At 45.9% G+C, this 491,473-nt stretch overlaps 9 protein-coding genes and 2 long non-coding RNA genes across 34 annotated transcripts in view; 7 read left to right on the top strand and 4 right to left on the bottom strand.

Annotated features, from left to right (window-relative positions):
- Positions 1-5,154: 5,154 nt before the first annotated feature.
- ADAMTSL2 (ADAMTS like 2) lies at positions 5,155-45,171 on the top strand. 5 transcript variants are annotated; one of them, XM_083596295.1, is made up of 19 exons: positions 5,155-5,536; positions 12,068-12,182; positions 13,698-13,840; positions 14,812-14,887; positions 15,632-15,734; positions 17,346-17,491; positions 19,780-19,903; positions 20,225-20,305; positions 20,897-21,072; positions 21,661-22,003; positions 23,643-24,024; positions 29,144-29,247; positions 31,538-31,664; positions 32,457-32,670; positions 35,628-35,783; positions 39,968-40,138; positions 40,955-41,131; positions 42,782-42,926; positions 43,346-45,171. In XM_083596295.1, the coding sequence occupies exons 2-19, from the start codon at positions 12,069-12,071 to the stop codon at positions 43,462-43,464; spliced, it is 2,901 nt and encodes a 966-aa protein (XP_083452421.1). In that variant the 5' UTR covers positions 5,155-5,536; position 12,068; the 3' UTR covers positions 43,465-45,171. The 5 variants fall into 5 exon arrangements, with proteins under 5 accessions (XP_083452421.1, XP_083452423.1, XP_083452422.1 ...); XM_083596297.1 differs by lacking the exons at positions 5,155-5,536; positions 12,068-12,182 and having other exon boundaries at positions 13,793-13,840; positions 17,346-17,444; XM_083596296.1 differs by lacking the exons at positions 5,155-5,536; positions 12,068-12,182 and having other exon boundaries at positions 13,793-13,840; positions 17,346-17,486.
- A 1,085-nt stretch (positions 45,172-46,256) lies between these two features.
- On the bottom strand, positions 46,257-92,295 carry FAM163B (family with sequence similarity 163 member B). Of its 3 annotated transcripts, none has more exons than XM_083596630.1 (4): positions 92,065-92,295; positions 55,164-55,261; positions 52,386-52,501; positions 46,257-51,396 (listed from the first exon to the last, which is right to left on the bottom strand). In XM_083596630.1, the coding sequence occupies exons 3-4, from the start codon at positions 52,476-52,478 to the stop codon at positions 50,983-50,985; spliced, it is 507 nt and encodes a 168-aa protein (XP_083452756.1). In that variant the 5' UTR covers positions 52,479-52,501; positions 55,164-55,261; positions 92,065-92,295; the 3' UTR covers positions 46,257-50,982. The 3 variants fall into 3 exon arrangements, with proteins under 3 accessions (XP_083452756.1, XP_083452755.1, XP_083452757.1); XM_083596629.1 differs by lacking the exon at positions 92,065-92,295 and adding an exon at positions 91,749-92,058; XM_083596631.1 differs by lacking the exons at positions 55,164-55,261; positions 92,065-92,295 and adding an exon at positions 91,749-92,058.
- Positions 92,296-94,253: 1,958 nt separating this feature from the next.
- DBH (dopamine beta-hydroxylase) lies at positions 94,254-135,990 on the top strand. 2 transcript variants are annotated; one of them, XM_083596407.1, is made up of 13 exons: positions 94,254-94,563; positions 113,165-113,516; positions 115,971-116,117; positions 117,177-117,437; positions 120,032-120,208; positions 120,811-120,913; positions 124,024-124,190; positions 125,389-125,532; positions 126,521-126,559; positions 128,696-128,755; positions 129,292-129,419; positions 130,038-130,197; positions 134,942-135,990. In XM_083596407.1, the coding sequence occupies exons 2-13, from the start codon at positions 113,166-113,168 to the stop codon at positions 135,074-135,076; spliced, it is 1,872 nt and encodes a 623-aa protein (XP_083452533.1). In that variant the 5' UTR covers positions 94,254-94,563; position 113,165; the 3' UTR covers positions 135,077-135,990. The 2 variants fall into 2 exon arrangements, with proteins under 2 accessions (XP_083452533.1, XP_083452532.1); XM_083596406.1 differs by lacking the exon at positions 94,254-94,563 and having other exon boundaries at positions 113,121-113,516.
- An 81-nt stretch (positions 135,991-136,071) lies between these two features.
- Positions 136,072-184,061, bottom strand: SARDH (sarcosine dehydrogenase). Its single transcript, XM_083596324.1, has 22 exons — positions 183,964-184,061; positions 182,352-182,425; positions 179,150-179,474; positions 176,967-177,145; positions 176,569-176,748; positions 176,256-176,379; positions 175,702-175,802; positions 173,360-173,464; positions 172,493-172,622; positions 165,393-165,479; positions 164,375-164,465; positions 158,269-158,410; positions 156,980-157,063; positions 156,304-156,417; positions 155,434-155,572; positions 154,008-154,121; positions 150,090-150,237; positions 145,937-146,030; positions 142,996-143,158; positions 141,350-141,518; positions 139,793-139,928; positions 136,072-137,927 (listed from the first exon to the last, which is right to left on the bottom strand). The coding sequence occupies exons 3-22, from the start codon at positions 179,466-179,468 to the stop codon at positions 137,802-137,804; spliced, it is 2,745 nt and encodes a 914-aa protein (XP_083452450.1). The 5' UTR covers positions 179,469-179,474; positions 182,352-182,425; positions 183,964-184,061; the 3' UTR covers positions 136,072-137,801.
- A 4,211-nt stretch (positions 184,062-188,272) lies between these two features.
- Positions 188,273-341,179, bottom strand: VAV2 (vav guanine nucleotide exchange factor 2). 10 transcript variants are annotated; one of them, XM_083596325.1, is made up of 30 exons: positions 340,412-341,177; positions 302,901-303,017; positions 239,483-239,541; positions 228,225-228,293; positions 224,340-224,442; positions 222,971-222,985; positions 221,810-221,908; positions 219,756-219,824; positions 219,023-219,123; positions 216,597-216,696; positions 215,587-215,682; positions 212,837-212,905; positions 208,828-208,914; positions 207,597-207,682; positions 207,153-207,285; positions 205,832-205,846; positions 205,497-205,606; positions 204,700-204,801; positions 203,421-203,509; positions 202,716-202,732; positions 202,031-202,046; positions 200,852-200,979; positions 199,827-199,901; positions 199,056-199,108; positions 197,880-197,996; positions 196,561-196,648; positions 194,738-194,861; positions 193,801-193,887; positions 191,547-191,701; positions 188,273-191,407 (listed from the first exon to the last, which is right to left on the bottom strand). In XM_083596325.1, exons 1-30 carry the CDS (start codon positions 340,613-340,615, stop codon positions 191,360-191,362), a joined length of 2,631 nt encoding a protein of 876 aa, XP_083452451.1. In that variant the 5' UTR covers positions 340,616-341,177; the 3' UTR covers positions 188,273-191,359. The 10 variants fall into 10 exon arrangements, with proteins under 10 accessions (XP_083452451.1, XP_083452457.1, XP_083452453.1 ...); XM_083596331.1 differs by lacking the exon at positions 208,828-208,914 and having other exon boundaries at positions 340,412-341,179; XM_083596327.1 differs by lacking the exon at positions 222,971-222,985 and having other exon boundaries at positions 340,412-341,176.
- Positions 341,180-353,064: 11,885 nt separating this feature from the next.
- Positions 353,065-368,340, top strand: BRD3OS (BRD3 opposite strand). Of its 2 annotated transcripts, none has more exons than XM_083596638.1 (3): positions 353,065-353,415; positions 356,445-356,783; positions 357,266-358,579. In XM_083596638.1, exon 3 carries the CDS (start codon positions 357,281-357,283, stop codon positions 357,533-357,535), a length of 255 nt encoding a protein of 84 aa, XP_083452764.1. In that variant the 5' UTR covers positions 353,065-353,415; positions 356,445-356,783; positions 357,266-357,280; the 3' UTR covers positions 357,536-358,579. The 2 variants fall into 2 exon arrangements, 1 of the variants encoding a protein (XP_083452764.1); XR_014543859.1 differs by lacking the exon at positions 357,266-358,579 and adding an exon at positions 368,147-368,340 and having other exon boundaries at positions 353,070-353,415.
- BRD3 (bromodomain containing 3) lies at positions 360,690-388,407 on the bottom strand (the record flags this gene model as incomplete). 3 transcript variants are annotated; one of them, XM_083596377.1, is made up of 12 exons in its annotated part: positions 360,690-365,267; positions 367,100-367,228; positions 368,177-368,469; positions 370,280-370,521; positions 373,682-373,747; positions 374,881-375,072; positions 377,416-377,544; positions 379,015-379,386; positions 381,034-381,260; positions 384,945-385,092; positions 386,160-386,297; positions 388,207-388,407. In XM_083596377.1, the coding sequence occupies 12 exons, from the start codon at positions 388,405-388,407 to the stop codon at positions 365,155-365,157; spliced, it is 2,250 nt and encodes a 749-aa protein (XP_083452503.1). In that variant the 3' UTR covers positions 360,690-365,154. The 3 variants fall into 3 exon arrangements, with proteins under 3 accessions (XP_083452503.1, XP_083452504.1, XP_083452505.1); XM_083596378.1 differs by having other exon boundaries at positions 373,715-373,747; XM_083596379.1 differs by lacking the exon at positions 373,682-373,747.
- Positions 369,174-393,297, top strand: LOC310754566. Its single transcript, XR_014543862.1, has 6 exons — positions 369,174-369,465; positions 373,698-373,808; positions 374,512-374,705; positions 376,589-376,623; positions 384,782-386,496; positions 386,752-393,297. It is a non-coding gene; the product is annotated as an uncharacterized lncRNA (long non-coding RNA).
- Positions 393,298-403,000: 9,703 nt separating this feature from the next.
- On the top strand, positions 403,001-420,365 carry WDR5 (WD repeat domain 5). 4 transcript variants are annotated; one of them, XM_083596530.1, is made up of 16 exons: positions 403,021-403,295; positions 405,145-405,318; positions 409,493-409,650; positions 410,344-410,452; positions 411,256-411,329; positions 411,838-411,927; positions 413,005-413,094; positions 414,229-414,312; positions 414,871-414,926; positions 416,081-416,127; positions 416,228-416,303; positions 417,230-417,263; positions 417,968-418,042; positions 418,264-418,378; positions 418,819-418,849; positions 419,279-420,365. In XM_083596530.1, exons 3-15 carry the CDS (start codon positions 409,570-409,572, stop codon positions 418,845-418,847), a joined length of 960 nt encoding a protein of 319 aa, XP_083452656.1. In that variant the 5' UTR covers positions 403,021-403,295; positions 405,145-405,318; positions 409,493-409,569; the 3' UTR covers positions 418,848-418,849; positions 419,279-420,365. The 4 variants fall into 4 exon arrangements, with proteins under 4 accessions (XP_083452653.1, XP_083452656.1, XP_083452654.1 ...); XM_083596527.1 differs by lacking the exon at positions 418,819-418,849 and having other exon boundaries at positions 403,001-403,295; positions 418,264-418,351; XM_083596528.1 differs by lacking the exon at positions 418,819-418,849 and having other exon boundaries at positions 403,033-403,295; positions 405,145-405,322; positions 418,264-418,351.
- Positions 420,366-428,647: 8,282 nt separating this feature from the next.
- LOC310754562 (uncharacterized protein) lies at positions 428,648-468,384 on the top strand. Of its 2 annotated transcripts, XR_014543858.1 has the most exons (4): positions 428,648-429,201; positions 431,749-431,889; positions 433,007-433,701; positions 468,364-468,384. XR_014543858.1 is itself a non-coding variant. In XM_083596637.1 (3 exons), exons 1-3 carry the CDS (start codon positions 429,126-429,128, stop codon positions 433,201-433,203), a joined length of 414 nt encoding a protein of 137 aa, XP_083452763.1. In that variant the 5' UTR covers positions 428,648-429,125; the 3' UTR covers positions 433,204-434,283. The 2 variants fall into 2 exon arrangements, 1 of the variants encoding a protein (XP_083452763.1); XM_083596637.1 differs by lacking the exon at positions 468,364-468,384 and having other exon boundaries at positions 433,007-434,283.
- Positions 468,385-488,686: 20,302 nt separating this feature from the next.
- Positions 488,687-491,473, top strand: part of LOC310754576 — a 20,063-nt gene continuing 17,276 nt past the window's right edge. The window contains exon 1 of the long non-coding RNA XR_014543881.1: positions 488,687-488,822. This is a non-coding gene — a long non-coding RNA (uncharacterized lncRNA). The remainder of the gene's footprint in view (positions 488,823-491,473) is intronic.

Below are 491,473 nucleotides of genomic sequence, written 5' to 3'. Positions count from 1 at the left end.
GAGTGGGCTGCTTTGGGCTGAAAGTGGAGGATTGCTTGCTCCATGTAAAATCTCTCTGTGGTTACAAAACCTAAACTCAGCTAGTTGGCTGTTGTTGGGCCAGACCAGGGAAGTGTGGAACTTCAGACCTGGGTGCTGAATACAGTCCTTTAGACTTGGGTCATAAACATAAGTGCTTTGCTGGATAAGGCCAAAGGCCCATCTAGTTCAAGATCCTATTCCCACAGTGGGAAAGCCCATAAGCAGGACCTGAGTACAAGAGCCCTTTCCCCTTCTGTGGTCTCTAGGAACTGGTATTCAGAAGCATTGCTGCCTCCCAACTGTGGAGGCAGAACAGAGCCATTGCAGTCCATAGCCATTGATAACCTCTTTCTCCTCCCCCTCCTCCAATCCTTTTTTTAAAGCTGTCCAAGTGGGGGGGGGGGCTGTCACTGCCTCCTAGGAGAGTGAGCTCTGCAGTTGAACTCTACACTGCATGAAGGACTTTCTTTTATCTTTCCTAAATCTTCTAATGTTCATCTTCATGGGATGTCCACGAGTTCTCATGTGATGAGAGAGGGAGAAAAACTATCCACTAGTCTCTCCTCATCCCTTGAGACTCTCTCCGACTCAGAGTAGACCTGTTGAAATCAATGGACCTGAGCAACTCATGCCCATTAATTTCAATGGATCTACTGAAATTCCAGCAGAAATAACACTGGATATAGGCAACCCAATCCCTGAGAATCCTGGGAAATGTAGTTAAGAGTGTTGAGAATTGTCGCTATGAGAGGGGCAAGCAACAGTTTCAAGGATCTTTGGGAGCCATTTGCTTTCAATGTGCTTTAAATGTATGGTGTGTTATGCAGCCATGATTTACAACAGCGGACCCAGCTGGGGTGCCATGGATCTTGTTATCTGGCTAACTTTGCTTGGCACTTCCTCCTACATTCTGAGTTGGTGAGAAGGGATATTCAGAGATAAACATAACCCCCAGGGATACAATTTCCTGTCCAGTTCCTTTTTAGCTTTTTTGAGTTAATTTCAAGGCTGTAATTACAATCTTGGTCTCTCGCTGGTGCTGAACTTGCAGATGATGTTTGCTGGTCAGTGTGAGGCTGATCCCGCCTTTTCATGGGCTATCTGAGGATAATCTTCTCTTCACAGCATCTCTGTTGTTTATCTGTTCCTGGAGGCCATGTGCCCCCTATATGCTCTCGACTCCAGTAAAGTATTGTTCTGAAAACTGCAAGGGGGGGGGGGAGAGACAGAAAAGTGAAAAGGAAAGATCTCCCTCTTCCGCATTCTGCTTCTTGGTTACTTGATTAGTCAGATCTGTCAAATATTAGGTATTTTACCTGCTCATTCTATAGTTTTGTCTTGGGCTTGCTATCAGGCATTTTATTGAATGAGGCCGCAATCCAGTTGTAACTAACCACTTACTAGAAACTGCAGAAGGGGAGAGGTGCTATTGTGCTTGGATCCTGCTTGCTGGTTTCCCTTTGGGACATCTGCTTGGCCATTGTGAGAACAGGATGCTGAACTAGATGAGCCATTGGCCTGATCCAGTACGGCTCATTTTATCTTCTTATATTCAAAGTGATCTGGCCCATCGGATTCACCCAACAAAGCACCAGCTTCTTGCAAACAAACATTTATAAATAAACAGTGAGCATCCAAAGGCCAGGTTTTCCATGTCCCACACAGGTGTACCTTATATGTATGGGAGGAAAATATGAATCCCTGTGGCCCACATGTGTGGGTTAAATAACAAAACAATTGGCTGGTTGCCTGAATTCAACACATGGGGCTTCGCGCAGTCTCCAGCAGGAGAAAGCCCCAATAGCAGATTTTGAACACACAAAATTCAAGTAGCAGTATAATGTGGGAATTTTGGTTGTTGAACCATTTTCATCTCTTGTTCAGTTGCATAGAGTCCCCCTCTATCTACGTCTCTTGGCATGAACAGACCATACACTGTTAAGTAAGTTTAAAATGATATACTTACAAAATGTTCCAAATGGCAGATTTATGCATTTATCCAAGCAGTAGCAAGGAGAACACAGGCAGAATACTCTTGGATAGAAAAGACAGAAATATAGCTTCAAACATGTGCTCTAAGCTAAACACTTGCTTAAGCACACCTTCCTTGATAAGTTACATGGCATAGAGAGAGCATGAAAGAGAGAGAGCAGAAAGAGAATGCTTCACTTCCTCTCTCATCCGAGAAAAGGGGCATGGCTAGCTGAGTCTAGAAATATAACTCTGTAGTCTTAACCCCTTCATGCACTAACTAGCACTCACACATAGTTATGTTTGATTACAATTTCCCACAATCTGTCTTTGTTTCACCTTCCTTTCTCTCAGTGTTACAAGCACCCGGGTAGTAAATAACATCTGCTTGCAATTTCTTGCTCCTTTGCAAGAAGGGAGAGGGAGATGCATAGAACCATCATGCTCTGATTGTCTGCCTGTGATTAATGACACACCTGTTCAACAGCCCAGCCAGCCCAGAGCATCCATCCAGGGCAGGTAGGTCATTAATCACATTGTGTGGAGGGAGCTGCATTGATTTACTGGAAGCAGAGAAGCTGGCAGCACCTTCATGTTCTTTTGCCTTGGCTCACAGAGTCTGCCTCTGTAACATTTTGGAATCTGGAACTGGTTACTTTAGGGACGCTCTGAATAACAGCCACAGATTTCTGCTCCTTACATCAAAACCACCTCTTTACTCTGTTGCTGAGGAGTGTCTCAAACAGGCTGTGAGTTTGAGAATGTTACTGCTTTGTATCATCATCATCAACAACATGATGCAACTAAGTGGGCAAATCTTGGTCCTGGTAGCTTATTGCAATAACATTGTGACATTCAGAACTGGGTACCCTGAGTTCAAGGGTGTATATAGGGGTTGGCAATGTTGGCCCCTGCCAAGAATGCAGGTCCAAGTCCAGTGGGGATGCAAAAATCACATCTCTCCACTCTTGCAAGGAGTGGCTAGGGGCCTGCCCACCCATACATGCACTCTCCTGACCACTTATCCACTGCTCTGCAGGGGATGGAGGGAGTGCCAATACAACTCCTTGCCAAGGATGCAAGGAAGCCTGGCTTTCCTTTTCCCTCCTCCTCCCTGTTTCCTTTTGTGCTGCACTTTTTAGATTGTAATTCCAAGGTCTGTGGAGAGAGGGGGGGCTCTGGGAGTCTTTTTAGCTGAAAAGTGGGGTGAAGAAATGCTTTAAATAAACCAAGCAACCTGCAATTGCCCATGGAAAGTAAGCCTCACCCCTAAGGTTTTTCTGTTAAGCCACAGACTTGTTTACATGTTACCCTGAGCACAGGGACAGGCTGTCTCTCCACATGTACAAGCATCTACGTGAAAAGTGTGTACACTTGCTGATGTGTACAACTGTTTGTTCCCAGAGGCAGCACTTGTTACACATTTTAACCATGTGTGTGCACACACAGATTTCACACTTGCTGAACATCATGTGTGAACACATCTCCTGAAATTCAGAAGCCAAGATCAAGGTGTTACTATTAGTATATGAAGCCCTGAACAACTTCAGGCCAGTTTACCTATTCAGTTGCCTTAACCCATATACACCCATTCGACTGCTTCAATCTGCAGAACTAGCTATTACAGGTGCCATATACAGTGGTACCTCGGTTTACGAACTTAATCTGTTCTGGAAGTCCGTTCTGAAACTGAAACCATTCTTAAACAGAGGCGCGCTTTCCCCAATGAAGCCTCCTGCCGCTAGTGCCCTTCCACCGGTCAGATTTCGTTCTTAGACCAAGGTAAAGTTCTCAAACCAGGACACTATTTCCGGTTTTGCAGAGTTCGTAAACCAAATCGTTCTTAAACTGGACTGTTCTTAAACCAAGGTACCACTGTATACCCATTCTTCATTTGAAGGAAAACAATCTTTTAGTGCGGCACACTTTGGAACTCCCTGGCTATTGACATCAGGCAGGTGCCTTTGCTGTACTCTTCTGGTACATGCTTATACATGTGCAGAGACACCTTATCCCTGCTGAGAGGCAGTGACTGGCTGTACTCTTTCTGGTTCCTGCTAAAAACATTCCTGCTTAGACAATCCTACCCAGATCTTTAGAAAGTTGGTGTGAGTTTTGATCTGTTTTTAGTCTATTGCTATTTTAACTTTTTGAATGTCTTGCAGGCACTGTAACCACTACACCAAACTGATCATTATATTTCATAAACTGGCATTGATGATTTTAGTTGTACTATGTTTCGGGGTTCTAATTATTCATTTGGTTTATTCAGTGTTATTTTTCTAGAAAATGATGTGCCGGAACTCAATGGTGCCCATCTGCATGGTGCCAGAAAGGAGTTCCGGCGAGTTCCGGCTGGAAAAAAGCCCAGGTTTTATTGTTTACTGCTGGTTTTATTCTTCATTGCCTCCGTCCAACACACACTTTGCACAGGAGTAAGTCCCACTGAGCTCAGTGGGGCTTACTTCTGAGTAGACACATACAGGATTGCACCCTCTGCTTTGTTGAATATTATTTTACCCTGCAATCTGCTTTGAGTGGGCTATGGCTCTTAAAGGTGGCCTGGAAATATTATAGTAAGAAGTTTCACAGCTTCCCCATGGGCTTGATGGTATATCAAATTATTTCTGACCAGTGTTTGCTCAGCAGATCAATGTGCAAAAGGCTGCATTTAGGTTCCAGAACATGGTTTTGCATCATAAGAACACAAGAACAGCTTGCTAGATGAGACCAGTGATCCATCGAGTCCAGCATGCTGTTCTTACAGTGGCCACCCCATATACCCCAATGTGGCTCCCCCCCTTCAATCTCTCCTCGAATTCCACTGCAACAGGCCTCCCACCCCCCATGATCAATTTACTGAGTCAACAGAGGCAAAGCTGGCAGCCTTTGTGGTCTCACTTGCCTGGAAACCTGATTGATTCCTGCCCGTGGTACGGAGGTGATATCGATTTGGCTGGACTCTGATGGCAGAATTAGCTTTTGCCTCGTAGACACATCTTCAGGCACAAACATTCTCTAATCCTTTAAACACACACACACACACACACTCATCCAGCAAGCCCGACTGCAGGAAACTGGCTAGCTGTGGTTGGCGGAACAATTGTGGGTTTGTGGGGGGGGGGGACCGGGAGGGAAAGCACCATGACTGTAATGCACAGTGGTGGTGCTGGAGGAGTGCTGAGCTGCTGAAGAGAGGCATCTCAGGGAGACTGCAGAGCTCCTAGCCCATCTGCCTGACAGCTATAAAACTGACTCAAGTTGACTTGGGATAACCGCTAAGCAGCCTCCTCCTTGCTGGAAGCTGAAGGCTCTTGGCTGCCCTTTTGAAGTCTGAGGAGAGGGGTGGGGGAGAAGACGGGAGGAGAGAGAAAGTGTGTGTCTGCAATTTCTGCACCTCCTCCTGCTCTGCTCCCTCTCAGTTTCGCCCCAGTCCTCCACCGACCAGAGCCTGTTGCACCTGGACCCTTGCAGCATCTTTTCCCCCCCCTGCACTTGAAAAAGCAAGCATCTGGCTGTCTGGCTGGCTCTCACATTCTCCAAGGTAGGTTTTTTCTTTTTTCTTTTAAAAAGAAACTCAAATTTCCTTTTTCTTTTGCTTGTTGGTGTGTGTGTGTGTGTTTCATGTTTAATTGCACCCACTTCACAGATTCCAAACACACACACACTTTCCTGCTAAATGGCTTTCAGGGGAAAACATCTTTGCATTTTTGGTTGAGACAGAGCTTTTTTCTAGGTGCTGTGTGAGGCAGGAGGCTGTTATATAATACGAGTGTAGCGATCCCAGAATGGGCAGCCACCTTGACTTTTTCCCTTCTGTGTCCTGCTAAGTGCATTTCCTTGGAAAGTCCTCCCTGCCCCCAAATAACCAAAGCCAGAGAGGCATTTTGGAATCAATGTTCTGCTGATGGGGGTTTTCTTATTTAATATATATAGAAGTAGGAACAATAGGCTTTTTTTTTCTCTTCCCCTCCTTCTCCAGTCTTTTGGACTGAATGAAGAATAATTATTTGGCTGGCTTTGGACCAGAGGTGGCTTGAAGCTCTAATGAAAACCAAGTGCTCTGGGTAGGTTTCAGCCACCTGTCCCAAGGATGTGCAGTCAATAATTTTGGGGATTTAAATTTAATTGGTATGGATTCTGAGCTTTGGGAAACCAAGTGCAATGAAGCCCACAAACTCTCCTTTCTTGGACATTTTGAAGCAGAGGTTGGGGGGCCACCTGCCAGGCAATATTTGGTTGTGATTCCTGCTTTGCAAGGGGGTTGACTAGATGGCCCTTGGGGGTCATAATAGAGAGTTAGCTCTATTATTCTATGGAAATTGACACCATGAAGGGGAGGATGAAAATATGATACTCTGTTGGGACTCCACTGGACAAAAACCTTGGCTGTCTCCATGGCCAAAAGCAAGGCTGGCCTGTGGGTCTAATTAATTAATTTATAATCTGCTTACCACATTTATATCCCACCTTCCCTCCAAAGAGTTCAAGGGGGCATGCTTAGTTCTTTTTCCCATTTTATCTTCACAACAATCTTGTGAGGTAGTTTATTGGCTGAGAGAGATGTAGACTGGCCTCCAAGGTCACTCAGTCAGTTTCATGGCTGAGCTAGTCCAACACTCTAGCCACTGCACCACCTATGTAGATGTCTGGCCTGGGTTTTTGTAGGGTTCTGAGCATTGCCAGTTTTTTCTTCTGTGAAATGGGCATTTTGTGAGGCACATGACAGCTTCTTAGATTTCCTGATGTATCCCCCCCCCCCGAGGCCCAAAAGGGTTAGAGACCCCTGCTGATGTGAAAGCAACGGGAGTGTGGTTTTTATGAAGGATAGAAAAAGGGGGATAAAATAGATGCTTAGAAAATTGGACGTTAAAATAACTAAGACATAGGGACCAGCACCAGGGTTGCATCAAAGTAAGTTCTGCCCAGAGTAGAGGCATTGAAATGAATGAAACGAATTCCTACAGGAGGATGGATCAGTTGACCCACTGGGCTCCCTTCCAAATCTACCATTGTACAATTCTAATATTCTACAACTCTCAGACAGCCATGTTCATTCATTTCATTGCATCTGCTCCGTAAATGACTAATCCATGGCAGCTTCCCTGGGAGGGCATGACATGGGCAGTCAATGGGCCCTGCTCAGAGGAGCTCTGTGCTTTGGGTGTAATAAGAGCCTGCTGGATCAGGCCAATGACCCACCTAGTCCAGGATCCTGCTTGCATAATAGCCCACAATATGCCCCAAATGGGAAGCCTGCAAGCAAGACCTATGTGCAACAGCACTCTCCAGTTGTGTTTCCCACTGTCTGGTATTCAGGGATAGACTGCCCCAAGGCATGGAGGTTTTGCCATCACAGTACACCTCTACATGGAGAGCCTGCTGGATTGGATCAATGGGCCATCTAGTCCATCATCTTTTTCTTACAGTGAATAACGGGGTACCCATTATGGGAAACCCACAAGCAGGACCTGAGTGCAAAAGTCCTCTCCCCTCCCATGGTCTCCAGAACTGGTGTTCCTGCTTCTGACAGTGGAAGTAGAACATAGCCATTGTGGTTAGCGGCCACTAATATCCTTATCCAATCATAAAATCATAGAATTGTCAGTTGGAAGGGATCTTGAAAGTCATCTAGTCCAGCCCCCTGCAGTGCAGGAATCCTGGGTGGGCTTGAACCACCTGCCTCCAACAAAGTTCTTTTAAAGCCACCCAGGTTGGTGTCCATTACTGTCTCTTGTGGCAGCAAATTTCATCATTTAACTAAGTGTTGTGTGGAGAAGTATCTTCTCTTGTCTGCAATGAATCTTCCAGAATTCATCTTCATTGGGTGGCCCCACAGGATTCTAAATGTTACGAGAGAGGGAGGCCAAATGTCTCTCTGTCCATTTTCTTTGCCTACTCTTGTACATTTCTAGCAGATCCCCATACAAAGTCATACATTCACACCATACTTTTAAAGCAGTGTGATATTGCTTTAAGCAGTCATGGATTCCTCCAAAGGATCCTGGGAACTGAAGTCTGTTCAGGGTGCTGAAAGTTGTTAGGAGACCCTTCTGTTTCCCTCTGAGAGAGAGAGCTACAGTTCCCTCAGTGGTTTGCTCAACCATTCCATCTTCCCAGGGATCTCTGGGAATTATAGCTTGGGGGCCAGGTGGGAATAGGGGTATACTAACTACCCTCAGCAAACAACCCCCTTAACAAACCAAGATTCTTTCAGGGAAGCCATGGCTGTTTAAAGCAGAATGCTACTGCTTCAAATGTAGGGTGACGATTTGGATGTTGGAAGATTCAGGGCAGATGAAATAAAGTCTGTCTTCACACAGCACATATTTAAACTGTGGAACTCCCTCCTACAGGAGGCAGTGATGGCCACCAATGTACAGTAATACCTCGAGTTACGAACACTGCGAGTTGCACGTTTTTGGGTTGCGGACTGTGCCGAACCCAGAAGTACCAGAATGGGTTACTTCTGGGTTTCGGCACTCGTGCATGCGCAGAAACGCAAAATGACATCACGCACATGTGCAGAAGTGCCAAATCGCATCACGCACGTGCGCAGACACGGTGCTTCAGGCTGTGAATGCTGGGGGTTGCAAACGTGCCTCCTGCACGGATCATGTTCGCAACCGGAGGTATGACTAGATGGCTTTAAAAGATGATTAGACAAATTCATAGAGGAGGAGGAGGCTACAGCTGGAGCCATTAATGCTTTCTTACCTTCAAGGTCGGGCACCTTTATGGGGCATCACCTTCTGTTCACCCCATGATCCGGTGAGGGACATGGAGTTGTGGGGTTTTCCCAGGCCAGCACAAACCCCAAAATCGGCTTCGCACCAGCCCAGGAAATGGATTACAACCTGCCTGCCAATTGGCCACTGGCAGGCAGGCTGACCAAAGGCTCTACCCCTGGAGCAGATTAGACTGGAGCCAGCAGGCTTCACTCTGGTCCACAGTTTGGGAATTTAAACCCATCCAGCCTCCACCTCCTTGTTCAGTTCCTAGTTGGATCTCCCACTGCCTCTCCTTTTTCCTTGGCTCTTGGGCTCTGCATGACCTTGCTATGGACTATTGTTGGTCACCATATTCGGGGCCAGGCAGGAATTTGTCAGACTGATTCAGGGCCAGGCAGACTAACTGGATCTGTCCTTTGGTTTTGCCTGCCTCATAGCAGTTGTCACAACTTTGGGGGTTAAGGCATTGAGTAAACCTGAGTCTTCATTGGAGGGGAGGTTGTAGCCTCTGCCTGCCTCTCCAATTTTCAGGGGTATCTTGTTAAATGAATCTGAGAGGAGTTGTTTTTGTCCTGAAGCCCAGGCAGGAGCTAGGGCCATAGCACTCCTCAAGGTGACCACCCTTGTGTCATAGGGGTTGACCTCTTCAACTAGGAGTGACCCCTACAGGTATACCCCAAGAGGCAGGTGGGCAGGCTGACAATTCAAATAGTTATACCCAATGCCTTGGCAAAGGTTGTAGCCTGATTTGTCCCAAATTAATGTGTGCTTTCTTGGGAGGCGGATATGGGTGCCAGGGGCGCCTGGTTCATACAATGTTCAAATCCTGTTTCTCACTGGGGCATCCGTTTGACCACTGTGACAACAGAATGGTGGACTAAATGGGTCATTGACCTGATCCACCAGTCTCTTCTTATGTTCCTTTTAAAAAAATATATCTTGGAGTCAAGGAGTTTGCCCATTTGCTACAGACAAGCTGGCTGTCCTCCCTTCTGCTCCCCAATGGGTGTAGGATGGTGGCAGTAGCCTCTGGCTGCCAAAATGGTATTATGGCCTTTCTTGCTTTGAGGGCTCTGAAGCTGCCTTCTTTGAGAGCTTCCAGAAGAGTTTGAACACCTATGGACAATCATCTCCCTATTGCTGAGCCTCACGGATGCCTCTTCTGAGCTAGTTCTTCCCCACAGTCTCTTGTTCCAGTCCTCCAAAATCTCTTTGCCTGGCTGGAACAGGACACCAAGCAACTCAGACACAGTCTGAACATCCGTGCAGCTTTAATATAATCATCCAGCTTGGGAAAATCCAGCACCTCCACTCCTGGCAGGCGGAGAGGCGGGGATGAGTAGGAAATTCGCGCTCTCCAGGCAGCCAAAGAAAGTGGGGCGTTGGGGGAAGAAGCCAGCACTACTCTGAAAGGCTGAGTTTTCTTAGAAAGGGGAATCCTCAGTGTCTCTTCTGTAAGACGGAGGAGGAGGAGCCCAAAGAGGGAAGGGTAAGTGGTGGGCAAATCTGTCAATTTCACTTTATTTAGTACCCTACATTTCTTCCAAGGTGCTCATGGAGGTGGTACATAGTCCTCCCTCTCCCCATTTTATCCTCACAACAACCCTGTGAAGTAAGTTAGGCTGAAAGGGAGTCACTGACCCCCCCCCCCAGGTCACACCCAGTGAGCTTCATGGCCCAGCGGGGACATTTGAATTCTGGTCTCCCAGGTCCTAGTTCGACACTCTGACCACTACAATCCACCTCACTGGCTCTTCCTCTCAATTTATCACTTTTCCAATCTTAAGTTCAGTCAATCTCCAGATTCATTTGCTTTTTTAAAAAAAGTTCTCATGAAAAGTTATCAGCACCTTAATACATATTTTCTCTAATAGACACATATTTGTATATAGTTTTCCCTCATCTACACATTTACACAATGCAGCTTCTCCCAATATTTTCTCCCAATGTTTTCACTAATACATGCATTTTTATGCACACTTTTGCTTTAATATATGCATTTTGGGACATATTATTCGGCTGGAGAACTACACTGCAAGACAATTTTGAAGGATGGCTGCATGTTTTGGAAAGCACTGATTTGGTAGGGTTGTCTTGAAATGCAAATTGAGTTGAATTTTTCCTCCATCCCTGGTCTGGAAGCACCCATTTTTCCACATTTCCATCCAGTGAGAGGGCAGTGATTCCTGACCTCATTCTGAATTGGCTCTGTGATGACACCCTGTCAGAGGAGTCAGATTTCCCCCCACACCCCTCAGAGCAGAACTACACTTTTTAATTACAGATAGGTAGCCGTGTTGGTCTGCCATAGTCAAAACAAAAAAAAAAAATTTCTTTCCAGTAGCACCTTAAAGACCAACTAAGTTAGTTCTTGGTATGAGCTTTCGTGTGCATGCACACTTCGTCAGATACACACTGTGTATCTGACGAAGTGTGCATGCACACGAAAGCTCATACCAAGAACTAACTTAGTTGGTCTTTAAGGTGCTACTGGAAAGAAAAAAATTTTTTTTTTGTTTTTACACTTTTTAATGAGGGGGTCCTTGGGTTTCCTATTCAAAGCTTTTCTCAGAGCAAGGGGAGAAATTCATTGCAAATTTCACACCACTGAAACTCCCTGCTTAGATGAAGCAGAGGTGTCTTAATAGACTGCCCCCCACACCTGGAATACAAGCAGAATGGCAGTTCCAAGCGGGCAGCTTGTGTCGGAGTCCCCCACACCACATTGTGATGGGGCAATTATTTATTTGCCAGCATTTATATGCCACTTGATTGTAAACCTCTAAGCAATTTACAAAAAAATATATATTAAGATTATCAGTAAAAACGGTTGAAAACTTTTTTAGATAATACAAATCAACAGGGGGGAAGAGAGAGACTAAAACATGTCAACATCTATCTGCCTAAACAAAAATGTTTAAAGCAGGCACCGAAAAGAATACAGTGAAGGTGCCTGCCTGACATCAATAGGCAAGGAGTTCTGAAGTGCATGTGTGCCACACTGAAAGCTCAATTTCTCACAACTGTGGGAATGAGTATCATGTGGCACCTCTAACAGTGTCAGTTCTGCAGAACGATGAGCACCTATGGAGCAAGATGGTCCTGCAGTGATGACCAAATTCCTCAGTGCTTGTTTCCTGCCAGATTTTTCATTTTTTCATTTCATACGATCTATATACTGCTTTTTTGTTATTAAAAAAAATATACACATGAAAGCAGCAAAACCTGCAGAGTTTTTAATACAGCCGTTCATAGAAACATAGAATTATAGAGTTAGAAGGGGACCCAACAGGCCATCTAATCCAATTCTGAAAAAATTCAACCTTTGCTTCTTGCTTTCTTAGGATGAAGAGAATCAAGGGGACCTGGGAGTGCAGCTTTATTGGCGACTGCACTCACCTGAAAGGGGCTCTTGCATTCGCACTCTTCATAGGGAACGTTGCCCTGGTGATATCACAAGTGAGAATTTTCTTCATTCACAAATGTATTAAAAAATATCCATATACCACCAGTTATGCTAGCACCTCCAGTTGCTGCCCAGTGACAATGTGTAAAATGCAATACAAGCAGTGGTCTAGTGGTTTGGGGGTCACTAGAGAGGGGTGGTGGTCAAAGACCTGTTACTATTTCTGCAACAGCATCCCAAAAGGCTCCCTGTCTCTGGGATCCTTGAGCCGACCAATCAGCATGAAAGGGGAGGTTTGTTTAGCCACTGGGAAGAAGCCTTCTTGCCCTTTGCACTAATTGGATCCAGTCAGAGTGAAAGGAGTTGAGTCAGCCCTGAGAATGGGTTCCTGGGGCCCCTCTGGATAAGGTACATGGGAGGAACACCAAAGAGTTTGCTCTGTAAGCTGAAAAGCTAAGCATTTAGGAACATTGAAAAGACAACGGAAGGAACGCTTCCGTGTCAAGAGAATGGGGTACAAGTTCTGTTACGTACAATAGCACTTCAATGAAAACACAGCTTAAGTCACTCTGAAAGAAGATTTTGGAGCACTCCAAATGATTTGTCCACATACATGCACAGAAAAATAGCAGATTTAGCTGAAAGGAAACACATAGAGATCTGCATTGATCATTGTAATGCATCCCTAATTATTATTGTTGTATAATTATAAAGTTGTTGTATAATCTTAGAAGGGGGCCTGGCTATGACTCTCATGAAGGAACCCTGCACTTCTGAATTTGCCACTACACTACTGAATGCAAGTACAGAATATGCAATACAATTTAAAATCGGACACAAATGAAGCAGTCAAGATGTACTGAAAAATGACAGTGGCAGGCATGAAGAATCAGTGTGTGTCAAAAGGGTGATAGCTTAGTGGTAGAGCCCCTGCTCTGCATGCAGAAGGTTCCAGGTTCGGTCCTCAATGGCACCCCTGCTACGCCGTGGTGAAACCCTATTCTGAAACCTTGGAAAGACACTGTCAGTGAGTGCAAGCAGTACTTTGACAGATAAACCAAGGGTTTTACTCATTAGGCAGATTCCTATGTCCCTACCTATATCTGCTGTCAGATGCAGAATTATGAGGACTAGAATCTTACTTTATGTTTAGCTGAAGGAGCAACTGCTGAGTGGCAGAGTCCCTGCTTTGCATGAAGGAGGTCCCAGCTTCAGCCTCCAGTGGCATCTCTAGGTAGGATGAATGTCTCCTATCTGAAATCCTAGAGAACCTCTGCCAGTCCATGTCAAAGATACTGAGCAGGATGTGCCAGTGGTCTGACATGGCTGCTCTGCACAAGTATGTGCTAAATATGAGCAACCCATAAACGGGGGCTCCTGTCTTCAGTGGGGGAAGGAAATGGAGATGCAGCTGACAGACGGGCATGAAACCTCGAATGAACTGAAGTAGGACAGAAATGGGGAAAGAATTGGTTTCACCAGCTGAACCATGTTTGTTGAAGTATCCCTTTAACCAATCAACCCATCTCGCCTCTAATTTATCTTCTTTGCCCCTAAATGGCAAACAGGAGAACCTTCAGGCATCCAACAGCCTTGAGGAAGGCAGCGACATCACTGCCCACTGGTGGGGCGAGTGGACCAAGTGGACGGCTTGCACCCGGACGTGTGGGGGAGGAGTCAAATCCCAAGAGAGGCACTGCTTGCGGCAGAGGTAAACCCCTTGCTCCAATGAACTCATCTCACACACACCCCATCCTCTGAACAATAAAACTTTCCCATTGGTTCCGAAGGGAGCATCTCAGGCAGCCTCCCTCGAATCAGGTGCCCTCAAGGTTGAACCGGGGCTGATGGGAGCTGTAATCCATAGCCATCTGGATAGGGCTTCCTGGTGATTTGTTGCAGGAAGGTTAACATTTTCAGCCAAAGGTTCACTGTCCCCTTGAAGGGAACCTTCAGAAAGGTGGGCATGGCCAGGACAAAAGCAGGCAGGTTAGTGGCTGTGATTCTTACCATTGTGTAGCCAGATAAATTCCAGCTGCACACAGCACAGAGGTTCCTTTTATATGCAGACGTATCTTTCCATCCTCCATCCAGCTAAGAAAGAGGCATTATCCCAGTTCAAAAACGCTATTCCAACCAGGCAAACGCACTGAAGGAGGCAGCGAAGCAGGGGTATCAAGAGAGGTTGTGTGTGTAGCCTTGGGAGAATTTTAAGGGCCACATAAGAGGTGACATGGGACATGGGTGGTGCTGTGGGTTAAACCACAGAGCCTAGGACTTGCCGATCAGAAGGTCGGCGGTTTGAATCCCCACAATGGGGTGAGCTCCTGTTGCTCGGTCCCTGCTCCTGCCCACCTAGCAGTTTGAAAGCACATCAAAGTGCAAGTAGATAAATAGGTACCGCTCTGGCGGGAAGGTAAACGGTGCTCTGGTTCGCCAGAAGCGGCTTGGTCATGCTGGCCACATGACCCGGAAGCTGTACACTGGCTCCCTCGGCCAATAAAGCGAAATGAGCGCCACAACCCCAGAGTCGGTCACGACTGGACCTGATGGTCAGGGGTCCCTTTACCTTTATTCTTGCTGATATTTGTAAGACATTCTGGGGCCCTTTCTTTTGGATGATAATGATGCGTTTCGTTTTTTGCTTGACTTGATCCTGTTTCCTTTTCTTTCTGGGTTTAGAAAGAAGTCCATGACGGGGCTCGCTAATAAAACATGCACTGGGACATCAAAAAGATACCAGCTATGCAAAGTGCAAGTAAGAGGAGCATTTTCATGCTTTAAAAAAATTATTATTGAGATGCAGCTTTCAGTCTTAACTAGCAAGGTACAGATTCCATGCAGCTGTAGAAAATACGAACCAGCTACCACCACTATTTCAAACTCAGGCCACCTTCACACCATACATTTAAAGTGCTATGATGCCGCTTTAAACAGCCATGGCTTCCCCCAAATAATCCTAGGAAGTGGAATTTATTAAGCGTGTTGAGAGTTGCTTGCAAACCCCCATTCCTCTCCCAGAGCTACAGTTTCCAGAGTTCCAGAGTGTGAAGAAGAACTGGTTGTTAAACCACTCTGGAAATTGTAGCTCTGTTCTCAGGATTCTTCAAAGCCTTAATAGTATGGTGTGGATATCATCATCATCATCCTCGATTAGTAGAAATAGGAACCTTCCTAATGCCAGTTGTTGGAAACCACAGGAGGGGAGAGGGCTCTTGTGCTCAGGTCCTGTTTGCTGGTTTCCCACAGGCATCTAGCTGGCCTCTGTGAAAAGAGGTTGCTCTGGACTAGAGGAGCCCTGGCCTGATCCAGCAGGCTGTTCTGGTGTTCTTTTAGTAGCCTGATCGTAACAGTCCCAGGATCTTCCTGATTCCCTTGCACATTTGGGTTTTGACAGCCCACCATCAGTTCACCCGCAAGGGCAGGAAAAGCCTCTGGAATGTAGCAGCAGACTCTCCTCCTCCTCCTCTTCCTCATCTGGACTCGTCTCTTCCTTTTCCAGCAGTGTCCCCCGAATGGCAGGAGCTTCCGGGAGCAGCAGTGCACATCCTTCAACTCCCACATGTACAACGGGCGGACGTATCAATGGAAGCCATTGTATCCTGGTAAACAAGGAGGCCTTTTGTCCAGGCGCTTTTGATAAGGCAAAGCTTACTCTCACCCCACCTCATCCAAAAAAGACAGAAAGACAGGGGTGCGCACGCGCACTCACTCACACACACACACACAGAGGATTTGAAATGAATGGAGTTCTCTTCTGTTCTAGGAAGGAGGCTCCAACCAGATTTTATCAGAGGAGCAAAACTCCCCACCCACTTCTTTCCCTGGGCTCAAAGGCCTCTGCAGTTGCAACAGCTGCTTTGAAAAAGACAAGAAGGGAGTAGGGGAGTGGAAGCATTGTGATGAACTAGGACTGGGTCAAATATCCACTACAGTGGTACCTCGGGTTACATATGCTTCAGGTTACATACGCTTCAGGTTACAGACTCCGCTAACCCAGAAATAGTGCTTCAGGTTAAGAACTTTGCTTCAGGTTGAGAACAGAAATCGTGCTCTGGCGGTGCGGCGGCAGCAGGAGGCCCCATTAGCTAAAGTGGTGCTTCAGGTTAAGAGCAGTTTCAGGTTAAGTACAGACCTCTGGAACGAATTAAGTACTTAACCCGAGGTACCACTGTAGTTTGTAATGCATATGCAGAAATGACCCTATGTGACAGCCAATCTTGAACTTGCTTGTGGGTTGCTGCTGTTGTTATTTAAATCGATTAGTTGCTTTTGCTCTTTCAGTGCCTTACAACAATCAAACAAACCCCGTAAATACATTAAAACATCCCACCCACTCTAAAAGGCCCTAGATAGTTAAGAGCTAAAGGCTTGGTTAAAAAGGAATGTTTTTGTCTGAAGATATATATAATGATGGCATTAGGCAAGCCTCCTGGAGAGAGCACTGCACAAGCAGGGAGCCACCACTGAAAAGGCCTTGTTCATGTGTTGCCACTGTCTGGGCCTCCTGTGGAGGCAGACACAATAAGAGCCTTAGAAGGTTAGAACGCCACTTCAAGGTAGATCAAATACTTTTCCATATTTTGAGACGCCACCTCAGTGTGTGACAAGTGCACTCAAAAATTTGTGTTATTTACAGTTGTGATGCATCCATAATGTGTACTTTATGGGGAAGCACACTGGAAAATACCTATTTGGAGGAAATTTGTTCCATAATGTGTATAACAATGTGCATAACAAGCACATTTAAATTTTAAAAGCAGACGTTTAATGGGTTCCCTCCCCCCCAAAAAAATCTACACAAAACAGGGCAGGGCAGGCTTTCAGCTGAGTAACAGTGAAAATGAAATGGGATGTCCTAGCCACCATGGAGGCTATGCTCTTCCTTCACAGTCAGAGGCAGTAATGTTTCTGAATGCCAGTTGCTGGAAACCGAAAGAGGGGAGAGTGTTCTTCTGCTCAGATCCTACTTGCTGGTTTCCCATTGAGGTATCTGGTCTGCCACTGTGAGAACGGGATGCTGGACTAGATGAGCCCCCTTTGGTGTGATCCAGCTGCAGAGCTCTTCCTATGTCCTGATGTTATGCTATACTTTCTACCCCACAATGATGGATATTTTGCTGGTGACATTTAATAAGCAACTGCGTGCATTTGTGTGTGTGCATGTGTGTGTGTTTGGTCAGTGTGTGCAATATCATTTGTCCTCCTATCTCCAGATGACTATGTCCACATCTCCAGCAAGCCCTGTGATCTCCACTGCACAACCATCGATGGTCAAAGGCAGCTCATGGTCCTGGCTCGGGACGGGACGTCCTGTAAATACTCCGATTTCCGTGGGGTTTGCGTTTCTGGAAAATGTGAGGTTGTTAAACATTATAGCAACCATATTGTCAGCCCAGGGGGTGAGGGAGATGGGACAAGAAGAGGGGGACACACAAATGACCCTGTTGTGGGGAGCCCAGAATCTGGGAGATGGGTGCTGACCAGTGGGGAACTGCATAGCCATCGTGGGGTGAAGTTGCACTAGAGGCTGCTGGAATTTGTAGTTCTGCAGAGTATTCCCAACTTCCACTCTCAGCATCTGTAAAGATCTCAGGGGAGAAAACTTCCAGGCTAGGCTTCTTCCAGCAACATCAGCAAGGAAGTGATGGGTGGGCAAGATCTCTATTGCACCACATGTCCAAGAAGTGAAATAGCTGCCAGCAACCCCTCCTTCTTACCTGTTGGCCAAGGTGACATTGAATATCATTTGATGTGGGGATTGGGGCACAGGAGGGTGTCTTGGACCAGGAGCAGAGAGCCACCAACTCTATTGCCATCCAGTTGGTGAAGATCTCTTTGATCCGTGTGTGTGTGGCAATGATGGCCCCCAACTTGGATGGCTTTGAAAGAGGGTTGGGGAAATTCATGGAGGAGGAGAAGGCTACCAGTAGCTACTAGCCATGATGGCCATGCTCTGGTCAGAGGCAGTATTGCTTCTGAATGCCAGTTGGGCTTCTTCATTCTACATTGGATCACTTGGCCTGATCCAACAGGCTTTCTTATGTCATGGAGGAGAAGGCTCCTACCTCCTTTGCTTCAAGGCAACAATGCTTCTGAATACCACTTGTTGGAAACTGCAATGGGGAGAGGGCTCTTGTGCTTACGTCCTGCTTGCAGGCATCCCATTGGGGCACTGGTTGGCCACTGTGAGAAGAGGATGCTGGACTAGATGGGCCACTGGCCTGATCCAGCAGGGATCTTCTTGTGTTCTTAAGTTATTATGCATGGAAAAAGTGTTTTTGTGTGTGGATGTGTGTGGGTGTGTGCGTTGAATGTGGGTGAGACTGTGCGGGGTGGTGGTGGTGAGCATATAAGTGTATGTGAATGAGTGTGAATAGGGAAGTGGGATGTTTTAAAAATCCAACTAGATTTTTTGGGGGGTGGGGTGGAGAAGCATTAAATAAAAATATTTTGCTCCCTGCCAGGGATGGGGCTGGTCTCACCTTTGGGAGTCAACTCTGGAACGGTGGGCAGGGTTTGGGGGGATGTCACAGTTAAGGCCCCGTCTCGCATTCCCACCAGCCAGAGTACTTTTCATGGTGGGAGATGCGGTGGGGCTTCTGAAGACAATTTCAGCCTGCAGGCTGCTTCATACAGGAGGAGGCTGATCTTTCAGATATCCTGGCCCTGAGCCATTTAGGGCTTTGTAGGTAAGCATCAGCACTCTGAACTGGACCCAGAAGCCAGAGCAGTTTGCTTGCGATTTATTGAACAATCTTCCATTCCTCCTTTTTAAAGAGAAGCTGAGAAGGCCCAAGCTCAGTGATAGAGCACCTGCTTTGCATGCAGAAGGTCCCAGGTTCAATCCCCAGTGGCATCTCTAGGATAGAACTCCTACATGAAACCCCGGAAAGCTGCTGCTGGTCAGTGTAGACAGTACTGAGCTAGATGGATCAATGCTCTAACTGAGTAGGAAGCAGCTTCCTTTGTTCCCAGGAAGGGCTGTAACTCAGGCAAAAAGCCCTCCCCTCGGTCACCACCAATTGTACTCAGGTCAGCATAATGTTGTGAAATAGGTTGCAGGGAATGCCATCAGCAACTGGTTGGCCAGTGTGAGAAGAGGATGTGGACCAGATGGGCCTTTGGTCTGATCCAGCAGGACTCTTCTTAACTGATACCTGAGAATGGAACCTCCAGGCCCAGAGGCAGCTGATTGGATTCACAGGTGGGGAGAGCTGTTGTTGTTCTCAGGTCCTGTTTACAGGATTCCCATTGGCTTGGCCGTTCTGAGAACCGGATGTTGGACTAGATGGGCCTCCTCTGGCCTGATCCAGCAGCCAGACTTTTCTTGACTTAGTGTTGCCTTGGCTGTTTGCATCCCACCACAGCCTTCTTCCACAGGACTGTTTAGAAGGCTCTAACACCCCAACATTTTTAGTTTGTTCAGCCTGATTCTGATGCGGATCTATGACTATGTGATATTTACAGGGGCTTCATAACATGAAGGGGTAGAACAGAGGGCTCTCCATCACACACAGTGTCGCTGGCCCTGAGATTACTGCTGCCAAACACACAGAGACACAGCCCAAAGTGTCAGCATGATATTTGAATTGCAGTGACTGTGCCCCTCTACCTGACCCTTGACACTCTATTTTACACTGTTTCCAGCCCATTGGATGTGACGGGATCCTGTTCTCAACTCACACGTTGGACAAATGTGGTGTTTGTCAAGGAAATGGGAGCAGCTGCACTCACGTCTCCGGGAGTTACAGAAAGGGAAATTCACATCTTGGTAAGGCTGGAGGGGTATTTTGTTCTTATGGGGTAAGGCTTGCCAATCCTTGAGCAAGATGCAATCGTGGGCAGGTGAATTTGTGCATGATCAGGGATGTGGGGAGTCTGGGCTTCCTTGCATCTGGGCTGCGGCAAATTTGCCGCCGCCTCCCTCCACAACTCCCCCGCCCCTTTTCAAAGGACCAACATTGAATCAATTAAAAAAAAGGATCCTTCAGTCATTTGAGAATTTGCTCCTTTATATGAAAAGTTATTCCCAGCCTAGGACTGTTAACTCTTGCAAAGTTTGCTTTTCATACATGGATGCAGTTTTCCACAGGCTATTCTCTGGTCACACACATCCCCGCCGGAGCAAGAGACATCCAGATCGTTGAACGGAAGAAATCTGCTGATGTTCTGGGTGTGTATGGTGCCAGGGGCAGGAATGAAGCTGAATGTTTATAATTTTATATTTCTGCGAAAACGAAACTGTTTGACAAGTAGCTTATTAGCCAAATCGGTAGGTGAAATTCAGTCTCTTCCTGGCCTCTTTGGATTCAACCTTCCTCCCCCCTCTTGATTGCCTGTCTCCCTAGCTTCCAAAACATATTTGCCTGTGTGGTCTTTATCTGCCAACAGTTAAATGCCCTTCTGATTGTGAGACCCCACGTTACATTTTGCTTCACCAACCCAACTTTCCCCTTCCCTCACAGAACTGGCACTGCATGTCAGCCCTTTGCCAACTACATTGAGAAGTTGGGATGTTTATGAAGACCCCGGGTTCAGGGGAAAAAAAAGTTTCCACCAGAGGCTTGCAAATGTTAGTGATAAGAAAGTTACTTCTTCAAGCTGACAATCTGAAACACATGACACAAAAGAAAAAGGCGTTGGGAGGGAGGAGGGTGTAAAGTAAAGTCATACTTGCTTAGCACGTAGCAGAGATTGAGGTGTCTTTAAGATGACTTGTTCTAAGGTGTGGGTGGGAATTCTTTGCCTCTGCTGACTTCTGCAGCTGTTGCGGATGAAGCCGGCTACTACTTCTTCAATGGGAACTACAGAGTGGACAGCCCCAAAAACTTCAACATCGCAGGGACTGTTTTCAAGTACAGGAGGCCAATGGACATTTATGAAACTGGCATTGAATACATTGTGGCCCAAGGGCCAACCAATCAAGATTTGAACATCATGGTAAGTGTGGGGGGCTTTTTCTTTGTACCTAGAGATAGGTGGTCAATTTAGGAACAAGCAAAAACAAGTCTGTTTGCAAGTAGGGCTGGAAGAATCTAGGGGTTAGAATCTGGGGAAGTGCCACAGCTCAGTGACAGAACACCTGCTTGGCATGCAGAAGGTAGCAAGTTCATTCCCCACGAGTATCTCCAGTTAGGGTTGGGAGTCAAGACATCACTTGACAATACCTAGCTATCTGGACCCAATGGTCTGACTCCAAGTCAGAGAACATACCCACTGAAATTAGTAGAGATTACTAACTTAGGTCCATTAATTTCAAAGGGTCTAGCCTGAGACTAAGAACCTGAGTGTGATAGCCTGAGAACTTAGATGGATGCAGGTATCAGTTTCTCATTTTCCAGTCATGCGTTCAGATCATCCCATTTCTATATCAGTTTGCATTTTCCCCAGTCAGTTCAAAAATCCCTATGCATTTTCATGCATGTTTCTCCTAAACTTATTTTTAATGTAATTTTGCTTGATATTTTTCAAGCCATTTCCTCTAATATAATGCATGTTCTTATGTTTGCTATTCCTCCCCACTTCCAGGTCTGGAACCAAAACGGTAAAAACCCATCTATAACCTATGAATATACCCTTCTGAGGAAGCCGCATTCAAAAAACGTCCAGCCCATTTATTACACCTTCTCTGAGTCAGACAGTGGAGAAAGCAGAGAGATTGATGCAGAAGAACCTCTGGGTTTTGTTCAGCACAATGCAAGTTTCTTTGGAACCCTCTCTAAAGAGAAGATCCATCTGGAGAATCAGGTGTTTGGAAGGAAGGACACCATTGAAGACCTAGACTTGAGCAAAATCCAAGAGACGAATGAAGTCTATGAAAGAACAGAGAGCAATGACTGTGATCCAACTCTGAAGGGCAAACAGGCCAAAGGTGAGGTGAACCCCAGGTCTTCACACCAGCTGTAGGGCAGTGATTGTTCATGATGCAAACTCTTGGCCTACAGATTAATACGCTTCCTTTACTATTTTAGCTAGAGTTCTAAAACAACAACATACAACTCACAAATTTGTACAAGCTGGATGGAATCGACTTCAGAAATTCTCCTGTAATGCTGAACATTCGCCACCTGGTAGACACTGAATATTTCAATATTCATTCGCTGTTCATGAAGTACCGTATTTTTCGCTCTATAACACGCACCCGACCATAACACGCACGTAGTTTTTAGAGGAGGAAAACAAGAAAAAAATATTCTAAATGAAACAGTGGATGTATGATTTTTGTGGTTCATGCTGTGGCCACAGACATGTAATCTGACAGTGAGTTTGGAGTAGCCCAATGCAAAAATCCTGAGGATCCATGTGGATCCACGCTTTGTAACCACGTTTTTGCACCACTGCAGTCCCAGGCAACAGTGGGTGCGTGATTTTTTTGGTGCAAGATGTAGCCATGGGCATGCTATGTGATCTGATGGTGAATTTGGGGTGACCGAGTGCAAAAATCCTGAGGATCCATGTGGATCCGTGCTTTGTAACCACGTTTTAAGTGGGGAGGGAAGGAAAAGCACTCAAGGGACAAGGAGCACGCATGGGGTGGGTGGAGAAGGATGCTGCTAATAATGCAGAAGAGGGGTATAAAGGGAGAAGGCTCCTCTCCTCTCCCACTTTGCTCCTTTAAAGTAAGCAGGCTCTGCTTTTCTTCCTCCTCCCCGCTCATCCCCAGCTTAGCGAGCTGAAAAACTTTGCTGCTATGTAGCGAGCTGAGTGGGGAGGAGAGAGGGACAGAGAGCCTGCTTGCTTTAAAGGAGCCAACTGGACAGGAGCCGCTTACACTTTGCTTTGCTCCTTTAAAGAAGCAGGCTCTCTGTCCCTCCCTCCTCCCCACTCAGCAGCTCTTCTCCCGCTTTGCTGTTTCAAAGCGAGCCACGGAGGAGGGAAGGAAGGGGAACCATGGATCCTCTGCTCACGACTGCAGCAGATCCCCCCGCCATCCGTAGGCATTCGCTCCATAACACGCACAGACATTTTCCCTTACTTTCTAGGAGGAAAAAAGTGAGTGTTATGGTGCAAAAAATACGGTACTTAATATAGCTATATTTGACATAAAAAGATGCTCAACTTCAATATTTGACTTCATCACTGACATGGATAGTATCTGGGGTCTGACAGGGAGGGCTTATAAGATTTCAAATTTGATATCTGGCAAGGACACAGTCAAATGAGAGCCATTGTGGAGTAGTGGTTAGAGGGCTGGAAGACTAGGGTTCGAATCCCTACTCAGCCATGAAGCTCACTGGGTAACCTTGGACCAGTCACTCAATCTCAGAGTATCCTATCTCATGGGGTTTTTGTGCAAATCAAATGAGGAGGGAGAGAACCATGGATGCCACCTTGAGCTTCTTGGAAGAAAAGGAGGGATGTAAGGTAAGTAAGTAAGTAAATAAATAAATAAATAAATAAATTCAAACCGCTCCAAATTTGAAATTTCCCATACCAAATCTGGCCAAAATTTGAAAAACAAATCTATAATTTTACAAATCTCTTGATTTCATTTTCCTTCTCTCTCCCAGATTCAAATGCAACCCAATCCAATTATATGGTGGACGGAAATGGGAGAGATTTTGACTCCAGGCTTGCATCCAAAGAATTCCTTTCTGAAAATGCTATCACCCATAAACTTTTGGAAAAGACATCAGACTCAAAAGAATCAGTCCAGAACAAGACGGCAAACAGCATCTTTTCCCCAAGGGACCCTGTTAACTCTGTTGGTTCGCACATGGACAGCCTTTATGTTGATTATGATGATGGTGATGATATGATCGCTTATGCCGTCAACAGCAGCTTCCTGGAGCTGAGCAGTGACAAGACCATCAACACATCTTCAGAGACTCAGTTTCCAAATGCCACCATCTTGGTCACTAGTCCTCAAGGGAACAGAACCCACAAAACAAGGTAAGAGGCCTTGAGGTGTTCCTTTGCAACTGAGATTTGATCTACTATATTTCAACTACTGGAGACATTGGGTTGTATCCAATGTTAATCCTACTCAGAGTAGAACCCATTGGAAATCGCTGCATGTGACCAAATTAGGCACATTAATGCCAATAGGTCTACTCTGAGTACAACTTTGCTGGATCAAAACACATTGCCCTTCCTTTAAAGGTTGGTTCTGTGTTGGTGTTCCGTGTTGGTTCTGATTGTGGCTACTTGGTGTCAAAGGAAGATCCTCTACACATGCTGAGGGGCACACTGCATTGATAGTTGGATCAGGATTCACCAAAATGGCTTTATTGTTAAGTTTAGACTTAAGCAAGGAGAAACAGTCTAGACTAGGTTTACATGGGCATGTTTTTCTGTGTTATTTTTGACATCCTCCCGGTTCTTACGTCAGTGGGGAGAGGAGAAATTCACATTTTGATGGGACTGCCCCAAATCCATAGTTTCCAAAACAATCCACCAGCTGAACCTCAGCTCCCCTTCAAAATTCTCCCATCTCCAAACTTTGCCACACAGTTTTTCAACCAACCAACCAACCAACACAAACTCAAAAATGCTACATTGAGGGAGGGAGTTTGCTTAAAAATGTGTATAGTCATGAAAATAGCATTTAATATGTGAGGGGAAATTCGGTACAAAGCAATAAAAGCACAAATTGATGGAGAAATTTGGCAAGCTAAACTTACAGTTGGAAAAACAGGAATCCAAAATGATGGACTCTGCTCATCCCCACTGATACGGTTAACTAGCCAAACCATTTAAAAATATCTCCCTCCCCCACACCCAGCTCCTAGGAATGTCATTGCAATATCTGTTCGGTTGGTGCTTAAAAAAAATAAAAACTTTAATAACAACAAAATATGCTCTTGGTTTAACTTTGGTCTGGTGCCTTGATTTCCACCCCGTGCCTAATAATTACCATACCACAATTCCCAGTCTGGTGAGTTAGCTGGGAGAAAGGCTGTTTTAGTGAATGCAGCTCAGATTACTAGGAAGTTTCGCTTGGTGTATGTGACAAGAACCACAGGACGGGCTGAGTTGCTTGCTTTGCTCACTTCTCTTTCTTCTGTCGGTGTCGGCTAAGCTTCTCCCACCTGGTACCCTCCAGATGGTTTAGACTGCAACTCCTATCAGTTCCCAGGGCTATTTCAAGACATATGGAGGGCACCAGGTGGGCAAAGAAAGGCTGGCATTCTCTCGGCACAGGCAGCCCAAGAAATGACAGTGAACTCAATTACAGAGCTGCAGGCATTTAAGTGTTAGATTAATCAGCTCACAGCAGTCAACTAATCAACCAACACAGCACAAACCTATACAAATACATACTTAGACACTTCAGTTGATTGCCTAGGGGTGTTTCATTCCCACGATTAAGAAGTAAGAGTACTAGCTTTTTCTCCTTTTTTTGGTGGAAATATTTGAGATCTGCTGGTAGTACTAGGGAATGAAAAAAGGAGGTCTCCTTCGGTTATTTCTTCTTTTTCTAAAAACGAAGGGTCATTTTTTGCTTATTAAAGACAAATACTCTGCCTCATTTCCTTTAGTGTCTCAGAGAGTCGCCCCCATGCAGGGTTTGAAAACGGTCCAACTGTGTTGCTACTCTTCAATTGTTAAATAGGTTAATCACAAACCTTTTAACAGATTGACTTTAAAAAAACAACTTTAATGGTTTAAGTAGCAAAATACAGTGGTACCTCGGGTTACATACGCTTCAGGTTACAGACTCCGCTAACCCCGAAATAGTACCTCGGGTTAAGAACTTTGCTTCAGGATGAGAACAGAAATCATGCTCTGGCGGCGTGACGGCAGCGGGAGGCCCCATTAGCTAAAGTGGTGCTTCAGGTTAAGAACAGTTTCAGGTTAAGAACGGACCTCCGTAACGAATTAAGTACGTAACCAGAGGCACCACTGTATATGTAGATTTACTTGGAAATAAGGCCCACAGAGTTAAGTGTGGCTTACCTCCAACTCAGTGAACCTCCAAAAGATTTTTTGTTGATGTCTAGAAACATAACAACCCATAATACCCCTTGGGAAACAACACCTCTGTCCTTTTCTCTTTATCATTTGTACATTCATAAAATAGACCAAAACGGGCCAGGTCAGAGCTTCTTCTATCCAGAAATGATGACAGGCAACATGATTTGGCAATTCAGACAGCTGAGTTTTCTCCATACTGTATTCTCAGTCCATTTTGCAAAAAGACAGCAATTCTGTTTGGTTTTTTTAAAAAATGAATTACAAATGTAGTTTTCAACGCATACTTATTGTACACAGGGACATAGGAAGCTGCCTTATACAGAATCAGATTGTGGGCTCATCTGTCACTATGGGAGGGAGGGATATAAATCAAATTATTACCATTCTATTATTCTTCTTCCTTCTACTGGATATTGTCCCCTTCAGTTTCAGTAGCATATTATTATTATTAATAGTAATAATTAATTAGCATATTAATAATAAAAATAAAAAATTTAATTTATACCCCGCTCTTCCCTGCCAAAACCGGGCTCAGAGTGGCTAACATCAAATATATGACACATTACCATAAAATCAAACAATCAATTAAAATACATCTTAAAATCAAGTCAGAATCAAAGTGAAATCCAATCATATGGCAACCTGCAAAGTAGGAATGAGGACCTTAAATGCTCACCAGGCCTAACTGTTTATATTGATCTTATATGAGCCTGTGAGAAAGGTTGGGGGGGCACTTTCATGCAAATTCTTATAAGGAGAGAGGGGAAGTCAGACTGGACCCTGACCAAAGGCCTGGTGGAACAGCTCTGTCTTGCAGGCCCTGTGGAAAGTTGTCAAATCCCACAGGGCCCTGGTCTCATGTGACAGAGCATTCCACTAGGCCAGGTCCACAGCTGAAAAGGTCTTGGCCCTGGTCAAGGTCAGTCTAATTTCCTGATAAGAAATACATTGGAAAACAAAAAGAAACAACTCCTAGCAGGGGTTGATTTATTACCTAGGACACAACTCCTTTATAATATGATTGTGGGACATTCAGAAAGTAGAAAACAATGCAGCAACGTAAGAACATGAATCATTCCCAAAATGTAATAATAAACAAGCCTCTTCCATATGTAGGTTAAGCATGTATACATGCATGTATATTGGAATTGGAAAGCTTTTCACCACAGATCAAACATGTAGGCTGAGGGACATTTTCATCTCTAGTCTGTGAAACCGAGATGCAGATAGCCAGCCACATATTGTCAACAAACTTTCTCCCCCCCCCCCTTTTTTTTGAGGTTTGCTTGGGCCTGCTACTGGTGTGGAATTAAATGAGTCTTCTGCAGCACCGTCTATCCATATTCTGCAATATATCTATCTCTATATCTAGTCTGAAATGTCTAAATGTTTCTTTGTCCTTGAATCATCCCGCCACATTTGCCATCCTCTTCTGACACCCCAGTGCGGTGTACCTCTGCTCTAACCACTACACCACGCTGACTCTGAACACAGGCTCATTCTAGCAATCATTCATTACACAAGCATCAAGGTAAACACAGAGAAAGGGTTGCATTCTGATTATAATTCTAGCACTTTCCTAACTTTTCTATTCCATTTTCTAACATTCCATTCATGCCACACTACCTGTGACTTTATGGAGCTGTGCCTTTTTTGACTGACATCTTGGCACTGTAGGATTGGCAGGAATCTCAGGGTTCATCTAGTTCAGCCCTGTGCAATGCATGTCACGCTGGATTTCATTCTCACCAATGGGTGTGGTGTGATGTAACAACAAACTTTAATAGGAAAACAGTGGCACTCTCCTGCCCTTTCTGCACACACATGCCTTTGTCCCCCCACGAATCTCCTATGACAACAACAGGAAAGCATTCTAATCTGGTATAACTACCCAAATTCCTTCACTTTACTCCTGCAATTTTCCAGGCTAAGGGTACTTACTGAAAACTGATTCTTTTTATTCCTTTTTTTAAACCTAGAATCAAATCATACAGAAACAAGTGCTAAACATGAGTGCTAGATTTCCAGAAGTGGCTTTTATGTCATATGAAAGCTTAAATATACAGTCATACCTCATGTTGCGTTTGCTTCAGGTTGCGTTTTTTTGGGTTGTGAACTGCCAAAACACGGAAGTTTCTGGAAGTAACCGGAATGGGTTACTTCCAGGTTTCGGCAGAAGCGCCAAATCGCAACTGTGCATGTGCAGACACAGATTGCGAACGCTGCAGGTTGCGAACGTGCATCCTGCACGGATCACATTCGCAACCCAAGTACCCACTGTAATGCGGAAATTAACAGGGAAATGGAATAACTTGCCATGCGGAGGCAACCATAGTTTAGGACCTTATTATGATATGACTGTTTTTCCTTGAAGATTCAGGACAGATAAAAGAAAGTAATTATTCATGTAGTGCAGAGTTTAACTAAGGAACTCCCTCCCACAGGAGGCAGTAATTGCAGCCAGAGAGAGAGAAATGTTTTTGAGGCATAGCCATGCATGGTCTCACCCAAAGAGGAGGGGAAGATGGATGTTACCTCCTGGGCCTTTCTGAAAGGTTTGACACTGGTGCCAAGACTTCCTGGCCACTTTATAGTACAGCATACCTGGTTCTGTTCCATGCCAAGGACTCAAACCGCACCTTTTTGGACCCTCTGTGTCTAGTGATCAGGGGTATTGGATTGAGTGCAAACTATCTGATATATTTATATACATATATTTGTCATTGAAAACTTGAACTGTTTCTCTTTGTGGGTGTTTTTATCCCATTCTCTCTATTTCTAGACAGTTGAAGCTCTGCCTCTAACCAGGCTGGGGAGTCTGCTTGGGGAATCAGGACAGGTATGTTGGATTATAGCCAAATGATCCCAAACCTTAAAATTTAAAAATTTTTGCACCCCTCACAAAAATTATTATTTCCCCCCCTCTTATTTTGATACAGCACAACAAGCAGCCTAAAGCACGCTCCCCAATCCCAATTAGATGAAAACTATTAATTATTATTATTTTTCCTCCCCGTCAATATTTTTAATGTGAGGAAGTATTGGGGGGTGGAAAATCAACCCGTCATTTGATTTGTCCTCTCTCATTGTGTAGAAACCGGTTGAAGCTGTTCCGAAAGGGCCAGAATATGAGCCCAGCTGATATGTACAGGTGGAAACTCTCCTCCCATGAACCCTGCAGTTCTACCTGCACCACAGGTAAGCCTGAGGGGATGAGCTCGGCAAGGGGCCCCCTCACCCCAAGAATGGGAAGAGAGGAAGCAAATTGCTAAATCCCATATGCACAAACTGAAGCACCTGTTCCCTATGAAATCTGCGCTGCTCCAAATTTTGCAATGCAGTTCTCTGATCAAAGAATGAATATATAAATGTGTATGTTAGGTTTTTTTATCACTTAAAATGCACCATCAGCAACATTCTTGTCCATATTAATTAATATATTAATAATATTATCAGTGGCGATCATAATGAGCCTGGGATCTTTTTCATGCAAAAAGCAGATGCTCTAAACACTGAGCATTCTGTAATTCTTGCATTGCAGGGGATTGGACTAGATTACTTGGGGGTATCTTTCAACTCTACCATTCTATGATTCTGATGGTTTATTTATTTCATTTATATCCCCTCTTTTCTTTCAAGATGGTTCTTCCCCTCCTCATTCAATCGCCACAACAACCCTGTAAAGAAGATTAGGCTGAAATGCAGTGACTGGCCCAATGAGCTTTGTGGCCAAGTCAGGATTTGAACCCTGGACTCCTAGGTCCTAGTCTGACAATCTAACCACTACACCACACTGACTATTATTACTATAAGGTCCCTGGGCAGGCACATCCATTAGCACAAGGACTGGATTCCCTCCTGGGGCTACATGCCAGTGTTATGGGAGGAACATAAACCAAAATGGACTGAGCAACAGATGCAACCCTTGCCATTGTACAGAAGGCAGCATCCCAATCTGTGCAGAATTCAGTTTCCGAACTCACATCTCCCAATCCAAGCAAACCATTTGCATTTCTATTAGGTCCATGGAAGGCACCTCTGGTACAGTTTGGGCCACGATTTGGCAAACTTGACAGGGTTCTGCTGGACTGAAATGGGGGAAGGCTTGCACCCACCTAATGTTTAACTGACCCTTTTCAACCTGAATTAAACATGGTCAACGGTAAGGCGAGAAGGATATATGCAGACTACTTAGTCTCCTTTTGCCCCATCTCCTTGCCGCCTGTCCATAAGCACCCTCTTTTCCAGTCCTGGGTCACTCCAGGTAGGTTCACCCAGGGCAATCCAGGGCTGTCAAGACCCAGTCCAGACACATTCCAGAATGCCCCAAAACTGTCTGATTTGGTTTGGGATCTGAGATTTCTCCAAGACAGATAGATGGCCTTAATGTCACAGTTCGAGGCTCCCTTCTGGGCAGGGAGAAACACTCAGAGGGAGGGTACAGCGCAGGTCTGGCAAAGGGTGTGGCCTGGAGAGAAGTATGGCTACGGGAACATCCTGAGGGCCTCATAGATAGCCCTGGAGGGCCACATTCCAACAGAATGTTCAAGATGCAGGAGAACAAAAGGTACACAGCGCATAGTTAAACTACGGAACTCCCTCCCTCAGGAGGAAATGATGGCCAATAACTTGGATGACTTTAAAAGACGATTAGACAAATTCATAGAGGAGGAGAGAGTTATCAATGGATACTAGCATGGGGGCTATGCTCTGTCTCTGTAGTTAGAGACAGCAATGCGTCTGAAAGCCAGTTGCTGGAAACTGCAGGAGGGGAGAAGGCTCTTGTGGTCAGATCCATAGCTGTCAACTTTTCCCTTTTCTTGCCGGGAATCCTATTCAGAATAAGAGAATTTCCCTTTAAAAAAGGGAAATGTTGACAGCTATGGTCAGGTCCTGTTTGCAGGTTCTCCACTGGCATCTGGCTTTCCACCGTAAGAACAGTTATGGGTCGTTGGCTTGATCCAGCAGAGCTCTTCTTATAAAGGTTTATTGTGATAGCAGAACCTCTGTGTCTAGGGAGAGTATACCTCTGAATGCAAGGTAATTGGAGAATATTCTTGCACTCTGATCCTACTTCCATTTGGAGCACCTGGTTGGCAACTGTGAGAACACGGTGCTGGAGTGGATGGGCTCACTTTGGCCTGATCCTGCAGGGCCCTTCTTATGTTCTTATTCCTGAGGCTTCCTATGCCTGAGGCAGGGCATGGGAACCAAGAGTGTTCTGGGAAAGTCTTCCTGTGAAAAGTGGTGCAGAGTAAGATAGAAGGTAGGGCAGAGACTCTTGATGGGGCAGAAGACCTTGAGGAGGTGGGGCTGGAGGAGCGAATGTCACAGATTCCGTATTGGGCAGTTTCCAATGTTCCCATATTGGAACATTGCTCCATATTGCCAACACTGATTCCAGTGGCTGGAAGCTAGAATCCAGTACATCTGTAGGGCTGCAGGTATGTCCCTCCTCCCTGATCCACACTGACCTGTCTAAATACAGGTGTGATGTCCACCTATGCCATGTGCATCCGCTATGATGGAATTGAAGTGGACGACATGTACTGTGATGCAATGACCCGCCCTGAGCCAGTCCATGAATTCTGTGCAGGAAGGGAATGCCAACCAAGGTAAGAGTATGATGTCAGGTGATTGACAGGTTGGTGGCATCTCACCTTGTTGTTAAAGGCACCTAACTCCCTTGCTGCCTTTATGCTTCGTCTGCTGGGTCTATCCACCTAGAGTTGTGAGTTCAGTATTATGGGTCTTATTCTATGGAACCCCCTTCCTGGTTTCTCCTAGCTTCTGTTCAGTCTATTAGATCAGGAGAGCCTTATTTTTTTATTTTAAAAAAATGCAATGGGTTTTGGCTCATTTACTTGACTGCAGCAAATTCCAGAAAGCAGAAATTTAAAAAGCGGAAAGTCAGATGATGATGATTGATTACACTGACTTTACCCTAAAGTAAAGGGTATTTGTACCCTATCCTTTAGCCAAAAGGGCTCCCTGGAACAGCTTACATATGGTCAATTAAGACAAGACAGTCCCTACCTGCAGGCTTACAATCACAACAACAACAACAGCAGCAGCAGCAACACACACAGAGAGAGCAAGGAAAAGAGACAAGGAGGGAAAAGGAAAACCAAAACCAATTTCTCAGGCACCAATTTCTAAACCAATTTCTGTGGGAAAGGAGTTCCACAGCTTGGAACTGCCACAGAGAATGCCCTCTCCATGGCTGCCAACCCCCAAAAGATTCTGAGGGCAGAGGGACTACCAAGGGGGCCCCCTCTGCCGATCTTGGCTCCTGAGGGGTCTGTAGGGACATTTAGGCAGCAGGCAGCTGTGAGCACATTTCCTTTCTTGAGGTTTGCCCCCATCACCTCCTTCTATCCTGAAATGCCCCATTCCCTCCAACACAGGTGGGAGACAAGTAGCTGGAGTGAGTGCTCCAGGACCTGCGGTGAAGGCTACCAGTTCCGCATTGTCCGATGCTGGAAGATGATCTCACCTGGGTTCGACAGTTCCGTCTACAGCGACCTGTGTGAATCTGCTGACATCACCCGTCCAGAAGAGAGGAAGATCTGCAAAAACCCAGCCTGTGGGCCGCAGTGGGAGATGTCTGAGTGGTCAGAGGTAAATCTGCAGAAGGGATATGTTTTTGACAGGGAAGGATTTAGGCTTGGAGTTAGCTGACCTTAGGAATGGCCGAATCTGTCCATTATCTTTCCAATCCTAATTTCATTTTGTCCTATTTCCACGCATCTTTTCAAGAGTATTTTATTTTTTAAAATAAAAGTCCTCTTGAAAATTCGTAAGCATTTTAGGGCCCGCTTCTCCTTATAGTAATTTTTTGAAGCATTTTTGTATGTTTGTTTCATTGATATACCGTATTTTTTGCACCATAACACTCACTTGTTTCCTCCTAAAAAGTAAGGGGAAATGTCTGTGCGTGTTATGGAGGGAATGCCTACGGGTGGCATGCCTATGGATTTTCCTCCTCTAAAAACTACATGCGTGTTATGGTCGGGTGCGTGTTATAGAGCGAAAAATACGGTATGTTTTTGGGGAACACACTTTACCCTGATATAAGCGCATCTTGTACACATTTTGGGATTTGTTTGCTTTGAGGAATTGTGCAGCAAAATTCAGAGAAGTCTGAACTCCAGAGGGTAACTTTGTAGCCTGTGCTCTGTGGCCCTTTTGGCAGGCACAAAAGGGGCATCTATGGAAGCAGAGCCCCTCCTGCTGGTGGAGAACCACCAGCTGCCCAGCACCCTAAATCTTCCCAGCAGCAGAAATCGGATGTCAGGATTGCTCTGTAAAACAAACAAGTGGATTAGACAGGCCATTGGCCTGATCCAGAAGGCTCTCCTTAGCTCTGCCTGAACACCACAGAATTATTGTGCCACCTGTGCAGTGGGGTGGGGGCAAGAAATGCCCCCCCCCAAGGCGAGACTTGTATTGCCATTTCTCCAGCATGCACACTCCTGAAGGCTGAATAAGAGCATCTTGGGGCAACCGGTCTGCTGGATAAAGAGCACTTGGCATGCCAAGATCGCCCTCCTTCGTCCCCGAGAGAAAGCTTGGATATGGTTCTGGTTCATACTTGAAATTCCCCTTCCATACTGAGTGCCAGTGGTAAATGCTTGGCTGCCAGCCCTTCCCACTGAAATCCTGCTGTGTTCTTTGCTTTTATAGGATGTTTTTTATTCCTCCCCCCCTCCCACCACCACCCCACAAAAGAAACACACATCCACCCACACTCTGGTATAAAAAAAATATGGATTGTTTCTCCCCATGCTGAACTGAGCGATTTAAAAAAAGAGAGTCTTGATTGTGTTAAGCTACCTATTTTATGCATTTTGGTAGGTGTCAAGCCGAGATCATTGGAGCGCAGGGGTCCTTCCTCCAGCCAAAAAAGCAACACTAATTTAATTTTGATCCAGCAGGCGAAGTTCAAGCCAAGCCAGCTTCAGACCTTGGCTTCCTTTTTCCTGTCCAAAAAAAATAATGAGCAGCATCCCTTACCACCCTGTACCACCCCCAAGTCCCAAAGAGATAAGTGGATTACTGTATCAGGAGTGCTGGGTGCTGATTGCCACGCTCTGCTGTTGTCATCACTTTTGTCACAGTATAAATATGCACCAAACAGACTTGCATAATGCAGCACCTGTGTGATTGCAACCCCACTCTGCATAATACTGGTGGGTTTGGCTCACCTGTGTCATTTGAGACAGGACTTGGGGCTCAGCGGCTGCGTTCATGTGCTGGATGGAGATGTTACATTGAAGATCAAACTCGGAATGTGGGGGCACTTAGGTCCAAATTCCAAATATGTCCCTAGGCCTCTCTGTCTAGCCCTTGTGACACTCATAGGCCACAGCTCCTCTTCCCAGGCCACACCTTCACAAACCCTTTACTTTACACACGCTGGTTTTTTGCCTGGCTGGAATATGTAATTGAACTCTGATAATTCCTCTTGCTTCTCTGGATGTTGCGTAGAGAGGTTTGTTTGTGAAGGCTAATTTACTGTACAGGTAAAACCACACCCCCTCTAGCCCCCATCCAGGGAAGCAAGAGGCATTATCAGAGTTAATACCTGCCCTGTTGGAGGCAGAATACTAGGTGCTTTTTTCTGGAGGTATGCAGGGGTACGCATACCCCTAAACATTTTGTGAATCTTTGTACTTTTGCCAATTTACTGTATTTATTTTCCCCGATTTGAACTATAAAATGGTGATTTTCTTGAGTCAAAATGAGAGTACCCATAAACATTTTTTTAAAAGAAAAAAAGCACTGAGTATACCTATGAGGGCCAGTTTCTGGGGATCACGGGGGGAAAGTTGTGCTGTTGTGCTCAGGTGTTACTTTGGGGCTTTCCACTGCAGTATCTAGTTGGCCACTGTGCGTAAGATGGGCCTCCTTTGGCCTGTTCCAGCAGACTCGTTCTTAACTTTTTATGTTCTTGCATGTCATACCCTCCAAATGTCTTGGAAAAACAGGGACATCCCATTTTTTTTCTCGCCAGAGAATGGCAGCCATTTTAGGCATAGTGATCTCGCGTGATTTAATGCCACAATTCTCCCCCTCTCAAAGGTGCTTTTTTCCAGGGCTGCGATCTTATGCAGCACACATTTTGGTGTGCCATGTCTGGAAAAAGTGCTTTTTGGGTGGGAAATTGTGGTGCAAAATCACACAAGATCATGGCTCCCAAAATGGCCACTATGCTCTCACAAGAAAAAAACAGGAAGATGTTTTCCAGGAATTTGCTGTTGTGGCACTGGAGACTATGACATGTTTAGTTCAAGGGTATATTCCAGATAGTGAAGGAGAGCTAGTGAAGGGTGTGGCCTGAAAAGAGAGGGTGTGACTTGGGGAGAGTTCTGGGGGGCAGAGAAAGAGGTCTGGAGGGCCATTTTGCTCCCACCCGGAACCTGAGCTTCCCCACTTCTTCCTTATGGAAATCTTCATGTCATTTCTTGGTCAGGCCTGACTCCTGGGGTGCTCCCTGTCTCTGTCAGAAACACAAGCTCTTCGGTCAGATTCTTGCCATCTCAATCACTTCCTGTTCCCTTTCTCCCTTCCCCCAGTGTACAGCCAAGTGCGGTGAGAGGAGTATTGTCAGCAGAGACATCCGGTGTTCAGAAGAAGAGAGGTTGTGTGATGCTAGCAGCAGGCCCCTGGCGGAGAAGAATTGCAGTGGTGCCCCCTGTGACAGACAATGGACCGTCTCTGACTGGGGACCGGTGAGTCCACAAGGGTATGTGGGGAGGGAACCATCTGCAAATGGAGGCAGGGGAGTTGGGGGAGAACCAGCTATAAATGAGAAATAAAGTAGGGCGTGTTGTGTGTGTTTACAGCTGGCTAGTCTATCTGGCTGAGGATTTTGCTCATGAAACTCATAAGCAAGGCAGGGAGGCAGCTGCACTCCCTGACTGATTGAACCCAACATCTGCTGTCTACAGATATACTGCATTTGTACATGGTGGTTCCACTCATTTAGCTTTGTTAATAGTCACTACAATCTTTGAGAATTCTTGGAGAACAGGTGAGGTCCCTGCAGACTGGAGGCAGGCAAATGTTGTCTCCATCTTCAAAAAGAGGAAAAAGAAGACCCAGGTAACTACCAACCAGTGAGCTTGACATCAATACCAGGAAAGGTCCTTGAGCAGATAATTAAACAGTTGGTCTGTGAGCACCTAGAAAAGGTTGCTGTGATTACAAAGACCCAGCATGGGTTTCTGAAAAGCAAGTCGTGCCAGGTCAATCTCATTTCTTTTTTCAATGCCTGGTGAAGGTTGTGGACAGAAGATGAAGAGGTAACAGGATTTAGTGAGCAGGGAGAGTCCCTGGCACAGAGATGTCCAGAATCAGAATCAGAGGCAGAAGCAGGAGGCAGAGATGAGTCAGGCTGGTGAAGATGCAAGGGTGTTTCCTCTTCTTGCTGCGACAAGCTCCCTTCCCCCTGGTCTCCCAGGACAAAACGAGGTATGAAGAGGGAGGAACAGAGACAGGCATGTCAGTGTAGTCTCAGGTTGCTTGGGAAGTACCCAGGGGAGGAGGAGACCTATTGAGAAGAGTTTCTGTGTTCATTAGGCCTGGCGCTCTTGAGCAGACCTTATTTCTTCTAATAAAGAGTTAACATCACTTACTCTGTGTGATTTATTCCCCCCGCCAACTCCTGACACCTTTCCAACTCTGCGGTTCTATTATTCTATAGGTTGGTGGCCATTACCGCCTCCTGTGGGAGCGAGTTCCATAGTTTAACTCTGCTCTGGGTGAAGAGGGAGTTACTTTTATCTGTCTTGAATATTCCAACATTGGACATCCACAAGTCCTAGTGTTATGAGAGAGGGAGAAAAGCATCTTTCGTTCCAATTATTTGCCTGGAGTCAGGTGGCTGTTTAAAGCCCCATGCAAAATCCTCACAGCTCTGGGTGGCTGCTCTGTGCAATTACGAGAGAAGACCGGCGTGAGCCAGAGGACCCTGAAGGCTCCTTTTTTGGGTTAGCGTCTGAATTACCCATGTCTGTGGTGTCTGTTTTTGCCATCTGAAAGCTATCGGTTAAGCCAAGCTGGCACAGTTTCCCACAGTGTGGGGATTAAATTGCATTTGTTAGCTGTATGCTTGGCAGACACTCCTTGGCTTCCAGTAAAAAAGCATGTCTCCAGCTGTAAGCACAAGTCCAGCTGCAGACAACTCCTCACCCCTGTCTCCTATAAGGCAGCCATCAGTCCCTGCCAGTTCGGCCGGTATGATGCTGAGGCTAATGAGAGAATGTCTGTGCTGCCCTGGGACTGCTGGGAGTTGTAGTCCGAAACATCTAGAGGGCACTGAATGGAGAAGGCTGCTTCAATGCAGGTTGAAGAACGTGAAACTTGTAATTTTCTCTGCTCCTGGACTCAGTTCAGGTGGCAGAGAGAAATCATAGATTCCATGCTCCTAAGCAATGCTGTATGATGCTGGGGCTGATAGGAGTTGTAGTTTTAAACATCTGGAAGGCACGAGGTTGGGAAAGGTTGTCCTACTTCCTTGAGGGGACAGAAGAACAGGTGGCTGTTCCTCCCCTGCTCTGGAAGCCTCTGAAGCAGAGATGGAAACAAATTCATAATTGTTTTTATGACACTGTGAGTGTGAAAGGGTATGTGTGCTGCAGTTTTTTAAGATGAGGCTGGCGGGTGGGTGCAGGAAACATTTTGTAAAAGTTTGGGCTAATGTACACCTTTTTTTTCCTTTCTCAGAATTTCTCCTGATAGGATGCATTGCCAAATCCTGTTTTCAGTATCATGCAATTTATGTACACGTTATCCTAATTTTTGCAAGTGATTTCCCCTCTTATAATACATTTTTTTTTGGCGATACTTTCACAAATAGATGCGTTTTTACACACACTTTCCCTGATTCACTTTTTTCTTCTTCCCAGGAGTATCCCCATCATATTTTGGCTGTGATGTTTTCACAAATAGATCCATATTTATGGACACTCTCACCTTATGCACACATTTTTGTACAATGTCTAGCTTAGAAATCTGCACTGCAAAATTCAGAGAATTGAAAATTTCAGAGGTTAGCTATGTTTGTGGTTTATGCTTTATTTTAGGAAGCTGTTAATGAGTTAGGCTTACATTATAATGAAAAAGGGACTAGATTGCTTCCCTGTCCATTGTCCAAAGTAATTCACAGGGTTGCATCCAGAGTAATGCTGAGCAACAGATCACATTGCTGTGAGGGTTTCTGCTTGTGCAATGGGACTTCCCCCTTCTCCTCCTGCTCACATACCCCCTTAATGGTTTGGGTGCATGCAGCAGGGAGAAGAGAGGCAGATGTCCTGAGGTGCAAGCTGAAGGGCCATAGCTCAGTGGTAGAGTATTTGCCTTGCATACAGAAGGTCCCAGGTTCATCTCCAAGTGGTATCTGCAGGTAGGGCTGGGAATGTCTGCCGTTTGCTGCAGAGCTGCTGCCAATCAGTGTGGACAATACTGGACTAGGTGCGTTTAGTGTAAGGCAGATTCCTATGTTCCAATAGTGCTCCTGCTGAGTAGATGTGTTTGTTGGAGACTACCCTGAACCTCCATTCCTGCTTAGGAACATCAGAGGTGGCTTTGCTGGGTCAGTTCACCAAGTGTTACATGCACACGCAGTCCAGCAGGCCCCAAGTGGTCTTCCAGAAAGAGGTCTGGGGTCTACTAGTAGAATAATCTACCTTCTTGAATCAAAGCTTGCAATGAACTGAATTCACGGCCCAAAACATCCTGTCCTATTATTCCACCTACATTTGGAAATGGGGCAGGATTATGATCTTGAGGAAGCATCCAAACTTTGTCTCAAAGATGACATGCATTTTTTAAAACCCAAGCTGGTCTAGAACGCAATTGTCTTAGGCTTTGTTTGTCTTTTAAGTGAAATAATCTATGTCACGTGGACTGCCTTCTTGGCTTATTCCCCACCCCGCCATTTTCAATTCAGTGGCAGTGCCTAAAAATAAGCCGTTTCCATGGTGATGGCTGGCAACTGTGAGGAGCTTGTCTCCCAAAAGGAGACCCACAAAGGAACTCTGGGGTTTGTAAATATCAGCCAAGGCAATGCCCCTCCATGCCTCCCTCTTTTTTTTTGTAAGCAAAGGGAACGTATTTGCAGACATTTGCATTTTAAATGGGGGCTGGGGAGATCTTTCTGTCGGAGGCCCTGAACTGGTTTGAATTAACAGGCTGGCTTGATGGTTGGGGAAAAGGTCAGGACCTACTGGGATTGTTCTCCTGTGTGATTGCTCCCTGAAAATGAGAATATGCCTAGGGAATGGCTGTAGCTCAGTGCTAGAGCACCTGTTTAGCATGCAGAAGGTCCTAGGTTCAATCCAGGTAGGGCTGGGAATGTGGAGCTTGATGGCCTGACTCAGCAGAGGGACGATTCTTGCATTCCTATTTAAGTCAGACCTTTCTTCATAATGACGAGGACTAGAATCTTGCTTTAGGTTAAGTGGCACAGCTCAGTGACATAGCGTCTGCTTTGTACGCAAGTAGCTTACAAGAAAGAAACGGTGGTGCATTTCAAACAAACACCACAAAAACTATTTCATAATAACACAGCAACATAATAGCATAGTAACAATTTCATAATAACATAGCAAAGCAAAATTATAATAACATACAAAAACATGTTTCAATACTATAAATATAACAAGATTGCTCAAACAGAATGCAGCATCCAGTGGCCAAAATAACAAGGGAGCTTCGCAGTTTCACCTCAGTCCTAGAAACAACCATCCCATGACCCTTTTAATGTGGAAGGAGAGATTGGTACATTATTTGGGGTGGGTGGGTGTTATCTGAGGTTAGTAGTCAATTCAGCCAAAGAGGCTGAAGTGCCATTGAGGAATGTTATGCAAATGCACATTTGTGTTTATTACCTTCTTGTCTGTTTATCTTCCAGTGCAGTGGAGGCTGTGGACAGGGGCGGATGATCCGGCACGTCTACTGCAAAACCAGTGATGGCCGTGTGGTGCCAGAATCGCAGTGCAACTTAGAAACCAAGCCACTGGCAATCCATCCCTGTGGGGACAAGAACTGCCCTGCTCACTGGCTCACCCAGGACTGGGAGAGGGTAAGGGAGCCTTTGAGTTTGCTCAAAGAGCAGCATGGTCCACTCTCTAGGCCTAGGGGGCAGGGGGAACCTTTTTTTTTCCTGCCCGAGGACTGCATTCCTTTCTGGTCAACCTTCTGGTGAGGAGTGGGGGCGGGTACCTGCCAATGGTGGGAGGAGTCAAAAGTCAAAAAGCAGGTGGAGCACTGAATGCATTTTTTTTGTCTTTGTATACTTGACTATAGAGTTTACCAGGTCAGGAGCATCACAGACCCTGAGAATTCAGGGCCCAAACCAGAGACCTAGGGATGGGCCCTAGAGATGGGAGTTAATTGGGAGAGAGAAGCGGGGAAGGGCAGACCTCTCCAGAATGTCTATGCTATAATTTGCAGCCGCTCCTGCCAGGCTGAAGCTTGCAAGCTGCACACACAGTTTTCTTAATATTTTTTTATATTATTATTATTATTATTATTATTATTATTATTATTATTATTATTATTAAAGGCCCTCCTACCCACCTGTAAATTCAAGCCCTCCACCTGTCTCCTGGAGGGGCAGACCAACCTGTGAGACCTAGGAGTCTGACAACCCTACTAGGCTAGTTTCTAGACCCATTCTTCTCTGTCCTCTATCAATGCAAGCAAGAGGCACTGTCAGGATTCGATGACACTTTTCAGCCTGGCATAAGCACTCAATAACAGCGTGAAGCAAGAGTTTGTTGCCTAGAGAGAGGCCAGAGGGAGGGGGCCGGAGGATTGGATTTGGCTCCTATGCCTAGATTTGGCTCCCCACCCTCCTCTTACAGTTTCACTTTGGCTCTCACTCTTACCTTGACAGTGCAATACCACATGCGGCCGGGGGGTCAAGAAGCGAATCGTCCTTTGCCTGGAGATTGTCAACGGGAAGCTCAAAACCCGCAACCCAACTGAATGTGACGTCACCAAGAAGCCAGCTGAGGACACAACCTGCTTTGAACGGCCTTGTTTCAAGTGGTACACGACCCCTTGGTCAGAGGTGAGAAACGGGTGGGTGGGGAGGCAGACAGCGGGTGAACCATGCTGGGAAGACGAAATGGTCCTGTAGAGGACTGTGGTGGGACTGAGCACCCTACGAATCAGAGCTCTGGACAGCTTCCATTCTTCCTCTGTTAAAATAAGAATCAGACCACACTACTTCAAGGGGTTGTTGCGCCTGCAAAATTAAAAATATTTTCCCCTTTTGGGAAATCGCAGGATGAACAAGGGTCTGTAGTACAGTGGTACCTCGGGTTACAAACGCTTCAGGTTACATACGCTTCAGGTTACAGACACCGCTAACCCAGAAATAGTGCCTCAAGTTAAGAACTTTGCTTCAGGATGAGAACAGAAATTGTGTGGTAGAGGCGCAGCGGCAGTGGGAGGCCCTATTAGCTAAAGTGGTACCTCAGGTTAAGAACAGTTTCAGGTTAAGAACAGACCTCCAAAACGAATTAAGTTCTTAACCGGAGGTACCACTGTATTAGGAGCACAATGTAACCAACAGGGAATCGTAGCAAGTAGATTTCATATTGGTTGAGTGGCCTGACAGTCATCCGATTCTAGGACTGTCCACAAACATAACCAAACATTAAGTTGTTTATCACCAATGGGTAAACTGCTTTCGCACTGGCAGGCCTAATTAATTGCTTCTCTGGCCTTCTGACGTCCAGACACCATGCACTCCATCACTGCCCTCCCCCTTCCTTGGCTCAGCGGTGAAAAGGAAAGTCTCCCTGTGCTCCACTTTCCTCCCTCCTTCTCCTCCAAAAAAAGCACAGCCAGTTCCGATTACATCTTGGCAGGCCGTGTCCTGCCCGGAGCCACTACAACGGCGGACGGCAGTTCGCCTTGGCTGCGGCAACGACAGCAACTGGGCTCTAATCAGTCCCTGGCAACCACCTTTGCTGAAGTCTCCACTGGCTGAGCGGCTGCAGGCCTCTGCCTGGTGAGAGCCAGGGGGAAAGAGTTCATTCTGCACTCTGCTCCTCTAAAGGGAATTTGTGCTTCTGCGATGGCTGCCGGGCGTTCTCGGATAACATCGGAGATCGGCCCAATAGCCGCTGGAATGCTGCAGAGCTTTCAGATTCTTGGAGGTGGAGTTAATTAGGCTCCCCAAACATTCTCCCCCCCAAAAAAACCTCTTCTGCAGTCCCCCCCACCCCAAATATGGGTTGCATCCAACTCAGTTTTAGGCCACAATCACACTACAGATTTTAAAGCAATATCACCTCACTCCTACCAACCCTTGCCCATCAGGGAGCAGAGTGAAGGACAGCCAGGTTGTCTGTAGCATTGCAGGGTGCTGGACTAGATTGACCCCCGGGGTTCCTTCAAATGCCACAATTCTGTGAAACAGGTATACTCCAAGGCACTATGCATTTAAAACACTGTGATACCACTTTAAACATCTATGAGTCTCCCACAAAGAATCCTCAGAGATTTAGTTTAAGTGGTATGATACTGCTTTAAATGTATGGTACGGATGTGGCCTTAGGTAGAGCCGACGACTTGCAATCAACATCCCTACGTCAATCATGTCCATTAATTTGTGGGCCTACTCTGAGCAGATACTTCTCAAAAGGTTGAATCTTAGTCCTGAAACTGCTTGTTGTACCAAACGGACCTCTCCTCTTTTCCTTGCCCACAGTGTACAAAAACTTGTGGCATTGGCGTGAGGATGCGAGATGTCAAGTGTTACCAGGGGAAGGATCTCGTCCGGGGCTGTGACCCTCTCGTGAAGCCTGTTGGGAAACAGACGTGTGATCTTCAGCCTTGTCCAACTGAACCACCAGGTCAGGGGGAGATGGGTGTAGGGTTGCCGGACTTCCAGATCTGACGTGAAGTCTCCAGGCTTGCCTTCCCCCTCCAGGTGGCAGGGGGTGGGGCTTGAATCTCTAGGTGGACAAGAGTGCCTTTTGACTGGCAGTGAATTGCTGGGTTTCTGTCAGGAGTCTTTTCCCAGCTTTAGCTGGAGATACCAAGGTTCAAACCTAGGACCTTCTGCAAGTAAAGCACTTACCCTACCCTGTTCCTCTTTGAAATTCCTCAGAGAATTCCTTGGAGCACCTCCAAAAATTAATGTCTGTGGCTGCCCTGGGAAAACTGGCTCACTGTATTGAAAGTGAAGTTGTTTGGAGTTCTCTAGACAGGTGATGATTCCCACTTGCTTTCCTCCATGCCACACCTGACCCCACTCACCTGTCTCTTGCAGATGACAGCTGCCAGGACCAAGCGGGGACCAACTGTGCTCTGGCCATCAAGGTGAACCTCTGCAGCCACTGGTATTACAGCAAAGCTTGTTGCAGGTCCTGTCGAGCTCCCCATTCCTAAGACAGGACCAAAGGGATCCAGTGGTTCTCCAGAGCATCCAGCGGAACACAGGAGCAGCCAGGTGTGAACTGGGACAGTTCCTGCCTGTCTGCCTACCCATTATGCCACAACATGGAGAGTAAGAGATGGAGGTCCTGTAATCCAAGACACCTCCTTCACCTCCCCCCTCCCTCCTGGGTTCCGGAAATGGAGGGACACATTGTTACATTTGCTACTACTGTAGATCAGAACCCCCCCACTCCATGAGGAAAGACGCATTTTGTTTTGTTTTTAAAAAAGACGTCATGAATATTTCCCCCTTTTTAGTTCTTGTTTTCCAATGGCTATGTTGTCTTTGAACTTTTGTGCCTCTCCTTTGCAATTTGAACAGAATTAGAATAGCCCTTTCATCCCTGGCCCTTGGGAGCACTCTTTCCACTTTCTAATTTTACACACAGGTTTGCATCGCGGGGCGCCCTGACCTGACCTGCTTAGCATCAGGTGAGGCACTCCATCTGGAGTTGCTGAGAAAGAGATTCTGACACACTGCTGTAATGACTGAAACACCGTGGTTTGTTCTCCAGCTTACCGTTTTGCAGGGCGGACATACGTTCCATCCAGTTAAAATGAAGGGATCAGCCATCCATCCATCTTGGCCCTCCCCTTAGGTAAAGGAACTTCCTTTCAGAAATGCATTGTTGCCAAGCACCACATGCCTGTTTTATCCCTGAGATAGAAATCCTTTCTCCTACCATCTCCTGCTAGGTGATGTCAGTGGCCCATCTAGTCCAACATCCTGTTCTCACAGTGGCCAACCAGATGCCTGCAGGTGCAACAGCAACTCCCCCCACTCAGCATTTCCAGAAGCTAGTATTCAGAGGCATACCACCTCAGACAGTGGAGGTAGAGCTAAGAAGAGCTTTGCTGGGTAAGGCCACCTAGTCCATTCTAACAGTGACTGCCCAGATGCCTCAATGGGAAGCCCACAAGCAGGAGCCAGGCGAATCAGCACTCTCCCTATTTGCAACTCTCAGCAACAGGTATCCACAGTGGAAGAAGAGCAGAGCCATCAGGGTTGGTGGCCACTGATCCTCTTCTCCACCATAAATTAATCTTCTTTTAAAGCCATCCTAGTTGCTGGCCCTCACTGATGCCAACAGGTTACATTCTAGACTTGTAAAAGGCAAAGTTTTCTAAACACACAAACAGCACCACCAGGACTGACCCCATTGTAATTAAAACACAATCTCTCTCTCTCTCTCTCTCTCTCTCTCTCTCTCTCTCTCTGCCTCTTCCTCTCTCTTTGACTTCATCCTCTTGTAAGCTGTCCCTTTCCCTTCTATTTTCAATACTATTCCCCAGCAGCTCAGCACTTAAGGAGCAGAACTTAATGCTCCCCAGGCGACTCTAAGCCAAAAAGCCCATTAGATATAATATGTAGGTGTCTACGTTTTCAGAGATTATTTTATTTTATTGTGTAATCAAATCCCAGACCGTGTAGTCCTTTAATTAAAAGAAAAGACATAAAGCCAACAATAGTTGTAGAGTAACGAAAACATAACAGCAGCACTTTATATCACAAAGAGAGTCACGCTCTCTCTCTCTTTTTAAAAGATAAATAAAGAAATAAGTATATTTGTTTACAAACAGTGAACTTTATCCCTGTAACCACAGAAACTGTACCCATTAAGTATATTTTAAAATAAAAGTTGTCATATTTATAGTGCCAGCTTGATGTCTTCATGGTGTTTGGCCCTTTTGCTTTGGACATTGTGGTTTAAAAGAACAATGAGGAGAATGAATGTTCCACCCTACCCCCCCCCCACAACAAATACTAGAATCTGGGATCTCTGGATTCTAGGGACATTAAGGTGGCATCATATTATGTGTCCGTTCAGCTGCAGTTCATCTTCTGCCAAAAATGACATCATTCATCTCACTGTCTGTTGTGGCGAAATCACGCAACTTCCGTAATTTATGTAACTGATCACATGAATAGAAGGACACGGACCTCTTCCTTCACCTTGCTTATGAATCATAATGGGAGAACTCTCACTGGTTTTAGACTGCATATGCATATGCCTTGTACCAAGTACACCCTGACTAGAAGCAACTCTCCAGGGTCTTGGATAGGACATCTGCCCCATTGACTGAACCTGGGGCCTGAACCCGGGGCCATCCACATTCCGGTTGGAATGACTGACTGCATCATTCAGTCACTTCCAATATAGTGTGGTAGCAATTGTGCCCTCTGATAAGATGATCCTTTGCATCTATGTGCATGTCCTGCTTATAGTGCCTCGTGGAGAAATTGAGCTCCGTTGAAAGAGAGTGATGTTTCTTCTTGCACTAAAAGGGTGTATTCCATGAGCCTTAGCTAGCAGACATTTTGCAAATGGTGGTCCAGAAAACTTCCTTCTCAGAAGGAAGGAAGGAAGGTGAAATTTTCAGGTTGCCATATTCTGCACCATATAGAATACCACTGAATACCTGTAGTCAATGATAATCCTACTCAAGGAGACCCACTGAAAATAATTCACATGACTAAGTTAGCAGGCTGACTTAAATCGGGACGGGCCATCCTTCAGTGGTAAAGCATCGGCTCTGCATGTTGAAGGACCCTGATTCAGTCCCTGGCAGCATCTGCAGAGAGGGCTGAGAATGCCCCCTGCCTGAAACCCTGGAGAGCGACTGCCAATCTGTGTAAACAATACTGAGCTACATGGACCAATAGTCTGATTCATTACTTTCAATGGACCCGCTCTTAAATAAAAACAGGTGTCATGAAAAAGAGCACACTTCTCCCTCGAGAACAAAGTCAAAGATAGGTTTATTTTTTTAAAAGTTTTTGTTCTTAAGAGTCCAGAAGGCCTGTACAAGATAACCACAAGGCAAAATGAATGAAAATCCATGAAATATTTCAATTAATTTCAAAGATATACAATGAAGGGCCATGGGGTTGGGGTGGGGAGATGAGCACGGAGTAAATAATAGGAAGATAATAAACACAACCACAATTTTAATGCAACAAATGGCTTTTTTTTCTTTTTGAAAATAAAAATGCCATCGAAAAAAGTGCAAGTTTTAAGAAGAGTTGTACAAAATTTACCCAGAGTTCTGTAGAAGTAGCTGCAATTACATCAGATCACTTCAAAGACTGAGCACAGCAAAATGGAAACTTGTCATACAGGACATGGCCTAGGATAGTGAGAGTCAGGCCCGTGCAGGGGGTGGGGTGGAGTGGGGTGGGTAGCCGGGTACGCTTGTCCTGAGTCTCAGGGGGCTAAGCTCGCTGGGGGCGCCACCAGGGAACAGCTGCTTTTTTGTCTGAGTTTATAACTTTATCCTAACAAGACTCTAGCCCCTGGGCCTCAGACAAACTCTACACCGGTCTGTTGAATGTTGTCACAAACTGGATGGCTGTGGGGGCAGGCAATGGGTGTGGGGGGAAGACACCAAGCAGTAACAGAATTGGCATGTCCATTGATATAATAATACCCATTGACATAAAATACCAATGTTTCTAGTCAATGTTGCAGAAAGATATTTTGCACTTTGGACAACCATCCACACCCGCCCCTTCAGGTTGTGTACATCCATCTCTATAAAGTTCCACAACCTTGAAGGCTTTGAACCCCAAACCACCAATTGGAATGTTAGTCCCTTGAACGTTGCAAAGTTATTCCTGGGTGGAGTTTTACAAGTCCAGGAAACGGATGACATTGCTAACGGTCTCCATCTTTGTGCTTTCAAACCGGAAGTGCTTGTGAAGCAAGATCCTTTGCTCATTTGGAAGGATTGAGTGACCTGCTTTAATTTTGACTGAAAGGCCACAAGTTGGTCCCAGTGTTCTAGGGCACACCCACACCATACAATTAAACCACTCTCAAGCCAATATAATAGTTGGCGGGGGGGGAGGGTCCTGTTTGTTCAGGATGCTGAGAGTTGCTAGGAGGCCCCTCACGGAGATACAAGGACTGCAGATCAGTGGCAGAGCATCCGCTTTGCATGCAGAAGGTCCCAGGTTCAATCTCCAGGTAGATCTGGGAGGGACTCATGCCTCAAATCCTGGAGCGCCGCAGCCAGACAATACTGAGTTAAGTGACTGGGTAGAAGGCAGCCTCCTATGTTCCAACAATTCCCAGCATCCCAGCTACCCTACAAGGATTCTTTGTGGGGGAGCCATAGCTGTTAAAAGAGCTATAGAAGTGCTTTAAGTATATGGTGTGGTTGTGATCTTAGGCTATGATGAGAGCATTCAGATGAGAGCAAAGTTTTTTTTTATGAGTGTTTTCGGATGAGAGCAACTACAGAGGACCATAGGAATTAAGACTCTTCAGGCTCACAGCATGAAATTTTGCCAAGCTGGGCATTATTTTCAAGGAAGTAGGCCGAGGCAAGATGGATGTCTTCTCACTTAATTATTTTAAATCTCATTATTTTAAATAAATATTTTAAAAATTTATTTGTTTTAAATCTCTTGGTTCAATCCCGAACCATTGGCAGGGTCTCTCTATAATATTTAATATAATATTGATTGCAGCTGTTTCAAGGGTGCACTTTTAGCTATAATGCAGTCCAAATGTTTGTTTGAATGAAACAGTTCTTTGCCATCTTCCACAAATTGCTGAGTGTCCAGAACACAAGGCCCAATCCACTAGCTACTTCTTTTGCCTGTGCTCCCCGTGAAATGAATGTTTCTTGAACTCATGTATGAGCAATCTGCTTTAATTCAAGATGCCCCACCCCATGGAATTAGAAAAGAAATCCAGATGGAGCTCATTATGTGAATGGCTGTTGACTGAACCTGGTTTCCTTGCCTTTTGCTGAACTTATCTCCAGTCTTGCTATTCTCCCCTTACAGATTCAATGTAACAAGGGGCTCCCTGCATTGAAGCATGCATCTCTGGGAGGGTTCCTGAAATTTTGGATAGGGGCAAGTCGATGTAATATCCTGCAGAGCAAGAACATGGTCACATAATGACAGATCTTCCCTAAAATAGTTTTGCTTTTATTAGAAACATGAACTTAACCCCGTATAAGGTTGTCTGTCCAAACAAGATTACATGATCAGCTACTCCTCTGTCAATTCCTTGCAGAGGGGTGCTAGCATCAGGTGTTTAGTACATTTTAAATCTGATCACATTTCCCATTCACAAGTGTTGAAACACGGTATTGAGTTGACAAGGGACGTGAGTGGGAAGAACCAATCTGGGCATAAGGAGTAGCCATGGTACTGGAGTAATGCCACCTCATTTTTCTCTATGGCTTGCATGACAGAGAGCCTGGCTTTAGCGATCCATGCTCTGATAAACCTCTGGGTTAGATTGCTGCAATGTGCAATATGTGGGCCTGACCTTGAAGACTGTTTGGGAACTGCAGCTAATGCAGAATAACGGGGGCAAATAGAAAACCTTAATAGACCTGTTCTGGCTGGCTGTGCAGACCTGTCAATCTTCATTTCCCATCATTTTTCCACTCTTAAATTCAGTTCTCCACATTTCCACGTCATCAGCACTCCAGTGCAAAATTCTTATACCATACACATATGTGTATGCTGTTTTTCCTAACATATACATTGTTGCAAAGGAATTTCTCCCAATATAATGCATTTTCACAGACAGATACATTTTTATATGCACACTTTACCCTAGTATATGCATTTTTGGACATAGGCTGGAGAACTGCATTGCAAAATTCAGAGAAGTGCAAATTTCAAAGGATAGCTGTGTTTTGGGCCGTGCATCATGTTGGAAATTGCAGATTGGCTAGGTTTGCCTTAAAATGCAAACTGAGTGCAACAGCTGCACACTCCTAGACTGAGGTGAATGGGGCAGTGCCCCATTGGTGCAAACAGGCCAGCCTCCACTACCTATAGGACTACATCTGACCCTCCCGCCCCACCTCTGATGTAGAACAATGGTGCTAAGCAAGACAATTATAATAGATCTCCCCGTTTTCTTTAAAGATGGGAGCACACCAAAGTCAAAAGTGCTAAAATGGTGTGTTTGAATCAGATGTGGAGAGCCTTTGGCCCTCCAGATGTTGCTGAACCACAACTCCCATCAGCTCCAGCAAGCATGCCCAGAGATCCCAAGGGATGATGGGAGTTGTAGTTCAGAAACTTCTGGAGGGCCAAAGATTCCCCTCACCAGGACTGGAAAACTCAATCCATTAACTGACAAAATACGGTTTCTTCTTCTTTTCATTCATGGCAATATCCAGAGGTCATTTCTTTAGAAGTCCCTGCTTACTCCCTGGGAGGTGGTGGGTCCTAATGAGGTGAGATTATGTGCCAGGTGGTTGGGTGGCATTTGTGGCTTGTTATTTAGTAAAAAATAAAATAAAGGCAACATTGAATTTGTCTCCAGCCAAGGTCCTAGAAGACATCTGAAATGTTGTCACAGGAAGGCAGGCAACAACCGCACACCACCCAGTCAGAAAATAAAGGAGGGCACAGCGGCAATTCAGCATGAAGCATGGGGTTGCCCTAGAGCTGCCCCCCTCCACCATAGCCTTGTACTTGCAGACTTTCATGACAGCAAATGAAAAGGAGGGAAATCTAACTCTTACAAAAGGATGCCCTGTATCAAAATCTTCTCATATACAGTGGTACCTCGGGTTACAGACGCTTCAGGTTACAGACTCTGCTAACCCAGAAATAGTGCTTCAGGTTAAGAACTTTGCTTCAGGATGAGAACAGGAATTGTGCTCCGGCGGCGTGGCAGCAGCAGGAGGCCCCATTAGCTAAAGTGGTGCTTCAGGTTAAGAACAGTTTCAGATTAAGTACGGACCTCCGGAACGAATTAAGTACTTAACCCGAGGTACCACTGTATCTATATATATCTATCTATATATATACAGTGACACCTCGTGTTATGTACCATCCCCCTTATGAATGCTGCAGGTTACGCACTCTGCTAACCTGGAAGTAGATGCCCCTTGTTGCGACCTTCGCCCCGGGATGCGAGCAGAAGTCGCGCTCCGGTGGCGCGGCCGCAGTGGGAGGCACCATTAGAGAAAGTGCGCCTCATGTTACGAGCAGTTTCCTGTTACAAACGGACTTCCAGAACGGATTAAGTACGTAACACGAGGTACCACTGTATGTATCTATCTATATCTATCTATAGCTATATATAGATATAAAAGAAACTATTGTCAACACTAAACTTTAGAAAACCTATATGCACCCATCAAATCTATTAATTCTCCCTCCACTTTATACAGTGCATTATTTAATAGGTATATAGATAATTATCCATCGTTAACATATAAATACATTCATCATTTTTAAAAGACTCTCTGTGGGTATTTTTTTTTGTCCTGTAAAAGAGTGATGCCATGTTATTATTTTTAAGCCACAAGGGTATTTAGGGAAGGGGGAGGGGAAACACCCTTTTACAGAACCAAAGAATTAGAGAGTTGGAAGAGACTCAAAGGATCATCTGGTCCAACCCCTTACAATGCAGGAATCAGCAGGATATGTATGCCACCAACGTTACCCACCGTCGAGCTGCGGGTGACGGCTGCTGGCACTCATTAGACGTCCGTGCTGATGCTGCGGCTGCGGGAGAAAGCCTCCCGCATGGCTGAGAGGCGGTTGGGGTTGAGGGCCTGGAGGCCACTCATGTTGACGGGCAGCTCCAGGTCTTCCTGGCTGATGGCCTTGTAGTTGATGAGGTCGCCCCCATTCTGGACCTCCTCCTCCTCTTCCTCCTCCTCCTCCTCTGGCTCCTGGAGGAAGAAGGTGGGCGGCTCATAGTGTGAGCAGTTGGGGCATACTGTCCGGCACTGGGAGTGCTTCTTGTAGGGGGAGGAGGAAGATCGGTACAAGGATGGGCCGTTCGTCAGAGCCACGTTGCGGTTGCAGTGGAGAGGCGGGATGTGGGAATCCATGCCAAAGTCTGGTTCATCTCCGTCCTCTTCGGACTCCTCCTTCTTGCAGCAGTAATACTGGGGGAGGCAAAGAGGGGAAGAGGCAGGGATTTGATGAGAAGGTGGCTGTACGTCTCACCATGTCTCCCTTTCAGGTTGACATTGATGCTTTCCCACGACATCCACAAAAACTCCAAGCAAGCACATCGCTCCTGCTGCCCATGCTCAAAGAATTCTGGGAACTGTAGTTTGTTAACGGTTGGTGGGAATTGTAACTACAGGTCCTAGAATTATTTGAAGGAAAGAATGAACTTTGAATGTGCTTTAAATGTATATTGTGTACACAGCAGTAATAATAATAATAATAATAATAATAATAATAATAATAATAATTATTTTTATCCCACTTTCCCCCACACTGGGGCTCAATGTGGCTTACACAAACTAAAACAACGGAGATAAAATGCAAAAAAGTTAAAAACATATAGAAGAAAATAATTTAAAAGTTATTAAATTCTAATAGAATCTAAACAATATAAAAACAACTCTATCAAAATACAGATAGCAAAAATAGCACAGCACTATTATTAGCCCTTAAAAAAGCAGTCAGTTCTTAAAGGCCTGTTGGAATAAAACAATCTTCACCTGCCAGTGGAAGGAGAGCAAAGAGTGAGCTCGTCTGGCTTCTCAAGGGAAGGAATTCCAAGAAGGCCCTTTCCTGCATCCCCACCAAGGTGGGTCTGAACAAAGGGCTACTCAGAGCTCAGGCGGGTTTGTATGGGAGAATACATTCCTGCAGAGAGCCTGGGCCTCAGCCTTGAAGCACTATTATACCACTTTAAACAGCCATGCCCCCCCCCCACTCCAAGAATCCTAAGAAATGTAGTTTGATAAGGTTATTGAGAGTTGTTAGGAGATTCCCCTCTTCCCCTCACAGCTACAGTTCCCTGGAAAGATCATTACACCATTCTGAAATTCATAGCTCTGTGGTCACCTGTTGCTTCACCCACCTTTGCCTCTTCTCCTTTAAAACCCCTTCTCCCCGCACACTTTTATAATTGAAATACCTGAAGCCTACAATAGCAGAGAACTGCTATGATACACAGTAATATGACAGTCGCTAATATTCCGCCTGTGATGACCACAGTCCCGGCTGTCATTCGACCTCTTCTCCATTAACACCCTGGAAGACACAAGAGGTGTAAAGAGTTAGGAGCCAGACCTTCAGGCAACAGAGTAGTTATTGCAGCTTGGGGTCAGAGTAGTGGCCTCAGTGATTGGGGCAGCGGTGAGATTTTCCGATGGCGTGTGCCTGGATCTCTGCACAGGGTACAACTCTCAGGCCATGTGCCCTCCACCCGTCATTTCCTCTGTGTTACGTTTTCCTCCCTCTGTCCTAGCACTAGAACTCCTGGACTTCCAATGAAGATGAATGCTGTAAATTTCAAGACAGATAAAAGAAATGGCTCTCCTTCATTGAAAGTTTTGAAGCAGAGGTTGGATGGCCATCTGTCACGGATGCTCTAGTTGAGTTTCCTGCATTGCATGGGGTTGCGCTAGATGACCCTTGGGGTCCCTTCCAACTCTACAGTTCTATGATTCTACGACTTCTTCATGCAGAACACAGTTAAACTGTGGAACTCCCTCCCACAGTAGGCAGTGATGGCCACCAACTTAGATGGCTTCCAAAGAGGGCAATGGCTGTGCTCTGCCTCCACGCTTGGAGGCAGAAATCCTTCAGTTGCTGGAAACTACAGGAGGGGACAGTGCTTTTGTGCTCAGGTCTTGCTTGGGGGCTTCCCATAATGAGTATCAGGTTGACTCCTGTGAAACCAGGATACTGGACTAGATGGGCCATTGGTCTGATCTAGCAGGGCTCTTCTCATGTCCTTATGACCAAAAAAACCTCATGGAGCAGGGAGTACAAGGGTGAGGGAGCTCTGGGTGCAGTGAGGTTTTTACATGTAAGTCTTCTCCAGCCTGCCGTGGTACAGTCCAAGCCAGGCTGTGCCATATGATAACAACTGCGCCCACGTTCCAGTGGTTGAAAGCTGGGCAGCCCCACCTATCTGTCAGAATTGGCCTGGCAACCAGATCCTGTTCCCCATCAATACAAATAATAAAAATCACAGCTAGTACAGTATAGTGGCTAAAGTGACCTGGGAGAGACCAGGGTTCAAATCCCTTCTTGGCCATTGGATGCCCTTGGTCACAGCTATTGCCTCTCATGCCAGGGTTGTTGTGGGCATTAAATGAGGAGGAGAACCATGTTTGCCCACTTGAGCTCCTTGGAGGGAAAAGTGGGCTATAAATGCAACCAACCGACCAACCAACTGACCAATCACTCACTCACTCACTCACTCACTCACTCACTCACTCACTCAAACCACTGACAGAGCAGAGGAAGCTTCTGTTGTTGCTTGGTGGCAGAGCCTCAAAATAAGAAGGGGTCTCTTTCATCCTTTTAATTTGCAAGCGGAGGATGCCAAGCTCTTTCCCCACAAACACAACCTTTCTAAATCTGTGCAGACGGTGGCGAAGCTCTGCAGAAACACCCGCCGGTGCCTCCAGCCCACCTTGCAGTGCCAGCTGGCTGGAATCTGCGACAGCTAACGAACCCGTTAGACAGGCACTCTGGAACTTGGAGGCCTCTGTAAGAGGCCGCCTTGCAAGCAGGTGTACGGGAAAGGAGGTGGCCCCATGGGGAGTGAGGGAGCCAGGCCCATGCTCTTCTCGGCTTTATTTTGGATTTTATTCAGGGCTCTGCACCTCCTCTCAGACTTGAATGCCACATCAGGCAGATGCTACATGCAGGAGAAAAGATGCCTCCCCTTTATCCAAGAACAATATCCGGCACTCTCAGACACAGATATACATTGCAAGCTGCCTATTCTCGAGTCAGATCATTGGCCCATCTAGCTCAGTATTGTCAACACTGACCGGCAGCAACTCTTCCGGGCTTCAGGTAGGGGGCCTTGCCCAGTCCTTCCTGAAGATTGAACCCGGGAGTTCCTGTGTGAAGAGCAAACATTCCATCGCTTGAGCATTCATAGTAAACGTATCTTAAGGCTTCTCCTCTGTTCAGCAGTTGGCATCTGCTTAATCTCTTCCCAGGTGGAGTTGTGCAGACCTTGCAATGTAGGACAGTCATGGAGCTGGGATACTTTTGCTGGGTCTCGATGAGTGTCTGCAGCCGCCTCAGCATCCTCATCGCCCTCCAGTGCAGGCACCTGTAGTATTGCTGCTACTTGGAATCTGCTCCTCTGCTTCTTTTTCCTGTTCATAATCAGTGCTAGCTGGTGTGACAGTAGACGGCAGACCTGGCCTATTGTATATCAGTTCAGGAAAGTACATGAGGTCTTGTGTCTCTTCCTCTCACTGCCCAGAAAAAGCATTTTACTGTTCACTGTGCTCATCAAAATGAACCACTCTTCTTGCACTGACCTTTCCTACTTCTAAGTCCATAACTCTGTAACCTTTGCCTCCAGAAGTATATCTTAGCATAGTTTCTCGTTCTACCCTGGAGTTCAGCTTGCTTATTCTCTTTGGGTATATAGGCAATGCTGCCAAATACATGCCTGTGTGATAGGTTAAGTACACTTCCATGTCAAAGCTCAAAAGGTGTGCATGCTGCCCCCGCAGTCTGTTCTGGAGATACCCTGCAGTGGCTACTGCAGCTCCCCACATGCATTTGAGGAGGCCAGCATCACTCAGCATGCATCAGGTCATCTCCATAAACTCTGTATCAGCTACTGAGCTCTGTTGTGGGGTGTGACTAACACTCCTCCCATGTGTAATGGCTTCCTCTTCCAGGAGGGTTCTCATGTGGTTTGAAGTAAACTCACCACTGTTGTCGTTCATGAGAGTTGTAGTTTCCCTCTGCAACTTGTTGCTCACCATGGCGAGGTACTTTCTGAATATATCCACTGTCTCACTTTTCTCCCTGAGGAGGTACAGAACACAGTATCCTGAAAAGTCATCTAGAAAAAATAAAACGTACTCATTTTTCCCTAGCAAGGGAACACTCAGTGGACCACATACATCACTATAGACTACATCAAGCACTCTGGTGCTTCTTTGTTGAGTATATAAGGGGTGAGGGGGAAACGGTTTAACACTTTTCTCAGTTAGGCAACTTACGCACTTCATTGCGGTTGATGCATTCTGGAATACCTTCTCCCCTCTTGCAAGCTCCTTGCATTTCAGTTCCCTAATGGCTTGTGGCCAAGCCTTCTGTGCCAGAGCTCTGGGTCTGCTTCAGCCTTCTGAGGTTCTGCAATATTAGTCACCATCTCCGGTCACCTGGCATCTTCAGTCTTCAAACTGCACACAGAAACCATTTTTTCTGTCCAAGGTGGATACATTGAACATGCTGCAATTCAAACAGGACCTGTTCCACAGGATTCTCTCTCAGTAGATTGCTTAGCTTGCAATTTGAGGTTCCTGCACCTGCACCACATATTGTTATGGTTTTGCCATCTGCAGCTTGGATATTGCCATCCACTGATGGGTCAATATTGTTAATGCCTCCAAAGATTTTTACACACACACACACACACACACACACACACACACACACACACACACATATGAGTCCATTAATCATCTACTTGATTTTGTTTACAGTTATATTCTTCTCTTGCAAAAGAAGGCCCTTTTCTTTTCTTTGCTCCCCTTACTTTGGCTTGCTTGCTTAAATGCAGGGGATCTTCCTGAATTTGGGCATCACACACACAAAAAAATCTGGAAATGTGACCTTATTTGCTGTATTTGAAGCAAACAATTTTTCTGAGTGTAGCCTTGGCTCTCCTTTGGGACTGAGACGCATAGTTTGTCTTGTATCCCTGGCTGGAAAGCTTGCTCTTTTCTCCACACTTTCCTCTCTCAGGTGCTCAATCACATCTGCTAGCCTTAGGTTTGGTTTGTCATCCACGAGAGTTTTGAAATTTAGGTCCTAGTGACCTCAAGAAATAGCAAACTTTCTGTTCCTCATCCATTTTGTATTGTTTAGATTCCAGCTTTTCAATAATGGTTAGGAACTCTGTCATGTGACTGTCACAGTCCTTCTTGGCTTCAAGTTTTAATTTAAATAGATTTCTCACCCAGGCATGGTGGGAACCCCTTGCTTGTGAATCCGAGTGCTTTTTGCAACTTTTCAAGCACCTGAGCAGCTGTATCATCTCTTTTTGTGTGAACCATTTGGGTCTCTGAAATACTATCCAGAATGATAGGCACCATCAATTTATTCTCTTGTTCCCACTCCTTTGAGGCTTTGTCCTCACTAGGTTTCGCTTTCTCAATACATTATAAAATAGCTTTCATATCATGTTTGGCTTCTAATTGTCTTTTCCATTGGATGAAATTGCTTCGTGTAAGCTTAGGTAATTTGAGACTTTCCTCAACAATGGAATTCCTGCTATCCAGTTTAGAAAAATCAAAAATGGAAAAATTCCCAAAAAGGGGGGGGGGAGAAAGGAAAAATATTCAAAAATTAAAATAGGGAAAATCACAAAAAATAAAACATTCTCAAAATCTTCAAAAGTAAAATAAAATTATTTAATCCTCTTTGCTAAAACCCCAAAGCAAAAAGCACCAAGCAGAATAAGAATCCTTTAGTATAACTGCTTTGCATTAGAAGAGTAGATAGACAAATGAGGGGTGAGTTTATCCACTCACAATAGAAACAAAGCAAACAAAAGATTGCCTGGGAAAGCTTCTCCTTCACCTTGAGGCTAAGAAATACAATCTCTCTGAGTGCACTTTAAAATCAAGCCTAAAAAATCACCCGAAAAGGTCAAAAGTCTCTGCAAAATGCTTTCACAACTCTGGGATTTATTCTCACTCTGGGCCACCATAACCTTATGCTGGGAAATAACTGGGGAAGACCAGGTTAACCCTGAAGTCCCACATGTGTAAAGGTAAAGGTAAAGGGACCCCTGACCATTAGGTCCAGTCGTGACGGACTCTGGGGTTGTGGTGCTCATCTCGCTTTACTGGCCGAGGGAGCTGGCGTACAGCTTCCGGGTCATGTGGCCAGCATGACTAAGCCGCTTCTGGCGAACCAGAGCAGCGCACGGAAACACCGTTTACCTTCCCGCCGGAGCGTAACCTATTTATCTTCCTTGAGGTGCTTTTGAACTGCTAGGTTGGCAGGAGCAGGGACCGAGCAACAGGAGCTCACCCTGTCACAGGGATTCGAACTGCTGACCTTCTGATCGGCAAGTCCTAAGCTCTGTGGTTTAACCCACAGCACCACCTGCGTCCCTTCCCACATGTGTAGGAAACTGCAAAAGAAAAAAATGGCTGACTGCCTTTATTAAAAAAAGTGCAGGGCTTGACTCACCCTTTAGCCAACAGCTGCTGCCCCCGGCCACAAAGTTTAAAACAGAAGTAGGTGCAGCATTTGCAAAGTGCAGGAAATATAGGTTTTTAGATCCTTAAATATCCCAGTATGAAGCACTGACAAAGTGCTCCCCCACTTCTACCCCTCTCGGAATGAATAGACAACAACCTTAAGTAAGTTGAAATGCTTTACTTACAGTAATCAGAGGTCTCACTCATGCATTGTTCAATGTTACAGCAGAAACAACAGAGGCAAAGTATTCTTGGTTACAAAATATAGAAGTTGGTCTCAAGCACGCAATCTGAGTCTGAAGCCCCAACCTCAGACGTCTGCTCAGTTACATGGTTAAAGAGAGAGAGAAAGAGACAGATAGTGAGAGAAAGGAACAGGAAACAACCATTACTTTCGAAGGTGAGGGGACATAACCTAACCAAGCATTTTCTAGCAAATTACAGCACTGTGGTCCGTAATCTCTTCATTTACTAACTAGCACAGATATTCATTGTTAGGTTTGACTTCAAAATCCACCACAATCTTAAATCCTGATTCTGTCTTCTGCAACATAAGTTACTCCTCCCAGTTTAGTTTCCTCTGCAAATTTGATGAGCATCCCCTCAATATCTTCAGCCAATATGTTTGTAAAGACATTGAACAAAAGGCCCAGGACAGAAATCTGCGGCACCCCACTTGTCAGTTTTCTCCTGGATGATGAAGAACAATTAGTGAGCACTCTTTGGGTTCGGCAAGCCAACCAGCTACAAATCCACCTAACAGTTACCACGTCCAGACCACATTCTACCAGCATCTCTGCAAGAATATCATGTGGGACTTTGTCAAAAGCATTAATGAAATCAAGATATCAGTGGACTAGGGGGACTAGGCTAGTCCCCTAAATGTTCCCCTAGTGCCTACTTCCCAAAGCCCAGTAAGCTTCTGCCCAGATTAGGATGCTCATATGCACAACATCATTCCCCCCCTCCAATCGCTCTGACATGCTGACACCTCTGGCTCCAACTGCTTCCCTACAAAAAATTTCACTGCACACTACTGCAAGATACACTACGTCCACAGCATTTCCCCAAGCTTGTAATTCTGTCAAAAAAGAAAGAAAGAAAGAAAGAAAGAAAGAAGATTAATCAGCAATGACCTGCTTTTGAGAAACTCATCTTATGTCTTAGTAATCACAACATTATTTTCTAAGTGCTCACAGACCAACTTTTTAATTATTTGTTATAGGACCTTTCCTGATAATGAGACATCAAGCTGACCGGTCAGAAGTTACCCGAGTCTTTCTTCTTCTTTTCTGAAGATGGGGACATTTGCCTGCCTCTGGTCTGCAGGGACCTCACCAGTTCTCCAAGAATTCTCAAAGATTACAGATTGAGGCTCTGAAAATACACCCAAACGCTCCTTTAGCACCCTTGGGTGCTGCTCATCAGGCCCTACTTCATTTAAAGTAGCTAGGTGTCTCCTTGCCTCCTCTTGGGCTGCAGCTCCCTCCTAGCATCTTTTATTCTGCTATCAGCAGGTTGAGCACTGCTTTTATTTTGGATGAAGACAGAGGCAAGGTAGGTGTTGAGCAGCTCCGTCTTTTCTGTCATCCAATAGCATTTCTCCATCTTCTCCATGCAGAGGACCTACCACTTGCTTGTTCTTCCTCTTGCTGAAAACATAAGCTAAGAAACCTTTTTAATATTTTCTTTCTTTACCTCTCTTGCAAGACTGAGCTCATTCTGAGCTATGGCCTGCCCAACATTCACCCTGCAACTCTTGGCTACTCATGTTATACACCTGCTTCTTGATTTCCCCTGCCTTCCATTTCATATACATGCCCTTAAATATCAGTTCATCTGTAAGCTCCTTATGCAGCCACACCAATTTTTTTAGATACCTCTCGCTTTCCTTTTTTTGCTGGAATTGCCTCTGTATCATGAAACCCAGGAGGACATGATCACTTAATCCCAACTTTCATTGACCTTTGTCAGTCAATTCCTCCCTGTTGGTGAAGACCAGGTCCAAGATAGATGATCCCCCTTGTTGCTTTTTCCACCTTCTGGGAAAAGAATTTGTCAGCAAGGCAATGGAGGAATGGGTTGGACTTTACAGTCTTAGCAGAGTTTGAGTCCCAGCAGATATCCAGGTATTTCAATTCTCCCTTGACTATTATATTCTCAATTTGCCTTTCATGTTCCAGGTCATGGAGTATATACAACTTCCTTTACATAGAATGCTGCTACTCTTCCCTTCCTGTTTGGTCTATTCCTTTTCTTTCAGGACAGTCCACTCGGCTCTATCAAGACATTCCTCATCTTGCCTTTTAGCTCGAAGTGTAGATGGGACTCATTATATTTTTGGTGAAGTTGTTGAACTTGCAGCTGATGTCTCTCCGTTTGCCAGTCCCACCCAAAAGGCAAACTCTTCATCAAGTCAATCCTTTGGGACAGAGGTGGCGAGCGAAGAAAAGGGGGCTCCCACTGGCACTGCCACAGTTGCAGAGGCAGCGATGCAAATAAATTGGGGAGGCATCGAACCACCCCTTTCCCCTGGTGCATCTTCCAGAACGGCACACAGAAGCAAGACTCCACATGCCACCGCCGTGGTTGGCCATGAGGAATTCTGAGGTGCCAGACAGAAGCCTCGCATCTCCTCAGGTCGGAGGGCAAAAACACAAATAGGTAACCCGAGTGTGTGTGTGACTGTCAAGGCCTCCTCCTCCTCCTCAGCTCAAGGAGACGGCCTCACTTTTTTCCTCCATTCACAGGTATAATGGCTGCAGAGGAGCGAGGAGGAGGGAAAGAAAGGGAAGTGGGAGGTAGGCTGGCACTACCCACATGTGACCAAGCCTCCTTCACTGCCCAGATCCTGAGGTGCTGCCGCTGAAAAGCTTCCAAGGAGGCAAAGGGCGCACGTCATGTCGGATGGGAGAGGGCAGCAGCCTGGCATTGTGTGGACCCAATGCACCGAGCGGGGGGGGGGGGGAGCAGGGAGGTAGAAGGAGCCTCCAGCTTTGCTTTGCCTCAGAGGCAAGAAGTGATCTCACCCTCCCTAGCGGAGAAGGAAGGAGGAAGAGGGAAAAGCCGTCACCACAAGCCATGTGTCAGCGCTCCTCGCTAACCACCGCTCTGCCCCTCTTCGCTCCCTCTCTTGTAAGCGCTCCCCCTTGTTGAGCTTTTTCTGGGAACACCCCCCCAAAAATTTAAGCCTTTGGGGATTTCAGAAGCATTTTAAAAAATTGCCCTACTTGCCATACGTCCTGGTTTGTGGACATTTTGTCAGTTTAGCAAGAATCAGCCCAGATGCCATTTTTCAGCCCGATTCCTGGATGTGTCCAGGAAAACCAGGATGTATGGCAGCCCTAAGATAGATAGGCCTCAAATTTCTGTACCTTCTCCTCCAGTAAGTAAGGCAACCAGCCTGCACTTGCTGCAGGTGTATTTTAGCACATTCTCAGGCAGGAAGACAAACATGGCACAGGTGTTGCAGGTTACTGCCTCAGCTCCTTCAGTGTCCTGAATGAGACAGCACTCTGGACCTCCCCCTCAAATCCCCCTCTGTTTCTGTTCATGAGCTCCCAGAGGCTGCTGTCAGTTAAACAGATGTGGCCCCCAGCAGGTTGGCCAAAGCTGAATGTGGCCTTTTGGCTGAAAAAAATCTTTGTCAGCTCTGAAATATACTCCATCCATCCTCTGTAAGAGGTCTGTCCTCTGTGAGGGGAGCAGAATGCATGGCTCCCTTTGATGCAAAGTGAACGGGGCAAGTATTTTTCAGCCACTGGGCCACATTCCCTCCCAGACAACCTTCTGAAAGTCACAAACCAGTGGGGGGGGGGCAGGGGCAGAAGTGGGCAGAGAGGCAAATGTTCATTGATTGACTCACATCTCCCCCTCTGCACACCATCCCTGGAAGCAAGAGGCACCATGAGATATTAAGGACACTCAAAAACACTCAAGGGTCATCCAAAGCAATACTGTGAGTGGTGTGGCCACACAGTACCACACACAGGGACCACACAGAGAGACCCCAAGGGCCACCACATTCATCCCCCGGGCCTCTTGTCTCCCAGCGCGGATGCAGAGTACATGGGCACACTCCATTTCCCATGGGAAGAAGGGCAGAGGCACTGGCTTTGTCCCACTTAGAGGGTGCAAATAGTCGCTGGAGTGGCGACCATCAAGCTCACTAAGCGGCAAGGAAAAGGAGAAACTTGGTAAGGCAAAGAGTTGCCCTGGAGGAGCAAGCAGCTCTAAGAAGACCAAGGCTAGCTGCACACACCTAGACCTGTGCCAGCCTGGCCAACCCCTACAGAGGCCCCTGATTCCCATTCACCCTGCCAGTCAATGGCTGAAAGATCCTGTTCCTGGCAAGCCCTGAAATTAGTAACTACGAGGGTATGTGATTACCTTTAAATGCTTGTAGATGTTCTAAATGGTTTTCAAATATTTTCAGCGTGTTTTCCCCCCCCCCCCTTTAGAATTGTATTGTTGCAACTTTTTAATGTTTGCTGCCCTGGACTCCTTTAAAAGGAAGAGAAGGATATGTATTTCTTCCTATACACATAAAAATGTAAGGCTGTCATCGTGTAAGCCACCATTGGAGGACTTGCAGTGTCTCATCAGAACCCTGGATTTGCATGAAGCAATGGCAGCAGAGTGGTGCAATAGAAGTGGCAGGTTTAAAACAGGCAGTTTTAAGCAAGAGCAGGGGGTTTAAACAAAGCAGAGATGAAGGCACACTGAGGAATTTTGAGAGGATGGGGGTTTGGGTGAGGTGCAAAGGGAGGGGTGGGGTTTGGCAAGAGGTGAGCAATGTGATCAGGTGTGGCAGCCCCCAATTCTTTCTTTCTTTCTTTCTTTCTTTCTTTCTTTCTTTCTTTCTTTCTTTCATTCTGAGATTCAACCATCAGTACTGGGGTGTGTGGGAGGGGAGAAGAGGCATCACTGTCCCATTTGCCCCAGGCAGCAAAGTGTATTGGGTTAGCCACAGCTCCAGAAACAAATAAAACAACCCAGTGATGCCGTTAAAATCCCAAGAACGCCCCTCACTCCAATGTAGTGTTTTTAAGGGGAAGACTGTGGCATCGCAGCAGAGCAGCTGCTTGGCATGCAGAAGGTCCAGTTTCAATCCCCAGCAAGCAGCTCTAGGTAAGTCTTCCAGAAACCCTGCCGGAAAGTCTGGAGAGCTGCTGCCAGTCAGTGTGGACAACACTGAAACAGATGGAACAAAGGTTTGGCTCAGCTTTCTGTATTTTGGGCATCTGTCTGGATGTTGTAGGGCAGGGTTGGCCAATGCCCAAGAGACTACTCACAGAGTTAAAAACTGGCAGTGATCTACCCTCTTTTTAGGGGTTCAGGACAAAGTTGTTGAACTTTTTTTAGGGAGGGGGAATGCCACTTTTTAGGGGTGCAGGGCAAAAACGATGAGCTTTTTTTAGGGGAGCCAAACTTGTTGAGCTTCTTTGGGGGGAGCCAGTAATCTACCACAGACGTCCAGTGATTTACCGGTAGATAACAATCTACCTGTTGGACGTGCCTGTTGTAGGGAACTGGATGCCAGCAGCCAGACTAGATGGGACTTGATCCAGCAAGGAAGTTCTTCTCTACAAGCTTCTGCATCACACAGATCTCTGTGTTAATGCAGGTTTGAGCTGGGGAGGAGGGGAAGTGTTTTCACAGCCCGAATGACAGAAAATATAATCAACTCCTTTTCTGTTTAACCTCCCTCTCAATATAAGGGAATAAAACAGTTAAGCATGTCTCAGGACTCTTGCAGAGTTATAAGTGTGGGGATTGAGAGAAAGAAAGGTGTGTGGAGGGAAGGATTTTAGCAACATATTTATTGCGCATGCATATATATATATATATATATATATATATATATATATATATGCCTAGCTTGAAACTCTCCAGGGCATGAGAGAGAGAGAAAAATTAAGAACACAAACCATTCAGCACATGGAAGCCCAAAAGCAGAACAGTTCCTGTCTAGACTTTTCCTTTTTCCTCCCCCCACCCCTCCTCCCACATTTGCTCCTAATTCCATGCTCTGCAGGCTTTGGGAATCGCCATCTATTTAGTAATAAATATACCTGGTCAGACTGCCAGGTCTCAGGGCGAGAGCCAATAAAGCAACTCCTCAGAGTAGACCTGTTGAAACTGACAGGCTCCAGTTACTTAAGTGTATCTCTTGCATTAAGAATTTATTCAATGCTATTCTAACGGGCTCCCTTATATTTTCACGGTCAGCATTTTAATGTGGTTGCTTTTCTACATGTTTAATTGCAGATAGCTGCATTTTCATTATTTGTTTTGTGCCTGTGATTTTGCTTTTGTTTAGGAGGTGTCAAAAGTGGTATATTATTATTATTAATAGCAATTTGAATGGGTCCATTCAGAGTATGACTACCCATAGAGTTCAACCCTGAAAAGTTCAGGAAACAGACTAAGGTCACATTTTTATTTATAAAAACCTAACACCTCAGAATAAAATCATTAAAGTGTTGAAAACATCCACACCACACATTTAAAAAATCCTGGGAACTGTATTATTATTATTATTATTATTATTATTATTATTATTATTATTACCACAGCCTGTTAAGTATAAACTACAGCTCCAAGTATTTCTTTCTGGGGGAAGGGGGGGGGGAGAAGGAGCCATGTGCTTTTGTACAGTGTAAATAGGTAAAAGTAAAGGGACCCCTGACCGTTAAGTACAGTCGCGGATGACTCTGGGGTTGCGGCGCTCATCTCGCTTTATTGGCTGAGGGAGCTGGCATACAGCTTCCGGGTCATGTGGCCAGCATGACTAAGCCGCTTCTGGCGAACCAGAGCAGCGCACGGAAACGCCGTTTACCTTCCCCCCAGAGCGGTACCTATTTATCTACTTGCACTTTGACGTGCATTCGAACTGCTAGGTTGGCAGGAACAGTGTAAATAGAAGCCCCTAAATTTTCTGGGTGGGGTCAGAAGGGTGTTTTCTGATTGGCTTGATAAAATTGTTAGTTATTCCCCAGAGGTTCTTGGAGGGCATTCCTGAGAGTGGGATGGCTCCTCCCATCTGATGGAACAGGCAGGGTTCTTGAAGATTCTCCTTGTGGGAGGGGCCACCCCACTCTCCCAGGAGAGGCCCTGGGTGTACTCTATGAGCTACACAGAGCTCAGCTTTAGATCCTTTTTCACTTTACTTTACCTTCATTTTGCCTTTATACTTCTCCAACTCAACTTCAACTGCTTCCCTCTTTTCTTCCCACCCTCAGCCTTTCTTAACCAGGAGTGGGGGAATTAGCACTGGCCACAGCAGGGGAGGGATTAGTAGGCACACAGAATGGGCCTTTTCATGCTCTACAGGTGAGGAGAAAAACAAAAGCATGGCAGGAGAGCAAAGTTGATCATGCCTACCTGTGATCGGTGTGCTTTCTTGCCAAAACAAGCAGACCAGCAGACCCCCATCCTTCTCTAGGCCCGGAGGGGGCTGCAGGAGCGCCCTTTTTGCCACAGAAGGACCATGACGCCTCAAGAAAACAGGAGGGGCAAGCCTGGAGTGCACCCACCTGTCAAGCCCTGCAGAAAGGAAACACCCAGGCAAGCATTTTCCACACCCACCTCTAGCACAGCTGCTGCTTCGCACTATGCCCACAAACAGGGCATCGTCACTTCCCAGAGGGGTGTTCTCAGAAAAGACAGAGAATCCCAGCGCATGGGGACACAGCAGCGCAAGGGACAACCATGGGGTAAGTGCTACTCACCCAAACCCTCTGTTTCTGGCTGCATAACTGGGATGTGGATATCGCCCCACAGGGCCACTTAGCTAACTCCTGCTTTGGAGGAGGGAAGCTGTTCGAAGAACCCCTTGAAATGGTCTTGATCAAGACCAGAGATAAACAGAAAGCTCTTCCTAACAAGCTGGAATAGGTGAAGAGCAGGCATCAAGTGCCTTTTTGTTGATTTCACTCATACAATACGCACTCAATCACGTGGGATGCAAGCCCTGATGGGACAGGACAGACAAGGCATCGGGATATAGCCGGAAGTGATCATCTGGGGGAATTCAACTCCAACCCCAAATTCCAGAAGGCCTCTAAGAAGGATGGTCTTGCAGCATGACACAATTCCACAGGGACCAATAGGGGGCAGATGTCTCCACCTTCCTCAAGAATGGCACAAAACATCACTGACCATGTGGGTGATCAGCACAGTTTCTTCTGGGTATTGTTTGGAGTTTCCAAGCAACCAAGAGCAAAATTTATTGCCACCACACCCACGTTCCTGGAAACCAGAGAAACACCAAGTGGACTGTGTAGCCTTGACCAACTTCTAGCAATTTGGGCTATAGAGCCAGTACCAAAACGGGAGGGTGGGGGAGCACAGAGTTTATTCAATAGTCTTCTTGGTCACGAAGAAGACTGATGACACACTGGTGATGCTAGATTTGAAGTGGCTGAATCAGAGACTATTTTACAAGCAATTCAAACTGAAAACCCTGAGGTCAACAGCAGAAGTGGTGGAGAAGAACGATTGGCTAGCCTCCATATGTCTGTCAGAGGCATATCTCCACATACCAATCAACAAGTGTCATAGATGGTACCTTCAGTTCTGCTATAGTCAACAAAACACCCCTTTTGGCTTCTCAGTGGCCCCATTAATTTTTATCAAGGTCCTGGTGACTCTGATAGTATATTTGCAAACCGTGGGGATCCACCTGCACCCTTACTTGGAAAGTATCCTGATCTGAGCACCATCAAGGAACCAGTGCAAGAAGGACACCTGGACAAATCTCAATTATTTCCAATGGCACAGATTTGTTATGAATTGGCGTAAAAGCTCTCTGATCCCATCACAAACAATAACTCACCTAAGATTACAGATAGACTCTCAGAACTTCAAGATGAGGGTTAAAGGGGAGTGCATAGTCAAAATTCACTCACTGACTCAGAAGATACACAGTGCCAAAGACGGAGACATCATGAAATTGGTGAGGCTACAAGGGCTCATAGTATCATGCACTGACTAGTGAACTGGTCCAAGTTTCACAAGTGCCCATTACTTCAGGTACTGCTCCCCTTCCAGGACCTGATCACGGCCTCAAGGCACCAGGGAACCTCCAGACCGAGTTGAAATGGCGGCTGCACCTGGACCAACTCTCCACTGGTGTGAGCCTAGAGGTGCCAAAGCACATGGGGATCACAACACATGCAAGCCTACTGTGGTGAAGGGCACACCTGGACTTCCATGTAGGGAGCATGGTCCCCCACCAAGGCCAGATTAGCATAAACTGGTTAGAACTACAGGCAGTCAGACTCGCCCTGATGGATTGTGCTCCAAGTATCCGAAGAGCACATTCCTGATCTGAATCAACTTTTCTGCCAAAGCCTATTTGAACCACCAGGGCTATTTATTCCAAAGGCCTCATGAGAGAGGCAAAAGTCCTTCTGATTTGGTCAGGATTCAATCTCTTCTCCCTGAGAGCAGAACACGTAGCTGGGTTGCAGAATGCGGCAGCAGATTGGCTCGGCCAAACCACAATCATAGAATCGTAGAACTGTAGAGTTGGAAGGGACCCCGAGAGTCATCTAGTCCAACCACCTGCAATGCAGGAATCTCAACTAAAGCATCCATGGCAAATGTCCGTCCTACCTTTGTTTAAAAACCTCCAGTCATGTTGGACCCCGAATGGAAAGTCCACCCAGAAGTGTTTCAACAAATCACCCACCACATCAGAAACCCTGTCATGGACCTCAAACATCAACATACAAGCGGAACGTTTCATGTTTCATGTCTCAGATGCCCTGATGATGGCATGGCCACCAAGCCTCCTCTATACCTCTCTGCCCCCCATTCAACCTCCTAATGCAAGTAGTGCACTGAGTGCAACACTTGCAAGAAGAGGTGATCCTAGTGGCACCATACTGGCTAAGACAACCATGGTGCCCATAAGGTCTCCACCTATCAAGGGATGAACAATGGCAGCTCCCGATGTGGGAGGACCTGCTGAGCCAGGGGCTTCTTTTACACCTGCATCCACAGGTAATCTGCTTAACAGCATGAAGACTGAGCATGCCAGTTTGGAAAACCCTAATTCTGTTCCTTCTCCTCGACCACCACCACCACTTTTTGGCAAATCTGTGAACTGTGATCATTTGTCTATTTACAAGGCAAAGAGGGAGCATGAACAAACAGCTGGTCTATTCCTAACAAATCAAAAAGTGTTGGCCATCAAAGTTTGCAAATGCTGAGGATGGGCTCATTTGGGTCTGGGCATCAAATGAGTAGCAAGAGGGTCTAGAGAGAGCTCCTAGTAGTGTAGAAGGCGTTTTGGATCTCCTGTCCAAAAAGAAAAAGAAAAAACCTCTTGGGGCAGCTATCCAATAAGTAACAGAAAACAGATTTGGGGGATTCTGTGGGTCCCCTCCTCCCTTTCTTCACAATTGGAAAAGTTAGGAAGAATTGTTGATTTAAACCCACAGCAACCCAAATAAACTACAATAGGTCCATCAACAAAATTTCCAAAAGGCTTCCTGCCATGGTCTGGGTTTCCTGGAAAAGTCTCCTTAGAGATTAAGAAGTAGACAGAATTTAAGAACTGTCTTGCATTTGGGTCAGACTGAAGCTGAAGTCTGTCTGCTTTCCCCAAATGGGCAAGGTAGATGCCCCTGGGAAGCAGAGCGTGGAGGCAAAGTCTGCCCACTGTTGTCCATCCTCTGTCAGTGCAAGATATACTGGCACTGCACAGGTGTTCATTCTGAGCACACAGCCACACAGAAGTAGTGGAAATCCTCCTTGACCGTATGTGCACGTGTGTGTAAAAATTATTTTATTTATTTATACACCCCACTTTTCCTCCCTTTAGCTCAAGTGGGCATAGAACCTTGCTGGATCAGACCAATGGCTCAGGCCAGCATCCTGTTCTCACAGTGGCTACCCAGATACCCCCAAGGGAAACCTGCAAGCAGGATCCAAGCTCAAGAGCAGCACTCTGCCCTTTCCAGCAAGCATTACTGCATCCAGCCATGGAAGCAAAGCACAGCTACATGGTTCTTCTACCCATTTTATCCTCACAACAGCCCTGTGAGGTAGGTTAGGCTGAGAGACCACAGCAGGCCCAAGGTCACCCCATGAGCTTTCACAAATGAGTTCAGCTCTGAACCCTGGTCCAAATGAACCCGCTCCAAATGAGCATGCAAATTAGGCACTTTGTCACAGTGCAAAGAAGCATGAGCAGTAACTGCTTTGCCACACCACATAGAGGAGCTTGCAAAGCAACCACTTTGCCACTCAGTGCAAGCCTGATAGCAATTGCCAGTCAACCCTGACACTGTCAGCAATCAACCACCCACCCAGATTATAACAGCCCAGTGCTTTGTGGCTTCCAAGTGGCATGCTCTTTGAGCAGTGGGGCTGCCAAGCGAACCCGCTTATGAATGTTTTATAAGTGCATTCAATGATTTTTCTGTCTCAGCCAACTTATGTTCTTTCGTGCCTTTGCATGTGGGTGAAGGTTGACCCATCTCCCCACCTAGATGCTGTGATAAGTAAACCCGGCAGCTTATCAGTTCAAGAGTCCTCTCCTTAACTGACCTGCCAATTAAATCCAAACACCACTTGTGTGAGATCCAGTAAAAACTGCATTTCTTATTTGCTGCAACATGGGAAGCTGCCTTATATTGAGTAGGACTGTTGGCCCATCTTGTGTGGTATTGTCTACAGGGACTGAGAGCAGCAGCTCTCCAGGGTTTCAGGCAGGGGACATTCCCAGCCCTACCTGGAGATGCCACTAGGGGCTGAAGCTAGGACCTCCTGCATCCAAAGCAGATGCTCTAACACTGAGCTGCAGCCTTTCCTCTAAAAGAATACGAAAGATTCCAGTCCTCATGGTTCTGAATAAATGGGCATGGGCAGAATTAAATAGGAACAGGGAAAGTTGTCTAATGCTGAGTCAGACCCTTGGTCTCTTTAGCTCAGTATGCGCTAAACTGACTGGCAGTGGTTTCAGGTGGGAGTCTCTCCCAGTCCTACCTGGAGATGACATTGAGGACTGAAGCCGGGATCTCCTGCATGCACAGAAGATGCTCTGCCAATGAGCTATGGCCCTTCTCCATTGCACAACAGTACAATGATGGCCACATTCACAACCAAGGCTGTTCTTTACCTGCTATATGATGCCCGATATCCAATTTGCATTCTCTGGGGCAGCACTGATTTTCTTTGGAAGACGAAATGCTCAGCTGCACCAGAGAGCATCCTGAAGGCTTCAGCAGAAGGCTCATGAAGCTTGGAAAGGGCACCCCCTGGAGGAGGCAGGGAGAAATGCAATCCACAGCCCTGACCTTTTCCCACATTAAATCGCAGAAGAAAAAACTCTTTTTTTGCGCTGAATTTGCAGCTGCTCTTGTGCAGGACATTTGTGAGGTGGTGAGGAATTTGATTCAGTTCACATTTAAAGGTGAAGCTACCTTATTTGCACTTTCTGAAGCCATCCGAGAACTGAAACACGGCCATCCTTCAAAACCTGTGCTTCTCCGAATTTTGCAATGGTGTTCTTTAGCCAAGATATGTGTAACAAAAAAATGTGTATACTGTGGCAAAGTGTGTGTTAGTTGGAACCTTGTGTGCATATATTATTTGGCTCAATTTTGGTATGGAAATTTGTTCCTATTTATTTGTTCCTATTTATTTTGCATCTGTTATTATACTTTGTAATGTTTTATTATAAATAAGTATATGCAAACAAACAAAAAAGAAATTCAAAGGAGCATTCATTGGAGAAAAAAATCATACAAAAATGCATTACAGTGGTACCTCGGGTTACATACGCTTCAGGATCCAAGCTCAAGAGCAGCTTTCAGTTGCTTTCAGTCCACAGCTGACACACAACTGATTAGGTTTCGCCCCTACCCAGCATTTGCACTTCATCTCCTTTGCACTGAAACAAATGGGGTGGAATAATGCAAAGGCAACGTAGCTTACATAACTTCTAATGTAATTATACAAATTCCATAAGTTGTGTAATTTTGCCACAGCGAACACCAAGCTGGATAACATTTCTGTTGGAAGACGAACTGCAGCAGAATGGAACCAGTGCTGCAGGTGGCAAATACTGAGTAGAATGGAAAGTGATACCATCTTAAGTCCCTAATTATTCTTCCATTTAAATTATACTACAGTGGTACCTCGGGTTACATATGCTTCAGGTTACAGACTCCACTAACCCAGAAATAGTACCTCAGGTTAAGAACTTTGCTTAGGATGAGAACAGAAATCGTGCTCCAGTGGCGCAGCAGCAGCAGGGGGCCCCATTAGCTAAAGTGGTGCTTCAGGTTAAGAACAGTTTCAGGTTAAGAACGGACCTCCGGAACGAATTAAGTACATAACCAGAGGTACCACTGTACATTATTGAAAACTGCATTGCCAAATATGTCTATATTAGGCAAAATTGCACACAACTAGGCATGCGGGGGGGGGGGAGATGCCCTAAATTAAATTTCATCAAGAAGAGTTTTTTTATAATAAAAATAAAAATATAATAGCAAACTTGATGTGAAAATTCAGAGTGTAAAATTTAATATTAGAATAATTAAGAACCAAAAGAAACTGAAATTGACAGATTTGTTCACCTCTAATCACAGTCTGAACTTGAAATCAATCTCATCTTTCTTTCTTTTTAAATACAAAAATAAGATAAGGAGAAAACACGTGTTTTCCACCACTCCAAGTCTATGCCCCACAGCTAAGGAGACACAGAAATAATCCTATCATTGCTTTCTGTGCCAAATATCAAGAAAGCAGCAAATCAGCCAAAATAACCCAGGAAAATAATTTGGAGCCAAAAAGGTTTGTCTCTTTCCACCCAGTTCCTTGTAATCCTACCCAGTCAATGGAGAAAGAAGCAAGGCTGCTTAGATCAATGCAGTAAGTCTTCTGGCTGGGGATCTTGCAATAAGGGAGCCAGCAGATGGGGCTGCTGCCAGATCCCAAAGCACTGAGCCCAGTTCTTCACAAGGATAAAGTGCTTTATGTACAGCTCTGATGCCCATCAACAAATCCTGCCCGCAGGGCAGAAAAGCACCACTGAGCTGCCAGCTCATGCAATCAGGATTTAGACAAAAGGTTCCACTTGTCCAGCAGCAGCAACTAACAGATGCTCCTGGAAGATGGTGAGCATGAGATATCTGAGATGGCCACTCTTAACATGTGCCCTTAGCATAATAGACTTAGAGGTAGACTGCTCCTGTACATGGGAGTTTCACTGAACAATCAGAACTGAAAGTCCTCTTCGCCCATTCGGATTAAACAAAAAGAAGAAGGTAGTGATGCTCTTGTGTTAAAATGCTCAGCAGCAGTACAAATAACTTTGGAGTGTATCTAGCTAAGCACTACTTAAGAGTACACGCATTGATAGTAACACACCTAAATATTGTCCTGCCCATTACTTTCAAAGGGTCTTCTCTGACTAACCTTGGATACAACCCTTGCTGCACCTTTCAAAGACTCACCCAAAACAAGGCAGCTAAGTGTTTGTCCATGCAGAGTGAGGGCGGCACTGAACGAGCTGAGCACTGCCCTTGCTCTGAATTGGCTGTAGGATTCCTATACACTGCCAAAATCCAGTTGGCAGTGTAGAATTGTGACACCACCTGTAATCCATTGTGGTAGGCTTGAAAATCCAATAGGAAAATAGAGACCCTCATCCCAGAAGACATTGAAGCAGCAGAAGAAGAACAAGGCTACAAATTATATAGGGTCCAGTGGCCACCACCAGAAGTAGCCACAGTTGGTGGCCAGTTATGGAGTCAGCAGCTCTGTCAGGAACAGATGGGTGAACACAGTCTGCTGCCTGGGCCACATGGCTCAATATGGCTCCTGGTATTGCTAGGCTCTCCACCAGACCCACTGTGTTGTGCGTGGCCCCCTTGTCCAGTGATTGGGCTCAACCCAAAATGACCTCGCCTGCAATTACCAGAGCGCAGCCCCAGGAACAATGGAGACCAGCATAAATTCACTTCTCCAGAAAGGTTGAAATAGAATGTGGACTTTAGTATATCGTGCAGCTCCCAAGAGCACCCCTGCTGGATCAGGATAGCGCCCTATCTACTCCAGCATCCTCTCTTTACAGTGGTCCACCAGATGGTCACAGGAAACTCACAAGCAGGATCTGAGTGCAACAGACTGCCATTATAAGAGAACAAGGTGAATTCATGGTGAGCTCTGGCGCCTCTTTTTCTAGAAAAATAATTTCCAGCCGGTAAGAGTTGTCTGACAGAGGAAAAACTACCTCAGAAGGTGGTGGACTCTCCTTCACTGGAGGTTTCTAAGCAGAGGTTGGATGGCCATCTGTCATGGATTCTTTTGCTGTGATTCCTGCATTACAGGGGGGGTAGACTACATGACCCTTGCAGCCCCCCTTCCAACTCTACAATCCTCCAGCCAGCCACACAATTTATAACCTATCAGGTTGAGCTCAGAGCCACACAGCCAAGCACTGTGGCTTACCTGGGACCTAATCATCATCATCATCATCAAACACCCTTTTGGGTGGTTATTGAACCCACAGATGGCCTTCTCTTTAGAGCTGGTGGTGTCAGAAATTAGCACGCCTGGCTTAGGAGCAGGAGCTGAGGCTTGCAAATACAAACTTTCCCTCAAAATCACACAGAGAGAAAGAGAGAGAGTGCAGCAGAGGACCCCAGTAAGCTAACTTTTGATTTTCAAAGAATGGCACCTGGACAGGACTGGCAATTTGGTGCAGACCTAAGACAGATCCTGGTGCATTATGGGAGGAGCCTGGGATATCCGCTGGACTCTTGAATTCACCAGCCTCCTTTTGGGAACTCACAGGTTCCAAACTGGCATCATCAAGCTTCTGCCCATACTGCTGCAATATAAACGCTGAATTTTTTAGCACCGAGGTGGGGTATTAAAACTCTAGCTGAGGAATTTAATTCCTTTCTCTCCTCCCCCACCCCTGGCAATCCAAACAATCATCCATTGCATAAGTATCAGGGAATTATTTCCATATTTCAGGCGTTAATCCACACTGCATGCATAATCTGCCTACGCTCTTTAAAATAAAGATAGGCCTGGTTGTATTTGGATGGTGGAGAGGGGGTGGAATATATTCTCCTCCCCCCCCCCCGCAAAAAAAAACAGAGGGGGAAAGAAAGCACCGTTTAATCACTCCTGGAATTAACATTAAAATCGCTATAGACATTAGCATCCAAAGATGCTGCATTTCCGGCAACAGATAAGCTACAGCGATTGTAGCTAAAAATGTGAAAGAAAATATGGAGGTGAAAAGGATTCACATTCCTCAGATTAATCCTATTCGGCCCTGCTAATAGGTACCTGGTCCTGCTAGCCCTGCAGAATATCACAAAAGAAATGTATGGAACACCCAAAGCCCCGCCCCCTCCAAGGAGGCAGAAAATGCAGAACTAATGAGATTTAATGGCAACTTGCATTATTTTTTATTTTGCAGTTCTCCATTTTCGCATCTAGGCAACATGGGGATAGAGCAATTCAGCTGTCTGCTGGGGCTCCCTCACAATGTAATCTGCAGGAGAGCAGGCAGAGAGCGCATAAAACCTTAATTATTCAAAGTACACTGGGAGAGAGGAACAAAGGGGAGAGGGAGAGGGGAGGGGGTGGAACGGCATGAAGAGTCAAGCAGGAACGGGGGGGGGGAGAGAGAGACACCTACGTTTTGAGAGTCTGCAGGAAAAATATAACGTGGGTGCAGTACACTCGTTTATGTCCTTAAAATACGTATATGCCGTCCAACAAGAAAAGCTTAAAGTTAAGAATAGTGTCCAGTGCTATGGAGAGCAAGACCTGTTGAAAATTATGGGCATGGCTCTAGCTGCAACATTCCTCAGATGAAAACAGGGATATTTCTTACTCCCCACCCTCAATTCACTGTCCTGGACACCCAGTTTTTGCACACCCATGCACACACCCCTACCCCCTACAGAGCGCCACCAACACAACAGCAACACAGCACACATGCACTCCACAGTCCTGCAAAAACCCCTTAATCCTGATTTTATTTTATTCTTTGGAAGATTTACAAAAAGAAAAACACACCAATAAATAGATTTTAGAAAGGGGAAAAATTAGACATGGACACACAAATGTCTGTCTATCTATCTATCATCTATCTATCTATCATCTATCTATCTATCATCTATCTATCATCTATCTATCTATATCTATCTTCCTTGTCCTCCGCTCCACATCCTGTTTCCTCCCACCCAGGGTGGCTCTGCCCTTTCCCTGCACCTCAGAGCTGGTGTGTCACTCAGGGCTGGGTCTTGGTGGCAGCAGCCTCTCCTTCTCCTTGCCCGCAGTGGCAGCCATGGAGAGGCCATGGAGTGGCAACAAGATGCTCCCTTGCAGCTGCTACCGCTGCTGCCACCACCGTTGCTTGGGACAAGTGCCAGCTCAATCTCCCTGAGCTCAGTGGCACAGGCAGGGGAAATAGGGACAGAAGTCTGGATGGCTTTCGTAATTCTGGGCTGTCCCTGGAAAATCGGAATACTTGGGGGTATGCTTTTCTATGGGTATACTTGGAGTAGAACATAGTTGGATACAGTCCTAAAGGCATAACATGGTCAGGTGATGTTTTCACCCTAAGGGCTGCATTCTCTTCCAGACAAGCTTCCATAGGCAGTGAGTGAGGCCAAAGGGGAAAGTGGGTTGGAGCAAGAACCTAGTAGTACGAAAGCATACCAACACAAGTAGATAAATAAGTACCACTGCGGCAGGAAGGTAACTGATATTTCCTTGCACTCTGGCTTCCTTTATGGTGTCCCGTTGTACCAAAAGTGGTTTAGTCATGCCAGCCACATGACCTGGAAAGCTGTCTGTGGACAAACGCCGGCTCCCTCAGCCTGAAAGCGAGATGAGCACCACAACTCCATAGTCGCCTTTGACTGGATTTAACTGTGTGTGTGTGTGTGTGTGTGTGTGTGTGTGTGTGTATATCTCCAGAAACAGCATTCATGCCTCTTTTCAAGAGCATTGTGGACTTTGAACTCTGACAAATATGAAAGATCAGTAAAGAGAAAAGCTTATTTGTGTTGATGAGGAAATGAGAGTTTGTTTGTTTCAAATTAGACCCAATATAAATGAGATTACCCGGCAAAAGCAAGCTCACACCTCTCACTGAATCTGTATACATACTTAAGGGTTGTTTATAATTGTATTTTAGGAATGATTCATGTTCTTATGTAGCTGCATTGTTTTATATTTTCTCTATTCCCATGATCATACTACAAAGTACTTGTGTTCTATGTTATAAATCAAGCACTGCTAGGAGATGTTTCTTTTTGTTTTCCAGTGTATGTCTTATCAGTGTGGCACGAGCAAGTTTTTATTCTGAAAACGTGCCCCAGAGGAAAAAAGCTTGAGAACCACTGGCCCAGTGTAGGTTTATTCATTTTTCTCCTGACTTTTGTGTGTGTCCCCCAAAAAAGAATACAAAAGAGGGAGCCTGGTTGCTGGATCAGGCCAAAGGCGCCCATCTAGTCCAGCATCCTGTCCTCACAGTGGCCAAGCAGAGGGAAGCACACAAGCAGGACCTGAGTGCAATAATACTCTCAGTTGTTGTTCCTCATTATCTGAGATTCAGAGGTAGACTGTTCCTGGCCACGGAGCTTCTGATATCAAAATAGACTGCATAAGAAGAGCCCTGCTGGATCAGATGCCCGCAAGCAGAACTTAAGCAAAAGAGACTCTCCCTTCCTGTGATTCCCAGGAACTGGTATCTAGAGGCATATCACCTCTGGCAGCGGAGGTAGAACATGAGAAGAACCTTGTTGGATCAGGCAAAATGGGGTCCATCTAGTCCAGCCTCCTGTCCTCATAATGGCCAGCCAGATGCCCTGACAGGAGGTCTGCAAGCAGGACCCAAGTGCAACAGCAACTCCCCCCCCCCCCCCCGCTTTTTCTAGTGCAGTTATTTCATGAGAAGCGATTCCCACACCCAAAAAACTGCAGGTGGTTTCCATAGATACAGCTTGAAGCTGTTTTGAGAGAGAGAGAGGTCCCTACTCAACCTGTGTAATGGCAAGTGAGATGGGTTTTCGGGAAGATGATAACAGTAATGATTCCCTCTTCCCCAACTGAGCTAATTTGACTGAAGTATTCTGAACAAAACAGAAGGGAGGCAGGGAGACGTTTGTTTGGAAACCTGCAGGCATATCCAGAAGCTCTCACAATTATCCCACTTCTCTCTCTCTCTCTCTCTCTCTCCCCACCCCACAAGGTGAGAAGAGAAAGAAGAGGCAAGACTTTGCCAAGAGATCTTTGGTTTAATTGGCCGTTGCTGCCTGTTTGCTGTGGCTTAAACCACTGAACCTAGGACTTGCCGATCAGAAGGTCAGCGGTTCGAATCCCCACGATGGGGTGAGCTCCCATTGCTCGGTCCCTGCTCCTGCCAACCTAGCAGTTCAAAAACGTGTCAAAGTGCAAGTAGATAAATAGGTACCGCTCTGGCCGGAAGGTAAACGGTGTTTCCGTGCGCTGCTCTGGTTCGCCAGAAGTGGCTTAGTCATGCTGGCCACATGACCCGGAAGCTGTACGCTGGCTCCCTTGGCCAATAAAGCGAGATGAGAGCTGCAACCCCAGAGTCAGTCACGACTGGACCTAATGGTCAGGGTCCCTTTACCTTTACCTTCACTAGCTCCCTTGAACCACAGGCAATGGAACGAAATGTAGCAGATAGATTCAGAACCCTATTTTACATTTCAGGTTCAAATCCTGGCTCAGCTGCTCCACCATCATTCAAAGGAACGGTCTCATGGGAGGAAGCGCAAAGGAGTGCTGCGTCGCAACATCAAGCATAGTTAAGTATTGGGGTAAGAGCTGGCGCACCTTTTCCAGGACCATATTCTGCATTTCAAGTTCAAAGCTCCATCTTGTGTCACCCCCCCCCCAGCCATTTCTGGGTGATGGGAGGGTTAGAGAAGTATGGTGCAACGTTATATATCATATACCTCGTTTCAAAAAAAAAAAAAAAAAAAAAAGCTGCGCTGGTTGCCAGTTCATATCTGGGCCTGATTCAAGGTACTCATGGGTGACTCTCTTGGGTGTTGGCAGAAAAGACTCCATCCCATGGAGGAAGCCCATGTGCTGCGTTCTGTAGCATGGAATTTTCCTTTTTCACAGCTGTTGCTCACAACTGGAAATAGCTAAAGCCAACAGAAGCTCTGCGCAGCACACAATGCACGGCACACGATTTGACTTCATTGTTACCCAGAGCACTCAGACCTGGCATCGGCCTGGTTGTGTCATGGACAAGCTGTGGGGAGCAGATGGAGATGACTCAGGAGTAGGAAACCTGAAACAGGCTAGTTGCCAGGGCTGATCAGAAAGGCAGGGCCAGAGGTCAGGCTAGGTCACCACACGAACAAGCACCTCAAGAGCTAGAACTGTGGCACAGGGATAAGTAAAGGTAAAGGGACTCCTGACCATTAGGTCCAGTCGTGGCCGACTCTGGGGTTGCGGCGCTCATCTCACTCTATAGGCCGAGGGAGCCGGCGTACAGCTTCCGGGTCATGTGGCCAGCATGACTAAGCCGCTTCTGGTGAACCAGAGCAGCGCACGGAAACGCCGTTTACCTTCCCGCTGGAGCGGTACCTATTTATCTACTTGCACTTTGACGTGCTTCCGAACTGCTAGGTTGGCAGAAGCAGGAACCGAGCAACAGGAGCTCACCCCGTCACGGGGATTTGAACCGCCAACCTTCTGATTGGCAAGCCCTAGGCTCAGTGGTTTAACCCACAGCGCCACCCGTGTCCCGTGGCACAGGGATGGAGAATCTCTAATGTGTAACATTTGTTGCATCTATAGTCCACCCTTTCCTCCAAAGAGCTCAATGTAACATGCATAGATCTCCTCCCCATCATCTTCCCATTAACTTCACAACAAATTTGGGTGGTAGATTAGGCTGAGATGCAGTGACCAGCCCAGTCACCTTGTGAGCTTCATGGCTGAGTTGGGGGGATTTGAACCCCAGTCTCTCAGCTCTTAGTCTAAACCACACCGGCTCTCAAATCTTGAGGGAGAACCTGGATGTGAACCAGAGATCTCTGCCTGGCCCTCAGAACTCTCCTTAAGCCACACCCAACACAGGCTCCATTTCACACCCTCAGAGGTGCCAACTTGAATAAAATATTGGGGTGGGGGAGTAAGACCAGCCACGCATAATTGATCAAATAACATGGTGCACGGATACCATTTGAATGGCAATGCCTATCAACTGAGGGGACTAGCCCCCTCAAATATTTTATTGTGAAAGGGGGGAGGAAGGGACCTTGGCCCCTAGAAGTTGGCTTCTATGCACACCCTCCTTCAGTGTTTTTGCTAGGCCCAAATGTGTCACTGAACTCTGATCATGCCATTCTTCAACCTGGAATGGTTGAATCTGCTACTTTCAGCTTTCCATTTTCCCAATCTCTGCATCAGTTTGTGAAGGAGTTTTTTGTGTGTTTTTTAAGTCCACATGAAAACTCTGAGATATTTCAATGCATATTATTATTATTACTATTATTACCTTCCTTCCACTTACTACAATTTTAAAATTCAGTATTCAGTTGAAATGAACTTACAGTCATAGCAATATGCATTACCATACACAATTTTGCCTAACAACACAGCTCTGAAAGCAGTTTTCTCCAACAAAATGCATTTCCATATGTTATTTCTCCACAATAAACACATGGGCTGCATACTCACAACATTATCTTTAAATAACATTTAATGCACACTGAACTCAGGGCTTTTCCCACTTAGTCCACACACAATCTGGACCTGTTGCAGATTTTATGCCACTGAAAAACACCTTTTCATCAACTACTTTCATTCCCAAAATATAAAAAGGTCAGTGCAGATTGATTCAGCAGTACTTTACAGTGTGTTCATTTGAAAATGGATGGAGGTGGTCCCAGCAGTAGGGGGGGGCATGTCCAAACCTGCCCCATGACATTGTGGGTGAGTGTTCCCCCAGAGTGGCACTCAACACTTCCTACTGCATTCACCTGGAACATATATGCAGGGAGTGAAAGACACGGCTAACCTAACAAAGGGGAGGGTTTTCAAATGTATACAAAGGAACCACACCAACCCTTGTGGATGGCACGATCTAGACTCTATCTAGACTGAAAGCTGCATGCTAAGGATGGGCATGAATGATTCTGGATTGAGAAAAATTACTTCTTCACACTACGAACGGGTACCTTTGCACACAGCCACCTTTGTCTGCATTTTCTGGCTGGTAACCTGCATCACGAGTGAGAGAAGTGAAGATTTTGAAGGACAGCTTGCATGTTCAGTTTGCATGCTGGTTTGAGAAGTGCAGATGTGACGGGTTGGCATTGAAATAGATGCGGAAACATTGGATGGGGGACCCTAGCAGTGGCGGACTTTGGGCTCTCAAATTTCCGTGGTGCCCTGTGCAGTGCTAAAATTTGGTGCTCTCCACCTCTCGTGCTCCATTCTACAACATTGTTTTGGCTCTCCCTGCAGTGCAGCACCCAGTGCAACCGCACCAGTCATGCCACTAAAATGACCTCTGCCCCAAGCAGCAGCAGGAAGAAGAAGAAGAAGAAGAAGAAGAAGAAGAAGAAGAAGAAGAAGAAGAAGAAGAAGCAGCAGCAGCAGCAGCTAATGAATTTCTAGGCTGCACCAGCAGAAGTGTAGTGTCCGCATCAACAGAAAAAAATATTGTCAACCTATTCTACCTTGGTCAGGCTCTACCTGGAGTTCTGTGTTCCATTCTGGGCACTGGAATTTAAGAAGGATATCAATAAGCTGGATGGTGTGCAGAGGAGGGTGACAAAGATGATTAAGGGACTGGTAACCAAGCCTTATGAGGAACAACTGAAGGAGCTGGGCAGTGCTATTTCTCTAGAAAAAGAGGTGCTGAAAGTCACCATGAACACCTCCCATGTTCTCTTATAATGGCAATGGCGCCCACCTGAATTTTGATGAGTTCCAGCAGAAAAAAAAGCCATGGAGTTCAGTATGTTTAGCCTGGACAAGAGAAGACTGATAGCCATCTTCATTTATCTAAAGGACTGTCACATGGGAGATGCAGCAAGCTTGTGTCCTGCTGTTCCAGAGGGTAGGATCCCAACCAATGGATCGGAATTGCAAGAAAAGAAATTCAAATTAATCATTAGGAAAAAACTTCCTAACTGTAAGAGCTGTTTGACAGTGCAATGGACTCCCTCGCAAGGTTGCGGACTCTCCTTCATTGGAGGTTTTGAAACAGAGCTTGGTTGGCCATCTGTGAGAGATTATTTATCTGTGATTCCTGAAGAGTGTGTGTGTGTGTGTGTGTGTGTGTGTGTGTGACCCTTGATGTCCCTTCCAACTCTATGATTCTATGATGATGTGAACCAAATTTATTCCCCACCCCTGTTCTTTGCTTAATGCAAAAGACAAACAAATGGTCACTGATTTTGAAGAAATATACCCTTAATGTACTTGTTAAAAGAAAAGAAGATCATGTGCTTAAAAAACCAAAACACCTCACACCTTTTGGGAATGAGAACTTGAGAGAACCTTGAAATCAAAACACCTAAATTTAACAACTGTTCAAAGAAAAACAAGGACTCCCAGCAGGCAAGAGGTTTTGATTCCATCTGGAGAGAGAAAGAGAAAGAGAGAGATTGTTGCCAGCTTGGATTCAAGTAGCCAAAAATAGATCACAGCAGCCCCAGAATTAAAAGAAGCAGGTGGTAGAACGGGGGGAAAATTAACACATTTGAGGAAATTGCCAGCAATTTTTTTTTTTTTGGGGGGGGGAAGAAATTCTAAACACAACCAACTCCCAGCAGCTTATGAAATGTGATCAGAACATTGCTGTCTATCCCAATTTAATCTGAATGTGAAAGACCCCCACCCCATAGCTGAAAAATGTCCCATGGCCATGTATCATAGGAACAACTCGCACCTGGAGTTACACCTGGAACTAGTAACCAATTGTATTGACAGCAAAGGTGCTTCCACAGGTGAGATTTCAAGGGGGTTCGAGAATATTTGCAAACTTCCCATGGGTGGAAAAAGAAGTGGAGTTGCCAGACTGAAGAATTGGATGGTGCCTTTCTACAGCAGATTGCCAAACTTTCTAGAAGGAGAGATATAGCAGTCATGGGAGATTTCAACTACTCTGATATTACTCCATTGCCACAATTTCATTGAATTCAATGAATTCAAATCTCCAGGGCTTGATCAGCTGCAAGGTTACCAAAGGAAACTGTGGATGTAATCTCAGAGCCTTTGTCTATAATCTTTGATAATTCTTGGAGAACAGGTGAGGTCCCTACAAACTGGAGGCAGGCAAATGTTGTCCTCATCCTCAAAAATGGGGGGGGGGGGAGAAGACTCAGGTAACTACCAACCTGTGAGCTTCACATCGATACCAGGAGAGATTCTGGTATCATAATTAAACAGTCAATCTGTGAGCCCTTAGAAAAGGATGCTGTGATTACAAGGACCCAGCATGGCTTTCTCAAAAACAAATTCTGCCATCTCATTTCTTTTCTTTTTTTAATAGAGTTACACGTTTGGTGGATCAGGGGAATACTGTGGACGTAGTGTATCTTGATTTCAATAAGGCTTTTGACAAAGTATTCTATGATATACAGTGGTACCTCGGGTTAAGAACTTAATTCGTTCTGGAGGTCTGTTCTTAACCTGAAACTGTTCTTAACTTGAGGTACGACTTTAGCTAATGGGGCCGCTCGCTGCTGCAGCGCCGCTGCCGCTCGATTTCTGTTCTCATCCTGAAGCAAAGTTCTTAACCCGAGGTACTATTTCTGGGTTAGCGGAGTCTGTAACCTGAAGCATATGTAACCCGAGGTACCACTGTACTTGTGGAGAAATGGTAAAATGTGGGCTGGACAAGGTAAGTTTCTGATAGTAAGAGCTGTTTGACAAAGGCAGGCTCTCCTTCACTGGAGGTTTCTAAGCAGAAGTTGAATGGCCATCATGGATGCTTTAGTTAAGATTCTTTATTGCAGGGGCTTGAACTAAATGGCCCTCTGGATCCCTTCCAACTTTACAGCTCTATGATTCTATGCTCTCACTATTTGATCATTCTTTTCTGGGGCTACAGAGGAGGAAGTCATTCCAAGGACTTACAGTAATATGAAAATAAGACAAAAACTCCCCACATGCTCACACATAGCCCTTCTGAGCATGGCTTTTAATTTATTCACAAAATAACCCTGTGAGGTAATTTAGTCTGAGAGGCAGTGACTGCCCCAAGGTCACCCAGTGAGCTTTGTGACTGAATGGGGAGTTGAACCCTGATCTCCTGGTTCCTAATCCAACACTTTAAACTACTACAACACACTGGTTCTAGATTTTCACACTTTTGGAAAAGGCTGCTCTTAGGTTCAGTTTTCCAGCTGCCTTAGAATCAAATAGTCAAGGAGTAGTCCAAGGAATACATCCCTAGAAATAAATGGAGGAATGCTAGTCCAGACAACCATCATATGGAGATTCTCTATTTTGTATCTATTTGCAGTTACCGTATGCCATGTTTTCTCATGCATGCTTTGTGTATTTTTCTATAACTTTCATAAAATTCATACAAGATAAAGTTATGACCAGCAATAAAACAATGGCAATCAATATAAAAACAACATGAAGAGACAAGATAGCCACTCCAATCTGTGAGCAGTAGGACTCCAGGGGTTCCAGGTACTCAGGGTTTGATTCTCTTGGAATGAAGGTCAAAAGAGGCTGTGGGGCCATTAGGATATATGGCTTTATTTACACATATATACAACCTGGGCATACAATGGAAGGCCTCGCAGCATTAACACTCTGACAGATCTTGCTTCTCCATTAGTCGCAGCTTTGGATCCAGCACAGATCCAGCACAGGTCTCTGTGTCTCCAGCTTCCAACCTGCTTCCAGCTCAGCTCTCACACATCATTCTGGCTATTGTTCTCTTGGAGGGCATTATCACTTAGTTGCATCCTAACTCAGTCTTTTGGGATGCTGATGAGAACTCTTAAGTGGCCAGCTAAAGTCACTGTCTTGCAAAGAAACATTTCTGACCAGTTCAGGAAGCTGCTCTCTTTAATTCTAACCCTACTTGGTACAGGACCCCAAGAATTGGAGGGAATTCAGAGCATCACCTAGACTGACTGCCCTAACCACAACAAACTGAAACAGCCTCTGACAGTGGCGTAGCGTGGGGGGTGCAGGGGGGGGCCGGCCGCACCGGGCGCAACATCTGGTGGTTAGGGTTAGGGGGCGCAAATCCACGGGTTAGGGGGCGCAAATTACTTGCCTTGCCCCGGGTGCTGACAACCCACGCTACACCACTGGCCTCTGAGACTTCACCATGTGCCAGTAGCTCATTAGCACTGTAGCCATCGGTACTACCATTTCTCTGTTCTGTTCCAGCCTTGCATTTTCCTAATCAGTCTCCCTACCATGAGAGTGTAACTTACCAGCTCCTGATTTGGAAGGAGGAGTTGCCCACTGTATCTCTGCCTGAGTAACTGGCCCAGTTGTCACCCCTTCCAACCAGGCTCTGCTTGGGACAGGTTAATAATTGTGCTCGGTCTCTGCATTAGGTATGCTGGATCCTTCAGTTACTCCCAGCACAGAGACTTAAGAGTGCAATCTGCCTGCAAAGGAGACTTCCTGCATCCCTAATGAGCCCCTGGCCTGACTCACCTCTGTCCAGTCAAGAAGCAGACTTATGCAAAAATACCCAAAGGGTATTCCTCTGTCTCTGAAGGTAGACAAAGCTCACCCTTCTACATTATAAATGTGCTTAAAACGGGGGCTGCCCTCTCTAACACAGTGGAGTAAACTATTCACAAGCTTCAGTTCAGGAGCAGAAGACCTCCAAATCAAGCCCTGTTTAACAAGTTGCAAGAATTTCGAAATCTATTTCATCCTAGCATTTATTCAAACAAACCAATTGCATAAACAGTATTTACTGCAATATGTACTGAGCCATGATAAACTAAGGTGAGTGTGTTGGAAACACAGACAAATGCAGTATTGCTCTTTCACCTCTTTGCTTCTGCATCAAATTAATTATATTTCTGGAGTCTGAAACAACCAGCCATGAAATAATGAATCAGTGTCAGAAATCCCGTAATTGCTCCCCTCACTTAAAGGATCACACCGACCTGTTTCCAGTTCCTCACTCCCATTAACGAATCTACTTCAGAGGCCCAGCATGTGGGAATGCTAAAGCTTTAATTACAGCTGCATGGCCTTAATTTATTTCAGCAATTAACATCCCGGGTCAAACTCACTCTCAGCTCGGTTCGAGAGAGATAACTAAAAACACCAAAGTGGTTCCTTTTTGAGCGATTGTGGTTAACTCTGGAGCCACTTAAGCACCATCTGAAAGCACCTGTCTTTACAAAGCGTATGCAGTCACCCCATTGCTAGAGACCGAGGGGAAATGCAATTATCTACTGGACTACTCCAGCAAGCATAAGGGCGTGTCATGCATTCATGCTAATCCCACACACTCTGAGGACTCTGAATTGTTGCAAATTATCATTTCCACCCAACCAACAGGTGTAATTCATAGCACCTCTGGGGACAGGGTGGGTTGGAGGGAGAAAATTGCATTCAGTTTGCATTTTGAAGGCAAACATACTTGATTTGTACTTTCCAAAACAACATGCAAATTGAAACTCAGCCCTCCTTAAAAATCCACTCTCCTCCCCATCTTGCAGTGGTATTTTTCTACAAAAGAAGAGGTGGTGGAACTCACCATGAACATTTCCCTTGTTCTCTTAGAATGGCAATGGAGCCCAACTGAGAGGTTCCAGAACTGAGTTCCTGTGAGTTCTGGCTGCAGAAAAGCCCTGAGCCAAGTAATGTGTCCCAAAATGCATATGCTAAAGCAAACTGTGTGTATAAGTGCATATTTTTGATTGGTTAAATTTATTGCATTTATATCCCACCTTATTCTCCAAGAAGCTCAATGTGGCATACACAGTTCCCCCCCCCGCCCCTCCAGAATTAATCCCCAGAACTCTGTGAGGTAGTTAGCATTTGACTGACCCAAGGTCACCTAGCAAGCTTCATAGCTGAGCAGATGATTTGAACCTGGGGGACAATCACCTTCAGCACCTTGGAGAAAAATACAGAAATAGAATAAATAAAAATGCTAACAATAAACTGCAGCCAAGCCACTAGTTGCCGTCTATCCATGGGTTGGCAACATGGTGCCCACAACTGCCAGGGCCAGGCCAGGACATTTTGTTTAGGTGGGACAGTGGCCTCCTCCCTCATTCCGTACAAAGAACACAGCTGGACCAACAACTAAATCATACTTCAGTGCTTACAATGGGGCCACATCTAGGGGAGGGGAGGGAAGGGGCAGCAGGCTGGCTTAGATGTCTTGGGAAAATAGCGTGGGGAGGGGGTAGGTTGCCAGCATCTCTCACTTGAGGCAGCTGACTTGCTTTGCCCTAACAGTGGAGCCATCCACTCTTGTTCCTCCCCTTAACAGCTATAGGCCAGAGCAGGTCATGCATTCTTGACTGTCACTTGTAAAAGCTCTCAGGTCAAGTCATGTCTACCAAGGAGACTCAGTAGAGACCATGTCGGATAAACTTTCCCCAATACCATCTGTTTGAAATACCATTCTGCCTCCCTCCTGTTCTCAGAAGCATCACAAGGACTGTGCATATTCTGCAGTCCCATTGATCAAAGATCAGAACAGGTGTTGTGCAAATTATTCAGTAACTCAAAACCTCCACTCAGTGCTATTTTTCTAGAAAAAGTGGTGCTGGAACTTACTGTGAACACCTGCCTGGTTCCCTTCGAATGGTAATGGCACACCCCTGAGAGGTGCCGGAATTGAGTTCTGGTGAGTTTCAGCTGGGAAAAAATGCATTTCCTCTGGTATTCCCCTCCCCAAAAGTGTGAACTCACAGAAGACAAGGAGAAGACCTGTGTGTGTTACTCTATAACTGGGGTTTTTTTGGGGGGGGGGAGAGGCTTTTAATACCTTCCCCCATAATGCAAAACAATACATATGTGTATGGAAACTTGACACAATATGCTTACGTGATGAAAACCTTTTAATTCAGTTTGGGACAGAACTGTGATAGTTTGATTTCTCAGTCATTGTTTTAAAATTTATATACCACTTAATGCCAAAACAGACTTCTACACAGTTTGCAAAGTATAAATACCAGTTTTGCAAGCCCTGAAATATAAATTTCTCTAATTAAATTGTACACAATAAAAAATCCTATTAAAATGACACAGCAATTAACAAAATGGGAGTCAGGTCAGGAGATCAAAGGAATGTCTGTGTAAACAGGTGAATCTTCAAAAGCTGGTGGAATGCCAATAAAGAATTATGATTTGGGTATCACACAGAGCATAAAGACCTGCAACTAGCTTCTGTGTGTGTCTACCACAAATCTTTATCAGCTTTATGTCCCTTTAACCCTTGAGGCTGCCCTCCCCAAAGAATCCTGGGAATTGTAGTTTGTGGATGCTAAGAATTCTCTGCTTCAGATTCCTTGCTTCAACCTCTACCCCCACAAGAACTACATTTCTCCCTAAAAAGAAACCACAGATAAAAACCAGTTTAAGGCTACAGAGCAGTTTCCCACCACCATTTGCAATCAGACACCTCCCAACAAACTTTCTGGACCTCTTGATGGCTTGCTCCTAGTTTTGAGAGCTCTGTCCCAAACTTGCAAGCCTGTGCGTGTGGCATAGGTTAAACTATACACACAAGTGCCAAGCAAGATGGTTGTATATTTTCTAGAAAATTCTCATTCTGAAATTATCACCCGAGTATGAAAAATGGACACCCCAATGGAGACTCTGTCACAGTTCCCAGAATCCCCTCCCTACCAATATACCAGGGGCCCTTCTGCACTTTATTAGTCAGGATGTGCTCTTCAACTGACTAATCAGGGTTACCTCATGAACTGCTGGCCAGTCAGGGATGCCAACCAATCAGGGTGGTACTGGCCAAGTTGATTTCCATCAGGTTACCAGGATCAAAGGTACTGGCTCCAAATTCTTCTGGGCTCCACCCATCACTCTCCACAGGAATGGCCAAACCCCAGCTCAGGGACTGGATCAGGTAAATCAAGTATTTATTTATTTTTATGACCCCACTGATTTTGATAGCATCAAAAACAACAATTAAAGTAGACAGCAGGCTGGATCTCCACCCAGCTCAACACTCTAATGGTGTTGTGAAAATTCCCCTTCTTTGCCAGTTGTCAGATAGGTCATCTGATGCGTAGGGAAGGGTTGATATCCTGCTTTTCAGCTGATCTGCACAATGTCCCATGTGTTTGGATGCATCATCTGAATGTTTGTGTGCATGTGCATGATTGCGGAGTCTCCATACCCACCCCTGGTATGCAACTCTGGGGGTGGGCCAAAGGTGTACATAGACCTCAGACCAAATGAAGGTTAGCCCCCACGCCCAGATCTGCAAGGTACCATCTTGACCGCACCTCCCAAGACTCCAAGCAGGAGAGCAGCACTTTTTATGTCAGAGTTTGGCAGCCATGGGTGCCCATCGTAATTTTTTTTAAAAAATAAACTTCTATACTGCCCTTCATCCAAAGATCACAAGGCAGTTAACAATATCAAAATGCAAAAAATACATAGCATAGTCACAAACTAAAACATTACCCACTCCCCCGCCCGGTACTCTTTTAAGATGCCATAGCGAAGAGGAAAGTTTTGGTCTGGCACCTAAAGATATATAGTGAAAGCACCAAATGAGCCTTCCTGGGGTGAGCATTGCACAAATGGGGAGCCACCACAGAAAAGGCCCGTTTCCATGTTGGGGCACACCAAAAGGGCCTCAGGTGATGATTGAAGGGCCTGGGATGATTCATATGGGGAGAGGCAGTCCTTGAGATACTGTGGTCTTGAGCCATTTAAGGCTTTATAGGGCAAAATCAGCACTTTGGATTAAGCCCTTTGACTGGCCACCAGTCCAGTTGAGCTAGGATTGGTGTTATGTTCTCAAACCAACTCACTCCAGGGAGCGACCTGGCTGCTGAATTCTGCACCAGCTGAGGTTTCCAAACTGTTTTCAGAGGCATCCCCATGCACAGCTCCTTACATTAATCTAACCTAGGGATCCTGGACTTCACGCTCCAAAGAGACATCATTGCCAGACTGGGGATAAAAGCGGCAACTATAGGAGAGCCAGCCAGATCAGGACGAATGTTTCTTCACAGCAGCAGAGGAGCCCAAACACTCAGAGATGTACACTGGTTGCTGATCTGCCAGGTCAAGTGCAAGGTGTTACCACAGGTATATAAAGCCCGTAGCAACTTGGGACCAATTTACCTTACCCCACATGCTCCAACTTGACCACTTCGATCTGTGGAACTGGCAGTGTTACAGGTGTCACATAATACTTATTCCACACTTGTAAGAAATTCTTCTTTCAGTTCGGTGGCACTGACTACTGATGTCTGCCAGGCATGTTTGCTGTATTATTTTTGGTGTTCATTTAAAACATTTTTGTTTACGCATGCCTATCCAGAAACATTTCTGTCGACATGTTTTAATCTATTTTTAGTTTACTGCTGTTTTTACTTTTTAAAAAAATGTTTACATGTTTTTAAATATTTGTTTTAACTGGGGTTTGTTTTTTTTTTGGATAATTCTAATATTTCTTGTAAACCACTTGGGTGTTTTGTTACAATCAAGCAGTAATTAAACAGTCTAGAAGAAGTCACATAGCATCGCCCAGCCCCTGCAAAAGCTTCCACTAGAAGACTCGCTCAATGATTAGCCTGACTCTCAGTGGAGAGACTCTCAACAAGAACAGAGCTTAATGCAAACTGAATTTGACAGTTCTGTAACAATTGCACAGGTAGAAAAGTTCAGCCTGGTGATCTCCTCTGAAAGTATTCACTGTAAACTTGCTTTACTGCAACTTACCTTTTAAGAAATATCTATGTGTATTAGAAGCTAGTGTAACTGAAGCCCTGCTGGATCAGACCATGGTTTGCAGGCGTGGTTGGCTCAATGCCTCTGGAAAGCTCACAAGCACCACACAGTGGCAAGATTCCAGCCCCTACTCCCTAAATACTTCCTTGTAACATGGCAATTCCATGGAGTTCCTGTAGCTAGCAGCTATCAAGAGACTTCACCCTTGATGGATTTGTCAAATCCGCTTTTAAAACAATCAAGCCAGCAGTCTAGTGGCAGTAAGTTCCAGAAGCTAGTTGTGCATTGTGGGAGAAGGTAAGGCTTCCTTTTCGTCTTTACTGCTGATACATTTCAGTGGACAGAAATGTAGGAAGTTGCCTTATGCCCAATCGAATGACTGGTGCATGCAACTCAAGATTGTTTGTCTATGCGCTGACTGGCAGTGCTTCCTCAGGGTTTCAGACAGGGAGTCTTTCCCAGCCCTATGCGAAGATCCCTGGCGTTGAAACTGGGGCCTTCTGCACGCGAGACATGTGCTCTGCCACTGAGCTATGAGCCTTCTGCTAGAAATCAAGTAATATTCCAGTCCTTGTGGATCTTATGAACTGGTATAATTAAACAGAAACATAGGTTCAGCTACTCCAGTATTGCTGACACTGACCGGCAGCAGCTCTCCAAGGTTTAAGTCCAGAGTCCTTCCCAGCCCTACCTGGATATGCCATTAGGGACTCAACCTGCAAGCAAAGCAGATGCTGCTCTACCCACTGGCATACACAGCTCCTCCCCAAGAATTCTGGAGACAGTCTCTCCAGCTGCTTTAGTTGCCGTCTTAGTCATAATGTTACCAAAAACATTTCACTTCCTTTCCTGTAAAGATCTAGCATTTGAAACATGCAATGACCCTCCTGCTATATGGAACAGCGCAGACAGGATGGCATGGAAATCACCACACAGGGGAAGTTATCTGTTGGAGAGTGGTCCTAGAAAGCGGCAGAGTTTGTTGCTGCAAGGTTCAAGATCACCTTTTGGAGGGCATGTGGGCCTCACATTTCTTTTTTAAAAAATGTTCGGGAGGGTCTTTAGTGGGTGCTTCACATCTCTCCTGTTGCTCTGGGAAGAGGGGGAGATTCTGCACTCTACAAGATTGTGTGGAGCTACTGGAAGTTCTAGCAGGCATCCTCAATATGATCCTGGGTGACCATTTTAAATTTTTGATGGGATAGCTCAGCTAGTTACAGCATGGTGCTGATAACACCAAGGTTGCAGGTTCAATCCCTGTATGGGCCAGCTGATTATTCCTGCATTGCAGGGGGTGGACTAGATGATCCTCAAGGTTCCTTCCAACTCTGTGATTCTTAGCTCTAAATCAGGGCTAGGGAAACCTTTTCCTCTCTAGGTGTCACTGGACTCCCAGCTCCCTTCAGTCCCAGTCAGCCTGACCAATGGCCAGGGATGATAAGGGCTGGGATGTTGGTAACACCTGAAGAGCCACAGATGCTTCCCCCCCAACACACACACTCTAAATAAAGAGAAGGCACACTAGAGAGAAACATGGCTTTGTGTCATGGCCACAACAGCCAATAGGACCTCCAAAATCAGGGATAGTGTACCTTGCAGTACTGGGTGCTGGGAACAAACTCTAAAAGGCTGTCACTTTCATGCCTTGCTTGTGAGCTTCCTCCTGGTCCTTTGCTGAATCTTGGTCAGATCCATGAATTTTCTCTGGACTGGTTTTCAAATAAATAAATAAAATGAACACAAGATTCCTTTCCAATGATAATAGGCAGCATTTCGCCAACTGTTAGGGTCAAAACTAGCTCTCCAACTTCTCAAACCGCCACCACCCATCCAATACCTTTCCCTTTTTAAACCGTGTGGGTTTGGGTATATATTGAGCATGTATTGTGGCAACAACACCTGAGCAGAGACCACCCCCACTTCTAGAGAGCATCCATTTTCTCACTCATCTTTCAGTCCCTTCAAAAGCAAGACCAGAATAAGCAAGGGATGGGGAAAGTCCCCTCCTCCAGATCCCCAAAATTACATTCAGCAGAAATGGGAAGGGGCAAAAGAGGGGGATCTTAAACAGAGAAATGACCATAGGAAATAAAAAAATGAAAACCGTTTTCCCAGCCACCTTCTGCAAATAAATAAACAAATCTTACCTTTAAACACTGGAATTGTATTTAGAGCCCCTTATATACATATATCTCTTCCCCCCACTTTTCGTTCCTTCAGGTGAGCACCATCTCTTCCAAAGCCTTCTACCTGCGGGGCATCAGCGCTAAGATAATTGGGGTGGGGGGTGGGAAGAGAATGTAGAGATATACGATCCTTCCAAGACAAGGCGGTTGCGAGCTTCCTTTTTAAAATAATAGTATTAAGTCTGCTTCGGACGCAGCTGAGCTCGGTTGCCCAGCCAGGAGCTCCACTAGTCCATCACACCTGAGCCATGATGGATGACGGGCCCCTCTCTCTTACCCTCTGCAGCGGGCTTTCCAAAGTTCAGGGCGGCGGGAGGGAAAGGCACAGTTCCGAGGCGCCCGGGCTCCGCTGGGGCGCCTGGGCTCCGCAGGGGCGCACAGGAGGAGGAGGAGGAGGAGGAGGAGACGGCGGCGAGAAGGCAGCAGCAGCAGCCGGCTGCGCGCTTGCCCGACGCGGCTGGTGCAGGGACGCGCTGCAGCGGCTGGGCAGGCGCTGGCAGGCGAGCGAGAGCGCGCGCGCTGGTCCCGAAGAGTGAGCGAGCCCCCGCGCGCCACTCAGCTCAGAGCAGCAGCTATAGGACACGCGCTGAGAATCGCTCTGGAAATGCTCTGCTGCTGGAGAGGGGACAAGATCCGCGCACCAGCAGGAGGGCGCCTTTCTAGGGTTGTTTGGATAGCTGTCCTAAAAGCAGCTGGCGCAGCTGTTGTTGTTGTTGTTGTTGTTGTTGTTGTTGTTGTTGTTGTTCCTGCCTTTCCCCCAAACTGAGATTCAAGGAAGCTTACACAAATTAAAACAACGCAGATATAATGAAAAATCTAAAAACAAAGAAAATATAACTGTTAAAAAACAACTGAACTATGATTTTTAAGTGTGAAAAACAATTAGATGCCCTTTCTTTTAAAAGCATTCTATTCCCAAAAGCATGTCCAAATAAAAAGGTCTCCACCTGCTTGCAGAATTCCAGCCACCCAAAGGAGAAAGGGGACAAATTCTTTCTCTTCTCCCCCACCCCACCATAATTCCCAGTTCTTCCTACATAACAACATAAGAAGAGCCTGCTGGATCAGGCCCATGGCCTATCTAGCCCACCATTCTGTGGCCAGCCAGAGGCCCACAAGCAGATTCAGGCGCAAGAGCAGCCCTCTCCCCTCCTGTGGCTTCCAGCAACTGGTATTCAGAAGTATTGCTCTTTCCAACTATGAAGGCAGAGCACAGCCATCATGGCTAGTATTCATTGATAACCTTCTCCTCCTCCATGAATTTGTCCAATCCTCTTTTAAAGCCACCTGAGTTGGGGGTCACCACTGCCTCCTGTGGGAGTGAATGCCATAAGTTAGCTATGGATTGCACGAAGAAGTCATTTCTTTTGTCTGTCCTGAATCATCCAACATTCAGCTTCACTGAATGGCCATGAGTTCTACTTTTAGGAGAGAGGGAGAACAAAAAAAAAAAAATCTCTACCTACTTTCTCCATGCTATGCATAATATTCTGAACTTGTGGGGAAGAGACCAGTGGGCATTCCTGCTTCCTGAGAACCTTAGCTTTCATTTAAGAATGAACCACCCCCCTAGGTTTCTAGTCTTTATGGGGTGAAGCTCTGCTTGAAAGGGAGTAGACAGTGTCTGAGAGAATGAGGTGTCCTCTTGCATCGCTCCCCCTCCTGTATGTACAGCTTATGTGTGTATGAGTGTGTGCAGGGGTGGCCCTATGATGAGGGAGAGTGAGGCAGCTGCCTCGGGGTGCAGATGCTGAGGTGGGGGCAGGGAGTGAACAGAGCTGTGAGTACCATGTGCCCTGCCCTGTACACCTTATGCTGGCTTGCTGCCCTTCAGTACAGTGGAAGATGCAGTCATTTCATCAGTATTGGAGCAAGATTCAGCTACAGGTCCTGTATGGGTTTTGGGGGAGAGTGCCATATTGTCCTTCGCCTCAGGCAGCAAAATGTCTTCTGTGTGTGTGTGTGTGTGTGTGTGTGTGTGTGTGAGAGAGAGAGAGAGAGAGAGAGAGAGAGAGGGAGAATCAGCATTGATCCCCATTTCAGTGTTTGCAAAAAACAAAAGCGTCTCTTTTCTCAGGGCTTTGCCAGTAACACCAGTTAGTTTTATTTATTGATATAATAAAAGTCCTAGGCTGTTGGCTGTGGTTTTAATACGTGTGTGTATGTGTGTCGGAGGGAGAGAGAGAGAGAGAGAGAGAGAGAGAGAAGGTTGTAGCATAACAATGGCGGGTTGGCCTTGTATCCTGAAGGTCCCTTGCCTGAAACAACCAGTCAGTATAGACAATACTGAGCTAATGGTCTGGTTCAATATGAGGCAGCTTCCCATGTTATAACCCTCCAACCACCTAATAAGTCTTAAGGGCTCCTTGGTTTCCTATGCTCCACCTTGATTGCTGAGATCCTCTGAGTGTGGAATATTTATTTGGGTGTGTCAAACCAACAATTCATGTTTTGCTAGATAGGCACACGATAGGAGCTGAAGCACACAGAGTTTTCCTGTAAACTTGCTAGAGAGAACTCTGTGAGAGATTCTCCCACTGTATCCTGACAGGGGGGAGGGCGTAGCTATATATTATCCTGCCTGTCTGGGTATGTTCTCTCTCTCTTCATCTTCCTCTCTCCACCATGCAAGCAATATGAGAACATCTGCAGTCTGAGCTCCAAGCTCAGACTCCATTTTTAAGCTAGACTTAAGTATGTCTTTGTAACAAGGATCATTTTAAGCCTGCCTGAATAAAGCTGCTATAGATCTGTTACTCTTCAACAAGTATTCTAAGTGAGTAAATGTTATTTTTATCTTTTACAAAGCTGTTTGTGTGATTGTTATTTTAAGTGGGAGAAAAGAAGGAAACACTAGGAAAGTCTAGTCTGCCTTAAAGCATCCTGGATTACTTAAACTAAAGGGCTAAAACTAGCCCATCTAAGCTTCCCTTTAAACCGCAAAGGGATGGCACTCTGTTAAGCTCACAAATGTGAGGAAGGAAGGGTAATATCTAATAAATATATCCTCTCCTAGCATTTATTCACATTCTCACAATGACAAGGCAATTCTGGTGGTTCTCTGCACCACTAAGGTTCAGTCTGCTTCTGTTGGGTAGCAAACCTTCAGTACAGCAGGCCCCGTCCTGAGGAACTCTCTGCCAGTTCAGCAGCATTCCTTCCAGTCTTCTTTGAGATTCCTAAAAAAACAGGCCTTTGCCATGTGTATTTCTTTATCCCAACCAGTTTTTATTGATGTTTTTATTTATCTTATTGTAACTTTATATGCTCTATACCATCTTGCAGTATTTTATTTTATTTTAAAATGAATTTGCAGCCAACCTCTGAAGACTCTGGATGAATCACTTTTACTAATTCCAGCTTCTCTCTTTCCCATTTTTCCAGTCTTACATAAGGACTTAAGAAGAGCCTTGCAGACTTGTGGAAAACCCACAAGCAGGACCTGAGCACAACAGCACTTTCTAGCTGTTGTTCCCCATCAACTGGTATTGAGAGGTACCCTTAGAAAGTACCCTCTAAGTCCCTGGGCTTAGAGATTCTGCTATCACAACAGATGTCTATAAGAAAAGCCCTGGAGCTGGATCAGGCCAGTAGCCCATTTTCTCCAGCATCCTGTTCTCACTGTGGCCAACTAGATGCCCAGAAGCACCAGTTTGCAATTAACTACAAACATTCACATGAAAATGCACCTGCATTTTCCCCCCTGTGCAATTCTGCCCAATATATACATTATGGTATGCAGAATTTCCCTAATACCATTTATTCCATACTGCTTAATCAAAACTATCATCACCATTATCTCAAAGCAGTTTGCAGAAAACGAGGTAAAATATTCATCAAAAACAGACTTAAAAAAATAGTAGGCACCACATGTTACCAAAATATAGCTAAAATCACAAATATATTGGATTGGATTGAATGCTAGTCCTACTCAGAGTAGACCCTTTGAAAATCATGGACGTGACTTACTTCCATGCAGTACATAAGAGTTACTGCCTCCAAGCATGGTAGTAGCTATCAATGCCCTCCATGGATTTGTCCAATCATCTTTTAAAGCTATCCAAGTCTTCTGTGAGAATGAGTTCCACAGTATAACTCTGCACAGCATAGAAAAACGATTTCGTTTATTTTCCCTGAACCAGCATTCAGCTTCACTGGATGCCCATACATTAAATACATTCATTTGATTGGGTCTACTCAGATTAAACTCACCTGGACACAACCCACAGATAATATAGTGCATGTTTCCTATTTTCACCAATACATGCATTTTATGTGCAGTTTCTCCTAATACATGCTGCTTCTTTCTTTAGGGCAAAATTCAGAGAAGTGGGTGCATAATTTTTTACATACATACTTTTTCATATACAGTGGTACCTCAGGTTACATACGCTTCAGGTTACATACACTTCAGGTTACATACGCTTCAGGTTACAGACTCCGCTAACCCAGAAATAGTGCTTCAGGTTAAGAACTTTGCTTCAGGATGGGAACAGAAATTGGGCTCTGGAGGTGCAGCAGCAGCAGGAGGCCCCATTAGCTAAAGTGGTGCTTCAGGTTAAGAACAGTTTCAGGTTAAGTACGGACCTCCGGAATGAATTAAGTACTTAACCTGAGGTACCACTGTATTTTTTTATTAAAGAGTTTTCTTGGGTAACAATAGAACATATAGAGTCTCTGTTTTCAAGTCATAGAATCGTTCAAACAAATCAGTGATATTCAGAGTGAGATATTACTGTTATAGGCAATATAGGATTGAGGGAAAACAGGAGTGAGAACAGAGAGGGGAGGGAAAGGGAAGAGAGTAAAGTTTCATTCTTTCAGATAGTATATAAGCAAAAGTTTTGTGTCAACATCCTGTAAACAGATACTTTCTTTTTGCTGGTGGATTGAGAGTCCAGGGGGCCCAGGGTGTGGTTGGTTGCAGTGGGGTTTTGTGTTTGTGTGTGTGCACGCGCACTGTTGGGTCAAGTTAACCATGCTGATTTCTATGCTGTTGTGGGGGATTGGTTATTGTCTTGTTGGTTTGCATATGTAATAAAGGGGAGCCATACTGGGGTGAAGGTGCTCTCCTGTGTTTGTCCCCATGCTAACTTCAATTTGTTAGTTAGTGTCAGGGGTTCAGGAGCAGAGGGAACGGATGGCGAGGAATCGGAAGGAGAGGTTAGCGATGATAGCCGTCCGAGATCTCTAAGTCTGTCCAGCGAATCGGAGGATTCACAGAAAGGGGCTCCCGTGGGCAGAGCTGGGGGGTTACCAAGAGGGGCACCCCAGGAAGAAGGGACCAGAGGGGATTCAGAGAGCAGCAGCTGGAAATCCGGACCAGCTACTCCACCAGAGAGCAGCAGGGGGGAGGAGTTCCAGGCACCAGCGACAGGCAGCTCTCCGGCAGCAGCCACGCCTGCGTCAGAGAGCGAGGAAACGGTAGAGAGGAGGGTCGGAGACAGCGCGCGCGCGCCAAGTTCAAATGTACCAGAGGGAGGCGCAATGAGCAGCCCGGAAAGGGAGCCAGGTCCTAAAGCCCGCCGAAGGGAGGGGGAGGAATCCGAAGGGTCCGCATCCGAGGCATCCAGGAAGGAAGGAACCCCGGGGGGTGGTAGGACCCAGAGGCGAAAGGAGAGACGTAAAAGGTGGAGCAAGGCTAGGGTCTTGAACTGGTGTACAGGAGGCGGAGATTCAGATGGGACTTCGCCGATCTAGGGAATAGACGTAGAGACGCACGCTAAGATGTGGAAATGGAAACTATACTTCAATAAAGACTTTATTCCGTTCTACCGGCTAGCGTTGGTCCTTTGTGAGCCGGGACCTAGAGGCAGTCTCTGACAGTAAGTCCCATCACTCTGAAGTTTTCATCAGTTCTCTTTGACTCAAGCGGCGTGTGGGGAGCGAAGCAGGGAGGAAAGAGGACTGGTGCCTTTGGAGCTCACAAAAGTCAAGCGACATGTCTACTGAAGAGCAAATTGCTTCCCTGCGAGAAGCGGTAACGCAGCTCAGCGCAGAGATAATCGCCTCCAGGAAAAGAGAGGATGAAGCGGCTGCTGCATGCCGAGATCTCCAAGCCAGGTTGGAAGTGCTTACTAAGCAGGCACAAACGGGTTCCAGATCCGAGGGAATCGGGTTGGGAAGGACTGGAGGCAGCATTGTATCTCACTTTGATGGGAATTTGCAGCAGTACCCCAATTTCCGAGCAGACGTGCAGTTTGCGCTGAAACTGCTGGAGAAAGAGTTTAGAGATGAGCAAGAAAAAGTGGGGTTTATCTTGTCTCATTTGCATGGAGAGGCGAAAGCATGTCTGCGCAATCTGTGGAGAGATATGGACCCAGCGCTCCAGAGTTCAGCTGCATTCATTAAAGCGATGGATTCTTGCTTTCTATCGAAAATAGACATTGACATTGCCCGTAAGGACATATTTGAGCTGAGACAAGGGAAAGCCAGCGTGAGGCAGTATCACTCCCGCTTTTTTGCATTGGTCAATGCCTTGGGGTGGGACAAGGATTCCCCCCCCGTTAGAGATCTTTATTGGGAAGGATTGAACCCCCAAATCAAGGATGAGATAGCGCGGGGGGAGAGACCCAAAAGCACCCAGGAAGTGGTGGACAGATCGCTTGCAGTGGGGGTGAGGCTGGAGGACCGCCCTTGGGACAGAGGAGAAGGGCGTTGGGGACGCACACCAGCCAGAGTGCCCTCCCTCTTGCCCAGGGATGTCGCGCGTGCGCAATCAACGCCTCCGCAAGCAGGGGGGGAGGAGCCAATGGAGATCGGCGGTGCTAGAGCTCATTCAGCCACCAGAGCCTTAACACCGGGAGCAGTCAAAACAAAGCAGCCTAGAGGGAACAGGAAGTGTTACATCTGTGACAGTTCGAAGCACATGGCGAAAGAGTGTCCCCAGAGGCTCCACAAGCACACTGCAGCTTCAATGACAGTAATGGGAGCAACTCAGCAAAGTGAACCACGGCAGGGAAACGGAAGCACTGGGGGCCAGCCAGGCGAGTCAGTGAAGAAGTCCCCAGAGATTTTGAAGCCCACGGATCCCCTCCCGCCCAAACCAGTGGTGCAGCTCACCGCATCGCTCCAGCTGCCCAGTGGTCTCACTTTAGAAGTGCCGATTACGATTGACTCTGGCAGTAATGCGGACTTTATCGCACTGGAATTCCTTCAACAACACAACATAGCGCTACTGCCAGCCACACTGCCCCTGAACGTGGTCACAGTGGATGGCAGGGAACTGCTAGGGGGGCAGGTGGTGCAGCAGACACCACCTATGGTGATGCAAATTGGGAATCACCGAGAAGTCATCAGCTTCAACGTCACCCAATTGTCGGACACGCCCATAGTGTTGGGCATGAGTTGGCTGGATAGGCACAGCCCGGCATTAGCGTGGTACCAGCGGCAATTGACCTTCTGCTCTTCCTACTGCGCAGCGCACTGCATCCAGACCTGCCAGGAAGGAGAGGGGCGAGAGGATGCACCGCAGCTACACCTAGGCATGGTGCAAGCGGTGCCCAACAAGTACAAGGAGTTTTTGGAGGTCTTCTGCGAGAAGGAGGCGGACAAACTGCCCCCCCACAGACCCTATGACTGCAAGATTGATCTCCTGCCGGGGGCAACGCTGCCAACAGGGAAACTGTATTCCATGTCTGAGGACGAACTGCAGGAACTTAGGGAGTTCATAGACCACAATTTGAAGCGCGGGTTCATTCGGGAGTCGAAAGCTGTAGGGGGCAGTCCAGTATTCTTTGTGAAGAAGCGAGACACGCCCCAGAAGAGGCTTGTAGTTGACTTTCGAATTTTGAACTCGAAAACCAAGCCCTCGTCCTTCCCCATGCCCAAAATAGACGACCTGCTCGCGACGGTAAGGAAAGGACGCGTTTTCACCAAGTTGGATCTGCGAGGCGCGTACAACCTGATTCGTGTGCGGGAGGGCGACGAGTGGAAGACGGCCATGTTCACACCACTGGGCACCTACGAATACAGAGTTATGCCCTTCGGATTACAAAATGGCTCTCACTGTTTTCAAGCCTTTATGCATCACGTGTTGGCGGGACTCCTTTACAAGAAATGCGTATGCTTCCTGGACGACATCCTGATATTTTCTGAGTCGCGAGAAGCGCACGAGAGGGATGTCAGGGAAGTTCTGCGGAGACTAAAGGAGCACAGGCTGTACGCCAAGCTGGAGAAGTGCCAGTTCGACGTGACGGAGGTGGATTTCCTGGGCTATAAACTGTCGGACAAGGGGCTCGCCATGGACAGCGCCAAGGTTCGCTCAGTATTGGACTGGAAAAGCCCGCGCAATAGGAAGGAAGTCCAGCGGTTTGTCGGCTTTGCCAACTTTTATCGCAAGTTCATCAAGGGGTTCGCTATGCAAACGGCGGCCATCACTGACACGCTCAGCTCCAAGAAGAAGAAGTTTATCTGGACGGAGGAAGCGGAGCAGTCCTTTCAGAAACTCAAGCGTCTCTTCGCTTCCGAGGAGCAGCTGCTGCATGTGAATCCCAGCAGACCGATGAGGGTGGAGACGGACGCCTCAGACAGAGCCGTGGGAGCTGTACTGTTGCAACAAGACCAGCAGGGGGACTGGAGGCCGTGCGCCTTCTACTCAAGGAAGCTCAGCAAGTCGGAGCAGAATTACACCATCTGGGACAGGGAGTTGCTAGCCATCCATGCAGCGTTCAAAGCGTGGCGGCACTTCCTTATCGGAGCCAGACACACAGTGCAGGTCCGCACGGACCACAAGAATCTAGAGTACTGGCGCACGGCGAGGTTCCTGAATCAGAGGCACATTAGATGGGCAGAGTTCTTCGCGGACTTCGACTTCAAGATAGAGTACATCCCGGGTGACAACAACATCATGGCGGATGCCTTGTCCAGAAAGCCGCAATACCTCGAGGAGGAGGCACCGTCGGCAGCCAAGCACATTTTCGCACCGGAAGCGTGGGCTTGCGCCTCGGCGACCGTGGATCTGGACGCCGTACGTCGAGCGTTGCAGGAGGACCCCTTCGCGCTAGCCAAGATGGAGGAGGTGCACAAGGGCACGGTGAAGGACGACGAGTTCCAGATCAGAGACGGTTTGCTCATCCGCAAGGGAGCACTCTACGTGCCGGGGAATGACCTCCGCGCAAGGGTGCTGCAGCAGCTACACGACGCCCCCACTGCCGGGCACTTTGGCAGAGAAAAGACTGTAGAACTAGTGACCAGAGACTTTTGGTGGCCCAAGATGCGGGGGGAAGTAGCGGATTACGTCTCGAGATGCGACACCTGCCAAAGAGCCAAGTCAGTGCACAAACCGCCGGCGGGATTGCTGGAACCGTTGCAGACGCCGTCTGAGCCGTGGGAACGGGTGGCCCTGGACTTTGTCACGGATCTGCCCAGTTCGAGGGGAAAGACGGCAGTGCTTGTGGTGGTGGACATGTTTACCAAGATGGCACACTTCATTCCGTGTGCGAAGGTGGCCACGGCAGAACAGACCGCCAAACTGTTCATAGACCACGTGTTTAAGGTCCACGGTCTGCCACGATCTATTCTATCCGACCGGGGGCGGCAGTTCATCTCGAACTTCTGGCAAAAGTTGATGGGCATCCTGAACGTCAAGATCAATCTAGCGTCGGCGAGACACCCGCAGACCAACGGACAAGCGGAGAGGGTCAACGCCATCATGCAGCAGTACCTGAGATGCTACGCCAATCAGCAGCCTAACACGTGGGTGGACTACCTGCCCCTCGCAGAGTTCGCTTACAACAATACGAAGCACGTGTCGACGGGGGTGACGCCGTTCTTCGCCAACAACGGGAGGCATCCCAGAACCTTCCCAGGTTTAGAGAGAGTGGGGGAGGGGGAGCCGCAGGCAGCGGAAGAATTAGCGTCAGAGTTGCAGGAAGTCCACGAACAGCTTAGGAGGCAGTTGGAACTGGCAAAGCACGCATACAAACTGCAGGCTGACAGACACAGGAGAGTAGGGGAAGACATACAGGTGGGAGACTGGGTTTGGTTAGCAGCGCAAGCAGTGCCGACCAGATCGTTGGCCAAGAAGAAGCTAGGGCATAAGCAGCTAGGGCCTTACCAAGTCCAGGCACAGGTCAATCCAGTGGCCTTCCGGTTAGCGCTTCCGGAGGGTTCCAGAATGCATCCGGTCTTCCATAGATCGGTGCTCACGCCCTACAAAGCACCGCATAGATTTCACGAGCCAGGCACAGCACCAGATCCGCCCAGAGAAGGACCCAGGGAAAGGGGGTCGCCAAGAGGGGAGCGCATCAACGAAGCCACAGAGATTTTAGACTCGAGATGGGGGGAAGAGGGAGTAGAATACCTTCTTGCCAGAGAGGATACCCCGGCCAGCGCCAACAGTTGGGTGCCGGGCTATGCCTTGGACGAGCCTCTTCTCAAGGAAGAGTTCCATGCCATTTTCCCACACAGGCCCATGCCAGCCGAGTATTTCGATGACTGGCTCTTCACACCCACACTTTCAGGCAGCACGTTCCAGGGGTTCGACTCGGACGAGGAGACGGCACCACACATACGCTCTCCGGAAGGTTCACCCTCGGGTTCTGCCTCAGACCGCTCCTATTGGTGGGATAATCAACCAGAGGAGCAGTGGCGCAGGAAGTGGCTGGGGGGTCCCTGGCAGGCATCACCCTCAGAGGGGAACGGGGGAGAGATGGACATGGACGTGTTGGGGGAGGACGTGGGATTTGAACACGAAGGCAGGGAGATGGAAGCAGAGGAGATCGACGTCGACGAGCGCACGGAGGACGAGCCAGACCTGCCCGATGTAATGTACGACACGAGGGAAGAACTGTATCCGGCACTCACCCCTGCCACGACGGAGCACCCAGAACCCACACCGGAAGGAGGGGAGGGGGGAAGGGGGGGCTTCGAGGGGGGGATGGATGTCAGGGGTTCAGGAGCAGAGGGAACGGATGGCGAGGAATCGGAAGGAGAGGTTAGCGATGATAGCCGTCCGAGATCTCTAAGTCTGTCCAGCGAATCGGAGGATTCACAGAAAGGGGCTCCCGTGGGCAGAGCTGGGGGGTTACCAAGAGGGGCACCCCAGGAAGAAGGGACCAGAGGGGATTCAGAGAGCAGCAGCTGGAAATCCGGACCAGCTACTCCACCAGAGAGCAGCAGGGGGGAGGAGTTCCAGGCACCAGCGACAGGCAGCTCTCCGGCAGCAGCCACGCCTGCGTCAGAGAGCGAGGAAACGGTAGAGAGGAGGGTCGGAGACAGCGCGCGCGCGCCAAGTTCAAATGTACCAGAGGGAGGCGCAATGAGCAGCCCGGAAAGGGAGCCAGGTCCTAAAGCCCGCCGAAGGGAGGGGGAGGAATCCGAAGGGTCCGCATCCGAGGCATCCAGGAAGGAAGGAACCCCGGGGGGTGGTAGGACCCAGAGGCGAAAGGAGAGACGTAAAAGGTGGAGCAAGGCTAGGGTCTTGAACTGGTGTACAGGAGGCGGAGATTCAGATGGGACTTCGCCGATCTAGGGAATAGACGTAGAGACGCACGCTAAGATGTGGAAATGGAAACTATACTTCAATAAAGACTTTATTCCGTTCTACCGGCTAGCGTTGGTCCTTTGTGAGCCGGGACCTAGAGGCAGTCTCTGACAGTTAGCTTTTATAGTAGGGCAGTTTCCCATAAGAGTTTGGTACCAGTGATCAGTGTTCACTACCGAGAGATCCCTCCAGTGTCTAGTTATGGCACTTCTAGCAGTTGAAAGTAAGTGGTTTATGGCATGGCTTGGCTATCATTAATCACCACATAACTATCTCTGTCGAAGTGGTTCCAAGTCCACCATGTTTCCTCACCATGGTTATCCAATTATATCTGTGGCATAAGAGATAACAGGGTTTAACTTCCAGTGCTCTGAAAAGTCTGCTTTCCACACCAAGAGAGTGAGAAATTTTTGAAGGATTCATATGGGGGTTAGTAACCAAGAGCGGAACAACTGCAATCTTGCCCAAATACCACATAATAATCCTAGGGGTCAGTCCTTAGGACAAAGGCCAGCTAAACCCCCACCCCCTTTCTTCAATTATTTGTGAGACTGCTATAAATTATGACTGAAGCTATCTGTCTGCCAGTTGAAACATACATCTGGAACACAACCCAATTGCTGGCTTAAGAAGAGATGGCAATTCAAAAGCTTAAGCGAAATGAAAAGGATGCTTTAATCGTTTGTACCTGAGAAAGATTCTAAACAGCCAAGAGGTGTTCCAACTGTATTTTGTTTTATTTTTAATCCTCCATCTCGCTGATGAAAGTGCTGGTTGTAAGGTGAAATTACATAATTACACCACTGTGAGAAAGGAATTCAAGATGAAAAAACCATCTCATTTGATGGCAACCTAGTTGTTTAATTCCCCTCCGTATTTATTTAGGACTACAGCTCCCATCAGGGACGTGCTGTGGGTAAAACCTCAGTGCCTAGGGCTTGCCGATCGCATGGTCGGCGGTTCGAATCCCCGCAACGGGGTGAGCTCCTGTTGCTCGGTCCCTGCTCCTGCCAACCTAGCAGTTCGAAAGCACGTCAAAGTGCAAGTAGATAAATAGGTACCGCTCTGGCGGGAAGGTAAACGGCGTTTCCGTGTGCTGCTCTGGTTCGCCAGAAGCGGCTTAGTCATGCTGGCCACATGACTTGGAAGCTGTACGCCGGCTCCCGGCCAGTAAAGTGAGATGAGCTCCGCAACCCCAGAGTTGGTCACGACTGGACCTAATGGTCAGGGGTCCCTTTACCTTTACCTTTACAGCTCCCATCAGTCTTAACCATTGGCTGTGCTGGCCTCCTCTTGTACTATGCCATGAGGCAGGCATGGGCCACTGCAGGCCTGGGGGCCAAATGTGCCCCTCCAGGCCCCTCTAGCTGACTCCTATAATCTGTATTGGGAGTGAAACAGCAACACATGCAACAGGTTACCTGAACCAGCAGGGAGCAATAGAGAGCAAAGCAACCTTTTCCAGGCTTACAAGAGAAGGAAAAAAAAACCCTTACTATTTCAGTTCTCTTCACCAAACACCATTTTATAAACCTTTATGATATATCCTCTGCCTCTTCCATCCCACAAAAAACCCCTCAAATACTTCCACCTATTTTACACCCTGATCCTTTAAATTGCCCTTTCCTCTGTTTGTTCTTCCTCCATGATATATTTATTGCATTTTTAGCCCACATTTTCCTCCAAGAGGCTCACAACCATGTGAGGTAGGTTAGGTTGAGAGTCAGTGACTGGTCCAGGGTCACATCCAGTAAGCTTCATGACTGAGTGGGGATTTGAACCCTGATCTCTCAGTCCAGCAATCTAATTACTATGCCACACTGCCCCTCCTCTCTTTGAGATAACCAGAGACAACGAGGCTGGGCCATAAATGGGAGTAAATGGGTATACTACAGAAAAGTACCAATGTTTCCTAAGCGCTCAGCCTGTGCTTGGATGTCATGCTCCTTCAGATGGCAGACAGGGAGTCAGACGACAGAGGGCTAATTTATGCCAAAAAAAAGTATTTATTTTATTTATTTCACAAGATTTGTGTGCCACTTGGTTGCAATAAAACCTCAAAATGGCCTACAAAAAAAAGTGCAAGAAGCATTCATTCCTGCAAGCTCGTCACTAAATGGAAGGTATGATGTAGCCCAGAATGAAGTGGTATAGTCCAAACCAGGGTCAGGCTACCTCAGCCGCTGTCTGTGAGCAGTAAAGAGGCTTCCGTTTACTCGTTATCTGCTTTCACAAGGGAGGGCTTGGACATATTTGGAAGGGATGATTATCATTATTTTGTCAAGGTCTGTGATGCCAAGGAATCTGGAGTGAAATCTGGATAATGGAAAGGCATTTGAGATCAAGGCCCTCTGAGAGATGCGGATTTGTGGTGTATTAAAGGATTATTCAAATTTTCTTTATGCAAATGTGACTTTGCAAAAATTTGACAGCTGATGATAAAAAGCCCTGTTTAAGGAGGCTCCACTTGAGAGCTTTAGCACTCCATTATATGGTTTGATTGGCATGTCTGCCCAAATCCAGTCAGATGGGGCAGAAAAGGAGGAAGAGGAAGTAAGGAGGAAAGCCCACCCTGTTCTGCACACTAGCCAAGTTTTTCAGATCTGGCAGAGACACCCTCGTAACAGTGTCCTTAGAGGGGTGGCCATAGCTCAGTGGTTGGAGCATCTGTCTTGCATGCAGTATATCTCAGGTGCATTCTCTGACATCTCCAGGTAAGACTGGAAGAGACTCCTGCCTGAAACTCTGGAGAGCTTCTACCAGTCAGAGTATACAATACTGAGCTAGCTGGACCAAGGTTCTGACCAAGGCAGCTTCTTCCTATGTTCCCGGGAAGGGCTGTAGCTCAGTAGCAAAGCATCTGCCTTGCATGCAGAAGGTCCTAGGTTTAATCCCCAGTGGTGTCTCCGGGTATAGACTCACAGAATCATAAAATTGTGGAGTTGGAAAGGACCCTGAGGGTCATCTAGTCCAACCCTCTCCAATGCAGGAATCTCAACCAAAGCATTCATGACAGGTGTTCATCCAACCTCTGCTTAAAAACCTCCAATGAAGGAGAGTCTACCACTTTCCAAGGGAGTCTGTTCCACTGTGAAACAACTCTTACCATCAGAAAGTTCTTCCTGATGTATAGTTGGAATCTGTAGCTTGAATCCATTGGTTGGGTCCTACTCTCTGGAGCAGGAGAAAACAAGCTTGCTCCATCTTCCACATGACAGTCCTTTAGATATTTGAAGGTAGGACTGGTGAAGACTCCTGCTGAAACCCTGGAGAGCCACTGCTGGTCAGTGTAGACAATACTGAGATAGTGGAGACAATGGTATTACTCCAGGAAAACTGGTGGGAATTATTGTTAAAGATAAAATAACCAAGCATGTGGAAGAACAAGCCTTGCTGAAGCTGAGCCAGCATGGCTTCTGCAGGGGTTGAGTTCGGTCTCAACAACCTATTGTTTGAGAATGTCAAGAAGTATATAGCTAAAAATGTTTCAGTTGACATTGTGTACTTGTCAGCAAAGATTCTCAAGTAAGCTTAGCAGTCATGAAATAAGAAGAGAGATCCTGTCATTTGTTTTGTGACTAATGCATTTTCCAAACTTTTCTGGAGCACTGCTGTTGTTTTTTAGTCGTTTAGTCATGTCCGACTCTTCGTGCCCCATGGATCAGAGCACGCCAGGCACTCCTGTCTTCCACTGCCTCCCGCAGTTTGGTCAAACTCATGCTGGTAGCTTCAAGAACACTGTCCAACCATCTCGTCCTCTGTCGTCCTCTTCCCCTTGTGCCCTCAATCTTTCCCAACATCACGGTCTTTTCCAGGGAGTCTTCTCTGGAGCACTACCCTGCCTGTTTTTTGCCTGATTAGAAATAAAGGCACTACTGTGCTTTGCCCTTACAAGCAAGCTGTTGTGTCTCCAACCCATGCCAATGTGCAGCCATCTTCCCTGCCTCTGGTCCGTGACCAGCCACCCATCCTCTTTCTCTCCCAACTCTTAAGAGTGTGGTCTCCCTTCTCTGACAATGTGTGGTGTGACTCAGGCTCTCCCTAACTTCATCAGGATCCCCAGTAAATCGGATTAGGAGCATTCAGGTGCAGGACACAGATATCTGGTGGTGAATGTCAGAGGCCCTGGGGCATTGAATGTCCCAATAGCTGCACGCGGTCCGTCTTTAGAAGAGCAGATGGAAGCCTGTCTTCTTCTCCTGCTCGCTTTGTCTGCTCCACCAATTTAATTTAAAACTGCAATGCCATACATCTATTTGATTGTAGCTCCGAGGGATGTTGCCTGCTCTAATCCCTAATTTAATGCATCAACAACGGGTTTTAAAATACAACTTGTAAGTCACATTCCCTCCCCCTTTTGCTGATTTTTAGTTTCCCAAAGGGTGTTTTCATTTCTTACTGGTGCAACACACTGAAAGATTTGGCTTTCTCGAGGTTTCTGGAATGAATATCTTGGATAATTTATCACAAGCCATTTATAGATCACTATATCTAAGGGGGTGCAGGGCAAAACACACTTACACCTCAGCACACACTAGGAAATGTCTCAAGATAGACATTGAACTAGAAGAGCATGGGAGGGTAAATATCCATATCCATTGAACTGATCTTTCCTGCTGGCTTGGAGTTGACCATACAGCCCAAGCAGGGTTGCAATGCTGAGTGTTTAAGCTTAATTACATAGGCATAGATTGGATTGCCCTGTTTGAGTCATGCATGTCAAGAGTCAGGGGCAGGGGAGGGTCCTGAAAGCAAACAAACCCACTGCTCTATTCTGCCTCAGTCAGATCACACCTGGAGTACTGTGCCCTGTTCTAGGCACCACGATTAATGAAGGATATTGACAAGCTGGAATATGTGCAGAAGAGGGTGACCAAGATGATAAAGGGTCTGAAAACTAAGCCTTATGAGGAATGATTGAGGGAATTAGATATGTTTAACCTGGAAAAGAGAGGAGATATTATAGCCATCTTCAAAAATCTAAAAGGCTGTCACAAGCTTGTTTTATCCTGCTCTGGAGGGAAGGACCTGAAACAATGGATTCAAGTTACAAGAAAGGAGATTATGACTCAACATCAGGAAGTACTTTCTGACAGCAACCAACAGGTAGAGCAAAACCTCATATGAATTGTCATGTCTACGGAAATATTCACTACTGAGGAGAGCAGATGGCTTAAGAAAGGGGAAACCATGGGTTCTTAAGGCAAGGTAAAAGTCGGCACCATGGAGAGATACCAATATATGAGTTCAGCACCGTGGATAGCCCTTTTGCAGCTCAGGTCAAGCATCCCCATTCAGCACCATGGAGAGATACCAAGATATGACCTCAGGACCATGGACAGCACTTCTGCAGCTAAGTTCAAATATCCAGTGAGGATCTGGACAACTGGCTGAGTTTAATAGCAGGGTTTAGTAGAGATTGACTAGAAGTCCTGCCTCCTGGCCAGTTAAAGGGTTGGTGCCACCTTCTCCAGTTGTTGGCTCCTTTGAGGTCATATATGGTTTTCCAGTTGTGAAGATCTCTCCTCAGGCCTTCCTTGAGCCTCCAGGAAGCCTGTGGACTAACCATCAAAGCCTGACAACAGAAGGATCTCCTTAGAGCTCAAGGGAGGAAAACTGGGCCTGGATCCATCACCTCCCTGGACCTAAAGTTGCTGCGTGAATTCACCTCCTGGGAGCCCTGAACCACTGCCCAACCAAAAATTAATTTTGCCTCGACCCTTCAAGCAGGAAATGTTATTACTAAGAGAGAGAGGCCGTGCTGGTTACATTTAAACAGGGCAGAGAAAGGAAGAAAGAATATCCAGCTGCCTATCCCAGAACTACCTCCAAGATTAAACAGTTGCTCCCGATGCTTTTAAAGTATTGAATGACACAAAGAGACCTTGTGGGAGTCACTGACATGAGGCTGAGGGTCATTAAGAGAAACCTTAATATGGAAAGACAGCCTGTTCCATGCTGCCTCTTACGACAAAAGCCAGTTCGAGGGGCAGAGAGCCCCCATAGTTCTTGCTCCATTGGCAACCTCTTGTGTGCACACTTGGAACCCTGTTGAGAGACCCTTCATTGTGCTTACCTCTTCTCTGGGGCTAGCAATTAACACTCACAGAACCACTGACATGAAAATCCCTGCATGGCTGTAAGTAACGCTCCTGCTTTGATCCTAATCGTTCCTCTGGTTCCTTTGAATGCCATTATGTTGCAAAAGAGACTTTGTTTTTCTGTTTTGTTTTCTTTGAATTGTAACAGGTGTCGCCCACAGCACTAGGCGCTTTGGGACATCTTGTGATGCCAGGCTTGCTTTGGAGACAAAAGGGGGAGTAATCATGGGGACTGGGAGAAGGATCAGAGGAAAACAGACCCCCAGAAGTCAGGCCCACTCTTTCCCCATGTTTCCAGGATCACCATATCAGAAGAGTTTAGACGGGGATGATGTCTGTGTAAAAAAAATACATGAGCCAAACTCTAGAGCAGGGCTGGGCAAGCGGCTGTTTGCTCAGCCTGGGGGTCCAATTCCCTTCTGGGTGATATTCCAGGAGCTACTTGCAAGTGAGGGGCGGGGCCAGAAGCAAAAGTGGGTGGAGCAAGAGAGGTTTAACCCTTGTACAGTAGGCTGGTTTGTAACATTCTCACACCCACCCCTGGGCCTGAGGTTCCCTTCTCCTGATCTAGAGAAATAATCAGGGGGTTGCCAGAAAAGGCCAAACCCATCAGAAGAATCCCTTAATGCATCTTGAAAGAAGCCCCATTGAACACAATAGGACATATCTACAAGGCATGCTGACTGTGCTTCCACTGATGGAGGTAGAAATGCTTCTGGAAACCAAATGCTGGAGGCCACAAGAGGAGAGAGAGCTCTTGGGCTTGGTCCTGCTTGTAAGCTTCCCATGGAGGCATCTGGGTAGCCACTGTGAGAAGAGGATGCTGGACTAGATGGGCTATTGGCCTGATCTAGCAGGACTCGTAGTATGTTCTCCCTCTACTGCTGAAGGCAGCAATGCATCTGAATGCCAGTTGCTGGGGATTGCAGGGGAAGATGATGCTCTTGTGTTAAGGTCTTCCTTGCAGGATTCCCTCAGACATCTGAACAGTCACTGAGAGAACAGGATGCTGGACCAGATGGGCCAATGGTCTGATTCAGCAGGCTCTTCTTATGTGACATCCTTCTGATTAAATCTGCATTGTCTTGCTTTGTACAACCATCTCCCCTTGGCCCAAGCAAGCAATATTTGTGGAGAATGTCTGCCTTTCAAGTACATGTCAGAAGCAGCTATGGAAAACAGCTTGCAAAAAGTTGTCTATTAGGAGGAAAGCACACTAAAATGCAGAGAAATCTCCATAAGGATTTCTTTTGTTTGTTTGTTTTTAAAGCAAACTGATATGGATACTGTATGTGACAAACTGGACTTAAGACTGGGGGCAGGGTGAGAAACAGAGGAAAACTGAACAGACAGATTTATCCAACCTTACTCTCAGGGAAGTGTGTGCAAGACAGCAAACTTTAGGGAACGCCAGGTGCAGGCAGCCAGGGGGATCGTGGCCTGATTAGAACACTTCTTATTTAGGACAGAAGTGTGACAACATGGAGCAATGGAGAGCAGGAGAACAGGAAAGGAAATGCCATCACCCACCTAATGAAAGTGCTGCATCATAAACATCCATCCAAGCTGAAAGGCCAGTCTCCCCACTCGGTGACCTCTTCTCAGATGCTAAGGTCACTGCTGGCTTCTGGGAAAATCCAATTGCTCACTTGTCACACACAGATAGGAAGCAGCAGCTCCTGCAAAGGAGAGAATGTTTTCTTGAAATGCAACTGGGAGGAAGAGGAAGTTAGAAAGGAAGCTTTTGATGTTGTCATTTAATGCAGCTATCCAGAATGATGAAAACTGAGTGGCATCTCCAGATCAGGCTGGGAGAGACACCCTGTCTATGAAACCATGGAGAGATGCTGCAAGTCGGTGTATGCAGTACTGAGCTAGATAGACTTCAGTGGACTGGCTCCATATGAGGCAGCTTGCCATGTTCTTATTTAATTCAGTTCTTTATTTAGAACCATGAGGACTAGAATCTTACTTTATTTTGAGGGGAAAGAATACAGTTCATTGGTGGAGCATACATTTTGCATTCAGAAGGTCTCAGGTTCGGTCCTTGGCAGCATTTCCAGGTAGGACTGAAGAAAAACTCTCCATCTGAAATCCTGAGAGCTATTGTCAGGGAGGACAATAGGCAGCTTCCTATGTGAAGAAATGAAGAGTGCATTTTAAGCCTAGGCTAAATCTTGGAGCTCAAAGTGAGTTTGACACACACACACACACACACACACACACTGAGATGCTTTTCACTGATTTTCCTAGACAACACCCTCCAATGTTTGCTGGTGGAGGGGAGGAGAGAAAGAGATCAGATCCATGAGCCTCATGCACCTACATTGTTTCTCATACTTCCAGCAACTCTGTATTGACACACACACACACACACACGCGCGCGCGCGCACACACACACACACACACACACACACCATAGACCAGACCAGACCACAAAGAATGCACTTGTCTTTGGGTATCAGATCTCCAGGAGTTGACGGAAGGGCTTCCTTTTGCTGCCATTGCATTTCTGATGCATCTGGCTGAATGAGCCTGTAAGGGAATCTGGCCCAGAGAACCAAGTAAGAGCCAAAGTCAGCATCAGGTCAGAAAAGGAAAGAAACCCTATTCACACTTAAAAGGAGGGGGGCATACCATAATTCACTTTTCAAAACAATGGGTTGTGTGCACTAATGCTACTCAGAGTAGACCCACTGAAAATAATGGACAGAGCTAACTTGGGTCTGTACATTTCATTGGGGCTACTCTCCATGGAACTTCACTGGATACATCCCAGTTTGGAAAATGAAACACAGCCATCCTTTGAAATGTGCACTTCTCTGAATTTTGCAATGCAATTCTGTGGCCCCAAATGTATATACTAGAGTAAAGTGTGCATAAAAATGCAGACATTGGTGAAAACAGCATGCAAGGATCAATGCTGGTCTTTGATTGTAACAGTAAAGAGTTGATTTGAGCACACAGAAATGCATCATTATAGGAAATGGCCTTGCAAAAATGTGTTTCTTAGGCAACATTGCCTACATAACATTTATATTAGGATAAATTCACACCCGAATGCTAATGATTATTTTAAAAAATGAAAATTGCAAATGACATGGAAATGTGAAGATATGAATGTAAGATTGGAAAAATCAGAAACTGGGAGAAAGCCCCAAACTCACAGATTCACCCACCTCAAGTACTGGAAATCATGGATTACATCTGTCCAGTGGCAGAGAGAAGGAGATTTTGACAGGTACGCTTTTTGTAACTGCTATGAGGTGACAAGATACTGTAATCCTCTCTTTTCTGAAACCCCAAGTCACCTTGAGAATATTTTTAGACCTGTAACAAATGAAACAACAACCCTGGTATGTCATCTTTTAGGGAACGAGGGTTGCTTTGGAGGAATATTTGCTCCAGTTTGGAAGGAGAAAAAGTGAAGCTTAGACCATGGATGCAGAGTTTGCCGGTTAAGCTTCTCTTTCCAGGCAGCGTTAGCAGGGCTTTTTTTTTTTCCTTAAAAAAAGAGAGAGAGAGAGAGAGATAAAATCCATCCAGTCTACTTCAATTGCCTCTGATAATGTCCATGGAGAATTAAAGCCAATTAAGGCAAGGGGGAAATGGAGAGCGACAAAGCCTTTGGCCCAGGAAAGGAGGAGGGGTGGTGGACACAAGGAGGGGGTCAATGCCACAATCCAATTTCCCAACCACTAAATGCAATTAAGTGGGAATTACTTACCCTATTTGCCTAGGAGGGCCAGCCTATAAATTGAAATGACCCAATCACTTCTTTTCTATTTGAGGATGCAAACCGCAAGGATGAAGCAGAAGCCGAGACCCTCCTGCCTGACTCTCAAGCTCCGGGAAGTGGCCTCCATGTATTTCACAGGGGTGGCCATCTTCCTGGTCATCTTGGTGGTTGCTCTGCAAGGCACAGATCCGAGGGAGAGTGGCTTCCTCTACAGGGTGTCCCTGGACCCTCAAGGCCTCCTGGAGCTCTCATGGAACATCAGCTACCCACTGCAGGAGGTGTATTTCCAGATCCTGGTCAAGGAGCTCAAATATGGGATCCTTTTCGGCATGTCCGACCGAGGAGGCTTTCAGAACGCTGATCTGGCTGTCCTCTGGAGTGATGGACGCCAGTCCTACTTCGCAGTAAGTCTGTTGCTAGGCTTCGTCCTGCATTTGGGCTTGGGACCACGAAGACTTTTCCCTTCTGCTTTAGGGAATGAGGTTTAACATGAGTCTGGGTTAGGGGATTGAGGGAAGCACTTTCTCTGCATGCAGAAGGTTCAGTCCCAAAAATACCCCTGCTGAAAACCCTGGAGAGCCACTGCCGATCAAGTGTAGACAATACTGAGTTAGATGGAACAGTGGTTTGACTTGGTATAATACGTCTTCCCATGTTCTCATTTAACTCAACCTATACAGATACATGAGGGCTCAGATCCTACTTTCATTTTTAGATGAAAAAGCTCAGTGGTCAACCATCTGCTCTGCATGCAGAATGTCCCCGGTTCAATCCCCAATGGCATCTCCAGATACGGCTAGGAGAGAAAGACCCCGGAGCCTGAAATCTCTGAGAGCTGCTGCTGGTCCGTCTGAGCAATATTGAGCTAGATGGACCAGCAGTCTGACTTGATAAAAGATGTTTTCTCATGTTCATATTTCTTTGAGCACAGTATCTTGTGTTCATTGACCTTTCCCCACTATCAGTTAATGAGCAGATCATTTGTATTCAAAAAATTGCACTGTGGGAGAGAAAATTTCATTGAAATTGCAAGGTGGGGAGTTCTGGGTTTTTACCATGCTTACTTTATTCCAGCTGAATCCCCAAGGAAGATGTTTCAGAAAAGAGCATTCATCGCTTGGTTTTCCATGCCTGCTAAGCACTTTTTGTTTAAGCAATCCTCCTCAAACATGTACTTTTATTATGCACATCTGTTTTGAAAAACTGTTTTCACTATATTCTGCGAATTTTGTTACTCTTCCTTGCTTTAAAAACCTGTCCTAATGGCTACTGGAAGGTGATAGACTCCCTTCATTGGAGGATTTTAAGCAGAGGTCAGATGGCCATCCATCAGGGATTCTTTAGCTGTGATTCCTGTGTTGCAGCATGACCCTTGAGGTGCCTTCCAGCTGTACAATTCTATGATTCCATTGTTCTTTTTTCAGTGAATACTTTATACCCTTTTATGTTGACTGCTTAGATATTATTTATTTTTTAAGGCTTTTTATAAATCTTGCCAAATACATAGAGGCAACTCCTCCCTCGTAGGCTTTTTTCAGATCAAGAAGCACAGAAAGCCAGGGAGGTGGTAGAAAGCTGGAGAAAGATTTACAGGAAAGAATAGGCACACACTCCATTCTTACAGTGATGCCAAAAGCTCAAAACCCCTGTGGTGAAGGTGCTTGCAAAGATGAACCCTGCAGCCTGCAGGATTGAATCCACTCACCAACTGGGAGGCAGAGGGTCTGTTTTTGCTGTGATCTCCTTCCTGACCAATGTCAGCACCTGAAAGCCTCAGATCACTCTGGACAGCCTGACCAAGCATGATCCAGGGTGGTCTTCTTGACGTGTGCCAGGATCCTATTGAATTGGCCTGATTCAGTTCAGGAGTTGGCTGGATCCATTGGGGGCTGGAGCCCATTTGGGCAGAGCCAAAGACAGGCAGAGTCACATGATGCCTCCCCTGGTAGCACAGAAGGTAGTAGGTGGTCCCAGACAGGGAGAACCACACCGTGATTGGTTGTAAGTCAGACAACAGGCATGTGGGGGCTAGGTGTGGGCAGGTTGCTGGGGCAGGTTGCAGCACCCTACCAGCCCCAGAGTATGTCACAGAGTAAGCCTGTTAGTAAATCACACAGTTCAAAGTTGGCATTAACGCTTTACTAGCAAAAACATGTTCTTTATGGACTTGGCTGTCAGGTCTAATGAGCACAGCAGCTCATTCCCTGTACGTCTTATTCCAGGTCCCTGCCTCCCCACAGCCGTCTATGGTTCCTCTTCTCCAGAGCTTATTCCAAGCAATCAGAGACTGTGCCTATGTGCTCCACCCATTTTATGTCTCTTCTGGTTCTGGGAGTCAGGTGGGGTAGCTTGTTGCAGCAGGAGGGGGACACACCCATGACTTTTCACCAGCCTGACTCCTCTCTGCCTCTTGGCTTCCCTACTTCCACTCACCTGCTTCCGCTTCTGCCTCTGATTCTGGACTTCTCTCTGCTACAGACTCCGCCAGCTCACTACGTCCTGTTACCTCTTCAGCTTCTGACACCTCCTCTTCTCTATCTTTTCCCTCTTCTCCCTCTGACCACTCATCATTTTCCACCTCCACTCCCAGGGCTCTGAGCCTTCTTTCCTTGGTGGCTTCCCAGCTCTTCCTCCCACCATTCCTCTGCGTCCAGTCAGTCCGTGACAGGGTACCAGCCTCCACTAGAGCACAGCCCTGTTCTAAAGAAATCTTAAGAATGACTGGAGGACAAGGGGGGAAAACTGAAGCCTCTTTCAAAGCAGGAGAAAACTCTTAAGAATCTGGAAGACAGATTTTGGCAAAACTGTCTGTCATATATGATCTGTTGTGGGATGTTCCCCCCCCCCCTTACCTGCAGGATGCCTGGAGCGATCAGGATGAGCGACTCCACATGGATCCTCAGCAGAACTACAGACTTATCAGTGCTCATCAAACGGTTGAGGGCCTCTCCCTGCTCTTTAAAAGGGCTTTCAGCACATGTGACCCCAAGGACTATCTCATTGAGGTAAAAAACTCTTCGCCTCCTGGGGTGGGCTTAAGATTTATTGAGCACCATTAGAATAGTTGCTGAGCACTGTTGAGAAGAAAACAGTCCTCCCACAATATTAAGCAGCAAGGGAAAGCTGCACATCAGTTCGAAAAGTTGTAATTTTTCCCAATTGCATGTCATTTTTTCAATCTAGGCTGATGCCAAACATACAAATATACCACTTGAGGCAGCTATAATCTGCTCTGTAAGCATCTTCTGGAAATTTATTTATTCTTCCTTTATTTTCTAAAAAGTTATATACAACTGTGTCATAAAAATATGTCAAAGAAGCTGCAGCAGCAGAACCATAAAGCCCTACAAAAACAACAACAAAAAAGTTAAAACGGGCATCAATGAACTATTGTGGAAGGATGTGTTCTTAACTGCATGGATAGGTCTTGCGGAACAGAAATGTTTTCAGCAACTGTTTAAAGGTTTAGCACAGAAGATGCCTACTGAATTGTTATTAGTAGAGACTGGGCTGATGACACTAAATGCTCAGTTTCTCATTGTTGTCAGATGCGTCATGCCAATCTAGGGAACAACCAACAATGTTCCTGCAGATGATCTCAGAGATTAAAGTGTTCAGGACAGGGTGCCAACTTGAATAGAATATTGTGGGGGCCCAGATAAGCCCCACCCCACATAACTGATCACATGATGCAGTGCACACACATCATTTGAATGGGAATGCCCATCAATTTTGTGGGGGCTGGCACCCTCAAATATTTTATAGTGGAGGCAGAAGCCCCCATGGCCACTAGGAGCTAGCTCCTTGTTCAGGAGGTCCCTGAGGTACCCCAGATCTAAGCTGCTCAGGGCTTTATAAATTCATACAAGAATCTTGAACCTGTCTCTGTCGTAAATGGGCAGCCATCACTGCTGTTTTGGCGTCACATGTTGTTGACCAAATGCCTCCATCAGCAGTCTAGCTGCAGCATTCTGCACCAGCTGGAGCTTCTGACCCAAGGGCAGTTGCTCTGCTGCTCAGTTCTGGTCCTTCCTGATGGATGTGCCTTCTGTCTTCCCTTCTAGGATGGCACTGTACATCTTATCTATGGGATCCTGGAGAAACCGGTCCCCACCCTCCAAGCCATCAATGTCTCAGCCCTCCTCTGGAAAGGCCTGCAACGTGTCCAGCTACTGAAACCCATCATCAGGATCCCACCCCTGCCTGGTGACCTGAAGACCATGGAAATAAGAGCTGTTGACGTGGAGATCCCCAGCCAGGAGACAACTTACTGGTGCTTCATCCAGGAGCTCCCAGAGGACTTCCCAAAGCATCACATTGTCATGGTGGGTGGAAGAAAGTACAGCATCTTTCTCCCAACTTCATAGACTTTGACTCCTTTTCTTTCATTTCCCTCCAATCCTTTTACCTTTTTAATATCTATAACAGGGGTTATGAAAAAGGTATGTCATTTTTTCTCTGTGGCAACCTCCAGGAGCCAATGGTAGGTGGAGTCACAGGTTAATAGAGGTGTAAGAGGCCAGGGTGCGCTGTGTGTGTGTGTGTGTGTGTGTGTGAGAGAGAGAGAGAGAGAGAGAGAGAGAGAGAGAGAGAGAGAGACCCATTACTATTTCTGCAGTAGGGTCCCTGTCTCTAGGATCATAGCACCACCCAAAGGGGAGCCTTTTAGCCACTGAGAAGGAATTTTTCTCACCCTTTGCATCAATTGGAGACCATCAGAATGAAGGAAGGTTGAGTCAGCCACAAACTATGGTCTCCTAGGCGCCCTCTGAAGAAAGTGCATGGGAAGAACTTTGAGGAGTTGTTCTGTACACTCCAAAGCTAAACACTTAGGAGTACTTGAAAGATGATTTGAGGAGTTCTGTTAGGTGTCATGGAACTTTAAGGAAAACCCCACTTAAGAATGCTGTACAGTGATACCTCGGGTTACAGACACTTCAGGTTACAGACACTTCAGGTTACAGACTCTGCTAACCCAGAAATAGTACCTTGGGTTAAGAACTTTGCTTCAGGATGAGAACAGAAATCGCACGGCGGCAGCGGGAGGCCGCATTAGCTAAAGTGGTACCTCAGGTTAAGAACAGTTTCAGGTTACGAACGGACCTCCGGAACGAATTAAGTTCTTAACCCGAGGTACCACTATATATTGGAGTACTCCAAATTATTTGCCTGTGTTGTGCCTGCACAGAAAATAGTAGATCCAGTCAAAAGGCAACACACACAGATCTGCACTGATTGTTGGAATGCATTTCTAATTATTATTAGTGTATGGATTATTCTGAAATCTTAGAAGGTTGCATAATCTTATGATGGGTGGTGGTGTCTGTGACTATCTTGAATGAATTTGTCACTATGCTGCTGGAGGCAATGGGGGGGTAATGGTTGGGGCTCATTTCTTTGTAGAGGCAAGCTCTCAGTGATTCCATCTGTGCAAGCCAGAGGTTTCTGCATATGCCTCTATACCTTTCTCCATGCAGAAAAGCAAGAGACATCTTCACAGCTCAATTGCATATTCTACACTGACAAAAGCACTTGTGGAAGAGACCAGAGAGGGCTGGTAAGAGTATGCCCTGGGTAGCAGCTCTGAGGGTCAGATCCAGGGCTGACTCGGTGTAAGCTCAGTTCCCCAGCTCAGTCCAGATCTCCACCCCAAAGTGGCCTGGCTTTGTCCGAATCCAGTGCACAGCTCCAATTAAGAGGAGGGTAGGCCTCAAGAAAAGGGATGCAGGTGGCGCTGTGGGTTAAACCACAGAGCCTAGGACTTGCCGATCAGAAGGTCGGCGGTTCGAATCCCTGCAACGGGGTGAGCTCCCATTGCTTGGTCCCTGCTCCTGCCAACCTAGCAGTTCCAAAGCACATCAAAGTGCAAGTAGATAAATAGTACCGTTCCGGTGGGAAGGTAAACGGCGTTTCCGTGCGCAGCTCTGGTTTGCCAGAAGTGGCTTAGTCATGCTGGCCACATGACCCGGAAGCTGTATGCCGGCTCCCTCGGCCAATAAAGCGAGATGAGCACCACAACCCCAGAGTCGGTCACGACTGGACCTGATGGTCAGGGGTCCCTTTACCTTCAGGCCCGAAGAATTCCATCTCCACCTTTTTTTATATTTCAAGTCTCTCCTTCCTTTCAGCACTGTTACACTTTCTGCTATGGGAGGGTTTGTAGGAGCTGCAGAACTGCCCACCCCCACCCCCACCCTCCCAACAGGATGAGAGCGAAATCTGAGAATCGAGCTAATGAGGGGGAAAGTCAATCAGCCTAGAGGGCAATTCCTGCAGAATTCCTTAGTCATCAGCTATGGAGAGCTGTTAGTCAGACCCTGTCACCTTGCAGGTTACAAGAGAGGTAGGAGGGGGAGGGGGGAAGGAAAGCCATGACTCAGCAGATCTCAAAGTCACAGCTGTCCATATAGCAACCCACACCCCCACAAGGTGGTTAGGGAAAGAAGAGGAAAAAGGGAAGTGTGAGTTTTAAACAGCAATCCCTCTTCACAGGGAGCTCTTGAAATTGTAGCTCTGAGGGGGACATAGGGGGTCTCTTAATAACTCTCAGCCCCTTAAGAAGCTACATCTCCCATAATCCTTTGTGGTAAGCCATGGCTGTTTATCATAGCACTTTAAATGTATGGTGTATGTGTGGCCTTTCACTGTTTTGTTTCATTTTGTTCTTTTCAAATGCTACATCCATTGTCTCCCAAAGCCTAGATCTAAAGACAGCGCTGAGGATGATCAGTGGCAGACACGGCTTTCTCCCCCTCCTCATTTAATCTCTACAACTCTGTGAGGGAGGATAGGCTGAAAGGAAGAGACTGGCTTCCAAGGTCACCAAGTGAACTTCATGGCCAATGGAGGGATTTGAACCCTGGTCTCTCCCAAATCCTAGACCACTCTAACCACCACACCACACTGATTCTCTTTGCAGTATGAACCGGTCATCACAGAGGGGAACGAAGCTATTGTCCACCACATGGAGGTCTTCCAGTGCGCGGCCAATTTCAACACCTTCCCACACTACAATGGGCCCTGCGACTCCAAGATGAAGCCAGAACGCCTGAACTACTGCCGGCACGTGCTTGCCGCCTGGGCAATGGGTGCACAGGTGTGTCAGATCGGGATAGCTGCCCAATACAGGGCTGGGGCAGAAGTTTCTTCCCATTCCATTCTCTTTGAACTGTTTCCCATCAGTTAATGGAAATGAATTCATGCAACTTTCCAGTGACCCCCACAAAACGGGCATCTTCCACTATTGCCCATGTATTGTGGGATGACCTTTCACTCTGCCTGATAGGCAGCAGCAACAAACACCTTCAGACATCCTGGAAAGAGATCATTGGGGGCTACTAGCTTTCCAAAATGAGTATCGCGACACATTAGTGTGTCGGCTACAATGTGTAGGTATGCCACGTGAATGCTCCCTGTGCTCCTCCTGGGGCTGGAAAGTTTAACCTCCTGTTTGCTAGGAAAACTGAATTACTGTGTCGCGAAATGATGCATGTCTAAAAACAGTGTCGCCAGCTTGAAACATTTGGAAAGCTCTGGGCTAGGGCTTTCCCTTTCTGCATTGCAGGTTTCCAAAAGTCATGCGCTCTGCCTGATACTCCCTCCTTGGGGGTCAGCATCAGAATTGCAATATTGGGGTGGGGGGCATGATGATGATGACCATCCATCTGGTTAACTCTCCCTCCCCTGTCCTTCTTATAGGCTTTTTACTACCCAGAGGATGCAGGGCTTGCATTTGGGGGCCCTGGTTCTTCCAAGTTTATGCGGCTGGAAATCCATTACCACAATCCCCTGGAACTCAAAGGTAAACAAAACTTTGGTGGTAGTGGTGTTAAGACTTATTAGTCACTTGTTATCTAAAAGGTCTACATGTGACTTACATTTGAAACATGAACACCGCCCTGTGATTGTCCGATGAAGGGTTGTATTATTTATTTAATTTATTAAATAAATAATAAGCAATATTATCAAGGGTCTGGAATGAGGATAGGGGACCCCTGGCATCACAGAATTACATGTGAAAAGCATCTAGTGGTCTCAATAGACCACAAGCTTCACATGAGTCAGTAGCATGATGCAGCAGCAAAAAAGTGAATGCTATCCTAGGCTGCATCAACAGTAGTGTCTGGATCAAGTGAAGTAACGGTGCCACTCTATTCTGCCTTGGTCAGACCCCAGTTGGAGTACTATGTCCAGTTCTAGGTGCCACAATGTAAGAAAGATGCTGGAACACTTGCAGAGGAGGGCGATCAAAATGATAAAGGGTCTGGAAACCAAGCCCTATGGAGAACAGTTGAGGGAGTTGGGCATGTTTAGCCTGGAGAGGAGGAGACTGAGAGGAGATATGATAGCCATCTTCAAATATCTAAAGGATTGTCACATGGAAGGTGAAGCAAGCTTGTTTTTTCCTCCTCTGGAGGCTACAACCTGAAACAATGAATTCAAATGACAGGAACTTTCTGGTGGTAATATCTGTTCAACAGTGGGATGGACTCCCACAGACTCAGAGGGTGGTGGGCTCTCCTTCTTTGGATGTTCTTAAACAGAGGTTGGATTGGCATCTGTTAGGTGTTATTTCACTGTGATTCTTGCATTGGAGGGAGTTGGATTAGATCATTCCTTGACAGGGGGGCGGGATGGGGTAGGCTGCTTATGCATCCCTCAAACCTCAGAGAAGAGACTTTGTGGCTGCTGTTTCCTCCCCACCCTCCCCCAAATGCCACTAGCTGCTTGGCTGAGCTTACAAGGCTGAGAATGAAAAGGTGCCTCTTAAAATAATGAGCGAAGGGGCAGCCTCTCCTGCTTCTACCACATTTTGTGACAGCAAGCTGGCTTCAGGGAGGTGTGGGGAGAGGGATAAGAAAATGCAAAGTGGCTGCATTTCCATAAACACAAAGTTGCCTGCTCCTTGACTTCCTCTGAGTATTTTTAGAAAGCCCCAGCATCTGTGCTGCTCAACAGTCACAGGGTGTTGGGAAGCAACTCATCTATAAATAATGGGGTTTGGTTCTTTCTGTTGAACCAACACCTCCTTCATTTATTCTTAACCATCTGTTGTGCCCAGTTTGGAGACAGGGACATAAAAGGAGATGGATGTCCTGGCCAAAATCAGATTATCTTCCTTTATGGCTTTAACATGGGGATTAGGAAACTAGCCAGTTTGGGTCTGATCTCGAGAGTCAAAAACCTCTGAAAATGAGTTACCGAGAACTGCAAGTGGTGAGAGTGTTGCTCTTGCACTCAGGTCCTGCTTGGACTCCAATTGGAGCATCTTGTTGGCTGACTACTGCTGGATAGCCCAGTTGGTTGGAGTGTGGTTTTGATAACACCAAGGTCACAGGTTCAATACCCATAAGGGACAGCTGCCTATTCCTGCATTGCCAGGGTTGGATTAGATGATCCTCAGGATCCCTTCCAGCTCTATGCTTCTGTGAGAACAGGATGCTAAACTAGATGCTTCCCCCTTTGACCTGGTGCAGCAGCCAGGCTCTTCTCATTTTCTTCTTCAACTGTGGGGGAGGTAAACATCTTTTTAGAGTGCTCTTCTCAACTGGCTTAGCAGTGAGGATGGCAGAGATTATGTTGGCAAGTATGAAGTGGGCTCATTTTGATGGGGGCACCTACTGGGCATGAGAACAGCCCAGCCCCAAGATTGGCCAGCAACATGTTCTTCTGATGCTTCTTCCATCATCAGTCCTGCTATGAGAAAAGAATAAGATGCAGTTATGGATTTCCTGCTGGTTCAGAAGGAGCACACACACAATGAGCAGAACATCTGGAGTCAAGATGAGGTCAGAGGGGGCTGATGAGGGGGCATGTATCACAGGACTGCAAGTTCTGAAAGCCTTTCCCCCACCATCCTTCTCCATCTAGTATGCAGTTTGCAGGATGTCAGGTGCCCAGAGGGGCCATTAAACAGCAGTGACATTTCAAGCAAACTCAGAGGGGCCCAAGACAGCAGATTCTACTTGGATTGGCTGCTAATTACGGCCCCAGGCAGAGAAAGATATTACATCACCCACTATGGTGTGTGTACAGCTCATAATCCCTGAGTTATGAAAGAAGCAGGTTTGTTTATAAGGTGTTCTTAAAGTTAGTAGGTATGGAGTTTGGATTAGTAGTAGTAGTATTTCACAACATATTAGTGACTTCTTTTTTACAAAACAATAAAAAATACCTGCAATAAATAGATACCCCATAACATTAAAAACAAAGGAGAGAAAAATCTAAAACTCATCTATATTTTTGAAAGGCAGGACTGCAACATCCCACTCACTGATGGAAGCCACAGATTAAATAATAACATTTTTAAAGCAACCACAACTAAAACATTCAGGGTATTCCCACACACACATCAAACCTAATCCCAGATCCATATGTATTTTAAAATATATCCATAAGAACATAACATAAAAGCATGAGAATAGTTCTGCTGGATCAGGCCAAAGGGGGTGCATCTAAGCCCTGTTAGCTCAGAGGCCACACAAAAACCCCCAATGGGAAGCCTATAAGCAAGAGCTGAGCTCAACATTACCCTCCCTTCCTGCAGTTTCTGGCAACTGGTATTCAGCAGCACTCTGCCTTCAGCGGTAGAGGCAGAGCACAGCCTTTGTGGCTAGCAAGCATTGGTAGTCTTCCATGCGTTTGTCAATTCCTCTTTTAAAGCCATCCAAGCTTATGGCCCTCACTGCCTCTTATGGGAGTGAGTTCCACAGTTTAACAATGTGATGTGTGAGCTCCATAGCAAGGGTAGAATCATCAGACCATGCCATGTAAGGCTTAATTCATTTCCAATATATGCTGCCTATACCTATGAAGATGATCATGGAGACAGCCTTGTTCTACACCCAACACTGAAGGCTGTTCTGCAACTCTCGTTAAGATGAGCTTCTTCTTCTTTTCAAACTTTGACAGGTCGCCGTGATTCCTCAGGGATCCGCTTGTATTACACAGCCTCTCTCCGGCCTTACAATGCAGGGATCATGGAGCTGGGCTTGGTCTACACACCGGTGATGGCCATTCCACCAGGCGAAACACACTTCCACCTGACCGGCTACTGCACTGATAAATGCACTCAGCTGGTGAGCAGGGGCATAGCGGTGTGTGTGTGTGTGTGAGCTGTCACCCGGGCACAGTTTTGTGGGGGGGTTGAATCAAGGCGCCCTCCTCCGCCGTGAGCTCTTGCCTCCTTCTCAGCACCCTCCAGCTGGAGGGTGACTGAGCAGGATACAACAGGCACGCGCCCTGATCCCTGCTAGCCCAGTGCTGCTTTTGCTATGGCGCTGCTCACAGGGGCCAGGGCACATGCCTGTTGCATCCTTCTCAGCCACCATCCCATCCCAAAAGCTGGAGGGCGTAGGGAGAAAGACACAACAAATTACGGGCACTCTCCCTATAAGCAGCGCTGCTCTCAAAAGCAGCACTAGGCTTGCAGGGGCCAGGGAACAGGCCTGCTCACCGCACCCCATGAGCCCAGTGTCATTTTTTTGAGAGTCTTGCAAAGTGACATTGGACTTGCAGGGCGCTGGGAGTGTGCCCCGCTTTGAAGCAGTGGGTCGGGGTCGCTCTGGCAGCTGGCCCCGCCCACAGCCTTGCCCCCATGGTGCAGGCAGGGAACATCCACCGCTGCTGGTGAGTATGTTTACCTTAAGGCAAGCATAGCCAACGAGGCACACAGAGAGCTAGCTGCCTTCTACTGAGTCAGACCAATGGTCCGCTGAGCTCAGTAGTGTCTAAGCACACTGGCAGCAGCTCTGTGGGGTTTCAGGCAGGGGGCAATCCCAGACCTGGGGTCTTCTTCTTGCAAAGCACCTGCTCTAGGACTGAGCTGTGGCCCTGCACCAACAAATAAAGTATGATTCTAGTCCTCATGGTTCTGAATAAAGGGCTTGTATAAAGTCAGAGCAACAAAGTCAGTAATATCTACACTGGCCAACAGCAGCTCTCCAGGGTTTCTGGCAGAGGCCTCCCTTGGCCCTACTTGGCAATGCCATTAGGGGTTGAACTTGGGACCTTCTGCATGCAAAGCAGATGCTCCACCCCTGAGCTATTTCCCTTCCCCAGAATCATGACCTGTGTCCAAACCAGGGGAAAAACAATGCCAGTTCTAGATATTGTGTAGTGAAACCACTACATGAGACAAATTGCAGTTAGCCCTTTTTTGGTGTTCCACGTTGATTTCTAATAACTGAGTAGCCACCTTCCCTTCCACTTCAAAGCATTTGCCATTCGCGATTCAATTCTCTGGGCCACAAATATTTGTGCGACCTGTCTTGCCAGGCACTGCCACCTTCTGGGATCCACATCTTTGCTTCCCAACTTCACACCCACCTGACAGGGAGGAGCGTGGAGACGGTGTTGTCGAGAGAAGGGAGAGAAGAGGAAATTGTCAACATCGACAAGCACTACAGCCCTCACTTCCAGGTACAGCTTTGATAGTCATTATATACAGACTATGTACCTCTCTCGCCCTGAGCTAGCCACTGTGATCCACACGACCGTCTCCTCCAAACTTGATTATTGTAACTCACTCTATGTGGGGCTACCCTTGAGACGGACCCAGAAACTCCAGCAGGTGCAGAATGCCATGGCGAGACTCCTTATGGGGTCCTCGCCACGGGATCACATTCACCTGGTGCTATACCAGCTGCACTGGCTCCTGGTGGTGTACAGGATCAGGTTTAAGGTGTTGGTTTTAACCTTTAAAGCCCTATAAGGCCTAGGACCCTCATACCTACAGGACCACCTCTCCTGGTATGTCACACGGAGGACCCTTAAGGTCTTCAAACAAAAACACCTTCAAGGTCCCGGGCCACAGGGAAGTTAGGCTGGCCTCAACCAGAGCCAGGGCATTTTCAGCTGTCACAAGAGACTAGGGCCCTACGGAACTTGACCTCTTTCCGCAGGGCCTGCAAGACAGAGCTGTTCCACCAGGCCTTTGTCCAAGGCACAATCTGATCCCCTCCTTTGGTAATCCTCACAGAACTCTAGCCCAATGGTTGCCATTAATTTGATTCTGAATTGATTTTAGAATGAATTGATTTTATAATGTATTTCAATTAATTGATTGTGATTTTATGTAAACTGTGTTAGCTGCTCTGAGCCCGACTTTGGCTGGGGAGGGCGGGATTTAAATAAATTATTATTATTATTATTAAATATTCAGCTGTGATTCGTACCTTGCAAGGGTTGGACTAGATGGCGCATTGGGTCCCCTCCCAACTCTACAATTCTAAGATTCCAATGCATTTTAAAATAAGCCTAGAGTGCCCTGCAGTTAAGGGACAGAGGTTCTCTACCCTGCCAAGCAATATCTCTCACCCTCAAAGCCTTCCATCACATTTCCCTTCCACCTCAGTTACCCTCTGCTTACCTGTACATCTCTCTACTCCTGTCTCCTGCTTTATTTTAGGAGATCCGTATGTTAAAGAAAATTGTGACTGTTTTCCCGGTAAGCACATGTCTAAATGATGTTTTGTTTAATCCTTCATAGGAGTTTTTTTGGGGGGGCACTCTGCAACCTTATTATTCATTAATAATGCCCATCAGTCCTAGGGATATGGATGAGGATAACCCTCTGAGTGATGGGGTAAACTCCAAAGGTTATACACACACCAAAAGAGTTTCCCTTTGGGTCAGTCCTTTGGGATGTGACAACAGCTGCTCCAACTGAGTGCTTGGTTGTAGATGGCCTTGCCTCTAGGCAAGGGATTTGAGCAGGTGCATGTGGGGGGAAGAGATTTGACCAGGCTTCCAAGCAAGAGATGGAATTTTAGGGACCTCTGTTGTTGCAAGAGCATGAGTTGTTGCTGGCATCAACCTGTCTCAGGAGACAATGGAGTGCACCTCTGGGGTGAAGTCAAACCACTGTGTTAGCAGCACAGAAGTTACTCCCCTGGGGTTCAAAGCCTGGGCAGTGTGAATGGAGGTCCTGGGCTGCTGACACAACAAGACCACCCTCTCAGCCTCGCTGATGTCGTCCAAAGGAAAGCAGAGCAATACGTTTGGCACCAGCTTGGCTACAGGAGTTGCCAGAAGGAGACGTACAAGACGCCATCCTTCAAGACTCCACTCTGTATTTGTATAGAGTTTACTCCTTGGCCTTTTCTTCTCCTGAAGATATCCCACAAGGCAGTGGAGGTTTAAGATCAGAGTTTTCCTTCTCTCCTACATGGGCTCCCTTCCCAGGTTGGAAAGCCCCACCTGCCCATCACTTCCCTCTACAGTGCATTCAGAAACTGCCTTCTTGACCACTGGGCCTACTGTTGGTCTCATCTGCTTAATCTGCTGGAGCCTGTCTTCACAGGCAGGGAGAGTCCCTCACACACCAGGAGCTTGTGACCCATCGGCTCCCCTCACCTGGTTTAGCAGGCCAGTTGAAGCTGTTCCTGGGGTGTGGCCGCTGTCATATGCTGACAGCTTCTAGGAGCCGCAGGTGAGAGCTAAGTGCAGGGTGGGGACCAAAGGTGGACAAATTACCCCTGAAAGATCATGACATGTCTCTAATCAGAGGAACTGCCCCTTCCCTAACACTCCATGTGCTGCTCATAAGTACATACCCAGTGTGATTGGTGAGTTTGCTGCAATTTTGCTATTTTATATTCCTTGTTGCTTGTCTTGTATTTAAATACTTTTACTGAGTCTCTTTCATATTGACTGGCCCATCTATCTCAGTGTCCTCTGCACTGACTGGCAGCAGCTCTCCAGGGTTTCAGGCAGGGATTCTTGAACGTTACATGAGTGGAGGCACCAGATGGCATGGCGTGGATCCCTGCCACTTTTTCTCTTGCTGCAGAGCCCTGGTGTCACAGATGTACAGGCCCAGCTGGTCATTCTCCCCAGAAGGAACTCTGTTGAAAAGCATTAGCGTCCCAAGAGGAAGTGAGGGCAGGTGATGCAGACACCAGCTCTCTGGCGCTTTTCTGTTTATTTCCAGGGTTTTCTCTTCACACAGACTGCCTTTTTGGCTGGGGCACTCAGCTATCCAAACATGACAAATTGAACAGATATAAGACAAAAAGGGATGGAGAGGAAAATATGCACAGAAACCCTGTATGGGTGAGAATAGGAGACAGGGAAGTGTGATTTAGCTGGAAGAGATAAGGACATAAGAGGAGCCCAGCTGGATCAGGCAAAAAGGCCCTTCCAGCCCAGCATCCTGCTCTCACTTATGTCCATTTACTATAGGACTGCAGAACCCCAAGCCTGGGGCCCAAATGCAACTCTTCAGTCCTTTCTGTCTGACCCTTGCAACTCTCACCAGCCACACCCCTCAACAGCTTGGCTTCACACCCTCCCTGAGTGTTTTTGCATGACTGTAAATATGTCCTTGAACTCTGATAATGCCACTTGCTTGCCTGGAAGGAGGATTGAGAAAGGAGTGTGTGTGTGTGTGTGTGTGTATGTGTAAACTAACCTACTGCACATGGGTAAAATTCAAATCCATTCACCTGCCCACTTTCACCTTTGTCACCACTCACCACAGCCATATGACCTCCAAAAAGTTGCCCATTAGAGAATGCAGCCCTCAGGCTGAAAAGCTCCCTGCTCCCAATCCAGTTTCAAATATGTGTTTTTCTACCAACAGGGTGATGTTCTCAGAACCACCTGCATGTACAACACTGAAGACAGGACTAAGGCAACTGTGGTGAGCATCTCTGGATAGGTTCTGGGATACAGTATGGATTTGTGCCACTTGTGAAGATATGTAAAAACCCAAAAGCCAAAGGGGTGCTGCCTTCGTTTTCTGTCTAACACTGCATATGACATACAAAACCAGAACGAAGTACTCGAAATAAACAGTAGTACAAATTCCCACTCTTAATCTGCATAGTTTATAGACACCCTTTTGCAGAATGTGGATTGCTTGATCGTGTAACTTTTTAATATTGCATTTTGTAACATGGAACACTATGATTTTTGGCCTCCTTCTGAAACTGGGTGAGGGTGTAATCCAAGTGAGACCATGTCTACTTAGAAAGAAGTCCTGTTGGATTGAATGGGGTTTACTCCCAAATGATATAGGATCTGAGCCTTGGCCACCAAGGGCATGGAATGAAGGAAAGACTATGGAATGTGGGAGTTTGGGTTTGGTGTGCAATGGGACAGGCCTCCCTCATGGGAGGAATCAACAGAGCTGGGTCCCTCCATTCACATCATCTTCTCAATTTCTGCAACCTACAGGGCGGTTTTGGCATTATGGAAGAGATGTGCGTGAACTACATCCACTACTACCCCCAGACAGAGTTGGAGCTGTGTAAGAGCGCCATAGATTTGGGCTACCTCCATCGCTATTTTAATCTAGTAAACAGGTAATGCATTGTAATTGCCCTAATGTGAGATCATTAACTGAGGGACAAACTGGCTTGCTGGAGGCTCCACCAAAATGGTCTCTGGTAGGGCTACCTTGACCCAAACTGGGCTGATGCAGAGAAAACCCAACCCAGCTTGAATCCAGACCCAGAATCAATTTGTGGGACAGGGCTAAAGTTTAATTAGGGTTATTTAAAGCCTAATTTGACATACGACCAACAGGGGTTGGTCCTACCTGTAGATACCATTGGGGACGGAACCTCTTGTATGCAAAGCAGCTGCTCTGCTCTACTGAACTATCACTCTGCCCCTTAAAATAAAGCAAGATTCTGGTCCCCAGAATTCTGAAGGAAGGACTGAGTTTAATAGGAACATAGAAAGCTGCCTTATATTGAATCAGATCCTTGGTCCATCTAGCTCAGTTTTGTCCACTCTGACTGGCAGTGGCTTTTGGGGATTTTAGGCAGGGAGTCTTTTCCCAGCTCCACCTGCAGATTCTAGGTATTGAACCTGGAACCTTCTGCAGGTGCTGTACTACTAAGCTGTTTTTGATGTTATGAGGCTTTGCCTTTTTCTCTTCTTCCCTCCCTGAGACAAGAGTTTTCTCCTTCTGGCAGATTTAACGATGAGGATGTCTGCACATGCCCAGAGACCTCTGTCACAGAGCAATTTGCTTCTGTCCCTTGGAATTCTTTCAACAGAGATGTCCTGAAGTCCCTGTATGACTTTGCCCCGATTTCTATGCATTGTAATAAATCCTCAGCAGTGCTTTTCCCGGTATGTATAGCAATGAGGAACTTTGGGGGAAGCTGGGGGAAGTGGACAGAGAAATCAAAGGTGTTTTACCAATTCCTTGGTCTGTGCTGGGTTTCTTTGTCAACGAACACAAGGGCTAATATCTAAGTGAACTATTGGAATTAATGGGTCTACTCCACAGGTTTATTCAGATCCTGGGCACGTTGCATCGGTTTTCTCGATTGTAAAACCAGCGTTTCTGTCCTGTTCTAATGTTCCTTTCATGTGGCAGTACTTGTGGCATTATGAAGCTGTGGCTTTTTTTACCACAGTGGCTTTTTTGATCTAGCCCAAACCCCTACAATACATGTCATGCTGAATGTCATTCACACCACTGGGTGTGGCATGACATAAAGATGAACATCATTGGACAACGCCAATACTCCCCACCCCTTCTGCACATGCAAGCTTCTGTTCCCCCACATCTTCCCCTTACAAACAGCAGGATGGAATTGTAATATGGTATAACTGCTTAAAATTTCATCACTTTACTCCCACAATTTTCTGGGTTAAGGGGGTTGCAAATAGATTTTTTTTCCTGGAATCAAATAACATGGAAATGAGTGCTAATCTTCTGCTATATTCTGCCAGATTTCAGGAAGTGGTTTTTACTTAATTTGAAAGCGCAAATATAATGTGCAAAATAATAGTTTGGGGGAATGGAATAAAGCGTTGTTTGAATGTAGCCCACAACTAATGTTGGGCAAGTTGGTCTTGTCCATTAATTTCAATAGGTCTACTCTGAGTAGGGCTAGCATTGGATACAACCCATTACATTCTTTTTTCATGATGAAGACAAGTGGAACAATTTCCCCTCCTCCCTGCCAAGTATTATTTTGCCCTGTTTTGCATTGCATGCATATTATTATTCACAACTGCCTAATTTTCTCCCCATTGCATTGCCCATCCAAAGGCACAGGAACGTGTTTCTAAGTAGTAATGCAGACCTGAATGGCCACAGCGCATTGCCTATGCCTGAAGGTCTACAGCTAGCACAACTGGAGACTCCTCTGGAGCAACAGATTTATGCTTTTCATATCAGAAGTGCAAAATTCCATGGGTATTTCTCGGTGACATTGAATATAAAGCACCAAACACACATACATACACGCACCCCAGCTCTCAGGGCATCCCAGGAGAAAAAAATGTGCCTTTTTGACTGTCTATTTTAGACGCTTTCAGCCCAAAGATAGGTCTCATAGAAAGTGACAATGAATAATCTTGGCCAGGAGGGACATGTGATGAGCAGCCTTCATCACTGAAGACCTTTGCTTCTGTAGTTGGACTTTAAAAGTAATCACCCAAACTGTTTAAGTCATAAATAGAAGGATTGAATCCATTTTATGAAGGGGAAGTTCTTGGATTTGGAGGACAGTGCAAGGCTAGGGAAACTTTTGTATGATCTACCAAGGCAAGGCCTACTAGGGATGACTCAGAACTCCACATCTGCTGATGCCTGGAATCCATGTGGTCTCTAGGGGCAAGAGGGGGCCTCCACCCAATTCCACATGCAGAATCTTAACTTCAGTCCTGGTGACTCCATTGCATCTGAGGACAGCAGGCTGGTTTAGAGGGTGTAGGTCAAACCATCGGCTTGCCACTGCTTCCTGCACATTCCTCCTGAGGCTACTGCCTCACTCTGCTGAATGATAAGACCAGATTTGCATTCTGGAATGGAATCAGGAATCTGTCGCACTGTGAGAAGACCATACCTAAAGAAAATTGGGCTGCTCCAAGCCTCTTTCCCTGAGTTTGGCATTGGATGGTTGAACTCACTCCAGAGTTTTGGACCTGTTCTGCTATTCATCCCTCTTTTTTTGGCATCTAGTTCCCAAAGAAGTGGGATAATGAACAAAAGGCTTAGAGTTGAGAGGTCAAGCACATGGCCCTGATTGTGCAGAAAGTTCAGTCCTCACCATAAAACACTTAAAGGACTGGAAGTTAAGAAATGCCTTTGAAAGCAACTATCTTATCAGGACAGAGTTGGGGGAATAACTTCTTCACACAGCACATAGTTAAACTATGGAACTCACTCCCACAGGGAGACAGTGATGGCCACCAACCTAGATGGTTTTTATAAGAAGTTTAGACAAATTAATAGTGAAGGCTATTGATGGCTACAAGCCAGGATGACTAAGCTCTGACTCCTGAGGCAACAATGGAAGCAGCAATGCTTCTGAGTACCAGTTGCAGGAAACACGGGGAGATGGCTCTTGTGCTCACAGCCTGTGTATGGGTTTCCCACAGGCATCTGGGTGGCTGCTGTAAGAACAGGATGCTAGCTTGAGGCAGTAGGGCTTGCCATATGGAGGTCTACTGTGATAGCAGAACTTCCATGACCAGGGATAGTCTACTTCTGAATGCCAGTTTTAGGGAACCATAAAAAGGGAGGGTTGCTGTTGTGCTCAGGTCCTGCTTGTGGGCTTCCCATAATGGACATCTAGTTGGTCACTGAAAGAACAGGATGCTGAACTAGATGAGCCACTGGCCTGATCCAGGAAGCACTTCTTATGTTCTAAACTGTATTGGGTGGGGGCAACATTGGCTGTAATTAGAGTTGACACTAAACAGCAGCTAAAGGCAACTGACATGGCTAAATCCTTTGAAGATGGATGGCGGCTAACAGATTATAATAATAATAATAATAATAATTTATTATTTATACCCCGCCCATCTGGCTGGGCCTCCCCAGCCACTCTGGGCGGCTTCCATAAAAACCAAAAACACAGTAAAATATCACACGTTAAAAACTTCCCTGAACAGGGCTGCCTTAAGATGTCTTCTGAATGTCAGGTAGTTGTTTATCGCTTTGACATCTGCTGGAAGGGCGTTCCACAGGGCAGGCGCCACTACCAAGAAGGCCCTCTGCCTGGTTCCCTGTAGCTTTGCTTCTCGCAATGAGGGAACCGCCAGAAGGCCCTCGGCGCTGGACCTCAGCGTCCGGGCAGAATGATGGGGGTGGAGATGCTCCTTCAGGTATACTGGACCGAGGCCGTTTAGGGCTTTAAAGGTCAGCACCAACACTTTGAATTGTGCTCGGAAACGTACTGGGAGCCAATGTAGGTCTTTCAAGACCGGTGTTATATGGTCTCGGCGGCCGCCCCCAGTCACCAGTCTAGCTGCCACATTCTGGAATCCTGACAAGACAAGATTGAGGTGGAATCCTGACAAGACAGAAGTGCTGTTTCTGGGGTACAGGAGGCGGGCGGGTGTGGAGGACTCTTTGGTCCTGAATGGGGTAACTGTGCCCCTGAAGGACCAGGTGCGCAGCCTGGGAGTCATTCTGGACTCACAGCTGTCCATGGAGGCGCAGGTCAATTCTGTGTCCAGGGCAGCTGTTTATCAGCTCCACCTGGTATGCAGGCTGAGACCCTACCTGCCCGCAGACTGTCTCGCCAGAGTGGTGCATGCTCTAGTTATCTCTCGCTTGGACTGCTGCAATGCGCTCTATCTGCGGCTACCTTTGAAGGTTACCTGGAAACTACAACTAATCCAGAATGCAGCAGCTAGACTGGTGACTGGGAGCGGCTGCCGAGACCATATAACACCGGTCTTGAAAGGCCTACACTGGCTCCCAGTACGTTTCCAAGCACAATTCAAAGTGTTGGTGCTGACCTTTAAAACCCTAAACAGCCTTGGTCCAGTATACCTGAAGGAGCGTCTCCACCTCCATCGTTCTGCCCGGACATTGAGGTCCAGCACTGAGGGCCTTCTGGCGGTTCCCTTGCTGCAAGAAGCCAAGTTGCAGGGAACCAGGCAGAGGGCCTTCTCAGTAGTGGTACCTGCCCTGTGGAATGCCCTCCCACCAGATGTCAAAGAGAAAAATAACTACCAAACTTTTAGAAGACATCTGAAGGCAGCCCTGTTTAGGGAAGCTTCTAATGTTTAATAGGTTATTGTATTTTAGTGTTTTGTTGGAAGCTGCCCAGAGTGGCTGGGGAAACCCAGCCAGATGGGCGGGGTATAAATAATAAATTATTATTATTATAAAATATACACTTTTAGATACCCAGGAAGGTCACTTATTTCCCCAGGTGAGTTTCTCCTCAAAGATCCTAAAATATCAGAACTACTGCTTTTTAGCAACTCGGGGCAGGTCTTTCAGTATGGCTGCTCCTGTTCTGTAGAACAGCATGAATCTTGTGATGCCACAGGTACATCCTGCTGGCACTTTCCAGAAATGAATGAAGATGTTTTTGTCTGGACAAGCTTTTCCAGCAGGATGAAGTCTCTCTCTTAGGCATTCACAGAATAATAATCATAGAATTGGAAGGGATCCCAAGGGTCATCTAGTCCAACCCCCTGCGATGCAGAAATCTCAACTAAAGCATCCATCCAACCTCTGCTTAAAAACATCCAACGAGGTCAGAAAGTTCTTCCCAATGTTTAGTCCAAATCTCTTTTGTTGTAACTTGAATCCATTGGTTTGGGTCCTACCCTCCAGACCAGGAGAAAACAACCTTGGTCCATCCTCCACGTGATAGCCCTTCAAATATTTGAAGATGGGTATTATAAGTCCTTTCAGTTTCCTCTTTTTCAGGCTAAACATTTAGTCTGTTATCATTTATAAACCTCTTGTTCATTGTTGCGGATCTGCACTGTTATTCAAAATATTTCTTAGCAGTTTTTATAGTGTATTTGTAAGTTACTGTGACTTACCGTGAGATGTATGTAAAATGATGATGATGATGATGATGAATAATTAATAAACTGCTTCTCTCTCCAGGGTGAATGGGAGAGGCAACCTGTACCGAAGATCACAGAGATACTACAGGAACCAGAGTCAAGCTGCGAGCCCAACCTAGTCCGTCCCCCAGTGTCCCCCACTCTAGTTAAACTCAACAAGGTGCCTTTAAAGTGAGAGCTGGACCTAACTTAGGCCTCATCCACACCTTACATTTAAAGCACGATGATACCACTTTAAACTTCCCCCAAATATTATTTCCCTCCAATAATTCATTAAGGGTACAGAGAACTGTTAGGAGAATGGGGATGGGGTCTGTGTCTCCTAACAGGGCTACAATTCTCAGAGTGGTTTAACAATCAATCCCTCTTCACAGCGAACTCTGGGAACTGTAACTCTAACAGCTTTCAACACCCTGAACAAGCTATAGTTCCCATGATTCTTTTTTTTGGGGGGGGGGAGAAATGTTAAGCTGTGATAATACTGCTTGGAATGTATAGTGCAGGTTGGGCTTTTAAGCAGACAGCTGCAATCCTCATAAAGGGATAATGGGAAAAGGAGAATCTCTTTACCACCCCAGGAGGCAGACCTAGAGCCAGGGTTTTTTGAGGTGTGTGGGGGTGTTGAGTGAAGCTCTGTTCAGAAGTTAGAACAAGCCTACAGAGAGCAGTATGCTTGGATTTCAATCATAGCAGCTCTGTGGGTGAGCGACGGGACTTTTCCTCAAACAAAAATGAGCCTCACAGATGTATCTTCATAGATGGCCCCATTCTGAGGCACATAACAAGGCCTGACTCCCCTTTGGCTCTGCCTATAAACCAGATCCCACCAGGTGTTCCTCTGACCCACCCCAAGTTCTGCTCCAAAGCTCAAAAGAGGAAGTCTTTTAAAATAATAATCAAATTGAGTGGGAGTGTCAAAACACAGAAAATGAGCCAAATGCCCCCTGTGTTGAGGAATGATTGGTCTGTGGACCTGAGCTGATGTGATGGAGGAACACGGACCATCTGTGTGTGTTTTTCACCCACAAACCCGTTAATAGTTACAACTCAACCTGCAACATTTATAAATAAACGTAATTGCAAATATCACACCAAGCCTGCTGCAATGTGTATGTGCACTCTTTTCTCCTTGATGGACAAACCTCACAGTCTATGGAAGGAACACAAAGATATTAATCATCATTGTTTATTTGTGTATTTGAAGACCAGGAGACTGCATCTGCAAAAGTGGTGTTATAGTCGGCTTGTCACTTCTAACTCTATGGTTTGCTTGAGAGCCCTGCTTGCCTTATTCCTTCTGAATATCGGTTTCTGGAAACCACAGGAGAGAATGTTCTTGTGCTCATTCCCACTGGGGCATCCGGTTGGCCACTCTCTGAGAACAGGAAGTTGGAGTAGATGGACTGTTGGCCTCATCCAGGAGGGCTTTTCTTATATTTTTAGTTCAGTGGCCCTGCTTGTGGGCTTCCCATAATGGGCATCTGGTTGGACACCGCAAGAACAAAATGCTGGACTAGATGGGCCTTTGGCCTGATCCTGCAAGGTTCTTCTTCTTTTTGCCAATTATTTTTATCGATTTTCCATTAATTTCAACGAATTGTCACCAAATTAATAGAAATTTAAAAGCTGACTTCCCCCATGTTCCTTCTTTTTCCCTCCCTCCATTGCTGCTCCAAATACATTAGCTTTCCAAACTTTCATTTCAATATTCAATAAAATTAAACATAATTATATGCGGGGTTCTTCTTCTTCTCTCCACTTTCTCACCATAATTACCCTGTGAGTTGGATTTGCCAAGAGAGAACACTTGACCCAAGCTCCCCCACCAGCTTTCACCCTTAAGTAGGGATTTGAACCCTGGCCTCCTGGGTTCTAGTCCAAGACTCTTTAACCACTTCACCACACTGGCTCCTAAAGCGTATTTATCTCTAGCTTCTAGACAGGGCATTCCACCTGCCTCTTCTAAGATGCCACCTGACAGTGAGAAGCCTTCAGATCATTAAGAAAGTCTGCTACTTTCATCCCAAGAACTGCTTTTATTTGTAAGCAAATTTAATCAGTTTGGCTGCATCCCCAAGCTGCCGCTGAATTCAGCGGGCCTTCTGAGCAGGCAAGGTTAGGATCACACTGTTAAAAGCCATTAAGTGACCCAACTCTGATTTCTTGGACAGGACAGGGGCTGGATGGTTGTGTTGAAATCAAGACAGTAGCGCACCGATTTGTGTCCAGTTGTCAATAGAAATAGCAGTATGTCCCAGAAGGCGTTCAGCATCTCAACCGAAAAGGAAGTTCATGGTAAGATTGACAGTAGTAGTGGATGCTGAAGAGAAATCACAGGGGCAGTAGAGGCTGATCCTCATTGAAACTGGTAGTGGGGAACGCAGGGCGCCCGAGCTGTAGGTGGAGCCAGAGCCAGTGACAGGCAGGGCCAACTAATTCCAGTGTTGTCCCCATCCTCCTACCAGCTGACTTCTACAAAGGGCAACGCTGAGACTGAGGAGGAGGAGGAGGAAGCTGACAGGCAATGCCATTCCCTAGGCTTCTCGTAAGTAGGAAAGAAGGCATATAGGAGCTAGCTGAAGGCAGAGTGGGGTTGGTGGTGCAGAGCCCCATTTGCCCTAATGGACCAGTTTCCACTGCATGGGGTAGAGTGGGGTGGGGGGAAGGAACATGATTGCCATGATCTGCTACAGAGCTTCTTCTTGAGGCATTTCACTGGCCACTACCAATTAATTGGTGGAGGTCACTTCCACATTGATCTGGTCCAGCAGGGCTCTTCGAGTTTTCCTTGGGTCCTAAGCTCTGTGGAATTTTGCTGAGTCATCAGGACCCTGAAGATTTTGTCCCCTGCCCCAGCCAGCTTATAGTCTAGTCATAGTCCAGTCCTTTGTCCATCCATCTCAGTAGATCCCTTTCACTCTCTTGTTCTCTGGATCAAAGGGTGTCCTAGTGTGTGCTTTGGCTGCGTAAGGGACCCCCATCCTTTCCAAGGTGTATTCACCACTTTTCACAAAGTCCAGGGAGACCTGAAGATGAGACAAAGCCATGTAGATATAAGTATTAGATATGTTCCCACCAAAAGGGTTTCGTTGAATTTTCCTCCTTGTTCTTCTTACGGCTGCTATTAACATGCAAATGAGACTGGGATTATCATGCCAAGTGGGAAAGAGCAACCCCACATGTCAAACATCTGCTTAATGAGCAATGCATTCTGCAGGGCACATTTGGTGATCAGTCCACTCAGCAGAACATCACCTGCCTGCCACAACATCAGCAGCAGCAGCACTGTTTCCCAGCATGGGGGCCCCTTCCACTGCTTTAATTGGGGGTTCACAGTGCCTGAACTAAAGGTTTTTGGGAGGTGAGGTGCCCTTCTGAACACATCAATTCAAGGATACTGCTATGTGGATAGCAAGCAATGTGAAGAAAACACTGGAGGTGGTTGAAAGGAAAGTTCAGTAAACAAACAGCAAAACACTGCATCAAAATTGCTGTTCTGGAATATAGAAAGCTGCCTTCTATAGTCAGTCCATCTCACTTAGTACTGCCTGCACTGACCGGCAATGGCTCTCCAGGGGTTTCAGATGGGAGTTGCTGGAGATTGAACCTGCACTCTGCTGCTGCAATTCATTGTTCTTTAGAAAAGCAAAATTCCAGTCCCATGATTCTGAAAGCAGAGGCTGAATTAAACAGACACATTGAAAGCTGCCTTTCACTGAGTCAGATATTTGGTCCATCTAGCTCAGTACTGTCTACACTGACTGGCAGTGACTCTCTAGGGTTTTGGAAAGGGAGTCTCTTCCAGCCCTACCTGGAGATGCTGGGGACTGAATCTTTTGCATTCGAAGCAGATGTTCTCCCAGTGAGATACAGCCCCTGTTCTAAGGCACACAGCCCAACACAGCTTCATCAATAAAAAGTCAACGTATCAAGTAAAAACTCCATAATTGGTCAATGACCCTAAATCCACAGCAGGGAACAGCTGAATGTCACAGTGCACCCAAGGAAACCTTATCATCATCTCATTTCGTGACAGCACAGTGTTCCCATCTCAACCTCTTGCACGTGCACACAAAAGCCCTCATCCCTTGTGGCTTGTCCATCTGGTCCAAAACAAACTGTCAAGAGATTTCAGCTTCACCAACAATTCCTCCCCTCCCCAACACACACACACCACCCCTCCCTCCCTTCCTTTGATGTCAAGCTCCCCCCCCCCCCACACACACTTTTCGCTTAAGGCTCCTCTGCTGCATTACTAGATGCCAGCAAAAGGGAGAAGGGAAGAGGCTAAAGGCATAGGGAAGGCAAAGTCATTAAATTGCTGGAAATCATGTCCACAGTGACAGGTGTATCTCCTTCTTGGATTGGGGAAAAGGTAGGCAGGCAAGCAGGGGCTGCTAAAGAACTTTGGGGCTGTGGGCTACTGCCCCTCCATAATTATTCATTTTAAAAGTATTTCAACTAGTTACCCTACAGCTCTCTCAACAGCTCAGGGTCAGCTCATGATGAGATTTAAAATAGGAAAGAAACAAGATATGAATAATACACAAGAACAGCCACAAACCAATTCATCAGAGAGGGCTGCACACCACCCAGTTCTCACCCTGACTTGACCCATGGTCCCGCTCTGGGGTTTCATTGTTGTGTCAACCCAGGTAATAATTCTAATTAATTAACCAATTAATCAAACAACTGCCCCCCCCCCAAAGAAACCTGATGCAGTTTTATTGATGCTAACTCATGGAACCTCCCTGTACTGTTTTGTGTAGGTTTTTTAAAGGCAGGAACAGAAAGCCTGCATTTTCAAGTATAATTTGCACTCCTAGCACCAAATACAGAATTGCCCACTCATCCCAATGCAACTTGGAGATGTTCTGCTTCCAAGACTCACCGGTCCACCATCAGGATCCCGGATGTAGCCATAAGCTATTGTCTTGTTGATAGCATGTCCAAAGTCTGCCCTACGAATGTGCCCAACAGCTTTGCCATTCCTGAAGATGGCCTCCAAACCAAACATTGGCACTTTTCTGGAGAGAGCATAGAAAGCCATTAGGTAGAAAGGCATCAGGTATGATGCAAGCTTATGGCAGAGGGCAAATCATGTCAGAAACTTGCTGCAAATTCAGGAACTGAGGAGAGAGACTAGAGCATCAAATAAACAAACATTTGCAAGTATCCAACACAAGATCCTCTCCCAGCTTTATCATTTCCCAATTTCACAAAGTAATGTGTCAAAAGGTTGGATGCAATTCAGGGGCACGTTTCGAAATCTTTGCTTCGGTATTTCAAGTGCTGCTGGCATCTCCTGTTCCTTTTAGAAGGCTTCGGATATGAGATCTGTCAGCTGTCAGAAACAGTCAGTGCTAAAAAGTGCTGCACACTAGCCATCAAACTTGTTCAGAAATTAAAATACCCATGGTGCACCCACTTCTAAAGGAAGGTAATTGCTAAACTACATGAAACGTGAACCATCAAAAACGTCCAGTCCTTCAACACCAGCAGAGTCACACACAGTATGTTGCCCAGGAATTCTAAGAAATGCAAAAGTCAGTGCATTTTTTAAATCAGTGATTAAAATTAGGGCAGTTTTGAAAGGTTTGGTCTGCCATCTTGATTCAAAATGGCATCCAACTGGATCCAAATATAGATAAAAACTGGTTCAGGAACCATTGTGCAAAATTTGGTTAAAATCAGGGTAGTTTTGAAAGGTTCCGTCCATCATCTTGATTCAAAATAATGTCCAATTGTACCCAATCACACATGAAAACCTGGTTCTCAATATTATGAACTATCAAGCAAAATTGGGGGGGGGGGGTTCTGCGAATAGGTTTTGCTTAAAGTAGACCCATTACAAATCAATGGAGCTAAGTTAAAATTGTGCATCAGCTTCAATGGGTTTACTCTGAGTAGGACTAACATGGACTAGCCTGTTGCAGATTTGATTCCAATTATAGGATACCTAATAGAAGTAGCAGTTCTAGATTCAGGTAAGTAGCCATGTTTGTCTGACACAGACGAAATGAATAAATAAAAATTTAAAAAATTCTCCAGTAGCACCTTAGAGACCAACTAAGTTTTTTCTGGGTATAAGCTTTCGTGTGCATGCACACTTCTTCAAGATAGGAAGTAGCGGTTTTTTTGGAAAGATCTGGAGAGGTTTTGACATTGACATCTGCAGAGGGCAATGGAGGAGGCTGACTTAGATTGATCCATCTCAGTATTGTCAACACTGACTCTTCAAGGTTGCAGGAAGGGACATTCCCAGCCCTGCCTGGAGATGGTGTGGAGTCCACACTTCTGCCTGGAGAGCCATGTGCTCTACTAGCTGAGTGACAGTCCTTGTCCTTTTGCAAATTAGAGAGGCCTGAAGGCCAACTTGAGAGTCTGATCAGAAATGTTGAGCTAGATGCCATCAGATACATGCAACTGCCTACCAGTGGCTACTCACTCATCAGTGGTGAAGCAGACAAGGCGGCGGAATATTCCAGCTGCTTTCTGAGCCTCAATGGCTTCCCGCCCAAGGAAAGGGGTGCGAGTTTTGAGCTTGCATGTGAAAGCCAGGCCAGCTTCTAGGGGAGTATCATCAGGACGGAGGTCTGCATGCCAGTGCCTATAGCCTGAGAAGAAACACAACAGCCACAGTCAGACCACATAGAGATGACTCCCTGGCAATGGAAGGTAAACTCCCTCCACCCAGATCAACTCAGAAAGTGCCCAGTTTTTTGACATGCTCCCTCGGACCATCCTTATAGGACAATCAGGTTTCATCCAAACCCATTTTGAGAGACATTGGGCTTCATCCAAGCCTATTCTGAGAGAGACAACTTCCTACCAGCCCACCAAATCCATGTTTCCGGCACCTAACCTACTCAGAGCAAAAGCATGTCACAAATGTTACATAACAATTACAACTACTAATATTAAATAGCAACAATAATAAAATATTGGGGGGGGCAGGTAATCAATCACATGATGTGGTGCATGTACATCATTTGAATGGCAATGCCCAGCAACTCTAAGGGCCCAGCCCCCTCAAATATTTTATTGGGGAAGCTGAATACAATTTCAGTGATCTAGAACCACCAGAAGCTGCTATTTATCAAGTCAGACCAACAGTCTATCTAGCTCAGGAAGGAGCTTTTCCCAGGCAAATGGGGACTGAACTTGGGACATTTTGCATGCACAGCATGTGCTCTACCACTGAGCTATGACCCTTCCCCTAAGAGCTATGGCATCTCTGTGATCATAAGTAGCCTGAGAAATGAGGAAATAATCAATCAAGTCTGGAAAACAGGAATGGAACGAGGGCAAAGAAGTCTGTAGCCTCCATTATGGCTGTGGGCTCTTGGCATACACACAGAGAGAGATTCAGACACAGCTGCCAGTAGAGTTTGAATCAAAGCGGCTGTTGAGAAGGCTTAGCCTAATCCAAAATGGCAACACTCAAATAATGTTCAGAGGGGAAATCTGATTATCCAGCTATTATCCAGGTCTGGGTTTCAGTGGCATCTTCACTCCATGACCACAACTAGTCAGGAATTCCAGCAGGATTTCAAGACAAACTGAAAACATGAAAGCAGGGGTGGAGAAACCTGTGGCCCTTCAGATGTTCGAGGACTCCAACCCTCATCAGATCCAGCATGGCCAACTGTCAGAGATGATGATGGGAGCTGAAGTCTAACAATGTCTAAAAGGCATCATGTTGTCTACTTTTGCTTCAGAGGGAACCTCTGCGCCTTCAGATGCAGATGGACTGAGCATGGCCAATGGTCATGGATTATAAGGGCTGCCTAAAATCTAGAGGGTCACAGGTTCCCCCTCCTTGGGACCAATAAGTCCCAGGTTCATCAGTCCTTAGGATCTCCTGGAAGGGCTTGGAAAGCATGGATAGTCAGTATAAGCTGGCCTTTCCCATTCTGCTGCCATCTAGATCTTAATGATTTTCCAAATCCCATCAGTCCCAACCAGCAAAGCTAATAGGCAGGGATGATAAGAGGGCATTGAGAGGGCAGTGCAGGAGCCCCAATATCTGAACTAGATAGAAGTCTGTCTCCAGGCCATCACTGCAGATAGAAGCAAGGACTGTCCAAACACCTTTTTCAATGCTGAGAGAGTCGATGGCCCTGTAGCCAGCATTGATGATGCCATGCCTGGCGCCAGCCTTCATAACTGACCGGTAGACCCTCACACAGTGCTCCTTGGGGACATGAAGCTCCCAGCCCATCTCTCCCACAAACGACAGCCTCATGGCACGGACCTGAGAAGGAAGAAAATAGGAACTTAAAGAGGAACTTGGATGCTGGATAAGGTCACTGGCCCATCTAGCTCAACACCCTGTTCTCACAATGGTATTGTTGTTTTCCCATCCTTGCCTTAGTTTTGAAGTGGCCGGGGACACTTGGGAATGGCTTTTCATTTATTCCAAATATCACCTCACCAGTAGCCCGACCTCTCTGCAGCCTCACTGGGTGCCAGCACATCATTTCAAGCCTGGGGAAGATGTCAGGAAGTTAATTCATCCCACAGGGCAGCCAGGGAGGCTGTGGAGTGCTGGAGATATGTTTACAAGAGAGAGAGAGGGGGGGGGAGGAAGGGAGGGAGGGAGGGAGGAAGGACGGACGGACCCTTGGCCAGCACCCCTAATGGGAGAATCTGTCCCGTGTCTCAACTTGGGTTTTTATTCAGTGTGTTATGCTCTTCACCCCTTTCGCCCATCTACAGTCATATTTTTTTGTTCTAACTTTGCGACAGTTGGCCTACTGGTGCTATAGACGGGAGATGGTGTGTCACCAGAGCAACTGAGTTAATAGAACGGGACACCTCACAGTTGTTTTTCTCCTTCGCTCCTTGCTCTTCTGGTCCTCTGAATTTCCCCACGGGATGTATTCTAAAATAGCAGATTTATTTCCTATCCTTGAGTCCCATCAAACCCCTGGAAGGGAATGAGGCACTGACAATTATACCAGCACAATGGGGGCCTGTCAGCAGCATGACGAGCCCCCCACTCCCCGACCACCCGGAGGAATGGAGCCGTCAGCCCTGCTGATTTCCAAGCCTTCCTCCAGAGATGATCATTTAACACGACACGTTGCATTAATCTAGATTAGCCAGATGAAATATTCATGGGCTCCTAAGCGGAGGATAGCTGTTCAAATCCGTTTATTAAGGACAGGGAACAAAGCGAGACATGGAAGGAAGTGTCAAGTTATCAGCTTTGATTGGCCATGTGGAGAGTCCCTCAGCTGTCAGAGAATATAAGAAGGGCCTGGCTGCTGGATCAGGCCAATGGCCCATTCGTCCAGAATCCAGTTCTTACAGTGGCCAACCAGATGCTTCTTCTGAAAAGCCCTCAACCAGGACCCCACCACCTGGCATCCAAAGGTAGACTTTCTCTGGGCATAGAGGTCCTACTATCACAATAGATCAATCAGGACAGAGGGTCAGCTGTTCTGCTACAGTGGACAACCAGATATCCCAGTTGGAAACCTGTAAGCAGGACCAGAGCACAAAAGCAACTCTCCACACTTATGTTTCCCAGCAATTGGCATTCAGAGCCAAACAGGTAGAAACATTTATGAGGGACCATGCTCAGTTATCACCAGCTTCAGCCAAAAGGATCTTGGGTCATAAGGGTCTCTAGGAGAGCTCCTGCCAGTCAGATCCAGCAACACTAGTCTATGCAAGCTCAAGAACCTGGTGGCAGCTTCCTGCATCTATCCTGACGGCAGCCCCCAAAGCCACATGCTTTCCAATCACTCTTCAGCTCTGTGGCATGTGGCAAAATAACTGCAGTTTCTCCTCTCCTAGCCCTGCTTTCTGAGCTTAACCTCTGAAAATTTAAAGAAAGGGTTAATTCTTTTCCAGCTTCCCACCCACCTACAAAAAGCTCTGAACATTCACACCCCTCCTGATTAGATTGTCAACCTTCAGAAATGCTTTGCTGCGCCACTGAGAGTGTGACAGCTCCCAGCCAAGGCTCTATTGTCAGGGGAGCTCAAAATAAACCCACAATCCGCTTTCAGTTTCCCACCCCATGGCTGCTGAGGGAGTTGCTCTTTTGAGCAGAGAATTCTACTCTAGTAGCTTTTCATTTTAGACATGTCTTTTGAGAATTAACCCCCACTCCTCGTTTGTCTTTTTTAAGCCCACCAACTTCAGCGTCTCTCCTCGCTAGGCTTTAACCTATTCCCGGTCCAATTCCTGGCCATGTCTTAACAACTACAAGGCAGGAAGAAATTCAACAGGGGTAGCTCTGCTTATGGCTCTATTTCCACCCTGATAAAAGAACAAACAAACAAATCACACCACTTAATTCTGTTCAAGGCAAATCCTCTGCCAGAGGAAAATTATTTTGCCAGCTATAAGGCAATGGAACAGAGAGAAGTGCCTTATACCAAGTTAGATCTGTGGTCCAGCCAGCTCTATATTGTCTGCACTAATTAGCAGTGGCTCTCCAGGGTTTCAGGCAAGAGTACTCCCCAGTCCCACCTGGAGATGCTGGGGTTTGAACCTGCAGTCTTCTACATGCAAGGCAGATCATCTACCAATGAGCTATGATCCTTCCCACTGCATACAGAGAATGAGGACAAGGAAAAGGGAGTCTCCCTCTCTATTGCATTTGTAAATGACTGCAATCCACCTTATGGTGCAGGTCGGGTTATGAAATAATAATAATAATAATAATAATAATAATAATAATAATAATAACAACAACAACAGGAATAAGAGAATGGGGACTTCTCAGTGGTGGCTCCCTACTTATAGAATGCTTGGAGAGGTTCTTCTCTCATCCAAATAGATGCAATGATGGTGCCAGGTAAAAACATTCCAATTTCATCAGGCCTTTGCCTTTTTGCACAGATGGGATGTTTTAATGTAGTTGTTGTTTTTTTAAAAAAGAATTATCTTTTAATTTGTTGATTTTTTTATGCTGATGTAAACGTATGCATGTTTTTTGTTCTTTGTTTTGCATAAAATATCGTAAGTTGTTTTGAGTTGCCGTGGCAAAAAAGCAAATCCACACCAAGATCCCTACCGTGCAGCCTGCAGCTTTCACCAGTTTGTGAGTGGAGAAAGGGAAGGCTTCATTGCTGAGGTCCGTCTCCAGGACTTCCTGCAAGACAGCGCGGCTGTGAGGAAGGAGAGGAACCCTGGTGAGGAGAATATGGCGACCAACTGCCAGGAATGACACACACACACACACCCTTACAACACTCCCTACAACCCCTGCCATGAGGACCAGCCCATGATATGTTGCTGCCTGAGGCAAAGGGCAAGCTGACACCTCCTCACATTCCATACCCCAAATGCAAAGCAACTACCAAGGGCCTTCAAATTTCATCCACTTTGGCCAATGATCCATCTCACTGTCTGCTGGGAAGGTGCCTTCCATGTACTCTTTTTGGTGCCTGCTGAAAACATTCTTGCTTAGACAAGCCTACCTAGATGTTCAGAATGTGGACGTGTGTTTTAATATATTTTTTAGTTTGTCGCTGATTTTCATTTTTTAATGTTGTTTTAAATGGTTTTACTAATAATTTGATTGTTTCGTTCTCTTTTTAAACTTTTGGGGGGGGTATCTCTTTTACAGTCAGGTGCTGTGCAAATGTCATTAAATAAAATGAGTAAGCAAATGTTAAAATGACATGGGCCAACTCCAGCAAAATCCATAGAATGTTACATACATATATCAGTCATGTATAAGAAGGAAAACTGAGCGGGGGCAACGTCAAATAACTGGATCATTGAATGCCTTGCCAAGGCTTCAGTTCTCTATGACGTAGCCTATCCATAAGTAAGCATGAGAAGCTGGAGGTCTGACACTGACATCACTTCTATTTGCATAGCTGGTACAGGGGGTCATCCCTTGCCAGTATAATTATGTTTAGTTTGGCCTCTGACACTTCTGCTTTATGTTAGATGTTAGGAAACAGCCAGAGCCCATAAGAGCATAAGAGCCCACTGGATCAAGCTGATGTCCCATCTAGTCTGTTCCCACACTGACCAAAGAGATGCTCCAATGAGAAACTAGCAAGCAAGACCTGAACGCACCAACATCCCTCCTGCAGTTTCCAGTAACTGGTAGGCAGAAGAATCACTGCTCTGACCATGGAGGTGGAGCATAGCCATTGTGGCTAGTAGCCATTGATAGCCCTCTCCTCTTCCATGAATTTGCCCAATCCTCTTTTTAAAGTCATCTAGGTTGGTGGCCATCTCTTCCTCCTGTGGAAGTGAGCTCCATAGTTCAACAACATGCTGTGTGAAGAAGGACTTTCTTTCTCCCAAACTTCCCCTTGCCATCCCATCAGACATTAGGCTTTAAGGTCTTCCCAATAGAGGGCAATCTCCAAGCTGGCAGCAGTAAAGAGCATAGCTAACTAGCCCCAACTCATTCCTGTTTTAAATGGAATTCTCCAACACCGCTTCTCAGAATGTGGCTTCAGAGCATGGGAAGGGATTCTTAGAATCATAGAATCGTAGAGTTGGAAGGGACCCCAAGGTAGGAATGTACCCCAAGGCAGGAATCTCAACTAAAGCATCCATGACAGATGGCCATGCAACCTCTGCTTGAAACCTCCAAGATAGAGTCCACCTCTTGTGGGAGAACTTTCCACTGTTGAGCAGCAATTACTGTCAGAACGTTCTTCCTGATGTTTAGCTGATGTTTCTTGTAACTTGAAGCCATTGGTTCAGGTCCTCCCCTCCAGAGCAGGAGAAAACAAGCTAGCTCCATCTTCCATGTGACAGCCCTTGAAATATTTGAAGGTGGCTATCATAACTCCTCTCAGTTTCCTCTTTTCCAGGCTAAACATACCCAGCTCCCTCAACTGTTCCTCATAAAGCATGGTTTCCAGACTTTCCTGCTAACATTGAAAATCTTAGTTCCTCCATAATCTGTGGTAATGAGTGCTCACTTTCTTTAAACATGCCAGGAAAGCTTTTGAGGATCTTCCCGTCCCACCCTGAATAAGCTGACACAGAAAAGTGACAGGAGCCAGAGATTATCTTTAGTGGACCAGGATATTTTGGGGCCCACTGAGCATAGGGTCCCTTGGCACATCACAGACGCCAGCGCACCAAGGCTGACAAGCAATTGCTGTCCCCTGAGGATCTGCTCTGGGCTGAGGAAACAGGATGCCATTAACACAGCCATGGGCAGCATTACGAAAATGAAGGGTGTGAATGCAAGGATAATGAGTGGGAATCCTCTTAGACTCCAGTTGCAAAGCTTTGCCTGCCCTCAGAAATGTGCCATCAAAGAGACAGCTGGCAAGAAAGGGCCCTCAGAAAGCTAATCAGGAGGAAAAGGAAAGCTCCAGAGAGACATGATACGTGCTCCACAGGGAATCTCTTGGCCGATTTTGGGGGGTGTCAGCCTTGCATGGAGAAGGTCCCAAGGTTCGATCCCCAGTGGAATCTCCAGGTAGGGCTGTGACAGGCCTATGTCTGGAATCCTGGAGGGCTGCTGCCAGTCAGCATAGATAATACTGAGCTGGATAGATGATTGGTCTGACTTGAGATAAGGCAGCTTCCAAGAGTTCTCTTGAAAGAGGGATCAGCTGTTAAACCACTCTGGGAACAGTAGCTCTCTGAGAGGAACAGAGGTCTCCTTGCAACTCTCAGCACCCTAAAAAAAAACACAGTTCCCAGGTGGTGGGAGAGCCAGTGTGGTGTAGTGGTTAAGAGCGGTAGTCTCATAATCTGGGGAACCGGGTTCACTTCCCTGCTCCTCCACATGCGGTGGGTGACCTTGGGCTAATCACACTTCTCTGAAGTCTCTCAGCCCCACTCACCTCACAGAGTGTTTGTTGTGGGGGAGGAAGGGAAAGGAGAATGTTAGCCGCTTTGAGACTCCTTAGGGTAGTGATAAAGCGGGATATCAAAGCCAAACTCCTCCTCCTCCTCCTCCTCCTCCTCCTCTTCTTCTTCTTCTTGAAAAGTCATGCTTGCTTAAAGTAGTACGATACTGCTTTGAACATATAGTGCAGACAGGATCTCAGGATGTAAAATTAAGCAGCTGACAAGATAATCAATATGCTCCTGAGGAATACTGAGGACCAAAGGAAGGCGTGTGGGTGTGTGAGTGTGGGTGGGTGTGGGTGTAAATGCATGTGCAAGAGAAGGGAGCAAAGGAAAGGGAGGAGGCCACCACCCCACTTTTCCTAAATAGCATTTGTGAAGCCACCATAATTCTGTAGTTTTAAGAGCATAAAATATGCCCTGCTGGATCAGACCAAAAGCCCATCTATTCTAGCATCCTGTTTTCTCAACGTCTAACCAGATGTCCATTATGGGAAACTCTTGCAAGCAGGATTTGAGCACAACAGAAACTCTCCCCACTTGAAAATCCCAGTGGAAGAAGAACATAAGAAGAGCCTGGGTGCTGGATCCAGCCAAAGGATGCCCATCTCATCCCATCTTCTCAATAGGAAGTCCACAAGCAGGAGCTGATATGGGTACTTTCCGTCTAAGACCATCCCCAAACTAGAAATTTACAAAGCCCTCTTGATCAATTTCTCAAACTCATTGAAATCCATTTAACTGCTGCCAAAAAAAATCAGTGGGTATTTCACCTGGGCAGGTACATTAAAATTGAGGATGAGGGGGTGTTGGCTCTTGAGATTTTTTTTAGAGCCTCCAAATCCAGAGCCCCATGGAACAGAGGAAACAGTCTTATACCTAATTTACAGGTAGGTGTTGGTCTTCTGTAGTTGAAACAAAATTTAAAAATTCCTTCCAGTAGCACCTTAGAGTCCAACTAAGATAGTTATTGATATGAGCATTCGTGTGCATGCATACTTCTTCAGATACCAATTTATAACATTAAAAATGCATTATAAAAATGTGACACCAGATGGTGCTGTAGAGCAGAATCCAAAGTCAATGGCAGATTGCCTTGGGAGCGTTTTCTCCCCTATAGTATTTTTTCCCCATAGGTTTTTTATATCTGTATAGATCCAGCCCTAGTCAGGCTACTGAGTTACATCTAGCTCAATATCATCTACTCAATATAGACTGACGGCAGGTTCTCCAGGGATTCAGAGAGAAGTATCTCCCAGACCCACCTGGAGATGCCACTAGGGAATGAACCACCAAGTGTATACAATAAATATCCTAATTTATTCAGTCCTGGGTTAAAAAGAACAACCAGTCTACCCCCGGGTCCATTTCCCACCTGTGACTCTCACCTGTACGGTCCCTGGATGCTGATCATTCCAAGCTGTTCTGACTGGTCAATCAACTGGCACTGGAACTTCTTGTCCTGCAGGACTGTCATGATATGGGACCAGTTGTGCTGTGCTACTGCTCCCCCAATTGCAAGGTAGTAGCCATCCCCTAGGAAGAAGGACAGGTAATATTAAATAGGCATCTTGCTGCTTATCTACTACAGAGTCTGGTTCAAGGTCCTTGTATTAATTAACAAAGCCCTGAACAGCTTAGGTCCAAGGAACCTCAGGGATCCCCTGAGTCCTTCTATTCCAGCTCCATCACTGAAATCATCTGCAAGAGTGCCATTTGTCGTACCTCTGAGTTGGCGAAGCTTGTTTGACAAGAACAAGAAAATGAACCTTGACTGTCATTCCTGTGAAATGCTCTGCCAGTAAAGATTGAGCAGGTGCCTTCTGTGCCAACATTTAAATGCCTGTTGAAAACTTTACTATTCCACCAGAACCATGCAAGCAATTAAGAGTGCATCCTTCCACAACAGTCAACTGATGCTTGCTTTTAACCGTTTATGGTTTTATTTTATGGTTTTATTGCTGTAAACCACTTTCATATTTTTTAAATGATATACAAATACTTTTATAAATAAATGTGTTCAGCAGCATCTGGATTCCGATTTGTGGGGCGAGGTCTCCATCTGTCAGAAAGAGAATATGGACTTACCTGAATCCAGAGAGGAGTTTCCACCTTGGCTGTGAGTCCTGGAAGACCTGCTCCCTGCCTTGCAGGCTTTTCCCCACCTAGCCTGAGAAGGTGGGTCTCCAAATAACTCCAGCTACAAAAGCTGAGACTCCTGAAGAGATTTTTTGGGTTGGAGCAGTGTTTAGGGTTGGGGGGGCAGGGGGCTGTTCTTATTTATATTATATTTTTTTTGTAACTATATATTTAGATCTCACTATGATTTAGGTGGAAATTGTTCAACCTGGTGTACTTTTAGATGTGTTTTATTGCTTGCGACTATTTTGTGTCACATTCATTGCTCCACCCACTCTTGCCTCTCATCCCACCCACCACAGGTATGTGGCCCCAGAAGTATGGAGGGTGGGCATGTTGTCATCTTGGATGCTTTATCAGTGGGCTTCCTGAAAGCAGCCATCTCTCTGGCACTGGGACCAGGATGCTGAATTTGCCAAGCCTCAAGAGCAGGCAGCTGGTGCCCAGTGGAGCTGGTGGGGTGGAATGCAAGGAGCCCAGCAGGGAGACTTAACCAATGGCAAGGAAAGCCAGCTTAATTCTAGAAGACACTGATGAATCTAGTCCAGCATCCTATTGTCTCCATGGCCAACCAGGTGGCCTTAAAGTAGGACCCAAGCACAAGAGCACTCTCCCCTACCCACTGGTATTCAGAAGCATTGCTGCCTCCAACAATGGAAGCAGAACCTAAGAGCCAAAGGTCAACCAAAAGCCTATCTTGCCCAGCATCCTGTTTTTACAGTGGCCAACCAGATGTGTCATTGCAAAGCCCATAAGCAGGATTCCCAGCAATTCAGAGGCATTCTGCCTCAGACAGCATAGGGAGGACATAGACATAGTGGCTAGTGTCCATCAATAGCCCTCCATGTAAGTTGGTGGCCATCATTATCTCCTGCAGGAGGGAGTTCCACCGTTTAACTACGCACTACATAACAAAGTCATTTTTATTTGTCCTGAACCTTCCAACATTTAGTTTCATTGGATGTCCACAATTTCTGGTGTTCCGATAGAGAGAGAAACATTTATCTACCTGATTTCTCAATGCCATGTATTATTTTATTTCCACCAGGTAGCATTTTCTTTCTTTTGTCCCTATCCTTCTCCCAGGGCAACACAGGGGGATGTGCACACACCAGACAGGTAAAGCACATTTTCCCCAAAAGAATAATGGGAACTGTAGCTTAAGCGTGCTGTGAGTTATAGCTCGGTTGAGTAAACTACTGTTGCCATGTGGGGAGGACTGGGGCTCTGAATGTTCTGTAAATGTATGGTGTGTGTGCAGTCTGAGACTAAGAGGGAGAAAGAAGATGAATACCAGGTCCACCCTCAAGATGGAGGCCAGGGAGGTGGGAGTGGCTGAGAGCAGGCTGAGCCCTTTTAGCCCCAGCGAGTCAGCCTCCACCAGGCTTCATCTAGCTGAGCTCCTTTTTACATCTGGACTCTCCTTCCTTGAATGATTTCCAGCAGCAATTGGATGGCCATCTGTCAGGGATTCTTTAGCTGTGATTCCTGCATTGCAGCAGGGGGTTGGTCTAGATGACTCTTCGAGCCCCTTCCAACTCTCCAATTCTGTGATGTAAGGTCAAGTAACGCACGCTCCCTCCAGCTACCCATTTTAGCTTGCCAGTAATTGTGCAAATCCACTCACCGGCTGATTTATTTTTAATTTGCCCTTAATTATTCCAAATAAGGGCTGTAGGAGCGGTCACGGGTGCACCTACCCGCCAGCCCAGAGACAGTAGATGCAGCAAGGGTTGACAGAAACTCAATAAGCACCTTTCAGTTTGCAAAAAGGCCTCCAAGGAGGAGTGTTTAATTAGGTTATGCTGGCTGCTGGATGGAGACTGGGGGTGGGGTGGGGGGAGACATGGCCAGCCTGGTGTCTAGTCATAGGTAATGAAATCACCATTCACACCAGCCACCTGCCATCCAAAAAAATTAAGGAGGCTGTCAAGGTCCAGGACAGAAAAAGACGTGACTTGCATTCTCATTCCTGCTGTGCTGAGAATGACTTCATTTGGGTCTGGTGTGAGGGAGAGTAAGGGAGGAGGGTGACTCCATCAAGCCCCCTCCTGTGAGGATTTCCAAGTGTCATCAAGACTCAACTGGGGCTGGAGCTGCCCGTTCCCTCCTGGCCTAGCTGTTGGCACCAGTTCTATGCTCCTGGGTCTGATTTTGTGGATGGGGGGAGGGTAGTGTGCTTCAGTGGGTGGAAGACTGCTCTTTATCAATGGCAAGACAGCCAGAACCACCACTGACATCAGCTGCAACTTTTAAGAATGGTAACCTTAAAAACCTGGCCTGGTGCTTGCTTTCCCCTCTTCCCTCCTGCTCCTTTTTCCTCATGTGCCATGTCTCTTTATAGTTTGTGAGCCCAAGAGATCAGGGAACCATCTTAAAACTGATTTCTAAAAGTCTTCCTGAAAACCCATTTTTGGCAAGACGGCTCTTGCACTAAGCAGTAGAATTCTCACCCACAAGAAGCAGTGATGGCAATCAACTTGGATGGCTTTGGAAAAAAGAGGACTAGACCAATTCATGGAGGAAAGGGCTTTCAATGGCTTCTAGCCATGAAGACTGTGTTTCCCCTCAGCTGTCAGAAGAGAGATTCAACAGACAGGCTCTTATGTCCCCTGGATTGCTGGGACCTGCCCACCTCCAGACCCCACCAAATGTTTCAAGAGCTGCCCACCCAGCTCCTGTCCACACCAAGACTTCTGAAATATACTCGGAGTTGTGCTCTTTATTCAGCTCGTAGTAGCAATGAATGAAACCTTCCCCAAAACGTCTAGCTATATATACATTATTTACACAATGGGGCCCCCGTGATTGGCTAATTCCAGGCTGCTCCTGTAGGCCAATCAGGTTGTAGATTCACTTTCTCCATGAGCCTGATTGGCTGCTCCTGCAGGCCAATCAGGTTGCTAATTCACTTCATCCAGGAGCCTGATTGGTTGCTCCTGCAGGCCAATCAGGTCGCTGATTCACTTCCACCTGGAGCTGGATTGGGTGGCTCCTGTGGACCAATCAGACTGCTGCATCCTGGATCCTATTGTTCTAGGATTCAGCTCAGTGCATAACAACTTCCAATCTAACTGCAGCTCTACTCAAACAGAGTGCTAAGAAAAACCAGCATCTAATTGGTTTAAAATGATCAAGGATCAGTGTTGTTGCCATTGCCGTTTTACCTTCAAAGGCAGGTGCCAGTGCAGAGTCCTGTGTGCCGGGATCTATTGCACTAACGGTCAGATCGCTTTCGACTCCCCCACGCATATTCAGCATGCAGGTATAAACTGTTGCTCCTGAAACAGAAGCCCAAGATCTTTTTTTATCCCCAGATCATTCCATAAAAGCAGCATTTGGAAGCAGGAATGTATGCATATGCAAAGTCATTTAAAACTCAGAAGGAATCCAGAGAGAGAAGCCCTGATAACACTTTACTGGGAAAAGCAAATGAAAACAGGGTATTAATGTGAGAAGAAAGGAATGGAGAGGTTGGCCTTGTACACAGCATATATTTAGACATTCAATCAAACGCACAGAGGGGAAAAAACTCCCTCAGAACTACAAAGCCAGTCAGAGCATGTGCTAACTCAGTAATGTCATGCCACCCTTCCTGGTTGCTAAGCAACACTTCCACTTGTACCCATCTTGGCTAGCTAACTAACAAAATTAACCCTTAGGCTACAAAGTGAAGGATCCTTGCCTTTGCTCTTCCATTAGGGGAGAGGGGGTGTAGGGGAAACAATTCCATTAGGATTTATCTGAATTGTTCAATAACTAAACAGTTTCCTTTTAGCTGAGGTAACAATTAGATGAAACAAGACAGAAATGGATTTGAAAGATGAGAAAGGAAATTCCAACCAAACATTAGGAAATGCTTTGTGACAGTAACAGCTGTTCAATAATAGAATGAACTCCCTCAGAAGGTGGTGGACTCACCTTCATTGGAGGTGTTTAAAGAGAAGCTGTTGGGGATTCTTTAACTGTGATTTATGTGATGCAGGGAGTTGCGCTAGATGCCCAACAGTACAATTCTATGATTCTGGGACTTTTAAAATGGGGTGAAAGGCAGATGTAATATGAGGAAAAAATTAGTAAAAGTTTGTATGCATCTCCCTTAAAAGCACACACACACACATTTCTTTCCTGGTGGCCTTGATTTCCAATAGGACTGTGTGCTAAATTCAGTCAAAGCCTGAATCCCGAACTGAATAGATTGTGATCTCCTGTAGTTAGTTGCTAAGAGGCATACTTCCTCTGAGAGAGGAAGCCATCCCAGCCACTGCAATTGCCACTGGTAGGCTTGTGCTCCCATGAATTCGTATAATCCCCTCTTAAAGCCATCACAAGCAGAGCCAAATCAACACAGGCTGCAGCTCTCAAAGAGATGCCTGCGTCCTTTGGGGTATTCAAACCTCCTCCCGGGCACAGAGCCCTTTGTTTGAAAGCAACCTCCCCTGCTTGATTGGCAGAAGCCTTGGCTGAACGTTATCATTAACTGGGAGGGGATTATGTGCCTGATGCAAGAGAAGGCATTGATGACATTGGCAGCGCCAGCAGAACACCGCTGGAAATAAGCGGGTGGGATGGTGGGGACGGGGGGGGGGGTACCTGGAGGCTTGGAAACGTCAGCCGTAAACAGCCAGTCAGCTGCCCTCTTGGCCTCTGGGCCGACGAGGTAGAATTTCCCAAAGTAAGACATGTCGAACACCGCCAGGGCATTTCGGCAGGTTAAGCATTCGTTCCTGATCTAAAACCGGGGAGGGAAAGAAAACAGAGCCATGGGGTGATGGGGGCACATGGCAGGCAGGCTTGGTCACGTTGAAAGGGAGAATCAAGGGGCATGTAAGAAGTCCCTCAAGGTGACAAGAGAAAAAAAGGGACCTGTGATTCATGCTTTTTATATCTTAAAAAGAAAAACAACAGATATTCCTTGGATTATTTTTTTTCTTCAAAAGTTACACCCACCACGACAATGGCTCTTTTCCAGTGCTTGGCATCCCGTAACTCATTTCTGTGTGCAGTGACATCTCATCAGACTACCTATTAGACATCTTTCTTCCCAAAGAACTCAGACCTGAATCACTTTTGATTTTATGTTTCAACAGCTAAAGGTTCCCTTCCACCCCCACCCCCCAAGATGCTGTGCTGGAGGCTGTTATACAAAGAGCCAGCTGTGAAACCCCCTCCCATAAAGGATGCTGCTGTAGCAACGAAGTTTTAAAAAGCCTCAATTGGCACCAATAGAGGATTTTAAAAAGCTCCAGTTGGCTCCAATGGAGGCTTTTTAAAAGCCTGATTGTGGTGCAGTCCTGAGGGATGCCAGCAAGCCTGAGTTCGTCTGCCAGAATATCCCAGATTCAAATCACTGCATCTCCAGGTGGAGATGGGAATGCCCCTTACCTAAAGACTCCCCCTCCCATTAGAAGCCCCTCTTGGCAACAGGACCACTGCATCCTCCCCCAAGGGCATTCTACTCACAACATTGTGGTGAGGTGGGAAATCAAATGTGTATTCATCCGACAGCAAGCGGTTGTATTCATAGTCTGCATGTGGGGTTTGGTCATAAGCGCCATAATAATCATATTCCAAAACCTGCAATAAATAATAATAATAATAATAATAATAATAATAATAATAATAATAATAATTTATTTGTACCCCGCCCAGCTGGCTGGGTTTCCCCAGCCACTCTGGGCGGCTTCCAACAGAGATTAAAAATACATTTAAACATCAGTCATCAAAAACTTCCCTAAACAGGGCTGCCTTCAGAAGCCAAAATTAGCCAAACCCATCTCTCTGGGAATTCTGCCCCTGGTGGGTTGGATGCCAAGGATTGGGGTTTTCCAATCCTTGGAAACCCCAAAAGGGCCAAGATTGGGGAAAAACACACACCCATACATTTAAAGTCAGAGGGAGGTCTAGGACAAGACTGGGGTGAGGAGGACATTATGCAGATCATCCTTCTCACATTAATGGGGAGACAGGCTGGTGCAAATCTGCAAGCTCCTGGGGCAAAGAGCAGCACAGGAAAACAGGCAAAAGAGACTTTAGGGTACCTCATAATGGTAGTGCTAGAGGAACAAAGGTCACATGTGGAGACATGATGTTCCACGATGCTCCTCCTTGGTATTACATCCCTAAATCTTGTACTTACTGGTGCCTCACTCTTTGGATGGAACCAGCCTGGCCTCTCCCAACCATGTCTCTCTTGAAATACACAACCTTGCTGCAGAAGTTCCTGCGAGGGTCACCAAAATTTGAGTGCAGAGGGAGGAGATGGAGGGAAGAAGAGTGTTAAAAAAACCCTGAACCCCAACATTCCATTGACCTAGGAGCCATGAAATTAGCCTGTGATCACTCTCATGCTATTGCCTCCTCTTTGCTGTTCCTGGAGCTAATGTTGTTCTAGGCTGAATGCCCCCATAGCGTTAGGGTCTACCTGGGGCCTCTCGCCACAAATATTTTCCCCATACAAAGCCTGCTTGAGGCTTTGACCCCTGCCAAACTGACAACACCCACTTCCCTCACAGTTGTTGGATGGCTTTTCTCCCCCCCCCCCCCCCGAACATCACACAAGCTCAGCTAAGTTGTGTCCAGCAGCTTCACTGCTACCACACCTGTAATGCAACATAGAGGATTCTTCTCTAAAAACAACTTGTGCCACATCCCTTCTGGCCATGAGGGTATACAATGGTGGGTGGCTTGCTCAAATAAAGTATCAGCTTTGTGGCGGAAATGACTGGCAGAATCCGAGACCTGGGAGAAGAGGCGGTGGAGGAAGACTGGAAGAAATTTAAAGTATATCTTCAGAAATATTGTAAAATTAATGAATGTTAAATTTATGTTTGGATTGGCAATAAGTGGTAATTAGCAACAAAAGTTAACAAGAATATGTAAAAAATGAACTGATAAATGGACGAAAATACTGAGTTATAATATGCTATGATATAGAGTTAAGATAAATGAAAAAGGGTAAGAATTTGCTGAACTGATTATGTAAATGGGAGTACAAAGGGGGGAGGTGTGAGGAGGTCAAGGAAACAAGCATATGAATTTAAAGATATCAAAAAAATGGATTTGTTTTTTAATTTTTTTCTTAACTATTTGTTTTTTGTATTTTGTATTTTTTTTCTTGTTTGTTTTTCTGTGAATTTTTGTATTTTTCTTTCTTTCCTTTTTTCACTTTTTACCTTTCTCTGTGGTTTTTTCATTCTGTAAATCTCTATTTTTTTGTAAAATCCCAATAAATATTAAAAAATAAAATAAAAATAAAGTATCAGCTTTGGACCATCCATGAGGTTTCTAGATCAAACCCTAGAGTCGTGCAAACACAATCCATTTCAGGACATGTCTTCCAGCAAAAGCTACCCACATCCCTGGATGCCTCTGTGCCTAACGCCCCCATGTCCACCCAGAATTTCTTCCATGAGCTTTGGGTCTGACCTCATGGAGGGGGTCCTTCCTCATATTGCGCCCAGCCAGAGGTTCGTCATATGGGAAGACGACAGAGTAGTTTTTTGCATATGATTCATGGCTCCTTTCCCGGATCCAGCGGTTGTTGTTTGTAAGGGAGTGGTGAAACCTCCTATAGAGAGGTGAACATTTCAGAGACAGACCCAAGTGTTATCTTCAGATGAGGACCAAATGGTGAAATAAAGAGATGAGTGTGCTGTCACCACCTTCATTTCCCCCCAATACCAATTATATTCAGTGGATTGGTTTCCAATCTGGACATGGGATGGATAAGCAAACACCAGCAATTTCTGCTCCCAGAAACCCTACTGCGAATGCTCCCAGCACATTTTTAAATGCTAAATTTGGGGGGTTTCAAACTGGGGTTTTTTCATGGAAAATGGAGACAGAGGGGGCAAATATAGCACACCCATCTTGTTTCTGTCTAACCTGTTTACTTCTCCATTTGGCTAATACCTGAAGAAGATTATTAGTGGTGTGTACATTCAAAATGGAGGGATTATTTTTTGTTGTTGCTTTTATGGCCCACCTTCTTTGCTCCAAGGAGCTCAAGGTAGCATGCATAGTTCTCTCCCCCCCCCCCATTTTATCCTCACAACAACCCTGTGAAGTAGGTTAGGCTGACAGTGAGTGACTGGCCCATGGTCATGCCCAATGATCTTCATGGCTGAGTGGGGATTTGAATCTTGGTCTTTCCCAAATCATAGTCTGGCACTCTGAACGCTACATCATGTGTTGCAGCATCCATGACAAATTAGAGGCATGAGTTGGCGGTCTTCCTGATTTCTTTCAGAACCCAGAAAGATCTCCATCCACAATGGTGTTGGACTTCCAGGAAGGCAGATGGAGGTGGTGGTGGTGCGGAGGGGATTGGTTTTAGTGTTCTGGTTGAAAGGTTCCAAGCATAAGGGGCAGCACAGAAGTGGGAGGCAAATCTAGATATCAGCAAACCATTAGTTGCACAATCAGGGCCATCCCTACCATTAGGCAGGATGAGGGAAAGTGCCTCTGGTGGCAAATGGAGGCAGCCAATAAGATTCAGCTAGTAATAATAGCATAGGAAGCTGCCTTACATGGAGTCAGACCACTGGGTGCATCTAGTTCAATACTGTCTAGGCTGACTGACAGTGACTCTCCAGAGTTTCAGGCATGGAGTTTTCCCCCAGACCAACTCAGAAATGCCATTCATTAGGGATTGAAGCTGGGGCCTTCTGCATGCAGAGCAGGCTCACTAATCACTGAGCTACAGCCCTTCCCCAGCCTTGCCTTGCATCTGGGTCCCCAAGGAGTGCTATCCATTCTTTTGCCTCAGCCACCAATACATACTTTTAATTTATAACCCCTGCAGAATTTGCAGGGTTCCGCAGATTAACAAGGCCATAAATTCAGGAACAGGATTCTGAGCTTCCCTTGAGGAGGCTAATGATGACAGGCATGCTTATCCTCACACCACTTTTGGTGCTAAGATGCTCTTCCATTGCAGAATCCAAGAGTACATTGCAACAAAGGAGGCTGTTGGCAGGTTTTGACACAGAGGTGCTTCTGTGTCTGCTGTTTGAGAACATGCCATTTCCTCTGCTTCGGAACAGCACACCATTAAAATAAATTATGTTTTGAGTGACGCTGACACCACTCTCTTCATCTGGAGGTAGGAGGGTACGAGACACTTGCTTGCTTGAAGGCAGAGACAGACATTACAGGCTGCAGCATCATGGTAGAGTCAGGTCTTCCAGTTTCCAGCTCTTGAACTCACTGTCTGCCTGGCTACCAGCTTCACTTATATACATTGTTCCAATGCTGGCCTCTGTACCACTTAGTCATAGTTCAGTGGAAGAGCAGCTGCTTTGCATGCAGAAGGTCCCAGGTTCAATCCTTGATAGCATCTCCAGGTAGGGCTAAGAAAGACTTCTTGTCCAGAACCCTGAAGAGTGTCTTCAAGTCAGTGCAGACAACAATGAGATGCAGGGACAATAAGAACCTAAGAAGACCCTGTTGAATGAGGCCAGTGGTCTATCTAACCCAGCCTCTTGTTCTCACAGTGGCCAACCAGATGCCCATTGTGGAAAACTAGCAAGCAGGACCCAAGCCCAAGAGCTCTCTCCCCTCCTGTGGTTTCCAGCAACTGGGATTCAGAAGCAATGTGAGGCAGAGCATAGCCATCATGGCTAGTAGCCATCAGTAGTACTCCCCTCCAACTGTCTGACTCAGTATAAAGCAGCTTTCATTAAGACCACAAGCTTAGCACGAGTCAGCAGTGTGATGCATCAGCAAAAGAAGCTAATGTAATTCTAGGCTGCATCAGCAGAAGTATAGTGTCCAGGTCAAGGGGCACGTTACTTAGTTTCATTCTATTCTAATAGTTCCACTCTATTCTGGAGTCCTGTGTCCAGTTCTGGGCACCACAATTTAAGAAGGATGTTGACAAGCTGGAAGCAAGATGATAAAGGGTGTGGAAACCAAGCCTTATGAGGAACAGTTGAGGGAGTTGGCTATGTTTAGCATGGAGAAGAAGAGAGTGAGTAGAGATATAGATCCAGGTAGGTAGCTATGTTGGTTTGACGTAGTCGAAATAAATTAAAAAATTCTCCAGTAGCACCTTAGAGACTAACTAAGTTTGTTCGGGTATAAGCTTTCTTGTGCAAAAGTATCTGAAGAAGAGTGCATGGGGTCACGAAGAATCGGACACGACTAAACAACTAAACAACAACAAGGTGCTACTGGACAATTTTTTAAATTTATTTTGAGTAGAGATATGATAGCCATCTTCAAATATTTGTGAAGGACTGTCCCATGGAAGATGGAGCAACCTTGTTTTCTGCTGTTCCAGAGAGCAGAATCAAAACCAATGGATTCAAATGGCACGAAAAGAGATTCCAATAAAACCTCAGGAAGAACTTTGTAATGGTAAGAGCTGTTTGGCCGTGGAACCATTCAGAACTCTGAAAAATAGGCTGTTTGGGATGTGTTTTTTTAAAGGGTAAGAGCATGCAGAAAGTCAGATGTTCAATCCTGGAATCCCCCAGGTATATGTCCCCAGGTTATACCCCTGACTGAAATTTTATTTTAGATCTATTTTACCATGGATTTATTAATGGCCTCCTAAGCAAACATAAGATAATTAGAAATTGTTAAAAACACCAAGAATCATAAAATACATTTGAAACAGGACCAAAACCCTAGCAAGTGGCCACTCAAAGTAAAGACCCATCTATCCAGCTGGCAAAGCCTGTCAGAACAAAAATATATTCAGTTGTTTCCAGAAAGTGTGGTTGCCCCTGCTTCCATAGGGGCATCCACACTAAACGCCCAAATTACTGGAGAGCTGCTGCCAGTCAGTGCCGACAGTACCAAGCTAGATTTGATGCGAGTGGGTGAGAAGTGGACTATGTATTCCACTCTGGGCTCTGTAGAGCTAGCTTCTCCAACCTGATGCGCTCCAGAACTACAGTTCCCTGAGATTTTTTGATGAAGGGTGATATATAAATCTATTAAATAATAATAATAATAATAATCAGGATCAGCCTGTCAGCCTGCTGTAGTCCAAAACCTCTGGAGGGCAATGGGGTATGGAAGGCTGCCCAAATAGATATAATTACTGCATAGCTATAATTTCAACTTGCATCCGACTCCCGGTGATCACACAGAAGCAGAATAAGGCAATGAGATCAAACTGACAAAGAAATTAATGACGACTATTAAGAGCCATCAATTCCCAGCCATTCGAAAGACAGAAACATCTGTGGAACAGGCCTGCGTTTGTGACGGAACCCACCGGCTGCTGGCAATCCACACTGCTTTGCAATGCAGGGTGAGAAAATCCTACACAGCAACCCCGCTTTCAGGCTCCTACAATGTGGTGTAAAGGTTAGAGCACTGAACTATGGCCTGGGAGACCAGGGTTCGAATCTCTACTCAGCCATGAAGCCATGACCTTGGACCAGTCACTGTCTCTTAGCTTAACCTACCTCACAGGGTTGTTGTGAGGATTAAATGTGAAGGAGGAGAACCATGCACATCACCTTAAGCTCCTTGGAAGAAAAAGGTGGTTTATAAGTGTAACAAGTAAAAATAAATAAAATATTGCCCTAAAATGTGTAACTCTTGGTAAAACTTAACAGTGAGTAAAGTACAAAAAAAATAAAATTGAAAGACAAATGTAAAGCATTGTATTCAACCAAGTTCTACCAACAGGAGACTCCATCAGAGCTACTTTGGTCATGTCCACCCACTTCAGTGGGTCTACTCTAACTAACAAGCATTAAGTTACCTAAATGCAACACAACAGACCTCAACACACACCCCAGCATTAAAGATAGATTTTTACAAAATGGAGGCCAAGGTTTTATAAAACATCTGTCGCTCCAGATGTTGCTGAACCACAACTCTCACCAGCCCCTAGCAAGCATAGCCAATGGACAATGGGAGTTGTAGTTCAGCAGCAGCTAGAGGGCCAAAGTTTTCCCCCTGCTGGCCTACGTGAACAGAAAAGGTTCCACATTGCACTGGAAAGACTACAAAGCTGGCAGGAAAAGAGTCTCATTGGGAAGACTGTCATAACCTAGGAAAAAACCACTGGACCATCTAGCTCAGGGCAGTCTTAAGCACATCTGGCACTGTGGCACAAAGATCCCTCCAGCACCCCCTCCCTTTCCCAGAATTTAGAACTCGGGGCCCAACTTGCAGACCACCTCATAGCCCCAGGAGCCACCGCCCACAGAAGACGCTGCCAATGTGGTGGCCGCAGCACGGCTGGCCAGACCGCTGGAACCCTGAGCTCGCTTGTGAGGTTCTGGGGCGCCTCCTCCACTGCCTGACAACGACAGCCCCTGCTGCGGGCGCTCTCGCTGCTGCCCAGCAGCCCGAGCAGTAGGAGGTGGTTGCCACGCCGCCACCTGTGCCCTGGGGAGTGGTGGTGGTGCGGTGGGCACCGGTGACGTGGAGAAGGCCCCTTGGGAGCCACACCTGCCACCACCGCTCCCACCACTCCCTCAGACGACAGCAGCTCAGCAGGCAGCGGCTGAGGGGATTCCTGCAGCTGAGGGAGAGGAGGCGGCAGCCCATCCTCAGCCGCCGCTTCAGAGTCGAGAAGCAGCTCCTCATCCGCCCCAGCCCACGCTGTCACCGCAGAGTGCTTGTGGGAGCAGCACAAGCAGCAGTAGCAGCACCAATGCGCTCGTCCGCAGAGGGGGGCAGGCCGAGGAGGGTAAGAAGGAAAGATGGTTGGCAGGGCGCAGCTGGGGAGGCCACCGGCAAAGCCGTGCAGCTCCCCCACTCGCTGGAGCGCCCCTGAGAGGCTGGCACCCTGGCGCAATGAGCCACTAAGCCCTATGGGAAAGACGCCTCTGATCTAGCTCAGTTTTGTCCACACTGACTGGCAGTGTAGAGTTGTAGAGTTGGAAGGGACCCCAAGGGTCACCTAGTCTCATGCAACCCCCCTGCAATGCAGACGGAGAATATTCCCACCCCTACCAGGGCAGAAACCAGAACTTTCTATATGCAGTTAGGACACTATGCCTGGCTGTTGGCCCATCTTCATACATTAGTCTATGAAAACTGCCTTATTCTGAAAAAGACCATTAGTCTACCTAGCTCAATATTGCCTGCACTGACTTGAAGTGGCTCTCTAGCATTTCAAGACAGGAGCCATTCCTGGAGACTGAACCTTTTCACGCAAAGCAGATACTCTGCCACTGAGCTATGGTCCTTAGTCCTTACCCTAGAAAAAAAGGTTCCAGTCTTCATAGTCCTGGGTAAAGGGCTCAGAAGAACAAGGATGCAAGAAGCTTCTGAATCATACCATTGCTTCCCCAAGCTCAGGACTCTATATGCTGGCTGGGGGTTTCTCTGCCATGTGCTGCCTCCTCACTGGAACCCCCCTGCCAGGACACAGGCAGCATTTATCATCAACTCCATCCAGCACTTTGTGCTCCCTTCACACTGAAGCTGGCAGCCTCAGCAACCTTTTTAAACAGGGTTTCAGACAAGGATACACCCTCAGCCTCACTGGGGAATTGAACCTGGAACCTTCTGTATTCAAGGCAGATTCTCTACGGGGCCAGAGCAGGAAGGTGCTCACCTAATGTCATAACCGTACATGTCCTTTTCAGGATACCCATGGATGATCCAGTGGGCCAGCTCCTTCCCACAGCCACCTCCGAGCATCATTCCTGGAGGGAGCAAAGAGCAAAATTGTGGAAAGACTACGAGCTCAGTTCTGGTACAGAAAACTAATTCCTGAGCTGAGATGCGACTCAGGAGGGCAGGATCTGATGGCTTTACTCTCCTCAAATTACTCCTGGATTCCTGAGGGCAACAAAAAGGGTCAAATATTATGGGTTGTATCCAAAGCAAGCACTATATTCAGAGGGAACCCCCTGCAGTTAATAGTCATGAATCATTTAGGTTCATTCATTTCAAAAGGTGTGCTCTAAGTAGAACTAAGTTGGGCAAGCCAGGCCACACCAGCCTACCAATTATAGGTAGATAGCTCTGTGCTTATGTGTTGGAGGCCCAAGCTGTGATGAATCTGGGGTCAGAGTCCTCAAGAGATGCAGCCAAGGATTCAGAACTGAAGGGAGAACTGCCCTCAGTGCCTACCAGAGAAGTACATGGCGAATCAGAGGCATTCGTGCAAGATGAGCACACAGTGCTAATGCCTCTCCAGATGGAGCAGAATGTCTGGGGATGACTGCTGCTGAAACACCATTGGCAGTTTGATGGCCTCTCCAGCCTAAGCTCTGCAAGCAGCTGTCCAGAGTGCTGCTGAAGACAGCGCTGCAGCTCCTATTGAAGGCTCAGTCTGAAGATGACGGCTGCTGAAGCAACATCCTGTGGAACTCTCCAGCCTAAGCCACGGCTGGAACTGTCCAGGGGGCTAGCCTCTGCACTGCTCAGGCTCTGGGAAGGGTCACCTTGTGAGCCACAGACTTTCCATCTCTCCCCTGCCACTTCCAGGTTCCCAGCACCGTGTGTGCGCATAGTGGTGCAAAAGTTCAGGTGCAAGTGAGGAGATGTCTGTATATAAATTTAATAAATAGCGGTAGTAATAATAATTGTAGATCATACTTATGTAGAAGAGAAAGTTTGTCTCTTACCAGCGCTGTTGAAGCCACAGCCCAGAAAGAAGCCTCGGACTTCTGGCGCTTCCCCCATGAGAGGCTTGTGGTCAGCAGTGAATGACTCTAAATCACAGGGGGAAATAATGAAACACAGACTGCTGAACTACCAGTTTCTGGGAACCACAGGAGCAACAAGAGCTGTTGTGCTTAGGCCCTGCTTTATGGCTTCTCACAGGCCTCTTGGCTTCTGCGAGAACAGGATGCTGGACTAGATGGGCCACTGCTGTGATTTAGCAGCCTGTTCTTCATTTTTAACAAAATAATTGCAATCCCCACAGAAGACAGGTTAAAAACATTAAAGCATAGACAAAAAGCAGGGAGGGGGCAGTTACATCAATAACACATTCAAAGCTCTTGGTGTAACCAAAATTTTAACACGCCTGCTATACCAAAAGCAGGCTACTATGAAACTGCTTGATGTTTCTGAAGCAAGATGTGCTGTTCCCACCCATCAGCTGGTAGACAGGGCAGCGCACCTCAGTCAAGGAACTTCAGGAGCTCACTTGACATCTGGTATGGAGCAACTGGGTGTGACTTAGGAGAAACGGGCTGTCAGGCCAAATGGTGAAGCATTAGAAAGAACATCCTGATGGTAACAGTGGAACGGACTCCTTTGAAAGGTGCTTGACTATCTCCTTCATTGGAGGCTTGTAAGCAAAGGGTGAGAGGCGGGTGGCGCTGTGGGTTAAACCACAGAGCCTAGGACTTGCCGATCAGAAGGTCGGCAGTTCGAATCCCCACGACAGGGTGAGCTCCCATTGCTCGGTCCCTGCTCCTGCCAACCTAGCAGTTCGAAAGCACGTCAAAGTGCAAGTAGACAAATAGGCACCGCTCCGGCGGGAAGGTAAACGGCATTTCCGTGCGCTGCTCTGGTTCGCCAGAAGCGGCTTAGTCATGCTGGCCACATGACCTGGAAGCTGTACGCCGGCTCCCTCGGCCAATAAAGCGAGATGAGCGCCGCAACCCCAGAGTTGGTCTCGACTGGACCTAACGGTCAGGGGTCCCTTTACCTTTACCTTTAAGCAAAGGGTGGGTGGCCACCTGTCAGCGATTCTTGAACTTTGGTTCTTGTGGTGCAGGGAGCTGGACTGCATGATCCTTGGGGTCCCTCCCAACCCTACAATTCCAAGATTCTATGAAAGGCTTTGGGGCCAAATATTCCCACTGACCTGAGGTTCACCAGTGTCCTAGGCTGGCCCTGAAATAATATGATTGGCAACTGGGTCAGCACTCATTTCAACAAGGTTTAAGAAGAACCCAGGGAAGAGAAGTCATTGGCTTTTTGCCCTCTGCCAGCAAAATTGCCATTGGCCTTCCCTGTTCTTAGTCATCCTTTCATGCACTCCAATTATTTCCAAAATTGTGGAAGGTGAATCAGAGCACTGAAGAAGCAGCATCCTCCTTAAGAACAGTTCTCTCAAAACTACCCTAATTGAGCTGAAAATACTTAAGGGGCTATTCCTGGCTTCAAAATGATTACTTTATATATATAAATATATAACAGTCATCTTTCTCTCACTTCCAGCCCACACATTCCAATAAATTACCATCGTGTATTCTCCCTGTAGCTGATATTTATTTTTTTATTATTATCATCAGGGGAAAGAGAGGTATTTTATATATTAGTAAAAAGCTGAACCGATTTCTGCTGTCAAAGTTTCATCAGTGTCAACAAGATATGGGGTGGTTGGTGGAGAGAGAGATAGAAAGGGATAAATATTTCAAATTAAATAAAGGCCCCTGATGTGTCGTTCCCCTGTTTTGGTGTTCAGTTTGTGGGGGTAGGGGTAGAAGAGTCAGTAAAGAGGGAATTTCTACACATTCTTTTGCACATGTTTCTTTTTTGGGGGGAGGGTGTTATGTGAAAGCAACCACACCATGGAACTCCCTGCTTGTTGACCTTCAATGCACTCTTTTCGGCACCTGCTAAAAACATATTTTGCTTAGGCAAGCCTACTCAGATATGTAAAATGTTTGCATGTGGTTTAATCTGGTTTTAGCTCATTGCTGATTTTAATTTTTTTCAATGTTTCATAGGGATGTTTTTAACTGCTTTCATCAATTTACTCCTTGTGTAAACTGCTTTGATGTTTGATTTTTAACAAACAAGTCATACATAATTTTTATGAAATTAAATATGTATCATAGCAGTGCCCTGAAATGCTGCAGTTCAATCCCCGAAGAGTTCAGCCAAGCTCCCTTTCTCTTCCCACAATCTGTTTAATGTACCTAAATATAATCATCATCATTGTCATCATCAGTCATAATTATATACCACCCTTCATCAAAAGAGTCAGTGTGGTGCAGTGGTTAGAGTGTTGGACTAGGACCAGTCAGAGACCACGGATTCAAATCCCCCACTTGGCCATGAGGCTCACTGGCTATGACCTTGGGAGCCAGTTGCTGCCTCTCAGCCTGACCTACCTCAAAGGGTCATTGTGGGGATTAAATGAGGACGAGAAACATGTGCACCTCTTTGAGCTCCTTGGGGAGCAAATGGTGGGATATGATAATAATAATAATAATAATAATAATAATAATAATAATAATAATAATAAATAAATAAAATTATTCCCACTGACCTGGAAGCCACCCAGCGTGGCTGAGGGGCAGGGTATAAATAATAAGTTGTTGTTGTTGTTGTTGTTGTTGTTGTTGTTGTTACAAGATGCAATAGAGGCGGTGAAGAAAGTCTTCTTCGCCGTCGCTACCACCACTTGGTAGGCTTGACATTGAGCTCTAACCCGTGTCCGGTCAGCTTCGGAATGAGTTATCCGCCACTGGTGCTCTAACCATCTCAGCGATTGTTTCATTGCCCTCAGATCCATGGAAAACCATGAGGCTGTCCGGGCTCCATGCAATCGGAGAGGGCACTTTGGAGCCAAACAGTCAATAGTCCTGGTTAACTCCACATTACAGTGGGCCACCAGGGAATCAGCTGAAAGGCCATCAATATGGGATAAAGCAAAACTAGTTCAAATATATGTTGGAAGTGTAAGGAAAAGGAGGGGACATTTTATCATATGTGGTGGGATTGTAAGGTAATTAAAAAAATTTGGGAAATGATATACAACGAATTGAAGAAAATGTTCCATTTAACATTTGTTAAAAAACCCGAGGCATTTTTGTTGGGGATTGTAGGGAAAGACCTGCCAAAAAAGTTGAAAAACATCTTCATGTATGCGACAACGGCCGCGAGAGTTCTGGTAGCACAAGGATGGAAGACTGAAGAAACCCCAACTAAAGAATCATGGCAAGAAAAATTGCTGGACTATGCAGAACTGGCAAAACTGACATATAAGCTACGGGACAAGGATAACTGTGACTTTAAGGATGAATGAGAACCCTTTACAAAGTATCTGAAGACGCAACAAAGTGAACTGGACTCCTTGGCAGGTTTTGAATAAACATTCACAAACCTTTTATTGATAATAATCAGCTAAATAGTTTGAGGATCTATACAAGTTTGTAACATGCAGAAAACAGCATTCTTAGAGAAACCAAAGACTGGAACTGAGGGAAGTCGGGGGGGTGGGGGGGTTGTGTGGGAGGGGGGGAGGGAGGAAAAATGGGGGGGGACAAGGATGATATGTTTTTGGATAATATGTCTTGTTATAATTTTGAATAAAAAAATTTTAAAAATGGGATAAAGCATCCCCTACCACTCTCTGGAAACCATTTGGATCCATTAAGTGGCAGGGGCGGACCATCCAAATTGGTCCCACCTCCCTGCAGAGGGGAAGGGTCGTGGAGAAGTCCAGTTGCACCAGAAAGTGATCTGACCATGGCACTTCTTTAGTTTCGCTTTTACTTAGTATCAGATCACCAACATCCATATGTTACGAAGGTAGCGATTGCTGTTCTGATCAGTCACCTGTCACCATCAGCACTGTTTCCATTCCCCTGCAGCTCAGCAACTGCCAAATGCTCCATTATCTGTCTCTCTGTCTGCAATTTAACGTGAGTTATGCAGCTTAAAGGTAAAGGTAAAGGGACCCCTGACCATTAGGTCCAGTTGTGGCCGACTCTGGGGTTGTGGTGCTCATCTCGCTTTATTGGCCGAGGGAGCCGGCGTACAGCTTCCGGGTCATGTGACTAAGCCGCCGGAACGGTACCTATTTATCTACTTGCACTTTGATGTGCTTTCGAACTGCTAGGTTGGCAGGAGCAGGGACTGAGCAACAGGAGCTCACCCCATCGTGGGGATTCGAACCACTGACCTTCTGATTGGCAAGTCCTTGGCAAGTCCACAGTGCCACTTGTATCCTTATGCAGCTTACACTGGTATTTACATACCCTACACAACCATTTATGTAAATTTCAGTGGAAATCAAATGTCAAAACAATTTTTTAAAATTGAAATTTATACATTGTTTGCAGACTAAAGAAAGAACAGCAGCAGCAGCAACAGCAACAACATTTTTCATGCACCACATAGTTAAACTATGGAATTCAGTCCCACCAGAGCAATGGTGGCCACCAGCTTGGATGGTTGTAAGATCCAAGAGCAGGCTTCTGAAATTTGCTAGGAATCTTACACCCTACCACTACTGAACAATTATGGCCATATTCACAGCATACATGTAAAGCACTACAGTACTACATTAAATGGCCGTGGCTTCCCCAGAAGAATTCTAGGAACTGCCATTCATTAAGGGTGCTTGGGCAGCCCCAACTCCCCTCACAGAGCAATAGTTCCCAGAGTTTCCTGTGAAGAGGGGTTGTTAAGTCATTCTGAGAATTTTAGCTCTCTGAAGATAATAGGAGTCTCCTAGCAACTCTAAGCACAGTTCAAAGTGTTGGTGCTGACCTTTAAAGCCCTAAATGGCCTCGGTCCAGTATACCTGAAGGAGTGTCTCCACCCCCATTGTTCTGCCCGGACACTGAGGTCCATTGCTGAGGGCCTTCTGGTGGTTCCCTCACTGCGAGAAGCAAAGCTACAGGGAACCAGGCAGAGGGCCTTCTTAGTAGTGGCGCCCGCCCTGAGGAACACCCTCCCATCAGATGTCAAAGAGATAAACAACTACCTGACATTTAGAAGACATCTGAAGGCAGCCCTATTCAGGGAAGTTTTTAATGTGTGACATTTGATATATTTTTAATCCTTGTTGGAAGCTTCCCAGAGTGGCTGGGGAAACCAAGCCAGATGGGCGGGGTACAAGTAATACATTTTATTATTATTATTATTATTAACAAACTACAGAACTCTTGATTGCTTAATGATATATCACAGTGCATTAGATGGATAGTGTTGGTGTGATAGAAGTCTTCCTTCTCCCCATTAGACTGCAAACTCTTTGGTTCAAGATCCTGTTTGGTTTGGTTTATGAAAATGGATAGCAAACTGTATATAAATAAGAGTTCCAGGCAAATGCCGCCTGACTAATGTAGCCTGGCAACTATCTCCACTTTCTCTAGCTAATTTGGCTGCCAAGAAAACAGAACTCTGGTGCCACCTTTAGGACTAGCAATCGTGACATTCTTCTACTCTGAGAACCTCTCTCCCCCTTTTGTCACCACTCTCTGAGTTTTGAAATCAGCTTTTTCTTTTACCTAACTCCTAGCCAAGGGCAACAGTCATTTAAACCCTTCCAGTCCTATTCCCTAGTTAAAGCTAGGAAGCTTTAACTTCTTTTCTCACTCCCTGGCCCAGCCTCTCCAGGAGACCGAGGGAGGAAGATGCCCCAGGTGGAAAGGTGGCAGAGAGGGATGTCATAAAATTCCAACAAAAATGGAAACTGGAGCATAAATTGCTTATTCATCCCATGTTTGGAACAGAAATCATTCCAGCAAATGGGGTTGGTATTAGGTGCTGCTGCTGCTGCTGCTGCTTTCAGCCAGCCAACGATATGGTGCAATGGTTAGAGTGTTGGATTATAACCTGGGAGACCTGGGTTTGAATCCCCACTTAGTCATGAAGCTCACTCTCTCAGCCTAACCTACCTCACAGGGTTGTTGTGAGGATAAAATGGGGCGGGGGGGGGGGACGCACCATGTAAACTACCCTGAGCTCCTTGAAGGAAAAGGAGGCATAGAAATGTAATAAATAAAACTTATTTATTTATTTATATCAAATAAAATGCACTTTCCCCCTTCCTCTTATTTGTATAGTGTTTCCTTTTTCGCTGAAATGGAGGTGTTGGAATAAAATAATGACACCAGAGTAGACATAAGTTATTATGAAAGTTACATCATTTTGCCCGCAGTAGACAGCAGCATAAATAATGCTGGTTTTGGTGGAAGGTAATACTGCAGTGAAGTGGAAATGGGTCTGCAGGCAATGAATACCATGCAGAATGGAATGAAGTGTCCCATCTTAAGTCCCTGTTGGCGAGATGGCAGAGCTGGGCACATGTGCTTCATGCAGCCTGTCCTGTACCTCCTAAATTAGTCTCAGCTGCAGCAGAGGATGCTAAGATAAGATTCACCTGCCAGGGTGGGCAGCTTTTGTATATGGGATTTCAATGAATGTCAGCTTGCCTTTTGCCTCTCAAAGGTCGTGGCTCACTGGTAGAGCATCTGCTTTGCATGTGGAAGGTCCTAGGTTCAAGCCTCTGCAGTATTTCCTGGTGGGGCTGGGATAGCTTGGGCAGGTACCACAGAGAGACCGGCTGCCAGTCAGTGTTGACAACACTGAGCAAGGCAGACTAATGGTTTGACTCAGTACAAGGCACCTCTCTGCATTCCTATTTAATCCAGCCCTTTATCCAGAAACCACAAGGGCTAGAATCCTGCTTGCAAGAAGGCCCCAGGTTCATTCCCTGCCATCTCCTGGTAAGGCTAGGAGAAATTCCCTTCCTGAAACCCTGGAAAGACACTGCCAGTCAGTGTCCACAATATTGAGCTAGGTGGACCAAATGGGTCTGACCTGGATATACCATTGATTAAAATGAGATGAGGGTTGAGCAATGAAGGTCTTTTGCTTCTATCCAAAACTAGCAGTCAACTCCTGACTACAACTAATGAGAATAAAGTGCTGTTAGATTCAAGGGTCTTTTTCTCAGGTAAATGGGGTTAGGGTTGCAGACTGCCTCTAAAACCTGTGCCATGCTTTTATGGGCCTGGAATATCCTTACCTGGGCCACAGACTGTGGATTTGATTCCGGTTTTCTCCAGCACTGGAACTCGGTTGATGGCGCCTTCAATGTGCTGTGTAAACACATCCCAATCCAGATCGAAGAGGCCAAAAGCAAACTTGTCCAGCACCTGAAAGAGCCAGCATACTCATTTCCAAATATTCTTCCTCCTCAAGAAGTTTTCAAAGATGGGGATTCATTATTGGACAGCTGTGATTGCCAGTCCAATGCTGTCCTGCTTTGGTCAAGACAGAAGCCCATGTCCTTCATTTCAGGAAGGAGAGAGCTATTGAGGGCTACTAGCCATGATTGCTATGCTCTGCCTCCATGAACAGAGGCAGTTGCTGGAAACCACTGGAGGGGAAGAGGGCTCTTGTGCTCAGAACCTGCTTGTGGGTTTCCCACTTGGTCATTCGAACAGGATGCTGGACTAGGTGGGCCACTGGCCTGATACAGAAGGCTCTTCTTATGTTCTTATTCATACCAGGTCCACTGCCTGCCCATCACAGATGACAGTGCTGCAATCCCTTTCTCCACCTCAAGGAGGGGCTCCAATATCTGTGCAAGATTTCACACACAGCTTTCTTAAGCAGGGACTGGTTCACACGCCAGCAGGTACGGTACTTTGTGCAAGCCCTGGAATTTTAACGACACCTCTTCAAGGTAGACCAAGGTGGTGCCTTTAAAATCCTCCAGAAACATCTCTGATTTCAAAGTCGTCTGGGCTTGTAAAATGTAGTGTTTTAAGCACCTTGTTCAACACACACACACACACACACACACACACACACACACACACACACACTTCTCTCTTCCCAGCCTCATGCAGTGCTGTGCTTTTTAAAATTCCTTATGAACACCACTCACCTCCTCCCAGAAGATGGGATTTGACTCATATCCGCCCACAGAAAGGGCATCGCCTTGGAGACGCAGATACACGGAGGTGTCATGATCTCGAACATTTGGCATGTTCTAAAAATACCCAAAGAGGAAAAACTAACAAATCTGGGGGAAGACACAGCATGTTCACATATACACACACACAGTGTTTGTTTGTTTGTTTGCTTGCTTGTTTGTTTGTTTTTAACTGTGTACCTTAGTCACCTGGTGCCCAACCTTTTTTATTTTTATTTTCCTGGGTGCTTTACAATCATTTCAAGGCCTACTGTGATTTTAAGAGCTCTGTTAGCAGAATGTATTTTTTTCCCCTGCTCCTGGATTGATTGATTTATAGATTGTTTATAAATGACAATACACATTATGGCAATGTACAGCAAAATCGCAACTTTGTAAAATTATAAAATCATAAAATGCAGACCAAACAGCCATCAATGAATTAAATTAATTACCTTAAATCAGTTGGGGGGGAATGCTTTCAACGGGTGATGAAATATCAGAATCATAGGTGCTGTCTGATTTCAACAGAAGCACTGTATGTATATTGTTAGTTTTGTAGTGAGGATGCTTGGCTATGGCAAGAACAGGATGCTAGATTCAGTGGGCTTGCATTGTCATCCTGCCAGGCTTTCCATGTGCTCTGTCCCCTGACCGATCTCTCCCCTTTGACACCCCAGAGTCTCACTCCAGAAGCTCTTGATTCATGGGGATGTTTTAGGGTAGATGTAGACCCCATGGTAAAGTTGGAGCAAAGCCACTTCTGCCCTGCAAAAGGAGGTGGTGTTGCGGGCTTCACACCCCCACCACGCGCGTGGCGGCTGGCGCTCAGCCTCCGCACGATAGAGGGAATCACCAGCCGTGTCACCCCCTGGACAGCCAATCAGCTTGCTAGAGGGGCGTGGCCTGCCCTATTTAACGCAGGCGTGACCTGGGATCTCCCTCTTTTGCTGCCTCCAGCTGGGACCAATGTCTAAGCCAATACCGCTCATCACCTGTAACCAATAAAGTTGTGGCCTTAATTAGCCCATTAACCTTAATAATTGTGTCATGTGTCTTAGGCCTTGCCTGGTGCTCTGGTGACCTCCCATCCATACTACCAGAGTGCACTGTATGTGTATGTGGGGCTGCCCTTGAAGGCAATCTGGGGTGTACAGCTAATGCAGAACGGGGCTGCCGGGCAGATATGTGGGGCAGCCTGATGAGGCCATGCACCCCCTGCAAATGCTGAAATCACTAGTTTAGATAGTGTTATTGCTTTGAACTGTTTTTGCAAAAGCATTTTTAATGATATAGGTACTAATGCGTTTGCTGCCCTGGACTCCTTTGGGAGGAAAGGGCAAGATACAAAATTAGTGGTCGTGATTGTGGTAGCAACCAAAGTAATAGACATCTGATTAAGCTCACCAAGTGGCCCCTAGAGGAGCTAGAGTAAAGTGAGGAACATAGGATCCTACATCGGCTACACTGCAAAGCGATTTGGTGAAGAAGAAAAGGACACACACACCCCAACCCGCCACTAAAGGATCTGAGACGTCTTCCACAGCAATCACTGAAGCAAAGCACTAGCCTCTCCTGGGCTGCATTAGAGGGTCTTAGAAGGACATCTAGTGGCAATTTGAGGAATAAACCTTCTCGAGACTGCCTAAAAATTACAGGCAGGCACCCATCACAAAATTCAGTGCAGACCCTGATTTGGGGCTTTGTAAAAAAGCCCAACTTCATAGAAGGTGCTTCATTGGCTGCTCAGTTCAGTTTAGGGTCTGTCTGAGCCTTTCATTTCCCCACTATTCATTATTGGAGGGAGGTGGATTGTGGGGGGTGGGAAACTGCAGCTATTCTTCTTATCACACGACAAAATTTGCAAGCTTGGTGTAACCTCATCAAATTGCAGATTATGCACACACACACCACCACACCCATGAACATAAATTTTTTTTCAGCAGAATTGGATGAAATTTGCAGGCAAGATTGTCCCTTCCAGAGGCACAGATCCCACCAAATTTCAGAAAAATAGATGCAGTGGTTTTCTTGCAGGGGTAGCTGTTACAGTTTTAGGATAGGTTAAAACAAAAATCACCTAATCTCCCCTAGCATTTTGCTAGGCAGTAATCCACAATAATGTCTAATAATTTCAGTGGTTCTACTCTGCATATGACTGGTTGGATAAAACACAATATTTATATCACACTCTTCAATCAGTAAAAACCATGAGCAATTTTCAACAAAGGGTAATGCTGTGGTACACACAAGACAGAAAAACTAAGAAAGTTAGAAAGCACTGGATTAAAAACTAGTATCTGCAATCCACTAACCTGGATCCCTTCTATCCTCTCTGTGACGACATATGCATGGTGCATTGCCACAAGTGGCACATTAACACCGGCCATCTTCCCCAAGGATTGGGCCCACACACCTGTTGGGAGAAGGGAGATCTACCATTGGATGACCACAGCAATCAGGGATGCCTTCTGGGTGGGAAAGACTCGTTGATGCACTGAGCTCACATCAGCTTCTGGTTTGCTTGACAAAGGCCATAGCTCTTTGCATGAAGAAGACTCAGTTAGTACTGGGAAAGTCTCCATCTGAAACCCTGGAGAGCAGCTACCAGGCAGTGTAGAGCTAGAAGGACTAATGGTCTGACTCAGGATAAGGCAGCACACTGGCAGAGCATCTGCTTTGCATGCAGAAGGTCTCAGATTCAGTCCCTAGTGGCATCTCCAGGTAGGGCTGGGAGAGATCCGCTGTCTGAAACTCTGGAAAGCTTCTGCTAGTCAATGTAGACAATGCTAATTGAAATGGACCAAGATAGAAGGAACCCCAATTGATCATGGTCCTAGAATCTGGAAGGAGGAGACATTTTTCTTACCCATGCAGTTCACCACGCAGGGAGTCTGAATGGTTCCATGGTCTGTCACTACAGCTGCTACCCGTCGGGCTCCCATATCATCCTCCCTTAATTCAATGCCTATCACAGGGCAATTCTCAATCACCTAGACAAAGCAAAGTGACAAAGAAGCTGCATGTTTTTCTCTCCTGCACTTAAACCCCACCCTTCTTCAAGGAGGCATACACAATTCTCTCCCTCTCCATTTTATCCTCACAACAACCCTGTGAGGTAGGTTAAGAGACAATTACTGGCCCAAGGTCACCCAGTGAGCTTCATGGCCCTTGTGACTCACCAGAGCTCCTCGGGCGGTGGCTGCCCGGGCGAGGGTCATACAGGTCCCAGCAGGATCCATCGTGCCATCCTTGGGGACGTAGAGTGTGCCATAGAGGTCATCCACGTTCATCAAGGGATACAAGTCTTTTGTTTCCCCAGGCGATAGGACATACGATTCAATACCATAAACTTTACCTAGCTAGAAAGCATATCAAGAGGACAAGTGTCTCACAAAACAACATCCAAGAGACTGACTAGTGGATCAAGCAGAGATCTATCTAGTTCTGTCCTCACAGCAGCCAACTAAATGCCCCAATGGGAAACCTGCAAGCAGGACCTGAAATGGAACAGAATTAGCTCCTCAGGCCCTCCCTCCTCAACAAAGGAGAGGAACCAGCTAGGACATTTTCTACTTACAGACATGAGCCTTTTGTATTCGTCCAATCTTTGCTTGTTAGAGGCAATGAAGAGGCCACCATTTTGAATCCATCCCGTGTGGAGGCCTGTCTCCTGCTCTAGGTCCTGGCTAACGACGGTACGAGTATGAGCCAACAGTTCAACCTCCACATCACTGGGGCGCAATTGCCACAGCAGGCCTAAGCGAGACAGGAAGGGAAGGAGGTAAACTATTATTCAATATGGATGCAAGACAGCGTCAGTTTCCATTGTGACCCAGGTTCGGCACACGAAGCACTGTTTCCATTCCACAATGGTTCGGTTTGCAAACCGAAGTCAACAATAGCGAATACCGATTTATATTTGCTGGATCTGTTTTTGCTCCAGACATGGGGCAAGTAAGGCAACATTGACCATTTTCCCATTCCTGTTTCCATCAGAATTTTCTGGCATCCCTGTTCTTCAATGAGCAGGGGAAATTGGACACTGTGCCACATTTAAGGCATGCATAAACTATCAGCGATCAGGATCTCTTGTCTCTGCCTGGAGAAGGGAGCATCCTCTATGAGCACAGGGATTAAATTCGTCAGAAAAGAACAACTGCTGCTGCCATCCCTCCTGCAGGAGGCAGAAATGGCCATCAACTTGGATGGCTTGAAAACAGGATTTGACAAATTAATGGAGGAGGAGGCAGCTACCAATGGCTACCAGTGGCGTAGTGTGGGGGGTGCAGGGGGGGCCGGCCGCACCGGGCGCAACATCTGGGGCTTAGGGTTAGGGGGCGCAAATCCACGGGTTAGGGGGTGCAAATTACTTGCCTTGCCCCGGGTGCTGACAACCCGTGCTATGCCACTGATGGCTACTAGCCATGACGTCTATGTTCTGCCTCCACTGACAGAGGTGGTACGCCTCCAAATACCAGTTGCTAAGAACTGCAGGTGGGCAGAGTGCTGTTGCTTCCAGGACCTGCACAAGCATCTGGTTGGCAACTGTGAAAACAGGATGCTGGACTACTTGGGCCATTGGCCTGATCCAGCAAAGTTCTACTTATGCTCTTAAATTCAGGCATTCTCTGCAGCAGACCCTAAGCTGCAGCGCTGCCTCCCCCATAGAGATGCACCTCGCATCAGGGTCGCTGTGAGTGGTGCAGAGACATGTGAACACCAACCTAAGCTCTTTGGAGAAAAAGCGGGGCTGAAATTTGGTAAAACAAATAAATAAATATTGGAAGGTTTCATTTTTTTTGCATTGTAGTTTTTGCCTTCTTACTTTATGGCTGAATCATTGAGCTTTTGTTGGATGTTTTTTTTACACTGTAGTTTTGTTTTGTTTGTTTTTACTTTATGATAGATTCATTAAGTTGTTTATTGGACCAGTGGGGGCTTTTTTTTGATAATTTTTGAATATTGTTGTTTTTCTGTTAATTTTTATTACTTCATTCCCCTCTCTAAGATTGAAGAGCAGGCTACAAATACTGTAAATGAATGAATGAATGAATGAATGAATGAATGAATGAATGTACACCACCCATCTGACTGGGTTGCCCCAGCCACTGTGAGCAGCTTCCAGTGGATATGAAAACATAATAAAACATGGGTAGGCAAACTGGCCAGATCCAGCCCTATCACCTTCTAAATCTGGCCCATGAACAATCCGGGAATCAGCGTGCTTTTACATGAGTAGAATGTGTGCTTTTATTAGAAATGCATCTCTGGGTTATTTGTGGGGCATAGGAAATCATTCATTATTTTCTTCCAAAACATAGTCCGGGCCCTGATATAGTCCGGTCTGAGGGACAGTGGACCAGCCCCCTGCTGAAAAAGTTTGCTGACCCCCGTAATAAAACATCAAACATTAAAAACTTCCCTTTCCAGGGAGGTTTTTGCCTTCAGGTGTCTTCTAAAAGTCAGATAGTTGTTTACTTCCTTGACATCTGATGAGAAGGTGTTCCACAAGGTGGGCACCACTACTGAGAAGGCCCTCTACCTGGTTTCCTGTAACCTCACTTCTCACAGTGAGGGAACTGCCAGAAGGCCCTCAGTGCTGGACTTCAATGTCCAGGCTGAATGACCGAGATGGAGACGCTCCTTCAGGTCATATCAGAAATATAACAAATCATCATCATACTCTGGCACAGCCAGCAGACAGAGCCTCCACAGGCCTCTCCAGAAATCTAATTACATTTCTTTCCCCTTTCCCTTTACCTGCTGTGTGCCAGGTGGTCCCTGAGGTCAAGCGGTCCCTTTCCAGTAAGACAACGTTAGTCACCCCCATCTTAGCAAGATGATATGTGGTCTGGCACCCTAAGCTGCCTCCACCCACCACCACCACGTCAGCAGATGCTGGGACTGGCTTGGTGGGCCCTTGGCCCTGAGGGGCCTCTTCCTTCAAGGTCTTCTGGTAAGGGACACTCTTTTCAGTCTGCTGGCCTGTCGTCCTGCTGCTAAAGAGTCGTATGTGTCGCCAGGGACATGGCAGTTGGAAGGAAGAGGTAATTCGAAATGCCAGCTTCAAGGTGGCCATGGCGATCTGGAGAAGAAAGAAAAGGCATTGATGCAACTCGCCAATCTATGGAGTCGAAATCCTTCTCTTTAATAAATGGGTGCTTATCATTCCCAAGTCAATGTGTTTAGCCTGAGGGTAGCAGAAGCGAACACTGCTTTATTCCTGTAGTGATGAGGGTATTAGAAGCAGTTGTAAAGGAAAGGTGATGGAGAGGAGGAAGAAGAGAAACTTCAACTTGGGTGCTTTTCCACTTACATCATTCTCATGGTCATTTAAAGGGTTGGGGTGCTGTAAAATCATACAGCCTAAAATTACCCAGCTGCACCTCTGTTTCTCTCTGAGGAATCCCAGCAAGCTTAAGAAAAAACCCCGAATCCCCCAGAACACATTCTCAAAAACACTGCTCCATATTAAATGAACTATAAATAAGGCAACAAAACTCATATTCATGTTTTAACTTGTATTGTACTAGACACTTCTTAATTAAGTGTCTTCATTTGGCCAAGCCCTGGGGCAATCCAATTTTGGATAGCAGGGTTGCGGGGAGGGGTGTGTGAAAGGGTGGTTCTAGTTGCTGGAGGGTCAGGACAGGGTGTGTCTTTCCTTCATCTGAACTTCAAGCCAGAGAGTCTGCAGGAAGCAGAGGAGGTTCTGTCTCTGCACAGAACCAGGGAGAGGGAAGAGATGCCTAGACTGCTCGACATGCAGAAGCAGAATTCAAAGTCTCCCTGCTTGAAACCCTGGAGAACTGCTGCCAGACATTGTTGACAACACAGTGGTACCTCGGGTTACAGATGCTTCTGGTTACAAACACTTCAGGTTACAGACTCCGCTAACCCAGAAATAGTACCCCGGGTTAAGAACTTTGCTTCAGGATGAGAACAGAAATCATGCAGTGGTGGCGCAGCGACAGCAGGAGGCCCCATTAGCTAAAGTGGAGCTTCAGGTTAAGAACAGACCTCCAGAACGAATTAAGTTCTTAACCCGAGGTACCACTGTACTGAGCAATGTGAACCCCAATGGTTTGGACTCTGCAAAAAGCAGCTTCCAGTGTTTTGATAAGAGTTCTGCTATGCTTTTCATTAATCATCCATTTGCTTTTATCCTGCTTCTCATTTTGAAATTCTGTTATTACTGGGTTATATCCAATGTTTGTACTACCTTTAATTGAAATTAATGGCATGACTCACTTAGGCCCATGAATTTTAATGGGTCTGCTTCATGCGAGACAATCCATTATTATTTCATTTATATCCCACCTTTGTTGCCAAGAGCCAGCGGTTAGGAGCTTTGGACTTGCATATGAGAGCTGGCCTGGTTTTATTTCACTGCTCCTAATTCCAAGCTCCAGTGTGCATACCCCCACCCCCTCCAGGCTCCTCCACTATTCCATCAGAGTGAGTTTCTTGGAATCCTGCACAGTCAACAAATTCCTCTGTTAAGCAGGCTTGAATCTCTGCTTTTGCAGTAGGGACCTGAGACTCTCATTTGCAACACACACAAACCCTTTCCAATAGATGAAACCTTGCTTGAAAAATAGTAATTTTCCAACACAGCTCTCTGGTATGAATATAAACACCACAACTTGAAAGAGACAGGATAGAACAGGGCAAATGCTTAAAATACACATTCCCATGCAATGCAGGAATTTCAGCTATAATATCCATGACAAAAGGCCACCCAACCTCTAAAAACCTCCAAGGAAGGAGATTCCACCACCTCCTGCGGGAGTTCATTCCACTGCCTAACAGCTCTTACTGTCAGAAAGTTCTTTCTGAAATTGTTGGTACAGGTTCTACCATCCAGAGCAGTAGAAAACAAACTTGTTCCATCTTCCATATAGCAGCCCATTGGATATTGGAAGATGGCTATCATATCTCCTCCTCTATTCCAGGCTAAACATCCCCAACTCCCTCAACCATTCTTCATAAGGCTTGGTTACCAGACCCTCAATCATCTTGGTCGCCCTCCTCTGCACACCTTCCAGCTACTCAATACCCTTCTTAAATTGTGATGCCCAAAAGTGGACACAGTACTCCATGTGTGGTCTGACCAAGGCAGAATAGAGCAGTACTATGACTTCCCTGTTGATGCAGCCTAGAATGTATTAGCTTTCCTTGCTGCTGCATCTCACTGTTGACTCATGTTCAGTTTGTGGTCTACTAAGATTCCAAGATCTTTTTCGTATGTACTACTCACAAGCCAGTGTCCCCCGTCTTATATTGGTGCATTATATATGCTTGCTTACTGAGACATATATAAAAAGCTGACTTAGGTAAAGGTAAAGGGACCCCGGACCATTAGGTCCAGTCGTGACTGACTCTGGGGTTGCGGTGCTCATCTCGCTTTATTGGCCGAGGGAGCCGGCGTACAGCTTCTGGGTCATGTGGCCAGCATGACTAAGCCACTTCTGGCAAACCAGAGCAGCGCACGGAAATGCCGTTTACCTTCCCGCTAGAGCGGTACCTATTTATCTACTTGCACTTTGATGTGCTTTCAAACTGCTAGGTTGGCAGGAGCAGGGACCGAACAACGGGAGCTCACCCCGCCGCGGGGATTCGAACCGCCAACCTTCCGATCGGCAAGTCCTAGGCTCTGGGGTTTAGACCACAGAGCCACCCACGTCCCTTCATAAAAAAAAATGCTGACTTACAACAGGTCAAAAATAAAGGACTTCTTCATGCAACAAAGAGTTATGGAACTTGCCTGCAGGAGGCAGTGATGGCCACCAACTTGGACGGCTTTAAAAGAGGATTAGCCCCATTAATGCAGAATAAGGCTATCATGCTTTACACAGTTGATGCATGGAACACATAACATCCACTTCATGCACAGCTCATATGCATGCCAAACACCACCCTCAAATGCAACAGAAAAGACAGTCAGCTCCATCCTGTTTACCTCTGAAGTCAGGTTGCTGCCGGACTCTTCTCTCTGGCTGCTAGAAGTGCCGGGCTGGGCTGTCAACCACGCTGCTATTACACAAAAAAATTAAGCAAGAGTTGAAAGAGGACACCAGATCAGAAGTGAAGGCAGCAGCTGCTGCTGCTATTGGCCAGGGGCTGCTAGTCCCAGAGTCCAGTCAGTGCATTTCTGGGAATGTGGAGTGACGTGTACACAGCTCATGTGCATGGGCATAGCCAAGGGGGAGCAGGCAGGGGCAGCTACCCACCCCAACCAATAAAAATCTATAAAAGTGCATAGCTAACTGAGGTTCTCCCCTGCCAAAAAAAGGCCTGCCCCCCTAACAAAAGTCCTGGCTGTGCCCATGCTCATGTGGACATATCCTGCCTCAGAAGAAGAAGCTCCATCTGTGCATCTGTGCTCATTTGGGCAGCAAGCTTTGGCAGAGTCTGGCTTGAAATAGAATCACATAATTCTATGCTCCAATGGGCAAGCACAGATGTTTTTGGCACAATTAACAAAACGAGGGCATGCCTTGCATTGAACTTTGCACAGTACTAACTAGTGGGATTTGTTGATAGAAAATCTGTTGTCAGTGGCAGCACCGGAGGGCGGGGTAGAATTCATGTGGGCACAGCAGGGCAAAGTATATTTGTAAACTAACAGCATGTGTTAATAACCAGCAATGTAGGTAGCAATTGTGGGGGGAAGCGAATTCCTTGTTTAGGGGGGGTATTGGCCCCCCCATGCCACACATGTTTGTTTTATGTTTGCCATACATCTGGGATTTCTGGACATAGACAGAATACTGCAGTCAGCAGCAGTGTCTGGGCTGAAATCAGTTTTTTTAAAATAATAATAATAATAATAAATTAATAACTAATGTTCAGGAAAATCCGGACATACGGCAAAAAAGCTCAACAATTTTTTTGTTTGGTGGTTGTTTAAAGAAACATCAGACAATATCACCCTGGAGGAGAGGGGGCAACTGAATGGATCCCCCCCCAAAAGAAAATACATTGGGGAGATATTTGGGGCAGAAGTAGATTTCACAGGAACAGAGACTCATAAATGGCAGTTAATCAAAGTCTGCAAAGTGAATATTTATGTGTTTCCAAAGCTTTATACATAGCACTGGTCAGGTTTTCTAGATATTCTTTTTTATATCACACCTTTTCCTCCACGGAGCATAAAGTGGCGAACATGGTTCTTCCCCTCTCCATGCTACTTTCACAACAACCCTGCGATGAAGGGCTATGCTGAGAGAGACAGCGACTGGCCCAATGCCACCCAGTGAGAGTCATGCTGCTGAGTTCGGGATTTGACCCCCTGGTCTCTCCCAACGGTCTACTCTAACCACAGCTACATCAGCCTTCCAATGTACATAGCCACTTTTACAGAGCTCTCTGCCCCACCGAGCTTACAATCCATTTGTTTCAGAACTGGAAGGAGACAACCGAAGGAGGAGGAGGAGAAGGAAAGGCAACCAGCAGCAGAAGAAAGAGGAAGAGGAAGAGGAAGAGAGAGAGAGAGAGAGAGAGAGAGAGAGAGAGAGAGTACAAGTGGCAGTGCATGCGTAAGTGTTCGTGTGTGAGATAAAGGATTATACCTTTCCTTCTTTCTGAGCTCTTTCAACAGCATCACACTTCTCTCCCGCGCCAGCAAACGAGGCAACTTTACAGCCAGAACCGTTCCTTGTAAGAACAATCAAATGTGGGCAGTGTCGGCTAGCTGGGCTCTTATTGGACAAGAGACTGGAGAGGGAGGGGTTTGCCACAGTGCAGCTGAGGAAGGAGGGGCTGGCTGTGTTGAAACTGGGTTAAAGAGCCAGACCTACCATAGGGGAAAGAGGGGCGGCTCAGGGATCACCTTCCGAGCTCTACTTTTGCACATTGCGATATTCTGTCGGTTGTAGGCTGTGCATTTGCTGAGCTCTGCAAAAAATCCTGTGCACCAATTAAGGAGGAGACTTTTCCTTTCAATAACGTTTCCTTTATTGTATTTGTAAAAAAGTATTTCTATTCCACCCCCTTACAAAATATTAGGGAGCTGTCCAGCAAGGTAAAAAATCTTTAAAAGCAGTGTGAAGCAAGTGTTGAAAACGGCTGGCTAGACGAAAAATCGTTTTAAACAACTGCCTATGTCTGTCAATGTAAGCGAAAAGGAAAAGTTAGAGGCCGCTAGCCGCGTCTCTGCAGGAAGAGTGTTCCATGCAGCATGGGAACAGCAGCACCAAACACAGGGATCCCACGGAAGGCGGGATTGGGCCCTCTTAACAGGGCGGATGACTAACTTGTAAACCGCTTAGAGGTTTTACTACAATCAAGTGATAAACGTTCTTGAATAAACACATAAATGAAATAATTGCCTCCAAGCAGAGCTTTGTGGCACAATAAAGGGCTATCAGTCTTGCAAGCAAAGGGAAAGTTCAAAGTTTCAGAATTTATTTATTTATAAGAATAATTATATTCTGCCATTCATAAAAGAAATCAAAGCTGATTAAAATAGCAGCACCATCCCCGATACAATAAAAATGAATGTAAAATATATCCTCTCAGTTGTGTGCATTAGCTTTCTGGAATAGAAAGGTTTTCAGCAGAAGGCGCCTGCTGGATTGGGCATGTGAGCCTGCCAATGTTTTCCAAAAGGAGCTGAATTCAGGGCCTTCTCACGGCTTGCCCCCAGACTTTGGAACTCCCTCTCGAAGCCAGACCAGCCTTTTCCTTGTTGTCCTTTGACTGGCAGGAGAGGATTTTCTTGTTCCAACAAGAGCAATAATTGACTACTATAATGAAAGAGCTGGTGCTGTGCTGTTTTTATTGTAATTTTCTATATGTTTATAACAGTCTGTGTAAAAATTAGTGTGGATATGCGGGCCAGTGGAGAGGCAAAATCAAAATTAAGAACAGAAGCAGAAATATTTTGTTATTGGGGTACCGGAAAGCAAGAAACACACAGCACACACAGGACATACATACAGACGTGGTCCTTTCCTGCCACATTCTCCCTGCCCCCCCTAAAGCTAGGTGACTCTTAAGGATGAAGGGGGCTGCCTGAGGGGGGGAGAGGTAAAAAAACGAGAGGGAGAAGGGATGTTGGAGTTGAAGGAGAGAGAAACACAGATGACACTCCCCATTTTCAGGGTTATTTTTACATCTTTCCATATAGGACTGGGGGGCTCTAAAAATGGAGGAAGATGCTGGTGGGATTTTTTGGTGAGAGGGGGGCGTTACAAAAAGGCAGAAAAAAGCTACAGGAGGGGACACACATGCACTTCCAAGCGTGCACATCATCCAGCTGCTTTGCTGTTTTCTTGCATTTCTCAATCCCTCTGTGTAAAACCACGGAGATGTTAGTTTGTTTGTTTGGTTTGTTTGTGCGTGGGAGAGATTTTATTAAGATAAACAGTAGCAGCTAGCAGGCACCATTCAAAATCCTCAGATGCTGCTCGGAAGAGGACCCGGGAGATGCGAGGAATAGAGAGAAAAGCAGCTGCTTCTGCATATATGTTTTCATTTTATCTTTAAAGCGGGGCAGCGGGTTTTTTGTTTTTGTTTTTAAGAGAGAGAGAGAGAGATGCAGGAAGACATGGACTGCAAGTAAATTAAGGGAAGGGAAGGGAAGCTGCAGGTCCCCTAAACATTCCTCGTTTCCCCAAGGAGCTGCAGCTCACCGGTTGAAAACCAATGGTTTATTATGCTATGGTCTTAAAGCCTTCAGGCATTAACTAGAGCTAAGTGTCCTGGACTGACTGGATGAAGAGGAGTGGTGGAGGCACCAGTTGGGGAAGCCCCAAAGGAAATCCCAGAGAAGGAAGGGTCAGAGCCCGGGGACATTCTTGAATGTTTCATAACTCTGTGGCTACTATATGATCTGCCCAATCACCAGCATGAGCAAGCAGTTACCAAAGGGTGATTGGTTGAAGGGTGATTGGATAGCAGAGCTATCCACCCTCCCTGCTTTAACTCATGCAGGGTTCTTGGCAGTAGCTGACAAAGAGAGAGAGAGAGAGTGAGTTCTGAGAACCAGATGGAGATATCTGGAGGGCCACTTTTGCCCCTGTACCTGAGGTTTAGTTTGGGGTGCTTTTCATTAGGGAAAACCACCAAAAGGGCCAAACACTGTGGTGAAAACCAGCATTCATATCAGAAGAGAAATTGTTTCATAAATTACATATCTGTTTGGAGTGTCAGACTGGGGAAATCAATAGTTCAGACACCTGACACACGAGTTGGTTGAGGGTCTCTCTTTGCTGAAGTTGCAGCACTGAAGTGAACCTTCCAGGACACAAGCCTGGGCAGTGTGTATGGAGCTCATGGGCTGCCCAGATGACCAGATCCCCCTCTTGGGCTCGCTGATGGGGTCCAAAGGAGAGCAGAGCAATACGTTTGGCACAGGAGTTGCTCAAAGGAGACGTACAAGGTGCCAACCAACTGCTTTAGGGACTCCACTCCAGATTTGTGGTGGAAAAGTGGGATACAAATGTAAAATAAAATAAGTGAGGAGCATATGATGTTTTTACTCAGGTGCTACTGGGAAGTTTTGTCTGATGCAAATCAACAGTTCAGCTTTTCTTCAGGAGAACATGAAAGTTTATTTATATAGCTACCTCCATTGGAAATTTGATTTTAAGTGTTTGCCATTAAACTTCAGTGTGAAGGTGGCAAAAATATCTCTCTTTGGCCTTACTAAAAATGCATTTCTCTCTCTCAAATCTTTTGCGAAGGGTCTGAGAGGGAGAGAATTTGACACATAACCCTGTCTTCTGTATCCAAACCCTGCCAGCTATGGGAAGACAGGGACCTTCAGTGTCCACAACTGCCTCATAGAGGCATGACCTACTGAGAAGAGTTGCTGTGTTCATTAGGCCTGGCACTCCAGAGCAGACCTTGTTTCTTCTAAGGAAGAGTAAACTTCACTTGCTCTATGTGATTTATTGCTGGCTCGCTCCTGACACCATCGAAAGGGTTAGGGGACATTCCATGGTCTATGGTCACCCAGCTGTACCCCTGTTGTCTGAGGAAACCCCCAGCAAGCTTAAGAGAAACACCAGGATCTCCTTTTCAAAAAACAACTCTCTGTATTAAAGTGTGAGGCCACTAAATCCACCACGTTTTAAATTGTATGCACCAAACGTCTCCTAAATCAGTTTCTCCTTTTGGCCGAGTCTAGAGGTGACACAATTTTGCAGAGGAGGGTTTGAAGAAAAAATAATAATCTGTGGCTCTAGTTGCTGAAGCCTCGTAGGGGAATGCCTCTTTTAAATAGATGCATTCTTCCATCTATTGTATGCAAGAGAATCATGGAATTGTAGAGTTGGAAGGGACCCCAAGGGTCATCTAATTCAACCCCCTGTAGAGAATGCTACTTCTTAAAGTAGGATTATTGGCCATGATGGCTGCAGCTGATATTAGGTGAAGTCCAATAAATATGGTTCCTCACCCCTGATGTAAGAGGTGACACTCCACTCTCACAAGAGAGTGCTTCTTTTAAAATAGGGACTTTTTCCCATTTCCTGCATGCAAAAGGAGAAATGCTGCCTCTTAGATCAGGACTAGGACAGGTGTGGCCCTCCAGATGTTGCTGAACTAGAACTCCTATCATCTGTGACTATTAGCCATACTGGCTGCTGGAAGTCTGGCTATATATGGAGGGCACCATGTTGCCTCCCTCTGCTTTAGATCATATCCCACAACTGTCCCAAGATTCTGAGAAAGACACGCAGGTGATGGGAGCATCTGTGTGTCTCAAGCAGCAGCTCTACCATTCCTGTTTGCCTGACAATCACAATCGCAAATGGATTGTCAGTTCTTCTTCCATCTATAAACCAGACTTCACATGATCTTACATAATCTCCCATCTTCCATCCGGCCCCAATTCAGGGGTAGTGCAAAAAGAACCAAACAAGAACAAACAAATCAGGGAATTTACATATTCTTTTTTTGTCCATTGGTACAATTATTTTAAAAATGTTTTTTCTTCTTCAAAACCAACTAAAATATATGTACAATATTCTCACCACATCATCATCATTAAAGAAAACTTCCTTTCTTATTCACAAATATATATTGTGGTGACAAAGTGGGTCCATAATTAATTACAAACGAAATAATCCCTTAGATTGGGGGAGGGGGAATATTACATCAGTAAACAAACATACAAAAGAAGAAGAAAACCCAGCCCCCTCCAACCCAACCCACCATCCCTTTCCTCCCCCACCCCAAGAAATGCTTTTTTTCCCCCTCAGAATTCAGCACAGAAGGCAGCAAAGGCATTTCAAGAGAGAGGTGAGCGCTGCTCCAGTTTCATTTTTGAAGGAAGTATGATTTGCCTTCACCGAGAGGTAAGCAACCAACAACCCTTAGTTATTTCTTTTTCTGGCAGAATACCCTCCCCACTTTCCCCTCCGTTTTCCAAAAACTGACCAACAGAACTGCAAGGCTGTAGACTCCATGCACATCTTATTGGAAGCAAATCCTACAAGGAACCCTGACAGCTGAAGGTGCACAAAAGTAGGAGTTCAAAGGTGCTTCAGTTTATGCTTTGCTGGCTTCTCTGGGCTGCTCCCTGCAGCAAGTTCCAAGATCAGCTCTTTGCATTTGGTAACAGTTATGGATCAAAGAGGCACCCAGAGGCAGGAGAGGTTGGTTCATTGGGGCACAGCCCCACCAACCCCTGGTCAGTCCTCAAGCCTGTCATCTTCTTACTTTCAAGCCAGACTGGGAGGGGGGTGGGGTGCTGGCTATCAGCTTCCTCCTCTTCCTCCAAGCAGATCCTCACTATACAGTTAAAGCACATTGAATAGGCATTTAAGAACATGGCTACCCCCCAAAGATTCATGGGAACTGTAGTTTCACCCTCACAGAACTGTACAGCGGTACCTTGGGTTACAGATGCTTCCAGGTTACAGACTCCGCTAACCCAGAAATAGTACCTCGGGTTAAGAACTTTGCTTCAGGATGAGAACAGAAATCGCACGGCGGCAGCGGGAGGCCCCATTAGGTAAAGTGGTAGCTCAGGTTAAGAACAGTTTCAGGTTAAGAACGGACCTCTGGAACGAATTAAATTCTTAACTCGAGGTACCACTGTACTTCCCAACAACTATAACAAACTACAGTCCTCGCGATTCTTTGTGGGGGAAGCCATGCATGTTGAAGTGTGCTTTGCATGAATGCAATGGGTCGATCCTGTGTTGTCCTTGCAGAGCTCAGCAGGGACAGTAGGGATGACACTAGAATCAGCTGCCTCTGCCTGTCAATGCAATTCCTAAATATATTATTTCTTAAGTGCACCAAGCACCTCTGGATGGGAAATGAACTTGGTTGTTGGGGGGGGGGGCAGGATTTAACTGCCGGTGATGGTGCAATCTGGGTAAACGGGGTGGGATATTAATTTAGAGAAATAAATTATTTTAAGGTGACAACTGAGCGAGACATGTTGAGTTTTAAGAAAACGAGTTGCATATTTTATTCAGAACTGACAGCCCTTATCAAATCCTAACCCTTAGGGTGACCAATGTTTGGACGTCAATGGGTGTTTTCCCAAAAGAGTGAAAACTGTGAAATTTGCTGATTTCTCGATTGGGTGTGCCCTGAGGATGTTCTTGGACTCCAACTCCCAGCAGCCTCCAGTAACCAGCATGGGATGATGGGAATTGTAGTCCAAGAACACATGGAGGACCCTACGTCGGGTGGGGAAGGCTGCTGTGGAGCACAAGCCCCAGAGAACCAGCCTGACATCCCCCAATCACAAGGGAGAAAATCCACTCAGAGATGTGCAAGGGAGCATTTTTCAGACTGAGAGCCACATTCCCTCATAGAGAACCTTCTAGGGAACACATCACAGTGGTTGGCAGGGCCAGTAGTGGAAGTTGGCGGAGGGGCAGGTGCAAGTCTTACATTTCTATGGCAAGCTATATCCCAGCCATGAAAAAGGCAAGTGTTTGTATGTCCACCTTTCTCCATCCATTCACCCAAGAAAGAGGCATTACCCCACTGCAAGGTGAGATATCCAGTCAGCCAAACCCACTTAAGGTGTGGAGCAAGCATTGTTTAATGGGGACAGGGGTGTGTGGATGTGGAGTGGCCTCTGGGACAAATTAAGAGGCTCAGATGGCCACTTTCAGCCCCCTGGGGTCTGAAATCCCCCACCAATGCACTAAGAAATGAGGATCAATGTCACACTCCTTAAAAGTGAAGGAGAACCTGATGAACAAGGTCAGACGCAGGTGATGCCTCACCTTTCTGGGCAACCTTCCAGGAGTGACATTCTCAGCGTTCCTCCTCACCCAAATTGAGTAGACGGTCCTTTTATGCCAACTGGGGAGGGTGTGATGCCTGAATGAGAACAACACAACCATGGCCCTGCCCCCAGACACCGATTCATGCCTGTTGAGTGTGTGAGATCAGTCCCACATACCATTCAAACTACGTCTGTAGTCTGTGAGAGGACTCCCTCCATTGTCCTAATGCTAGAGTCCCCAGAAGCCTTGTAGAAATCAGGACTCCCCTTCTCCATTGCTCCCCACCCAGGAACAAGAGACTCTCTCCAATTCCAGAGTTCCACCATGCCATCCCTGTGGTGGTTTTGGTCCAACCTTCACTAAACAGGCTTTGTAAATCACCCCTAAGCCATGTGTCACAGAAGGCTTCCCTCAGACACCCCACAACTTTCCAGAAACACCACCCAACTTTGGATTTCAAAATCTTATGTACAAGTCAAGCCATCAATGAAAGATAAAGCTAAACTGTCTCTCCCAACCCCTCACCCACAGAAAGCACAAATGCGCAAAGAATCCCGTTCTGTTGCATGTCCATGTGCGTTTGTTTGCTTGCTTGCTTGCTTGCTTGCTTGCACCCCATTTGTTACAATGGGCCCAACAAGAGGCTTTTGTCTTAGTTGTTAGTGCCGGAAGAGGGACAGTCGCTTTTTCAGAGCCCCAGAAAAAGGGCTTGTTTCGGCTTTCCACTGGGCCAACTGCTGACAGCGCCTGGGAGCTCCAGACGTCACTGAACACCCTCTTCTTCAACGTAGGTCGAAGGGAACCAACCAATCTGCAGTGGGGGATGGAAAGCAGCAATTAAAAACACAACACCCAGAGTCAGACCCAGGTATCTATCCACTCTTAAGAAGGACCCAGGTACCCATGTTAAAATGTAGAAGGACCCAGTTATCCCAACAACCAGCACGTACTCTTCCATTGGTTTCTCCTTTCCACCAGCCCTGGTCCCCGCCTATCCGGCTGTAGATCTTCACAACGTCCCCTTCTCTCAATGAGAGCTCCCGCATGTCTCGCGCAGCGAAATTGTACCTCGCCACCGCCGTCCCTACGACCCGAGGTGTGAATACTGCAGGCAGACAAAAAAAGGAAGGATGGTTAGGAAGCATTGTGGTGCTTCACATCTGCCAGACTCTTTCCTGAGCACAGCTGGACCGAGTTCAACCTGACCTCTTGCATCTGCTGTAAGAGCAAGGCAGCAGAATTTCACCTTGTGCAGAGAAGCACATAGACCTCATTTGAAATTTGTCACAGGACATTGTTAAATTGGTTTGTGCCTACTGCTCTGTGGGAATGGAATAAGATTCTTGGATTTTTGGGGGGGGAAACTGGCATGTGAATTAAGCCACTGATGAAGTGCTGTGCAGATCATACAGCACTGGGGTGAGGAACCTTCTTCAGCCAGAGAGCTGCATTCCCTTGCAGACAAGCTTTCAGGGGCCACATTCCAGTGGCTGGTGGTTTGCCAAGGCCCAACACCAACACATGCATCTCACCAACTCTGAGGACCCACAAAATTAAAATGCACGGTCACAGTTCAAGGGAGCATTCCTACCAGGCAAAAGCAGTCAAGGAAGGTGTGAAGCAAGGATGAGGTGAGGGGGGTGGCTCAGTGAGAGGGGTGGGTCTGGTAAGAGTCCCAAGGGCCAGACAGAGAGGTTTGGAAGGCTGCATTCAGTTTCTGGGCCTGAGGTTCCCCACCCCAATATTAGGTAATTCTCTTCTTTGCAATGTGGTCCTCATTCAAAATAGTTAAAACGTAATTACTGCAGAAAGGACAACTCCACCAATTTTTTTAAAAAATTGCTCAAATGTGCTGGAAGAGGAGTGATTTTTTACAAACATGCTTTAAAAAAATAACTCCCTGGTGAAGTCGCCCTGTGCTTTAATGCATCCATTCAGCAGGCAGAGGTTGAATTGCGTTCCATGCAGGCTGAAAAGTGTAGTCTGTCTAGACAGGCTTCTAAATGTGGGATCAGGAAAGGATGCAATGGATATGCCTCTGAAATGTGGCAATGAATGGGACACAGGGACAGCTTGTGTTTGGAATCCAAGATGACACAGGATGAGTGCAAAGGCAGCAAAGGGAAACAATCCCACCAGGACATTCAATGCCCCACTGAAACAAATGGAAGGCGCATCAGGGCAGGACAGAGAATGCTGGTCAGGTATTTTTTTGCAAAGAGAAACATGGAGGAGGTTTCCACAGCTATCCAGTAGGAAATTCAGCTCAGAGAGAGAGACTTGAGTTTTGATCCCCCACAGTCCAATATTGACACCAAGTTCTGGCTAAATGGAAGTTGGAGGTGAGCTTTGGGGGAATTACTGGGCAGGGGGGAGGTGGAAATAGCTCTCCCCCCCCCAATAATTTATTGTGCATTTTCAGGGTCAGCCAATGATATTTTGCTGCCAGAAGCAAAGGACAAGAAGGTTGCCCCTCCCATGAAATGTACAGAACCCCCCCAAGGGCCAGATGTTTAGGAGGTACAAGCCAGATCTTGTAGCGCACAGAGATTTGTTCTGCAACTCCTTGCTGCTGTCTGACTACCCACAACCTGCCTAATGGTCAGGGATGACATGGGGGGGGGCACAGATCCACACCATAAATTAAAACCACAACCAATGTATGTTTAAAGCGCATGGCTTCCCCTGGCAACTGCAGTTTGTTAAGGGTGCATATTTTATTCATTTGTTGCATTTATTTATTGCATTATATCCCACCTGTTCCTCCATGGCTCTCTCCTCTCCTCATTTAATTCCCACAACACCTTGCGAGGTAGTTTAAGCTGAGAGGCGGTGGCTAGCTCCAAAGTCACCTGCAGTGAATGCCACAGCCGAGTGGGAGATTTGAACCCAGGACTCTGTGAGAGGAAACTACAGTTCCCAGGATTCTTGAGTGGGGGGAGCCATGTGTTTTAAATGTGCTTTGAATGCACATTAAAAGTTTGCTGTGGATCTGGCCAAGGACTGTTGTGAAAGCCCTTTTCTCCTCCAGGTGACCAATGGATGAATGTCTTCTGGTGGTGATGATGGAGATGGCAACATGCTGCAATTTCTCAGGCTACCACCAGAGGCCAAGTTCCTCTCTCTTTTCATGCACATATGTATACATACAGATATCTAGATATATATATACACACTAACAAACACATATGTATATATATATACCTGACCAGAAAGGAGTGGAGGCATTCTGAGAAGTGAAGTTGTGGCCCTGAGGACTGAGAAAGGAAAAATTGTAGGAAGCACAGGCAGCTGCAGAAAGGTCAGAGAGAGAGAAACAAAGCAACGGGAGAAAGGAAGGAAGGAAGAAAAGGGTCGGAAAACACAATTAACGAGGGAAATTAACAAAGGCGGGGAGAGAAAAACACGGCACACACCCAGTAAAAGCAAACTCAGAGCATGCAGAATTTTTTTTTCATTCCCGCCCCCCAATAATGATAATAACTATGTTTTAGTTTTTGGAATATCAAAACATTATTATTGGATCAGACCAAGGCTCATACAAAGAGTCTGGCTGCTGGATCAGGCCAATGGCCCATCCAGCCCAACATCCTGTTCTCACAGTGGCCATCCAGATATAGATGGGAAGACCTGAGCCCAACAGCATCCCTCCCCTCCTGCAGTTTGCAGCAACTGGTGTTCAGAAGCATTGCTGCCTCTGGCTGTGGAGGCAGAGCATAGTTCATCTGCCCATTTTGGCCTGGAGCAAGGAAGAGGGGAGCCCGACTGCCTTTAACTGCTCTTAGGGGGCAGAGTGAGATACACACATCCCATAGGACCCACTCCCCACAAAGTATATAGCATGTTGGTAGCGACTAAGCCCCTGTAGGTTTTGGGGTTGCATGCAATGTTTGTCACACTCCAAGCAAACCCTCTGAAACTGATAGGCATGATTAACTTAGGTAGGTACGGCAATTTCAATGGGTCTACTTTGAGTGGAACTTGCTTGGATGCAATCCTTGGCCTGTGCCTTGCAAGCAGAGTGTTTGCTCTACTGTTGAACTAAGGACAGAACCCATAACTTCCCTGTCCTGGGTGTTTTTACTCTCAAGTGATTAAGAGAAACTGATTGAAAGAAGGGATTTCAACTTCCTTTTATTACCTGGTGACCGAGTCAAGGTTCTGGAGGTAGAGCGTTCCCGGGACTTGTAAGGGTATTTCAATGTTGTGTCCAGTTGTTTAAAACTCTCCTTGAGTGAGTGAGCTTGATAGTATTCAACAAGTTCCTACAAGGGGATGGAAGAAATTAAAACAAAAAGCAAAACTGTAAACTTCTTGGAAGAGGGTTCTCAAAATAAACTTTAGCCACCAAGGCAGGCATACCTGGCCAAGTTCAAGGTGTTATTTTCAGTACACAGTCGTACCTTGGCTCCCAAACGCCACAAACCCGGAAGTGAGTGTTCCGGTTTGCAAACACTCTATGGAACCTGAATGTCCGACGGGGCTTCTGTGGCTTCCGATTGGCTGCAGGAGCTTACTGCAGCCAATCAGAAGCCGTGTTTTGGTTTCTGAACGTTTTGGAAGTCGAACTGATTCCGTTCGACTTCCAAGCTATGACTTTACATTATTATACAGTCAAACCTTAGTTTTCAAACGTCTTGGCTATCGAACGTTTCGGAAGCCGAATGCCGAAAACCTGGAAGTGAATGCTTCCATTTTCAAACATGCCTCGGAAGTTGAATGGCTTCCGAGGTGTGTTTCTCCATTTTTTCAATGGATTTTGCTGCCAGCCCTTTGATCCTCAGTTTTCGAATGTTTTGGAAGTTGAATGGACTTCTGGAATGGATTACATTCAAAAACTGAGGTTCCACTGTATTATTATATATTCATTTATACCCTGCCTTTTCCCCTGATGGGGACTGAAGGGAGGTCTACAGATGAAAACAAGAATTGCTAAAAACATAGAAAAACAATAATTTAAAAATAATTAAACGTTGATAAAAATTAAAACTATATACATCAGAGCTTTCCAAACTGTGTGTTGTGATGCAGTAGTGTGTCGGCTGCAATGTGTAGGTGTATCGTGTGAATGCTCCCCGCACTCCTCCCAGGGCTGGAAAGGGGTTAGTTAAACCTCTGGTTTGCTAGGAAAACTGAATTACCGTTTCACGAAATGATATATGTCTAAAAAGTGTGTCTCCAACATGAAAAGTTTGGAAACCTCTAATATACATAAATAAAATTTGTTTAAAACATAACCAGTTACTACCATAAAAATAGCATGGCACCAGCTCTTTAATCAAAAGCACTCAGTTCCCCAAAGCTTGTTGGAACAAGGTTTTCACCTGCTGGCAGAAGGACGACAAGGAGGGAGCCAGTCTGGCTTCTCCAAGGAGGGGTTCCAGAATCTGGGAGCAGCCACCAAGATGACCTTCTCCCGCAGCCCTACCAAGTGGGCTTGTGAAAGTGGTGGTACCAACAGAAGGGCCTTCACCAAGGATCTCAAAACTCTGGCAGGTTTGTATGAGGAAATGTTCTTTCAGATAGCTTGGACCCAAGCCAGGTAGGGCTTTATAGGTCATAACCAGCACTTTGAATTGTGCCTAGAAACGGACTGGCAGCCCCTTCACTTGAAACTCACCACTTATTGACACCAATAAGTACTCTTTGTACTCTTTTCAAAGCCTGCTGAAAACATTTTTGTTTGGACATGTCTCCCCAGATGTTTAGAAAGTTGATACGAGCATTAATGCTTTTAGTCTACTGTTATTTTGACTTTTCAAAAGTATTAAATTATTGTATTGTTGTCAATTCTTCTTTTTCGTTTATCTTTTTTTGTGAATGGCTTTGAGGGATTTTTTTTTTTTACAATCAACCAAGCTGTGTTTAAATTTTATGAAATATGTAAATAATAATAATAATAATAATAATAATAATAATAATAATAATAATAATAATAATTTACTATCTCCAAACAAACCATACCAATAAGCTTTCAAATTTTTTTGCTTCGGTGATGTGAATCCAGTTGTCTTTCTCGACCACCTTAATGTGCTTCACCTCCTCATTAAACCTGCAGGGGGAGACATGGAGTTGGTGAACCGGAAAGATCACAGTCAGATTGGGATGGTTTGGAATGCCACCATGCCCCTACAGCAGGGGTCGGCAGCCTAAGGCCCATGGGCCACAAGCAGCCCATGCGGGTCATTTAACTGGCCCATGGGCCCCCGCATCCCGCTCAGTCGGCTCCCGTGCACTACGCTAAACCAGCGTGGAGCAGAGTGAGGACCGCCTTCCGCTATGCCGGCCAGCTTCCCATTGGCTGCAGGAAGGTCCTGCAGCCAATGGGAAGCTGCGTACGGCTCCTCCGCGCTGGAAGGAGCACTGGAAATAGCATTTGCTCATGCATGCACTCCGGCCCACCGCGGCTTCTGCGGGACAGTGAACCGGCCCAAGTCACAAAAACTTTGACAACCCCTGACCTACATGAATGGTGGTGTCCTAAGAAAGGCCTATTGACCACAAGGGATGGGCAAATCTGACTCTCTCTTTTTTCAGTTTCCCAGAAATATTTAAGAAAGAAGAGATGTGTTGTTATGTGGGGTTAGTGTACGATGTAGTTTTGAAATTGGTGGTTGTGGAAGCTTCAGTCCACGACAGTCATACCTTGGTTTTCGAACATGCCTAGTTCTCAAAACATTTTGGCTCCTGAATGATCAAAACCCAGAAGTGACTGTTCCGGTTTTCGAATGCTGTTTTGGAAGCCGAACGTCCGACAGGGTTTCCTGCAGCCAATCAGAAGCTGTGCTTTGGTTTTTTAACGTTTTGGGAGTCGAATGGACTTCCGGAACAGATTCCGTTCGACTTCAAAGGTATGACTGTATTTTGATTCAGAATTTGCATCCTCAAATTGTATCCAAGGTCAGACAAAAACCTGCCCCTTGATCTTGGGAACTATCATGCAAATTTTGGTTGCGTTATCAAGGTGTTCAAATGCAGAGTGAGCAAAAACAGCTTACAAAATGATATAGTTTATGGGGCAGTAAAATTGGGGTTGCCAGCAAAATTATACCCATGGCTCATCCCCTGCCCAGGGCCCATACCCTAACCATGAGCCCATATGTCAGGACAGAAGCATGAGGTTCTTCTCCTTGCCCTACAGATACAGGGGCCTTTTTCTGTTGTGGCCCTGCCCAGGCAGAATCCCCTCTCCTAACAAGGCTGGTGATACAACTGCAACCATTCCTGCACCCGCTGCAAGGAACTACACCCCATCTCAGAACAAACCTAATTAGATCACTTACTTAATGCTGATTGCAAAGCGCTCAGCCTCTGCCGGCCTCTCCCGGATCAGGTACGTCCCAGTAACATGCAGCTTCAGGAGATTGTCTGTCTGCTGCCTTTCCATGTTTCCTGCAAACCTGAAAAACAAAAAAAATGAAATGCTCATTTACTCATTTGTTTTTGAGAGCTGAATTTTCTAGTTTGGAACCCCTACTTTCGTTTCTCCAAGTTTCTAGCCCCTGTGGCCAAGTAGTAACTTGTATGGATTTATTAGTAATTTGTATTCATGCTACATTTGCATTATTTCAGCATTTGTTTTTGTTTAGGTGGTCTGCTATTGTTGCTTTAGTTTTCTGTACAGTGGAACCTCGGGTTGCGGAAGTAATCCATGACGGAGGCATGTCCGCAACCCGCAGCATCACATCTGGGCAGGCAGAGCCGCAATTTGGCGCTTCTGTGCATGCGGCAAAATCCAAAAGTAACACGTTCCAGTACTTCCGGGTTTCCGACGGTCCACAACCCGAAAACACGTAACCTGAAGCGTCCGTAACATGAGGTATGACTGTACACTGCTCCGAGATACGTTTTACATATTAAGTCCTACAGAACTCATCTGAATCAAGTTATCAATAAGGTAACTTGAATAAATAAGTTTTTTTTTAAAAAAAAAATATTTATAAAATTTTCAAATTTAACAATAATAAAAAAAACATTCCATTTGAATTATACATCCAATTCTAATCTTTCCACTTTCAGACTTCCTTCAGTCTATCTGGAAATTTTCATGTTTTCACAGTTATTCACATTTCTTGCATCTTTATTGTTTTGTTTTTTTTAACCAAATTAATCTTAACAATTATTATAAAACAATATTTCTTTCCATTATTATCACAGAGCTTCTTGAAAACCTACAAACGTTAATTGACCTTCACATATATTCTTAATATACTCTGTAAATTTATTCCAGTCCTTGGTAAATCTCTGGTCTCGCCGGTTCCGAATTCTCCCCGTTAGCTTGTCTAATTCTGAATAAATAAGTTTTAATCAGTCCCAGCTGGCATGGCAATTGTCAGGCAACAATGGAATTTGGATTCCAGAAACACTTTGGCTACTGCAAGGTATACCAGACAAAAGCCATGAGCATCCACCTTTAGGTCTCCTGGTAATGCATGCCTAATTTGAACACTAGAACTCACCAAGGATAGGCAGAATAATCCATCTCTCGTGATGGGGGCCGGCTGTTAGGAGGCTGCAGAAAGCAGAGCAGAAAAGAGTTACGCAAGCAGTGGCATCCTAAGAAGGCAAACAGTGGGTGGTTGTTTTTTTATGAATCACAGCATTGTATAGTTGGAAGGGACCCCAAGAGTCATCTAGTCCAACCCCCTGGAATGCAGGAATCACAGTTAAAGAATAACTGAGAGATAGCCGTCCGGCTTCTGCTTAAAAACCTCAAATAAAGGAGAGCCCAGCACCTTCCAAGGGAGTTCATGGACCATGTATAAGTGTGTAAGTTAATGAGTTATTAGCTGTGAGGAAGATGAAATTGGCCACATTGGACAATATATTAGCAACATAACTGTGCCCTTAAGTGAACATAAGAGGCCTGCAGCTGGATCAGGCCACAGGGAGCTCATCCTGTTTTCATAGTCACCATCCAGGTGCCCACAAGCAGGACCTGAACACAACACAATCTCTCACCATTTGAAAATTCCGAGCAACTGGTATTATTCAGAAGTATAATCATCATGGCTAGTAGCATGCATGCTGATTGGCTTATTTCCATGCCTCCCCCCGCCACCCCCGTATGTTTGGCTTAATGTCTCCAGACCAAGAAACACAAAACCTCTTGATTTGTTTTTTCTCAAATTATACACTGGTTTTGTCCAGTTTTCTAAATAAAGATCTATCCAGACTTTTCTCCCATCTGCAGAAGTTAAGTGATTCTGCTAACATTCCTGTCTCCTTACTCTGGCATCCACTGGGCAGGGTTTGACTGACGAGCTGGGGAAATAACCAGACTTCTTCGACAATATTAGCCTTCCCTGCAAACGAAGATGAGAAAAAGGGTCATAGGGCAGAGTCATAGCAAGAGTAATAAAAAGAAATTGTTATTTAGGGGAATTGAATTTAATTCTAAATTATATACCGCAAATGTAGGAGATTACAAAGGGTAAAAAAAAAAATGGATGCACTGTGCCATATTAGAAGCAAAAAAACTTGTTTTGATGAATTGGAAGAGCTGCAAAAAGATTCCATTGAGCACATGGATTGATCATATGGACAGACTAGCTACATAAGAACGAATTGCATGCCGACGCAAATTAAGAATGGATAAATATGAAGGAATCTGGAAGGAATATTTAAGCGATAAGGCGGACAGTGGTGGGAAGTAGGGGGAGGAGAGGTGGGGAAATATTGTTAAAAAGGTGTAGTCATAGGTATATCACTACTCAAATCTGAAATGTTAAATTGTGTTATTAGTGTTATTGTGGTTTTTGTTGTATGTAATTTTTGTGGTTGTTGTTTGTATTGAAAAAAATGATTAAATGATTTTTTTTTAAAAAGAGTCATAGGGCAGAGTCATAGGGGGTGCTTTTGGCCTCAGAGAGTCATAGCTTCAGTTAACATGGACCAGGAGAAGCAGGACCAGGAGAAGGCCGCAGTGCAAGCAGGCTGCTGGGGTAAGGGCTGGGGAATTATGCTAGCCATCCTAGTTGCCCAAGAGGCCACTGTTCTGAAGCCTCCAACATAACACCCATGGGTGCACTGGTACCCTTGAGGTCCCCCCTCAAGGAAGAGTAATGTCAGAAATCAAGAATGCTTTCCAGCCAAGCAAAAATGCTCAAGGATGGTGTGGCCTGGGGAGACTTATGGGGGCCATGCAGAGAGGTCTGGAGTTGCAAATCAGTTCCATTGGATGCAATGGCTGAACTTGTGCCCCATCTTCACCTAAGATCTCCTGGATGTTTCCAGAGGGCCTCCCAGCACTCACCTCCCACCACTGTGACTCTGGGTCCCCTCGGAGGAGCTCAATAACTTCTCCCGTTTGAAATGTCAAGACGGGCTTCCCTGGGGGAGCTGGGTTGCCATGGTAGTTCTGGACTGCCACCATTTTGGGACCTGCATGTAGACAGAAGGAAGGAGAGGCCATGCTGAAGTTGGAAGCAATTAAGTCAGTGAATGAACTTCTATCAAAATGTAATCATCATCATCATCATCATCATCATCCACTCATCTGACTGGGTTGCCCCAGCCACTCTGGGGGGCTTCCAGCAAAATAAAACATCAAACATTAAAAATTTGCTATGCAAGGCTGCCTTTAGATGTCTTCTAAAAGCCAAAGTTGCTTATCTGTTTACTTTGCTGTTATATGGGGGAATCGAAGGCTGATATTGCTTTGGGGCAGCCTCATTTATTTAAAGGATTTCCGCTTTTCACTATTTGGCCAATGAATAAGTAAATAAAGATTCCCAGAGCAGCCTACAGATCAACTGGAAATAAATAAATCAGTCTCTGCCCTTGAGCTTATATTCTTTTTAAAAAAACAACCCAGCCTATCCTGTTTAATCCTGCCTTTTACTCAGAAACAATGAGGACTAGACTATCACTTTAAGGGGAGAATAGAGCAGCTGCTTTGCATACAGAAAGTCCCAGGTTCAATCCCTAGCAGCATCTTCCCTAGCAGCATCTCCAGGTAAGGCTGGGAATATCTCCTGTCTGAAACCCTGGAGAGATGCTGCCAGTCAGTGTTGACAATACTGAATTAGATAGACCAACTCGGGGTATAATGCCTAGTATTTAATTCTACCCTTATTCAGAACAATGAGGACACGAACCTCATTTATTTTTAGTGGAAAGTCCCTAGCTCAGTGGCAGAATACCTGCTTGGCATGCAGAAGGTCCCTGGTTCAAGCTCCACTGGCAGCTCCAGACAAGGCTGGGAAAGAGTCCCTTGCCTGAAACCCAGTGTAGGCAATACTGAGCTTGATGGGCAATTGGTGTGACTCAGGATAATGCAGACCATTCATCCCTGCTCTGAGACACACACCAGGGATGCAGCTGATCTGTTCTGCAATCTACTGTTCCTCATCTCACTAAGCAGCAGGACTATTTTGAGAAAAAAGAAAAAGCACCAGCAATAATAATAATAAAGAGAAAATAGCAACCTTACCCATATTCAATGAATCCTGGAGAGACAGACAGACGGAAAGAGAAAGAAAGAGATTTTAAAATTGTATATGATTCTTTCTGGGCCACAAAACATCCTGCTTGCTGTAACAACAGTTCACACTCTTCCTCTGTCTTCCCTCCGAGAGTTAAAAAAAAGTATCGCAAAACAGGTACAAACCTTGTCAAGAAACAAAAAGTTAACTCTTGCTTAATACGGGGGTGGGGGGCCCTTTTTCAATCTGGGAGCTCTTCCTAGGGGCTGCATGCTAGTGGTGCTAAAATAAAAAGTGGGCACAACAGGCAAAAAAAAAGGGGGGGACAAAGTACAGGTGGACGAAATTCAGCTATGCAAAAGCCAGAGGTTTTCCCACATTTTGCCTTGCTTTCTCTGTCCTCCATCAGAGCAAAGAGAAAAGGCGTCAGGTAGGCTGCCACTGGGTATGCCTGTCAGCTGAGCCAATCTGCTGCTTCTGCTGCCACACTTGGAAAGAACAGCCCTCCCTGTTGTCATCTAAATTTTCCCAGTATGTGGCAGTGACTTTGCAGGAGTGAGCGACTGCTCCCGTCCCCATCTCCATTGCCCAGTGATGCCAGTGCACAAAGGAAATGAAATCACAGGCAGTTGCAACCAACAGATAGGAACATCCTTTCCTGGAGAGAAGGCAAAAAGAAGTGATGGATCTTACCTGGTCTGCAGGTGAACCTGAAGATTTGGGTGGGTTGGGGAGAAATGAAATGAAAATTCTGATTAGCTTGAGCAGGAAGCTCCACATTTCAGTTTACACCATGGGATGAAAGGATCCCCAAACCCCAAGAGAATATTTACTTACTTACTTACTTACTTACTTACTTACTTACACCCCTCCCTTTTCCCAGACTAGGACTCAAGATGACATACACAAATTAAAAGAACACAAACAGAATACGAAAACTAAAAGCATATAAAAGATAATTGTTAAAAAGGAATGAAACTCATTTAATAGAATTAATACAATATAAATATCAAATATATTTAAATACAAACAATAAAAACAGCACAGCACTATTTCAAAGCCCTTTCCTTAAATAACAACAATAATAATAATAATTTTTTAAAAGTCCAGAAAAGCCTGAGAGAATAAAACAATCTTCACCTGCTGGCAGGAGAACAACAAAAAGGGAGCCAGTCTAACTTCTCTAGAGAGGGAGTTCCAAAGTCTGGGAGCAGTCACCAAAGCCCTTCATAACCAAGGGGGCAGTGTATTGCCTGGGGTGGCTGCTCTGAGGCTTTGTGGGCACCAAGAGAGGACATCAAGGGTGCCATTGCACTCACAAGTGCCATGTTAGGGACCGACAGATCATTGAGGCAAACCACAATTGTGAAAAGCGGCTTCCGCATAGGAGAAACTTACTGATTTTGCAGGGGGGAATAACTTCCAAGCATTCCTTGTGAGCGCCAACTTTGCATTTCACACACTGATAACCCTGGTAGAAGGTCCCTCTGTGAAAAGAGGAATTGGGGAGGGTTAGGAATCACAGCTGAATAATCCATGACAGATGACCCACTGTAAAGGTAAAGGTAAAGGGACCCCTGACCATTAGGTCCAGTTGTGGCTGACTCTGGAGTTGCGGCGCTCATCTCGCTTTATTGGCCGAGGGAGCCGGCGTACAGCTTCTGGGTCATGTGGCCAGCATGACTAAGCCGCTTCTGGTGAACCAGAGCAGCACACGGAAACACCGTTTCCCTGCCTGCCGGAGCAGTACCTATTTATCTACTTGCACTTCGATGTGCTTTCGAACTGCTAGGTTGGCAGGAGCAGGGACTGAGCAACAGGAGCTCACCCTGTCGCGGGGATTCGAATCGCCAACCTTCTGATCGGCAAGTCCTAGGCTCTGTGGTTTAACCCACAGCGCCACCCGCTTCCCAGGCCCTCTGTTAACCTCTGTTAAAAACCTCCAGTTAAGAAGAGTTCACCACTTTCCAAGGGAGTCCTGTCCACTGTTGAATGGCTCTTATCATCAGAAGGTCCTTCTTTAGGTCTAGATAGAATCCCCCTTCTTGTAATTTCCCCCACCATCAGCAGAGACACAGGAGCAGATACTTCTCATGAACAAGCTTCCCCACACCACACCAATTTCCCTGCATCCGTTTTAGGTGTTTTCCCTTCTCCAAGCATAAAACAGAGAAAGATGCCAGACTATTGGTATATCTTGCTCAGAACTGCCCACTCTGACTGGCAGAGGCTCTCCAGGATTTCAGGCAGGGCTATTTCTCAGCCTTACCTGGAGATGCCATTGGAGAATGAACCTGGGTTCTACTGGATGCAAAACTGATGATCTACCACCATGCATCTTTTCCCTCAGTATAAAATACGATTCCAGTCTTAAATGGAGTCAAGCCATATTAAGTCTATTTAGCTCAGTACTGCGGGATTTTAGGCAGGGGACAATCCTAGCCCTACCTGGAGATGTTTCTGGGAATTGAACCCGGGAACTTCTGCATGCAAAGCAGCTGCTCTGCCACTCAGCTGTGGCCCGTCCCCAAGTCACTGCCATTGTTGAACCACTGGGAGTCTGCAAGCCTAGCTGCTCTGTTGCAAATCATCCAGAGATCTGCCAGCAGATGCCAAACCACCTCCCACCCAAAATTGGTCTGGATAGTCACTTTCCAGCAGAAGAGTCCCCTTTCACCTAAGAAACATCTTGCATGCTTTACAGTTTGTTGTCTTGTCAAAGGTGTACATCTGGAAGTTGTGGTTGTTTGCCATGGCTTTTTCCGGCTTGATGTTCGACCTGATTCAAAGGGAAAACAAAAACAGCTGATTTTTATTTTTAGTTCTCAGGACTACCCTGATCAGCTTCAATAACACTGCACGCTTTTCCAACTTATTCAGGAAGCTTCTGTGGGCACCCTGAGGATCACAAACCCAAAGTTCCCCGATAAACTCACCATTTCAATTATTTTGTTTTAATTTCTAAATTAAAAATTTATTTATTTTAGTTGCATTTATTCCTCTCCTTTTCTTCAATAAGCTCAAGGAAGTGCACACAGTGGTGTACAAGGTTCTTTCCCTCCTCATTTAATCCTCACAAGAACAACTCTGTGAGGTAGGTTAGGCTGAGAGGCAGTGATTGGCCCAAGATGAGCTTTATGGCCAAGTGGGGATTTGAACCCTAGTCTCTCCCAGGTCCTAGTCTGACATTCTAACAACAATTCAAATGACAAATCCCATAGAAACATTGGACAGGGAGATCCTGGGACATCCGCTCTGGGGTTGCAGGACCGAAAGACTGGTGGCACCCGCTTTTAAAACCCTTCCCTTAAAAATATATAGAACAGGAAATAAAACTATGTAATGTCAAACTGCCTCAATGTTGCCTATTGTCGGGTCTTTTACTGGCTCTGGAGTTTTGCCGGTGTTTCCTTTGATATGTGCCAACATGGTGGCTGTCAAGCCTCTTCTTCTTTTAAGTGCCCCAATACTCACATGGCCATTTCGAACTGCTCCATCCACTTCCTTTTCATGTCTTCTGTCTTGCAGAAGAACTGGAAGCCCTGCTTGCCTTGGAGGTGAGTGAGGTAGAAACCGTACGACCACTACCAAGGGAAACAAGAGAGAGCAGTGGATGCTAAAGCAATCAAAATGGTTCCTCCCAATGAAGTCTGGTCCAATCAGGGCAAATGGGGGGTGCTGTCCCGCCAACCTCAGCCTGCCCTCAGCCAGCCCCCATCTGCCCTCCTTCCTTCCTTACAAATTGTCCCTTATTGACGTGTTACAGCGATAAGATAAAAATTGAATCTGAATGTGTGGACGCAGCTTACCATTTTTCCATGCAACTGAGAAGCATGAGAGGGGAAAGCAGAGACACAGTTTGTTAAAAAGAGGCTCCAGGGTCCAGCTCACCCATGTTTTAAAAAGAGAGATTGGCTTCCAGGAGCAGGGAAGACTCAACCTCCTGCCAACCAAGCCCTGCACCCCAAAATATAGATGATCAAGAGGCAAGGAGCTAGGATGGGCACATACCCACATCAGAAGTCCTCCATTGGCCACATTTTGAATTTGAGGTCAGGGAATTTTTACATTCTTAGATCTGATCAAAAATATGGAGGAGCGTTCTGCCCCAAATGGTTACTAAACCCAGCCCACCTGTTAAAACTAACCATTTCAGGACCCTACTAGGCAAGGGAAGCTCTTTCCATGATACCATCACCAGGGGATTCCAGTCATGGGGTCTTTTCGATGCTGCCCCCTCCCTGTTTATAGAATGGCCTCACTGGCAAAATGTGCTTGATTCCCTTGCTATTGGCTTTCAGAGGGATTTTAAAATATTCGTTTTCACCCAGGTCTTTGGTAGTTGAAAAGACTGTTCCTGGCAACCCTAAAATAATCAGGGTAATATGATTGCTTTTAGAGGTTTGTAAACATTTCATAAATGTTTTAATTTTATTTTTTAATTGTATTGTTTTAACATTTTGGTGTTTGTCTCCCTGGGCTCTTCTGGAAGGACAGAATAGGAATGCAAATGCTTATAATGTGGGTTTGGGGGGTCAGTCTGGAGGATGCCCTGACTCCCTTCCAATTCCTGTACCCAGTGAGGATTAGAATCCAGTAGAGGAGTTGCAAAGTAGTGAGAGAAGTTTCTTTGTAAGACAATGACCTTAGCTGGCTACTTAAGGGTCCTCATCAGCACCCCAAAGGAGGAGCTTGTTGGTTGCAAAAGCCCCAACTAAGTGATGGTGCCCCTCTGGCTAAGGCGTGGGTCTTTCCTTCACCATCCACTCCTTGTTGTTAGGTAAGTGAACAAGAGCCAGGGTGGGCTGTGAGAGCTGAGCTGAAAGCAGGCTGGAGGCTGGATACACAGAGACCTGCTTGCTCTGTGCTGGAGCCAAAGCTGTGACTAATGGAAAAGCAGTTTCCATTAGTCCCCTCCATCCTATGCTCATCCTATGTGAGCCCCTCCATCCTATGCTCAGGTTGTACAGATGTGTAAATGAAACCATATATCCCAAGGGCAACCGCAGTCTCAGCTAACCCTCATTGCAAGGAAACATAACCTGGGTAAGTGCCTGGAACCCCTGGGGTCTCTCACCACTTAAGAGATTGGGATGGTGAGTAATCATCATCATCAATAATAACAACAACCTTCTTTATATCTTTATTGTTCATTGGGTCATCCGTCATCTTGTAGCAGAACAGCTCGATGATATCCTTCTGCTCATAGTTGTAGCCTTTTCGTTTGCAGACGATCACCACTTTGTCAAATAAAAACAAGTACCTGCCCCCACACCAAAGAAAAGATACAAAGCCAAGGCTTGAAAAACACATTTTTCAACAGCATTAAAGTAATTTTGAGTGTCACTCTCTTCCCATCCCTTCCAAGGTAGCCCGGGAACGTTACATCCACATCATCCATTTAAAGCATATTTATGCCACTTTTCATAGTTGTGGCTTCCTCAAAGAACTCAGGGAAGTGTAGTTTACACTTATTGCAGTACAATTCCCAGCATCCTTAGCAAACCAGAGTTCCCAGCCTTATTTGGTGAGCAGAAGCCACCTGCTTGTTCTGCCCTTCTCTCGCTTGCTCACCTATCCTGCTTCGTATGGTTCACTATTGAGCGGACCTTCAGTTCACCGTCTATTTTGGGCCTCCCATATTCTTCCAGTTTCACTGGCTGTGGGGTAACACAGGAAAGTGTTGAGAGAGGGGGAAAACAAAAACATAATAATAATAATAATAATAATAATAATAATAATAATAATAATAATTTACTTATACCTCACCCATCTGGCCGGGCCTCCCCAGCCACTCTGGGCGGCTCCCAACAGAATATTAAAAACACAATAAAGCATCAAACATTAAAAACTTCCCTAAACAGGGCTGCCTTCAGATGTCTTCTAAAAGTCAGATAGTTGATTATCTCCTTGACATCTGATGGGAGGGCGTTCGATAGGGCGGGCACCACCACCCAGAAGGCCCTCTGCCTGGTTCCCTGTAACCTCACTTCTCGCAGTGAGGGAACCACCAGAAGACCCTCGGAGCTGGACCTCAGTGTACGGGCTGGATGATGGGGGTGGAGACGCTCCTTCAGGTATACTGGGCTGAGGCCGTTTAGGGCTCTAAAGGTCAGCACCAACACTTTGAATTGTGCTCAGAGATCTTGACTTCAAATCTTGCTTAAGAGGGGATCCTGGTTAAGGCTAGCAGGAGAAAGAAAACGGGGTCAGAGAAGCTCCTGATCGGCTGTTTATAAATCCCATGGCTCCCAACCTTCTGTGGTGTGTGATCTGTTATTAAAGCTGCTGCTCTTTGCTTTTAGCTGCTGTTGGTTCTGCTTGTTTTTGTTCTGTTTATAGGTTGTGTTTTTATGTTGGAAAGGGCTGCAGCTTTGTGGCAAGCCTGCCTTGCAAGGAGAAGGTTTCCAGAGAGGCCTGGGAATGTCAAGGCACTGGGCAGTCAATATAGACAATATTTTGCTAGGTGGGTCTGACTAATAGAAGGCAGCTTCCTATGTTTCTGGGAAGGGTCACAGCTCAGTGGAAGAGCAACTACTTTACATGCAGAAGGTCCAAAGTCCAATCCCCAGGTGCACCTCCAGGTAGGGTTAGGAATGCCCCTTCCTGAAACCCTGGAGAGCCATTGCTGCCAGTCAGTGTGCGCAACACTGAGCTAGAGGGACCAAGAGTCTGACTCAGCATAAGGCAGCTGCTTCCTTCGTCCCTATTTAATCCATCCCTCTATTCAGAACTATGAGGACTAGACCCTCAATTTATTTTTTAGGGGAACAGCATTCAGAAGGTCGCCAGAATTTTATCTCACCAAGTTTTCTATGGAACTCTGAAATTCACTTATTTTCTTTAACGTCTCCTTGTCCCGCTTGACTTCGTTTATATACATGGCCAGGTCCTGAAAAAATGAAACACACACACACACACCACACACACACACACACACACACACACACACACACACACACACAGAGCTGGCTGTAACATTGTGATCTGGCAGAATCAGCTGAGAGCCGTCAACACAATAAGAAACAGTGGTGGACAGGCACGCATACACTGGCTTTGGGACTGCCCCATTCATATATTTTTCAAAAGATCAGTTCAGAGAAGGTCTATTCCAAGACACAGTGCCTAGAAGATGCCACCCCCCAGAATCCATTGCAATGCTGCAGGGATGGCCACAGGTGGGGGCAAAGGCTGCATTGTTTTCTATTTTGTATGCAACACTGATTCCAATCAGTTGCAGAGCATCTTCCTATTCACCTCACTGCCTGCTGTAGCAAAATTATGTAACTTATACCATTTGCACAATTGATTGATTGATTGATTGATTGATTATTTAGTTATTTAACACACCATAGAACTGTTTTTTTTAAAAAAGCATCGTCCGGTTTACAAAAAGATGAAACAAATTATCAAGAAAAAAATAATAATTTAAAACTTTCAAAAAGTTAAAATAGCAACAGACTAAAAACAGATCAAAACTCAAACTTCCTAAACATCTGGGTATGTTTGTCTATGAGCAAAAATGTTTTCAGCGGGTACCCGAAAGAGTACAGGCAAAAGCACCTGCCTGGTGTCACTAGGCAGGGAGTTCCAAAGTATAGGTGCTGCTGCACTAAAAGCTCAATTTCTTACAAATTTGGGATGGGTATTACATGGTCCCTATAACAGGGCCAGTTCTGATCAAAGCAGCCAAGTGGGTACACAGAAGGTAAGGTGCTCTTAGAGGTGAACTGGACCCAGGTTGTCATGGGCTTCATATACTAATTACTTAAGTTATGTCATCATTATGTTACTGCACCCCACGGATTTCAGTGACAAAGGAAGTGCAATGAATGGTGTCCAGTGCTAATCCTGCTCAGAGTAGACTCATTGACATTTATAGGCATGGTGAACTTCATTTAATGCAACCCAATTGGGGGGGGGGAGACACATAATCAATTATGTATCATTTGCGAACTGAAAGTAGCAAGAACAGCAAATGCTGATTATATTTGATGGATTGATCTCTGTTCTAGACATGGGATGAATAAGCAAACATCAGCAATTGCTGCTCCCATTTCCATGGGAATTCTTAGTCACAGGGTCCTCTTGAATGGAGCTGTGGTGCTTTCACTGTGGCGCAGTTCAAAATTGATGAAATTTGTGCGGTGGTTAAAGGGCTGGGACTAGGAGTCAGGACATACCAGGGTTCAAGCCCTGCACTCAGCCTGACAGGTGCTCACAGGGTGATCTTGCACCAATCACTGTTTCACTTTCTCTCTTTCAGCCCAGTCTACCTTACAGGGTTGTTTGTGAGGGAAGAACAGGGGGGATGGGACATAATGCTGGCTTGAGCAACTTGGATAAAAAGTGAGACACAATAAATGTAAAATAATAATAATTTTAAAAAAAATCCAGTCCCCAAAATGTGCACACTGCAACAGGGGCTGCTTTGCATTTTACATGGCACCGCCGAAATTTCATGCAGAAAACACCTGCAGCAGGGTGGTGTCTCTCACCACACTTGCATGTGAGCTTGCCCACTGGCAGCTTGTGATGACCTGCGTAGAATGTTAAGGGGTGTTTTAAGGTTTGCCATTGTGAGAAATACAATCGCTGAGCAGAAGGGAGCCCTTGGTCACGGTGCTGCAAATCCCCTGGTGGCCAGGAGAGGGCGGCAGATGGTGTAAGGCTGAGGAAGGAGAGCAGCACGTTTGTTTTCTGTACTGTTGTGTGTATGTGTACCACCAGAAATAAATTAAACAGGCACACTTGTGAGCCCGAGCACTCATGCAGAGAACATGCAGAGTCCCTCTGCAAACTTTGACAGGCTCTAATCCAGGCCTCCTCAGCCTCGGCCCTCCAGATGTTTTTGGCCTACAACTCCCATGATCCCTAGCTAGCAGGACCTGTGGTCAGGGATAATTGTAGTCTCAAAACATCTGGAGGGCCGAGGTTGAGGAAGCCTGATCTAATCTTTGCCTCTCCCCTGCAGTGCATACATATTTGAGAGCGGAGTCCTTGGTGATTATTTTTGTCCCAAGAAAAAGAGGAAGAACCTGCCTTCACAGGACGCTGCCGCATATTGTCAGTGCTCTGGGATAACCTTCCCTCAAAATCAGCATCTCATGCAGAGACACTGGGAAGAAATGTTGGCAGCTCTTGCTCTAAGACTGTAATGCAGCCTTCAACAACTTGTCCTTCTCCACATGTTTTGGACTACAACTCCCATCAGGGATGATGGGAATTGCTGTCTGCACAATCTGGAGGGCACCATGTTGGCAGCCTTTGCCCTACTGTATCTTTAGAATGTGTGCATGGGGGGGGTGCGCGCGCACATACCACTTCTTTTCATAGTCTCCCACCTCCTCCATCTCCCCCCCGCCCAAACACACTTTCTGCCCTGTCAGTTCAGATTAAGTCAGAGGGATGGAGACTTTTCCAAGACAAGCCCTGGGGGTGCTGACCTTCCACAGCTTCCCCAACATAAGGAAGATTAATCCCTGGCTGAAGTGACAGTGCTTGTTAAGGGTCACACAGTCCCAGGGTTTCAAACACTGAGTGGCAGCAACAGTTAGCAAGGCAAACAACACCCAAAGCGTAATGGAGTGAGCCAAGAGTTGCCTGTGGCCACCATCTCCTTGCATTCCAGGAAGTGGCCTATTTCAGGAGGGTTCAGGAATCCAGGGAGAGCTTTCAAACCATGTTTCAAGGGACCTCAGGGGCTCTTCAGGGGTCAATCAAAGGTTCAGAATGTCAGGGAGATACGTCCCCAAAGGTAGTTTGTCCAGGGCCTGATGACTTCACAATGTGCAGCCTTAGGAGCCTCCCTTCATATCAGGGGATGCCAACTTCAAGGAGAGCCAGCAATATCCTGCCCTCCTTACCCATTAGACACCTATGGAAGACCTTTATTTCAAGAGGCTTTTAAATGTTTCATAGAATCACAGAATCCTAGAGTTGGAAGGCCCCCGAAGAATCCTCTAGTCCAACCCCATTCCAAAGAAGAATCACAAAAAAATTGATTGCTTTTAGGGATTTCATGGACCACTGCATTTAAAGTGACATATTTTGCTGTGGCTTTTTTTAGAATTTTGAGTACTCATTGGAATCCATTGGCAGACGCTCAGCAGTCTCAGTGTCTTTGTTGGAAATGCTTAATATTATCTTACTGTGGTTTAGATATTTGAACTAGCTGGGATCATTGGACAGGCTTTAACGATTGATGTCTTAATTGACCACGAAGAGAAAAATGTTGCAATATCATCTGTATTATCAAAAGGAGTTATTCCTTTCGACTGGAGCATGGTGCTTTGAAAGGAATTACTGTAGCATTTAGACTGTTGCTGTGATGGTTTTTCAACTTGCATTGTTTCCTGTTTTGCTTTGAGCTGCTTCAGTGTGGAAACTCAGCAGAGAAAACCATAAGTTGATGCAGAGGTGAACAGAACTTCAGCTTGGAAAAGAGAAACATATATGATTGACAGATTAAGTTGATAGATCAGACTTTGGGACCGTGAACTTTGGAGCATGAAAGCCTTGCAGCTGGGTCCATCTGGTCCAACCTCCTGTCCTCACAGTGGCCAACCAGATGCCCCAGTGGGGAAAAGCCCACAAGCAGGACCTGAGCACAAGAGCCCCTCCTGTGATTCCAGCACCTGGCATTCAGAGTCCCACTGCCTCCAAGAGCGGAGGTCAAACACAGCCATTGTGACCCTCCATGGATTTTGCCTATAAGAATATCTGGAACTTTGGAAGGTTAGGAACAAGTGTGGCCTTGAAACAACACAAGGACCCCCAGCCCAATACCTGGTTTAAAAAAATGGGGCTCCTACCTGCATTGCTTCCAAGGCTTCCTTGAGCTGCTGCTTTTCTGGCCGATCCGATGAATGGCTGAGAAGCTCCTGAAAGGAAAGTGCAGCATGTCAGAGGCATGTTGATGCCTTGCTCCATCCCACAGCGTGAGCCTCACATTGGAAGCCAGCATCAGTGGCAAACTTTCTGCAGCCACACAATCACCGGCAGCAGGGAAGTGAGGGTGTGTGTGTGATGACTCCACCTCCACTATGTATTGCTGCGAACCAGAAGCCTGTTACAATCATCCAGCAAGTAACCCATGAGGGGTGTGTTGTGGCAGCTCAGCGAACCCAGAGCTAACAGAAGGAATTTCATGCATCAGCAAATTATTTGCAGGGTTCTTCCCCCATCAGCTAATTGACCCTCCTTGCAAAACAATGAGGATCAACAAGCCCATGCTTCACAAAGGCTCCATTGCATGGAGACGCTGGTGCAATTATTAACATTTAAAAAGACGAGCGAAAGAGGGTGGAGGGAAATAAATGTGGGGAGGGGAGCTATGCATCCTTTCCTGGAAAAGGTGTGTAGCAGCAGCGTAGCTCTTAATTGTGTCAGACTAGGACCTGGGAGATCAGGGTTCAGTTCCCACTTTGCCACGTGAAGCTCACTGGGTGACCTTAGCCTAGTTGCTGCCTCTTGGCCTAACCTACCTCACAGGGTTGTTGTGGGGAATTAATTGAGAAGTGGGAGGAACCATGTAAGCTACCTTGAGCTCCTTGGAGAAATAGGTGGAAGAGAAATGCAATAAATAAGAATGTATTATAGAGATTGATGAGAGAAAGGGGACTGGGGTTTCAGTGGAGTCCCAGGCTAAGCCCCAGAATCTATCTTCAACAGCCCCCCGTGGATTTGCAGGGGGGGTTCCCTCCTGCCGACAATCTTGCAAGTCCACATACCGTATTTTTCGCTCTATAAGACGCACCCGACCATAAGACGCACCTAGTTTTTAGAGGAGGAAAACAAGAAAGCAAAGCAAAGCCTTTTGAGCGAAGAGGCAGGAGTGCTCCGGCTGCACTCAAGAGGCTCTGCATGGCTATTCCTGAAGCCAGGAGAACAAGAGGGATCAGTGCGCACCCTGAGCCTCCTGAGCGCAGCCTGCATTCAATCCATAACACACACACACATTTCCCCTTACTTTTTAGGAGGGAAAAAGTGTGTTTTATAGAGCAAAAAATACGGTAGCTTGTATTCCTCCTTATTGCGGAACAGAATCTGCTTGAACATGAAATACCCAGGCCCTGACTGAACAGGCTCCACGTTTGCACGAGAGGTATTGCTCTTGATCAAACAAGTGCCAACACAAGCCTCCACAGGCCTACCCTGCAGGGACAACTGGGGGCTGAGCATGCTGTGCAAGGGGATGCTGGGGGGCGGGGCTTACTTGCCCACCTTGCCTACCCATAGACACAGCTTCTGCATATTCAGGTAAGTGCCTCAACTCACCTTATGGGAGTTGTTGAGCTTCGCACAAGGGAGCTAGTATAACGGACTGCAGCTTGTGTGCACTGGGGACATCTTTCTCCAGGCTAACTCTGCACACACTGCTGCTCTCCTTCTGCCAACTTCAAACTCCTGTCTAACTTTCAGACTTCATCAAACCTGCCCCTCAGGCTGGATATTGAACCAAGAGTGAGGTGGCAGCAGGGAGAGGAGAGGAGAGGAGAGGAGGGGAGAGGAGAGGAGAGGAGCGTTGCAGCTAAAGGCCACTCCGGAGAGGGCATCTGATGTGACCTATGCTGTCAGGCTGATCACATCACATCTGCCAACATGGCACAGATCAAAACTGGGAGATGCTTGCATCACTCCTTTCCACAAGCTGAGGGCCACAACCTTATTTCATCCAAAAGACTACCTGCCACAGGACGAAGAAAACTCCATTTGCTTAGCCAGGACTGTTTCAGAAGACAGAAAATTTTGCTGCCCATTGACCTGACAACTGATGAAAACAAGTTAGTGACCTTTTCGATCTAAATGTTATTTCTTGTAGTTCTGCTTAATTGCTTTGACATCGATGAGTTTTAATTTTCTATTTGAATTTGATAACGGGTTGTAAGCTGCCCTGAAGGGAACTGTAGATGTGGTAGAAGTTGCAACATCCATCAACTTGAGCCCTGTAATTAAAGGTGTGGAATAACACCTGGAGTCCTGGGTTCAGATAAGGGATATCTGGCTCTGAATCCCTGGGAAAAAGCAAGACCTGCAACAAGGTGTTTCAAGCATGGGTGTGTTTCCCTTCTCTTAAGAGATTTTAGCCAACTATACTCTTTTCTGCGATACTCCTTTCCATTCCTCAATCAAATATCAATGCACACATCAATCAAATATGCTCTTCTATAGTTTCTACTGAAAGCCAGTGTGGTGCAGTGGTTAGTGTCAGAGTAGGACCTGGGAGACGCGGGTTCAAATCCCCCACTCTCCCATAAAGCACACTGAATGTAATGTTGGGCTCAGTTATTGTCTCTAAGCCTAACTTATCTCACGGGGCTATTGTAGGCGCAAAATGAAGAGGGGGAGAATTGTTTACACTACCCTGATCTTGTTGGAAGAAATGGGGGGTGGGTAGAAATGTAATAATAATTGTGACAATAATGATAATAATATTCATAAGAAACGTTTAGCATTTTTTTCTTGATTTGCTTTATATACTTTAATTTCCCTCCCCCTTCCCAAAACACACTGTAGCTGGAGGAATTTCTGCCCCTATCAGAATAGAGGTGAACCCACTTACTTTTAATAAGAGGTGATACTTCAAAACTCTTTGCATTGGAACCACCAACAAGTCTTGCAGTTTAAACTTCCCATCCTGAACTTTCAGCGTACATTCCTGAAAGAGGGGGGAGAAAAGTGAGAATGCTTTAAAAAAGAAAAAAAGAAAATCTTTGTTTACAAAAGACTATCACTTCATGCTACCGTTAAGAAATTAACCAGTTTCAATTGCTCTGACTGTGGAAATCCAATTTGCATCTAAAAAACAGTGCCTTGACTATCAGGGATCAAAGCTCTTTCATTGATGGCCATTAACATGGAAGGCTTCAGAAAAAGAATAAGGCTGTCAGTGGTGACTAGCTATGATGGCTATGCTATACCTCTACTTTCTGAGGCCCAGTATACCTGAAGGAGCATCTCCACCAGCATTGTTCAGCCTGGACACTGAGGTCCAGCTCCGAGGGCCTTCTGGTGGTTCCCTCACTGTGAGAAGTGAGGTTATAGGGAACCAGGCAAGAGGGCCTTCTTGGTAGTAGCACCTGCCGTGTGGAATGCCCTCCCATCAGATGTCAAGGAAATAAACAACTATCTGACTTTTAGAAGACATCTGAAGGCAGCCCTGATTAGGGAAGTTTTTGATGTTTGATGTTTTATCGCTTTATTATTATTGTTATTATTAATATTCTGTTGGGAGCTACCCAGAGTGGCTGGGGAAACCCAGCAACATGGGTGGGGTATAAATACTGCTTGCAGGTTTCCCATAATGGGTATCTGGTTGGTCACTGTGAGAATTAGACTAGTTGGGCCCCCTTTGGCCTGATCCTCTTCTTACGCTTTTTCTAGCTTTCTACTTGGAGAGATCTCCAACAACTGGTATTCAGAAGCACGTTGTCTGCAACAATGGAGGGAGAACACAGCTGTTGTGGCTAGTAAGCCAATGATGGCAATGAATTCATCTAATCCCCTTTCAAAGGCTGGCCACCCACTTGCTGACCTCTCCTCGCACCCACCAAAAGCGTTCAGCACAGTCACCTCGATTTTCTGCTGAACATCTTCCCGGTTGGCCATGAGGTGATTCAGCGTGGTCTGTGCATATTCCATGCGGCTGCAGTACTCGCCGTATATCAAGAGCCTACAAGGAAGAAGAAGGGGAAAGGATTTGACAACTGCTTTGACTCTCTGCTTGGCCTACTTTGGCATGGCACACAGTCCAACCCTAGTTAACGTTGGTGATGTGACAATCCCACTCCTGACACAAGTTTTAATATATTTTTACCTCTCCCTTGTCTCCAAAAGAGCCCCAGTAAGAGTACATATAATCCATGCACTGGATTTTGGGGTGCATTCTAGGTTCCAAGATTCAGTCTGGGATTGCTCCAGCATCCACCTAATACAGTGGTCCCCAAACTTTATGGAACCAAGTGGTTCCATAAACCAATCACCAGTGCCCACTACCCTAGAACATTCATTATACACCCTTAGGCACCAGGCAAAAACTTTCCTCTTCAACCGGGCCTTTGGCTGATTAACATCTTATACCCCTTTTAAATGGGCTCATAGGAAGGGGCTGGGAGAGCAGGGAATACGGTTTTTTTGGTTTTGTTTTTATTATGCATTTTGTGTTTTTATATTGTACTTTTATGCTGTCAACCTGAGATCTACAGAAGAAGGGACTTATACAAATTTAATAAGCAATAATAAAAATAATATCCTACCCTACCCTATAAAAAGCAATATTCAGAATAGTGGGCTGAAAAAAGAAAAGTTCTCCGCCCTTGTGTGACCTAAACGATCCAAAGGAGAAACCAGAAATCTTAGCCAGTATGAAACTGTTCCAGAATCTGGATTGTGTAAAGGGTGGAACGAACGAACACACACACACACACACACACACAAACTTGGGTGGACCTTTACATAATATCTTGCTCTCTTCTTGCATCACCTTCTTCTTGTTCCAGCCAATTTGGCCACATGCTTTTATGTTGAAACAGTTTTCCTTGGGCAGCTCGTTGAGGAAGATAATTGGAGCCTTTGCAATTTTTGTGCTGCCAAGCTTGACATGAATGCATTTTGGGGCCGGAACTTCGAAGGGAGGCCAGGATTTCAGTGCCAAACGATTCGGACAGGGACAGCTGGCATCAGAGTTGCACCGAAGTCCCTCCGATAAGTTTCCAGCAGTCTTGCTGAAAACCTTCTTCGCTTTTCTAGAAATTCCTCCCCAGCCAGAGCCTCTGGATTCCCACCAGGACACAAGTCCCAGCTCTTGACATCTTTCACCAGATGTGGATCAGATTATGCATGAGGTCATGAGAATCACCCATAGCACACTTCGGATGCCCCAGTGGGGGGGCGGGGGGGCGGAACACGCCTGGGATATATTTGCTAGTCTCATCCAAAGTTGTCCCCCCCTTTTTTTTGTTCTTGCAGGGGGTCAGGTTATTAGCTGTGAGTAGAGGACCCTCGTGGGTCCCTTCCAACTCTACAATTGGAAGTGATCCAGTGATCGCCACAGTGATCCAGGCGACGGTCATCTCCAGGCTTGACTACTGTAATTCGCTCTACGCGGGGCTGCCCTTGAAGCTATCCCAGAAACTCCAGCGGGTACAGAATGCTGCAGCGAGGCTCCTCACGGGGTCTCTGCCATGGGAGCATATTCACCCAGTGCTTTTCAAGCTGCACTGGCTCCCGGTGGAGTACAGGGTCAGATTTGACCTTTTGACCTTTAAAGCCCCTCACGGCCTAGGACCCTCGTACCTACGGGACCGCCTCTCCTGGTATGCCACACGGAGAGCCTCAAGGTCCATAAATAACAACACCCTAGTGGTCCCAGGCCCTAAGGAAGTTAGATTGGCTTCAACCAGAGCCAGGGCCTTTTCAACTCTGGCTCCGGCCTGGTGGAACGCTCTGCCTCATGAGACCAGGGCCCTGCAGGATCTGATTTCTTTCCACAGGGCCTGTAAGACAGAGTTGTTCCGCCTGGCCTTTGGCTTGGAGCCAATTTGATTCCCTCCCTCCCTCTCTTTCTTTTTTCTTTTCCTTCTCCTCCTGCGATGAGGCTACATTTTAATATTTTAATGTTCCATTATTTTAATGTTGTATTTTATTTTTGTTTTTAAGTTGTAATCATTCATCTTGTTTTTATTATTGCTTGTAAGCCGCTCTGAGCCCGGCCTTGGCTGGGGAGGGCGGGGTATAAATAAAAATTATTATTATTATTATTATTATTATTATTATTATTATTATTATTATTACAATTCTGTGATTGGGACTCCCACATCCTGCTTCCTTCGGGGTGGCAGGAGACCTGGGTTGAAATACAGCGATGTGCCATCAGTATGCCCCATGCAACTAATCATCTGGGGCTCTGAGAACACCTGGAGGAGGTTCCCACAAATCCCTGCCATGTTCTCTCTCTCCCTCCACCAATTGCCAGTTTCCTTTCCTCCTTTTTCTTTTACCTTTCCTTGAATTCTAGAAACACTTTGGCTAAGCTGCTCCCTCCAGACATCATGGAAACATCGATGGCTCTCAGGAAATTGAAGTGGACTTTGATGAGGTCCTGGAAAAGAAAGGAAGGAAAGGGGAAGAGACATGGTACCCAAAGGTTATGCCCACTTCCAGTGATGGAGCTTCATGCTCTGGCACCGGGGGGGGGGGCATGGAGACACTGGCGGAGGAAGAGGACTGTGGGGGGAGCGGTGGGGTGGCATTACGGCTGCTCCCCCACCAGCACTGGGTGCCACACCCCAGGACGCACGCCAGCCCCACCCCGCCTGCTCTCCACCCCCAGTGCCAGAGCATGAAGCTCCACCACTGGGGGCGTGTTCTGGGGGCGTGGCACACCACCTGTGGGGGCATGGTGCCCAGCGTGGGTGGGTGGGGGCAGCCGTGATGGCACCCCACCAGGATTGTGCTGCCGGGGGCAGTGCGCTCCCCCCACACTCCTCTTTCTCCACTTATGCGAAAGAGAATACAATTTACTTATTATTTAGAAACGAAAAAGCTCCACTCAGGCCACCATAATTAACCACTCAAGAACTCTTAAAAGGGAGTCCTTGTGTGTAAAGTGAATTGTAAACTGCAGCAGGGTCAGAATTGAAAGCCAGGTTCCTTAAATCAAGGAACTAAATCTGCAGCTTGTGTGAAGGAGGGGAGAAGAGATTTAAAGGTCCGGATCTTAGACAACATTACCTCCAAGTTAATAAATATTGCTTCCATTTCTTGTAGAGTCAAAACCAGCCTCAATGGATTCATGTAGTTCTGCAAAAGCGAAACAGAAAAAGGTGGGAAGCATGGGCCACAACACCCAAATTCTACAGCAGGGGTGAGGGAGTCTAACATGGTCCTCTAAGCCTCTCTTCCCAACAGGCCACGCTCCGTCTCCCCTATTCGTGCTGCTCATCAGTCTTGCTCTGCAGTTTCCTCAGGTGATTTTGCCTGGCTGGAAGGTGCCCTTGAATTGTGATCATGTCTCTTGCTTACCTGAATGGAGGATGTGTGTGTTTGTGTGTATCTTTAGAAACCTATGACTTGGAATATAGCTTACTGTACAAGGGTGAGAGCCATATCGTTTATTCTGCCACTTTTGTCTCTGACCCCACTTGCCACTGTTGCAGAACACTGCCCACAAGGGAGTAAGAACTTAAGAACCCTGCTGGATCAGGTCAAAGACCACCTAGTCCAGCATCTTGCCCCAATGGTCAGATGCCCCAATGGGAAACCCGAAAGCAGGACCTTAGCACAACAGCAACACTCTCCCCGCTTGAGATTCCCAGAAACTCAGAGGCAATGCTGCCTCCGAGAGTAGACATATAGCTTCAAAAGAGCCTGGCTGCTGGATCAAACCATAGGCCCATTTAGTCCAGCATCCTGGTCTCACACTGGCTAACCAGAAGCCACAAACAGGACCAAAGTTGTAACAGCAACTCTCCCCTCCTGTGTTTTCCAGCAACTGGTATTCAGAGGCGCCCTGCCTTCAGTAGTGAAGAAGCAGCAGGAGACCCTAAGCAAGGCTCTGTTGGATCAGGCCTGTGGCCCATCCAATAAAAGCAACCTGTTCCCACAGTGGCTGACCAGATCCTGTTATGGGAAGCCCACATGCAGGACCTGAACACAAGAGCAACTATTGCCCTAACTAAATATTCAGTGTACAGTCATACCTCAGGTTACAGACACTTCAGGTTGCGTTTTTTTGGGTTACGGACGCGCCGAAACCCAGAAGTACCAGAACGGGTTACTTCCGGGTTTCAGTGGTCACACATGCGTAAAGCACTAAATCACGCTTTGTGTATGCGCAGAAGCACCTGCAGCATGCGCCGCTGCAGGTTGCGAATGCTGAGGGTTGTGAATGTGCATCCCGCATGGATCATGTTCGCAACCCAAGCATCCACTGTACAAAACCTCTCTTTGTCCATCCATTTGATATATTTTTTCTTTAGCCAAGGAATAAAAAGCAAATTGTAAGTTGAGCTAATTTCATGTTTTAAAAACATTAATGTGTTTACACTGTTGCTTAATCACCAAAGGGGAAAGTAATTACTTGGCTCCTGGCTCCATATTATGCTCCTGAAGTCATCATCTTTATGTGTGTGTGTGTGTGTGTGTGTGTGTGTGTGTGTGTGTGGTTTTAAACAATTCTGAAATGCAAAACCAAACCATAATTCATCAAAATGAATTAAAAGGCAGGGCTGGCGAGACGCGCCCACCCCCAAGATAAATGGCCCTGCTCCCTTATCATTTGAAGGCCATCAAACGGAGGTAAGGGAAAGGGTCCTTATCAGAACAGTTGTGGAGCTCCTGCCCATCAGGAAGAGTAATGAGTCTGTTAAAAGCTGTCACTGGACTGGGCACGAGAGAGGGTTGCAAGAGGGAGAGAAAAAAACTTTTTGGCAGCAAGGACAGAAAAACAAAACTCTCCGCCTCCTTTCACGATGCCTTCAGCTCCAGGGGGCGTTTTCCACGAAGGGAGGGTGGTCTGGCTGTTTTAAAGTCTCTCTTCCTTCCTTTCCTTGTTTGTTTGCAGCATTTATCTCCCACCTTTGCCTCCAATGAGCTTAGGTGGTGCATAGGTAGGTTAGGCCGAAAGAAGGAGGGGGGGGGGAGAGAGAGAAAGAGAGACTGGCCCACAAGGTCATACCTAGACCTATTCCCTATTGTCAAAATTTTGATTGTAAGATCCCCATTGTAGAGCCCAAGCGCCAAATGCACTGACATATGTAATGTAGCAATTTGCACTTGACATTCACCTTTTCTATGTCTTCGAGAGTCTTGTAGTATTTGGCCTCAGTTTCCTGGATCTCTAGCAAACAGCAATTCCTTTTGTCATCTTCTGTCATGCCCATTTTCTAGAGGGGAAAACATAAACACTGGCATGTTAGCATGTCTAAGCTGCTCGTTTTGATCTGAACTCAACAGAATGGAACTTAGGGATACCTTCAGGTGGACAAGGGAAGCTGTCTCATGCAGAGCCAGACCACTGGACTGTCTATGCTATCAGGCAGCAGCAATCCAGGGTTTTAGGTGGGGGGGGGGCAATTCCAGCCCTGCCTGGAGATGCCATTGGGGATTGCACTGGGGCCACCTGCATGCAAAGCAGATGCTGTACCACTGAGCTATGGTCCTTTCACTGAAAATACAGTAAGGAATGAAAGAATCTGCCTTATCAGACCACAGTATACTGCCATCATCAGTAGCTTGGTCTAGCTAGACACACATGGGGCAGGACGTTCCCAGAAGCAGCGCCTGGATTAGGACTCGCCAACCTTCTTAGGCCCATGGGAACATCTGGATTTTGGAGGGACTGCTCTGGGCGCTATTTCCTCTGGTCACTTCTACCCCACCCCACCCTCCAAAATCAGTCCTTCTCTTGCACACACACCACTTTCCCAAGGGATCTGGGTAAAAGTTGGACCCAGTAGAATTAATCTCAGCCCTGAGCATATAGGGTTACATGAGGAAATGGGAAAGAAGGTCACTCTGCCAACTTCCTCCTTCAACTTTATGTGCTCTTTAAGGGAGAAAATGATAGCTACCCTCACCACTTCGTGGCTAAGAGAGCAGTTGCCAGGTGCGCTGGAGCTTCTACTGCAGCCCCTTCTTGTCCTACCACATTCTAAGTGTATGTATGAATGTATGTTTTCTTTTCTTTTCTTTTCTTTTAATACTGTCTTATACTAACCAACGAATTGTTTTACTTATTGAGGTGGAAATTGCATTGTAACCTATTGGTGGCAAAAACCAAAAAAAATACCGGTAAGTTCATAAATAAATAGCCAGATCTATGCATGTTCCAAATGAGGCATAAAAGGCACCTGAGACGTCCATTTCCAAGCATGCAAACCTGGGCTTGGGACCATGGCACATGCAATGGATAAAAACTCTTTTCACTTATAGCCGGGAACACTTACCTGCATATATCTGATCTGAAGCATGGAAGGGGTATACAGGGAAAATCAAGAAGGGTTAGGACATTTTGCATCACAAATCACCCGTTTCATTTGGAATTCTAAAAATGTTTTTGCTGCACATTGTGGGGATAAGTTACAAAGGCTTGCAAAGGCCGCTAATATGTCTTTGGTATACTCATAAGAACGAAAGAAGAACTTGCTGGATCATACCATAGGGGGTGCATCTAGCCCAGCTTCCTGTCCTCACAGTGGCTAACCAGATGCCCATTATGGGAAGCCCACAAGCAGGACCTGAGCACAAGAGCACTCTTCCCTTCATGCAGTTTCTAGCAACTGGTATTCAGAAGCTTTGCTACGTCCAGCTGGAGGCAGACCAGAGCCATCCTGGCTAGTAGCCATACAAAAGCCCACTTCTCCTCCTCCATGAATTTGTCTGATCCACGGTTTAACTATGCTCTGTGTGAATAAGGACTTTATCTGTCTTGAATCTTCCAACATGCAGCTTCGTTGGATGTCCACCAGTTCTATTGTTATGAGAGGAGAGGAAAACTTTTCTCTGTCTACTCTCTCCATCCACAATCTATAAACTTAAAAGCCCCAAACTCCTCACTTTTGAAAGCAGCAGACTTTGCATGACTTTTAACACACCGCTCAAAAAAAGGGGAAAGGTGCCCCCCAGGGAGCGGAATATCAGGGCAATGTCTGTCAACACTTGCCAGAATCTAAAAATACTCTCAGGAGAAGATATGCAGCTGGCTAATTGAGCCACCCATCCATCCCAACTTTCTCAGCCTCAAGAGAGAAGATCTGACAGCTAGCCAGGGCAGGTTGTCATCTGCTTGCTATTTTTATGCCTCCCTTACACATTTATCTCACTCTCTCCCCCCCCCCCAGAAGGCACTCCCCATACTCCAGATGACCTCCCAAAATGCTTTGTTTCCCCATCTAAAAAGCAGCAGAAGTGAAGGTTTAGTGTGCAGGATGACCCCAAAGAGAGGGAGGAAGAAGGTGCATTTCAAACAAGAACAAAAAAACTATTGGGTGTGGGTATGTCATTAGTGATGGGAATAAGAGACACACACCCCATTACAAGTGGCACATAAGAATCATTCTGCATCGGTAAGAAAACAGTATTTTAGTGCGGAAGCATCCACACTATCGCTGATCTGTTATCCATCACTGATCCACACTATCACTATCACTGAGCTATGGCCCTTCCCCCAAATCATTCAAGTGGCAACCCACTGCCATCACAATTCTATTCAGATTGCCCCCCTCCTGATATTCAGTTCTAAAAACAGTAGCTAAGGGGACCACCCCAAAAAGTTATGAGGCTGAGGCATGCTCAGGCCTTCAATGATGCCCTCACCATGGGCTGCTGGACTTCCACTTTGATAATATCTTCGTAGATGTCATCCCCTTCATCTTCACATGGGACGCAGTCATAGATGTCTTCCCCCAGATCGTGCTCGCTGGAACAAAACCAACAAGGGTCGTTTAGTGCATCAAAAGAAACAGAGCAGGCCACGCTCATGGTTAAGTGTAAAAAGCCGCACAGAAAATGTTAAATAAATAAAAAAAGGTGGTTACGTGAACTGCAGCGTGACGGCAGCCATACATTTTTATGTATATAGGTGGGAAATCAAATGGTTAAACATATACCGTATTTGCCCGAATATAAGCTGTACCCGAATATAAGCCGCACCTTTAAAATTGGGGAGGCGGGGGGAGGGGGGAAAAGGACAATACTCAAATATAAGCTGCTCCCTTAAAATTCCGCAGGCACTCACACCCATTCCATTTTACCATATGTCTGTTTCAGCAGCGATATTGTAAAAAAGCCCATTTTTGTAAGGTCGTGAATTTAAGCTGCACTTTAACTTTTCAGGGTTGGAATATGGGGGGGAAAGGGTGCGGTTTATATCCAAGCCAATACGGTAAATGAATCTTGTAGATGGGCAACCTTCTGCATGCAGCATGCCACGGATGGGCAGGGCCAGAGGCAAATATGGAGAGAGAGCAACAAATGTGCCTCTTGGCTTTGTATGGTAGGCTACATTCTAGCCGTGTTCAAGCCAGAGCTTTCTACACATGCACACACAACACAGCAACATCTCTCAGATGCTGAGATGGGCACAGGGGGCCCTCTTCGTAGGTCCTCCACCCTCAGAGGCTGGGGGCAGGGAGGACCAGGGGGAGAGGGCCTTCTCTGTGGTGGCCCCTAAGTTGAAGACCTCCCTTCCCGCAGAGGTGTCTATGTATGGCCAACGCATGCCTCTTTACCTTGGTCTTTGGCACCTGAGGTGTGTGTGTTTTAGGATGCACCTTATTTTGTTATTTTAAGCAGTTTTAAGCTGTTTTTAATGTTGAGTTTCGATTTTTAACCAGCCCTGGGATCTTAGGGTGAAGGACAAATAATAAATTGTAACAACAACAACATGCTGCCTCTTTATTCTCCGTACAGGCAAGCAAGAGGCATCATCATAGTTCAAGGCTGAACATCTGCACATGGTTTTGTACTGGAAGACAACACTTTATGCTTGCTAATTATTATTATTTTAAAATCAATAAAGTTTGTAATCAATCATTCATTCAATAAAGGTGGCAGAAGTCCTTGAGGAGGGAACAGAGTAGGACTCATGGGGGATGTGGCCTGGGAAGGGGAACAGCCTAGGAACACTCCCAAGGGCCAGACAGAGAATTCTAGAGAGATGCATTCTCATTCTCTTGGCTTATGTTTTTCCCAATTCTGCTATATATTCAGAATTCATAGAAGGGGGCTTTTGAAGAGCATTTTTAGGGAAATCAAATTTGCTTAGTCTCCAGATTCTGTCTCCTAGCCGTCATTCCTGCACTGCAGGGAGTTGAAGTACGGTCCCTTTGGGTCCCTTCCAACTCTGCACTTCTATGATTCTGTCCAGCAGTTGCCAAACCCCAATGTGGGGACCCACACCTTCCGGCAACTTCCACAGCAGGCACTCAGCGACTTCTGATAGCAAAGGTTGGCTTTGAAAGCAAAGGTTGGCTTTGAACTCGGGATGTGAGCTTTGGCCTCCTGCTGAGTTTAAAGAGGGCACTGGCAGAAATTGCCTTTCTCTCCCTCCTCCTCTATCGCCACCAGCTCTCTTTGCAGTGAAAAATGGCACTTTGCCTTGTAAGCTGAGGCTCTGCGAGAGATGTTTAAAAACAAAAACAGCTAGAAAGTGTTGGCTGGAGAGAAGACTCTCTGTCACACCCATTCCCTAGCTGCTTGTTAGGGGAATGATGGTTTCCTAATTGCCCAAATTATCTAGGGAGTATGAGGGTCACATCACTGGCCAGCCATGATGAAGCTTATATTTACTCCTACCATTGGGGTCACCTGGATGTACCCTTATCTCAATCCCATCGCTGGCTCAGAGGAATGCAGAAATAAAGGAAGCTGCTTTATATTGCATCAGATCATTGGTCCATATAGCTCAGTACTGCCTGCACTGACTGGCAGTGGCTCCCTAGGATTCCAGACAAGGAATCTCCACATGAATATGCTGTTGGGGATTTAAGCTGGATTCTTTTGCATGCAAAGCAGATGCTCTGCTCCTGAGCTTTGTGGCCTTAAAAATGATTCTAGTACTCGTGGTTCTAAATAAAGGACTGAATTGAATAGAACATAGGAAGTTGCCTTATACTGAGTCAGACCATTGGTTCACCTAGCTGCATTGACTGGCAGCAGATTTCAGACAGGGAATCCTTTCCTAGCCCCACCCGGAGATGCCATCTGGGCATTGAACTTGGGACCTTCTGCATGCAAAGCAGGTGCATTACCACTAAGCTATCACCCTTCCCCATTCTTGGAAGACACAAGTGGGGAGGGGTGGAGAGAGAGATCACCCAGGCAGTCATTCTCCATGACTGTCCAGGACAGAGGGCATGGCTTTTCCCAAATCGTGAGGGCCAGACAGAGAGGTATGGAGGGCTACGCTTGCAGAAAACCAGGAGCAGGGAACCTTCTGCATTCCTGATCTTGTGCAGCTACAACTCCCATCAGCCTCAGCAAGCATGATAATGGTAGGAGTTGTGGTTCAGCAACATTTGGAGGGATGCAGGTTCTTCACACCTGCAGCAAACCAATCCACTCCAGTGAGTTCAACACGTCTGCCGTGAAATAATTTCAGTTGCTGGTTTGGTAGTGGCAGATCTGAGCAGCATGTGAAGCCAGCCTTTGCTAATAGCTTAAGAACCTCCTGTGTATGTGTTTACGGAGTTCCTGGATGCTGCTGCCTCTGTTTGGTCACTTGCAGCATCCCCCTTTCCGTGCGTCGCAACCCGCTCTTTTTGCAAAGGACAGCAACCGGGATGGGCTGTCAACTCTGCTTACATAGCAACCCAGCAATGATCGTTTTAGCATTTTGCCGCACCACACAGCAGAGCCCGTGGGTGAAGCAGCGCATCTCAGCTTGTCACTTGGGTTATTGTAGGGGACACAGCATTGGCAGGGTTGGGGTGGGGGGATACCACACGCGCACGCGCGCACACACACACGACCTAACCTAACACAGTTTGGCTTGGAATGCTGGGAACTTCATATAAGTTACGGCAGTCAGCCCTGGAAAACTATTTCATACCCTCAGCTCTGGAACTGATCTGCAGGAGAGCAAATCAGCTAGCACTGCTGAGAAACATCTTCATCAAGTTCCTCCTTCAGCCATCATCCACAGCAGCTATTCCATCAGGCTGCATAGCAGGGAGAAAGAGGGGACCGGGGTGGGTGGGGACAGGGCTTCTCTCTTGCCGAAACACCAGTAACTTTCGGCTTCTCCTCTCCTTGAAATCTGCAATTCCAGCTATCTATTACAAGAACTCAGGAACGAAGGAAGAACCAGAGTCATTGTGATCTGGGATCCTGGAGGAGGGGGCAGGTTAGAGACCTGCTACTATTTTTGAAACTGGGTCCCAGTCTCCAGCATCTTAGAGCTGCCCAAGCAGAGTGAAAGGAGTTGAATCAGCCACTGAGGATCGGGTCCTTGGGTCACTCTGGAGAAGGTGTATGGGAAGAAGACAAATGCTCATGGGGGTGTGAAGCAGGGCTAGGAAGAGATGTGGTGTGGGGAGAAGAGTGTGTGGCTTGGGGGAATCCAAGGAAAAGAGAGGGGGGAGTAGAGGGCCATATTTAGACCCATGGGCCCGAGGTTCCCCACTCCTATGCCCAAATAAAAAATGAAATCAGGAACAAATAAAATCTCATGGCAGAATCCGTTATTTGGTAGATACTTACTCAGCCAGCTCTTCCAGGCTCCTATAGACATCATCATCATTTTCTGTGGTCTCCTCTGAAGGGAATGGCCTGGAAAGTAAAGGGTAGGTGGAGAGATACAGAGAAAGTGTTAAGTCTACTAAGAATAAGAGTTGGGAAGACCTGGAAATATGAGAACATCTGCTTTACGTTCTTTTTAAAAACAGGATAAAGGCAAGTAAGGAATGCAAATATGATCAATGCTGCTTCTGTGATATGCAGGTTTAGAGTGGTCTGGAGAATGAACTTTTGGTTCCTACTCAGAGCCTCTGTATTCATGGAGACTAAAGCCATCAATGATAAGGGGCCTTGTGGAGAGCCAGTGTGGTGTGGTAGTTAGAGTGCTAGAATAGAACATGGGTAATCAGGGTTCAAATCCGTAATTAACCATGAAGCTCACTGGGTTGCCTTGGGGCTAGACACTGCCTCTCAGCCTAACCTAGCTCACATGGTTGTTATGGGGGTTACAGTAAATGAAGATGGGGAGAGCCATGTGCACCACCTTGAGCTAATTGGAGAAAAAGGTGAGACAGCAATGCAATTAATAAAATAAGTAATAAATAATAATAATACCAGCTGCTGGGAATCATAAATGGGGAGAGCTGCTGTTGCACTTAGGTCCTCATTGTGGGCTTCTCAATGGGGCATCTGGTTGGCCACTGTGAGGGACAGGATACTAAACTAGATGGGCCTTTTGGCACATCTTATGTTCTGAATGACACCAAATTCATGTCATTACATGGAAGAATAAAATGTCAACTGTGCTAGATATACAGGAAGAGATCACAATTTTAAGAACCTCCATGACTCAATTTCCTGAACAAATAATGCAGTTCCTCATTGCCTGACGTTTCTGATGAATGCTGAACCACTTTCAAGGATTATTGGGATTAATAGTGTAAGAGAAGACCTGCTGGATCAGGGCAATGGTTCATACAGTCCAGCATCCTGTTCTTACTGTGGCCAACCAGATGCCTATATCCAGTGAAGAACTCGGACTGCCCCTCGTGGGTGAAGCCCAGGACCCAAGAGTTTGTGAAACCACCTCCCCCATCAAAACAAATGACCCAGGCAGTTGCAAACTGCTTTGGCATCATCAGCATTCTTTTCTTCTTATTTTTTAAAAGCACTTTGTTATCAGGGGATAGAGCTCTCTCTCTCACACACAATGTGTTTAGCTTCAGAGGAGTACATGTCCACCACCATAGAGAGGTGATGCCCCACACAAGGGGAGTTCATTTGTTCTTGGTTCCCAAGGCAAGGCAAGAATCAGCACCATTGAGAGATACCAAGGTATGAGTTCAGGACCATGGATAATGCTCCTGCAGAGGAGGCCAAACATCAATGTTGTTTTAGCAAAGCCCTGCAACAACGGACTGGTTCTCAAAGCAGGGCTAAGTCATTGACTGAAGGATCCATCCACCAAAGCTCCTCTTCCTCCTCAGTTAAAGGATTGGTGCTGCCTTCTTCATCCATTGGCTCATCTGAAATAATGGGATTTCCAGTAGTGGGATCTCTACTCCGGACTCCCGAGGAGTCTGTGGATGAGCCATCAGAGATAGGTGGTAGAGCTGTCTCCTTGGGGCACAGGGAATAGCAGCAAGCTCTAGTGCCTTCTGGGCATGGATCCATCTCTTCCTCAGAGCTGTAGGTGCTTGAGGACTTACTGCTGAGGATTAATTTTCCAGGGGCCATGACAGAGGTAGATGAGTGCTTCTGGGGAAAACAAGGGGCCAACCCTTAAGTCAACTTGATTTCCTAAGCTTGCCTGTTCAGTTGGCTATTCAGGTGGAGCAGAGGGTTAATCAGATTCATTCCCTAGAACGCCAAAGGGCACTCCTTCAAAGGCAGAGCCAGGCTGGAGATAGAGAGGCAGTGATGAGGAATTACTTACTGCAAGGTGGAATAGAAATCTCAGGGCCCGTCAGTCACCCTCTCGGCCTGAAGAACTTGACAACTTCCTTTTAATTATTGAAGAGCTGGTTCTTGATGCCATGTCCCAGTTGGTCAAGTCAGTGCACATCTGCATGGCAGAGCTGTACACTAAATCCCGCCTCATGCATAAATATTCGGTTGTCAAAGCAACCAGGCATGTGGCAGCTGCCCCCAAAGGCCCTACAGGTCTTTAAAGACTCCCCAGCAAACCATTTCAGAGTTTTTCTTCAGTTGATGTGCCCCAGAGATACGTCTGCCATCCATGTAGGATATCCTTCTTGGAGAAGGGGAACGCCACTACTCAGTCATTATTGTTACTATTGTTACACAAAAGTTGTATACTGCTTGATACTCTGCCTAAAATATTGATTTCTTACAAATGAAGAATGAGTGTTATGTGGCACTTGTAAGAGGCCAGTTACGTTGATCAAAGTGGTTGAGTGGGGGCATATGGGGTAAGACTGCCTTATCGATCTGTGACTCTTACTTCCAAAATGCTTTCCATTGTGGAATCTGTTTTATTAGGATGTCTGCAAAATTGTACTACACCTTCTGTTTATTTTATCCCAGCTGCAATAACATGCCCCACACAACTGTCATTCTTTGTTTCTTTATGGTTTGTAAGTTGTTGTTTTTTAAAACTCAGCAAACACATCTTTTTATTACTATAGTAGTTATTATTATTATTATTATTATTATTATTATTATTATTATTATTATATTTATACCCGCCCTTCCCAGTTTAAAAACCAGGCTCAGGGCGGCTAACAGCAAATATAAAACATTGATTAAAATGCGACTTAAAGACAGCATAAAACAGCATAAAATACAACATAAAATACAGCATCATTATTAATAAAACTCAGGGGTTGTTTGGGGGGGCAGTCAGTAGACATCAAATGATAACCAGGGCTAACTGGCCAAGTTGGTCCTGTTAGGACCAGCAAGGAGATCAGGGAAAAATTTAAATGTGGGGTCCCAGAAAGGGTTTCTTCATAGAAGAGGAAAGGGAAAGGGGAATAGAGGATCAGGCTAATTCAAACTGAAGGCCAGGCAGAATAGGTCTGTCTTACAGGCCCTGCGGAAGGAGATCAAGTCCTGCAGGGCCCTAGTCTCATGGGACAGAGCATTCCACCAGGTCAAAGCCATCACTGAAAAAGCCCTGGCCATGGTGGAAAATAGTCTGGCTTTCTTAGAGTCCAGGACCTTCAAGCTATTATTATTCATGGACCTTAGGGTCCTCTGCAGGACATACCAAGAGAGGCAGTCCTGTAAGTATGAGGGTCCTAGGCCTCTTTAAAAAGATGAAAAGGCCTGGAGGCTTTGCAGGTAGCCAAAGGAGCCCATCTAGCCCAACATCCTATTCTCACCATGGACAAGCAGATGCCTCAATGGAAGTTCCAGTAGCAGGACATGAGCACAACACCATATGCAGAAACAGAAAGACTCTCCTCACTTGTGATTTCCGGCAACTGGTATTCACAGTGGAGGTAGACCCTGCCTACCGAATCAGGCCCTCTGTTCTCACATTGGCCAACCAGGTGCCTCAATGGCGAGCCCACAAGCAGAAAGTGATAGCAACAGCGGTCTCCTCACTTGTGACTCCCAGCAAGTGGTTTTTCAGAAGCATTACTGCCTTCAACACTGGAGTTAGCATACAGAACCTAAGGAGAACCTATCTGGATCAGGCTAGAGGCCAGCATCCTGTTCTCATGATGACCAGCCATATGCTCATTAAGGGAACCCCAAAAGAAGGAACGGAAGAAATAGCACTCTCCCCTCCTGTTCTTTCTGATGACAGGCACCCAGAAGCACCCTGCCTCCATTGTTGCTAATTAAAGGGTCAAATGACCTAGGGATGGCCTTCTGCATACTCTGCAAATGGGAACTACAGTAAATTCCAGCTCCCACAAATGGTGTGATGTGCCCTGAATCTATTGTATCCATTTCGTTGTGGAGTGGAACAGACCATATTTCATAGAACTGTGTTGACATTCTGGAGAAGACTAATCCCGCCATGGCGCAAGTAATAGAGTCCCCATACCATTTGTTTCTTCCTCCTCCTCCTCCTCCTCCTTGGACCTTGCTTGCACTGCAGGGATTTTTTGTTAATTAGAGAATGAGAGAAGAGAGATTGGCGGCTCAAAAGGTATTACACACCAGTACTTGTTCCCAATTAGCCGAGCAAGCACCTCCGTGTAATTACAAGTGCTGGGTCATCATCCATAATTTTTCTGTCCCCTTTTCTTTGCCTGCAATGAGCATTAATCATGCCACATAAAAAGCAGGCTTACTTGTAAGTGGTATTCTGACCCCACTTCACCCAGGTGATCTCCAGTTCATAATTCTTCCTTTCCTGTAGCCTAAGTTTCATCATATATGATTAAAAATCTCCAAGAGGTGCTATTCTGGATTCAGAAGCATGAAGTTTAAACCCGTGCTCCCCACCTCCACCCCCAAGTAGGAACATAGGAAGCTGCCCCATCCTGAGCTAGACCATTGGTCTATCTAGCCCAGCACTGTCTACACAGACTGGCAGCAGCTCTCCAGACAGGGGTCTTTCCCCAAACCTGCCAGAAGATGCTGGGGATTGAACCTGGAAGGGTTTTGCTGATTATGCTACCACCAAATATGGTCCGTTGGCAAGGCTCTTTGGCAGCAGAAGTCCTAGGCTGGGGAATATTCTCTTCTCCAAGCTGTGACTTACTTCTTTGCCCAGCATTCTGGAGAATTTACCCCCACCCCTTGACTGTGTTTTATTCTGCTGATAGGCTGCTGTTTGTTCTATATGTCATTATTTTTACATTTATATCCCACCTTTCCTCTATACAGTTCTCTCCAACTTCTCCGCCTGTTATCCTAACAGCAGCTCTGTGAGGTAGCTTAGCTAAGAGACAGTGATCGGCCCAAGGTCACACCCAGTGAGTTTCACGGCTGAGCAGAGATTTGAATCCTGGCCTCTCCCAGACCGTAGTCAGACACTCTAACCTAGTGGTTCCCAAACTTTTCAGGACACCACCCCCTTGGTCCCATAAATTCACCACCAGTGCCCCCTACCTTACCCTTTGAAAAGCCTTATTCAGAATAGTGGTTTGCATGACCTACCAAGAAAGATAATAGCACAATAAAATTCAAAACAGTGACAATTAATTGCACTTCTATTCTAAATCCCATTTAGTTTAACTAACTCAACAAAATGAATGAACTTGATTCAGTGATACCACCTTTTCAAAGTCTAATAGTCATTATCTCTAGCATCTCCTTGCCTCGTAGTGCACCTTCAAGTAATCCCACCACCCTCCGGTGGATGGCATCACCCACTTAGGGAAGCAATGCTCTAACCACTACACCACACTGCCCCCACTATGTTGACATTTTAGAGCACATATTTCCCTGACACACTTTACTGAAAGGCTACTAAATATTCCAAGCTGAATTTTGCAGAGCTGGAGAGGAAGACACGTGTGACATTGTGCATGACTACAGCTGCAGCGTATTATGTCTAATCATAGCAGCACAAGAACAGTGGTTCATTAGAAACGGGTCTTTGTCGCATTGTGTCGTTCACAGCTTGAGCTCTGGAGAATAAAACCCCCTCTTCCCCACTGAGATATGTAGGCAGCCGCTACCTGCACAACTCTGAACAGCAATTCTATCCTCTGAGGTTTAAGTAATTGCATTTACAAAATATTAAATTTTAAAACAGAGCAATACAGAAAATTGAGGATGTTGTGCATCCTAACCCAAATCTCGCCGTTATCGTCTAGTTCTGTGCTGAAATCTCCCTTCTGGTTTTGTGAAAGTGTTCTTCCACTGAGAAAGAAGCTTCCAGGTTTTTTCCTGCCTTGTTCTCAGGTGCACATAAGGAGTTTTTAAGAATATCAGAAGAGCCCTGCTGGACCAAGTCCCACGATTGGAATGTAATAATGGAGGGATACAATCTATTTCAGAGAAACAGACCAGACAAGAAAGGAGGAGGAGTGGCGTTATATGTCAGGGATGTGTATACCTGTGAAGAGATCCAAGATTTAGAACCTCAAAGCCAAAGTGAGAGCATTTGGGTCAAAATTAAGGGAGAGAAGAATAACAGTGACCTCATTGTGGGAGTTTACTATAGATCCCCAAGCCAAATGGAGGACATAGATGATGCCTTCCTGGAACAGATGGCCAAGCATGCAAAAGGAAGGGAGATAGTAGTAATGGGGGACTTCAATTACCCGGATATTTGTTGGATGTCAAACTCAGCCAAGAGCATAAGGTCAAACAGATTCCTCACTGGCCTTGCAGACAACTTCATTGTCCAGAAAGTGGGAGAAGCAACAAGAGGAACAGCCATTTTAGATCTGGTCCTAACCAATGTTGATGACCTGGTTAGTGGGGTAGAAGTGGAAGGATCATTAGGCGCAAGTGATCATGCTCTTCTGAAGTTTACTATACAGCGGAAAGGAGCAGCCAAGCATACTAGGACTCAATTTCTCGACTTTAAGAAAGCCGACTTCATAAAACTTAGGGAAGTGCTTGGTGAGATCCCATGGACAGTAATACTAAAAGGAAAGGGAGTTAATGATGGCTGGGAGTTTGTTAAGAGGGAGATAGTAAAAGCACAACTTAAGGCAATACCAATGAGACGGAAACATGGAAGGTGCCTAAAGAAGCCAGGGTGGCTATCTAAAGAACTTTTAACTGAGTTAAGATTAAAAAAGGATGTGTACAAAAAATGGAAAAGGGGGGAAACCACCAAAGAGGAATTCAAACAAATAGCCAGCACGTGTAGACACAAAGTCAGAAAAGCTAAAGCACAGAATGAACTCAGGCTTGCTAGAGAGGTTAAAAGCAACAAAAAAGGCTTTTATGGGTATGTTCGTAGCAAAAGGAAGAACAAAGAAACAGTGGGGTCACTCAGAGGAGAAGATGGTGAAATGCAAACAGGGGACACAGAAAGGGCTGAACTCCTCAATGCCTTCTTTGCCTCAGTCTTCTCCGATAAAGAAAACAATGCCCGACCTGAAGAATTTGGAGCAAATGATTCAGCAGAGGAAACACAGCCCAGAATAACTAAGGAGATAGTACAAGAATACTTGGCTAGTCTAGATGTATTCAAGTCTCCAGGGCCAGATGAACTGCATCCAAGAGTATTAAAAGAACTGGCAGATGTGATCTCAGAACCACTGGCAGTCATCTTTGAGAATTCCTGGAGAACAGGCGAAGTCCCGGCAGACTGGAGGAGGGCAAATGTTGTCCCTATTTTCAAAAAGGGGAAAAGAGAGGACCCAAATAATTACCGCCCAGTCAGTCTGACATCAATACCAGGGAAGATTCTGGAGCAGATCATTAAGCAAACAGTCTGTGAGCACCTAGAAAGGAATGCTGTGATCACCAATAGTCAGCATGGATTTCTGAAAAATAAGTCATGTCAGACGAACCTGATCTCGTTTTTTGACAGAATTACAAGCCTGGTAGATGAAGGGAACGCAGTGGATGTAGCCTACCTTGATTTCAGCAAGGCATTTGACAAGGTGCCCCATGATATTCTTGTAAAGAAGCTGGTAAAATGCGGTCTTGACTATGCTACCACTCAGTGGATTTGTAACTGGCTGACTGACCGAACCCAAAGAGTGCTCATCAATGGTTCCTCTTCATCCTGGAGAAGAGTGACTAGTGGGGTGCCACAGGGTTCTGTCTTGGGCCCGGTCTTATTCAACATCTTTATCAATGACTTGGATGATGGACTCAAGGGCATCCTGATCAAATTTGCAGATGACACCAAACTGGGAGGGGTGGCTAACACCCCAGAGGACAGGATCACACTTCAAAACGACCTTGACAGATTAGAGAACTGGGCCAAAACAAACAAGATGAATTTTAACAGGGAGAAATGTAAAGTATTGCACTTGGGCAAAAAAAATGAGAGGCACAAATACAAGATGGGTGACACCTGGCTTGAGAGCAGTACATGTGAAAAAGATCTAGGAGTCTTGGTTGACCACAAACTTGACATGAGCCAACAGTGTGACGCGGCAGCTAAAAAAGCCAATGCAATTCTGGGCTGCATCAATAGGAGTATAGCATCTAGATCAAGGGAAGTAATAGTGCCACTGTATTCTGCTCTGGTCAGACCTCACCTGGAGTACTGTGTCCAGTTCTGGGCACCACAGTTCAAGAAGGACATTGACAAACTGGAACGTGTCCAGAGGAGGGCAACCAAAATGGTCAAAGGCCTGGAAACGATGCCTTATGAGGAACGGCTAAGGGAGCTGGGCATGTTTAGCCTGGAGAAGAGGAGGTTAAGGGGTGATATGATAGCCATGTTCAAATATATAAAAGGATGTCACATAGAGGAGGGAGAAAGGTTGTTTTCTGCTGCTCCAGAGAAGCGGACACGGAGCAATGGATCCAAACTACAAGAAAGAAGATTCCACCTAAACATTAGGAAGAACTTCCTGACAGTAAGAGCTGTTCGACAGTGGAATTTGCTGCCAAGGAGTGTGGTGGAGTCTCCTTCTTTGGAGGTCTTTAAGCAGAGGCTTGACAACCATATGTCAGGAGTGCTCTGATGGTGTTTCCTGCTTGGCAGGGGGTTGGACTCGATGGCCCTTGTGGTCTCTTCCAACTCTATGATTCTATGATTCTATGATTCTATAGCCCATCCATTCCAGCATCCTGTGCTCACAGGATGCCCATGGGATCTAGCTGGTTTTAAAAGAGGATTAGACAAATTCATGAAGGGCAAGGCAGAAATGCTTATGAATACCAGTTGCTGGAAACCGAAGGGGAGAGGACTCTTGTGCTGAAATCCTGCTTGCAGGTTTCCTAAAGGCATCGGGTTGGTGCCTTTCGAATTTGAGCTCTTAATACAGGATAGCAAATATGACCTAGTAGGCATTACTGAGACCTGGTGGGATGAGACACATGACTAGAATGTAGAAATGGGGGGGGGGGAGGTTAACCTGTTCAAAAGCAATAGCCCAAACAGGAAGGGAGGAAGAGGAGCATTATATGTAAAGGATGTGTACACTTGTAAAGAGATCCATGACCTGGACCTGAGAGTATTTGGGTAAAAATTGTAGGAAGGGGGAAGAAACCCCCCCCCCAATGATCTTACTGTGGGTGTTTGCTATACAGTGGTACCTCAGGTTACATACGCTTCAGGTTACAGACTCCGTGAACCCAGAAATAGTGCTTCAGGTTAAGAACTTTGCTTCAGGATGAGAACAGAAATCGTGCTCCAGCGGCACGGCAGCAGCAGGAGGCCCCATTAGCTAAAGTGGTGCTTCAGGTTAAGAACAGTTTCAGGTTAAGTACTTAACCTGAGGTACCACTGTATATACCTAAGCCAGTCTAAGGACTTGGGTAATGCCATCCTACAGCAGATTCCGAAACTTCCAAAAAGGAGAAGTCAACTACCCAGATATCCGTTGGAACTCAAACCAATTCCTCCAAAGCTTTGCTGACAATTTCAGAAGGTGGAAGAAGCAATAAGGCCATAATCTATATTGGACCTGGTTCTCAATAACAGGGAGGAACTGACTGACGAAGTGTAAGTACTGAGAACCTTGGGAGGAAGTGATCAGTTCCTCCTGGGTTTCATGGTACAGAGGCCAGCTAAGTGTAGTCGAACATGTACACTGGACTTTAAGAAGGCTGGTTTCAAAAAGTTGAATGAACCAATGAACTATTGGGTGAGATCCCATGATCAGAAATACTGAGAGAGAAGGGAGTCCAAAATGGATGGGGGTTTCTTAAAGGTGACTTGTGCCCTGTGCCGCTTCCTTGAGCTGACTCCAAGCATTGCTTATTTATTTCAGCAATGATAGCCAGCCTTTGAAGATCCAAGTTTAGAATAAGTGGAGGCCACACTTGGGTTTGTGCAGGGCAGGCAGGCAATGCAGGGGAGGGTGAGGAGAGGGGGAGGAGGGTGGGTGGGTTTTCGTCCAACCCTTCTGGCAGCTGATCCAACAAGGCAGCGGGAGTGTTTGTTCCTGGGATGAAAGGGAATGTTTGCAAAGACCAGATCTTTGTTGCATGGGACTGCAAAAGAAACTTTCCACTCCCCAAAATTGGCTGTCCAGGGATCAAGTGTGAAAAGAGTTTTTAAATGTCTGGAAGTTGCATTTGTTGGCCAAGGAAAGAGGAACTGGGATTACTCATCCATGAGAATGATGTGAGGGGGTGCAAAAATCTGGGGGTTCCAGTACCTGCTGGAGGAAGAATATAATATAAGCCCTGCTGGATCAAGCCCATCTGGTCCAGCATCCTGTTCTCACAGTGGCCAAGCAGATGCCCCAATGTGAAGAAGCCCAAAAGCAAGACTTGAGTGTAATAGCAACTCTCCCCGCCAACTGGTATTCCAAGAGCATGGGAAATTCTGGGACTTTGGGTGGAGGGATTATATTACTTAACACCCCCCCAAAAAAAGGTAAAAGGTAAAGGACCCTGGATGGTTAAGTCCAGTCAAATGTGACTATGGGATTGGGACGCTCATCTCGCTTTCAGGCCAAGGGAGCTGGTGTTTGTGCACGGACAGCTTTCTGGGTCATGTGGCCAGCGTGACTAAACCGCTTCTGGTGCAACAGAACACATGATGGAAGCCAGAGCACACAGAAACTCTGTTTACCTTCCCGCCACAGTGGTACCTATTTATCTACTTGCACCGGTGTGCTTTTGAACCGCTAGGTTGGCAACAGCTGGAACTGAGCAATGGGAGCTCACCCACTTGTGGGGATTCAAACCACCGACCTTCTGATCGGCAAGCCCAAGAGGCTCAGTGGTTTAGACCACAGCACCATCCACGTCCCACCTACACCAAAATCGCCAATCTGCTTCACAACACCAAAGCAACCTCTCCCCCATCTTCACAGGTAAAGGGACCCCTGACCATTAGCTCCAGTCGTGACTGACTCTGGGGTTGCAGCACTCATCTCGCTTTATTGGCTGAGGGAGCCGGCGTACAGCTTCCGGGTCATGTGGCCAGCATGACTAAGCTGCTTCTGGCGAACCAGAGCAGTGCATGGAAACGCTGTTTACCTTCCCACCGGAGCGGTACCTATTTATCTACTTGCACTTTTACGTTCTTTTGAACTGCTAGGTTAGCAGGAGCAGGGACCGAGCAATGGGAGCTCACCCCGTTGCAGGGATTCGAACCGCCAACCTTCCCATCGGCAAGCCCAAGGCTCAGTGGTTTAGACCAAAGCGCCACCCGCATCTTCACAGAGCAGCCAGCAATTAAACTTAAGAAAACCTGTTCTGCAGATTTAAGGAAACAATTTTGAAAATGCAGCAACTTCAAGCAAAATGGAACCCCTTACCTAATTCCTTTGTTTTGAGCGATGCTGTGATGAGATAGTCTGGAGACTGCCGATATCACCTAATGAAAGAGAGACAAGGATGGGTATTAGAGACAGATGCAGTTCTAGAGTCAGGTAACAAGGCTGTTATCGTCATGCAAGAAAATCTCAGGTGGGAGTCGCTTTTAAGGATCTGTTTTCCCACTTGTTAGAAAAGAATGTATTTAATTTTGGTATAATTGCAAAGCCGTTGCTCACCTACAAAAACAATAATTATGTCAAGGAACTACATCTAAGTTTTACTCAGAATAGGCCATTGAAGTTAATGAAGCTAAGTTCATTAACTTAGGAGGGGAGGGCAGTTGCTCAGTGGTAGAGCTTTGCAGACAGAATGTACCAGGTTCATTTCCCAACGGCATCTCCCTGCCTGAAACCCTGCAGAACTGCTGCCAGCCAGTGTCAGCAAAACTAAGCTAAGTGGACCTAGGGGCAATTCAAACTGTCTTTCTGATCATCTCTTTCAAAGCAGCCGCCATAGTGAACCATCAATTAACTTTTCTTTTTGCCTTATGAGAAAGACCACATATTTTTTACAAAAATTAAAATAAATCAGTACGTATAACGGTAACAGCGTTTTACAAACTCACAATCAATAAATAAACATAGCTGCATTGTCCTTTTCATTAGTAATTCATACATGGTATGCAACTGCATAACCGCCCGCCCTCCCGCCCCACCGCTTGAAGTCCACAGTGATTATTCACAAGTAGATCATTTATTTTCCTCTGCCCTCCCGCTTCTTCTTTTTCCTTTTGTGTCTTGTTAAGGCTGCAAGCCTGAGGGCAAGCAGCCCTGTTGCTGTTTTTATTGATTCGCAAGCCACTCTGGGAGCTCTTTCCTGCAAAAGAGCAGGGCGTTTTTAAAATAGGCTTTGAATAAATGAAATGAAATAAATAAATAAATGTCCCAAAGCGAAACTAAAAATCTGAATGTAGCGAAAGGAGCTATTTTGCTAGGCAAGGATGGCATGATTCTCACACATGCTGAGAGGAGCTGTGGACAGGGATGGAGTTTTCCACAACTAAGCCTTATGAGGAATGGTTGAAGGAAATGGGTATCTTTAGCATGGAGAGGAGAGGAGAAGACATCTTCAAATATCTGACGGGCTGTCACATGGAAGATGAAGCAGGCTTGTTTTCTGCTGCTCCAGAGGGGAGAACCCAAACCAATAGATCCAAAGGAAGAAAGGAGACTCTGACTAAACACTGGGAAGAACTTTCTGACTGCAAGTTGTTCAACAGTGGAACGGACTCCCTCGGAAGGTGGTGGGCTCTCCTTCATTGGAGTTCTTTTGATGGCCATCTACCAGGAATTCATTGCAGCAGGGTTAACATAGGAACATAAGAAGTGTCTGCTGGATCAGGCCAAAGGGGGCCCATCTAGTCCAGCATCTCATTCTCATAGTGACCAACTGGTTCGCCTCTGCAGAACCCACAAGCTGGATTCAAGCACAAGAGCAGCACTCTCCCCTTATGTGGTTTCTAACAACAAGCATTCAGAAACATTGCTCCAGCTGTGGAAGCAGAGCCTAGCCATTAGCCTCCTCCTTTTTCTTGAATTTGTCCAATCCTCTTTTAAAGTCATCCAAGTCGGTGGTCATCACTGACTTCTCTGGGAGCGAGTTCCATAATTTAACTATGCGCTGCTGGGTTAGACTAGATTACCCTTGGTGTGCCTTCCAACTCAACAATTCTATGACTCTTTGGGATGACGTGGAAACAAAAGAGTTCTCCTTATTGACCCCTTCCTGGCCAATAGGGGAAGGGGAATGTAGGAGGGGCTCTGTGTCTTTGTGACTGGGAAATTGTTCAGTGATCACCTGTGACTGCCATCCCCATTAGACCCATCATTACCACTCCCGTGCCTAACTGGAGTTAATGGACTGCATCCAATATTAGTCCTGCTCAAGAGCAGCCACCATCAAAATGACTAACGTAGGTTCATTCATTTCGATGGGTCTTTTCTAAGTAGAACCGATGGACCTGCATTAGTCTCACATGTTAAAGCAAAAACTGAAGACATCTGAAGGCAGCACTGTATGGGGAAGTTTTTAATGTGCGATGTCTTACTGTGTTTTAATTTGTTGCAAGCCTCCCAGAATGACTGGGGTAAGCCAGTCAGATGGGCAGCATATTATTATTATTATTATTATTATTATTATTATTATTATCTATACTCTGAATAAAGGTGTATGAAGTGTCAGGGGAGAGCAGTTCCTCTGATGGGGACGGGACACATCATGTTCCTTCTGGGGTAGTTTGTCCACCTTTGGTTTCCACCCTGCACGCAGTTCTCACCTGTGGCTCCTAAAAGTTGTCAGCATATGACAGCAGCCACACCCTGGGAAATGACTTCGACAGGCCAGCTAAACCAGGTGGGTCTCAAACCCTTAGTAAATTAAAGACTTCCCCTGCATGTGAAGACAGGCTCCAGCGGACAAAGCAGACCAGACCAATAGTGGGTCCAATGGTCAAGAAGGCAGCTTCTGCATGTCTTGTAGAGGGAAATGAGGGGCAGATGGGGCTCATCAGCCTGCAAAGGGAGCCCATCTCAGAGAAGGAAAATTCTAATCCTAAACCTCCGCTGCCTTGTGGAATATCTTCAGGAAAAGGCTAAGGATTAAACCCACACAAATCTGGATTAGAATCCCTAAGACGGTTGGATGGCGCCTTGTATTTCTGCAGCCAAGCTGGTGCCAAATGTATTGCTCTGTTTTCCATTGAACTACATCAGTGTGGCTGGGGGGGATTGTTGTCTGGGCAGCCCGGGACCTCCACACACACTGCCCAGGCTTGTGCCCCCACCCTGTGAAATCACTTCAGTGCTGCTAATGCAGGAGTTTGACCTCACCCCTGGAGGCACACTCCATTGTCTCTCAAGACAGACAGATGCTAACAACAATTACTCTGAATAGAGCTAATACAGTGGACGCTCAGGTTGCGAACATGATCCGTGTAGGAAGCACGTTCTCAACCCACAGTGTCCGCAACCCTCAGCACCGTGTCTGTGCACACGCGGATCGCGATTTGGCACTTCTGAGCATGCGCAAGCACCGACACCTGGAAGTAACCCGTTCCAGTATATCCAGGTTTGGCGCGGTACGCAACCCGAAATCAGGCAACCCGAAGCGTCTGTAACCCGAGGTATGACTGTACTGGATGTTTTATTTACTTTTATTTCATAAAATTTATACAGTGTATGATAGTTTTTAACAAAACTTCAAAGCAGTTTACAAAGAGAATAAAACAAAATTATCAGCAAAAGCAGTAAAAACTCTTCAAAATGTTTTTAAAAAATAAAATCTGCACAAAACTAAAAAAAAGATTAAAACATGCATCAGCATTCTACATATCTAGGTAGTCTTGCCTAAACCAAAATGCTTTTAGCAGATGCTGGAAAGAGTACAGTAAAGAGGCCTGCCCGATAGGCAAGGAGTTCCCATGTGTAGATACTGCCACGCTAAATCACAGAATTGTAGAGTTGGAAGGGACTGAGTTATGGGTGTAGGAATGGGTATTATGTTGCACCTGTATAAGTGCCAGTTCAGTTGAAAGCGATTAAAAAGAGCTGCACAGGCCTGTCCATTCAGATAGATTATCTATAGATCTATTTATGTATGTATATATTTGAAGATAACATCCAAGGGATAGCCTGAGATGTAAATCTTCCTCTCTCTCTTTCTTTCAGGGAGCTGTGGGTTCTTTTCCACAACTCCCTGTAAATAACAAGGGAAAAGCCATCCCTTCTGTTACATCCCAAGAGTGCCATCACCACATGGACATAGCTGTCACTCAGCATTTGTTAAAGGGTCAGACCTTCTGACAGGCTTATTAAAGAGAGGAGATCGATTCTTGGACAGAGTTAAATTTACCAAGCAAGCAGAAAGGAGAGAAGGAAAACAATGATCTGACCTACAAAAACAAAACAAAAAAAGATGAAGGAGAGAGGTAACAGGCCAGAGGCAAGCCCATCTGCTTCTAGCTCAGTCTTCCCCTGGTGTCTCTCTCTTAGGGAGACGCAGCCACAAAGTACAGCCACAGCCCACATCATCTCAACCAAACTGCTCAAAATTTAGGCATGATGACAGTAGTCCTGTCTTTTAAATGAGGGGCCTGTGTGGGATCACAGAGGAGGGGAGGAGGGGGGTCTGGTTTTATGCAAGAGAGAAGGAGGGAAAGATGCGAAGGGAGAGATTGGGAAGAGAATTTTGGAGCGGTTCTCATTTTCATGCAGACCTCTAGCCAATTTATACTAGCTTGAACCAATAAAGTGAAGCCAAACTTAAATCAATTTTGTTGCTCTTGTGCCTGGGTCCTGCTTGCAGGTTTCCCGTCAAGCATCTAGTTGGCCACTGTGAGGGCAGGATGCTGGATCATGAGACGCCTTCAGCCTAATCCAGCAGGGCTCTAATTATATTCTACCTCCACCACTGGAGGCAGCAAGCCTCTAAATGGCAGTTGTAGGTGATCCCAAGTGGGGAGCATGATGCTGTTGCACTCAGTTCCTGCTTTTGGGCTTCCCATTGGGGTATCTTGTTGGCCACTGTGAGTACTGGATGCTGGGCTACATGGGCCACTGGCCTGATCCAGGCCCCCCCCTGCTTGATTTTAATACTTTTCATAACATCTTCAGTCTGAATCAACCAAGACAGGTGGGGTGGGTGGGTGTGCATACCACTTTTTGCACCGGTCTCCTGCCTTTAACCATGAGCCCCCGCTTCCAACTCAAGCAAAAGTGTTTTAAGCAATTCAGTTTTGCAGCCCTGTCAACCACATCTTCTGCTTGCACAACCAGTTCTCAGCAGAGGCAAAAGATGCAAGGCAGAAATTTGTCATGAAGAAACATACAGGGCCCTATGGAAGGGGAACCTCGGTTTGCCCTTCCATGAGCTTGCCCTCCTGTGACTCTGAGCATGCTTGACACTTGGCGTGGCTGTTCCAAATGATGACAGACAGTCACACGCACACACTGACCCCGTGCTGCAGGCAGGCACGGAGAAGGAAGAAGGTGACGACCCTCCAGTGGCTGTGTGAGGGTCACAAGGGAGGCATCCTGGCTCATAAAGCAGAATTCTGATGCTGCATAAATTAATTCAAATTAAGACAAATCTGAATAATCGCTTCTGCTACTGTTACCTGAGACAAGAGGTTCTGGAATTCACTGAAACCTTTTTTTTATTGTCTATATTTTAATAGATTTGATTTTTATATTGTTTTAATTCTATTAGAGTTTGGTTACTTTTTAGCAATTATCTTTCAGCTTTCTGTATTTTATCTGTGTTGTTTTAGCTTATGTAAACCACCTTGAGTCCTGGTCTAGAAAAATGGTGGATATAAATAAAACAACATCATCATCAACAGCAGCAACAACAACAACCTCACTTCATCATCCCCTAAACGTTGAACATCCTATCCAACCATTGACCAAGCTTTAGAGATTCTGGCAGGCACACTCACATACTACCAAATCTACCATCGCAGTCTTGAGAGCTAGAAATCTGTTTTTGAAGATAAACATATGAACAAACAAAGTGTTCCCAGAAACCCAGATTCTGCACTCTCCCCCCCCAAGGTTATGACCTTTTCCTGCATCCCTTGGGAAGACAAGTCAGTGCTCAAAGGGTATTTGGGTACATTACCTTAGCAGTTCTCACAACAGCCTGTAAGGCAGTCCAATACCGGTACTGTCCTTTACTGTTGTACCTTAGCAGCTTTTAAAAAACAGAGGAGAGTCTGTCTATAGGACCATTTTACTGCCTATCTCATCACAGAACTGCATTTGACGTGGGGGGGGGCAGGAGTGCTCCTTATAGCTTGGTTTGATGCTACAGAGCATCATCCTACCCTGGGGTGAGGAGCAGAGAATGAGAATAATGGAGTAATAACTGGCGACCAGAAAAAGAGCCTGCCTTAGTATTGTTCTCTAAGATCATCTATTGCCTGGGGAAATGCAAAACTATGAGGACTAGAATCTTACCTTGTTTTTAGGGGCAGTATGGTATTTATTAAGGGGCGCAGGTGGTGCTGTGGTCTAAACCACAGAGCCTAGGACTTGCTGATCGGAAGGTCGGCAGTTCGAATCCCTGCGACGGGGTGAGCTCCCGCTGCTCAGTCCCTGCTCCTGCCAACCTAACAGTTTGAAAGCACGTCAAAGTGCAAGTAGATAAATAGGTACCGCTCCAGCAGGAAGGTAAGCGGCGTTCCTGTGCGCTGCTCTGGTTCACCAGAAGCGGCTTAGTCATGCTGGCCACATGACCCGAAAGCTGTACGCCGGCTCCCTCTGCCAGTAAAGCGAGATGAGCGTCGCAACCCCAGAATCGTCCGTGACTGGAGCTAATGGTCAGGGGTCCCTTTACCTTTACTATGGTATTTATTATTGCTGTTTAAAAGTATTAAACTATCACACTGTTATTGTCAAGGACATAACATTTTCAATGCCATGAATTAGTGCAGAAGGAAGCAGGTTCAACCCCTAATGGGTTTGGGAAAGACTCCCTGCATGAGACCATGGAGAGGCACTGTCAGTCAGTGTGTGCAGTACCAATGACCTGACTCAGTCAGCATCCTGTGTGCCTGTTTAAATTAACCCGAACCGTGAGGACTAGAATCTTGCCAAAGGAAGGGTTGCACCTCAGTGGTGAAGCATCTGCTTTGCATGCAGAAGGTCCTGAGTTCAACCCCCAAGAGCAAATCCAGCCACGGCTGGGAAAGAGTCTCCTGCCTGAAACCCTGGAGAGCAGCTGCCAGTCAGGGTAGACAATACTGAGCTACCCAACAATCTGGCACAGTGTAAAGGAGCTTTCCATGTTCCTATGCAATAAAGGCAAATTTCATCCTCGGTTGAAAAAATTCCCTGGGAATTTTTTTTTCTCCCCTCCACTAGCTCCAACAAGACTGAAAATGTGGAATAGCGTGGCAGAGATCACACCCAATTAATATTTCAGGCCACCAGCAGGGGATCAGGAGGGCATCTAAGACCTCTTAGCTGGCGGTGGTTCAATCCAGCTGGAGGAAGCAACGGGTCAGCTGACAGCTCAGCGCACAGCAGTCCTCAGGAAAGGATAAAAGTTGGAAGGTAAAGGAACCATGACTTATTCATACGCCTCAATTCAGCCCTGCGCTCAGAGGCCCCATGACACTGAAATAACAGTTCAGCAGCCGTTTGGTGTAACTGAAAGGTTATTAGGAAACCAAAACAAAAAACAAAAAAGCAAAATATAACCCACCACTCTCCCCCCCCCCAAGCACTAAAAACAAATGAATAACTAAGAAACTGATCCCTTTTCCACAGATATGGGAAAACTTGTTTCTGCTGCTCCAGAGAGCAGATACAAAACCAATTGATTCAATAGACAAGAAAGGAGATTATGACGAAGCATCAGGAATAACTTTCTGACGGCAAGAGCTGTTTAACAGTGGAACCAACTCCCACGGAAGGTGGTGGACTCTCCTTCCTTGGAGGTTTCTAAGCAAAGGTTTTGTGGTCATCTGTAGGTGGTTCTCTAGTAGAGATTCCTGCACTGCAGGTGATTGGACTGGATGGCCCTTGGGGACACCTTCCAACACTACAATTCTATGATTCTATGACTCTAACAGCTCTTTGAAGAGGAGGGCATGTGTGTTAACCTGATTGTGGGTATGGGGGCAGGCAGCAGGTCTCAGCTGCTTGATTCTACACCATGAACAATAAGTATAGTACAAGAGGACACCATCCTTGTATTAAACGATAAGGCAGCTCTGGTTTGGGACATAAGAGCAAAATCTGGGTTCTGCTTAGGCTGGGCCAGACAGAGCTGTGCTGGCTGGGACTGGTGGGAGTCGTTGTAGCTCAATGCACCAAGAACGCACTGGGTTGCAGGAGGCTGGTCTAGTTGCATATCTAGTTGTACCTGCACTGGGTCAACCCAGTTTCCCCATTCTCCCAGCAGTCAATAATATGGGTCAGGGCAGAAATATAATAGTACCCCACAAGGCTATCCTCACAGCCGCAGCATTTTTAATTGAGAAAGGGTCTTAGCTCAGTGGCAAAGCATCTGCTTGGCAAGTCCCAGGTTCAATACCCAGCATTGCCAGGTAGGGTTTGGAAATACTCCAATCTGAAACCATGGAGCACTGCTGCCTGTCAGTGTAGGCAATACTGAGCCAAGTGGACCAGCGGTCTGACTCAGCAGAAGGCAGCATCCTATGCTCCAAAGGCAGTTTCTATATTCCTAATTAAAGAATTTCAACTTTCTCTAACATGATTATGGTTGTTTTTTTCTAAACAACCCTAACAGGCCCTTCCAAAGGAAAGATGGATTCGGGAGAATAAACATCAGCAGAAACAGCAGACTCGAGGCACCCTCCTTGCAGAGTGGAGATAGCATTAGATTTAATCCCAGAACCATCTGCACATGCAAAGCCAGGAGGGTGAGGATGGCGTGTGGGGCCTGAGGAAAGCTGCTTGGGAAAGCAGGCAAGGCGGCCAAGAGCCCCTGACATCTAAATGGCTTTGGGCAGGAGACATTACTGCTGTCAGTAATGACTGACAACACACTGTGGAAGGTTTCCTATCACATCACAGACCCCTGCAAAATCTGGTCGAAGGACAGCAGGAGAAAAGAGCATTTAGCTAAGGGCACAGCAGCTTCAGAAGCAGCGCTGGCAAAAACGGGTGCTCTTTATTGCTCATTTTTAATTTTACAATTTGTTAGATTTCTTACTCCCACCCGTTCACTGTAAAATCCCAGGGAGGCACCGCTTCACTCTTGACACTTGAAAAGTAGATTTTTAGTATGTGAAGTGTAGATTTTTAGGACCCACGATACGATACGATACGATACGATACGATACGATATCTTTATTGTCATTGTCCCTTGCGGAACAATGAAATTGAAAACTACATTAAACTACATTAAAACTACAGAAAACTACCAGAAAACTACATAAAACTACATAAAAGCTACATAAAACTGCTACAAAACTACATAAAACATTCAAAAACCCCTAAAAACTCTAAAACCCCATTTTAAAAAACACTATACTACAGAGACCCCTTATGCTGCGTTTAGAACCAGAATTGCATTAGCGTAGAAACTGTTTTTCAGGCGGCTAGTCCTGGCCTTTATAACCCTATACCTTCTTCCAGAAGGCAGAAGCTGAAAGAGATCATTTCCGGGGTGTGTACTATCATGTGCTATCTCTGCCACTTTCTTATGGCACCTGGCAGCATAGATTTGATCTAAGGTGGGAAGAGTGCACCCAATAATTCTCTCTGCAGTCTTTACAACCCTGGATAGCATTGTTTTTTCCCTGGCCGTGCAGCTCCCAAACCACACGCACAGACCATAAGTTAGTACGCTCTCCACAGTGCAATGGTAGAATGCCATCAACAGGTCCTTTGAGAGATTGTTTTTCCGGAGGATTCTCAGAAAATATAACCTCTGCTGTGCTCTCTCACCTTATTTTTGTGATTATAAGTTGTTTCAAACTGATTTTAATATTATGTTTTAATGGTGCGACCAGCCCATGGACCTTAGGGTGATGGGCGAGTGAGAGGAGGAGGAGGAGGAGGAGGAGGAGGAGGAGGAGGAGGAGGAGGAGGAGGAGGAGGAGGAGAAGAAGCAGTGGCGGCAGCAGCAGCGGCAGCAGCAGTAGCTCTGGAACATAAGCAGAGTATGCTTGCTGGATCAGACTAGCGGCCCATCTAGTCCAGCATCTTATTCTCACAGTGGCTAACCAGATGTCTCTTCTGGGAAACCCGCAAGCAGGATTCGAGCACAAGTGCACTTTCACCCCACGTGGATTCCAGCAGCTGGTATCTAGAAATCTTACTGGCTCTGACCACTGAGTCAGAGCGTAGCCATCATGGCTGGTAGCCATTGATGAATGTCTCTTCCATGAATTTGTCTAATCCTCTTTTAGAATTATCTAGGTTCGTGGCCATTGCTGCCTTCTACTTCTGAGTAGATACAGTTAGGACTGGGTCCCTCTCCACCCTGGCTTTTGACACCTTGAAACGTAGATTATTTTTTTTAAGGACTCAATTTGTTTTTATGTTTGCAAATTGTTTTTAAACTGTTTTTAATTAAAAGTTAGCACAGTGGCAGGACCCAGGGGTGAGTTTTTTTCCTGCCCGTACCTAGCCTATCAGGTCTTAGGATGTGGCAATAGGGGGAGGCTGTGTAGGAGAAGCATCGCATGCGCTAATGCACACTCAGCCCTGTGAGATTGGATGTGACACCCTGACGCAGGCGTGTGCTTCCCAGCATGAAATCCCAGAAGGACGCCAAGTCACCACCTACAGAGTTTTCCACCTAACCATCAGGTCCCCTTAGCGCTGGGCTCAGTGGAGACGTCAGGCAGATGATCCCAGTGTCAGCCTAAGAGAAGCATCCGAACTTTACCAGCCTGTCTTCACTCCTGGCAGAACACCATCACCACCTTTCGTGGAGTTAGAACTGCAGATTTGTAAAGCTGGAAGGGACCCCAAGGGGGTCATAGAGTCCAACCCCCTGCAATGTAGGAATCTCAGCTAAAGCATCCATGACAGATGACCACACAACCTGTGCTTGTAAGTCTCCAATTAAGTCCACCACCTTCCAAAGGAGACAGTTCCACTGGCAAACAGCGATTAACGTCAGATAATTCTAGCATTACGGGGGGGGGGGGGGAGAGATTCCTCTATCCCACTTTCTCCATACCATGCATAATTTTATAAACTTCTATCACGCCGCATTTTGATGAGTTGTTATTTGAACTGTTTTTTAATTATTATTTATATTGTTCTACTGTTAAATAAATTAACAATAATCATAAGCCCCCAAAGCTGCAGCCTTTTCCACACAGGGGATCTGCTCCAAGCACAGAAAAAGCAGGGTGTCACTAGATCGCTGCCCACCTCCCGCCCACAATTACAGCCTGCTTCGAAAAAGATGAATTATTTAGCTGAGCAGCACCTACCCACTCTCACTGCACCCTGCCCCACAAATACCATGTCAGCCCGCATATGGCGCCTGAAACACGACAACCCACTTACAGCAGATCAATTATTCATGGCCACTTCGTGTCATCGCCGAACACATAATCCTAACCGCTCCTGTTACCCCGTAACACGTGTTTGGGAAACCATGGGGGACCGCAAGGCTAACGCAGCACCATCTATCTCTTATCTCTTTCCTTTTTTCCCCTCTTTCTTTTTTGGTTCCAGACAGACAGAAGACAACAACAGGATTTTATCAGGATTGCAATGGATCCCCCCAGTAATGGGCCATTCCCCAATCCGTGTGCCGTGAGGGAGAAAAGAACACAAGACTGACTCTGCCAGGTCAGGCCTGTAGCCCATCTAGTACAGCATCTTGTTCTTACGGCGGCAAACCACATGCCGCAGGGGCAAGCCTGTAAGCAGGACACGAGTGCAACAGCAAGTCTGTCTTGCCAGAGTGGTGCATGCTCTAGTTATCTCTCGCTTGGACTACTGCAATGCACTCTATGTGGGGCTACCTTTGAAGGTGACCCAGAAACTACAACTAATCCAGAATGCGGCAGCTAGACTGGTGACTGGGAGCGGCCGCCAAGACCATATAACACCGGTCTTGAAAGACCTACACTGGCTCCCAGTACGTTTCCGAGCTCAATTCAAACTGTAAACGGCCTCAGCCCAGTATACCTGAAGGAGCGTCTCCACCCTCATCGTTCTGCCCAGATACTGAGGTCCTGCGACGACCCTCGCTGTGAGAAGCCAAATTACAGGGAACCAGGCAGAGGGCCTTCTCAGTAGTGGCACCCGCCCTGTGGAACGCCCTCCCACTAGATGTCAAAGAGAAAAATAACTATCAAACTTTTAGAAGACATCTGTTTAGGGAAGCTTTTAATGTTTAATAGGTTATTGTATTTTAGTGTTTTGTTGGAAGCCGCCTAGAGTGGCTGGGGAAACCCAGCCAGATGGGCGGTGTATAAATAATAAATTTATTATTATTATTATTATTATTATTATTTAAATCTCCAGCTGCTGTCCTCACCATTGTCTGGTTCTCAGATGCAGACTGCTCCTGGGCATGGAAGTTGTGCTATCACAATAGACACTCATAGGAAGAGGCCTAGGCTGCTGGATCAGGCCAGTAGCCTGCCTAGTCCAGCCTCCTGTCCTAACAGTGACCAATCAAATGCCCCAAATCAGAAGCCCAGAAGCATGGGATCTCTGACTGTGGAGGCAGAACATAAGAAGAGCGTTGCTGGATCAGGAAGAACGCTCAGTGGCGTAGCGTGGGGGGTGCAGGGGGGCCAGCCGCACCGGGCGCAACATCTGGGGGTTAGGGTTAGGGGGCGCAAATCCACGGGTTAGGGGGCGCAAATTACTTGCCTTGCCCTGGGTGCTGACAACCCACGCTACGCTACTGAGAACGCTCTACCTGTCTTTGAGGTAGCTGGAGAGACACAGGAGGTGCATTTGAACCTCACTCTAGAGGTTCCCCATCCCTGTCCTGCAGGCTACTCACAGCCCCCAAAGTGTTGGGAACACACATTCACACAGGACTTCCTTTGACCTCTGCACATCGAAGGGCAAAGCGGATGTCCAGCAGGGAAAATCCAGTCTTGGCTGCCAGTCACACACTGTACAATAGCGGAAGCTGTTAAGGTATTTTTATGCTAGGGACCACATCTATCGTACCTGTAACCACACCTCCCGGGTGTCCCTTATGTGCTTGTTGAAAGCACATGCAGAGGCCTGCAGGGGTAATAGCCAACTAAATGGAAAACTCATTAACCTTGGTCATTTATAACTCCCAAAGGAGTAACAGCTGAATTTCCTGAAACTTTGCATGGTATCAAAACAACAATGTTTAATATATCTTTGGTGCATTTTTTTGTTTTGTTTTTTTTTTTTTTGTTTCTAAAAATGGAGTGGCTGCCACTGTTGAGGACTCTCCAGAATCATAGAATTGTAGAGTTGAAAGGGACTCCAAGGTTGTCTAGTTCAGCCTCCTGCAATGCAGGAATCACAGCTGGAGCATCTCTGACAGATGACTCTATGTAGCCTCTATTTACAAACCTCCAATGAATCATAGAACTGCAGAGCTGGAAGGGACCCAAGGGTCATCTAGTCCAACCCCTTGCGATGCAGGACTCACAGCTCAAGAATTCCCGGCAGATAGCTATTCAAACTCTGCTTAAAAGCTTCCAAAGAAGAAGAGCCCACCGCCTTCTAAGGTAGAGCATTCCACTGCTGAACAACATAAAAAATGGTCAGGGATGATGGGAGTTGGAGTTTTGCAACATCTGGAGCAGCACAGGTTCCTCAACCTGGCTTTAGATGACTCTGGCTCTTTGTTGAGACAACATTTCCTGGGGCTCATCCATCAAGGCCCAATGGGAACTGTCTGTGGTCCTGAGCTTGCCTTTGCTTCATGAGACTATTGTAGTTGCTATCATTTGCCCAGCATGTGTGTGTCAGAGACTTGAAGTTATGATCAACATCAGTCCTTCACAGAGTAGACCCACTGAAATTCATGGGTAAGGCCACATTGACACCATACATTTAAAGAACTATGTGCCACTTTATACAGCCATGTCTTCTCTCAAAGAATTCTGGGTGAGAGTTGTTAGGAGACCCCCTATCCCATTCCCACAGCTACAGTTCTCTAGGTGGTTCAATAATCATTCCCTCTTCCCAGGGAACTTTGGGAATGGTAGTTCTGGGGAGGGAACAATGGATCTCCTAACAACTCTCAGCACCCTTAACAAAACTATAGCTCCCAGAATTCTTTAGGGAAAGCCACAACTGTTTAAAAGGGGCATCATAATGTTTTAAATGTAGAGTGAATCTGGCTTAAATTAGGTTCATTAATTTAAATGAGCGTCTATGGGGTGTTATGGGAGGGGTAGTACCTCTGGTGGGGGACATGGGCCTTCTGGGGTAGTTTGTCCACCTTTGGTTCCCACCCTGCAGTCAGCTCTCACCTGTGGCTCCTAGAAGCTGTCAGCATGCCACAGCAGCCACACCTTGGGAGCAGCTTTGACTGGATGGCTAAACCAGGTGAGGGTAGCCAATGGGTCTCAAACCCAATGGGGCTTGTCAACCTGGGAAGGGAGCCCATCTAGGAGAAGGAAAACTCTGATCCTAAATGTTTGAAGGATATCTTCAGGAGAAGAAAGGGGTTAGGAGTAAATCCTACACAAATCCAGAGTGGAGTCCTTAAGACAGATGCTGTCTTGTATGCCACCTTCCAACAACTTCTGCAAACCAAGCTAATGCCAAATGCTTTCCTTTGGACCAAATCAGTGAGGCCAAGAGGGGGGTCTTGTTGTCTGGGCAGCCCAGGACCTCCATACACATTGCCCAGGCTTGCTCTTGAACCCCGAGGGGGTTACTTTGGTGTTGCTAACATAGCGCTTTGGCTTCACCCTTGGAGGCGCACTCCATTGTCTCTCGAGACAGATTGGATGCCAACAAAATTTAAATGAGTCTACAGCTTAGTTGAAAACAACCTCCTAAAACATTCCACTATCGGAGTTATTCTGTTTCTCCAATTTGGCAACAAATATTCACACACCCACACACCCAGAAGAAGAAGCAATCCGAAGTCAGTCCGTTCCCAACTTTGACTAATGCATATCCACGCAGAAAGTCCTCGGGGTAAACGCTTAAGACAGACGGCCCACTGACCTTTTAGCCACAGTTCAGAGAGTCCACGTCAGGCCATGTTAGACTTGCTGAGCTGCTACAGGGACAAGCGATTACACCTCTCAAGATAATAAGGTTAGAGCCCCTTAACAGGCTCTGATTGCCGCAAATGCATTTTCCAGATGAAAGCATTACTTCCTATGGGGGGGGGGAGGGATAAAATCCCTCTTATCCAAAAGAAAAAGAAAAAAACACTACAGAAAAAGCTTTATGATTTCTATCACATCACTGCTGAAAGATTCAGGAAAGATTTTAAACAGTCCTTCTTCACACAGCGCGTAGTTTGACAATGGAACTCCCTCCTCCAGGAAGCAGTGAATGCCACAAATCTAAACGACTTTAAAAGGAAATTAGACAAATTTAAGGAGGAGAGGGCTTATTGATGGCTACCAGTCATTATGGCTTTGCTCTACTTCCACAGCTGGAGGCAGAAGTGCTTCTGAATGCCAGTTGCTGGAAACTGCAAGATGTGAAGGTTGCTGCCGTGCTCAGATTTTGATTGTGGGTTTCCCACAGGCATCTTGTTGGCGTCTGTGAGAACAGGATGCCAGACTAGATGAGCCACTGGCCTTGATCCAGCAGGGCTCTTCTTATGTTCTTAAATATGACAATTTGCAGCTTGGCTCACTTCCTTGATTTATCTGCTCTATCCTGAAGTCATTTACCACTTTCTTTCTTTTCTTTTTCCACCTTCGCCACATCAAGCAGTTGGTCCCTTACCTTTCCTGCCCCAACCTGGCCACAGTGATCCATGCGACCGTCACCTCCAGGCTTGACTACTGTAATTTGCTCTACGCGGGGCTGCCCTTGAAGCTGTCCCAGAAACTCCAGCGGGTGCAGAATGCTGCAGCGAGGCTCCTCACAGGGTCTCTGCCATGGGAGCATATTCACTCAGTGCTTTTCCAGCTGCACTGGCTCCCAGTGGAGTAAAGGGTCAGATTTAAGGTGCTGCTTTTGACCTAAAAAGCCCTTCATGACCTAGGACCCTCGTACCTACGGGACCACCTCTCCTGGTATGCCCCACGGAGGACCTTAAGGTCCATATATAGCAACACCCTAGAGGTCCTGGGCCCTAAGGAAGTTAGATTAGCCTCAACCAGAGCCAGGGCCTTCTCAACACTGGCTCCGGCCTGGTGGAACGCTCTGTCTCATGAGACCAGGGTACTACTTCTGGGTTAGCGGAATCTGTAAACCAAAGTGTTTGTAACCCAAGGTGTTTGTAACTCAAGGTACAACTGTACCCCTAATTAAATCAACCAATCTGATTCCTGAAGACTAGAAGCTTACTTCATTTTTTAAGGGAAGGGCCGTAGTTCAGTGGTAGAGCATGTTCCCTGCAAGCAAAAAGTTCTGGGTTCAATCGCCAAGTAGACAGCACTGAGCTAGGTTGACCCGTGGTCTGATTCTGTGCAGGGCAGCTTCCTACATCCCTGCTTTTGACTGGATTTACTAAAGCAGATGGGAAACACACACACATGCCCCCTCCTTCCATCAGTAGGAAATACACAGCTATTCAAGGCCTTCTTCCCAGAAAGCAGCTTAAATCCACATGACTCTTAATCTCTCTTGATCAAGGGTCTCATGTGTAAGCAGGAAATATTATAGATCTATTTTCCCCCTTAGGCCTGGGAGCAGTTTCCTCAACATTCGCATAGTATTCTAAGTGCAGGAGGATATAATTCAAGGTAGTTAAAAGACGGAATAAGAAGAAAGCTTGAGATGGGGAAAGGTTGTGGAAATTGTGTGTTTGTGTATGTTACTTTGGTCATGAGGGAGAAAAGAAAATGAGTACATATGCTGCAAAGATAACAATCAGAAGTTAACCTTGGCATGTTCCTATTTATTATCCAGCTTTCAGCAGCTTGGAAAACAGCAGGTTTAAAATACACACAAACACATGTCCTTTGTGATCAGAACTAGGGGAAACATTTGATTCAGTTTGCATTTAAAGGCGTACCTACCAAATTCACACTTTCCAAAATAATATGCAAGCTGAAATGCAACCAGCTTTCAGAACCTGCCCTCCTCCAAATTTTGCAATGCAGCCCCCTGTGGGTTCAACCTGAATGGCCAATAAAACCCAGACTCTAGAGGCCAGCAAAACAGGACATTTATTTAGGCGTTTCAACACAACCTCAACCAGAAAACGATATATGAAGAAGAAAAAACCCCACAAGCATTTATACACTTACAAGCAAATGGAAGTAAAGGGGCAGTTGTGTCTATATATGGCAGCACTTCCTTCTACTAGCTTTTACTGGTTTAATCAAGAGGAATAATAACTTTCTTATCTTTGCCTCCTTCCTTTGTCCTCAACAGGTAAAGCAATAGTTCCTGTGTACATGTTGTTCTGTCCTTCTCCCATGGTTCTTTTGGAAACAGTCTTCACATTCCAACCTTCACCTGCTCATCCTTTCTCTCACACATTTCAATTTTCTTTCATTCTTTAATTTCCTTATAATTTTATTATCCTTCCACATAGTAAGTGCAAAAATGCATATGCTAGTGTAAAGCGTGCACAAAAGTGCATATCATAGTGGAAAAGGACATACAAAAAAACCAACCATTCAGCACTAGCTGTTACAACCTTTTCTCATAGTTTCTCATCCAAGAGCTTGGATCAGCCAAAAGGAGGCCCACCTAGTCTAGCATCCTGCCCTCACAGTGGCCAACCAGGTGTACCAGATAGAAGCCTGCAAGCAAGGACCCAAACACAAAGCAACTCTCCAGTTGCTGTTCCCGTCATCTAACATTTAGAGGTAGAAGTCCCCTGGATATGGAAGTTCTACTATCACAATAAACCACCTTAAAATGAGAGCCTGGCTGCTGGACCAGGCCAAAGGGGGCTCACCTAGTCCAGCATCCTGTTCTCACATGCACCTGAGCACCTCTCACAGTAAAGGGAGAACATGATCATTGCAGCTAGCGATTCCAAACTTTTTCATAGCTCAGCCTTCTAATGCTGTCTCTGAGGTTGGTGGTATCAAGCTGGAGAAGGGCTATAGCTCAGTAGTAAAGAGTCTATATTACAAGCAGAAGGTCCCAGGTTCAATCCCCGCTGGTATCTCCAGGTAAGGATGGAATAGATTCCTGACTAAAATCCCAGTCAATGTAGACAGTGTAGACAGTACTGAATTAGATGGTTTGACTCAGTATAAGACCGCCTCCTGAGTTCCTCATCCAGTATATCCCTGTGACCCAAATATTTTGTCATTTCAGTGGAGCAGGGTAAGGCAAACCCCTCCTTCCTTGCACATCCAGGTTCGCTCTCTTAAAGCCCTTCCTGCCTTTTTGAGCAGGGAGGCAGCTCAGAAGGCAGAGAGTGTTTGTCCCTCTGGGGAGAATGTCAACTTTGCTAAAAGGGTGTTGACTGCAACGGGGAAACCAGGTTAAAACTCCCGAAGAGGCACAGGCAGCCTTGGGGAAAGGACGCTTTAAAGGCTCAGAGTTGCTAGCGGCTGAGAGCTCTGCATGATTCAGAGTGTGAACTGCCAGGGGATGCCAAGGAGAGGTTTCCAGAAAAATCTTTTTCTCACTATAAATTTGGGTGGGGAGATATTAGGGTCCATCACTCTCACCTCCTTCACAGTTCAGAAGCTGCCTTATACAGAGTCAGACCAGTGATCCATCTCGCTTAGTACTGTCTGCAGTGGCTGGGAGGAGGAGAGTTATCTTGTATTGAAATCCTGCTTGCAGGTTTTCTACAGGAGGCATCTATTTGGCCATTGTCAGATCAGGATACAGGACTGGATGGGCCACTGGCCTGATCCTGTGACACAGCTCCCCTTAGTGTCTGCCTTTGCTGTCCCAAGTTGCTTTGAGCCCACAAAATGGGAAGACTGGTCTTCCACAGGAGCTGGTGTTTATTCTGGCAAATTGTCAACGTGTTCAAAAACAAAAAGCTTTGAACCTTGGTTTTCCAGTCACAGTCCTCATTAAATCCCCACAACAACCCTCTAAGGTAGAATGGACTGAGACACAGTGACTGGTTCCCAAGGTCACATTGAGTGAGCTTCATGGCAGAATAGGGAATTTGAACCCTGGTCTCTCTCCCATTTCAACCACTGCACTACACTGTCTTTTTTTTTTCCCCACCGCTCCATGTGGGCCAGTAGGGCTGAAGAAATAAAGGTCCATTTCACCATCTGGAGCAGGTGGAAAGTACCTCTATTTTACAAGGAAAACACCAAGAGGCAACTTTTGTTACTTTGATTGACAGCGCTGCAATTTGCCAAGATCCAGCGAGCAATGTGTTCACACAAGCCAAATAACGAATGAAAATATCAGAGGAAGCACCTTAAATGAATTGCGGCACATGCAACCTTTTAAAAATGCTCGCTGCTTCAGAGAGTTTGCCCCTCAAAGCCTTCCACAATAAAGAAATGAAAGAAGACACACACGGAATAGGGATTCCAGCTTCAACTCATGCAGTGTCAGTGGCGTAGCGTGGGGGGTGCAGGGGGGCCAGCCGCACCGGGCGCAACATCTGGGGGTTAGGGGGCGCAAATCCACCGGTTAGGGGGCACAAATCCACCGGTTAGGGGCGCAAATTACTTGCCTTGCCCCGGGTGTTGACAACCCACGCTACGCCACTGTGCAGTGTGCCCCTTCCTGAAATCCATTGTTGGGATGTTAACAGGCCATTGGAAAATTGCAGGTTCTTGTTTTGGCGACACTGTGGCACAAGGCATGATATCGGGATCACAGAAAGTTGCAGAGTCAGAAGGGATCCCCAAGGGTCATCAGGTCCAAACCCCTGCAAAGCAGGAACCACAACTAATGAGAATCCCTAATTATGTTAATGGTGAAAAGAGAGCGGGTAGCTCTGTCAAACCTAGATGGCTCCAAGCAGGGCTCTGCTGAAACAGCTCCAGTTCCAAACTGCCGGATTGAAGATAGTAGATTTGGTCATCTCGGAAAACATTTCATGAAGAAGATCAGAGGTACTCAAGCTGGTACCCTCCAGATGTTGTTAGATGCAAACTCCCATCATCCCTAAGCATTGGGCGTGCTGGCAGGGGCTGATGGGAATCCAAAAGCATCTGGAGAACACCAGGTTGCATTTTGGACAGGGACTCCTATCATCCTCCCCTTCTTTTTTGTAACACTATAACTCCAGGTTATCCAATGAATATGGGAAGATTCAGGACAGACAGAACATGCAGCACAGAGTTAAACCATGAAACTCGCTCCTCCAGGTGGCAGTGATGACCACTAACTTGGATGTCTTTACATAAGGACTGGAGAATAAGAATAAACCCTGATTTGAACCCCCCCAATTTGGCAGCCATCACTGCATCCTGTGGCAGAGAGTTCTACAGTTCAACTGTGTGGAAGAGTCAAGCCACTTGGACCAACCAGGCAGCCAGCTTTGATATCAGAGCTTTTATTGGGTCTGATGGGCTTGGATTTCCCAGGCAAGCCTTTAACATATATGGATAGTGAAGGGCAAAACATCATTCAACCAAAAGAAACACACAATTCCTTATTTCTGTAGCTGTTAAAAGCACCCTGTGCATGTCGCAAATAAGTCAGACACGACACTCCAGGTACCCAACATTGTGCATGTCAAGGGGAAAAAATAACAATAAGAGCAGAACAGAAAGTAAGGATTGCAGTGTAAACGATTTTTGTTTTTCTACAGAGTTCCCAAGGGGAATGTCATGTTGTCTTTCCAGCTTCAGAACATTATTCCAAAACCCTCCGCAACCCAGTTTGTACTGTTTGCATGGAAAGCTGTGGTGCTGCTCAGTTATGATATGTTATTATCCTAGCCTGTCAGATCCATCCCCACAGACCAGCTTCTTCCACAATTTGCCGGGGGCGGGGGGAGAGGATACGACACAGGACTGTGGAGTACAACTCCTGAAGTCAACTGATAACAAAGCCTTTACTTATACATATCTGATCATCACAGTGCTTTGCAGGGGATTTCCTAGGCATTTTCTGCCATCAGTTGTAGTGACTATCGTAAGTGGTTGTGGGTTTTTTTGTTTTTGTTTTGGATTTTTGTATTAATGGAACATCAAAAGCACAAACAATCATAGTTACAAAACATAGCAGCAGTACAAAGGTTGTGTTTTTCAAATAGCAGATAACATAGAAAAATAAAAGCAGCAAAACATATCATGAAATCATCACTGTTTGGTGTGGGAAGAGAGTCTTGTATATTTCAATCTGATAAGTAAGAAATTAAATCCCACCGGTGTGGATATGTTCCAAGTGTTCCTTATCCTTAGAAAAACATGGTTTGCAAATTGTTTTCTCTGCAGTAGCTGGAGTCCACATATTATTGCACTACAATGACACTAGCCAGTACTACAGAGTAGGACCTGGGAGACCAGGGTTCAGATCCCCACACCCCCATGAACACCAGGACCAGGTATAGGAGGTGCTAGGGGCTCCAGCCCCCTCAATATTTTGCATTGAGAGGGCTGACATCCCATCACCACCAAGTGCCCCCAGCCGGGAGCCAGGAGGGGGCTAGGACGGGCGAGGGCAAGGATCACCCAACCTCCTCCTCACGCGGCACCTGGCAAGAAGAAGGACAAACATGGTACTGGCTCCACACTTCCCTTCCTTCTCCCCATCATATGTCCCACTGGGGTGGACTTGTCACATGACCTCATGAGACACGTCGTGTGATATGTCATGTGATGCCTCCCATGTGCGCCTTTGCCCATGAAGTTTACTACATGACCTTTGGAGCCAGTTCTCCCCCTCTTCACTTAATCCTCATAACAACCCTGTGAGGTAGGTTAGGCTGAGAGGCAGTGACTGGCCCAGGGGGCTTCATGCAGAGTAGGGATTTGAACGCTAGTCTCCTGGGTCCTAATCCAATACCCTGACCACTACACTAGCACTGGCCATCCAAAATTTTATTTTATCACTTATTTATATCCCACCTTTACTCCGTAAAAGCTCAGGTTGGCGTCCATGCTTCCTCCCCCACCCCGTCCCCCATTCATGAGCACAACCAGCCAATGAGGTAGACGAATGAGGTCATGCTGTGAGTCATGAATTCATGGCTGAGTGGGGATTTGAACCTGGGTCCCCTGAGCCCTGATCCAGGGCTCTTAACCAGGGTAACAGCCCCACCAGCTCAGGACATGCCGTTTCGTAACTGGTTACAACTTAACCCCATAGGAACAGTGCCCTGGGAAAGGCCTGCTATGTGCTGTTTAGCAGAGCTTGGACTGGTATTTGGGCACAATCCTGCTTTTATTCACCATTTTTACCCCATGGGGCATGGGGAATGCTGGGCATGAACAGACGTCCAGGGAGCATGTTTAGGTAACTTAACTTAGCTGCAGGCTCAAGGAAGAAGCAGAGAGGGCTGAGAGCATATCCTACCCAATTATGATTTAGTAATCTTGGAATGTAGAGGATTGAATGCAAAAGAACCTCCCCTCCAGCTCACAAGAATGTGAAAGGAGGAACAAATCCCCATAGCAGAACAGCTGATAAAAGTTCTTCCTACTCAATAGGTCTCCTGCATACGTTTCGCTTCCTAACTCAGGCTGGGTACACACAAGACATTTAAAAAACACGTAGCTTCCCTTCCAATGAATCCTGGGAACTGTAGTATTCCTCTAACTGAAGGGTGACAAACTGAATTTAAGATTAGAAAAAGAAAAAGAAAAAAGACTTTCTTCATGAAGCACATAGTTATTATGGAACTTGCTCCTGCAGGAGGCAGTGACCAGTCCCCAATCTAGGTAAAGGTAAAGGGACCCCTGACCATTAGGTCCAGTCATGGCTGACTCTGGGGTTGTGGTGCTCATCTCGCTTTATTAGCCGAGGGAGCCGGCGTACAGTTTCTGGGTCATGTGGCCAGCATGACTAAGCTGCTTCTGGCAAACCAGAGCAGCGCACAGAAACGCTGTTTACCTTCCCGCCGGAGCGGTACCTATTCATCTACTTGCACTTTGACGTGCTTTCGAACTGCTAGTTTGGCAGGAGCAGGGACCAAGCAACAGGAGCTCACCCCATTCGCGGGGATTCGAACCGCCGACCTTCTGATCGGCAAGTCCTAGGCTCTGTGGTTTAACCCACAGCACCACCCGCGTCCCATTCACCAATCTAGATGGCTTTAAAAGAGGGTTAGACAAATTCATGGAGAAGAGGGCTTTTGATGGCTGCTAGCCAGGATGGCTAGGATGGGACCTCAGCGCCTAGGACTTGCCGATCGTATGGTCGGCAGTTCGAATCCCCACGGCGGGGTGCGCTCCCGTCGTTCGGTCCCAGCGCCTGCCAACCTAGCAGTTCGAAAGCACCCCCGGGTGCAAGTAGATAAATAGGGACCGCTTAGCAGCGGGAAGGTAAACGGCGTTCCGTGTGCTGCACTGGCTCGCCAGATGCAGCTTGTCACGCTGGCCGTGTGACCCGGAAGTGTCTGCGGACAGCGCTGGCTCCCGGCCTCTAGAGTGAGATGAGCGCACAACCCTAGAGTCTGTCAAGACTGGCCCGTACGGGCAGGGGTACCTTTACCTTTTTTACCTTTAGCCAGGATGGCTATGTTCTGACTCCACAGCCAAAGGTAGTGATGCTTCTGAATCCCAGTTTCTGGAAACCACGGGGGGGGGGGGAAGGCTCTTATTCCTTGATTCCAGCTTGCTGATTTCCCATAATGGACATCTGGTTGGCCACTGTAAGAACAGGAGACTGTACTAGATGGGCCACTAGTCTGATCCAGAAGTCTTATGTTTTTTTTAAATGTGGGCTTTGTCTATTGGTAAAGTGGTTCCCATACGTGAACAGCTAACTCTATATCTTCTGGTAGTCAGCTTGATTAGTAATCGCTCAGGACCGGGAATAGAGTTGGGAGAAGTGTGGGGTGGGAAATGGGGAATAGGCAAGGAGGGGTGAGGTGTAAAGAGAGAGGGGCTTGGAGAAAAGTAAAAGGGGCAGGGTTGGTGAGCTCAGTGAACAGGGGTAGCAGCCCCTAGAGAGAATATATTTCCTGGAGAGGGAAGGGCGGGGAGAGGCATAAACAGGGAGATGAAATGAAAAGAACAAAGCTCTTCACAAAACCCCTTAGGGTGTGGCACGGTTTGGGGAGCATGCCAGCCTGACAAAAGAAATTGTTTCAGTTTGTGTCATGCTGCAACCTGCCTTCTTGAACTGACAGGATTTGAAAAGGCACATTTTAAAGTCTGGTGTCTGGCCAGAGAGGTTCTGGAGCCAAGCCCACTTTTCAAGCCCTTAAAACAGACCACTCCCATATCTCTAGCTTGCTTCCCTGTAGGGACAGCTGCTTGACAGGGGAAGAATCAAGCTCTCTCCCTCCCACAAGTAGTGCATTTGGAATTTCTGTGTGCCAGGTGGGGTGCAGGGGGTGGCTGCTACTATTCAGAAATGTGGCAACGGACCTCTTGTGTGGCACAGCCGCCTCCTTGTTCAATCCCCCCCCCATGATTTAAAAAAAATGATGCTCCCCTGGAAGTTTCTCTTGCAAAAAGAACTTTGTCCCTTGATTATGTCCGTGCTCAAGGCAAATCGACTGTATATTGACAAGCTGGAAAGAGTGAAGAGGAGGGTTGACCAAAAAGAATCTGGAAATCAAGCATTATATGAGGAACAGTTAAGGGAATGGGTATGTGGATAAGAGGAGACTGAGAGGAACCACCTTCAGGTACCTAAAGGGTTGTCACATGGAAGGTGGAGCAAGCTTGTTTTCTCCTGTTCCAGAGGGTAGGACCTGAACCAATGGCTTCAAGGTACAAAAGAGATTCCAACTAAACATCAGGAAGAACTTTCGGATGGTAAGAGCCATTCAACAGTGGAATGGACTCCCTGGGAAGGTGGTGGACTCTCCTTCCCTGGAGATTTTTAAGCACAGGTTAGATGGTCATCTGCAAGGGATGTTTTAGTGGAGATTCCTGTATTGCAGGGGGGTGGATAAGATGATCCTCAGGTGTCCCTTCCAACTCTACAATTCTATGATCAAACACAGTGGTAGGGAACCTATGGTGAGCAGCCCTAACAAGCCCCACCAGGCCTCCCCCTTTTATCCCATAAGGCTATTTCAGCCAAGAACACCTGTCCTACACTTGACATAGAATCATAGACTTGTAGAGCTAGGAGGGACCTTCAAGGGTCAAGTAGTCCAGCCCCCTGCAATTCAAGAATCACAGCCCAATAAACCCTAACCCTGATAAAAGAATGGCATAAAACTTGCCCGCAGATTTTAACGAACATTATTTTGCTAGGCCTCTGGGATTAGCTTGATCCACTGTTGCATATTTTGAACCTGAACACACACAGAGAGAGAAAGAGAGAGAGAGAGAGAGAGAGAGAGAGAGAGAGAGAGAGAGAGAGCTGCCTACTTGAAAATAAATGTGCTTAATTTTTTAATAAAAGCTCATTCAAGTTCCTGGAGGCACCAGAGAAGCTTTCAAAGAAAGTCCCCAGCCAGGACTTATTTGCAAGAGTATACCGCGAGTAGTTCAGAGAATATTTTCAAAAATTATGCATCAGCCCCTGGTACTCTACTTCAAATCTTCTGGATGACAATCGATGGCTTCTGCCATCAGCTGCCACTGCCAGTGTAATGCTGTAGAGCTGATTTGTGGAGCTGTCGCTAAAGGCTGCAAACTTCTTCTCTCACACACTCTCACTCACACACTAAGAGAGATAGAATACAGAAAAAACATCCCATTAATCAAGCTCACAAACCAAAACCAGCAGATTCCTGTGTCCTGTACGAGCAACACGTAATAAAGCATTATAGAAACACATTTTTGCATAATTTATTATGCATTTTTACACTATTCTGCATAATTTATTATATCTTATATTATGGCTGGCAATTGCTGCACACTTTCAAACCTATTTCTGCAATCATGAGGGCTAGGTACTTGTTACTGCATATTCACAAATGGAAGCAAAGATCCTCAGTGTGCTCAGTTCAGTATCCAGCACCACACTATCCTCTTGCAAAACCACTAAATACCCAGCTGGGGCTGACCTCTAGCATGATGTCAAAGGCTGCTAAACTGCTCATCATTTACAGCTGGACCATACATGGCACTCGCCAGAGTAATAACAGACAGGTCTCAAAAGGTCTCTACTATTTGTTTTGATTCTCCTGTCTCTATTCTGCTCTTTGTGGGATCTAACAAGTTTTCTCTGAAACCACATTCACACCATACATTTAAAACACTCTCATACATTTTAATAGTCATGGCTTCTCCTCCCAAAGAATCCTGGAAATGATAGTTTGCGAAGTGTGACAAGACGTGCTAGGACAGGGGTAGGCAAACTAAGGCACAGGGGCTGGATGCGGCCCAATCGCCTTCTCAATCCAGCCGGCGGACGGTCCGGGAATCAGCGTGTTTTTACATGAGTAGAAGGTGTCCTTTTATTTAAAATGCATCTCTGGTTTATTTGTGGGGCATAGGAATTCGTTCATTATTTTTTTTCAAAATATAGTCCGGCCCATCAAATGGTCTGAGGGACGGTGGACTGGCCCCCTGCTGAAAAAGGTTGCTGACCCCTGTGCTAGGAGATCCCCAGTTCCCCTCACAGAGCTACAGTTTCCAGAGCTTTCTGCAGAAGAGGAATTGCCTGTTAAACCACTTTGGGAGTTATAGCTGTGTGTGGGGACTATGAGGTCTCCTAACAACTCTCAGCACTCATAAGAAAACTATAGTTCCCAGGATTCTCTGGGGGGTGTCATGGCTGTTCCAAGTGTCATCATAGTGTTTAAAATGTTTAGCGCCAGTGGGACACTAATCTTATCTTACCTGATCTAGAGGCCCAAATCAGATGTGATGTGTAAAACAGGTACACTCCAAGATTCCATCTGCATTTAAAACACTACCATACCATTTTAATAGTCAGGGCTGCTTTCCCCAAAGAATTCTGGGAACTGTGGTTTGCAGTGCTAAGTGTTTGGAGATCCCCAATTCCCCTCACTGAACTACAATTCCCAGAATTCCTTGGGGAATAAGCATTGTAGGACACTAGACTAGATGACAAGTCTTTGATTCTGATTTGAACATTAAACCGTTATGGGCATTGCAGAAGAACTGAGGCAGTGGAGAGTTTTTAAGGAAAGGAAAGGTCATCTTGCTAAATCCTATACATGCCTATAGTAACAGAGCAATTTCAGTTCCGTAGATCAGATCTTAAATGCAGGAAGGTGTTGAAAGTCAAGAGATTTTGTCCCTGAGGATGATCCTAATTGGCTCACAGCCCTTCCAGCTCCTTTGTATCTCTAAACAGCCTCCAAGCTGTACGGATAATATTTCTGCTTTTCACACACAAGGGCCGTAATGTTTCTGTGCTTGGAGAAATCCATCTTCCAAGCTGTCCTATTTGGTATTAAAAACTGGTTTCCATAGAAACAGCTAGGTAGAGAGCACAGCAGCTAAATCTTATTTAGCCGCTTTAAAAAATGAAAAAAGAATGAGCCTTGATTTTCTATCCCTTGCTATATTTTAGGGGTTAGGCCTAGTAAGCTGGAAAGTCAGGACCATGTCAACGACTCATGGAAGACAGCTATCATTGACTGTGAGCTGAAAATGCTCAACATTGACATTGCCACTCTACCGAAAACCAGGCTTGCTTCAAATGGCTGCCTCTGAGATGGTGTGTAATTTCATTCGAGGAGTGATGGGGGTCTGTTGAACCTGGCATGTCTCCACTACTTTATGGAAGCGAGTTGTGGGCAACTTACAACCTCCAGGAACAATGCCTCAACACATACACTGTGTCAGGAAAATTTTGGGCATCACATGTCAGGACAGAGTCTCAAACAAATATGTATTCTCTCAAGCCTACATTCCAGACATTGTCACACCCATGTCTCAGGGATGTCTACACTGGCTTGGTCATGTCCACAGAAGGAAGGTGGCAGGATCCCCAAGGACACCCTCTGTGGGGAGTCTTCAGGCAACAGACCCATTGGCAGACCAAATGTGTGTTACAAAGATGTCTGCAAACGTGACATGAAGGCTGGCAGCATCAACCCTGCCATGTGGTAATCCCTTGCAGACAACCACAGTGCCTGGAGGCAGTCCATCAGGTCATGCATCAGTAGCAGTGACCAGAGGAAGAATGACCACTGGGAGGAGTGTAGAGAGAAGAAACGCCCTGATGCATCTGCAGCAGCACCATACACATTCATCTGCCCCAGCTGCAACAAAACATGTCTCTTCCCTATCAGTCTCTACAGCCACCGAAGGCACTGCAACCTTCCAACAGTTTGACTTCGCCCCCAAAGGCACACTCCTCCATTGCCTCCTGAGACAGGTGGATGCCAACAAAAACAGGCTAAGTATCTACACTGCAAGTCCAAAAGTAGTAAATTGAAAGCACAACAAGGAATGGCTTTACTATTATTATTTTTAAAAAAGTGTGTCAATTAGAAGAATAAGGGTCCTTAAATTCACTCATGGATCTCACTCATTTTTAAGGGTCTAAATCGTGAAGCCTCTCTTGGAAATCGCTTGACATTTCATTTCAAGATCAAAGGTGAATGCCATTAGAAAAATTAGACTGGCAAAGTCCCAGCACGAAGGAAGAAGCACATTTCTCCTGCCAATTAAAAGAATTTGGAGGCATGGGAGAGCATGCTAATTATTAACTCGAGGCTGCTGAAATAAACAGCATCTCAAATCAAATAGTTGGACCATATGCCCACAGAGGAATCTGAAAAAAGCAGGCTCTTGGGGTCTTAAGAAAGACCCTCCACTCTGCCTCAAGGCTGATACGCCTTACCAATAAATACGTTCTGCAGATATTTGGCCACATGTCAGCAAATTCAACAATGACATAGATGCAAAAAGCATTCGAGTCCCTCGTTAGGTAGCGGGAGAGATGTTGTAGCTCTGATAAATCTTTTCTGCCTCTTCCTCCGCTTCTGACACGTCCTGTGCCCCCTCCCCCATGCCCCCTCCTCTATCTCTGACTGCTCCAACTCTTCCCCTTTCTCTAGCCCTGACTCCTGCCTCACGGGTCTCGCCCTCTCTCAGCTCAGCCTCCGTCCCCCTGCCTCCGGACCACATTTGTCAGAGTCCTGCCAGTCCTTGACACCCGGGCACAGAAGATAGCAGATCTAGCTGAAATGCAACCCAGGGAAATCTGTACTGACTGTTGCAAGGCATCCATAATTATTATTATTATTATTATTATGGTATGACTGTAAAATTATTATATAATCTTAAAAGGGGGCATGGCTGTGAGGGGATGTGACTATCATGAAGGAACCCTGCACTTGTGAATTTGCCACTATGCTATGGGGATGGGGGGGTTGCACACTCAGGCCCCTCCCCCATCTCCCAAGCAAATTTTCAAGACAGTGTAATCGCATTTAGGCTTATTTAGACAAGAGAAGTGGCTCAGCACTTTATAGTGTTTATCCAGCACTTCTGATGCATTTGCCATGTAAATGTTTTTGGGAAAGGTGGGGGGGGGAGCAAATAAGAAAATATCACACGGAAGGAAGGAGAGCAGAGAGCAACTCATCATGCATTATGTAGCTCTTCCTTTCAGAACACGCGGAGGGTAAAAAGAGATGGTGCTAAATTGAATTGCTAAAAAACAACAACAACAACCTGGATGTAAAATGCACATCAGAAGATCTGCATTTCAAAATCTATTTCTTCTTGTAAGCAGAAGATCCATCTTGGTCACATCATAATGGCAGAAAAAAAATGCCTTCTTCACATGTGATGAGTCTGCGTGTTAGGGGCAGGAAACCTTTTTCCAATTGAATTTCTGCCCAAAGGCTGCAGCTCTTTTGAGGAAAACCTTCCATGAGCCATGGAATAAAAAAAGATAAAAAATAACTAATTATTGTGCAAATATGTTTTTTTTTTGGGGGGGGTGCATTTCTGCCCCTCCAGCATCTCCCATCAGCCCAAGTCAGTGTGGCCAATGGCCAGGGATGGTGGAAACTAACTGGAGTCAACATCCGCAGGACTACAGGTTCCCCATTGGGGAGGAGATATTAGTGCCCCCTGTTTCCAGACTGTGACAGAAATCCACATGTTTTGGCTAGCATACACAAAATGGATCTAATTTGAGCAAGAGGCACACTGTTTCTAGGCTCCGGCACACAAGTCAAAGGCATCTGTGGCTCGTGGACCCAGCAAAAGCTCTTCCTCAGTTATTCAGCCGTCCCTGCTGAATGCAAACGAGGTCATGTCCCCGATGTTCATCAATTAAGGCAAATCCAAAACATTGCCTTAGTTGGCCAAAGCCTCATTTATTCAAACTTCATCAACGTCTCCTGCAGCGTTTTGATAATCAGTTACTAATACTGCTGCTCTTTTAAACCTGGCACGGAGAGGAGGGTCAGATGGAAAAGATGTTCATTGAAACACTTCCTCCGTCTCAGCCAAGGGCTATGGGCTGGTTTCAGGGCAATGAGAATCATTATTACTGTTACAACCAACGTTTGCCCATTTGCTTTTGCTCTGAAGGCGTCTATGACAGCTGCTCTAGTTCAATGGCTACTAATCAGGATGGCTCTGCCTTTGTGGTACCAGAATACCAGAAACTGCAGTAGGGGAGAGGGCTCTTGTGCCCGGGTGCTGCGTGAGGGTTTCCCACTGACAGCATCTGGGTGGCTGCTGCAAGAACAGGATGCTGGACTAGATGGGCCAATGGCCTGATCCAGCAGGCTTTTCTGACGTTCTTAGCTGAAAGCAGCAAGTCCCTGGACTCCTAAGAATGTAAGAAGAGAGTCGCCTCTGTTGCCTAATCCCACTTTTGCCTATTGCCAACCCACCAGTGGCATGCAGCCCCCATAAGGTTGCCCACAAAGGAAAGTGGCCCTACAGCTGGAAGAGGTCACCCCACCCATTAAGGGGCCCAGAGCTGCACTCTACACTGAAAACACACTTGGTGAGGCAGAGAAATGCTGTTTGGTCACACACTGGTTTGGTAAAATGCTGTTTAGGCAATGCTAGACAGAAGCCACTCCTCCACGCCTGCTATCTGAGGGATCTTAGCAAGACAGAGGTGTGCAGGGAGCCTTTAAATTTCCTGCCCCATGGATGATGCAGGCTGTGGTTCACCCACCCCACCACACTCCTTATGGGGAAGGTGAAAATTCAGCATCTGTTCTTAAAGGGTTTGAGATATAATTCAGGCTCATCAGGAATGGAAATGAACAATGTGGGGATCTTGGGGTGGGGTAGAAGGAGGTGGCCACAAATTACTAACCTTGAGACATGTGGATATGCAATAAAGCACATTTGTGGACGAGTAATTTTGCCAGTTTGTGTGTAAAGAGTGGTTCTGACATCTTTTACGCAAAGAAATCTCTCTCACTCACTCACTGTGTTTGTGTGTGTTCAGGTTCAAAAGATGCAACAGTGGATCAAGCTAATAGCTCCAGACATGAGCCACTGCCAGGGGTCATAGAGTCAAGTCCCCTTCCCCCCACCACAGCTTTCCTAACAATACTAATTAAAAGAGAGGAGGGAGGACCCCCACAGGGCTGTTAGCTCAGCCAAGTCCACCCCACCCCCCATAAACAACAAACCCTTGCAGGAAATCACAGTCTCATGTAGGTATTTGTGCTTTAAATGAAAACAACACTCTGTGAAAACGGCACATTTTTATAAAAAATGATAGTTTTTTAAGAGTTCCACACTTTTACAATGGCACGGTTGGGTCAGTTCCCCCTTCCCCTCCCTAACTTATTTTTCTGGGATCTTTTCATTCTGCTGTTCGGTCTCTTGTAAGGACATATCAATTTCGTGCACTGAATTTTTTTATTTCATTGAAAAGATTTTTGATTACTTTTTTTACTTACTATTATTTAATTGTGACTGTTTTGAATTATTTTGTGTTGTTATCTTCCCTGGTGGATTGTGGAAACCACTATTCTGAAAGAGGCTTTTTAAAAAAAATACGGTGGGGTACAGATCCCTGGGGGTGAGCTTACGGGAACCGAGAGGAAAGGGGCCCCAAATAAGTTTCAGAACCACTGACCTTCTGGGTGCTTTAATGAGGGGGAAACCCCAGAGGGAGAACCCCAGAGAAAGAAGATCTAACTTGAACAGCCCAAACTGGGTCTGCAGGGGGGAAGCCAGCAGAGCAAAAAGCTTGGTCCTGTGGGCGTGCCCTGCTGTTCCTGTCAATGCTGCAATGTGATGATTTCCTTCCAGGAAACGAACATGGGCTGGAGGAAAGAGGGTTGTTTCACTTCACTTTGAGGTTTCACATTTCTAAATAAAGGTCCGTGGAGGTAATCTCAGCATGACCCAAAGGGAGAGAGAGGTTGGCTGTGGGCCATCTAGCAAGTTGGTGACTGCCCCAGTAACAGCTCTAATTCATGGCCAATACAATACCTGTCCGTCTCTCCCTTTGTCGCTCTTTGTCTCAGCAGAGCACCTGCAGAAAGTCCCAGGTTCTATGTTGGACAGGTGCTGCCAGTCAGTGCAGGCAATATCAAGCTAGATGGGTAATGGTTCCATTCATGTGAGACAGCTTCCTACATTCCATTCCTTTCTTCAGACCATGGGCACTTATTCTTTTATTCTTAGGGGGGGAAAGGTCCCAGTTTCCATCCCCAGTGGCATCTCCAGTTAGGGCTGGGGAAACCCTAGAGAGATGCTGCCAGTCAGTGTCAACAACACTGAACTTGATAGACCAATAGTCTGACTGTTTAAGGCAGGTTATTGTGTTATCTAGAATCACAGAATTGTAGGGCTGAAAGGAGCTCCCAAGGGTCATCCACTCCAATCCCCCACAATGCTGGAGTCTCAACTAGATCATACATTGAAGAATGGCCATCCCATAACCTCCAGGAAAGGAGAATCCCCACCTTTCAAGACAGTCCATTCCACAGACTAACAGCTCTCATTGTCATAAAGTCAGAATCTCCTTTCTTGTAACTTGAATCCATTGGTCTGAGCCCTACCCTCCAGAGCAGGAGAAAACAATCTTGCTCCATCTTCCATGGTACAGCACTTTAGATATTAGAAGATGGCTATCATATCTCCTCTTCAGTCTCCTCTTTTCCAGGCTAAACATACCCAACTCCCAGAACACAACCACAAGAAGGACACTCACGGGGTAGAAGATTGTCAAAAGTGTGCAAATCTAATTTATGTCAAACGGAGGTGGGGGAGTGGGGAGGCTGTTTTGAAAAGTCTGTGCCATCTTCACAACGGGGAATCCAGAAAAGATATTGTTCTTGGAGAAGACGGGCAGAAATCTTCAAGGAGATGACTACAAAAGCAGGACAAACCCCCTGCTGTCTTCCCCCTCTCGCTTCCAAAGCTTTGATTTTCAACAAAATAAACTTGAGTCACCCAGGAATAACTCAACCCAACCCAATCCCCACACCCTTGATCCCACACCCAGACCCTTCTTTCCGCCGAAGCTAAGATGAGGGTAAACATGTCCTATGGCCAAAGTGTTTCAAGTTCTGCCAGGAAGCACACATGTGCACTCTTGGTTGGCTTCATAAGAGGATTGGACAAATTCATTCAGGAGAAGGCTATCAATGGCTGCTGGCCACAGTGGCTATGGCTCTGTCTCCACAGTCACAGGCTTCTGAATACTAGTTGCTGGAAACAGGAGGAGGGAAGAGGGCTCATGGTAGATGGTTCAGGGCAGATAGGGTTAGGGTGGAGTTGGAAATGGTTCAGGAAAGGACAATCAAAATGATCAAGGGGATTGGGCAACTCCCCTACGAAGGAAAAGAAGAAGCATTTGGGACTTTTGATAGAAGTGTATGTAATTAGGCATTCTATGGAGAATGTGGATAGAGAAATTTTTTCTCCCTCTCTCCTAACGTTAGAACTCATGGACGTCCAAAAAAGCTGAATGACCCAACATTCAGGACAGAATAAAAGGAAGGAATCTTCATGCAGCGCCTAGTTAAACTATGGAACTCCCTCCCATGACGAGCAATAGTGGTAACCAAATTAGATAGCTTGAAAGGAGGATTGGTCAATACAATACAATTAATATTGAATACAATGGCCCGTCTGAATACTAGCTGCTGCAAGCCACAGGGGTGTGTGTGTGTGCGTGTGTGTGTGCGCGCTTGTACACACTATTCCACACACTAATTCCACACACTAATTGGAATAATGCTAAAGGTCACATCACTTGCCCCATCTGGTCTCTCAGTTGTTCCAGAGCAGGGATGCAACTAATTAAAAAATAAATTGAGCAGGCTTTGTTCAGCCAGCTGAAAGAATCGCTTCACACACACGCGCACATGCACACACAAAGTGTCTGCTTCCTTATCTAAAGTCCGTAATTAATCAAAGCACACACACTTCCTATTGGCTAGAAATACAAAACTCCATTGGTGACATTATTTCCTGGAGGGCAACAAGCATGAGGCAACAGGAAAGAAGAGGCTTGTTTTTGGACGATTGTGGGACATGACAAGGGAGGGGTGATGGGCAGGAGAGGTGACCATCCTGAGCAGCAGAGGCTACTGGGTTCCAAACCTTTTGCAGCACCCCACATAAGAACATCAGAAGAGCCCTGCTGGATCAGGGCAATGGCCCATCTATTCCAGCATCCTGTTCTCACAGTGACCAACCAGATGCCCCATTGGGAAACCCACAAGCAGGACCTGAGGACGACCTCTCTCTCCTCCAGTGGTTTCCAGCAACTGGTATTCAGATGCATTGCTAACTCCAACAATGGAGGCAGAATATAAGAAGAGTCCTCCTGGATTAAGCCAATGACCAGAAACCTGTTCTCATGATGGCCAAATGTCTGTGAGACGCCTGCAAGCAAGATTCGAACACAAGAGCAGCATTCTCTCCTCCTGCAATATTCAGCAACTGGAATTCAGAGGCAGAGCATTAACCATCACCTCTGCTCTGTACAGGTGTGGTACTTTTGATCCAAAAGCTTGCATATGACTGAGCTCACAAAGAATGAAAGACAGGTATGCTAAGACTCCAGGCTGGCAAATAATTTATTAGACCAGGATGGAGATCACAGCTTTAGATCCCTCCTTTGTTAGCTAGAGCTCAAGCTGGCTTGCCTTGTCTCCAAGTGACAAAGGGAACGAAGATAAGATCTTACACTCACATTATCTAATGCCCCATGAATTCAATGCATATAACTCCTTCAGAATTCAATGGGAGCAAGACCGAGTAAGAGCTCTCGAGGAGGAGGGGAAAGGCAATGGCTCTTGTCCCTCCTTACAAACCAAAGAAGACCATCTCTGAATGCAGAGTGGTGTCATTTAAGTCATTCTTCCCCCAATCTGGTGAACCACTCCAGATGTTTTGGTCTGCAATACCAATCAACCCCAGCCAGCATGGCCATGCTCCTACAGAATCATGGAGTTGGAAGGGTGTCACAAGGGTAAACTAATCCAACCCCCTGCTATGCAGGAGTCTTTTGCCCAACGTGGGACTCAAACCCACGACACTTGAGATTGAGAGTCTCACGCTCTACTGACTGAGCTATCCATCAGCCCCAGCATCATATGGCCATGCTTAGGAGCACAGGTTGTGTAATTTTCCTGCAACACACAGCTACACTGGCTGAAGCTGCTGGAAGTTGCACTTCCAAACATCTGGAGGGCGCACATTTTTGGGAGGCTGATGTAAGCCATCATGCCTAATAACCAACCACATTCAAGGACTGAAGACTGGTGGTTTGCTTAACTTTTCTTAACCAAACGGAACTATCTACCGCAATAAGCTGCTGGGATGGCCTTTAAAAAATTTAATGGGGCATGTCTGCCATAAGACCCTAAGAAGAGCCTGCTAGATCAGGCAGATGTCCCATCTTGTTTGTTGGTTTGTATGTCAGTTTAATAAAATTTATACGCTGCTTGATTGTAAACACACACACAGCAGTTTTAGCTTTGATAAAGCAAAAACGTCAAGAAAAACTCATAATGTTACTTAAAACATATAAAAGTCCAGCATCCTGTTCTCACAGTGAATGAATAGGTGCCTGTGGGAAATTGGTAAGCAGGACTGGAACACAATAACCCTTTCCTCACACCACCTGGTAGTTTCCAGCATTCAAAGGCATAATCTCTCTGACAGTGCTGATAGCCTCCTCCATGAATTTGCTCAGTCCTCTTTTAAAGCCCTCCAAGTTGGTGGCCTTTAATGAATTCTATGGTTTAACTCTGCACTGCATAAAGAAGTGTGCATGCACGCGAAAGCTCATACTAATAACAAACTTAGTTGGTCTCTAAGGTGCTACTAGAAGGAATTTTATTATTATTATTATTATTTTATTTTATTTTTTTGCATAAAGAAGGACTTCCTTTTATCTGTTCTGGAGCTTCCAACATTCAGCTTCAGTGGACATCCACAAGTTCTAGAGTTATGAGAGAAGGGGGGAAACTTCTCGTTCTCCACTTTCTCCATGTCACGCATAATTTTATAAACTCCTATCATTTCAGCTTCTACTTACCTTTTCTAAAAAAAAATAAAAGCCCCAAATGGTGCAACCTTTCTTTAGAGAGGACTTCCTCCACCCCCTTGGTCATTTTGGTTGCCCTTTTCTGAACCTTTTCCATTTCTGCAATATCCTTCTGTAAGTGAGGCAAATCTGTATAACAGCATTATGATATTCATCCAAGCAGTGGTGGGGGGGGGGATCTCCCCGCAAATATTTAAATTAGCAAGACTCCCATGCAAGTAATCATTAAAGGCACTTTCCTATGAACTCAGTAATTGAAACCAAGGCTGCTTATTGACAACAGTATTTAAGAGCTAAAATAAATGTTAAGCTAAACGCCTGTTTACTGCCAAGTAGACAGCCATGCATCCTAAACCATCCTCCGTCTCTCCCTGCTGGGTCCCCAGTAATAATTGTAGAATTCTGTGATGTTGCTATTTATTCAAACCATATGATAACTAGGCAGGAAATAAGACAGCTAAAAATTAAAGCTTATACAGTTGTACCTTGGATCCCAAATCCCTTAGTACTCAAGACGTTTTGGCTCCCAAACGCCGCAAACCCAGAAGTGAGTGTTCCGGTTTGCGAACGTTCTTTGGAACCCAAACATCCGACGGGGCTTCCACGGCTTGGCTGCAGGAGCTTCCAGCAGCCAATCAGAAGCCGTGCTTTGGTTTCTGAACGTTTTGGAAGTTGAACAAACTTCTGGAACGGATTCCATTTGACTTCCAAGGTACGGCTATACTCTACAGCAGAGGTCACCAACCATGGGAGGAAATGTGCCCTTGAAGCTTCCCCCTGGGTCCCAAAACACCTTGGAGCCCTGTACCACATGCAGAGATGCTTGCAGGAGTGGTTACTTTTTCCGTCAGCACTCTTTCAAGGCAGGAAGTTGGAAGAGTGATGCATTCCCCCCTCTTACTCTCCTCAGCTCTACAGTCATACCTCGGGTTGAAGTAGCTTCAGCTTAAGTATTTTCGGGTTGCGCTCCGCGGCGACCTGGAAGTAACGGAGCATGTTACTTCCGGGTTTCGCCGCTCGCGCATGCGCAGACACTCAAAATGACGTCACGTGCATGCGCAGAAGCGGTTAATCGCGACCCACGCACGTACAGACGCACGGTCGTGGGTTACGCTCTACTCAGGATGCGAACGGGGCTCCAGAACAGATCCCATTCGCATCCAGAGGTACCGCTGTATATGCTTTCTAGGGCTCAGATTAACTCTGTGCCTTTTAACTAGATTAAGGTTACCAGACTTCCCAGTTTCCCGGGGACAGTCCCCGGATTTACAGATCAGTCCCCATACAAAATCAATTGAAGTTGAAAAGTGTCTCCAGATTCATTGAAAAAAAATCTGGTAACCTTAAACTAGATCCCTTGGGGACAGGGAAATCTGAAGTGTACCTACTCCTCCTCTCTTGTGCAAGAGGGTGGGTCCAGGGGAAACAGGAAAGAACTGACCGAAGGGGCAGTGCCGACCATGGGCTTAAAATGGTTGGTGGCTCCTGGCTTAGAATATAAAAAGAGACAAAAAATGAATTACTACTACTACTACTACTACTATTTTCATTAATTACAATTATATACCACCTTTCCCTCCAAGGAGCTCATGGTGGTGCACTTGGTTCTGCTCCTCCTCCATTTTATCCTCACAACCACCTGTAAGGTTGGCCAGACTGAGAGGCAGTGACTGGCCCCTAAGGCCACACCCAGTGAGCTTGATGGCTGAGTGGGGATTTGAACCCTGGTCTCCAGATCCTAGTCCTCATTTAATTCCCACAACAACCCTGTGAGGTAGGTGCCACGCAAAAAAACTTTCCTCTTCTCCCTAGCCTTCGGCTCATTAAACAATCTATGCCTTTTAAATGGGGTTTCACATTTTTATGTATTATTGTGTTTTTATACTGTTAAAAACTCTGTGATCTTTGGGTGGAGGGCAGCATAGAGACCCATCAATCTTTCCTTTGCCCAAAGCCAGCTGAGATTTCTGCCTCTCCCAACTCTTGTTCTGCATCACTGGGATTCTGCAGCATCACCTATTGGGGTGAGCTCTCTTTATAAAGGCTGAAAAGTTGATATGAGAGGTGCTCTTCCTCCAAGGTAGGTGCATTTTGCATTGGCCTAAAACAGATATCATCGCTTTGCAAAACGGGGTGGGGGTGGGGGTGGGGGTGCGGGAGGTTCTTCTGCCATCTCTGTGTTGAATCTGGGTCAGAATAACAAGCTGACCAGTTGGTTAAAAGCTAAAATTAGGCACTTTACAGACCCATCCAGGAAAGGGAAAATCCATAGTATTGGATTGGCTGGTCGCCTCAGGGCAAATTGTGCATCACGTTGCTTTCCTCGTCACCTGCTTGACAAAATGGGGAGGTAGTATCCAACGTGAAAGAGGTGCACCTTTCAGCTGAGAGGCCTCAGTGCAACACCTGTGATTCCTGACGATTGGTGGCCATAGGTACCCATGCTGCCTTCAACAGTGGAGGTAGAACATAAGAGCATGAGTGCTGGATCAGGCCAATGGCTCATCTAGTCCAGCATCCTGTTCGCACAATGGCCAAGCCCCAAAAGGCAGCCCATAAGCAGGACATGAGTGCAGTAGGTCTCCCAGGTCCTAGACTGACACTCTAACCACCATGCCACACTGCCTCTCCCTCCTCCTCCTCCAATTAGCTTAGTACTCTCCAGGGGAGCACCAGAGATTTGACACCATTAAATAAAAGCATTTCAGCTCCATGAGCCTCCCAGTTTGTTCTCTGCAGGACTTTTATCTCCTGCAGATCTCTCCGTTCTGACTCTCTCTTTTTTTCTTCTTAAAGGTTTGTAAAAATAATAACTTGGTTGGTGGAATCAAAACTAGTTAATAGACTCTGGAAGGGAAAATTGACATTTCCCCTCCCCCTGCCCGGATTGCCCTCCTTCCCTCAACATCCACAATCCCCATAGATCAATTTTCATTTTTCCGCATAGAGCTCAAGGTGCTTCCAGCCCTTGTAAATAAATGCCAGGCATAATGAGTTTTGAAACAAGTCGCCTGAAAGTAACAAAGAAAATGACAGCCTTGCTGAAAAATGATGGTACTTTGCAGGCAATCCCGGGCGTCACTTAAAATGATTACTGAGAGCCATGTGACGCTGCCGGGAAAGGCTGACAGCATGGGATGATGACGACGCTCCAAGCCTCCCTCCTGGAGCCTCCTCTGCCCTCGCTTCATCTCTCTCTCTCTCAAAGAACATATGGATTGCAACTCGTTCCAGTTCACGGAGCTGGTGGCTTCCCTACGCAGCTGGCAAAAACGATGTGCCTTCTTCCTGGCACTCCCAGGGAACCCCTTGGAAGTGCCTCAGAGAAAACGGATGAGAGGCAGAAAAGCTTTCCATGAAGGGCTGAAAAGCATCTCCCAAAGAAAGGATTCCCCCACAGCCAAGCTGCCCTCCACCCTAGTTACAGAATTTCCAGTGTAAAAAACTAAAGAAATATAAGCTAGGTGCTAAATGGCTCCTTTAACCAGCATTACGGTTGCCAAAACGAAATGCCTAGTTGCCATTCCCGGGGCAGACAGCTCAAAATTTTTAAATATGACTTTTTGGTTCTTGAAATTCATTCTGATTTTGTGCAGGTAAAATATAACGGATATAATTCTACAGGATGTGTGTGAAAACAGTCAAGGTCAAAGGATTCCCAGGCATGCACCTCCAGATGGTGGAGACGTCAGTCGCCATCCTGGTGCCCAGGTCGCAAGCGGTTGATAGCCAGATGAAAAATGTGCCTGGTGCCTGGCAAATTTTGAACGCTGAGCATTACAACACAATATTAAAAACAGTTTAAAATCACTGACCTTCACATAAATAGGTGGGCCTTAAAACTGTACACCATACAAGTGTCAAAAGCCTGGTCAAAGAGGGGCATCTTCATTCCAGCATTTGCCGGAAGCTGTGTAATGAAGGTGCCAGGTGCACCTCTGATGGGAGGGAGTTCCACAGCTTAGGGGCTGCCACAGGGAAGGCCCTTTCCCAGGACATTCCACCCACCAGCCTCTGAAGCTGGAGGAACTACCAAGAGAGCTCCCACTGCCAATCACAATGCCCAAGAGGGTCTGTATGGAAAGAGGAGGCTTTCGGGTAGTTTGGGGCCCTTTCAATATGAATGTCTTAAATTGGGCCTGGAAACTTAACAATGTCCAGCTCTTGGGGGTGGGGGCAGATACTGTTCAAAGCGAAGCTCACATTTCACACACCAGCCTAAGGTACAGTGGTACCTCAGGTTACATACGCTTCAGGTTACAGACGCTTCAGGTTACAGACTCCGCTAACCCAGATATAGTACCTAAGGTTAAGAACCTTTGCTTCAGGGTGTGAACAGAAATCACGCTCCTGCGACGCGGCGGCAGCGGGAGGCCCCATTAGCTAAAGTGGTGCTTCAGGTTAAGAACAGTTTCAGATTAAGAACGGACCTCCGGAACAAATTAAGTTCTTAACCTGAGGTACCACTGTAGTCACATTTGTTTATTTCAGTGGCTCTAACACTGAACAGGACTAGCTTTGGGTACAATCCAGGGGGGTTGGGGCATTTAAGAAAACCTGTTATCCCTTTTATTCTCTTTTAATCTACAGTAGTACCTCAGGTTAAGATCTTAGTTCATTCTGGAGGTCCATTCTTAACCTGAAACTGTTCTTAACCTGAGGTACCACTTTAGCTAATGGGGCCTCCAGCTGCCGGCATGCAATTTCTGTTCTCATCCTGAAGCAAAGTTCTTAACACGAGGTACTATTTCTGGGTTAGTGGAGTCTGTAACCTGAAGCCTCTGTAACCTGAAGTGTCTGTAACCCGAGGTACCACTGTAGTTTTAATTGACTAGTGGGGGGTAGTTACACCTTCATTTTATTTCAGAGTGACTATTTTTCTCCAGCCTTTGGACCAGAGTGCATTAAAAGCGTGTGTTTAAATAGATAGCGCCGCAGGAACAAGAGTGAGTATATTACTGCCCTGTTCTGGCATACATCAAACAGCAACATGATACAAAGGCTGCATGAGCCATTTCAAATCAGCTTGTAGAACAGTCACATAAAAATGTGTTATGAACAAGAGATGAAAGGAGGGAGGGGTGGATAAAAAGGAAAGGAGATTTTACTAGTTGCCCTGTCAGTTTTAACCACGTGCCCAAGTTAGATTTTTGCATTCCAATCTTCACAGGCATAATAATTTAAGAAGAGCCTGCAGGATCAGGCCAAAGGGGGCTTATCTCATGCAGCAACCCGTTCTCACAGTAGCCAGCCAAATGCCCCCATGAGAAGCCCACAAGCAGGACCTGAGCACAAGAGCCCTCTTCCCCTCCAGCAGTTTCCAGGAACTGGCATTCCTTACTTCCTCTGACCACAGAGTCAGAGAACACAGCCACTGTGTCTAGTAACCATCAATAGTGCTCTCTCCTCCTCCATGAATGTGTCTAATCCTCTTTTAAAGCCATCCTGGTTGGTGACTGCTTCCTGGGGGAGCAAGTTCCACAGTCCAACTATTCGCTGGAGGAAGAAGAGTTTTCTTTTGTCTGTACTGAATTTTTCAATATCCAGCTTCATTGAATCTCCGTCAGCTCTAATGTTATGAGAGAGGAAGAGAAACTGATGAGAAGCACTCAAATAATAAAATCAATAATGAATAATAAGTGCTGTGCAGGGTGAAATCTACCAATGCTAGCAATTTCTTCAGCCACACTTTTATTCTGAAATTCTCAAGCAGGGAGCCTGAATTTCTAATAGACTAGTCCTGGGTCAGGAGAACTTTCCCAGAGTGGTTTAACCATCAATCCCTTTCTCTAGGAAACCCTGGAAATTGCACCTCTGGGAGGTGAACAGGGAGTCTCCTAACAAGTCTCAGCAACCTTAACCAAATGCAGTTCCTACATTTTATTTTTTTTATTTTTTGCTGGAAGCCATGACTGTTTAAAGTAGCACAATACTGCTTTCAATGTAAGGTGCAGAAGGGACCTCTCATTCAGGTTCTCAGCCTTCAGGCACACAGTGGATCCTAACCAGTTTAGCATGGTGTGGATGTGCTTTCAGCAACTGAGCTGACATCCACATGGCACCAGAAATAAAGTGTGCACCCCAGGATCATTCTGACAACCTCCCAGCTCTCCGCACAAACCGCTTTCAAGCTGTGATTCCTGCACTACAGGAAGGTGACTAGATGGCTATTTGGGTCCCTTCCAATTCTACAATTATTATTATTAAGCTTCACACCTTCTCTGCCAGGCACCACAAAATACAATTAAGCTCCGGCCAAATCTAAACTCGACAGCAGATAAGCTGCACGAGGGTCATGACCATGGGAAAATGTGCGGTTTTAAAGCTGGCACATCTCAAAACCTCCTGTTTCTGATCCTTCCATCTTTGCTCAACACACGACAGGTAATTTGTTTTATTATAGTTTGGGATTTGTTTTTTGCACTACCACAAACTCAATCTGGAGGCAGAGTGGGGACTGTTATCGGGTTTCTTGTCAAACCGTAGGCCTCCAAAAACAAGATTAGTCTCAGGGAGAAAGAGGGAAAGCTGATGGATGGGGCTTGCATATGCCACGGCAGTGGGATTGTGTGTTTGTGTGTGTGTGTACCCATTATAAAAAAATTTCTGATTTCAGTTTAAGTTAATCTCAACAGAACAGCCATTTCTCACAATAGTACATAACAGAAAATGGAGCAGTTTGCTGAAGTAACTGCCCACTAGGGTTGCCATGCGTCTGGAATTTCCTGGACATAGCCACTTTGTTCACCTAGAGAAGATGTTTACTCACCACAGGTGACTAGGTTGAGTTGAGATCTACAGGCCTATCTATATTTAGAGACCACCATCTCCTACCTATTCGGCCTTGTTTAATCCCTTTTCTGTCCACTCTAAATCCAATGACCACACAATAAACACAATTTGATATATAAGTGGCTTCCTGATTATACTTTTCTCAGTTTCTTTCTGAACAGGGAGTGCTGCATATGTATTTCCAAACAAGTTAATTAGGCTGGGCCTGCCAAAATAGAACAGTTCTGACAGAAAATGGCAGCTGAATCTCATTTGTCCTTATCGCCAAGCGGGCAGACAACCTGGCCCCAGTTCCAGGCAAGTCTGGTGGGTCTAGGATTGATGGCTGCTCACGTCTGATGATGGAAATCAAGATACAGACAGGCTTGCAAAGAACAGGAAGACAGCAGGCTGATCCATTGTGATCTGATGGACAGACCCCTAGGCAATAAACACTGTTCACATAATGGGGGTGCCCTGCCTGGCGATGAACAGGCTCTGTTCATCCCCAGCCCCCCAAAGAATGCAGATAGCACAGATTACAACTGCCTCTATTTATTTGCTATTACAGTGGAACCTCGGGTTGCGAATGTGATCCGTGCGAGAGGCACGTTTGCAACCCACAGCACTGCGTCTGCGCACGCGCAGGTCGCAATTTGGTGCTTCTGCACATGCGCGAGTGCCAAAACCCGGAAGCAACCCATTCCGGTACTTCCGGGTTTGGTGCGGTGCGCAACCCGAAAACGCGTAACCTGAAGCGTCTGTAACCCGAGGTACCACTGTTTAGACTTCACTTTTTTGTCTGAGTTGCATCCAACCACTTTTAAAGGGGCCAGTGGTCTCCTACATCTCCCACTGCAAAGAGACATGCAACACATCACCATGATATCCAAGTAGCAAGTTCCTGCATTGCCTGGGGCTGAACCAGATTAATCTTTGGGGCTCCTCCAACTACAATTCTATGATTCTATGAAGTGCTGGAGGGGAGGGGAGGGGATTGCATAGTGAACATGCCACACAGTATAGGAAGCTTCTTGCAGAAACCAGCACTGGCCTGCAGTCAACAATATTTGCAGCATCAACTGGGAAGGTGGTGATTTATTTTTATTTATTTTTAAAGGCTGGAATCTGGCACGTGGGCGTCCAGGACACACGTATTGAGGTCGGATGTACCCCGATGCAAGCCCGATTGTGGTGTTGTGTAAACAGAGGGGTCAGAGTGAGAATGTTTACTCAGGAACAATGGGGAGGCTGATTAACTGAGATGGGATAATAGCTGGACTGGGTACGTGGGTGTTTTGGCAATAATGACCTTTCGTACAATCCTACCTCAGATGCATTATTAACCCAGTCCCTCTGAGGCCACCTTGCCCAATCTAGAGGGGTGTTTGCATGGAGATGCACAGAAAGAGAGAAAGCCATGTCCTCTGGTTTTCAGTTTCCGTGCTCCACAGCCATTCCCCCTGGCTTCAGTCCCCACCTTGTCCCCTTTCTTGGCAAATCACAGCATCTGAAAGAACAGAGGGAAGTCTAAGAAAAATCCTTATTCACCCCAACCCCACCATGCAAATGCCAGCGATCTGGAGCACCAGAAGGAACAGCATGTCCAATGCCACAGCTGTGAAAACTGTCATACATCTGCTGTCTTTCTTAGCTGCTTTGCGTTTTGCTTCCTTTTCTCGGAGACCCTCATGCATATTTTACCATCGCCTGTAGCTCCATCATCATCAGATCTCATAACAACTGAGAGATTAAAATTGAATCTGAAAGGGAGATGTTAACAATGGTGAGGAAAAAAAGCGTTATTTCAGCTGTGGCCTGTGTCAGGGTCTGTCCTTCCTCCAGGGCCAGTTCAACAATTCGGCCAGGGGTAGGAAACCTAAGGCCCGGGGCCGGATGAGGCCCAATCGCCTTCTCAATCTGGCCAGCGGACGGTCTGGGAATCAGCGTGTTTTTACATGAGTAGAATGTGTGCTTTTTTAAAAAATGCATCTCTGGGTTATTTGTGGGGCATAGGAATTTGTTCATTCCCCCCCCCCCCAAAAAATATAGTCCGGCCCACCACATGGTCTGAAGGACAGTGGACCGCAGATGAAAAAAGTTGCTGGCCCCTGAATTAGGCCAAGCAGACATCTGTCCTGGATGCCACCAATGGGAAAGGTTGCTGGTCTCTGCAAGGTAAGCTGCTTTGCTGAGAACTGGAGATCCCAGCGGATCTTTTTGCATGCCAGAGCAGAGAAGTCTGCCACTGAGCCATGACCCACTTGCTAAAAATGAATAAGATTCTAGTCCTCATCGTTCTGATTAAAGGAATGAGAGCAGAACAGGAAGCTACCCCATCTAGCTAAGTGTTGTCCACACTGACAGCCAGCAATTCTCCAAGGTTTCAGTCAAGGTTTTCCCTCCCAAGCGCTACCAGAAGATGCTGGGGACTGAACTTGCATGCAAAGCAGATGTTGTGCAACTGAGCTGCAGCCCTTTCCAGGATGAAGATTGCTCCTGCCTCCATGAAAAGTCAAGCCATCTAGTTTGCCCCTGCCCACAGCAAAGGCTTGGGGGGGGACCCTTTTCCAGCACACTTGCTAGATAAATGGGCTAGATAAAAGTCTGCCAGTGAAACAGTCCAGGAACTCCATAGCCGCTGCCGCCCTTGGCATACAGAAGGAAAAGCTATGTGTAAACATTTCAGTTGCACGCATTCATTTTCCCCTTCTTGCATTTCCAATATTAATTGGATTATTATATCTGCAATGCTCCAGGAAAGAGGTTTCTTCCCTCCTTTCCTCGCCTGCCCCTTCCTCCATGAAACCTTGTTGATAAAGCTCTTTGCCGTAAGAATGAAAAGCATCACCCTAATCTGTAGGAGCTGAGAAGTTTAAACTGAAACAATTAAACTGAAGACCCATTTTCCTGCTTAATTCAGCCTTTTATTCAGAAACATGAGATCTATTTATATATATATATATATATATATATATATATATATATATATATATATGAAGAACCTTAGTTCAGTGGTAGAGCACCTGCTCTGCATGCAACTGCATCTTCAGGTAGGGCTGGGAGAGACGCCTTGACTGAAACCCTGGAAAGCTGCTGCTGCTGCCAGCCAGCGTAGACAACACTGGGCTAAGATGGAGCAACAGTCTGACACTGTAGAAGGCAGTTTCTTGTCCTCCATTTCTTTTCTCAGGATGCAACCAGAAACTTTGCTCCATTTGCATTCATTTCCCTCAAAAGAAAATGAGGTCATGCAAGACTTCAAAGCACCAGTTTGTTTCCCAAATTCTTCCCAAAGGAGCCAACCTTTCAACATCCCGCCCTGTTTTGCTCAAGCGGTGACCCTATTCTGTCTTGCCTAAAAATCGAGTATATGATTATTATTTTTTAAGCTTCACATGCTACCATGTGGAAGATGAGTAAAATCATTTTAGCAAGTGGAGAAAAGCAAAAGTAGATGGTGCCTCCTAATTTTAAAATCAATTGAGAGTCCTCTAAGATTAGATCGATGGATCAATGGAGTCTACCAGTACTGACCACTTTATAAAAAACATGCACCAAAGAAAAGTTGAATTCTACAGCCTGGTTATTTGATGATCATCCATATTCTGAGCCTCAGTTTCAATTAGGTGATTACTGTAAACTGAGGGGTGGGTAGGTAGTGTGGTGCAGTGGTTAGAGTTTTGTACTAGGATTTGGGAGTGCCTGGTCCAGCACCCAGCCACTTCTGAAGTTCTTATGTGGTATTGGGGGTGGGGGGAGGCACCTAGAATGTCCTATGAACTGGCAGTTTTAGTAGAGTTGCTCTTCTTCTTTTTTTGCTATTTTTTAAGGGAATTTGCAAAAAAACAACAACAACCCAACACTTCCAATATGGGCTGCCATACACCCGGGTTTCCTGGACATTTTAAGCAATTATTGAAAATTCTGGATGTACGGCATCCCTAAGCTTTATACAGTGACTATTGCTGATTTTCTAGTGCATACATGCACCTATATGATAGTTCAATTTATCATCTTTTCACGCAGGCTCTGCCTCCTTACAGTTTTACAAATCGTCCCATTCTAGCCTGCGTCATTTTATTTGCGTTTCGCTCTATCAAGTTTTATTACAACCTAGCGCTGGGACTTAATCATACGTATCTCACATTCCAGTGCCGGGTAGGGGGGGGAATGCTACAAAACAGTATCTGAAGGTTTGGCTTTGAAAATTGTGTTCATTTGCAGTACCCTTTTCATTTAAGGTGGTGGTGGTGATGGTATTGAAGGATTAAAATCCTGCAGAAGGAAGAAGCAGGAGAGAGGGGGTAGCTTCATTCTGCATCTCTGCACCCAGTTATAGAGCTGGGTAGAGAAGCTTTTTCAGCCTGAGGGCCACACACCCCTAAGTGAAAGCCTTTAAAGGGCCACATTCCAGCAGTGGGAGTGGTGCCAGGGAAGAATGGTTGGGGAATGGATGGGACCCATACCCTTTGAATGGCAGGCTACATTTCAACCACACAAAAGTCAGAGGGTATGTGTGTGCCCCACCTTTTTTTCTCCATGGGGCTCAGAGTGGCTTACATGGTTCTGCCCCTTCTTATTTAATCCCCACAACAATCCTGCGAGGTAGGTAAGGCTGAGAGTGAGTGACTGGCTCTAGGTCCCCCAGTGAAGCGAAGAAGAAGAGGAAGAAGAAGAAGAGGAGGAGTAGTAGTTTGGATTTGATATCCCGCTTTATCACTGCCCTAAGGAGTCTCAAAGCGGCTAACATTCTCCTTTCCCTTCCTCCCCCCACAGCAAACACTCTGTGAAGTGAGTGGGGTGAGAGACTTCAGAGAAGTGTGACTGGCCCAAGGTCACCCAGCAGCTGCATGTGGAGGAGCGGAGACGCGAACCCAGTTCCCCAGATTACGAGTCTACCACTCTTAACCACTACACCACACTGGTGTCATGTGAGCATCATGGTTGGTTAGGGATTCGAACCCTGATCTCCCAAGTCATAGACCAACACTCTAACCATTGCACCACACACTAGGGGCTTCCTCCCTGCTCACTCTGCTCACCGACTCCTTTGCCAAATATCTTTCCTCCACACCTCACCAAGCCCCTCCCTTTACACCTCATCCCCCTTCCTTGCCTATCTTCCCACAAGTTGCCCCAAGGTCCTCCCCCTCCCTGCCCAGCTCGCTCCAAGCCCCACCCCCATTTAAAGGCAAGGGCAGGTGCTTCACACAGCAGCTTGCTAAACCACTGTGTGAAGAGCTTCTCCCCCGCCTCTGTTAAACCTCTCTGCAGAGCATGAGGACACCTTGCTTTTTATGTACATAAGAAGATATGCACACAGGCACACACTGGATGGAGATCTGGGCAAGCGTGAGGCATTTTCTCATTTTGAAGACACATTCCAGCCAGGCAAAAGAAGTTGACGGAAGTTGGTGCGGGGAGAGTGGCCTATGGAAACTCCCAAGTCTTGTCTAGATGATGCATTTGTATCCCATGCATCCTTCAAGGAGCCCCAGGTACCCCCCCTTTCATCTTCACAACAACCCTGTGCGGTAGGCTAGACAGAGTGAGGGCAGCTGTTTTGGGAGCTACACCAGACGTTGATTTCAGGACTGACCCTACAGTTACAAGCCTGGATCTTATTCAGAGATGGGAACCTGGCCTTACTTTGAACCTTTCTCGCTGCATCTTAGAGGACAGTGGTCAACAGAACTTTCTGGTTAGTGCACACGGTCAGCAGCACAGTCTATTCACAGCTGTTCTCAACCTGTGGGTCTCCAGATGTTTTTGGACTACAACTCCCATCATCCCTGAGCTCTGGCCTTGCTAGCTAGGGGTGATGGGAGTTGTAGTCCAACAACATCTGGGGACCCACAGGTTGAGAAAGGCTGGTCTACTGGGACTTACCTCAAAGTACACTGGGGTTCGGGGCAAAAAGTCAGCTAACCACTGGCATGGATCCTTGATACAAGTCCTGCACTATCTCTTCTCTGTCGCATCATCTCTTTTTAATGTTAGGAAAGAGGGACTATTCCATTGCAGACACATCTTTCTGCTGTAGGTAACCTCCTTAACATGCACAGAGCCTTGCCTTAACTCCCCAGTGTTGCAGACGGAGCGGATTTTACCTCCTTGCATAAGAAATAAATTCCCACCATATGACATAAAAACGTTCTAGATCCTCCATCTGTCTGTAGACCCACGGTTTATGTCTTATGGTTTCTGCAATAGCCAAACTCCGTAAATCCTCATACCACACAGCCAAATGCATTGCTGGGCTGTTGAAATCCTGGCTGCAGCTAACATCCATGTCAAAATGTCTTTGGAGTGACAAGCTTTCAGGTCGTCCACCCACATATTCAGTAATGACAGTTGCAAGGAAGCCTGAACAGGGGATTTACGGTAATTATGTTAGATATTTCTTGATATGCTTGAGAAACCAGAGGGCATTCCCACCAAACATAGAAGAATCGAATGCTGCTACATGCAGATTCACAGTTAATAACCCATTTGGGGATTTTCCTGACTTTTAAAAAATGTTGCTTCCTCCTCCTTCTCTGATACAGAAGCCAATTGCTCAATTAATTTCATCTCTTTAAAATACAATCTTCTGCAGTCAGGAGCTGCGCTAAGACTTTGGGTTTGTAACGATTGCAGTCTCCCTCTAATTCCATTGCTATTGACCGGCTGAAGTATGCCTTGTGAGCAAGTGAAGGGAAAGATGACCTAATGTGGGTGGATTTGAAGAGTGAAAACCTCAGGGAGCCAGAAATTAAATAAGGTTTGATGATTTTGAGATCCTAGTCACCTGTGAGCTGATGAAGCAGTGGGCCAGATGAGTGATTATGGGTAGAGAGTATTTTATTTTATTTTATTATTTTATTTTATTTTTTATTTTACTGAGAGGTTGCTCAAATGGCAACAGTTTAGAATAACTGTGGAGGGTTCAATCACAGAAGAAGACAGAAAGCAGGACTTGAGTGTAACAGCTGTGTTCTTACCACTTGTGATTCCCAGAAGCTGGTGTTCTGAGCTAGACTGCCCCTGGGTATGGAGGTTCTGACAGTAGACCTCCATATGGAGAGCCCTTCTGAACTGAACCAAAGACCTAGCTAGTCCAGCATCCTGTTCTCACAGCAGCCAACCATATGCCCCTTATGGAAAGCCCACAAGCAAGACTCAAGCACAAGAGCTTCCTCCCCTCCAGTTGTTTTCAGCGACTGATATTCAGAGGCATTCTTGCCTCTAGTCGTGGAGGCAGAGTACAGCCACAATGCTTAGTGGCCATCTGTAGCTTTCTCGGCCATGAATTTGCCCAATCATTCTTTAAAGCCAATCCAAGTTGGTGGCCATCACTGCCTTCTGCAGGAGGGAGTTCCATCATTTATGTGCTACATGAAGAAGCAGAATAGGGCACTATTAAGTAGAGATCGTTCGGTACCAGAATTGCATTGACATGTTTTATTGCTTTAATCATCATCATCATCATCGAGTGTTAATACAACATTAAATATTAAAAACTTCCCTAAACAGGGCTGCCTTCACATGTCTTTTAAAGATAGGATAGCTGCTTAGTTCCTTCACATCTGTTTCCGGGCTGAACGATGGGGGTGGAGACGCTCCTTCAGGTTTACTGGGCCGAGGCCATTTAGGGTTTTAAAGGGTAGCACCAACACTTTGAATTGTGCTCGGAAACGTACTGGGAGCCAATGCAGATCTCTCAGGACCGGTGTTATGTGGTCCTGGCGGCCACTCCCAGTCACCAGTCTAGCTGCCGCATTCTGGATTAATTGCAGTTTCTGGGTCACCTTCAAAGGTAGCCCCACGTAGAGCGCATTGCAGTGTCCAAGCGGGAAATAGCTAGAGCATGCACCACTCTGACGAGACAGTTACGGGCTGCGTACCAGGTGGAGCTGGTAGACAGCCACCCTGGACACAGAATTAACCTGTGCCTCCATGGACGGCTGTGAGTCCAAAATGACTCCCAGGCTGTGCACCTGGTCCTTCAGGGGCACAGATACCCCATTCAGGACCAGGGAGTCCCCCACACCCGCCCATGCCCTGTCCCCCAAAAACAGTCCTTCTGTCTTGTCAGGATTCAACCTCAATCTGTTAGCTGTCCAATGGTGAGGCCTGAATCCCGACTGGAAGGGGATTTAATTTATTTATTGCTTGCACTTTGCTGCCCTGGGCTCCGCTGGGAGCACATTATAATTTTAAATAAATAAATAATTTAGGAAAGTAATAGTTCCACTCTATTCTGCCTTGATCAGAACTCACCTGGAGCCCTGTGCCCAGTTCTTGGCACCACAATTTAAGAAGTATATTGACAAGATGGAACGTGTACAGAGGGTGATGTCATTCTGTGCGTCTGCATATGCGCATGCGCGAGCGGCAAAACCCGGAAGTAATCCTTTCCTGCACTTCCGGGTTGCTGCGGGACGCAACCTGAAAATGCTCAACCTGAAGCAAACGTAACATGAGGTATGACTGTACCAGACTTTTAGAAAACATCTGAAGGGAGCCCTGTTTAGGGAAGCTTTTAATGTTTAATAGGCTATTATATTTTAATATTTTGTTGGAAGCCACCCAGAGTGGCTGGGGAAACCCAGCCAGATGGGCAGGGTATAAATAATAAATTGCTATTATTATTATTATTATTATTATTATTATTATTATTATTATGAGATTCCTGCATTGCAGGGGGTTGGATGACCCTTGGGTTTTCTTCCAACTCTACGATTCTATGAATCTATAAAATTAATATTAACACTACTCTGTTGCAAGGTGAATGATGCCTTTCTAGATCACATCAAAGCGGCCATCACAACTCAGGAACTTGTACTGATGGCATTTGGGGGTTAAAAAAAAATAAACAATCTATCTCAGCCTATATGAGCTGCCAGAACCTTGACTCAGGGCATCAATCAAGCAGAAGAGCCTGCCAGGAGTCCCACTTCTAGGGAGAACCGATCATATGTGCACACTATCCCAAGCTCTGAAGGAAAAGGGTCATATCTTTGGATTCTTGACAAACGACAGCAGCAAATCTGGCAAGGGAGTAGGGCAATGTCATGTTTTATATGTGCAAATGGCCAAGCAGAGTGGGATTCACCCAAAGTTATTTCTTAGGGCTGATTACATAAAGGGGCTTGTATGGAACTGCCAGGGAAGGTTCAATTCAATTCACATTTATATCCCACTTTTTCCTCCAAGGAACAACGATATATTGGGAGGTGGCCAAACCCGTGCCAAAAACCAGGTGAAGTCATGCCAAGGCCAAGTTTCAGTCCGCTGTCTTAATTCAAAATGGTGTCTCGCACCAAAACGTCTATGCAGACCCCCACTTCAGGAACCTTCATGCTGAGTTTGGCAACTACATTCCCACAGGTGGCTGAACCAAAAGGACAAAATCACACCAAAATGATGTTTTGGTCTGCCAAAACTCGCCATGTGTGTGTGTGTGTGTGTGTGTGTGTGTGCGAGAGAGAGAGAGAGAGAGAGAGAGAGAGAGAACCCCCTTGTGTAAATTAAGAACTGGTGATAAAGAGACAGAATCTCCACAATTCATTCTGCAGATTCCTTGCAAGAACCCTTTCCCCTCCCCAATCATTCTTCTTTCTTTTCTCCAGCTCTTCTTGCCAGAGCAGAGCTAGAATTCAGCTAGGATGGGGGGGGGGAGAGAGGAATAAAAAACAATTGACTGCAAGGCTTGAAATTTGTAGCAGATAAACTGCTACTGATCTAATTGCTGCCACCAACTACAGAGTTCTTTTCTGTCCTTCATGATTTGCCTTTGCTGGAAAGTTGTTGTAATGACTGTATGTACAATGACTGTTGTAACGAATGGCGTGGGGGGGGGGGAATAGGAGACTGGTATGCTGATCTGAAGACAGGCTTTGCTTTGATCAGCCCTTACATATCTGGGGCCCTAATTGTCCTCCAAAGGATTTTTATTTTTTAACAAACCCTGTCCTTTAATCTTATGCCACTTCATAATCTATTATTTTATGTTGCAGTCCTAACAATGTTTACTCAGAGGTTCCACTGACTTCAATGGAGCTTTCTTTCAGGTAAGTGGTTTTTGTGATTGGAGCCTTGGGGATGTATATCCAGCTAAGGCTACAACTATTCATAGAACTAATCATAGAACGGTAAAGTTGGAAGGGCCAAATCAAGCAACGTATAAATTTCATGAAGTAAAAAAAAAAAATTAAAACTGAGTAATTCACTCTGAGTATCTCATAAGCCTCCTCTTTACTGAGGTTTAGGCAACGTGCAAATTAAATCTATCCAGCAGTTCAAAGGCAGAGGATTAATCAATATAAAATAAAATGATATGAACCTGCAAAAAAACCCCACAAAAACCCCACAATCCTGTCCAGCAAGTATCCCCTTTGAAAATGGGAGAAATCCTTATATGGTGCCATGTGCACACACCTCTTTGTGTGTGTCTTCCTCTAGAGTGCAATTGGTCTTCTTTTTGTTTTGGCCAAATGATCTCATGCTCTAGCAAAAATGACACCACTGCTAAGTTCATTCACTCTCTCAGTCTTAATGGTGTGACACATAAGTAAAGCATCCCCTCCCCCCTCTCCTCAGAACCACTCACTTCCTGCTAATTGTAGATTAAAATGCACCCCCAGTAGCAGGAGAGAGTCATTAAGACAGCACAGGAAAAAATTTAATGATTCAGGGACAAGTTGCTAAGAGTTTCTCTCCCTTCATCCTTGGGGGGTTGGTGGGAGGAGGGAAGCTTCCACCCCCAGTAACTGCAAGAATTTCAGAGTCAAGCCATAATCTGGTTGTAGGTCTTTCTACATTTTTTTTATTTCTTTATTCTTTTTATTCATGGTATTTATATCCTACCTCTTTCTCTAGGGAGCTCAAGGTGGCACACACAGTCCCCCCCCCCCCGAGTCTCCTCATGTGACCCTCACAACAACCCTGTGAGGAAGTCTGAGAGGCAGTGACTGGCCCAAGGTCAGCTGGTGAGCTTCATGGTCCAGTGGGGATTTGAACCCTGGTCTCCCAGGTCCTAGTCCAGCATTCTAACCACTACACCACACTGGCTCTCCTTGTATGAACGAGGCGAGCAAGTTGAAGACATAGCCAAAGACTAACCTCTGGCGAAGCCAACAAGAGGGATCCTAGAGTTTTGTTTGGTGGCTTCAACATCATCGCCATAATCATCATTACTAGATGATTCCACCCATAATCCCCTGTGAATACTCATCATATGGTCGTGTTGGAACAGGTTCAGAGAATGAGATGGAACAACTCCCCTACAAAGAAAGGATGCAGTGTTTGGGAGTCCCACAGGAGGCAATGATGGCCACCAACTTGGATGGCTTTAAACAAGGACTGGACCAATTCATGGACAAGGGGGCTATCGGTGGCCACTAGTTTGCCTCTACATAGTTCCACCCTTATTTCAGACATTGTGATATACTGATATATTGTGATACTTTGCTGGTGATATATTGTGATGTTGAAAACCAGATGTCGCCAGGCCCAGACAGAGGGGGGGCATATGGGCCATAAGCGAGCCCATCTAATCTAACATCCTGTCCTCACAGTGGTCAACCAAATGCCCCAAAGTGAGGCCCATGAACAAGACTGAAGTGCAACAGCTTCTCCCCCACACCTATGATGAGGATCCCTAAAGTTCTCCCACAACTCCCTGCCTTTCACCACATTAAATACATGCAATTGCTCAAGCACAAAACTGCAGAATAAACTGCAAAATAAGAAATCTTGGAAATCAGTGTGTTATGTGGAATTCAGAGGTTTGAGCTGGGGTGCTCTAGTGAAGTGCACAAATGATCCACAGAACATCAACAATGCCCCGGGTCTCTCATCTGAGGATGCAAGGCCAATCATGCCCCCCACCCACCCAAAACACTTGACATAGATTCTTTGTTTCCCCTATACCCAGATAACTATAGGAGACCACCTGTCCCTGAATGAAAACATTTTCCAGAAAACTGTATCCATTAGGAACAAGAAGAGAGCCTTTAGGTTGCTGCTTTCCCCCGGTCTCCAGGGATCTCTGCAGGCATGTTCTCTCTAATGCAGAAAGATTCCGGCACTTTTGTCATGACTAATTTGAGCATTGTATACCAACAAAAGAGCTTTTGCAGCCTCACCAGCAGAGACTTCTCCTCCCCTCGCTGTCAGGAGGCCTTCCGCAGAACTCCCGTCTTTAAAAAATTCACATGTCATTACATTATGGTGCTTCCTGGGTGCCCCATTCTAAACCATCACTCAGGACATGATTATAATGATGCAAAACCTGCCCCTTAGTTTGCCTCTTTCCCTCCCCCCCAAGCATGAGAAAGTCATACAAATAGAATCAGATCTAAGGTTGTTGACTAGATTAGTGGGGTGGGGGGGGGCGAGATAACAGAATCCGAGAATTGTAGAATTGGATGGGTCCCAATGAGTCATCTAGTCGACCCTTCTACAATGCAGGAATCACAGCTGGATGTCCATGTTGGGAATGGATCTGGCCAGGCAGCCATGACATTTTGTCATAACCAACTCCGTATCCCATTACCTGCTTTACATTCCTCTGCTGGGTTGCCTTGCTTCATCCTCAGCTTTACAAGCTAAGTGCAGCTTAGAGCAAATGACTGGATCGGGGTCACCAAGAGTCCCTTTTAGCTGGGATTTGAACCCGGGTTCTCTTAAGGCCACATTTGCACCATGCATTTAAAGCATTGTAATACCACTTTTAAAAGCCACGGCTTTCTCCAAAGAATTCTTAAGGAGACCCCTAGTAGTAGCATTCCCAGAGCAGTTTAAGAACCAATCCCTTTTCACAGATACCATGAATAGTGCTCCCCCAGATTATCTCAGTGATCGAAGGGATGTAGATGATAAGGCAATTCTTAAGGTCTCCCGGGTCCAAGCTATTCAAGGCTTTGTTCACTAGTGACAAGAACTTTGAACCTGGCCCGGTAGCAGGCAAGAAGACATGGCAGATCTTTTAACCTTGTTGTTAAAGAGGTGACATGATAGAAATTTTATAAAATAATGCCTGGCATGGAGAAAGTGGATGGAGAAAACTTTTCCTCCCTCTCTCCTAACTCTAGAACTCAAGGACACCCAATGAAACTGAATGTTAGATGATTCAGGACAGATAAAAAGAATCTAGATGGCTTTAAAAGAGGATTGGACAGATTCATGGAGGAGAGGGCTATCCATGGCTACTAGCCTGGATAGCCTCCACAGCTGGAGGCAGCAATGCTTCTGAATACAAGTTGCTGGAAGCCACGGGAGGGTAAAATACAGCTATGTTTGGGTCCTCCTTGAGGGTAACAGGTAATGGGCATCCGGTTGGCCACCGTAAGCACAGGATGCCAGAGTAGATAGGGCATTGGTCTGATTCAGCAGGCTCTTCTTTGCACACTAGTATAAACACACACCTTTTAAAGAATAGAAAGGTCTATGCTGTAAAAGACTAAGTGGGCAAGTGGTATATAAACGTTAAGAAAACAAACAAATAAATGAAGTTGCGCAAGCGCTGATAGATCCAGCATGCGCTCCAACTGCCCGAAGCAGTTTTCCTCAGTTTGGCTTTCCATATTTTCCTCAGTTTGGCTTTCCATGTTCTCGATTTGTGTTTTGCCATTGGGATGACTGGAGGCAAAAGGATGCAGCATCATGCCCAGAGGCATGATTCACAAGACAGGTGTCTCCCCAAGGCAATTCAGCGTACGTCTGCATGGGACAGCACTATTAGATGGCTCTGCTCTGCTTCCACAGTTGGAGGCAGTAAAGCTTCTGAGTGCCAGTTGCTGGAAGCCACAGGAGGGGACAGTTTGCTCTTGTGCTCAAATCCTGCTTGCAGATTTCCCACAGGCATCTTCTGGCCAGCCACTGTGAGGACAGGATGCTGGACTAAATGAGCCACTGGCCTGATCCAGGGTCTCAGGCTCTTTTGCCATTTTAAAGCTGTGGTTGTCTTTCCCAAAAATGTGCAATCTCTCTCTTTCTCTATCTCTCTCTCACACACTGAAGCCTATTGTCCCAAGGAAAGAAGGAATGAAAGAAAGATTAGGGACAGAGAAGATTTTTGTTGGAAATGCACAAACTCAAATCAAGAGGCTCTGAGTTTACAGCCTGTCTAGCAAGCATATGAATTAAGTCAAGAGATTTTATGGGTAATCCTGCGATCACGGAACTTAATCTATTTAGGATGCTGAACAGTGGCTGCTTTAATAAGGAAGCCAAGAAGGCCAACCCCTGATGGACATTAAGGGCTTCTCAGTTCCTTGGCTTGCCTGCTTTCGCCACCCTCCTATTTTCAAGAAAGACTCACTCAGTCAAAACAGCCAGGCTGCTGTTGGCAGGTGCAGCCTGTGGAACAGATGTTTCCAGCTTAAAATACTCAGAAAGTCTGCACAGGAAGGACTCCCCCATTTTTTAAAAAAGAAAATGAATCAATTACAGATTCCTGTGTTTGTTCAACTGTGCAACAGCATGAGCTCTCAGTTTCATTGCACTGCAAAATGGCCCAGCATTATTGCAAGGCCCTGTGTTTTTCATTTTAAAGGTATCTGTTATTCTGCCTTCCCACTGGCAGCTGTGGACAGCCTCACACCAGCTAATTTAGGGAAGCTCACAAAATCAAGGCTGTTTACATTTGCCATCAAGGTAACCCAAATTGCATACTGTAGCATATCGTGTTTTGCAAACTGGGGAGCTTATGTTCATGCGCGGATCAGCCACTTCCAAATAAATTAAGTCGTTAAGAGGCTCAGGGAGCCCAAAGCACCCACCTGCTGTCAAGGAGGCTGCCTACTGTCTCTGTGTGATGACTGTGCCTCCTTTCACTCAGCCTTTGCTGCAGGTGCATCACTGTGCCACATTTCCACATGAATCATACTCTCAGAACAGTTACAGATAGGTAGCCGTGTTGGTCTGCCATAGTCAAAACAGTGGCATCATTTGCCTTGCCAGGGAGCTGTCTGTCATGCCTCTGCATGAGTTGTTGCTCTGGGTCAGCCTTACAGAAACACAGAAATCTGCCTTATGCCATGTCAGATGTGGTCCATCTAGTTGTCTACACTGACTGGCAGCAGCTCTCCAGGGTTCTAGACAAGGAGTCTCACAAAACCCCACCTGGAGATCCTATTGATGATTGAACTTTGGCTCTTCTGAATGCAAAGCAGACATTCTACCACTGAGCTGTGGCCCTGCCCAGGGCAGATGCAATAGGTTGGAGTCAGAATTATAGAGTTGGAAGTGACCCCTAGAGGCATCTAGTCCAACGCCATGCAATGCAGAAACCAGGAAAATAATCCATAACAGATGGCCATGCAACCTCTGCTTGAAAACCTCTATGGAAGGAAAGTCCACTACCTCTCAAGGGAGTCTATTCTATTGTCAAGCGGCTCTTACTATCAGAAAGTTCTTCCTGGTGTTTAGTTGAAATCTCCTTTCTTGTAACCTGAAGCCATTGATTCAGGTCCTACCCTCTGTAGAAGGAGAAAGCAAGCTTGTTCCATCTTCCATGTGACAACCCTTTAGATATCTGAAGGTGGCTCTTCTCAAGTCTCCTCTAATCCAGGCTAAACACACCGAATTCTCTTAACTGTTCCTCTTTTAAGTCTTGATTTCTAGACCCGTCTTGGTCACCCTCCTCTGCACACCTTCCAGCTTGTCATATAGTCGATCTACCTACATAATCAAGGAACAAAGTTCTCTTTTTTTTATAAGATATTTATTGAGATTTTACAAAAACATAAGTTTACAAAATAGAAAAAAGTAATATAGAAAGAAAAAGATAAAAAAAGAGAACATACAAAAATACATAAAAGAGAAAAAAGAAGAATAAAAATACAAAATACAAAAAACAAATAGATGAAAAAGAATTAAAAACAAATCCGTTTTTTGTAACTTTAAACTCATTAGCTTGTTTCCTTGGCCTCCTCACACCTCCCCTTTTTGTTTTCCCATTTAAATAATCAAATCAGCAAATCCTTACCCTCTTTCGTTTATCTTAACTCTGTATCTTAACATATTATAACTCTATATTTTCATCCATTATCAATTCATTTTTGCATATTCTTATTAACTTTGTTGCTAATGCCACTTATTTTCAATCCAACATCATTTTAACATTCATTAATTTTACAGTGTTTCTGCAGATAGTCTTTAAATTTCTTCCAGTCTTCTTCCACCAACTCTTCTCCCAGGTCTCGGATTCTGCCAGTCATTTCCGCCAATTCCATATAGTCCATCACCTTCATCTGCCACTCTTCCAGGGTGGGTAACTCTTGTGTCTTCCAATACTTTGCAATAAGTACTCTTGCTGCTGTTGTTGCATACATGAAGAAAGTTCTATCCTTCTTTGGCACCAATTGGCCGACTATGCCCAGGAGAAAGGCCTCTGGTTTCTTCAGGAAGGTATATTTAAATACCTTTTTCATTTCATTATAGATCATCTCCCAGAAAGCCTTAATCTTTGGGCACGTCCACCAAAGGTGAAAGAATGTACCTTCATTTTCTTTACATTTCCAACATTTATTATCGGGCAAATGATATATTTTTGCAAGCTTGACTGGTGTCATGTACCACCTGTATATCATTTTCATAATATTCTCTCTTAAGGCATTACATGCCGTAAATTTCATACAAAGTTCTTTTTGCAAGAGAAAACTTCCAGGGGAGCATCACCTTTTTAAGCATGGAGGAAAATGAAGGGAAAGCACCCAATATATTTGCAACTTGCTCAGGCTTTGCTGTGACCGATTAACCTTCATCTGCACACATTATAACCTGCCAAAGCTAGGAACCCCTAGTTTGCTTGTGTGTATTTGTTTGTTTGGGTAAATGCAGGTGGAGTAAAGTGGCAATGTGTTGCTAATTGGAAATGGCAGAGAGCCGGATGGAGGATGGAGCTAGGGCAAACAAAGCCAGCTGCCCACCCACCATCCAGGCCACAGTCTGACTGCTGCCGTGCCAAACAGATCTGTGGGGGTTCCCTTTGAGACATTGCTTTCATCAGCAGCTAAGGACCCTGAAATCCAGCGAGTTCTCTTTCCCCCTCCCCTTCCATTGCCAGAAACACGACCATGGCAAGCATGTTCTCCACAAGGCAGGGTTTTTTGGGGGGGAGGGCCTTTCCCAGTGCTGAATGTAGTCAATTGTTAGGCAATGGTCAAGGGATGCCAGGTGGAAACTTTCCAATCAGTCCAGCCCAGTTGCCTGTTTTGTGGGCTTTGGTGGAAATCAAAAGCACCTCCTGGTTGGCCCCCTGCCTTGGTCAACCCCAAACATGCTGGGATCATGTTATCTTTTCTCTCTGATGCTGCAGGGTGGTTTGTGCCATGGAGCAGAAGCACCTGCACTTTGGAACTCCCTGCCTGTTGACATCAGGCAGGGGCCTTCACTATACCCTTTTCAGTGCCTGCTGAAAACATTTTTGTTTAAGCAAGCCCGTCCAGATATATAGAAAGAAGACATGAGTTTTAATCTGTTTTTAGTTTATTGTTATTTTAACTTTTTTGAAAGTCTTGAATTGTTGTTAATTCTTCTTATTTGTGTGTGTGTGTGTGTGTGTGTGTGTGTGTGTGTGTACACTACAGAAAACCTAAAAGAAAACCTAAAAAGAAAGAAAGGAATTGCTGGCAGAAGCAACAAACACACCCATCAAAAGACATGGCTCAGTCACTCAGTTGCTAACCCAAACAAGCGCCTTCATTTTTCTTAAGTTGACTTGTGACTCAATATCCCCCTGCCAGGATTTTTTTCATAGCAAGATCCCACACACATGACCCATTAATTCAGAACTGCAGAGTCATTAAATACTCCCTCTTTTAAAACCATGCCTGGCAAGCTGAAAAGAAGAGTCAAAGGGAAGAGAGAGGGGTGTCTGCTAAGTTAATGAGTGCTTTGAATTATAGTCCCCTGAAAGAGAGGAAGCGAGACAGAGAGAGTATATAACTGGAAGATTTGCTCAGAAAACATGGTTGGCTCCCTTTCCAGATCATCCTGGCCACCAAGCGCCCTGGAGAGCTCAATCTATATTTATCTAGGCACATCTCATTACACCATGCTCCGGAAAATTAAAGAGCCGGCGAGGAACTGGCTTTTATGTTGCCACTGCTGTTAGCCAAAGGCTTTGGCCTACATTGTAATTTTGCATAATTCACTGAGAGGTTAATATGCCAAACCCTGGAGGCTGGGAGTCACTCTTTGGCCACAGCTAATGCTAGATGGGCAGCGGGTGGTGGTATTTGTCTTGCACTACAAGGAATGAATGGGCAGGAGGTCCAAGGTTTACTTGAAATAGGGGGTATCCCTCTTTGTTCCAGTTGAGAGCTGCTGCCAGTCAGTGTATGCAATACGAAGCCAGATGAACCAAAGTTCTTGTTCATTATATAAGGCCACATTCACACCATACATTTAAAGTACTGTGATGCTATTTTAAACGACCATGGTTTCTTCCCTCCCAAAATCCTGGAAGCTGTAGTTTGTTAAGGGCACAGAGAGTTGTTCAGAGACCTCTATTCCTCTCATAGGGCTGCAACTGCAGGAGATTGGCCTAGATGACACTTTTGGCTCCATCCCGCTCTACAGTTCTATGATTCTCTGAATTTCCAGGGTGGTTTAACAATCAGTACCTTTTCCCCCGGAACTCTGGGAACTGTAGCTCTGTGACAGAGGAACAGAGGTCTTCTAACAACTCTTAGCACCTTTAACAAACCACAGATCCCACAATTCTTGGGGAGAAAGCCCTCACTCTCTGTTTTATCCCTACAGCAACCCTGTGAGATGGAGTTAGGCTAAGTGAGACATTGACCAGCCCAAGGCAAGCTTTGTGGCAAAGTGGCAGGACTGGAACCCAGATCTCTCCAGTCCAAGCCCAGTACTCTAACTACTATACAACATTGCCCCCCCCCCCCATTTTCTCCTGCGAAGTGTTAGCTGCAATGCTGCTTGTTTCCCTTCGCATCCAGCAGATGGAAGTAAGTTGTTCTGATTCTGTTCTGGCAAGATTAGAAAGTTTATTTCTCATTCCAAAATTATAAATCCTCTTTTTCCCTGTCTATGGGAAAGCAGAGAGATCAGAATACAAAAATAGACCTCTTTAAAGTGATACCTAAACCCATCAACCCTGCCCCTCATGGAGCACTTACTGTATCATTAAACAACAATGCAGATCCAAGCTTTGCATATCAAACACCCCAGTACCACAAAAGAGTCCATATTTTTAAAAACACATTCAAGTCTGTGCAGAGCAAAGCTACAAAGCAAGGCTGGTTGTGTGACATACACAGACATACAGTCATACCTCAGGTTGAAGTAGCTTCGGGTTAAGCATTTTCGAGTTGCGCTCCGCAGCGACCCGGAAGTAACGGTGCGTGTTACTTCCGGGTTTAACTGTTCGTGCATGCGCAGATGTTCAAAATGATGTCACGTCCATGCGTGGAAGCGGCAAATTGCGACGCGCGCAGACGTGCGGACACAGGTTGCGTTCGCTTCAGGATGCGAACAGGGCTCCGTAACGGATCCCGTTCACCTCCAGAGGTACCACTGTACATCTCCTTGCTTTTGGCCTTCCAGCATCAGAATGAAAGGTTTTGTAGACAATAGTGGCTTAAAATGCAATGAGGTTGTTTTTGCCCATTGGGCTGCAAGTTCATTGCTGTGCACACAGAGAGGAGGCAGGGATGCACATTACCAGTTTGGTTTCCCTGCACCTGCAGTCACACCCAAATTCCTATTCATGAAACTGTCATCTGAGCATGTACAATAACTGTCTCAAATGGACACACCTCAGATGAACTGCAAAACCAATGAGGCTTATGTTTTCATATCGAACAGAAGCTGGTTTGAGGGAAAACACATCAAATTTCTCAAGAAACTACAGGATCAATATGGATTGTGGCTAATGTTGTACATGCTCAGAGAAAGTGAACCAGAAAAAGCTCTGTTCTCATATGTATCTCATCTCCACCACCAACCCAACTGATGGCAACTGACTCCTGCTATCAACTATGTAAGATGACATGGCCAAGAATCTTCTTTTATTTTCCTCACAGGCAAAGAAAATGGCTGAAAAAGTTTCCACTCAGGAAGAAAACACAGAGGTACTACACTCCTGACAGACACAGGCCAAGGATTTCAAATGCTGGGAGTGCCGTCTCCGTACATTTTTGGCTCAGAAGCCATTTAGAAATGGTATCTCTAGATTCTCATTTGACACACAATGCAGCATGGACCTCTGATTCTGGACAGAAAGACACCAAAAGCAATGAGGGGGAAATCGGCCATTCTTTTGCATGGGTTCCCTTGGATTGCATAAAGTATGTTTATTATATATTTGTTTTCTTAAAGAGGAAAAAAATCAGCCACAGGGCAGAGACAGTGTGCAGGGGTGGTTACAAGGAGGTCTTCCATCCAAGCAGGGACCAAGCCCTGCCTGGCTCAGCTTCAGCAAAGGAGCCTTGTGTGCCTCCAGACCATATCCCTGGGACCCATTATTTTATATTTATTAGTCACTTCATAATATTGTTTCTTGCAATTGACTTGCATATACAAAAAGGCAAACACATGCTCTTACCTTGCCAAAATCCCGCACATCGAAGAGATCAAAAGGGTCAAACAGCTCGCTGTTCCGCAGGCCAAATTTGTCATGGCACACTTTGAGGAAAGTCCGGATGTTCTTCAAGCAGAGGAACTTTAGCCAAGAGAAGGGAAGAAAGAATTCAAGGGTCATTGCGGTTGATATTTACCTGGTTCACAAAGGAAAATGTACTGAAACAGATTTACACTAGTCATGTTAGTACAGTTCACGTACATCTTCACAGCTATCCCATGATTGCCACCTCCCCACTGAGGATTGTGAGCAACAGAGATTCCCTGGCTTCTTAATGCATCTACGGAAGAGGAAACAGCTAACTTTAGCTCACAGTACATACTCTTAGCTGCAACAGACATTTTCCCACTCGTGGGTGTGCTTGTTAAGAAGCTACAGATCTGAATTATGGCACTTCTTTTTATTTTGGCTTGCAGCAAAAACAAAAAACATTGCTGTTTAAGGATTTGATCATTGCTCTTTTTTTACACCAAAACATTCTCCAGCATGAATCAAAATACAGACGTCCCCCCCGACTTATGCAGGGGTTACGTTCAGGGCCCCTGTGCACATCAGTGACATTACGTAAAGTGGGGAGCACCCTCTAAAAAGTCTCTAAATGACTATTTTCCCCTGCTCCTCAACTCTCTCTCCTGCTCTCTCTTCACACAGCTCTCTCTTCAAGTAAAGTTGAAGCTCTGGGGTTGGCTGGAGGACACAGAGGAAAGTGTCTGCTCCTGCTGCTGCTGCGTTACTGCCTGCATCAGATGCTAGGCAGGGAGGCTAAGCAACATAAACAAAGAGGGTCTCTTCGCTAGCCATGAGGACTCTCCAGCTCTCTCTTGCCATTTCCCGGTATGATTCTGTTTATGTGTGTAAGTAGAACACGTGTGAGTGTGGGGGTGCCTGTACAGCAAAAGAAATCTATACAGTCAAACCTCGGTTGTCAAACGTAATCTGTTCTGGAAGCCCGTTAGGCTTCCTAAACGTTCAGCAACCAAGGCACGGCTTCCGATTGGTTGCAAGAGCTTCCTGCACTCAAGCAGAAGCCAAGCCACATCGGATGTTTGGCTTCCGAAAAACGTTCGACAACTGGAGCATTTACTTTCAGGTTTTCAGCGTTCAGGAGCTGAAGCGTTCCAAAATAGAGCCTTTTGGGAACCGAGGTTTGACTGTACAACTAAATCAATCAATGCAATAAAGCACACAAAAAGCATTCCTATGCACACAAACCACCTTGCCCCCACAACACCTAAACCAAGAGTAAGAAACATTTCTTCATCCTGAGGAAGCAAGAGCCACTACCACAATTTAAAGACGCATTCCTGCCAGGCAGCAGGTTTTGTGGGCTATTCATAGTGTTAATGCCTGGGTAGGCAAACTAAGGCCCAGGGGCCGGATCTGGCCCAATCGCCTTCTAAATCTGGCCCGCAGATGGTCCAGGAATCAGCGTGTTTTTACATGAGTAGAATGTATCCTTTTATTTAAAATGTATCTCTGGCTTATCTGTGGGGCCTGCCTGCTGTTTTTACATGAGTAAAATGTGTGCTTTTATTTAAAATGCATCTCTGTGTTATTTGTGGGGCATAGGAATTCGTTCATTCCCCCCTCCCCAAAATATAGTCTGGCCCCCCACAAGGTCTGAGGGGCAGTGGACCGGCCCCCTGCTGAAAAAGTTTGCTGACTCCTGTGTTAACGTCAGCTAGAAATAAAGGGGTTTGTTTTATTTTTTATTCTTATTATTGATTTTATCTTTCTCCCTATTATATGTGCCAATTTAAAAAATAATAATTGTGGAGGGATTCAAAAACCAAACATTAGCATGTCCTTGTTGGTGAGGCATTTTCCTTTTCAATCAGCTTTTTCCAGCTCTGCAATATTCCTAAGTGAGATGAGGATGGCCAGAAGTGTTGTATTATTTTATTTTTAGGTCAGCTAAATGTATCATCTTCTTCTTTTTCATATATAAGAAAAGGAACCGGCAGAGCGGGGATGGACTGTGGGGCAGCTCCCCAAAGGCTTGGCACACGGTCAAAGCTCAGCCAAGCATCCAGATCACTTCTGAGAGCTAATGCAATCCCTCTTTTTTCCTAGAAAGTGGGAGGCTGCCTCTCTGACAAGGGCAGTAATGGACTGATAGAGTGTGACCATTTTGCAAGACAGCATCCCTCTTGCTCGCTCCTGGGGCCCTGCAAGAAGCACCCAAAAACGTTTTAATGTGCTGAAATCAAGCAAAAGAAAGGATCTCACTTACAATAAATGGATGACCAACTTGCACAAGGTGACGGGGGAGATCAGGGTGCTGGGTGGGGAGTCTGCAAAGACCCCTCATAGAAGAGCCCCTAAGTGACCACAGGGAAAAAGAGATTGCCATTGCCAGGTTGGGGGGGTGAGAGTTATTTAGAGCATTTGTACCCCATTTGTACCCCATTCCTCAGCCAAAAAGGCTCACAAAGCAGCTTACATACAATCGGTGAAACCAAGACAACCCCTACCGACAGGCTAACAATCTAAAAGAATATGATACACAATGTTAAAGGAACAGGGAAGGAAGAGGAAAACCAAAACTCAGGCAGCAATTTCTAAACAGTTGCTCCTATAATGACCAGCTGGCACGGTTGAGGGGCAGGTAGGGCCTGACGGAGCTTTGTCTCCAGCAAAGCTGATGGACTGAGTCATTCTGCTCCTATTTCTCCTGCTGAGGCAGTCTGGTGGGATGGCTGCCCTCATGCTGACAGGTGAGGAAGAGGAAGCCTGATGGAGCTGGCCTGCTGCAGCAGGGCCAATGGAAGGCGCTCTGCTTTGCAGGATGGATGTGTGCAGGATACATTGTTGATTTGTTCAGGTGTACACCTCAACATAAAGAGGGAGTTTCTGCATGGGGCTCCAGTTTCAGACCACTGAGGCTCCTCCACTCACAACAGCTGCACACATCCAGCAAGGTAAATCAAGTTTTCCAAATTTCATGAATGGACAAGTAGGGATATAACTCGTTTTTAGCTTGTTATGATTTTCTTGTTTGGTTTTACATTTTTATATTGTTGTAGACCTCTGTGATATATCCTTACGATGCAGCAGTATGTAAGTATTTTTACAAATTACCAGTAATAATAAATAAGGAGGCAGTCATTTCTGTCCCATCCAGCATCAGCCGCAATGAGTGCTGTTTCTATTCTGCTACAGTTCGGCTTCTGCTAAATTTGTTATTTGTCTTGCTAGCTGCTGTGGCCAAAGCTTACGTAATTAATTTCATACGTAATTAATTTCAGTGTATTTGAATGGAAGGGAAGCGCCAAAAACAACATAAACAAATACAGTAATGATTTACATGCAAATGCTGAATGGATTCGCTTGCATGCTTTCCATTCCCGACCCCAGACGGACTGCAGGAATCTCTGCTCCCACTTGCTGTGAAATTGCCCTACTAAGAATCCTCTCCCACACACAGCTAGTTTCTGCCTAGGATTAAAATATCACCTTGGCCAACTTTCAGGTACAGGGTGAAACTCTGTTCTGTGCTTCCACACTGTTTTGTGATCAGATGGTCCTGATTGCTGACTGGGGACCAGGGGAAGAGCACACCCTTCCCCCGCCTCAACTGAAAATGGCCACACTGCTGTTCCATTCTAATTCCTCCATGCAAATCTATGATGCAACTGAACTGGGAGTACCATGTACAGTTCTGGCCATCTTATCTCAAACAGGACATTTGTAGAGCTGGAAGAGGTTCATAAAACGGCAACCAAATTGTTCAATGGGCTGGAGAAACTCCCTTGTAAAGAAAGGCTGCAATGTTCAGAATTGTTTAGTTTGGAGAAAGGGCAAGTAAGATAGAACATTATGCATAGCATGGAGAAAGTGGATGGAGACAAGTTTTCCTCCCTCCATCTCTCAGAATGCTGGAACTCAATAGGGGACATTGAACAAATCTGAACTGAAGATTCAGGACACACAAAGTACTTATTCACACAACACACAGTCTAGCTTTGAAATTCGCTCCCACAAGAGGCAGTTGTAACCACCAACCCGGGTGGATCCTTCAAGGAAGTCAAGGCGGCATGCCCTGATCTTCTTATCCTCCTCATTTTATCCCCACAACAACCCTGTGAGGTAGGTATGCTTTATCACCCTGCGAAGTGATAGAGCAACTGGCCCAATGACTCCCAGCAAGTCTCATGGCAGAGCAGGGATTTGAACTTCGACCTCCCTGTTCCAAGCACAGCACTCTATCTGCTACACCACACTCCCTCTCCAAATGAGTTAACTTGTTTTCTGTGGTCGGGCCTTTCATAGGCAGCAGACTGTTCCTTCTACACAAGTGCAATTCTGCAGAGAATAGAGAGTTACAGCTGGTTTTCTTGACCAGGTAGAATTTCCTTCCTGGCGCTTGGCATTTCAGCATCACAGCCAGTCTCAAATTCCCAACACATACGTAGCTGGCTTCCCTTTAAACCTCCCATTTTCAAAAATGAATGGTTTAGCTTGTGACCATAATAACACAGAGCCTTGAGACTTAGGCTGGCTCTTGGTTCATAGACCTGGATGTGAGCTGCTCCTGTGCCTCCTACTCTCTGCAAACCACATGTCTATGCAGCAAGCCTCCCCAAACTTTGGCCAAAGGAGCAGCAAGCAAGCAAATGCCATTGACGCGTAGGAGTCTGCTTCAACATAGCTCTGGGACATGAGCCAGCAATGGTCGCAAAATGAGCCCAGGACCATTCCTATGGATGCTGCCAATGGTTAGAGGGTTGGACTCCATGGTGCGGTGGTCCAGGGTTGCTAGGGGATCAAAACCCATTACTAATTCTGCAGCAGGGTCCTTGCCTCCAGCATCCTGCCCAGTCAGCATGAATGGGGAGATATTTAACCACTGACTCTTCTCAACCTTTGTGGTGACGGGAGCCAATCAGAGTGAAAGGAGTTGAGTCGGCCACTGCAGACGGGCTCCCAGGGTCCCTCTGGAGAAGGTGAATGGGAAGAACCGCGAGGAGGAGTTCTGTCTGCTCCAAATCTCAGCACTTAAGAGCACAGGAGAGACAATGAGCTTCGGTTCCAAGGCAATGGGGAGCAAGTTCTGTTATGCACAATGGATAACAGGGAACCACAACTTCCAGGGTGAGAGGAACACCTTAAGTATGTATTAAGTATACATGTATTAATACATTAAGTATTAATACATGGTGGCAAATACAATATAATAGGCATTGATGACCCAGTGGGATGAGACTCATGACTGGAATGTAGAAATTGATGGGTATAACACATTCCAAAGGAATAGGCCAAACAGGAAAGGAGGAGGAGAATTATATGTAAAGGATATGTACACTTGTGAAGAGATCCATGACCTGGAGCATGGAATGTAGATTGAGTACTTGGGTAAAATTTGTAGGAGAGGGAAACAGCAGTGACCTTACTGTGGGTGTCTGCTATAGACCTCCAAACCAGACTACAGACTTGGATGATGCCTTCTTAGAGCAGATTACCAAACACTGAAAAAGGATAGATACAGTAGTCATGGGAGACTTCAATTATCCCAGTATGTATTGGAGCACGAACTCTGCCAAAAATGTAAGGTCCAACCAATTCTTCCATTGCCTCGCTAGCCAATTTCAGTTCCCAGAAGGTGGAAGAAGCAACAAGGGGTCATCCATCTTGGACCTGGTCTTCACCAACAGGAAGAAATTAACTGACAAAGTGGAAGTACTGAGAAACTTAGGAGGAAGTGATCATGTCCTGCTGGGTTTCATGATACCAAGGAAAGGGAAAGCTGAGTGTAGTCAAACATGCTCTCTGGCCTTTAAGAAGGCCAATTTCAACAATACTTCTCTATTCTGCCTTGGTCAGACCACACCTGGAATACAGTGTCCAATTCTGGGTACCACAATTTAAGGATAATTGACAAGCTGGAATGTGTACAGAGAAGGGCGAGGAAGATTATAAAAGGTCTGGAAACCAAGCCTTATGAATAACTGTTTAAGGAGTTGTGTACGTTTAGCCTCAAAAAGAGGATGGCCATCTGCCATGGATGCTTTAGTTGAAATCCCTTTATTGCAGAGGGTTGTGCTAGATGATCCTTTCCAACTCTACAATTCTATGATTCTAAGAAAAAGTGTATAGCTGAACAAAGGCTGCAACTGAACCTCAGCAGTACAGGAGGGAGGGGGGTGATGAAAGAGTTAAGGAACTCCACAGGCAGCAAAACACAACTGAGATATTTAAGGGAAGCCAGTTCACCTCAAGCAAAAAAAAAAAAAATCCTTAGTCTATCTAGTTCAGTGCATTACACTGTGTTTTAATGTGCTCTGTTTTTTTCCTACCTTCTCTGCTGGTTATTGATTGATGTACAGTATATAACAGTACTGTCTACACTTGCGGCAGCAGTGGCTCTCCAAGGTTTAGGGCAAGGGACTTCCACAGCCCAACCTGGAGATGCCATTGGGGGGCTGAACCTGGAACCTCTGAATGCAAAGCAGATGCTCTACCTACTGAGCTGCAGCCCTTCTCCAAACCAACTGAAGTAGGGAAAAGGCAACATATGAATCTTTTGAAATTATAGTCATTTTCTTGTCACTTTTCACCGTCCAGTATCCCTCAGTCTGCGTTTTTAAAATAGGTTCTCCTGCGGTTGGAGATGAAGTAGAGAGAGCTGGTTTCCATCACCATTTTTCCTGGGGAGCTAGTCAAGAGGAAGACATTGTCTGATAAATCTGCTCAAGCTGGTGAAGGCATGATAAATGAACGGCCTCTGAGCCATGTGTAGAGAACGCCCAGGTTCCAATGGCTCCATTATCCTAATTGCTTTTAACGGGGGTGTCAGAGGCTTTCCAAGGGAAAAAAAAATGTAATGAAAGAGCACAGGAAACCAGAGGAAAATGGCACATCAGGGGACTGCCCTAATGGACGGGTTGGGATTTCACAGAGGTGCTGGCTGTGGATCAAGAGCCTCGGGTGTCGAGGCTTTCGGAACAGGCAGGTCCTTGTGGAATAGCACCAAGGGCGGGTGCTGCATACGAAGGAAGTATACCAGCCCGATCAAACTGTGCTGTGAAGGGGCATCGATGCAGACGCCAAACGGCCCGGCTCCAGCACTCAGACATGGGGACTGGAGATGCAGCAGCTTTTGCCTCTCCGAGATAAAAGCCGGTGACGGATGCGGAGCGTAACTCTGCTCGGCGCTTTCTGACGGTGATGTACAGCCGGCTGCTTATCTCGCTGCAGGCACAAGCCGCGGACTCGCTGAGCCAAAGAAAATCTCTCTGGTGGGAGCCCATCCATGTATGCCTTGCTACAAAAAGAAGAAAGGGAAAAGGGAGCAGCTGGCACAATTGGGGTGGGGGTGGGGGAAGGAGCCGGAAAGGACTGGGATGGAAGTTGCCATCAAGCACACATGACAAGAGAGGGCAGGACACAGAGGGCCTCCAGTGTGACGGGGGGTCCCTGCCATGCACATGATAATAGAATCAAGCTAAAAGATACCCCCAAGGATCATCTAGTCCAACCCCCTGCAAAGGAGGAATCACAGATAAATTATTATTATTATTATTATTAAAAAATTGTATACTGCCCTTCACCTGAAGATCACAGGCCAGTTCACAACCTAAAAACACAAAACGAGGACATAAAATACATTTTTTTTAAAAAGAAAAACAAACCAATAGCTCCTCTCCCAGAAACATGCAGATAGAATGTTAATTCGCAAAAGGCCTGGTTAAAGAGAAACATTTTCACCTGGTGCCTAAAGATATGTGATGAAGGTGCCAGAGGAATATCCCTGGGGAGAGCATTCCACAAGCAGGGAGCGACTTCAGAAAATGCCCGCACTCGTGTTGTCACCCTCCGGACCTCTCATGGAGGAAGCACACAAAGAATTGCCTCAGGTGATTATCAGAAGGCCGAGGTTGGTTCATATGGGGAGAGGCAGTCCTTGAGCCTCATATAGGGAGTATTGCAGCTCTGAGCCTTTTAAAGCTTTATGGGTCAAACCCAGCAGTTAGAATTGGGCCTGGAAACTAATTGGCAGCCAGTGCATCCGGGCCAGGATCAGTCTTATATGTTCAAACAGTCTTCCCCAAGCGAGGAACCCGGCCATCGAATTCTGCACCAGCTAGTTTCTGCACCATCTTCAGAGGCAGCCCTATGTATAACACTTTGCAGTAATCTAATCTAGAGGTTACCAGAGCATAGATGAAGGACGTTAGGCTATCCCTTTCCAAATAGGGGTGCAGTTGGGCCACCAGCCAAAGCTGATGGAAGGCACTCTGTGCCACTGAGGCCACCTGAGCCTCAAGTGACAGCAATTGATCCAGAAGGGCCCACAAGCTACATACCCGCTCCTTCAGTGGATGGGCAACCTCCCATCCATTGAGTCTATGGATCCAGCAACTAAAAGTGCCTCAGTCTTATCTGGATTGGGCTTCGGTTTACTGGCTCTCATCCAATCCATCACTGAAGCATGACAATGGTCCAGCACATCCACTGCCACACCTAGGGAGATGCAAAGGAGAAGTGGAGCTGGGTGTCATCAGCATGTTGCTGACAGCGTATCCAAAACTCCAGAAAACAGGATGCTGGAATACGTGGGCCATTGGTCTGATGCAGCAGGGCCTGTCGTACGCTATTAATTGTTTTGGCTCTATTTTCTATACACAGCCTGGATTGAATGCACCCAATTTTGCCTTCTTCCACAGACCCCCCCCCCCCAGTGCCCATAATTCAGGATAGCCATCCCCTCAACCTGGTGGGGCCTCTGCTGGAAGCCGAAGAAGGTGGGAGCTGTGCTGCAGAATATTTGGAGGGCACTAGGTTTTTCATGTCAGCCCAAGGCCCATATACTTGTAGCTGACTCCACTTTCTTCCTGCAGAAGAGCCTCAAAAACAAAATCTCCTCCTTTGGCCTGAAGAAGCTGAGAACAAAGAAGGTTTTTGTCGTGTCAGAATTTCCACCAACCCAACCCAGATCTTAATCACCATCATCATTGCCCCTGGCATGTTTAAGCCATCTCATGCTTCACTGACAGCAACAGTCAAGGCTGTGTGGGTTAGGAATGAGAGGTGAAACAAAGTTCAGGCCACAGTCGCGAGTGGCGCAGGAGGGTTATTGTGGTGGAATTGGGCAGCCAACAGGTGTGACTCTGGACTGAAACTGTTTAACAGCAACCTGCCGGGGGCACTTCAGTTCCATCAGGATCAAGCACAATCTCTCCACTTTCAGCCAACCTAGCTTGCAGAATCCAGTTCTACAGGCCCAGTTTTTGAACAGGAGCATCACGAACAATGCTTTTCTCGTCAGACCCAATAAGGAAAGGATCGTGTTGTTGGCATATAGTTTCAGGATAGCCTTCAAAGGCAGTCCCACACACGCCACATTGCAGTAGTCAAACCTGAAGGTGACCATGTGGGCTTAACTGCAACCAGGCTACTTTTGTTCAGGGGTGGTCATGGCTGGAACACCAGACTATGATGTCGCCCTCCTCCATCTTTCCGTTCCAGCCAACCTAATTCAGAGAACCCAACTATACTTAAATGCACGTATGCCTAGATCTTGACCATCAGCATCACAGGAAATGCTTTGTTCATTGGACCCAGTGAGGGCCAAGCTGTTTCCCAATCCTGAGCTAGGTAACCTGGACACAAGTCCATGCTGGTTTCTTTCTAATTCCATATTTAAGAATTAAAATAATTGCCATCAGACATCCTTCTTTGACCACACTTGTCAAGGTCTCCTCCCTACATCCCTGTAACACTGGAACTGGTGGACATGCAATGAAGCTGAATGTTTGAAGATTCCAAACAGATAAAAGAAAGGACTTCTTCATGCAACACCAGGTTGAACTATGGAACTCACTCCTGCAGCAGGCAGTAATGGCCACCAACCTAGATGGCTTTAAAAGAGAATGAGACAAATCCACTGAGGAGGGGGCTATTGATGGCTGCTAGCCCCTGACAGCTGTGCTCTGCCTCCACAGAACTCTCCCCTCCTACGGTTTCCAGAAACCGGTATTGAGAAGTATTGCTGCCTCCATCTGTGGACCAATGGGCTGACTCAGTATAAGATAGGGGTTTATTACTATTATTTAGAACAATGAGGGCTGGGATCTTAGTTTAGAAGAAGGGTCATAACTCAATGGCAGGGCACCTGCTTGGTATGCAGAAGGTCCCAAGTTTAACCCCCAATGGCCCTTGCCTAAAATGCTAAAGAGTCACTGCCTGTCACTGTAGATAATACAGAGCTAGCAGGAGGAAAGGTTTGACTTAGCATCAGACCCTTTCTCTGTTTCCAGTGCAGGCGAGGAAGCACAGACTCTGCCTCGGGCACTGGGACTATCACAGCACTGGGATGGAGATTGATCCAGAAGCAGAAGAGCGGGCGACACACCCCACCTCCCAGATACATCCTGCTTCACTATGCAGAGCGAGATTCGATTTCCAGATGACACAGAAAAAGGCACTGAGCTGGGTTGTAAAGCAGCAACAGAAGGCTACCAAGATGGAAGGCAGAGCTCCCACCCTCCGCCCCGCAATGTGCCTTTTTGCATCCTGCTCCAGCGAGTCCCCTGGGTTCCCCTAGGCTATTATCTCATCTTGAAGAAGCTGAACCTGTGCTTCTCTTCCCCCCCCCACCCCGCCCACACCCTTCCAGAGGCCTTCCTGGTGAAAGAGCCAACTTAAAAGTGTGCATGGAGGAAAAAGGGAAGAAGTGGGGGGTTGGAAATAAGACAATGCTCAGAAAACACTTCCCCGTGCATGAGAGGTGCTAGGTCTCGTTCTTACTAGCTATTGCACCTTCTACATTGCTTTCAGTGGTATAATAGAATTTAGACACAGAAGAGATTATTTGGTCTTGCAGCCTCACTGCCCCCCCCCCGGCCCCCCTGCTCGTTTGGCACTACTCCTCCTTCCTTCTTCTATGCATTCCCCTTTTATAAACACACACAGAGACAGATAGATACCTAAGGCAAGTGCATCTGAGTATGTACAGAAGGCTGACCCTTTTCCCAACCAGCAGCCTGTTCCCAAATGGTTTGGCCCATAGGTAAAGGTAAAGGGACCCCTGACCATTAGGTCCAGTTGTGACTGACTCTGGGGTTGCGGCGCTCATCTCGCTTTATTGGCCAAGGGAGCCGGCGTACAGCTTCCGGGTCATGTGGCCAGCATGACTAAGCCGCTTCTGGCGAACCAGAGCAGCGCACAGAAAAGCCGTTTACCTTCTCGCTGGAGCGGTACCTATTTATCTACTTGCACTTTGATGTGCTTTCGAACTGCTAGGTTGGCAGGAGCAGGGACCGAGCAAGGGGAGCTCATCCCGTCGCGGGGATTCGAACCGCCAACCTTCTGATCCGCAAGTCCTAGGCTCTGTGGTTTAACCCAAAGCGCCACCCGCATCCCATGGTTTAGCACATAGGCATCACTTAAGGCTGGGGCTGATGGGAGCTGCAAGTTCTAAACATTTGGAGGGCAACACGTTGGCTGTGCCTGACTTGTACAGCTTCATAAAGGCATTAAATAAATTCATGGCAGAGAGGTGATCAGTGGTTACCATCTACAATGTTGGTGCTGTCCCTCCACCACTGGAAGCAGTGAATGCCTCCAAATACTAGTTTCTGGCACTCGCACATGGGGAGAGCTGCTGTTGAGATCAGGTCTTGCTTGTAGGCATCTCGTTTGGGAATATGGTTGCTCACTGTGAGAACTGGAGGCTGGACTAGATGGGCCTTTGGCTAATCTAATCTAGAACAGTTCCCTCTCACATGCTCTCTCTTGCAAAAAAATCCTTTTTAAAAGCCCAAGACAATTTCCATTTCAAAAACCAACACAAATTAGAAAGGGAGATCAAAGAGCAACTCCCAGAAGTCCTGCCTGGACACAGTTCAGCACCGTGCTAATAAACGCTTCAGGAAAGAGCAATGCCTTTAATGGCTGGGAAAGCTAAATAGGGAAATGGCCAAGCTGAGCACCTTTATAAAAGTGCCTCAAAGGGACAGCACTGAAAGTTAGGGGGGGGGCAACCCTCACCCTCCTGTAGAACTTTAAGGTATTCAAAGATGGGAGTTGTTGGAGGGTTACAGATGGAAGGGAGTCAAAGCAAGAGCCCAGAAGAAATTAAAATGAACATAAGGACAGCCATCTTGAATTCAGAGGTAGACTACTCCTGGGTGTGGAGGTTCAGTTCTCACAGTAGACCTCCAGAAGAAGAGTCTGCTGGACCAGGCCAAAGGGGGCCCTATCTAGTCCTGTATCCTGTTCTCACAGTGGCCACCCATATATTGCCTGTCCCGATACACACAGCTGTCAACCCAGCCCTCACAGTGTGCTGAAAAGCAGATCAGCAGAGCCAAGTGGTACCTCAGGAAACATCCATCACCAGAGCTCCGCAAGGCCAAGCAGTTCTTGGGGAAACAAAAACATCTCAGCAAGAACACCTGGACTTCTCCCGTTTCATAACATTTGGAAAAGCATCAGATGACCCCCTCACCTGAACTGCACACGGTTTATATTATGCCCGCTGGCATGAGACGAGAAAAGGAACGGTCCAAGAATCAAATGGCAACTTCTTCTAGGCAATGACGTTAAAACACCTCTGAGATTGGAGGTGGGGGTGAGCACTTCCCAAAAGTTATTCAATCATTTGGCTTGGGATGACTGGGCTTTACACTAGAGCAGGGATAACTGAAAACAGACCCCCGCTCCTCCTCCCAACCCGAAATTGGCATTATCCAACCCACCAACCGAATACTGGGTGTTTTTTTAAATGATGTCCAAACTAGAGATGTTTTTGTGATGTCCAAATCGTTATTCCCAATCCAGGTCAATTCCCCATGTGGAATTTATTTATATTGAATATTTATATTGACTATTCAATTTATTTATATTGACGCTTTTCAGTTAGATATAAAATATATAACAAGACGCACACAACAAAGGTTTGACTACGAACTTAGGTGCCACTTGTAAATGCATAGAAAGAAAGGGGGGACCCAAACAATCACAAAAAAGGTGTAGATACAGCAATCTGGTTCGCCAAGAAATATATTTTTTAGATTTTAATCCAAAGGCCAAAAATGTATAGGTGTAACATGATTCCACAATAGACAATGGAGATCTGAAGGGGGTCGGGTGCTCCCTGTTGTCACAAAACCAATATGACAAATGCAGAGCAAATAACTGAGAATTGTGTTTTGGATTTAAGCCCTCTAAGCTGCCTGTTATGTTCTGTAACTTTTCCCGCAACCGCCAGCAGCCATACCTTGTTCTACCATCCCTTTAGAGTACAAGGGAATAATATCTCCAGTGCTGGACAAGTTCCAGCCTAGCCACTACTGCTAAATGGATGATTAGATCCTTGTGAGCATTTGCAAATCCATTGCATTTCCACCTTCATCTGCTGTATATATATATCTGCTGTATGTGTGTGTGTGTGTGTGTGTGTGTGTGTATATATATATATATATATATATATATATATATACACACACACACACACACACACACACACACACAAATTAATTGCTAGATTTGCATTCATCATAGACACCACTGATCACAAAATGTGCATTTAAGGATTTAGAATCCAATATTAGTGGATGAATGAATGAAAATTGACGGGCATGACTAACTTAGGTTCATTAAGTTCAATGGGTCTACAATGAGTTTAAATTTGTTGGATAAAACCCTATATCTCAATATATGCATCTCTGAGAGGATGCTAGTTTTGAAATACGCATTTTGGGAACTTTCTTTTTTTAAAATAAAAGGCAAAAAGGATATCATGCAGTTAGGAGAAGTGTGGAATCCAAGGATAAATCATGTTCCAGTTACCGGTATTCTCACATTGGCCAAGGAGATGCTGATCTAGATCAGTATATGTCAGAATTAACTGGAATCCAGTTCCTCAATTCGAAATGGAGAGGTAAGATTTCACTATCCATTGAAGAGAAAATTGTTGCCCATGGGATTTTTTTGGGGGGGGGTGGGAGGGAGAGAAATGTTTATCTCGCCATCCAGGACTACAAATTAGTATACTGTATTAAACTTAAGCAGGGCTTAGATCGCCCCCGATATTATCAGACTGACAACAGCAGCTGGTTTCCGTCGTTGGAGCAGCCTTGGCTGAGAGGAAATTAGCCAAAGCAGTTTTGGAAATGAGGACTTTGTTTGAGGGGGTGGGAGTGAGGTTTCCATGCTGCTAAATTTTTATTACCCTTCATTTTTACACTTTATTAAATTATTTGTGATAGAAGCACAGGGGCCCACAGCAGGGCAGATACTTCAGTTATATCCCCTAGATAGCTCTTAAGATTTACAGACCTGCATCTGGTCATTCCTGTAAAGGGGAATTTAAGCAAATTTAATCTCTTATCGGTGGGGGGGGGGGGAGTACAGGAAAACATGCTTATTATTTTTTTCATTATTATCGTTTTTCCTACAGTGGATTAAGCATTTAGGGCAACAGTGAAACAATTCACAATTGGTTTATTGCAGGAACTGGGATCCGGGGCAACTAACCCAAGCCCGTGTGGTGCATCACACAACATTTAAAAACTCACACCTCCCACTGCAGCAGTTCTGGGTTCCAATCCCTTCTAAGCCATGAAGTTCAGTGGGTGGTCTTGAGTAGGCTGATCGCTCTCCCCCTAAAGGACTTCCATGGATTGTGGGGGAGACCACCCCAACTGCAGAGCACTAGGCATTTTGGCAGAACACAAACACAATTAATGAATATGTTCCAAAGTTTCATAATGCTCCCCAACTATATCTGGCCAGCCAGATGCCCCAATTTGAAGCCTGCAAGCAGAGTCTGAGTGCAATCGCTGTTGCTCCCCAACAACTAGTATGCAGAGATAGACTGCATTTCAACAAGGATGCTCCATTCCATGGCTAAGAAAGGCCCCGCAGAATATAAGCAAAGGCCCATCCAGTCTAAGATCCTGTTCTCACGATGGCTAACCAGATGCCCCAATGAGAAACCTTCAAGCAGGACCTGAGAACAAGAGCAGCACTCTGCCCTCCTCAAGGCCAAGATGGCTCCATTGAAATGGGAAAGCTGCTGATCCAGCAACAGGGAGGCAGAAGGTACCCTGCTTCTGTCTCTCACCATTCCAGGAAGGTTATTGTTTTATGCACCCCAAAAGGACTCATTCACCCATAGCTGTCAAGCGTCCCTTATTTGGCGGGACAGTCCCTTATCCCAGCGCCATGTCCCGCTGCTGTTCCTTATTGATGAGGCTTCGTTTGGCTGCTGGCTGGGCTTTCTGCCTTTGGCTCAGAGGGGCTCCGAAGCTGAACATACCTGTGCCCGGAAAATCCCTTATTTTGGCTGCTGATCCCTTATTTTCGAGGCTGCTGGTCCCTTATTTTCAAATCTGTAAGTTGACTGCTATCTAAAACAGCACTGTCGATGACATGCCGGGTTTTTTCCTAAACACCCTGAAGCAAGACCAGAGTGCAAAACAGATCATGGCAAACAAACTAGATCAAGTAATTCGCAGAATGTGTGCAGTGAGAGAACAGCTGGTGTGTTGTAGCTGGGCAGGGTGTGGGGTGAGAGAAACAAATAAAGCGATTAAAGGCTGCAGCCTGCCCAGAACATTCAATCCACAGAAGAGGCTTCTTGCTGGGCAATTCCGCAGGGAGGTATTTCTGAAACACTGGGTCACTTTGTCACTTTGCAGAGACTCGGGAGACTTCACCGCCTGCCCTGCAGCAGAAGATTCTCCCTGTCTCTGTTTGAGTCACTGTTCTGGGCTTGCCCGTGTTAGTGATGCTCAGAACAGGGATTCAGACAGAAGGTTTGTCTCAGGGATGGGCTAAGCTACTAATTCCATCCCATTTCAGTCTCGTTGGAGGTCAGTTATGGACCCCTTTGATCACATTTTTTGCAGGTATGTTTTGTTTGTTTGATTGATTTTTAACCAAGGCTGGGTTCACTGCCAAAGACTGTAAATATTACCACTGTGGAGAAACATGTAAGAACTTCGTCTTGCTGGATCTACTCTAGCATCCTGTCTCCACAGTCTAGCACTGGATCTAGTCTAGCATCCTCTGGGAAGCTTGCAAAAAGGACCTGAGTGAAATAGCACTCTCCACAAGGGATTCCCAGTAACTTGTATCCAAATCTAAGAACAGCCTGGCTCTTCCAGAGGGATTCCATCTAGTCCAGAATGGTGTTCTCCCAGTGGCCAACCAGATGACCCAATGCAAAGCTCACAAGTAAGACCACTTGCAATTCCCAGCAGCTGGCATTCAGTGGTATCCTGCCACCGACAGCTGAAGTAGAATGCAGCCATCGTGCCTAGAAGCCACTGATAGCGTTATGAACTTGTGGAATCCTCCTTTGAAGCCGCTCAAGTTGGTGGCCATCACTTTCTCTAGTTGGAGGCCAATTCCACAGTAGCATAATGGGGAAGGTTTCACCTAGCAGTGAATTAAATCTGTTGGGGGAACCACTGTATGCATAGCAAGTGCCTACTTCTTTTTAACAAGCTGCAAGCATCAAGAAAACGGAAAACAAATGGGAAAGAAGCAGCGGTACAGGATGAAGAACACGTTCTGCTTCCGACCCCCTAAATCATGAGGTTAATGAGGCCATCTCTGTATGAGCCAACCTGCCTGCTTTCTTAAGAAAACATAAACCAGGTTATAAGACAGCAGAGAAGCACCCTGGAAAAACAGATTCTTCCACCTTCCAGTAAATTGCACTTGCCGCATAGCACACTCTGACAAAAACCTTTTTTGTGTTTTTGTTTTTCAGGTCGTGCTGTATTTTAGATGAGGCTATAAAACATCAGAGAGAAAATACAGCAGCCAGATCCACAGTGCGGCTTCCAAAACAGGGAGGTGCCACAACTCAAACGGAAGAGTCATCTTGAGTTGGAGAAAAAACAAAACTGGTTTTGTGTACCTGGTACATTTTAACCCGGGTAGCAGTGAGATAAAGTTGTAGGGTGAAATGTTAACGTTACCAATCACACAAGGGAGGGACATAGAACCTCAGGCCTATGGACTGAATCCGGCCCTCCCGGCCACTCTCCTCAGCCCTTGGAACTCTCCCCAGGACACACCCCTCACTGGTCCTACTTCATAGCCTCCTTAACTGTTTTTGACTAGCTGGGATGTGTCCTTGAACTCTGATAATGCTTCTTGCTTGCCTGGACTGGGGATAGAGAAGTGCGTGTGTCACTTCTGCCTCTGGCCCTGCACACCCTTGGCTTGTGGCCCCCAGAAAGTCACCCAGAAGGGAATGCAGCCCCTGGACTGAAAAAGAATGTCCCCCACCCCTGCCCTTAAATAATCTTTATATTTGAGCTTTCACAAAACATAAAAGCCCGTTCTAGAAATACTGCAGAACACAGAGCACGTTTATTGTACATTTCTGTGTTAGTCCAAATGGATTTTTCTTCCCCAGATGCAAATAACATGAAAAAATGAGCTATACTCTCTACTAGGTTCGGAAGTGGTTTTTGCACCACGTGAAAGCTCAAATATAGTGCAGGTTTGGAGCTCGTTTCCATATTATTTGCTTCTATTAAAAAAAAGATAAGTCAGTGCTAAACTTCGCACTATACTGAGTATTATCCCAGAAGTGGCTTTACATCCCACGGGAGCTCAGATATAATGCAGAAATTAACAGTTAGGGAAACAGAATAAACTGTCATGTGGATGCAGCAGAAGCTTGTCAGTCAAAGCCACTGTCCAATCGGAATCTCCCCTGCATCGATCTTTGTCCTCCCAACAGCTCTCCTCAGTATGCAAGTTTGCTACTCACCCTTCCAGAACCGATTACAACCCCCAGCCCTTCCTGTTCTGCTACGCTGGTTGGACTTTGCCACGAGAAATCTTTTTTTCTCCTTTACAGCAAAGAGCGGCATAAATATTTTAATGGAAAGTTTTAGAGAGCTTTTCTTTCAGAGATGTGGCTTCAGAAATCTTTGAAAGTGGAGGGGGGGCATGTTTTGCAGAGAAGTACAGTAAGTCTTCCTTGCCAACCTAGTGGGGTCTTTATTCCCCCCCTTTTTTTGGCAGGGGGAATTTCAGCTTCAGCTGAACTAGAATTAAACTGTCCCACCATTTCTTTGGAGAATAATCTTCTTAAATACTCCTCTTCCTGGCAGAAGGAGGAGAGCAGGAGAAGGGCTATGTGTCTCAGTGACTGAGAGCTTTGTTCGATAATTACCTGCCTGCTATCGCCATTAGAACCATAATTATCACTCTTGCACTTTCCATGCCAGGGAATTCTCCAACCATTCCCTAGTGCAATAGAAATAAGCAATTATGCAAGGTTTAAGGTAATTTGTGGGGGTTTTTATTATTTAAAAAAGGAAGGAAGGAAACAATGAGGAATTTGACCTGTCTTTCGGAAGAACAAACAGAACACCTGAAGCGATCAGCTTTTGTATGTATGAACATAAGAGCAGCCCTGCTGGATGAGGGCAACCAGATTCGAGCACAAGAGCGCTCTCCCCTCCTGCAGTTTCCAGCAATTGGTATTTGGAAGCCTTGCTGCCTCCAACTCTGGAGGTAGAGCAGAGCCATTGTGCCTAATATGCATTGATAGCTCTCTCTTCTATTAATGTGTCCAAGGTTCTTTTAAAGACATCCAAGTGGGCGGCCATTGTTGCCTCCTGTGGAAGGGAGTTCCACAGTCTAACGATGCACTGTGTGCAGAAGTCCTTTCTTTAATCCATGCTGAATCTTCCAATACAGTGGTACCTCGGGATGCGAACGGGATCCGTTCCAGAGCCCCGTTCGCATCCCGAACGGAACGCAAGACGCAACGGCATGTCTGCGCATGCGCAGGTCGCATTTTGCCGCTTCCGTGCATGCGCGTGACGTCATTTTGGGCGTCTGCGCATGCGCGAGTGGCAAAACCCGGAAGTAACGCGCTCCGTTACTTCCGGGTTGCCGCGGAGCGCAACTTGAACGCGCTCAACCCGAAGCGCATTCAACTTGAGGTATGACTGTATTCAGGTTCATTGGATGTCCATGAGTTCTAGTGTTATGAAAGAGGGAGGAAAAACTATGCTCCATCCTCACCAGAACTGGTTTGCAGTTTCCATGGAACTAGAATTAACATCTGGCTTTTTTTGTGGCTGGATTGGGCAGGAGATTACTAAATGTCAGAGAAAGTACGGTACTTTAGGTTATTAAAATACTGAGGGTGGGGGAGTGTCTTCATTTTATTTCAATACACCAGAGTAGGGGGTAAAAACAACATTCAAATTCATTATTAGAGGATCTCTGGAATTTTACTGAATTTAACAGAGTGGCATTGTTTAATTCCCGGTCCATGGGCTCCAGGGGATAGATTTCTCATTACTTCCAAACTGCCCAATAACAGATTATATTCAGCAGGACGTGACAAATTTGCTACAAATCCCCAAGGAACTTTTCTGGAAGGTTGTTATTGGAAAAGGGATAATGCAGCTATACGTGGGGGGGGGGAGTGGCAAGGGAGGGGTTCAAAGCCCAGGTCACACAGTTATCAACCTTTCTTTGGTCGATGCTAATATGATGGCCAGCTGGCAGGATTCAGCCACCATGCAAAAGATTATGAAGGCACCCTATGTTCCTCTGGTAGGTGAGTTTATGCATTTCCAGGCCCTGCAACCACCCCTATTCAGAGTATGCACCAACATGGCAAAGGCCTATAAGATCAGTCCTTGTTTTTTTTATCTGTATCCAGTTCCTAGATTTCTGCTTTATACAACCAGATGGCTGTAGGAAAGCCTTCATCTTCAGAGGCACTCTATGTCCGATGACCCATTGGTGCCAGGGGCAAACAATTAGGGAGCAAACAATCAGGGATCATAGTCAGGCTTGTGATCTTGCTGGAGGCGTTTGGCTGGCCTCTGTTAAGGGAAAAGATGGTGCTCCTCAGCTTTATTTCTGCATGCTCCATTGGATTATTTGATTTGGTGCAAAATTCTAAGCAGTCTAGCGTCAATTCTGTGGTCTCTCCAGTGCTGCTGTGCTCAGGGCCTGCTTGTGAAAGCTCCCCCTTTAAGCAACTGGCTGGTCACTGTGAGAACAGCAGCAAACCTTTTCTTTTAAAAGCTTTCGTAGCAGAACCTCCATCTCCGGAGGCAGTCTACCCCCTGAATACCAAATTATGTGGAACAACAACTGGAGAGTGCTGTCGCTCTCAACGCTTCCCATCTGTGAGGGCAGGAAGCTAGGCAAGGAGGGGCCACTTGTCTGATCCAACAGCCAGGCTCTTTGTATGTGGAGGCAAGAGATATATTTCTCAAATGCAGCCTTGCACCAACCTGGCACCCTTCAGATGTTTTGCACTATGACTCCCACCAGCCTCAACCAAACCTGGGCCATTCTGGTTAGGGCTGGTTAGGGTTGTAGAATCATAGAATAAAAGGGTTGCAAGGGGACCTAACGGGTCATGTAGTCCAACCCCCTACAATGCAGAAAACATGGCCTGAAACATCTGCAAATGGGAGCCTCTTAGGAACAATCACTTTAAGACAAGTAAAGTCTCTTTAGCTTGACAGATAATCTGGCAACCCAGCTGCATAATACTTGGTTTCATGAATTTGTTTTTTGCTTTTTTCAGAAGGCTATAAATGGCCCAATGACAGGGCTGGGTGCTTTCTCTGAATGATTCAGCTGTGTTTTGGGGTTGACCTCCTGAACAATCTCCCCCACCCTCCCCGCCCCCGGTTTGCAGCCGCCTCTGGAGAGAAAACGTCGGGCAGGAATCTGTTGCCGGGAACTCCGCCCAAGCGTCTCTTTCTCTCTGAGGAGCACTGTGCGGGTTTGTCAAGGGCTGGCTGCAGAACACTTTCTCTCTCCCTTTCTGATGTCCTCAGCCCATCCTGGGATTTCAGGATGGGCAAAGGTGCCGGGCTGGAGGATATAGCTCCAAGTAAGAAGCTAAGAGAGGGGCGCGGGTGGCACTGTGGGTTAAACCACAGAGCCTAGGACTTGCCGATCAGAAGGTCGGCGGTTCAAATCCCCACGACGGGGTGATCTCCCATTCCTCAATCCCAGCTTCTGCCAACCTAGCAGTTCGAAAGCACATCAAAGTGCAAGTAAATAAATAGGTACCACTCCGGCGGGAAGGGAAACGGTGTTTCTGTGCGTTGCTCTGGTTCGCCAGAAGCGGCTTAGTCATGCTGGCCACATGACCCGGAAAGCTGTATGTCAGCTCCCTTGGCCAATAAAGAGAGATGAGCGCCGCAACCCCAGAGTCATCCGCAACTGGACCTAATGGTCAGGGGTCCCTTAACCTTTAAGAAGCTAAGAAGAGCCTCCTGAATCAGGCCCATGGCCCACCTAGTCCAGCATCCTATTCTCACAGTGGCCAACCAGATGCCCCAGTGCAAAGCCTGCAAGCAGGACCCATCCTCTAGTAGCCTCCAGCAACTGCTACTGAGAACCATCATTACCTCCAGCCATGGCGCTGGAGTGTAGATATTGTGGCTAGAAGCCACTGATAGCCTGAGCAAACTAAAACTTAATCCAGAGGAGATAAGGAGTGCCTCTGGCTAGTAAGGAACCTGATATTCTGGTCGGTATTCCCCTCTTAGGAGTCACTCTGAAATGTCAGGTCCACAGTTCTAATGTGACTTTGTTCCTGGATGCTCTGATGGTGTTGGCTGTGGCCAGAAGCGCATTTGATGATGATTATGATGAAGAAAGTTATTTTGATATTTGTGGGTGACTACTATATTTTTTATTATTGCTTTTTAAATCTCACCTTGGAAGATTCCAAACAAATGAAATGAGGTCCTTCTTCACGTAGTGCAAAGTTAAGCTATGGAACTCTCTCCCACTGGAGGCAGTAGTGGCCACCAACGCAGATGGATTTAAGAGAGGAGGAGACACATGGAGGAGGAGGAGGAGGAGGAGGAGGAGGAGGAGGAGGAGGAGGAGGAAGAGGAGAGGGCTATTGCTGGCTGCTAGCCGCAATGGCTATGCTCTGCCTCTACAGTCTGAGGCAGCGATGCTTCTGAGGACCAGCTGCTGGGATCCACAGGATGAGAGAGGGGGCTCTTGCACTTGGGTCCAACTTGGGGTTTTTTCCAGAGGCATCTGTGAGAACAGGAAGCTGGACTAGATGGGCCACTGGCCTGGTCCAGCCGGCTTATCTTCTTAAAACATCTAGACATGTCCTCCCTGAATCTGATTCTTTTCTTTCTCTCTTTTTAAAGCCTATTTAAACTGGCAGACACCATCCCTACCCTGAGGCAATGAATTCCACAAGTCACTTTCATGTTGCTCTATCACCTTCTTCCTGTTCTTTTATCTTGAACCATTCATCACCCCCTGCTGGTAACAGCAGCTGGGGCTCTAGAAAGGAAAAGCAAGTTGTGAGTCGAGGACCCGCCACCCGCATAGGATTATAATAAGACACAAACACACATTATTTTTGGTTAATGGGCAAACTAAGGCCACAAGTTTATTGGTTACAGCATGTGAGTAGTATTGGCTTAGGCGTTGTATAAAACAGCAATACATGACTCCACCCCGCTCAGCAGGGAGTCATTTCAGGGTTAACAACCAGTGGGAGGAGCTTGTTGATGCAAATACAACTGGAAGCTTCCCCATGACGTCACCAGGGGTCGTGCCATGGCCCTGGCCACCAGCAGGGCATCGGACAGGATCCACAATTCCCGGATTCCTTTAACGGAATACCCAAAAGAGGAGGGGCATACCCAATCCTCCAACACAGTACACATATTTCAATGCCAGAAAGTTGTGACAAGTTGCTACGAGGTAGGCGAAAAAACTAAGAAGCTGGTGCCAATTTGCCAAATGGATAAAAAAGTCCTACCAGGTCCCTTGGGCAACCAAGGCAACCAACCGAAGTCCATAGCAAGGTCAATACGCAGAGGAAACTGACCTAAAGGGAGGGAGGGAGGGAGATCCGATGCAAGCAGGAACAGACTGGGGACAGAGCACTGCCGCGGCTGCTTAAATGCAGCTTAACCCCACCTGCCAGCCACCCCTATTGGCCAGCTGAAGGGCTTGGTCGCGGGGCCAAATACGCCTCCCTACCGATGCGGGAAGCTGCTCCCACTCACAACCCCTCCTCTCCGGGAAGAGGAGAGGCCTTGCTGAATTGAGTTGCGGCATCTCACTCATGATAGAATCACCAGAGGGGGGGCAGGGTGGAGAAGGGGCTTTGTAAGGTTGCCTAGTCCAGCCTAGGACCAGGGAGGGTTGTGGGCAAAATAGAGAGGACCGGAGGGCTGCATTTGGCCCTGGGGCTGGAGACTCCTGTGTGAAGAGTTATCAACCCAATGAAGTCAATACTTCCACTAGCATAACAAGAACAATTATACCCCACAATTCCATAATATTCAAAACAGCTTATATCAATTGCTAGTCCTACACATCACAGAACCATAGAATTGTAGAGTTGGAAGGGACCCCGACGGTCGTCTAGTCCAACCCCCTGCAACGCAGGAATCACAGCTAAATAAACCCTGGCAGGCAGCCATCCAACCTCTGGTTAAAAACCTGCAATGAAGGAGAGTCCACCACCTCCTGATGGAGACTATCAAAAAAAGAAATGTGATTCATCTGACATAACTTGTTTTTGAAAAACTCATGCTGGGTCTCTTCTAAGTGCTCATAGACCAACTGCTTAATTATTTGTTCTAGGACCTTTCCGGTTATCAACATCAGACTGAACTTGGTTTTCTTTTTTTCCCTTTCTGAAGATGGGGATATTTGCCCAGCTCTAGTCTGCTGGGATCTCATCTCCAAGAATTCTCAAAGATTATGTACAGGGGCTCCAAGATTAGATCTACCAGCTCCTTTAAAACCCTTGGGTGCAGCTCATATGGCTTGGAGATCTGAATTCATTTAAAAGTGGGTGTTCCCTTACCACCTCTTTTCCTATCTTGGGCTTCAGTGCTTCACTGATTATGTTATCACCAGGTTGGGCATTGCAAAGTAGGTGTTGAGCAATTCTGCCTTTTCTCTGTCACGCAAGACCATTTCTCTGTCTTCTCCATGCAGAGGACCCACCACTTGCTTGTTCTTCCTCTTGCTTCAAACATAGCCGAAGAAACCTTTTTTATTCATTTTAACCTCTCTTGCAAGGCTGAACTCATTCTGAGCCTTAGCCTGCCTGACATTCGCCCTGCAACTGTTGGGTATTCGTCGTGCATGCTCCTCATTTCTGATGTCCCCTTTCTTTCATTTCTTATACAGGGTTAGTCTTTTAAAAGAGGCCCTGTGGAACATGTGTACTCTGTATCCACAGGGCCTCTTTTAAAGGACTCACTCTGTACATGTCCTTCTTAAATCTCAGTTCATTTTTAAGCTCCTTATGCAGCCATACCTGTTTCTTTCTTGTTGGAATTGTCTGCATTTGGGCCTTCAATTTTTCACCTTCAAGAAACTCCCATCCATCTTGAACTCCCTTCTCTCAAGAGTAAAGCAAGTGAACGTAATGGGCATGGCTAACATCTCCATTCATTTCACTGGATCTATTCTGACTAGAACTTAGCTGAACACAAACGCTTGTTTCGTTTTACACAATGATCATGATAATTGATTGTCTCCAACTAAGTCCAACTCAGAGTAGACCCACTGAGTGGTACCAATCCATTTCAACAGTTCTATTCTCAGTAAGATCCACTTTGGATGCTACCCAATAATGATTATTTTATTTAACAGCATTTATATACCACTTGGCTAATCAAGCTTCAAAGAGGCTTACAAAAAAAACCTAAAATACTCAACAAAAGGCTGCTTATAAACATGTATATAAAAACATTCAAAGGATAATTAAAACTGACAACAGACTGAAAGGAAATGTGTTTTAATATCATTTTCTACACTGGGATAAGCTTGTTTAAGCAAAACTGGTGATCAAAATATGATTATGATCATCCACCTCACCATTCACAGATCCTGCAAACCGAGGTCCAGCGCAAAGAGGGACAATATCTCGTGGCTTCTGCCTCAAGAATATCACCTCATTTTATTGTCCAGTGTGTCAGGCGCGCACACACACACACACACACACACACAGAGCAACTTTATACTTCCTGTTGTGCATTTTGGCCAGGGATGACAATTCAGATCCCAGCAAAATGTTCACAAGGGGACCGAGAGAGAAAGTCATTGTCTGCAGTGAGCAAAAGTATGCACCGGCCACCATTCTAGAGTAACTCTCCCTCAACAAAGCACATTGAACAGTTTTTGCTGATTTGCTTTTCATTATTATTACTGTATTATTAAGAAGATGGCTTCCTTTGAAAAAATAAAACATACACACAATACAGCTTTCTGGTCTTATTTAAAATAAAAAGTAAGTTTCTAGACCCTAAGAATATGAAGATGGGCAGTGCTTGTGGCAACATCAGATGGGTAACATTGCCCAGACCCTTTCAGGTTCATCTTTGCAATACAGTGGTACCTCGGGTTACATACGCTTCAGGTTACATACGCTACAGGTTACATACGCTTCAGGTTACATACGCTTCAGGTTACAGACTCCGCTAACCCAGAAATAGTGCTTCAGGTTAAGAACTTTGCTTCAGGATAAGAACAGAAATCGTGCTCCGGCGGCGTGGCGGCAGCAGCAGGCCCCATTAGCTAAAGTGGTGCTTCAGGTTAAGAACAGTTTCAGGTTAAGAACAGACCTCCGGAACCAATTAAGTACTTAACCCGAGGTACCTCTGTAATCATAAGGGCTAGAATTTCTCTTTCTCTCTTACTAGGAGGCTGCCACACCTGCTCACTCTGCTCACTAACCTTGCCTACCCCTTCCCCACACCTGACCAACTACCCCCTCCCTTTACACCTCCATCCACCTTGCCTATTACCCCAAGACCATCCCTCTTTTAAAGGAGTGGGGAGGCACTCCACTAGCGGCTTGCTTCACAGCACCTCCCCTCTCCATTAAACCACGCATCTGCCCTGCTGTTTGCCAGGCTGCAGTTCACGCGTCTGCCTATAGGTGGTCATGTAAACTACAGCGTGTAAAAACACCTTTCGTTTCTATGTATATAGGAAGAAAGCAGTATCTCTATATCGCAAACTCCCTGCACAATGCCAAGATTCTGCACTGGTGAGAAATTGCAGGATTTGGAAAATCTGCACTCTTATTTTTGTCTGCAGAGGATGTAATTTTAAACAAAACCTCTAGAACAATTTAAGAATGGCTAGCTCAGGGAACAAACTGGTTTCCCAAGTCAATTGTAGTAAGCAAAGCAGAGGGGAGAGGGGGAAGGATAATGAACAGACGGGTGCCTTGCGGACTAGCAATTAAGCTAAGAGATCCAAGAATCCATGAACCAGAGAGATGATGAAGCGGACGGTGCCAGCCATAAGGCTTTGCTAATTACTGTAGTCTAACATCCTCTATTTCTCCCAACCCAACACTCCTCATAATCTTACTGATTATAGCTTCGCTTAACATAGTCACAATAAAAATTTCATCCACTATTTAATTTCTATATTTCCAGAATGTTTAGCCCACTCATCATTAAAATGACCCTAAGACAGGGTGCACTATTTTAAAAATAGATGAATACAACATAACCAATTTAGTATTATATAGTAACAAAAGAAGCTGCCTTATACTGAGTCAGACTCAATAGTCCTTCTATCTCAATAATGCCTATACAAGCCTTTCTCAACCTTGGGTCCCCAAATGTTGGACTACAACTCCCATAATCCTTGACTGCTGGTCTTGCTAGCTAGGGATGATGGGAGCTGTAGTCCAACAACATATGGAGGACCAAAGGTTGAGAAAGGATGGTCTACACTGACTGGCAGCAGCTCTGAGATGCCATTAGAGACTGAATGTGGGATCATCCACATGCAAAGCAGTTACCCTACCCCTGAGCTATTACTCTCTCTTTAAAAATAAAGTAAGATTCTAGTGCTCATGGTTGTGAATAAAGGACTAAATTAAACTGGAACAAAGGAAGGAGTCTTACACTTTCTCAGATTCTAGTCCTTTTGGTTCTGAATTAAATAGGCAGTAGGTGACTGTCTTATAGTGAAGCAGTCTCATATTGAGTCAGACCACCAGTAATTCTAGCTCAGTATCATCTACACTGACTGGTAGTGGATCTCCAGGGATTCAGGCAGGGAGTCTCTCCCAGCCCAGCCTGGAGATGCAACCAGGGGCTGAATACAGGACTTTCTGCAAGCAAGGCAGATGCTTTACTACTGAGCTACGGTCCTTCCTCTACAAATTCTAATTCTCATAATTCAGAATTGAATATGAATTATGAGGCTCTTTAGTACCAGGCCAGACCATTGCTTCATCTAGCTCAGTACTGTTTACATGAACCGGTATTGTTGCAGAGGGGGCTCTCCCAGGCACTATCTGTAAATGCTGGAGATTGAATCTGGGACCCAAACCTCTGCCCAACATTCTTCACATCTCTAAAAACATAGCTTTGTTTAACTGTTCAGAATAATACTTTCATCCCCTGTAAGACTACCAAGGACAGATTTCAGCTATCATTCCCCCCCTAAATTCACAGAATGCTTAGCCTGTTCCAAACAGGAGTGAAAAACGTGAATGGCACTTGACTTATGGAGCTTCCATTCACAGCTTTCCATGACTTGCAAGCTTATTTGCTTGAAGATATTTTGAAGTGGTCGGTTCTTCCAGAATTGTGGGGGACACACCCACACACCCAAACCCTGTGCAAAAATGAAGAACTGTCAGCTTCAGAGATTGCTCACTTTCACATATCAAAGCTGAGAGCCTTGGCCTAATTCAGTACCCCTGTACATGCATCCTGGGTATACTTCCATGTTTCTGTGGCCTGATGCGTCTGTGTTCCCCCCTCTCTCTCTCTCTCTCTCTCACACACACACACACACACACACACACACACACACTGGTTTGTCTCTGCAGTTCATTAAGATAAGGAAGTTTCTGTAATAGGTGGCAAATTTGGGCTGCTACTGTCACTAAAAGATCATGGGTTTGAGGAAGTGATGGAGAACTTCATACCACTATGAACGCCCATACTATTTGGCCTGCCAGAACTCCCCATTTTGCAAGCCTGTTTTCCAAATATGTTAGGATGCAGCCTTATGCTAATTCAGGCCATTTGGTCCATGTAGCTTGATACATGGTAGTGGTTCTCAACCAAGTTTCAGGTAGGAGAAATTTCGCATCCCTGCCAGGAGATGTCAGGGATTGAACCTGGGATGTTCTGCATGCAAAGTAGATGATCTACCCACTGAGCTAATGGTCACATGACATCAGAGGAAGGACAGGAAAAGCCATTGCTTCAAACCCTCCTGAATTCAAGGCACAGCTGCAAAACAGCGTCCTTTGAATTCAGTGCTGCTTGAGTTTGGCAGCTCACCCTGTCGTGCTCCTTTCAGTAGGAATCAGATGCACATGGGCGCTCCCAACCGCTCCAGCGTACATCAGGCCATTTCCAAAATCAGCCCAGGAGGAAAAGGTACATAATTTAAGATGAAGAAAACAGAAAGGCACTAAGGATGCTTTCAATTCTTCATCTGGTCTGGTAAATTCTAGATTGGATTACTGCAATGTGGGGCTGCCCTTGAAGACAACTCAGAAACTTCAGTTGGTCCAAACTGCAGCACCCAGGTTACTGGCTGGGTTTCCATTTAGATCTCATATAACCCCTATTTTAAAACAGCTGCACTAGTTGAACTAGGCCCAGTTCAAAGTGCTCACACTGGTGGTTAAAATCTTAAATGAATCTGGGTCCAAACATCTTCTCAGGTGCTGAGATCAGCAGAGGGGCCCATTTCATGATTCCTCTGCCCTTGGAGGCTTGTGGGGTGGGGGTGGCCCAGGAGAGGGTCTTTTCTGTGGTGGCTTCTAAGCAGTGGAATTCCCTCCCCACATAATGTGCCTGGCACCTTCATTGCACAGCTTCCGGTTAATGCTGAAGATGCAACTCATTATTCTGGACTTTTGATACATGAGGTGTATGTTTCTAGGACCTGCCTTATTTTTTATGATTTTAAGCTGTTTAAAACTGTTTTTAATAACGTGGAGCTTGAACCCTCAACCTTAATGGTGGAGATGTCAGCAAAGAGCACAATGCCATTTCTCAACTGAAAGCTCCTGTCAATCAACGGCAGCAAAAGAAGGGGGGGTTCAAAATTACACTCGGGAAACTGTTGGGGTCTTTCAGACGTGCTCAACAATGCTACTAGCTTTGCTATTTGCCTATCGGCGGGGAGCGATTTAAGTTTCCCAACAGAATCGGCTTCAACAAGGCAACACAAATCTGCCCATGCGGTAATTAACGCCACAATCTGTTTATGACCTTTTGAATAAGCCATTCTTTTTGACAGCCAAAGCTGCTAAACGCATTAGCAAATATAATTTAAAAGTGGAGGGGGAGGGAGGGACGGGGAGGGCAGAAGAGAAGCTGGGATTAACTCTCTCATTGTTAAAAATTATTCAGGCAAGGAAGAATACATATCAAAAGGATTAAGGGGTGGGGCAGTGGAATAGCTGTGTTTGCTCACATTAATGGGAGGGGGTCGTTCTTTCACCTGCAGATTCATGCTGGACCACAGTTCAGTGGTAAGAGAGCATTGCTTGGCATGCAGAAGGTCCCAGGTCCAAATCACTGGGATCTCCAGGTAGGGCTGGGAAAGACTCTTTGCCTGAAGCACTGGAGAACCCCTGCCAGTCAGTGTAAAAGTAAAGGTAAAGGGGCCCCTGACCATTAGGTCGAGTCGCGGACAACTCTGGGGTTGCGGCACTCATCTCGCTTTATTGGCCGAGGGAGCCGGCGTACAGCTTCCGGGTCATGTGGCCAGCATGACTAAGCTGGCAAACCGGAGCAGCGCACGGAAATGCCGTTTACCTTCCTGCCAGAGTGGTACCTATTTATCTACTTGCACTTTGATGTGCATTCGAACTGCTAGGTTGGCAGGAGCAGGGACCGAGCAATGGGAGCTCACCCCATCACAGGGATTTGAACAGCCGACCTTCCGATCGGCAAGTCCTAGGCTCTGTGGTTTAACCCACAGCACCACCCGCATCCCGCCAGTCAATGTAGAGAGTTACAATTGCACTTGGGTCCTGCTTATGGGCCTCCCATAATGGGCACCTTGTTTGCCACTGTGAGAACAGGATGCTGGACTTGATGGGCCATGGCCCTGCTACAGTAGGGTCCTCTTATGAATCAAATAAATAAATAACTGGCAATTGGGGGGGGCAAGGTTGGGGTGCGGTGCTGAATTCTAGGCAGCCCCTGCTTCTCCGTAAGTGGGAGGCTGAGAGCATTGTTGCTTAGCTAATAAATCTCAGCTGTTTAGGCTGCTTGTCTTGGGAAACTTTTACAGCAGGGCTTAATTTTTATTGCTGGTGTTGCAAGTGGAACAACTCCCAGGATCGCAAAAATCAAACAAAAAACCACCTAACTCTCCCTTCCTTCCAGTGCACCTTTTCCCTGCATCAGCAACAAACCTAATCAAAGGCATGCTGAAGACAGATTGTCACTTTTCCAAAGAGAGAGAGAGAGTGTGTCAAAGAAGGTTTGGATGAAAGGTTGATACCCATAGTGCCCGCGCTCATTCCCTTTGGACAAGGTAGGCAGAGTCTGAATGAGCACCAAGGCAGAGCTTCTCATCATATTTCTCAAAAGTTTGCATCTGCTGCAAACGAGACATCTGTTTTACTGCTTCATTCTTGAGGTACTCTTCGAATTTATGGGGCTTGCAGTTTATCTTGTCAATGAACTAGCTCCAGTGTCAGAGGAGATGTACCTCTGAATAGAAGTTGCTGGGAATCACAGAGCTGTAGAGTTGGAAGGGTCCTGGGGTCATCTAGTCCAACCCCCAATGCAAGGAAGAAGTGGGGAGGGTTATTGCAAAACTTAGGGTGCTGGATTAGAAGGGCCACTCCTGTAACCCAGCTAGGTTCTTTTGATGCTCTCATATTATATTTTGCAATAGACCCTTCCCCCAATTGTCCTGAATCATTCAACCACAGACTTGGCTCTTTTAAGAGCGGAAGCTGTCAGCCTTTCCAAAACACTGCTGCTGATTTGCATGAAATCAGGCCTGTGGTTTCCCACTCAGCCTTGGCTTCTCCATCTGTAAAATGAATATAATAGGTGGTACTGATTTAGTCTCAGCCATAGGGTCACATAAAAACATCAGAAGAGCCCCACTGGATCATGTCATTGGCCCATCTAGTCCAGCATCCTGTTCCCACAGTGGACAACCAGATGCCCCAATGGGAAGCATCCACAAGCAAGACTTGAGCACAACAGCAACACTCCACTTCAGTTCTCCACTGCCAGGTATTGAGTAGTTGATTGCCCCTGGACATAAAGGCTCTGCTATCACAGTGAACCTCCATATGACCCATCTAGCCCAGCCTCCTGTTCTCACGGTGGCCAACCAGATACTCATTGTGGCAGCCTTTCTCAACCTGTGGGTCCCTGGATGTTGTTGAACTACAACTCCCATCACCCCTAGCTAGCAAGGCCAGAACTCAGGGATGATGGGAGTTGTAGTCCAACAACATCTGGGGACCCACAGGTTGAGAACAGCTGTGTTATGGGAAGCCTGCAAGCAGTAAGTGCATAAACAACTATACCCCTCCTGCGGTTTTCAGCAACTGCCAGAAGGCAATTAGAACTGGAAGAGGCCCAGCAAGGTGCAAAAAGGAGTAGGATCAGTGGGGCAAGGGGTGCAAATCCCATACAGAATACATGAAGCAGGATTAGATCTGAAACAGGAGGAGAAGGGAGAAAAATGGAAGGCAAGAAGCTGAACCAAGTCAGGGCAGGTTGGGCTTTCAAGCCCTTCAGTGGATTCTATACTGAACCAGCGGCTAAGATGAAGCAGGGAATGACCTTCCTTTTAGCAGCCAACTTTGGGACTTCAAAGCACAGCCAAACTGAGCAGGTTCCGTTTTGTGCATGAAAGAGAATTCCTGGCAGAAAGATAGCCTTGTGGGCCAAATGGGGGAAAGCCTGGCAGGCCAGGTTTGACCTGCAGACCAGAGGGCCCCCACAGGAGATCCCTCGGGTCTACACAGGAACAAGCAATTATTCAACCCAAATGTGCAGAGATCAGGGGGTGCAGCTGGTGGCCAGCGGGAGTTGTCATCCAATGGCATCTGGGCAGGTCAAGTCTGGGGATAGCCAATATAGATGACAGAACAGGTAATAAATACAATTTTCTCCCTGAAAATGTTGTGCAGTAATCCTAAAAAGCAAACTGACCCTTTGATTCTCTGCATGTGTATATTTTTAAAAAACAGCAGCAAGAGAGAGAGCCATCTGTTATGGGGAAGAGACACAGAGAGGGAGGGACCCACACTTCTGGTTAAACAAAATTTAAACAAGATGGAGGGATAATGTGTGTCTACTGCTAACATGCCATTATTTGCCAATTCCCATAAACACCCGCACACATAAAAAATGGAACGCATGTACACACACACCAATTTTCCCAGCTCTGGAAGTTCAAAAACAAGCCACCCACACTGAAACACAGTAAGCTCCATGGAGCACATACCTGGGTCTTGCACTTACTTTACTCTGGGAAAGCATCGTGGAGAGTGGAAGTGAAGTAGTAATAATGAAGAAGACTGACCTTGATGTGCTGGTGTGGGCTAAACAGGCTTGGAAAGGATGTGCCTACTAATGCTTCCAGGCATGCATATATATATATATATATATATATATATATATATATATATATATGCGTATATGTGTGTGTGTGTGTGTGTGTATGGATCCTTGTAAAGAACAGAGCAGTCATACCATGGGCCGTCACCAGAAATGACCACAAGAAGTCCTAAGGAGAGACATCTTTCATCAGAATGAAATATATGCAGTCTATGACAGAATCAGAAGACCTAACAAGAGCTGGAAGGTCTATCAGAGTCCTACATCCTCTGGCCAACCAGATGCCCCAATGAGAAACCCACAAGCAAGACCTGAGAAGAACAGCAGCAACTCTCCCCATTTGTGATTCCCAGCAAATGGCCTTCAGAGTCATTGACTGCCTCTCACAGTGGAAGGAGAACATAAGAGCTCTGCAGCTGGATCAGGCCAAAGGGGACCCATCTGGTCCAGCATCCTGTGACCAACAAGGCGTCCCAGTAGGAAATCCACAAGCAGGACCCCAAAACAACCGCTCTCTCCCTTTCTCCCATTTCCAACATGCTGTGTTCAGAAGCGTTGAGTACCTTCAGTTGTGGACACTGAGCATAGCCACTGTGGCTAGTAGCCATTGTGGTTAGTGGCCATTGTGGCTAGTAGCCATTGACAGGCATATTCTATTTATTTATTTATTCATTCATTCATTCATTCCCTACCTTTTTCCCTGCTGGGACTCAAGGCTGCTTGCATATAAAAATGAGAACTACTAAAGACATAGAAATATATATAAATTAAACGTTGTGAAAAGTAAAACTATACACACATATTACAGTAAAAACAGCACAGCACCTGCCCTTTCATTAAAAGCAGTCAGTTCCCAAAAGCCTGTTGGCACAAAGAGGTCTTCCCTGCTGGCCCTCTCCTCCTCCATGACTTTGTCCAATCCTCTTTTAAAGCCATCCAAAGTTGGTGGTCATCACTGCCTCCTGAGTTCCATAGTTTTGAAGTGCTTTCCTTTATCTATTCTGAATCATCCAGCATTCAGCTTCATATCTTCCAGGGCTGGGCACAATTTTAGACCATGAGTAGGCCAACTAAGGCCCGGGGGCCGGATCTGGCCCAATCGCCTTCTCAATCCAGTCCGTGGACAGTCCGGGAATCAGCGTGTTTTTACATGAGTAGAACGGGCGCTTTTATTTAAAATGCGTCTCTGGGTTATTTGTGGGGCATAGGAATTCGTTCATTATTTTTTTCCCCAAAATATAGTCCAGCCCCCCACAAGGTCTGAGGGACAGTGGACCGGCCCCCTGCTGAAAAAGTTTGCTGACCCCTGATTTAGACCTCAGAGACAGGAAAACATAGAACTGAATAGTTGGAAGGGACCCAAAGCAGTGCAGGAATCACTGCTAAAGAATCCCTCACAGATGCTTCTCTGACAGAAGGTGCAATCCTTGCAATGCACAAGAGAGGAAGCAGCCAGACACCTTTTTTAAAATAAACAGATAAACTGCTCTCCCCACTTCTGTCTCTGGTCCTGCCCATCACTGGCAAGCAGTCCCTTGTTGTCCACGAGAGAAATGAGGACCTTGGCTCAAAAAAGCTCCCACCCCCTGCTTTGATTAATTTTAAGTTTGCAGCACCAATCAGGACGACAGAAGAGCTTCCCTCCAGCTGAGCAAAGGTCCAGTGTTCATTTGCTTAATGGATTTTATCCAAGGCAGTGACCCGTTTTGTAAACTATCATAGATTGAATCATAGAACTGTGGAGTTGGAAGGGTCCCAAAGGGTCATCTAGTCCAGCCCCCTGCAATGCAGGAATCACAGCTAAATAATCTAAACAGCTAAACAATGACGGCTGCAGTCCACTTCCTGGTTCTTTGATTCGCTAGGAACTGGTACTCAGGGGAAGGCTCTAGGCTGCTTTCGCAGCTGGAGATAAAAGTAACAATAAAAGGAAGTAACACAGTTCTCTTTGGCCACTTTGCAATACAGTGGTACCTCGGGTTAAGTACTTAATTCGTTCCAGAGGTCCGTTCTTAACCTGAAACTGTTCTTAACCTGAAGCACCACTTTAGCTAATGGGGCCTCCGGCTGCCGCCGTGCCGCAGGAGCACAATTTCTGTTCTCATCCTGAAGCAAAGTTCTTAACCCGAGGTACTATTTCTGGGTTAGCAGAGTCTGTACCCTGAAGTGTATGTAACCTGAAGTGTATGTAACCCGAGGTACCACTGTAGATCCCTTGCCTAATCACCTGTGGGCTCCAACTCACCAGAGGTGACTGGCTTAATCGCAAGAATGCAAGGAGATTCTGAAAGCATGCCAAGCATCTGAAACAAACAAAGAAGCTAATCATAAACCCCGTTCTGTGGATTTTAAGTCATGGATGCAACCTTCTGCAGTGGTTTGGGGCTGCAAGGAGGGAAGAGGGTGAACGCAACGGGCAGCTGTGCTTTGGAGCTCTGCAGCTCGAATTCTTCAGTGGGAATTTGTCTGCGCACAAAGCAGTATCCAGGCAACGCAGAGTCCCAACCCCTCCAGGAAAAAAAATACAAGATCAGCATCCCAAAAGAGACAAGACACTTTCTGTTAGTGGCAGAGATGTGAATGAAATGAGATAATGCTGTCCTAGTTTTAATATATTTCTTAAAAACAAGAGGGTCTGTTTGCACATACAAAAATGCCTCAACGGTGTCAAGAAAACTCCTTCCAACTCAGCTGTTAATTTTTGGATCGTAAATTTCTAGTTGGGTCAATTTCAGTTTCCTACCTTTCCAGTCCTACGTCTGGTTCCTCCTCACAAAATCCATCAAGAACTCTAGATTTTCACATTTAAAGCTCCTCAAATGACTCTATTGCCCTATTGGGGAACCTATGGCTCTCCAGCCTAACCTACCTCACAGGGTTGTTGTGGGGATTAAATGAGCCATGTACACTACCTTGCATTGCTTGGAGAAAAAGGTGGGATAGAAATGCAATTAATAGTAAGAATGCTTAGAATAAGTTGGAGGGGCCCAGAATGTGCCGAGACACCTTGTTCTCTGACTGTATGTCTTTTGCATCTGCTTGTGGTTAGAAGATCTTAAGGTTGTAGTACTAAGTTTGATAACTGCCCACTCCTGATCTAGCACAGCATGTCAGAAACTGAGCTGGGAAACATGATGCTCTGGGTTCAAATCTCGCCTCAGGTAGGCAAGTTCCACAGACTCATCTCTCAAAACCACTCTCAGTCTTATCTCTTAACACCCCCACCCCCCATAAAAAAATCTGCAAGTTATATTAGTTATGCTACGGATCTCATGGTAAGGGCTAGTAAAACAAAGTGCTGATTTCCATAGAAATTCTATCATCAGTGTGTTAATCAAGCTCGTCAATATTTTTATCTGGAAATAAACTGCAGGTTAGCACACAGATCAGTACAACCAGCACCAGGTTGTTTTTCAGTTAAAAAAAAAACAAAAACGCAGAGCATCCAAGCTAAATAAAAGATCTGTCCCATGTACATAGGCCGGTCACTGGACTGAACAACTCTTACTAAACAGAATTTCAGAGTTTTGTAGGGGTTCTTGTAAGGGCATCCAGTCCAGCCTTGTGCTTGAGACAGGTATGGCATCCCCAACAGATGCTTTCTGGCTTGTGCTTGAAGACTTTAAAAAGGTAAAGGACTCTTGACAGTTAAGTCCAGTCGCGAACGACTCTGGGGTTGCAGTGCTCATCTCGCTTTACTGGCCGAAGGAGCCGTTTGTCTGCAGACTTATGGTAAGGCAAAATGAGACCCTCCATCAAAATTCTCTTATCATTCAGAAGCCAGTCCCAATGACCAACCAAAATCTGCCCTCCTGTAACTTAAGTCCCATGGCACCTTGGGGCAGCAGAGAGCAAGCACTTTCCCCTGTTCTATGGGGCAGCCTTTCAGGTATTGCAGGAGAGCAATAGTCAAGTAACAAATTGATTAGACTGGTGAAAGTTTGCATGCATATATATGCAGAAAAGAGTATAGGCTGATTCTAGATAAATACTGCACACTTTCCCTTTTGTTGTGTGTGTGTGTGTGTGTGTGTGAGAGAGAGAGAGAGAGAGAGAGAGAGAGAGAGAGCCCTTGTATCTTTAACACAAGTGCTTAAAAATAATAGTTGTTTTCAAACAAAACGGCTGCCCAATTAATTGAACTCACTTGAGTCGGTCATCAGATTTACTTAACTTTGCATTTCCATTCACAAAGTTTCGTATAACTTTGGGGTTCCTTGCCCCGTTTCATAGTTCCCTTATTTATTTATTTATTTATTGCTTTCTTACTCCAAGAACATAAGACATTTTAAAGACGGTGTTTACACCAAAGACTCCTCAGACGTCAGGAGGCTGCACCCCACTTCATTCACCCATGGCTTCCTTCCCACTCCCACACAACTGTCTGTCCTTGGAAGGGTAATGTCCACAGTGTAGCATTGGCTGAGCCAAACAGCACTCCTGCCTCACTCCCCCCCCCCGCCCCCAGCTCTCCTCTATACCTTCTGGGGCTTTAACCAGGGGACATTTCAAAAACAAGTCATTTCAAAAAGAAGTGTCCCCAAGGGTGGGAACTAAGCCTGGTAGCAGTCAAGACACATAAATAGGATGAGCCCTTAAAAGGGGTGTGTGTGTGTGTGTGTGTCAGCATTTGGGTTGCTTTCAATTAATTCCCTCTCAGAGCAAACCCCTTGGCATCAATGGACACAAGTTAGTCATGTTCATTCATTGCAAGGGATCTACTACGAGCTATAACTGAGACGCACAACCTTTTATTCCCAGCTACGAGACAGCCCACTGAGGTGTGATTGCCACACCACACGAGTCCCCGGACAACTGCCCTCCACGCTGGGGATCTCCCACCTTTCTTCTCCCCACCCGTCGAGGGTCGAACCCTCCCGGCTGCCCAATCCCGAGGGGGTTTCGTCTTTCGCTCACCTGGGACATCTGGGGCCGGAAATTGATGTCTTTGAGGTCGATAGACCCAGGCGAGAGGTTGTGGAGCAGCTGGCAGAGGAGGACGCCGTCGCGGAGAGCTTGGGCCAGCTCAAAGACCACGGCCGAGGGCCAAACCACGCGGTGGTTGGCCGGCAGGACCTTGCAGTCGATCAGCCAGCGCCCGCACTGCCGCCACTCCTCCATGGCGCCGGACAGAGAGAGCGCAAAAAAGAACCGCAGCGGCAGGCCTGCGAAAGGAGAAGACGGGACAGGCGCTTCGTCTCCGCTACTCCCAGCGCCTTGGCCGGGACGCCGCCTTGGCCATGGGGCAGCGCTGCTCCAAGGAGCCGCCCCGGAGGGGCTTCAGAGCCGGGAGTCCGGCCAGGGTGCGCCTCCCGTGGCTCGCATGCTCTGCTCCGGCGCCTTGGGAATAAGGGCCGAGCCCTCGCGGCTCTCCGGGATGGCTGGCTGCCTCCTGCTCTGGGGCAGGAAGCTGATCCGGCCGCCTTCCAAGCCTGGAACCGGGCAGCGTGTTCTTCTCCGGAATCGGGAGCTCCAGGCTCCTCCGCTTCGCTTCCTTCCTTCGCCGTCCAGGGAACAAAGAGTGCTTCGCGGAGCGCACCTCTTGCACTCGCCTCGCCTGCCTCTTTTGTGGAGAGGCGCTGCCCGGCTCTCGGCTCGCTCCGGCCACGGCTCCTCCTACTCCTGCCGCCGGGGGAGGGCGCAGCGGAGACGGCGGGGCCAAGCGCGACTCCTCCTTCCTGCTTGCCTTCGCTGCCTCTCTCCCAGGGTTGCTTTCTCCTTCTCCTCCGCAGGCAAGAACTTTTCCCGGATGAGATAGATGGGGCGGCGTCCGGTTCTCTCTCCTGCCTGGCGGCGCGTTCCAATTTTGGCCCCGACGGCGGAGAGAGGCACCCTTTGCAGGCTCGCCCGGGGAATACAGTGAGGGAAAGGAACCCCTTTTTTGTAAACTTCCAGGGGGACCTTTTCCCTTCCTGGCTAACGTGTCTCGGATCGGCTAGCGCTTTGAGGATCCGGGTTGACTGTCTAGGGACGCGCGCCTGAGCGCTTTCAGATTTTTGCTACTCTCTCCCGTTTCCAGAGCACAGCTTTCATTTCCTTCCTCTTTCTTTCAACAATTTTTTTAAAAAAGTAGTTACAAATGTAAGAACCATAAAAATGTAAAAATGCATGCTTTTGGATTAAATACTGAAACTGAATATGTATCGAGTTTCTTACGGTTCTCAAAACAGGTAAGTTATATCAAAATGTGGTTAGGGAAATAGCTTAACCGGACACACTGCCAAATAAACTGAGAATGAAGCGTAGGCAGAGCAAGAAGGACAACTTTATTCCTGTGTGGGTTGACTTTGTAGTGTAGGAGCTTTTCGGAAAACGAACAGTCTCCACCAGCGGAATACAGTACAGTACGGTCTGGCAGGTATGACTATGACGCCTTCACACGCACCTCATGCCGTACCAATAAAAGAAAGGAAGAGAAAGACATAACAACATTTTTCTTTCTTTCTTAAATACTCGCTCATTTTCTTCCAGGGTATAAACACGGCGGTAAGTGCCCAACCTGGCTCCAGCCCCATGGGAATCCACTTGCACGCTCGTGCTTGTTTCTCCCCCAGCACAGAGGGAGGAGGAACTGCATCCTGATCGCTCCTCCTTTCCAGCTGCATCCTCCCTGCTTGTGATTCCCGGAAATGATATTCAGAGGAGAAATATACTCAGAGTCTCAAAGTGATTTCATGCTCTTTATTCAGCTCATAGTGGTGAGGAGGAATGAATGAATGAATGTCCCCTCAAAGTATCTGCTTGATATACATTACTTACACAATGGGCTGCACATGATTGGCTAATTCCGGAATTCTACTGTAAGCCAATCAAGTTGTGGATTCACTTCTATCTGGAGCATGATTGGGTGGTTCCTGCCAACCAATCATACTGCTGCATTGTTCTAGGACCAATCAGACTGCTGCCTTTTGGATCCTATTGTTCTAGGACCAATCAGACTGCTGCAGTTTGGATCCTATTCAACTCAGTACATAACACCCCTCCCCTTTAAGTTCCAGTCCTGCCCGGGAGGTCGCATTCATAGTCCTCGAGGTACGCCGGCGGCCTACGTGTGCGTTGCGGCCTGTGGTGTTCCCTGGTCCGGGGTTCAGGTTCTGGCTCGTGTTCCAAGGATGCTGGCTGTGATGGGCCTGTTTGGTCTGGCGCAACCGGCTCGCTCAGTCGTGGTTCTGGTTCCGGTGTCCTTTCGGCCTCACGGGTCCTCTCTGTATTTACTGCTTCTGCCTCTCCTGCTGGCCCCTCCTGCTCTATGGGCCTCACTGCCCCTCTGTTCCCTTGGGACTCCTCTGACCTTTCCTCCTCCTGGTTTTCTCCCAGGAATCGTCGCCGTATCTGGTCGCAGTGGCGGCGCCAGCATTGCCCCCCATCTGTTAGCACCTCGTACGACACGGGGCCAGTGACCCTGGTGACTGTGGCGGGTACCCATGCAGGGCCTGCCCCAAAATTCTTTGTGTACACTGGGTCCTGGGCCTCGAAGGTCCGGGGGTTCCTACCTTCCCCCACCACTACCTCATCCTGAGCTCTATCGGGGTGAAGGCGGTCCAATCTGATTGCAAGGCGCCAACCCATTAGTAGTTCAGCGGGGCTCCGGCCAGTCGTTGAGCTGGGGGTGCTGTGCTGTGCTAGGAGGAATGTGGCAAGGCGGTACTCCCAATCCCCTTGTGTCATGCGGCGAAGGGTGTCCTTGGTGGTCTGCACCATGCGTTCTGCTTGGCCATTGGTGGCAGGGTGGAATGGCGCCGAACGGATGTGGCGGATGGCGTTCTGCGCTGTGAAGGTTTTGAATTCTCCTGACGTAAATGCGGTCCCGTTGTCTGAGACGAGAGTGTCAGGGAGCCCGTGGGTTGCAAACAGCCTGCGTAGTACCCGGATGGCTGCGGATGTAGAAGTGGACGGTACCAGTGCGACTTCCAGCCATTTGGTGTAGGAGTCCACCACTATGAAGAATGTTTTCCCCTGAAAGGGGCCAGCAAAGTCCACATGCAGGCGTGACCATGGTGCTCGGGCGGACTCCCAGGACTGGACTGGGGCCCTTGGGGGATCGGGGCAGGATTCTTGGCAGGCCTGGCAGTGTTTGACCCAGGCCTCTATCTCTCCGTCGACCCCCGGCCACCACACATAACTCCTGGCAAGGGCCTTCATTCTTACTACCCCTGGGTGTGTCTCGTGTAGGGCTGTGAGGACCCTTTTGCAGAGGGGCTGGGAAACAACGACCCTGCTTCCCCATAACAGGCACCCCTTGTGGGCCGACAGTTCATGTTTGCGGGTTGTGTAGCCAGCGAATTCTGGCCCAGGGCTGCTGCTGGGCCATCCCCTCCACACCCAGTCCAGGACCCGGAAGATGACCCTATCTTTCTTGGAATGGTGTGCAACTTCTTGTGCCTGAATGGGGCGGTCAGGAAGCAGCTCCAGGCTCATAACCTCTTGTGCAGGTGCTGGGTCGGAGCCTGTTTCCGGTAGTGGTAGCCTGCTGAGGGCGTCCGCATGGCCCATCGCCTTCCCCGGGCGGTGAATCAGTGCATACTGGTAGCTGGCAAGGAAAATTGACCACCTGAGGACGCGAGGAGACAGCACTTGGGGGGTCTGCTTTTCGGGGGCAAACAAGCCAAGCAACAGCTTGTGGTCAGTCACCACGGTGAAGGGCCGCCCGTACAAGAAATCATGGAATTTTTTTACTCCCTTCACGATTGCCAGCCCCTCCTTGTCTATTTGCGAGTAGTTCCGCTCAGTTGCGTTGAGTGTCTGGGAAAAGTATGCTACCGGTACCTCTCTTCCATCCGGGAGTTGGTGTCCCAGGACAGCGCCAATGCCATAGGGCGAGGCGTCGCATGCTAGCACCACCGGCAACCTCTCGTCGAAGTGTGCCAAGACCGAGTTTGAGACAAGCAAGTCCTTGACTGCCTGGAATGCAGCCTCCTGGCGCTGGCCCCACACCCAAGGGGCCCGCTTGTCCAGGAGTCTGTGTAGGGGCTCCGCTACCGCCGCCTTGTGGGGAAGGAAGGAATGGTAAAAGTTCAATAGTCCCAAGAAGGCCTGAAGTTCAGTCTTGCTCTTGGGCGCTGGGGCATCACAAATGGCCCGTACCTTGTCCCCAGTTGGGTGGACCCCTTCTGCGTCCACCATAAATCCCAGAAAGTCCACCTGAGGCACTCCTAGTAAACATTTTTCCCGCTTCACCTTGAGACCCGCCGTCTGGAAACGGTGCAGAATGGTGCGGAGGCGGTCCTGAAACTCCTCTGGTGTGGGCCCGGCTATCAACACATCATCGAAGAAGGGGGTGACGCCAGGAATCCCTTTAAGGAGCGAGTCCATTAGATTCTGGAATATGCCTGGTGCCACACTGACACCGAATTGCAGCCGCTTTACCCTGAACGCTCCTCTGTGCGTCACAATCGTCTGTGCCTCTGCTGTGGCCTCATCTACTGGCAGCTGTTGATATGCTTGGGCCAAGTCCAGCTTGCCCAAAATTTTCGACCCAGCCAGGGTGGCAAGGACATGGCTGACCACTGGCACTGGGTATGCATGGGCCGTGAGGGCCTTGTTTATGGTACATTTGTAGTCTGCGCAGATGCGGACCGAACCATTAGGCTTGACGGGTGTGACGATTGGGGTTTCCCAGGGGGCATTAGGCACCGGCTCCAGCACTCCTTGCTCCACGAGTCGGTCCAATTCCTTGTCTATACGGGGTTTCAGGGCGAACAGGACCCAGTGGGCCTTGAGCCTGACCGGTCGTACTGCGGGGTCAAGCTGTAGAGCAATGGGGGGCCCGTATACTGTCCCAATTTCCCATCAAAAACCCCCGGAAATTCCTTGCATATGGCGTCCACGTCCACTTGTAAGCTCGTGTGGTTCACCCCGGTGATGGCTAGCCCCAGTGGTCCAAACCATGCCAATCCCAGTAAGCTAATGTAGGGGCCCTTGACCACAAGCAAGTCCAGTTGCCGCGTCCGCCCTCGGTATTGCACCCTGAAGGTCCCCACCCCCCCTTTGGGGACCTTACATTTCTGGAAGTCCCGGAGGGTGAATGGGGCCGGCCTGAGTTTGGGACCCCCAGTAGGACACAGTTTCCTTAAGGTCCTTGCCGAGATTATGGATAGAGTTGAACCCGTGTCAAGCTCCATGCGGCATGAGGCCCCCTCTATCTGTACCTCTACATAAATTTTCTCTACGTTGGGGTGGGGCAACTGGTATACCTGGAAGTCCGTGAGCTCCATCGAGTTGCCTTGGTGTGTTGGGCCCCGGGACCTGGGGCTCTTGGATTGGTCATCTGATGCCTGGCGTCGGGTGGGCCGAACCCGACACACCCGGGCGATGTGTCCCAATTTTCTGCACTGCCTGCACTCTGCACTGCGGAAACGGCAGGTCCTCCTCTCGTGACTTTCCCCGCAGCTTGTGCAGTTCCCTCCTTCTCGTCGAGGCAGCTGTGGTATGTGGGCTGCTTGAGTGCACTGCTGTACTCGGTGCACCTCCTCCTTGTCAGATCCTGAGTCGTCGGTGAGGTCTTTGTGGTGGACCCTCGGTTGGGATGGCAGGCTCAGCCGTGCCTCTTGCGTCGACCTCTCGGCAGCTTCCGTTGCCAGGGCCTCCTCCAGAGCAACCTGGAACGTTAGGTCCTTCTTAGCGTAGAGGCGTCGTTGCAGCTTCTCATCCTTCAGGCCACCGACAAGGCGGTCACAAAGCATGTTCTCTAGCTCTGAGAAGTTGCAGAACTGGGCGGCTTGGCGGAGAGAGGTCACAAACCCAGTTATGGTTTCCCCATGGGCTTGCCGCTTTGCGTAGAAGGCATTTCGACGAGCCACCACTGAGGACTGCGGCGAAAAGTGCCCCTTCAGCTGTTCCATTATTGTTTTGTATGGAACAGTAGCGACGTCTTCAGGTGCAAGGAGAGCCCGGGCGATTTCAAACGTCTCCTCTCTGCAGATGCTGAAGAATATTGCCCTCTTCTTGGCGTCTTCTTCATCGGTGACCCCTTTGGCTTCTAGGAGGAAAGTGAAACGGGAGGCGTACGCTTCCCAGTCTCCAGATGCTGGGTTGAACGGCAAGAAGCTGCTGTTGGTTGCCATTCTGAGTTCCTTGTGTCCCGGAGCTGAAGCCTGGATACACGGTGCGAGGCAGCGGTGCGGCAGGTGGCGGTGCTGCGGTGCTGTGTGTGGCAGTCAGCTCAGCGGGATCCCACCTTCGTCGCCAGTGAAATATACTCAGAGTCGCAAAGTGATTTCATGCTCTTTATTCAGCTCATAGTGGTGAGGAGGAATGAATGAATGAATGTCCCCTCAAAGTATCTGCTTTATATACATTATTTACACAATGGGCTGCACATGATTGGCTAATTCCGGAATTCTACTGTAAGCCAATCAAGTTGTGGATTCACTTCTATCTGGAGCATGATTGGGTGGTTCCTGCCAACCAATCATACTGCTGCATTGTTCTAGGACCAATCAGACTGCTGCCTTTTGGATCCTATTGTTCTAGGACCAATCAGACTGCTGCCTTTTGGATCCTATTGTTCTAGGACCAATCAGACTGCTGCAGTTTGGATCCTATTCAACTCAGTACATAACAAGAGGCATACTGCCTCCAACTGTGAAAGCAAAACAAAGCCATCGTGGCTAGTGGCCATTGGCAGCCTTACCCTCCACAAATTCATCTAAGCCCCTTTTAAAGTCATCCGGGTTGGTGACCATCACTACAACTTAAACTTCACCTCCATCTCTCCCTCCACACACCATCACCTGACAAGGAGTTGCAGAGGTTATCACAAATACTAAAAGAGCATCCCACTGGTGTGCTCAAACCTGAATATTGCTTCTCCAGTGGCATAAATTCCCCATGAAATGCTCCTGGGTGCTGTGAGGCTGCTTGGCACTCCTCTCACTTTGCCTCCTTCTAGTCAGGTCACTCCACTACTCCTGTGCATCTGCCTGGTTCACTCAGTCCCCTTCCAGAGGTGTAGAATTATGCACCTGCAGGAGAGACTTCCCACTGAGTCTCTGCATGAGTGTCTGCTCTTCTAGGCAACTTTCTTCCAGTCATGAGGCACCCCTAGATCAGCAATCCTGATGGTGTGTGAACTGCAATTCTTACTTGGCATGCTCTGACAGTATGTCTCCAGTTTTAATTCATGAAAGGAGATTGCTTTTGCTCTCTTTGTAACTAAGAATGTTTCCAGCCCTTTACCCTCCCAGTCAGTTTTCCCTTTTGTGTCCCATCTCTATAGATTGTGACTATGTTTTATCACCTATAGCTCTATGTGCCAGGACCCCTTTGGAGCGGAAAAACAACAGATTTCTTATTGTTGTTATGGGCATTGCTGGTCTGATACATCTAGTTACTTTAAATGAATTCAAATCTCCAGAGCCTGAAGAGTTGCAACCAGGGCTACTAAAGAAGCTTGCAGATGTAATCTCAGAACCCCTGTCTATAATATTTGACAATTATTGGAGAACAGGTGGAATCCCTGCAGACTGGAGGTGGGCAGATGTTGCCCTCATCTTCAAAAAGGAGGGGGGGAAGTCCCAGGTAACTACCAACCGGTGAGCTTGACATCATTACCAGGAAAGGTCCTAGAATAGGTAATTCAACAGTCTGTCTGGGAGTACTTAGAAAAGGATGCTGTGATTATTAAGACCCAGCATGAGTTTATCAAAAACTAGTTATGCCAGATGCATCTCTTTTTATATATATAGAGAGAGAGTTACAAGCTTGGTGGATCAGGGGGATGCTGTGGATGTAGTGTATCTTGATATCAGCAAGGCTTTTGACAAAGGCCCCCATAATATTCTTGTGGAGAAGCTGGTAAAATGTGGGCTGGACAACGTGGTAATTAGGTGGATTTGTGCCACAGAGTTATGTCCTGGACCCATTGTTGTTCAACATCTTTATAAATGATTTGGATGAAGGAATTGAGGGGATGTTCATCCAATTTGCAGATTGTACGAAACAGGGAGGGGTAACCAATACCGCTGAAGACACAACTGGGATTCAATATGACCTTAACAGATTGGAGAACTGGGCCCAAACTAACAAAATGAATTTCTACAGTGACAAATGTAAGGTTCTACCATTAGGCAGGAAAAACCAGCTGCACCAATATAAGATTGGTACTTGTGTAAAGGACTTAGGGGTCTTAGTAGACCACAAGCTTAACATGAGTCAACAATGTGATGCAGCAGGAAAAAACCTCACAAATGCTATTCTAGGCTGCATCAACAAAAGTATAGTGTGCTGATCAAGGGAAGTAAAAATACCTCTCTATTCTGCTTTGGTCAGACCACACCTGGAGTACTATATCCAGTTCTGGGTGCCACGATTTAAGGAGGATATTGACAAGAAGAAGAAGAAGAGTTTGGCTTTGATATCCCGCCTTTCACTCCCTTTAAGGAGTCTCAAAGCGGCTAACATTCTCCTTTCCCTTCCTCCCCCACAACAAACACTCTGTGAGGTGAGTGGGGCTGAGAGACTTCAAAGAAGTGTGACTGGCCCAAGGTCACCCAGCAGCTGCATGTGGAGGAGCGGAGACGCGAACCCGGTTCCCCAGATTACGAGACTACCGCTCTTAACCACTACACCACACTGGCTCAGTGACAAGCTGGAACATGTGCAGAGGAGGCAACCAAAATGATGAAGGGTCTGGAAACCAAGCCTTATGAGGACTGGTTGAGGGAACCGGGTATGCTTAGGCTGGTAAAGAGGAGACTGAGAGAAGATGTGATAGCTGCCTTCAAATATATAAAAGGCTGTCACATGGAAGACAGAGCAAGCTTGTTTTCTCCTGCTCTGAAGGATATGACATGAACAAATGGATTCAAGTTGGGGGGTTTTTAAGCAGAGGTTGGATGGTCACCTATCATGGATGCTTTAGTTGAGATTCCTGCATTGCAAGGGGTTGGACTAGATGACCCTTGGGGTTACCTCCAACTCTACAATTCTATTATTATAGGAACAATTATTGCTACAGCTGCATTTTCCTGGTTCTGCCTTGAAAAGGGATGTTTGCAGCTTTTCAGACCCTGCCAATTGATTTGGCATATTTGTGTTCACATACAGGTAAGGAAGCAAGCTGTGAATAACTCCCTGCTGTGCTGTAGACATAATGACTGTTTATAAAAAGCTTTCTAAAGCAACTGGATGAGACTCTGGCAAAGTCTCTCTCTCTCTCTCTCTCTCTCTCTCTCTCTCTCTCTCTCTCGTCCAAACTCAGGCTGCATTGGCACCAGCAGCCTCAACATATTGATTTCCTCTCAAGATTGTCTCAAGTCTTTCCCTGATGTATCTTCCAGCATCACATTAAAGAGAGACCAACAAGCTATTCCCATGAGCGAATTCACAAAATGCTGTGGGAATCCCTACCCCCAGGTGTTCAGATTCTCAGGTTCAGGGGCCAGATGCAACCCTCCAGGCCTTGTTTTCTGGCTCTCAAGAATCTCCCCAGACCACAACTTTTACTGGCCCCATTCTTGCCTACACCTGGAAATGTGATCCTGCCGTTTGCTTGCTTGAATGTAAGATATGAAGAAGAGTCCTGCTGAATCAAGCCAGTGGCTATCTAGTCCAGCTTCCTGTTCTCACAGTGGCCAGCCTGATGCCCATTATGGGAAACCTGCAAGCAAGCATTATGGGAAACCTGCAAGAGCTCTTTCCCCTTCTGTGGTTACCAGCAACTGGGATTCAGGAGCTGTGGAGGCAGAGCATAATTATGATAGTTAGTAGCTGTTGATAATGGAAGCTGTGGGATGGATGGAAGACAGAGAGAAGTGGGTAGGTGTTCAGAATGTTCTGAAATTTGCATGGTTGAAATGTAGATTCCTGTGCAAATATAAGTTCCACCTGCTTTTCCTTCTCACACCTCCCACCATTACCAAACTCCTGAAGGTACACAACTGTGGCATTTGGATTATTATTATTATTACCAGGGCATTTTTTCCAAGAAGAACTTGCCAGAACTCAGTCCCAGCACCTTTCAGGTGGGTTCCAGCACCTCTCAGGTGAGTGCCATTGTCATTCTAAAAGAAAGAGGGAGGGAAAATAGCACTGATTATTATTATATATTATTTATTAGACTTCTTAACTACTTGTTACCCAAAGGTCTCCAAGCAATGTACAGCATGTTTAAAGCATAAATAATAATGCATTATATGATATAAATAACTCCCATAACCTACACAAAGCTTTTATACCACCAGCGCTTTTTTTTCTGGCAGAAAACTCTGTTCTCGCACCTCTCAGGTGCATGCCATTGCCATTATAAGAGAATAAGGGAGGCATTCATGGTGAGTTCCAGCAACTCTTTTTCTAGAAAAATAGCACTGGGTTCCACACTGTTGCTGCGGTTGCTGTTGTTGTTTTATTTAATTTGTTAGTCACTTTACCTTGGCCAGGCCAACCCAAAGTGACTTACAACCAAACAAACAGATGGCAATAAACCACACAGAGGTACATTAAAACCAAATGGAAAAATAAATACATTTTAAAATCCTGCATACTTTAAAAAGGTTATAGTTAAATGCCAAAGGCCTGGTTATAGAGGAAAGCTTTTGCCTGGTGCCTAATGATATATAAGTTGCCAGGTGAGCCTCCCTGAGAGAACCACCATAGAAAAGACCCTTTCCTGTGTTGCCACCCTGTGGACCTCTCACAGAGGAGGCATACGAAGAAGGGCCTCAAATGATGGTTTCAGGGTCCAGGTCACTTCATATGGGGAGAGGCAATCTTTGAGGTATTGCAATCCTGAGCTGTTTAATGCTTTATAGGTCAAAACCAGCTTTAAATAGCCATAGCTTCTCCCCCCCAATAATTCTGGGAGCTATAATTGGTTAATGGTGCCGAGAGTTGCTAGGACACCCCTCTAGGACACCATGGGAGCCAGCATGGTGTAGTGGTTAAGAGCGGTGGACTCGTAATCTGGTGAACCGGGTTTGCTTCCCCACTCCTCCACATGCAGCTGCTGGGTGACCTTGGGCCAGTCACACTTCTCTGAAGTCTCTCAGCCTCACTCACCTCACATAGTGTTTGTTGTGGGGGAGGAAGGGAAAGGAGATTGTTAGCCGCTTTGAGACTCCTTAAGGGGAGTGAAAGGCAGGATATTGTGTCCAAACTCCTCCTCCTCCTCCTCCTCCTCTTCTATTCCCCTCTCAGAGCTACAATTCCCTGAGTTCTCTAGGAAGAGCGATTTGATTGTTCAACTACTTTGGAATTGTAGAACTGGGAGGAGATGGGGGGGGACTGTCTCCTAACAACTCTTAGCACGCTCAATAAACCACACTCCAGAATTATTTGGGAGAAGCCACTTTGTCTTTAATGAATTGTAGCAGACTTTGCCAAGCTGGTGTTTCCAGATGTTTTGGACTTCAAATCCTATTGGCCTCTCCCGAAAGCACCAAGCTGGCAAAGGTGGGCATCTGTGTAGATTTGTGTAGAGAACAGATCTGCTGCCCCTTGTTGGTGGCTAGCAGGTATTGTTCCATCTTCCTGGTATTTTTCTATCTCTCCTTATTTGAAGCATTCTTGCTAGAGGGAATTGTTGCTGATGTTGTTAAGATACTTTTGGCATCCTCATGCCATCGAGCCTAAAAAGAGGAAACTGGGAGAAGAGCCATCTTCATATAGCTAAAGGGCTGTCACAATCACATAGAAGATGGAGGAAGCTTATTTCCTGCTGCTCTGGAGAGAAGGACCTGAACCAATTGATACAAACTCCAAGAAAGGAGATTCTGATAACTTTCAGACAATAAGAGGTGTTGGATGCGCCTTCACTGGAAGTTTTTAAGCAGAAGTTGGGTGGCCACCTGTCAGAGGTTCCTTAGCTGTGATTTTTGTATTGTAGGGGGTTGGGCTAGGTGACAGTTGGGGTCCCTTATAGTTCTACAATTCTATGATTCTGCGCTTTGCATGCAGAAGGTCCCAGGTTCAGTCCCCAGCAGCATATCCAGTGGGGCTGGCGAAAGAGACACACACACACACACACACACACACACACACACAGCCTGAAATCCAGAAGAGCTGTGTGGACAATACTGAGTGATTGGTCTTGTTATGGAAGAAACTCCCTGGATGGATTCAGCTGAAACAAGCTCATTATTTTTTAAAAAAACCAAATGAACACCCACACACCCACACACCCACACACCCACCCTCCGGGTTTTATTGAATTGTTACATTCTCTTTTTTATTGACATTATGGGCTTTTATTTTTACTTTTTCACATCACAAAAGCATTGGAGAAATGCTTCAACGGCATGTTCACAAAAGAATCCATGGTGTCCCGACCTTGTTTGGCGCTTATTCGGTGCATGAGACCTCTTAATAAAACTGGATCTTTTGACTTGACAGCATCCTCATTCGGTGAAAGGGACGAGAACTCAGCAGCGCTACAGCATCTTACATAAGGGGTGGAACCTTCCCGGCAGCTCTACTCTACAAAGCTTAATGGGCATCGCAACGGCTGAACTGTCAGGCCGTCTTCCCCACCGGATCGGGGGAAACTGCGGTTTGAGCTGGGGAGGTGAGAGTTCTTTATTGCAGATTTTAGCTTTGCAAAGCGCCCCCCCCCCCCGCGGAAGACGCAGGTGCCCATTTCCTTCTCTGGCCGCGCCCCGTTCCTTGTGGCCCTCCAGGGCCTGCAGTGCGGCCCCCAGGGCTCCTGACCAAGGTGGGCTAGCGCACGCGGGCGGAACTAGCTCCGAAGCCGCGGTAAACGGGGGCGGGCTCAGGCGGCTCTGCCAGCCAGCCTCTCCCTCCTCCTCCCGCTGCCAGGAGTGGGCGGAGAGGCTCGGAGCGCCGCCCGTCGACGCCACCGCCGCCTCCTCCTCCGTAGCGTAGAGACAAACGGGGACGCCAAGAGCGCGCAGGAGGAGCAGGAGGAAGAGGCGCCGGGCCCTGCAGCCTGGCCGCGGCTGTACGCCCCGACGGAGGCCGGGAGGTAGGTGAGTGACCGCAGACCCTTAAGCGCATAAGCAAGGACAGGAAGATGGAATAAGGGGGCTGAACGACGTCTCTCTTTCTGCACCCCCTGCCCGCCCCGTCACCCGCCTCTTCCCAGCTTTAGGGTTGTTTGCAGGGACGTCTTTTGTTGTTGTTGTTGTTGTTGTTTAGTCGTTTAGTTGTGTCCGACTCTTCGTGACCCCCTGGACCAGAGCACGCCAGGCACTCCTCTCTTCCACTGCCTCCCGCAGTTTGGTCAAACTCATGCTGGTAGCTTCGAGAACACTGTCCCACCATCTCGTCCTCTGTCGTCCTCTTCCCCTTGTGCCCTCCATCTTTCCCAACATCAGGGTCTTTTCCAGGGAGTCTTCTCCTCTCATGAAGTGGCCAAAGTATTGGAGCCTCAGCTTCAGGATCTGTCCTTCCAGTGAGCACTCCTTCAGAATGGATAAGTTTGATCTTCTTGCAGTCCATGGGACTCTCAAGAGTCTCCTCCAGCACCATAATTCAAAAGCATCAATTCTTCAGCAATCAGCCTTCTTTATGGTACAGCTCTCACTTCCATACATCACTACTGGGAAAATCATAGCTTTAACTATACGGACCTTTGTCAGCAAGGTGATGTCTCTGCTTTTTAAGATGTTGTCTAGGTTTGTCATCGCTTTTCTCCCAAGAAGCAGGCATCTTTTAATTTTGTGACTGCTGTCACCATCCGCAGTGATCACGGAGCCCAAGAAAGTAAAATATCTCACTGCCTCCATTTCTTCCCCTTCTATTTGCCAGGAGGTGATGGGACCAGTGGCCATGATCTTAGTTTTTTTGATGTTGAGCTTCAGACCATAGTTTGCGCACTCCTCTTTCACCCTCATTAAGAGGTTCTTTAATTCCTCCTCACTTTCTGCCATCAAAGTTGTGTCACCTGCATATCTGAGGTTGTTGATATTTCTTCTGGCAATCTTAATTCTGGCTTGGGATTCATCCAGTCCAGGCTTTTGCATGATGAATTCTGCATATAAGTTAAATAAGCACAGAGACAATATATAGCCTTGTCGTACTCCTTTCCCAATTTTGAACCAATCAGTTGTTCCATATCCAGTTCTAACTGTAGCTTCTTGTCCCACATAGAGATTTTTCAGGAGACAGATGAGGTGACCAGGCACTCCCATTTCTTTAAGAACTTGCCATAGTTTGCTGTGGTCGATAGCAAAACCATCAAAATCCACCTATTGCAGTGTGGGTCTCTGCTCTCAGCAGGACTAGCGTTATGAACAGACTCCAATTTTATGCTTTGACTTCTATACAGTGGTACCTCGGGTTACATACGCTTCGGGTTACATACGCTTCAGGTTACAGACTCTGCTAACCCAGAAATAGTAGCTCGGGTTAAGAACTTTGCTTCAGGATGAGAACAGAAATTGTGCTCCAACGGCGCAGCAGCATCAGCAGGAGGCCCCATTAGCTAAAGTGGTGCTTCAGGTTAAGAACAGTTTCAGGTTAAGAATGGACCTCCGGAACGAATTAAGTACTTAACCCGAGGTACCACTGTACAGTGGTACTTCGGTTGAAGAACAGCCCTGTTTACGAACTACTCGGTTTACGAACTCCACAAAACTGAAAGTAGTGTCCCGGTTTGCGAACTTTACTTCGGTCTAAGAACAGAATCCGAATGGTGGAAGGACACCTGCGGCGGGAGGCCTCATTAGGGAAAGCGTGCCTCGGTTTAAAAACGCTTTCGGTTTAAGAACGGACGTCCGGAACAGATTAAGTTCGTAAACCAAGGTACCACTGTACTTTTGTATGCTCTGCATGCGAATAAAGGAGATGGATTGGTAAAAATGGGGAAAGTTGCAGTTCCAACTTGGGTGCTGCTAGCGGTTTTCCCATTAAGGAATCTGGTTGGCTGTTGTGGGAACAGGATGGTGGGGTAGATGGGCCATTGGTCCGATCCAACGGGAGGGCATTTCTTATGGTCTTTCTTCCAGTATCAGAGGCAAGCTCCTTCTGCACGCCAGTTGATGGAGAGTTGCTGTTCTTCTTCTCAGGTCCTGCTTGTGGGCTTCTTATTGGGGCATCTGGTTGGCCACTGTGAGAACAGGATGCTGTTCTCACAGTGGACCCCCTTTGCCTTGATCCAGCAAGAGCTTCTTATGTTCTTATCAAAGTACATGTTAAAAAAGCATCCTCCTCATAAGTCCTGTAGAACAGAAACCCAGGCATCTTAAAACAAGGCACTTTCCCCCAAGCGTTTTGCCAAACATGTTGTTTTGTCATGAGTGTTTGTTTTTGAAATCTGTTGACTTTATCTATGTTTTGATAATTAGCATTTGTTTTTAACATCTGTTGACTTTATCTCTGTTTTGATAATTTGTTGTTGTCTCCTTGTTCTTAAAGTTTGTTAGTTTTATCTGTGTTTCTTATAAATATTTCAGACTGCTGTGTGTAAACCACTTGAGAGATTTATCGATTGGCTGAATAAGCAAGTCTGTAGAGTTTGTTAATTAAGCAAAACAAACAACTCAGTACTGACAGTCTTTTCCGCCCCAGACCTACATGGATATGCCTCTGGGGACTGGACCCAGGACCTTTCATGTACAAAGCTTGTGCTCTACTGCTAGGCTATAGCTGTGCTTGGAGGGAAGCCTGTGGCTCTGTGGTAGAACAGTTGTTCTCCATGCAAAATGTACCAGGTTCAGTCCCCAGCGCCTCCAAAAAGACCTGCCCCTGAAACCTGAGGAACTACTCTCAGCCTGTGTAGACAATACTAAGCTCAAAGAGCAAAGCAACCAGGACCATCTGAGTCTGTTAGTGCTGAGGCTTCTACAATCCAGTTTTGCCCTGAAAATGTCCCCTGCCTAAAACTATGGCGAGCTGCTGCCAGTCAGTGTTGACAGTACTGAGCTAGATGGACCTGTGATTTGACTCACTAGGAGGCAGCTTATTATGTTCATATGCCAAAAACCTGGGATGCTTTTATCAATCTCTGCTACACTCCTGCATTCTCGTATCCTAACTAACTCTGATTGTTCTGCAGATTCTTCATTATCAAAGAGAAGTGACTTGGATTTGATCCCAGCCCAGTTGGCAATGAGTAGAAAAAGTCCACAACCAGTTCTGGAGATGGTCCCAGCATCCAGCATTCTGGCACTCTCTCTCCATGGAAACAGATGTGTCATCTACACTCAGCGTGACTTCCATCCTCTGAGCAAGCAAGAGAATCACCAAACTGTCCTTTAGTCAAGTTCAAGAATCGATCATCAAATCCCTCCCCATTTGACTTGAAAAAGAACGTCACCCATACTCCTCTATTTCCCAGCGTAGTCCTGATGGCTCCTTGTTCTCCAGTCCCTGAAGAAGCAATAAACTGGGGCAGGTGAGTTCAAAAGGTAGACAAGATTAGGAAGCAGAGGTGGGTGAGGGGTGAGGGGGGGCTGAAAGAGGTCACAGCAAGAGATTCAAGGGAAGGCAAAAGGACTCTTGAGAATGGGCTGTCTCTTGTATCTACCATCTTGGTACAGCCCTCTCCTTAAGAGTAAGATGATGGTCCTCATGGTTCTGAATAACCTTTAACCCTCCTGCGTTATATGGACACGTGAGAATTTCCAGGGCAGAACTGGATTGCAGGAGCCTAATAGGCTTGGGTGGAGCCTGTTTTTTGCCCTTTGAATCAAGCACCTTCTGATGATGTGTCCATAGCTGGAGTGTTTCCTGTTGCGACCACAGGCCGCCCTTACGCCTCCCGCACTTGCTGTGTCTGGCAGCGTTTCTCTCCCAGCCCAGAACACCTCCCCTGTGAGCCCTGAGCCACAGCCGGAAGACAGTGGCAACAAGGCTTCCTTCATCTTTTGTGAACAGGTGGTAGCCGTGGGGATGAGCGGACGGCCACCCCTGGCCGAGAAAGCTTTGTCTGAGACTTATGCTCGCCTCCGGTACAGGGATGCCTCTTTGCTGATCTGGCAGCAGCAGCAGCAGCAACTTGAGTCTCTGCCACCAGGAACGTACCTAAACAGGAGCCACAGCACGTGGTACTCACAATATGGCAACCAGGCAATCTTGGTGCGGGATAAGAACAAAGCGGACATCCCCAGGGATACCGGACAATCCAGGTTTTGCAGCGTGATGTGATTTCAAGAGCTAAGAGTGAGCAAGCGAGCCCAGTCTCTAGGCTAACCAAAATGGATCCAGAAAGTGGTTTTCCTTTTTTTAAAAAAAAGTTTTATTTTTTTATGTTGTAGCTCTATTTATCTTCTACTGCATTTTTGGACAGTGTTCCCGAAGCAATTTGGGAAATGGATTTTCAGGGGCCTCAAGTGGCTGTCCAACAGGTTTGCCTACATTCGTTGAATCCGTCCAAATCAATTTTGAAACTTCTTTGCTGCTACTTTGCGAAAGGCTGTTCCTGATAGACAACACTGAATGTCTCGTCCTCACTCACCCACCCCCCATCCCACCCAGGACTCTCCATTACAGATGGAATTTGAAGGTGGGGAGCCGGGGGCCTTCCAGATGTTACCCTGTACCATTCACCAGACATCACAACTGAGAGCCACAATCTCCCCATCTGTTTTAAGTGGTGCAGATGTAGGCAAAGATTTCTTCCCAATCATCTGTTCTGGAGAGGAGTCACATAGGGGCATTTTGGGGAGGTAGGAAATGCAGTTCAAAACACCTGCTCTAACACACCTTTACCCCTGGCTGCTTACAAACAGGAGCCATTCCACCACCACCCCTTTGCATGCCAGCTTTTTCCTGCTATATGTCCACATAGCGGTCTCCCTCTAAAACAAGCAGGATCTGGAAAATAATGTGATAACCCACCTGCATGAGCACTTCTCTTTTGCTAAGGGAGGCAGGCCATTGAAGTGAATAGGTTATCTCTCATGGACACGAGTTTGCCCCATTCATCCTCTCATGCTGAAGCAGGCATGAATGCAAGCTTGGACTTTGCTTTCTAGGGCCTGGACTGTCAAATTGCTGCTGTGTTAACTTGTTGATGTGCTAACAGAACTACACTAGGTCTTGGGGATGGAAGTGGCTGGGAACAGTTCAGAAGTTTTGTTTTGCTTTTGTTTTGTTTAAAAAACCTCTTTTAAAGATGTACACTTCTCTGCAACCAGATGCCTTTTGTTCATCACTTGCAGTATTAAAAATGAAGGGATACCTGTGTCAGTGGCTGCAGCAAATTATTGCTTCTCTGTGTGGACACACTCTGACTGCCAAATGCAAAGTCTGTTTTGCAGAGAGTGTCAGTTCAATTTAGCTTGGACAGGCACCGGGCTTGTGGCATTCTGGGAGTTCCCATTGCCTCTTGGGTAGGGCGCAAGAGGAGCAGCTGTAGTGACCCTTGAGGTTCTTTCCAGCTCTACAGCTTTCAAATGCTCCATGTCACAAACATTGGTTAATCAGGTTCTCTGGCACTCCACCCTCCTGCAGACCCCGACTTAAATTTAGGGGAGGGGATGCAGCTCAGTGGCAGAGCACCTGCTTTGCATGGAGAAGGTCCCAATCCCAAATGCCATTTCCAAGGATATCTGGGAATGCCCCTTGCCTAAAATCTCAAGCGCGCCACTGCTGCCAGTCAGTGTAGACTGTACTGACCTAAATGGACCAAGGGTCTGAGCTCTGCATAAAGCAGCTTCCTATGCTCCTATTTAATTCAGACTAGTTATTTAGAACTACAAGGACTAGAATATTACTTTATTTTAGGGGAAAAGATGTAACTCTGCAAGATGCAACCTACCTCACAGGATTGTTGAGAGGACACAACGGGGGTGGGCAAAAATACAGCTACCTACACCATTCTGAACTTTGAGGAACAAGATAAAATGAACCACAGGAGTGGAACAATACCATCATAAGAAAATAAGAGCCTGCTGGATCAGGCCAGTGGCCCATCTAGTCCATCCTGTTCCCAAAGTGGCCAACCCATGAGAAGTCCACAAGCAGGATTTGAGCACAAGAGCAGTCCCCTTTCCTTGTGGTTTCCAGCAACTGGTATTCAGAAGCATTGCTTCTGAATCATTTCATTGCTTCTGACTCATTGCTTCTGAGTCATTTAAACCTACAGCTGCCAGGTCTGGAGAATCCCAGATGCTGAGATTTCAAGGCCCCAACCTGAAGCCTAGGGTGATGCCACCCCAGAGAAGGTCCTGCAGGTGGTTAATTGGGAGAGACGTGGGGAGGTGGGCACACACTGCATAGTGTCTATGCTATAATTTGTAGCCAGCTCCTCCCAGGCTCTCCTGCCCACCTGGAGATTCAATACCTCCACCTGCCACCTATGGCCCAGAAAAAGGGGGCTTCAGATGAGAGCTGGAGGTCTGGCAACCCTGTAGAGGCAGCTTCTTGGACCCTACTGCTGAGATGTGGGAACTGGAAGTATAACCTAAACCCTTTTAGATCCAAGCCACCAAGATGTGAAGAACTGAGGCACAAAGCCTAGTGAGATGGGTTGGAGCTTAGCATTGCCATGGTGCGGTGGGGGTGGGAGTTAGCTGGTGAAGGGCAAGCAAGATCTTGGTTGCCTTGGGTGGTCGAGTGGAAACTGATGGACTTAACCTGGCATAAAAAACGGCAAAATCTCATCAGCCCAGATTTGATTTTGCTCCTCTCCCAAGCTTCCTCCTTCCTCTGTAGACCTTGGTAAAGATTGAGACAGCTTGGGACTTCTGCTGTGCTGTCAGATGTGGTCCCTTTGTAGATTCAAGACAGATTTTTTAAAAGTCCTCCTTCATGCAGCACTTGGTTAAATTATGGTATTCACACACACAGGAGGCAGTGATGGCGACCAACATCAATGGCTTTAAAAGATGATTGGTCTGGCAACCACAATGAAACCTTATGTTAACTTGTGAGGAATGGTTGCAAGAGTTGGGTGTTTTTAGCCCAAAGAAGAGGAGACTGAGAGGAGAAATGATGGAAGATGGAGCAAGCTTGTTTTTTCCTGCTCTGGAGGTTAGGACCCAAACCAATAGCTTCAAGTTGCAAGATTTCTGACAGTAAGAGCTGTTTGACAGTGGAACAGACTCCCTTGGAAGGTGGTGGACTCTCCTTCCTTTGAAGAATTTAAGCAATGGCTGGATGGCCATCTGTCATGGTTTCTTTAGTTGTGATTTCTGCATTGCAGCTCCCAACCCTACAACTTTTATTAACTCTGCTGCACAATAAATTGAAAACAGAGTTGTGATCATCACACATTTGCCCAACACCCCCCCCCCCAAGGCTTTACAAACGTGTGTATTACAGAAGTGGCATTTGCTTCAAAAAATACATAAATAAATCAGGTCTTTGTTCCTTTATTATTATTTTTTCCAAACTGTTCTACTTTTAAAACAATTAAAGATACAGAGACTGACCTGGAAAGGGGGTAACTAGGAATATACAAATAAATCATGCTTTTATCTGGAAGGTACTAATACCTGTCAAGTCCAAAGTCTGTACAAAAAAAGAAAGCAAACAAATCCCCACCCTAAACCCATCCCTGGGGGGAAAAAACCCCTGAATACACAAATAAGGAATTAAGCACCCAGCACAGGAAACTATCAAGAGCCATAGCACCTGTTGGTTAAAGTCAAATACATTTAAATTAAAAGTACTCCCAATTCTTTAGAACTTTGTTTTTCTTTCTTAAAAAAAAATACCAAGACAAATCTGCATTTTTCTTCTTCTTCTGTCACTCTTCAAAATGCAGGATAGTTTGTTTTTTAAGTGACCATTGGTGTTAATAAATAAAGTTACTTGTATATACAAGAAGACAAAAACAAAACAAGGGACAGTTAATTATGGAGTGTGTCTTTTGAAAAAAGTGCAGGGATCCAGACTGGAGAAAATAGTTTCTAGAAAAATTGATGAATCTTACAAAAGTGTTGTTATCTCTCCCCACCCCCACACGCACCCCAGTGTATCCCCCCTCCCCCCTTCCTTTGAGGTAAAAGGTTTATTTGGGAAACCTGCACTTTCACAACACAGAAGTAGCTTTCCAGTCTTAAGAGCTTCTTTCCACTGTTAGAAAAAAAGGGTTTAAAAAGGAATCAAGAGAGATTCACCCTCCCCCAATTCATTTCCTATTTGGGGGGCTTTGCTTGGGTCTCAACTATGCACCTCAGTGACCCGCTAAGCCAAGAATGTGCCCTTAAGTTAAGCAATTGGCTCTATGGTTAACCACATCCTCACTATACATTTACAGCACACTCTTATATAACCATTTTAAACAGGCATAGCTTCCCACAAATAATCCCAGGAACTGTTGTTTGCTCAGGGTGCTGAGAGTTGTTAGGAAATCCTTCTATTCCTCCTCCCAGACGTACAGTGCCCAGAGTGATTTAACAGTCAATCCCTCTTCACAGGGAATTCTGGAAATTGTAGCTCTGTGAGGGGAATAGGGGTCTCCAGAAATTCTCAGCACCCTGAACAAGCCACAGTTCCCAGAATTCTTTGTAGGAAGAAGCCATGACTGTTTAATGTCGTATCGTAATGCTTTAAGTGTATGGTGTAGATAGGACCTAACACAGACCACATAAATTTAAAGCGCTAAGATACCGCTTTAAGCAGGCATAGTTTTCCCCAAAGAATCCTGGACACTGTTCTTTGTTGAGGGTGCTGGGAGTTGTTAGGAAACCCCCTATTCCTATCACAATATCACAATTTATGTTTATTTAAACAATTTATATACCACTTCACTACAATGAGTCTCTTAACAAAGATACAATATATTTTCTTAAAAAAATATCAGTTAAAACTATAAAATCAGACATCAATTGAAATAGCTGCTGGAATAATAATAAAAAAAGTTTTCATTAGGAACTGGAAGATCAACAGGGAGAGAGGCTCTGTCTGACCTCAATTGGAATGGAGTTCCACAAATTTGGGGCCACAACACTGAATGCAACATGGCTCCTGGTTGATATGAGCCATGCATCCAAGTCACAGGGGATTACCAGCTCCCTTGAAGAGCTCAGCAATTGGGCAGGGATATAAGGAATTCAAGGTGATCAAGTTATCCTGGTCCAGATTATTAACAGCCCTGTAAATTAATGCAATAACCTTGAATTTAGCCCAGTAGCATATGGGCATCCCCGAGAAGAGGTACTGATTGTTTAAGCACCCTGGGAATTGTAGCTCTTAACAACTTCTCAGCAACCAAGGACTGCCTCCTGCAGTCAACATGGTGCCCTTCAAATGCTGGTGAACACCAGCTCCCAGCATCCTTGGCTGTTGGTCACACTAGCTGGAGGCCATGGGAGTTTGGAGTCCAGCCACCTCCAGAAGGCATCACATCACCTATGCCCAGGTGCCATGTCTTTTGGAGATCGGTTGGCCACCATGAGGACAGGATACTGTACTAGATGGGCCACTGGTCTGATCCAGTAGGGTTTGTGTTGTTAGAAGCTCTCCAAACATTCCTCATGGAGGAACACCACAACAGCTACTCAGGATGCAGTTGGCTTCCATATGTTGTCCGGACCTCTCAAAAGTCTGGACCTCACAAAAACTGGACAGTGGTGCCACATGCCTCACTGGCTAATGTGAATACAGTGGTACCTCTGGTTACATATGCTTCAGGTTACACACACTTCAGGTTACAGACTCCGCTAACCCAGAAATAGTAGCTCGGGTTAAGAACTTTGCTTCAGGATGAGAACAGAAATCGTGCTCCGGCGGCGCGGCAGCAGCAGAAGGCCCCATTAGCTAAAGTGGTGCTTCAGGTTAAGAATGGACCTCCGGAATGAATTACGTACGTAACCAGAGGTACCACGGTACTTCCTACCTCAACAAAAGGATGATGTGGACCTAGGGCAAAGAGACTGAATGACATCACATAGAAAAGGTCCCAAGTAACAGACTGACCAGGGTGAGAGGGTTTCGTTTTTTAAAAGCCATCGCTACAGAATATTGTACAAATGTTAAATCAAGGGGTGTATCCAACTGCTAGTCCTAGGCCACATTCACACTACATATTTAAAGCACTATGGTGCTACTTTCAACCACCATGGCTTCCCTCAAAGAATTCTGGGAACTAGTTTGTTCATGGTGCTTATACCCCAAGCCCCCAATTCCTTCCCCAAAACTATGGTTTGCAGTTACCTGTGAAGAGGGATTGATTGTTAAACCAGTCTGAAAATTGCAGCTCTGGAAGGGGAAGAGGAGTCTCCTAACAACTCTTAGCAACCTGAACAAACCACAGTTTCCAGGATGTTTTGTGGCAAGCCATGACTGTTTAAAGTGGTCTCATAGCACTTTAAATGTATGATGTGAATGTGACGCTGCTTAGAGCAGACCAAGTGAAAGTAAGGGGTACCTAACCAACTTAGATCCATTCATTTCAGTGGGTCTACCTTTGAGGGGAATTTGGTTGGATGCAAACCAATACTTCACAGACCCTTAACAACAGCAAGCAAAACTGTAAAGGACTACTACCCCCATCCCCCAGCACCAACCAAGGTTTGCAGATTCTGAGAAAAGGTCATTGGGTTCACCCAGAGTTCTACATCAGTGACGTTCTTCCTGCGCTCTAGGTGTGCACAATGGGACTGGACCATTCCCAGACTTTTTTTTAAAGCTAATGTTTGTGATGTGTATCGTATGCCTCTCAACCTCCTCCATGCACACACCCAGAGCGACAACAACCTCTCCTTTTCCCATCCTGTAGCCAAATCAGTTTTTTGTTTTTTGACTTTCAACAATTTCATCTGCTAGCTTTAATAGGTCAGCCAACCTCTCATAACAGAAGCACAAATCTCTAGTATCATTTTTTTTTTACTTAAAAAAAAGTTTAAAAGAAATATCTAAAAAGGTACATTTTTAAAACAATCCACAGTACGTGAGCTCTCTTCTCCTCCTTCCCTCATATATATATAATATATTTATATATATATATAAAATGATGCTCTTCAGCACACATGTAGACGCAGGGCCCAATCCACAAGGAAGGTCTGCTCATGGTCTCTGTACTCCCACCCCACCAAAACAAACGGGAGAGGTGCATTCTGTACACCTCCCTCTCATTTGAGAGAAGGGGGCATGCCCAGGAGCATTCCATGGTGGATTGGGCCCCTTGGAGGTTAGGAATACTAGTGCTAGCAACAAATACAATCAACTACTTCAAAAGCTAACGTCTTTCAGATACAGTACCGTTTTACAGAGAGGTTCTCCTCCCCACCACCCCACCCCATTTAAAAAGTTCCCCACTCCACATCAGGAGCAGCACTGAGCTGAGTCTTGGGCTGTATTAAAAAGGAATTTCCATGGGGGAGGAGGGAAGAGTAAGAGAGAAAAGTTACCAAAAAACACCCCCCCTTTTTTAATATTACATCTCGCAAACATTTTTTTTACTCATCTCTCCAGTTCCCACATCTCTTGCTGTTGGTCACCAAAAGACGTCTCAATGATCTGATTTTTAAAAAAAGTTTAGAGACCTTATATGCAAGGGAAAGTTCTTGCCTTAAAAAGTCTAGCCACACACACCCCCAAAAAAGATCTTGCAACCTAATAAAAGCTGGGTGGGGAAAGTAGGGGGAGGAAATTAAATTCTGGAAGGTTTTATAACACTGAATTAAAAGAAAAATTAAAAGTAGAGGGGTGGAATGAGATGCAGAGCTGGTCCTGTTGCAAGAAAGCAGGCTGGTTTGTTTTTTTAAAAAATATAGTAACGAGGAAGAAGCAAAAGGGGACGCTGCAGAACTTTCCGGGGCAAGTGCCTGTGAGACGTCCATTCGCTGTCCGGGAGCGTTTAAGGGTCTGTTGCTTTATTCTGAATCGCTACTGTCCGAAGTGGAGCTTGAGCTGCTACTCCCCGATTCCGAGGAGCTGCTACTGCTCAGGCGAGAGGGGCCTCCAGAAAGGGTGGAGCCAGATTTTTCTAGCAAAAGAAATGAGAAAAGAAATAGCATTTTAGGTGAAAGCAATCTTCAGCCTGGATATTTAAGATTCAACTTCTCTAGGCTAAAAATAGTGCATTCAGACGTGTGGAACGTTGAATTAGGATCCCGGATGAGAACACTAGTGCTTCTGTCCCATATTCTAACACTCGTTTCACATTGCAGTACCTGTTGAATTAGAAGGATCATAGACTCAAAGAATCGTTGAGTTGGAAGGGGCCACAAGGGTCATCTAGTCCAACTCCCTGCAATGCAGGAATACCAACTAAAGCATCCATGACAGATGGCTATCAAACCTCTGCTTAAAAACCTCCAGCTACCCTCCAAGTTATGACACTGTGGATTTTTAAACCAATATACTGGAACATTGTGCTAAATTTCATTCGTACCCGTTGTGGAACAACAAATGTCACTGGGCATCAGTGCTACTCCTCCACCCTTTCTGCACATGCACACTTCTGTTCCCCCATGATTCTTCCCATGAAAATGGCAGAAGAGAACTGTATGGTTGGCATAACTGCCCCACATTTTATCTCTTTGCTCCCATGATTTTCTGGGTTAAGGAGGCTGCAAATGGATTTTTTCTGGCATCACAGAAATGAGTGCTAAATATGTACTATGTTCCTCTAGATTTACGAAACTGGCTCTTACACCATGTGGAAGCTCAACTATAACACAGAAATTGGTTGGGGAACATCATGAAAGTGGAATAAACTGTTGTGTGAATGCAACCAAAACAAAACCTCCTTCCCTGTTAGGTCCCTAAATAAAAACCCCAAGAGTGATGAAGTCTAATTCTGGACATAGTTAACTCACTCCAGCAGGAGGAAGTAATGGCCACCAACCTCAATGACTTCAAAAGAGGTTTGGACAAATTCATGGAGGAGGAGACTATGAATGGCAACCAGCCAAGATGGCTATGCTCTTCCACCACTGTCAGTTATGCTTTGGAATGCCAATTATTTGGAATCACAAGTGGAGAGAGTTGCTGTTGCTCAGATCCTACCTACTGGCTTCCAGTTGGAGCGTTTGGATGGCCACTGTGAAAACAGCATACAAAACTAGATGGGCTCCCTTTGGCATGATCCAACAGCATCTTCCTATGTACTTATATTATTCTTGGACATTATTATTATTTGCATTTCTATACAGCCCTTCATCCAAGTATCACAGGGTGGTTTAAAATATAAAAACAAATGAACAAAAACCCATAGTTACAAACAATAACATCCCCCTCCCCAGTTTAAAAGTCCATAGATTGTTTAATTAGCCAAAGGCATGGGAGAAGAGGAATGCTTTTATCTGGTGCTTAAATATAGGCAGTGAAGGCGCAAGGCGAGCGCCTCTGGGGAGAGCATCACACAAATGGGGAGCCACCACAGAAAAGGTCTGTTCCTGTGTTGCCACCCTCCAGTTCGCTTGTGGAGGAGGCACGTGAAGAAGGGCTTCAGATAATGTGCACAATGGCCAGGATGGTTGATATTAGGAGAGGTGGTCCTGCATGCAAAGCTTTGCATAGGGAAGGTTGCAGGTTCACAATGGCCAACACAGTATAGTGGTTAGAATCACAGAACTGCAAGCCCCAAAGGATAATTTTGTCCAACCCCCTGCAATGCAGAAATCAGGAGTGTCAGAGGCTAGGACCAAGAAGGCATGGGTTCAAATCCTCCATTTGGTCATGAAGTCTACTGGGGCGGTCACACTCCCCTGCTCCTTCTTCTCAGACTAACCTACCTCACAAAGTTGTGAGGACAAAACAGGGAATCAGATGCAGTTAGTAAATGCATACAGGAAGGGAGAAGGTTTTGTTCACCTTTTTTCGCAGGCTTCTTGTTGTTGTTCAACTGCCCGCTGACGTCCTGAAGCCTCTTCTCCAGCTCCTTCTTCTTTTCCTGAGCAATCTCCTCCTTCGACTTTGCCACCTGCTTCTTCCCACTCGCAGCTGCGGGGGAGAAAGGCACAATTGGTGACATGTGGAGAGAGAAGGAAGAGTCAGCAACCACTGTCTTTTGCATCCTCATGCCAATGACTCCCAAGAGATGCTGGATGGGGGAGGGTCAGATGGCTTCTTGTGGGTTATGCAATAGCATCTCCCCAACTCCAAAACCTGAGAAGTGGAGTAGTGTGGGGGACAATTGGGGCAGTTGCCCTGGGGGAACAGCCTTGAAGGAAGCTTCTTTTGACAGGCTGGTGGGGAAGGTCAAGGCAAACACAGAGGAGATGGAGGAAAAGAGATGGGTTTTGGACCCTGTCCTGGGTGCTGACAACCCATGTTATGCCACTGTGAGTGAGGGAAGGGCCTTAGATGGTAGAGCACCTGCTTTGTTGAATGCCCAGTGACATCTCCACGTAAGGCTGGGGAAAGAGCTTCTGCCAGTCAGCATAGACGTCCCTCAGCCGGATGGACCAAGGGTCTGACTCGGTATAAAGCAGCTTCCTATGCTCCTATTAAATAACCCAGCCCTTTCCTCAGAACTATGAGGATTAGAATCATGCCATGTTTAGAGGAGGAGCCATAGCTAAGTAGCAGGGCATCTGCTTTGTATGCAGAAGGCCCCAGGTTTAAACCTCAATGGCATCTCTAATGAACCCAGGACCTTCTGCATGCAAGCATAGGCTCTGGCACTGAGAAGTGGGCCATCCCCTAAAAATAAAAGAAGTTCATTGTTTACAACCTTTGGGACCAGTTGTTGCTTAGCCTACCTCACTGGGTTGTTGTGGGGATTAAATGAGTGGGATTAAATGAGGAGGGGGAAGAGACTCATGCATGCCTTTTTGAATTCCTTTGAGGGAAAGGTGGAATATGAATGCAATATATAGGTAGATAAAAATAATTAAGATATGACCCTGCTCATTTCAGGATGGGTCCTGGAAGGCTCCCTCCACTTACAGAATGGCTTCCGTTGCTTCTTCTGCAAACAGGATTTGACGTATCTCTCCAGCTCCCGTAACGTGGTAGGCTTCAAGGTTTCGAAATCTATCTCAATTTCATCGGGGTTGGAGTCCCGGAGTGAGGGCTCTCTTGACTGGATGATGTGTACCACCCGGCCCAGCTTCTCCCCCGGCAAGCGGTTGATATCCAAGCTGAGTTGGCGCTTCTCATCGTAGGTCATGGGGAGTCCCTCTTCCTCCTCATCCGAATCGTAGGCCACAGGAACTTGTTTCCCGCCTTTTTTCGGCTGCCTGCAAAGTTACTTTGCTATTATTGCCTGCAAAGTTAATTTGCTCCCCACTGTGAGGGGAGGGAGGTTTGTGGCGAAATGGAAAGAGAGAGGGTTTGGTGAGCAACACGAGCAGGGAATAACTAGGGGCTGCCTTCCCTGCTTGTGTTACTCACCATACCCTCTCTCTTTCCACTTCCAGTGAAAACATTTCTACAAGCACCAAACATGAAGAGCAGTACCCAACTAATTTCTACTCAGAGTAGACACATTGAAATTATTGTACCCAAGTTCATCATGGCCATCAACTTCAGTGAATCTACACGGAGTAGGGCTAGCATTGGTTTCAGCCCCCTTAAACAATTTCTGCAAATGTGCTATTAATATTCCATAAAACAACTGGGTCACACACACACACACATATAAAATGTGGCAACTAATTACAAAGGGCTGGAGCTGCAGTGCTATAAGGAGCAGGTGGCCCAAGTCACGCCAATACGAAAACCTCACCCATACACTTAAGTAAAATAATGTTATGTTTACCACCCCCTCCCCTCCTCTTTCTTCTCCTCCCAACTTTATACTGTGTACAACATCAATGTCTCACACTGAACATAACTGATTTGTAGAAAAGACTCTATGGAAATAGAGACAATGCCCGTACTTTTGTAACGCAAGAAATTTTTTAAATAAAAATTATTTTAAAAAACAAAAACAAAAAACCACCTCCTCCTCAGGGGGGCTTTCCCATGCAAACTTGGGAGCTGATCCTCTGTGACCAACTCCTCCTTTCCTTCAGATTAGTTCCAGTCAGCACAGAGCAGGAGGAAGCTTCTTTTTTCATGGGATGAAGCATCCAAATTGCTAAGTAAAAGGGCTCATAAAGGGCTATAGAACTCTGTGATGTCACAGGCCGTGGCAGTTATTTTCCGTTGGTTCAGTTATGGCAGTTATTAACAGTCTTCACAGTCGGGGCAGCAGATATGTTCCGTTATGCTGCTGTCTACCTCAGAGTTAGGTCAGTCTGCAACAGTCTTTTGTTGTCTTAGGTGTAATATGTATTAGTAAGTAACATCTGCCTGCCTTGTATATTTAATCTAACAAGTGCAAGCACACTGTGTAAAAGTTGTTTGTTATTTAAGCTTTAAACAGGGAGTGTCTTGCATATTTTTTTTATAGGAGGGAAAGGGAACTAATGAAAGGGTCAGACCCGGGCTCTCTTCTGCGTAACTCTGTAAATGGGAACTAGAGTTTAATTCCCACACTTTTCGGTGACTTAAAAAGGCCCCATTTAATGCCGATTGGGTGGCTTTAATAATAATAAATTTTTATTTATACCCTGCTCTCCTCAGCCAAGACCGGGCTCAGGGCGGCTAACAAACAATAATAAAAACAAGTTGATTAAAATACAATTTAAAAGATTAAGATACAACATTAAAACATTAGGATGCAGCCTCTTCACAGGAGGAGAAAGGGGGGAAAAAGAGGGGAAGGGAATCAAAATGATTCTAAGCCAAAGGCCAGGTGGAACAACTCTGTCTTACAGGCCCTGCAGAAAGAAATCAGATCCCGCAGGGCCCTGTTCTCATGAGGCAGAGCATTCCACCAGGCCGGAGCCAGTGTTGAGAAGGCCCTGGCTCTGGTTGAGGCTAATCTAACTTCCTTAGGGCCCAGGACCTCTAGGGTGTTGCTATTTATGGACCTTAAGGTCCTCCATGGGGCATACCAGGAGAGGCGGTCCCGTAGGTACGAGGGTCCTAGGCCGTGACATCAGAGACAGGGACCGTGCTGCAGCAACAGTAACCCCAGACCACTACACCTCTCTCCTTTACCTGTTTGCGGTGGTGGTGCTGTTGGCCTTCTTGGCCGGTGGCTTTTTCTGCTGGGCCTGCTTCACCGGCTGAGTGACCTTCACCTTCTTCTCCTCCTCAGCCTTTGCCTTGTGCTTCTCTTTCTCCTTCTCTTTTTCCTTGTCTTTCTTTTTTTTCTCTTTTTCCTTCTTCTCCTTCTTCTTCTTTGGCTTGTTCACGGGGGCTTGCGAGAGAGCAGCAAGTTGCTCGTGGACAGCCTTCAACTGGCAGGGGAAGATGGAAGAGTAAAAGCTTAAGGTGGCCATATTGCTCCAGAGCCAGCTCCCTTGGAGGGAATGAGCCACTCTAAAATTGTGCCGGGGGGATCCCTCCTGCATTTCCCACCCCACCTTGATCATTCTCCATCAATTAATGAGAAAAGAAATCACATTCAACAACTATCAAATTTGGGTGAAATTCTCTCCCTTTTACCTTTATCTTACTTTCCTGGTGGCTGAGGGATATTTGCCAATGTTCTCTCAAATCTACAAATCATCTCACCACTGGCTGTACCTTCTGCAGGATCTTACAGGGGCTACCACCAAGCAGTGCTCCTGGCAAAATGCCATTGGCGAGAACCAAAAACTAGCCTCTCCACCACCCCATGTGTGGTGGCTCTACATGTGCTTGCCATGATCTGGGCTACAACTGCATGGATAGCAGTGGCTTCATACCCCCCTCTCCCAATTGATTGATTGCATAATATTTGTATACCACTTGACTGTAAAAAAAACAACAACAACCCTCAAAGAGGCACCAGATGTGGTCCCCTCCCCATGGAGGTGTCAGTTCTCAAACAACCCTGCAGACGTAGGGTGGGAAAGCAACAAGCCCAGCTTTGCCTGTCTGATATATTCCCAATGCACTGACACCAGGGGAGTGAGGAAGACACACTGCGTTTGGTGCCTGCTAAAAATTGTTTAGCCAAGCTTTTTTTTGGTAACTTGTAATTTCATTTTATAATGTACTAGGGGTTGCCACCCTTGCTGTCGCCTTCCCCAGCTGTGTGCCAATGCAGCTACCGCGCATGTTCACTTTACTTGCTAACCCCATCTACCCCTTTTGGCTTTCCGCGACACCTGACCAACCTCTCTTCCCTTTACACCTCACCTATCCACACCCCCCCACAGCTTGCCCTAAGCCCCACCCTTTTTAAAGGAGGGGGTGGCAATTCACAGAGTGGCTTGCTAAACAGCTGTGTGAAGCTCCTCTCCCTTCTATGTTAAGCCTCACTGCAGGCACATTTAATGGAGGGGGGAGGTGTTAATAGAAAGCAGCTTGTTAAACCACTTTATGAAGGACCACTCTGCCTTCCATTAAACCTGACTCTAGCTGTGTTTAATTGGGGGGGGGGTGTTGCTTCACACAAGAGCTTGCTCAGCTTTTGTGTGAAGAGCCTCCCCTCCCCCTAAGCCTTGTTGCATGCCTTTTTAGTGTAGGGAGTAGGTGCTTTGCAGTGCTTCCCTTCCCTGTTAAAATAGCTCACCTGTTCTTCATGCTGTGGTTGACACTGCCCCCTACTGGCGGCCATGCAAACTGCAGAGCATAACGGCACCTTGCATTTCTCCATACTGTATATAGGAAGATATCTTTTTAAATTCCTATTTTATTTTGGGGGTAGTGGGTGGGAAGGTTTGATTGGCCATCATTGCGTCTAAAGAAATAAAAGCCTCTCTCAGTACAATGACTGATGGGCTCTTTCCCATGTTCAACCACAAGCTTACAAACACACCACAGACCACCTGAATGAAGCTCGTGGTCTACTGGTAGTCCACAGACCAAGGTTTGGGAACCCCAATCTTCAAAGCAGAAAAGATGCCCTTACGGGCAGCCTCCCCTACCCACTTGTGGGGCTGTCTTTTCCCCCAGAGGTCTGTGAACATCCAGTTCCGAACATTTCCTTGCTTGGCCATCAACTGATGAACACATCAACATTCAGAATAGGGTCCCTTCTAATGTCATTTTTGTTTTTTCTATCCCTGCATTTTTAACTTGCCCCAGGCACTAAGGATTGAGTGAGAATGGAACTTCGTATTTTTTTTAAAAAAAACACAAATAAAAATAAATAGTCCTAAAATAAAAATGGAACAAAAACAGAGCAAGGGGTCCCTTTTAAAAGTGTTAAAACACAAATAAGACTTGGTTCAGCAATATCACTGTGTGTCCCACCTCCACCCCAGGAAGAAGCAGAGACATCACCTTTAAAAGAATTATCATGAGGACTAGAAATTTGCCCATCATTAAAAAAAAAGAAAAAAGTGGGATTCTCAGGAAATCTGGTGGGAGCACTGGGTTATCGCTTTGGATTGCAAACACTCTATGGACTCAGCAGCACTGGCTGTGGAAGAGAATGTAGTGCCAATAGGTTCCCCCCACCCCCCGCCCAATGGAGGAGGACTGAAATATGGGACTTTGTCTAAATCATCATCAGATCCTTTAACAAAACTCCTAAGATAAGCATCAGTTAAAAGCAGTGATGAGGCCCTGCCCTTGGGGGCTCACAATCTCATTTTTTCCTACTCTCCTGCCATGCCAAGAGCAACAAAACTCAAAAAAGCCCTCTAGAATATAAACTGTTGTAACAAAATAGTCTATAGCGGGCCACCTAGCTCAATTCTTATCTAAACCAGGTGTAAGAAACATGTGGTGCCCTCTAGATGATGCTGGACTTCCAGCTCCCATCAACCCCCGGCAGCCACACTGACAATGGTCAGATGGGAATTGTGGTCCAACAACATCTGGAGGGCCCCCAGGCCCCCATCCCTGATCTAAGAAGGAGTATTCCACTACTGCATGCAAGAGGTGGAAGGATGCCTCTATATAGAAGAGACATTCCCTCATGTGAGAGTGGAATCCCTCTCCTTGGATAAAGGGTGGGGAACCCGTGGCCCTCCATTTCTTGTTGGACTTAGTAGTTGATCAGCCCCAGCCATCTTGGCCAATAGTCAGGGGTTGATGGGAGTTTTAGTCCAGCAAACAGCTGATGGGCCACTGATGTTCTCCAGTGCTGCTTTAAGCATTCTCTCATCATTGACCAGATCCAGGTGCTTTTAAAATTCCCGTCCTCCATGACTGTTAAAAGGATCAGAACTCAAAGCTCTTGACCTCTTGTCACCCCCTCTCTTTCCCCTTTCATCCCCAATTTATTTTAAAACAAATTTATTATCAAAACACCTGCAGAATCCCACCTTGCCAGCTGAAGCCCAGAGCTTTACTGGATCAGCAGGACGGAAAAATTATCTCACATGCAACACAGCAACACAGCTTATAGATAGGATATTATATATATATATATATAGCTATGCTAATGCTACACAACTTGACATATCTGGACAGCAATAAGAAAATGAAAATTTTAAAATTAAAATTAAAATAAACAAATACATTCCATCCATTCCAGTCTCGGGAGTCATTGACCTTGTAGCACTGCCTCAATGATCGGGAACAGTCCTGTGTGAACAAGAAGACAGGCGAGGAAGCTAATCGTGCATCCTGAGTGCGAATCCATTCGGTAGGAAGGGAGGGGGGGAAGGGTAGGGGATCCCGCAATCTGCATTTGCCACATGAACACACAAAAAATTACACTCTGGTCTCCCAAGGAATCCTGAGAATCTTTTCATTTTTTCCTCTCTTTCCTTTTAAAAGGGCCAACTTTCTAGCCCTCCAGGCCACTCAAAGTGCATGAAAACGCAAGGGCCAGCAGCATTTCCCCCACTCGCAATTCTTTTTTCATAATGTATTTTTTGCATTATAAGAACCACACAATGTATGCCTTCAGGCACCCAATTTTTTAAAAAAGAAAGAAAGGTTCCTAGTAAGCCAAAACTGTTTGGATTATTTTGGGATTATTATTTTTAAAGCCTCTGAATATTAGCCACATTGCAGTTTACTTTATAAACACTAAAAAGCAGGACCTTGTTTCAAACAAGTAAATGATCATTTAAATTCTTCAGAGGCAAGTGTAGCTCTCATATTACAGATCAGCCCAACTGAGACTAAGTGACTTATACTCCAAAATAAGTTATTTTGCTGAGGTGGTTCTCAAACTGAAGACTTCTAGAACCATATGTGTGCTGGCTGAACACTAGGTTTTTTCACAGACATATTTCATAGATACCAAAATGTCAAGCAAGCTCACGTGTAGAGGGGCTTTTATTGGAGCTTGGCCTGGAACCCATTGGGAATGAGATCTCAACGTTTGTTTGTTTTTAAAGGAGCATAAGAACATAATAAGAGCCATCCTGGATCAGGCCAGTGGCCCACCTACTCCAGCATCCTGTTCTGACAGTGGCCAACCAGATGCCCCAAAGGGAAGCCCGCAGGCAAGACCTGAGAGCAACAGCAGCTCTCCCCGCTTGTGATTCCTAGCTACTAGCATTCAGAAGCATCATTGCCTCTGACAGTGGAGGTAGACCAAAGCCATCATGCCTAATAGCCATTGATAGCCTTCTCCTCCCTTAACTTGTCCAATCCTCTTCCAAAGCCATCCAAGTTGGTGGCCATCACTGCCTTGCAGGACTGAGTTCCACAGGTTAACTGTGTATGGTGTGGAAGAGGACTTCTGGCATGGGGCCACCTCTCACCTGCTCCTGCAGCTCAGCCAGCCGTGTGGCTCTTTCCTCTTCAGAGTCTGAGCTGTCCGAGTCGGAGGAGCTCTCCTCGCTGCTATGGCTGCTTTCCATGCTTTTGCTGACAACGGGTGCCGTCTGTGGGGGCTGGGCCAGGGGCTCTGCCGGCTCATCCGGCATCTTGGCAAACCTCATCTCAAAGACGTCCTGCGTGCGGAGAGAGAGGGCATATGAAAGAGAGGTTTGTAGAGGGGGCAGAGAGAGCCCACAACCCTTCTAGGAACATAAGATAAGCCACTGGCCACATCCAGTTCAGCATCCTGTTCTTACAATGGCCACCCAGATGCTCCAAAGGGAAGCATGCAAATAGAGTCCAAGCACAAGAGCCCTCTTTCCTTCTGTGGTTCCCAGCAACTGGTATTCAAAAATATCATTGCCTCCGACCATAGAGAAAGAGCACAGCCATAGAATCAAAGAATCACAGAACTGTAGAGTTGGAAGGGACCCCAAGGATCATCAAGTACAACCCACTACAATGCAAAGAATCTCAGCTAAAGCATCCATAGCTAGCAGCCATTGACAGCCTTATCTCTTCCACGAATTTGTCTATTCCTCTTTTAAAGCCATTTAAGATTGGTGGCCATCACCACTTTCCATGACAGTGAGTTTCCCCACCCCCTCCACCCACTTTCTCCTTGGAAGCAGTGTTCCCTAACCTCCCATTCAAAAAAATAAACAATTTGGAACAAAGGAAAGGATGTGAAACACAAGAGCATCATTGCTGAGTCACCCCCCCCAAAAAAGATGGGACGTATATTGGCCAACTGGGCATAAACTGCTTTGATGCAGCCTAGTTGCAGAATCCTCTCACATTTAGCTGTTATTTCTACACTGCAGGGGATTGGACTAGATGCCCCTTGAGGGCTCCTTCCAACTCTCCAATTCTGTGCTTCAAACCAAATCGATGAAAAGCTAGCAGGACTGGATGATAAATAGCTAAATTACAGGAAGCAGATGCTGAAATTGAAATGCCTTCCATACAAGGATTTGGAGGAGAAGATAAAATCACAAATAGTGATATGGAGAATTGTCTGGATATGGCATTGATGGATTTGAGAGGGGGGAAGCACTGGGAAAATCTTCATTCCTGGCCTTTCTTCAGTTCTAGCAGACAAAGTATATTCTGCAGTCAATTTGGAGTGAATTCAGAGAATGCTGCTGCTAAATTTATGCTATTCTCTATGGAAAAAGACTTGGAAAAACAAAAAAAATCAAAGGTCCTAGAAGAGCAGATTGGGATGCTATCATAAATACAACAGGAAATGGAAACACAACAGGAAATGGAATTTGAACATACAGGACATGGACTAATGGATATATAGTAAGAAAAATATAGAATATTATCCCAATATGTGACCACACTGGATAGATTTAAAATGGACACAGACAGAAGAATTTACTGTCAGCTGATATGGAATAATGCTGGTGGGAATTAATGGAGGTAAAGTTAATATTAAAGAAAAGATATGGTTGACAGGTACCAATAATAACAATTCGGGAACCTATCTTAGGCTTTTTGTGGGGAAAATAAATGATTGATTCTGAGTCACCTTGACTTAAAAGAAATATTGTTTAACAGAAAATAGAGAAGATGGGTGTTAGCATGGACTGAATGTTTTAAATAATCATATTTTTAATGTACATGGAAATGTCACTCTTTCAGGGCCAAATGCTGGGAGGAGAAAGGAAAGATTCCAGGTGAGAGCTGGGAATGAGCTACTGTCCCCTTTAGGTGGTAAGGGCTAAAAATTACTCTTAAGAGAGGACTCTATATTCTACTTATTCTGTTTGTAATTTTTGTAGCAGTTTTTATTGTGTTATTTAAAAACTTTAATAAAAATCTCATTACAAAAAAAGATAGCTCCCCCTCCCCTCCCCAGAAGAGACACTTCTGTCCATAGGCCCAATTATGCCAACCAAACCAAGCTCACCTGTCCTTCACCTCCAGGTAAATACCCAGCTGGTCTAAAAATGCCTCACCTGTCAGCTAACCAGAGGCATCCACTTGATTATCAGTACTTGTAAAGACCTCTGCCTTTGCCTGCATGATTCCCCCCACCTCCCGCAACTGCTCAGGCAAACCCCCCCCAAAACCCCCACCAGGTCACCCAATATCACCGTGACATCAGGTGACTGACAGGCCGGCATCCTCACCCACCTGTCACAATTTTGCCCAGTGGGAGGAGAGGAGAAAAAGTTCTGGCCCACCAGCGGGACTTACTTGACCACCTCTGCTCTAAAAGTGTCCCCAATGCAGATGTGCATAAATGATCCACTCTGCTCCTATGAGGAGGCTGCTTGTCGCTTCTCTGCCTGAGTCACTTCCCTGGGACAGGCCAAATCAGGGACAGAAATGCATTATTTTGGAGGCAGGCAAGGGGAATTAGGCACAATCCAAAGCCTCATAGGCACCTTTAACAAGGAAATTAATTTATTTCTCATATCAGTTTTTGAGTCTCTGTTCTGGTTCCATTTTGTCCATCACTTTACCTGAAGCTTCCTGGCCATAGCCACGACTTCATGGTCTGGAGGGTTGTACTTATAACAATTAGAGAACATTAACCGGATGTCCGCCGCAAAGCTCTGGGCATCTTGATAATCCCGAACGTCCATTTTTTTCTGCAAATACAAGAAAGTCGGGAGGGAAGGAAGAACAGGGAGAGGGAAAGTTGGATAACAGGTCGAAAAAGCGCTAAGCAACTTGAATTCACATATGCAGAAAGGTTTTTTTTATTTTTAAGGCAGAGTTTAATCTGGGGCAGGGCTGGAAACCATCGACAAACTTCTATGGTCACTGCAGAGAACAAAACAATTATTTACAAGCACTTTTGATGCTTAGAAATGCTACAGGAATAAAATGATACAGCTGAGAGTATGTCATGTGGGATTTGAGTTTTGCTCATGTATGCTGTGAAGGTGGTGGACTCTCCTTCATAGGAGATTTTAAAGCAGAAGTTGAATGGTCATCCATCAGGGATTCTTGAACTGTGATTCCTGCAATTCAGGGGGTTGGATTAGATTACCCTTGACCCCTGAACCCTAAAATTCTATTATATCGGAAATCTGCCAGCAAGCATTGGAGGAGCAGCAAAAACAAGTCCACTGTTGATGGACCAGGCCACAACTCCCCCTCATCCAATGCCAGCATCAGCCTGGCAGCTGCCTCTGATGGTAGTCCCTGGGTGCTGCCTGATTAGTTTTGACCCGTGACAGGGTCTTCTCTGTTGTGGCTTCCTGGTTGAGGAAAGCCCGCCCTAGTGAGAAGCACTTGTCCCAACATTATTAACTTTCAGGAGGGGTTTGAAAACATTGATGTATGACCCTTTTAACCCAAGCTTGTGGTGGCTGAAGAAGACTGTTCCTGGCAACCCCAAAATCACTGGATTTAAAACATTTTAAATTGTAACCGTTTTTAATTATAATGGTTTTTAAACGCTCCAGCGTTGTTTTTTCTTTTAAACTGTATACCTGTTTGCTGCCCAGAGCTCCTTGGGGAGGGAGGGCTGGGCATGAATTAAATAATAAATATAATCAGTAGGATTTGCAACTGGGACAAGTTCAAGAAGTTATGGTTAGTGTATTAAGCCCTTAACAACTTGGGACCAGTTTACCAGTGAGATTGCCTTGGTCATATATAAGCACTTGACTGCTTCAGTCCATAGAACTGGCACTGTCCCATGTGCCACATAATGCCCACTCTGTGCTTTTAAGAACTCAAACTTGCACTGTAGAACGCCCTGCCTATTGACAGCAGGGAGGTGCCTTCACTCCCTGGTGCTTGCTTAAAACCTTTTTGTTTGGACAAGCCTATCCAGGCATGCAAACAATTCCTAGTCTCCTTTTAACTTACCCTTATATTTCACTATGGAAAGGTTACAGGCCTTTTTAAAAAAGTGATCTAGCAGTTAGAATGTTGGCCTAGGAACTTCAAATCCTCCCACTCGGCCATGAAGCTCACTGGGTGTGACCTTGGCTCACAGCCACTGCCTCTCTCAGCCTGACCTAACCTACCTTACAGGGTTGCTGTGAAAAGGGAGGAGGAAAAGGTGGGCTATCAACACAATGAATCAAGATTAACAGGGGACATACTTTCACAGTACTGAGATCCATCGGGTGCTTGATGATGTCATGGTAGTCGTGCAGCTCGAGAGCCTCAGCATCCACTGGCTTGTAGAAGGGCCAAGCATATGCTGCGTGCTTCTTGGAGAGCATCTCCTTGAGGATGCTGTCACAGTACTTGAGGTGTTCGGAGAGCTTCCCCTTCTTCCCCGCGTGCTGGGGCACCTCCCCATCCTCCAGGTCTTTCTTGGGCGGCTTGATGGGCCGGCCCCCGCTCTCCCGGCGGGCCACCACCTTTGCCTGCTTGGAGTCCAACAGCGGGGTGGGCGACTCACTCCGACTGGCTGTGATGGCTGATGTGGTCGGGGTGGTTGTGTCCGCTTTCCGCTTCACTCCCTTTTTCTGAAATTCAAAGGAAAACACACATACACAATTTTTAAAAAATTAATTTTCTTCTAAAAGGAGAGGCTACAAATAACAAATTGGGTATTGTCGGACGGGGGGTGTTAAAGACGGACATAACTTTCTTTTTGTACGCTACAACAGCAGCTAGAATACTTATTGCGAAGTACTGGAAGACACAAGAACTACCCACACTGGAAGAATGGCAGATGAAGGTGACAGACTACATGGGCCTGGCAGAAATGACGAGCAGAATCCGAAACCAGGGAAGAGAAGCAGCGCAAGAAGAATGGAAAAAGTTCAAGGACTATTTAAAGAAATATTACAAAATTAACGAAAGTTAGAATGATGTTGGATTGGAAAGTAAATGGTTACTATCAGTAAGGGTTAAGACAAGGAGAATAAGGAAGACTAGATTAAATTTAAATTAAAATAAGGGAAGATTTGCTGAGCAATTGATAAGAATTTGGAATACAGAAAAGGGAGGCATGAGGAAGTCGGGGAAGAAAGGTATAAGAAATTAAGATTCGAAATGGTACATGTTTTTTTTGTTTTGTTTTTGTTTTTGTCTGTTTATGTATTTGTTATATGTTTTGTTGTTGTTATAAAAACCTTTAATAAAAAATCATTTAAAAAAAAAAACAAATAACAAATGATGAATGCATGGGCCCTTTATTCAGAACTATGAGGACTAGAATCTTGCTTTGGATGGGCCATAGATCACTGGTAGTGTATGTAGGAGGGTCTCAGGTTCAATCCCCACTTGCAACTCTTTTTTTCTTTTTAAATTTATCATTTTCAATTTTACATAGTTTGCACAATGACATTTAACCAAAATACAAACCATACATTTATCATCGATTTTTCTTTCCGCCACCTTCCATGCTTCGTTTTATTAACCCATTGCCGCTCCAAATTCTAATTATTCCGTATTCTCTTTTTTTGAATAATAATAATAATAATAATAATAATAATAATAATAATAATAATAAATTGTCCAGTAGAACCAACTAAGTTTGTTCTGGGTATAAGCTTTTGTGTGCATGCACACTTCTTCAGCTTATACCCAGAGCAAACTTACGTTGGTCTCTAAGGTGCTACTGGACAATTTTTTAATTTATTTATTTCGACTGCGTCACACCAACACGGCTACCTACCTGAATCTCTCTTTTTCAGTTTTATTTCAATATACTTCATACTGCTGAATTTATTCTAACACTGCTAACATTTTAGTTTACAGTAATTTTTCAAGTATGTTGCAAATCTTTTCCAGTCTTTCTTAAAAATTCTTTCATCCTGGTCTCTTAGTCTGCTAGTCAAATTAGCCATTTCTATATATTCTATCAATATAATCTGCCATTCCTTTGTTGGTATTGTGCCCTCCTTCCATTTCTAAGCATATACCATTCAGGCTGCTGTAGTTGCATATGAGATTTTCCTGATCTCTAGGTATATCTGCATCAATTATTCCTAAAAGAAAATTCCGGTCTTTTTACAAATTTCCTTTTAAACATTTTTATTTTCAATTCATTATGTATCATCTCCCAGAAGCTCTTAGCCATTTTACACGTCCACCACATACTGTATGATAAAAGGTACTTCCTACTCTATGATTCCTGTGGGTTGGATTTATTTTCTTTTGCTTACCTTGACAATAGGTGACATAGCAGTTACCACAGGCATGATGGGAGTGGCAGCAGGAGGGGGAGGCAGTGGGGGCACAGCAGCAGGGGCCGCAGCAATGGGGGAGATGTTCGCGGTGATGGTTGGCACGGGCGTGGCAGCGATGACTGGCGTCTGCGACACGGAGGGAGGGACATTCTGGAAGGGGGCTGATGGAGACACGGAAGATAAGGCTGCTGGGTGCTGAGCTCCTAGTTGTTGTTTTTTAAAAAAAAAAAAACAAGAGAGAAAAGGGTCAAAGTAGCAAACCCCTTCCTGGTTCTTTTGGGGATGAAGGCCAGCTCAATCAGAAACATTCTACCCCAGCTGGTCATGATGATAATTACTGTTTAAGAAACGGTGCCCGAGTTTGCTGCTTTTTTCTTCTTTCCCCTCTCCCCTCCCTCTCCCTTCTTCCTTGTGTGCCGCTTCTTTCATGACTGCAAGGTCTTCTGCAACGTCTTGTTCCATTAGCTTTTGCCAAAAAGCAAGCTCCAACAGGCGTTTCCTACCCCTGAATAATATAATATATTATCTTATAATATATAAGGGTAATATATTGTCTTATAATCAATATTAAGAGCAAATTGTGATACCCATTTTTTAAAAAATTACCTGGCAATATATCGTGACTTGTGTGTGTGCAATAGTCAAAAAGCATGATATTGCAAAAATCGGGAAGCCAACGCTGCTTCCTGTCCTGTTGCAGCCATTGTTATTGCTAACTCTGCCTCAGCTGCTTCTCTGTGCTTCCTGTCGCAGCAGCAGCAGGCTGACGCAAAAATCGCTCACTTAGAAACTTTGTGTGCACTGCAGGGTAAACTCTCTGCCTTAGCTCTCCATCTCCCCTGCCTGCCTCCTCAGCGGCAGGCAAAAACCCTAACTCTGCCTGAGTGCTCTCTCCTGAGCAGGTGGAGCTCAACAACCTGCGAGCAGGAACTTCCCTCCCTCAGAGACGCCAGGCTCTTGCTAAATCTGGAGCCCCCTTTCTCCTCCTGTTCTCACGTAATAATATAAACTGGGGGAGTAATAAAGAGAAAAACACACTGCTCTAGCGTAAGAGCCGCTTCCCTCTTTCCCTTCTTGTGCTTGTTGTGGGTGTGCAATTGTCTGTGTGTATGTCTCTCTCCCTCCCTCCCCACTCCCATGTTTGTGTTTTGTTTCTGAGAAGCAGCAGAACACCTTGTGTTGTTGTTGTTTTAATTAACCCAGCCTCTCTCCACTGGCAGGCGGCAGGTCGTCTTAACTTTACTCTAAAGTAGCTCTTCCCCTCTCTCCCACCCCCGCTTCCCCTGTCCCGAGCAAGCTGCAGAGAAGCACACTACGTAGTTGCTTCAGATTAAAAGAAAGAAAAACACGCTGCTGTGGCATTAGAGCCGTTTCCTTCTTCCCCCTGCTGTGCTTCTTGGTTGTGGGTGTGCGATTGCCTGTGTCGTGTGTGTGTGTGTGTGTCCCTCCCTCTCCATCTCCTGTGTTTGTGCGCGTTTTGTTTTTATGAATACGCAGAGCAGTTTTTTATACAGTGGTACCTCAGGTTAAGAACTTAATTTGTTCTGGAGGTCCATTCTTAACCTGAAACTGTTCTTAAACTGAGGTACCACTTTAGCTAATGGGGCCTCCCGTTGCCGCCGCTGCATGATTTCTGTTCTCACCCTGAAGCAAAGTTCTTAACCTGAGGTACTATTTCTGGGTTAGCAGAGTCTGTAACCTGAAGCGTCTGTAACTTGAAGAGTCTGTAACCTGAGGTACCACTGTATATATAAAAATTAACTTAGCCTCTTTCTGCTAGCAGGCAGCAGCTCCTCTTCTAAACTTTAAAGTAGCTCTCCCGCCCACCTCCACCACCTCCCCTGTCCCAAAGAAACTGCTGAAGAACATGTTCCGTAGTTGCTTCAGATTAAAAGAAAGAAAAACACGCTGCTCTGGCCAGTTCCCTCTTTTCCCCATCTGCATGTATTCTCTCTCTCTCTCTCTCTCTCTGTGTGTGTGTGTGTATGCACGCACGCACGCAATATTGTCTCTGTCTCCCTCATTATGCTCCTCATTTTCTCCTCCAGACCCTCCTCCCTACCCTGGTACTCTTCTCGATTCTCCTCTTACCCCTTTGCTTTCTCACACATTTATTATTAAGTTATTAACATTAATATATTCTCCAGAAATCTGTAACATTACTGTTGAAGCACGCTATCAATGAGTAAATTTTCATATAATTAAATGCATCAAATTTTCCTTGCATATATATATATATATATATAGAGAGAGAGAGAGAGAGAGAGAGTGTTTAATCTTTTTTTATTCTGTAAAATTCTATCCATTCTTTCTGGTTTGGCCTGGATTATAAAAGAAATGCAGATTCCCCTGGCACTAAAAATATAAAATTTGTTTATCAATTTTTTTATTCTGTTAAAATTTATCCATTTCATTCGCTCTATTTTGGCCTGGTTTAGAAAATAAAATTAACAAACAATCTAATAACTGGTGTTGTGGGATGCACACATTCATCGAAGACTCAATAGTGAAATATATTTGAATATCTAAAAGTGTGACAGTGATTGTGAATTGGCTTTTTTTCTTGTTTCGTAATGTAATTTATTTTTTAGGAAACATTCTCTCACCTTACCTTTGATATCTATGCTACTGAATTACTTCTACAGCTTTAATTTTAGAGAAAATGTGCTAATTTAAACATTATCAGTACAGTAGTACTATAATATAACAGTTTTAACAATATGTTAAAGGTAAATAAAAATCTATCAATTTTAGAGTTAGACCTGTAGGTAGGAGCAGTTGCCAGGGCATTACCACATTCACCTCTACATAGTTGCAGCCCTATTTCAAGCATCGTGATATACTGAAATATCATAATGTTTAGCTGGTGATATATTGTCATATTGAAAACCAGATATCACACAGCCCTACCCCTGAACTATTTCTGAATCATGAAAACAGATATTATTTAAGAATATTATTATTTAAGTTTACTGTTCCTCTTCCAATCCATCTCCATTGTCCCTCATGGGTTGTTTTTATGGTGTTTTTGTTTTGTTTTTAAAAAGCTGTAAGCCTATGAGGAGGGACTTGTCTTGTTTTAAGCCACTCCTGTGAGCCTTTTTAAGTGAAGAGAGCCATAGAAAAGCTCTAAATAATTAAAATCCTCTACCTGAACCTTACCTCCTTCTCTGTAACTAGGAAAGTGTTGCAGGAAAAAAATTGCTAGTCCTTAATGTTTCTGAGAACAAGATTCTAGTCCTCACAGTTCTGAATGCAGGGCTTCATTAGATAGGAACATAGGAAGCCTTCCGCTGAGTCAGGCCACTGGTCCATCTAACGCAGCACTGTCTACACTGACAGGCAGCAGCTCTCTAGCCAAAGCTCTCCTCAAGCCCTACCTGGAGATGCCACTGGCAGCTTAACCTGGGACTTCCTGCATGCCAAGCAAACACTCCATCCCTAAGCTATGGCCCTTCCCCTAAAAATTAAGATTCTAGTCCTCATGGTTCTGAATAAAGAGCTGTGTTCAATAGGAGCACAGGAAGATGCCTTATACGAGTCTGACATTTGGTCCATCCAACTCAATAGTGTCTACACTGACTGGCAGCCGCTCTCCAGGGTTTCAAAGAGGGACACTTCTGCAGTCCTACAAGCTGCTGTTGGAGATTGAACTTGGGACCTTCTGGATGCTACACCCCTTTCCCTATTTGCTTCATCCATAAATAATCCACTTGCCTTTCAGGGGATTGGACTAGATGACCATCTGGGTTACTTCTAACTCTACAGTCCACCTGCCAGGGATTCTTAAGCTGTGATTCCTGCATTGCAAGGGATTGGACTAGATGACTCTAGAGGATGCATCCAACTCTACAATTCTATGGTTCTATGACAGATGCCATCCCAACCTGTGCTGTGCCCGCTGCCAGCCATCTTCCGCGCTTTGCCTTTCGGAACCGGAGGCAAGAGCTCAACCTCTTCCTGTGGCATCTGAGCGACTTTTTGAAGGAAAATCTTCTCCAAGGCTTGGGCCATGAGAACGATGTCATCGGTGGGCTGGAGACAGGGTGGGAGAAAGCAGGAAGTCATGGGGAGGACACACAGGAAGGCTCGACACCTCACATCTATTTATTTGCTTGCTTCATAACATTCATACACCACTTGAGTGTGGTGGGGAAAGACCTCAAAGTGGTTTACAAAGAAAGAAAAAGACAATTAAGATGATCACTTAGAAAAATTAACAGCAAGGATTTAAAACTTTCAAAAAAATTTAAAAAACAGATCAAAATTTGCACCAATATTCTAAAACATCTGGGTAAACTTATCTAAACAATATAGCTCTTAGCAGGTGCTGAAACAAGTATAGCGAAGGTATCCCTCCGATATCAATAGGCAAGAAGTTCCAAAGTATAGGTGCTGCCACACTAAAGTATTGAGTTCTTACAAACATGGAACAAGTATTATGTGGCACCTGTAACAGCGCTAAGGCTGCTGATTAAAGGTGCCTGCCTGATGTCAGTAGGAACCCACTCATGCAGCAAAGCATTAATCACACTCTAGACCCAACCAGTCAGTCCCACTATGCTAGATCTAACAAGCCAGGAGGAACAGGGGTCAAGGTTGCATGTGGTCAGACGCATTGACACCAGCATCTCGTCCACATCAGCTGATTGCATGAGGAGAAACTGATCCCACAACACATCCTTCATGGCAGCAATGGCTACTTCAACCAGAGCTGCAACAAGCACAGAGTCATGATCCCTCCGAAGCTGAGTGATTTTATCCTCAAAAGTGTGTAGCCAGTTGATCACAGCAGGTCTTCAAGCGCTTGAGGCCCCTCCTCTACAGTGGGAGTCAGTAACCCTCAGACCCTCCAAAATATCTCCACCAGCTGGTTACTAAAGGACACAATGTGAGCTGCAAAATGAGCCATTTTTGCAGGCCCACACTGCCACATTGTAGGCACAGTTAAGTGTTTTTAATAGTGTTTGGTCATCTTCAGAGTAAGACCTACACCACTTGCAGTAAAGTTCTCATCCGGCTTGTTTCATAGTCCGGACCTCCTCAGAATACTAAAAGGACACAACACCCGACAACATAATCTCAGCCCCCAGATCCTTTACCTTATTGTAGATGTAGCAATTTGTAAACATGGTGTTGAAATCTTGCATACATTCGCTGGCACTCCAGTAATAGTTGTGCTCCAGCCGTTTCTTGATAGTCCCCATATCCATCGGGTTTTTAATTATTCTGTGATAATCCTGTTGGGAGGAGGGAAATCTCGTTTATTAATTATTTGGGGAGGGGGCGGGACCATTTCAGCTAGAGGGACCTATAGGGAACCTTTCAAGAAGTCACACACCAGTGGCAGAAAGCCAGCCAGGGTGAAGGCTTGTGGCCTCCGAAAGGCAGATCACACAGGAATGCAGCCCACATGCTGAAGGAAGTTTCCCACCGCTGGTTTAGATAATCATATGCAGCATTTGGCGATAGTTACAAGAAACAAACCATGGTTAAGTGTAACGTGGGGGATGGAAAACCCATGGCCCTCCAGATGTTGTTCATTACAGAATTATTATTTTTAATTCTCTTTGTAAACTGTTTTGAGGCGTTTTCTCTCTTTTTCACAGTCCAGTAGAGTATAAATTTTATGAAATAAAATTACATTACATTATGAAATTACAGGTATTGGAGGTGTATTAATTTTTATTTAAGTAAATACATCTCCATCTCCTGTAATCCACAGCAAGCGTGGCCAATGACCAGGGATGATTGCATATTTATAAGCATATTTATATATCCCAATTTTATAACAACAACAAAAATCAGAGCAGTTTACAACCATTATACATAAAGCCATATAAAAAATTAAGATTTTAAAAAACCAGCTAACTATTGTGGAAAAAATGTATTGATTTCCTGTGTAAGTCTGAGGGAACTGAAAAGTTTTCAGGAGGCATTTAAAGGTTGAGATGGAAGTGGCAGGCAGTTCCACAGCACTGGGTCAATGACCCTAAAGATTTAGTTTCTTCTTGCTGCCAAATGAGTCTCACCAACTCAGGAAATGATGCTCCTGCAGAGAATCTCAGCGATGGACTTGGGATACAAGGGTTCTGGCACTCCCTGAGGTACCCTGGACCTCAGTTGCTCAGGGCTTTGTAAGTTAATACAAGGACCTTGAACCAGGCTTGGTAGTAGATGGGGAACCAGAGCAGGGTGTCCCATGTTCTCAACCAGACTCTCTCCTTAGTAATCTGGATGCTGCATTCTTCACCAGGTGGAGCTTCCAAACCAGGCCCAAGGCCGCTCCACACAGAGCACATTACAGCGATCCAGGCTCAAGATTATGCATGGACTACAAGGGTATCCCTGTCCAAGTGTCCAGGAATGGCTGTGATTAGCAAACCAGATGAAGCTGGTAGAAGGCACTCCTAGGCACAGAGGACACCTGGGCCTCTAGTAAAAACGATGTACCCAGGAGTACCCCCAAACTACGCACTTGCTCCTTCAGAGATAGGTAAGTTACCTGTTCTGGATGGGGTTGCCCTATCTCCAGACATGGGACCCAGCCACCTTAAGAGCCTCTGTCTTCTCAGGAATCTAACACAGTTTACTGGCTCTCATCCAGTCCACCACTGCATCCAGACACAGGTCCAAAGCTTTCACATTCTCTCCTGATTCAGATGTCAGGGAGAAGTAGAGCTGCGTGTGTCATCAGCGTACTGGTGACACCTTGCTCCGAAACTCCAGGAGCTGTCCCATGAAACACGGAGCAAGCTTCTTTTCTGCTGCTCTGGGAGGGGAGGACCTGAACCAAAGGATTCAAATGACAAGAAAGGAGATTCTGACTAAACAGTATGAAGAACTTTCTGACGGTAACTGCTTGGCAATGGAACTTGGAAGACGGTGGACTCTCGCTTCTTGGAGGTTTTTAAACAGAGGTTGGAAGGCCATCTTTTGGGAATTCTATAGCTGTGATTTCTGCATTGCAGTGGGTTCTATGGTTCCTCATGACAACAGATGACGCCTTGTCGGAGCCTTTAAATAAGTGGGGAAACACCTCAGAAATAAGAAACATTACTCACTAGTAAATTCAATTTAATTGCATCAACAGGCTGGTAGCCTTTAAATAAGTGGGGGAACACCTCAGAAATAAGAAACATTACTCACTGGTAAATTCAATTTAATTGCATCAACAGGTTGGTAGAAAGGCCAGGCGAACTGGTGTTTCCACAGAGTCTTCACCACCACATTCTGCATGTACTGAAGTTGGTTGGTCTTCCGCCCAGGCTTGGCTGAGTTGGTGACCTCTGGGGGAGGTGGGTTCGCAGGGCCTTGGGGAGCCTGGATGGCTGAGGTGGCAGCAGACATCTTTCTCCTGCCTCCTCCTCGACTTGCTGGCGTTCAAGGCAGCAGCAGCAGGTCCTCGGGAAGGAATCGTTGTCTTTCTACGATCCCTGGATGGGATGGGCATCCCATTCCCAGGGACCAGCCATGCAGCCTGGAGAGCAGGGAGAGGACAGCAAAACATCAGTCGATGATTTCTAGAAAAGGGCGGAGGGAAGACACATCGTGGAGGGCTCGATCTTTTGATCACAAGGAGCCAAATCTCATTAGGCCCTCTAGTTCTATGACATGGAAGGAGAAGGAGGAGGAGGAGAAGGAGGATGGTTCCCCACCACGAGTCCTTTCTTGCATACAAGGGAGAAGCTTGCGGGGCAATCACAAATAGCAGCTGACTACTAAGCCTGCAAAGCCAGGGCCAGCCCAAGGCTGCACCCTAAGCCACACCACCCCAGATCCTTTGTACATACAAGAGCACAACTGGCAGGGCAATCACATTTATGGGGCAATCCTTGGAACTGGCCTTGTTCATAGCAACTGATGGCACAAGAGCCTATTTCTGGAGAAGGACTAGGAGGAAATTTGCTTTGCTCAGAGACTGGAATTACATCTTGACTCCTTACAATGATGATGCAGTGGCAGGAAAAAGAGTGGGGAATGAGCTCCTCTGTGACTTCTGTAAAATCAGACATCAACCCAGCATTCAAAAGTTGCCAGGAGCATTTTGCACCTTGCTTTCAGCCACTTGTGACCAAGTGAAGATGCCTGAGTGCCAGGATGACACCTGGTGCATCTACCATCTGGAGGTGCATGCCTGGGGATTATTGGATCTTGACTGTTTTCACACACTAGCAACACATCCTGTAAAATTCTATCCATATTTTATCTGCACAACTAGAATTTCAGGAGCTAAAACGTTCTATTGAAGAATAGGATTTTCAATCCATCTGGCCCAAAAATCACAACTAGGCATTCCGTTTTGGTGACTATTACATTGGTTTAAGGAGCTATATTGGTGCCTATCTTATATATCTGAGCTTCTAACACTGCATCAACCTTCTGTATTTACTACACTACAAAGAGGTTTTAAAAAATGTGTTCTAACCACCCAAGTCTAGAGAAAGAATCCAATCTACTACGTTTTTCTTACCATCCTGAAACACATACTGAGCACAGCCAGCACAAATTCACAACATTGAAAGAAAGCTAGGTGGATATATATATTGGGCAAGACATTAACATGGCTCAGACTCAGAACACGCCAATATAACTCCTAGACTACTAACAGCTAAAAGTAAGAACATGCCAACAATATTTTATTATTTCATACAATTTTATATACTGTACTGCTTACTTGTTTAGAAAACCTCAAAGCAGTTTGCAAAAACACTAAAACACTTTTAAAAAATTAAAGCATGCAATAACAATAATAATAAAACCAGCAACAACCTAAAAATTCACTAGCCTTCTAGATACCTGTGTAGGCTTATCTATACAAAACTGTTTTGAGCAGGCACCAAAAAGTGTAGTGAGGGCACCTGTCATTAGGCAGGGAGTTCCAAAGTGTAGGTGCCATCACACTAGAAGATGAATTAATTAATGACATGGAATGGGTATTACATGGCATCTTTAACAGTGCCAGTTCCAGAAATCAAAGCAATTGAGAGCTTATGTGAAATAAGGCAATGGGGAGAGAGAGATGTGCTCAATCATATCAACCAATTACTTACTTGAAAACCAACTATAAAATGTTGAATCTGTAATGGTGAGCAGGCCAAATAAGATCACATCTAAATCATAAGTGTAGATCAAATTGGATTTATTTGGGTGGTGCCCAAGTAAATTCTACTCAGAGTAGAGCCCACTGAAGTTAATGGAAACAAGTTACTCGTGGCCATCAATTTTTGTGTGTCTACTCCAAGTATGACTAACATTATGTTGTAATTAAAAGTATTTATCATAAGCTACCCTTCACCCAAAGCATCTCACATAAAGTACCAACGAATGCCAGCAGCAGGGTTCAAATCCCCACTTGGCCAATAAACTCTTGAGCTCACATCCCCCAGAACCATCTGGTTGGTCTTGTGCTCTTGCATGTGCTAAGGACTTGGGAAGACTGGCCCTGGCTTTGCAACCTCGGTAGCTGCTATTTGTGATTGCTCCCCCAATGTCTTTAGTTGGGTTTTCTTTAGTGCCATTTTTAAAACTAGCTCTTTATGGTTTTTATGGTGTGTTTGCAAATTGCCTTGAAATGCATGTAAAAGGGATTCATAAATTTATTATTATTATTATTATTATTATTATTATTATTAAGCTTTTGGTCCAATCCAGCAGCCAGGCTCTTATTACGTTCTAAGAACCTAAGCAGAGTTTGCTAGATCTAGCCAAAAGTTACCCATCTCCTCCAGCATCCTGTCCTCACAGTGGCCAACCAGATGCCCTAAACCCTCAATCAGGACCAGAGTACAATAGCACTCTCCCATTCTGCAGTTTCCATAAACAAGTATTCAGAAGCATTACTGCCTCTAATCATGGAGTCAGAGCCTGGCCATCATGGCTAGCAATGGTACCCCTTGATATCCTCTGTGAATTTGTTCTCTTTGAAAGGAGGAAGGTGTCAGGGGAAGCTGAGGCCACCTGTCCACCAAGAGCCTGGCACAGTGCATATTTACTTGCAAGTACATGCCTCTAAGTTAAATGGAACTTAATTCTATGTGAGCATAGAACTGTAGCCTTATTTGGGTGCAAGTCTTGGGGAACCATCAATCAGTGAAATAAGCTTCCCAGTAAACACCAAGAACTTATACTAGCAGAGTCCATAACTGTATTTCAATGAACACAACACCCTTGGAAGTGCACAATGTCTTGGATTCAGACTAAGTGAATAGAACTCAGATCCCACTGAAATAGACAAGGCTGAAGTGGTCAAAAGCAAGCTAGCAGTGACTTAATTTAAACCCTTGATGGCAGCTTAAACTCAGCTAACTTAGCCCAGGAATTGTGAGCAATTCTGGTCACCTTACTGCAAAAGGCATATTAGACTAGATGGCGATTGGCCTGATTCAATAAGGCTCTTTTTTTTATGTTCAATCAGTTCCCTCCCTGACAATCCCCATCAGTCCTCAACTGGAACAGCCATGCTTCCATCAGCCCCAGCATTAAAGAGCTGTACAGGCTGGGGCTGATGGCAATTGTGGTCCCAAACATCTGGAAGGTGACAGCTTGGGAAAGGCTGATTTAGACCCAACACAAAGTTTCAATCTGCTTAAGAGCATAAGAAGAGCCTGCTGGATCAAAACAATAGTCCATCTTAGTCCAGCATCCTGTCCTCACAGTAGCCAACCAGATGCTCATTATGGGAAACCCACAAATGGGATTTGAGCACAAGAGTACTCTCCCCTCCTGCGGTACCCAGGAACTGGTACTGTACTTCTTTTAGGAATGACTCCTTCTGGCAGTTTGTTTCCCAGTGCCTTGTTTCCTTAAACCAAAGCTTCAGTCGCCAAGACAGAATGTCTAGTTGTCATTTTTGGGCAAGATGACTCTAAAGTCTTACTTTTCAAATGATGCACTAACATATTTGATTATCAGTTAAACATCTGGCTAGTTCAGATGACAACCCTGAGCTAGGTTAAGAACTTTGAGAACTTAAAGAAAAGTCACATTATCCAGGGACACTGGCCCATTCCTAGCTCTTTTTCTTAATGATGACACAGTCCATTCATAACATATGAATATTTTTCACAACTGTGAGCAGGGCAGTGGAATGGGGTAAGTGAAGACAAGCTTCAACAATTAGCTATAGTTGTTCACTGCTCCTGCTTAGGATGCACAGAAAAAGCATTTTGGTTCCTGAAATTTATTCTGATTGTGCAGATAAAATGTAACTGATAGAATTTCACAGGATGTAGTATTAATGTGTGAAAACAGTCAAGATCCAATGATCCTCAGAAATGCACCTCCAGATGGTGGAGATATCAAGCACCTTCCTGGCATCCAGGCAACCTCACTTGGTCACAAGTGGGAAATAGTTAGGTGCAAAATGTGCCTGGTGCCTGGCTGATTTTGAACACTGGTTGGGATACGCAAAAGAGGTCCCCCACTGACATATATACGGATACCACCCTGAACACACCCAATCTCATCTGATCTCCGAAGCTAAGCAGGGTCAGGACTGGTTGTTCTTGGATGGAATACCAGGAATACTAGGTGCTATAAGCTTGGTTTGGAAGGGATAGCTCAGTAAGTAGAGCATGAGATTATTAATCTCAAGGTTCTGGTTTCAAGCCCCACATTGCAGGTGGTTGGACTAGATGGCCCTTACAATCCCTTCCAACTCTACAATTCTATGATTTTAAGAATAATGAACTGTTCCTAGTATTACTGACCACTGTCTCCATACCCCCTCATCATGACCACCATCTCCCCCTCTCACAAACCCCAAATTCTGACACACAGTTGTTGAATTTGTCATTAATGGATTTTTGCAGGGGATTCTCACCCCCAATAAGCCTGCAATCCTAAACACACTTGCTTAGATGCAAAGGTGAACGTAAGAACTTAAGAAGAGCCTACTGGATCAGGCTGAAGGGGCTAATCTCGTTAAGCACCCTGTTTCCACTGTGGCCAACCAGATTCCCAAAATGGGATGCTCATGAGCAGGACATAAATACAATGGCACTTTCCAGCCGCTGTTCCCCATCACCTTGCATACAGAGACAACAGAACCTGCATGCCCAAGACAGTCTATCACACAAGCCTCCAGGCCAAAGGGGGCACATCAAAGTCCAGCATCCTCTTCTCAGAGTGGCCAACCAGATCTGGAAGCACATAAGCAGGACCCTAGCGCAAGAGCAACTCTCCTCACTTGTGATTCCCAGCAAGTGACAACCAGAGACATCCTGCCTCCAGGAATAAGGAAGAACATAAGAACTTGCTGGATCATGCTAAAGGGGGCCCACCTAGTCCAGCATTCTGTTCTCACAGAGGGCAACCAGATGCCCCAATGCAAAGCCTGCAAGCAGGACCCAAGCACAAAAGCACTTTCCCCTCCTATGGTTTCCAGCAATGGGTCACACAATTAATAAGCACAACCATTCAGTTTAAGGCAACAGAGACTCTGGGCAGAGATGACACCCCAATGAGATCAATGTAACCGGCAACACAATCTTATTGGCCTTGAACTGGAACTAGATATCACAACCAGGCTTCCACAAGAATGCTACAAGTGCGTCAGGCGGGCTCTCTTTATCCAAGGAAGAGGACTCAACATTTGCCATACCTAAACTCTGGAACAATATGTGTTCAAAACAAAACAACACAACACTGCTCTAAGGCATCAGGCTTCAACTGGCAGGTCATGGGCAACTTCCACCTTGCAACTTGATCAATGGTGGCTTGCAACAGCAGCACTACCACCACAATGATATATGGGAAATAAACTAAGAAATGGGTCCCCCAGTGCAGAATTGTGTTCATAGTGGGTTGTGGGTCTGAAAAAGTTGAATGCAGCTGGAGTGAGCAGAGGGAGGGAAATATGAAAGCTGCTTTATACACAGAGTCAGGTCATTGGTCCATCTAGCTCAATAATGCCCAGTGACTGGCAGCAGTTATCCAGGGTTACAGACAGCGAGGCTCTCCCAGCTCTTCCTGGAGAAGCTGTGGGGGACTGCACCTGGAATCTTCTATGTGCAAGACAGATGCTCTACCACTGAACCATGGCCCTTTTCTTAAAAATGTCTAGTGCTTGTGGTTCTGCATAAAGGGCAAAATTAAACAGGAATACCTTAGTATGGTCCCATTTAGCTTAGTATTTTCTACACTAACTGGCATAGGCTCTCCAGGTAGGGATAGGAGTATTTCCCAGCCTGACCTGGGACTTCCAATTCTGCATTTCTATTATTCTGTGCATGCAAAACAGATGTAGCCTTTTCTCCAAAATAAAATAAGGTTCCAAACCTCCTGGTTCTAATAAAGGGATAGTCTAGCTCAGTACTGTCTACACTGACTGGCAGTGACTCCAGAGTTTCAGACAGGGAGGCTCTCCCAGCTCTACCTGGAGATGCCATGAGAGATTGAAGCTGAGAATTTCTGCATGCAAAGCAGGTGATATACGCACTGAGCCACAGGATCCAAAGTTAATTGGGATCTACTGTTAGATATCCATGCAATCTTCAGTAGACCAAGGAGTTTCCAACTCCTAGTTATTTTACAATAGCAACAAAACAAGGATTCCCCCCTCCAAAAAAAGGCTACTGAAATGAAATGAAGAGCCAGGAGTGAATTTTTTTATGCAAAAGGATTGCAAAATTAGTTCAGTTCTGGTACAGAAAACAAATCCTTGGGATCTGAATATGTTCAGAGGCGGCCTGCTCCTCAGTTTGAAATTCTTGTTTTGGAAGCGATTATAAACAACAACCAAGTAAATCCAAGAAGTCTTAAGTCTCCTTGATGCTGCCCCAGAACATGGGCAGAGTGCTTGAGGCAGCATCCCTGTCCATGTCTCTTTTTTTAAGGAGTTGGCCTGCAATCCTAACCACAATTCCATTGGAATAAACCACACTGAAGGCAAGAGAACAGACTTCCATAATATAGACACAGTTAGGATTGGGGGTCCCAATAAAATCAGCTGATTACCTTCCAGGCAAACAGGTCTAAATCAGCAGGTACAACACACATCAGATAGACACACCAGTTAACTCCAGGGACCAAAATCGGATCCTTGGACCTTTTGACTGCGGAATTGAGAGTGCAGAGCCCAAGCTGGTGATGGGGAGTAATGGAGCCACATTAAGAGCCAGTCTGGCATAGTGGTTAGAGTGTTGGGTTTGGGCATGGGAAAACCAGGGTTCAAATTCCCCACTCAGCCATAATGCTCACCGGGTGGGCATGACCTTGGGGCCAACCACTCTCAACCCAACCTATCTCACAGGTTTGCTGCTGGGGATAAAATTTGGAGATGGGGTCACGGGTATGTAAGCCACCATGAGCTCCTTGGAGGAGAGATGGGATATACATGCAATAAACAAACCAATCAACCAAACAACCAACTGCAATCGCCCCTAAAAGAAATCTCCATATGCAACAGGGTTTTTAAGGAAGAAAAGTCCCCCCCCCCGCAATCTTTCCTGAGTTTTCTAAAGTGACTACCACACAGGAAAATTTTAAAAAAACACAACACACCCCGAGAGAAAAGCGAGGAAACAGAGCGCGACGCGACAGGAGACAAACCAAGGCGCTCGCTGAAGCCGCCTGGACGAGGAAGCGGCGCTGCTTCCAGCCGAGCGGAGCCAGGCGCGCAGCAGCGGCAACAAGGCAAGCGGCGGGCGCACGGGGGGCCTGGGCTGGTGGAGAGGCGAGCTTCTCCCTGCCCGCCGTTCCTTTGTGCGAGCGCGGGCCGGAGGAAAGCGGGATCGCTCGCCCTTCTCCCCGCTTCGAAAGATGGCGGGCAAGGAGGGAGGGAGTCCGGCGCAGAACGAGGGCGCACGGAGCCCTCCTTGCGTCTGCGGCAGGGCAGCCGCGCGCTCGCCCTTTTGTTACACTGTTGCCAGCAGAGGAAGCGCAAAAAGGAAACGCCGGAGCGGCGCGCTTGGAGAAGGGAAAGGAGCCTTTGTGTGCGCGATTTTGCCTCCGCCCTCCGCGGCCTGCTCTCTTCTTCTTCTTCTTCTTCTCCTTCTCCACCACCACCAAACCAAAGAAGCCCCCCCAGAAGCGCGTCTAGCTTGCTTACTCGGGCCGGCCGGGCTTTTTCTTCCTTCTCCTCCTCCTCCTCCACCACCACCTCCTCTGGCTGCTGCCGGTAGGGCTCGACTGATTCCCCCCTCCTTCCACTACCACCACCTTTTTTTTCTAGTTCTCTCCAAAGCAAGTAAAGAATTGATGTGCTACGAGCTACAGAGAGTCTTTTCAGAGCTAGCCAGGCGCTCTGCTCATGCGTCCCCGCCGCGGGGGCCGCTGGGTAACGTAGTTTGCTGGACCAGCTTGGGAAAGGTGCTCCGCCCCGGCCAAGACTACAAATCCCAGCCTGGAGCACAGGCTCCTTTCTTTCTTTGCGCCCTCCTTTTTTTCTCTCTCCCACCCCCCCGGTATGGACCAGAAAGCGGAGGAGGATCAAGCTTGCGAAGGTTTCACATGCGTCTGTATGTGTACACACAAACACAGGAGTAACATGGGTGGAGGGAGGTGCAAAAATGTGTTTCCCTATTATTTCTTTTTTGAGGAGGGGGTGTCCAGGGGGGAAGGCATTTCCAAGAGGAGAAAGTCTGCCACCCGGGTCTTCCTCCATGCTAATACATCTCTCCCGCCTCATTTTGCTTTTTTAGACTAGGAAAAGGCGCGAGGGGCGTGATACAGCTCTTCTCTTTCAGACTTTCTCGTTTTTGCTTCCTAAAGACTTACCAAACCGGCAATAATTTGTAGTAGTAGTGCTGTTATTATTCCTGACTTAATTATCGTCACGGATTTGCATTTGAATCCTTTCCAAAGGTATCTGGCATATTCCTGGCTGGCTGGGGATATATTAAATCCAAAACACCTAATATTTATTGATTCCTGAAGACGTAAGGCTGGTAGAAAATATTGTTAATAGTACTATTATTACTGATATTATTATTGCTGGTTTGCATTTGAATCATGTCCAAAGGAGTCAGCATTCCTGGCTCGATCATACATACTGTAAATGCAGAACGCAGCACGTATATTTTTCTCCTAAAAACTTACAAACTGATTGATATTATTATTACCAGTTGTTATTACTAATGTTTTTTATTAACAACAATTTGCATTTGTATGATTTCCAAAGGGTATGTGCATTCCTGATAGGCCAGAAATATTATAAATGCAGAACGCTGCCTGCTTGTTTTATTTATTTATTAAGTGTGTTTTGCTGGATCTTTCAATCATACAGAAACAAACAAAAACTAAACAGACAATCATATCCATAAGAAAAATAAAGAAAAGTTTTTTTAAAATGAAACTGACTAAATAAAATAAATAACAAAGTATTCCCATCAAAGTATATGGAGTTAAGTGTTCTTGGGCTTTATTGTATCAATATATAAAGGAAAAGGTCATTTTTATTTTCCTCAAAGCAATCAGTTCTGTTTCAACACTCTTACCTGAATAAGACTAGCCATTTTCATTTATTTCTCAGAAAACTCATTTTATATTAAAGTATTTCTGTAGTGCTATATTATTCTATAGTGCCATGTTATGAAATAGCTGCTGTTGTGGGTGTGGGTGTGTGAATTCCCGGGTGCCGAGGTCCAAGTTTGGGGCAAGTGCTTATTGGTGAGAGAACCCCAGCAAAGATTGAAAGAGTCCTCTTGCCCAAACACATAATAGTCCTTAATGTCAGCCCTTAGGGTATATGGTCAACAAAGCCTTTCTCTTTTTTTTAAAATAACTTTTTTATTCAAAGTTAGTACAAAACATATTATCCAGGAACATATCATCCTTATTCCCCCCCATTTTTCCTCCCTCCCCCTACAGAACCCCCCCACCCCCACCCCCCGACTTCCCTCAGTTCCTGTCTTTGATTTCTCAAAAAATGCTGTTTTCTGCATGTTACACAGTTGTATAGATCCTCAAATTATTTAGCTGATTATTATCAATAAAAAATTTGTGAGTGTTTATTCAAAGCAACAAAGCCTTCCTTTCTCCAACTACTTTTGAGACTGTTATAAATCATGACTGTGGTGATACGTCCGCTGGTTGAAATTTGCATTTGGAGTGAGAGTTAACTTCTGGATTAAGAAGAGATTATCACAGAAGAAGTTAAAAAATGTGGTAAAAGAATTACTACACCCTTCGAAGAATTAGTGAAAGGATATAAGACAGATAGGGCCAAAATAGTTTCAAAATTGTATAAAGTGTTATTAGACAAGGAGAAATCACCAAAGGAAAGTTTGAAGGAATATTGGAAGTTAGAAATTCAGGAACAGATTTTTGATGAAGAATGGGAAAGAATCTTTCGGCAACCACCCTTTGTTGCGACCTCTAGGATAATCCAGGAACAGGGGTTGAAGTTGGTACAATAATGGTATTATACACCTGTAAGGTTATATCATATTACAAAATCTGGAAGTAAGAATTGTTGGAGGAAATGTGGAGTGATGGGAACGTACAGTCATATGTGGTGGGATTGTCCGTTAGTTAATGAATTTTGGGAACAGATTGGTATAGAAATATCGGGAATTGTGGGTAGGAAGGTGGGAATATCTAAATTAATGGTTCTTATTAGTCTGAGTAGCACCAAGTTAAAAACAAAAGAGGAATGTAAATGGGTAAAATTGATGGTAACTGCAGCCAGACAGGTTATAGCGAGTAACTGGAAAAATGCAGAAGAGCTAGGGGTGAACCAATGGAGGAAAAAACTGAATAATATTATAATTTTAGAATATCTAACTGTGAAGATCCACAGAATGAAAGGGTTTAAGGTCAGTGCGAAAGAGGAGGATTGGTTTGAGAAGATAGTGAATTATTTGGGTAGGTTTGAACAATTTGGGACAATTAAAATGTTAAAAGTTAAATAAACCTTGTGGATGGAGGAGTGTTAACATATATAAAATTGTACATATGGCTGATTTGAATATGTTATTATTGATTATGTATACCCAATGTATCAGCCACCTGGGAGGTTTCACTGTTTGTATTCTGGTTGATGATAAAAAATAAAAAAGGGGGGAAGAAGAGATTATCATTAAAAACTGAAAGCAAAACAAAAGGCACATTTCAATTGTTTGCGACTAAGAAAGATTCCAAGAAATGGCTAAGGGGTGTTCCAACAGTTAGAATTCTTTATTTTATTTTGATGAAAGTGCTCAGTTCTGGCACCTCTCATTTAGGCGCCATTGCCACTCTTAAGAGAATGAGGGAGGTGTTCATGGTGAATTCCAGCACCTCTTTTTCTGTAAGAATAGCACTGCATACACCTGTCAGAAAAGTTGCAGAAACTGCAAAACTTAGCTTTGTTACAAAGTGGTAAACATTCTTAAATTATTGGAATAGGTCAGAACACAAGAGTGGCTGGTGAGAGCCATGTGGTTGAGCTAGAGCAATCAGCTGAAATCAGCTGGGTTTCTCAGGTAGATTGGGGGTGGGGGACAATAGGACTGCTTACCTGTTTGTTCCCAAGATAAAGGAAGTGACATAGCTAAGCCTGGCAGGACAGCTTACTCTGTGGTATTAACCAATTTATGCATTAATTAGACTTAAGTATGTTGGTTGTGGGACGCGGGTGGCACTGTGGGTTAAACCACAGAGCCTAGGACTTGCCGATCAGAAGGTCAGCAGTTCGAATCCCCGTGACTGGGTAAGCTCCCGTTGCTCAGTCCCAGCTCCTGCCAACCTAGCAGTTCAAAAGCACATCAAAGTGCAAGTAGATAAATAGGTACCGCTCCGGCGGGAAGGTAAACGGCGTTTCCGTGTGCTGGTCTGGTTTGCCAGAAGTGGCTTAGTCATGCTGGCCACATGACCCGGAAGCTGTACGCCGGCTCCCTTGGCCAATAAAGCGAGATGAACGCCGCAACCCCAGAGTCGGCCATGACTGAACCTAATGGTCAGGGGTCCCTTTACCTTTACCTATGTTGGTTATATGAGGCTGGTTATTCCACAACAATGAGACAATGTACAATGTTTAGAACATAAAAATTACACCATTAATTAAAAAATAATAATACAGACATCCATGAAACTAAATGCCTCCTTACAGGACTGAAGCCCTGATTCAGCAGTTCCCGGCAACACCTGCAGCTGAATTGGATCACCTAGCTGGAATGGTGAAGTCAAAAGCTGGGCTGAGCTAGCCAGGGTGGAGTTAGTGCCGGCTTGTTGTGCCAGGGGTATCCAATGCCACTGAAGACACAATCGGGATTCAAGATGATCCTAACAGATCAGAGAACTGGGCCCAAACTAGCAAAATGAATTTTAATAGGGACAAATGTCAAGTTCTGCCCTTAGACAGGAAGAACCAGCCAGACAAAACTAAGATAGGGGGACACCTGGCCTGCCAGTATTCTGCAATTCTATTATTCTATGTAGATATTTATCTGTTTTTAAAAAATTGTACGAGAAATTCCTCTGATCAGGTAAACGTCTTCCTTATGTTGTTCTGTAGGAGATGGGTAGCCCTTTCAATTTCAGTTCTTGTCCCTAATTTTTCCAGTTTGCACATTTCCACATCAACTTGCATTAAAAAATGTCTTCGCAAAAAATCAGCTGCCTGTTCATGCATTCACCTAATGTGCAATTTTTTGCAAGTAATTTACCTTAATATTTGCATATGTTATTTTCACTGTGTGGATTTTGATATATATATATATATATATATATATATATATATATATATATGCACCTGGGGAGGGTGGGCACATGACATAGCCAGAGAATTGCATTGCAAAACATGGGGAGGTGTAAATTTTTGAAGGACGGCTATATTTTGGTTCATGACTTGTTTTGGGAAGGATGAATTCATAAACTCATAGAACTGTGGCATTGGATGGGATTCCCAGAGAATCATCTAGTCCAACCCCCTGCAATGCAGGAATCACAGCCAGAGAATCACTGGCAGATGCCAATCCAACCTCTGCTTAAAAACCAGTGAAGAGGAGTGCACCACCTTCCAAGGTAGTCCATTACAAGGTTGAACAGCTCTTCCGACCAGAAGAAATCTTACCATCAGAAAAGTTCTTCCTGATGTTTACTCGGAATCTCCATTTTTATCATTTGAATCCATGGGTACAGGTCCTCCCCTCCAGAGCAGCAGAAAACAAGATTGCTCCATCTTCTAGGGAAAATGTTATTGGTCAGGGATGTTGCAGCATACATACAGATCATCCTTTCTTCGTCTTGATGCCAAAGCAGAGAGAGGGATGTTTCCCAGGGGAGCATAAAAAACTCAAGGTCTAGTGGTGCCTGGAGTAAATAACTGCAGGTGTCTGGAAAATTAATGAGACACTTAATTGCATAAATGTGGGTTCCTGTCGAGAAAAGGACCATGGAGGCTAATCAGGAGGATCCCAAGAAGTCTGGGACAGTGAATGAAGAGAGATAAACAGCTGTTGCCTGTTGTGTATGTGGCTTTGTTGTCATCTTCATCTGCCATTTGACCAATTTCTGTTCGCACAACCACAACTACTTTGCCTTTGTAGCGCTGCAATGCTTCAAGCAGTAGTATGTTACTTCAGAACTACCTGACCAGAGTAGACCATATAGTCCAGGGTCCCTTTTCCTACAGCAGCCAGGAGGGATGTGATGAAATATCTACAGTCTTTTGTTTGTCTCTGCAGATATATATATAAAATGTTATCCACAACACATCACTACAGTATGTTGCTTGAAAATCAAATCAAATTCTTCACTCAAAAGAAAATAAATCTTTCCACATATTACCACGAGATTGAAGGGGATTATAAACATGATCTTCTTGATGCATATAACAAAATAAGGTTGTCATACAATTTAGAAAAGAGGGCTTAAAATTTCCTTTGGTTGTGTAAATCTGATGTTCTGACAGATAGCAAAAGCAACCCTGGACAGCTCAAACGACCATAATGTGAGTTTGTGGGAGAGTAGATTGTATGCCTGAGTACCTTCTAATTCCTGGATCCAACAAGGATTCAATTGCTGTCAAGTTTCTTGGTATGTAATGGCCCTCAAAGTAGGGGTCATTAAGGTAACAAAGGAAGTGGCTCTTTGCCAGAGATAGCTAGAAAGACAAAAGCCTGGGCTGAGGTGTGTGAGCCAGAAGCTAGAACCAAATAAGTCATGTGGGAGACACAGCCTGATCTTTGTCTGGGTATACCAGTTTGTGGCTATGGGAGAAGCAAGACCTTCTTTGGATGCTAATGCTATGAGCCCCTCCATCATAGGCTCAGGTTCTATACATGTGTAAAAAAGCTTCTCCCCATGTCTTTAATTGATGTGAGTCATTCTGGAAGACAATAATTGTCTGCAAAGCAGGATAATATTGTGGCACGCACACCACTCCAATCTCTGGGCTACAGTCTACTACTACATCACATACAGGAACTATTATCTTGAGGTGCAGGAATGCATTTATTTATTTAACTATTTATTTATTTATTCACACTCACTCATTCATAGCATACAAATGGTTAGGTGTGGGTGTGAAATTTTAACTATAACACTGATGCAAAATAATTAATACTTTATGCAATGTAAGGAAAACTTCTGCCTCGCTCAGTTATACAAGCCTCGCCGCTTCTAATTCATCCCCTGCCCTGAGAAGGACCGACACGTGTCTTTTTTTTCCTGCCTGCTTCCAACCCATTCGCACATTCAGGCGGCGAACAAAGACGTCGCTCCCCTTTAAGGCGTTTGGCGTCCGCGTTCCCATCCACGCCGCCTGCCTTATTTGGTTCCTCTCGGCTCTCCGTAGCAGGCGCGCTCAGGTCAGCCTGCTCTCCTCGCCCTTCTAATTCCCGCCCCTTTTTAAGGTGGGCTTCGTCCGTTTTTGGGAAAAAGAAGAAGATCATTGTCCCTTTGCGGACACTATACCTTTAAGGGTGGGGCCTCCCTCCCTGGACTGCAACTCCCTTCACGCCTTGGTCGCTGCGCGTAAGGGGCGGGTAGATGGGAATTGTAGTCTGATAACTTCATCGCGGCGAAGCCGGCCCGTGGTGGCTGCGTAGAGCGCATGCGCATGGGCCACCGCCGCCGCCGCCGCTGCTACCGTCTCTTTCCCTCGAGCTGCAGCCAGCGCGGGTTCCGTGAGTGGTGCGTCGCTTTTTCCAGCCGGGTGCGTTTAGTGCGCCTGCGCGAGGCCCTCCTCCTCAAGAGAGAGCTGCTGCCGCGGCTTCTGCTGCTGCTGCTTCTGCTTCTGCTGCTGCTTCTCCCGCCGAGCGCTGAGGTGAAGGCGGCGGTGGAGAAAGCGGCGCCTCTAGCCGCGCCTTAAGGTGAGTTCGACTTGTGAGGGGAAAAGCGGCGACGGCGGCACCTCCGCCTCGTTCGCGGAGAGAGGAACCGGATCGCTGAGGAGAGGAGGGGGCCGGGGAAGGGGGCTGGGGAAGCGGGAGCGGGGAGTCTGGGCCCGCACCCTCCGCCCATCCCTCGCTTCCTCGCGGGAAAAGCGAACGCGCGGGGGGGAGAGAGCTTCTCCTGCTGGAGCCCAGTAGCGATTCCTTCGGGGTGGGGAGATGCACGCTGGCGCCCCTGCACGCTTCTCCCGCCGTCCTTCCTGCCGCTGCTCCTTATGGGCCACCACGGTTAGGCTTCCCGGTGGCCACGATGCTCGAGCTCCTCTTCTAAGTAGTGCCACCGATGGCGAGGATGCCCCTCGCGAGAATGCTGGGTAGTGAGTGCCACCACACTCGTGGCGATGCTCCCGGTGAGGCTGCTGCTTGGCGCCTCCCGAAGTAATGAGGCTCCCGGTGGTGGCACAGGTATGGCGATGAGGTCATGGATGCCGGCATGCTTGAGGTGGTGGCACAGGTATGGCGATGAGGTCATGGATGCCGGCATGCTTGAGGAGGGGGCTGTTAAGTAGAGCCCCCAATAGTACTAGTAGGTTGCATCCCACGAGGATCTGCTCAGAGCAGACCCATTGCCGTGAATGGGTCTAAGTTAATCATATGCAGAGTGCGCAGTGGCTCCCCTGCCCTTTCCTTGCGGAGGAAGGGGATTCAGCAGCGTGGAGGGGGGTTCCCTGGGTTGGGTTTGATGAAGTCCCACAGGGACAGGTTGTGGAGGAAGGAGAGCTGAGGACTGATAATGAATCCTTGAGGGACCCCAAAAGAAAGAGGGAAATTAGAGAATTCTAACCCCTCACCCAATTGAATATTGGACAATTAGGAAGAAAAGTTGGACCATGTGGAAACAGAATCATGGAGTCCTACTGGGTCCTTTCATGCTGAGGTCTATGTTGACTTCCCCTCCCTTTATTCTCACAACAGTACTGTAAGGTAGGTTAGGCTGAGAGGAAATAATTGAATCATAAAATTGGATTCGGAGTTGGAAGGCCATACAACTTCTGTTTAAAAACCTCCAACAAAGGAGAGTCCACCACCTTCTCAGGTAGTCTGTTCCACACCATGAAGCTTACTTTGTTTTTTAATTAATTTTTATTGATTTTTTCTCATAACAAATATCCAATATCCTAACTAAACATTCATTTTCCAATTCCCCCCCTGCCTGTTGAGTTCCCTCAGTTTCCTTGTTCTCTGTAAATAAGATTGTAAATGTTTATTTAAATCCTGCCAACAAGTCCATATTTTTTTGTTGTTTCTTCAAATATATTGTAAAAGGTCCCCATTCTTTTTTAAAATCACGGTTGTCCTTTTCATGCAGTTTGTCCGTTAACTTTGCTAACTCTGCATAATTCATCAACTTTTCTTGCCATTATTCTTTTGATGGTACATGAAGCTTACTTTGGACTACATATACATAGGATCACACTGCTGATGACTTATCTGCCTGGGATTTGTGAGCTGTGATTTCTGCATTGCAGGGAATTGGACTAGATGATCCTTGGTGTCCCTTCCAACTACAGTTCTATGATTCTATGTCCATTAATCTCAGTGATCCTACTCTTGGATAGAACTACTGTTGAATAAAATCCAATTTTCATAATGAGACTGCTAAGGAACTACTAGTACTGGTATACGTCATTTTATTGCACTTTGCAGAGCAGTAGCGTTGCTTGGGTTCCTGTTGATTTGAAAGGGGAATGTGCAGGAAAACTTCCTGCTCGGTTGTGTTTAGGGCTATTGTGTGTGTTATCACAATGATATCCCATCTTTTCTACAGGGAGCTCCAAAGTGGTGCACGTGGTTCTTTCTGCCCTCCTCCCTATTCTGTCTGCACATCAACCTTGTCACGTAGGTCTGGCTGAGAGGCAGTGACTGGTCCCCAAGTTCGCAGCCAGGGAGCTTCATAGCTGAGTGGTGAATTTGAAGCTCTGAAGTTGCCCCAGCCCTCTTGGTAGGTTTGATCATTATTCCTTTACCTCAGTTTTTTCAGCTCATCAAAATGGGGCAGAGATGGAGGCATCTGTAAGGCATTTAGTTTACTCTAGAGCCTATACTTGGGTAATAGCAGCAATGGTGCAAAAAGGGGGTGGGACTGAATGTGCTGGGGAGGGACGGCAGGCGGAAGGAGGAATCCCCACTTACGTGTGTCTTGTAATGGAACCCCAGTGTAAGTGGTTCCTAGAGGGAATCTGCAAGGGAGCCATGGACTCAAAAAGGTTGAGAATCACTGGACCTCAGTATAGTGAACGTATATATTTTTTTTAAAAAATAATTTTTATTAAGTTTCTTTTCTCATAACAAATATCCAATAACATTACTAAACATACATTTTCCAATTTCCCCCCTCCCTGTTGACTTTCCTCAACTTCCATTTCTGGTTTGTTACATCAAATGATACATTCTGCTGTTTGTATACTGTAATATGTTGTCAAATTGTTAAACTTCTTATTCTCTGTAAATAAAGTTGTAAATGTTTATTTAAATCCAGCCAACGAGACGATTGAATTGTGCTGCTCAGAAACTGAAGGTCTGTTGAGTCATGTCAGAATGAGGGAGGGAGGGAGCCTCCGTGGGCAGAGGCAGTCTACCTGAGGGAAGGGGAACGGTTGGTTGGTTGGTTGGTTTTATTCTCATTCTCATTGTGTATTTTGTGTTTTTATGCTGTGAACCGCCCTGAGATCTGCCAGGTGAAGGACGGTGTAGAAATGTAATAAACAGAAACAGAATGTAGGGTGTGTGTGTGTGTGTGTGTGAGAGAGAGAGAGAGAGAGAGAGAGACACTAAGACTAACCAACTAAAATACCAGATGAATAATAAGAATAACACATAAACAATGACATAGTGATTGATGGGGGTTATTATTGGGTTATTTTATTTTGATTTTATATATTCTGATCTTTTTTGTGAACCGCCCTGAGACCTCCAGGTATAGGGCGGTATATAAATTCTAATAATAATAATAATTTCTTCTTGTTGTTTCTGCAAATATATTGTAAAAGGTTCCCATTCTTTTTCGAAGTCACTATTGTCCTTTTCACGCAATTTGTCCGTTAACTTTGCTATTTCTGCATAGCTCGTCAACTTTTCTTGCCATTGTGCTTTTGGTGGTACTTCTCCGGTCTTCCAGTTTTGAGCTATTAAGATTCTTGCCACTGTTGTAAATAGGTTCTGTTTTTCTTTTGGCAATTCTTGTCCTAAAATATCTAACAGAAAAGCTTCTAGTTTTTAAACAAATGTTATCTTAAACATTTTAAAAAATTCATTATATATCATTTCCCAGGAGTGAGTATAACTTTTATATGCACTGAGAAAACAACAAATTTGTGTGACTTCTTTATTGTGATGTTTGCTTTATTGTGGTAATCTCGGACAGAACCTGCAATATTTCTGTGGTATGCCTATAGCTGTTTGTGTTACAGGCATCCCCACCAACTTAAGTGGGGATTACGTTCTGGGCCCTTTGTGCATAAGCGAAAATCACATAAGGGGGGGTACCCTCTAAAAAGCCTCTAATTGCCTGCTCCCCCCCCCTGCTCTCCAGTTCTCTCTCCCACACTCTCTCCACGCAATACTCTCTTCAACTAGAGTTGAAGCTTTGGGGCTGTCTGGAAGCTGGAGGACACGTGAAAAAGCGGCGGCGGCTGCACCACTGTACCCCCTGCACTTCTTGTCTCTCTGGGGCTTCTTCTGCCCTCACTGAAGTCCTTTTTGGGCTCCCGAGAGGGTCTTGTTGCGAGCCACAAAAACTCTCCAGTTCTGTCCCACCATCTATTTGTTTATTTCCTGGCTCTGTGCATATATGCAGTCAAGTTGGTCATGTGTAAGGTGGGGTGTGTGTGTGCCTGTATTAGTGTAGTAGTAATGCTCTTAGTAATAATTCTGCTACTAATTGTTGTGATTATTGTTTTTGGTACTGATAATGCTCCTAGTAATGTTACTACCACGTATCCATTGAATTATTTAATGTTGGTATTAAAGCAGTGCCAGCAGTAGTGCTAACACTCTTCCTCCTCCTCCATACCATCCATCTTTACCTGCACCCACAGTAGCAGTAAGAACTTAAGGAGATCCCTATTGCCAGGCCCACCTAGTCTATCATCCCTCCTTTCCTAGTGGCTCCTCTTCCTGCCAACCTTCTGCGGGAGAGACTCCCTGTTTGAAACCTTAGGGGGCTGCTGCCAGTTAGTGCAGACAGTAGTGGGCTAGATGAACACAAGGGTTCATTTGACTTTGTTTAGGACAGCTTTCTGTTTTCCTGTATCTTGTTAACCTCAACTTGTGGTGTGTTTCCTTCAAACAAGCCATGGCATTAACCAAGGTTTGTTCTTGGCTTACCACTTGTGGTTTGTTTGGAGGAAGCAAAAGCAAGAGTCCAGATCTGGGCAGCACAGCAAGGCCAACTCTAGCTTCTTTTGTCTTTGATACATGGGAACAAGTTTGAATTTCTTTTGAGAAGTGAGTGCTGGCACCCTTCTCATTCTGGATAAACCATAAGTTGTTTTAAAACTGTGGCTTAATGTGACATGACGGTCTCTGTGTGTGTAATATAATACATTGGCTGTACTACACCTTGAGGCAAGAGTCTTGCTATATCTGGTGAAAGCACACCTGTAGCAATGCTGCAGTGAGACGGTTCCCTCTGCAGTAACAGCTCAAATTTCCTAGAATATGAGTGCAGCATTTTATCAGACTTCTTTGGAGACTCAGACATAGAAGATGTAAAAGACCATCTTTTCTGCCTAGGCGGTTTCCGGGCTGACCTTTAAACTCCCAAACTCTTAATTTCATTTCATTTCTGAATCTTACTGTTAGCATTTGTTGGTATTGCAAACCCAGAAGACTTGATTTCTTAAATCACCCAGACCTTGCATGTTTGAGGGTCTGACTTCCCAGTTTAACAACAACTTATACATGACAGTTTGTATTACTTTTTGCAGATTTGCACAGATGTGGAATGGGAGGCAAGCTTTACCAGCTTTTTGTTTTAAAAATTTCAAATGGAAAATATGTTTAATGGGGAAAAACAATGAAGTGTCTTAATTCAGTTAAGAGTTATAATATATGCAAAATAAGCTGAGTGACTCTCTGCCGTAGCAAATGGGCAGTGCTGAATTAGTTAACAGTTGTAGTGGGAAAGGAAACCATTGCCTCTGTTCAGATCCAAATGAATAGACGTGCACTTCTTGATGAATCATAGATCACGTCCGCATTGTTAAAGCACTGTTAAAGCATGTAGCTTTCCCCAGAGAAATCATGGGAACTGTCATTTACCCCTTCACAGAGCTGCAATTCCCAGCACCCTTGACATACTACAGTTCCCAGGATTCTTTGGGGGAAGCTATGGATTTTAAATGTATAGAATAGATTTGACCTCAGTTGTTTCTCTCTGGACCCTGCCTTTGAAATTGTTTTGCTTAGGTCTGGTCACCTCAAGATCAGTGGCATAGTGTCTTTTCAGATTGAAATGTACTACTGTTTTTTAATACTACCTTTTTCTGATGAAAGATTTGTGCCAGTGACTAGGTGTAGCATGCAGAAGGGTCCTGGTAGCAGATCGCTGCATATGCTGTGTTTGGGTCTGAATAGTGACAATGGTTTCTTTTTTGTCTTTGCTGCCACAGTCTACTGCAGCTACCTCTCTGGAAGTTATTTTTGGGAAAAGCAAGTGCAGAACAGGGGAGCAAGTGTTGAAGGACAAAGTCCTGGTGTAGGGCTGGTAACTAGCTTAAAAACCAACCTCTAATTTTTCTCCTGCCTCTCCAATCAGCGCTTACACAAACACTAAATAATTTATAACATCAGCTTTAGGAGACAGCCATCACAGTCCAAGAGATGGTCGCTACAAAGTGTGATAATGGCTTTAAGAAGCTTTAAAATTTGTCATTGGGCATGATTGAACCTCTATGTTCAAAGATGCTCCACCTTGGAATATCAGGTGCTGGTGAGTAAATGGGAAGGCTGTTGCAGGATGAGGTAGACTGTGGTCTGATCCAGCAGGACTCATGTGGGTTGAAGGTGTATTGGTGCAATGGGCTTCTAGTTTTAATTTGGGGTTTGTGTCTGTGATGTGTGCCTTGGCTGCCTTAAGTTTGGAAAACCATTATTTTCTCCCTGTTTTCTTGTAGGAGACACCCTCCTTTGAATTGGCTTGCACTTCCATCCCGTGAAGTGCCCAGATCCTGGCTTGCTAGTTTTCATAGCCATGGCAACGGAAGAGAAGAAGCCAGATTCAGAATCAACCAAAACACAATCAACACCCTCCTCTTCAACCAATCAGAGCAAGGTGTGTGTCAGGGCTTCTGGGCTGTAATTCTGTCTGCAAGTTCAAATAGTCTGAGGATGGTAAACTCTTGTGTGTGGACCTGATTTTATGGGGCATATTTGTTGGATACTGTTCAGTTAAGAGCCCAACCCCAGCTCTGACTCTTCTGTCACTAGAGGCAGATCTAGAATCATTCATAAGGATCTAACTGCCATGCTGTTTACTGTTGCCTGCTTATAGATTGCCTCCCTTTGGAAAGTATCGAAAGGGATTGTAAGGGAAAGTTCTGATCCAGCTCTTTCCAAGCATCTAACACAGGCTTCCTCAAACTCGGCCCTCCAGATGTTTTTGGCCTACAACTCCCATGATCCCTAACTAGCAGGACCAGTGGTCAGGGATGATGGTAATTGTAGTCTCAAAACATCTGGAGGGCCGAGTTTGAGGTAGCCTGATCTAACACAACACAGAAGGGTTGTTAGAGGTCAAACTAAACTTAATCATTTTGATTAGGTCCGGGCCCCATCCATCTTGGGCTCCCTTATCTTTGAGTATTTCTGACAGTTTCCTGAATACCTGTTGGGTTTGAGTCCTGCCTGCCTGGGACAGCTGTGGCAGGCCACCTGACAGACCACAGCATGCTAAGTCAGGCTCAGAGAGTCATGCAAGTTTTGTAGGGCTGTTCTTGAAGCATCTCTTGTGGTTTTCTTTTCTCAGCCTGCCCCTGTAAAACCAAACTATGCCCTGAAGTTCACTCTGGCAGGACACACAAAAGCTGTCTCATCAGTGAAATTCAGTCCCAATGGGGAGTGGCTGGCCAGTTCTTGTAAGTATCTATTCTGACATGGTCAAGAGGGATCCTTTCCTAACTCCTATTCACATTTATTTCTAGGGCTGTTTCCCAGTTCAAGAAATCTAGTATTCATTGGGTTAGCACATGCATCAAGCAAGAGCCAAACCCTCTTTGTTTTTTTAGATTATTCGTTCTTGGGGCAAAGATTAGGCATTCTCTCCTGTCCGAGAAGGTGGGAAGCTGCCTTATACATGGTCAGACCATTGGTCCATTCAGGTCAGGATACCATCAATACTGACTGGCAGCAGATCTCCAGGATTTCAAGTGGGGGGTTATTTTCCAACTCTACCTCAGTTTGCCAAGTATTGAACCTGGAACCTTCTGCCTGCGGAGCAGATGCTCTTCCAAAGTGAATGTCCCTTTTTAGATGGTTCTTACCATCGCTAATTTCGCACTTGGGACTTCCTGTACACTATGAAAACTAAGGGAGGGAGGGTTTTTTGGTTTTTTTGCTAGAGGGAGCATTTAGAAATATCCTATTTACAGTCTGCATTTGAAACTGAATTATATGCCTTGTGCAAGTCAAGTACATTTGCACAGTTTCCTACTCAGATGTGAGAGGCGTGAAAATTCTTCTGCTTATATCATATGTTGATGGGCTGTATTTATGTATTCACTTAAACAAATGCATCTTTATAACCCCCATCTTCTCTAAAAAGAGGGCAAAAAAGAGTATAATCAGGGTTCAAAAATACCTGCATGCCTCCCCACCCCCGCGTTGCAGGGTCAAGGTGCCTAAAATAATTTTTGTTGGTGGATTCTCTTCTTTTTTTTAGCGGCTGATAAGCTTATAAAAATCTGGGGCGCCTATGATGGCAAATTTGAGAAAACCATATCTGGCCACAAGCTGGTGAGTACCTCCCAATTAATAAGCGGTCTGGTTGAAGTGTTTGTTGCAGAGTTAACTGGACAAGTGCCTCAAGATGTAACAGCGGCTTCTGCCTATGCAAATAAGGAATCGGTGGCTGGGGATTTTTAACCATCTTCTTGCCTGGAGGGATTTAGCCTATGGGGGCATGGGGAATAGGTTACAACAGTTGCTCACTTCAGGAGTAGGTCGTTAACCATTTCTGTTGCTTGGGTTGTTTGGTTTTTTTGCCTTCTAGACCATGAGAAAAGTTCATTGCAAAATAGTACATGAGAGCGAAGGAGTTATTTGGCTAACCCTTTTTTTGGATTCTGTTATGCTCTGCTGCTTGGAGGGAGGAGGTTTTTTTGCTAGAGGGAGCATTTAGAGATATTATCCTATTTACAGTCTGCATTTGTAACCACCTCATTCTTTGTAAATTGTACACGGTTTATCAGTTAAAAACAGGTGAATGACTTTTTGTAAAAAAACTAAATATTATCTGTTGCAGGGAATCTCTGATGTCGCTTGGTCATCCGATTCAAACCTTCTTGTATCTGCTTCAGATGACAAAACTCTCAAAATCTGGGACGTGAGCTCAGTAAGAAGCTTGTAGTTGCATCCCCTACTTGTTTTGCTTACCACCCAGCCATCTTGGAGAGCCTTAACTGGATTTTAATATGACTGTCTATCTATAATGGTGCTCCTGATCCAGCTAAACTCACTTCTGACTTTTCATGGCACTGAATCAAACTCAGCTTTATCAGGACTTCTAGGTTTTCCTGTCCATTGAACTGAGTCTGCTCTTGGTTGTTAAAAGGCTAGATTAAAAGTTCAAAATAAATTTACCTCAATTTATATCCTGTTCATTTTACAGAATGTTGCCGTGCATAAGTCTGTGCATAAGGAATACATAAAAACTACCTGTATGGTTAAAATAAATCTTTAAGGGATCCGTCCTGATAATTCAGACAATGTCAGAGACCCATTTTAGGCAGTAATATAATCCTTTTTGTGTGTGGATTATTATTATTAACAGTCCAAACTATAAACAAATACCTTCACCCCTTAATGTGGACCCAGCCATCAGATATATAGCCTTTAAATATCTTAAACTGCTATGGAAAATTTAACACACATTTTCCTTCTTGTGGGTATTTATGTTCCTGACAACAAAAAGAAGTTTGTGTTGGCTTAACTTTGAGAGCTGTAGTGTACATATTTTCATTGAAATGTGCATGGATAACAAAGCATTTTTTTAAGGCCAAGATTAGCGAGTTTGTCTTAACGGTTGTTTTGCAGGCTGAATAGTTTTTAAATGCAGTTCCCTTTTTGGTTAACTTTTTGAAGGGGAGATATAGGAATTCCCTTCCTGCATTGCTGGCTCATTGTTGGCCTGTTAAACCTGTTAGTGGTTCATTCCACTAATGGTGCTGTGGTCACTTAACATTGGGGGATGGGGAGCAGGGAACCAGGACATCCTGCAGATGTAGCTTTGTCTCCAAGTGAGCTGACACTGGTTCTCTCCCACCCAATAGCTGAGCGTTTTAAACTTGAGTCCCAGTCCAGTGTGTGTTATCTCTAGTGTCTGCACCATATGGTGCTACATTCCTCAACATGCAGCCAGTCCTAAGAATATGGAGCTCTGGCCCATTTACTGTTTTTATTATCTTTTTAGGGGAAATGCTTGAAAACCCTGAAGGGGCACAGCAACTATGTCTTCTGCTGCAATTTCAACCCACAGTCCAACCTCATTGTCTCAGGATCGGTGAGCATTTGCTTTTGCTGAAAAGAGGCAGTGGGTTGCTCTTGCTATCTCTTTCATAAGACAGAAAATGGTGGGCCGAGCTCTGACTCAAATCTCTAGCTGTGTTGTAGCAGCCATTAACTGTTTCATTTCAGGGCATCATGGTGCTGGTAGGACACAGTTTCCTCTTGCCATGGCAGATATTCAACTAATGTATGTGGGGTTGTGGGGAGGGAGTGGAGAAGAGAGATATTGGCCAAGCATCTGCTCTGTTGTTGATTTCATCAGCGAACACACCATTGTGATATTTGAGTCACAAAGGTAGAGTCCACAGGCCTATAAATCACACAGGCTTATGCAGAGGCATTTCCTTACCTTAGGTTTACACAGGTGCAGAACAGGTGCAAGGAGAACAGGGTGCCTGCTCCTTACCAGGCTAGCTTAAAGCCGAGTTTTTCCTGCACAAGCATTTTTGGCACATTCTTAAAACAGTCTGAGGAAGCAGGTGATCCCAACAACTTCCTCTCACACTCTTTTACAGAATTTACATCTCTTCACGTGTTAGCTATCTGTTAAAGCATATACTGTAATTTCCACTAATTTCCAAAATGCATAAAAATGACAAGCCATTTGAATCTGGGCCTCCTGCTGAAAGGCAGGAGTAAGCCCTGTCTATCTCTGCTTTTTGTGAGTTGGGTGTCCCTGCAGTGCACTCTGTAGAGCAGCTGCTATATAGGACAGGTAGCTTGTGATGCTCCAGGACAGTTGGAAAGGTAGTCCCAAGGTGAACCTTCACTATCTGTCTCTGCTGTAGTTCAAACTTGGATGTTCTCTGCAATGGCTGTGTAACAGGACAGCAAGGAGAAGGAACAAAAATTGGTAACAAAACTGTTTTTGCAATAGAGGTAGTGTTGTTTGTAAAATCTCTACTGTGCAATAAACTTTGCCCTGATTTCACACAGAGGTGCTTGAACAGTGACTTCTTGCTTTGGAAAGAGGAGAGATGATGGAACCTGATTCTAGGTTTCTTGTGAAGATATTAACCACAGAGAAATCTTGTCCCTGATTTTGTCAAAGGAGTTCCTTTACAAGTAGTTGAAATTTTAAGAGACAACACTGAAATCTTCTGAGTTTATTCCTTTGTTTTGTCTCCAGTTTGATGAGAGTGTGAGGATATGGGACGTCAAAACCGGGAAGTGCCTAAAAACCCTGCCAGCCCATTCTGACCCGGTTTCAGCGGTAGGTCCTCTTGGGATGAGTTGATATGAGCTGGGCTGTCCCTTATGCTCCCCCACCCCCGCCCCATCCCATGACAAAGTTGCCTGCCATCTGTCAGTAACATTTCAAGCTTCTCGAGTGAACTCCTGGTCTTCCAGGCTGAGCAAGTGGAGTAAAATATTGCTGCTGCCGCCGCCGCCACCACCTTGTTTGGCTAATGGTTCAGCAGTGTCAGCTGGGGAGGAAAGCTTGCCCTGCTAGATGTGAAATCCTACATCTGATGCTTACTCCAACCATAGGAATACAACACTCCATGCCACAGCAGTCTTTGGCTCCAGGTGAATGTCTTAAATTCTGCACTAAACGTTCAGCAAACTGGCAGAGTCTCTTAAAGAGCAGCAGTGTATTTAAATTGGGTCTTGGTATGGGGGCCCTTCTGGCACCAACCTTAGGGAATTTTCTTCCTGAAAAAGGTGCCTTGTACCACAGATGCAATATTGCCTCTTGCTAAGCCACCAAAATAATGTTTATTTATGTGTGGCAGTATAAATTCAATTAATAATAAATTCTTGCCTCCAGGTGCATTTTAACCGTGATGGCTCCCTGATAGTGTCCAGCAGCTATGATGGCCTCTGGTAAGTGGGAGAAGGAGAGAAGGCTGGGTTTAGATCCTGAGTCTGTGAGGTGGGGGCATTCAGCCACCCGAGGAATGATGGGTAGAGAATGGGTCCCTCTGTCCACAATTTTGACTTGATTTCCAGTCCCTCCCTCCAACCCCCCAAGAGGCAGCTCTTTTGTTCTCCTGCCGCTAAACTGGCTCAGACTGGCTGTATCTTAAATATTGATAATTTTAAGCCTCAACATTGGAAGAATAGGCTAAGAGGTATGTGTGCACATGTGTGTGTGCACATGTGCTGTGTTTGTGGGAGATCTGTGTCACTTGCTTTAATTATTTAATCTGATGATTATGCAGGTTCTGACCTATAAAAAAAAAGGAGCTGTCACACAGTGCATAGGGGAACACACAGCTTTCATGCAAAAGGTCCCTGCAGCATCTATAATCATCGTTTATTTATATGTCATCTTTACATAGTTATACCATGCTCAGGTCAGCTTACATAATTACAAAAAAAATCAACCATATTCAGTCATAAACAATACATGAAAACTTTTCAATAAGTATAGAAGGATTTTTTTTTTTACAGAAAACCCAAATAATTCATAAAAGGTCTAACAATAAAAATAGAAAAGCCTAACTCCATTAACAGCAAAGCTTATTCACACATACACCTTGATTAAACCTTGACACCCTCAACAGAGATGCCTTCATGTCCCACCCAAAGAGTCTCTAAGCCAGGCATCCCCAACATTCAGCCCTCCAGATGTTTTAGACTACAATTCCCACCATCCCTGACCACTGGTCCTGTTAGCTAGGGATCATGGGAGTTGTAGGCCAAAACATCCGGAGGGCCGCAGGTTGGGGATTCCTGCTCTGGGCATTCTGAGCAGTAGGTCCTGCAGGACTCACATTTAAGATGATCTCTGGCCCCTTCAGCAGCAGCAGCAGCGCTTGCAGGACTCGTTTGGAGCCCTCTCAGGCCAGGTGGGAATAGCTCAGCAAAGCAGGGAGCAGGTCACCAGCAAATACATAAGCAGTTAAGAGCAGAGGATATACCAACTGTCTGATCTTCTGCTTTTGCCAAACGTGTGTGTTGTCCCCCTCGGCTCTCTTCCCCAACCATAGTTTTTTGTTGCTTTACTAATGGTGACTTTCATCTTCACCTTGCAGCCGAATCTGGGATACAGCATCAGGACAGTGTTTGAAAACACTGATTGGTAAGTTTTTTGTGTGCATGCTCCAAAGGCCCCTGCTAACTTATCCCTCAATAATAGCCTTTCATATGAAAATGATGGTTTCTCTTTCCCTTCGCTGCAGATGATGACAACCCCCCTGTGTCTTTTGTGAAGTTCTCTCCCAATGGCAAATACATTCTAGCGGCAACGTTGGACAAGTAAGAGTCAAGGGGTGTTGTGCTGCTTTTTCAGAGCAAATAACTAATTATTGTGGCGGGGTTGCTCAGCTTTATCAAAGAAACAAAACTTCCAAATACAGGGGCATTACACCTCCTGATTTACTAGATCACAGCCATACGTATTTAAACATTAGCTAAACTAGCACAACAGCTTGGAGAAAGAAGTATGCGCAGTCATAACCATCCAGACTTCATTCTTGTTGACAGCTTTGAATATGTTTCTGCATATATATTGCGCTCTCATTTTTCTGGCCAATTTGAAACCTAAGATAAAAGACCACTCTTTCCAGTTCCAGGGATCCATTCTAGAAGATGAGAAGTAGGGGTGGGAACAGAGTGATTGTGAGGGCAAGTTGCTGAAAGGGTGAACTGTGAGAGTTCAGAAACATTAAACTCTAGTGAGGAGGGAGTTGAACAGATATCTGAGTGGGGAAGGTGCAATGAGCTCACAGAAAAGTGGCCATGGCGATACAATGAATGGCAATGGGAGAGAGAAGTCACTGTAAAGTTTAGATGAGAAGAAAGTCTCTTCTGTAGGTAAAGAGATAAAATATGATAGACATTTGGTGAAGAGGCTTAAAACTAGCAGATACAGTGGTACTTCAGGTTACAGACGCTTCAGGTTACAGACTCCGCTAACCCAGAAATAGTACCTTGGGTTAAGAACTTTGCTTCAGGATAAGAACAGAAATCGCGCGGCGGGAGGCCCCATTAGCTAAAGTGGTACCTCAGATTAAGAACAGCTTCAGCTTAGAACGGACCTCCAGAACGAATTAAGTTCTTAACCCGAGGTACCACTGCAGTTGCTTTAGATAGGCATGAGGATGTATGAAACATCTGAACACCCTAGAAGCCTAGATACTATTTTAAAATATTGTGCTTCATTTCCCTGTCTTTTGCTCCAGCACTCTTAAGCTTTGGGACTACAGCAAAGGAAAGGTGAGTCTTGATATTTTCCTTAACAGTGAACTTACTAGGGGAAGTCTTTTTAATAAATGTTTCGGTTGGCTGGTTGGTTCCCCGCACCTTTTTCTTTCAGTCCAAATCTCTCTGTGTGTTAACTCAGAAATAACTTGCTGGATTCAGTAGGGCTACTCCCTAGTAAACGTTTTAAGACTCCAGCCATAGGTTAATATTGTAATTTTTCAGTTCTATACCGCTTTATATTTTCAAGAAAAAAATCTCAAAGGGATTTACAGCACATTAAAATAACAATCCACAGTAAAACATTACTGAAGAAAGTAAAACAAGTAAAAATGTCTCACTGGAGTGAATTATGCATTGATTCACATGCTTGGGGGGGCAGGGAAAGATGACTGTAATTGGTAAAATGTCCGACTGAATTGTTAAATATATTAACGTTGACAATATACACAATTCATTTTTTGCTTTGCTATCTTGAAAAACAAAAACAAAAAAGGCCAAAGGTGATTATAATGGCACCTGCAACCTACGTTTAAGGGGCCATTTGGCAAATAGCTTACACATCTGAGTTTCTAACACTGGTGAGCACAGGTTGCTGGATCCAGCATCTAAGCTCTTCTTATGTTCTGTTGTAAAGCTCGATCAAGGAAATGTGTTTGAAGGCTTCCTTTTCTGCCTCTGACTTCTGTGGTGTATTCTGTGGTCTTTTTATATTCCAGTGCCTAAAGACCTACACAGGCCACAAGAATGAGAAGTACTGCATCTTTGCCAACTTCTCCGTTACTGGTGGAAAGGTGAGAATTTCTTTTTCTGGGCTGCTGTGGAAAGGGTTTTGAGCCTAAATCTGCAAAGTCAACTCATGGTTTTGCTTTGAAATTAAACAGGGATGCTCAGTCCTTCTAAACTGTTCTCTAGAGTTCATTAATAATAAATCCTGCATGCATCATTTTAGTTGGGCTGGGGTGAGGTTGCTCCTTCTTCCCATTTTAATACATTTGTTTTCTCCCTCATTTAGTGGATCGTTTCTGGTTCAGAGGACAACCTGGTTTACATTTGGAACCTCCAAACGAAAGAGATTGTACAGAAGCTGCAAGGGCATACAGGTGGGAGGTCCCAGAATATTTTAAGTGGTTTACCCCTAAGTGGTGTGAACTCACAACTATTTTGGACTGCTTACTTAGCTAGGAAAGGAAGACTTGACTAAATAAGATTCCCCCCCCCCCCCAGCAAGCATCTCTCTCCAGTGTCTCATGTCTTGTAGAGGGGTTGCTCTAGAGGTGTGTTGAAGATGGTTCACTGAGGACTAGCGAACTTGCTTCTGAATGCTTTGGTACAGAAATTCTGTCATGGGTGTGTCCTTGACTTTAAAGGAGTAATTGTATTTGATTAATCAAGATGATTTCTTATCCTTCATAATCAGTTCGCAGTAGAATACAGTGGACCCTCCGGATACGAACTTAATTCATTTTGGGGGTCCGTTCACACCCTAAAAATTACGCGCAGAGTGCTTCTGTGCATGGCGAAACCCAGAAGTATACACTTCCGGGTTTGTCGTGGTCATAGCCCAAAGATTCTGTATCCAGAGGGATACGTAAGTAGAGGTATGACTGTACAAAATTAAAAAAAATATTACAACTATAAAATGCACAAAAACCTTTCTAAGTGGAACAGAACAGTGTAAATTCATCCTACTGAATGAAATTCCTTAACTATTAGAAGATAAGGTTGGCAAGCAATTAGGGCAGGTCTATTGTAGCTTAGTGGTTAGAACATCTGCTTTGCATGCAGACAGTCCCAGGTTCAATCCCCAATCTCCTGGTAGGGATGGGAGAGATTCCTGCATGAAACCTTGGAAAGCCACTGCCAGTAAGTGCAGACAGTACTGAGCTAGCAGCAAACTTTTGTGGGTTTATTTTGCAGGTTACCTTCAACAATCGTCCACTCACCCTAGCAGATTGAAGTTTTGTTTTGTTTTTTTACTAAATCACTGGATGACCATGCCTTTTGTTGCTTTCTGTCTCTCCCAACAGATGTTGTGATCTCTACAGCTTGCCATCCAACGGAGAACATCATTGCCTCAGCAGCTCTAGAAAACGACAAAACAATTAAACTTTGGAAGAGTGACTGTTAAAATGCTTTCAGCATCACTTCAGAGACTGCTGGGGGGTGTCTGGAAAACAGGGGTGTATTTTGTGTTTGTGTTTTTTGAAGACCCATTTGCCAGGAAACAAAGCAACCTTGTGAGAAGATGATTTCTCCTAGTCTGCCCAAAGAACTTCTCTCTTTGGCTTGTCTCCAAACTGGGCAAATATAGGTTTTTTGTGGGGGGGAAATAATAAAAAGGTTCTGTTTTCTTTGATGAATTGGCGGCTTTTCCTACTGGGAAGCCATTAACTATTCTCTCCTTGGAGAATAAGATGGCACCCTCATTCCTTGGAGGGAACTCTGTCTCCTAACAGCAACCACCGCCAAGTCATAAACTTAGAAAGAATCTGGATATGTTAACATTCTTAAAGAAAAAGAAAAAAAGATCCAGGCAGGTAGGCCCTAGTACATAAAACTTTAAATAGAAGAGCCATGGTGGCTCATTACTAAAGGCAATTTTTTTAACGTGACCAAACAAGTGTTCTTTTGCCTTCCGCCTCTTCTCATTTCCCACCCATCCAAGTTTCCAGAACCTGTGATTAAATCACCCTTTCTTTGTCCTTCTGTGTAATGCACCCTGTTCATCATGCTCTCTGATAGATGCTACTTGACAGTAAAAGTCTATTCACGCTTTTCACCCCACCCCCACCCCAAATTATCTGTTCAACCTCTGTCCTCCAAAGTCCTTGCTTGTGGCTTTTTGTTTGTTTTTACTTAAAAAAATATTCTGGCAAATTTCACAAACTCTGTACAGTTATTTCCGTGTAAAAAACAAAAGAAAAACACTTTTTTAATCTTGGAAACCTCATTGTATGAGCTTGTATTTGCTAATGGTATGGCTTTATTCTATCCCCCCCTTCCACATTGGTATATTCCTTTTCTACCCTTTCTTCCCTCCTCTGCGCTTATCAATATTTTACACATCAAACCTGGTTACCATATGCACAATAAAAAGGTGGGATTTTTTGTGAATTGGTCGTCATTCAAGTGGACTGGTGTACAGTGTCTCTGGATGTTGCCCCTGCCAATTCCTTGTGTGGACCACAATTCCTTGGGGTCACAGCTGATTGCCTCCTGACCTGCTTCCAAAGACAAAAACCAGCGTGGGTTAATCTTTTTTTTCTTTCATTGCGGTGGAAGGAACTGAAGACAAAATAACTATACATTCAGATTTATTACATGCTCTTCCCCATCACTTCCCAAGGCAGGTTACAATTTAAAAATCAGTGTTAAATTCAGCCATAGAAGTAGGGTGGGTCCTGAAAATATCAAAGGCTCAGGGTAATGAATGCATTGAAGGAAACTCACTTAGCTATTGCTGAAGAGAGATTGAAAATAGTCTTTCCTACATAAGAGAAGCCTGCAGGACCAGGTCTAGTCCAGCATCCTGTTCTCACAGTAGTCAGCCAGATGCCCCAAAGGGAAGCCCATAAGCAGAATCCAAAAACGAGCCCCCTCCCCTCCTGTGGTTCCCAGCAATGTATTCAAAAGCAGTGCTGCCTTTGACCATGAAGGTAAAGCATAGCTAGTAGCCATTGATGGCCTTCTCCATGAATTGGTCCACTCCAGCCCAATCTTTTAAAGCTGTCCAAGTTGGTGGCCAGTTATCTTGGCAGCTGTGATTTTAGGGATTTTTTAGGGACACTTGAACTGCTTAGGATGATGTACTGACACCCATTTCCACTCATAGGAGATGGCCATGGAAGAGACCAGCTTGTATTAGTACAGTTTGTTAGGTTCCATAGGTCTGACTGGTGTACAGGATATGTGTGTCTGTATATATGTATACACCTGGAACTCCTTTACATCTGCAGGTGAGGCAGTGGATGTGCTTGCCTTGGTAATGGACTGGATGAGAGCCAACAAATGAGCTCAATCCCAATAAAATAGAGGCAATCTTTGTTTATGGAAGCGTTAAACAGAGGCTGTCCTGGACTGATACAGCTTTTGAAGAGTACAAAACCCACACAGAGACGCCAGCTTTCAGTCTGCTTGTGAGAATCATCAGAGATCGCAAAGAAAGGAATATATGACTACAACAAGATGAGAAAGAAAGTAATAAAGGACTATCCGGATTGAACTGGATAGAACTGATTAATTAATGCAGTAAAATGAGTGATGTCTAGACTTATCCGGAATTTTGGACTTGCGCGGAGCTTGATATATGGGTACCCTCAAAAATTTAAAATTTGGCTGTATAATTCGGAACCAATGTGATTTGAACAATGTGATGTGATTGGCCTGTTAATAAAAATTATTTTAAAAAAAATAGAGGCAATCTTAGTGGGCAGTTCCCTAAACCAGATGGTTGGGAGGCTGCCTGCTCTTGATGGGATTACATTCCCTCTGAAGGAGCCAGTATGCAGCTTGGGGATACTCCAGGATCCATTGCTGTCATTTGAGGCTCAGGTGGCACAGAGTGCCTTCCATCAGCTTTGACTGGTGGCCCAGCTGTGCTACCAGTCAAAGCGGGACAGATAGCCTAACTTCTGCTGCCTATGCTCTGGTAACCTCTGCTACTTGGGCTGCCTCTGAAGACTGTTCAGAAACTTCCACTGGTGAAGAATTCAGTGACCAGGTCGTTCACCAGGGCAATACAATTTGAGCATATAATGCCAATCCTGGCCTGACTGCACTGGCTGCCAATTAGTTTCTGGGCTCAATTCAAAGTGCTGGTTTTCACCTATAAAGCCCAGGACAAGGCAGCAATACTTCAAGGACTGCTGCTCCCCATATGAACCAACCCAGACTCTGCAATCACCATCTGAGGCCCTTCGTGTGCCTCCTTGATCAGAGGTCTGGAGGGTGGCGACATGAGAACAGGCCTTTCCTGTGGTGTTTCCTTAGTTGTGGGATGCTCCCTAAGAAGGTTTACCTGGTGCTTTCCTTACATAACATTAGGCACGTTCCTCTTCTTTCAGACGTTTGGTTAATTAAGCAATATATGGCCTTTTAAACTGTATATATGCTGGAGCGAAGGGGTGTTGTTCCTATGTTATGATTTTTCTGTTTTTCTATTGTAAATTGCCCTGTGATCCTCTCATGAAAGGCACTATATAAATTTAATAAATAATATATTAATAATAATAAAACATCACACTTAGTGGTATTGGTGAGGAATGAAAGGGAGGGCCACGAGTACATACGTGGATTCATTTTACATAAGGTTGACCAGTACTTGTGCCCAATTCAGATTCACCCCCTGACCACAGCCACATCTATTTAAACATCAACATTTAACTTCAAGTATCTGAAAAGCTGCTATATGTGAAGCATTAGTCAAGCTTGTTTTTTGCTGCTCCAGAGGGCAGGACTTGAAACTATAGATTCAAATGACAAGGAATAGGAGTCCAGCTAAACATTAGGAAGACCTTCATGGTGGTAAGAGCAGTTCAGTATTGGAACAGGCTACCTCAGAAGGTGGTGCTCTCCCTTCCTTGGAAGTTTCTGAGCAGAGGTTAGATGGCCACCCGTCAGGGGTTCTTCCTTGCTGTGATTCCTGAATTGCAACAGATTGGACTAGATGGCCCTTTAGGTGGGGATCCCTTCCAAATCTACAATGCTATGATTCTATTTATTGTATTAATATTCCACATTTCCTTCAATGAGCTCAAGGTGGTGGGCATAGTCCTCCTCATAAGAATCCTGTGAGGTGGGTTAGACTGAATCTTTTTCCAGTCTATGTGCTTGTTTACCCACCCAAGCTTACATAAAATCAATATTAAGTTGTCCCACTACTTCTGTGGATGCAAAAACAATGAAACATTTTATTTTTACGGAGCTTCGCTGCTGCTAATGTTTGAGTTTTCATTCTTGGAGTTACACTGTTTTGTTTTTTTATATAAATATTTATTAGATTTTCCAATTTTATATAAACACAAAAAGAAAAAGAAAAATATTAAAAACAAGTCAATTTCAATAACAATTTTTCAATAACATGTTTCTTTGACTTCCTCGTACCTCCCCTTCTTGTTTTCTAGTTCAACTTGTTAATCCAGCAAATCCTAATCTTTTAACATTCCTTTTAAAATAACACCTTATTTTCCACTCAACTTTTTTTAATTTAATGACTTAAACAATTTTAATCCCAATTATCTTTATCGTAACAGCTAGAGACCACAAAAGTTCAATCCAACATCTTTTCAGAGTTCATTAATTTTGTAGTATTTCTGTAAATAGTCCTTAAATTTCTTCCAATCTTCTTCTGCTGACTCTTCTCCCTGGTCGCGGATTCTGCCGGTCATTTCTGCCAGTCCCATACAGTCAATCAACTTCATCTGCCATTCTTCCAGAGTGGGTAGATCTTGAGTCTTCCAGAGTTACACTGTTTTTTCCCCCTTCTGCAAAACTGGCCAACCTCATCAGTAAAAAAAAATAAAAATGGTTAGATGCCACAAAGTAATTGGCAATATCTTAAACGCCTCTTTCATCCTTAGCATTCTCTCCTTTTATGCAGCACGGAAGTATGGGATACATATATTTTAAAGTTTACGGGGAGCCAGTTTAGATTATCTCTCTCTCCCCTCAATAATGCTTTAATTACCTGCCTTTCTCATTTACATCAATCAATCAATCAATCAATCAATCAATACACACACACTGAGTATTTCATTTAACAGCTACGGAACGCTTCATTAAGAAAACAAATCTGCACGACTTAAAGATTCAGCTGCTTCTTGACCATATCGTCCTAAAATATGTATTCTTTTAACCAATCGAAAGTTAAGACTTTGGAAAGCTATTAGAATTCAGGAGCAGATTAACCCCGTCCCTGTTTTGTACTATTGGAAAAATAAACACGAGGATTATTTAAAGCCTGGTCCTCCTTTATGCTTAAATTCAGGGCAGGTTTACTTAAACAACTGAGTATTTAAAAGTAGAATAATTTGGATGGGTGGCCAGGCGATGGAAATGAAGGATGAATCCTCGATTCCGAAACGTCCGATAGATTTACTCGACATGTTAACATCGGGTAAAAGTCGTCATAGAGGCATTTTCTTTTTCCCTCTTCCAAGATGGCGACCCTAGTGAGTATGCATCAGAGAGTTTAGGTTGAGAGTTCGAATCCTCACCCCAACCAAGGCTAATTAATTATATTTTCATTTGGAACATATATTTCATTGCTTTTTAACTGAGAAAGTGAGAAGTGATTTTTTTTTAAGAATATGTGTTTATATTTTGCTCATTCTGAAAATAATTTCTATGATTTTGCTAAAAAGCTCAACAACTTTTCTGTCTGGATTTTTACTGTTTAAAATATGGGAAGCCTACATTCTGTCTCTGTATACAGTGATTTGGTATACAGTGATTTGGTAAAAGTGGGGAAACTTGTGTGTTTCACTTATTTGCAAAAATACAGGAGCAACCATTGCATGTTTCTTCATTTCAGCAATCCTGAAATCTTCTCAACACTTATTCCTATCAGGCTGAAAAAGCTTTTTTAAAAAAGTTACATTTTTAATTTTAAAATTCTGCTGATTTTATCAACATGTTTGATAATTTTATTGCGTCTGCTGGTTTTTAAATTTGATTGACTTTATTGGTTGTGCTAACCGCTTAGGCACTTTGTGCTCTTGATTAAATAAACCCTCTATATAACTTTTCTAAAATATAATAGGGTCCAACTGAATTGAGTCTGCAATCTCTCACTCTCCCCACCCCCACATCCTAGGAACTGTAGTTTACACCTGGCCACCTGGCAGAACTACAGTTCCTAGCACCCTTATCAAATGACAGTCCCCAGGAAGGGGGGGTGGTTCATGTGTTTTAAATGTGTGCTGAATATGCTTTAAAGTGACATTTTAGGGGCATCAAGGCATATGAAGCCATCGGCTAAGTGGATCGAGTGCAGTTAGCAAACAAAAGTGACCAAAAGAACAGAAGGAAATTCTCAAAACGTTTAAAGCCAATCCCGTCATATGGCTTTGTAAAGCCCGCAGAAACAGCACTACATAATCCCTCAGATGTAGAACATTCCTGTTTACAAACAGAAGAAAATCAAGTAGATTTCACTGTGCAGTCTGAGCAGACTCAGTTCGTACTTAACCAAAACCATATGCGAAGAGGTTATCCATTTGATGGCTAATACTGTTTGAGAAGCAATACTGAGCAACATCCAACAGGCAGGTTATTTTCCTTTATTAGTTGATTCAACCCCTGATGTTTCTGTTGTTGATCAACTTGCTGCCATTATTAGATATGTTTCTCCTAGTGAGTTGAACGCTTTCTGAGGTGTTTTTTTTATGAACTGAAAGATCAGACCGGGTGAAAGTACGGCTGAGATGATACTGAACTACTTTTGTGAACTTGAACTAGGTTTCAGGAAATGTAGAGGACAATCATATGACAATGCAGCCGAAATGGGTGGAAAGTATAATGGCGTTCAACAACAAATTCTGGAAAGGAACAAGTTTGCAAAATTTGTTCCATTCTCTAAATCTAGCTGGACGAATCGCAGTTGACTCGTGCATGGATGCAGTGATTTTTTTTTTTGCCACAATATATTGTTGTTGTTTTTTTCTCAGCTTCTACAAAAAGATGGGCAGTGCTAAAAAAAAACAACCTCGCCTCTTCAGTCAAAATTTCCTAAACATTTACCCGACACAATATGAGAGGCTCATGCAGCTGTTGGCGAAAGTCATGCTTATACTGCGGAAGACCTCAGGTGAAGCTCCCCCCCACCCCCATGGCGTTATCTCTGTGCCAGGAAGAAGAAGCTCAACCTGTGCCATTCCTGCCTGCCAAAGCTGCATCAAGATTAAAAATGGCCCCAGAGCAGGTCAAGTGGTGGTAATTGACCGGCGTTTCAAAAATATTAGGCTCTCCTCCCTACCCCTTAAAATCAGAAACAGCTGGCAATCTTAGCAAAGGCCCAAGCACTATGGGATTTATTTATTTATTTTGACTGAGCAGGGGGAAATGACTGTGATGAAATGAGATCGGTTGTGTGTCCAATATGGAATGATCTCTAAGAAGGATTGCCAGGCAAAAACCGTCTAATCTGTGCATGGCTTATCCGCCTTTCTGGGGATCCCAAAGGTTTAAGTGAGAACATGAACACCCTCCGGGCTTGTTAATAGAGCCTGCCCCCCCCCGCCCCTTTCTTGATCAGTGTCGAGCGGCAACAGGTTTCCCTGTCCCCCCCCGCCCCCCACAAAATTACTAAGGGCAGCTTTCTGGAGAAATTGCTGCTTCTTTACATTGAGACTTAATGAAAAAGGAAACCCATGTGATTCCCTAAGTGGGGAGAGGGAAAGGTGAGGCAGGCTTGCAAAGAAAAGAAACCCAAAGCCACCTCTACCTTTTATTTAAAAAATGGAGGGTTGGATATGTTCTCCCTCCCCCCCCCCCCGCCAGTTTCCAAATGGAAAGAGACTGCAGGGGTTCCTGCGCTTACCTGTGGTCCAGGCATGAAAATCAGCAGAGACTGTGGTATCTTTGGGATATAGGGTTTTATCTACACACATCTATATACAACCTGAGCATAGGATGGAGAAGCTCACAGCACTGACACCCAAACAGATCTTGTTACCCAACTGAGTTTCTAGGAAAGCCCCAAGCCACTGCTTTCAGTCCAGTACACAACAAGACATGTCTCTGTTTCTCCAGCTTCCAGCACCAGCCCAAAACTCTCTCTCATGCACATCTGCCCTTGGCCTACTGTTCTCCCTCCTAGGATGATGAGGCATCCAGCCATGTGAGATGGGAAAAGGCCCACCCATTTGTCACTATGGCAACAGAGCTCACTCTTTGGGCATGTCAATGGCAGTACTCAACTGGCCTGCCAAGCCCTTTACCTTTAACAAAGCAGCTGGTTCTGCAGATTTTCACTTATTGATTCCAACCTCATAGGATCACAAGTTTGGAAGGAACCCCCAAATAACATCCAGAATGACCCCCCCCAAATCTATGGCAGATACACCATGAGACTTACAAATGTTTTTAAAAGAAATGTAATTGTCTCCACGGTTATTTCTGAAAGCAGCCAGGATTCTATGGGTGTGATTCGATCACATAACTGGCAAGTTCAAGTCTGCGCAATGAAAGCTCATGTTCCAAACACACTTCTCTGCCTCCCACCCCTGCAACCTTTTGCAATAAAGAAAGTGCTGGGGGAAAAGCTACTAGAAATTGTATGATAACCATTGTTTGACATAACCACATCTAACCTCAAATAGGTCAGAAGGAATGCACAATAAATAAGTTGACTCATCTCCTCACAGTGGGTAACCTCTGACTACCTGAATGCTGCTGAACTACAACTCCCATCAACCCTAGCAAGCATAGTCAATGTTCAGGGGCAAAATGTTCCCCCACTCCCATAGTGAACAATAAAAGAAGAATGCATTCTTCAAAATATTCACCACAGTTTAGTGGGGTTGATATTACTGTGGTTGATATTAACTATGGTTTGTTTAAAGAAGTTCCGTTTTAAAAACGATATTGACAAGCTGGAAGGTGTGCTGAGGAGGGTCTGAAAACCAAGCCTTATGAGGAACGGTTAGGGGAGGTGGGTATGTTTAGCCTGGAAAAGAGGAGACTTGAGAGGAGATATGATAGCCATTTTCAAATATCTGAAAGGCTGTCACGTGGAAGATGGAGCAAGCTTCAGAGGGCAGGACCCACACCAATGAATTCAATTGACAAGAAAGGAGATTCTGACTAAACATGAGGAAGTCCTAGTAACAACTTAATAATAGCTTTCTGACAGTAAAATTGTTTGAGAGTGGAACGGATTCCCTCAGAAGGTGCTGGACTGTCGCTTCCATTGGAGATTTTTAAGCAAGAGATTGGATGGCCATCTGTCAGAGATTCTTTATCTAGGATTCCTGCATTGCAGGGGGTTGGACTAGATGATCCTTGGGGTCCCTTTCAACTATACAATTCCATGATTCTATGGTTTACACATTACAACAGGCTTGCTTGCTTTAGTAATACAGTTTCGGGCCTAATCAGGGATCATGAAAGCCAGCCGCAAATGAATTCTGGCGGGGCGTCCCCCTCTTTCCATCTCTGTTGCTCGGAGGTCTTCATTTTAGCTTTTAAAATTAGCTTGACGCCTGGCTTTCGGTAATAATTCTTTTCCTGTGTTTACCAAGCCATCGTAAACATTTGCTCTCTCCCTCTCTCTCTCTCTCTGGGGTCTTCTGATGGTTTGTAAAGATGCAGGTGGGAGAGCTGGAAAAGTGGTGGTGGTAGGGGCGGGGGGCGGGGGGGAGAGAAGACTGGGGAAGCTTTCCCTGCTTAATCCAACTGAATTAGAGGATTTTGAAGTGGATTTAGAGTTAAATCTTGATTAGGGAGAATTTCTCTCCCAACAGCTTCTGCATGGTTTGTATTAATGGGTAGTGATCCTGGGCCGAGGAACTAGGACAGATATAGCTAAGGGAAATGTAACACACATATGCTAGCGTCTGTTCATCAACGAGGAAAATTTCTGAGGAGGTGGAGGAGGAAAGGAACTCTCTCTCTGTGTGTGCACCTGCTAATTTCTAACACCAGGCTGATTATTATTATTAAAAAGATCCAACCAAAAGATCTCTCTTGCACACAAAGAGGTTTCTGAAGACCTGGGATTCAGAGCTGAGAAGGACTAAGGAGATCTCAATGATTTAAGGAATCCAGAGTCTGCTCTGTCTTCAGTCTCTACACACACACAAAAATTGATTATTATTATTTTACGGGGGGAAAGAAGCCTCTGCAGTAGATACCTGGAATCAGCAACCCCTCACGATGTTAGGAGGTGTGTTATTGAGCGCTGCCTACGGGATGCTGTCTCTGGTGATGACGTCTTCTCTGCTTCCTGTTGGTAAGTCCTTCTTTTATCATTAACGATGTGCTCGGAATTCAAATTGTGCACAGAAGCCAGCTTCCCCTCACCTCTATTTATTTATTTATTTAAGCAATTTAAATGCCACTTAAAACCCAGACTCCAATAGGTTACATGGAATGTTGCTTCCCTGAAAGTCCTCAATGATCAGACAGGAAGTTAAGGCATGAGGTGGTCCTTAAGGTGTCATGAACACAGGGTTTTTTTCAGCTGGAACTCACCGGGACTCCGTTCCGGCACCTCACAGGTGGGCACCATTGCCATTCTAAGAGAAGAAGGGAAGTGTTCATGGTGAGTTCCAGCACTTCTTTTTCTAGAAAAATAGCACTGCATGGACCCAAGTCATTGAGGGATTATTACAAGATCCTTCATCTTGACCCAGTACAGTGTGGGCATCGAGTTTAAGCTTCTGTAAAACCCAGAGTTATGTGCTGAGAGGGGGTTTGAACTTGGGTCTTCCCATATGCAGTCTTGTACACTGCATCTTGCTTGTTGCATGAATCAACATTCTGGGCACAGTGGTGTAGCTAGCTGCTCGGATGCCTGGTGTGGCGCGTGCCCCCTGCCTCACCTAGCTACCAGTGGCGTAGGAAGGTGTGTGTGGTGGGTGCAGGTTATTTTTTCAACAAAAGTGTCATGAGCCCAATTTTTTATTTTATTTTAAAAACACATTTTTTGCCATTTTGTCATCCCCCTCAGTGATGATACCCAGGCCGGCCTGCACCCACCGCACCCCCCTTCCTACGCCACTGTCTGGGCACAGCTGCTGGAAGGAAGTGATCCCAGAACTTCCTGGGGAGAACCTAGTCTTCTGAGGGCGAGCGATTGCGTGGGTGTGGCTGATTGATCCAGATGCAGGAGGAGGAGGAGGAGGAGGAGGAGGAGGAAGGAGCCAGAGTGTTTAAGTATACAGAGACTGAGCAGGCAGCCTTCCCTATGGGTAGATCCTTTGGGCTTGCAGGACCCTATCGTTATTTTTAATGACGCGGCCTTGTTCTTCCTGGAAGCAGTTGAAAGCAGAATTAAAATAGTTGCTCCCCCACTTGGTGGAATATAACACTATTTCATATTTAATTTGTGTTTTCCTAAATAAATAATAATGCCCATCTTTGTAAGATATTATACATTTACTCAGGACTAAATCTCAGGGTTGTATCCAGTGTAAGCCCTATTCAGCACACTTCCATAGGTGACTTAGTGGGTGGCGCTGTGGGTTAAACCACAGAGCCTAGGACTTGCTGATCAGAAGGTCAGCGGTTCGAATCCCTGCAACGGGGTGAGCGCCCGTTGCTTGGTCCCTGCTCCTGCCAACCTAGCAGTTCAAAAGCACATCAGAGTGCAAGTAGATAAATAGGTACCGCTCTGGCGGGAAGGTAAACGACGTTTCCGTGTGCTGCTCTGGTTTGCCAGAAGCAGCTTAGTCATGCTGGCCACATGACCCGGAAGCTGTACGCCAGCTCCCTCGGCCAATAAAGCAAGATGAGCACCGCAACCCCAGAGTCGGCCACGACTGGACCTAATGGTCAGGGGTCCCTTTACCTTTACCTTAGTCATGTTTATTCTTTTTTCTATGGGTCTACTCTGAGTAGGGCAACCCTTAGTCAACAAAAGTCTTGCTTCTTGCAGGTACTGGCCCTTTAAATTTGTAAAAACAACCCCTTGTTTCCCATTTGCTGTGCTTCAAGTGCCTCTTGCTCATTTCTTCTACTGTCCCTTTGGTTAGTCATTTTCTGGTACCACAACTGGCCCTTCAGTAAACGACTTCCTACTTGCATCCTGAGAAATTCCTCTTTTAACTTGTTCTCATTGCAACAATAAAGCACAAATAAAAGTGTGTGTGCGTGTGCATTATTATCACAATTGTAATAATAGTTTTTGAAAGGTGGAATCACTCAGATCGCAAACAAGAAACAGTTGTGGTCCTAGGAAATGACTGACCAAAGGGCCAAAAGCAGAGGAAAAAGCTCAAAAGTGCTTTCCAGTTCCTGCAGGGGAGGCCATTGCTTTTCAGGAGAGAGAGAGAGGAAAACACCACCATTAATGGGGTCTGGGAAAATGCAGAGAACTACAAAGAAAGCTGGATTGCAATAGCTTGGCAGCAATGTTTCTTGGATTCTCCATAAATCTGAATAAACAAATGAAGCCCATTTCAGAGATAACAGATCATGAGAAAGAAACCTTATTTTGGGAAGTTGCTGACCTAAGCGGTGACTGTGGTGGTAGGGGAGGGAACTACCATATTTTTTGCTCTATAAGACTCACTTTTTCCCTCCTAAAAAGTAAGGGGAAATGTGTGTGCATCTTATGGAGCGAATGCAGGCTTCGCAGCTATCCCAGAAGCCAGAACAGCAAGAGGGATTGCTGCTTTCACTGCGCAGTGATCCCTCTTGCTGTTCCGGCTTCTGAGATTCAGAATATTTTTTTTCTTGTTTTCCTCCTCCAAAAACTAGGTGCGTCTTATGGTCTGGTGCGTCTTATAGAGAGAAAAATATGGTATATGAATTCACAATTCTGCATCTCCTCTAGCCTCTAGCCTCCAGTGTTACGGCTGCAACATTGTCGCTGGCACCAGATCTGTAGACACGGGATGTGCCCACCCTGAAGTGATGACCTGTTCCCATTCACACCAGGGATTCAAGCACAGGTTTTGCATTAAGATGGAAAGCGGTGAGTGGATGCAAGGAGGATCTCTTCTGTCCAGGCTTCTCAATGGTGGGGGAGGAGGCTTTGCTGCTGCTGGGGTGGTCAGGTGGGCATGGAGGTTCTGCACATGGGCATGGAGGTTCTGCTATCCCTGAATACAGTGGTACCTCAGGTTACATAAGCTTCAGGTTACATATGCTTCAGGTTACATATGCTTCAGGTTACAGACTCCACTAACCCAGAAATAGTACCTAGGGTTAAGAACTTTGCTTCAGGATGAGAACAGAAATCGTGCAGCGGCAGTGCAGCGGCAGCAGGAGGCCCCATTAGCTAAAATGGTGCTTCAGGTTAAGAACAGTTTCAGGTTAAGAACAGACCTCCAGAACGAATTAAGTTCTTAACCCGAGTTACCACTGTACCAGACAGCAATTGCAAAGTACCATTGTTCTCATGTGCTGCTTGCAGGCTTGCCACTGAGGCATCTGGTTGGCCACTGTAAGAACAGGATACGAGACTAGGTGGGCGTTTTACCTGATCCAGCAGACAGGCTCTCCATCTGGAGGTCCACTGTGAAGGTCAGGACCTCAGTGCCCATGGGCAGTCTACCAGACAGAATACCAAACAGTGGGGGGACACAACGGGGGAGTTGCTGTTGTGCTCAGGTTGTGAGCTAGGTTGGCCGATGTGAGAGCAAATGATGATGGACTGCTATGAGCTGCATTTGTCTTGATCTGGCATGTTATTCTTATGGGAGGTCTACTGTGATAGCAGAACTGCAGTCTACATTTGGATAGCTCAGTCAGTAGAGCAGGAGACGCTTAATCTCAGGGTCATGGGTTTGAGCCCGCACTGCGCTAAAGATTCTAGCATTGCAGAGAGTTGGGCTAGGTGACTCTTGTGGCCCCTTCCAACTCTACAGCTCTATGATTCTATTAACATCAGACGGTGGTAAACACTAGTGGTGCATTCTGTTGCACTCAGATCTAGCTTACAGGCTTCCCATTGGGGAATCTGGCTGGCCACTGTAAGAACAGGATGCTGGACCAGCTGGGCCCCCCGTAGCCTGATTCAACAGGGCTCTTCTGATTTTCTTATGCCCTCTTTTATGTGCCCCCCTCCTCTCTCACTCCCTGCTTTACAGTGGTCCTGGGAATCCTGTTGACCAGTGGATGTGCTACATCCAGGCACTGCCAGCAACAAGAGCTCCCAGGAATCCGAATCCACTGCTGTGACAGAGATCTTTGCAATGGAGCCCTGAGGACCACCCTTGCAGACTACTCCAGCCCATTCTGTTGCCTCCTGGTGTACTGGATGCTTCTTCTTGCCTGCTTCCTATGAACGGATACCGGAATCCTTGAGGGTGGGGGTGCAAAGCAAGCACAGTTTGGGGTGGGGGAATAAATTCAGTTCAGCCACACTGAAAGGCGAACTTACCTAATTTGCCCTTTCCAAAACAATGCAGGAACAGAAACACAGCTATTATTTTTTTTTTTTACATTTGCCAGCTATTTTTTTTTTGAATTTTGCAATGCAGTTTACCAACCAAGTCAAGAGCAATGGGAAAATGTATAGACTAGAATGAAGAATGTATGTGTGTGTATGCATAAGTTAGAGAAAATATCAGTAAAGAATGCATTCTATCAGGGAAACAGCTATTGTTCAAGATTTGCGCTCCTCCAGATACAAAAATGGCATTTAACAGGGTAAAGTGTGCATAAAAGAATATGTATATCACAGAAAATAATGCACAAAGATGCATTACGTTAGGCAAAATTGCATTACAAAATGTGTATAGTAGTAGGAGATGCATACTAAAATGCTGATAAATTTAGATGAGTACTTTAAAATCAATATAAAAAATCACAAACTGATTTGGAAATGTGGAGAAATGAAGATGGAGAAAAAAGAGAAACTTAAGAGATATCAAAATGGGCAGATTCGCTCAATCCTGAAAATTCCTCCAGAGGATTATTACTTATTTATTTCTCACATTTCCTCCCACTTTTTTCCTCTAAGGAGCTCAAGGTGCCATGCGTGGTTCTCCCTCATCATTTATACCCCACAACAGCCTTGTGAGGTAGGTTAGGCTCAGTGAGCTTCATCGCCAAGTGGGTCTCCCAGGGCTAAGTCTGATGCTTCAACCTCTACACTACACACTGGCTCATACTGTCTCCTAGCATAAGCTCTTACCACTAGGCCTGATGTTGTCCTAGGTTTGACAATTCCCCCATCCCTTGATGCCTCCTCTACTTTCCACTCTGTCATCAAGACTCTTCGGCATTGCAAAAACTTCCATTTTCCTTGCACTCCTGAGAGGTTCATTGGGATGGGGTGGCAAAGTGTCTGCTCTCTGTGTTTATGCAAACACATATATCAATATATAGGTCAGTTTTAAAGGGGAGCTTTAAAGGGGCAGCGGTTCTCATGGCTTTTCCATTTGTTTTCCTTAAAATTGTTGATTCAAAATAAAAATAAAAAGGTTTCCGGAAGCTGGTTCCTGGATTTCATAATCCCTTAGTGTTAGCTCCATCAAACATTGTTTCTTTCTCCATCCTAACACACTTCCCTTAGTTCCAGAGGGTCCTATTTATTCAAAACAATGAGATCTAGGATATTACAGTGGTACCTTGGGTTACATACGCTTCAGGTTACATACACTTCAGGGTACAGACTCCGCTAACCCAGAAATAGTACCTCGGGTTAAGAACTTTGCTTCAGGATGAGAACAGACATCGTGCTCCGGCGGTGCGGCAGCAGCGGGAGGCCCCATTAGCTAAAGTGGTGCTTCAGGTTAAGAACAGTTTCAGGTTAAGAATGGACCTCCAGAACAAATTAAGTTCTTAACCTGAGGTACCACTGTACTTTTCTTTTAAGGGAAGGGCCATAGCTTGGTGCTGGATGATCTGCTTTGCATGCAGAAGATTCAATCCCCAATGGGTGACTGGTCTCTGAAACCTTGTACAGCTGCTGCCAGTCAGTGTGAGCAGCAGCGTGAGCTGGATATGCTTCGGCAGCTTCCTGTTTAATTCAGCCCTCTTCCACTCACAGAGATGCAATTTCCAGAGTGGTTTAACAATGAATCATCCCTCTTCCTAGGGAACTAATGGAATTCTGGCTCTGTCATAGGAGTCTCCCAGCAACACTCAGCAAACTGTTCCTGGGATTCTTTGCGGGGGAGCCATGCCTGTTTAAAATGGCACGAAATTGCTTTAAATGTCTACTACAAATGGGCCGTGGTCTGGAATCACTCCATAAGAAAGGAAGTGTGTGTATTACAGGATGCAGAGCCTCTAATCCAGGGGTTCTCAAACGCTTTTTGGGGCCCTGCCCCCTTTGGTTTCATAAACTCATTTCCAGGGGCCCCTATTGTATATAAAAAGAAACGTTATTCAGAATATTGGTTTGCAGGACCTACTAATGAAGATAATGACACAATATTCAGAACAGTAACAATTAATTGCGCATTTATTCAAAACACAGTTTAAACTATTTAGTTTTATTGATTCAGCAAAACAGATGGACTTGATCCAGTGACAGCAACTTTCCAAAGTCATTTACAACTCCAGTGCCCTTGGCCTCTTAGGGATGCCCTACGTAACGGGGCAGTGTCACTCACTTTCGGAACCAGCGCTCTAAGATTCCACTGTCAAAATGCCATAACAACTCTACCTAGTCCAGGGGTTGTCAGCCTGGTCCCTACTGCCCACTAGTGGGCGTTTCAGGATTCTAGGTGGGGGAGAGGGGGTTCTATGGCACAAGCTGAACCCTCCTCCCATCGAGCACTGGTGGGCAGTAAGGAAATTTTACCATCCAGAAAGATGCATTAGTGGGCGGTAGGTATAAAAAGGTTGACTACCTATGACCTAGCAAAAGGCTTGTCACTATCCAGTTTTCTCTCTCCTTGCAATGCTTCCGGTTTGCCACAGGGTGGCGCTGTTGTTCGTGCAATTGCTCAGCCAGTTCTGGATGGCTGTTTCTTGCTCCAGAGACACAAACGGGCACGCGCACACGCGCGCGCGCACACGGCCCTACTAAAGTAATCCATCTTGCTATGTGTAAGAGGCTCACTTGTACACTGAAGTGTGCCTGAACTCTTTAACCTTTGCCCACCATGTTATACTTTGCTAACCCAAGGTAGTGGATGGGCTCCATTGCCCTCTGCAAACAGCTCTCTCTCTCTCTCCCCCCCCCACTCCTCCCCACACTCAGACAGCGACACAATCTCTCCCTCTCTCTCCTGCTGGATTCTATTAGCACCCGGAGGTTGAAAAATGCAACTTTGGAGTGTTTCAGGGTGAGCTGATTTATACCGGCAAAGCAGGAGCAATTAATTTCATACCTGAATTACACACAAACAGCGGAGGGGAGGAAAGAATAATAGGACGACTGTGAAAAGGGTATTTGCCACTCATGACTTGAAATATACTCAGAGTCGCAAAGTGATTTCATGCTCTTTATTCAGCTCATAGTGGTGAGGAGGAATGAATGAAAGTCCCCTCAAGGTATCTGCTTTATATACATTATTTACACAATGGGCTGCACATGATTGGCTAATTCCGGAATTCTACTGTAAGCCAATCAGGTTGTGGATTCACTTCTATCTGGAGCATGATTGGGTGGTTCCTGCCAACCAATCATATTGCTGCATTGTTCTAGGACCAATCTGACTGCTGCATTCTGAATCCTATTGTTCTAGGACCAATCAGACTGCTGCAGTTTGGATCCTATTCAACTCAGTACATAACACCCCTCCCCTCTAAGTTCCAGTCCTGCCCGGGAGGTCGCATTCATAGTCCTCGAGGTACGCCGGTGGCCTACGTGTGCGTTGCGGCCTGGGGTGTTCCCTGGTCCGGGGTTCAGGTTCTGGCTCATGTTCCAAGGATGCTGGCTGTGATGGGCCTGTCTGGTCTGGTGCAACCGGCTCGCTCAGTCGTGGTTCTGGTTCCGGTGTCCTTTTGGCTTCGCGGGTCCTCTCTGTATTTACTGATTCTGCCTCTCCTGCTGGCCCCTCCTGCTCTATGGGCCTCACTGCCCCTCTGTTCCCTTGGGACTCCTCTGACCTTTCCTCCTCCTGGTTTTCTCCCGGGAATCGTCGCCGTATCTGGTCGCAGTGGCGGCGCCAGCATTGCCCCCCATCCGTTAGCACCTCGTACGACACGGGACCAGTGACCCTGGTGACTGTGGCGGGTACCCATGCTGGGCCTGCCCCAAAATTCTTTGCGTACACTGGGTCCTGGGCCTCGAAGGTCCGGGGGTTCCTGCCTTCCCCCACCACTACCTCATCCTGAGCTCTATCGGGGTGAAGGCGGTCCAATCTGATTGCAAGGCGCCGACCCATTAGTAGTTCAGCGGGGCTCCGGCCAGTCGTTGAGCTGGGGGTGCTGTGTTGTGCTAGGAGGAATGTGGCAAGGCGGTACTCCCAATCCCCTTGCGTCATGCGGCGAAGGGTGTCCTTGGTGGTCCGCACCATGCGTTCTGCTTGGCCATTGGTGGCAGGGTGGAATGGCGCCGAACGGATGTGGCGGATGGCGTTCTGCGCTGTGAAGGTTTGGAATTCTCCTGACGTAAATGCAGTCCCGTTGTCTGAGACGAGAGTGTCAGGGAGCCCGTGGGTTGCAAACAGCCTGCGTAGTACCCGGATGGCTGCGGACGTAGAAGTGGACGGTACCAGTGCGACTTCCAGCCATTTGGTGTAGGAGTCCACCACTATGAAGAATGTTTTCCCCTGAAAGGGGCCAGCGAAGTCCACATGCAGGCGTGACCATGGTGCTCGGGCGGACTCCCAGGACTGGACTGGGGCCCTTGGGGGATCTGGGCGGGATTCTTGGCAGGCCTGGCAGTGTTTGACCCAGGCCTCTATCTCTCCGTCGATCCCCGGCCACCACACATAACTCCTGGCAAGGGCCTTCATTCTTACTACCCCTGGGTGTGTCTCGTGTAGGGCTGTGAGGACCCTTTTGCGGAGGGGCTGGGGAACAACGACCCTGCTTCCCCATAACAGGCACCCCTTGTGGGCTGACAGTTCATGTTTGCGGGTTGTGTAGCCGGCGAATTCTGGCCCGGGGCTGCTGCTGGGCCATCCCCTCCACACCCAGTCCAGGACGCGGGAGATGACCCTATCTTTCTTGGAATGGTGTGCAACTTCTTGTGCCTGAATGGGGCGGTCGGGAAGCAGCTCCAGGCTCATAACCTCTTGTGCAGGTGCTGGGTCGGGGCCTGTTTCCGGTAGTGGTAGCCTGCTGAGGGCGTCCGCATGGCCCATCGCCTTCCCAGGGCGGTGAATCAGTGCATACTGGTAGCTGGCAAGGAAAATTGACCACCTGAGGACACGAGGAGACAGCACTTGGGGGGTCTGCTTTTCGGAGGCAAACAAGCCAAGCAAGGGCTTGTGGTCAGTCACCACGGTGAAGGGCCGCCCGTACAAGAAATCATGGAATTTTTTTACTCCCTTCACGATTGCCAGACCCTCCTTGTCGATTTGCGAGTAGTTCCGCTCGGTTGCGTTGAGTGTCTGGGAAAAGTATGCCACCGGTACCTCTCTTCCATCCGGGAGTTGGTGTCCCAGGACAGCGCCAATGCCATAGGGTGAGGCGTCGCATGCTAGCACCACCGGCAGCCTCTCGTCGAAGTGTGCCAAGACCGAGTTTGAGACAAGCAAGTCCTTGACTGCCTGGAATGCGGCCTCCTGGCGCTGGCCCCACACCCAAGGGGCCCGCTTGTCCAGGAGTCTGTGTAGGGGCTCCGCTACCGCCGCCTTGTGGGGAAGGAAGGAATGGTAAAAGTTCAATAGTCCCAAGAAGGCCTGAAGTTCAGTCTTGTTCTTGGGCGCTGGGGCATCACAAATGGCCCGTACCTTGTCCCCAGTCGGGTGGACCCCTTCTGCGTCCACCATAAATCCCAGAAAGTCCACCTGAGGCACTCCTAGTAGACATTTTTCCCGCTTCACCTTGAGACCCGCCGTCTGGAAACGGTGCAGAACGGTGCGGAGGCGGTCCTCAAACTCCTTTGGTGTGGGCCCGGCAATCAACACATCATCGAAGAAGGGGGTGACGCCAGGAATCCCTTTAAGGAGAGAGTCCATTAGATTCTGGAATATGCCTGGTGCCACGCTGACACCGAATTGCAGCCGCTTTACCCTGAACGCTCCTCTGTGCGTCACAATCGTCTGTGCCTCTGCTGTGGCCTCATCTACTGGCAGTTGTTGATATGCTTGGGCCAAGTCCAGCTTGCCAAAAATTTTCGACCCAGCCAGGGTGGCAAGGACATGGCTGACCACTGGCACTGGGTATGCATGGGCCGTGAGGGCCTTGTTTATGGTACATTTGTAGTCTGCGCAGATGCGGACCGAACCATTCGGCTTGACGGGTGTGACGATTGGGGTTTCCCAGGGGGCATTAGGCACCGGCTCCAGCACGCCTTGCTCCACGAGTCGGTCCAATTCCTCGTCTATACGGGGTTTCAGGGCGAACGGGACCCGGCGGGCCTTGAGCCTGACTGGTCGTACTGCGGGGTCAAGCTGTAGAGCAATGGGGGGGCCCGTATACTGTCCCAATTTCCCATCAAAAACCCCCGGAAATTCCTTGCATATGGCGTCCACGTCCACTTGTAAGCTCGTGTGGTTCACCCCGGTGACGGCTAGCCCCAGTGGTCCAAACCATGCCAATCCCAGTAAGCTAATGTAGGGGCCCTTGACCACAAGCAAGTCCAGTTGCCGCGTCCGCCCTCGGTATTGCACCCTGAAGGTCCCCACCCCCATTGTGGGGACCTTACGTTTCTGGAAGTCCCGGAGGGTGAATGGGGCCGGCCTGAGTTTGGGACCCCCAGTAGGACACAGTTTCCTTAAGGTCCTTGCCGAGATTATGGATAGAGTTGAACCCGTGTCAAGCTCCATGCGGCATGGGGCCCCCTCTATCTGTACCTCTACATAAATTTTCTCTACGTTGGGGTGGGGCAACTGGTATACCTGGAAGTCCGTGAGCTCCGTCGAGTTGCCTTGGTGTGTTGGGCCCCGGGACCTGGGGCTCTTGGATTGGTCATCTGATGCCTGGCGTCGGGTGGGCCGAGCTCGACACACCCGGGCGATGTGTCCCAATTTTCTGCACTGCCTGCACTCTGCGTTGCGGAAACGGCAGGTCCTCCTCTCGTGACTGTCTCCACAGCTTGCGCAGTTCCCTGCTTCTCGTCGAGGCAGCTGTGGTATGTGGGCTGCTTGAGTGCGCTGCTGTACTCGGTGCACCTCCTCCCTGTTGGATCCTGAGTCGTCGGTGAGGTCTTCGTGGTGGACCCTCGGTTGGGACGGCTGGCTCGGCCGTGCCTCTTGCGTCGACCTCTCGGCAGCTTCCGTTGCCAGGGCCTCCTCCAGAGCGACCTGGAACGTTAGGTCCTTCTTAGCGTAGAGGCGTCGTTGCAGCTTCTCATCCTTCAGGCCACCGACGAGGCGGTCACGAAGCATGTTCTCCAGCTCTGAGAAGTTGCAGAACCGGGCAGCTTGGCGGAGAGAGGTCACAAACCCAGTTATGGTTTCCCCAGGGGCTTGCCGCTTTGCATAGAAGGCATTTCGACGAGCCACCACAGAGGGCTGTGGCGAAAAGTGCCCCTTCAGCTGTTCCATTATTGTTTTGTATGGAACAGTAGCGACGTCTTCGGGTGCAAGGAGAGCCCGGGCGATTTCAAACGTCTCCTCTCCGCAGACGCTGAAGAATATCGCCCTCTTCTTGGCGTCTTCTTCATCGGTGACCCCTTTGGCTTCTAGGAGGAAGGTGAAACGGGAGGCATACGCTTCCCAGTCTCCAGATGCTGGGTTGAACGGCGAGAAGCTGCTGTCGGTTGCCATTCTGAGTTCCTTGTGTCCCGGAGCTGAAGCCTGGATACACGGTGCGAGGCAGCGGTGCGGCAGGTGGCGGTGCTGCGGTGCTGTGTGTGGCAGTCAGCTCAGCGGGATCCCACCTTCGTCGCCAGTGAAATATACTCAGAGTCGCAAAGTGATTTCATGCTCTTTATTCAGCTCATAGTGGTGAGGAGGAATGAATGAAAGTCCCCTCAAGGTATCTGCTTTATATACATTATTTACACAATGGGCTGCACATGATTGGCTAATTCCGGAATTCTACTGTAAGCCAATCAGGTTGTGGATTCACTTCTATCTGGAGCATGATTGGGTGGTTCCTGCCAACCAATCATATTGCTGCATTGTTCTAGGACCAATCTGACTGCTGCATTCTGAATCCTATTGTTCTAGGACCAATCAGACTGCTGCAGTTTGGATCCTATTCAACTCAGTACATAACATGACTGGAATGCAAGACTGCCCATCCCGCTCAGTCTTCTCATATAAAGGCCACTGAAAAAGAACCCTGCCTCTTCATATGCTCGTGACTGAAATGCAAGGGGCCCTTTGAACATGTGCAGAGTGTCAAAACTTTTACCTCTCTGAAAATGTGCTGTTGATTTCCAGCTGTTTGTATGAAGTAGGCAACCTCTGGGGTGGTGGTGGTAGTGGTGGTGAACCCCCCCCCCCGTTTATTTATTTCTCCATATCCTTTGTCAACACGCTCATGACAGCAATGCAAGAGTCCCTCTGAGTGTTGAGGATAATAAGGCGATATATTGATGGCTACTGGCCATGATGGCTGTGCTCTGCCTCCATGGTCAGAGGCAGCAATGCTTCTTGAATACCGGGAAGCACAGGAGGGGAGAAGGCTCTTGTGCTAGGAGCCTGCTTGTGAGTTTTCCATGGCGGCATGTGGTCTGCAACTGTGAGAACGAGAGGCTGCGCTAGAGAGGTCGCTGGCCTCATCCACGAACCTATTCTTATGTTCTTAGATATACAAATCACATCCATGGATCTGCCACACTGGCCCCTACTTGCAGGTTATAATCTTTCCTGTTGCATAATGGTGATGGCAACAATGGCACTTTTGCCTTTGGAAGAGCAGAGGAGGCAGAGAAGCATGGAGGGTTGTGTATGCAGCAGAAATCTTAAAGAATATGCTAGAAGTTTATTTTGCATTCTCAAGTGCAAGCTCCCCACCCCCTCTTTTAACTTAAACTGTTCGGGCATCAAAAGATTTTGCAGAAAGCTTCAGTAGCTGAAGAGTTGCCTTTGTCTCAGTCTCTTGTGAGTCCAGGGCTTAAAATAATTCCAGTTTAAAGCACGTATTGACGTCTTGCCCAGACAGGCGAGAGCAAGCGAGCGAGCAAGCAGGAGTTTGGGAAACTTCTCTTCAAGACGCCGTTCTTTTCTTAGAGAGTTTTCTGTTTCATCAAGGAAGGTTCTGGATTTAGGTTTTTGGTTTGTTTGTTTTTTTAAATAAAATCCCACCCTTCCATCAAAAAAGGCTCCCAGAGCAGTTTACAAATCACTGAAATGAAAAAGTAGAAACAAGCGAACAGGAAAAAACAGCCCTCTTTTGTAATCTAAAAAGACAGAACATGAAACAAAGATAGGTTAGGAGGGGGTAGATTATTTAAACCAGTGGTGTCCAAACTTTTTATGCTTCTGGCCTGTGGACCAGAGGTTCCCTTGTTATTTATTTCAATTGCAAATTACTTCCTTGAGCAATTTCACAATGCAATAAAAACCCAATTAAGACAATTCCATATTTAGAAACCATTAAACCCTGTGTGTGTGTGTGTGTGTGTGTGTGTGTGTGTGTGTGTGTGTTGGGCATCTGTCTGTCTTGGGGCTATCTTTGGGGGTGAAGTCAAACTGCTGGAAGGTTACAGCAGCTGCTGTGGCTGTGGAGACCCATTTGGGAGATACATGCTTTCTTGCATCTGGGGCAGATGAAGGCATCCAGTTGTGCTGCTGCAGATGCGCTATGGCACTTCTCTCTGTGCTCCTCCCAGCAGTCATTCCTCCTCTGATCACTGCTGTGGATACACGACCTGACTGCCTGTCTCCAGGCACTGTGGTCACCTGCAAGGGATTCCCACACGGTGGGGTTGATGTTGTCAGCCTTCATGTCACATTTGCAGACATCTTTGTAGTGCAGAATTAGCCTGCCAATGGGCCTGGTGCCTGAAGCCAGCTATCCCATAGAGCACATCCTTTGTGATCTTCCATTCTGTGGGCATGCCCAAGCCAGCGTAGATGTCGCTGAGACAGTAATGTGAACATGCTGGGAATGTGGGCTTTGGAGAGCACATCTTTGTTTGAGGCTTTGCCCTGCCATGTGGTACCCAAAATCTTCCTGACACAGTGCACATGGAATGCATTGAGGCATTGCCCCTGATAGTTGTAAGTTGCCTACGACTCACTTCCATAAAGCTGCATGCTCAACACGCAAGCGTGGTAGACCTTCATCTAGGTATTGGTCGGTGGCATCACGTTCTCCAATACCTTTTAGGAGAGGTGAGCCAGTGCTGTAGTTGCCTTGCCAATACACTTCTCCAGCTGAGCATCAATGCAGAGGCTGCTGGTTATGACATGGGTAGGCAACGTAAGGCCTGGGGGCTGGATGCGGCCCATTCGCCTTCTCAATCCGGCCCATGGATGGTCCAGGAATCAGTGCATTTTTACATGAGTAGAATGTGTGCTTTTATTTAAAATGCATCTCTGGGTTATTTGTGGGGCTTGCCTGGTGTTTTTACATGTGTGCTTTTATTTAAAATGCATCTCTGGGTTATTTGTGCGGCATAGGAATTTGTTCATTCCCCCCCCATATAGTCCGGCCCCCCATAAGGTCTGAGGGACAGTGGATTGGCCCCTTGCTGAAAAAGTTTGCTGACCCCTATGTTATGGTATTCACAGTGAAGGCTTTGCAGTGAGGAACTCCCTTTTGTCTGTGATGGAACTGCTGACCAAGGGCTCTATACTAACATAGCTAACAAGAAAGTGTGGCCAAACACTAACATCAAAAATCAAAGGGCAAATCAAAGCAGAACAGGATTACTGGAGGCACATACTTCAACAAGTTATTGCAGTGATTTCCCTTTTGGCAGAACATGACTAGGCATTTAGAGTAGATGATGAAACATTTGGTTTCCCAAACAATGGTAATTTTCTTGGCTTGCTTGAGTAGGGTTGCCATATGTCCGGTTTCCCCCGCACACATCCTCTTTATCAGGGCTAAAATTTCTGTTCAAGCAGATTTTTTTTTGGGGGGGGGGTTGTAACACAGATTTTTAACATTTGGCATTTTTTAAAAAAAATTGGTGGTCAATTTGTCATTGTTAGATACATTTCTCCTAGTGATGAATTACTACTTTAATGCTTTCTGAGTTTTTCTGAACTGAAAGATTACCCTGGTGAAAGTATGGGTGAGCTGATACTGAACCATTTCAGTGAATTTGAAAGAGATTATTCTTATTCTTATTCCTAATTTATATGCCACCCATCTGACTGGGTTGCCCCAGCCACTCTGGGTGGCTCCAAAGAAAAAATAGTAAAAAGAGAACAATCATATGATGGTGTAGCCAATATGGCTGGAAAGTAGAATGGTGTTCAACAAAAAAAATCTGGAAAGAAACAAATTTGCAAAATTTATTCCATGCACTAGACATTCTCTAAATCTAATTGGACGAACTGCAGTTGACTCCTGCATGGATACAGTGATTATTTTTTTCCCCCACAATAAATGAGACTGAGATGACATGTAACAATATACATGCCATTGATGGAAGAAAGGCTGGATATAAACCAAATGGGGTTGGAGTTATTAAGCTTATGGTTGCCAATTGTTGTGGTGGTGCAGGTTTTGCCTGACATTCAATGAGTAAAGTTTTTTTATGGCCTTATCTCTGTGCCAGGAAGAAGAGGCTTCACTCAGGGCTGCAGTTGCTTTAATTCGGGCCTGGCTACAATCTTATGCTTGGGTTGTATATCCAAACCTGGACCTGAATTGTTCCTTCTGCACACTGACCACCTTGCAAGTAAGGTAAAGGTAAAGGGACCCCTGACCATTAGGTCCAGTCGTGACCGACTCTGGGGTTGCGGCGCTCATCTCGCTTTATTGGCTGAGGGAGCCGGTGTACAGCTTCCGGGTCATATGGCCAGCATGACTAAGCCGCTTCTGGTGAACCAGAGCAGCGCACGGAAACACCGTTTACCTTCCCGCTGGAGTGGTACCTATTTATCTACTTGCACTTTGATGTGCTTTCGAACTGCTAGGTTGGCAGGAGCAGGGACCAAGCAACGGGAGCTCACCCCGTCGCAGGGATTCGAACCGCCGACCTTCTGATCAGCAAGCCCTAGGCTCTGTGGTTTAACCCACAGCGCCACCCATGTCCCTACCTTGCAAGTAGGAAAGTGCTAAATAAGAGCCTCTGCTCCATTGTCCACAGTGTGGATGACCCACAAGGTGGTGGCTGCTAAGTTATAGCCACCTCCTCCCCAAAGCTGATGCTGAATGCATCAATGGAATAAATCTCTTCAAGCCTTGCGGGTCTCTTTGGAGATGGATGATCACAAACATCCAGGCTCAGAAAACACAGGAGTTCTTCAGAGTGAATTGCTACCGTGAGCCTGGCATAAATAAATAAAAAGAGCTGAAGGAAGGTGGGAGATTTGTGGGTGGAAACACAGACGCAGCGATGCTTCTTAATGCTGGTTGTTCAAAGCCAAGGGAGGGTAGAGGGCTCTTACGCTTGAATTCTACTTGTGGGCTTCCCATAAGAGGCATCTGGGTGGCCACTATGAAAACAGGAAGCAGTACTAGATGGACCTTTGGCTCTCCTTATGTTCTTTCTCCATCATCAGAGGCAAAATGTCTCTGAATGCCAATTTGCCGGGAATCACAATTAGGGAGTGTCATATGCACTCAAGATCTGCTCGTGGGCTTTGCTTTGGGGCACCTGTGAGAAGAGGATGCAGGAGGAGATGGGCCTTTGGCTGGGCTCTTCTTAAATTCTGGATGCTGCCTTTTGTAGTTTCCATTGCTAGGAAGCACAGCAGGGAGGAGTTGCTGCTGCACTCAGATCCTGCTCGTGGCTTCCAAAGGGGCATCTGGTTGGCCACTGGTGAGATCAGGATGCTGGAACAGACTGGTTATTGGTCTGATCCAACAGGCCCCTTCTGATGTTCTTAGGCAGTATATAAGTGTGGGTGTGCTTGCACTACATACACACACACACACACACACATGCGTGCATACACAGACACACAGGATCTTTGGCCTCGTGGTTTTCCTTGCTTCCTGTGAGTGAAGTCATCTTCAGGAAGTTACTTAGCAACCCTAGAAAAATGTTTTGAAAGTTCTAATTTTTCAGCACAGTCACCCCCAACCCACAAGTGCCCCCTCCTCACAAATGAAAGGGGAGAGAGAGAGAGAGAGGGAAGCTGGAGCAAGTTCCAGTAATCACCTTCTTGGCGAGCCAGAAGCTGGTGATCTCATGCACCAGATCATTATTTTATGTGAATTGGGCTTTTTAGCTGTAAAGAGACAGCAGTTCTCTCTCCTCCCCTCCCCATTCCCCTCTTTTTTTAGCGGCAATTTGCTTATGGCTCCAAAAGGATAATTAAATGCGGTCTCCACACAAATAACTATGGCAACAAACGGGTAATTAGATTGTTTCCAGCACTTTGTAACGGAGATGGCAAAAGGAGATGTTTTGGATCAGCGCAAATTGCAGCGCATAGTTGCCATAGCACCACCTCCAGTTGCACACAGGCATTGAACCAAATGTCTGACTGTTTGAGAATTAATCCTTCTGAACCCTAAAGAAGGAGCTTAGCTTTCAGCCACTCAATGCTTGGGTGTGTGCTTGTGAAGTGTGAGTTGCCTGTCCCTTTTTAGATTTTTTTTAAAAAATGTTCCTTAAATTTCCCCGGATACCTCCCAAAATTTCTACATTGAGGGGGGTTGGACTAGATGACCCTCGGGATCCTTTCCAACTTTGCAATTCTGTGATGATTCTGCATTATGAAGCCCTGTGTTCCCCTATACATACCTAAACTTACAGCTATATACATCTGCAAAACACGTTCTTATCAAGTGATCCACAAATTAGAGCAAACCTTTGAAACTGGTTTTTGGTTTTCTAGAGGATTTGCAAAAGTATTAAAGTGGGGCTTTTAAGGGGCATGTGATGTGGGTGGGTACATAATGCACAGTCCTCAGAGTGGACAGGCTGCAACTAGCTGGCTGGCTTATTCTCCTCTGGCTTATCCTTCCAGCCCATGGTGTGATGCTGAAGTTACAGAAGGATGAATTTCTGCCTTGTTACTTTTTCCAACCTGGTTGGGCTTGGCAAGGACTTCTCTGAGACTGGGTTCCTTTTGGGCTTGGGGTGATGGTGTTCTTCTGAGCAGGTGTGTAAACAGTCACCCTTCTGGTCATCTGTATTTTTATTGTTTGCAGCGGAGCCATGTCAATGGTGAGACCCTGATATACTGTGCATCTGCTCTAATTTGTGGTGTTTATTCTGCAGCTTTCTATCGCCTTTATTGATGTATTATAGTGCTTTATTGTACCTTTGTAGTTGTGCTATTACAGCCTTCTTTTGTATTAATATTCTGTTAATGGCTTTGTAGGGCCTTTGGGCCAAATAGTGGTGCATACACTACCCAACCATAGGAATGACTAGCTAAGCAGTTGCATCATTGATGTTTGCAGAAGATATTCTTAGCACTGGTGTTCAGAGGTATGCATGCATGCATACATGTGTGGATACACACACACACATGTATCATCAGCATAAGTCTGCCTACCCCTCCATGCTGTGACATCAGGTATATCATCCAATCCCTCCACGCATGACAGTGATGTGTGAATGCCAAAATTAGGGGTCGTAAGAAAGCATAGTTTCCCTTTCCACCCGGTATTAGTCACATGCAGCACTGTCTCCATTCTGCTGCAGTTTGACTTTAGCAAAAAAAGCTATGTTATTCATCTCACTGTCCACTGTGATGAAATTTCTTAATATATGCAATTAAACCAGGTGCCACATAACACTCCCTCTGCATTAATAAAGAATTTATTTATTTTAGTCCCACTCTTTGGAACTCCCTGCCTATTGACCTCAGCTAGGTACTCTTTTCGGTGCCTGCTAAGAACATTTCTGTTAAGGCAAAGCCTCTCCAGGTATGTAGAATGTGGACATGTGTTTTAAACTGCTTGTAAGCTTATAATTGGTTTTATTTCTTTTTTTAAATTGGTATGTTTTGAAAAGTTGTTTTTAACTTTTGGGTTGTTTTACTGGTACAGTGGTACCTCGGGTTACATACGCTTCAGGTTACAGACACTTGAGGTTACAGACTCCGTTAACCCAAAAATAGTACCTCGGGTTAAGAACTTTGCTTCAGGATGAGAACAGAAATCGTGCTCTGGCGGCGCAGCAGCAGCGGGAGGCCCCATTAGCTAAAGTGGTATCTCAGTTTAAGAAGAGTTTCAGGTTAAGAACGGACCTCCAGAATGAATTAAGTTCTTAACCCGAGGTACCACTGCAATTTGATTATTTGTAACAAAAACTTAAAGTGTTTTTGCAAAATAGAATCAGTCAAGTGGCATCTAAATCTTGACAAGCATACAAACAAACAAACAAACAAACAAACAAACAAACAAACATGTTCTACCCCCTCCCCATTCACTAAAAAGCAAAGGGTGAGGGGATATTTTATTTATTTATTGCATTGGCTCCAAGGAGCTCAAGGTGCACACCCAGTTCTTTTCTGCTTTAATCTCCACAACAACCCAGTGAGGTAGGATAGGCTGAGAGGCAGTAATGGGCCCCCAATGCCACACCCAGTGAGCTTCATTGCTGAATAGGGGAATCAAATCTTGGTCTTCTAGGTCTCAGCCCAACTTCCAAACGAATATACCATACTGGCTCTCTTTCTAACCAATTATGCCTCATTTGCAGACCGAAAGCAAAAACAGTTGTGAATCCTGATTGTATTCACTGGATTGATTTCTATTCCAGACATGGGGGCAACTAAGGGAACACCAGCGAGTTCTGGTCCTGTTTTCTATCTTTGTCAGAATCCTCTGACATTCATACCTGGGATTTTGTGAGAGTTTCAGAAATGGCCATAGCATTCAGCTTCCTAACTTTGCACACAGATTTCTGTGAATGTCCCTAGCATTCCTGGCTATGCAGACATGCTGGGAAGTTTGCTGAAATCACAGAAGCTGAAGTAGATCAGCAGCAGTTGGTTCAGGGCCCTGCCGACACAGGGATTACCATGTGGCTGCCAAGACCAGCATTCGAGGTTTTCAAAAGTTTTAAAATGGTGAGATGAGCTATGCAAAGTAGAGAGGTACATGCAGATCTATTCAGCACACATGACTGAGGAAGCCATGACTGGTTAAAGTTGGCAGAAGAGTGTTTTCACTGTGTAGTGTGTATGTGACCCAGGTACACACACCTAGCCCAGCAGAGGGGGTGCATGCTTGTCAGAGCAGCCACAGAAATGCCAGCGTTTTCTTTCTGCCGTATCCCCCCAACTTTTCCACTGCTTTCTTTCCTTCCAAAGTTTTGGAAGTTCTTCAGCTGGTAACGCTTAATGCTGACTGCTTCCAATTCCACCGCCCTCCCCGCCCTCCGTTCCTGCTGACTGGAGGCGGGGGGAACCTTCCCAATGCCATACAATGGCAGACGGGCCTCTGAGCCACGTGGATTGCCCTTAATCAGAACCAGCCTCCGTCTCTCCAGCTCCCAGTGCTTCCTTGACCTCTCCCTGACCTCCCTGCTCTTCAAACTGGGTTCAAAGAGGCAGTATTGAACCCTGACTCTGTTTTGCTCTCTCCAGGACTTCAGCCCTCATTTGCTAAAACTGACAACCTGGGAAAGCGGTGATTAATTTATAGCGTTGGGGGCGGGGCAGTTCCCCATGCTGCAAAAGTGCCACATCTTTGGAAGAAGCGCCTGCGTGTCCATACCCTCCAAGTGTCCTGATTTTTCAAGTGCAGTCCTGGAGTTATGAAAGCCATCCTGGCTTCTGGTTTGATCTCAGAATGTCCCTATTTCCCCAACCAGTGGTGCCGCCACCAAGCATGGGGTGGAGGATGCGCTGGCGTTTATCCCTAATGACGGCGGTAGTGGTGGCGGCTGCTGCAAAGGTGCATCCTGTTGCCTCTCCATGGCTGCCACTGCCAGCCTCCTCCCTTGGGCGACGAGTAGGAGAGGCTGCGGTTGCTGAGGTCCAGCCCCATGTGCTTCACATGGCTTTGAGGGGCAGGCTGCCCTGGGTAGGAAGAAAAGGGGAGCAGAGCTTAGGGAGTTTTGGTTTTCTCTTTTTTAAAAAATAATGCTTTGTGTATCTATGTCTAATCTTGCCCCTTTCTTTTTTTTTATATGCAAAATTTTTAAATTTACTCATTTCATTTAGATTCTTTGATAGATTTTTACATACATATGTAATAATATTGCAGATAATTTCCCACTTTCTTAGCAAGCACAAGGCAGCACCAGCCACTGTAGATGATTTAGCATGAATTACTTCTTTTTATCAACAGATCACAATGCATCATCACAAACTATAAGATTCCCCATGAGATATAAAGTTAGTTATGAGACAGAGGTTTACGCAATTTGCTGCCTCTTATCCAAGCATCTCTCAATATCATCAAGAACTTGGACAGCTGCCTTTGGGATTCGGGTTCCAGGGCCAAATATATTGGAAACACCAGAGTCATACAGGAAGTCATAATCCTGGGGAGGGATGACGCCTCCACACATGACGAGAATGTCCGGGCGGCCAAGGGCATGCAACTCTTTGAGGAGTTCAGGAACAAGCGTTTTGTGGCCAGCAGCCAACGTGCTCACACCCACACAATGCACATCCGCATCTACCGATCGCTGGGCCACTTCACAGGGTGTTGACGGCATCTTCCAACTTGGGAATCTGTAAAATCATCCCAGTACAACATATTCTGATAGTTACCTCTGGTACGAACAGGAAATTGAAACAATAGGTAACCCCCCCCTTAAATCCTTATCAATGAAAAGAAAAGAACTCACTTTGAAACTCACCTACAGGTGGTACCTAACACCAAGAAAACTAGCGCTAATACGCCCAGGAACCTCACCAAAATGCTGCAGAGGGTGCACCTCCACAGGCACATACCTCCACATGTGGTGGGAGTGCCCCAAAATCCAACTATTCTGGACAACAGCCATACGAGAAATATGTAAAATAACTAAGCAAGTATTAGACATCACCCCAGAATTGGCCCTGCTAAACATCTTCCAAGACAACAATGCCCATTTACACCACAAATAACTCATAACCCACCTACTTTCAGCACCCAGAAACACCAGACACTGGAAAGACCTGTCAGGAGTAAGCATGGACCAATGGTACCAAATAGTACAGGAAACAGCCCTACTAGAAAAATTAACCAATAAACTGAAACTGACATGGGGACAAACAGAAGAAGATGCCTTTACGTGGCTCCCCTTTATCACATACACAGCCCAACAAGACCATAACAATAATCCACCATCAGCATACAAATCAATATGGCTAACCTGATCCAAAACACCCACCCACCCCACTCACACACGAAAACAAAGATCACCACAGCCAATCACAAACAAACAACCACACCCTAGGCCAACCCCAACCTCTCTCACCACCAAAGGAACACAAGTGAACAGCACAAGCAATGCTGACACCAAACCCTACATACATTAAGCATAACAGAAACATTGCCACCTGACCCCACCCCCACCCATCTTCCCTCCCTCCACCCCCCTTTCCCCCCTCCCCCTAATGTCTCAACAAATGAAACGGATTTGTAAAAATGTTACATGGAAAAAATATGAGAGACATTACACTTACTTCTGTAAAACAAGAAAATCTTTAATATTTTTTTTTTAAATGGCTTTTAGTAGTGTAGCTCCAGCCCTCCATTCCCAGCTGGAATTAGATAGGTGCCTAGCATCATAATGTTTAGGTGTCTTTTTGAAGATGTTTTCTTTAGGAAAACTCTCCCTAGTGTGTGACCCAGTAATTCATCTGTAGGAATGGTTTTATTTATTTTTTTAATATATTATTTTTGTATTTTATATTTTTGTACACAGCTTTGAGGACCTCAGGCTTTTAAGCAATTTATAAATTTGTAAAATCAATTTTGAAAAATCTTGCCCCTTTCTAAGATTTATTTACTGGTGCATGTTTTTCTTTTTGTACATTTACCACTGTATCACACTGTTGACTCATGTGAAGCTTGTGGTCTACTAACATGCCCAAATCCTTTCCAGCTAATGCCCAGCTCCTGTAAGCAAGCCAGGTGTCCCCCATCTTATCTTTGTGCAGCTGGTTCTTCCTGCCTAAGTGCAGAACCTGACATTTGTCCCTACTGAAATTCATTGTGGTAGTTTGGGCCCAGTTCTCCAATCTGTTATGGTAATCCTGAATCCAGTTTATGTCTTCAGTGGTATTGGCTCCTCCTCCTAGTTGGGTGTCATCTGAAAATCTGATGAATATACTGTACCTTCAATTCTTTCATTCAAGTTGTCCATAAGGATGCTGAGCAACTACAGGCCCAGGACAGAACCTCACAGCACTTCAATTGTCACTTTCCCCCAGAATGATGAGGAACCATTAGTGAGCACTCCTTGGGTTTGGTCAGTCAACCAGATACAAATTCACCTTACAGTTACCTCAATAAAGCCAACATTTTACCAGTTTCTCCATAAGAAGAGGCAGACTTTGTCAAAAACGTTACTGAAATCAAGATACACTACATCCACAGCATTCCTTTGATCCACTGAGCTTGTAACTTTATAGGGGGGAAAAAAGAAATGAGATTTGCCCAGCTTAACTTGGCTTTGATAAAACCATGCAGAGTTTTAGTCATCACAGCATGCTTTTGTAAGCGCTCACAGACTGACCTTTTAAGTGTTCTAGGACCTGTTCTGGTATCAATGTCAAGCTCACAGGTTGGTAGTTACCCAGGTATTCTCCCCTACCCTTTTGAAGTTTCATTTAAAGTAGCTAGGTGTTCCCTTAGCACCTCTTTTTCTATCTTGGGCTGCAGCTCCCTCCTTGCATTGTTTATTTTGTTATCACCAGGTTGGGCACTACTTTCCTTTCGGATGAAGACAGAGGCAAAATTCAGCAGTTCTGCCTTCTCTCTGCCACCCAATAGCATTTCTGCATCTTCTCCACACTGAGGACTTACCACTTGCTTGTTCTTCCTCTTGCTTCTAACGTAGCCATTATTTTTAATCTCTCTTGCAAGCCTCAGCTTCTTCTGAGCTTTGGCCCTCCTGACCTTCACTCTGCAACTGTTGGCTACTCTTGTATACTCCTCCTTTGTGATTCCCACTTTCTTCCATTTCTTGCCACGTCCTTCTTAAATCTCATCTCATCTGTAAGCCCTTTATGCAACCACACCAGTTTCTTTAGAAGCTTCCCACTTTCTGTTGGCATTGTCTGTCTTTGTTTATTCAGTATTTCACATTTAAGAAACTCCCACCCATCTTGGACTCCATTCTCTTTGAGTATTTCTGACCATGGGTATTTCTGAAGCAGGGGCGTCTTACCCATAGAGGCTAGTGCCACGGGGCGCCAGGGCGCCAAGTTCTGGAGGGCACCAGGAAAGAGGCAGAGGGTGGATGCAGCGCCTCCTGGGATCAGCTCGCCACCCTTGCCCGCCTCCGCCATGCCGCGCTGAAGCAGTGCTGCGCCCAGAGCCTGCGTCTGCCATGGTCACTGCGGCATGAAGTGTCCAGCTGAGCTGGGAGGCACCGCGTCCAGCCTCTGCCTCTTCCCTGCTGGAGAAGCTGCCCTCCAGCCGCTGCCCGCTTCCTCCAGCCCTGCCGGCAGTGCCGTCCTCCCTAAAAAACTCTGGGAAAGGGGGGGCAGCGCCGGAGGAAGCTTTGCACCACGGCACCGGATATGCTTAAGATGGCCCTGATCACACCCAGTAGCTCCTTAAGCTTTTTGAAATTGGCCCTCTTAAAGTCCAGAGTGCATGTCTCGCTACACTCAGCTTTCCCTTGACTCTGGCAGGGGAAAAACATTTCTCTACGGGCTTCCTCCATGCCATGCAGAATTTTATAAAGTTTTATCATGTCACCTCTTACATTATGCACCTTTTCTCTACAACTTTTCCTCATAGGGGATTTGCTGCTGGATCATTTTGGGGTATTGTTTTATTGGGTTTTGTGTTGTGTAGGTATTTTGTCACTATTGGGAAAGTGGCAGTTTTCTGAGCATCATCAATTGTTTTCCTTCTGTGAAATAGGTAATTTGTAGTGTTTGTGGCGTGGGACATGGGTGGTGCTGTGGGTTAAACCACAGAGCCTAGGACTTGCTGATCAGAAAGTCGGCGGTTTGAATCCCCGCGACAGGGTGAGCTCCCGTTGCTCGGTCCCAGCTCCTGCCAACCTAGCAGTTCAAAAGCACGTCAAAGTGCAAGTAGATAAATAGGTACCGCTCCGGTGGGAAGGTAAACGGCGTTTCCGTGCACTGCTCTGGTTCGCCAGAAGCAGCTTAGTCATGCTGGCCACATGAGCTGGAAGCTGTACGCCGGCTCCCCCGGCCAATAAAGTGAGATGAGCACCGCAACCCCAGAGTCAGCCACGACTGGACCTACTGGTCAGGGGTCCCTTTACCTTTTAGTGCTTGTGGCAGCTTCTGCGATTCCCTAATGTGTGCCCTTTCAGGCCCACATAAGCCCAAGATCCCTTCTATAAAGCAGTTGCCCCTGTTCAACTTGGAACAGGCCAATGTGTCATAGCTGGAAATATCTGAGGCCAGCAACAATAACCCTATTTCTTCTTCTGATCAACCAGTGGGTGGTAGGCTATGGGCGGCAGGACAAATATCCAAGGTTTGTGCAGCAAAGCTGTCACTGCTGATTGCATTGGTTTTATCCGAAGAAGAAGAAGAAGAAGAAGAAGAAGAAGAAGAAGAAGAAGAAGAAGAAGAAGAAGAAGAAAGGAATGGTAGCTAGTTCCTTTGTGATTTGCTGTCTTTTCAATTCCATCTCAAGGCTAGATTTCATTCCAAGAGCTACCAGGCTGCCTTTCTGCCAAGTGGGTCATGTGATTTTGTTTCATTGTGTTCCACCCTGAAGTGATCAGGAATTTGGAAGGTGTGTTTTGCTGGAGGCTTCAGAAGGAGACCTCTTGCGAGGTCAGGGACAGCTCTCCACAAGATTTGAAAGAAAACTGAAATATACTCAGAGTTGCAAAGTGATTTCATGCTCTTTATTCAGCTCATAGTGGTGAGGAGGAATGAATGAATGTCCCCTCAAAGCATCTGCTTTATATACATTATTTACACAATGGGCTGCACATGATTGGCTAATTCCGGAATTCTACTGTAAGCCAATCAGGTTGTGGATTCACTTCTATCTGGAGCATGATTGGGTGGTTCCTGCCAACCAATCATACTGCTGCATTGTTCTAGGACCAATCAGACTGCTGCATTCTGAATCCTATTGTTCTAGGACCAATCAGACTGCTGCCTTTTGGATCCTATTGTTCTAGGACCAATCAGACTGCTGCAGTTTGGATCCTATTCAACTCAGTACATAACAAAAACCTTGTCCTTCCATCCTCCCACACACCTGCTCTAGCATCTCTCTGTCTTTTCTGATTAACTTGCTTTTTCCTAGAAACTGGTAGTGCTGATTTACCTCTCTCTGACCTCTTCCACACTCACCTTTGCTGTGCACTTTCCGGGAACGGGTCCGAGCTTTCCAATTTAGAGGAGTTTTTGTTCGTCCCAGTGCTCTCCCCAGGAAAACCTGTGTTTTGCCTCTGAATCAAACAAAGCAGTAATCTGTGGGAAACCTGGTTGCCAGTGGCTGCAATTCAGCGGTAAAACACAGGAGTGCCAGGACAAAAAAAACAAAACCCTGCTCAGGCATAGACCTGTGCCTAGAAATGCAACACAAAATGAAGTGTGGATAAGCCCTCGCTCACTCCCTCAATCCAGAAGAATATAAGGAGAACCTGATGGATTAGACCAACGGCCCGTCTCCTAATATTCAGCTTCGTGGGATGTCCACAGGTTCTAGGATGATGAGGGATGGAGAAAAACGTTTCTCCGTCTGCTTTCTCCATGCCATGCATAATTTTATAATCTTTTGTGGTGTTGCCTCTTATTCACCTTTCCTCTAAACATTATTATTATTATTATTATTATTATTATTATTATTATTTAAATTTATATACTACTGATTATCATGAGGACCACAGGGCAGTTGGCAACATAGAACACAAGAGCTGTAATACAATAATAGTAAAGACAACAAAGCAATAAATGAGAAAATAAATAAACAAACCGAGCCTCAATAGTTGACGCTGCAACCTTCCCTCATAGGGGAGATTTATACGATTTGAAGAGAAACCATAGGGGAGTCCCTCCACCCCCATCATCATTTGGGTTGTCCCTTTCTGAATTCTCACCCCCCAGGCACCCCACTCACACCCTCTCCTTTCCCATTTCCTCACCCTCCCGAGCTCCAGCTCTGGGGGTCGCTAGGCGCTGTGGGTCTCATAATGACGAACCCCCCCCCCCCCAACATTTGTGACTGAAGAGATCCCCTGGTCCAACCTGCCACCTCTTCTCTCATCACCCTCTCCTGTGCTGGATCTGTGTGAGACTGAAATCTGTTTTTTAATAGAAAAAAGAAATACCCACGATGGCAGCCATTTGCTTTAGGCCTTCATTTTTCACTCCCTGCAAGGTCACGGGCCTGTATTGTCTCTGTCTAATGGGATGCTATTAAGGCCTGGCCCGTAATGTGCAAGCCACATCACATTCTGCCATGTGAGATCAAACCCCGGGCAAGTTTCCAATTTCCTCCTGTCCGCCTGCAGTGATCTTATCAAAACCTGAGTGATCTCTTTATAAGGAAATCAAACTGGAAGGCGTTCTGTGGCCGGCTTTCCTTCGAGGCAGATGGATGGAGGAGCACTGGGTGGCTGCTAACGGCCTCCTCTGTCCTCCCCCACCCAGATTTCACTTTCCCACTGGGAAAGGTCAAAATGGCGATTGCCACAGGGGGTGCTGGAGAGGCCACTGCTCACTCAGAAACATATGCTGCTTTCCACCCCTGGCTCCTCCATCACACCTTTCCAAAGTTCCATCTCCTTTCAAGCGCCGGCAGAGCTTTCGCCGTTGAGCATCTCATTTCCTGGGGGAAAGCGCATGGTGGCCATTTTTACCATGGAAATGGGTCAACCTCACATCTGTTCATTGTGTGGTGAAGCCTGACCCTCCCTTAAAAGAAACAGCAACCCCAAAGAGGTTGTAAAATGATGCAGCCTCAGGACAGCCAGTGTGGTATCAGTGGTTAGAGAGCTGGACCAGGATCTGAGAGATCAGGGTCCAAAGTGACACCCATTGCGTGACCTTGGCCCATTTACAATCTCTCAGCATAACCAGCCTCGCAGGGCTGTTGTAAGGATAACAGGGAGAGAGAACCAAGTGTACCACCTTGAACTCCTTGGAGGAAAATGTATACTGTAAGAGTGTGTGTGTGTGTTGTAGCCAGTGTTGTAGCTCTGCTCAGTAGAGCCCACAGAAGCCAATAGATACGGCTAACTTAGGTTCATTTTGCTCTGAGCAGAACTTGGAAACAACCTTATATAGTGGTACCTTGGGTTACAGACGCTTCAGGTTACAGACGCTTCAGGTTACAGACTGCTAACCCAGAAATAGTACCTCAGGTACTATGCTTTGCTTTGCTTCAGGATGAGAACAGAAATCGCACGGTGGCAGCGGAAGACCCCATTAGCTAGTGGTACCTCAGGTTAACAGTTTCAGGTTAAAAACAGACCTCCAGAACGAATTAAGTTCTTAACCTGAGGTACCACTGTAGCTCCATATGTGTGTGCCTGTGCGTGTAAGGCTGTCATCACACTCGGCATTTCGCATGGCTGATGACAGGCAGGCCCAGGCAAGTTGCTTAAGAGAGCAAGGGGAGTGTGGCTTGGCATGGGAGGGGCATAGGGTAAGCCGGAAGGGGAGGGATTTGGGCAAGCTGTAGTGGGGGTGGGCAAAAGTGTGGGTGAGGTGTAAAGGAAGTGGGGTTGATTAAGTGTGGGGAAAGGATGGTTGGGAAAAGTGTAGGAGGGGTTTGGGCATGGAACGAGCTGGGGTGGCCACTTCCAGTGTTTGTTTTAGAACTGTACTGGAAAACTTGCTGCAAAAGAGACATTTCTGTAAAGGCGTAGGAAAGTGTGGTATAGTGGTTAGAGTGTCGGACTTGGTTATTTTGAGGGGAAGGTATCTAGAGGCAGACATCTGTGTAGAAAGGCTGTAGTTCAAAGGGTAGAGCAGATGCTTTGGATGTAGAAGGTGCCAGGTTCATTCCCCAGTAGCATCTCCCACAGGGCTGGGAGAGACTCCCTGTCTGAGACCCTGGGGAGCCATTGCCAATCAGGATGGACAATTCTGAGCTAGATGGACCAGTGATCGACTCAGTAGAAGGCAAGTTCCCATGTCCCTATTTAATATCTGTCCTTTGTTCCACACCATGAAGTCTGGAGTCCTTCTTTATTTTGAGGAGAAGGACTGTAGTTCAATAGTAGGGCATCTCCAGCGCATGCAGAATGTGCCAGGTTCAAACCCTGGCAACATCTCCTGGCAGTGCTGGGAATGTTGCCTGCCTGAAACCCTGCAGTTACCCTGCCAATCAGTGTTGAAAATACTGAGCTAGATGGACCAATCGCCGGACTTGGTATAAGGCAGCTTTTTATGTGTAGAAAAATAGTACAGGAGACATTAAGCAAAGGTTGTCCTTGCTTTCTGGAGTTCATACACTTCTTTCAACAGGATTTCTAAAGTATTAGAAACTACTGAATCGTCCTAAACCTCCTTCATTAACTGGGGGGGAAAAGGTAGATGAGAGTTTCTTTTAGCTATCACTGGCTATTTTGCTGCTCTCATATCTACCGGGCAACATTTTTAACGTGGAAACAAAGCCTGATGTGAATTAAGTGTATCCGGTTTCTTTCATGTTGCCCTCTGGACAGTTGCAAATCTGGTTCTGATTTGGAGACTGCTTTGGTTGGAATAGAAGTTGTTTCGGGGGTCAATCCTGCCAGATCATTCACACAGATGATGTAATTTTCTGCACATTTTAACAAGTGCCGGCTGAAAATATCTCACACATTCCCCCTCCCCCTGCCAATCATTCTCTATAAATTAATGAGAAAAGAATTTGTACTCAAAAATTATGGGTGTAAATCTTGGGCTATGGCATTGTTGCTGTTAAGGACTACTAAGATCACATGCAAACCCTATCCCTAACCCTCATCCACTTCAGTCTGTAGTACTGGCACTCTTACAGGTTCCATATAATCCTTGTTCCACTCTTGTAAGAAAGTAATTATTCAGTGTGACAGCATCTACACTTTGGAACTCCCTGCCTATTGATATGAGGCAGGCACCTTTGATGTTCCATTTTCCATGCCTTCGAAAAACTTTTTGATTAGCAAAGCTGAACCACCCATGTCATTTTATTATGTACAGTTGATTTTCAGATCTCTTGGTTTCATTTATATTTTGATATAAATTTGAAGAATTTTATTTAAAAAATCAAAATACAGATAACACACACACATACACAGACAGAGTACTTGATAAGACTCCCCTGCTCAGTGCCTGAAGGTCCCAGTCCTGCCACTCACCACCTGGCCCAGGGGGCCTGATGGGCTCTATAAAGGACTGCTGCCGCTGCTGCTGCTGGGCAGAGAGGGCTCCATTTTGTTTTGTTTTTGTTTTTTTGTTTAAATTGCTGTTATTTTTTACCTATGTCATTTTAAACTGTGATATTAATGCTGTATTCTTAGTTTTAGATTTTGATTTATGTGGAAATTGTGTGTATTTTTTTGATGTGGTTTATTTATTGTTTATGACTTTTGTAATTATGTAAATCTTGTTATGCTGTAAGCTTCCTTGAGCATTGTTTTCTTAACTGTGGAAAGGCGGCATACAAATAGAAAATGATGATGATGATGATACGGTTGTGTCAAGTGCTGGTCTTACTCAGAGTAGACCTGTTGAAGTTAACAGACATGGCTAACTTGCACCCATTAATTTAAAGTACAGTCATACCTCGAGTTGACTGCGCTTCGGGTTGAGCTCGTTCGAGTTGCGCTCTGCGGCAACCCGGAAGTAACGGAGCACGTTACTTCCGGGTTTTGCCACTTGTGCATCCGCAGACACTCAAAATGAAGTCACGCGCATGCGCGGAAGTGGCAAAACGCGACACGCGCCGATGCACTGTCACGTCTTGTGTTCCGTTCAGGATGTGAACGGGGCTCCGGAATGGATCCCGTTCGCATCCCGAGATACCACTATAGATTTACTCTGAGTAAAAGTTAGTTGAATGCAACCTATTACTATTTTTAATAAATGTTTTATACTAATTTTCGTAAACCGCTTAGAGATTTGTTTGATCAAGCAGTGTATACATCTTGCTAAATAATAATAATAATATACCATTTGCAGTGAATATTTTAGATCATTTTATACTGAACACTTACATATTTATCTGTTGGATCAAGCGGTTTTATGTGTCTTGCTGAATAATAATAATAACAATAAAGCCAGAATGCATCGAGACAAGTGAGCTCTATGCGAATGGAAGAATCACTGGCGCGATGTCTGTGATGTATCATCGCCTGTGCTCTCTTGAGCACCAGGATCTCCCCTTGACAGTTCTCAGCAGCTCCCAGGCATTTGCCTCCGTGTGAAATTTCAACATTTGGATTTGCATTTGGCTGCTCCTGCCAAAGTCTCCCAGTGGTTTAAGAATGGCTTGAAACTAAGCCACATATCACTCCATCCTTTTGCTCCCTCCCTCCTTCTCTGTGTATGTATATATAATATAGTTGCTGCCTCCTACCGTCGACAGGAGCTGCAGGATGGATTCATTTTGACGTGTGGCTTTGAATCCTGCTAGCTCCCATCTTAGCCAGCTGTTCCAGCATCCCCACCACCACTCTCTACTCTGTTAGTGAACCAAACTGGAGTGGAGACTGGGTGGGGGAGGAGGAAGAGGAGGTTAGGATGGCAACAGCCTCATTCGCTGGCTCTTGTGCTGTGCTCTTCTGAATGGTCCAGAGTCTCATATTTCAAAAAGCTGATGGAGAAAGACTCCAGCCAAAACTACTTCTCAAGGGCGGGCTGGAATGGGCCTCACTCGTCTCCAGGGATCATTATTCATGTTTTTATTGGAAGTACAGAAGGAAAAGGTTTCTCTCTTCTTTTTTTGGATGGGGAAGGGGTGTTGGTGGAGAGCGATCAGGCGATTGGGATGGAGAGGGGAGTAGTTGGGCAGTGGAGGGCAAAGATGTCTGGGTAAGATGGATGGGGAGAGTTTGTTCCAGAGGGGGTGTCAGATAGGGATGGGCAAATCTGTACATTTCAGTTTCTCAGTTTCTCATTTTTCCAATCTTAAGTTTTGTTCTCCACTTTCCCACATCAGTTTTCCATTTTTGAAAAAAATTTAAAAGCCTCCTGAACATTTGCTGGTGTTTTAGTGCAAATTTTTCCTCATCTGCAAATTTTTTGGTACTATATTGCCTAATATACAGATTTTGTTCCTGTTGTTGCAAAGCATGATCTTTATATTTTCCTAATAATACATTGTTGGGTGTCATTGCCGGACTAAGATGACCCTTAGGGTCCTTTCCAAGTATACAATTAAACGTCCAAGATTTTCACTAACATAGGCATTTGTTATGCATGCTTTGCCTTAGCATATGCATTTTTGTACACGTAGTTTTGGCATTGCAAAATTCAGGGAAGTGTAAATTCTGAAGGAGGGCTGTTTTCAGTTTGCATTGAAGGTATAGATTTGGTAGACTTGTTTTTAAACACCAACTGAATAGAACGCATCACACACCCCCAGCTTCAGGTGTGGCCTCAGAGTTGATTAGGGTTGCCATATTTCAAAAAGTGAAAATCTGGACATAAAAGTATTCAGAAGCATCACTGTCTCTAACCATGGAGGCAAAGCATAGCCATCGTGGCTCCCTCCTCCTCCATGAATTTGTTGAAGTCTCTTTTAAAGCCAACCAAATTAGTGGCCATCATTATCTCCTGCGGGAGCAAGTTCCATACTTCAACTCTGCACTGCATCAAATACTTGCCCTGAATCTTTGAACATTCTGTTTCATTGGATGCCCACCAGTTCATGAGCTGCAAGACCCTTTTAAAGCCATCTAAGTTGTTGGTCATCGCTGCCTCCTTCATAGTTTGTCATACATATAGGACAATATCTTCCGCAAACTCTTCTTTCTGTTGTTCAGCTGCTGTTCCTTTTAAGGGAGAGTTGGGCTCCACTTTCCCACCGCAGAGGAACTCCAGGCCATTTCCTCCATGAGCAGGGCTTGGATGGCACATTGGATCACACAGATGCCAAGCAAAGGGGTACGAGAGTCTTCTTGGAAACATAAGGGATTTCAGCAGATTTCCCCCCACCCCACCCACATTCTGTTTTCCTTGCCTGAAGCCGTTTTAGCTCACGCACGATGCTCTGTCACAACAATGCTACCATCTTGCACGGATGGGTGCCTAATTGCAGCTCAGGAAAAAAAAGAGAGAGAAAGATTGTGCAGAAGGACTCCCATTTGGGAGTTGGGATTTCAGGAGTAGGGATTCCTAAAGTGTTTTGGGGTTCACATCTGCCTGCAAAGTTACACTGGATCCGATGAGCAGTCCCTGGGCAGAACCTCAACTCTGTGTGGTCTTGGGAACCCACTGCCCCTCAGTCTGGCAGACCTCATAGGGTTGTTGTGACCAAAAAGAATAAAAATGAAACCATCCCATGCATTGCTGATAAGGCATGGTAAAAAGAACATAGTAAAGAAGGATTTTGCAGCCGAAACTGGCCTGTCCTTCTGGCCTCAATACCCCTCACCCCTGACCCAATATATTTTTATTGGTATTTCTGCAAAGGATTGGGCAAATTCATGGAGGAGAAGGCTACCAATGGGTGCTGGCCACAATGGCTATGCTCTGCCTCCACAGTTGCTTCTGAATGCCAGCTGCTGGAAGCTGAAGGAGGGGACAGCTACTGCAGTGCTCAGGTCCTGCATGCTGGCTTCCCATTGGAGCATCTAGTTGGATGCTGGGAGGACAAGGTGCTGGACCAGAAGAGCTCTAGGAGGCAGGCTGTTCTGATGTTCTGATGTGCAACATCAGCAAACTGGTACAGAAGCAGTGAATAGGGAGAAACAGAGGTAGAAGTAAACTGTGTAGAATGAATTATTATACACATTTTGTTACAATCCAATCCAATTGACAACCACATTGCTGAAAGACATAAAGGCATCAGTTTTATCTCCTTTGCTCGATATGTAATCCCTCAACAGATGAGTGTGAGTAACCGGCGGTGTGATTGTATCACTTAATTTATTTACGTAATGGACAAAGGGAAGCCAGGTGCTACCAAGTCAATCACATTTAATATGCCCTTATCTGTATTGTGTTAAATACTCAGGGAGCGCTGTATCCCAAACCTTTTCCATCTATCCCCTTTGGATGGACTCTTAGGGAGCTACAGTTCCCAGAGTTCTCTGTGAAGAGGGATTTATCAGTCTGGAAACTGTAGCTCTGGGAGGGGAATAGAGGGGGGGTCTCCTGACAATTCTCAGCAACTCTACACCAGTGTGGTGTAGTGGTTAAGAATGGTGGACTTGTAATCTGGTGAACCGGGTTCGCTTCCCTGCTCCTCCACATGCAGCTGCTGGGTGACCTTGGGCCAGTCACACTTCTCTGAAGTCTCTCAGCCCCACTCACCTCACAGAGTGTTTGCTGTGGGGGAGGAAGGGAAAGAAGATTGTTAGCTGCTTTGAGACTCCTTAAGCGGAGTGAAAGGTGGGATATCAAGTCTATAACTCCTCCTCCTCCTCCTCCTTCAACTCCTTGATCAAATTACAGCTCCAGAATCTGTTGGGGGGAAACCAGGACTGTTTAAAGTGGTATAATATGGTGTGAATGTGGCCGGCGATAGGCACCTCCTCTTGGTGCAGTGGAGGTGAGACTCTTGTCAGCCTGACAGCCACATTCCTTTACGGGCAACCTTCCATGCTAGCGGTGGGCGGGACCAGAGGAAAATCTGGGTGGAGCAACAAATGTAAATACTACTTTTATATAGTAAGCTAGTTTCTGCACAATTTGACACACACCTCTCTCCATCCTCCATTCAGGCAAGCCAGAGGCTTGATCAGAGCTCAAGGGGACACATCCCAGACAGGCAGAAATGCTCAAGCTGAGTATGGAGCAGGGTAAGGGAGGTTTGTGGCATGGAAAGGGGTTGTGGCCTGGGGAGAATCCTGAGCGCCAGGCAGAAAAGCTCAGCAGGGCTGCATTTGGCCCTCAGCCCTGATAATCTGCAGCCCTACATTTTTCCAAGGGGCAAAGTGGTGGCTTTTAGCCCACCCTAAAGTGGGCAACTTCACCCTCCCCCCCTCTTCCGCCCACCTCAGCTGGCAGCTTCTCTCATCTGCCTGAGCTGTGTTCCACCTGCTCCCAGCTCGTTGCATAGGAAGCCGCTATTGATCACCAGTGTGGTTGATGGTTAATTAAATTGGACAGCTCTGCCATTCGGTGGTGAAGAGGAGGAGGGAAGGACCTGCTCCTTTTGCGTACATGTGTGCACAGCCAGGTCCTGCTGAGTTGGGCGTAATCCTTGCCAAGAGGAACCACTGTGAACAAGGCTGGTTCCCTGCTGGAAACGGAGAGTTAGAATCAATCCCATCCTTCCCTCCCTTCGGTGGGGCAGGATGTTGTAAGATCTGGCGGCGAGGAAGGCAGCCTCTGGCCTCCTGCCTGGACACATTACACGCTGGGATCCAAAGTCAAACTCGGAGTGCAGTGCTCTTTCTCATCTGCCCCTCTCTTTCTTGCACATCCAGCTCTCCTCCCTCCCTCCCACCTCTCTTTCTACCCCACAAACTTACTGATTGATAAAAATATTTCTATATATAATTCTAAATAAATAAATAAATAAATAAATAAATAAATGCATGCCAGGTCTGGCAATTGGCTCTCAGCAAGGAAGAACTGTGCAAAGAGATTGAAATGGCAGAGCTTGCTGGCAGCGGGAGGTGGAGATGGGCTCCCCAGAGTTCCCTAGGGTTGGCGCCCCTGCTATGCATTCATGGTGTAATGCTTCAAAGTGAGGAATTCCCTTCTGTCTGCGATAGAACCGGTGACCGAGGGCTCAGAATGCTTGCTTGTTTTCCGCCTCTCAGCCACCTTCAGCCTGGTTAACATCTTGAGTATACTGCCACTTTGTGCTCTGACATACAAACTAAGGACCAGTTCTATGAGGAACTAGACCAGGCTGCCAGGAGAGCCGCAGACTGTGAAGACCTATTTTTCTTGCTGAGAGATTTCAATGCCAGAGTTGGGAACGAACATCAGCCATGGGACAATGTGCTCTCCCAAGTCCCAGGCTTTGTGCATTGCAGAGATGTCTGCAAACACGACATGAAGGCTGGCAACAACAACCCCGCTGTGTGGGAATCCCTCGGAGACGATTGCAGTGCCTGGAGACACACAGTCAGGTTGTGTATCCATAGCAGCGACCAGAGAAGGAATGACAGCTGGGAGGAGCACAGAGAGAAGAAACACCATGGTGCACCTGTAACATCACCAACCTTCATCAACCCCAGATGCAACAAAACATGTCTCTCCTGTATTGGTCTCTACAACCACATCAGGTGCCAGCAGTTTGACTTCACCCCCAAAGGCACACTCCTCCATTGTCTCCCAAGACAAAAGGATGCCAACAACAAGTGGCAATCCAGGTGTGTGCCCTCCAAAAAAACCCCTTCTCTACCCACTTTCTCCATGCTTTGCTTTTCTTTTTGTCATAACAGCATGGGACCAGCAGCAATTAGCTTTAAGAACCTGTGACCAATTTACTTATGGGATTACTTTACCCCATATTCACCCGTTTTGATCAGTGGTGTAGCACTATTATGGGTGCCACATAATGCCCATTATGGAAGAAATCAATCTTATAGTGTGGCAGCATGTACACTTTGATGCCAATTGACATCAAGCTGGTGCGTTCACTGTACACTATTTGGCACCTGCTAAAACACATTTTGGCTTAGGCAAAGCTACCCAGATGTTTAGAAACTTGTTGCAAGTTCTGATTGGTTTTTGGTTTATTGTTACTTTAACTTTTTGAAAGTTTAAAATTATTATTGTTAATTCTTCTTAGTGATAATTTTATCATTTTATCGTTTTTGTGAACTCTTTTGAGGTGAGGGTTCCCCCCTCATTGTTATTATTTTTTTTTTACAATCAAGCAGTGTATGCATTTTATGAAAGAAAGAAATTATGGTGTAGACTTCTGGTGGGTGCCAGTTGGGCTTCTGTAACACGCGAGGGACACACCTAACACTTAACCAAGGAGTTGGCTCATGACAAGACCATCTCCTTGAGCCATTCCTGTTCAGTGTGTCCGCACACTTGGTAGCTTTCCCAAAAGCCAGTTAGAGTGTGCTGTCTGCCAGTCTTTATCCCTCTCTGGATTATGAAATATAACCTGCCTTCATCTCCCCCCCCACCCACACGCTGTGGCTGCCACTACAGCATACCTGTACTGGACTTCCTGTACTTTGCATCTGAGCACCAACTCACTTCGAAGCCAGACTGCTCTTTGCCCGCTGACAATGCAATGCTGGACTTTCTCCTCCCAGCCACCCTCTCCCAGGGGGACCCTGGATGCTAATGCAATGCAAGGCAGAGAAGAGCAGCTTTGCTATGGCTTGTTGAAACAGTTGTTTTTTTGGAGAGTGGGACAGATAAAATCCACAAGGCCTCCAGCACAGCTGGAGTTTTACCTGGGACCAGGTACCCAGCTGGGACCAGGAAGAATGTAAGAAGAGCTCTGCTGGATCGGATCAAAGGCCCATCTTGTCCAAAAACATCTGGAAGGTGGCCACATAGAAATGCTCTGATAGCTTATGCTTGGGGATTTAGGCTTGAAAAGGGGGTTCTTTCCCCTAAAAGGAGGACTGGACAAGTTAATGGAAGGGAAGGCTTTTTGAACAACAACAACAACAACAAAGTTTTATTGATTTCCAAAAATAACAATTAGGAAAAAAGAAAAAAGTTACAAAAACAATATCTCAGCTCCTCACCATTCCCCCCCTCTAGGAAAGCTATTGATGGCTATTAGCCATGAGGTTCTGCCTCCATGGTTGGAGGCAGCAATGCTTCTGAAACCCCATTGCTGGAAACCAAACAGGAGGAGAGAGTGTTCTTGTGCTTGAATACTGCTTGCAGGTGTTCCATTGGGGTGTCTGGCTGGCCAATGCGAAGACAGGATGCTGCACTAGATGGGCCACTGGCCTGCTCCAGCTGGCTTTTATTATGTTCAGCTATTGGCAGAGGAGCCCCCAATGGTAGTTCTGCCACCCTCAGAAGTTTGTAGATTTGTTGGGCGGTGATGGCCCAGGAGAGATATTCTTGTTAAGTATAATTGTTTAATTGCCCTGAAATGGAGAATGCCTGTATGTATATTGCTGAAGGTTTCACACTTCATTGTGAAATTCCAATTTCATTGGAATTGTACACTAAAAAAATAGCTCTCGGTCTGCTGGCAGAATTATAGCAAAGAGGCAGACAGACTGACCACTCCTGGGAGGAAATTTCCTCAATCTGAGAGCAGCCATCGAAAAAGTCCTCTCTCCTGTCACCACCAGCCATGCTTCTGATGTTGATGGGACCTCCACCACCTCTTCTCCTTCTCCTTCTCCTTCATATACCGCTAAGCCCTTTGAGCAGGACTACACTCTGCCCTTGGCTTTGGTCCCAGATGCATTGTTTTGCGTCGGGGAAAAAACAACTGCCTTGCTCTTTTTATTTGTCTTCTTATATGTGGACAGCATTTTGTAGGGGTATTGTTTTAAATTATTTTGAAGAGCTGAAAAATAATTTTGTAAGTGGTAGGAAAAGGCATTTGAGCAGCAGCAGCACAGAAATCCCCATAAGAGCAAGCAGATTGTATTTAGTGAAACAAAGCAACAAAGATGTTGGAATTCATTTATATCTGCTTTTGTAGCTCTCCAAAAACTGAATTCTGGCAGGATCCCCAAAGCGACAGGGAGTTGTGTTTGTCTAACAGCCATGAACAGCACAGAGTGTATCCAAAACTTCCCTTTCACAAACTGGGTATTAAATAGGCCTGTTGAACTGATTCAATATTTATGTTGATCCACTACCTGCCTTTTAACCAATTAATCTGATAAACTTTGCATATCACCAGATCTATGATACAGGCCAGGGGGCCTTTTTGAGTCACCAAAAGAAATCACTTTGCAAATTAAATAAGCAGAACCTAATGCTAATTGTTGGATGAAAAGGTAATTTTAATGGTTTCTTTTTGTTATTGTTGTTGTTGTTTCCAATCACAGAGAAAGATTGAGTAACAGAAAGAGGAAGGAGGTGTCAAAGAGCAAAAAAGAGTGGGAGGATGTGTGTGTGAGAGAGATTGCACTATGCAATCTATGTAAATAGGCTTGCCATATTTCAAAAAGTGAAAATCAAGTCAGAAAATTTGTTGAGCTTTTTAAAGTTTCTGCCCAGATCTCGGGGGGTGGGGGGTGGGAATGAAGCTACAGTGGTACCTCGGGTTAAATACTTCATTTGTTCCGGAGGTCTGTTCTTAACCTGAAACTGTTCTTAACCTGAAGCACCACTTTAGCTAATGGGGCCTCCTGCTGCTGCTGCCGCGCCACTGGAACATGATTTCTGTTCTCATCCTGAAGCAAAGTTCTTAACATGAAGCACTATTTCTGGGTTAGCGGAGTCTGTAACCTGAAGCGTATGTAACCTGAAGCGTATGTAACCCGAGGTACCACTGTATTTTAAAGGGAAATTGCCAGTATTGTAGAGTTGTAAATGTCATCTAGGTTCAGGAATCACAGCTAGCACTTTTTATTCGTGGAAAAGCCTCGTTGCACACCTGTCCTGCTAACACAGGTTGTCTGTGCTCCCTCAGCAGCGAGTGGAAGAGACACTTAAAAAAATTAATTGTCCTTTAAGTGTAATATAGATCATTTCTGCTAGTCTTTGTTGTCTGGTGCATAATTACTTTATGGTGCTATAAAATATATATTGCATTCCCTGGCAACATTTATAGCACAAAGCAAGGTTGCCAGTGTTTCTGGGGAGTCAGATGTGGAAGGATCATAGCTCAGTGGTAGAGCATCTGGTTTCGCACACAAGAAGTCCCAGGTTCAGTCCCCAGCAGCATCTCCAAGCAGAGCTGGAAATGTCTCTTGCCTGCAACTGTCTAGAGCAGCTGCCAGCCAGACTAGACAGTGCTGAGATAGATGGAACCCAATGGTCTGATTCAGTAGGTTGCAGCTTCGTTCTTAAATCAGAACCACGAGGATGGGAATCTAACTTTCTTTCTTAGAGGAAGGGTGAAGCATCTGTTTTGCATAAGAAAGCTCCAGGTTCAATCCCCAAAGGCGTCTGTGAGAGACTCCCCATCTTAAACCTTGGAGAGCCTCTGAAAGTCAGTGGGTAGACAACACAGAGTTAGGTGGGCCAATGGTCTGCTTCAATACAATGCCTCTTCCTATGTTCCTGTTTAAATCAAAACCACAACCTATTTATTTTTAGAGGGAGGGACATAGTTGGACAAATGGTCTGTATAAGACAGCTTGTACGATGAGCCCATGTAGCATTTCAAAACGAGGTGGTGGTGGTGGGGTAGAATAAAATAATGCCTTGATGCAATGCAATTATTCAGCTAAATCTGTATTGAAATGTGCAAAGGGCTTTGGCTGTGCTAGTGATGGTGAAGTCTCTGGCTGTGATTGACCGAGCTGCCCTCATGTGACAGAAATATTGTGAGCTGACATTAACAATAAGTGCAATCTTCCTAATTTAAACATATATATCAATATAAGCAATCCTTGTGTCCAAACAAATATCCTAACGGAATTGACAATTGTAAGATACATTTCATTTTACTATCGGTTTGAATGCCTGGACAGCTCATATTAATATAGATGTTTAATCATGATTGATGGATTGTCCTTATCCTTAATGTCAGCTGATAATATTTCTGCATTCAGATCATGGAGTAATGGAGGGCGGGTGTTTATCCTTCCAACCATAAGGAATTTTGAGTTCATCACCCATTGGTTCAATGTCCCCACATCTCAGGAACATAAATTAAAAGTGCGCAAAGATATGCAGATATTGAGGATTTTCCCCAAACACAGAGAATCTGTATATGATTTCTGACCAGAAAGAGCCACAGGATGTGCCCACATCATATGACACCCCCCCCGGGAGGAATTATCAGCATTACGTCTCTGGCGTCTAACTGGCCAATTCCTTCCTATACAAAAAACCCTCTTCTCTTGGTGGTGATCTGGGATACTTTTTTCCTGTCATCTTATTGACCCTGGTTCTAATTGGAGCTCCAAAGACACTCAGCAGCGCCAGGCCCCCCAAGATGCATCTTCAGCAAAGAGAGTCATAAAGGCAGCCCTGGGATGGGAAAATCAATCCTTTAAAGTGGAAATCAATAGCTATAACTAATATTAATAGTGATTATCCTGTCTCTATTGCACTTTGCAGCTGGGAATGAATTGTTTTCAAGGATTTAGTGGTTGCTGAACTTTGCAATGCAACACAGAGCTGGAGATTTAGCACAGAGAGAAATCTGCTTCTGTCTGAAGCAGCATGGGGCACCAATTATAAGAATGTAAGAATAGTCTGCTGGATCAGGCCAAAGGGGACCCATCTAACTCAGCATTCTGTTTTCACAGTGGCCAAACTGATTGTCCACCGAGAAGCCCACATGCAGGACCTGAGTGCAACAGCAGCTCTTCCTACATGTGATTCCCAGCAACTTCCTCAGGCATGGAGGTTCTGCTATTATGGTAGACTTTCATATGGGGAGCCCCGCTAGATTGGACTAAAGACCTATCTAGTCCAACCTCCTGTTCTCACAGTAGTGTCCTTATGTCCTCATGCCAAGGCCTTGCTCCCAAGCCCAACTGCAGGCTTGAAGAGCTGCCACCAAACTGTTCAGTACAGCCTGGCTTTCAGCAGTGATAATTCCAAACAAGACTGAATAAACAATCCTGACTTGCCCACATTGCTTTGTATTTTGTCTGCTGCCAATTGGACTTTAAGGGACTGTGTTGATGAAAGGGAAGAGTGTGAGAGAAAGGGGAGGTATGAGATATCTTTATGTGCCCCCTTGCCCAGATTCTCCGGAGCTTTGGGCTGGGTTGTCATCAATATGTTGATGAAACCCAGCTTTATCTGTTGATGGACGGCCACCCTGACTTGGCCCCGGACACACTGACCAGATGCTTGGAAGCTGTGGCTGGATGGCTGCGTGGGAGCCGGTTGAAGTTAAATCCTTCGAAGACAGAGGTCCTCTGGCTGGGTCAGGATGACATGGGGTTGGGGGGCCAACTCCTATCTCTTGTTGGGGCTCATTTAGTGCCAACGCCTTCTGTCAAGAGCCTGAATGTAACCTTCGATGCCTCCCTTTCCATGGAGATGCATGTTGCAGCCACAGCAAAGGTGGCATTTTTCCATCTCCGCTGTATTAAGCAGTTGGTCCCTTACCTTTCTCGCCCAGTCTGGCCACAGTGATCCATGCGATGGTCACCTTCAGGCTTGACTACTGTAATTCACTCTACGCAGGGCTGCCCTTGAAGCTGACCCAGAAACTCCAGAGGGTGCAGAATGCCGCGGCGAGGCTCCTTACGGGGTCCTCGCCATGGGATCACATTCATCCAGTGCTTTACCAGCTGCACTAGTTCCCGGTGGAGTACAGGGTCAGATTTAAGGTGCTGGTTTTGACCTTTAAAGCCCTATGCGGCCTAGGACCCACATACCTACGGGACCGCCTCTCTTGGTATGCCCTGTGGAGGACCTTAAGGTCCATAAATAACAACACTCTAGAGGTCCCGGGCCCTAAGGAAGTCAGATTAGCCTCAACCAGGGCCAGGGCCTTTTCAACACTGGCTCCAGCCTGGTGGAACGCTCTGTCTCATGAGACCAGGGCCCTGCGGGATCTGATTTCATTCTGCAGGGACTGCAAGATAGAGGTGTTCCACCTGGCCTTTGGTTTGGACTTAGTCTGACCCTTATGTTTCCCTTCCTTTATGTGATCTATGGGCTACTTTTAAAATGAGGCTGCATTTCAAATTGCATTTTAACCGGTATTTTAAAATGTTTTGGGTTTTTTTGTCATCCCCCCTTATGTTTTTACTGTAATTTTTACTGGTGTTAGCTGCCCTGAGCCCGGCTCTGGCCGGGGAGGGCGGGGTATAAATACAATATTATTATTATTATTATTATTATTATTATTATTATTATTATTATTATTATTATTATAACAGGTAGCTGCCCCAGACTGTGTCAGACCATTGCATCTATCTAGCTTAATATTGTCTACACTGACAGGCAGTAGCTCTCCAAGGCTTTGGAGAAAGAAGTTCCCAGATGCTACTGGGGACTGAATCTTCCACATGCAAAACATATGCTCTGCCACTGAGCTACATCCCTTCCTCTAAAAATAAAGTAAGTCTTCATGTTTTTGGTTTAAATAGGAGCATAGGGAACTGCCTTGTAAAAAAAACAAACCCCAGACCACACAGCTCAGTATTGTCTGCACCAGGCTTCCTCAACCTCAGCCCTCCAGATGTTTTGAGACTACAGTTCCCATCACCCCTGACCCGTGGTCCTGCTAGCTAGGGATCATGGGAGTTGTAGGCCAAAAAAACATCTGGAGGGCCGAGGCTGAGGAAGCCTGGTCTACACTGAATGCCAGTCTCTCTCATGCCCACCTGGAGATGCCATTGGGGATTGAACCTGGAACCTTCTGCATGCAAAACAGATGCTCCAATGCTGAGCCAGGACCATTTCCCCTTGATCAAACAAGTAGATTGATCAGGCCAAAGGTTAAGAAAATGAAGGTATTTAATTTCTCTTTGCTTGTTTATTGTTTGAGAGTGAGTGACTGGCCCAAGGTCACCCAGTGAGTTTCATGGCTGAGGAGGGGATTCAAACTCTGGTCTCTCCCAGATCCTAGTCTAACCACTACACAACACTGTCTTGTAACATGCATTCTTGTTGTATGATTGCATTTGAAAGCAAGCTTACTTAATATTTTAAAAGAAGAGGCATGTAGGCAGTAGCCAGTGAAATCTGAGTGAGACGGGGTCCAGATCTTGTAGCATGGCCGTCTCACTACAGCAGTGCAGCAGTGGACTCCAAGGCATCTCTCCCAGCCTGCCTTCAGCCAGCCAGCCAAGATGGTTCTTGCCTTTCCCTCCAGGGACTCCAAGCCTCATGCTAAAGACCCCGATTCTTCCTCTGATATCATTCCCAGTTACCCTGGCAGCCTTCCCCTCTGTGCCCTGTGGCCAGAGCCACCCTATTTGTTTCTTTAAATAGCTCTTCCTGTGTTTTGCCAGGTTAATGACTCTGGGTGGCTCCTCTGCCAGGGGTTTCCCCGATCACAGAAAAAAAAGCCTGGTTTGACCTGTATTGTAGCACTTTGCCAAATCTAGCATCCGCTCCCCTCAAACTTTATGAGGAATATAGGAAGCCACCTTATACTGAATCAGATCCTTGATCTAGCCAGATCAACTTTGTCCACACTGACTGGCAGCAGCTCTTCAGGGTTTCAAGCAGGGGTCACTCCAAGCCCTACCTGGAGATGCCATTGAAGACTGAGCCCGGAGCTCTCTTTGCGCAAAACAGGCACCCTTCCACTGAGCCACAGCTGTTCTGCACCTGAAGGAACCCAAGTTTAATGCCAGACAAATACAAATTTTATTGGGAAATTCTGGATTAGCAGATTGTAGAAGAGAGAATCAGCAATTTCTTCATGGGTCTGCCAGAGCTGGATATATATATTTCCCCCTTCACCAGGACTCTCTGTCCAATAGAAAACAGTGTGCCCAAATGATGGTCTCTGGTGGCAACCAGTTGCTGCAATGTAAATGGCACGCTGCCTTCCAGTACCAGACAGATTGCTCTCAGGCTTTCTTCTGAAATGGAATATAGTTGCAATCATCCATAGTGAGGGATTTTTTTCCATAGTGAGGGATTCAGAAGGAGAGAGAGCTGTTGGCCACAAGCCTCCCAGCAGAATACAAAGGGACCTTCTTTTAAGCCGTCTGGGCTGGAACTGAAATTGCACACACAGAAAGAAAGAGAGAACACTTTGCTAATCGGCTGACATCCCACCCCACCCCAGACTGGCCAGGGTTGCAGTGTTTATGGGGCTGAGTTCCAGGCTATTGTGGGCAGCCCTATGTCAAAACTAAGTTGTGAGCAACCCTATGTCCCCTGTGATATTCCTGTGGAGAAGCTGGTAAAATGTGGACTGTTAGGTGGATTTGTAGCTGGTTGACTGACCAAACTCAAAAAGTGCTCACTAATGGTTTCTTGTCATTCTGAGAAAAAGTTGCAAGTGGGGTGCCACAGGGTTCTGTTGTGGGCCCGTAGTTGTTCAACATCTTTATGGACAGCTTTGATGAAGTAAATGAGGGGATGCTCATTAAATTTGCAGTTGACACCAAACTGGGACGGGTAGCCAATACCTCTGAAGACACAACTTCAAGATTACCACAACAGGTAGGAAAACTTGGCCCAAACTAACAAAATGAATTTCAATAGGGGCAAATGTCAGGTTCTTCATTTAGGCAGGCATAACCAGTTGCACAAATATAAGATGGGGGACACCCAGCTGGACAGCAGGAACATGTGAAAAGGATCTGGAGGTCTTAGTGAACCACAAGCTTCACTTGAGTCAACAGTGTGATGCAGCAGCAAAAAAAAGAGCTACAGTGGTACCTCAGGTTAAGTACTTAATTCATTCCGGAGGTCTGTACTTAACCTGAAACTGTTCTTAACCTGAAGCACCACTTTAGCTAATGGGGCCTCCCGCTGCTGCTGCGCCGCCAGAGCACAATTTCGGTTCTCATCCTGAAGCAAAGTTCTTAACCTGAAGCACTATTTCAGGGTTAGCAGAGTGTGTAACCTGAAGCGTATGTAACCTGAAGCATATGTAACCCAAGGTACCACTGTAATGCTATTCTGGGCTGCATCAACAGAAGTATTGTGTCCAGATCAAGGGAAGTCATAGTACCACTCTATTGTGCCTTGGTCAGACCACACCTGGAGTCTTGTGTCCAGATCTGGATGCCACAATTCAAGAAGGATATTGACAAGCTGGAATATGTGCCCAGGAAGGTGACCAAGATGACCAAGGGTCTGGAAGCCAAGCCTTATGAGGAACAGTTGAGGGAGCCAAGTGTATTTAGCCTGGAATGGAGGAGACTGAGAGGAGTTATGATAGCAATTTTCAAATATCTAAAGTGCTGTCCCACGAAAGATGGAACAAGTTTGTTTTCTCCTGCTCTGGAGGGTAGGACCCAACCCAATGGCTTCAAGCTATAAGAAAGTAGATTCTGACTAAATATCAGGAAAACTTTCTGATGGTAAGAGCTGTTTGACAGTGGGACAGACTCGCTCGGAAGGTGGTGGGTTCTCCATTCTTGGAGGTTTTTAAGCAGAGGTTGGATGGCCATCTGGCATAGATGCTTTAGTTGAGATTCCTGCGTTGCAGGGGGTTGGACTAGATGACCCTCAGGGTCCCTTCCAACTCTAAAATTCTATGCGTCTATGAAAACTATTCTTCAAATTTCTCAAAAGTGTGTTCTCTGCCTGTGAAAAAAGCTCCAGGGTAAAAAAAGAGTGTTCTTCAGAATCTTTTAATGGTGGAAAAATTGTCCGGGCTGAGGGAATTGGAATAACAGAATCATAGGACTGTAGAGCTGGAAAGGGACCCTAGGGTCATCTAGGCCAACCCCCTGCAGTGCAGGAATTACAGCTAACTGTCCTATATCTGCCACCTTTTTAACAGAATTGTGGCACCGTATTGGTTATTCAGGTGGTACCTGACTCTCCAAGTGCCGGAGGATTCTGGGCCTGCCTTGAATGTCTGACATGGAACCCCCTGAACTTTTCCTCCTGGTCTAGGGACTCCAGTGTGAGTCTTGCAGTGCTTGACTCCTCTTGACAGAAAGAGGCATAATTGGCTCACCGAGCCTTCCCTGAATGTATTACAAAACACAGTGTATTAAGAATTTCATGGAGGTAAACAAGTGCATCTAATTTTCTCTGTCAGTGGTTGGCAGCAATGCATTTCCCCCAATGATTGCTAAAAGTCAAGGCTCTCCACACCCCTCCCTGACCTATGATCAGCGTGGGTGCTGTGGATTTTTTTTCCAGCCAGAGGCCAGCTTAATGGTTAACTTTGTTGCCCTCACTTTCTGACGTCTTGATATCTTTTGATTTTTACACAAACTTAGTCAAAGAAGCATGAATGCAGATGTTGATGTGTGTGTGTGAGGGGGGGGGCACTGAGCAACTGGCCAGTGAGAAGGTCCAGGGAATAGGAATTAACTCTGGTCAATGCAAGGGACAGTTGGGGAATATTCTCAATGAGGACTTGAGACTTGATTGCCATTTTCCCAGGTCCAAAAGACAAGACCATGGTGCTGCTGCAAAGCCAGAGCCTATAAATACCTCTAATGAGACTGATAACACAAGCCCCACCCCCCTCCGACTTTACGCTGTAAATCTCCCTTGTCAATTAGGCTGAGAGGGCCATAAACGAGAATTTACGACCCAGCCACAAAGTAATCCCTGTCAGAAGCTTGGCTTGGTTGCCTTCCATGATAGAGTCACTTTTAAAAATTATTATCCTCATCACCATCTACACACCTTGTCCATCAGGAGGAGATTTAGGAAAGGCTGCCAAAAGGAACTTGGCACACTTGGATTGGCTTGCAGTGGGATGTTGGAGGCAGTGGGGGAGATAAATCTGTGCATTAAGAACATGACAACCCCTGCTGGATCAGACCAAAGGCCCATCTAGTCATACGAAACATCAGAAATAACCACTGATCTTAGAATGGACAAGCATGAAGGAAGCAATTTCAGAGTGAGGTGGCAGAGTGAAATGGCTTACAAGTATTGAAGGCATTAAATGCAATTTATTTGGATGTGAATAGAGGCAATAGATTGCAGATGTAAAGCCACTCCAAGTTGGTTTATTTCATAGCCTACCACTGCTGTTCTAGAGGGTCCCTGTGCTTATTCTGCCTACATTATAGCTCTAATTTGAATGGTCCCTATCTGCGTTTCTGGCATTTCACTTCCTTCTGACCCCACTGCACACAACTCCCCTTCCATTGCCATGCATGTGTATACACACTCGCACTCACACCATGTACGGTATATGGTAAAGTAAGACTCTAGATCAGCACAACTTGGGCTGAAATAACAAGTGTGTGATCATCTTAAGAGCCACAAGACTCTCTCGGTATTGTTGTCCTTGTTTTACTGTAAACAACCAGCAAGCAGAATTCTCCTCGGGACAGCCAATTCCAGTGGTGTAGCATCGGTTGCTGGCAGCCGGGGCAGACGGCCAAGCACGCGCTGAGCAGTGGCGGCGGTGGCGAGGTGCAGACATCTTACTCATATGTATGTTGGAGAATTCTGATGAAAATGGAAACAGAAATGGAAAGTATTGATGCTAACTTATTTGTCCCATATTTGGAAAATCAATCCAGCAAATACGATCAGTAATTGATTTTATTTTCTCTCTCAGTTTGCAATGTGTTTCCTTTGCATTGAAATGAAAGGGGCCGAATATAGTAACGACAATGTAATTGATGCAACTTACATATGGTGTGTTAATTATATAAGTGAAAGACAGAATTCCCTCATATGAACCTGCTCAGGTTTTTAGATCTTTGAGGGAGGCCCTTCTCTCAGTCCCACCACCCTTAGAGGCACGCTTGGTGGGGTCATGAGAGAGGGTCTTTACAGTGGTTGCTCCCGGACAACTTTAGAACTCCCTCCCTGGAGTGACCAGACTGGCTCCCTCCTTTTCATCCTTCTGCTGGCAGGCGAAGGCTGTTTTATTCCTACCGGCCTTTGGGAACTGATAGTTTTTGAAGGAAAGGGCTTTTAATGGTGCTGTGCTGTTTTACAACCCGCATTTTAATAGATTTGCTTTTTATATTGTTTTAATTCTACGAGAGTTTAATTACTTTTTAATGATTGCCTTTTATATGATTTTAGCTTTTTGTATTGATTTGTGTAAGCTGCCTTGAGTCCGAATCTGGGGAGAAAGGTGGGCTATAAACCAACCAACCAACTTAATGTAATGACAATGTAAATTACATAACTTACATAAGTTTTGTGATTTTGCCATAGCAGACAGCGAGGCCAATGATGCAGCTTTTGGTGGAAGATGAATTGTGGCAGAATGGAAACAGTGCTGCTTGTGTCACAAATGTGGTGGAATAGAAAACACCACCATCTTACATCGTAAGTAATAAAATCTCTCCAGAAATCCAAAGAGTAAATTTTTAGGAATTCAATGATAAATGCAGATCTTGCTCTCAGTTTTGCCATTATGCTGCCTTTCCTTCTTCCAATGCCACACATGAATGAGAAGCATTTGGGAGATATGTGGAAGTCCCACAACACTGAGGACCTTTACAAAGCACTGTTGTCAGCCCAGCCCAAGTCATCTGGAAGACACTGGCTTCACCTTTTGACTTCCTCGCCTCCTAAACTCCGCACCCTGACCTGCCTGCCTTGGTAATATGATTTGTATAGATTGCTTGATTTCATCCTTGTATTCCCAGACAATTCATAATCTCCTGGGGAAGATGGGCAGATAATGGGCTTTCCCTGAGCAGACGTAGTCCCAAAGTGCAAGGGGAACTGGGATAAATTTACCCCTGAAAAAAATGTCACATTTCAAGTTGTTCTCTGTGAAGGACAACAGTAAATATTCTCCCACGGTTCCCTAGATCTGGGAAATCTGGGAAATACTTGATATTCAGGAAATTGCCTTTGGCTTCCAAAGAATTTGTGGAGGGAGTAAAATATTGATAATAGCTAACAGCAGGCATGCTGCAATTTATTAGTTTTGTAAGACAACTTTTTTCTCCTGAACTGAATTAACAACAATTAACAAGACACATGGGATCCACTTTCAGCTTGCCATTCTTCAGGTGCTTCCCCCCCCCTTTAAAAATGTATGATCCTAGGTCTAATGACCACAAACCAGAAGGGAAATTCGGTGCTTTGTAACACAGCTCTCCCTGTTTGTTTACATGGGGAAATAACCAGCAAATTAACCACCCTCTTTCAACCTTCTCCAATAAGATTGTGTTTGTTTTTGCTGTCCTCTACTTCATCAAAGAAAAGGCTTCAGAAAAGCATTGTCATTTCTTCTCCAGTGTTTTCATGATTAGCTATTAGGACAAGCAGGCCTGCTTTGCAAGCTCTGAGCTGGCTCAATCAAATCTTAAGCACCCTTGCAAGCACTCCTCTCCTCCAAGAAAGCATAAATAGGACAGGCTCAATGTTTTGCAATCATTTGGTGGGAAAGTAAGATAAATGTCGTGTGTGTGTGTGTGTGTGTGTGTGTGTATGTATTTGTAGGTCATGGGAAGAAGCCCATACCTATTTGCCATGTTCAGGTGCTGTTGGGTACAAATGTCCTCTTTGGAGGCACGGCACCCTCTGGAACAACTGGCACACCTGGAATATGTCAAGTGCCTCAACAGGCTCCTGACACTACAGGTGGAATAAGCCTGCAAAATGCCTTCTTCTTGGTCATGGTTCACCTCCTAGCAGGAGAGGCAGGGGTGGAAGAGGGCACCATTCCTCCCTTGCAGTGAAACTTGACCCCACAGTAGCTCACAAGGCTTGAAAAGGTCTGGTGGAGTTGGGGAGGGGGAGCTTTCAAATGAGTGGCTTTTTATCTGCCATCCCTTAGGGAGCTTGAGCTCAGCAACCAATGAAATTATATCTGTTGTTTTAAGCAGCGGAGAAAACTTCCCCTGATCTTTATTGAGATTTATGGCTTCCCTCGAGCTTAATTGTCTCTGGGAGCTTTGGATGTTCTTAACGGGCAACGTAAGTGGTGCTAAGAAGGATGGTGAAGGCTCAAAAGGACTGGCCCTCCCCCATCTCCCTCTTGCTTAATCTAAGAGCCTGGCTTTAAACTTGGTGCTTGAAAAACTCAGTCTGGCAACCAAACCCTATGAGGAACATTTGAGGGACATGGAAGGTAAAGCAAGCTTGTTTTTTGCTTCCCCAGAGGAGAGGACCCCAATGAACGGGTCCAAATGACAAGAAAGAAGATTTCAACTTAACATTAGAAAGAACTTTCTGACAGTAAGAGCTACTGGAGGATAGTGGACTCTCTGTGGAGGTTTTTAAGCAGAGATTGGATGGAGATCTGCCAGAGATCCTTTGACTGTAATTCCTGCATTGCGGGGGGGAGGGTGGTTTGCACTAGATGACACTCTACAATTCTAATTTTTTCCCCAATGAAAGTTGTTTGGAGACCCTTTGGACAATTAAAAGGTAATTACAACCATACCTTGGGTTGAAGTTGCTTCAGGTTGAGTGCTTTCGGGTTGCGCTTCGTGGCGACCCGGAAGTAACAGAATGCGTTACTTCCAGGTTTTGCCGCTCATGCATGCGCAGACGGTCAAAATGACGTCACACGGAAGCACCAAATGATGACCCGTGCACGCACAGATGCGAGTTGCGTTCGCTTCAGGATGCAAATGGGGCTCCGGAACGGATCCCATTCATATCCAGAGGTACCACTGTAATATGTTTGATCAGCCCGTCCAAGAACCAACCAACCAACCAACCAACCAACCAACCAACCAACCAATTATTCTGCAATGGTTTCCCAATGTTATGGCAGTATTGATACCTGAAGGGGCACATTCATTCATTCATTCATTCATTCACTGTATTTATATTGCACCTTTGTTCTCCAAATTACTTAAGGTGACACACATGGTTCTCTGCGTACCCACAACCACCCTGTGAGGTAGGTTAGGCCAAGAGGCAGTGACTGGCCCAAGGTCATCCAGTGAGCTTCATGATCAGGTGGGGATTTGAACCCTGGTCTCCCAGTTCTTCGTACAACACTCAAACCACTACACGACATTGGCTCGCCAACTAGTGCAGCAAATGTGGGGTGACACTGCCTCCCACCTGGCCTTAAACATTTGCAGTATAAGAAGTCCTCAGATTTCAGCAGGAAGGTATGGGGCATACACCAGTTGCAAACAAAGCAGTCTGTCTGGTCTGAAACTTTTCCAGGCGCAATTAGTCTTTGGAAGAGGCATCACGTGTAACTGCCCTGATCCCATCACAAGCACAAATCATCATCATAAATGCGCAATAAAAAGGATGCCTGGAGGAGGTGCTATGGTCAATATCTCTCATTTCAGTTTCCCCATTGTTTAAAAAATGCTTTGGCTCTCACTGTGCCTGAGGTGCTAGAGAGGCAGAAGGTTTCCATCTGCCTCGGCCCTGAACTGCAATGACTCAGGCTCTGCTGGACAAAACAGCCTGGAGAAATATCTTCTCATCACCGTCGTTAAAGCAAATTGAATTTGTGCAGGAAAAAGCTACTAAATGCATTTTGCGGCAACCGGAGAAACAGACTCTTGTCTGCCCAGTTTTCCTTTGGGCTTGGAGGTGCGAAAGAAGGTTAGGGTCATGCTGGTCATTGCCTTGCATTGCATTTGCATCCCCCCCCCCTTTAATGCAAAATAAAAAACCCATATATATATTAAGAACACAAACCTAGGAAGCTTAAGAAAAATTCTCAGTGGCAAAAGCACGTCCTCTCATGTTGCAGAGGGTTGGACTAGATGACACGTGGGGTCCCATCCAGCTCTATCGTTCTATGATTCTAGGACCTCAGAAGGTGGTGGACTCTCCTTCCTTGGAAGTTTTTAAGCATATATTGGATGACCATCTGCCAGAGACTCTTTAGCTGTGATTCCTGCATTGCAGGGAGTTGGACTACACACTAGATGATCCTTGGGAGTCCCTTTTAACTCCATGATTCTATGATTCTCTCACCTTTAGCTCTGCCAACATTTCCCCCACTGGAGCATGTGGGAACATTCCTTCGCTGCCAAGTGCCAAAATAGCTCTTGAGCTCCTGCAGCGTCTTTGCGGAGGACCCAGCGTGAGGCAACATGTTGCCGCAATTAACAAGCAGCTGGCGTTGGCAGTGGTCCTTGGTTTGCAGCTGCACCTCTGAGCCTGTTTTCCAATGTTGTTTTGACAAGACAGGTTTTTTTGGGGTGGTGGTGGGGGATGGCATTGGGGAATTTCGCTGCCCCTGGGATTGCCCCGACTTGCACAAAACAATTCGCTCTAGCATTCAGGAGGCCAGGTGCAACGAGGGTTTCATAATTAAATCAAGCACCTTGTATGCAGGCCTCTGGAATTTGCAGGTTTTGCCTTGTGAGCAAAGACAGTAAGGACCCAAAAAGGCTTTACCGTGAGGGGCTAGGCTGGGCCTGCATAGCTTATGGCCCACTGGGCCAAACCTGACTGCCCTGTCAAGTATTCTCTCTCTCTATTTCTCTCGCACAAACAAACTCACACATGTTCCACCAACAAAACCTCCAAAATTCTTAGGGATGCGGTTAGCCATATGTGGCTAGGCTACAGTTCTGGTAGCCTAATCCCAAAATGGATCTTGTGGAGTTGGAAAAAGCTTAAGAAAGGGCGGTGCTATTTTTCTAGAAAAAGAGGTGCCAGAACTTGTCATGAACACCTCCCTCATTCTCTTAGAATGACATTGGCGCCCACCTGAGTGGTGCCGGAACTGAGTTCTGGGGAGTTCCATCTGGGGAAAAAAGCCCTGGGAAAGGTCAACCCAAATGACTGAGCATCCTGTTCTCAGAGTGGCCAAGTGGGTGCCCTAATGAGAAGCCCCAAAGGAGGAAGAAGAGAAGAAGAAGAGTTTGGATTTGATATCCCGCTTTATCACTACCCAAAGGAGTCTCAAAGCAGCTAACATTCTCCTTTCCCTTCCTCCCCCACAACAAACACTCTGTGAGGTGAGTGGGGCTAAGAGACTTCAGAGAAGTGTGACTGGCCCAAGGTCACCCAGCAGCTGCATGTGGAGGAGCGGAGACGCGAACCTGGTTCCCCAGATTAGGAGACTACCGCTCTTAACCACTACACCACACTGGCTCTCACACTGACCCAAGCGGAACAACAGCCCTCCCCACTTGTGATTCCCAACAAAAGGAATTCAGAGACAGGCTGCTTTCAGTGATGGAGGGAGTGTATTTATTTATTTAATAACAGGTAAAGGAAAAGGATCCCTGGATGGTTAAGTCCAGTCAAAGGTGACTATGGGGTTGCGGCGCTCATCTCACTTTCAGGCTGAGGGAACCTGTTTTTGTCCACAGACAGCTTTCTTGGTCATGTGGCCAGCATGACTAAACTGCTTCTGGCAGAACATGACACCGTGACGGGTGCCAGAGTGCATGGAAACGCTGTTTACCTTCCCACCACAGTGGCACCTATATATCTGCTTGCACAGGTGTGCTTTCGAACTGCTAGGTGGGCAGGAGCTGGGACAGAGCAATGGGAGCCCACCCCGTCGCGGGGATTTGAACCGCCGACCTTCCGATTGGCAAACTCAAGAGGCTCAGTGGTTTAGACCACAGCGCCACCCGTGTCACTAAATAACATTTATACACTGCTTGGTTGTAAAATAACAAGAAGAATCTCGAAATGGTTTACAAGGAGAATAAAACAATAACATTACCAGTAAAAATTGTTAAAAACAATGTTTTAAAACTTTTTTTAAAAAAACCAACATCAATAAAGTAAAAACAGATTAAAACACACAGCACCATTCTACACATCTGGGTAGGTTTGCCTAAACAAAAATGTTTTTACAGGTGCTTGTAGGCGCTGCCACGCTAAAATATTGTTTCTTTTTCAAATATGGAATGAGTATTATATGGCACCTGGAACAGTGCCAGTTCCACAGATCAATATCCTTCTGGAGTTGTGGTGCCCAGAACTGGACACAGGACTCCAGGTGGGATCTGACCAAGGCAGAATAGAGTTTTAATTTAGAAATTATAATGAGAGAGAGTGGTGAGGGGGGGAGAGAAGGAGGGGTATATAAAATATTTGGAAAACAGCAGCTTTGTATACTCTTGCTGAGATTGAATTTGTGGTTAAAATCTCCCCAATGCTTAGATATCCCAGTCAGTGGTGAATGAAAAGAATCTCCCACTCCCACAGTTTCGTTTATTACAGATGTACCCAAATCAACGTTGTGTGTGTGTGGCGCAACCCCAAATGTACCCAAATCAACGTTGTGTGTGTGTGTGGTGCAACCCCAAATGTACCCAAATCAACGTTTGTGTGTGTGTGTGTGTGTGTGTGTGTGTGTGTGTGTGTGGCGCAACCCCAAGCCAAGAAAATATGTTAGAAAATTGACTTCAAAAGTTCCCTTTCAGCTTCTTGTAACCCCCCGTAGCCTTTTCTCTTTCTTTCATAAAGAAAAGTGAGCACCATCTGGCAATCCAGGAGGTATTTAACCTTAACTCTGGTTTAATGTCACATTGGGATAACTTGATTCTCTTTTGCCTGAGATCACCTGCCTTTAAGGAAGGCTTTGTTACCGAGAGTCAACCAGCTGATGCGACATTAGACCTTTAAAGGGGCAGGGGAAAAGATGGAAGGAAAATGACTTTGCTCAAGTCTGCACCCCCCCCCCAGTGCCTGTGCATAGTGAGCCCTCCATTCCCAGCAACCAGAACCTTTATCTTGCATATTTACTCTGTAGGCTTTCTGATCTGCCGAGTGGGCTTGTGTCTTCTCTCTGCAAAGACCGACCACATCTTGTTGAGGACAGATTAAAAAGAAGGACTTATTTACACAGCACAAAGTTAAACTACGGAACTCCCTGCCACAGGAGGCGGTGATGGCCACCAACTTGGATGGCTCTGCAAGAGGACTGGACAAATTCATGGAGGAGGCGAGGGTTATGGGTAGCTACTAGCCATGATGGTGATGTCCTGCCTTCACAGTGGGAGGCAGCAACGCTTCTGAATGCTAATTGGTAGAAGCCTCAATAAGGGAGAGGGTTCTTTTGCTTGAGTCTTGCTTGTGAGTTTGTCACATGCATCTAATTGGCCCTTGTGAGAACAGGATACAGTGGTACCTCGGGTTACAGACACTTCAGGTTACAGACGCTTCAGGTTACAGACTCCGCTAACCCAGAAATAGTACCTCAGGTTAAGAACTTTGCTTCAGGATGACAGCAGAAATTGCACAGCAGTGGCGTGGTGACAGCGGGAGGCCACATTAGCTAAAGTGGTTCTTCAGGTTAAGAACAGTTTCAGGTTAAGAACGGACCTCCAGAACGAATTAAGTTCTTAACCCGAGGTACCACTGTACTGGGCTAGATGGGCCATTGGCCTGAGCCAGCAGAGCTCTTCTTATGGTCTGATGGTTGGTGTAAATAGAAAATAGGTATAAAAGGAGAATTCCCAGGATGCCAAGATCTAGGTTTGGGGCAAATACTCTTTGGTGAGAAAACCCCAACAGAGGTTTAAAATCACAAAGTGTGGAAACATATTCTGTTAGACCTTTGAAATATGCCCTTTGGAGTGAATTCCAAGAGTTCCCCTTTTCCCTTACCATAGAAAAAGACCGCACATTTGCTGAGTTAAAAATGCTTTACTTAAAAACTCTTCCAAGGCCAGGTTCATGTGTTTTTTCCCCATACAACATTCAGAAAAATTGCATAGGCAGTTAAACTTGGTTTTGTTCCAAAGTGGTAAAAGTTCTGAAATTATTGGTAAAGGAATTCAAAAGTGGCTTGTGAGAGCCATGTAGTCTCAGCTGGAGCAACCAGCTTAGCCCTCCTAACATGCTGAGCTTCTCAGGTAGACTAAAGGTAGACAAGAAAGGCTACCTATTTCCTCCCAAGGTAAGGGGAAATGGGCATAGTTAAGCCTGGCAGATCAGCTTATTCTGTGGTATTAACTCGCTCATGTATTACTTAGACCAGGCATAGGCAAACTCGGCTCTCCATATGTTTTGGACTACAGCTCCCATCATCCTTAGCTAACAGGACCTGTGGTCAGGGATGATGGGAGCTGTGGTCCCAATACATCTGGGAGGCCGAGTTTGCCTATGCCTGACTTAGACTTAAGCATGTTGGTTATATGAGGCTGGTTAACCCACACTTATGATTAGATGGGCTATGGGCATGTTCCAGGAAGCTCATCTTAATTTCTTAACGAGCCAACATCTATACTAAGGAGAGATGAGTTCTGATTTGAATCTGTGATTTCTGTTCATTTATCACCCACCTTTTGGGATGTCTGGGAAGCAGCAGGGGTTATTCGGCAGAGGAGAATACTTTGCATATGCTCAGAGCCGTGTTTGCCTCATATGAAGATGGGAGAAAAAGCTCTTGGAGAAAGACATGCTTTGGGAGTTAAATGCCCAAGTATTAAACAGGTTTTTATTTTAAGCTGAGCTTTGGGATTTCTCTTCACCCATTGTTTCTCCAATTGTTCTACAGCAAGGCGGCAAATGTCAGAGAGCTGTCTAACGGTTTCTCTCTTTTCCTTCCTCCTTCTTGTTTCCACAGGTCTCCCTTAAGCCACCAGCTCAGTGTAAGAGAACATCAGTATGTGTGTGGGAGGGTGGGGGGGGGGGTAGTTTTCTGCAGAAGGAAAAGGTCAAGAAAGCCACCAAGGTGAGCTGTGCTCTCCACACTGAAGCCAGATGTCTGCAGCAGCTCAGGGTCTCTACGCCACTTCAGAAAGCACAAGGACCACTTGGCAATAAAGAGCTACAGAAGAGAGGTAACTTACATTATATAATGCATAAATTTTAACCCACTCTTTTAAAAACAGCTGCACTGGCTCCATAATAATCTGCCTGCTGATTCCAGCATCCTCTCCTCACAGTGGCCACCCAGTTGCCCCAAATGGGGAGCCCACAAGCAGGACCTGAGTGCAACAGTATTGTCCAATTGTTGTTCCCCATTGTCTGCTATTTAGAGGTAAACTGCCCCTGGGCATGGAGGTTCTGCTTTCACAATAGACCTCTGCAAAAAGAGCCCTACTGGATCAGACCAAAGGGGGTCCATTTGGTCCAGCATCCTGTTCACACAGTGGCCAACCAGATCCCCCAACGGGAAGCCTGCAAGCAGGACCTGAGCACAAGGAGAGCACCTCACCTCTCCTGTAGCACCCAGCAACTGGTATTCAGAAGCATTGCTTCCTCCAGCCATGAAGGCAGAGCACAGCCATTGTGGCTAGCAGCCCTTGACAGCCCTCAGCATGAATTGGTTTAATCTGCTTTCTAAGCAGTCCAAGTTGGTGGCCACCATTGCCCTCTTCGGGAGTGAGTTCCACAGTGTGACTGTGTGCTGCTTGAAGAAGGACTTTCTTTTATCTGCCCTGAATCTTCCAACCTTCAGCTTCATTGGATGTCCATGAGTTCTAGTGTAATTATGAGAGTGGGAGGAAAACTTATCATCTGTCCTCTTTCTTTATGTGGACAAGATGTGAGTTCTAGTGCCAGTGGACTCATACAAGGAACGAGATCCATCTCCTCATAGCTGGACTCTACAGCTGAAGATTCCTGCTCTGGGGGTGATGGGCTGGAGGCTTCTTCTCAGGAGTCTTGGCCTGCCCTTCTGGTCCAGGTGCCCTCTATCACACAATCTGAACATCGCTGGCACAGGACGACCTCCTCTTTTTTCATGTGCAAAGGAGAGCTTCACTGATTGGAGTTGCAACTCAGTTTGGCATCAGTTGCTTAGAACAGCAGGTGGTGGTTTAATTTCAAGGTGCAAGAAGACTTCAGGAAGAAGCATTGGATGATAGCTGTGCCCTGCTTTTCAAGGAACTGTTTGCATGAGAGAGAGGGAGAGTAGAGACCCAAATGGCTTCATCTTTAAGCGCATCAGTGAAGAGAATCAGATTTGAGGAGGGGTGGGGAGCAGAGATATCAGCATCCATAGGAGAGAGGATACATTTTCCTGTAAGCCACGGGGGATGTTACCTTTTTTTGGCTCAAGGGCTGCATTCCGTTCCGGGCAGCTTTCCAAGGGCTGCATGCCAGTGATGGGCGGGGCTAGCGGCAAAAGTGGGCGGAGCAACAAATGTGAATTTTTCACTTTGGTGTAGTAGGCTGGTTTCTAACACACGTGCCCTGCTCTGTTCTCCATCCAAGTAACTAAGAGTCATACTCAGAGCTCAAGAACACACCTCGGCCAAGAAAAAAACAACCCAGGAGGGGTAAGAACATAAGAACAGCTTGCTAGATCAGGCCAGTGGCTCATCTAGTGCAGGCAACATTGCGTTAGATACAGTGGTACCTCAGGTTACAGACGCTTCAGGTTACATACGCTTCAGGTTACAGACTCCACTAACCCAGAAATAGTACCTCAGGTTAAGAACTTTCTTCAGGATGAGAACAGAAATCGCATGACTGTGGCACGGCAGCAGCGGGAGGCCCCATTAGCTAAAGTGGTGCTTCAGGTTAAGAACAGTTTCAGGTTAAGAACGGACCTCCGGAACAAATTAAGTACGTAACCAGAGGCACCACTGTACACCAGAAAGCGACTTCTTCTGTCCCTTTTTCATTCAGCTCTATGAGGACTAGAATCTTACTTTAATTTTAGGGGAAGAGCAGCAGCCATCATTGCATGGGTCCCAGGTTCAAAACCTAGCCCCATCAGATAGAGCTGTCCAATAATGTTAAGAGCTGCTGCCCGTTCGTGTTGGCAATGCTAGGCTAGATGGACACTTGGTACAAGGCAGCACCTCACGTTCTTCTGTCGACATGCAGCCACCTAGAGGGGTGGGATCCTGCATTGTGGAGAGGGGAGGGTTGAACTTGATGACCTTTGGGGTTCCTTTTAACTCTACAGTCCTATGATTCCAAGTACAGCATGAATAAATTAAATATTCTTTGGGCTGGGAATTCCGGCTGTTTTCCAGGAACGAGTTGCATCAGACTTCTGCTGCTGGCAAACAGCAACTCCCTTCTCCTGACGGCATGGCTGGCTGATGCCCTCTGGCTGGGTTGGCCTCCAACCCGAGTTCCTCCTGTTGCAACATCCGCTTCAAGAAGGCCCTCTTCAAGAAGCTTCTCCCAAGATCAGGTTGGCACATTGTACAAGGTTTCTGTAGCCAAGCTCAGGGGCATAGGAAGGGGGGGGCGGTCTGCCCCAGGTGCCGTCATGGAGGGGGGGTTGACAAATTATCAAGGAACAATTACTGCCCTACTAAGGCAGTTCATAAAAAGCTTTTTCGAAAATGCCTGCTCCAAAGGTCTTATCTTACTACACTAGGGATTATATAGCTATATATGAAATTTCATGCATATCAGTTAATATCTTGACCCTCCTCCATGAAAATAGCTGTTTACTTGGCCGTTTTCCTACATGGTGAAGGCTGAAATTTCAATTCAGTGGAGCAGGGTCAAGATATTAACTGGCATGTTTTTTGTTTTGGTAAACCACTTTGCAGGGTGTTTTTTTAAATAAATAAATATAAATAAAACAACACAAGCCAAAACACAATCCATCCTGCAGATTTAAGTATCCGTCCACAGTCACCTACTTGTTATCGGAGGCCCAGAATCTATATTCCTTTGTAAGAAAATATGAAATAAAGTAAAACCATATTTGCAGGCAAAAAATAAAATAAAAAATCAATGGGGGGGGGGGAGTTGTTGACAAGAAATTTTCCATACCAGGTACCACCTGACCTTCCTACGCCTCTGACCATGCTGTTGTCTCCTGGAAGCTAACCGCCCCACCTGTGTTTAGCAGGACGGGAAGAAATAGCTTATGAAGGAATCGATTCTATCACCATGGATAAACCTCTCCAAGTAGCTCTCCTGGGTAACAGCTTGTTGAGGAAGGGGAGTTGAGTGATCTGAAGTGTTTACTTTCCAGAGCATTAGCGGCAGGCTTGGGAGAGCTGGATTGTGGGAGATCATTGTTCTTTTATCATCAAAATTAAGTGTAGGGGAGAAATTAAGAACATAAAAGCCTGCTGCACCAGGTCAATGGCCCATCACCTGCTCTCATAGTGCTTTTTATAGCATGCCTGTGCAAGCAGGACCTGAGCGCAACAACAACAGCCTCCCTTCCTCCCTTCCTCCTGTTGAGAGGCATACTGCTTCCAACAGTGGAAGTGGAACATAGGCATTGTGGATAATGGCCACCAGTCTTCCAGCATTCAGTTTCATTCAGTTCCACCAGCATATTCAAACAGTTGAACGATGCCTCTGTATTGAAACCTCCACATCCAACCCCCATTTAATAAGCTTCAGGAAAGGAGAGTTGAAACACAGCAAACCCTCCTTGGAGGTCTTCAAGCAGAGGTTGGCTGGTCATATGCCAGGGATTCTTTAGCTATGATTCTTGCATTGTGGGGGGTTGGACCAGATGATCCTTAGCATCCCTTTTCAGTCTATGTTTGGGGCTATATGAATACCTGTCACTCAGAGGCAATGGTGGTAGGGTGGTCACTTTCCTGTCCCCCTTGTGAATTTCCTGGAAGTGTCTGACTAGGAGAAGCAGAAGGCTGGACAAGAGTTAGACTCTTGGTCTCATCTAACATGTTCTCATGTCTGTGTTTTAAATATGAATGCCATTTTATATTTATCCTACTTTTCTATATAAAAAGGCACCCAACAGTCCAATAAGGACATTCATCCAAGCATTTAAAACCTCAATAAGAAAGCAATGCAAGCAAATGCTCCTTTAGGAAAGGTGGAACCACCCCGCTTAGTGGAGATCCAGCTGGCAGAGATCAAGACCCCCCCCCAAAAGAGATCTCTTCCAAGAGCAGCAACAGGGCTGGCTATAGTGTTTGCCTCTCATCCCAGCCTAGGGATTCAATTTCAGGGCATGGGCTTTGCAAACCCCCCTGTTAAATTTTAACTCCTTTCACATGGGCTGCCGTGAACTTTGCCTGACATCCAGAGGCATGCGACCCTGCCGTGTTTCATCAAGTTGCACTCCTGATCTCTGCAAACAGACGATGGTGCCCATGGCCTCAGTGCAGTTCTCCTGTGAGTGGCTGGATATTGTGGTGTTCCATGGGTTTCCATAGTTAATATATGCTTCCTCCTCTGCCACCAATTTAAGTTGGAAGTAACTGCACAATTAGAGTAACAGAACTGTAGAGTTGGAAGGGACCCCAAGGGTCATGTAGCGCAATACCTTGCAATGCAGGGATCTCAGCTAAAGAATTCCTGATAGATGGCCATTCAACCTCTGCTAAAAAACCTCCATGGAAGGACAGTCCACTACAAGGATGTCCATTCACTGTTGAACAGCTCTTATCCTCAGAAAGTAGTTCCTAACATTGAGTTGGATATTTGAAGATGGCTGCCATAATATCTTCTTTTCCAACATACCCAGTTCCCTTCACTGTTCCTCATAATGCTTGGTTTTCAGATTCTTGGTCATCTTGGTCATCCTCCTCTGCCCATGTTCCAGCTTGTCAATAATCCTTCTTAACTGTGGTGCCCAGAATTGGACCAGGACTCCAGGTGTGGTCTGACCAAGGCAGAATAGAACTGTACTTTGACTTCCCTTTATCTGGACACTATACTTCTGTTGATGCACCCTAGAATGGCATAAGCTTTTTTTGATGCTACATGACACAGCAATTAGGACAGAAAGGTTTGTGCTCCTAGGATAGCTCAGTCAGTAGAGCAGAAGACTCTTAATCTTAGGGTTGTGAGTTTGAGCCCCACATTGAGCAAAAAGATTCCTGCATTGCAAGGGGTTGGACT

The sequence above is a fragment of the Podarcis filfolensis genome, assembly GCF_964270895.1.
Source record: "Podarcis filfolensis genome assembly, chromosome: Z".
Classification (NCBI taxonomy): domain Eukaryota; kingdom Metazoa; phylum Chordata; class Lepidosauria; order Squamata; family Lacertidae; genus Podarcis; species Podarcis filfolensis.
This window is presented reverse-complemented; position numbering and strand designations above follow the sequence as displayed.

Coding starts and splice junctions, on each gene's coding strand:
- ADAMTSL2 (XM_083596295.1), top strand. CDS start 12,069: ATGAAGAGAATCAAGGGGACCTGGGAGTGCAGCTTTATTGGCGACTGC. Junction 13,841..14,811: donor AGGCACTGCTTGCGGCAGAG/GTAAACCCCTTG, acceptor TTCTGGGTTTAG/AAAGAAGTCCATGACGGGGC. Junction 42,927..43,345: donor TTGTCCAACTGAACCACCAG/GTCAGGGGGAGA, acceptor TGTCTCTTGCAG/ATGACAGCTGCCAGGACCAA.
- FAM163B (XM_083596630.1), bottom strand. CDS start 52,478: ATGACAGCCGGGACTGTGGTCATCACAGGCGGAATATTAGCGACTGTC. Junction 51,397..52,385: donor TCTGCTATTGTAGGCTTCAG/GTATTTCAATTA, acceptor TGCCTCCCCCAG/TATTACTGCTGCAAGAAGGA.
- DBH (XM_083596406.1), top strand. CDS start 113,136: ATGACCCAATCACTTCTTTTCTATTTGAGGATGCAAACCGCAAGGATG. Junction 120,914..124,023: donor CAATCCCCTGGAACTCAAAG/GTAAACAAAACT, acceptor AAACTTTGACAG/GTCGCCGTGATTCCTCAGGG. Junction 124,191..125,388: donor CTGATAAATGCACTCAGCTG/GTGAGCAGGGGC, acceptor CTGTCTTGCCAG/GCACTGCCACCTTCTGGGAT.
- SARDH (XM_083596324.1), bottom strand. CDS start 179,468: ATGGCCACCTTGAAGCTGGCATTTCGAATTACCTCTTCCTTCCAACTG. Junction 146,031..150,089: donor AGCATCCAGGGACCGTACAG/GTGAGAGTCACA, acceptor CCTTCCTCACAG/CCGCGCTGTCTTGCAGGAAG. Junction 141,519..142,995: donor CTCTCTCAGCATTGAAAAAG/GTGTTTGGACAG, acceptor GTTTCTTCTCAG/GCTATAGGCACTGGCATGCA.
- VAV2 (XM_083596325.1), bottom strand. CDS start 340,615: ATGGAGGAGTGGCGGCAGTGCGGGCGCTGGCTGATCGACTGCAAGGTC. Junction 204,802..205,496: donor GAGCAGTTCGAAATGGCCAT/GTGAGTATTGGG, acceptor CCTTTGAATCAG/GTCGAACATCAAGCCGGAAA. Junction 194,862..196,560: donor AAAAATTTGAAAGCTTATTG/GTATGGTTTGTT, acceptor ATCCCCTTGTAG/GAACTTGTTGAATACTATCA.
- BRD3OS (XM_083596638.1), top strand. CDS start 357,281: ATGAGCGGACGGCCACCCCTGGCCGAGAAAGCTTTGTCTGAGACTTAT.
- WDR5 (XM_083596527.1), top strand. CDS start 409,570: ATGGCAACGGAAGAGAAGAAGCCAGATTCAGAATCAACCAAAACACAA. Junction 413,095..414,228: donor ACCTCATTGTCTCAGGATCG/GTGAGCATTTGC, acceptor TTTTGTCTCCAG/TTTGATGAGAGTGTGAGGAT. Junction 416,304..417,229: donor CTAGCGGCAACGTTGGACAA/GTAAGAGTCAAG, acceptor CTTTTGCTCCAG/CACTCTTAAGCTTTGGGACT.
- LOC310754562 (XM_083596637.1), top strand. CDS start 429,126: ATGTTAGGAGGTGTGTTATTGAGCGCTGCCTACGGGATGCTGTCTCTG. Junction 429,202..431,748: donor GTCTTCTCTGCTTCCTGTTG/GTAAGTCCTTCT, acceptor CATCTCCTCTAG/CCTCTAGCCTCCAGTGTTAC. Junction 431,890..433,006: donor TTGCATTAAGATGGAAAGCG/GTGAGTGGATGC, acceptor CCTGCTTTACAG/TGGTCCTGGGAATCCTGTTG.